Below are 490,880 nucleotides of genomic sequence, written 5' to 3'. Positions count from 1 at the left end.
ACATACATGTTAGTATATGATCCTAACAATAATGCTGTGAACTTCATGGGTCTGGTATTATCCCCATTTTACAGGTGGTAGAACTGAGATTCGTTCAACACATCATTGGGAATAACTAGCAAAATCCAGCGTGAAGAGACTTTGCAGGATAAGTAGCCTAGCTTTTTTCAACAAATAAATGGTAGGAGGGAAAAATGGTGGGGTACTATCATAGATTTTAAAAGGCTTAAGAGACATATGAGCCAAATACAATGTATGTGGGTCTTATGTGCATCCTGACTCAAATCAAATTAAGAAAAACTTTGCTCAGACAATCAGGGAAGTTTGAGTAGTGACTGAATATTTTGGTATGGTTTAAGAGTTACATAGTATTATATAATGGCTATTTTTTAAAAAGTGCCCTTATCTCTCAGGGATAAATAGTGAGTGATTTACAGATAAAATAATACGATGTCTTGGATTTGCTTTAAAATAATGCAGTGGTAGTGATGAGGTGAAGGGGTGAGAGGGAATAGGGCTATAGATAATCAAGACTGGCCATACACTGATAACTATTGAAGCTGGGTCAAGGGTACTTGGGAATTAATTGCACATCTCCTTCCTTCCTTCCTTCCTTCCTTCCTTCCTTCCTTCCTTCCTTCCTTCCTTCCTTCCTTCCTCCTTCCTCCTTCCTTCCGTCCTTCCTATTCTTTCTTTCTTGAAATTCTTTTTCTTTCTTTTTTGAGACAGAGTCTTACTCTGTCACCCAGACTGGAGTGCAGTGGCAATGATCTCAGCTCACTGCAACATCTGCCTCCCATGTTCAAGCAATTCTTCTGCCTCGGCCTGCCAAGTAGCTGGGATTACAGGCGCCCGCCACCATGCCCAGCTAATTTTTGTATTTTTAGTAGAGACAGGGTGTCATCATGTTGGCCAGTTGGTTCTTGAACTCCTGACTTCAAGTGATCCGCCTGCCTTGGCCTCCCAAAGTGCTGGGATTACAGATATGAGTCACCATGCCCAGCTTGCACTTATTTCTGTGTTTGTATATATTTGAAAATTTCCACAATAGAACCACAGTTAAAGGTTAAAAAGTAAGAGTAGATCATGGTAAGAACTGGCCTGGAAATAGCAATGTTGGACGAGATAGAATAAGGCTAGATAAGGCTGTGAAAAATGTGAGGAAGCAAAAAAGGAAGATGAATGAAGAGTTGCCTCAGGGTGCTAGGGAAGTAGCAGAGGGATCCACGGGAAAGAAAATCTGGCTGGGGCTCGTGGTGAACTGGATGGTAAAGTCAGAGTGGCTAGGAGGAGAAGGGATTTTCACCGAAAAAATGGGAAACCTAAAGGCAGAAGACCAAGAGAACTTCCACTAGACAGACTCAGACAGGCATTTCTTTCTGGATGGAGTCAGCTAGGCATCTGCAGCAGAGACAGAGGGATTTGCCTGGGGGCTGGAGAGGGTTATTACCTCCCGTCTCAGCCTTTCCACAGTGTTGCAGCTGAGGATCTTTGAAACCAGGAAGGTGGTTGTAGTCACCCCAGGGACATGTGGAGAACAAAAGAAGAGGATGGAGCTAGCACCACAGCCATTCATCCTGATTGAACTCCCACTGTGGGCACAGCCAGCTGGAGCCCCAGAGCAGTTACACAACATGAGGAGGGGTTTACAATGGGGTCATTCTAGAAGAGAATTTCCTCTGTTCTTGCTACCAAGAGAGGAATAGATTGTTGAGTGTTTCCTGCAGCATTTGTGCAAAGCCACCCTCGCCTTCCACCACCTTCAAAGTGAGTCACATGCCAGGTTCACTGGGCTGAGTCTTCTAGGGATGGCTCTTCCAACTGTATTTGCACCCAACCATGCAGTGTTCCAAAACACACCTGGAGATTCCTGAAGGGAGCAATTCAGAGTTGGAAGAGTTTCTGCCAGCGAGCTAGGGGTCTGTCTGAGTTGGGCAGCTACCTGCAGGTGATAGGACCTTGGAAAACTGGAGTCCATCCACTTGATTTACAGTTCCACAGTTACTGCCACACAATGAGAAGCAGCAGGACCCCCACTCCACACTTCCCAAGACTCCTGGAACAGAATTCAATTTCTTTGGCAAGCCTGCGAGGAGGACCTTTCCTGTTTATTCAGTTAGGCACAAAGGAACAGCAGAAACATCTTTTCTCCTCCTCTTTGCTTTGAAACCTTTTAGAGATACCAAGTTTCATGGATACATCTCACAGATACCAGCCACAGGGTTAGGGCCTGGGGAACAGAACTCTCCAGGTCCTCCATCTGCCACAGGATCACACGGTGATCACTAAGATGCCACTGCCTTGGCCAGGGTGACAGGGGAGCCAGAAAAATGGGAACATTTATTTAAAATAGATTGTTGGCCAGGTGCAGTGGCTCACGCCTGTAATCCCAGCACTTTTGTGATCCGCCCAAAGTGGGTGGATCACTTGAGGTCAGGCGTTTAAGACCAGCCTGACCAACATGGTGAAACTCCATCTCTACTAAAAATACACACACACACACAAATTAGCCAGGCATGGTGGCACATGCCAGTAATCCCAGCTACTTGGGAGGCTGAGTCAGGAGAATCACTTGAACCCGTGAGATGGAAGTTGCAGTGAGCCAAGGTCACGTCATTGCACTCCAGCCTGGGCAACAAGAGTGAAACTCCATCTCATAAATAAATAAATAAATAAATAGATGAGAGTGTCAGCTAGAGGAACACATTCTTGTAGCTGAGAGTGGGCAGGGGAGGGCATGGTTAATGATTTCTCACTTATAATCCCTTTTTGTGTTCCTGAGGGACCACACACATACTTTCATACAGTCCCTGTAATAGGGCATAATGATTAGAGTTACTCTATATACAGAGCAGGCTCTGTATACATTGTTCATGTAAATGTCCCTCCCTACATTTTCCAGATGAAGTAATTGAGGCAGAAGGATTCCATGACTTAACCAAGACTCCTCAACTAGTTAAGTGGTAGAGTTGGAATTTGAATTTAGTCTCTTGGACTCCACAGTGGATACTCTCCCCTGTACACTACTACCTGTTAAAGGGAACCCTTAGACAAATTAAATTGAACAGACTTTAATTGAGCAAAGAACAATTTGCAAAATAGGTTCAGAGAGACACTGCACTGCCATGTGGTTGAAGAAAGTTTATGAACAGAAAAAGGGAAGTGAGGTCCACAAAACGAAAGTGAGGGACAGAAACAGCTGGACTGGTTACATTTTGATGTTTGCCTTATCTGAACATGGTTTCAAAAGTTGGCCGCGTTTGGCCGAATCTCAGTGATTGGCCCAAGAGTAGGTTACAGCCTGTTTACACATCCAGTTAGGTTATAGTTTGCTACGTACAGAGAAAATTTTAGGCCGAGCTTACACTATGTAAGGAGGTAGCTTTGGGCTAAGCTTAATTTAGCACATCTAATACTTGTTTACTTATTATGTGTGTGCCTCATTCAATTGGGTTATAAGCTCCTTGAAGCCACAGGCTGTGTCTCATTTTCTTTTTATCTTGATATCTTGCACGCCGCATAACTGTTTGCCATTGAATGAATGAGCAAGACGGAATGTTTCTTTCTTTTATGTTTTTTTGAAACAAAGTCTCGCTCTGTCACTCAGGCTGGAGTGGAGTGCAGGGGCGTGCTCTTATCTCACCGCAACCTCCGCCTCCCAGGTTCAAGCGATTCTCCTGCCTCAGCTTCCTGAGTAGCTGGGATTAAAGGCATGTGGCACTACCCTGACTAATTTTTGTATTTTTAGTAGAGACAGGGTTTCACCATGTTGGTCAGGCTGGTCTCGAAATCCTGCCCCCATGATCCACCTCGGCCTCCCAAAGTGCTGGGATTACAGGCGTGAGCTCCCTTGCCCGGCCAATGGATTGTTTTAAAGAAGTCATAAAAGGTAAATCATCTTAGACTATGTACAGAGGGGAGGGTGGTATTACCTCTCAATTTGGTGGGGTTTACAGATTGACTTAAAGTTGTGTACGTAGTTCTCAAGTCTTTCTTAGAATCAGCCAGTAGAACTACCCACTTCTTTTCTGAATCACTGCCCATATATTGGTAGTTCAGAAAGTGTCAACGCATAGAGTTCCTGCCAAATATGTCAATTTGCTGCACACCATGATGGTCATGCATGATTCATTTATTAGGTAGATAGACCTGACCCATGTGACAGCCCTGCTCACCATGAAGGCAGATCTGTGGGCAGACAGAGCATTGGGTTCTGCTGTGAGTTTTCATGGACCGGTGTTTCTCTGACCATGGGATAGCCACATGGGCAGTGCACATATGCCAGCCCTTCACTAGTATCACATGTTGTGGCAAGTCTTGGGGATTAGAAGAGAGAACCTTTGGGAAACGTTGGCCATTCGGTGGGGAGCTAGCTTGGAGGATAATCCTAAGGGAGGGGTCAGGGAAGTATATAGGCCATCACCTTTCAAAGTGTTCCAGGACATTATCTACAAAATCCATTGGCATACCTAGCCAGGAGTATATCTTGAAAAAGTAATATTCCTCGAAGCTTCCTGAGGTCTAGCTTTAGTAACAGCCTAGGCCTGGCAGGATTCGGGGAGCAGAGTAGTTAGGTACAAAAACTTTGCAATTAGATTTGTAATTAGTTTGACTCTGGGTTCTGTGACTTACAAGTTGTGTGGCCTTGAGCAGATAATTCCATCTCACTGAACCTGAGTGCTTTCATGTAACCAATGGGAAAGGTAATACTTACCTCATCAAATTGATGTGAAGATAAATTCTGTGCAATATGGCACCTATGTCAAACCTCAATTTAGTGCCAAATTTAGAATTCATCAGATTTCAGTGCAAGAAATCAATTATTTACTCTGGGTATTTCCAGATGAAAGGATTTAGTGCAAGAAATTATGTGCTGACCACTGTGTTAAGTCCTTTGCATATATTATTTGATTATAGAGCAACCCTAGGATTTGGATACTATTATTTTCATTTGACAGATGAAAAACCTAATGCATAGAAAGGTAAGTAGACCAGTCAAGGTCTACAGCTAGTAAAATCCTCAGATTGAAACCTAAATCTCTTCTCACTCACTTTTAGGTTCTATATGCTATTCTCCTTATGTAACATTAAATTGATCCTTTAGTTGGGTAGGTTCATTAGTTTTACTTAATCTTTTCATCCAATGTGAGTCTTATTGTAGCATTTATATTATGTGTTGGCATACAGGGTCAGTATCTAATTTACTGTTGTGTTTTTCTTAATATGTTCAATGTGTGGTCATACTTTTTAAATCTGATTTTTAAAATTTTATAAGTGGTCATGAAACTTTAATGTTAAGTTTGTACCTAATAGAAATATGTCTATCACAAATTTTATTGGCATTTTATATACTTTTCCAACTTGATGATTTTCACAATAGAAAGAGACCAAATATTTTGTACTATATTTTGTGACATAGAAGTAAATGACAACTCTACCTTGAAAAAAAAAAAAAAGAAATTACGTGCTGACAAAGTTATTTAGAGATGTGGAGGAGCATGAGGCAGGGATCCACAGTTGGGCTTAACCAGTTCAAGGTCACCCACATAGCTGGAATCCAGAGGTCAGGAAGTAGTGGTTGGTGTCACTGGCACCACCACATCACTACCACTGATGTGTGACATTGTCTTGACACAAAAGTCATTGTCTTCACACAAGAATGGTGACTTTTCCTGCAGTTACCATCTCTTATAGCAGAAACAGCAGCAGAAAAATAGATGTTTTTCTTTCTTTTCCAACTTCAACATCTGTGGGAGTGCATCTATTTGGTGTTCCAGTTTGCTCCCAGAAGCCTGTCTCCTGAGGAGTCAGGTATCAGCTATATTCGGGATTCCCAACCCCTGGGCCATGGACTAATACTGGTCTGTGATCTGTTAGGAACCTGGCTGCTCAGGAGGAAGTGAGCCATGGGCGAGTGAGCATGACTGCCCCAGCCCTGGCTCCTGTCAGTTCAGTGGCGGCATTAGATTCTCATAGAAGCACAAACCCTATTGTGAACTGTCCACGTGAAGGATCTAGGTTGCACACTCCTTTTGAGAATCTAATGCTTGATCATCTGAGGTGAAACAGTTTCATCCCAAAACGATATGCCCCTTGCCCCTTGCCATCCGTGGAAAAATTGTCTTCCACAAAAACAGTCTCTGGTGCCAAAAACGTTGAAGACCACTGATCTATATTTTCCACATAGGGATAGCCAAAGCCCAGGTAAGCTGAAGCTCTATCAAAAGTCAAAGTAGAGCCCAGCTGTCCTGATCTTAGTTTTGCCATCAATTTACTATCTGATAATAGCTCCAAAGGAGAAGAGTGAAAATTGTAGAATTTGAGATTATTTTTCCCACCTTCCTGGTTGATAAAGTAAGAAATAGTGCTTTAAAGAAGATGAGTAATTACAGCACAGATATAAACCAAACTCAAGCTTTATCATTGGATTAACATAGGAACCACCCCCATGACATAGACCCCAAACGTACAATAGTATGAACGAAAAAGGTAACAGTCAGTGGAGGCTGACCTTTCATTTTTCACTATGCTTGCCTTGTTTGTTGTTGTTGTTTTTTGAGTTGGGATGTTAGCTTATTTATCCTCCACAGCTTTTGGAAGATTTCACTTTGGCTCATACTATTTTAAAGTGTCTGACAGGAGAATAATGCATGGTATTTAGATGGCACCAGTAATCCAAGAAGGTCAAATTTCTTTGCAATTAGTCAATCATAATCCAGAATACTCTGAGAGAGGTTGGGATAGGAGAGAGGGAGTTATTTTCATTTAACAGAAGATGGACTTAGGGAGTGGCAGGGGCCAATGAAAAAGCCAGAATGAGAATGGCGAGATGTCCCAACTATCTCCCTTCCCCGCCAACAACCCAGGAAAAAGTTTCCAAATCACTTTCTACATATGCCTTGACTGTTGATTCATCAAAGATGTATTCAATAGATTCACAACTCAAACCACATTGCAGTGTTTAAGAGGAGCATTGAAAATATGAATATAGTATTTCTTCTATTTTTGCAAATGGATGTGTTTGATACCAAACACTGTCAGCAGCTAATACTATTACTATGTTTGCTAATATGCTCAGATCAACTGGGCACACAACCAAAACCCATAGCATTCCTGAGTGAAGTATGATCAGATGCTCTCAAATGCAATTTGCCTTCTTCCCTCGCATCATAAGAGAAAAGGCTTTTGTTGGATATGTTTTATGAACACCAAAGAGAGTAAACAGCTTTTGGAAGAAGCCAGAGTGTTTTCCTCCTGATTCATTGTGAATGCCTGCAAGTGTTTCCTTTTAAGTTAAAACAATTTACAAATTCTTCCCACTAAATCAATCTACATATTTTTATGACTGCTATTTTTAATAAGTAACTTTTCTTTCTGAAAATGTATTTCACTTTGCCTCAGCCTTTCTGTGATTCTTGGGAGACAAGAAACAGAGTTCATTTAAAACACTCTTGTTTATGATGGATGAAACCGCAAACTTTGTGTGATGTTAACCCACTCACAGAAGGAGAATCTGAACTCGAGTATTTTGTGTTTGGAGAGAAGGCTCACCAAAGAAAATGGACTCATTTCAATTCAATATATTATAGGAAGGAAAAGATCAAGGAAGAGTTGGTCTTAAAACTGTCAAAATATAAGAATTTGATGGGAAGAAAGAAGAAAACAGAGCAGCTGGAAATGCAAAAATGAAAGAACTGGATCCAGACATGTCTATGTAACTTCCCAGAAATGGAAATTGTACTGGCAATTTGGAAAGATATATCGGAAAACAATATACATTAAATGTTGTTTCTTGCAGCAATGAACTCGGAAGGTGCTTAGAACATATGGCATAATGGTCTTATAATTCATCTACATATGGCCTTATCCTTGGTTACTGACGAAAGGGTAAACCAAGTTTCATAAGGAATCAAACACAGAAGAGGAAGCTGAACACTTTTTTCGAAAAAAATAAAACTCTTAAGCTTCTAGGTCATCAGCAAAGTATTAACTAATGGAGCCGACTAAATTTGCATTGGGATAGATCACATATGTAACTTTAATTCTTCAATAGCTCTGTGATGTAGGCATCATTTTGTTTGTTTCCTGATAGACCAAGAGTTGGCTTCTCTAAAGTTGCTTAGGTAATTGGTGGTGGAGCTTAGATGCAAATAGAATTCTTTCCACCACACCAGTGATTCTCAAACCCGGCTGCTTATCAGAATCATCTGGAGAGCTTTGTAAAAATACAGATTCTTGGGCCTCAGCCCAGGAAATTGATTCAGTAGTCTAGAGCAAGCTCTGAGGATCAATTTTTTTTTTTTAATTTTTTAGTTTCTCCAGTGACTCTGATACACAGTGAATCTGGGGAAACCTTGCACACAATTGCCACCAGAAATGGTGTGGGAATGGGTGAAGACAAGAGCCCAGGAGGGAAGGCTGTAGAACGCAAGAACTCCCCTGCTCTATGAGAAGCCTGCTAAACTACACCCAGCCGTAAGTAGTCTCACAAAAATCTACCAGATCTGAAAAACATGCTTTGACTTCACCTGAATGTATTTCTAAGACCCCAGACATTTCTCATCAGCCCGTCTCCTCCCAGATGGCTCTGCAAACCACTCCTATAGTTTGGAATTATGTTTCAGAAGCCTTACAACCATGATAAAATGCTGTTGCCACAAGTATTTTCCTGTCTCCTCAAGATGAATTAGATGAGCTACTTAGTCCTTCATCAATAAATTGTAAAGGAAGAGGCATTTGGAATTATGGATGCCCTTCAAATGTACTTGGCTAGTTACTTGCCTCTGTTTCCAAAAAGATTAAAACATGAAATAAGTGGCAAAATGTGCATGATTCCTGGCCACATACCCAAATATTCTTTCTCTTATCCAATATGGGTTTTCCTATGCATGCTTTTTCACCAGGCTAAGAAAATTAAAATATCTTTCTACAACAAATCTTTAAGGTTTCCCAGAAACACAAGGCAATAGCGCATTATTTATATCTCGTGAAATTTTACCACGATATTTTTAGCACAGTGGGTGTTACCCTGACACTGGCCATAAGACTTACTCACTTCTTTGGGGTCTGAGGAATGTTGTCTTGTGATAGGTTTTACAAGGAGAACTTATTGGGGGACAGTTGGGGTTCCCAGAGTGAGTCTGTGCCATCCTTGCCTCTGTTGTTATTCAGTGGGTGGGGCACACAGAGCACAGGAATGTGGTTTCTGGTTCTATAACAAAACTAAGGACTGAGGCTCCCCTGGAGGGAATGGATTCAGAGGCTCTTGAGGCTCAGTTCTCCAATGAGTTCCAGGTAAAGTGCAGAAACTAGGCCAGGTGCAATGGCTCACGCCTGTAATACCAACACTTTGGGAAGCCAAGGTGGGTGGATCGCTTGAGCCCAGGAATTTGAGACCAGCCTGGGCAACATGGTGAGACCCTCATCTCTACAAAAAACACAAAAATTAGTGTTTGCCTGTAGTCCCAGCTACTTGGGAGGCTGATGTGGGAGGATCACTTGAGCCTGGGAGGTCAAGGGTGCAGTGAGCTATGATCGCACCACTGCACTCCAGCCTGCTAGGTGACAGAGTAAGAGCCTGTCTCTTAAAAAAAAAAACAAACAGAAAAAAAAAAGAAGGAGAAATCAGGAAAAGGGAGCTAGAGCAAGGGTTATAACATGAAGGAAAATGAGAACAGGTGCACTTTTAGTCTATTCATTCAACAAAGGTCTGGAAGCATCCATTGCACTCCAAGTGCCATGTAGAGGCCAGGGATTCAGTGAGCCACACAGAGATGGTTCTTTACCCCACAGAGTTTACAGGCATGGGGAGGAAACAGATAAAACCAAGTAAATCCACAAATTGCATAATTTAAAAATTTGGTAAGTGTCAGCAAGAAAGGGTGTTAGGCAAAGGAATTAGGCAAAGGAAGGACATGGCCTAGTACATGAGTTAAGACATGTCCAGTGGCTGTGTGTCAGCATGGGTGAAAGTGGGGAGAGCAGAGAAAAGAAGCAAAGGCAACCTTCTAGGTGAGAAACGACCATGACCTGGACTCGGGGGTGGGCACTGAAGAGGTAGGATGGACTGAAGACAGCTACTGGACTGCCACTGGCAACCACATTTTGGATAAACTCTAGCAGTTAATTCTTCCGACACAGTTCCTACAAGTGATGGGATAAAAATAGAAGATAGCAGTGGAAATGATGAGGAGACCTGGAGCACTTTAGTTATGATTCAAATCAGCCTGTGCTAGGGTCACAGGGACTCAAAGAGGAGGGAGGAAGTAGACACTTCTTCCATGCAAGGAGTCTACGTTTCATGGAAGACGGTGCATCCGGCACGCATGTAACTATAATAAAGGAAAAATATGACAAAAATAATAGAAAAGGCAGAAGACTCTGAGAAGGAGGCTTGAGGTCAGACTAGGAATTCAACCAGAAGAGATGAGAGTGGGGAATTCAGAGGGGAGGGAGGAGCAAGAGCAAAGGCGTGAATGTGGTGATCTGCGGTATGTGCTCTGGCTCAAGTGTTGGATATGCAGAGAGGACATTAGCTGGAGACCATCAGGCTGGCATTGAACACCAGGGGCGGGAGTGTGTGCTTACTGCTCAGCCGTGCACTCCTTTCATGTTCTTTGCTATATTTGTGCAATTGAATGTCTGTATCATATGTGTGTATCAAAAGCCAACTCTCACTTTGAAATTTTTCTTAGTGGCAAGATTCTTTTCTCTAGATTGACAGTGCAGAGCTCACATAGTAATAACTGCTGTTAAAATAGATATTTAGGACTATGCAGCTAAAGCTTAAATACCACTTAAGGGAAGCTGCTGCTATCTGAAATGATTTGTCTTTCTTATTTAAAAGAACCAATACCCTCTCTCCCTTCCCTCTCTCCTTTCCTCCCTTCCTTCTCTCTTTTCTTTCTTCCTTCCTTGGAAGAGTGGAAGCATGACAAGGGGCTCTGGCTAGAGTCCCGAGGTGTTGGCTCGGCAGACTTTTTGGAGTTGCTAGTGCCAAGAGACCAGTACATACATTTCTCTAGGGGAAGTACCCCCTAATGATTCCACGGACATCCATGGATTGCTCTGGCTAGCAGAGTAGCACTGCAAAAATCATTATGATTTATTTTCAAAGTTTTTCTTCTTTGGCTTAATGTCCCCATGACCAAGAATCACACTTTATAGTCTTTAAGAGCCTATCCCATGCTCAGCAACTTTCCTACAAAATCGTGGAGACGTGGGCAGGCAGACATGTGCATCTGGGAGATTCTAAGATCCTGTCTGTTCAGGCTGATGCAGTGACCAGAGTCACCAGAAAACCTCTGCTCCATCTGGGAGAACCAAGGGAGATCATCTGGAAGCTGGTTTCTGGGGATACAGAGTCTGTCAGCTTTGTTTTCTTTCTCTGTCACAAGAAAAAGTAAAACAGAGTGTAGAAACAAACTGCAGGCAAGGTTACCTCGTCTCCGTGGAAATGTTTCCTTCCTACTGGCTAGATTTCAACCTAAGGGAAAATGCAGCCTGATGCTCAGCTTGAATATTTTCTTTCACATTGTATTACACGTGGGAGTATAAAAGAATTTCTCTTACTATTGGTTTCTTCCATCTCTGATCCCCTCTCCAAAGGCACCACATTTCTCCAGAGAGTGTGTCCCAAATGCCTTATGTCTACAGAGTTCTTTGCAAACATTAATAGACAAATGGTTAGTTTATATAAAGCACACATGTATTGCTCTGACGTAAGCAGTGAGGAGCCCACAGTTTACATTTTTCATCGTTCTTTTAAAGGAATGAGAAATCATATTCCAGATGATCCAACCTTTTATTCTAGGAAGGAAAGAGTGGAGAAGGAACCAAGATTGAAAAGAGATTTAAATTTGGACCCTTTGTGAGCCAAGTGCAAATTGGTGTACAAATTCACATTGATCTTTAGAAGGGAAAGCAGGTATCGAATTTGCTTTCCACCTTCAGCTCCATCCTTCTCTGCCTCGAGAAGACCCCCAAAACATTGAACTTATTATAAGCTCCTAGGGGGCACAGTGGCTTATGCCTGTAATCCCAGCACTTTGAATGGTCAAGGTAAGCAGATCACTTGAGGTCAGGAGAATGAGACCAGCCATGGCCAACATGGCAACACCCCCCACCCATCTCTACTAAAAATGAAAATTAAAAAAAAAAAAAATAGCCAGGCATGGTGGTGAGTGCCTGTAATCCCAGCTACCTAGGAGGCTGAGGCAGGAATCACTTGAACCAGGGAGGCAGAGGTTGCAATGAGCTGAGATTGCACCATTGCTCTCCAGCCTGGGTGACAGAGACTCCCTCAAAAAAAAAAAAATTATATATATATATGTATATACATATATATATATATATGTATATATATATATATGTATATACATATATATATATGTATATATATATATGTATATACATATATATATATGTATATATATATATGTATATACATATATATATATATATAGAGAGAGAGAGAGAGAGAGAGAGAGAGACTGATACAGTCACTAATAATGGTTATAATGGCAATAGGCAGACTTGAGTTTTTATAGGAAACCTCAAGACAGGGCATATCTGGGTTTTCAATGGCCACGTGTTCAGCATTCGTGTTCAGCATTCTTTATAAGTAAACTCATGTGATATCCAAACCCATATTCCTCATTTATGTGTTCATATTTTACACAACCAAATGTTTTGACAATACCAGTTATCGAATTATTTAACAATACCAGTTATCCAATTATTTGGCACTTAGGAATTTTTTGTTCATGTAAAAATAGTGGTATTTGAATATCAGTTTTAACCCAGTGTATGGTGTAGACTCTAATTCACCGTATAGAGGGTAGAGAAGTTCAGTGTATGGGGCATAGGGGTCAGCGGCTGTGAATTCTTCCTCTGCGTCATAGAGCTGTGTCCTTGAGACAGTTACAACCTCTCTAGACATCAGCTTCTTCATCTTTTTTTTTCTTTATTCTTTTTTTGAGACAGAATCTCGCTGTCACTCAGGCTGGAGTGCAGTGGCGTGATCTCAGTTCACTGCAACCTCTCTGCCTCCTGGGTTCAAGCGATTCTCCTGCCTCAGCCTACTGAGTAGCTGGGACTACAGGCGGGTGCCACTACGCCCAGATAATTTTTGTATTTTTAGTAGAGATGGGGTTTTACCATGTCGATCAGGCTAGTCTAACTCCTGATCTCATGATCAACTTTAAGAAACGTATGTATACACACACACACAAACATTGTTACTCCTACAAGATAAAATAGTTAAAATGTTAGAGTACGTTATTCATACAAAAGAATATTATACTACTGTTAAAATTGTATTTTTGAAGAATTTTAATGTCCTGAAAAAATAATTAAAATAAAAAGTGAAAGCATCCTATTATATACAGCATCTTCTCTCTCTCTCTCCTTTCTCTCTCTCTCTTACACATACACACACTCTCTCTATATATATACATATAATTAGAAGAAAATCCATATATGTACATGTATAGTGTGTGTATGCAAACGGTGGTTATTTGGGGATTGTGGAATTATTGCATATTTTTATTTTCTTTATATTTTTCTCTATTTCCAAGTTTTCTGTGATAAGTTTGTAATATTTTTACAATAACTTTACGTTCATAAAATATTGTATAAGATGTAATGAACCAGTCCAAGTGACATATTCGGAGAGCTGCAGCAAGAGCACAATCACACGTGTACTTCTGTGCCTTTAACAAGGAACAAAAGAGTGAAGAGGTGACTCCTAAAATGACTTCTAGTAAATAGCAGAGACATCAATGAAACAAAGACTGGGAATGAACTAGATAAGCCAAATTTCTTTTTTTTTAAATGAGGAGCAGGATAGCCAGAGACAGGGGGGCAAAACCCTGCAACCTTCAGTTTAATAGGTACTTTCAACAGATCTTCCCCAAGGCACTAGCGTTTAAAAATTGCAGTAGAATGAGCTTTTCTCAGAGAGCACACCCCCCTGCCCTGCCCCAAAGATTTAGAATATGAAGAACACAGTAGTTCAAGCTATAAGGGAAAATACAAAATTATTAACTGAATAAAGTCCCATTGCATTTTTTTCCAAGAGTGAGGTCACATCCAAGAGTTCAAAACAAATACATTCAGTATAAACCTTTCAAACTTAACAAGTTATCCTGTCTGCAAAGAAAGGAGCCTCATTTCACACAGACTCTGTTATATTTAGGCACTGGGTATGTGAATTTTTGCATTTCTGACTCTGTCTTTCTGTCTTGTTTCACTCCCCAGTCTCTTGGCATGGGAGTTTCAGCCTGTCTAACTAGACATTTGGGCATCTCCTGGTCTCCTATTCTTAGCAGTGGAACCATCCTGAGAAGGGTAACTTTAGGTTAGAGTGATTCTTATGGTGCAGGTGAAAAAGAGCCAGAAGTTTTGGTAAAACTATTTTCTGGTTTCACAAAACAAACTAATAAAAAACAAGTTGCTGTGCCATTTACTAGAATGGTATCACTCATTTTCTTTTCTGTCTTCTTCCCTCCCTCTCTCTCTTTCTCCCTTCTTTCCTTCCTTTCTCCCTCCATTCCTCTCTTTATCTCTTCCTCAATTTCTTTCTTTCCCCCTTATTTTCTTCCCCTCCCTTCCTTTCTTCTTCCTATGCAAGCACTCATTTCATAGCTTTGTCAAGCATCTGCTGTGTGCCACCCCCTGCATTATCCACTGTGGATTAAAGATTCATAAGACCCAACACATGCTGATGTACAACTTACTGTTTTTTCTGTTAGCTACCAACTGAACTCTGGTATTCATGCGACACTGATGTTTATTAGGTGCCTGACACTTTCACAGAGCTCGTTTTACCTAATTCCAGCATCTACCCAAAGGTGGGTGTTATCACTATTCCTATAATTCAGATGGTTGAATTTCAGCCCAGAGGCTTTAAATACCTAATTGAAACACTCAGCTTCTACGAGGAGCTTTCAGGAATTTACTTTGACTTTTGGGACTCCAAGTTCAGTGCTTTTTTTCCCACTGTGCCAAAACTATTGACTGTGAAGGATTATGTTCATAGTTTGAAGCTTTCACCTTTTACATACTGCACTGTACATGGAGTATACACAATAAATACATGTATGAAATAAGGCATGAATTCTATTACAATGGTCCTGAATAACTCATTTCATATACCTGTATTTGGCAACATTGTCCAGAATTTTCATACGCACATGTAATTTTCATACACAGGACACTGATTAGGCATAGACAGCAAGGTGGAGAGCTGGGAGTGAGCCCTCAGACAGGTCAGCAGACATATGCACTTACACAAGGGCTTGTTTGCATTCTGAAAACACACCTACTCAAATTGGAGCTGGTTACAAAGGACACGTGGGAAACAGAAATATTCAGTTTCCAAATGATAATCAAAATCACCCTTGAAATCATAATAGAAACATCACATTTGTTTTAATTTTGAGGGTTTAAAAAATTATCAACATGTAGAGGGAATTATCTAACAAACATTTATGTACCCAGCACTTAGAAATAAAAATCGTCCACATTTGGTCATATTTCTTTCAAGATTTTTTTCAAAAAATAAAATTTTCTAATGTTTTGTAATGTTGAAATTTCTTTTGTCTTCCATGCCTGATTCACCTCCTCTCCTCCTCATTCTGGTGAACATGATTAAAGGTCTGGATTCCAATTATTTATACATGCACGTGAACACATATGTTTTCACAAGCAATTTATGCTATTTTTATATGTTCATTATAAAATACATAATGGTATCATACTACTTATTCTGCAGCTTCCTTTTTTAAAAAAAAATCACCTATGTTTTTGAGCTCTATGTTAAAATATAAAAATCTAATCAATTGCTTTTATTAGCTATGTAGCATTTTGCCATATGAAAAAAATAATTTGTTATGCCTTCTCCTATACATGTTGATGGACATTAAGATTGCTAAAACAATACCACAATAAACATGCTAATACAAGTTTTTAGCTCTCATACAGACGTTCAAATTTTTCTAAGGTGTTTATTTACCTAGAAGTTTAATTTCTGGGTGGCATACTAAGTGCATGTTTAAATTTAACGCATATTGACAAATTATTCTCTGAAACAATGGTACTAATTTACCTTCTCACTAGCAATGCATTTGATTGCTTGCTTCTCTATACCTTTTTCAATACTGGATATTGTCAGACTTTTAAATCTTTGGTAACCTAATAGATAAGCAAAAGTATCTTCTCATTTCAGTTTGTATTTCCCTGATTTACTGGTGTAATCTAGCATCTTTTTGTATTTACTGGTTGTCCAGGTTTTCTTCTTGTGAATTACCTGGCCATGTGCTTTGCCAATTTTTTTTTTCCTATTGGGTTATTTGTGGGGATTTTTTTCTTACTAATTTATAAGAAAAATTTATTTTGAATATGATCCATTTTACTGCTATTTGACTGTTGTAAATGTTTTTACTTAATCACTGTCAAGTTTACAGTTTTACACTTTTTTTCTTTAGAAAGGGTATACAAGGTCAGTTCCAAATCTGTAAAAGTCTTTATTCTTTTTTAATCCAATGCAAGACGGCATACATAGTCTCCGCAATTGGATGAATAGCTGTAAATAGCTTTTGCAGGTCTAAAACTCTTCTATAAAGGTCTGTGCTGAGAAATGTTATGTTTATGAATATTGATGAATGCTGAGTGTATGATAGAATATATTGTTTGCTAGAAAGAACGATGGCAAGGAAAACCTAGCTGGCACCACCCCACCCCCCCAAGTAGAAAACTACCTGGGGCATTCCAAAGTGGCAGGACAATGTATAAATATCATACACCAGTTAAAACAATTCTTCGAGATTATCTGAGCCCCTGTGGCTCCCTCACGGAGAATACCTTTTAGCTTGTTTGTAATCAGTGGTAAGTGGGCAACAGCTGCCTACTTGGTAGATTTCTGTATTATGAGAAAATACAGAACACTTGTTTGTTAATAATAATCACCTGTTCAGAGAAAATAAATACGTGGATCAGTGTCTGCTTTGGGCCTTCAGCCTGAAATGCTGTCAGTCCGTGAGGCTCTCTGTTTGTGAAGGCTGCTGGACCCCCTAAATAGGGCCCACTTTGCTATTCTATCTGGAAGTGTTTCTCAATTCCTTCAGCTCTGTCTGGGTGGGGGTCTCTACAACCAAGCTGGTTCTCTGTAGGTTTTCAAAGTTTTCCAAAGCTAGAAGCAGCACTCTTTTAGCTTCTTGGGGTTAGAGAGAGGCTAGCATAATTCCATAGGCTGGTGGGCAAAACAAGAGGAAATGGACTTTACTTTTAGAAACCAGTGACTGAGCAGAATCTACTCTTCTCACAACCTCGAAGTGGTTTGGAAGTCCTCTTTCTGAATTTTTCACGAAAGTCCTCTTTCTGAATTTTTCACCAAAGTCCTCTTTCTGAATTTTTCACGAAAGTCCTTTCTGAATTTTTCACTTAGTGATCATTGTTTAGGCATCTCAGATTTAAGAGTTTTAACTTTGACTATGTCGAGTCTTCTCCTTTCACTAAAAGCAGGTTTTAATTATGTAACCATGTTTAGAGCCGTCTAGGGAGTTTTTACCCTTACGCCTTCATCCTGATTGGATAATGGTATGCAAGAACTGGTTGGGAGTTATGGAAACACAAATATGGGGCAAAAACCTTGGGTTTCTACATAAATAGTTACAAACATACTAGACTCTAAACTGAGATAAGGGCCTCATATCCTATCCATGATGATTATATCTTCAGCATTTGGCTCAGTTGATAATCCTTGTTAGTGGGAATCTGCTGAACATTCTCAATCCACAACTATTATGGGATCCCACAGCTGTGTTACACTATCTATACTCTATGTGGTTCATGCAATCAAAGTGAGCAAGATAGACATAAGCGTCTGCCCTTATGAACCTCACATTCTAGTGGCAGGAAATACTATAATGCCGGCGAGAAGTGAGACTGAAGAAAAATGCAGTGATGCACACCCCTCTCTCTCTTTGGGGTATGCCGGGGGGCATGTGTTGGGGGGAAGAAGTGGGGGTTCTATTGTAGAAAATACGGCCTGAGACGCTTGATAGTCATGATTTGATAGATGGAGATAGAGAAAACCAACGTCAGGGCTCCAAAAATCACTTCCATTTTAGGAGGAATTTCAACTCTGTATTTTGATTTAGGGCAAAAAAGTCTTGGGGCGGGGGAAGTGACTAAAGCTCTTACTTTAGATGAGAAGCAGTTAATGAATTGGTAAAATATGCTCCCTTTTGCGGGGAGGAATACAGTAGTTTGCACGTTGTGAGAACAGCTGCCTCCAATTCAGCTTGGTGGTGGGCTTCAGCTGAACTGGTCATCGCTTAAGTGTTTTCTGTGTTTCTGATTAACTATCTCTCCGGGAGCCCAGCTGAGCAAGATAGGTCTTTAAGCTGGTTCAATGCTCCCATCCTGCAGGCAACTACAAACTGTGGCTTAGTTGATGATAAAAGAAAAAATGACCGAGAATTGTAAAGTGCAGCCTCGAGTTCATGTGCAGAAACTGTCATCTGCACAATCAAAACATTCAGACGACTAAGATTTTAAAGATATTAATACAGACTTCCTTCTTGCTTCGTTCACTTAAAAAAATCTATTTCATGTTCTTAACAGCATCTACTAGATGTTTCTTCCCCCTAACGCTGGACCAAAAAAATACGCTGTTTTCTGGTCTGGCTTTGTTTTCCTAGCCAAGTACTTAAATTACGGGTGTTTCATAAGCATCTTTTGATGGATTTCCTTGTTTCGTTTATTTTGCTTTAAGCAATACAGACACCTTCAGATTTCTTTCTATAACCAGTCTTTTTCAAAGTCTTCATCTGAGGTGGTTGATGAAGCTTGTCTGCAGATCTTGTAGACGTGCTGATTTTTGCACGGACGTTAGCTTCGACACACAAAACTTACTGTCTTTGAGGAACCAATTTTTCAAGCTAAGAACAAATGAAAGTGTTTGCTCATCTTTTGAAAAATATTGATATACTTGGGGTCCGGAATGTGACAACGGTTTTACATGCTCGTAGGTTTTTTTCCTAAATGGGGGATTCCTTCCTCATCTAACGTTTTATTTTCCTGACTTACTCGTATTTTTAACACGCTACAGAAAGCCCCTCTCGCCCAGTGACTGTCCTCTCTCTCAAGATCATTTAAGAATAGAGGCCTTGACTTTTGACGGTCCTTCTAGTTTTATTCTCCCGTTATTCTTCGTACACTCACAGCCGAGGCAGCCGGCGTCTGGGCTGAAAGAACCCTTGGCGGGCAAGGAGAGGGTGTTCATGTTGGCGACAGGCTCCTGCTGGCGGCCGGCGAGCCCGCCGGGTTAACGGGGGCGCCGGGGTCAGCGCCCTCGAAGTTGGGGGCCTCGGGCGGGGCCGCACGGGAGCCGCGACAGTCGCTCGACTAGAACATCCCGCAGTCCCGTTCCCTCCAGAGGGGAAGAATCGCCGAATCTGGCGCGAACCCACGGAGATACTGCTCTTCGCGGTGCAGTCTCCGCTACTGAGCGCGGGACCAATGCAGGCGACGTTGGGCGGGCGACAGGGAAAGCCCAGACCTGGGGCAAAGAAGGAATGAGGGGCCGGGAGCCGGGGGGATTTCCTCTCGTTCTTCCTTCTCCAACGGGAGCGGAAAATGTGATTTGCTGTGCATTCCAGGCGCGGTTCCCTGGGGTGACCTCTCCCAGCCGGCCCAGGCGGAGGGAGCAGACAAAGAGGCGAGGCGGGCGGAGAGGGGACCCCGCGGGGAAGCAGGAGGGGTGCGGGGGGCGGGGGCAGTACCGGGAAAGGGGGCGGATAGCGGGTCTGGCGGCGGCGGCGGCGCCTGGCCAATGGAGAGGCGCGGCCCCGGGCGCCGCGTTCGGCCGCCGGCATTTAAACGGGAGACTGCGCGATGCCTGGCACTCGGTGCGCCCTCCGCGGACCGGGCGACCCAGTGCACCGCCGCAGCGTTACTCTCGGTCCGGCCGACCCCGCGCCGAGCCCCGGCGGCTCTGGCCGCGGCAGCACTCAGCGCCACGCGTCGAATGCGCAGGCCCCGAGGACCTGCCGCACTGACAGGTGAGCGCGGACGCACCTGGCAAGGAGTGTGAGTGTGGTGGGAGGAAGAGGGCACCCCGCGAACCGCAGGGACCCACTGGTTCTATGCGCGGCAGCCCTCTGTGCGCGCAGGCCCAGGTGCACTCTTCGCGGTGTTGAATCGTGCAGAACCATCGTGGGGTCCTTCTGCTGAGATTGCGGACGCCATGATCTCGCTGCTCTGGGTCTACTGGGAAGCGTAGGAAAAGGTTGTTAAGGGCGGGCAGGATGACCCCAGCTCCCGGAGCCCCCCGAACACGCTCCTGATGCTCGTGGCAGCAGCGCCTGGCACACGCGCCCTCATAGCGAGGGCGCGCAGTCCCGGCCGCTGACAGCGCGGCGAGTTGCCTTGAGAGGGTCCCATGGGCGTGAGGAGCTGCGCTGGGTCTGGGGGCGTCTTGGGACGCCCATTGGAGTCCGCGGGCTGGAGCATCTGGAGAATACACAACGTGTGCATTTTTGCCCATCCCCGAGGTGAGATGGAGACTGGCAAGAGCAGAGCCACTGTGTTCAGCCACAGCGGAAAATCGAACCTTAGGTAACCCGACAGCTGGAGTGCGGGGCGCGGCCCTGGCCGCAGGGTCCAGCGAACCAGCAGTGCTCACACTGCACACACCAACCGCTCGCGGCCGGCCACGCACTCGTGGGTGCTCGCTTCTCGAGCCTCTTCCCGGGCCCAAGCACGCACGCCCGGGCTGAATGGTAGACGTTCTGGCGCCGGGCAGCGGCCACCGGCTGGTTCCCACTTCCGCGCGCATCCCTTAAACTGCGTCCTAGAGGCCCCGGCCTTGCCGCGCCTCACTAGCTCCTGAGGACGAGGGACTGGCGGCGGAGGCGGGTTGGCAGCTCCAAAGAGCTGAGCGTCTGTGGTTCTTGCTTGCCTCCTGGCTCAATCCGCTGGCCCCTCCACAGCGTGCGGTGCAAGGGCACAGTAGGGGAGTGGGAGGTACATTGGGGTTGTCACCTCCTTGCTGGCTGCAGTTATTTGTAGACTACAGGCTCTAGCAGAACAGACTCGGGCATTGCCTTCAGATCGCAGCTCTTCCTTGGGGGCGCCCCAGCTTGGCATTTATTTGCCTGCGCCGGGCTCTGGCGACGGTCCCCGGCCCAGGCAGGGAGGGGATGGGTGGCAGGTGACCAGCCTCTGCTGTGAATAAATTCCCGCGTCCCCAGAGCTGTCCCTAATGCGCTCCCGGGTCGAACTCGTCTACTGCCTTCCCCTCCTCGACCAACTCGAATCCCATCTCTTATAGACAGAAACATAGCCTTAGCGTTAGGGGTTAAAAATCTCCTCTTAAATGGTCCGAGGGCAGAGAGGTGACCACCGATAGGTAATTGGATCTCCTGCTGGAAAGAACAAATCTGGGCGGTGTGCACGTCTGTTTATGTTCCCCTTCGAGATGGTGCCAGGACACGAACTGATTAAAACAATCTATTGTGTTAAGTGGCTCACTAGGGTTTTAAGCTGTCCCAGGGACCCCAGAGTAGTGGCTTCCTTCTGGCTGTACACACAAGTTAAATAAATAGCGCAGAAGAGGTTAAGATAACCTCATCCTAGGGTGAGGGTCCTCTTTCATCCCTAGGGCTTCCCCCTCTTTTTTTCTGGAAGGAGGGGGAGCATGGAAGTCTTGGTGGGGGATGTACTTTTTTCAAAGCAAGGAGGGGAAAGATCTTAAAACTGTAGATTCTTACTGCCCCCTCAAGTCAAGTCTACAACAGTAGGTGATTTGATTACTATCTCTGGATAAATTGCACTGTCAACTTGTTAATATTAACTATTTAAGGGATTTTTATCGGGATAGTGGCAGTGTTGTGTGTCTGTGTGTATTTAACCCCCGGGTCATGGTAGGAATTAGAGTCTTTTGTAAACTTTGTAATTTCACAGGTTTCCTATTTTCTTAAAAGTTCATTTTTAGTGAAATGTTTTGGTAACCCACGCTCTGTAGGAAATCCAGGTTGACTAATGTGCTTTTTATGTGAGTAGTTACACACAGAAGAATACAAACCTATTATGTCCCCACATCTCTGAGGGCTGCCTACCCTGCCTTTGAAACTAAGCCAATGATGTCTTCAGTCTTAATGGTCAAGTATTAAAAGTGATAAAACTCAAATTTCATGCCACAGACACCTCCCCCGAAGAACTGCTTGTTGACAGCAAAGCTGTGGAGCATATTCCAAAACAGTAAAGGACAGCCAGGAAACCTAAACATTTTATGTAAAGAAAAGGGGGTTTGGTGGACAGTGGTTAGGGGAGGTGACTGCAGCCTCCAACCAAAAAGCAACGATTAGACAAGTGCTACCAGCCTGTGTCTGACATCTGCAAAAAATCTTTAGTTTTAACATATGCTCTTAGAAATTCAAAGTACAACAAATTCATTCTTGGGACAAGAGAAATCTTTCTTCACATCTGAACATGAAGATACAAAATAGACAATTATTTGTAATCTTCAATTTGTATTGTATTAGAAAACATATCCATGGTTCCACTGTTCAGGACAGCACTGGGTGTCAATAGGACAGTGGTTAAGGACCTGTGTTTGGGGCCAGATGGGATTGGGTTTAAACCGCTGGCTCTCCTGCTTATGAGCTGTGTGAGCTTGGACAGATTCCTAACTTTTCTGAGTATAGATTCCATGACTGGTAAAAGGAAGATAATGTTTTCTACCTCATTTTGTTACGAAAAATAAATGATAAAATTGGGTAAGAATTCAGCATAATGCCCGGCACAGAAAGGGCTTCAAAATGAAAGATAAATCTTATTAGTAATGTTAGGAAAAATAGTCATGTTACACAGAAGCAGGATAATATCGTAGGGTAGTTCTGAAATGAAATCCTGAATCCTGCATTACGCAGTGACACATCCTTCACTACAGAACAGAACCTATAACTTGGTCATGTCTCAGTAGTGCTGCTCAGTGAACATTTAGTATTTATTACTTTCTAACTCGGTTGACCTCAAGAATTGTATATAGTCATTAACATTCCTAAGAAGAACTTTGACAAACAGAGCTCCTGAGATACTTCACAACCAGGTGGTCTCCCTGTCCTATGCAATGTTGGGCCCCAGCTAGATTTAGCTGACCTGGTCTTCAGACTCTAGCCTCTGTTAAGGGTTTTTAACAATACAAAGGGGATGAGACTTTATCCTCTCTGTGTGCCAATCGGGAACTCTTACTATCTCCTTGGTACAACTTGTCTGAAAAAAAATCAACAATTGTCTTTAAAAATTAAAGATCAAATTAAAAAGTTAATCTTTTCCCAAAGATTTAGACCTGAGAAAAAGGAATAGATTTTTCTAAAACCTGGCCTACAATTAGAGCATTTGCAGTCACTTTCACTATTTCTTATGCTGGGAGAATAATTTTATGCCATGCCTATTGAATGTTTTTGTAACGCTTGATTCATCAGGTCATTGACCAGAAGTCCAGGCACAGATATTTGGCTTTCACTGTAATTCCTACTAAAAACTCCCTTTCACCGATTCTGAGGAGGTTGCTTAGCTAAAATGAGAAATACAGCAAGAGTGATAGGAGCTGGCTTAAACTTTCCCAAAAACATCATGGACACTGGAAACAGGCCATACAGATACCATTTTTGAGTCTTGAGAATTAAATATTGTGTTCCTAGAGGCTTTGTAAAAACTGGAATGGATTGCCACGACCTGCACAGGATAGAGGTGGTTAAGGTGGCTTATCTTGCTTGTGGCTATTTACTCTTGATCCCTGAGGAAAACTGAAAGGAAAGCGTGCCGTAGGGAGGACCTGCTTTCAGAGTATGTGTCCTTTGGGACAAGTGAAATAGAGGATACAGGCAAAGAGAAAAAAGTGGAGATGAGGTGAGACTTGCTGGTGGAGAACAGTTGCAAAGAAAACTCAGATCACATTTCTTGAAGCTGAACTGCATTGATGGGAAGTGGAGGCAGTTTGAAAAGGAGATACATTGTCTGCAAAAAAGAATCAAGGAGATGTTGGGTATCTTGATGCACCCTGGGTCTATGAGATGCAGCTTAATTTAATGACATTAATAGGCCATTTCATAAGTGGTGGAAATTACCATACAGTCTTTGCAGCTAATGACTGGGTATGGATGTCACAGGAACCTAAGTCTGGACGAGCTATGGATTGAATTTTTACCATGGGATACCCTGCTACATGTTGCTGTGGAAAAGAATTGTCCTCAAATACACATCTTCTGCATTTCCTCTACATCTCTGATATTTACAAAGTGCACATTATTTGGTGACAATACGATTGGGATTTCAAGTGCACATCTTTCCTCTCTTTCACTGAAGAATCGAGCAGTTTGTGGGTGGGGAGAGCTTGGAGGACTGACCAGGATGTGGCAGAGCCTTGGTTCCACTATGAATTACAGTTCATACACCACTGGCTGTCACTCATGTAGAGCAGCTAGTGTGCCTCAGAGCACTGCTGAGAAGCTGAGGTCTCGATTGACATTCTTTAAGTTGGTGTTTACTTCTCTGAATAAACAAAGGTTGACAACTTGAACATCTTCCAATAAGTACTAAAGATTTTTGAAGAATAGGCTTTTAAAAAACGAATAACCATTTCACTTTTCGTAGCTAATAAATCTTATTTTGAGAAAAAGCCTGTCACTCTAGACCCTTTGGCTTAGAAGGTAGACATACTCCCATAGGAACAAAGTCTGTCCAAATTAAAACTGAAAACCACAATTGACTAATTTTGAATTTACAGCTCTGCTGTTGGCTTCTGCCATAGTATTAATTGCAATGGTTTCAATTAGAAAATGAAACCCATAGGATTCCATATGAGAACTGGTAAAATGTCAGGAACATTTGGAATTCCTAAAAAGACAAGTCTTGGGAAGCTCTCTAGGATGGAAGGAATTTGCCACTCTGAGAGTCAGACATCCAAAGGATTGCAGTTGCCTCTTCTGTTCACGGGCACTGGTGAAGGCGTTTAAAACACAGAATGGTAACTCTGTAAATCAGTGAAGTTCATAACAATCGTGCATTTACCAAATTTTAACGAGCACCTGCCTTGTGCCAGGCACTGAGGGTAAGGTGATGAATAAGCCCTCATCAACACTCAGACTAGCTATTTACTCAACAGATGTGAAAATGCCAAGAAGGGAAAGTTGAGTCTAAAGAAAGCCTTAAGTTGGTTCAGAGAAATAAAATCGCATTTTTTGGATAGATGTTTGTGGAAAGGTATGACCTTATGAGGTAAACCTGTCATATGCAGTTAACATACATTTCCAGTCAGTCTCAGATTGACCTCTTATGATGAACTTGTAGAGTCTTGGTCTGGGAGGGGTGAAATTGTCTGGAGACCATTTTCAGGAGGTATAGAGGAAGATTGTAGGCGTAGGCCTGGGGCCATCTCCTGTACTCCTCTAAAATGGGCAGCAACTGAATTGTATTTTAGATTTTTGTCCCAATTGAATAAATAGCAGAAACTCATGAAACCTCAAATTCCCAATGTATTTTGAGACCAGGAGAATGGCTCAACTTACCTAGTCACAGGAAAAATTCAGGCCTGTATTATAACTGGACTTCTCTCCTAAGTGCTTTTCTCCATTCTTTTTATTATATTTTAAGTTTTGGGATACACGTGCAGAATGTGCAGATTTGTTACATAGGTATGCACAGGCCATGGGGGTTTGCTACAGCCGTCAACCTGTCATCTATATTAGGTATGCACATGCCATGGGGGTTTGCTACACCTGTCAACCTGTCATCTATATTAGGTATTTCTCCTAAAGCTATCCCTCCCCTAGCCTCCCATCTCCCAACAGGCCCTGGTGTGTGATGTTCCCCTCCCTGTGTCTGTGTGTTCTCATTGATCAACTCCCACTTACGAGTAAGAACACGTGGTGTTTGGTTTTCTGTTCTTGTGTTAATTTGCTGAGAATGCCAGTATTCAACTTCATCCATGTTCCTGTAAAGAATATGAACTCATCCCTTTTTTATGGCTGCATAGTATTCTATGGTATATATGTGCCACAGTTTCTTTATCCACTCTGTCATTGATGGGCACTTGGGTTGGTTCCAAGTCTTTGCTATTGTGAATAGTGCCACAAGAAACATGTGTTCATGTGTCTTCATATAATTTATAATCTTTTGGGTATATAATGGGACTGCTGGGTCAAATGGTATTTCTGGTTCTAGATCTTTGAGGAATCACCACACTGTTTCCACAATGGTTGAACTAATTTACATTCCTACCAACAGTATAAATGCATTCCTGTTTCTCCACATCCTCTCCAGCATCTGTTGTTTCCTGACTGTTTAATGATTGCCATTCTAACTGGTGTGAAATAGTATCTCATTGTGGTTTTGATTTGCATTTTTCTAAAGACCAGTGATCTTTTTTTCCATGTTTGTTGGCAGTATAAATGTCATCTTTTGAGAAGTGTCTGTTTATATCCTTCATCCATTTTTTGATGGGGTGGGTTTTTTTCTTGTAAACTTAAGTTTCTGTAGATCCTAGATATTAGCCCTTTGGCAGATGGATAGATGGCAAAAATTTTCTCCCATTCTGTAGGTTGTCTGTTCACTCTGATGCTAGTTTCTTCTGCTGTGCAGAAGCTCTTTAGTTTAATTAGATCCCATTTGTCAATTTTGGCTTTTGTTGCCATTGCTTTTGGTGTTTTAGTCATGAAGTCCTCACCCATGCCTATGTCCTGAATAGTATTGCTTAGGTGGTTTTCTAGGGTTTTTATGGTTTTAGGTCTTACGTTTAAGTCTTTAATCCATCTTGAGTTAATTTTTGCATAAGGTATAAGGAAGGGGTCCAGTTTCAGTTTTCTGCGTATGGCTAGCCAGTTTTCCCAACACCATTTATTAAATAGGTGTTCCCTATTGCTTGTTTTTTGTCAGGTTTGTCAAAGATCAGATGGTTGTAGATGTGTGGTGTCATTTCTGAGGCCTTTGTTCTGTTCCATTGGTCTATATATCTGTTTTGGCACCAGTACCATGCTGTTTTGGTTACCAAAGCCTTGTAGTATAGTGTGATGCCTCCAGCTTTGTTCTTTTGTTTAGGATTGTCTTGGCTATACAGGCTCTTTTTTGGATACATATGAAATTTAGTTTTTTCGTAGACATCTACAGAACGCTCCACCCCAAATTAACAGAATATACATTCTTCTCTTCACACCTATTCTAAAATTGATCACATAATTGGAAGTAAAACACGCCTCAGAAAATGCAAAAGAATAGAAATAAGTCTCTCAGACCACAATAGAAAATTAGAAATCAAGATTAAGAAACTCAAAACTGCACAACTACATGGAAGCTGAACAACCTGCTTCTGAATAACTACTGGGTAAATAACTTATTTATTTCTGCCTTAATTTTGTTATTTGAAACCAATGAGAACAAAGGCACAGCATACCAGAATCTCTGGGACACAGCTAAAGCAGTGTTTAGAGGGAAAATTTATAGCTCTAAATGCCCACAGACAGCTGGAGCTGAATGTCACATTATCAGCTCCAAACTTAAACTGGTCTAAGAGTACTCGGTTAATGTTGGAAAGATGGTGCCATTTAAAGATATCTTAAATTCAGTATTATCTTAATTTGGCATTATTCTAGGGTTGAATGGTGTTTACTGTATGCTGTCCATTAGAAAATCTAGATTTTACATTGCTTTTGTGCAAGGTAATTGCTCTGGCTAATACCAACTTGTCCAGTTTTGGAGGAAGAAATAATGTTACCGTTCAGTTGCACTTAGTGGTTATTATGTGTAATACTGGTGTTCCAAAGAGCAGGGAAATGGAGGCTACACAGCTGTGTTCTTAGGTTCAGAAACCATAGAATTGGACAGGAGAAGCTTCAGGATTCAAGTCCAGTTGTGATGGCCACAGGAGAGAGGCTGTGAATCTGAAACTGTATTCATTAAAAAGAAAATCCTTCCACATTTTAATAATTCTCTATGTGCCCCATGGCAGCAAGTACTCACAGGCCTTGCTACTCAAAGCTTAATAAAAAGAACTGCTGAATCAGAACTGCATCTTAACAATATCTCCAGATAACTGCCTGTACTTTGAAGTCTTAAGAAGCACTGTCCGAAGAGAATCTTCTTAGTCTTGAGGCTTCTCTCTTGCACTCTCCTTTTTAAAAATATGCTGCTCTGGCTGGGCGTGGTGGTTCACGTTTATTATCCCAGCACTTTGGGAGGCCGACGTGGAAGGATCACCTAAGGTCAAGAGTTTTGAAGACCAGCCTGGCCAATGTGGTGAAACCCCGCCTCTACTAAACATACAAAAATTAGCTGGGCATGATGGCACGTGCCTGTAATCCCAACGACTCAGGAGACTGAGGCAGGAAAATTGCTAGAACACAGGAGGTATAAGTTGCAGTGAGCCGAGATCACACCATTGCACTCCAGTCAGGGCATCCCAGTGAGACTCTGTCTCAAAAAGAAAAAATGATTCTCCTCCACTTCAATCTCCTCACACTCCTCCTCCTCTTCTTTTTGTCTGCCCTACCTCCCCTGAATACCCCACTTGTAGAAGTTCCCCTTCCTCTGAATTGCATTCTTCCCTCCATTTGTTTTGTCTATGCTTTCCTGTTTTCTGTTGTTTTCCCTCTGCCTTACCTCATTTTTTTTGCCACTGTTCACGTCACTGCCCTTTCAGACCCATATCTACAGACCTATCGATAGTAATTAATTGCCATTAATGTAGTCAACATGCCCATGGCATTTATTGATGTAAATATTTGCACATACTTGTTCTGCCATGCCCATTTTTCTACCTTTTAAATTGTTTATACACAACACACGTTGAGTGACATATTTCGCTATTTAAAAGGTAGAAAAATGTATATCATGGTATAAAGAATGACACACTATCTCTGCCCAGTTTCAAGATGAGAATAAGTGAGGCCACGTGGCGGAGACCCGCTACTGTCTTTCATTCTATCTGCAGTACCGCCAACAAGTGGTTAGTTCTCCAATGCTCTCACATTGATGTTTGAATTGGATCTGAACAACCTACCTGGGGAGACAAGGCATTTGGTATCTTTGCTTAAATTGAGTCACTTATTGAGAGGTAAAGTGATGTCCTTAAGATCAGACAGCAAGTTACTGCACCAGGATTGTGACCTTTGCTGCTTCGTTGTTTTCCCTCTGTCAGATGCTTTCTGGTCTCTATGAATCTCTCCTTCCACGTCTGATAAAAATGCAGAGTCTCATGAGCATTTCACAGCTCAGGTCTCCATGAATCTATCCTTTCACGTCCGATAAAAATGCAGTCTCATGAGCATTCACAGGTCTCCAAGAATCTCTCCTCCTACGTCTGATTAAAAATGCAAAGTCTCACAAGCATTCACGGCTCAGGAAGCCTCAGGCTGTGTTTGGGGAGAAAAGTCCTCTGGGCAGAAAGGTTAATTTATCTTGCTATAAAACAAAACAAAGTTCCCTCCAAAAGGTGCAAAGGTCATATGGCGTTAAACACAGTGTAGGAGCTTACTAAATATTATCAAATACAAGAATGAATATAATTAAGTAAATGTAATAGAGTCAAATGCCGTTGGTGCCAGAAGCCAGTAAGTTCTTGTGAGAATAGGTGAAAAGAGCTAGGTCGTGGCTGAGTTTAAACTTGATTGAGTCACTGTGGGACTGTGGGGGAATTACTCCATGGATTGATGGCTGGGTCACGGAGATAACAGTACTTAATTCATACAGGTACTATGAGAAGTAAACGAAATATTTTACATACGTGTATAACAAGTACCGTTTAAAATGCTAGGTACTATTAACTTTTAAATTAACTTTGCCATGTTTTGTGTCTGCCCCTCTCTGTGCTTCCTTCCTTTAGTATGAGCCGCACAGCTTACACGGTGGGAGCCCTGCTTCTCCTCTTGGGGACCCTGCTGCCCGCTGCTGAAGGGAAAAGGTCCCAAGGTGCCATTCCCCCGCCAGACAAGGCCCAGCACAATGACTCAGAGCAGACTCAGTCGCCCCAGCAGCCTGGCTCCAGGAACCGGGGGCGGGGCCAAGGGCGGGGCACTGCCGTGCCCGGGGAGGAGGTGCTGGAGTCCAGCCAAGAGGCCCTGCATGTGACGGAGCGAAAATACCTGAAGCGAGACTGGTGCAAAACCCAGCCGCTTAAGCAGACCATCCACGAGGAAGGGTGCAACAGTCGCACCATCATCAACCGCTTCTGTTATGGTCAGTGCAACTCCTTCTACATCCCCAGGCACATCAGGAAGGAGGAAGGCTCCTTTCAGTCCTGTTCCTTCTGCAAGCCCAAGAAATTCACTACCATGATGGTCACACTCAACTGCCCTGAACTACAGCCACCTACCAAGAAGAAGAGAGTCACACGTGTGAAGCAGTGTCGTTGCATATCCATTGATTTGGATTAAGCCAAATCCAGGTGTGCACCCAGCCTGTCCTAGGTATGCAGCCCCAGGAAGACCTAGACCTAAAACCACCAGATTCTTACTTGGCTTAAACCTAGCGGCCGGAAGAACTCCCAGCTGCCTCCTGGCAGGAGCCTGCTTCTGCGTAGTTTGTGTGTGCATGAGTGTGGATGGTGCCTGTGGGTGCTTTTAGACACCAGAGGAAACATAGTCTCTGCTAGAGAGCACTTCCTATTTTGTAAACGTATCTGCTTTAATAGGGATAATACCAGAAGCCCACGTTAACCTGCTCACATCTAAAGGGGCAGGGCAGTGGTCTGGTTCTGCCTTTGTGTTCCTTGTGCCCTCCTGGGGACCAGAAGCTCCCTTCAGAATGAATATTCATAGAAGAGGCTATTCTGAGGGCAAGAGACCTGTTTTATTAGTGCTGCATTCAACATGGAGAAGTCCTTTTAACCTGTGCTTGCATCCTCCCTTACTCCTCCTTCCCACAGTCCGTCCCTTAAGTTGTGACTATGTCAGTCTAATCTTACTTTTTTTTTAAACAGCCTTGCTCTGTTGCCCAGGCTGGAGTGCAGTGGCACGATTTCAGCACACTGCAACCTCTGTCTCCTCGGTTCAAGCAATTCTCCTGCCTCAGCATCCTGAGTAGCTGGGATTACAGGCGTGTGCCACCACATCCAGCTAATTTTCATATTTTTTGTAGAGATGGGGTTTTGCTGTGTTGGCCAGGCTGGTCTTGAACTCCTGACCTCAGGTGATCCACCTGCCTCAGCCTTCCAAAGTGCTGGGATTCCAGGTGTGAGCCACCACAGCCGGTCGATGTTAGTCTAATCTCACATTTGCCAAGGATTCTAGATTAATACACTTAACCATGATGTAAATGTTTTTCATTTGTGAAGACCCTCCAGACTCTAGGAGAGGCTGATGTGGGCAAGGGCAAGCAAAGGGAGGGTGGAGGGTGAAGTCAAATCAGGCCCAGCAAATGTCAGTAGGGAGATTGCAGAGGCTTGAAAGGCCAGTGCCAGAACACAGTGAAGGCCCATGCTTCTGCGAAAGTCTTTTCCTAGTATTTAACAGAACCCAAGTGAACAGAGAAGAAATGAGATTGCCAGAAAGTGATTAACTTTAGCCGTCACTGCGATCTGCTCAAACCTAACACCAAACTGAAAACACAAATATTGACCACTCCTATTTTCAGACTCAAGCAAGTTAGCCAAGCCAAACTAACCCCTCTGCTTTGTCCCTCGGGTGGAAAAGAGGTAGTTGAGAACTCTCTGCATAGGGGTAAGAAACAAACAAAACCCTCAGAGGCTGAAAGTCCTAATAAGTCTGCTTTTTTTGTGGTTATAATCAGCTAATTTCCAGTTCAGTATTTCTCATAATGCTTCTGAGAGCCCTTAACCTGATTGACAAAGATTCTGTCTCTGCTGAGCTCTGCTGAGGGTACCTGACAGTATTCTAAGATGAGAGAGTTTAGGGACTACTGTTTTAGCAAGAGGTATTTTTGGGGTCTTTTTGTTTTAACCATTGTCAGGAGGTTGGGCTAGAGAGAAGCAAAGGAGGGTAAGGAAATAAAGGGAAGAGCCTCTGGCTAGAGTGTAGTTAGTTGTTAACACCTCAGAGACATGAGGGATATGACCGGCCTTTCTTCATTTGCTCTCTGATGATCAGAGGAGGACCCTGCTAGGAGAGCACCTCGTCATGGTGTATTAGCTATTCATCTGCTATTGGTTGGATGGACATATGGTAACCATTCAGTGTCCTGGTAGGCACTGTCCCCTGATTAAACTTGGCCTACTGGCAATGCCTACTAAGGATTTATGTGAGGGCCAAAGTGTAGGGTGGGTGAAACTTACTGCATTTTGAATTTGGTTAACCTGATTTCTTCAAGCCTGAGGTTTTACATGCAAACTCTCCAAAAACTCTTTTTGCTTTGTATCTTCTCAGCCTCACTAGCCAAGTCCTGTGTAATACGGAAAACAAGCACTGTAGACTTGGGATTCAGACTTGGATTCAGTTGCCTATTAGGGCTCCAGCATTCAAAGAACCCTTGCAACTCAAGAAGCCGTTTTTTTGTTTTGATCCAGTGCTCTGCCATCTAGCAACTACAAAGCCATTTCAAGGCAGGAGATATTTTAAATGCCCAAAATTTTGGGTCTGATTTTCAAACTTTTAAACTCACTACTGATGATTCTCACACTAGGCGAATTTGTCCAAACACATTGTGTGTTCTGTATACACTGTATGACCCTGTCCCAAATCTTTGTATTATCCACATTCTCCAACAATAAAGCACAGAATGGATTTAATTAAGCACACAAATGCTAAGGCAGAATTTTGAGGGTGGGAGAGGAAAAAGGAAAGGAAGCTGAAGATATAAAACCACACCAGAGAGGATAAATGACATTCAGAACCAGCAAGCACTGAATTTCTCTTGTGTTAACTATGCCACAAGCCTGCAATTTTGTTAACAGAGATGACTTAAGTAGGCAGCAGTAATCTTTTTAGCTTTTACCACTGTCTGGCTTATAAGTCCAGATTTGGCTCGAGTAAAGAGAAAATCCTCAAAACTAACTTCACTGGGATAATCAGCAGCATAACTACCATAAAAGCACATCACTAGCCAAAGAGGGAAGTGTTTGCTCTTCTTACAGTGCCTATATTAAGACTAATACAAATGTGGTGTGCCTTCTAACATTTATTGCAAATGCCATATCTGTAACATTTTATTGGAGTCATCGATGATGTAATGATACATACTTTTCATTATTATAGTAGAATATTTTTATGGCAAGATATTTGTGATCTTGATCGTACCTATTAAAATAATGCCAAACAACAAATACGAATTTTATGATGTACACTTTGTGCTTGGCATTAAAAGAAAACACAATCCTGGAAGTCTGTAAGTTGTTTTTTGTTACTGTAGTTCTTCAAAGTTAAAAGAGTGTAAGTGAAAAATCTGGAGAGGATAATTTCCACTGTGTGGAATGTGAATAGTTAAACGAAAAGTTATGGTTATTTAATGTAATTATTCAAATCCTTTGGTCACTGATTTCAAGCATGTTTTATTTTCCTCCTTTATATCACTTTGAGTTGGGCAAAGAAGAAGCTGGCACATTGTATGTTGTTTGGAGTCTCTTATCTGGTCAGCGGGAAACAAAATCTTGACCCATCTGAATGTGTTAGAGTCAGTGCCTGAACCTTTATTTTTTAAATTGAATGTTCTTTAAAGGTTAACACTTCTAAAGCAATATTAAGGAAATAACATTTACTTTAAATGTTATTTTGGAAGACTTATGTGTGTATACTGACAAATAGCAGATACTGATGAATAGTTCACACAAAGTTTAAGGAGAAAATAAATGAAAAGTGGATATACAGAGCATTTGTTAGTGACCAGCTAATGCTTAAGAGTGAAAGCAGTTCTATTGATTCGTCATTCCTCAAGATATTTAATATCAACTGCATTATGTATTATGTCTGCTTTAGTCATTTAAAAACAGCAGAGAATTACATAGACTATGAGGTACCTTGCTGTGTAGGAGAGGAGGAAAGGGGATTTGATAGTCTCATAAAACTAATTTGGCCTCAAGTTTCATGAATCTGTAACTAGAATTTTTCACCCCGATAATGTTCTATATAGCCTTTGCCAAAGAGCAACTAATAAATTAAACCTATTCTTTTTGTGTGTGTGAGCGTACATTTGTGTGTTACCTGGTAGTGTTCCTAGGGCATGGGTGGAGCACGGATGTATTTATCATGGGAAGGGAGCTGGAAAAGAGAACTAGAGCTCCTGTAATCTTCAGTGGAATTTATTCCTTTTGCCTAGGCCTTTCAGATCCTGCTTGATTTCCATAGGACACCTCAGGTCGTGGCAAGGGAGAGCTGGTCTGCAATGGGAAGCATCAGTCTCTTCCCTAGAGCACAGCTAGAAAGAAGAGCTATAGAGTGTTATAAGGGAGGCCGGCAGGTGGAAGGGCCATCACACAGAAATTACAATACCTTCATTTCAGAGTGTTCCAGGGGAAAAATAGATTTGGGGCTCAGTAGAAGGAAAAGCTTCCTAATGATAGGGATAACTGGCAATACCGTGAGGTACCTTTAAAAGCTAGTGAACTCCTGTCCTTGGAAATATTAAACCATAGGCTAGATATCATTTAATAGTGATGCGAGGTGTAGAGTAAGTCACTGCCCTTGGTGTGCAATTGTGAATTTGTGGATTTCTGAGGTTCCTTTCTACTCGGATATGTAATACAAGATTTCTATTAGGAATGGGTGCTCTGACGATAATGAAAACCCTAGCAACTACGTGTGGAATGATTATAATAGACCCTGTGCTAAGGATTTTCTGCGAATTGTTTTTCACTCAATCTTGACATTAGCTCATTGAGGGTAGGTACCATTACCACTGCTAGAAAGCAGTGAACTTATATGGTCTTACTGTGATATTGGGCCCTTAAACACTATGCAAAACTGTGAGCAACTCTTATCGGTTTGTTCTTTAAAGAACAGAACACAGCACTCTAAAAATAGATCTAACTAGATTGTTCACATCTAGTGATCAAGGCCACCCTGAGGTTATAGTTGCAGCAGCAGGAGGCCAGATCTGAAGCATTCAGTTGAAGCCTCTTTGCCACCCCCTTTTTTGTTGTGGCCTTCTTGGACCTGGAGGTAGATAGTGGAAGCAAGTGCCAAGGAGACAGTGTTCTCAAAAAAGCCACACCCAAGAGGAGACATCCGAACATAGGCCTGAATAGGTGAGTGGGACTTGACATGGAAGAGCATTTAAAACCTAAGAAGTGTGTGGGGTGATGTCAGCAGCAATGCTAAGGATCCCCCAAAAGTCTCTCCTCCATAACACCAATAGAATCTGGCAAAAGTAGACCCAACTTTTTATAGCTCTGGAAATTAACTGAAGACGTAGCAATTTGCAGAGCATTCATTTAGGGAAAGACAATCTCTAAGAACAGTGAGCACTATGATACTGTAATTCGCACTATTATCTCCCCCTCTTCAGCTCCACAATAGCTTTGAAATCAAATGCTGGTAAAAACCAGCAGTCTGGCAGCCACTGGAGGTGGTAGAACGGAGTTCTTCCAAAGTCCTGTTCCTAGACAATTGTCGTCATTTGACCCGTTCGGCAGGCCCTGGAAGCTCCACTTGCAAGGCTATCTTTATTTGACCTGATTGGAAGCTTCCCAGTATGAAAAATTTTGTCAACACAGTTAGAGGCAATCGATTATCTTTGTGGCTGCCTGTGGCATCTGTATGACAGATGGGGAAAGCAATTGGCTAAACAAAAAGCCTAAAAAAGGAAGCTGGAAAATGAGATTTTCATAGGGGCTTTGAAATGCTCCAAAGTGTTACTGGCAATCTGGACTGCTAAATGCATAAATAGGACTCCATACACGCCCAGGACTGTGCACATGCTCGGGAAAGACCTGAGAAAGCCTTAAGCTCTCACTTCAGGCTGATCTTGAGGCTCTGCACAAGCAGTAAGTAAAGGGAAAACAGTTGTCAATTGCCTGGCCGAGTGAGCGTCGAGCAAGCCTTAGCATTCACACACAGCCCCTTGGCAAAAACTGGTTGAGTTATTGGTTCTAAGTGTTTGAGGAAATCCCTGTACAACTATTAGATGACCACTAAGCTAACCAAGCAAAGACTTTAGTGTCCACACACAACGAAAAATACAGACTTTACAGAATTAGTTCAGAAAAGTTATTAAACAACAAACCCTGGGGAAATGACAGTATGGTCAAACCATGCAGGGCCCTGCCTGCATGTTGGAATTCTCATCAAAGTCAAACTTTCTAACCATCATAAAAAACCCCAATCCAGACTCCCTTCTTATTCTCTTAAGTCATTTTCAGACCAGGTTAGGAGACGTGAGCTGCTCTCCCCAAAAAGCCTCATGTGAGTAATAAACGTTTCATCCTCTCTTGGGGGGTATATGACATCATCAATCTGAGCATCTAAACCAAATTTTGGTGACGTTTCATCTTGTTTATAAAACATACACCAGGCTGGGCACAGTGGTTCATGCCCATAATCCCAACACTTTGGGAAGTTGAGGCAGGAGGATCACGTGAGCTCAAGAGTTTGAGAGTAGCCTGGACAACATAGTGAGACCTTGTCTCTACTAAAATTTTAAAGAATTAGTCAGATGTGGTGACACACACCTATCATCCCAGCTACTTGGGAGGCTGAGGCAGGATCAATTGAGCCCAGAAAGTTGTACCACTGCACTCTAGCCTACATGACAGAGTGAGTCTCTGTCGCAAAACCAAAACAAAACAAAAATACTGAAAGCTTTCCTTGTACAGCAACTAACAGGATATCTGCTGTCACTATTTTTATTCAATATTGTTCTGGAGGTTCTAGCTAGGGCAATTAGGCCAAAAAGTCATGCAGATTAGAAAAGATTGCAATTTTCAGATGACATAATATTGTATATAAAAATCCTAAGACATTTACGAAAGAACTGCTACCTTACAAATAATTTTGTAAGGCAAACACCCTTGTAATTACCATTAGGTGAGTAAATTTTTCCATGCATCATAGAAACTCTCCTATACCCCACCTCGATTTTAACCTTTTCCTGTACCATTGTAGTTATGCTTCTCCTAAAATTTAAAGTAATTACCTCCTTGTATATATTTAGTTTTATCACCGGAGTGTGCATCCCTAAACTCAACACCTTAGTCTGGTTGTAAACAGTTTAAATGAGAAAAGATAAAGGCCTGAATTAAGGCAAACCTAAACCTTTTTGTATAATCTCGATAGTGGTTACCACCTAGGGCATTACAAATGTTTGCTTCTTCCTCTGGCATCAGCAAACTTAGCAGAAATTTATAATTGGATAATCGGGCAAGATGTTGTATTAGGAAACGATGGACTCTTCAATCCACAAACACACCTATTCTGCAAAAATTCATGGCTAAACTCCTTGGTGAGGAATCTAGAAACTTAAAAGGATCCTGCCCTCCAAGGAAACGCAAAACCCAGACTCGCCGAAGCTGGGAGAGAGATTTGAGACACCACCTTGTCCGAATCTCTAACCATAGCACAGTGCCACATAGTCGGCAAGAGACTCCCTAGCACTCAGTTTCTCCCAGGTGAGAAGAGTTGGTTCACATGTCTAGTACCTCCAACTTTTCTGAGGTGATTCCCCAGAGGACTGGCTTCTATGGCGTCAGTCTTGGAGCTCTGACAAAATTGCTACAATCTAGCCACCTGGGGAAGGACAGAGACAGAGGTTTAGACCTCACCTCCCTCCTGGCTCAGCACAGAGGACAAAAATCATGGCTGTCTGCTTTTCCCTGGAGAATGATTTGTTAAAAGCCCCCAAACCTCTGGGCAGACTTATTGGTGGGAGTCTTCTCCTCTGAGGTGCATCAGTGAAGACTGGGACAAGTGGCTGCCTTGTCTAATGTGCAGACACCAACACGGAGTTAAGGAAAATGAAGAATCGCACAAAAACATTCCAAACCAAAGAACAAGATAAATCTCTGGAAATTGAGCTAATAAAGTTACGTGATTTATCTGACAGAGTTCAGAATAGCTCTTGTAAAGTTTCTCACCAGAGTCAAGAGAACAATGCATGGAAAAAAAATGAAGAATTTTCACAAAGAGTTAGAGTATATTTAAAAGTACCAAAAAGAAATGGAGTCGAAGAACACAATAACTGAACTGAAAAAATTTACTACAGGACATCAACAGAAGACTAGGTTAATCAGAAGAAAGAATCGATGAACTTGAAGACAGATCATTGGAAATAGAGGAAAATTTGAAAAAAGCCCAAAGGTCTTATAGGACCCCATTATTGTATAGGCTGAACAATATACTCATTATTGGTGTCATGGAAGAAAAGTGAGAAAAGAACTGAGAACTTACTCAAAGAAATAATGGCTTAAAACTTCCCCAATGTAGTGAAGAAAATGAACATTCTGATCCAGGAAGCCCAAAGTCATGAAAAAGTGATCCCAAAGCCTACAAGATTATTATAATTTGTCATCCTAAAGGAAGAAAAAAATCTTTCTCCCAGTGTCCATATTCAAATCTTAGGGAAATTTCTTATGGACTTGGCTTGAGTTTCAAGTCCATTTCTAAAGCCAACCAATGGTAACCAAATGGAACAAGCTTTCTGATTTGCCAACGTGGTCTCATGTTACCCTGATGCCTAGAAAGGAAGCAGGAGATGTAAAGCATGGTGATAGGAAGACTGCTGGATGGCACCACATGGGATGGGGGAAAGTAGTTGTTTTAAAAAAAATAATTTGTAAGAGATGCAAGGAATCAAAGATATCTGCTTAAAAGCCTTTACCACATTTAATGTTTCTCATCCATTATATTGTGTAGTAATAAACTTCTATACTTAAGGGGTTAGTATTGACATGTTTAAAATGAATGGTCTGGAAGGCAAGGAAGCTCATTTCCAACAGACTCATGCTACGTTGTTTAGTGACAAGGGGAACAGAACAGAGAAAGTGATTTCAGCCGTAAATATAGAAAATAATAAAATCCTTTAGTAAACATTAGTATCTAAACCTTGTTTTTACGATATTGGGGAACAGAAATAGATCAAAGTACTGTAGTCTTCAGTATACAGACCTTTTACTTTCTTAGTTTATTCCAGGGTCTTTTACTCTTTTTGGTGCTTTTGTAAATAGCATTGTTTTCCTACTTTTTATTTAAGATTGTTGGTATAGAAATGCCATTGATTTTTTTGTATGTTGATTTTGTATCCTGCAACTTTACGGAATTTATTAGTTCTAACAGTATTTTGATGGAGTCTTTGGGGTTTTCTCTGTATAAGATTGTCACCTGCAAACAGCATTATTTTACTCTTCATTTTCAATGTGAACATCTTTTATTTATTTTTCTCACCTAATTCCTTTTGCTAGGACTTGCAGCACTAAATTGAATACAAGTGATGAGAATGGCGTGTATGCCTTGTTCCTAATCTTAAAGGAAGATTTTAGTGTTTTCTACTATTGAGTATAATCTTGCGAGTTAAAAAAAAAAAAATATGGCCTTTATTATATTGAGGTACTGTCCCACTAATTATTGAATGTTTTTCTCATGAAAGTGTGTTAAATTTTGTCAAATACTTTTTCTACATCTATCAAATGATCATGTACTTTTTATCATTGTTAATGGATATATCACATTAACTAATTTTCATATCTTGAAGCATACATGCATCCTAGGGATAAATTCCACTTGGTCATAATGTTTGAAGCTTTTAATATGATGATAAATTTGGTTTGCCAGCATTTTGTTGAGGATTTTTGCATCTATATATTCATCAAGGATATTGGCATGTAATTTTATTTTCTTGTGTCTCTGGCTTTAGTATGAACATAATTCTGGCTTTATAAAATAGAAAATGTTCCTGTCCTTGGATTTTTTTGGAAGAGTTTGAGAATAATTGGCATCAATTTTGTTAAATGTTTGGTTTAATTCACTAGTGAAATCTGGTTCTGGGCTTTGGGAGTTTTTTAGTTACTGATACAATCTTCATACTAGTCATAGGTCTGTCCAGTCTTTGTATTTATTCATGATTTAGTCATGTATTCATGGGTTGTAAGACTTGATATTCTTAAAATGCCCATATTACCCAAAGTGATCTATAGATTCAATGCAATCCCCATCAAAAATCCCAATGGCATTTTTATTTACAGAAATAGAATAATTCTAAAATTCATCTGAAGCCATGAAAGACAATAAACAAATCAATCTTGAAAAAGAACAAAGTTGGAGGCATTATACTTCTTGATTTCAAAATATCATGCAAAAGTACAGTAATCAAAACAGTATGTTACCAGCATAAAGACAAACATATACAGACCAATAGAATAGAATAGAGAGATCAACAACAAATCTTTGCATATACAGTCAACTGACATTTGGCAAGGGTGCCAAGCATATTCAATGGGGGAAATGATAGTCTCTTCCACAAATGGTGTCAGGAAAACTGGATATTCACAAAAGAATAAAATTGAACAGTATCTTATACTAAAAATCAAAACGGATTAAATATTTAATTGTAAGACCTGAAACAGTAAAACTCCTAGATGTAAACAGAAGGGAAAGTTTCATGACATTGGCCTTGGCAACGATTTCATGTACATGACAACAAAAGCAATAAAAACGAAAATAGACAAGTGGGACTACCTCAAATTAAGATGTTTCTGCAAAGCAAACAACCAACTGAACAAAAAGGTAATCTATGGAAGAGAAGAGATGAGGGTGACATGAGACCACTTAGGCAAACCAGGATGCTCATTTCATTTGGCTACCATGATTGGTTCTAGAAATGGACTTGAAACTCAAAGTCCATAAGAATTTTCCTTAAGATTTGAATATGGGCCGGGCACGGTGGCTCACGCCTATAATTCCAGCACTTTGGGAAGCCGAGGTGGGTGGATCACAAGGTCAAGAGATCAAGACCATCCTGGTCAACAAGGTGAAACCCCGTCTCTACTAAAAATACAAAAATTAGCTGGGCATGGTGGCGCACGCCTGTAGTCCCAGCTACTCGGGAGGCTGAGGCAGGAGAATTGCTTGAACCCAGGAGGCAGAGGTTGCAGTGAGCCGAGATCGTGCCATTGCACTGCAGCCTGGGTAACAAGAGCGAAACTCAGTCTCCAAAAGGAAGATGCTATCTTGATGATTTTTTTTCTTGGAGTGAGCCATGCCTGAAGTCAAGCCAACTTTCAAATTATCCTACAGTACTTAAAACTGCTTGGTAACAAAGTATGCTAAAATTTACTTTAAAACAACAAACATCTATTATCTCCTGCGTTTCTGAGATAGATGGAGGAGTGACTAATCTGGGTGGTTCTGGCTCAAAATCTCTGGTGAGAGTGTAGTCAAGGTGTCAGGAGGGGGCTGCAATTATCTAAAGGCTGGAGCTGGAGATGCACTTTCAATGTGGTGTACTCACGTGGCTATTAGAGGGAGGCCTCACTTCCTCCCCATGTGAACCTCTCTTCACAACTTAATAACTGGCTTCCCCTAGAGTGAGTAATCCAAGAGACAGCAAGGATTGACAGCCATGACAGCACAGTGCCTTTCATGGCTTACTCTTTAAAGTCACAAACCTTTACTATTGCTTTACCTTATTTGTTAGAGCAAGTCACTACGTTTGTCCCCATGTAAGATGAGGGTATTTGGGCTTCACCTCTTGAATAGAGAAGCACCCAAAAATCTGTGGCCTTTTTTTTTTTTTTTTTTTTTTAAATGACACTCTAAGTTACACGAGTCAAATTCCATTTTTGGCTTAGTTTGTATTGGGTTTCTATGACTTGTAACCAAAGAGTCCTAACCAGTATCTTTATCTAAGTCATTAAAGTTTCAAATATTTTGTATTGCTTTTAATCTAGTGAATTGATATACTGTCATTTAATGCAAGCAAAGCAATGTTACTCTTTGTACAGTGTTGCACTTTTTGTACATTATACAGATGCAGGATAACACTGCATTGTTAGGCTAACTGGCACCCAAAACTGGTTCTATAAAGGCAGGACCTTAGCATATAGCAGAGATAACATATCTTCCAGCAGATCCAGAGCTGTGTTTGGTAGGCAGAAATGAATGAAGGAGCTGTTGCATCATTCATTCCTGTTTCCTTCCATTCCCTCTCTAAATCTCAACCCAGGCATTGCCTGCCTTGTTACTTGTTAAAAACTTGATTATGTATATTGCTTTAAAATAAAAACAATGTACTTTTACATAAATTTGCCTAGTTCTCATTAGTTTTGAAAGAAAGGCAAGACATATTTAAATGACCCCTATTTTAGATGTAAACAAGCTGAAATCAGATAAAATGATTTGCATAATACTTCATGAGTGATTTGCTTTCTTTTAAATACTTTAGGAGAATGTTTGAGGGTTAAGTCTAAAGATAATCGAAGGTCAGAAAATAAAACTTACCTTTCTTTTCAACACTTTTTTGAGAGGAGGCTATAATGTGTGTTCAGAAAACCCAGAATATGCATGGCATCGATGCCCATTCACAATCTAGAATTTTTGATAGACGTGAGCAGTCGTGGTAGAGTGGGTCAGACCATGCATGTCTCAGCTTCCTACTTCATGCCACACTGTTCAGTCTGTTCACTTGATCCACATGCTAGGATGTGAGAATTTTTCTTAAATCCCTTTGCTGGAGTCATTTTGGCCGTGCTTATGGTAGTGACAGAGTTTCAAAGAAGAAGAGCCCATAATGTCTCCCAGGCATACTACAAAGGAAATAAAAGTCATCAAATAGCTGAATCTGGATCTGGGCCAGGATAACTCGACTCTTCTTATAGAAGGTGCCATGGGATCTACAGTGATGGCAGGTGATGGAAGAAGTGAGTCCCCTCAGCTTTGTCTTGTCTGAAAGATGATAACCATGCTAATAAATTTAGTGCCACATTCTTTACCGTGTGCTCATCCGACCCCTAGAACAAGGCCATAAACCATAATGGGGTCCATGATGCTTTCAATTATTAGACATTTATTTTTGCTTTTCACTTTCTCTTCTGCCAAAATTTGGCTTTATTGATTACGCTTTATGGAAGGATGGAAGAGGGCAGGGGTAGGAAAAAGTCCACTTTTTAGAAATCCAAGAAGAATTATATATCTGTCAAAATGAAATCCAGGCTGTCTAATGGGGGAACACAAAACATTTTTGCTATTGTATCTGCCATAAATACATAGATATAATGAGCAGAGCCTGGTTGGGGGCATTCCTGAGCCTTTTCAGAGCCACAGGTTATAGTATGTTAACCTTCATTAAGAAAATAATTTTTTCTTTTAGTAGTAGTGAGGATATGTGTAACTCCACTTCTGGATTTTTTTTTTTTTTTTTTTTTGAGTAGGAAGGCATACAGAAAAGTCCATGGAATGTGTCAATGAGCTCCAGAGAGAGGCTCCATTTGCTGAGGAAAAAGGGAAAAGAATAGAAGTGGGTGTTAAAAAGATGTTATTTGGATTTCTTGCTCTAACACTTGACGCAGAAAACTTGCCATTCCAGTTGTTGAAAGGAAGGCTGGAAGAGCTATTTTATTCTCTGCTGGTCTATTCTTTTGTATTTTATTAAACATTTTAACTAGTCATCGATTTCCAGACACAGTTAACACTTGAATGCCATATCCATACCAAATTCTCACCCATGATTCAAGGGAAACTGGGCACTACTCTCAAAATAGAAGTAATGAGCCATCAGCGGTAATGAAATACTAGATGGAAAAATCTCAATTCCAACTCCCTCCAGGAACTGAGAGTCTAAAATATTCTTCTACCCTTAAACCTGTCTTGCAATCAAAAAGTCTTTCATCAGCAATAAATGGTATGCTTGGTGAATAATAAATAAAGATGTGGAAGAGAATCATGTCTTCTGGAGAAGATGATCAGTCTAGGATGATGCAAAATCTCTTAGTGATTTTCTCTTTGTAACTTTTGACTGGGAGTGAAAGTTTTAGCTGAAAGATTAGGATAGGTGAAAATAAGTGAGGAGAGGAAAAGCCTGAGGTAATAAGTAAAGAGAAAATGTTGGTTTGCTTTGTAAGTTTCCAGAAGGCCCCTAGGCAAGTAGAGAACCAAAATCGGTAGAAGGAAATTGCAATGGAAGGGAAATATACAAGGGAGACTGAGCAATATGAAGCAATTTGTGGGTCCTTTAATAGAAACCTTATCCACTGTATTGGAGAATGAGTGAAACATGTCGGTAGTTAAAGAATGCTGCCAAGAACTCTGTGATGTTCCAAATACAGAATCCATATTGCCATTGTCTGCATTCCTTTCTAGAGTTTTTGGAGTGAGGAATTGGTGAGGGGGGAGAGGGTTGGAATGAGGAAGGACTGAGTAATTGGAAAATATTGTTAATTGTGGCACTTCGTTCTTTGATTGCTCTCTGAAACAATCTGAAAAATCCTATCCTGTGTTTTTGCCATTCATTCATTAGAACAAATGAAGTCAGAGTCATGTGTACTGTTCCTAGTTGTGGATAGATATTAAAGACCTTTAAATTGAATCATGTCAATTTTTTTTTTTTTTTGAAGACAGTCTTGCTCTGTCACCTAGGCTGGAGTGCAGTGGTACAATATTGGCTCATTGCAGCCTCTGCCTCCCAGTGATTCTCCTGCCTCGGCCTCCCAAGTAGCTGGGATTAGGCATGTGCCACAATGCCTGGCCAATTTTTGTATTTTTAGTAAAGATGGGTTTTACCATGTTGGCCAGGCTGGTCTCGAACTCCCGAGCTCAGGTGATCCACCCACTGTGGCTTCCAAAGCTCTGGGATTACAGGCATGAGCCACTGTGCCCAGCCCATGTATAGAATTTATACAGACATTAAGTAAATTCCTAGTTGAAGAGCACAGTTGACTTTGCTTTCAAAGCTTTCTTTAGAAAAAATTTATGGTAATACAAATGTATGTTTTTATAACCAAAATGGGAGAGAGAATGGGAGAAGGGAGGCACACAAGTTTTCAACTACGTTTTTGGTGACTCAGTGTCAAATTGTGATTTGGGCAGAAACAGAGTCAAATAATCCAACACTATGTGTTTCCTCAACTAAGTTAGCTTTGCAAACCAGAAAGTTCTAGCTTTAGGGGATGGGCTTATACGGGAGGGATCAGTGGACTGGGCCATGTGATGACAACATGGCCATGGCTTTGGGTTCTTGAAGGACTCAGGTGACCAAAGAGGCACAGGAACAAACTCCTCAGCACATTTTTATGTGATCCTGTAGAGCTTCTTTCTTTTTGAGAGTGTCAGGAGGTTTGACTGATTCTCCCAATATGCCTCAGTGGGAGCTGAAAAAGCCATGTTCTCTAGACCCCAAAAATGAGAGTAGATGAATTCAGCAATTGGTAGGTAATGTGATCTGCCTTTTGTAGCAAGCCAGAAGCCAGATGTCCCCACCCCTTTGATCTGAATAACACTTTAGGCTGCAGACAATAAGATTGGTTTTAAATTTATTGTCTCTTTGATTTCTGCATTCTAATGCTTTTTAAATTCTTTACACAAGACAGGGCTATATATAGGCAACTGGGGTGGTTCAATGGAGGCCAAAAAAATGCCAGTAGCTTATGAGAAGTGCTACGCAAAGCCTCGTGCACATTTCTCTGTAAGGAAACAAAGCTGGCTTACTTGGGGGGGGCAGGAATTTTTTTTTTCTGTTTACAGTTGTTTTACTTCAAAATGAAGTTTCCCGCTCCCAGTCCCAGCCAGATATGTGAAAAAAAAAAAAATCCTTTCAGAACAACCCTATGAGCAAAGCAGTAAAGCAGAAGAATCCAACTTAAATGAAAGAAAACAAATCAGAATGTCTTCCTTAAGTCCTCCACGACTTTCATCCCAGTTAAAGTTTTATTCCTGTCCTTGTTGATGCAGCCTGTGTCAGGCAATCAGATGACAAGGCCAGAAGTTTGATTTCATTTGTTCTGTTGGTGGTGGAGATGGAAATATCTGAACCCAACCTCATCCCAGTGAGAGAAAGTAAATGGCATTTGGAAGTCTCCTCCAATTAATCTTATTATTATTATTATTTTTTTTGAAAGAGTTTCACTCTGTTGCCCAGGCTGGAGTGCAATGGTGCGATCTCAGCTCATTGCAGTCTATCTCTAGGGTTCAAGCAATTGTCTGAGCCTCCTGAGTAGCTGAGAATTACAGGTGTGCACCACCATGCCCAGCTAATTTTTGTATTTTTCATAGAGATGGGGTTTCACCATGTTGGCCAGGCTAGTCTCGAACTCTTGGCCTTAAGCAATCCACCCGCTTCGGTCTCCCAAAGTGCTGGGATTTAAGGGTGCGAGCCACCATGCCAGCCTTCTTCAATTAATCTTCAGTGAATACTATTGACGAGTCATTCAATTGAATCTGTAAAAACATTTGGTCCTGTTTTTGCCCTCAAGCGGATCAAACCATGAACAATTGCCCCAAGATGTCAGCCTGGTCTGGAGAACACCAGTTCCTTAGCAGGAGAAAAGGTTCAAGTCTCAGTACATGATGTTCTCACTGCAGCTATATGACCTTGAATAAGTCATGGCTTCTCTTCATCTATTTTCTCTTCTGGAAGAGTAGGTAAACTCATATTGGCCTAACATTCTACTAAATTTAAAAGCCCTTCTACAGACAGAAAGTTATTGGAGCCAAACAACACACTGTGAAGTAGCCAGGGCAGCACTGTCCTTCATATTTTAGGATGAAGAGGCTGAGCTCAAGGAGTCCAAGAGTACAGTAAAGCCTTGTGACTGGCTGGAGACAAAGGCGGTACTGTGACTCAGATCTCCTGACCTATTCTGTCTCTTTTATTTATTTATTTTTTTTGAGATGTAGTTTCGTTCTTGTTGCCTAGGCTAGAGTATAGTGGTGTGATCTCAGCTCACTGCAACCTCTGCTTCCTGGGGTCGGGAGATTCTCCTCCCTCAGCCTCTTGAGTAGCTGTGATTACAGGCTCCTGCCACCCAGTCTGGCTAATTTTTGTGTTTTTAGTAGAGACGGGGGTTTCATCATATTGCCCAGGTTGGTCTCCAACTCCTGACCTCAGGTGATCTGCCCAATTCAGCCTCCAAAGTGTTGGGATTAGAGGCATGAGCCGCTGTGCCCGGCCTCTTCTCTTCTTTTGTCCACTTAGTAAGACTCGCCCTGCCCTCTGCCTCTCCACCTGTGTACTACAGGACCAGAGGTTTTGTCTGTAAGAAGCGTTTGCAAATGAATGCTGCCATTACAGCACAATTCTGATTCTTCTCAGGAATCCCTTATGAACTTCTAGTGGAAAGACAAGCCATGAAAGCACTCGGTGAGGTGAGGACTGAAAAAACAAGCAGCAAAGGCTGATTTTATTTTTTTCCGTGCCTTGTGGTGCAGCTCACCTTTGCAGCATGAAAGCAGAGTTCAGGGTGCCCCTTTATGTCAACACATCTATCGGATTTTCCAGTCAGTTTTCAATCAATTTCTTGTATATCAGGTATTAGGTCATAAAGTATTTCTTTCCACTTTGTGGTTCTAAAATATAAACTATGGCCACAGCTGAAGCTTTTAATTCTGATGGGGATGACTCCCAAGAGAGGCTCTTCAGAAGCCTTAAAGAATAGTCTGAAGGGAGTGTAAATTTGGGAGGAAACTTGGGCCTTCACTGCACTGACACACAAGTCTCCCTAGGATATTTTCTCAGTGCTCACAAAGCACCCTCCTAGATTTTGAAGAAATATGGAGAAACTATAAGACCCAATCTGTATACCCAAGGACATTACAGACAAAACAGTAGCAAAAGCACTTAAAGATCTGCCAAGTCAGCGCCAGCAAGAATCTATCTGAACAACTAAACATGGAGATATACTCACACACAGTGGTGGAACTGCAGATGTGGCTGGCTTTGCTTATGTTTTGAATAGAGGTCTCTTAAATGACTACTTCAGGTTGGGCCATGCTGGCTCACGCCTGTAATCCCAGCACTTTGGGAGGCCGAGGTGGGTGGATCACGAGGTCAGGAAATCAAGACCATCCTGGCTAACACAGTGAAACCCCGTCTCTACGAAAAATACAAAAAATTAGCCGGATGTGGTGGCATGCACCTGTAGTCCCAGCTACTCGGGAGGCTGAGGCAGGAGAATCGCTTGAACCCAGAGGCAGAGGTTGCAGTGAGCCGAGATTGTGCCACTGCACTCTAGCCTGGACAAGAGAGTGAGACTGTTTAAAACAACAAGACTGCTTCAAGTTGTCCTTTCAGACCTGGGGGTCACCTGCTTCTTCTCTATATTTTTCTCCTTTTTTAAAAAATTCATCCTATCCAAAAGAAGACTTTTAATATGTGGAATGAATGCCGAAGAGGTTCTGACTACATGATCAAAATTATGTAATTTTGGGCCTGAGAAAGAATTGTATAGGGTCTATGGGATTTTATCACAAAGGACCAGAACGCCTCTTTTTGTTCGGTTCCTGAGAATGAGCATCAATTCTTAGTTCCAATACACAGGCTCTCCCTCTGACTCCAAATCAGCCAGATGGAAATGGATGGTCTCAGTGCTGTGGGCAGGAAGCAGGATGTTACTTTAGACTCTATGTGCAGGAGAGATCACTGTAGTAACAAATTTATATGTGGGTCTGGCCTTTCAGTCCTGGAATTCAAATACGCATGAGGTTGCAAAGGAGCCTGGAAACTGAATTGCCATCCCTTGACCCTAGCCTAAAGCAAAGCATGAAGAAGGTAACCAGGAGACACCATTGTAAACTGAAATCATCTGGTGTGCATAGCATAGGGATATATAAACATGAAGTTTAAAGCATATAGAATTCTCCAGTGCCACTATCTTACAGTGTATGACAATTCTTTCTAAAGTGCTACTTTATGATATAGTTTGATTCTTATAACTTTGTGAAGTAGAGAGGTGAGTGTACATTTGGCAGATTGAGAAACCAAAATTCTAAAAGGTCAAATGACTTGCCTAAAGTCATAAATGAGAGCTATGAAAAACCCCCAGCCTTCTGATACCCTAGTACTTCTTTATTTAATTTTTTTTCTTACAATATAATTTAATCTGCATTAGCCTCCAAGGCTCCTAGGATTGGAATAAAACATGGCTCCTGTATTTTGTTTTGATCCTTTAAAAAAATGTTCTTTATCATGCATATATATATATATGTATGTGTGTATATATATATACACACACACACATACACACAATAAAAACACACAAAACAAAGTAGAGCTTATTGAATTATTGCCGAACAAAGACCTTTGTAACATTGCCAGCACCGTGGAGGTCGTTTGAGTGTACTGACCCAGGAGGGCTTCGTGGATGTGAGACGGAATCCTGTGCTTAGCAGACCCCACACCTTGGTTAGTGTTCTACTGACATTGTTTTAAAATTCTTAATTTATGAACAAGAAATCTTATATATTCATTTTGCACTGGGCCTGTCAAATTATGTATCCAGTCATGCTCCTATCCAATCACATCTCCTCCTCCCCGGCAATACCCCTTATCCTAACTTCTACGGGTCCCTATTTTTCTCTTCTCTATAGTTTTATCACCTCAGTATGCTTATGTGCACATTATAGTTTATTTTACCTGTTTCAGAATTTTCTATAAATGGAATCGCACTGCATATTATCTTGTGTGCGTGGCTTCTTTCAGCCAAACTTGTTGGTGAGATTCATCCATTTGTTGTTTGCACTTGTCTCATTCCTGTATAATAATTTAATCTGTGAATATGTCATAATTTAAAAAAATCTATTTTTGATGGAAATCTGAGAGATTTCCAGTTTGGCCTATTATGAATAAGGCTGTTATAAAAATTGTTATGTGTTTCTCCGTACAAAAGTGCACGTGCTTCCGTTGAGCGTTTACCTATGAGTGGAATTTTACTAGGTCAGAAGGTGTGTTTGCTCGGCTTTAGTGATAATGCCAAGTGTTCTCCTAAGTTATTGTCTCAATTTACACTCCATCCAACAGCATCAGAGGATTTTCTTGCTCCACAACCTCACCAATGCTGGATGTCTGTTCTTTCAATTTCAACCATTCCAGTGGGTGTGTATTAAATCACAGTAATTATCTCATTGTGATTTTTTTTTTTTTTTGAGACAGAGCCTTGCTCTGTCACCCAGATTGAAGTGCAATGGTACGATCTCAGCTCACTGCAGCCTCCACCTCCTGGGTTCAAGTGATTCTTCAGCCTCAGCCTCCTAAGTAGCTGGGATTACAGGTACCCGCCGTCATGCCCGGCTAATCTCATTATCATTATAGTGTGGTCTTCCTTGATCGATAATGAGGTTGAGTATCTTTCCAAAAATTTATTGGCCATTTGGCTATCTCCTTTTGTGTAGTTTCTTGCTGATTCTTTTATTAGTTGGGATCTTTTCATATTAATTTGTAAGAGTTCTTTATACATTCTGAGGAGAGTTCTTTATCAGAACCGTGTAGCAAATAGCTCCTCCCAGTCTGTACCTTAATAGAAGAGAAGCTCTTACTTTTAATGTAGTAACATTTATCAGTCTTTATGGTTGGTAACTTTTTGTGTCCTATTTAAAAATCTTTTCCTTTCTCAAATCATGAATACAGTCTTTTAAAAATTTGATTGCTTTGCTTTGCCTTTCACATGTAGATCTACAAAGTACCTGGAACTGATACTTGTATATGTATATTAGCTAGAGGTCAAGTTTTCTTTTATATTTAAATGTAGCATTATCCCAGAACTATTAATTGCAACAGTTTTCTCTACTTCTCTAGAGTGGCATTTATGTAATAATAGATTGTATAGCTATATATGGTCTGTTTGGGGAGTCTTTACTGTATACCATTTGTCTATCCTTGTACCAATATTACACTGTTGTACTAGGTGTATAGTTTCAAAAAAATCTTTAAGTAGAATATACTTTGCAATTACATTCAAAGAGTAGAATCAGTTTGTCAAGTTTTACAATGACATTTGTTGGGATTTTTAAATGCAACTGCATTGAATCTTTTAGTTTGGGGGTGAATTAACATCCTGCAATGGACTGAATGTTTATGGCCCCCCAAAACTCATACATTGAAATTCTAATCCACAGTATGATGGTCTTAGGAGGTGATTTGGGAGGGAAGTAGGTCATAAGAAGGAAGCCTTCATCAATAGGATAAGTGCTTTTATAAAAGATAGCTCTGTCACTATCCTTTCACCATGTGAGGATGCAAGAAGTTAGCTGTCTGTGTCTTGAAAGAGGATCCTTACCAGAATGTGACTATGCTGGTCCCCTGATACTGGATTTAAAGACTCCAGAAACTATGACAAATACTTACTGTTTAAGCCTCCCCATCTGATATGATTTGGATACTTGTTCCTTCCAAACTTCATGTTGAAATTTGATCTCCACTGTTGGAGATGGGGCCTAATGAGAGGTGTTTGGGTCATGGGGATGGATCCCTCATCAACAGATGAATGCCCTCCCTATGGGTGAGTTCTTGCTCTAATAGTTCCCACAAGAGCTGCTTGTTAAAAAGATCCTGGCACCTTCCCCTTCTCCCTCTTGCTTCTGTCCTCTCACCTTCACCTTCCACCATAAATGGAAACAGCCTGAGATGCTTGCCAGATGCAGGTGCTGGTGCCATGCTGCTTGTACAGCCTGTAGAACCATGAGGCAAACCTTTAAAAAAAAAAAAAAAATACTCAGCCTCAGGTATTCTTCTATAGCAACACAAAAGAGACTGAGAAACCATCTTTGGTCATTTCTGTCCGTCTTTTTTTGGAGACAGGGTCTCTGTCACCCTGGCTGGAGTGCAGTGGTTTGATCATGGCTCACTGCAACCCCTGCCTTCTAGGTTCAAGCGATCCTCCCACCTCAGCCTCCTGAGTAGCTGGGACCAGAGGTATGCACCAGCATGCCTAGCTAATTTTTGTATTTTTTGTAGGGATGGGGTTTCACCATGATGCCCACACTGGTCTTGAACTCCTGGGCTCAATCTACCTGCCACGGCCTCCCAAAGTGCTGGGATTACAGGCATGAGCCACCACACCCAGCCTACTGTAATTTCTTAAAGCAGCCCAAACTAAGACACATCCTAAATACTGAGTGTATAAATATGCTTATATCCCTCTATTTGTTTACGTTTTTAATTGCTCACAATAGTGATTTATAATTTTCTATGTAGAAATCATGTGTATACTTCTTATGTGATTCTAAATGATCTCACAAATAAGTGAGAACATGTGATGTTTGTCTTTCTGTGCCTGGCTTTTCACTTGACATAATCTCCAGTTCCATTCATGTTGTTGCAAATGACTGGATCTTGTTCTTTTTTATAGCTGAATAGTACTCCGTTGTGTATATGTACCACGTTTTCTTTATCCCTTCAACTGTTGATAGACACTTAGGTTGTTTCTAAATCTTAGCTATTGTAAACAGTGCTGACAGTGCTGCAACAAACACTAAAGTGAAGACAAATCTTCGATATCCTGATTTGCTTTCTTTGCAGTCTATACCCAACAGTGGGGTTGCTGGGTCATATAGTAGCTCAATTTTTAGTTTTTAAAAGAACTTGCAAACTGTTCTCCATGGTGGCTGTACTAATTTACAATCCCAGCAACAGTGGACAAGGGTTCTCTTTTCTCCACATCCTTGCCAGTGTTTGTTATTGCCTGTCTTTTGGATATAAGCCATTTTTACTTGGGTGAGATAATACCTCATTGTAGTTTTGATGTGCATTTCTCTGACAATCAGTGATGTTGAGCGCCTTTTTTATATTCCTGTTTGCCATTTGTATGTCATCTTTTGAGAAATGTCTGTTCAAATTATTTGCCCATCTTTTGATCAGATTAATTTTTTTCCTGTACAGTCATTTAAGCTCCTCATATATTCTCACTGTTAATCTCTTGTCAGAGAAGTAGTTTGCAAATATTTTTTCTCATCCTGTGGGTTGTTTCTTCACTTCGTTGCTTGTATCCTTTGCTGGGCAGAAGCTTTTTAACTCGATGTGATTCCATTTGCCTGTGTGTGTTTTGGTTGCCTGTGCTTGTGGGGTATTGCTCAAGAAGCCTTTGCCCAACCAGTGTCCAGAAGATTTTCCCAAAAGTTTTCTTGTAATTTCATAGTTTGAGGTCTTAGATTTAAGTCTTTAACAATTTTGATTTAATTTTTGCATGTAGTTAAAGATAGGGTTCTAATTTTCTTCTGTTGCTTATGGACATCCAGTTTTTCCAGCACCATTTATTGAAGAGACTGTCTTTTCCCCAGTGTATGATCTTGGCATCTTTGTCAAAAATGAGTTCACTGTAGGTGTGTGGATTTGTTTCTGGGTTCTCCATTCTGTTCCATTGTTTATGTGTCTGTTATTGCTAGTACAATGCTGTTTTGGCTACTATATCTCTGTGGTATAATTTGAAATCAGGTAATGTAATTCCTCCAGTTTTGCTGTTTTTGCTTAGGCTAACTGATTACTCTGGGCCTGTCGTGGTTTTGTATATATCTTAGGATTGCTTTTTCTATTTCTATGAAGAATGTCATTGGTATTTTGATAGGGATTGCACTGAATCTGTAGATTGCTTTGGGTAGTGTGGACATTTTAACAATATTTATTCTTCCCATCTATGAACATGAAATATTTTTCCATATTTTGGTGTCCTCTGTTACTGCTTTCTGATATTGGTTCTCATGCTCTCATTTAAGTTAGTTTTCCCAACAGTTTAAAAACTTTATTAGACTTTAAAAAACAACTTTTGGTGGTGGTAATCCTATTTTCTGTTGTAATTATTTCATTCTTCACTTTCATTAGATTCTATGTATTTGTCTAATTTCTTTTTTCCCCCAAGACACTTTTGTTATAGCATGTCTAATTTCTTGATTAATATTTAGTTTTCTTTTGTAATTATACACAAGATTATAACTTCCCTGCTAAATATTGATTTTGCTCTATTACATGTTTTTCCATGAAAAAATACTATCTTTCAACTCAAAATATTTTAAAATTGTCATTGTGATTTTTCACCCACTGTCATTTAGAAGAACATTTCTTACTGCTTATAAATTTTCTAGTTTAAAAGTTGTTTATCTCCATTTTAATTGATTTGCTTTCACAGAGCATATTTTATAGTTTCAATTATTTTAAATTTGTTGAGACTTGCTTTATGACCCAACACAGTCAATTTTTGTAAACATTTTGTATGTGCTTAGTTGTTGAGTGTTGTGTTCTATATATGTAGATTAGGTCAGTTTATTAATCATGCTGTTCATGATCCTACTTTCTTCTAATTTCTTTATATGTGATTTGTCAGTTACTCCCACAGTGTTGGGTGGATTTTTCGATTTATCTTCATATTTCTATTTTTTCATTAAATATTCTGAGACTATGCCATTACATAAATAAATGAAACTGTTTTATTTTCCTAGTAAGTTAAGCCTTTTCTCAATGTGAAGTGGTCATTGTAATGTACAGTAATGCTTTTGTTCTTAAAGTGTCCTTTAGTGTATATTAATGTAGCTATATCAATTTAGGGCAGGACTTCAGGTGACAAATTTTCTCTTTATGTGCATTGTTTGAACACTGAATTAAGCATATAATTACCTTCTGGATTTCATGCTTTCACTTGAGAAATCAGCTGATCTAATTTTTGTAACTTTAAATGGTATATTTGTACATTTTCCACCCTTTCACTCTCATCCTTTCTGAATCTTCGTATATCCCAATAGCCGAAAGATTTTTGGTCTTCCCAAGAAATCCATTCTCACAGAACTTGTCTTTTAATTGAGGTATATAATTTATTTAATAATTACAAATATGAATTTAAATCTATCATCCTATTAAAAGTTGAGTTTTTCTTTTTTTGTTGTTTTTTGAGACGGAGTCTTGTTCTGTCTCCAGGCTGGAGTGCAGTGGTGCAATCTCGGCTCACTGCAACCTCCACCTCCTGGGTTCAAGAGATTCTTCCACCTCAGCCTCCCGAGTAGCTGGACTACAGGCGCGTGCCACCACACCCGGCTAATGTTTTTTGTATTTTTAGTAGAGACGGGGTTTCATCATGGTGAGGATGGTCTTGATCTCTTGACCTCGTGATCTGCCCGCCTCGGCCTCCCAAAGTGCTGGGATTACAGGCGTGAAGTTGAGTTTTTCTTATCCAAAATACTTGGGACTATAAGTTTTTCAGATATCAAATATTTTTGGATTTTTGGAATATTTGCATATATATAATGAGATATCTTGGGGATGAGACCCAAGTCTAAACATGAAATTCATTCATGTTTTACATACACCTTAAATGCGTAGCCTGAAGCTAATTTTACATCTTTTAATAATTTTGTGCATGAAACAAAGTTTGTTTACATCAAACCATCAAAGCATAGGTGCCACTATCTCAGCCACCTGTGTGGACAATCTGTGGTTGTTTGGCATCACCATCTTTCCTGACTGAATTTATGTGCAACTGATAAGCAATCATTTTCTTACCCTTACTCACATAAGTACCTAACAGTAAAAATAGGAGGTACCATGAATGCAGTGAAAAAATAATGTTCAGGGTAACAAAGCAGCACAGTAGCGTCACCAGAATACCTGTATTAGTTTTTAAATAACAGCAACCACAAACAAAGGCAGGTATTCAATCTCTACCTTTGATATATATCTTGATTAAAAGGTTACTATACACTGAATTTTACCTTTTTAGATAAGAAACATCAGAAGCAGTTGAGACAGGAAGTGGGTCCTCTAGGAATGAGGAGGCCTTCTGCTGGATGGCTGCTTTTAAATGGCTTAAGGGTCTGTTTTCCTTTGGGAATCCTGAATACACTGAGGTTGTGTGTCTGCATTTTAGCTGCAACCCATCACATGAGGTCAGTTGTGGAATTTTTCCAAATATAATGTCATAATAGTGATCAAGAGTTTCGGATTTTGGAGAATTTCAGATTAGACATTCTCAACCTGTATAACAAGTCTTTGATTTTAATGTCTTTTCTTCTCTGGATGCCTTTTTTTTTGAGATGGAGTCTCACTCTGTAGCCCAGACTGGAGTGCAGTGGTGTCATCTCGGCTCACTGCAACCTCCACTTCCAAGGTCCCGGTTCAAGCAGTTCTCCTACCTCAGCCTCCCAAATAGCTGGGATTACAGGCATGAGCAACCACACCCAGCTATTTTTTGTATTTTTTAGTAGAGACAGGGTTTCACCATGTTGGCCAGTCTGGTCTTGAACTCCTGACTTTGTGATCCACCCACCTCAGCCTCCCAAAATGCTGGGATTACAGGCATGAGCCACCGCGCCTGGCCCTATGGATGCCTTTAAAATTTTATTTTTGTTTTCCTGAAGTTTAATTAGAATGCATCTAGGAGTGAATTCCTTGTCCTTTATACTGCTTGGGTTTCCCAGAGCTTCCTGAATTTGTTGGCTGATATTTTCCTTTGTTTTAGAACGTTTTGCCATCAACCGTGCTAATACAGCTTTACCACTTCTGTTCTCACTGTATCCTCTACATTTCATACCTTCTCTTCAATGTTTCATCTCTCTTGAGTTTCATTTTAAATAGTTTCTTCTGACTTGCTTTTCAGTTCACCAGTTCTCTAATACTTTATTTCTAATTTGCTGTAACACCCATCCTTGGCATTCTTAATTGGGATTATTGCATTATTTGGGTTCTAGAATTTTTCTTTCTCCCAAATTTGCCCCGAAATCTTTCATGGTTTTCAGTACTTTGCCAAAATTTCCAATATTTTCCTTTATTCTCCCCAAACATCAGAAGCTGATAGTTTCAATATGTAAAGCCTGTGCTTGCTTGGTTTTATTGAGCATGTTTCCTACTAATTCACTTTCATGATTGTTTCCTTGTATGCTGGGTTATCCTTGATTGTGTGACAGAAATTTCATTTGAAAAATTGGTTTTTACGGATATAGGATGACATTATGTACCTCCAGAAAGGATTGTGCTGCTGTTGTTCCAGGCACTTGAGAGCACTAGCCATCTGGTATCACCTTATTTCGGCACTATTGAAATTTCTAATTATTTTTTATTGTGGAAGGGATGTCCTATGCCTTGTAGGAACTTTAGCAGCTTCCCTGGCCCCTCCCCACTAGATGCCAGCAGCATCCCCTCCCACTCATGACTATCAAAGACGTCTCTAGACATTGCCAAATGTCCCTTGGTACTTGAGAACCACTTCCTTAACCCAAAACAAGGTTATTTTTATCAGGTTTAAACATAATGGTGCCTGATCTCACTTTTGTACCTCTAACACATCGAAGCTTCGCAGCCTCTCAGTAATCTTTTTTAGGATCCCTGGGTGGAAAACAATACCAAATGTCATCTTTATCTCTTTGATCTTCTCTCAAATATTAGTTCAGTAACTTTTACTTTGTAAAGTCTTTCAAGTAAAGTTTTAAAAATTATCTTCCTATTCCTGTTGCTGTCAGTGGAGAGGAGACCCAAATTACCTACCATGCCTCGACGTAGGATGAATCTACATACACACATTTCTGCTGCCTGGACAGCCCCCTGTCATATCTTTTGATTTATCTGCAAATGTGATTATACAGTTTCTATATTACTGCCTGCATCCCACATGGGTCATTATCCTACTTGAAATAGGCTCTCTTTTTTGCCATTCTTGAAGGGAAATGTCTAAAGAGCCACTCTTCAGCTCTAAGCGTCAATGGCCTCTCCCCAAACATTTTGTGTTTACTGTAAAAGCACATTCGTTTTCATTAGTGGTGTGTTTACTATTTGGTATACTGTGGGTCTTGAAGATGGGAGCCTCATACGTTGCTTTCTGCAATAGCTGCTTACAGAGAAGCTTAAAAATCATCTGGTCTGAACAGATGTGGAAACTGAAATGCAAAAAGTCCAAGGGAATAAATAATGTACTGTTGTGGGTTAACTAGAACTGAAAGAATATTTCATCCCTAGAGGAATGGGAAAGGCCAGAATGAATCAACTCACATGCAAACTGAGTAATCAAGTGACAAGGTTTGGGTTCAGAAGATGAGACAATATTTTCCAATTGTGAAGTTCAAAAAGGAAAGTGCAAATATTGGCTGTTTGTGTAGAGCACCTCTGACATAACTACATCTTAGGAAAAGACTTTATTTTATATTTCATAGGGCGCTTTGCCAATAAGGATAACATGTTTTGTTTAATAAACAGAGTAAAGATTGCATTCAACCAGATAAGGTCATAAACAAGCACACTCTTCCACTACCAGTTTTCACCAGAGAATTCTGTGACTAAAACAATTGAGCCTTCAGGAGCTTAAAACAGCCATCTTAACTGACACAGTCTTGCAGTCACTTGTAATAAAAACTTGGCATCTACCACCGAAGGCTCTGCCACCTCAGAGACACGTCCTTGCTAGGCCTACTGTATTAGCCCGTTTTCATGCTGCTGATAGACACACCTAAGACTGAGACATACCTTGGACTTCCACATGGCTGGGGAGGTCTCAGAATTATGGCCGGCCATGAAAGGCACTTCTTACATGGCAATGGCAATGAAAAATGAGGAAGATGCAAAAGCAGAAATTCCTGATAAACCCATCAGATCTCATGAGACTTATTCACTATCATGAGAATAGCACAGGAAAGACCAGCCCCCATGATTCAATTATCTCCCCCTGGGTCTCTCCCGCAACATGTGGGAATTCTGGGAGATAGAATTCAAGTTGAGATTTGGGTGGGGACACAGCCAAACCATATCATTCCACCCCTGGCCTCTCCAAATCTTATGTCCTCAAATTTCAAAACCAATCACGACTTCCCAACAGTCCCCCAAAGTCTGAATTCAGCCTTAACCCAAAAGTCCACAGTCCAAAGTCATATCTGAGACAGGGCAAGTCCCTTCTGCCTATGAGCCTGTAAAATCAAAAGCAAGCTAGTTACTTCCTAGATACAATGGGGGTACAGGTATCGGGTAAATACAGCCATTTCAAATGGGAGAAATTGGCCAAAACAGGGGTTATAGGGCCCACCAAAGTCTGAAATCCAGTGGGGCAGTCAAATATTAAAGCTCCAAAATGATATCCTTTGACTCCAGGTCTCACATCCTGGTCATGCTGATGCCAAAGGTGGGCTGCCATGGTCTTGGGTAGCTCCATCCTTGTGGCTTTGCAGGGTACAGCGTTTCTCCTAACTGCTTTCATGGGCTGGTGGTGTGTACACGTGCACAGTGCAAGCTGCCAGTGGATCTACCATTCTGGGGTCTGTACGGTGGCCCTCTTCTCACAGCTCCACTAGGCAGTACCACAGTAGGGACTCTGTGTGGGGGCTCAAACTCCACACTTCCCTTCCACACTGCCCTAGCACAGGTTCTCCATGAAGGCTCTGCCCCAGAGCAAACTTTTGCTTAGGCATCCAGGCATTTCCATACATCTTCTGAAATCTAGGGGGAGGTTCCCAAATCTCAAATCTTGACTCATGTGCACCTGCAGCCTCAACACCAAATGGAAACTGCCAAGGTTTGGGGCTTGCACCCTCTGAAACCATGGGCTAAGCTGTACCTTGGCCCATTTTAGCAACAGCTGGAGCATCTGGGACACAGGGCACCAAGTCCCTAGGCTGCACACAGCATGGGGAGCCTGGACCCAGGCCACAAAACCATTTTTTTCCTCTTAGGCTGTGTTGGGAGTGGCTTCCATGAAGATCTATGACATGCCGTGGAGACATTTTCTCCATTGTCTTGGGGATTAACATTAGGCTCCTTGTTGCTTATGCCAATTTCTGCAGCCAGCTTGAATTTCTCCTCAAAAAATGGGTTTTTCTTTTCCACTGAATTGTCAGGCTGCAAATTTTCTGAACGTTTATGCTCCATTTCCCTTTTAAAATGGAGTGCTTCTGGCTAGACACAGTGACACATGCCTGTAATCCCAGCACTTTGGGAGGCCAAGGCAGGCAGATCACATGAGGTCAGGAGTTCATGACCAGACTGGCCAACATGGGGAACCCTGTCTCTACTAAAAATGCAAAAAAAAAAGTCTGCACGTGGTGGTGGGTGCCTGTAATCCCAGCTACTCAGAAGGCTGAGGCAGAATTGCTTGAACCCGGGAAGTGGAAGTTGCAGTGAGCTGAGATCACACCACTGCACTCCAGCCTGGGCAACAGAGCAAAACTCCATCTCAAAAAAGAAAAAAGAATGCTTTTAACAGCACCCAAATCACCTTTTGAATGATTTGCTGCTTAGAAATTTCTTCTACCAGATACCCTAAATCAACTCTTAAGTTCAAAGTTCCACAAATCGCTAAGGGAGGGGCAAAATACCGCCAGCCTCTTTGCTAAAACATAGCAAGAGTCACCTTTGCTCCAATTCGCAACAAGTTCCTCAACTCCATCTGAGACCACCGCAGCCTAGATTTCATTGTCCACATCACAGTCAGCATTTTTGTCAAAGTCATTCAACAAGTACCTAGCAGGTTCCAAACTTTCCCACATTTTGTCTTCTGAGTCCTCCAAACTGTTGCAACCTCTGCCTGTTACCCAGTTCTAAAGATGCTTCCACATTGCAGGTATCTTTTCAGCAATGCCCCACTCGACTGGCACCAATTTACTGTATTGGTTCACTTTAATGCTGCTGATAATGACATACCCAAGACTGGGAAGAAAAAGAGTTTTAATTGGACTTACACTTCCACATAGCTGGGGCGGCCTTAGAATCACGGTGAGAGGTGAAAGGCATTTCTTACGTGGCAGTGGCAAGAGAAAAATGAGGAAGATGCAACAGCGGAAACCTCTAACCCATCGGGTCTTGTGACACATTCACTATCATGAAAATAGCACCAGAAAGACCGGCCTCCATGACTCAATTACCACCCCCCCCCTCCCTCCCACAACATGTGGGAATTCGGAGAGATACAAATCAAGTTGAGATTTGGGTGGGTACACAGTCAAACCTTATCACCTCTGAACCATCCAGACCCAATCAGGACTCCTTTTGTCTTCTTAGGGCCGCCTGGATTGGTTCTTTAACCCTTTCCCCTATTTTTTTCTCTTGATGTTAAATATTATTTTGTTGTAAGATATTTAACCCATAACATTTATATATTAATATGCCATTATGTATGGTTTGCAATATTAACTGACTTGTAGAGTGGCTTGAGCCTGTGTGCCCATGGTTTTGACTACCGAGTGAACAGAAAATACGAAGAATTGCCTCCTTGGAAACTCAATGTAGCCTGTGGCTTTTGTGATTGAAATAACATTAATCAAAGCCTGACATTGTGAACAGACACAAACATGCATGGGCCTGGTTTTCTCTAACCTTACACCACTCGTGGCACTGTTTTTAAATGAAAGAAGAAAATGATGTTTATTGCTGTTACAAATTGTTGCATTATTTCGTTGTACCATTGACAAACGTGTGTGTGTGTGTGTGTGTGCATGAAGAAAGAGCCCCTGACCATCTTATACAATCCACTGGAGATATTTTTAAATTCCTATTTTTAGATGAGGCATCTGAGGCTTAAAGTGCTATAACTTGCATCAGGTCACCATGTTAGTAAGCGGTGGAGCTTGGGTATAAGATTGGGTCTGATCACAAAGGCCATGATTTTTCCTTATGTTGTGCTGCCTCTACAGTTTTTGTAGGGTCATGACTTCTCATTTGAGGACACAGAAATAAAAATGTGCATTATAGGAGACCATTTTAATCTAAGTTGCTACTGAATTTTAGATGGGGATCCAGTGAGATGAGGGAGGTGTTACATCAGAAAGGATCTCTTTGGAGAGGCTTGTAATAGGCCATTGGGAGAGCCCTTGATGGGATCCTTCATTGTCTCCTACCTCTCACACTAAATCAGAAGTAGAAGCTAAAGAGCAGAGGTGTTTTGACTTTCTAATTCAGCACTGTCTTCCCATGACTGAGGCCAAAATTCTTCTGTGGGACAAATCCCTCCAAATATAATGGTTTCCCAGAGGTAGCCAAACCATTCTGATCTTTGACACTAGGCTGGAAGTCTTGGAGGTCAGGCAAAGTGATTGAATAATTTGGTAACTCCTAAGTTTTCTAGAACTTGAAGTATGAGGGAGGGCATTTTCATTCTTGAAGGATTTTTCTCTTTATTTCTGGCCAGCGTAAGAAAATTGAGGACGACTATCTGTTGTGGTTCCTTCAACAGAAGATTTAATTTCAGTGGCAAATATCTTCAAAATAATCCTGAATCGGCTCCAACTGGGTCTCATTTTGGTTCTGATCAAGGAACGGACATAGCCACAATATTGGTAGACGGTGTTGGGAAATTCTGGGCAGTGCATGATCCAATTTTCTCTAAACATTTTTTTCGTGGCTAGGACATTGTTCTACTTTGTCAGATATATTTCCAGACTGATTGACTATGAGGTTACTTTAGGATAAAAACTCAAAGGTGGATTAGATGGCTGCTCCTCTGTCTCATACTGTCCCTCAAGCGCTTCTCACCAGTTCCTGCGAGCTTTTTGCCTGTATTATACCCTGCTTCATCCCGCCTATAGGAGGAAGAAAGTGTTGGATGTATATTAGCTGTTCCTTAAAGGATATATGTATACAAAGTATTCTGTTAGTTTCTTTGCTTTTCACAGAAGCGCTGGTGGCTGTAAATGCTCTTGGGCTAGGTATTTGACAAAAAGTAAGCCAATGTTTGAAAGAGCAATAATGGGCCGGTGTGGTGGTTCACACCTGTAATTCTAGCACTCTGGGAGGCTGAGGCAGGCAGATCACATGAGGTCGGAAGTTTGAGACCAGCCTGACCAACATGGATAAACCTTGACTCTACTAAAAATACAAAATTAGCTAGGTGTCATGGCGTATACCTGTAATCCCAGCTACTAAGGAGGCTGAGGCAGGAGAATTGCTTGCATCCGGGAGGTGGAGGTGGAAATGAGTCGAGATCATGCCATTGCACTCCAGCCTGGGCAACCAGAGCAAAACTCCACCTCAAAAAAAAAACACAACAACAACAACAAAAAGAACCAAAACAATAATGACTGAGAAAGAAGCATCTTGTTAGATGGTACATTTTTACTATCCCTCAAAAATGAAAGACTACCCATGTGACAAGACTTCAAAATCTTTCTCTATACCTTCCTCTTTCTCCTGAATCAGCTAATTCAGTTTCTGTGACCTAAGAGATGGACAAAATTGTGGTTGAGAATGTTTCTCTAGAGTGTCAGAATTCTGTTTTGTCCACTCACCAACTGCATGGGAAAGTTACTAGATTCTCCAAAACTCACTTTTAAAATCTGTAAAATGGGAATAGTCGTACTCTTTACCTTGTAATATTATGACTATTAAATACATACAAAATGCTTAATAGAGTACCTAGTATATAGGAAGCCCTTAATACATACATATACACTATTTTTTATTGTGGTAAAATATACATAAAACATACCACTTTAACCATTTTTAAATGTACAGTTCAGGGGCATTAAATACATTCACATGGCTGTGCAGCCATCAGTAACATCCATCTCCAGAACCTTTTCATCTTCCCCAAACTGAAACTCCATACGCATGAAACAGTAATTCCCCACTCCCTCTTCCTCCAACCCCTGGAAACCAACCACCATTCTACTTTGTAATTTTGATTACTCTAGGTACTCCCTGTAAGTGGACTGTATTAGTCCATTTTCATACTGCTATGAAGAAAAACCCAGGCCTGGGTAATTTATGAAGAAAAAGAGGTTTAATGGATTCTTTAAAGGAACAGCTCCACATGGCTTGGGAGGCCTCACAGTCGTGGTGCAAGGCAGAGGAGAAGCAAAGGCATGGCTTACTTGGCAGCAGGCAAGAAAACTTATGCAGGGGAACTCCCATTTATAAAACTATCAGATCCCATGAGACTTACTCACTACCATGAGAATATGGGAGAAACCGCCCCCATGATTGACTTACCTCCACCTGGTCCCACCCTTGACATGTGGGGATTATTACAATTCAAGGTGAGATTTGGGTGGGGACACAGCCAAACCATATCATGAACCGTATAAAATTTTCCTTTTGTGACTGGCTTATTTCACTTGTTACATGAATGAACTTTGAAGACGTGATACTATGTGTTGAAATTTATTTTAAGGCTGAATAATATTCCATTATATTAATACATATATACTATTATAATAGTCAATGGAAGCTTTATTCCAAGCCACTGAAAAGGTGTGATTTCACAACTTCTGGCCAAGACCCAGCTTTAGCAGGGATCATCATCTTTCCTAGACATATGATAAATAATTAAGGCTTATGATTTTAGAGTAAAATCCTAGGACCATCTTTGAGTCCTTTTTCCATCAGTGTTCATAAAGTCACTTATAAAATATAAAGTCAGTTATATCCTCCACTAGTTAAGATACATCTCACTTTCTTCAAGGTAAAGAGTGCTTCTATTCCAGAGAGGCAAGACAAACATAGCTGTGCTCCAATATGCAGATTGAGGGAGGGAAGATTTGGGGAAGAGTAGAAAAAAAAATTTGAAAAAGAAATTGAAACCTAGATTTAGGACAAAAATAAGAACAAGGGAAGGAGGAGAAAGACTAGATAGAAAAAACGGGGCAAGCCGCTGTGACAGATTGTATTTTCCAAAGATCTCACTAATATACATCCCATCTTACATGCTCTTACAATGTGGCATTTACATTCTTCCATCAAGAGGTAGAATCTAGTTCCCCACTTCCCAATCTCGGCAGACCATTTAAAAATGGCTTAATATGATGAAAGTGACTAGATGTAGCTTCTGTGCTTTGGTCAGAAAAAAAATTACCCATTTCATTATGGACCACTCAAGACTCCCATGTGGAGAGGAACTTGAGGCTTCCAGCTTACAGCCAGCACCAACTTGCCAGCTGAGTCAGATAACTGGGAAGTGCATCTTCCAGTCCCACTCAAGCCATCTAGTTTTCAGATGATGACAAACTCATATTAATAATGTTTTTTAGATGTTCACAGATGTTAATAAACATGTTGAGATGATGACAGATAAGTTAATAAACATATCACTACAACCTTATGAGACACTCCAAGTGAGAACTGCCCAGCTGAGCCCTTCTCAAATTCTTGATCAACAAACACCAAGAGAAATAAGTAACATTGTTGCTTTTTTTTTTCTTTATGGGATTGGAGCCCTCTTAACATGGCTCTGGGTCATGGACCTTGGCATGGCCCTATCTGTGTGTCTCACTGAATCGTGGTTCCAGCATAAGCCATGACTGACGCTAGGCTGAGGGGAGCACCTCTTTTTTTATTTATTGCATTTTAGGTTTTGGGGTACATGTGAAGAACATGCAAGATTGTTGCATAGGTACACACGTGGCAGGTGATTTGCTGCCTTCCTCCCCTTCACCTATATCTGGCATTTCTCCCCATGCTAAATTGTTGCTTTTAATGCACTGTATTATGGGGTATTTTGTTATATAGAAATTAATAACTAATATGGTTATTTTCTCTTACCATTTATCATCACACAATGATGGACGTGAAGCAAACATTACCTTCAGAAGATTTCGACTCAGCAGCATCTACCGTGCATGAAGGGTCAGTGGAGAACTTTAAAGTTTATTTCCATAGTGACAATCACAGCAAAGTGAAAGTGGGCAGCTGATCTAGAGAATATTTAGCCTCAGGGATTTATAACCTGTGCTATGGTTTGAATGTCTCCTCTAAAACTCGTGTTAAAGTTTAATTGCCATTGTAACAGTATTAAGACATGGGATCTTTAACAGGTGATGAGGCAATGAGGGCTCCACCTTCATGAGTGGGATTAATTCTGTTGTGAACAAAGCTAGGGTCCCCTTGCCTCCGTGGCCTTCTGCCTTCTGTCATGTGATGATGTAGCAAGAAAGTCCTTACAAGATGCTGGTGCCATGATATTGGACTTCTCAGTCTCCAGAACTGCTAGACAATACATTTGTTTATAAATTGCCCATTGTCAAGTATTCTGTTACAGGAACACAAAACATACTAAGCCAGATGTTGGACCATCAGTTTCATAGACTATTTAATTAAAGACTAGGTAAAAATGTGTACTCATTAACTAAGCAAGGGAGAATAAATCTTGGTTAGACCAGAGATGAGATGCTTCCTATGGTGTGCTGGTATTTATTCCTAGGTCCTTACGATACCCAGGCCTCTACCCTTATATAGGTGCTGTAATTCAGAACAAAACCCTAATAATGTTTTTTAAAAATGTTAGCAGCCTTTGGATCTTTCTTTTCAAAAAATAGTTCCAGAATATTTCTCCATGGTGGGGTATTTTGTAGGAGAGAGCAGTCTAATTTAATGAATGAATCCATCAGTTGGAAGGGCTTTGGCATTAGTGTCAAGAAATCTGGGTTCTAGTCTTGAAGTGTTTACCAACACTGCATGTGATTTTTAGCAATACCCATAAACTTCAGCAGTTTTACTGAGATAGAGATTTTCTTCAAAGTCCAAAGATTTTTGCAGCTCAATGACTATGAGTTAGAAGATTTTGTAGTGATGAAATGTCTTCCTAGATAATAACTACGTCTGTTCATTAAACATTGCTATACGTAATGGGATACATTTCAGCAAATATCTAGAACTCCAGAGTGTATGGCATTTAGGAACACCAAAGAAATAACACAATCACATTTGTATTTAAATAGAAGAGTGTTTTGCTTAAAGTGTTTTGGTTTTATGTTTATAAAATACCTGCATGCTTCATATTATTCCTTGAAAAGAATATGTACCGTATGCTTAGTAAGAATACAAACAATTATGTTTCTATTCTGTTTCTGTAGTTTATTATTTTCAATCCATAGCCTGAAGTCACCAATCCTTGTGACCCATTCCTTGGGCAACTTATATTCAGGGAGTGTTGCTTTTGGGTAAGCCTTGTTGACACAATGCCTGGCTGGTTGTGTGTGTTTGCTGTTAGCCTTGAATGCCTGGTCAAGTTGCCCACAGTTGATAGGGTACAAATGGGAGAAAAAGGAAGATAAAAATGATAGTTACTCAGACCCAGCTCTTGTGCTGAGTAGTAATAGTGTACCTGAGTGGAAATGCATGTTAGAAATGACTGGTATTCTCCACATTACAGTACTGTTGGGATATTGCTTTACACGCCTCCTGAAAACAAATCTGCATTGAACACCAGATGGACATGAAACCAAGATTTATTAAAATACCCTTAGCATATTTACAACTGAAAGCCATGAATGCAATTCTCTGCAAATGCCAAAAAATATAATTCTATCTCTTAAGTGAATAGAGATATCAACAGATTAGGATAAATATAACCTATCACAGAGATAGAATTTTCTTGAATAGACAATTGACACTTTTCTAATCAATATATATTATGTACAAAAATACACTTGATATGGTGACCAAGTACTGTCAAGGAGGAAAAAAAATAAATATATATAATACACATATTTTTATTATGTACAAATCAGTTCCTTCACCCTTTCTTTTTAAAAATAAATACTTCATTTGGTTGCAAATGACATTTATAAACTCAACTCATGAGCATTTCTCAGTTTTGACAAAATTATGCAAACAAATTAGAAATACATATTTTTAAGCAAAGAGAAAAATACCTGAATCCAATGAGATTATGCTTAAAAGTATCGAAGAGCATGTAACGTAAGGTTTCGCGTCTTTGAAGTGCCTTCTCCTTTCCCAACTGTCTTTGTTACTGCCTAAAACCCTTTCAGATTATATCATGTACAGACTGGTCTAATAATTAAACAGAAAAGCCTATGTTTTACCAGGTTAAATGGCTGACAATTTAGGACATGCTTACACTGTAAGTGCTTTCAAGAGTGTAGCAGTTACTGTTCATCTGAAAATAACCACAAAGTGTCAACGTCCTGATTCAGAACAGGGGTAAATGCTTGAATCATGAGTAGTAGTAAGACTGGAGTGGCAATAAAAAGCCTTATGATTCAAAGTGTTTGCCTGCACAGAATTAAGCCAATTTGTCCAGCAGCACGAAAAGTTACTTGAGATTAAAAAATTTAGCCTTCTGCATCATAGCTGGTGACCCGGTCTGATGTACAAATTTATCAAAAGAATGGCCTTAGTTTAAGGTAAATCTATGAGAAATTGAGAAGGCCTAGAATAACATGTCCCCCACCCCAGCCAACCTTCTTAAAATGAAGTAGAATAAAATGAAAAAGAGACGTATTTTCCATCTCTTTTATGGATTTTCCTTTTTGCCTAAGTGATGAGGTGATGCTGACATTAACAAGAGGCAGTCACAGCAGTGTGTCTCACATGGGCTCCTTGGTGACAGCGGGGCTCCCTGTCCAAACGGCTGAGAACGGAGCACAGGGTATGAGGGGATGGAGGAGGGGCCGAGGGAGATACTCGGTTGTCTGTGATGCAGAGAGGTGAAAAAATCTGGGTCTGGGAGAAATGTAAGAAAAAAATAGCCAGGGAATATGAAGGAAAAGGAGGCTGAAACAGAAATATTGAAAGGAGAAAAGCAAAACGAAGCTAAACATCAAAATGACTTTTGAACAGGCATGCAGTAAACAGGTTCGATGGACAAGGAGCCCCATGGATTTGAAACTGCTGGAGCTGTTAAACCAAGCACAGACCAGTTTCACGGGGGTACCTGCTTTTCCAGTACACTGTCTGGCACTGATAAATACAAGATCATGGGCACTCACATTTGCCTAACAGAGATGCTTTCAATTTCCATTGAAAAGCTGCCCATGATACAACCATGCCCAAAAATCACCAGCTCCCTAACAATGTAATCTATCAGCAAAACATTGCATTAGGCTCGTTCAAATTTTTCTCCTCCATGCATCCTTTTTTTCTCGCTCATCCCGTTGCATGCAACCTCACAAGGCCCCAGTTACATGAAGACATGTAACTGCATGGATCAAATGCACTTTAGACAGCAGCATCCAGGGTCCAGGGTGTCGCTAAGAAAACTAAACTCGAAAGCACTTTGAAGTAATTTACATTTCTGCTAGGTCCGATTCATACTAGGCTGCTGACTGCCTTCACTTAAGTTCTGGGCATGCAGGCCAGTGCTTATTCCCAAGCCAAAGCATAATCCCCTAAAAAAGTCCAAGGACATCCTGCTTGGCATGCTAGTCTAAATTAAAACTCTTAAAACTCGATGAAAGAAAAAGACTATGACAAATCAATGATACATTTTCTCTAAAGATTCTTAAAAATTATTCAATTTCTAATTTTAAAAGTTTCTGCCTTTTTAGGAGTATTTGAGATTGGTTCTTTAAGGGAAGTCCTTTTTCTTAAAGCTTACAGTCTTTGAAGATTAGACATCTAACTGACAGTAGGGTCATATTATGCCTTGGGAAATTACAGAATTATAAAATTAATAGTTTTGGAGTGGACCTATCCCTTAGGTAGATCCCTAAAACTTACTTGTGTCATTATGAGCAAACAGGAGAATTGTTACTACACTTTGCCTCTCACTCGTGGATTTGTTTTCAATGGAAATGGAAGCCTTTCAAAGATTATGCAGAAAAAAATCTGAGTGGGGCTGAGCTACCCTCTTCATGCCTTGTGGTCCGATGTATGAAGAAATGAGATTTTATCTAGAGACAAGTTAGCATGAAGAGAGGAAAAAGATATTTATAGTTCACAAAAACATCTAAAATGTAAAGATTTCAAATGTCCTTTCAGTCTCTTACTGGGAAGAGCAGTATAATTTCTATATGTTACGTTATAAATTCCTTTTTATACATCTCCCACAAAGAAATCTGGAATTCAAAATCCATACTAAGAGTTGCCAGAGAGTTAATCCTGGAACACTTATCGGCCATGCCATGAGGAGGTAGAGAGTAATTTCCCTGGATACCCAGTGGTCTATAGGACTAACCTTTGATTTTGGAAAGATGGACCTGGAAAGCTAACCCAGTTGAAGAATCAAAAACTCATTTGTTTCATGAGATGAAAGTGGAAGAAAGCCCCTGAAGAGAACAATGAAGGAAAGTGGGTACAACTTTGACAGGGACATTAACAAACCATTGCTAATGTGTGCCTGACAACATTTGAGTTCCTTCTTGATATACTAATTATAAGATAATGCATTGGCAGCTCATACTATAGAGAGAAATACTCATTTAAGACATTCTCATAGTTTCAAAGGCAGGGAACCTCTCACTGTCTGCACAGGTAGAGTTTAGGAAAATGTTCAGCCCGTGTGAGAGCTATAGTGTGGTAGAGGTTGTTTAATCCACGCCAAATTCTTTGGATGTGATTTTCTGCCTGAAACTGTAGTCTACTTTGCATTTTGCTGGCCCAGTGTTATCAAGTTTCACACAAAGCTTGGAAAAACAGCCAATAAGTGTAGTTAGATCAGCCTCTAGAAAAGGAGACAGAATAGAAGATTCTCAGTATATTTAAGAGAAGATTTAAAAACAGAAAATTACATAAGCTTAGAGGGAATGTAGAAAAATAAATTGATGGCTGTATCTACCACTTTCATATAAAAATGGAATTAAAGTCAATCTTCTCCAGATCAAGTACTTCAGAGATGTAACAGAAAATAAAGTCTGGAGTTCATGTGAGCTACTGACTGAAGGAAACTACCCTATCAGAGAAGAGAAGGATAAGAGAGAGAAGGTCTTCTATTCCCCTGGCTATCACTAGAGTAGTTAGGAGAAGGGCTGGGGATAGAGGAGGAAATGAGTTCAGTAAGTTTCACCGGACAGCAGGCCTACTGAATGAGGCTTAATTTGCCTCCCTCATCTTTCCATTGGTAGAACATAGTGGCTCAAGAGACAGTTAGCTGGCTTCCATTGTAATATCTTCATGTTTCCAAATCAGTTGTTTACTACACAAGTTTCCCAAATGCTAACTTTATATCACAGTATTGGTTAAAGAGTCTTGGAATAAATAAGGCTACTGAATTGGCTTCAAATTTGACATGTTAGAATTCTCTTAAATTTATCACTTTCCAACAAAGCATTGATCGGGTAGAGTTTGGTAGACTGCCCATTCCTTGGGAAGGGAGATGAAGAATTGTGAAACAAAAATGCAGTGCCTCTAATAAGGTGTCAACAGCTGACGAGTGTGCAGAAGTGACACAAAATGGGCTTCTCAGTCACATACAGCTGTGTAACTGAGCCTGGTTATGCCTGGATTCAATTGCTAATGGAGATATGAATATCATTATGTAAGTTTAAAGAAGAAAGATCTGCTGAGTCCAGTATTTGAGGGTGCTTTTGTAAAGCCGCTTCTGTACTAATAAGTTTCCAGGCAGCTGGACTGTTTCTATAGCTGGAAAATGGAAATATATCAAGCAAGTTATTTGCATTCTGGAAAGGCTAAAAATTACCCACTTTTCAAATCCTATCAGCTTGGCCACATAGACTGTTTCATCTGTGTTGCAGGTTTCTTTATGAAGACAAAGCAGATATGAATGAAAGTCCATTTCTTTATTCTCTCCACCCTCTTCAGTTGTAGGGTCCCTAAAGGTAAAATAACTACTATAAAAAATATTTTAAAAAGAAGACGCTTTTTCTTTCCTCTCCACTTTTTGACCATTTCTTTCTCTGATTAGAACGGACAGGATAAAAAAAAAAAAGCTCAAATATACTTGATGCTTCTTGACAGCAATTTTAAAAGGCAATTTAAACTACTTTATAAAATCAGATATTTGATATTTAGATTAGATATATGGGAGGGGGAGGAGGGAAGGCTATATATTTTTGGACTTCTTCCTTCTCTTTGCCATACAAAGCTTCAAATTCATTATATCTTTGTTGTTTTTGTGGGCGGAGGTGAGTACTACAAAACTGACCAATTTAGTATGTCAGGGAATGAAGAGCTTCCCCTGTCAATGTTACAACCTGGTTCCTGGGAAAAAGCCTGCAGGTGTGCACTGCTAATTCCCCTTCACACACTGACTTGGTGCGGTTTGCTGTGCTGTTGTATGCAATGATCTGCGTCGATGAACTGGCCAAGGGAGAAGCAGAAATAGAAATGAGGACACATAACTTTCAAGAAAGGAAGAATATAATTAAAATGAAAATTTCTCTGTTGCAGACAGCATCATGTAGAGGGAATATGCAATCCCAGGCCAACAGGCAAATCTTTGCCCCAAATACACATATTTATTTCTTCTGCTACATCTCACTGTGGCCCTTAGAAAAAAAAAGAATGACTTATCTTACCAGAGGTGTTATTTCTACAAACATGTTATATTCCTTCCTTCAGTTTTTCCATTTTCTTTTTACCAGCAGTATATGAACTTTTCATTTAGGAAACACCATTCTCTATGGTACTTATGAAAACAGGAGGTACCTGAAGGAGGCTAAGAAGGTTTGCAGCTTCTGTCCTGGATAGAAGGGGAGGGGAGACCGGCATGCCCTCTAATACTCAATTCCTCAACCATACTGGCAATTTGTTTTGGCTAGAACATTTAAAAGCGTAATAGCACCACTGGGTTTCCTTATTCTACTTCTCAGATTTCAGAAAATCTTTCTCCATAATTCCTGAGTAGTTGCAGTGAGTGTGTAGAAAGACACCATCATCAGCATAAGGATTCAAAAGGCAACTGTTGGGCAGTAGGGCAATCACCTGTGACCTCTGGGCCTCCACTGCCATCAAATACATCCACTTCTGCTTGGCTACAATTTTTCTTATTCCTTTTTCCCCATAAGCTGCTGCTGCTTCTTGAGGTAAGAGCCATAACCTGGTTTTTGATACTTGATGGGCCTGATGCTTTTTACCTAACATGTCTATAGTATATTTTATGATATCTTTTGTGTAATTTATGGAACTTATGATATCGTGTGCTCCGACACTTATTGTCAATTGCTCACGCAAGAATCTAAACTGTCACATTGTGTCCTTAGATTTAATGAATTTTGTCTAGGAAGAGACAAAGTTGTTTGTAAGTTAAGCGTTCTCAGAGTTACTAGTAAGTTAGGTGTGAGTGTCTGGTTAGACACAGCATAGCAATACTGGCTACTCTGCTTTGTAGTTTAGGGAGGGCTATGCCTACAACAGCCACTTAAAGCCTGCTGGCTGGACGTGCTCAAGCTGCCAAATGGCATCCTGATCATCTCTTCTCCAGGGAAAGTTCAGACACTCCTGTTGCACTGAACACAAGCTCAACAGCATTTTACAGGGATCATTTTCAAGGACTCCAGATTATTTTGGATGAACTTCCTTGAACAAACCATAGTTGACCTTTACTGAGCATCAACTTGAGTTAAAAATGAAGGCTGTGTCAACAATGTGGTACACTGGTGGACTTGGGAGGGGGCATCCCAGGGTTCAAATTAGGGGGAATAATGAAGATTTTGCCATGTTAGTCTTAAAACACTAACATTAATACATTGACTAGTGTGACAAAACCACTAGGTTTCCCTAACTGAGGCAGGGAAATCTTGCTTTGTAGAAATAGGCATTTTACTGCCAAGTTTTAGTCTGTTCACTAGGATGAACTCCAATTAAGTGTTTACACTCATTATTCTTCAGCACTGGCCCTGGAAGAGTTACGTGGCCACAGTGACAGTCTTGCTTACCTTTAGTGATTTCTCATGAGCATCCTATTTGGAGACCGAAGTGGACTGCAGTGACTCCACTGCAAACCACTTGCTGCTCTCACCATCAGCCTACCAGGATTTAGACTTCTGTGGGCACCACAGAACTCAGAGCTGATTTCTATGGCATGGGTAAAATGGGCACTTTTCTTGTGCATAACACTAGAAGGAGCACAGGATGGCTATGAGTGGAATTAGTATTTAATTGATCAGTTCTTTTGGGTGTCTTCAGAGTTTAGTGAAAATTAAGAGAAACTAAGAAAGCAGTATAAAAAGCTTCTTGCTCACAAGCAACTTCAAGCCTTTTTAGTCATGCATGTTCCTTCTCAGCTTTGCTATTTTGTTTATCTCATTCCTTTATTTTGAATTTTAAAAATCCAACCATGTTACCATATTCCTTTCAGTTGAACCAGTAGAAAAGGTGGTTAGCACCTGTATGAATATGGCTTGTATGACTTGATTTGATCCTGACTGGGCTTCATTCCGGAGGCTGACATTAGATTAGGGTATGGTGCTGCTTTCGTTACTGGATCTATTGCAGGAGCACTCCTGAGAGGCTGCTGGCTGGCAGGCATATCCTGGGAAGATGATGCTCAGGCACCTGGCAAGTCCAAGGGTTCTGGAAAGATGGTGGAGCAAGGGGCAGGCCACGTGTGGTGGCTGGATCAGGAAGGAATTTAAGATTGTTGCTCATCTCTGGACAGCCCTCTACCAATTGGAGGAAAAAGCTCAGGCCTCTCCTTCAAGGCCTAAAAATGAGTCTTTGATCATATTCTCAATTCATCTCCAGTCCTCTTTCTTCACTCTTCACAAGATAAATTCAGAGAGGTGGCTTAAGGACAACATCGTCAGAGAGGTCCAAGGTGGTTTCCCCATGTGACTCGAGAGCCAGGGTCAGAAAAAGCTGCTTATGAATAATAATCAGCTTGGAGTTTCATATTAATGTAATCTTTTCATTTTGATGTAAGAAACTTTTTTTCTGCCCTTAAGTTTTTTGACATTAAAGAGTCCTGCTTCATCCTACTTGACACGCCTGTCAGTCAGGGTCATGAGTGGGGCTGTGAGTTGCATTTGCTCTCCTGTCTGGAAACTGCCTCCTGGGGATCGTGGGGGAGGTTCAGCTGCACAGTCACAGCACATGACGTCGAACTCGGTTGCAGATCAACACAACATTGCCCATTCACGAACGGTCCAAAACGTGAAAGGTGCTCTGGCCACTGGGTCTCTTGTCCAAGCAGGTTCTCTGACCCCAAGGCTGTGCTTGCTCAGGTATTATAGTTTCTCTTGGGAGTTAGGGTGCAGAATCTCTGCTGGCCCACAAAACCACGAAGGACTGATACAGAAACAAGAATGGGCCTCACTTAATAACAGATGTCTACTCCTTGCATGATAACTTGTTCTCCAGGATGAAGTTTATGGCTGTTTATCTCCCTTTCTCCACCCAGGTATGATTGCTTTTTCACCTTTCCATTACATAAATAACAACAAAATCATTTTTCTAGTCTGGAAAATACATATTCTTAGACTCCTTCAAAAATAGTTTTGGTAAGTTGCAACATTATTGGAGAGTAAGATGCTGCAGGATTTTGCTGCAATAGGATCAAAACTAAGATGAATAATCAAAACAGCAGTGTGTAAAGACAAAGACTTGAACTCTCCCAAGGCAACTGTCCTAAATGATCGTTTCTCTCTTCTGTGACAATGTGACGTAAATCAAGCTTTGGTTATAAAGCTGGAAATCTCAGCTTTTAAAAAAACTTCAGAAAATTTTGGTATTTCTTCTGGTCTTAGAGTGGACTTTGGGCTTCAACAAGAAATAATAATCAAATATTTCTACAGTGTTCCCTTAAATAGTTTCCCATTGTTCCTGTGGCTTAATAAGGGACTTCTTACAGAAGGCATGGGGCACTCTGCAGATGACCTCAGAAAGAGATGAGCAAAAAAACATTTAGTTAACAAATCTCTCAAGAATGTCCTGCAGCCCTGGGGTCACACACAGCATGTGTGCAAGGTCCTCCATGGCCAGAGCCGTCATTTCCGTGTGTCTTCATCTTAGTTGGTGTTCACACTGGCTTCCTTCTGACGCAGTCTTTCTTTCTGTTAATAAAAAAAAAAAGTGTCATTTCTTTCATCTTAAGTTTTGATACATTTGTTAAATTTTGGTCTAGAATGCTGAGTGCAATTATGCCAAACAGCCGAGAAATACTGTTCTTTCCCTAAGCCCTCAGTTATCTGCCCCTCCCTATTACCCTTACTCCCCAGAAAACAAACAAGAAATCAACAAACAGCCAATCTACCAACTACATCCATCTAAAACAAGGGCCTTTACCAAGCCAGGGTGGTCTTTTCTGTTTTCCTCCTTTGTGACAAAGACCTCACTTTGTAGTGTTACTCCAGGAGTCCTTCCTCCCTACCCTTGGCCCACTGGTGGAATTAGGGAATGCTCAAGAAATAGCTTTTAAGGAGTCTAGATATGAAAAAATACTGTTTCCAAGTTGAATGTATTTGCAAATGATTGATAAACTTGGCAGAACTCAACAAAAGCCATGCAAAATGGGAGATGATCAGATTTAGTCTCTACAGAATGGCAGAAGTTCCCAATTTGCCATGGATGTTCTGCTCTTCATTCTCTCAGCTTCCTCCTCATAGACAGCCTTCTAAAGGGAGAGACATGGGCATCTGCTGGGAAGATGTAAAAATAAACAGGAGCACACTACACAGAAACACGGACCCTCACAATATCTGTGACACCAGGGAAGTAAACACATGAGTATGGTAAGGATGGGTGTGCCTGCTCTTAGGGGAGGGCAAATAGAAGGCTAAAAAGGAAAAGGGAGAAGGACACACTCTTTTGGAATGAGCAGATGCAGAGAGAAGCCTTTGAGAACGGATCCTTAGCTGCTTGTGAGCTATGAGATGTGATGTTGCAGTGAATTACTAAATTGGCCTAGACATAAACTTAGGTTGATAATTTTTTGACACTCATCCTAAATTTGGACCCATCCTTGGCTTGCAAAATTGAATCAGAAATCCATTTATAAGCTCTTCCCTAATTTCCACCCATCCACACAAACAGACAATAAAAGAAGCAACTCCAACAAGCCCAGGATCACAACTGGGAGCTTGCTCACAGGGGAGGTCGTAAACCCACCGTTTCCCTTTGGTCTACATGGGTGACCCCATTCTCCCTGCCTTGGAGGACAGGCTTGGCTGTAAAAGTCTGGATAGAGGCCCAAATAAAAGGTCTGAAGGAAGAGGTAGAGGCTGATGAAGGAGGAAGATAAAAATCGGGATTCAGCTGACTGCCACTGAAAATCATACAAATGCATGTCACAAATACACCATCAAATGGGAACAGAGGCCATGTCCTCAACAATGGCTTTACCTGGCCAAGCTCTATAGCCCTGACTTCTCCATTTCTCATTCATCAACCTCATGAAACATTCATTTGGCTGCTCATGGGGTGGTTATGAGAAACACCATGGTCAATCAACAGAAATAATCTCACTTTACAACTTGGATCCCACCTACATTTTCAAAGGATTTGAAGCATCCGGCAAAAAGGATAATCATATCTAAACGATAAAATAAGTAGTTGTGGAACATCAGGGCCAGAGACGGTAGCGTTTGAAAAATCTGAGAGGGGAGGGTGATACTTCCACTTGCTACCCACTGCCATTCCCCATTGCAGGGTCAACCAAAGCAGCTGAAATTCACAGCAACAAGAAAAACAACTAATACTTATTGCGCTCCTAAGGTATTTTACAAGTCTTTACTCACTTTTCTCAAAATAACCCGAAGGGAAAAGTAATACTTCTTTTCATGGAAGAGAAAGAAACAAAGTAACTTTATGAAGGTTTTACAACTATTTAAGTGGCAGATATGGGAGAAAAGAAACAAAGTAACTTTACTAAGATTTTTACAACTACATAAGTGGCAGAGCTGTGATCTGAACTCAGGCCATTTAGTTCTCAACATCCTGGGATCCTAACCATGTAGCTCTTCTGACTATTGTCTGTATCACCTAGGTGGAGATTCATTGTGATTTCTATTGAAAACTGGACTTTGGAGGACAGTGCAATCTCAAATCTAGGAAGACTAGGGAGACTTCTGGTTTCCAGCACAGGGAGAGATGTGAGGAGGACCAGAATCTGGTCCTGGGTTTTGTTACCCACTTGCCAAGTGACCCTGGGTAGGCTGTATCTTTCTGTACTTCAAATTTCCCAACTATCAAAATAGGAGAATCCCTGCCTTTTACTTTAATGGGGAAAAGGAACTGAACAGAATGAATGTATTTAAACATTCTGAGAGAAAGGTACTTTGCGATAAGGGCGACTGTGTTGTGGGTAGGGTATGAAAGAATGTGAAATGGCAAGTGACTAAATGTGGCTAATCGGAAATGACTTATGTGGAATTTACAGGAAAAACATAAAGCTATGTTTTGCACCTCGACCCACACATCTTTCTTTTTTTTTTTTTACTACCTGCAACTCTGGGATGGGAAATGAGAATCTGGATATTACATTTCAGCTTCGAGTTTTAGCCCTTGAATTCAGATACACTCCTGGACGCACTTCAATTTTAATAAAAATCATTAGGTTTTGCTGAAAAATGTCTCACCAGGCTAGCAGTGGGATTGATTTTCTTTGTCTCCACTTTCTTCTCTGACGTCAACTTGCTGACTGATTCCTGAGCCATTTTCAATCTGAAATAGAAATAGGGAAAAGACAGGAAGAGGGAAAAGGAAAGAAGAAAAAGTAAGGCAGGTTAAACATAAACTCAAATGCTTCTGAATTGATCTATCAGCGATTTGAAAATACTGAAATGTTTTTTCAATACTTTTTGCTATTAAATTAAAATCCTAATTAGGTGTGAAGGCTTCTCTGCTTTGTCAAAACTTAATTTTCTTCACCAGCTGAAGACTGTTTGTGTGAACCATGTGATAGTTTCTGATGGATGGAATCTATGTACCCAGAGCATTGTTTACTTCAAGGTACTCTGGCTTGTGATCCACTCAGCAGGTAATATTGAGATGATTTTGAATAATGAAGTTCTGAGGAAATATGAAACTACAAATATTAAAATTCACCAATTCACATCAATTAAGATGTGATATCCTAAAAATGGGCAAAATGTTTATTTTTTGAGACAAAGTCTCACTCTGTCGCTCAGACTGGAGTGCAGTGGCGTGATCTCGGCTCACTGTAACCTCTGCAACCAGAATGGGAAAAATATTTATATATCATATATCTGATAGCGACTTGTGTCCAAAACACATAAAGAACTCTTAAAACTCAAATAAGACAAATACCCCCTCCTCTAAAAATGGACAAAGGATTTTAATAGACATTTCTCCAAAGCTGACATACACATGGTCAGTAAGCACATAAAAAGATGCTCAACATCATTAATCATCAAGAAATGCAAATCAAAACCACAATGGGATGCTGCTTCACATCCACTGGGACGGCTGGAATCAGAAAGAAAGACAATAACAAGTACTAGAGATGAAGATGTGAAGACGTTGGAACCCTCATATGTTGTTAATGTGATTGTAGAATTATACAGTTGCTTTGGAAAATAGTTTGGCAGCTTTCCAAAATGTTAAGCACAGAATTACCATATGACTCAGCAATTCCACTACTAGATACATAACTATATGTATAACTAAGAAAATTGAAAACATGTCTACATAAAAATTTGCATATGAATGTTTACAGAACCACTGTTTATAATAGTCAAGAGTAGAAGCAACCAAATTTCCATCACCTGATAAACAAAATGTGGTATATCCATACAACATAATATAATTGAGCCATCAAAATGAATGAATTTGCTGATACATGCTACAACATAGATATACCTCAAAAACATTGTCTAAGTGAAAGGAGCCAATCAGAAAACACATGACCCCATTTATATGAAATGTTCAAAATATGTGAATCCATATAGAAAGCAGATTACCAAAACCATGGGTCTCCCCATGCTAGGGAAAATGGGGAGTGACTGCTAACTGGTAAAAGATTTTCTCTAAAATCAAATTGAGGTAATGATTGTACATCCTTGTGAACATACTAAAAACCACTGTGTACTGAGTGATACTAATGTGTACTGAATTGTACACTTTAAAAGGGTGAATTTTAGAATATGTAAATACTGTCTGAATAAAACTTATTAAAAAATTCATTCAACATGATAGAATTTCTTACCCATAAGGTTGGCAAATGTAAATAATCAAAAAATATTAACTGTGAGGATGTGGGGGAATGGGAAGTGCCACACAGTGCACTGGGGAGAATAAATTGGTGTAGCTGGCTTTGGCAATATCAGGTAAAACTGAAAGCATGCACACTCTATGAGCCATCAATTCTTTTTGTAGGGAGATACCCAAAAGAATTATAAACTGACACAGAGCTTTCACTGTGGCAATAAATGCAATTGAGAAAAACTGCAAACAACCTAATGAACGTGTTCAATAGAATAACAGATATATGACAATAGCAAATCACAACTAACATTTATTGGGTACTTAATCTGTACCAGGTGCTGTTCTGCCTATTGTTTGAATTAATTTTCACAGTAAGTCTGTGAGACAGGAACTCATCCTACTTCCATTTTGTAGGTCTTAACCACCATGCAATGTGCAATGCTGCTTATGTACTGTATTCATTCAGCAGAATAGGGTATAACGGTGAGAAGGAATGAACTAGATCCACAAATTCAACAATCACAGGTAACAGAAGCATGATATTGAGAGAGTGAAGAATCCTGCAGTGATACAGTGAAGAGGCCATCTATGATGACGATCAAGAGCTGAGGATTCAAAGCCTGATTGCAGAATTCTTAGCCCTATCACTTAATAGCTGTGTGACCCTGCACAAGAGACCTGTCGTGTGCCTTATTTCCTAAGAAACGTGACAGTAAAAGTGCATGATACATAGGATCAATGAGAGGACTGAGACAGTGTCAGAGGCATGTGAACCAAAGCAACTCCATCTTGAATAGAAGCTGGGTAAAATGAGGCTGAAACCTACTGGGCTGCATTCCCAGATGGTCAAGGCATTCTAAGTCACAGGATAAGAGAGAGGAGGTTGGCACAAGATACAGGTTATAAAGACCTTGCTGATAAAATAGGTTACAGTAAAGAAACCAACCAAAACCAAGATGGCCACATAGTTACCCCTAGTCATCCTCACTGCTACATTTGTAAACTGTGTGTTTACTACATTTGTAAACATATAGTTTACAAATGCCATGGCAACATCAGAAAGTTATCCTGTATGGTTTTAAAAAGGGGAGGCATGAGTAATCTACCCCTTAGTGTATCTTCAAAAAACAACCATAAAAGTGGACAGCCAGCAGCTCTCGAGGCTTCTCTGCCTATGGAGTAGATATTCATTTTACTTTCCTAATAAACTTGCTTTCACTGTACTCCACGGACTCCTCCTGAATTCTTTCTTGTGTGAGATCCAAGAGTCCTCTCTTGGGGTCTGGATTGGGACCCCTTTCCTGTAACATCTTTCTGGCAACCACAAAAGGAACTATAGTGAGGAAACCCCTGACCCAAAGGCTAGCTTTGGGTAAGTGGTGGGGTCCTGCAACAGCAGTGTAGCTCCAGGCAGGTGGTAATAGCTGAATAAATGTAAGCTGCTATTGTTACTTGCATGCAGTATGCAACATTGTGCATATAATTTCAAACTCAACCCATACAAACACCTATCTGTGTTCATATATTGATACACACATATAAATGTATTCAAAATAGACTAGAAAGATACTCAGTTTCACGATAGAGGTTATTGCTAGAAAGATCTGGGAAGAGAATGACACTGGCAATAACATGTCAGGTAGAATTTCATTTTATCTGTAATATTTCATTTTTAAATTTAAAATCTTAATATGTGATGAATGTTAATAGTTATAATTCTAGGTAGTGGGAACATGGGTGTGATACATTATCCTCTGTATTTTTAAAAGATTTCTTCAAAACATTAAATACTTAAAGATCTACCAACTCAGACATTTAAAAATACGCTTTTTCTTCCATGCTTCAAATAAAAATCTCTTGCTTAGTATTAATCACATACTTGTTGGCATCCATAAGTGCCTGAGTAGCTTAGCTCTTTACTTAGCTAATGTTATACAATTTGCTTAAAACACATTTAGTAATCCCATCTCCCTGCCCACATGTGCATGTTAGTTACAATAAATTCAACATTCTTACTTGTGCGTTGGACAATAAATTAATTCTGCTGTTGCAGTATGAAAGCAGCCATCAGAAAAATACATCAATAAGTAGGCAATGCTGTATTCTAATAAATTGTATTGACAAACACCGTTAGCATGCCAGATGTGGCTCATAGGCTGTAGTTTGCCAGTTCCTGGACTATATCATAGGATTCAAATCATATGATTTTGGATTGGCAATCCAACCTCCCCCTGTTCTAAACCTAGTTTACTTGTCTATCTTACCTTTTCAGACCCAGATCTGTTGTTGTATTCATAGTATTCTGGTTTAATTAGCTGAGTATCCTTGGATAAGTCACTTTAACCCCCTGTACCTCAATTTTCTCATCTCTTAAAAGTGTGAATAATACCACACCTAATAACATTGTTGCTATAAAATTTAAAGAAAATACTATATGTGATTACTGATTAAGTATCTTTTCCTTCACCTCACTCCACGTCTTCAATGACCCATCCAAATGACTTACATTCTTTGTACATGGCTTTTTCTCACCTTTGCATCTTGCTTTCATTGTTACCTCAATGACAGTCTGAGTCATTTCCATTCGTTCAAATTCTTCCCATTCTTCTATTCACAGCTTAAGTGTCAAAGTCACCAAAGCTTCCTTCATCTCTCTTAGCCAGAAGTAATTGCTCTTTTCCTAAGTGACAAAGCACTTTGTACCTCTCTTAAGGTACTTAAGGCATTTCATCTTAAAATTGGGTAGATGTCTTTTCTTAAACCATTGGAATGACTTGAGGACAATAAGCAGGATTTATGCATATCTGGGACCTCTCCCTGTTCCTTTATCCAGCACTGTGCCATACACAAGTTGGTTCTTAGCAAATATCTATGTGACAAGTGATATGCATTGATAACTTTTTCTGCCTTAAACAGTTTAAATGTTTAGTAAATACTCAAGAGTTATAAAATAATTGCTTTTTGCATTTATCCTTGGGAAAAATCTATAAAAACATTTAGAAGTGTAGTTTTAGTTACTGATTAGCTGATGGAGTCTTAAATAAGGAAAAAGAAAAGATGCTCAAGGCCACCCAAAATGTGCTAAATATTTACATGTCATCTTATGTATATATTCCAAGATAATTAAAAGTAGCCACATTACTTTGCCCACAAGGAGATCAAGACTCAGAGGTTATTAACTTTGTCCTAAGTCTGGAATTTATTTCTCCCACTTAAGTAAGGGCTTTTGGCATTTAATCAAAGAAAATTTGCTGGTTAGCGCATGTTCTCACTCATAAGTGGGTGTTGAACAATGAGAACACATGGACACAGGGAGGGGAACATCACACCCTGGGGTCTGTTGAGGGGTGGAGAGATTGGGGAGGGATAACACTAGGAGGAATACCTAATGTAGTGACGAGGGTGATGGAGGCAGCAAACCACCATGGCATGTGTATACCTATCTAACAATCCTGCAAGAGTTAAAAAAAAAATAATTAAAAAAAAATTTGCTGGTTAGACAGTTTCTAGCTGCATACATGCTCAACCTCCTCATTGTTTGTGTACTTGTTTTTGTTTCTAGCCTAGATGTTGGCTTTAATGTCCATCAGTAGATGACTAGACAAAGAAAATGTACAACACATATACCATGAAATACTATGCAGTCATAAAAAGAAGGAAATCACGTCCATTGCAGCAACATGGATGGAGCTGCAGACCATTATCCTAAGTGAAATAACTCAGAAAAAGAAAAATCAAATACTATATGCTCTCACTTATAAGTGGGAGCTAAACAGGGGTTACACATGGATATATAGAGGGAAGTAACAGACATTGGGGATTAAAGTAGGAGAGACAGTGAGGGTCAACAAACAACCTACTGGGTACAATATTCACTCTTTGGGTGATGGATAAAAATCCAAACCCTACCACTATGAAATATATTTGCGTAACAAACCTTAACAAATCCACGTACCTCCTGGATTGATAAAAATAACAAGAAATAAAGGTTGACTGGGTATGGTGGCTCACGCCTGTAATCCCAGCACTTTGGGAGGCTGAGGCGGGTGGAACATGAGGTCAAGAGATCAAGATTATCCTGGCCAACACGGTAAAAACCCCATCTTTACTAAAAATACAAAAATTAGCTGGGCATGGTGGTACATGCCTGTAGTCCCAGCTACTTGGGAGGCTGAGGCAGGAGAATCGCCTGAACCCAGGAGGCAGAGGCAGAGGTTGCAGTGAGCCGAGATCACAGTACTGCACTCCAGCCTGGTGACAGAGTGAGACTCCATCTCTCAATAAATGAATGAATGAATGAATGAATGTTATATGGCAATCCCTACAAAATAAATTGGAAATATAGGAAAAAAAAATACAAACATGTTAAAGAAAGATAATAAATATTCTCAATTCATAAATGTCTCAGTAAAATTTTTGAAAACTATCTTTTCCTTTTTCTCATTATCATGCATGTGTTGCCTAAGGAGTTTTTTTTTTTTTTTTTTTTGAGTCGGAGTTTTGCTCTTGTTAGCCAGGCTGGAGTGCAATGGCACGATCTCGGCTCACTGCAACCTCCGCCTCCTGGGTTCAAGCAATTCTCCTGCCTCAGCCTCCCGAGTAGCTGGGACTACAGGCGCACGCCACCATGCCCAGCTATTTTTTTTTGTATTTTTAGGAGAGATGGGGTTTCACCATGTTGACCAGGATGGTCTCGATCTCTTGACCTCGTGATCCACCCGCCTCGGCCTCCCAAAGTGCTGGGATTATAGGCGTGAGCCATCGCTAAGGAGTTATTGGGAGCCCCAGTAAATACCAAGTGCTGCCAAAGTCTACTGAGGAAGACACAAGTGTGAGATGGGACAGTGAGTCATGTTCTCTGATGTTCTTGCCTAGTCTTGACCCTGTAGAAGTTGACTGTAATCTTGCTTTCATATTAGAACCACCACAAAATCTTTTTTTTTCTTCAACTCATCAGTGAGCAGGGGTTACAGGCAGCTAGGTGAACTACATTCAAAAAGTAGCATGACTTTCCAGTGAGAGACTTAGGCTCCCCACTGTTACAGCCTCATCTTTTGGGAGAGCCTATAGCATACTGCAGGCTTTCTACAGACTAGAGCCACATGCCTGTAGCTAATTCAAGCCAACTCAGAATCTAGCCATCTGTGAGACTGAGGAAGTACCATGTCTTTATTCTTTTGACGTTCAGTATTTATCTGGTTTGTGCTGTACACGGCAGAAGATACTGAAATCATCATGAAGTTTGTAATAACAGAAGTGCTTTTATTTTTGACCACAGGGATTGAGCACACCAGCCAATCGAGACAAATGAGATATCGAGGAAGTGGGGCAGATAAGAGAGTTCAGGCTGCTTTATATTCCTTTTCACTACTGGAAATCCAATAGTTTGGAGCAGTGTTTGTAATCTATTTTTTAAAGAGCTTTCATGTTCAGCGAAGGTGTTTCAAGGAAAAGAGGCAGAATTAGGGGATCCTCTAGATGCCAGTGTTGGCAAGCTCTGCTTCAGTAAGAAAAGCTTTATTTTGTTTTATATATTGATGTTTTATGTATGTTTTTATTTTTTAAAAAAAGTCTGCCAGGCGCGGTGGCTCACGCCTGCAATCCCAGCACTTTGAGAGACCAAGGTGGGCAGATCATGAGGTCAGGAGATTGAGACCATCCTGGCTAACATGATGAAACCCCGTCTCTACCAAAAAGACAAAAATTAGCCAGGCATGGTGGTGCGTGCCTGTGGTCCCAGCCACTTGCGAGGCTGAAGCAGGAGAATCACTTGAACCTGGGAGGCAGAGGTTGCAGCCAAGATCACGCCATTGCACTCCAGCCTGGGCGACCGAGTAAGACTTGAAAAAAGGCTTCTTCCTACAGAACTGTCCATGAATCTCTTAGAGGTGGACAATGATTTAAGAAGACAAGGCCTCTTAAAAGGATGATTCTTCTGACAGTCATAGCCACAGGATTTCAGATTTTGGGCTCCAAAAACACATCAAATCTACAAAAATCACAACATGGCCAGCTTTCCCACTATCCTCTACTTGTTACTTTCCAGGTAAGTTCTAAGCCTGTGAGATCACTAGTGTCTGGCAAATACAGACAGGCACAGTGGGGACAGATCCAGATGAACCAGACTGTGGAAATAAGTGGGGTACGAATTTACTTCCCTTTCATAAAGGCAGAGAGTGCCTCATATTTCATTATGATTCATTTTATTTATGGTCTTTCCTGGAATTTTGATCTCCCTGATTCTTGCCCTATGCTACTTTCCAATGTCTATTTCCTCCTTTGCTTTTAATAATTTCAGAATGAAAATTAAATAGAGCTAACTTTTTACACCTTGCCTATGGCCTCTCCCAACTTAATTCTGTGACTGCAATTAACTTTTTGGGTGGGGGGGTGTTTGGGGGGGGCTTCATCTGCTCATCCTCATTTCCTTTCTTTCCCATTCTGCATATTTGTGTGAATTGTAACAAGACTGCCAGCCTATTAACTTTTGAGTAACTCTTAAGTATGAGGCTAGGTATGTATGTATATGTGTGTGTATATACACACACATACACACATATATATACACTTGTGTGTGTGTATTTGTAGAGATGAGGTTTCACCATGTTGCCCTGGCTGGTCTCAAACTCCTGAACTCAAGCAATTCACCTGCTTTGGCCTTTCAAAGTGCTAGGATTACAGGTGTGAACCTCTGAGCCCAGCCAATGTCTAAGTTATATTTTTAATGTAAAAAGGAATGTAGGCTCATGACTGGTGTCTGGACACAACTGGTCTGAAATCATGGTTCAGGATGGGGTCTACACTCTAACATACGGGATTAATTTTAGTGTTTCAAAATACGTAACTGGTCCCTGAAAAATAGCATTATCTTTTCAATACCTATTGGTGATAAGTTAGAAATTCTCCTAAATGATATTGATTGGTTCATTTCAGTCAGTAGAGAAAATGCAATCTGGTAATATTATCAGGGCATTCTTGTTAATACATACTTGCTTTTTTGTATTGTAGACAACAGGACCAAGAAGTGACTTCAGGAGCAGAGGGATAAAGTTTTGGCCTCTAGTACTACTAGCTTAAAAAAGAAAGCCCTACCAGCCAGCTAGTACAATGTAACTTAAAATTAGTGCATGGCTCAGATCATGTATGTTTCTTCATCCAAGCCATTAAAAGTTAATGGCTTTGGAAATATTGGCGGATTAAAAACAAAAGAGACACATTAAGAGAATATTGTTCATAAAAGGCATATTGGGAAAGGTATGAGATCTAATCAGCTATAATATGGATCTCTTAAAAAAAGGTTTTAATATCACTCATTGCTAAGGAAAAGATAAAAATGGTCTAAAAAATGGATAAGATATGCTGTGTGTGTCAACAGGTAATGTGCCTTTAAGTCGGCATGCCACAGGGAATGTCTACATTCCCTAAAAAGCAGAATGATAAAAACTGAAGGTCCAAGCTGCTACGCCACTGGACTTATCCTAAATGTAAATACAGGAGTTCAGAATCTCTCTAAAAAAAATGCAAGAGGGCCAGGCGCGGTGGCTCACGCCTGTAATCCCAGCACTTTGGGAGGCCGAGGCGGGTGGATCACGAGGTCAAGAGATCAAGACCGTCCTGGTCAACATGGTGAAACCCCATCTCTACTAAAAATACAAAAAATTAGCTGGGCATGGTGGCGCGTGCCTGTAATCCCAGCTACTCGGGAGGCTGAGGCAGGAGAATTGCCTGGACCCGGGAGGCGGAGGTTGCAGTGAGCTGAGATCACGCCATTGCACTCCAGCCTGGGTAACAAGAGCGAAACTCCGTCTCAAAAAAAAAAAAAAAAAAGCAAGAGCTCTTTATTCTCATGACTGTTCAGAAATACATGGAGGAACATGATAAACAAAGGAAGATGCAAAAAAACACATCTTTGCCACTGGCTCAGTCAGTTCTGGCCTACAGTCCTTTGGAATGGTGAATAAGATTTCCATGGTATGGAAAAGGTATTGGCCCTCACCGTAGATCACACCTGTAAAATAAATGACTCACCAGTCTGACTACCCAAAATAGCTTGGCTTTACCAACCATTCCCAGGGACAGCTTCTATGAGCAAATAATGACACTCTGATGGTCTCCCTTCAGAAGAAAAAGTCAGAAAAGTGGTACATGGAGCTTCAAGGATGAAATACAAAAAGGAGTGAATGTTCAATCCTGTGCCATGATCTCCGTGCAGCTTTGAACTAAGTCACATCAGGCCAAGGCACAAAAAATAGCATACAGACTTCGGGGCAACATGCAAGTGGCTTTCTTGCCTCAGAAAGCTCACTATCACATGGTTTATGGCACTTTGAATAGAGAAGACTGGGGACAACATTTTGATATTTTCCTCATTAGGCTTACCTGAAGCATAGATGGTACTAATGCCATAAGGGCTATTCTAAATGTTCCTTCAGAGGGATATGGCTATGTCCAGCCAACCCTCCAAACACTGCCTGGTAGCCTGAACATCAGAAGTAAGGCTCTGTCCAAGCTATGTAGTTTGTTCAGGTCTTTTGATACTCCTTGAGTTTATACAAGGTACGGCCCTGCAGTTCAGAGTCTAATTGTTTCTCCAGGCCAAAAAGGACTAATGTTCAACTTTGGTTCTAAATAAATGCAATCATAGAGACCTGACTAGGACTGCGAGGACCACTCTCATTTCTGTCCTTCTTGACAACGTTCACTCATGAGGCATTTCTGAATTCTTGACATAACTACTGCACATGATTAATAGCTATAAAAGTCAATGAAATAAGTAAAGTCACTCTCTACTGTTAGAAAAAAAGAAAAACCAAACATTAATTTCTTAATTTAAAGGGAAACTTTTTTCCTTGCCCCAGCAGCTGATGAAAACATCATTGACTAGCCTATGTGGAATGTTTCCAAAAGGTAGAAAAATAACAGAGAAGAGAGCCATAAACAATAAGAAATAATGAGTAACCCCAAGTTCGTTTATCCCACGCAGGCCAACAGGGCCACTTACTTAGATAGACACACTCTTCCATGCTCATTTTCTCTTCAGAGTCTGACCTTTGGCCCTGACCACTCTGGCACCAACCACCTCCTGTGCCTCCCAGGTCAGTTTCACTAGCAGCCATGATAAAACAGACCAGCAGGAAAGTAAGAACACCAGCAGAAGGTAATCTAAGGCTTAGCTCCTAACACACCAGAATTTAGCCTTTAAAAGTTATTCCAGTTGGGCATGGTATCTCACACCTGTAATTTCAGTGCTTTGGGAGGCTGAGGCAGGAGGACTACTTGGGCTGGGAGTTCAAGGCCAGCCTGGGCAACATAGCAAGATCCTCTCTATTAAAAAAAATGCTTTTTAAAAAATGAGTTGGGCATGATGATGTGTGCCTGTAGTCCTAACTAGTTAGGAGGCTGAGGCAGGAGGATCACTTAAGCCCAGGAACTGGAGGTTACTAGGATGACAGCACTGCATTCTAGCCTGGGCAACAGAGTGAGACTTTGTCTCTTAAAAAAAAAGTTATACCATGATAAATTAGCATATCACTTCTACTTTGTCCAATTGTCTACTTTGTCAAATCCAAATTAGACAATTTTCCCTACTCTATTCCTATGATATTTTCCTTTTTACAAGTCAAAAACTCCTCTTAGAGACTGCATTTTACCAGCTACACAGATCAGCCACTTTATAGTTTTTGTGAGCTATCACTTGTAGTACCCAAACATACTTTGACTTCAGTGATTAACTGCACAACAAAGTCCTCTTCCGTTTCCAGAGCTTCTCCCCTAGGCCACAGGGGAGTAGAAGTTGGGGAGCCCTGGACTTGCCCTGGAATGCATGATCAGTTAAAGCCAATCACTCTGCACTCAGTAGACATAACACCCAGCACCGACCGGACAATTTAAGTGCAGAGTGAAAGGTAACAGCGTTGCATTCATTTCCTCATTTAGGGAGAGCAGTCTGGGAGACAGTTTGAAAACTGAAATCAGCCCTGTGTCATAAATTTACAAATTTAATTGAAATGCATGGCTAGTCTTGGGAAGACATTTCCAATCCTGATAATGAAGACATGTGTGTGCTAGCAGATGCCAACTCCCCCTCTTCTGGTTTTGAAACCTCTACCACCTACAGAGTCTCACCAAAAACTAGCACTGACAGCCTGTTTGCACGGGTGACGAACAAAAGGGTGAGGAAACAGGGAAGATTGTCTGGAGTAGGGAGCCTCTCTGGCGCCCCTCAAATCATTCTACCCAGGCAGCCCCCTGTTGCATCTCTGCCCAAGGCAGGAGCTGTCAGGAGTCCCACAGATAAGTAATTTAGAAATATTCTAGGCTGAATGAAGGAGACATACTTTAGGTTTCCATTGTTCTCTGCCAAGCTAGGGAAATAGAGTGTGGACAGATGCTCTCTAAGGTTTTGATTTGAGCTCCAAAGAGGTTTGAGGCTTGGCATAGCCATGAATCCAAAGGATCTCCACTTCCTTGTTTTTTTCTAAACAAATTGAAAGTAATACAGTCAAGAACAGAGCCAGTGATTGTTTTACTCCATTAACTAATCTTTCTTGTTCTGAACATGTCTATTCTCTTTAACAAAGCTATTAAGATTTTAGATTCTTGGGCAAAAGCAACCCATATGGGATACATTTAGGGACTTCTATCAGCAAAACCCAAATAAGATTTTTCATCTATTAGGAGCAGATAGCAAATCTTGCAGTTTCAACATGCCAAAAGAAAACACGGTGATTATTTGTTCAACAAATAACTTAGCATCTACTATATACAAGGAAAAACAAGGTACGAGAGAGAAAATAAAGTGGTACAAAACATTGTAATTATCTTCTAGGGGCCTATAATTTATCTAAAAGATAAAGTGTCTATAACCAAATGAATTTAAAAAACAAATCATTAAATGCCAAAATTGAAGACATAGTAAACCCCCAAAGTTCTGGAGGTAAGATAGCTCACACAAATTGGAGGAAGTTTCATGAAGGATACCCTATGTGATCAGTAAATTTTTTTAGGATAGAGTTTCATAGTTTGCATTATTACTTGAGACATAATAGATATTTTAAAATTATGCCTTTATATCAATATTACAATAGATATTTTTAAAGTACAGTCACATACCACATAATGACATTCTGGTCAAAGACAGACCTCATATATGATGGTCGTCCCAAAAGTATAATGGAGCTCAACCATTCCTATTGCCTAGTGAAGTCAGAGCCACCATAATGTTGTGGCACAATTACTTTATCAGAAAAAGAAATTTAGTGTAGCCTAAATGTACAGTGCTTATAATGTCTACAGTAGGGTACAGTAACATTCTAGGCCTTCAGATTCACCCACCACTCACTCCCTGACCCACCCACCCAGAGCAATTTCCAAGTCTGCAAGTTCCATTCATAGTAAGTGCCCTACACAGGTGTACTATTTCCTATCTTTGATACTATATTCTTACTGTATCTTTTCTGTGTTTAGGTATGATTAGATATACAAATATCATTGTGTTATAATTAGTACAGTAACCTGCTTTACAGGTTTGTAGCCTAAGAACAATAGGTTATGCCATATAGCCTAGGTGTGAAGTAGGCTACACCACCTAGGTTTGTGTAAGTACACTCTATAAGGCTCCCACAATGATGAAATCACCTAATAGTGCATTTCTCACCATGTATCCTGCTAGTTAAGTAACACATGATTCTATGTGTTTAAGTGCTGCAAATGTATATTACAGGAATCTGCAAATATACAAGAGACTGGAGTAGACCAAGCACTAAGAGAAGGAAGCACAGAAAACAGGACAGTTAGGCTAATTCCAGGCATAACACTGTGTGATTCCTCCAAAAGCATGTTGAGTCATCCAAATCCACATCTTTACAATGTAAACCCACTAGGTCTATGTAGCCAAAGTCATCTGCTCTGTCAATGCCCAGCTCATTTCTACTTAAAATTGCAGGCAGTCAGGGTTGGAAGAGAACTGCAAGATCACCTGAGCCCAGGAGTTCCTAAACTTGGCTGAAGCTAAGAATCACTAGGAAGATGTCCTATCTCATCTCCAAAGCTTACCTGGTGCATTTAAACAAGAGGATGGTGAAGCCAAGACATTTATTAAGGAAACTACACACAAAATGTGTTCTTGCTCTGCCTTCTCTGTGGGGAGTTTCTAAGACAACCAATTTCTAGGCTCTACACTCTGGTATTCTGATTCCGTAGATCTGTTGACATTTTTACAATGCTCTCCAGGTGACTGGGAGATCTGCTACGTTTGGGAGCTGCTGATCTCTAGCACTAACCCCCTGGCTTCTGAATCTCCTCTAAATCTCTGCTTAGGGTGCTGGTCCTGATTATGGCTAAGTGTCTTCTCAAAGCTCCCTGTGGCTTCCACATTTTCTTGGGATCATTTCTTCCTCCAAACTCTTACACCAGCCAGGATCTTCAATGCTCTTTCAATAACTAGCTGTGTGCTGGAGAATGCATCATACAAGATACAACAAAGAACAGGCTTGTGTTCTAGCAGTGGAAAGATACACATAAACTGCTAAAATAACAAGTTGGAATGGTTGAAATGCTAAAGGATGGTAAGAAGAAAATGCTGTCAGAGCCCACAGGAAAAGCTAATTCTTTTATTAAGGGAGATTTCAGAAAATTTCTACAGGACCTGGTTGCTGGAGGCACTCTTTGAAGGATGACTGTATTTTGATCAGCAGGAAATAATGGGGGGCAATGCAACATGAAGAAATTATCCAATGAGAACACAAGGAAAGAAAGTGCAGGTGTGAGACGGTGAGTGGTTACAGTAGGTGCAGGGAGGGATGAAGCTATAGGACATGAGGCTGGAGAGTGAGATTAGGGCAGGTTCTCACAGTGCCATGCTATAATTTGGGAGATAATATAAAGTTCTTGAAAGAGCTCAAGCTTTAGTGTCAAAAAAAGACCTTTGTTCCTATCCTCATTCTGTTTATTAATGAAACTATGACACTGAAAATTCATTTACTCTCTCATGCTTAGCTGTGAAATAGCCATAAATTTTTTTTTTCAGGGCTGTTGTGAGAACTCAATACATTAATAAATTAAAGTACCAACCATGGCAAATTATCTTCCCTTTATTTCATGAGCAATGGAAAACCACAGAATATGTTGAAAGAGATAAATATGATCTAACTTCTGTTTTGGAAAGATAATTGGATGCAATATTAAGGGACATTTAAAGAGGAAACAGAAAACCTCTAGGCAGAGAGAAGAGTTAGAGGGATGTTTTAATAATCCAAGTGAGAGATAATAGAGTCCTGAATTACGGCAGAGCTAACTTACATACAGGGTAAAGAACAATCACCATTAAGAGGGCAAAACAGTAAAGAGTCAGAAATAGATGAAAAATAAATCTTGTAGCATTAAAGATAATTCTGGTTTCCAGCCTGCCTTTTGCTACTGAGAGGAAGATGGTGATGCAATTGAAAGTTAGGGAACCTAAGAGGAATAGGCCTTAGTTGAGATAGAGTAATTTTCAACTGAGACATACTGAATTGCAGATGAGGTTTGGATATACTGTGAGAATGCTTAGTGTGCAGTAGGAAATTTAGGTCTAAAACTTGGGAGGCCTTGGCAATGAGGTGATAGGTGAAGCTGTGAAAATAGTTGGGACTAGCTATACAGGGAGTATAGAGCAGAAAAGAGAAACACTGAGATTTAACTTGGGGAAGGCCTACACTTAAGGAATAGAATAAACAGAGGAGCTAATGAGGGAGATGAAGAAGGGGAATAGTCACCTTTGCAGAGAGACCCAATATACTATCAGAGCAATGAGGCATTTCAAGATGAAGGAAACTACCATCGGTCTCAAAAACTAGCAGTGGTGAAGAGTTAGAAGGAGTCATCTGACTTCACAATCAGGAAATGTGATGCAGTCTAGTAACAATCTCAATACACATTTCTCCTGCTTCCTTTAGTAATGGAAACCATGAGTCTTTAGCTGAGGACTTGGCTCCCAGTTAAGCCTACATTTCCTGGTCTCCCTTGTGTATGGTCATGAGACTAAGTTCTGCCCAATGGGCTAAAGTGGAAGTGATGTGTGTACCTTCCAGCTCATGCTATTTAATATTAAAAAGAAAGGTTGTGCAGTCCCCTTCCTGCTGGCAGGAACTCAGCAGCAGTGGCAGCAGTACACCTGAGAGCCCCCCTTCCATCTTGGGACTAAGGACCTTACCTTAAGGATGGCAGTCACAAAAGAGAAGAAAAATGGGTTCCCGACATCTAAACTCCTTGCATTCAGGTTGTTATGCCAGAGGAAAATGGACTTTTCCTTTGTTTAAGCAACAGTTATTTTGATCTCTGTTATGGCAGCCAAGACGTTATCTTTACTGAGACAGGAAGGAGTGTGTGGTATGAAAAAGGAAGTAAGGAAATGAATATAACTTCTTTTGAAAGAAGTTAGAAGGGAATAGTAAAGGGATGGAATGATGCTTTCAGAGAAAAGAGGGCCAAGAGATGTGTACAGTTTTTTAAACCAACGATCGTATAATTCTTATACGTTTTTGGCTTATCCTCTCTCCTTATTCATGGAATATTTTTAATTTTACAGATGTATTATTGCTTGGGGAAATAAGCAGGTTTTATTCTTTCTTGTTGTTTGAGACAGGGTCTCACTCTATTGCCCGGGCTGGAATGCAGTGGAGTGAGCTCAGCTCACTGCAACTTTCGCCTCCCAGGCTCAAGCGATTCTCCTACCTCAGCCTCCTGAGTAGCTAGAATTACAGGAGTGCACCACCACACCTGGCTAATTTTTGTATTTTTTAGTGGACACGAGGTTTCACCATGTTGGCCAGGCTGACCTTGAACTCCTGATCTCAGGTGATTCACCTGCCTTGGCTTCCCAAAGTGCTGGGATTACAGACATGAGCCACTGCGCCCAGCTATTTTTTTGTGATTATGATAATTCTGTTTGTCTTGGGGCATTTACTTTTTGTGTATTTGCACAGAACCATTTTGAAATATGATTTAGGAAAATTCAAAGTTTTGCCAATTAATTAGAGGGTGATTGTATTACTAAGGGATTTTTAAAAATAAGCAGCTCTTTAGTGGTTAAATGAATACAAACTATTTACATAACAGAGGGCAAGGAAAAGAAAGTTAACACATTACAAGTTACTGAAATCATGTCTGTATGTCAGTAGGAAAGCAAAATTCAATAAATAAAAATTTTACTTACGGAGCTTTTTCTAGGAATAAAAGTTTATCACGTAAAAAGAATTCCCGTAGTGTCTACACTGCAGTGAGTGGCTCCTTTGTAGATTGAGTGACAGTATCTCTAAGTCCCCAATTCTTGGTCCTAAAGTGACCGAGCAATAGGGAGCTCTGAGAACAGCTTTCAGGATAGCCCCACAACAGCTTTCAACTATCTTCTGTCAAGGGTACAGCAGTTCCATAATTACCCATAATAATAGCAAGTAATATACTTTAAAACCCTGTTGGTATGTGGCTGGGAGAAAAAAACAGCCCTCCCAAGAAAAAACAAAGTATCCATTCCCCTATGGTGTAAATTATAGCTATGTGTATAGTGAAATTTCTTATTTGCATTTCATATACAATTCACCAAACTTCTAATTCACTCATTACTTACCCATTATGGGTTTTTTAAATGGCACTTTTAAACTTTGGCTCAGGGTGAATTATGTGCCTAGAATTTATTCCTGGAGTCCTGACTCACCTAGGCCTTCTGTACCTTTTGCAAATTCACAGCTCGTTTTCTGGGAGGCAGTGTCTGTATATGTGGGGGCAGTCTTAGGATATCCTAAATGGTGGAATGTTTTATAAGTAAGGTCCTAACACCCAGAATAATTAAGCAGCCAAAAAAAAAGGGAAGAATAGCCAATAATGGTATCAGCAAATATCAGGTTATCTCCCTGCAGTTATGCATATACTTGGATCATCTATTGATTTAATACATGGAAGAAATGTGTGTACTAAAAATAATTGAATGTTTGGACATCAGGAGGCACAAATACCTTTTACCTTTACATGAAAAGGTAAAAGTGAGGCAAAGCTGCTTCTGAGGATAAAATAAACCTTGGATTCTGATACATCATAAATGTTGGATACAGATGAGCAGAGAAAAAAATGTTTTGTGTACATGCTCCATAAAAAAAACGTGATCTTCAAGAACATTAGGGCCAGGCATGTGGCTTGTGCCTGTAATCCCAGCACTTTGGGAGGCCAAGGTGGGAGGACTGCTTGAGCCCAGGAGTTCAAGACCAGCCTGGGCACCGTAGATATCGTCTCTATAAAAAATAAAATTAGCTAGGTATGATGGTGCACAGCTGTAGTCCGAACTACTCGGTAGGCTGAGGCAGGAGGATCGCTTGAGCCCAGGAGGTCATGGGTGCAGTGAGCTATGATTGCACCATGGCACTCTAGCCTGGGTGACTCAACGCAAAGACCAACATTAGTATTTTATGAGAAGAACTGGAGGTTCAGGTGAGGCAAGGTAATTACAGACATTTACTAGTTTCAGGATGGCAATGAAAATTCTCCTTGCCACCTAATTTCTCTCCCAACTCCCCTGCGAGTCCTTGCTTTGAAATCTCTTCCAAATTAGTCCCTATAGCTCAAGAGCAAAGGTGAGGGGCACTATTGCAGACCTGAAACACACAGTTCCTCATAAAATTAGACAGTAGTTTCTAGGTTAATAGAGATTTTGAGCTAGAAGAGCTCACAGTCACCATTTAGTTCTTGCTTCATCCTAATACATACATTTTACAGATGTGACAATTGGGTTCCCAGTGAATAAGTGACTGGCCCAAGATCACATAGCCAATTAATGGTGGGCTGAAGGGTAAAAACGCCTATTTTCAGCTCTGTCTCCAGGTCTTTTTGACACTGCTCAGCAACGCATGTACTCAGAAGGGATAAGAGAAAGGACTGGGATGCTTCACTGAAAGATGAGTCCTGATACCAGGGGCAGCGCGATGGATGACTGGGTCACAGACTGCAGGTCTAGAAAGTAGCACTTTCAGATTTGTGCCTGGGCACAGAAGTTTGCTCTTTTGCTTAAGACTGGCTTGAATGTCAAGGAAAATATAATGCCGTTAATATACCATCACACAGTAGATTGCTCTTCCAAAGATACCCTTAATCTCCAGGTAAACCATATTCCCCAGTGACATACTGTTTCTTCTCCTCAGCCACAGAGTTGTGCCCTGACACTAGTTTAATGATAAGGTTGTTGCCCACTCACAAGGCACAGAACTTTGGACATCTTTATGTGGTCGTTTGTGTGTTTAAGAGATTATTCCCAATTTTATGAGGGGAAGTTATCTTGTTATGAAGATGCATTCATCTCAATTTTGCATCAAGCTAATGTGTACTCATGAAAACTATCCTAAGCAGGAAAAGTAAATATTCTCTACCACCTAAAATTAACCTCAAGTGGCCTACACAGTTTTCAACACTTCCATTTCATTTGGAAGTAGAATTTAAACAAAACACTATTTTCCATGAAACCTGTCCCTTTAAAAATGCTACTATTGATTGTTAATTTTGCCAATGATTTTGAGCACTTAGTTGGCCTTCAGATATATTTAAAAATTAAGTGAGTTAATTTTTTCTGATGGGATTCCAAACTAGTTTTTTTCCTTATAATGACACATGATCAGGTTTTCATTTGGTTAATTTTTTAGGATGCCCTTGTTAATGATGTTTTGCTACCTCCTGACTTTTAGTGTTGTTGGGATATATTGGTTTTCTGGGGAAAGTATAATTGAAACTATAATATCAAATATCATTAATAGATGTCAAAACAAAGCAATTGTGTTTTTTTATTTAATTGCTTATTTTACCAAAATGAATGTGTGATTCTAACAGCTAAGAAGCTAAAATCTTTCGCAGATAGAGAACAATTTAACAAAGTTCTCACTTGATGATTTTAAGAAAACCCTGGATATTAATCAGTTTGTTTAACTGGTTTGGCAGTAATACACATAATGTGCTGATATTTCTTAACATTTTCCTAACTATGCTGCTGCCTCCAAAAAAATTTTATTAGCCATCATCAACTTTGAGATGTTGTTTTAGGGTGGAAACCTTGGCAATCCATCCTCACAGAGCATGGCTGGAATGAAGGGTCCCCTGAAACTGCTAAATGTGAAGAACTGAAAAGGGTCTTGTGAAGTCATGACCCTGTAAAGGTGTTGGTTTACAGAGTGTGAAGCAGGCAATTCAACAGCTGCACCCAGGAAGCAACGCCGCAAACACCCGTGGCTGGGAATCACAGATACTGTCATTTTGAAGGACTTCTGGATACCACCTCTATGACAGACTCACAATTTCTTTGATCTAACTTTTGTGATAGAGAAAACTCTTTAATTCGGAATATGGTTCAGTATTTCAACAAAAGATTATTAAAATGAAAAGCAACTAATTGCCTTCTCTGTTGGTCTTTTGTTTGCTTTAGACCATTTTTAGGGCCCTAAAGACAAATACACTAAGGACTGTGCTCAAAATCTGAGGTGCAAATTCTAAAGCAAAAGCTGTGCGTTCCAGGCTCATGGCTGGATGTCCCAGCCTTAAGGTGTGTGGACCTGGAGAGCACACTGGCCAGCTCCCATGCAGGTATAAGAACAGCATTTTCATATGAGAATTGATTTCAGAGAACTTATTTTAGCTTACTTTAAAAGGCTAAATAAGTGATTGCAGGGCAAGAGCAATGAGTTGGGCGCCAAGATTTTTAGGATTTTTTTCATGTTATTATCAATGACCTATTTTCTCAACAATGGTACTTTTCTCTGCTTCAGTTTATCTATATAATGGATATATTCAGTTTAATTCCCATGTTCCCAAAGAGGTAATGATGGGAAGATGTGTTGATAAACAGTTTTAAAGCTCTTTAACTTCCTTGGAAAGAAAGAAGGCCTTTTTCTTCTTATAGTTTTCTGACAAAATACTTGGAGACTCAATACTAGGTCAAAAATCTGTTTTGATCCTCTTACTAGTGTTTAAAGGTGAAATATATTAGAGTAGGTTGTAATGTGTCTATATATATTATGTATATATCTTTGATTACAAAGTGAAGAATAAGAATCCTGAATTATAGAATGTCAGGCCTCAAAGGTTAGTAAAATGTAGGTGCTAAAATTACATATATCATTTTCCTTACACTGAGGAATTTTTTTGCCTCCTTTCACTCTGTCTTGAATGTCATTCGTATACATCTGTTCCACAGGAGTACTAGCTGTTTGAAGTTTAAATCCATGACACCCTTTATAGAACAGTGGCAATCTGATTGCAAAATGATCAAGCAGAAATGCTTTTTTTTCTTATATAGAGGGGCAAATTCAATTTCTCCAAGGGAAATGAACACACACAGACGTATGTGCGCGCGCGCGCGCACGCACACACACACACACACACACACACACACACCGATCTACAGAGTTGAGGTTTTTCTTCTACCCCCAGCTAATAAAATCAGGGGCTGCAATGGGGCTGAGCGGCACACAGTTTGATGTCCGCAGCAGGATACAGGGAGTCAGAAGTGGCGCTGTAAATCCAATGCGGGGTTTCCACGCTGTGTGAAGTGTGGCCCGAGTCACAGAGATTTTCCTTTGATGCAAGTTCAGTATATTAATGGGAAAAGCATTCACTTTTATTTGTCTATACTGTCTGCGACAGCAAGACTACCTCATTTAGCCTGGGCCAACATGAAAATACACAGAGAAGCAATCTGTTGCAAATTAGCACAACTCTCCTTTCATTTACTAGCTAGTAATTGGAAGGGGTTAAGAAAGTGTAACTTATCAGATCATGTGAGCCTATCTGCCTGTGTGGACAGCAAGCTTTCCCCGATTTTCCCTACGATCCCTGAGGCAAAAGTCCTTCCTCGATGACCACTTGATCCGCAAGAAAACATCAACACGTGTGAAATAGACACACTGTTAGGTTTAAGAGTGCAGTTTCCTAGGCTCCTGAAGGAGGCATTAAAATTTTTATTTGAACCTTACCTTTCTTTAGATATGTTTTTACTCTCCCGTTTCCAAATTGTCTTGAAGTCACTGCAGAATTCGTACCACACCATAAACACGTAGCTGGGTGTGATCTCCTTCTCGCCAGACTTTGGCTTCATCCCAAAATATCCTACTGTTGTTTCAAAACTGCAACAGGTAGAGGAGCAAATGGAATGAGGCAGAGGGTGAGAAATTGTCAATACCAAAACCCATTAGAGAGGGGACACTGGGGGCAGTTTCCTGTGGGTTTGTTCTCTAACACAGAAGCTGGGGCTCATAGTTACTGAAGTTTATTCTAAGCCTCAGAAAATGTATTTGCCCAAACTGATTTGCCAAGAAATGCAACCTGATTGGGATGTTCCTGGGCACATCTTATCTGTATATAATCAGCATGTATAATTTCTGGGGTTGTGCAGGTAAAATTTATTGAGTTTGTTCTTCATCTCAGATCCATGTCTCTTCCTTGCTCTTCATTTTATGTTTAGCGATTACATGAAAAGCTGATGAAACACTGTAATATTAACAGTGGTCAGTTTGATAGCTCATTGGAAATAATTACCTGTCAAATGTTTCACAGAAAAGCAAGAAAATCCATTCTATCCTTATTCTGGCATATACTGGCTTTGTAATCTTGGGTCAGTCACTCAGCATCTTTGACTTTCAATTTTCTCAAGAGTAAAATAAGAGATGTAGATGATATGATCTTTAAGAGGGCTACCTTTTAAAGCTTAATATGATACAAGAATACAAACCACAAATGTACAAAAATAGATGCAGTTGGGGGCATAGCAAGTTTTGGATGAAAAACCATTTCTGATCTTGAAAAATGATGTCCAATCTCGTCAGAAAAGAACCCCAGTTTTCCAGAGTGGACTCCAAGATATCAATAAGACCTACCTCAGCAAGGCTCACTGCACACCAGACTACCTGGGCCTCCCAAGCAGCCCTTCTTGGAGGCACTAGCTTTGCAGCAATTTATAGCTTTGAACTAATCTTTCCCCCTCACCCCCACCTACCCCAAGCCTCACAAGCTCATTTGCCATGAGCAAGAACACTTAAATAAATGGCCCCCTTTTCCAGGGTGTTGGAAACTAATCAAAGCAGGAATGGCTGGCCAGGTTTATTACTCAATGCTCTATCATCTGTTCAGACAGAGCGGTTTTTTTTTTTGTGGCCATCCTGAACGCTGATTTTCTAATGGAACTCTATTCAATGGCAATTGTAAAACCCTGAAGCCCTGTTACTATTATGGAGCATACTTTCATCTCGTTCTCAGTTATTGGGCAATATGTATCTCATAAGATTTTATCACATTTCACAGATGAACTGTTAATTGATTCCATGGCTACGATTAGGCGAGATCCAAGCTGGAACTGCAGCTCTGAGTCCCATAAATTCTTTGTGCTTCTGTAAAGAATAAATCTGTTTTTAATGCAAATTAAAACTACTGGTCAGGGAATTTTGGCTCCCAGTTATTAAAAGACTGGAAGTGCATAAGTGGAGAAAGGCAATAACTGCAGTAATCTCTCACGGGACTCTATTATAATTCCAAACACATAATGTGAAGCACAACCAGTAAGGGAAGAAAGTGCCAATGTCCACTCTTGCCCCAGACATAACCCTTAACTCCGTGGCAGTCCAAATAGTGGTAAAACCAAATGTATACTCTATAGCATGTAACTTTATTTCATTCAAATGAAAATTACTTTGATCATAGCATGGGAATACATAAGTAGAGAGTTATATAGCCCATAGAAACAGGCCATGCATTTCCTATAAAGTCACAGGACTTTAGACTGGGAAGGAATTTACAGGATAACTTGCTAAATTATCATTTTACAGATGACAAAACAGAGGCCTGGAAAGAGTGTGTGACCTTATTCACTGACGGGGTTGGGCCTAGAACTCAGGTCCCCTGATTTTTTGTGAAATGTTCTGTCTGCTCTTTCTGTTGCTCATGCTGGGTAACACAGGCATTTAAGAGACAAAATAGTTGTTCTCCCCCACCCTTTTCTACTTTAGAGACAGTTGTCCTCTGTATCACACATAACATGCATTACCCCAAGGAGGGCACATGATTACTTTTTCTCTTTCTTATGTATACATTCTATACAGATACATATTCATTTGAGCATTCATGGGGAAGGGAAAGTTGCATTTCTAGTATTTAGAGGAACAACTTATCTTCCAATTTTCTAGCAGAACATAGTGGAGTCCAATTACTGTGCTTCATGGATCATCTGACACCTTCTAGCCTTACCTGGAGTCTAGATTGTGAGATCAACATATTGCAAATCCTGGTGTAGTTTCAGAGAATGACAGCGTGATTTGGTGGTTGTTGCAGGTCCTGAGAAAAGCACGTCATTTTTCTGAGGCCTCGATTTTCCCAACTCTAAACTGAAGCTAACCTTTGCCATCCTTGCCTCTACCCCCAGGGATTTGTGAGGTCCTGCTTGCTTACTCTCCCTGAAAGGGTAGGGAACACTAAGAGAAATACTAAATTTTAGCATTTACTATTGCCTATGTGTTTCGGAAACTAAGAAAGCAAGTGAACCTCTTGAGAAGAACCAAAGCAAACAAAGTCCCAGAGGATGGCCTGGCTTTGGCACTCAGCAGTTTTTAAAACACAAAGTCACTTCCAGTATGTGCCTTACTTGATTTCATTGTTATCTCATTGTTTAAGAAAAAGCTAAAAGCTAGAGTATGAACCTACAGTGATCCGCTAAGGTCTAGACTGTTATCTTTCCTACACAAAACTCCATTTTAAATTCAGTTTTGATTCACAGAAGGCTGATCATTGAAAATCTTTTGCAATTTGGGCAAGAAAATTGCTGATATTTAACAACCAGGAGAATTTTCTCCAATATACAGGAAACAAAGGTCAATCATGCGATTTGAAATTTCTATTTGTCAGCAGATAGCTCTAAAATGGCTCTCAACTTTTAAAAGATTGATTTCTAATCATATGTTTTGTTTTATGTAACTTTTTTATTTCACTGCAAACTATTCTCTGACCCCTTTTCTCTCTGCTATAATTTCCTGTCTGATTTGTATCTTTTTAATTCGGCCAAACATTTATAAAGTACAGACAATGATTACATCAAAGATCCCATAGCAAAGTGAACTGTTTTACTTTTACAGTGCTGAGATGCCAAAGCGGAACACATCCACTTATTGTCTTACATGCATGCCTTCAGAAACTGCTTAGGAAAAACAAATACTCCTTACCCTCAGAGTAAATTGTTTCTCTTGAGAATAAAACATAAGAATTTACTAGATCTCACACAAATATTGCAACACTGACCACAACCTCCTTAAAGAGTGTAACCAAACAGCAGTGGTTTCTACATTAAAGATGGGATATAACATATTTCATGTATGACATGAAAGCTAGACTACCTTCACCACAAAGCCAGGGAAAATGCTGACAACCAAAATTTATGACTTCCCTCTCCATAGCTAATTCACGGCAGCAGCTTCGGCCCCTCTACGGTGGGTCCCCTTTTCCTTCAGCAAGAATATCGAAAAAGTATTAGATATTTGATATCCATCCCGGAAACTGAATTTCTGTTTGGCCTGATACCAATATGCCCTTGTTGATAAACTCTTCTCTATGTGCTGCATGTTTCTATAACACATACATGCTAGCTTTATGCATTGGGAGGGGAAGCTTAATATAGGAATAAGGTCATTAGAGAGACACAAACTCCTAAAAGCATAACTATGGAGTTATCTCAGTTTTGAATGATTATTATGCTAAGATAAGCATGATTTGAGAACATGTCTGTACTTAGCAAAGTGAAAGACTTGCCTTCACTTTGGTTTCACCAGCATTTTAATCTTATTGGTAATTACGGTGGGAAGCACGGCAAGATACTGGCACTGTGAAAGTAGGGCAGATGGCACTGTCTATGGGATTTCAGAAGTTTCGGAACTTGTGGCTAGACAGGAGGAAAATGATTTATTTCTACAATCTGTTTATTTGCATTTAAATTCCTAACTGGGAAACTGTTCCTCTCACACATTTGTAAAGCTCATTTTTCCTTATATGCTGTCTCCTACCCCTACCTCTGATCTAATTTACCAGTACTTTTAGAACTGGTACCAGCAAAATGTATCTCAAATTTCATCCCAAAATATGAGAATACCTCTGTCTATTGCCACTCACTCTCCTATGATGGAGGGAGAGCCAAGTTGACTAACCTCATCAACTAACAAAAAGGAAAAAGCTCTAAGTGGTGAGAACTGCTGATTAGATTCTACTGGGTGGAGTGGAATGTTCCCCTCTGGTGTCTATTGACAGAGAGAAAGCAAGGAAGACGCCTGAAGGTGGGTGACATGAGGCTGAGCAGAAGACCTCTGAGGTCTTCCTCAAATTCCAGGGGGGAATTGTCCATATGCTATATGGGCATATGGACAGCCCCTTCTCCCCACCTGAACATATGGACAGCCCCTTCTTCCTATCTGCCCCTTGTTTTTTAATATCCTCCTCTAGAAGCTAAGGAAAGACATAATATGTCTCTTAAGCATCTGCAATAATTAGTTTGATCTAACTGTAATGCTAAGAAGGATCAAACTGTCCCTGACTTTCATAAAGCGGTTCAGGAGCAGAGCAATGGAGAAGAGGCAAACAGGCAGAATAATGTCATGACATGCGTGTGAGGTAGGTGAGTCACTTCTGGATGATCCCTGCTTCCTGAGGAAAACTATTCCTAAGTCCTGTTACACTGCTTTCACTCCAGCTTCCAAGTGAAGCTTACTGCTTACAGATGTATAGTCTTAACATACGAGGCTGAAAGTATGGCTAGTCAAATATTATGCTACAGGAAAGAAGCCAGGCACACAAAGACAAATACTGGATGACCCAACTGTATAAGGTAGCTAAAGTGGTCAAAGTCACAGAGAGATACAGAAAGGATCTGTATCTCTGGCTGCCAGGGGACAGGGGGAGCGGGGAATGGGCAATTTGTGTTTAAAGGGTCTAAAGTTTCAGTTGGGGAAGGTGAAAATGTTTTGGAGATAGAATTGCATAACAAAATGAATGTACTTCATAATAATAAAAAAGAATGGCTAGCCAAAGAAAGAATTAGGGCTAAATCAGAGCTGCTTACCTTTTCTGTGCATTCTCCAAGTGACTTTCTTCCATTTTATGCTCTTTTTTGGCTGTGAAAGAGAAATCATGATTAAAAATACTTTCTTCTGTTGTCTCCTTTGTGTAATCTTACAGCTTCAATTACAACCATTCATTACCATGGCAGGTCTGAATTCAGGGGTGGGCAGCCTCTAGCACACGTCCTGGCAATAGCACTCAATTTGCTATATCTGCCACCACTGCTTTCTTGATAACAGACATAGCTAACAGTGGCCAAATAATTTATTGTTTTCTCTAGGATACTTTTGAGAGTGATGTTAATAATTACATCTGGACAAAGACATAAATTAGGGCAATCCTGGGCAGATCGGGACATGTGGTCACTCTTGCATGTACCATCATGTTTCCCCTTACTCTAAACATAAAAGATCCAGTAGCATTTGCAGCAGCTCTGCTGAGAGTCATGGGAGTCTTGCGTATACTTCCTCCACATCCACAGGCCCCTTTGGTACTCTAAGGAAGCCTATGGACTCTTTTGTAAGAATAATGTTTTTATAAGGTTACTAAAAAAATCAATGATACTGAGATACAATTTTGAATGCACAGGTCAAGAACATAAGTTGTTTCTATAGGATTATCAAGAGGTTTCATTTTGGGGTGGTTCTTTCACATATCCTTCTCTACAATCAGAAGATATATTATTGTATATGAAAATACCACTCTCACACTTTAAAAATATCCAGAAAAAGAGGAAAGTCATAACATAAGCTATATAAGCCTTAAGATTCCTTTAATTTAGGGCTACAATGATGTAAAATGAATTTAAAAAATGAATCTCATATCTAGGATCTATGCTGTGATACTTCATGAAAGGTAGTAAGGGATTTTGAAACATCACCATTTTATTAAACCTGGTTCTACCATCTGTTTGATTGTGGGCAAGTTATTTAAGACCAAATGCTTCATTATTGCCTCATCTGTTCCATGAGAATAGCCATAGTGACCATTACCATATAGCTGCTATAAAGATTTAAGGAGATAATACATGCAGAGTGCTTAGCATATAATGTGTGCTCAATACAGGCCATGGCAGGTATTATTACTACATTACCACAATCTTCCTTATTGATTTTAAAATGTGAATTTTATCAAGTGGCCCCCCTGCTCAAAACCTTCCAATGGCTTGTTTTGCCATCACTCTTGACATAATATCTACGGTCTTCACAATGCTCTAGAAGGCCCTGCACTTAAGTCTGCTCCCTGGCTGCTCCATGGCATCACCTCCTCTTTCCCACACTCCTTCCTTTCCAGCCTTGCTGGCAGCTGGCTCTGGCTTAAGCACACTGAGCGTGCACATTAGAGGATTTTTGCACTCGCTGTTCCTCCTCTCTGGAATGCCCTGACCACAGTCTGCACGACTGGGCTCCCTGACTGCACTGAAGTCTGAGGTGAAGAATCTCCTTCTCCAGCTTCCCTAAATAAAAGACAATCCCTTGCCACTCAACATCTTCCTACTAACCCTCCATACACCTAACTTCCTTCTATAGCCTTCCCACAGCCTCTATCTACCTAACAGACTATTCCTTTCCTCATCTGTTTATCATGCAACAACTGAATGTAAGCTCCAGGAGGGCAGCAGCTTCATCTGACTTGCTTTCTGCTGTAGCCTTATTGTAGAAAGGTGGCTATATGTTAAAGCAAGTATTTTAGCTTAAAAATGCATATACTGGATAAAGCTCACTTAAAAAGAGATATACTAGCTTTCCTGAAAAAACTTTACATTAAGAACACGAACATAACCTGAAGAAGATTGAGAGCTAAAGTTGTATATCATTATCTCTAAATGTAGTATATTTCAACTAATAAAAATTATTTTGTTTTGTAGTAAAATGATTCAGCTTTCCTAAGTGTGTCATTTTAGGCAGAGTGAAGCCATGGCCAGGGCCATCTTGTGCTATGTGACATCCCCCCATACTCTTGGCAGGAATTTCTGTGAATTAGTCTGGTATTTAGCTAATCAGATACTGAGAAGTGACCCGTGTCTCCCCTAGGTTATCAAGTTCCCCCAAACCTGAAACAAACTAGTGATTTGTTCTTTGCCAGTGATTTTAAGTTATGGGCATTGCCAAACAGGAGGGAAAATTCCTCTGAGGCCTGAGTGATCTTCTTGGACTAGCTCTGCTCTCTCATAGATGGTTTCTAACTGGCTACTTCCAGGCTGTGCTAAGCAGATTGTGGCCAAGCCATAAATGTATATGAACTTGGTGACAAGAAATACCCTATTCAAACTGAATTGAGCATCAGATAAGATTTTGCAATACCTCTGTGAATATGGTTATTTGGAGAAACAGATTCCAAATGTAAAAAGAGGTATTAAGAGGCAATGCACACTGCAGAAACTCTGAGGGTTTAGGGAAAAGAGCCTTCAAGAAAACAAGAAGAAATGAGAAATCTAAATTTTGCCCAGTTTTGCCCATGTACAGATAAAAAAGGCATCTACCCTTGTGGTGTGACTTGGAAGCTCTAACGACCTAAAATATTTCCCCTACCTCAGTGTATAAAATTTTAAACCGTGACACTACACATTTTAAGTCTTCAAAATGCTCCAAGCACAACACAAACACATTACCTGGAAGAACCATGTGTAAAGACTGGAGTCACAAACTCAAATTCTAATACCATCAACACATATGGTAATTGTGGGCCAAGTGTAAGAATCCCAGTGTTCTAATATTCTATTTCTAGTTTTTCAATATGGGAACTGATAGTCTTAAATTGGGGAAGAAAATAGGAACTTGTAGGAAAGTGGGAAGGCTGTGCCCCATTTAGGAGAGGACAGGCACTTGGCCTTGTTACCAGAACTAGTTTTTTAGAGAAACTAGAAAGAAGTTTTTAAATGAATGTTCCCAACTTAAAAGTTTTCAAACAATATGACAAAGGGGACAGTCCTGCTGGCCATGTGTAGGTCTCCAACCTCTGATTTCAGCCTGTAGTAGCTGCTGACGTAATGACATGAGGGTTTATTCCCTCCTTCCATGTGCTAGACACTATTCCAGGTGCTTTGGAACCACCAGTGAAGAAAGCAAACAAAGGTCCCTGTAGAACTTCTGTTCCAGTTGGGGAAGACAGATAATTAAATCTAAGAGAATAAGAATCACTGTAAATTTTTGATAAGTGGTAACAACAACAACAACAACAACAACAAAAACCCCAAAAGCCCATCCAGAGCACAGATGGAGGCCTATAGATGGAGGCCCATGAGTTACTGAATTAGGCATGCCAGGGCAGCCACAGCGCGTCCCACTGGGACTCAGCACAAAAAGGGAAAGACAATATTTAAATTGAAGATGACAAGTCTTAGATGAAAACTGTCCTTTGACTAGGAGTGGCTCAAATCTATTTGCAAAATTTACATAGTCTTCCATTTTACAAAGCCACATAAATAGTAATTAGATGCTTCGTTTTTCTTTTTTTGAGACAAGGTCTCACTTTGTCACCTAGACTCAAGTGCAAAGGCATGATCACAGCTCACTGCAGCCTCAAACTCCTAGGACCAAGTAATCCTCCCACCTCAGCCTGCTGAGTAGCTGAGACTACAGGCGTGCATCACTGTGCCTGGCTAATTTTATTTTTTATAGCAAAACATGTATGTATATATATACACACACACACATATATATGTAAAGACATATATATATAGGCTAGTTTACCTATATAGCAAGACATACATATATGTGTGTGTGTGTGTGTGTGTACGTGTGTACTAGTCTCGAACTCCTTGGCTCAAGAAATCCTCCACTTTGGCCTCCCAAAGTGCTAGGATTACAGGTGTGCGCCACCATACCTGGCCCATTTTGGGATTTAAATTGTGGCTCTACTAGTGTGAGGTGAAGCAGGGGTAAGTTTCTTAGGAGACAGATGGATTTGGAGGGAGTGTCAGACTCAGTATGGGAGAGGTAGGGAAATAAAAGGCATCCCTCAATTTGTTCTTCTTTCCTCTATTTGTCTTTAAAATTTTTTTTTCTCATTTTCCTCCTCTCTTATTTATAAGAAGCTCTCTTATTGTCTGCAATTAGTTAAATATAATTATTTTCCAACTCATAGGAATAAAATGTAGCTGCTTAGAATAGTGATAGTCTTACAGTTTTCAAAATAATAAAAGCAATAAGGAAAATAAGTCAGAATTCTACCTCCCAAATATCTTTGTCAAGGTTACTTGTATGCTGTAATGATGATAAATCTTGGAAATACTTGGAGAAAGTTGAGAAGTAAGTTTCCTTGGTGACACACTTATAACATAGTACAATTTTATGTCATTGGCAGACTGTAGTTTTTCTTAAACTAAAATTTTCTCCTTGAATAACATTTATTTTTCATAATTCTATGTCACAGAGAGAAACTAACATGGCTTCCTTAGAAGGTGTTTTTTTTTTTTTAAGAGACATTTATTTGAATTTTATTTAATATAGTCTTGAATGAGAAAACACTACTAGCTTTTGGGTAAATCTTTAATGTCTTGAAATTTTGTTTTCTGGTTCATTTGATGGCAACTGTTTTATTAGTTATGAAATTTCTCCACAAGAACTGTTCTGAAGTTCATAGTACCATAGCCTACCAAGTGAAGTAGAAACGGCTCTTTGCATTTCTTGGGCCCATAACCATGGAAACAAATCAGGACTCATGACACCTAAATGCCAAGCTTTAAGCTCAACTGTGTCACCTGAGTGTCATGAACAAGTCACAGTGTCCTGTGTTTCAGTTTACTGCTCTGTCAAATGGAGATGATGATACCTACCTCCCACATAGTTATGAGGGTTACATGAAGTGGGTGTGTGAAAGTGCTTGGTTGAATCAGAGTCTTTGCAGTCAGGTCTTTGACAGTTAAACTTCATGCTGAGGCTGCTGGAGGTTCAAGCTTCCAATGGGTTGGCTGTTGTACCAAAGTTAAATGAAGTGGAAAGAGCTTGGGTTTTGCATCAAGTGGACCTGGGTTGAATTTCTGCTCTGGGTGATCTTGAGAAAATCACTGAACTCCACTGAGCCTTATCCATATAAAAATGGGAATAATAGGATCTACCTTGCAAAGTGCTTGTGACTGTGAGATATACTGAATGTGTGACATTAATCCAGTGACTAACATATGGTGGGCATTCAAGAATGGCAGCCAATTATTGATTGGCTACAAGCACTTTTAGTTAGAAGCAAATGCTAGTAGTCACTATTCTAGCTTTCTGACTTTAGAATGGTTATTACAAAATTTCACAGAAAATGCTTTCTTTAGAAGGTTCATAACCGCTTTCAGTAGACAAGAATTTTGCTTGTCAGCATTTTATGCTCAAAACTTCAGTGTTTTTTTTTTTATTTCACACACTGAGATGATGTCCTTAGCATGGGCTGTAAAAGGCTTTTCTACAAAAGGGTGGTTCCCTACATCTGACCTAAAGTCATTTTATTTGCTGTTTCAACTCCTTTCTTCCTCAGGAGAAAGAGAGATATTTATAATTTAACAAATAACTAGGGGTCCTGGGGATGGGTGTGAGGGGAGAGGTACTTACGATCATTCTCACCTGTTTTTTCCCCTTAATTATCATTGAGTTCTGTAATCTTTGACCTGATTAACTGGATCACTGCCCCAGTCCCCCAAAAAACAATGATACAGAAGTCTGTTTTTAAGACGTAAGTTTTCTGAGAGCCAAGATTCCTTCCTTGACCTTTAGGCTTTATATGGCGACATGTTACAGGTTCCCCTTGCTGCACAGTAAATTCACTTCTCTTCGTTGCCACCCAAACTGCCATCTTAAAAGGCGAACTATGCCCTTATAAGTGAACTATGCCCCCTTTCTGCCATTCTCACTGGTTCCTCCTCTGAAAACACAGTGCATTTGCAGTTCACTGTGAGCCCTTCACACCTGCCTCCTGCAGTCCGCACACCTGCGCCCCCAGCGCTCCAGCTGTGTGGGACTCGTGGCTGTTCTCTGGATTCAGTTTGTTCTATGGTGATTTTATTTTTGGGCACTCTGCTCCTTCTGTTTCTAACGCCTTCTCTTCCTTGCCTTTCTCCCTTCTCCTACACTTCTGTTTGAACATCTTCTCTTTTTTCGAAAACCAAGCTTAGAAATCTCTACCTCTCCCCCATAAAGTGGTGAGCCTTTCTGTGGAGCTCCAACCACACTTGCTCCACACGACTCCTTATCACAGCAAACAATGCTATCTCAAGATCACCGGCTTGCAGCTGGCTTTTCCCACTGGACTCGCTGCTCCTTCAGAGTTGCAAACAAAATGTTTCAGAGCCTTTCTCTCAACTATCAGCTAGTAGGCATTCGTGGACTTAATATTATTTTTTTTCTTTTGAGACAGGGTCTTGTTCTGCCACCCAGGCTGCAATGCAGTGGTGCAATCTTGGCTCACTGCAACCTCTATCTTCCGGGTTCAAGTGATTCTCCAGCCTCAGCCTCCTGAGTAGCTGGAATTATAGGTGTGAACTTTTGTATCTTTAGTAGAGATGGGGTTTCACCATGTTGGCCAGGCTGGTCTTGAACTCCTTACCTCGAGTTAGCTGCCTGGCTCAGCCTCCCAAAATGCTGGGATTACAGACATGAGCCACTGCGCCAGGCTTCATGTACTTATTTGACAAATAGAAAAGTAGACAACAGAAGAACCCATGTTAGCAGAACACAGTCCCTACTCATTATGTGCCCATTTTTTGGCACAGCAATTTTTAATCGTCCATTTTTTGTTTGCAACAAAATAGTAAAGAGTGGAAATGAAAAGCAAGAGAATACTAAGACCATCCTATGTCCTGTTTTTAGATTGATACACTAACACAGGCACAAATAACACTAACACTATAGGGAGGCACAATAGCATTAACCTCGAGTTTCATCTGTATCAGATTGAGTCTTTAAAATACACTATTTTCCAGAGTTAACTTTGAAAAAGAAAGTTTTTATAAATGATATTTCCATAAAATATTCAGACTGAAAACATTCACCACTAACATGTCCCCAAATATTCTAAGTTTTTCTTCTCAAGAGTGTGGCATTCATACAATGAGAGGGGGCCACTCTTCAAAGAAAGTGGGGCTTTTATGCCAAATACAATTAAGTCATATTTATGGATGCCCATCTGGGAGGCAGTAAATTGTGAAATGAGGGGAAGGGATGAATATCTTCCTAGTATTCTTTACACAGTCTATTACACTTTAATATACCATGGTTTATGGACCTGACATGGTTGGTATAAACCAACAGGATGCACAGTAAAGAAGTTGTTTTTATTATAGCTCTACAAATAGAGGAGCTGGGTGATGCTAACGAGGAAACAAAGGGACTGCGCTCTGCTTCACGTGGGATCCATCTGATATGAGTGGGGCAGTCATTTTCCATTTCTTACAAAATCTCACTGTTGTGCACTTGCCAGGAGAAACAAATGCTTTACATAAACAGAGGCACAGCACGCTGACATTGGAAAGGGATGGCCTTTCAGCATTTCAGAGAAGAAAAATACAGATATTTGGAACCAGTGAGTGATGCAGAGCTCTTACTCTTACATTTTTCCTCCTGATATGCTTACTCATGGAGGATGATACTGTCTCTGGTCTTCCTAAGTTAGTAGTGTTCCTGGTTTTGCTTAAATTAGAAGAATGATCATTTCTAGTCTGTCCGAGCTTACATTTGCAAATGTCTAAGCTGGATGGTAAAGCTGAAGAGCAGGGGGCCATTTGTGAGATTTTCTATTTTCTAAAGTGGTATGAGGTTGTGTAAAGGCATGATGCCAAGGTTCCTAGTGTAGGGTGTAAGATTTCCAGGTGACTTGCCTAAGGCTAAAGTGGACTTGGAAATTAGACTTTTGGTAAAAGTATCAAGTAAAGGACATTGTATAACTAGACTCTGAAGAGGTCTTTAGAGTCATAAAATTAAAAAAATCCAGATAAAAGGAGTCTTCAAACAGTCATCTAGTCTACCTACCCAGGCTGATGTTCTAGCCTAGATCCTCTTGTCTTTTCCATCATTTTATTTTTATTTATTTATTTTTGAGATAGAGTATTGCTCTGTCGCTCAGGCTGGATGGAGTGCAGTGGCACGATCTTGGCTCACTGCAACCTCTGCCTCTTGAGTTTAAGCCATTCTCCTGCCTCAGCCTTCCAAGCAGCTGGGATTATTAGCTATCACGCCCAGCTAATTTTTGTATAGTCTGGTAGAGTCAGTGTTTTGCCATGTTGGCCAGGCTGGTCTCAAACTCCTAACCTCAAGTGATCGACCCGCCTTGGCCTCTCAAAGTGCTGTGATTACAGGTATGAGCCACCACACCTGGCCTTTTTCATCATTTTAATCTACCATTTCCAGTTGCTCCTTAAGTGAATTTGAGTATTTTATGGACGTCAAAAACAAAATGGCATTGCCTAACTTGGGCACGTGGGGCTGTTCTCAACCAGGGTCCTTCATCTGAACTGCAGAACACAGAAAAGGATTTGAGCAGCTATTTTCTCAATATCCTCATATACACATCACTAGTAACATTCTAAATGTCTAGGACAATGCCAACCCATTACGCACAACGGTGGAGTTAGGGCAGTATGACTTAATTCCCTTACAAATAGTTGAAAATGCCTGAGGCAATCAAACTTACAAGTGACTTAAAACATTAAGTCATTTATACTTTCAGACAGGTTGAGTATCAAGGATTTGAGAATCCCTCAAATGCTTGAGGCCAGAATTGTTTCAAATTTCAATTTTTGTCCCTAACATTTTGGGATACTTGCATATACAAAATGTAATATATTGGGGATGGGACCCAAGTCTAAACAAGAAATTCACTTATGTTTCATATATACTTTATACATAGTGCTTGAAGGTAATTTTATGCTTCTCTCAAAGTCACTGAAAAAACTCAGTTGTGCTTTTTGGCTGAGACTTGTCACATAAAGTCAAGTGACGAGTCTTATTAAAATGCAGGTGCACAACAGACAGGTTATTCAGTGTCATGTCAGTGCTCAAAATGTTTCAGATTTTGGAGCATTTTGGATTTTCAGATTAGAGAAGCTTAACCTGTACTTCTAAATCTACATATGATGATATTCATAAAATATCTTATTGGTATAACAACATGAATTACAAAGTGCTATACAAATAATCCCGTTTGTATACAATAAAAAGGGTCAGACCTTCTACAGTGTTAGAAGTATTTCAGGTGTCCTGTATTCATTTATATTCTGATGACTGTAATAATAATTTGTATGGGTGATAGGTACAGTTTCGGATATCACAATATACAGTTAGTCCTCTGGATCCATGGGTTCCACATTGATGGATTCTACCAATTGCAGTTGCAAAATATTTGGGTAAAAAATGGATGGTTGTCTGTATTGAACATATACATGCTTTTTATCCTTGTCATTATTCCCTAAATAACAGTCTAACAACAAGTTACACAGCATTTATATTGTATTAGGTATCATAAGTAATCTAGAGATAATTTAAAGAATGGGTGTAGGTTATAGCAATCACTGCACCATTTTATATGTGAGACAAGCATCTGTAGAGTTTGGTATCCATAGGGGTCCTAGAACCAATCCTCCACAGATACTGAGGGATGACTATAACCTCAAACACTTAACCACATTTTATCAAGTCTCAGTTCTAGGAGGTAATCAGACACAAGTAGAATTGGGATCTAAATGAAGTATATTTACCTACACTTTTTCACAAGTAAACTCACTTTTTGTTTCAATATATTTTCATTAGAGATGAGATGTTTCACCCTGGGTTAAGTCTTTCAACTATTTACAATACTGACAAAACACTCAGCCTTCAGACTTCATGAAACACTAAGGTGGTATCTCAGAGTTGTATATATTCCTATGGAAGATGTATAGTACAGTACATCAGAGAGAAAGTTCCAAGATGGAATTTCAGCTTTCACTCTAAATTTCCTGACTCTTGATGCTTTAAAACAGATCATGGGGGTAAAATGTTAGAATGATCCAGTGAGAGACTCATTAACATTAATGGGAGTCAGGTGGCTGCATTCTCAAACAGGGCCTGAAATTCTCCATATTATACCATCTTCTAGGCCCATAACTTTTAGACCTTTAACTTATAAGCATTAATAGAAGTGACATATTTTTGTAAAATGCTTTTCCTTAGTTATTTTTCACAGATAGTTCTAAACAAGCATATTTATAAAATATAATTTTCACTTAAGGGATAATTATACATAGATCTGTTTCCTTGTAATTAAAGAAAATAATTATACATAAATCCTGTTTCCCTGTAATGTCTACCTGGTCTCCCAGCCATCTCATTTCCAATGGGAAGGGTCAGACCTTCTATAATACTTGAGAAGTATTTCAGGTGTCATGTAGGGATACTAAACTCTATAGCCTCATCATTTGGACAGCAGACACCACTTAAGAAATATTGGGAATTGCAAATAAACTAAATAAAAAAAGGCTTCCTGCATTTTGTTTCATCAAGAACCTTAGTGAAATTTCAAAAGCAATGGGTTTACAATCACAAGGCTCTGGATAACCATTTGGTGATAAATTGCAGGTATAATAATTTGGAAGAAGGTCATCTTTCTCAAACACTCTGCCTTATCTTAACATAAGCACTTGTCTGAAGGTGTATAATTTCTGAAAGGCATGGACTATGGCCTTTTTCTTTTAAACTTTGTATTCAAATGCTTAGCACTTGAGACTATAAAGCTAGTGTTTGTTTATAAATTAGTAACTTGTTGCTCTATTAATTGGTGAGAATGTCCACAAAAGTTTGAATTTATAGCGGGTTCAGTTCATGAGCAAAGTGGTTACAGGCTGCATGCTTATTCTTTCTTCTTTAAAGCAGTGTTCTTCAAAAGCAATTAACTTTTATTTTTTATCTCATCACATTTTAGTACTAGAAATTCAGCAAATCTAAAGACAGAAAGCACCTCCTGTTAATTTTTAAATGAAAAAAAGTTCTCCAACTGGCTTCTTTGCATTTCCCATAACTGCCTCTGATGATTATAATATTTAGGGCCAATACTTTATTCTTCAGACCTTAACTTGTTCACATGTATGCTGGATAAAATAAAACCTTACATTTGAAAACTTTGGAGCTATATGAAACTTAAGATATATTAGCTCGCGTAAACCCCCGATGCTAAAGTTTAAAAATGAGCTAAGTTATATAATAATAGGAGATTGAATAGATAGTGGATTTTCCAATAACGGAATCATGTACTGGATTGTGTCCCCTTCCCCTCACCAGCCATAGCTAATAAGATCCAAGGACAGTCAGTCAAATGCTTATAAAGGAGTCTAATACAAGGGCCTAGGATAGTCAGATTGGTGGTGGAGGCAATGATGATGATGAACATTCACTGAGTACTCACAGTATGCCAGGTGCTATGCTACAAAATTCTTAGGTTCTACACTGTGGATAGCGGTGCAGCTGAAGCTTCAAAGTGCTCCTTTACTTTCTAACTATTGACATTGGGTAAGTTGTTTAATGTGGCTAAGACTCAGTTTTCTCATCTATAAAGTAATAATAGAACCTACATTAGACAGTTGTAGTAATTAAAAGAGATGTTTGTACTAGGCACAGTGGCTCATGCCTGTAATCCTAGCACTTTGGGAGGCCGAGGTAGGCAGATCACAAGGTCAAGAGATCGAGACCATACTGGCCATCACAGTGAAACCCCATCTCTACTAAAATACAAAAATTAGCTGGTCGTGGTGGTGCGTGCCTGTAGTCCCAGCTACTCCGGAGGCTGAGGCAGGAGAATTGCTTGACCCTGGGAAGCGGAGGTTACAGTGAGCCGAGATCATGCCACTGCACTTCAGCCTGGCACCTGGCAACAGAGCAAGACTGTCTCAAAAAAAAAAAAAAATGTTTGTAAGGTGCTCAGCCATGGTACTCGGCACATGAGTTAAGTAAATATTAATTATGATAATCGCTACCACCATCACTATAATTCTTTGTCATCCAATGACATTTGCTTGTGCAACCTTTCTTGGGTTCCTGTGAAACTTCTCTGGGGAATTTGAGCACCCTGTTTTTCCTTAGTAATACGTGCATCCTTGTGGTAAGCTCTCAAGGGTTAAAGCACACTTCCTAGACCCACATACCCCCAAAATATAACAAAAAATGCTTGCGAAAAAATCACAAAAAATGCTATGACAAAATTATAAATAAAAAAGAATATAAAGCAGTAGGTATGATGTGTCTAAAATTATGTCAAAATTTATATCACAGAAATATGTAAAAAAATCAGAAGGTAACATACCAAATCTTATGGTTGCTATTTCTGCCTCTCTGGTTAAGAAGATTTTTGTTTTTCATTTGTTTTTGGGTGCTTTTTGAAAAAAGGAGCTTTAATCAGAAAGAGAAACAACAGATGCTGTTTGGAGGCAGCTGCAGAGCACTTTGTATGACTTTAGGCAGGTCACTCACTTTCAACCAGTTTTGGACAAAAAAGAACCTGTCCCCTGACTCTCATCTAGTTTTCACTATGTCATACTGTGATTCTTTATGGGTTCCTGCTGAAAAACTATAAAACTGTCATATTACTACAGAATGGAACAATAGAGAAATAAGTCATAATGGAAAAACAACCATTGGGATGGGTAAGTTAAATTTTAGTGGGCAGTCATCCACATTAAAGTCCTCTATTCACACCTTACACTCACAGACAACATGAAATTCTACAATCTCTATAAAGTAATCATCCTAGGTGTAAGGTCGGTTGCCTTGCGGGGAGCTCGGACGCAAACCCACCCCCACCCTTTTCGAAAGCTCGGACAAGCCCAGACAAGCTCGGGCAAGCTCAGACATGCTCGGGCAAGCTCAGACATGCTCGGGCATGTTCCCTTCTCCCATGCTCGTGCAGCCTGGACTTCCCTTAAAGAGCCCAGTATGCAAACAAGGTCTTGTAACCCTAGCCTCTTGCTAACCAATAGCAGTCAAGTCTTATTGACCAATAGCGGTCAAGTCTTATTGACCAATAGCAGTTGAGTCTTACTAGCCAATAGCAGCCAAGTCCTGTATGCAAACAAAGCCCTGTAACCATACCCAATGGTAGTTGTGCTTTGCCCACACCCTGTACTCCCAAACCAATCGAGCTATTTCACTCCCTATAAAACCCCATGTCTGAGAGGAGTCCACATGACTTCTCTGGCCCCTCCTGTAGGACCGAAGAACCTCACCTGGGAGCCTGAATAAACCCTTTGCATTGGATCTTCTTGTGCTGGCCTCAGTTTCTTCTTTTTAAACTTGGTGAGAACAAACCTTACACTAGGTATTTTTACCAGTTGTTCAGAAGTATATCCAACATTAATAATGGTTTCAATCACATTATAAAGAGTAAAATTCACATAAAAAGCCATTAGGAATGGTCAGAGAGCTTAATGGCTCAAGACTGATTTTTAGCTAAAGAAAAACTAAGAGAAGAAAGAAGCCATACTTATACATGATTTACAATATACAGCATCATACCTTGACAAAGGAAATTTCTTATTCTTCTAGATCTATTTACACTAAACCTCTGACATCTGTGTAGCTTAACACATTTGTTAAATAGTTGAAGCTCTCCAACTAGAAAAATAATTGTTCAGATATTTAGTCATAAAAATGAATAGACTACCAAAACATCTTGTAAGTAATCATGAAATAGCCATTTCTATCCCTAAATCAATCTTCTTTTGAAACCCTGGCAAAGGCTAAATGTACTTAGGAAACTGAATTTATAGGGCCATAGAAACTGACAAAAGTCTAACTTCCCCAACATTGGCTATTGCTTGCAACATCAAATTATGTTTTAACCCATTTTTCTTTCATTTGGTCAAGGATTGTCATAGCTGGGGGTTTAAAACCGGTCCACTAGAAACAGGTCCCAAGAATTACCATGACAACTTCAAGAGCTGATGTTACCAAGTATCTGGGCGTGATGAAGGTCATAATCTCTCTTGGATGATATTTCTAGGAAAAAAAATGCTGAGAGAACTGGGATTCCCAAAGAAGATGCTGCAGAAGATATTTTCCATGTTAAAGCACATTTGATCTGTTCCACCAGTAGAAGATAGGTGGAAGAACCATTAGCACAAGTGATCATTGTCAAAGCCAGTAAAAGGAAACAAAAAAATGAGGCTTGGTTTTTAGTGACCACACTGCTTTTAAGTCCAGGTGAAAGTGCTGAGAGTGAATTGAACAAAATTCCATGTGGACTCCTCCAGAATCACCTTTCAATAACTGTTATCCTCAGAGAAAAAGCTTTTGTTAAAGAAAAATCTGTACAAACACTGAAAAAACACATTGATATGTTAACAATTTAACAACACATTCAATAAGAATGAATGTTATAGTTGGTCACTTTTCCCCTGCTTTTTAAAAAACCTTTGTATTTTCTCCAGCTTTTACAAGTAATCCTCATTGTAGAACATTTGGACATTGGAGAAAGATATAAATAAGAAAATAAAAATAGTGCTAACACTTTCTCTAATGGCATTATTAATATGTTGATTCATGAAAGTATATATTTATAATCACTCATTTGTGCTTTGTTATATAGTTGAAATTTACTGAATATAATGTCCTTTCTTGCTTTTTGGTTTTATCCTTTGCTTTTTATTTAACATAAAGGTGTAGGTATAGGTCAAATTTTAAATAAATACTTTTATAGTTAATTTATTTAAATTTACAATTATTAAAAACAGTTGAAAAATTAGGCTTTATTTCAAAGTGAGTATGGAACCTATTCAAACAAAAGATTTTCTAGAAACTCATGATAGCATTTCAAAATAATTTTTTGACAGTACTTCCTAAATGAGATCTTGTAGGATAGAAATGTTTTTGAAGGATTATTAAAACATTACCAAATAGAATTAAGGCAGATTTTTATCTTTTGATTTAACTTGGATATAATCTATTGCTTCACTTTTCAGTCTTCCTATTTTTGTGCCTTAGAGAAATGCTTTACATGGCTATGAGTGCATTTTAAAATAATGTCTAGTACTGCAAAGTAAGTTGAGATTTCTTTATCCTGTTATTCTGTATTTGAAAAATAAAGAAAATATTCTTAATGCAAAAAACATTGAGGATCAGTATATTCTTGGAAGCAAATATGAAGCCTCTGTGTATATGACAAGCCACACACACAGGCACGTGTTCAGTAGGAAACAGATTTCCCTCGAAATCTGAGAGGGTGAAATGTTCAAATATTAGGTAAATTGGAGAAGTGCCACCATCTCCTGTAGGCAGGAGCCTAAAGCTAATTGTACAAGTGGCATGAAGCTGATTTCAGAAAGGAAAAAAAAAAAAAAAAATTCATGAAACCAGAGGCTTGAAATGTTTTACTGGAGAAAAACCATAGCATTACCTCCTCCTGTGGGATGATAACAATGATTTATGAAGCTGAAGTCATTTCTTTCGATTGCACTTCAGGGAGATTGGTTTCACATGATCTGCGAAGGCAGGCAAGGCAAGCTGAAGAAGAACCCCACATGTTCAACTGAGGCTTAGCTCTGCCTCTTCAAGGGAATTCCAGAGCTCCAAGGAGGGGGAGGAAAACCTATTGCTTTCTGATCCATGCAACTCCCTTCCCCCAACCAACAAGCTCATTAGGTGGACACACCGCTCTCTTATTTTCCCTCTCCTTTTAAAAAGTATTACTACTACTGCTGTGTGGGAGTAGAAGCTTGTTGTAAATGCACAGCAGGATAGTAGCAAAGCCAAGATTAATTCCCCATGGATTTATATGGGTCTTTCTCACCCACGATGACTTGTACCGTTTCAAAGGTGCTTATGCTGCTGTTTTTATGGCTGGTCACTAACTTTATTCTGGCATATGGTGGTTGGCGCCATGACATGGAGTGAACATTTTATACCTGAATTAAAGTGGATATTTGACAGTTTCTGTCAGAAAGTTCAGAGCAAAGAATTTGTGGGACAAGATTTATTGCATATTTTATATGGGACACATCTGTTTCTTTGCTAGCTTTGTTCCTTCTCTTAAAAAAATTTAAAGAAGTTTCCTAAAGAAATATAATGACTGATAGAAAAAAAAATTCCAAAGCAGAAGAAATATATGGTCAAAAGTTGGGCATTTAGGACCTAACTTGAAAAAAAAAGAAAAAGCTTCTCATTTTGATGAGGAAAAATGACTCATAGTCACGTATAAAAGCTCAGTGAAACAATGCTGTTATTATTGGCAATTATTTTATGTTTTAATGCCATTTATATAATGAAATAAAAAATGTAAATGCATTACCTACTATTTTCTGCATAATCGAAAGAGGACTGGAGAGAATAATCTGCCTTTGATGAGCTTTTTAAGACTTACACCATCTGAAATGGTGGACTGAATCATAAGTCCAACTACATCAGCGTTAAACAAAATAATTACAGATATTTAAACACTGAAAATTGATATGCCTAAAGATAAATGCAGACAACTTCCAACCAAAGCCATCAATACAACGTGAAGGGCATATATAAACTTCTCATCTAAAAACTCTCTCTATTGTAAGAAGTGAATTACGAGATTCATGATTACATAAACTGTGGGCTCAAACTGAAACTTTGCATTAACAGGCTACTTTTTCTTTTCACTGCAGAGAGAGGCTTTAATTCCAACTATAGTAAAACTGAAAATAAATCTTCCACTCTTAAATATTTTGGAAAATTAATCCTTAACTAATTTAGGTAATATACATTCTCCTTATAAAAATATGAAACATTACAGATAAAGTCCCCCTGATAGCCCTCTGCATCACATCCTCTGTCTTCCCCAACACACGTATACATAGCTATCTTCCACAACTCAACTACTGTTATAATTTTGGGATTTATCCTTCCAGAACTTCTAAGTGTCCCTGTGCAAACATGCAAGGTTTAAGACATACATAAAGAAGTAGATTTGTTAGCATATCAGGGTAGACATAGTTTTAATTTATTTGAGACTGTCAAATAGTCCTCTATAATGATAGTATAATTTACTAGTACTAGGAGCTGATAATTGTTGTCAAACTTTTAAAATTTTGCAAATCATATAGATTTTGGTATAAACCCTTGGTTAAATATTTTGCAAAAATATTTTCCCATGCTTTTGATTGCCTATTATCTTGGTTTACAATGTTTATCATTTTAAAATTTAAATCTGAAACAGTCACATTCATATTCTCTTTATGTCTTTTCCTTCTTAAATCATTTGCAAGAAGACCCCTTTTACTCCCAAGGTAATAAGGAGGTCTTGTATTTTCTTATAATACCGTTTATATTTTTGCTTTTGTCCCTCTACGTGTAGATTATTACTTGAAATTGTGTGAGGCAGCTTTTTTTGTTGCTGTTGGAGATTGATAAACACTGTTCAAATATCATAGATTTTCTAAGAGCTAATCACAGTATTCAACTAGTGGCAAATTGTCTTGTCCTCTCTGTTTTAAATGAGTCATTTCTTTTTCCTTTCGGCTGCCTGGGTAAAGCTGGTCCATTTGTGTTTATTTTGATTATGAATAAATTTGAATTAATCCTCATATTTCTTGTGTGCTTTTCTTCACCAAGCTTGCTGGCTGTTTACTTTTTCACCTTTTCCCAATTTTTGTTGGATTCACCAAACTGTCTTTGCTTCATTTTTCCTTTAATGGTCTGAACATGATAAATTCTAACTTTTAGACTAGTAAATACTTAAATCTTAACACCCATTACACCTGTGATTTTAAGGTAATCTATCCCTAATTATCTCTCAATACCCTATCCTGGAATAATATAAGGGTGGCTTGCTTTTCCTATCATCCTCCTCCTAAATTCTATGGTCAAATCCAATGCCTCATCCTATTTTGATTATCTGCAATTTTATTTTCAGATGTTCAAATACAAATACTTCATATTTTATTAATAATGCCTTAACCATTATTTTATACATTTCTTTGCTCATTATACCTTTTGCCACTCCACTTCTTCCTAGATTGATTTTCAACTTGGAGAAGTACAACTTCAAGAGATCTATGAGATGCCTCTAATCCCAGCACTTTGGGAGGCCAAGATGGGTGAATCACCTGAGGTTAGGAGTTCGAAACCAGCCTGGTCAACATGGTGAAATCGTGTTTCTACTAAAAACACAAAAATTAGCCCGGTGTGGTGGCATGAACCTGTAACTGCAGCTACTCAGGAGGCTGAGGCAGGAGAATCGCTTGAACCCAGGAGGCGGAGGTTGCAGTGAACAGAGATCCCACCACTGTACTCCAGCCTAATGAGAGAGAGAGACTCTGCCTCAGGGGAAAAAAAATCAATGAGTAGTAATCTTTCTAGGCTCTGCATTTCTCAAAAGAATTTACTTTTCTCATTTACTTTAATGACAGGTTGGTTAAATTTACAATTCTATGTTCTGATTTTTTTTCCCCCGCTCAGAATTTTACACTTACTGCTCCATTTTTGTCCTGTATCCAGTGTTGCTGCTGAGAAGTTTGTTGTCTATCTCAGCATTTTTTCTAAATCCTTGATTTCTCAAGGTTCGTTACAAAGAATTAAGGGTGTGTATATGTGTGCATTTATTTTTCATTGCCTTTGTTGGCTCTTTGAATAAAAGATGCAAGTATTTTCATTTCTGGGAAGTAATCTTGCATTATTTCTTTATTTCTTACTCTCTTTTAAAAAAATAATTCATCAATTCAAATTTTAATTTCTATATTCTCCACTGGATTTTTTTTTTTTATAAAGGTGACTGTATCTTATAGTTCTCTGAGATTAGAAAACACACATGTTCTGAAAATCTGATGTGTCTGTAAGCGTGTTTTCTCAGGTGTAAGTTCTCCTGTTTGTTGAGTTTCTTGGCTCTCCTCAGTTGTTGATTCTTGATAGTGAACCAGTCTTATAGTTGAGTCTCACCATTGGGTACAAGAGTGGGACATTATGCTGCAGCTATTCTACCTATTTTGGGGAGAACAGAGGAGGGCAGAATGTTCTACGAGGCAGGGTACTCATTCATATCCTGAAATACCACTAACTACCCAAGGCACCGCTCTGTCTGTCCCACCCAAGAGCCCATTCATGGCCTATCTCGGAGACAGTTTCTATTGTTATTGCCTACACCAAGGTGTGCCCGAAGAAGTCATCTCTGCAGAATGAGAAAATTCACACAAATGCTGTCATTCCAAGAAAACTTTAAATTTTAAAACTCAAAGTTTTAAGTTTCTTCTCCCATAGATTCTATAAGATGGTTCTTACATGTTTTGAGCGTTTTTTAGACTTTAAAACCAAAAAAAATGCCAAAATAGCATGACATGGTGGTATAATCATAACAATTTTTAAAATACCTATTTTAAAGGCACTATGTGGGAACAAAGCATCTGAAACCTATTCCAACTCATGTTGGAGATCTAGTCACACCCATGGTCCAGAATGCTTTATGGGTAACTTTCATATTCGAAAAGTATTCTTCATGGAATGGGCTTCTCTGAACTTATAAGGGGGAAGGCATGGAGCCTGGAGCTGTAACATCTTACTGCAAAAATAGGGAAGGCCAATTTGGAACAGTGTATCCCTGTCAAAAGCCATGTGCTCCCTTCTTTACAGTTCTATAAAATGGCATCTGTGACTAAATAAGATTTCATTGAAATGCTGGAAGCCACACACAGTTGAAACATGGACTTGGGGATGGCAGCAATACCATCAACAACAGATACTATAGTGTGCCCCTGTGGGAGGGGATAGGTGGGAAAGCAATTTTTTAAAATCTTTGCTCACGTTACTAGTAATCATGTTATTTAATAACTATGAGCACCATTTAAAAAATATGTCCCATTTCCTTCACACCATGAAAGCCAAGTTCAACATGGGCTGCAGTGTGGAGCCCAGCCGTGGTTTTCAGAGGCTCAGATTCTTACACAGTCCTTAGTCCATGCTTATCTCAGAGTGGATAAATGTCCACATAAGTTTGACAAATTACACATAGGTAATGCTTGATAGTTTTTTGAATATTTTCAGAAACAGTATTTTAAAATTTTACTTGAAAGAAAAAAATACTTATCAGTGGCAAGTTGGGTAGGTTCATGTTCAACGTTGGTCAATTATCTCAACCATTCTGATTACTTGCTCTGTTCCCTCCATTGGCTCTTCTTCTCCCTCTTAAATATATTCAGGCTCCAAGGTGCTGTGGCTCTCTTGAGCTCTCTCTCTTTACTCTTTTCTATCTTTTAAGAGACAGGATCTCACTCTGTCACCCAGGCTGGAGCACAGTGGTGCAATCAAGGCTCACTACAGCCGTCAATTCCTAGGCTCAAGCGATCCTCCCAACTCAGCCTCCTGAGTAGCTGGGACCACAGGGGTGAGCCACTGTGCCCAACCCTCTCTTTTATAATTAGCTGTAAATTCAGCTACTCTTGTTCTGCTGATGAATCTCATATCTATATAATCAACTCCAAATTACATTCTCAACATCAGATTTGCATTTCTCCTGCCCTGCTGGATATCCTGACATGAATACCTGTCCGGGAATTCAAATTATTTCCTGATTTCCCCATCATAACACAAATTTGTTCCTTTCATTGTCTTAGTCACCTCAGTAAATAGCATCGGCATTCACTAAGATGATCAAAACCTGGGAATTATTTTTTGGCTCCTCCTTTAGCACAACTTCTATGTTTAAATCCAATTCCTGTCTTTTCTATTTCAAAAATAGAGTCTTGAATTCATCCATACTTTTCCATCTCAATTTCCACCAGCCTGGTCCAAGACGCTCATTTTCTACCTGAACTACTTCAATAACTTCCTTATCTACTCTTGCCCCTTTGCATTTATTTGTCTACACAGCAACCAGAATAACCTTTTAAAACATTAATGTAGTCAGGTTCCTTTCATTTTACAAATTCTTTTAAAGATCCTTGTAGAATAAAATACAAATTCTATCTCATAATCTTCAGGACCCTCCCTAGGTGGCTTGCCCTAGTTCCAGTTGTATTCGCCCATCTTAATCTCTCAGTATGCCAAGCTCTCAGCTGCCTCAGTGTTCTTTCTGCTTGCGATGTGTTTTTCTTCACTGCTTCCTATAACTGGCTCCTTCCCAGACTTAAAAGTCATCACTGCTGTACTCTCACTACTCTTTTAAAGTAGGTTTCTTAATAGCAGCCCTCTTCAGCCAAACCTAAACTTTCCACAATTTGTAATTATACAATGGGTTACTTATTTGCTCTTTCGTCTCTTGCTCTTGCTAATTAAAAGTTTATCTGTCCTGTTTATGACTATATAAACTGTGCCTGGCACAGTACCTGACACACTGTAGGCTCTCAAAAATGGGCTGAATTCTCTATTATCCTTTTCACTGCAGTTCCCGTATTACATAGTCATCTGTTTAGGACTGACTCTCCTGACTACATCGTGAGATCTTTAAGCCAGAAGACCATCTCTTGTCTTTGCTCAGCACAATATCTGACACACTGTGGGCCTACTCGTAAACAATGAATGGTTAAGATTAGGTACTCAGTAACCTTTTTCCCAAATTGTATTAGACATCACATATAAAATCAGTGTGGGAGATGTTGTTTAGAGTAAGTAGTTTTGAGAGGTCAAACAACAACAGCATTGCTAATAACAGCCAATTTTGTATAGGGTCTGTTTGGATAACAAAACTTGAATGATGGGAATAATAGTTAGAAATCATTCAAAGTGAGACTCAAGGGATCTGACCCTCCCTCTGGATGTCGAAATCTATCACTGACTTAGCAGTGTGGTCCCCGGAGTGTCTCTCAGAATACTGCTTCCCACATATGTCAAGAGGGCCTAACGGCTGCTTCTTTCACAAGGGTGGTGGGGAGACAAATGAGGTCAAGTGTTCCACAGCCCACAGAGAAGCAGCTCTCCAAGGAGAGTGGAAGACTCCGCAGGGCCCTGCTTAGTGCAGCCTGAGAGGCTACAGGCCAGCAGCAAAGGTGTTGAAAGACACTGATACTGAATTCCCTGGGTGAAAAATGTTGCCCTGAGATTTAAGAAAGAGGAAACAAGCCAAAAGGGTATGCCCAGAAACTGAGGGAAAGAGTTAATGTCATCAGATCAAACCAAAGGAAATTAAGAGAAGATTTAGTGAAAAGAGAGCAGAAACAGAATCAAAGGATCCCAGGGAAGCGCAGACCAATTTAATGAGAAACCAAGAAAGCAGTGAGAAAAACAAGGAAGTCTCTCTACATCTATGTTCAATCCAGACTTCTTGCCATTTAATGCTAATGCTTTGCTCCATTCTTAAGTCATACCCACCTAGGAGTTTACTTTGGAGTTTTTATGTAGGAACTAAGAGAGACTCACCTTCTGTTAGAACACTAGGTGATCCCACACTATTATTATATTCCAGGTGGCTTCCAGATAGCATCCAAGCTGTGGAAATGCTATTCTGTTACATCTTTCCCAGTTTTCCTAGTGCTGGCTCTTTCCAAAGCCGCTCATTCTTACCTTCTTCAGCTACCTTCTAAATAAACAAACTCAGAAAACACACACATTTGCCTACAACTGATGCATTCACCGTGCTCTGAAACTAAGTAGAACTAAAAGAGTATTAGAGGAGGGGATCCAGGGATGGCATTTTTTCAGGCCTGTTGCCATGTCTCCATTAGGTTCTGCATATGTGTTTATTTTTATAGCTCCCTTTCACGAACGGATGGTGTGAGACAGAAGTCTTATTTCCAAGGTTCACTTTACTGAGTGGCCTCCAGTCACTCTTTCCAAGAAGAAAGATGGAAAATTATGGTCGAAGCCGCTTTACCGTCCATCTAGGAACCAAGGAGAATGCTGGACCTCAGCCACTCACCAGCTTAAACTGTCATTTATGAGCAACAACGTGATGGTCTTTGGGTCTTGGCAGCATTATCTGGGGCTGAGTTTGTGGCGTTAATGCCCAGCTAATCACATTTGTCTAATTTGACATTCCCATCACTTTCACAAATGAATTCTTACCTACTATTCATTTAAATAAAAAAAAAATAACGGAATCTTGTCCTTTTAGATGGAAATCATAACATATAAGAAAATAGCATTAGCTTTCATGTTTGTAGCACCTTCTAACAAAAGAGTTCTAATCATTTCACATTATTATCTTGTTCATCTTTTTAACAATCCAATGAAGAAGAAAGGATATACAGATTGCTGGCTCTCCTTTATAGTAGAGGTCCAAAATGATGTGACTAACTTAAGAACAGGAAAAGAAAGAGGTATGGATAAAGAAAAACTTGTTTTTTTCACACAACTGAATAACGCATAGTGGTTAAAAGTAATTAGATCCAGGCCGGGTGTGGTGGCTCATGCCTGTAATCCCAGCACTTCGAGAGGCCAAGGCGGGCAGATCACTCGAGGTCAGAAGTTTGAGACCAGCTTTGCCAACATGGTAAAACACAAAAATTAGCCAGGCATGGTGCCAGGCACCTGTAATCCCAGCTACGTGGGAGGCAGAAGCAGGAGAATTGCTTGAACACAGGAGGCAGAGGTTGCAGTGAGCTGAGATTGCACCACGGCACTCCAGCCTGGACGACAGAGTGAGATTCTGTCTCAAAAAAAAAAGTAATTAGATCCATATGTATCAGCATGAATAGATATTAAAATTTAGGATGCAGAATGATAAGCCCAATATGGTTCATCCTTTCTATAGTGCAGAAAGTCAGAATTTCTTCTTAATTTGGTAAATTCTAATCACTGAAAGTCATACAAAGAGAAATTCCATTTTCCTAATTAATGGAGCTAATTAAAATATGATTTTATAATTCTTCATCATTTGACATTTTTTTCTCGCTAGGTTTTTGTAACAGTGAATAGAGTCTAGCTTGGCTGTAAGAGCTAACAATTTGGATAACAGTACTGCTTTACATCTATGGCACTCTGTAGAGGATGATTCAAAAAAGAGGCTACTCGTCTACCCTGAGGATGAAAGATAAACATTTATGGTTAAAATATTGTCACGACTCAGACAAAAGGAACAATTTAGCCATACCACTTGGCTCATGTTCCCTCCTAACCAAATCATAATTTTTTAGTAATATAATAAAATTACTAGGAATAGAAAGCATGCATTCTGATACTAGAAATATGGATACAACAAAAGAACACATTAGTAGTTTCAATGTCTTTTACTTAAGGATTTCAAAATTAGTCTCCGTGAACAGGGAGATCAGTAGGTAAAATATAGTATTTCCTGGTCGATGACCTAAGGCAAAACTCTTTATCTGCTGGCACCTTTATACATGTGCTATACATCAAATGTTTTGTAATCCCATAGAGGAAAGACACCGGTGGATGGCAAGAATGCTAATATTTGCTTACTTGGAGCAAGGGCAGGCTTGGTCACAGACTCAAAATGCAATGCGTAAGAACTCAAATTGGGTAGCAAAACTCCAGCCAAAATGAAGCAAAATTGCCTTCTCTGCTTCCACAAGGTCTACTCTAGTTAATATCGATGCAACTAGACAAATACCCAATAACAAAAATTTGTCATGCAATATCTAAGATGGCACAACAATTTATGAGACCAATCTATTCTTCTTACTACGTTAAAAACACACGCTCTGGCAAAAGTTCTGTCAAACTTACAGCTCTTTAGATGTGTGCAACCAGGAGGTCTAGGCAAGCCATCTTCTACTTCCAGCTGCTAGTGTTTCTAGATGGTGAATAACATAGGCCCCAGGATAGCGGGGTGAAGGATAGTTTTCAAAGATTGAAAAATTTCCTCCAATTTACATTTAAATTAATATTAAGGGCTCTATATTTGGCTGCTGGAGTAGAAAGATGGGCATCAAGTCAACAAACACCCCATGCCTTCCTTTGAGACCAGTTTCCTAAAATTGGTTCTCTGTTTCTACATTGCATGAGCTGAAAGCATATGGATGCGATAACGTTCCAAGATACCTTATTTGGCGTTGATATAGACTGGGCATATTGTCTCAGCTTACAAAAGGAATGATTCTGACTCCTGTCAATCCATGTAAATCACTCTTTTATCTGTTAAAAGGCCAAGATTCATGAGTGATAAAAATAGTTACAACTATTTTGTTGCTGGCATATATAACCATGTTGTATATCTAGATAGAACTCTCCAAGGTGTGAGACCTCAGTGGTGGGAAGGAAGACAAGATTTAGACAAATACCCACATATAAATGAAGGGGGACACATTTCTCCGAAGTGGCAGAGTTAGGAGGTACTGAATGGAAATTTTGTCATTATGTAGAGACCTTATGCTGACTGAGAAAGCAAAATAACTAAATATGCATTACTTTTATCTGCAACTCATTTTAATGCCTTCTTCGTTTTTAAAAGCAAATGGACTAGTGAAGGGAAATTCACTTCTCTGAGTTGTAATACAGGATCATCTCACATTCAGGTTATCCAAAATTTGGGGGATCTGAAAGGCCAAAGACCAAAAATAAAGTATAAAAAAAGTAAAGTTATTTGATATGGACTAACAAATGACAAGAGATTCAAATCTTCTGATTCTTATGTCTGACCATTTAACTGAGTGCCACTGACCATTAGATAAAGACAGAGTTTAAAAAATAATCGCCTTTATTATAAGGGAGCCACCCCTGACTCACTGTCTTCTATTCTTCATTAGTTTGTTGATTGTTCTTCCCTCCAGATCACATTTTTGGAGTTGTTGTTTTGGTGAGACAGTAGTTGAAATAATTTTCCTTTTTAAATCCTGTTTTTACCTCTAGATGAATCTCCATTTATGATGGAATTTCATTCCATTTAGAATCTAAATGAGGAGGGACTCCTTTAAATTCTCCTGTCTGTTTTTGGACAAATTCAACCTGTTTTTCACTGAGCACCACTGCAAGCTAAGTAGGGAGGATACTATTAATAAAGTAAGTGAATAGACACACCGTTCCTCTCTTATCAGCTAAGTAATTTCTTAAATATTTAAAAACTGAGAGAAGTGCCACAGAGGTAACAAAAAAAGAAGTAGTTATATTATTAAGAGTGGAAACCTAATTTTCCTAGGAGTATATGTAAGAAAAGCCCTCCTTGTTTGAGGAGACATTGTCATATGAAGTCAGATATGAAGGAAGGTGGAGATCAATTGGGGTAGGAGCAGCGAGGGCCCCAGGGAGTACTCAGGTAGTGCAAATAATATCTAAAGACAGCATTAGGTGTAACCTTTCAGATCTGGAAGGCAGGATCTAAGCCACCAAGAAGTCTGGTGGGTTGTACCCTCTAAATACTTCTCACCTCTATAATCTCTCTCCACTTACTCAACCACTCTAGTCCAAGCCACTAAACCCCTATGCCGGATTCTTAACCTGACCTCGTTGAGGTCCTCCTTTAAATCACATAGATCTGGCCCATCTGAGTTCAATTTTCTCCTATCCTTCGTAAAATGGAGATAATAATAGTGCTTTCCTCAAGGTTTTTTTTTTTTTAAATGAGAAACGAGATATTACTTAATATCAAACTTGGCTGAGAGTATTAAATAAACATTAGCTGAGATTATTTTTCCTTTTTTTTTTTTTTTTGGGTGTCACTACATCACCCAAGGCTGGAGTGCAATGGTGCTACCTCGGCTCACTGCAACCTCCACCTCCTGGATTCAACTGATTCTCCTGCTTTAGGCTCCCGAGTAGCTGGAACTACAGGCACCCAGCTAACACTGTTGTTAATAATACAGCATAAATGTCATGGAAGCTTGGGAAGTTTTTATAAAACAGGTGGGGCTTGATGGCGGTTTTGAAGGGTATTTGTTGCTTGCCTAGAACACAGGAAGTGGAGCTGGCAATCCAAGCTCAAGGAGCCCCAGGAGCCAGGGCTTGCAGTGGCTGCAGAGGAGGAAAGTGCATGTGGGATGAGGAGGCTGGTATTGCATAGGTTCAGGGAGGCAATCACGAGACTCCCTAGACTGCAGGAAAAGTCTTTTGTGGGATCAGTAAGCTTGGACAAGTAGACTAGAGACTATGAAGATAACCTCTCAGAGACTGACGCAAATAATCCACTCATGCAAATAATCTCAAAAAATGCAGCCCTTTTTTTTTTTTTTTTTAAATACTAACTTCTGATTCTTAAGGATGAAGAATGTGGGTGGGGAGGGGATGCTTGTTCCTGGTGTCAGTAAATAAAATCTTTTGGTGGGGAAGTATTTTGTATATTTGTAAGGAAAGTTCAATGCTCTCCAAAGTGTAGGTAAAAACTGACACCAGGGATTTCTGTGTACCTGCCTAGAAAGACAGGGCTTTAATCTAAAGCCAATGTGAACTTTTGTAACTCTTTACAATATCATCACTTCTGAGGGACTTCAGACTCTGTTCCATAGGTCAGCACCAGACCAACAATAGAGTTCCTGTGACTACTTATGATTTGAAATACAAACTCAGGTTTTGCATGTTTTTAAAACATTCCTATAACTATGGGTTGTTTAAAAATATCTATACCCCAAAGAGTTTATTTCCAACATCTGACATGAATGCATTTTGCAGTGATTTGTTATGTAAATAATGGTAGCAGAGAAGACATATGAAAAACCATTGCCCCCTCTCAAAGCCCAATGGATTTAATGCTTTTGTTAACTCTGAATTCCAAGTCTAGGGGTTGTTTGCTGGTTTGTGGTGTATAAAATAAAATAATACATGCCTGCCTCAATATTTCTTCTGATGAAGCTATAATTTGCTAAAGAACTATTGTTCTTCTATGGCTTCAGTGTGGAGAGGGGTTTCAATGTATTGGCTATTGAGATGATGCTGTGAGTCTTTTCAAAGCAGAGAGAAGAGCTTTTTGAGATGAAGACTCAGGTAGTGTTTGGAATTCCTGATGATTCAAGGTCTGTTGATATGGGGGCTATTTGCTGAAGCTTCTATTTCAACTCTCCTTTATAACCCCGGGTTACCTAAATGTGTAGCTTTCTAATGTTTTTAATGTGAGAGGTGGGAGGTGGGGTAAACATCAGTCTTACATTTGTCAATGGGAGAAAAGCAAGGGACAGACTTTTTGACCCCAGTTTCCTCTTTCTAAAGTGTTAGTTCCTCTTCCCCACTTTACAACTCTTCCTCTCTCCCCTCCTCCCCTGCTCTGCTCTTCTCTTCCACCACCACTCCCCTGAAGTTGTTTATTAAATGCCCATTGCATGCTAGCTTTCTAATTTCTTCTTGTCTCTAATGGTCATATTTTAGGATGTCATTCCTCTAATGACTGCTACCACTTCTAGAGTATCCTAACCTGTAATTCTTTTCTCAAGAGGATAAGTAGAAAAGACATAATGAAGCGGGAAAATGGTTTTGGACTTCAATTAGTGTAACTGATAAGGAGGAAAGGCCTTGGATTAAGGGAATGTCTTATGAAACAGCAGCTGTTTTATAAGGCACTCATCTGGAGAAGTGGGGTGTATCCTCTATTGATAAGGGAGAAGATCCACAAAAAGCCAACTAGCATCAAAACATCTCCAGAATCCAAGCACAGATGAAGTGAGCCTCTGACCTGCCGTCATCTAATAAGCCCTGAAATTAGTCCATACAAGAGATGAGCAACATCCCAGGGAGCAGTTTGTCACTCATGTCCCTGGCCCAAAAGTGTAATGAACTTTGTTTCACAGTTTAATGGACTTTTATCTGAGTTGAAAGAGTTAACAAATCTGAACATTTCTCTGAAACCTGATGAGACATCCAAGCATCTTTTTTTGAAGGTCTCCACTGAAAACACCACTTATAAGTAACTTCTATAAAGAAAACCTATATGAAAATACCAGAGATGAACCAACTGCTTTTTTCCCCTAAACTCTTAGCAAATGATCTAAGGGCTTACACATATTAAAAGCCTCAATTTCAGCTTCTGGAATCAAAAGGGCAAAGGAATGTTGGCATGTTCATTTAAATATGCATTTGCTGATTCCATTCTTACTCTCTTGGGTTCCTCCACAAACCCAGACCTTACACTAAAAAGTAGCTACTTCTCACTGCAGCAGGATTTTGAGAACGATCACTCTTTGTCATCTCCACTCCGACCCTTCCCATCTTTTTTCTGATTCTCAGACCGTCCTGGCATTTATTTCCAAAGCAGTTCTATTTGCTTCCGCCAACTCGGGTTAGATGTACCTGCACCCTAGCATGCCCATTTTGTCATACTCTGATGAAAAGCAAATTAAACTCTTGGATAGTAAACTCTCTTTTCTTAAACTCCTTTTTGGTTCTTCAGAAAAAAATTAAAATTTATATTTATGTTAATATCAACCAAGATATTCGATCTATCTCAGGATCCTACGTCCCCTGACCAACAAGCTGATAAAGCTGCCTAACTCCTCTTAGTCAACCTCTCCTCTCATGGTGCGTGGAACAGAACTTGGTCTCCCCTGGTCCTCAGTAATCGCAAATTGAGGAAGACCTTAATTGCACATAAATATGTTTCCACCCTATGTTAGCTCTGTTCCCTTGCGCTTTCATGTCAAACTGCCTCAAGGAGGAAAGAAACAGACAGATAAAACACAAAAGACAAAAAGCAGAAGCCCAAGCCTAAATCAAGACTATTAATAGTTCCTACAAAGAAACCAACTGCCATCACCCAAGCTCTATTCATCTAGTTCTTCCGTTCTCCAAATGTGGCTGAAACTCATCTCTCTTTTATCCCTCTTTTACTCCCACCATTATAATTTTCAGCCATTTTACCCCAGAAAAGGCAGCCTCATCAAGAAGTGAGCAAATAAAGGTAATCTAGGTAGGACCTTTCTTTGAACAAACACGTTTCCATCTTTTTCTTAGTTTAACTGATCTTGAAAACAGAATCACTGTTTAAAGGGGAGAAGCCAAGCCCTAGTTACCACTGATCACCTCGGTTAATTTGGGAATGGGTGCTTCATATTCACCACACAGAGGAGTCTAAGGCTTTTATTCATTTAAACCCTTCAAAATGCTAACATGATGATATCAAAAACTTTTAAAAGTTTTGCCATTCCCAAACTGCCATGCGGTGGGCTTTGTGGCTTTAGACACACTGAGAGAGAAGGCATCACTTTTGTTAGAATTTGTGAATTTGAATTAGGTTGGGTTTGTTTGGAAGTGAAGCAACATCAGAAAATTCAGTCCCTTTCTTCCTAAAAGCACAAGGCTGCTAGCCCATGAGGAAGAGCTGGAGGAGAGGGCAGGGCACAGGGATGTCACCCAGCCTGGCTGGGATACATGTCAGGCCTGACCACGTAATCACAGATACTCATGAGCAAGGGAAAGCAGACTATCCAGATAAAATGAAAACTGATTTTAAATAAGAGGCATCCCTTATTTTGTTTGTTATTTCTTCTAAATCATGGCTCTAAAAAAGTAAACTTAGGATTATTTTCCTCTTCCAAACTGAAACATCTTTTTCTTCCTGGCTTAGACCACCAACCAGGTTTCTGCCACCGGAAGTGGGGAAAATACTGCATATTCTTTAAGGAAGCCTGATCAGATGCCCTATTATCCCAATTTTCAAACCAAAGATGCTTGGAGATGAAGATGCATTTTTTGGTGTGTGTTCTAAGTTGCAACCTCAAAAACTTGGCAGTTTTCTCCTCATGGACTGTGATTTCCATGGGAAAGTATATGGGAATTTTATTTCAATCCCTCTGAGTTGACAACCTTTCCTTCTTAAGTGTAACTTTGGTGTTCAGATGATCTTGGGACACCGACAAGGAAGATTCCCAGTGGTAAATGTCTGTCTGGTACAAAGTGGGAAGGCAGAAAGTGAAGCTTGAAAGTCATGAAAAAAAGAAAGAGGTTTTCATGCATTATCTTTCTCTTTGTTCTTTTTTTTGAGACGGGTTCTCACTCTGTCACCCAGGCCAGAGTGAATTGGCACAATCATGGCTTATGGCAGCCTTAATCTTCCAGGCTCAAGTGTCTGTCCCACCTCAGCCTCTCTGTACCTGGGACTACAGGTGCATGCTACCATGCCCAGCTAATTTAAAAAAAAAAATTGTAGGATGTCTCCCTATATTGCCCAAGCTGGTCTTAAGCTCCTGGCCTCTAGTGATCCTCCCACCTTAGCCTCACAAAGTCCTGGGATTACAGGCATGAGCCACTGCACCTGGCCCACACTGTTCTTTTAGTTTACATTTATTTAGGAGGATAGTACAGTTCACATTTTCTCATTTTTCACTGGTTCTATTTAGTGTCAGTTATAGTAGCAGTAATTCATATTCTAACTTAGCTTTACCTGAGCAACTGTTTCTCCCCTTTTAGTGTTAGTACTACAAATGCCTGCATGCTTTCTTCCTAGAACCAAGGCCTTCATATTTTTTCTCCCTAAGTTGTATATGTCTTACAAACTTGTAAAATGAATGTAAATGAACGTAAAACTTTCCCCTTGCTTGGTGAAGAACAAGAAGACACACCCATTGCTTGAGCATACGTCTCCCTCAGTCACTCTTTTTTTTTAAGAATGCAAAGTATCTGGCTGGGAGCGGTGGCTCATGCCTGTAATCCCAGCACTTTGGGAGGCCGAGGCGGGTGGATTACGAGGTTAAGAGATCGAGACCATCCTGGTCAACATGGTGAAACCCCATCTCCACTAAAAATACAAAAAATTAGCTGGGCATGGTGGCATGTGCCTGTAATCCCAGCTACTCAGGAGGCTGAGGCAGGAGAATTGCCTGAACCCAGGAGGCGGAGGTTGCGGTGAGCCAAGATCGCGCCATTGCACTCCAGCCTGGGTAACAAGAGCGAAACTCCGTCTCCAAAAAAGAATGCAAAGTATCTTATTTTTAAACTTTTAAAATCTGAAAAGAAGGTAGCCTATGTTAAATAATATTGTTTCCAAAGCTGAATGTGCTCGCTGGGAGCCCAGTTTTTCTGCTTGAAATACAAACACAACTTCCTGACACTGGTAGGTGGGAACACTACTGTTTGATGATCTGTGATTAGATGAACTGATCGATCTCAGTTGGTAACATCCCCCACCCCGCTTTTTTTTTTCTGTTGGTAAGGGTTTAAAAAATTCTAGAATAGATCCTTTTTTCTTTAGTTTTACACTGACGATTTCATCCCAAATATCTCCTGGGAGGCATAGACCATGCACAGGAATCCATCTTCATCCTTCTCACTCTCCTACACCTCTGAGAGCGGTGTGAAAACACTCACCATGCTGTGTCTGTTCACCACCAGGAAGAAGGTTTGATTAGCATTGAGCTGTAGGCACTTTCTAATTATATTGATGAGCTCACTCAGGTTGCTGTGGTAAGGTATAAGAAACATCGTTTTATCCAGGACAGGAAACTGCTTCTTCCCCTTGTATTGTTCTGTTACCACCAGGGTTTTGGATGGATGCTGCTCTCGGGTAAGTCAGACATCTACTCTTTGTTCGGAGGTGTGGTGCTGCTTGAAGGTCTTTTCCGATGGCATGGTGCAGGGATTTGGGAGGTGGCAGGTGGCAGCGACACAAAGGTTCTGGTGGCTACTGGCGGTGGCAGCAGCAGTGAATCCAACTCCAGTGACAGCGACTTTCCTTGTCTCCCTCAGTCTATTTATTATACGCTTGATCAATAAGAAAGTCTCAAGTTTCTAGGTGCCTCAGCAATCCCAGTGCTAAGGCAAGGGCTTCATGGACTGAGTCCTGAAGCCCTCTTGTGTTTAGAGATTGGAAAGATGAAGAACCAGCCTAAAGATTGAGGAATACCCATGAAATAGGGAGAAGACAAAAGAGGGTAGGGCGTAAAGTAAAGACAAGGAGTTTTTAATCCATCACTTGATCAGCTGTATCTAATGCTCCTGAAAGGCAGAGTAAGATTTTGTGTCAGATATATAGGGGTTTTGAGGCTAAAATCATGTCTGATTCATTCTTTTTTTTTCCTCAGAGTCTCACATATAGTAGATTACTTATAAATGATGAACAAACAACCGAAAAAGAATAGTAGTGATTGGTCACAGAGAGGCGGATGTGCTCTCTGTTAATTTCTTGGCCATCAACAAATGCCCATCCTAGGGCAAAATGGGAGAAGGACGATCACTTCCACAGTCCTCATACTGAAAGGATCCCAAGTGCTGTTACCTTATCTATGCAGCAAGATCCAGAGACACTTTCAGTCTGAAGAACTTCGAAGGTTTTAGGAGGCAGAGGTGGAGGGCTCAGAGAGGAATGAAGGCAAGAGGGAAAGGGATGAACAACAACCACAAAAGGCCGGCATGTACACAACAATGCTGGCCAAACATGGTGATTCCTGAATATGAAGGAATCTGGAGAGCGAGTCACAAGAAACCAAAAACATAAGTGGGTGGAGGAGATGCTGAGAGAAAACAGAAAGCTATGAAAGAAGGAAGAGGCTCAAACTGAGGTAAGAGAGAAAAAATTAAAAGCAGAAGGGAAGAAAGAAAAACAATCAGAGGAGGTGATGCCAATGTATGGAAAAAGAGCAAAGGAAACACAGGGCCATCGCCTGAAGCTCAGAACATTCTGGGTACTGAGCGACTGGAGCCTGATTTCTGTGTGTCTCAAGAGGAGACAAATGGCAGTTTGAGGGGAGCCTCTCAGCATTTTGGATCCAAGAGGAAAACATACCAGGCGCGGTGAAATGCTCAAGTAAACACAAACAGCAGCAGCCGTGGGGCCTGATGGCAGCCTCAGTCCTCTCCTGGCCTCCAGCCTGTGTGCACAACACACATGCCCGCCTGAAGGGGGAGGGCAAAAATACCCTGCAACTGGGTGACCTCTGTTGTCAGCATTTGGCTAATTAAGGAAAGATATTACCTACAGATCTCTATGCCTTGGTCCTACTTCCTGCTCATTAAAAAATGGTTTAATGTGAAAAAAATCAAGGCAACAGATTCCAAATTATAATTTTTTCTCCCAAATGAGCTGAATGGCAGTGGCTGTTGCCAAAAACACTTGAAGAATAAGATTGTGACACGAAGACTAAAATCTAAACAACATGAAGAAATCTCAAAAGCCAAGCCGTCCCTATTATCTCATGCTTGCACGACGATAGTCCAAAAGATGAGTGATGAGTCTCCATTTGTGCAAGCAGAGCAGCAGTCCAAGGCCCCGACACAGCCACTAATTGCCTATCTGCTTGTTTACACAGCCCAGAGATGGTGACTGGACAAACAGCTCATTTCCCCTGAAACTGGACCAAACTGGGAGGAGCCTGTCACAAGTGACACAGGAGGACTAGGAAGAACTCTCATGGGAAAGTACCTCCAGATCAAAGCCAAGGACCAGCAAGCCAAGCAAAGATTGGTTTAAGCGGCTGGCTTCGCATAGGCAGCTTTAGGTCTACCACTTTCTGTGCCCTGCCCACCCTCTCCCAGCAGAACTGGAACCCCAGTCCCTGAGGCCAGGACATGTTGAGCCATTCACATAAAAGTCTCAACCAGGGAGTGTCAGCACCAAGCTAACCTCCAGGCCTTGGCAGCGAGGACAGAGTTGTGTTCAGGTTAACTTCTAGCCCTTCTGGACTTTACTTGATGCTTGCCATTTGCTACACTCTTTCTCATTTTAGTGTTCTCCTTGTCTCATAGACTGGACTGGAAACAACCTGAGGACAAGGGACTTGAAGACCCTGGATTCCACAGCAGGGCACTTTACATGTGAAGAGCCATTAGCCAGGAAATGCTTATGGTTGTTAATGATGATGAGCTACTCAGAACATAGTCTCTTTTATTTGCCTACATCAGAAGCTTGGCTTCTTGAGACAAGAGACTCAGACTTCTCAATTATACTCTCAGCAGGCTGTGGAAATCAATAATGGCTCACACCTATCAGTGTCCTGGAAATAGGATTCAGAGAAGATTCTCTTGAGAACCTATTTCTCCTCAAAATAAGACTAGGTTTAAAAAACCAAACTCTCTACTGCTTAGCTCACAGGTACTGTACTAATGGCAGCAATGCAGTCACGAAGTGGGAAGCAACAAATTTTAAAATCCTTGTTAAGTTGCTTATAATTATCCAGAACTAAGGTATGCTGAAGAACCATATACTTAACGGTAAGGAGATCTACACTGTTAAGTCAATAAGACTGATTTCAGATTTTTCCCTGTGACCATGTGCAGAGCCACATGTTAGCAACATAAGAAACTATTGTTGAACAATCCCAAGAAGTGATGACTCCTCCCTGGGAGAACTGGAGCCCTGGAATCCAAAGCAGAATGATGTAGGGGCAGCTTAAGGTCTGTGGGTGAAACTCAGCCCTGCTCTAGGGCACTGCTCACCCATTAACTTGGTCTCCTCTTGTCATTGCTGTGTTTTAGCCCTTAGTGAGCATCTGTTTGGCTCAGATTTAATCAGACTGAAGGGACTGTGGTGGTGAGAGGGCAGAGAAAGCTGGAGGAAGAAATGGCTCTTTTTTGGAGAGAACTGAGGACTAAGTCACCTCCAGGATGACCTTATTCTCTGGAGGAGCCACAATATGATATTATTTGAATATCTAGCTGCAGGCAGCTCTATTTTTCCCATATAACTACTAGAGAGGATTGTAATCATCTGGTATCAGCACATTCAAGATACTACCGAGGACCTAACACCATGGCTAAAACCTCTTATGTCTGCATATAACAGCATACGAATGACCAAAATCACTTTGCTTCAAAAAACAGTGTGAAAGGCATTTTAGAGCATGTGGGATTCCACACACGGACAAGTACCAGGGATCTCAGAAGCTTGGCTATTTCATTCAGTGCCAAGGAGGCAAAGATGGGTACAGGCAGTCATGTGGGCAGGAGGCAGTCCTTGGATGATTAGCACAGGTGTCCAGGAGGGAGGGGAGGGTATGGAAATGGTACAAACATGAGAGAAAGCTGTGCCAGTGGGTCACCATGCCCCAATCGTACAGAACATTGAGTGGACTGTAACTGTGGACAACTGAAATACCAAAAAGAAAATGTGCACACACTGGTTACATTCTAAATTGGGAGATATCGTTGTTTAAAGAAGAGTATTGCTCACTCCACCCTCCCCACTGTTTGGAAGATAGACACAGGAGTGTCACACAGTACAAAAGGTTTGTATTATATGGAAAGAGGGACTTACATGCAGAAACAACATTTAAAAACAAATCACCAACATCTATCAGTTTATCCAGCCAGTGGTTTTCTTGATCCCTTTCACTATTACTTTAGACATTTTTGCTTGGAACTTCTCCCCTCTTTTTCCTGACAGCTCATTGATCTTGGATTGGATCATCACAGTTTGTGGGAAACAATATAGGCTACTTTTCTAGCTTATTCCTTCTTAGATGCCTCTTGGATGTTGTCCATTTAATATGTTTGAAAAATACATAGAGACAAAACACATAGTATTTTAATCTTAGAGTATATATAGTGTGTCCCTGGAGAAGAAGTCTCCTAGATCCAAGGGAATCATTTCATTATTTTAAAGGAAGGCTTGTATTTCAAATTGATCCACCTGGAACATGTAATCAAAACCCATGAACTTTAATATAAATTTCAGATTCTGGTTTCTTATCTATATTTTTGGGAATATAACGTTGGTAAATAAGCTAATTGAAAAAAATATTTTCAATGTGATTTAGAAATGACTTTTAACTATTTCTACACATTCCATCACTCCAGCTCAGAAGCAGCACAACAGAAAACTGCAGCAAATAGGACTTCATATTAAGTCCTATGAAATATATTCTGGCTGAGGTGATGGTTCTTGTGCACTAAAGTAGGCATGTAACATGTGAATCACTTTTTGGAACTGGGTTTGTGAGGCTAGTATTTATGAAGCTGTATATTTCCTCCCATGTAGTAACACACAGAGTGATTAAGGAGAATGAGAAAATCCCATTCCCTGGAAATATCATCTGTCCTGAAGAAGTTATGAGAACCAGAACAGATTTGTATTTTGCTATTTATCTGACCCTTAGAGATTACACCAATCCATTTTCCTAGGGCAAGCACAAATGGTCAGTTTTATAAATCTTGATGGACTAAGCCAAGTAAAAGCCAGAGCCTACTAGTTAAGAGTCCAGATATCAACAGATACAAATCTGAGGAATGATCAATTATACACCGCAGTAGCTTGTCTCCAAGACGTCCATCATCAGCTCTTTCCTTCCCTGCATGTTTGTGCTGTTCTCTAATTGAGAGATGGTATCTATTGCTTCACTCCCTTAAATTTGGGCTGGATTTTGACTTCTTTGAACAACAGTGACATGATGTTTCATCCTCAGTGTTTGAGAGGATGGGCAATTTTTAATTTCTTTTTCTTAGAACATTTGCTCAGGAAAAAGCCAGTAACTACATAAGAAAGCTAACTACTGTGACACCGCCATGCTATGAGAAAGCACAAGTCATGTGGAGTAATTGCATGGGCTCTCAGAGATGCTCAGCCAAGCCCCACCCTCCATCTACCCAAGTCGAGAATCTGTAGCCTACAGATTATTTCAATTTCATCCATAATCTAACTCCAACCTCACAAGAGACCTGAAGCAAGAACTAACCAGTTAAGTCTAGTCAATTCATTGAACTGTGAGAGACAGGCATATATTGCTTTAAGCTACGAAGTTTTAAGGTGGTTGGTTATGCATTGTGGATTCCTATTGCCAATCAGCTATAATCAATGTACATTCCAGAGGCAGAGACTGTTCATTTTGCTCATCATTGTATTCATAACATGCAGCACAGTGCCTAGAACATAGAAAGCCCTAAACTAATAACACGTAACAATTTGAAAAAGTTTATCTGAACTAGTATGAAAGACAGACCCATAGTCAACTGGCTGACCTCTTTTTTTTAGCAAGTTTGATGGCCACAACAACCTTATGGTAGTGGTATTACCATCTCTGTGTTTGAGATGAGGGAACCTCAGCCTTTTTTTTGAGAAAGTAAGTTTCCCAAGCTCAGAAGGGTAGGGGAGAGATTTGAACTCAGGTTTGTGCAATTCTAAAGCCAGTCTTTGTTTATTATAGTCTCCCAGGAGATTACAACAGAAACAATGAGAAAACAATTTGAAAGAGATGCAAAACCCACCCCTGGAATCTTACCCAGGACTATCTAGCTCCATTAATTGCTGTCAACGCGCTGGAACCTATTTCACCACATGAAGCTCAGACTAATTACAGTTAATGCCACAGTCATGACTACAAGCTAGAAACCGCTGCCAGAGGAAGCTTAAGCTAAAGAAAGCAGATGATCATGCACATACATTATGTTAGCAATTAGGTTTAATCCTAGAATTATGAAGCCAAAGGGAATATATTAAAGAGAGAACAGTGCCTTCCTGGGAAGAAGAGCAATTTCAATAAGACTCTTTAGAGGCTTTTTACATTACTTACTTGAATATACTATGCTCCCCTAGAATTACTATATTACAATTACTCATGCCACATTTTATTTCAGCAAGGAAATGGGATGGTGCAATGAGCTCAGTGGGCAGATGGTTTGGTTATTTCAATGAATAATTTGCATGTCAACAAGTTGGTGGATGCTAAGATGAAAGGGGAAGTGGTAAATAGCAAAGGTCTTGGTGCCTGACTCTGAGATGGACTAAGGATGAGCTATCAGGACTGGCACTTCACTTCTAGAAGTTGAGCACTCAGGCTCTGCTAAATTTATAAAAGCACATGAACTAATGTCACATATTTCCTATAATGAGAAAACCAGTTTGTCTTTGTTTAAAACAGTTCTGATCTACTCAAATACACATTTTTAATTTTCACTGAAAAATGTTACAAATAATTGAAAATTTAAATACAAAATCTGGGAGGGAAGGTAGATCTATTTCTTCTCACTTCAGAAAATTAATAAAACCATCAAGGAATCAAATAATCACATTCTCTAGCCTCAGCTTACAACTTTTTAAAGGCTGTTTCTCAAAAACTGGAAAAGCAAATTCTCATTATTCTCCCAGTCTGTTTGAAAACAGAGTTGGAGTGTTACAGTGATTAACAATTATCAAGGCCCATTAAAGTCGTTAATTATAGGGGCATTTACTACCATTTTCCATCATTTTAGCTGCTGAGACAGGGTCTTTGTGGATCCCAAGGATCATGTGTTTGCAGTTCAATTCAACAGCCACTAGGTGGTAATATTGTTGATTTTGGTAGCCATGAGGTGTGATCTATCAGACCTGCCCTCTTGGATGGAATTACGTACATCCCTTATATGATTAGGATGTAACTATAAAAATTAAATCTTGTAATTATACCTTAAAATAGTTAAAATATTTTAATTGTGAAAAATATAATCCTATATAAAAGCTCCATGCATATCTGGTACCTTTTAAACTTATGCTAATTCTAATTACCTTATATATATATGATTATCTTCAAAGTATACTCATAACAAAAAGAAAGTGTCATGTCCTAGAGAAACCCAGCTTATATTCATTGCTTTGGCTTATTTTTAGAGGAGATGAAAAAGATGCACATAAGTTTCCTTCTAATAGTTAAGACCTTCCTCTATAGTAAATTATCTGCCACTTGAACTTGAAACCACAGCTATTTGCACCACTGGGTAAGTAAAACTTCTGTGATTAACTTTTTGAGACAGTGTCTGAACCATCTGATAAGATTTGACAAAGTGACATAACAGCAGGATCGGCTGATATACATAGTGCCAGGTTCTGTGCTAACTGCTCCACATACATTAGTCCTGGTTTCCTACTAGAGCTGTCACAATTCCTTTAAGGCCAAATGAACTCAGCAGAAGAAACAGACCTGTATTATTTGAAAGAATGAAAAGATATTTCCTAAATTGGACATTGTCTACAAAACTATGTATTATATAACATGTATTCTGCACAATAACTCCCAGAAGGCAAGACAGGTGTTAAGTTCTTCTATTATGAAGAAGACAATAACTGTACAAGTCAAAGAGAAGTCATATGATAGCACCTTTGATCAATCACTGATAGGAAATATTGCCATAGTTGTCAAGAATCCAGAGAAAGTAGTGGCTAGGCCAATAATTACATGAAACAATAATAATAAAAACAACTTTATAATAATAAAAACAACTATTATGCAAGATGCAGAGCTCAATACTGATTCCATAAAATACTTAAATACTTGTCACTGCAGTTCCTTACTAATTACAATGGAAACTTTGTTGTTATTGTTGGGAAAGGTAAAAGAGAATCTCTATTAAGACCTCAGAAAAGGAATCTCTGAGGTTAAGCTATTACCCAAGTTAAGGCAAATCTGCTATTCTGATACTTTTATAGATGTTGAAACAAAAATGCTTATTTCTGTTTACCCATAGGGTCATGGGACTCAGAAACTAAGCGGTTGTCTAAGTTAGCAGGGTGGCACAGTCACAACACTGGGATTGAGCTCACAATGACCTTGAGTAAGTTACCAAGACCCTCAGACTAAGTTTTCTTATCCTGAAGTTAGGAATGAAAAAATCAGTTTCAAAGGATTGCTGCAAAAGTTAAATGAAGTACTATGCACCTATTGAAGTCAAGTAGCACGCCCTAAACCCCCCCGCCCACACGCACAAAAACTAAAAATTCAGGAGGGAAATTTTCAATACATTAGTGTTTTTCACAGAGGGTCAAAGTGGGATAATAAGAATGCCTTAAACATAACACGTTGTATTTATTAAAGCTTTATAGTTTATATGGTGGTTTCCTATGTGTGTCATCTAATTTCATCTTCATAGTCACGCTGTGTACTAGATATTACTATTCCCATTTTACAGACAAGAACAAAAGGTTCCAAGAAATTTAAAATCCTTTACAAAATCAAACAGAAAGGTTAAGTGGTGAATCCAGTGTTCAAACCTAGGTCTTCTAACTTCAAGCACAATGCTCTCACTACATTCAGAACACTTAAAAACATAACATTTTATTGTGCCTATCATTATAAGACTGTATTATATACTTAAGAATTTGTTAAGAGGGTAGAATTCATGCTAAGTATTCTTACTAAAATAATAAAAGTTATATGGATGTAGACAAAAGCATTGCTTAATCAAATTAAACTAAAGAGATACTGCATAGCAAAAAAACTATCAGAGTGAACAGGCAACCTACAGAATTGGAGAACATTTTTGCAATTTACCCATATGACAAAGGCCTAATATCCAGAATCTACAAGGAACTTAAACAAATTTACAAGAAACAACCCCATCAAAAAGTGTGCAAAGGATATGAACAGATAATTCTCAAAAGAAGATATTTATGCAGCCAACAAACGTGAAAAAAAGTTCATCACTGATCATTAGAGAAATGCAAATCAAAACCACAATGAGATACCATCTCACACCAGTCAGAATGGCGATTATTAAATAAAAGTCAAGAAACAACAAATGCTGACAAGGCTGTGGAGAAATAGAAATGCTTTTACACTGTTAGTGGGAATGTAAATTAGTTCAACCATTGTGGAAGGCAGTGTGGTGATTCCTCAAGGATCTAGAACCAGAAATACCATTTGACCCAGCAATCCTATTACTGGGTATATACTCAAAGGAATATAAATCATTCTGCTATAAAGATGCATGCACACGTATGTTTACTGCAGCACCATTTACAATAGCAAATACTTGGAACCAACCCGAATGCCCATCAATGATAGACTGTATAAAGAAAATGTGGTACATATACACAATGGAATACTATGCATCCATAAAAAAGAATTAGTTCATATTCTTTGCAGCTCCAGAGTCTCATCAAACTATCCTGGATTCTGCCATGATGAAAGGGAAATTAAGAGATTACCCAATAACACCATCATGAGGTTGTCCTTAGTAATTCTTGAATTCTTAGACAGTTAAGGGGCTTACTCAAAGTTGTAAAAACCAGTTTAAGGTACAGTCCCCTGTTCTTCCAAGGGAAGCAAATAATCTGGTTCCATAAAGTTGGAAAGATGTAGGGGGGTGTGTGTGTGTAAATATCTGCTGCAGCTCTAGCAGAGACCATGTATGAGTTAATGATACTTATCTTACAAATAATATCTTATCTCCAAACCCAACCACTATCTTCTCTCTTCCACTTGCATGTAGTTCTGAGACAGTTTAAAAACAGGAGACAAGGCCGGGTGCAGTGACTCAGGCCTGTAATCCCAGCACTTTGGGAGGTCGGGGTGGGTGGATCACTTGAGGTCAGGAGTTCCAGAAAAACAGGAGACAAAGTCTTTAAAAAATTAGAATTAAGGCCTAAAATGCAAATACCCATGGAAGAGGTCAGATCCTGACAATGATCTTAAGATATAAATGACTGAGATTTGGTTCTTAGTGATTAGGTTTAAAGGATGGTCTGTGTCGGGATAATCTGAGATAAGATCTTTACTCTCTGACTTTGGTATGTTCATTAAAGTGTACATTGAAGCACCTGTGTAATGAAGAGCCCAAATGAAATTGAGAACAGAATTATGGCAACAAGGAAAAAAAGATGAGGAAAAGGTAAAACACCCTACATATTAGAGGCCTCTTCTTGACCACAGTGTGAATTAGGGTTCATGTTATTTACCTAATAACAACATCACAAAAGTGTGATGCCTGAAACTGAAGTGATGATGGAACCATGAGCAAAATAAGTGAAGTCAATTCAAATCAAGGAGAAAGAACTGAGGGGCTCCAGCAGATTCGTATGTGTGTGTGTGCCCACGTGCCTGCACACGTGTGTGCACGTATGTATGCATGTGTGTGTATTGGACTGTCTTGAGCTCTCGATGCCTTTAAACATTTCCTCGCATTTTCTCATTGACTGGGAGGATTCCATTGGCTAGAGCTATCCAAAGTGAAGTTGAAGAATGGAGTCACAGGAAAGAAACCAAGGTACTAACTCATGGATCTGGCTCCATAAGGGACCTTCAGATTTCCTTTTAAGCTGTCTGGTCCAGCATCCACCAGAAGTAATGAGGCTGTGAGTAAGACCATTTGGTTTCCAATTCTAGATTCAGGTGGCTAAGGGACTCCAGTTAGTACAACAATGAGAAGCGATGAATAGGAAGTAGAATCTTGTGGGGGCAGGGAATGTGAAGTGCAAAGTACTATAGAAAGTTGTTTTTCAAAAAAAAATTTAATATTTTAAGAGGTATTCATTGGTTAAAACACCCAAATTTATGAAAAAGCTGCATATACTTATGAACCTCATCTATTTTCTATCTGCTACAGCAATGAAGCTATTTAATTAGTTTTATGGGTAATAGCCTAAATATTTGACAATAACATAGGTACTAACTAGCAGAACAGACAACCTCTATGGGTGTTATGGCGAGGACCAGCTGAGTATCATTCTTACGTTAGTTCTTATTTGTTCTCACTGTTAGGCAGTATTCATTTTTTGCTTCATCTTTAACTGAATGGTAAGATAATATACCTGATAATAACATAACTACTCTTCTAACACTTGCTTTTATTCACTCAAACATATATATTAGGGATCCTTCCATGGCAATACATACCGACTTTTTTTCTTAAAAAAAGCCCAGATGTTTAGTATTCCATTGTATGGAAATACCATAATTTCACAGCTCCATTACTGGATGGTCATTAGAAACTGACTTTGGGGGAAAACATGGGATCTTTGCAGAAATTTCTGGAAAAACAAACAAAACCCTCTAACCCTTTCAGATAAAAGCCTACTTAATAGACCTCTGATAAAATAATTTTTTCTTTTTTCTTTGTGGAGACAGTCCTACTCTGTGGCCCAGGCTGGAATGCAGTGGCATAATCTAGTTTCACTGAAACCTCTGCTTCCCAGGTTCAAGAGATTCTCCTGTCTCAGCCTCCAGAGTAGCTGGAACTATAGGTGCACACCACCATGCCCAGCTGATTTTTGTACTTTCAGTAGAGATGGGGTTCCACCATATTGGTGAGGTGTCTCAAACTCCTGACCTCAGGTGATCTGCCCACCTCTGCCTCCCAAAGTATGGGGATTACAGGCGTGCGCCACCATACCTGGCCAAATAGCTTTATTTATCTTTCAAGGATTACTGCTCTGTTACTTAAGTGATCTGGAAGTCACAAGAGATTGCCTTAATTCTTGGCTATCTGATGATCTCTGGAACCATGCTTGTTGGTATTTTCTTGAGTAGCAGTGGGGTATATAAGAACACATTTTGGCTGATAGAGAGTGCATGTTCTCCAGCCATATTTCTTCTTTCCACAAGCTTTGTAAAGAATGTCAGAATTATTTCCTCTCTCAAGTTATATTACTCAGATTACTGACCTTTTCTGATCTCTGTAACTTTAATGGTTGAATATGGTAATTCAGATAGTTTTGTTTCTACATTTCTGGGGGTTGAAGTGAAGAGATTACATAATAACCTGCTCTTATTTTGCAATTTAGAGATTTAAGTATGGCCTTTGTCAATCTAATCTGACTATTTACTAAGAATAAGATTATACGCATATGCCCAACATAGAAAGATGATTCTATATCCAGGAGGTCTAACCACAGAAATGTATTATAAACCAAAAATGTACCTCTCCAGATTCTAAGAGAATTAAGCAATTCTGAAAGGATTTAAACAGAAAACCCAAGGAGGGGGGAACAAAAAGCCTCTAGGTACTTTACACAATTTAAGATGTTTGTTCATAAATTCAAAAAATACTTATTAACACCTATCATGGGACCGGCTGAGCCTATATCACGTTGGGACAAGTAAGTGAACAGGACAAAATGGATACAGTCCTGGCTGTCATGGACTATTCATCTATTTATAGAATTCTTTTTGCATTCAATGTAGAAAATCAGAATTATTGCTTTTGTTTAAGTCTGGTAAATTTATCTATTTTTTACTAGAAAACAGCTTTTTTTTTAACTTTTATTTTAGGTTTGGGGGTACATGTGGAGGTTTGTTACATAGGTAAACAAAAATAATTTTTGATATTAAGAATATCTCTAATCTCAGCTGGTCAAAGAAACTTAGAAAATAGTTTCACAGACTGGGGCTAGAATGGTTCATGGAGAATCATTTAGAATTTGGCTCCATTCATGGTTGCCAAGTGATATTAATGGAGAAAGAGATAAGGCCAAGTGTGGGAGAGTGCTGGGATTAGAGCCAGTTTTGGTTCCAGCCCTCCCTGCCAAAGCTATAAATACAAATGACCAATTTAACAGCATGGAAAGACCACCTACAAGATCTATACCTGGGATCTAATCAGTTGCTCTGCGCCTTCTTTTAATTATAGGATCCCTGCCATGTTTACGGGGACTTTTAATGTGAGCATCACGTTTTTGAAGGCCGTATCATTATGACCATGTTTGATCTGAGGGTGGGAAAGTAGGAGCTCACAAAATGCCTGCACAAGGTTATTCTGAACTGAGCTATAAACCAGCTTCAACAAGAGCCTACTGTGGAAAAAAAACAAACAAACATGTAAGAAAAAAGGCATGAATATCATGGCGTTTGCAACCCTGCCAAATGTGCCATTAAAATGACTTTCAATTCTGCTCAGAAAATGACATTCATTAAGAAAAAGTACCACAGTTTTGTCAAATAACACCATATATGGGCATTCTGAGAAAAGAATGATAAAAGACATAAGGATAAGCACATCATCTCCATTTGAGTGTGGCAACAGGATATGATTTATAAAAGAAAAATTAAATCATCATGATCGTTAGAGCTGAATTGCAGCTTATGTAAAAATAATCCTGAGTCACAACGCATGTGACTTCTGAGGCATAAAGAACACAATTGCTTAAAATTTGATGAGTGATAAGAATTCTAATAGAGAATTAGCTTTCTTGCAAAACACTCTGTATATGCTGTGCTATAGAAGTATAGAAGTGTCTTTTCTCAGTTACATTTATTATATGATATCCTGTGCTCAGATACTCTGATACTTCAGGTTTTGTCTCATTCTACACCCTTTTCTTTGGGTCATCTCATTTCTTCCTATGCCTTGAACTGCTACCGTCAGAGTCACATCTAGTTCTCTCCCATGAGCCCAGCATCTCTACCTCTGTGTCTCATATGTACAAAGTTAACATGTCTAAAGTTGACCTCACTGTTTTCCATCTCAAATCTAGTCTTCCTATAAAGCATCCAGCCAATTATCGAAGCAAGAAAAAGGAATTACACTGTTCTCCTTCGTTTCATTTTGTATATCCAATTAACCTGTCCTGTAATGCCTAAAACAGCCCGTTACTGTTTACAAATATGTCCTTTCCTTCTTATTTTTACTGCCATTGCTTTGTTTGTTTTAGAGACAGCACCTTGCTCTGTTGCTCAGGCTGGAGTACAGCAGTGTAGTCATAGTTCACTGTAGCCTTGAACTCTTGGGCTCAAGAAAGCCTCCCACCGCAGCCTCCCAAGTAGCTGGAACTACAGGCACCACCCATCCAACTAATTTTTGTAGAGATGGAGTTTCACTTTGTTGCCCAGGCTGGTTTCAAAGTCCTGGCCTCAAGTGACCCTCCTACCTCAGCTTTGCCATTGCTTTTGCTCAAGTTCTTCACTAGTCTGTTACTTGTCTGTTTTTTGATATTACTGTTAGTTATAATGTATTTCTTAGCAATAACAAAAAGCAATGTGATACATCCTCCCCCCCCCAAAAAAAAACCTGCATGAACCAAAACAATACAAACAAATCCAACATAATCATGTCACTCCTGTACACATTATTTTTCAATATTAGCTGCTGCCTGTGAGACAAAGTTCAGATTCTTCAGCAAGTCATATTATGACTCTTATCTCCTTTTTGGTCATGTGTTCTCCTATGCCTTGTGATCTAGCCACACCAAGTCACTTGCCATTTTCGAAACACATCATGTCTTTCATCCTTCTGAGACTTGCAGTGTTTTCCTCTGCCTGGAATGCCTTTTGTAGCCTGTCTGCTGAGAATTTCTAATCCTCAATTTCCTCATCTGCATAGCAGGGTGGTAATAGTACTCACTTCAAAGGATTGTCATGGTGACTAAGTAATAAGGTGCTCTGCTCCCTATGGTATCTAGCAGATAGAAGCACTCAGTAAATGTTAGTTAGCACTATCACTGTCGTCATTATTATTTTGCTCTTTTTCAAGTCTGAGCAAAAATATCTCCTTTGCTGAAAGTCTAAAATTGTTGGGCATTCTTCCTCTCTGATTCTATGTCCCTAATTATAGTACCACATTACACCAACTCCAAAAGTGATAGAATTTTCACATTTTAGAGCCTCTGATATTGGGGTACATCTTATTGTCTAAATGCTGTGGCTTATGGCAGCACTTTTTCTTTCTCTATAGTACATGTAATAATGGTATTTCCTACAATAAATGAATATTAGATGAAATACTAAAACTGTATCACAATTGTCATAGAAATTTGATTATTCATGGTGAATAGTGCATATTTGTGGTAAATGGAAAATCCTACATTTTCTATGAATCAGTGAAATATCTATGTAATAGAGGGACTACTATTTGGAACTCCAAATAGTAGAGAGAAGATATTCCATTTGTATATACTATAACTTGGCAAAAACCCAGCCCCTACATCATAGCATATTGCTGTGAATTATAATGTATTTCTTCACCACAGACCCTAAACCATACATTTCAGAACTGCAGAGGTAATAGTCTGATGAAGTGGCATGCTGTCACCTCCTTTGGTTAAGCAGTCCCACTTGAGAGCCAAACAAGGGCCAGGCCCAGAGTGGGCAGGGGGCTAGCTTGTGAAACTCTGCATTCCTAAAACTTAAGATTCAAGCTGAGAAGGTTGAGCAACAATGAGAAGAGAGTGTAGGCATGAACTGAGGAAAGCCTATGGACCATGCCTCTAGACTAGCACTTTCTGACAGAAATATAATGTGAACCATAAATATAATTAAGATTTTCTAGTAGACACATTCAAAAAGTAGAAGAAATTTAGCTGATATATTTTGTCAGGTTATTAGCATATTTATTAACTTACCTATAAATTAATATTAATCATGTTTTATTCAACATATCTAAAATATTATCAATTTACCATGCAATCAGTATAAAAAATTTGCAATAAAATATTTTACACATTTTTTGTGCTGAGTCTTCAAAACGCAGTGTGTGTTTTACCCTAGTAACACAACTCTGTTTCCATTAGCCACATTATGGCTGCTCAAAAGCCACCTGTGGCTAGTGTCTGCCACATTGAACAGCACCATTCTAGACATTTTTTTGTTTTTTTGATAAAATGAGTTAAGTAATGAAATAATCGTAACAGGCTATTTCAACAGTAGACTTTTCTACCATATGATATTGGGAGTGCTTAAGATTCCTACAATAGTATACATATTTTTATATTCTTAATTTTTAAACAGAATGGTAATGTTTCTTCAAATTCATTTTGTGTCTTGTTTTGGCTGGTTTTAAGCATAATTTGATGTTATTCCCAATGTCCCTTTTACTTCACCTGTTGGTTAAAGAGGAGCTGATTGTATTCAATCATAGACATTTTCCCACTAAGAAACTCCTTGCAAGAGGGTGTAGGAGTATACAATTAATCTTAGCACTCTCAGTGTCTATCACAGAGCCTAACACATAGCAGGCTCAGAATAAATCTTTGAATACACATTAACAGGTGAACTAAGCTAAGCTAGACAGTAGTGGCTATCAATCTGGGTTCCATACCTGAATTACTTGGAGAGTTAAAAAAAAAAAAAAAAAAATCTGATGCCTGGTCCCACCCCAAGAGATGCTGATGATGGGTCTAGTTGGGCCTGGGTATCAAGATTTTAAAAAATCTCGCAAGTGATTCTAGTATATGATAGAATTGAGAACCACTGTTCTAGGGCTTTCTTAGAATAGCTTACTGTGGCCATACCCTTGCTTCCCTGACACAAGATCCAGTTTCCCTCATATAAATTCCCTTTCTCTGAATAGACCAGAATTGTCTTGAAAGCCCTAGTAGAGAAGTGGCTGGCACATTATCCCAAATGGGGATTTGCAAATTCCTTTTCCAAGGTACCAGAAAAGATTCTCAAGATTTTAAATCTATTCACATTTATGTCTTCTCAACAAAAAGAATAAAATTCACAATATAAGCTAGCTGCTTTGCAGAGCCAGGATTCTAAGGCCATTACAGTATGCAGGCAGATAGTACCCCGACATACACATGACAACATTTCTAGAAACAGAATAGCAATTAAAAACAAAAATGGAATCCAAGTACACATGAGCTTCATTTCAAGTTAATTCTACATATGTAAAAAGCCGACATTATTAACTTGGATCAGCAAAGGGAAGTATTTCATGCTTTTCTTCAGGCTACTTAGGTTATATTTACACAGTATAATGATGTATTTTTTGATAAGTCACTTATAAAACCCATCTCCTATAGTCACATAGCACATAAGTATTGGTATCTTTGCCTGACAGCATTTCTTCCATCACACGTGAGGTTCTGTAATGGCTGAGTGAGAAATCTGACTTCTCTTACTTCACTACAGACAACCTTTCATCATGGAGAAGGGAGCAATGGTCTCTGCACCAAGGGAGTAGCAGCTGGAATGGAGTTCCTCTGACTCATAAACTGAGAATTTTCCTGCCAATTCTCAAGCTGGTTTGGCCACACTTTATGCATTCACCCTGCTTAACAGTCTTTTGTTGATGGTGTGGTCCCATGTGGCCTTACTCAGTAAGAGAAAAAACATGTTGAGATATCCCCAAAGACTCCTATGTGTCTTTCCTCTAGCTTTCCAGCAAGGAAGAAAGTTGCCTTCAACAATCCTGCACTTATTTTTGTTTTACATCTTAAGTTGAATTTGAGAAATTAGAATAGGAATTATCTAAAAGATATGATACTTCCATGTTCACTAACTCCAATCAACAAAAGTTCCATACTCAGGCCAAAATTGTGAAGGAAGAAAATCTGTTAAGATTTCACAATAAGTGCTGAGTCTCACGCATATCATTTCCACAGACTAACTTCAGAGGGCTGACAGGTAGCAATGATTTATGTGTGACATTCACTTGGCCCTCATTTTCCTATCTGAAAAGGAATGGAAAATATAACACAAGTTTCCAAGTTGCTACACTCATAAAACCAGGAAGGTGATCACCATCCACCTGTCCAGGCTGACAACAAATCTGAAACACATGACTGCATCTGCCTTGCACATACATCATTTATCGGTCAACATGGGCTGAGAAATCCCTTAAGCTCCATGAAGAGACAAAAAAGTGTCCTCAGAGTTTATAAAAGCCAGAGTAACATTAAAGGATTTAAAACATTAAAATGGATTTGAAAGGTGATATACAAGCTATAGGACAACTCCATCTACTTTGAGTATGTAACCACCATGGGAAGATGGGCTAATGAAATCACCAGAGCTGCCTGTGGTCAGCCAGGATGCAAGGGCCGTGAGACTCAGAGAAAGCTTCATGGAATGAAGAATCAGGGCTGTGTGTATGTGCTGCTGACAAAGCTTCCTACCTTTCTGGAAGAACTCCTCTAGTTTGTCTTTGAAAGGCTGGAGATACTCCTTCGGAGACTCCTTGCACACCACCACCATCTGTTTTTCACTTGCTGTGAAGAGAAATTTAGAATTAGACTTACTCAGGAACATATACTTGCTCAGCTCCTGCTATGGACCAGGCACTGTGCTATGCACTTGGGTATCAACTGTGCACACCCCTTGTCAATTACTGTTTGTCCAAATTGCAGGGAGGAAAAAAAGAAAAAACAGAAATAATATACAAGCCAACTAAAATATTTAGTTCATTCTACACCTCTCTTGAGGGTAGATGCATAATCCTTCAATTTTTCTTCTAGAGATCCAGAAAAATCTCGACCTAGGATAGATAAAATATTCTGCTTGTGTTCTCCCAAAGATAAAGAGAGGCAAAAACAACTTGAGAATTAGTCCCTTGGAATGAAGGGCACGACCCTCTTCAGATTCATACTCCAAAAGTAGAGCTTGAAAAAGATATTGCAGAAATTCTCAGGCATCCAAGTTGTCTAGAACTAGCAACCTGGTGATTGGCCAGGGTGACACACGCACTCCAACATGAGAACTAAGCCCAGGGAGAACCCTGTCTGTCCTTCATGCTTCCCCTTCACCTAGCCTTCCTTTTAATCCTCTACTAACATGTGGGAAATATTTTTTATAATTTACTTCAGATACACTATCTAAAATTTGTAATAGAATACCTTTTGATAATCAAGTCTGAGGTGACTTGACTTAAAAAATGACCTACCTTATTAGATAGTTATGATTTGGCTATATGGAAACCACACTAATTCATAGATCACCATCACAAAAGGTAGTTAACCTAGGCAAGAGATATCTCCCCAAGGTTCCTATGTGTTTGTGCCAGTTGCAGCACACACGGGGGAAAGAAAGTCTTCACTTCTACAAAGCTAGAGCTGAGTCATGATCACTTTTATCTTTTGACTATGGCTGAATATTAGATACGTTCTTGTTCAAAAGTCTATTAATTAAGTACTGGATTTTCACCATAAAGATATCATGCCACTTTGTTCACAAAATAGAGAAATACATACTACACATTTTAGAGGAATTTATAAACACACAGGTAAGGCATCTTGGAAGAAGAAGGTTGAGAAGGAGATCTTTATTTACATTGTCAAATTCCTATCCAATAATTTGGCATACTTAAAACTAGCATTTTGGAACAATTATTGCAGGCAAAACAATAAAAACATCAGTACAGAAATACAGAAAATGCAAAAGATGCCACTTAATTGTTCTCTGAAATCAGAAGTTTCAGAAGTTATCTGAAACTTTTCATTTGCAATATTGCCAACTAAATTGCAACTAGACAACTCTGGGGACTATAAAGTGGTGCTAAAAATAAAAGCGCAATTTGAGGGAATGCTTTGTCATCTTCTGAGTCAAGGTCAAAATCACCTACATTCTCAGAGGTATCTAGGGATTTGTCATGATACAGGGATGGTAGATCACAGGACAGGAGCACCTAAATTCAGGCTCTATCTATTGACATGGCTTCTTTCTAAGAGTTTTTAATAGAGCTATATAGAATATCTGCTATTAGCTATTCTGACAACCATTCCAAGGCTATCTAGAAAATCCTGTCTATTGGGATGCAAAGACTAATTTCTTTAAAATGACTTAACTTACTGAAAACAAAACAAAACAAAACAAAACAAAAAAGGCCAGGCGCAGTGGCTCACACCTGTAATCCCAGCATTTTGGGAGACTGAGGCGGGCAGATCATGAGGCCTGGAGATCAAGACCATCCTGGCTAACACAGTGAATCCCCATCTCTACTAAAAATACAAAAAATTAGCTGGGTGTGGTGTCATGCACCTGTAATCCCAGCTAGTTGGGAGGCTGAGGCAGGGGGATTGCTTGAACCCAGGAGGCAGAGGTTGCAGTGAGCCGAGATCACGCCACTGCATTCCAGCCTGGGCAATAGAGTGAGACACCACCTCAAAAACAACAACAACAAACAAACAAAAAAACTAAATCTTACCTTGAGACAACTAGAACGAATTCTATAAATCCAATCAAATCATCATTTAAAACATTCGTTTTTTCCAACTTTTTTCCTTTCTTTGTAAGCTTTTTTGTCCTCTCTCCAATAACTACTTTATAACTTGTCTGCTATTATGAGGTTACCCTTCACCCCTTTTGAAGTAGATGGATCTGTGGCCAAATGGTAAGTATGTCCTTTCCACTACCATTCTTTTCTCAAAATAGGGCACTCTGGGCTAGAATGGTATCCAAGGAGCAAGAGAGTAAATGGAGTTGGGATATATTTTGCAGATGTAACAAATAGGTCTTGCCGATTCAGTCAAGGTAGGGTTGAAGCAAATGGAAGGGTAAAAGGGTAAGCAATGGGTTGCTGGGAGTGCCATTTACTGACATAGAGAATAGCAGGGAAGTATCTTGTTGGATTATTTTTTTTAAGAGACAGACGAGATCAAGAGCTAAATTTGAAGCTTGTTACATTTCCTCTAGTCTCTATAACTTACAAGGCCATCTCGTCCCCTGAAAACAAAGGGGTAAAGGTACAAAAGAAGATAAAACTATTTTTATTATTAATGAGTTCTCATTGAGAATGCAATTAAATTCAAACTTCAGGGCTTTGGATTTACGGCCTTTTCCGTTATGGCATATTTCAGCTCTATTTCCCATGTGTATTTGACTAACCAAACCAAAGCTGTTCAATGTTTTCAAATTATATTATTCGGCATTCCCAGTTCTATGTCTTCATTCATGTGGTTCTTTGCTCTGCTCTCTTGCCATACGTACTTTCAATGATTTCTGACAAAGTCCTGTTCCTCCTAAAAAGCTTCTCTGAGATGCCACCATTGCTATAAAGCATTTTCCAACCCAATGTTTTTGCATCTTTCAAAATCTCTATTATCTTCTGCATAGTGTTTATGTTTTACCTTTTATTATACATATTTATGTAAAAGTCCATACATTAATCCCTGAGAGGTCATCATGCAGGATTCCTTTACTTCTCCCCAAACTTCTCTAGAGAGCTTCATGTATGTGGCCAAAGCATCAGATTTCCTTATCTTGGCTGAATGTTGTGGTTCACACCCGTGATCCCAGTGCTTTGGGAGACCTGAGTGGGAGGATCACTTGAGGTCAGGAGTTCAAGACCAGCCTGGCAATACAATGAGACCTTGTCTCTCAAAAAAAAAATTTTAAGTCAGCCAGGCATGATGGTGCATGCCTGTAGTCCCAGCTACATGGGAGGCCGAGGTGGGAGGGTTGTTTCTATCCAGGAGTTCAAGGCTGCAGTGTCATACCACTGTACTCTAGCCTGGGCAATGAAGTAAGACAGACAGACAAGAAAGAAAAGAGAAAATGAAAGAATGAAAGGAAGGAAGGAAAGAAAGGAAGGAAGAGAGAAAGAGAAAGAAAGAGAGAAAGGAAGGAAAGAAGAAAGGAAGGAAGGAGAAAGGAAGAAAAGAAAGAAAGAAAAGAAAGGGAAAGAATAAAAAAGGTGTCTTCATTTTATCTAGGTTCCCACACGTAGGAAAGTTTAAATAAAATTAGCAACGTTGGCCTGGCACAGTGGCTCATGCCTCTAATCCCAGCACTTTGGGAGGCCAAGACACAGGTGAGCCTAGGAATTTGAGACAAGCTTGGGCAAAGTGGTGAAACCCTGTTTCTACAAAAAATACAAAAATTGGCTGGGCACGGTGGTGTGCACCTGTGGTCCCAGCTATTCAGGAGGCAGAGGTGGGAGGATCACCTGAGCCCAGGGAGGCTGACACTGCAATAAGCCATGATCACACCACTGCACTCCAGCCTAGTCTCACAGGGTGAGACCCTGTCTCAAAAATATATATACATATGTATTAGCAATTTGACCTAGACTCCACATGGGCTTTCCAGAGATGCAACGTGACCTACTTGTCTCTTCCTTCCCCCGACCCAATGCTTTCCAGGAGATGGGTGCACCAATGGGTCACCATCTCTGTACTCCTCAAATACAGTGAGGTGTCCCATGATGATGTGAAAGGGTTGAGTGTATTTTAAAGAACCCCAGAAACGTCCACCACTTCACCCCATGAGGCATAAGCAAGGTAACAAAGACGATTATCCTGATTGGGTAGTTCTGAAGGTAGCCAGGGAAGTAGGAATGACATCTGCTTTAAGGAAACAGCATCAATGAACATTTGTGGCCACAAACTTTCCTGATTATTTCCAGCTATGATTCTGAGAATACAGTTAAAGAAAAGCTAGAATTTCACACAATATAAATTGGGAAGAGTTCTTTATTTAACTCTCTACTACATTCAAATTCCAACAATTTCATTTATATAGAATTGTTTTTCATGAACACAAGGCAAAGCATGCCTGTAATTTACTAAAAGGATATAATCGAAGGCCTGACAATAATTCCTTCAAGGTTACTTTATCTGGTGAAAGCAGACCTGAAGGCAGATCTTGTTTCGCCAATTACAAAAGCAATACCTCCGCTTTTGCCTGAATTCACAGGGTTGATCGCTGCAGCTCTCCCTTTGTGCTAGATGTGGTGACAGAGCCCATGGGGTGCCCATCAAATTGCTCAAATTTTATGAGGCCATATCATGTGGGTGGTAAAGAGCTTGTGTGTGGATAGAGACCCACTGGAGCTCAGGTGGGCTGTGGCTTGTTTTTCTCATCTGCAAAATGGGGACTCCCCCAACCATTGGAATGATATGAGAATTAGATAAGATAATTCATACATAGTGATTTGCAGAATGCCTGGCACTTGCAAGCAGGCTCATAAATATTATTTGTTATTTTTATGATTTAGTAAAATTGGTTGGGAAACATGTCTAAGTCAGAACAGCAAGAGAATCATGGCTAGGGATGATTCGCTACAGATGCTGGGCACTGTATTTACGGAAATATGCCACAGTGCAAATCTCCTGTTTAGAACATAGGGATAATGATTTTCATTCCCGAGCTGAAGTTCCACCACCCATTGTGAGAATTCACTGAAGAATGCAGGCAAAGTCCTGGGGAAAGACGAAGCAAAATGGGAAACAATTCCCCTAGGCCTCTGAGCCTCACGGTTTTGAAATTAGAAACTGAAACCAGTACAAATGAGAGCAACTCCACTGCTATGCTCTGAGGTCCTCTCTGCACCCCCACAGGCTGGGATTCCCACGTGGCCTGTTAGAATTAAGCTTCCCCACATGATCAAAGGAGAGGGCTGCCCTCCAATGGTACCCACACAGCCACACGTCCCGGAGGCCAGGCAGCTTGCCTGCTCCAATTTATTAACTTGGCTTATCCAAGATGCTTTCTAGCAGACAAGTGGGAGACATGAAGCCTAATTAATGATGACACTAGAGACTGGCAGTGCATAATGGAGAGAGGTCATGGACAAATCTACAAATGTCACTTATTGTCCAACCAGAAGACTCGCATACGATATTGCTAGACCACCAAGGTTGCCTTAGGCACAGGCTGTGCCAGGAGCTCCACTGTTAAAAGCCAAAGTCACTCCAGGTTCTCTTTCTGTTATTTTTTTTCTTTGTAAAATTTTTGGCAATTAAAACTAAATTGATTTCTGAAGTTAGTTACTACTAAGTGATCATTGTCAGAGACAGATGAACTATTAAAAACCAATACATAGTGAAATAACAGACTACATTGAGAATATTTTCACTTACAGGTTAAACACTTGTGGAGTATTTTAGTGAAAGATGTGGCCTTGACTGTTTTAAGACTTCTGTTAAGGTCAGAGTTATCTGTTTTTTGTTTTGAACTCCTAAGAACAATGGATAAAGTATTGAGCCACTTAAACTGCATAGGTAGTTTAGAAGAATGTAGCAATAAGACCTACATATAATTAATCAAAAATATATTTAATTGCTTTATAAATCAAATGTATATAGGCAATTGTTAAGAAGATATGGAACTTGTTTCTTGTCCTATGAGCTGAAGGAGCTATGGGCTTAGTTAAGTCAGAATACAGTTTTAGAGGAAAGGAAAGGTTTATCAGCCTATCTGCTTTTCTAATCTAGAGTTCTCTCTTCTTCCCTCTCTGGTTACTTAAGTCTTACCCCACCCTCCCACAGTCCTGTGCCAGTTCTACCTCTTCTTCATTTTTACAAGATCCATGTCCTTTCCACAAGCTCCGTGCTCAAAGAACCACCATAGAAAATGGTTGCAGCAACATACGGAACTTTTTGACTAAAGCGAATTTTTGTATTATATCAATGGGGCTTAGATGAGAGGTACAGATTGAAGTGAGAGATAAAGAGCCTAGAATGCTTGGTTAAGGAGTTTATCATAAAGGAATCCATTCAATAAATACATCAATTCAATAATGCCTACTGAGCACCTACTATGTGCCATACATTGTATCAGGTATTGGGGTTCCATCAGTGAAAGAAACAGACTAAATTCTCTGCCCTCAGACATTATAGTGAATGGGTCACCAACTAAGATTTCTTAATGGGCATGGCACATAGTAACTATTGTTTCTAGTAATTTGAGCTGTAAGCAAACCTGAGTTATTTCCTTTCATGGTCATATATCCTGCTTTAATTTCTTTAGTAAGAAGAGGACAGTCTAGTGCTCTTCCTAGTGCTTTTCACACCTTCGTCAGTGGCAGTGGTAGGGTGGGAAGAGGTGGTTAGAATGACTGAACACCCTTTTAGCTTTCTGCCTTCAAATACGCTTTTATCAAAACAAATGTAAAAACAAATTTGGAACTCAGAATCTCAATATTCGCATAACTTGCACAATTTTCTTCTTATGCTATTGGCCTTAAACTAAGGAATTAAATGAAATTCACTGTAATAAAATACTAAAATTAGAACAGCAATATTTTATTTTGGCTAGCAGCAATTCAAATAGTTCTATGAAAAGGAAAAATTGTAGTTAAAATTAATAAAATATTAGTTTTTTTTTTCATTTACTTATTAAAGCTTGGTGCAAATGAGAAAGTACTATTTTGTGGCTATCTACTGTACACACTTTTTTATAAGGCTATATGGAAAAGGCCACACAAAGGGAGATTTCAAGTTGGTTTAAGACAAATGATAAAAGCCTGCAATAAAAAGTACATATTTCATGTTCTTGAGGTCTGATGCTAAATAGCAGGAGTATTATAAATCTTGGCAGGGGAAAGAGTAGTGAGTGGTATTACTGGAAATCACAGGGTAAGGATAAGTGGGAAAGGGCAAAGGGAAAATCTATTCAAGGAGACACCTACACAGGATAGATTTTGAAGGGGACTGCTAGGTCCATTTTCTGTTAAATACCCCTTCAAAGTCCAAATTTCTGAGCTCATATCAGACAACTGTGCATTAATGACCCCTGTATAGAAAATCTATATGTAACCAAAGGTGTTTTCTTTTTCTAACCTTGGTTTGGGGATTCACCTGATATCATATCCAAATTTTTCTTCCTAATGATTCTATTCATCCAAAGACAAGACACTACATTTAAAGTGGTCAAAATACTCCTAATTCCCAATTGTCCATTCAAGTTAAAACACAAGCTTTAGACATGTAGAACCCAGGTCAGCATATTATCTCAGACTAACGTAGCTACATACACGGACTTAGACCTACAAGTGCCTTTTTATATCTATACATACACAGTGTCTGTGCCTCAAAAGCGAATTAGAACATTATGCTTAGTGAGTAGAGCTTTGGTATATTCCAAGAAGTAGAAGCAATCCTGATCTCCATCCATCATCTGATAAATGGATAAATAAAATATACTTTATACAAAGAATGAAATATTTGGCCATTAAAACAAATGAAGTGCAAATACATACTACAACATAGATGAACGTTGAAAACGTTATGCTAAGTGAGAAAAGTGAATCACAAGAGACCACATATCCTATGATTCTACTTTCATGAAATGTCCCAATAGGCAAATCTATGGACACAAAGAGGATTAATAGTGGCTGAGGACTAGAGGAGAAAGAGGGAGAGAGAGAGACAGGTTACAGCTAAGGGGGTAAGGGAGAAAAGGTTTTCTTTTTGGAGTAATAAAAAAATTTAAAATATTGATTGTGGCAATGGTTGTAAAACTTCGTGAATATACCAAAAGTCATGAAATTGTACACTTTAAATGGGTGAATTATGTGGAATGTGATTTCATCTTAGTAAAGTTGTCTAAAGCTAAGCTAATGAGAAAGTCAGCCTTAAACTGGAACTATAATGAACAGATAAATGAAGAATCCCTAATTTGTACTTCTTTAATATTAGGTAAAATATTTTTAAAACCTTAGGTGCAACTATGTCTTCATTATAATAGTTGCAATACCACTAAACTAGGAGTCATAAGTGGGAAATGAGTTTGAGATGCACATATAATTGAGAAATTAACCATATTAGTTGATCTTCAAAAAGTAATAGTAACTGTTAGTAAAATAAAAGGCCTACTAAAAATAACTGAACTTCATAAGAGAAATACAAGTAAAGCATTTAAATTAAAAGTCCTAACTTGTGGAAAATTAAAACAATAGCTTTGGTACATTCTTAACTGTGGTATACAGATTTATATATGAGTATAACTATACAAATATATATACACATATACACCAACAATTGATACATCAGGAAAATTTCCCCTTTAAACTACTCTTGATCTAAAGATGCATTTGTTCTTAGTTTTTCATATACGGTATTTGGCTGGAAAAGTGATTTAATCTCTGACTCTTAGTTTCTGGATACACTAAATCTTGTGAGGACTAAATAAACATGCAAAAACAGCATTTTGTATATTGAATAAGTAAAATGCTAGCCAAAATATTCTTTAGCTATTTACAATAGTCAAACGGTAGGAAGGCTGGCTAGATAACATATTGTACATGACTTTAATCTTTTAGTTTCGAAGAAGAGCTAAACAATAACAGCAACCTCACAAACATTTTGAATAACTGACATGCCTAATATTTATGTGTTTAATAAATCATGTTATAGTCTAATCCTTTTCACAGTCCATCTTTCTTTAAAAAAATTGCAATTCTGTTTTCTGTTTCTTGTTTCATGACCCATTGAAATTTACTTCCTCCCCATTGTGACACTGAGAAAGCACTCTGAAGTCACTAATTAACCCTTTCTGTGGTCACTGTCCTCATTTTGTACCCTCCCCCTGACAACCCAGCAGGATTCTGCATCTTGACTACTTCTTTTGTAAAATTCTTTATCCCCTTGCTTCTGAATTCCCCATTGTGGGCTTTCCTCCTACTTTCGCCTGCCCTGTTTCCTGTGCAGCCTCATCTTCCTATATTGAGTCATTAAATGTTAAATTTTCCTGGGGTTTGGCCCAGGGCTTTTCCTCCTCCATGATATGCTCTCTGTCTAGACAATGTCATCCAGGTGAACATTTCAGTAACCAAATTCGGGATGTGTCTCCCAAGTTTACATGGCTAGCCCATAGTTTCACCTCCTAAAGAACTCTTTAATTCATTACTCTCTGCCTGGCTGCCATAGTCTCAGCCTAACTGTTCTTCCCACATCCACCTGCTTCTTTCTGATTTGTACTTCATACCCGAGTCAAAATCTCATAAAGGTTTCCCTTTATAAAATCTCATTATGCCAGTCTCCTGCTTAAACCTGCCAGGCGCCTCTATTACTCTTAGAGGTTGTCTCCTATCCCTCAAGCTGGCCTGCAAGGCCCTACATGCACCGGGTCTTGCCCGCCTTCCTAGCCTTACCCTACTCTCCCTGCCACAGTGATCCTTCTTTCAGTTCCTCAAGCATGCTCACTTCTTCCCACCTTTGGGGTATTCCTCTGCTATGCCATTCTCCTCCACTTCCTAGTAACCAGGGCCTAGTCAGTGGTTAGTCATCATTATGACCTCAGCTCAAAAGTCTCATCAGGATTTCTTTTCCACCTTCCATTCTGTAATGAGATCTCCTCTGTTACAAAGTCATAGCACTGTATACCTTTCCCCTTTTCATGATTATTTGATTTTCTCCCCATTAGGCAGAAACTGTATTTTTCTTACTGTTAAATCTCCAGCATCTACTATAATGTCTATCTATCCAGTAAAAGATGTTCAATGGGTATTTGCTAAATAAATGAATAAACTACCAATTAAAGGGAGAAACTTATACATGTGCAATATGTAGATTAGTGTCTTGATAGAATTTGGCTTAGTATATGCATAGTCATGTACCTCATAATGATGCTTCTGTAAATAATGGACCACATATAAAACAGTGGTGCCATAAAATTATAATGAAGCCGAACAATTCTGATAGCCTAGTGATGCTGTAGCCTTTGTAACACTGTAGTGCAAGGCATTACCTTTCCTTTGTTTAGATATGATTAGATACACAAATTCTTACCATTGTGTTATAATTGCCTACAGTATTCAGTACAATACTGAATATAGTTATAGTATAGTACAGCCAGTAGTACTATAATATACTATAAGTATGTTTGGTATTCTACTGAATAATGTTGGGGACTGTTACAGTATAGAAACCTGCTGTGCAAGTTTGTAGCCTAGGAGCAATAAGCTATACCATATAGCTTAGGTGTGAGTAGGCTACACTATCTAGGTTTGTGTAATTAAATGCTATGACATTTGCACAATGATGAAATCACCTAACAACACATTTCTCAGCACGTATCCCAGTTAAGCGACACATGACTGTATGTATGTATATGTAGATACAAACATAGGCATATACAGACATGTGAACATAGCTCTTCATTTGTGTATGTATAATACATGTAGATGGATGCAGGGGCTGGAGAAAACACAAGTAGACTGAATGCCATGCTATTTTCACTCACACTCACTCATTCAGATGTGAGATACGCATTTTTTTAATCCCCAAAACTAGATTCAAAATCTTTAGAAAAGGGACAGTCATTATTGGAAATAAAGTCTTTGATAAATTCTTGCAACCAAGCATTCCACCATCCCCACATGAGGGCCTGAGTAGGTGTTGCCTAATAGCGTAGCTTTATGGAAGGCATGTTGTCTTTTTCATAACAGAGAAAGAAGAGCTGGAACCTCTGTAAGGAGAGACAGATACAGAGAGATAAGGCTAGGAACAGAGAGGAACAATTGAGTTGGAGAAGGCTGGCCTCTGGGGCCTCCTCCTGCTTCAGTGAAGCCTCCTGAACTCACACTGCTTGCTTTGAGGGTGGGCTTTGAATACTAAATACAGGGCTGAATTTTATGTCGAGTTTGGACCTAGTTCAGAAGACAGCTCACACAGAAGCAAGAGTGCCCCTATGCATCCTCCAGTACTCTTGTTTTCAAGTCTTAAGGATAGCTTTGTCTTATGGGATTTTCAAGTATTTGCTCTTAGGTCAGAGGACACTGGGTGGTTCTGAGCCCTATTATGAGTATATATGGTTTCCCTAAATACTCACACATTCAAAATACTTATTAACTATCTGCTATATGCCACTGAGCTGAATCTTGGGTACAAATATTTAATGAGATCTATTGGTCATTTCTCCTCCAGAAACATTCACAGTCTAGGAACAATGAGAAAGAAGGAAATGAACAAATTGTGGTGTCATGGAACACTGGGTACAGGCCTCTATCTCACATTGGGTCAGGAAGGTTCTCCAGGAGAGATAGGAAAGGTTCTCCAGGAGGGAGAACTTATGAGTTGAACTGCAAAGGTCAAGCAGGAGCTGGCCTTCAACCAGAGTGAGGAAAGAGAATTGCTTAAGGGGAAATGTCATGAATAAAAGTAAAACATGATGAGAATGCATGGGCCATTTGAGATGAGTTAAGTGGTGTAGCATGTCTGGTGCTCTGGGACCTTCTCTCCTCCTCAAATCACTAGTGTTCTGCATTCAGATTTTGGTGTAAAGGAAAAAGTGGGTGTAGGGGAGAAAAGCAGCTGGGCCCCAAAGCTATCCCAGGTTACACACAGGTGAATGGTGAGAAGGCTGGTGACCAGCTTGGTTAGGAAAAGTGTCACAGACATAGGGAGCTTGCAGTTACTTAAAGTAGTTAGGAAAAGTCTCACTGTGAAGATATTTGACTAGAGCTTTAATCAGAGTAAGGGAGGGACTCATAAGCAAGCTTGAGGTGGAAAATCAAAGGCGTTATTTAGAGCATGTTAAGTTTGAAATGTTAATTAGACACTCACGTTGTATGCAAAAGTCTGCAGTTCGGGACTCATGGCTGGAGTAGAAATACAAACCAGAAAGTCACTGGTATAAAACTGTATTTAAAGCAACAGCAAAAGATGAATTAACATGGGGAGAATATAGCCAAGGAAGAGAAGGGGTTGCAGGACAGACCCTGGGGCCTGTGCACAGTGGAGGAGAGGCCAGCAATGAATGGAGAATGAGCTGGTAAATAGGAAAGTGAGCATCTGGAGTTACATGACCTGAGAGGAAAACAGTATTGCAGGAAAGAAAGAGCAGTCAGGTCTGTGCAGAAAGGTCAAGTGAGATGGAGTCAAAGAAGTAACACTGATTCTAGTGACACAGAAGTCACTTGTAATCTCAAAATCAGTTCCAGGGAAGCTGGGGGTGTGGGGGAAAAAGCCAGCTTGGAGAGGCGTGAGGTAAATGGAGAAAGATTCTGTAGCCACTTGTTTAAGCTACAGAAAAAACACCAAAATGCGGAAGTCATTGGAGTTAAGCCTAAAAGATAGCTCTAGTTTTCCTGTTCAAGGGCTACAGATCAAATGAGGCCATGCAAGTGTTGTTTTCTTGGTACTTAAAAACTGATTAGTTCTTATCTGCCTGGGATGTTTTTGATAGTTTCCTTTCATGGTTGTAGGACTCCTTAGAAAGATTCTTCCTTTAATATTTCAAGAAAACTCCCAAAGCCCTCATGTCACAAAAATCATTCCATACAAGAAGATATTCTCCAGGGCTACTTTGATCACGTGCAGAAGAGGTCTAACCCTTTACAGAGTGGGTGCCTCTTTCTCCAGAGGAATGTTGCATAAAAATAAACCCACCAGGAAGCATGAGTCCAGGGGAATCCCATGATTCTGATTCACTCCACTGAGGGAGGCTGCCCAAGATCAAATTCACCTTAATGTCCCGTGATCGGGAGTGAGTATTCTCCATGAAAAAATTTAAGCAGAAGTGACAGGGCCAAGTGAGGACATGCCAGCGTGCTTTAGGACTTTGGAAAGACTTGCAAAGCTGGGCCACTGACTACAGCCTTTGCACGGAATTGTCTAAAGCACCATTCAAAGGTCCCGCCTACCCAACGTCACAGCTGAGTCAGAATTTCCACTGTGATGATTATGTGGTTATGGATGCAGCCTTGGTCTGCGAGACATTAGCATGAAAAATATTCATTAATCACCTACCCATGACGAGGCCTAAACATAGATGGATTGAGCATGATTTGATTTATAGGGTGTTAAGCGATCCAACCATTTATTCAAACATCCCTTTCGCTGGTCCCCACAAAAATTGCCACCATTAGAAGCCTTCCCTTGAACTAAAGATGGTAACTCCAGAAGTTTCATTAGAAATGCATATGTATTTGTTGAAAAAGAAAACATTGTCAAGAATAATTTAACACTTGAAATTTCTTTTCTTTTCTTTTTTTTTTTTGAGACAGAGTCTCACTCTGTCACCCAGGCTGGAGTGCAGTAGCACCATCTCAGCTCACTGCAACATCCGCCTCCCGAGTTCAAGCAATTCTCCTGCCTCAGCCTCCCAAGAACCTGGGATTACAGAAGTGCAGCACTACGCCCAGTTAATTTTTGTATTTTTAGTAGAGACAGGGTTCACCACATTGGCCAGGATGGTCTTGGTCTCTTGACCTCATGATCCGCCTGCCTCGGCCTCCCAAAGTGCTGAGATTACAGGCATGAGCCACCACCCCACCTGTAGAAATTTATTTCTAAGTTTGGTTTAGGAGGTAGGGGATTTCAGAAACAATAGGTAGGAAAGTTGTGTTAAAATGGAAGAAAAAGGCACATACTGCATGACTCTGACATTGAGGTGGACTGTGTAGTGGGGGGTCCTTAGGCAAGCATCCCAAGCATGAAGGTACTGGGCCTCTGAAGGGGAAGGGAACTCCTTTCTGGGAGGAGAGCAGTGACTATCTTCTGAAAAGTATTAGGAAGGAAACACATACACACACAGACATCTGAAAAACAGTTTTAAAACAGCAGAAAAAGCAAATCAGTTGGTGTTACCATGATTAGAACACAGTCACCATCTTAAGACTTGGGCACTTTCTCTTTCAGGGTCTGGGCCTCTGTATCACACTCTTTGCCCCTCCATAATTTTATGGGGGTTGCCTTACTTATATTTGATACAGATTTTTTCTGTACTTTGATTGTTTCTATTAACATATTATGCACACAGTCTCCTGTTATTTCACAAAACCCATGAGCACGTTTAACAGCCATATAAAATTTCATCAAATAGATATGCCATAGCTCACTTAATTCTCCTGTAGTTGGACAGTAAAATCCTAGTCAGGCTTGAGTCACATCTGTGTCCATACAAACTTATTCTAGTTTGAGGGTCATTTCTTTAGGAGAGATACAAGAAATGAAATTATAGGTAAAAAGGAAAAACCTTTTTCAAATTTTCGATATATAGTGGTCAAACTGTTTTTGGTATGAAAACGGGTTGTACTACAGTGGAAGAGATGAAGGGGAGAGATTTTGGAAATGAAACTGTTTTTCTGTACCACTTTGCAGAGGTGGCTGGCTCCATGTAAGCTAGAATGGTGCCCACCACTGTCATATAGGGGCTATAGTCATTGCATGTGAAGTGCAAAACTCTGGAATGGAAAACAGCAAGAGGACTATCCATCCACTGAAGTAATTTCCTCAAACACAGACCATAACTGGTGATATATGAGAGTTGATACAAAAATCGGGGATTAATCGCAGCATAAAACTAGGTTTGAGGCCTGTGAATGAAAGTTACTTTTTTTTTTTTTTTTTGGAAAGGCCCTAATGTGTCACATTTAATTGAAATGTAAATTATGCTACTATCAGCACTAGCGAAGCTGTCTGAACTTGGGGAAAGTATACAGCAGACTTACATAAAACATTCGGATTTTTGTAATATACATTTATGTAATTATAAGCACACATAATTTTAAATGCTCAGACTTTCCAATCAACAATATCAAGTAATTATTTGGACACAGGATTACAATTTGAGCCATTTGTGAAGAACTTACAGAGCTTATATTTTGGGGCACCCCCGTTAAATACTACTTCAAGAAGCATACAGGTATCAGTGCAAGACACTGGTAAAAATCAGCAAAGGCAGAGGAAAGCTGTTAACATAAAATGCCTCACTCCCTGCAAAACTATAGCCACACATTTTATCCACTGCTCTAATCAGGAAAATAGTACTTCTATAGGAATGCTTAAATAGTAAATATGTCCTCTGGAGTCAAAATGCATATTTCGTGGCAATTTTTACTAGAATTAAGTGAGGATTCTCTCACATATACAAATCTTGAAGGCCACAGGCCTGAGCCTCTTTATGAATCAAGGAAATCAGTAAAAGGAAGAAGTATTACAGCAATGCTGGTCTTAGGACTGTTCCCCTTCCAGCAGCACAACGGCTGGCTACAAAGAGGCCAGTGATTAAGATACACAAGCCTATTAGCAAAAAGCAACCTGTTCCCACATTGCTCCACCAGGACAGCTGCAAGCCTTCCATGGTTTCTCTGACCTCTGAGCCCATGTTCCCATTTCAGCCCTCACTGGTTAGTCACATTAACTGTAATTTTCTGCTCTGGAAAGTGTTTATATCTAAATGAACCATGAGGAAATAAAGGAGAAATGATGGAAAGGCAGGAGGAGAAGAGAGGGGAGGAAAAAAGGACAGAAAGTTATTTTTAAAACACATAACCTAATCTGGTGGATGAATTCTGGTATCTAGTCTTGGCTCCAGCAACCGCTGGCAAAGCATGGAGCTGGCAGCCACTGCTAATCAGTTTGCCACTGTCTTCAGATTTAATGCAATATTTGGCTCAGACATTTTTAAAAAATCCCCTATTCCAGCTAAAATATTTACACAGTCCTATGTGTCTCACTTAATGCCTGTTAAGCAATCGTCTTTTAAAACTCCACAGACACTTGTAAATCTGTCGGGAGAATTGTGGCCTATAAACAAGGTTTCATATAAAGAAGGCTGCATTGTCAATTTTGGGGGAATAGGGATTTCTTAGGATGTATTTGAAAATAAAGTTGAAGATCAGAAATAGTCGAGTGGGTAACAAAGTGGCCAATAGACTCGCTTGCTGGACGTTGTTAGTGGTATTAACGGGAAGCCTCCAGACACTGATCTCAGCTATTTAAAACTGTGCTCTCCTGTAAACCTGTCATTGATCCTACCTCTCTCTTGAGTTATGGCACAGGGAGAGTTTCTGGTCCAGCAGCCCCTGGTAGTCTGCATCCCAGGGCCTGTCAGGCTACAAAAGATGAGCTGCTGAAGCCTTTAACAGGAGGCTATTAGGTTATACGCAATGTGAGTGTGTTTAAGCATCTTAGGAAGGAAGGGGGACTGCTAGAGGAGAGGGGGAGTTCTGGGCAGGGCTGATGTTGAGAAGAACAAGATGGCTGAAATGACAAATAGTATCCACTGAGAGAGGCTAGATGTCATAGATTCTGAAATGCCCATTAAGCTCTTGAACATCCTCAGGCCTGATGTTAATAAGACTAAGTGATAAAACTTGAAGTCAAGGGAGGCCCCTCCAAGCTGTCTTCTGCTGTCCTGGGGAGCCCCAGGAACTTGTCTCTGTCTTTGGGATGAGTCAGGGTAATATGACTGAGCAAACTGCTCCATCATTTAATGATACCTAGATTAGCTGCCTTTTTATTTTTATTCCATTTAATTGTTGAATATGCCATTGGTCATGAATCACAATTTTATATTAGTTTTTTTTTTTTGAGACAGTCTTGCACTGTCACCTGGGCTGTAGTGCAATGGTGCCATCTCAGCTCACTGCAACCTCTGCTCTTTGGTTCAAGGGATTCTCCTGCCTCAGCCTCCCAAGTAGCTGGGATTACAGGTACCTGCCATCATGCCCGGCTAATTTTTTGTATTGTTAGTAGAAGTGGGGTTTCACTATGTTGGCCAGGCTGGTCTTCAACTCTTGAACTTGTGATCTGCCTGCCTCAGCCTCTCAAAGTGCTGGGATTACAGGTGGGAGCCACCACACCCAGCCTATATTAGCTTTAAAGAAGAAAAATCATACATTAAATGTACGTATCACTTTAAAAGCTCAAGCCCAGCTTAAACACTCAATTTTGGGATGTCAGGGAGTTAGGAAAAGGTATGTCATGGATTGAAAAAAAAAATGAGATATTTGTAATTCCAAGGCATATAATGCCTTGAAACGGAGGTAGTAAATATTTGTTGATTCTCTTCAGGATCACAGTCAGGAAGAGCTTTGCAGATGTTTTTATGAATCTTCAGAACAGCTGGAGGAAAATCTGTATACCTTCCCTCTGTATACCCTCTATCAGACTGACAAGTGTTATCACTGTTCTCAGGTATGGTCAGATTCCTGTTCCTGAGCAGAAGAGAAATCACAAGTAGGAATAAATCTCTCCCCTAGAAAATAGGGATAAAGCTTACCCTTAAAATGTGTTTATAAATGACTTGATATTTCAGTGAGTTTATTTAAAATTAGCAGTGAACTCAGTGCTAAGAATAAATATTTGCTGAACAAATTAACTGTCTGAAAAGTTCAAACAAGATCTGTCTCATTTTCTGCACATTTTTTTTCTTTGATACCAGGAGATTTGATGACTTTTTAAAGACCATCAAAATGGTCCAGAAAAGGTTTAAAAACACAACCAAATTAGCACTGTTAGTACATTAACCATTACAGATGTTCCTTGGGCGTTTCCTCCTTCTATGTACCATGACACAGGAAAAGTTTCTGATGCAGTGGGTCCTGATCCTCCATGCTGACTTGGACGTACTGTCCATTTATCTCTACACCCAGTAATTCCTTGAAAATAATACCAAATTCTCAAACTGTATAATCAAAAGCAAATGACCCTTAAATGGCCAAGGGTGTCTTAGACCTCAGCCTGCTTTACTTGTGTTGTCTCATTTTACTCCTTATGAAAACCCTATGAACGTTTTCCTGCTATCACCCCTCCTTTTCTGTGAGAATTAGTAAAGTCACACAGATAGGACGTGGTCTAGTCAGGATCTGAATCCAGGGGTAACAGACCCCCTTCCCTTACACTATGCTGCCTCCTACTTTCACCATCTACACGGAAGTTCTAGAAAAAACTGTGAGACACTTATGAGAATCCTTTGCAAACTGTAAGGGACTAAGTAAAAAGAAGCTAAAAAAAAAAAAAAAAAATGACCAAGTGCTACCACTGGGATCCTGTCATTGTAAATGGGGAAATGGTCTATCATGAGGCTGGGTTATTAAGTGGCATGGCAGAGACCTGAATGAGGGCTGTCCATTCCCTGACAGGTCTGTCATCTTTCCAGGTGTATTAAAAGTTAGAGTCATAGTTCATGGCCCCTATTCACCTAGGAGCCACGCCAAGGCTAAGCTATCTAGGGAAGAATCTGGGAGAGATAAGGATATTGGCAAAAACTCCAGTCCCCTTTGCAGAGGTTAAGGAGGTCTCCCTCTAACTTCACTCATTTGGTTGATTGACATGAGAAGAATCCATTTGTGGACTGTGAATCTTCTACCGAGTCCAAGATATACAACTTACTTGGGCAGAAAAAATATTTTGATATTTCCAAAACAACCCACAAATCTATTTCTGTGAAGAAAATGTTTTGACCCAATACAAGTTTATGGTACAGTAGATTGGGCACTGGCTTGGCAAGTCAAGGACCCACATTCTGTGCCTGGTTGGGTGATCCTGGCCATGCTGCTTCCTGTCTCATAGACTCTGTTTTCCAAGCTGCATATGCCTGCCCTACTCACTTGGGAGGTGAAGCACCATAGGCAGGTAAACTATAATTAGTATAAGAGTACCTTATAAAAAATCAAAAAACAGGAAATATCAAAGACACTTTGTTAATGAACTTGCTAAATTAATGTTACTTTCCATTCCTCCTACTTGATTAGTCTTCACACTATCGAGTAGAATCCTAATCAAAAGCAGTTCTATTGTTTCTACACCTGTTTATGACTGTTGTTCTTTTTACTGAAATTATCTAATTTAATGACTTGATGGTAAACTACATATATGACTGCCAAAAGGTACTATTTCTATAAGTTTAAATGAAAGAAGCTAAAATATTCCTGTTAAATATAGGTATAGAAGGCCAGTGGAAACTGGGGAGACATGGCAACTAAATGCAATGTGGTAGTCAGGATTTGATATGGAAACAGAAAGGGGACAGAAATGGAAAAAAACAGTGAAATCCATATAAAAACTAGCATTCAGTCACTATAAATGTATCATTGCCAGTTTCTTAGTTTTAGCAAATATATCACAGCAAGGTGAGATGCCAGCAATAGAGAAACTGACAAGGGCTAGATGAGAACTTTCTACACTCTGCAACTTTTCTGTAATTTAAAAATTATTCCGAGACAAAAATTAAAGTTTATTATTTAAAAAGTATGGGAAAGACAGTTTTAAAAGATTAAGAACAATTATAAATATCTAGAAAGATTCTGTGGTGATATTTACAGTCTTTACTTAAAAAATACAGTAGGGATATTACAGATGATCTATTATGGATGTGGAGTACGTGGGGAAGACCTACAGGACTGCATTCAACAGATTCATAATCCAAGAAAAGGTCTCATCCCTGCATCAAAAGGCAGACAAAGGATACATTGTTATAAGTTAAAATGTTAAGGGATACAAGCCCATGATTCTTGATTCTGGCTATTTTTTTTCCATTAGCCTACCACACCGGACAAATGCTCGGCTCTATATAGATGGTATCAGCCAGACGTGGTGGCTCTCACCTGTAAACCCAGCACTTTGGGAGGCCAAGGTGGGTGGATCACTTGAGTCAGGAGTTTGAGACAACCCTGGCCAACATGATGAAACCCCATCTCTACTAAAAATACAAAAAGTTACCCGGGCATGGTGGCGGGTGCCTGTAATCCTATCTACTCAGGAGTCTGAGGCAGGAGAATCACTTGAACCTAGGAGGCAGAGGTTATAAGTGAGCCTAGATTGCACCACTGCACTCCAGCCTGGGCAACTAGAGTGAAACTCTGTCTCAAAAAAAAAAAAACAAAACAAAAGGATAGATGGTATCAACACAAGAATTTTTGAGGCATGAATTCAAGAGCTCTTTCAGAGTCATTTACAAAGAGAGCACCTGAGATGCAAGCCTGATATAATTTTACAGTTGACTTAAAAGAAATCTTGTAAATGGTCAGAATTCCTAGGATTTTTAGTTGTTTTAATTAAGTCAGTCAGTCTAGGGAGGAATCCAATACAGTAACCCTTCCTGAATAAGGAGAATTGTAGAATGAACTGAAATAGCATAGTAATAATGATAATCTCAGAAACTCAGGAGTGGAATCTATCTTCAAAATTGTCTAGCAAACTACCAGTCTAATGGTAACTACTCTACCTACCCACATAATACAATCTTTCAGCAAGCAGTACGTAAGGAACTCACTACTGCTCAAGGCCATCAGTTTTCTCTTCAGACAACTTTAAAATCGGTATCTCTAAAAGATTTTACTCACAGATGCTTGTTTGACATCTTTGGCCATAAGGAAGTGATCTAATTTCTCTCTAATAGCAGAGTCAGCAATTATCTGAAGTTCACTCATTTCTTTCACTGTTCATTTGCTCATTCATTCATCTACCCATTTAGCAAATATTAATTGACAGCACATATGTGGCAGGTGCTGAACAGCACAGTAAATATAAACATAAAAAGGTCATATATCTGCCTTTATGAAGCTAGTGGAGGAAGAGAGAAAATTTACAAATAAATGAATAGAAAATGATACGAAATATGAATACAATGTGAAAGTAATATGAAAAAATGAAGGCTGTAATAGACAGTGCCTATTCAAAGTGCCTCCTGAAGACTGGGTGGGCAAGGAAGGCTCAGGGCATGGGACAATATGGCAGAAGGGCTTTCTAGGAGAGGGAACCATTACTGCAATGATACTAGAGCAGGAACAAGCATGTCGTGTTGGAACACAAAGAAAGCCTGTGTGGCTGAAGTTTAGTGGGCTCGAGGGGTGGGTGGTACGAGAGGGGAATGGAAAGGCAGAAGTGGTTAAATCATACACAGTTTGTAGGGCATGACTCTGAGGTTGGATGTGATTCCAAGAGGAATGAATATGAAGTAACAGAGTGCTACGACCTATGCGGCAGTGGAGACTGGATTAAAGGAAGGGCAAGGGTGGAAAGCAGGGAAACCTGTTAGGCATCTGTTGGTATGGGCCAGGTGAGAAGGTGGTAATTTGGATTAGAAATGAGGTAGGTATGGAGATGGAGAGCAATGAATCAATTCCAGACACTTTTTGAAGGTAGAGGCAAGAGGACTAGTTGTCAGATAAAAGGGCACAAAAGGAATTAAGGAAAAGTATGACACATTTGGCGTATGCTATGAAAAGGAATTTCCTTTGTAGGATCCCAGTAAATCCTCTGAAATAATCAGTGGAGCAGGTAGTATTATACTTCTTTTTTTTTTGAGACAGCCTGTTACCCAGGCTGGAGCGCAGTGGTGTGATCTTGGCTCACTGCAACCTCCGCCTCCCGAGTTCAAGCAATTCTCCTGCTTCAGCCTCCCAAGTAGCTGGGACTACAGGTGCCCACCACCACGCCCAGTTAATTTTTGTATTTTTAGTAGAGATGGGTTTCACCATATTGGCCAGGCTGGTCTCAAACTCCTGACCTCGTGATCTGCCCGCCTCGGCCTCCCAAAGTGCTGGGATTACAGGCGTGAGCCACTGAGATGTCAGGGATGAAATGATTTGCCAAGGGTTACACAGCTTGTGAAGCAAGAATTTGAATTCAGGACTTCTACCCAGACTTTTTCCATGATTGTAGCTTTTATTTAAATATTTTATGTTTCTTGTCAGGGAAAAATCTCAACTAAACACATTCTATTAATCATGTGTTTTTATAAATACAGGGTAGAAACAAAGGGTGCAAACTGAGAGGAGGAAACCAGGACAACATAACTCATCCTTCCCACCTAGAAATGTCACAATCACAGCTTCAAAGGAAAACACAAACTTCTTCCATTAATTAAACGGATGAATCAAGTTTCAGTTTCCTCTCTTCTTTCTGTACAACTTGTCTTTGAAGGCATTTCATTTGGGAAATGTGTGACCTTTAGTCTCCATGCTCACTTAATTGAATGCTTTGCATCAAAAGTCACCATGCTGATCAACATTTTACACCCACTGCTTTTCTGAAATACTTATCCCAGTTCCTTAGGTCTGTTTTGTTGAAATCATTTTACAAAAATAAATCATATCAAAGCTTTTTTTATTATTTCTAAAACTTTGCTTGCAAAACTAAATATTTTTAACACCATGGCAACATGGTCAGGACTCTGGCTAACATATCCAGACTCCTACCAGTGCTCAGACTTAGTAAACTACCTCTGTGGACAAATGGGCTGTGAAGGAGGAAAGAGCTAATAAATTAGGGACGGTCAATAATCATTCAAGTCATGTCTTCTGGAGCTTCCCAAAAGGTGATACGTTAGCCAGACTTGTCCTAATGATCAATACCCTGCTCTCCCTTCTAGAACACACCAGTGTCCACTGAGTAAAGTGCAGACTGCAAGGCTGCTGAGGGTATTTAGGTCCTTCTCACACCTTCTGAGGTATCTCCTCAGGCAGCACCTCATCTGTCCCTTTCAATATCCCTTTGTGTAGGGCAGAGTCCAGAAGTATGATCATCTCCATCTTTTTTCAGTTGCAATTCACAGAGGTTAAGTGATGTGTCAAAAGTGCATGGCTATCATGTGGTAAGTGGCAGAATTAACTTTAAACTTACATCTCCTAAATCTCAGTTCAGTACTATTTTCAACACACCAGCTTCTGCCATTGAAACTTAACAAATTCACAAATGCTTTGTTTCATTGTGGGGTTTTTGTTTTTATGTATTTGTCAAAGTGATACATGCATAGAAAAAATCAATGCATTCTATGCACTCTAAGCACAGCAGTCCCCTATCTCCACCCCACCAATTTCCTCAATTCTTTCTCCTCAGAGGCTTCCTCTTTTACCAGTTTTACCTGATTATTTGGTGCTTAGCAATAATATGTCTCTAACAAGCTTCTATTGGTATTTAAAAATTTTTTCTCTTTATCAACTGTAAACGACGTTCTTTCCTCCATTCCCACCTCTTAACTTCCATCATCCCAATACAGCAAATGGTACCATGACTTGGTTAGACTGGCATTTGGTGTTGACGTTATTATGATTTTGCAAAAAACAACTCACAGTCCCAGCTGATATATGTAAACTCTGATTATTCCACATTTCCAGCACATTCCTCTTTCTCTCTCTCACTTGCTGTCAAATTTCTTTTTCTGATTTAGTTTTTCTATGAGCTTATTGTTAAATGAACCTCACACTTCTTACTAGTTGTATAAATCTTTTATCCAAACATTCAGATATGTTAGATGCATTAACTGCATATTCCTTAAGAATCTTCTCCATGATTCTTTTGACCTAATCAAATCTGGAATGTTTTCTTTCAATGTCTGGCTGTCATCTTGGGCTTTTTCTCTATCTGGAGGCTTTATTCACCTTCCTTCTCCATTGGAATCTTTATTTCCTGGGACCTGTCTTCCTCTTTAATGCTAAAGTACTTTCTCTAGTAGCATCCTACAGATAACTGTATGGGAGATAAGTTTTTTGAAAAGTTGCAAGTCTCAAAATGTTTTACACTCTCCTCATATTTGACTAATAGTTTGGTGGATATAATGTTCTGGACTGGGAATAATTTTTCTTCAGAATCCTGATGCATTTGTAGCTTTTAGTAATGCTACTGAAAAGTCTGAAGTCATTCTGTTTTCTGACTCTCTCTGTGTGATCTATCCCCACATCCCACCTACTTGTAGAAGTGGTTAAGCTTTTTCTTTGTACTAAGTATTCTGAAATGTTCTAATAATAGTATAAATCTGTTTTACTTTCCCATATTAGTCAAATATCTCACGGTTAGTAAGTGGTAGAATTAACTTTAAGCTTGACGTCTCCTAAATCCTAGGTCAGCACTATTTTCCACACACCAGACTCTGCCATTGAAACTTAACTGCCATTCACAATGCTTCATTTCATTGAGCAGGTTTTGTTTTTGTATATTTTTTGTATTAATCAAATATGGGGGGTAAAACAGATTTATACTACTATTAGAACATTAGAACATTTTTAGGGCTTTTAAAATTAGGAACTCATCTAACATTTTTAAAAATTTTCTTAAATGACTATATTAACTAACTGATGTATAAATATGTATGGATTTTTGCATATTTATTTGTATAAATATGCACAAACTATGCTATCTATAATAAGCCTTATAGTAAAAACTGGATTGCTTCTCACCTCCTATCACTCCTGGATTAGAATTCAGTTTTCTTGTTGAGATAATTCATTTATCATGTATCCATCTGTTTTTGAGTTTCAAAAATTTTGTGGTTCTTTCTATGCTTTTAAGTTGATGCTTTTAAGGAATTCTATTATCATTCTAGAAATTTTCAAAAGAAACTGAAATTCTACATGAGTGTTCAGTCCTAGATGAGTGTTCAATCAATGATGTTTCCGCCAAAGTCCTCCAAAAGGTTTCCAAAATGACTTTCCCCACTAAGTAGAGCCATACCGTTGTTTATGGGTGATGTTTTAATTAGTAATTAAAGAAAATATTCATTCTCATGACAAAATCTAATTTTTGTCTTAAAGTAATCTATAGATTCAATGCTATCCCCATCAAGCTACCAATGACCTTCCTCACAGAACTGGAAAAAACCACCTTAAACTTCACATGGAACCAAAAGAGAGCCTGTATAGCCAAGACAATCCTAAGCAAAAAGAACAAAGCCGGAGGCATCACGCTACCTCATTTCAAACTATACTACAAAGCTACAGTAATCAAAACAGCATGGTACTGGTACCAAAACAGAGATACGGACCAAAGGAACAGAACAGGAGCCTTGGAGGCCACACAACTACAACCATCTGATTTTTGACAAACCTGACAAAAACAAGCAATGGGGAAACGATTCCCTGTTTAATAAATGGTGTTAGGAAGACTGGTTAGCAGTGTGCAGAAAGCAGAAACTGGACCCCTTCTTGACAACTTACACTAAAATTAACTCCAGATGGATTAAAGACTTAAACATAAGACCTAACACCATAAAAACCCTAGAAGGAAACCTAGGCAAAACCATTCAGGACATAGGCATAGGCAAGGACTTCATGACTAAAACACCCAAAGCATTGGCAACAAAAGCCAAAATAGACAAATAGGACCTAATTAAACTCCAGAGCTTCTGTACAGCAAAAGAAACAATCATTAGAGTGAACTGGCAACCAACAGATTGGGAAAAAATTTTTGCAATCTACCTGTTGGACAAAGGGCTAATATCCAAAATCTACAAAGAACTAAAACAGATTTACAAGAAAAGAACAAACAAACCTATTCAAAAGTTGAAGAAGGATATGAACAGACACCTTTCAAAAGAAGACATATATGAGGCTAACAAACATATGAAAAAATGCTCATCATCACTGATTATTAGAGAAATGCAAATCAAAACCACATTGAGATACCATCTCACGCAAGTTAGAATGGTGATCATTAAAAATCTGGAAACAACAGATGCTGGAGAGGATGTGGAGAAATAGGAACACTTTTACACTGTTGGTGGGAGTGTAAACTAGTTCAACCATTGTAGAACACAGTGTGGTACGTCCTTGAGGATCTAGAAATAGAAATTCCATTTGACCCAGCAATCCCATTACTGGATATATACCCAAAGGATTATAAATCATTCTCTAGTATAAAGACACATGCACATGTATGTTCATAGCGGCACTGTTTACAATAGCAAGGACCTGGAACCAACCCAAATGCCCATTGATGATAGACTGGACAAGGAAAGTGTGGCACATATACACCATGGAATACTATGCAGCCATAAAAAATGATGAGTTAGTGTACTTTGTAGGGACATGGATGAATCTGGAAACCATTATTCTCAGCAAACTGACACAAGAACAGAAAATCAAACACCGCATGTTCTCACTCATAGGCGGGTGTTGAACAATGAGAACACATGGACATCACACTGGGGTCTGTTGGCAGGGGCCAAGGGAGGGACAGCGAGGTGGGGGGTGGGGAGGTCGGGGAGGGATAACATGGGGAGAAATGCCAGATGTAGGTGACAGGGGGATGGAGGCAACAAACCACATTGCCATGTGTGTACCTATGCAACAATTCTGCATGATCTGCACATGTACCCCAGAACCTAAAGTACAATTAAAAAATTTTTTTTAAAAAGGAAGCACTTACACTCTCATGGAAGGAAAACCACTTGATGATACCAGGTGGCAGAGGTCATTTGTTCTGCAAGGTCAGGGATGGTCCTGAGCACAGGAAGCATAGTTTGCACTGTTAAGTGACTTGACAAGTCCTGGAATATTCCCTTACATTCTCAACTACATCAGGAGCCCAATATGTGTAACTTCCACACATGGAAGAGACAACAAAACCTTGCAGGTTGCCTAGGGGTGGCCCTTTAGTCCTCTGCTATTAGTTCAGCTAGCCACATCAAACCTGTATGCTGTCTGTCTCTGGTATTAACTGGTGCAATCAGAAAGACGAATTCACTCCTTGGTGTATTAGTTTCTGATTGCTATTATAACAAATTAGCACAAACTTAAGAGGCTTAAAACAACACAAATACATCACATTATAGTTCTATATGTTAGAAGTCTGGCATGGGTCTCAGGCTAAACTTAAGGTGTTGACAGGGCTGTATTCCCTTCTAGAGGCTCTAGGGAGAATCTGTTCTTTGGTTTTTCCCCTTCTAGAGGCTTCCCACATTCCCTGGCTCATGGCCCACTTCCTCCATCTTCAAAGCCAGTGACATTACATCTCTCTGATCATTCTTATGTAGTTATATCTCCCTCTGATCACAGCCAGGGAAAGTCCTCAGTGTTTAAAGATTCACTGCAAAAGATTCATGTGATTAAATTAGGCCCACTTGAATGGTCCAGGATAATCTCCTGATGTCAACGTCAGTAACATCCCTCTTTGCCATGTAAGGCAACATATTCACAGATTCTAGGGATTAGGGTTTGGACATCTTTGGGGGGCATTATTCTGCCTACCACATATGGGTGGATAAGAATACCCTGAGAGTTCCAGCCCGCAAGCAAGGACAAAGAGGGAAAATGAAAGTAACTATTGCTGTTGTTTGTGTTTCCCCAATTATTACTTACAACTTCACGGTATCAGGGAAATAGAAATTATTGTCTTGCTAAGAGACGTAGAACAATCAACAAAGTATGGAACATGTTCCCAAGCACCAATAACTTAGTTCTCTCTTTACAATGTAGAGAAGCAAGCACAAGTGCTCTGTGAATTAGATACTCCACCAACACAGCCAGCTGGCCTCTCAGCAACAAAGGCTGATTATATAGGCTATGCACTTTCCAGTAAAAGGTACATGCCCCTAATCAGCTTTACTGAAACTGCCCTCACTAAGAAACTGTGCAGACATTATTTCCTATGATGCAGGTCCTATAACTGTCCCATTTTACAGGTGAGAAAGTGAATACTTTCTATGATTATGCTACTTGACAAGCTGTTGCTTTCGCTGAACCAGTAAACATACACATCTGAACCCAAAGCCTGATCTTAGTCCTATGTAATATGCCTATTTCTATGTCTATTTGAAAATCCATCTAATCGGTACTTCTTCCCCCTTCTAATTCCAACCCAAAGCAAATTTTTTCCTGTGACTCTATCTGATCTGACAGTCTACATATGTGGTTTTGGGAGTATGTGCACACATGTGCATGCTTGTACATATGTGTTCAGGAACTCTCTGTAATTTTTTTCTTCATGAGGCTTCACATTTTGAATGCCAAACTTTCTGTCTGATCTCCAATCAGATATGGAGACTTCTGGCTCAGAGGTGGGATATGTATTGAACACATGCCTTAGAGTCATATCTAGTTTCAAAACTTGGGCCAGATCATCACCTGTCAAACACTGGCAAATTACTTGAGTGCCACAAACTTCAACTTTCTTATCTTGTGAGAAGTCAAAAATAATATCTGCCTCACAAGGTCACTGTAGAATTAAAAGAGGTGATATAGATAAAGCACTTGATAGATAATAGTCACACAATACATTGTAGTTAATACTATTATCAATTCTGTGCTATGTTTACCTGCATAAAAATGCTATTCAAAGTTCTTGCCTCTCTGAAAGATGCTTATTGACAACCTCTACTTAAATCAGTGACATTAGCATGACCAATAACCATAGGTTAATTCACATTAGGTTAAGGTGTGTTAATACTATTTTTTTTTTTTTTCTAAAGGGCTCTGCCTGCCCGGAGAAGTAGTGCCTGATACTTCTTGAAATTTGCTAATCACATCTGGTTTAGCTTTAGACATTTTCTGGGATTTTGCCAGCAGCTACGACACTTTAATGGCTACAATAAACCTCAAAGCCTCATCAAATCTTTGCTGTATGTGTGAAAATTATGTCCTCTTCAATTAAACATTCAATCTCAGCTCACACCAAGGCCTTATGGAAAAGGAGGTGAAACCTGAATGGAAATGTAAGATGAAACGGACCGCCACGATTCTGGCCATCTTGCCAGATGGTATTTAGAAGAAAAAGAAATTCATTAGAGAACCCACGGTCTGTATTTTCTTTAAATATTTACTGGGTACCTTTCATGTGTTGAAAACACTGGCATCTCTAAAGATTAGCAGGGCATTTTTGTTTAAATATTCCATGTGTCTGAGGTGGGGGGAGTCATTTCCTCATTTGCCTCTGTGGTACTTCACGTATTTTGGTGGAGCCCGGTACAAAGAAGAAAAGTAACTGAGGCAATGTTCAGTTTTCCTTCCTAGGGCAGCTCTACCAGCTTCAAAAACTCTTGTATTTTCTCAAAATCGGCTGAGGAAAGATTCAGTTGAGTACTGAGAGATCTGGAATGACAATTTAGAGCCTCCCTAGATAAAATAAGGTGCACCAAAAGTGAGGCGCTGTGGGGGAACCCTTGCCTCTCTACTGTACTCCCAATTCACTCCTCTTATCCTCTTGACATTTATCATCAAATAAACAGGGATGTCAAAGCGAGGCAGCCCCTGGAAGGAGAAGGGAAAAGATCAAACAGGGATCAGGTTTCGGCTCAAAGACTATAGGAGAGGTCAGGCCAAGGGTTTCACAAGGGGCCGAGAGACAAGAAGAAATGGGCATTCAGGAACGGCCATGGAGCAAACAAGCTCGGGTCTTCCTCCGCCATTGCTAACTCTTGCTGCCACATTGAGGACTAGCCTGGGCCCTAATTCTACCACTAGAGAGGGACAGACAAAAATGCTACGTGATAGCTTACTATGCTTTATTACAATATTCATCAAGCTTCTCAACTTCAACAAGGATACAACTGCCAATTCTTCAGGAGAGAGAAAATAATGACCACAGGTTCACATAAGGCATTTCTAAAGGAAGCATCCATTTGGCTGAATTCATTCAACCACATCAATGGAAGAAAAAACCCCCACATGTTCCTTTAAAAATAATATACAAGATAAAAATAGTCACTTGTAACCATTATCCTTTCCATGTAAGTTTTATGCCCAAAGTAAAAACAAATGGCTCTCTTTGCCACCAGGAGCAGATCTTTCCCACTTTACTTCCATTTCCAAGCTGTTCTCGGCCTCAGACTTAGGTTTCTGAGTACTCTTTCACAATAAACATTTTTAAAATGTTTACTTTATGTCTTGGTGTTAAAATATTCCTCGTTGAAGCCCTTCATTTCCTCAAGCTCTGCTTCTGGCACTCTGGGCTCCATTTCCACATTAACACACTCCCTAAATCCTCCGTAGAGCTCTTCAACTGGAGTTATACAAGCTCCAAGGCAAGTATTTATATTCTTGGACAAGGAGATGTCTCCACAGTGAAAACACAAGACTCTAGAAATGCCAAAGGAAAATTCCTGCCCAAGCGAGATATATTTTCACCTTTTAAAAAAGCCAAAAAGGGGCTTTCAGCATTTTCTTTTGAATAATTAAATGTGTAAATTAGACTAAAAAGGAATGTTTACTGTGGGCCTTACCATCATTATTAGACTCATATATAAACCAAATATACAGGAACGTACGTGTGTGTGTGTGTGTGTGTGTGTGTGTGTGTGTGTGACATATATTTAAAGCAGCAGAGTAAACTAAGAAAATGTGTGAGTTCTAATTGGATAGACTTGATTAGAGCTCAGTAAATCTGTCTTTTACTGACTGTATGAACATAACTTCTCTAAGCCTCATTTTTCTCATCTGTAAAATGGGTTTAGTGTAGTTCCAGCTCATTAGGATTATATGAGACAACAGTAAGCATCCAGTAAAGGTTACTACTATTATTAATGTTATAACTACTAAATGTTAGAAAATGTAGGTAGAACGAGATACGGATATAAGAAACAAATGATCAGCACTAATGAAAGAGAAGAATTTGAAAATACAGTGCCTCTACACACTGCATAGAGATGTAAAGTTTCATGAAAGCTGTAGTGTACCATCACTGAACTCTGCACAAGTCCCACTCCATGAGCCAGACCTAAACAATCCTCTTAAAACATTTTTTAAAAGTAATCTTAGCTATTATCATAATAACAGAACAGTTGCTATTACCTTCTAGTTGCCTCTTCAGTTTTCTCAAATCTTTTATGAGGTCTTCAAACTTGACTTGGGAGGCCAGAAAGAAATCCTGTGGTTCAGGCAGAGGGAAAACACTCTTTTCTGTTCCAGCTTCCTAAGAGATACGGTAAACAAAAGTACATTATACTTCCCAATTGTCACTTTCAGTTGAAATTCCAAAACATTAGTGAGGGAAGAAAAAAAAAGCTTTTTTATTGGGATGTCTGAATAAGAATCACAGCAATGCTCCCCTGCTATTCTTAAATTTGGACTAGTGACTTCCAGGTGCTTTCTTGTCTTTCACATCTTTTTGGACTTACTGGCAATGAGGTTGGCTATAGCTTTGGCACAGGCCAGATTCTATTTTGTCTCATGAATCAAAGAGAAAATTGTCAGGTCTGTCCTGATTTTGGACACTCTACTTCCATGAAAAATGAAACAGGGAAACACATTAAAGTACTTAAATTTAAAGTCCCTGCTTGATTTACACATGCTAGCAATTAGACAAGTCCTCTTTGGGGTATGCCAATGGGTGTGAATCAGAAGGTGCTGAATAAGAAGGCACTGCAATGGAAGAAGATACAATCACCCTTCCATCACCCTTCCCCACCTTTCTCTATGGCTTAAAGCTCTTCTGTGTATATGCATGTTCAAATTCTTTGTATATGGATGTCTACACACATATACATATGTATGTTTTTTGTTTTGTTTTGAGATAGGGTCTTGCTTTGTCACCCAGGCTTAAGTGCACCGACACAAGCATGGCTTACTGCAGCCTTGACCTCCCGGTCCCAAGTGATCCTTCCACCTTAGCCTCTCTATTAGCTGGGACCACAGGTGCATGCCACTATACCCAGCTAATCTTTAATTTTTTGTAGAGATGGGGTCTTGCCATGTTGCCTAGGCTGGTCTCAAACTCTTGGGCTCAGGTGATCCTCCTGCCTTGGCCTCCCCAAAATTCTTCATATATTTGAAAAACTTTTCCAAATGTTGTTTGGCTTATCTTAGGAGACTGAGTGCAGGGTGGGGTATAGTTTTGACAAGCTCCAGTGCTGTACCTAATGGAGGATTCTCAGCTGAGAAACGTCTTGTAGGACAAAATCTTCAGGCACATTGAAACATAAGCTGAGCCTGAAATATCTTTTCCAGCCTAGCTCGCTTTCTCCCTGAGTGTTTAACGTAAGCTTTGTATCTTGCATGTCTTACTCTTCAGTTACTCCTCTCTCTGCACAGGCTACTTTGCCAGTTTTCCTTCACATTCCATCTTCCCTACTGCCATTAGGACTAATTCCAAACTCTACAACTGCTTTACAAGGCACTTTATGATTTGGCCTCTGTCTACATCTCTAGCCTCATTTCTACCTTCTTCCTATCTCCAACTCCCTCTAAACCTTCATGAAATAATAGACCACAATCTCTTGCTTCTAGGCCTTTGTCTATAAAACAGTCCCTTTCTGACCCTTCCCTAGTGCCTCCTTAAACTTCCTTGTTCATACTCATCCTTCAAGTCTTAAAACAAATGTCCTTCCTTAAAGATTTCCCCCTAATTCCCAGCATTCGGGTGTTTCTCCCCTGTTCTCCAAGGACCTATGTATGACATTTACATTATCATAGCATTTATCACCATTAATTTTTTTCCATAAGTTATTGAGGTTCAGGTAGTATTTGGTTACATGAGTAAGTTCTTTAGTGGTGATTTGTGAGATTTTGGTGTACCCATCACCCGAGCAGTATACACTACACCCTATTTGTAGTATTTTATCCCTCATCCCCCTCCCACTCTTCCCCCCAAGTTCCCACAGTCCATTGTACCATTCCTGTGCCTTTGCATCCTCATAGCTTAGCTCCCACATATCAGTAAGAACATATGATGTTTGGTTTTCCTTTAATGAGTTATTTCACTGAGAATAATAGTCTCCAATCTCAACCAGGTAGCTGCAAATGCTGTAAATTCATTCCTTTTTATGGCTGAGTAGTATTCCATTGTGTGTATGTGTGTATATTCCATCATGTGTGTATATATATATTACACACACACACACACACACACACACACATATCATATTTTCTTTACCTACTGTTTGACTGATGGGTATTTGGGTTGGTTCCATGATTTTTCAATCGTGAATTGTGCTGCTATGCAAGTCTTTTTTTTCATATAATGACTTATTTTCTTCTGGGTAAATATCCAGTAGTAGGATTGCTGGATCAAATGGTAGTTCTACTTTCAGTTCTTTAAAGAATCTCTACACTGGTTTCCATAGTGGCTGTACTAGTTCACATTCCCACCAGCAGTGTAGAAGTGTTCCTTGATGACCACATCCATGCCAACATCTGCTGTTTTTTGATTATGACCATTCTTGCAGGATAAGGTGGTATCGCATTGTGGTTTTGATTTGCATTTCTCTGATCATTAGTGATGTTGAACATTTTTTCATATGTTTGTTGGCCACTTGTATATCTTCTTTTGAGAATTGTCTATTTATGTCCTTAGCCACTTTTAGATGGGACTGTTTTTTTTTCTTACTGATTTGAGTTCATTGTAGATTCTGGATATTAGTCCTTTGTCAGATGTATAGATTGTAAAGATTCTTCTTTCACTCTGTGTATTGTCTGTTTATTCTGCTGACTGTTCCTTTTGTCATTCAAAAGCTCTTTAGTTTAATTAAGTCCCAACTACTTATCTTTGTTTTTATTGCATTTGCTGTTGGGGTCTTGGTCATGAAATCCTTGCCTAAAACAACATCTAGAAGAGTTTTTCCAATGTTATCTTCTAGAATTCTCATAGTTTCAAGTCTTAGATTTAAGTCCTTAATCCATCTTGAGTTGATTTTTATGTAAGATGAGAGATGAGAATCCAGTTTCATTCTCCTACACATGGCTAGCCAATTATTCCAGCACCACTTGTTGAGAATGGTGTCCTTTTCCCAGTTTATGTTTTTGTTTGCTTTGTTGAAGATCAGTTGGCTGTAAGTATTTGGGTTTATTTCTACGTTCTCTATTCTGTTCCATTGGTCTGTGTGCCCATTTTTATACCAGTACCACACTGTTTTGGTGACTATGGCCTTATAGTATGGCTTGAAATCAGGTAGTGTGATGCCTCCAAATTTCTTCTTTTTGCTTAGTCTTGTTCTGGCTATGTGGGCTCTTTCTTGGTTCCATATGAATTTTAGAATTATTTTTTCTTTTGATGGGGATTGCATTGAATTTGTATATTGCTTTTGGCAGTATGGTCATTTTCACAATATTGATTCTACCCATCCTTGAGCATGGGATGTGTTTCCATTTGTTTGTGTTGTCTATGATTTCTTTCAGCAGTTTTTTAGTTTTCCTTGCCGAGGTCTTTTGATTCCTTGGTTAGGTATATTCCCAAGTATTTTATATTGTCTTTTGCAGCTATTGTAAAAGGGGTTGGGTTCTTGATTTGATTCTCCACTTGGTCCCTGTTAGTGTATAGAAGAGCTACTGATTTGTGTACATTAATCTTGTATCTAGAAACTTTGCTGAATTATTTTATCAATTCTAGGAGCTTTCAGGAGGAATCTTTAGGGTTTTCAAGGTAAACAATTCTACCATCAGCAAACAGTGACAGTATGACTTCCTCTTTACCAATTTGGATGCCCTTTATTTCTTTCTCTTGTCTGATTGCTCTGGTTAGGAATTCCAGTACTAAGTTGAAGAGGAGTGGTGAGAGTGGGCATCCTTGTCTTGTTCCAGTTCTCAGAGGAAATGCTTTAAAGTTTTCCCCATTCAATATTATGTCGGCTGGGGTTTGTCATAGATGGCTTTTATTACATTGAGATATGTCCCTTGTATGCAGATTTTGCTGAGAATTTTAATCATAAAGGGAGGCTGGATTATGCTGAATGCTTTTTCTGCATCTATTGAGATGATCATATGATTTTTGTTTTTAATTCTGTTTATGTGGTATATCACATTTATTGACTTGCATATGTTAAACCATCCCTGCATCCCTGGTATGAAACCCACTTGATCATTGTGGATTATCTTTTTAATATGTTGGATTCGGTTAGCTAGTATTTTGTTAAGGACTTTACCATCTCATCAAGGATATGGATCTGTAGTTTTCTGTTTTGGTTATGTCCTTTCCTGGTTTTGGTATTAGGGTGATGCTGGCTTCGTAAAATGAATTAGGGAGGGTTCCCTCTTTCTCTATTTTGTGGATAGTGTCAAAAGGATTGGTATCAATTCTTCTTTGAATGTCTGGCAGAATTCTGCTGTGAATCCAACCAGTCCTGAAGTTTTTTGTCGTTGGTAATTTTTTAAATTACCATTTCATTCTTGCTGCTTGTTATTGCTCTGTTCAGGGTATCCAATTCTTCCTGATTTAAGCTAGGAGGTTGTATTTTTCCAGGAATTTATCCATCTCTTCTAGGTTTTCTAGATTATGTATCACCATTAATTTTTAAATTGCCATGTTATCTTGTACATCTTAAACACCTCAGAGGCAGAAACTGTGTTTTGTTCTCGGTAAACAACATCTGGCATATCAATAAGCTTTATTTTTGGTTTGTGGGCACTACTACAGAGGGCCTATAAGACACGGTTGTGAGATGTATGTATCTTTAGCAGGAGACATCTAATTTATCGCTATGTTTTCTTGTGGTTTCAGGAATTCTCTTGACCCTTCCTCTTTAAGGCCATTAGCATCATTAGGGATGCTAGGATACAGTAGTTGTCCTCCTTTTATCAGAACACAATGTCCTTTTATTTTTCCCATCTTCACATACTTATTTTACTACTTTAAAAAACAGTACCCTTGTCTGAGGGCCAAGATGGAACAATCTCTAAGATCCTCACCACGAAGCTCCATTCTAATCTATACTAGAAGAACTCAGGTATAGTATCTCTATTTTCTAAAACCGTATCAGATTCAGTCCTAGTTTTGATTTTGGGTGTGTGTGTGCACACGCTAGAAGAAGAGTAAATTGTTGCTGGGCATATCAGGCTGATAGCAGCTCTTGTGAAAGCTGCTCAATTAGAGTTCAAAAGGCATGACTCTACATGGGTTTCTTTAAATTTCACAGACCAAGACTTGGACCAAAAACCAGGCATGAGAAGAAGGAAGCAGGGAGCAGGAGTCACCTTCCTTTAGCTAATTGCTCATCACTAACCACAAAAATCATCACTTAGGCTTTTAGAGGAAAGGGCTAGTTTCATAAATCACATAATTCTACACTCTTGTTGAGTGAAATACATTTTGCACAGTAAAAGCTAGAAGAGCCCCACACTAATTTGGGCTTATTTTTCTTAGACTGGGCCATCCCATGTTTGAAATGGTTCTCATTGTAAGATTTTCCTCTGTGAAGCTGATTCCACTGGGTTCGGCTCTCTTCAACCACAACTATATTCCACAGGCAAATTTCAGTCTTCCCACACAATGCATTTGACTTGGTTGAGGTAGGCACTACCAATAAATCTGCCCATGCCAACCTAGGGTTAGAAATGTCACCGTCAAAGATCCTTCAGGATAATTTTTCTGCCATATTAGTACCTGCTGTCAAAACCTAGGGTATGTGCATATGTGCCTGCTACTGCTCCTTAATTTCCTGAAGCTAAACACACCTTCCCCACTCTACCAGAAAACAGCTCTCATCTCCTCATTTCTAGTTCTTTGCAGAGGCCACTTATTACATATTTGTGAATATTAACATTATATCCAGTTCAGCAAGTTTTATCAGACATCTGTATCGTAGACAATAGAAAAAGACAATGGCCAGGTATGGGGGCTCATGCCTGTAATCCCAGCACTTTGGGAGGCTGAGGCGCGTGGATCACTTGAGGCCAGGAGTTCAAGATCAGCCTGATCAACATGGTGAAACCCCATCTCTACTAAAAATACAAAAAATATTAGCTGGGCATGGTGGTGCACGCCTGTAGTCCTAGCTACTCAGCAGGCTGAGGCATGAGAATCACTTGAACCCAGGTGGCGGAGGTTGCAGTGAACCAAGATTGCACCACTGCACTCCAGCCTAGCAACAGAGCGAGATTCTATCTCAATTAAAAAAATAAATTAAAAAAAAAAAAAAACAGAGAGTGAGACAGACAACGATGCATTCTGAACCTTAAGAACCAATGCCAAGGTAATTCCTCATAATACATACAAGGCAGAATAAGATGTATCTTGAGAGAGATTCAAATAAAATACTTGGAGCCTTCAAAGGTGAGGGCTTTAAAGCCTTCCTCCAAAGATCAGGATGTTAGCAATGACCTCATAGAAGGGTCATGTAAGATTAGACTAAGTTACTTTTGACTACATCTTTTTTCACTTTTACAAGCGATACATGTTCATTACGTTTAGTATTGGAAAGACAGAAGACAGTAAAAAAACCTCTTACAATCCTAACATCCAGAAACAAAAATTTTAATTTATTTTTTCAGGTTTTTCTGTGTGTTTGTGTATATTTATATTTATCTATTACATTTTTGGTATTATATGTTATTTTGAAACACAAACTTGTAAATTAAAAGCAGATCAAAAATATTTTCTAGTACTATTACATTCTTTCCTATACACTCTTGATAGCATTGTATTATTCCAGTGTGTGACTCTAGTATAATGTATTTGACCTTGGTCTCTATCACTGGACACCTTCCAAAATTTTGCTATTATAAACTATTATAAGTAAATAGTAATTAAATCTGTAGTTATTTTCTTAGGGTAGAAATGTATTAAAAGCTTACACATATTTCTAGGGCTTTTGATACAGAAAGGTCAAAACCTTGCTTTTGATCCTTTTGCAGTTCATGAGCATGATGGATTGGGTGTTCATGTGCATGTGTAAAATATGCCACCATCGAACCTTGTTATGATGTAGGCACATTAGCTGTCTAACATGAAGAAAAAAGAAAATGAAAGGAAAAAATGAAAAAAATTGGGGTAAAAAGGGAAACGAAAAGAGAAAAAACAACCTTGCTTTCCCATAAAACATATATGTACAGATTAGGAAAATGCATCCCCTGTATATAGGAACAGCTTTATGGGCAAACAGCTTGACAAGCACATGGCATCTTTACGTGAATTTTTTATTTTTAAAGTGTGCCCCTTATAGGATATATAATTTGGTGAGTCAAGGGCAAGCTATATATGACTCCCATTTGACCTAGAGACCTTAAATAGAGAATAACCTGATTTACCATACGTGACAGTCCTGAGAAAGGTTTGATCAATTTACAGTACTAATTCTACATATCTAGTTGACAATTTATGTCTTCTATTTGTTTTTTATAAATTGCCTGTGATATATTTTGCCATTTTTAAAAAATTATGAAGAACGTTCTTTTTTCTTGTTAATTCTCAAGAGTTCATGGTCTATTATGTTGTAAACTTTTTCCCAGGATGTTTTTTCGAATTCGGTTTTAAGTCATTTTTGAGATACTAATGTGTTTTTAAATTTTAATTAGGAATTAAAGTTTTTTAGTTTCATGCATTGAAAGTTATCATTCTCATCTTTTATGGTTTCTGCCTAGTCTGAACAGTTTGAAAGAACTTTGCTACTTCAAAATCAGAAAGCTATTTACCTATACTTTTGTCATGTCTTTTATGATTTTATTTTCATTTATTTCTACATTTAACTCTTTTGTTCTTTAAAGATTCGCTCTGGTCTCTGGTAAAAGGTCTAGGAGATAATTCAATTTCTTCCTCTTTCCAATTACTTGAAATTTTTCCTTTATTACATACTTGACACATATTTATTTAGATCCATTTCTGAGATTTCCTTTCTACGTTCTTAAGTTTTTTGCTGTTATTCTATCATTCTACACTTATAATTATTATAGCTCTATAATACATTAGCATATATAAATGAATGATTCTCTCTTCATGTTTAAATCCTGGTCAAATTTTGTCTAATTTTTTTTACATATAATATTTAAAATTATTTTGTCAATTTCTAAATTGATTAGAATTTTGACTGATACTTCTAACAGAGAACATGATGCCACTCCTTATTGTGGTAAAAAAAAAACAAACCCACATAGCATGATATCTACTCTCCCAAATTTTTAAGTGTACAGTATAATATTGTTAGCTATAAGCACATTATTGTACAGATCTCCAGAACTTTTCCATCTTACATGACTGAAACACCATATCCTCAATTCTCCATTTCCGCATTCCTCCATCATTCATTCTTCTTTCTGTTCCTTCAGTTTGACTACTTTAGATACTTATATAAGTGGAATCATACAGTATTTGCCCTTCTATGACTGGTTTATTTTCACTTAGCATTATGTCTTCAAGGTTGATCCACGTTGCAGTATATGACAGTATTTGCTCTTTATGGCTGAGTAATGTTCTGTAGTATATATACACATTTTCTTTACCTGTTCATCTATTGACAGACATTTAGATTGTTTCCAAATCTCAGCTATTGTGAACAATGTTTCAATGAATATGAGAGGAAAAATGTTTCTTTGAGATCCTGGTTTCAATTCTTTTGGATAAATATCCAGAAGTCAGATTATTTGATCATATGGCAGTTCTATTTTTAATTTTTTGAGGAAACTCCCTACTGTTTTCCATAGCGGCTCCACCATTTTATATTCCCACCAATAGTGCTAACAGGTTCCAATTTTTCTACATCCTTGTCAACACTTGCTATTTTCTGTGTGGGAGGGTTTTGGTTTTTAATAACAGCCATCCTAATAGGCATGAGGGGATATCTTACAGTAGTTTTGATTTGCATTTCCCTGGATTAGTGATGTTGGTACCTATTGGCTATTTGTTTGTCTTATTTGCAGAAATGTCTATTCAAGCCCATTACCCATTTTGAAAAATAGGTTTTTTTTTTCTTCATTCTGTTTTTAAATTCTTATGACTTTCAGTACAATTACGTAAATTTATTCACAAAGGTCTGTACTTTTCTAGTTAAGTCTGTAACACATATATTGGTAATGTTACTGGGAGATTTTTCCCAAAAGATCTTTAAATTTATTATTTCTAGAGAAGAGTAATGAGAAAAAGTGAAGTTTTATAAAAAGGCTATAGACAAAGATACTTTCAGTTAGGGACAACATTAGAAGTAAAAAAAAAAGCACAGGGTGTGTTTGGAAAACATCAGGTCTTGAGTTGGATCACAGAATATGTGTAGTGGGAAAGTAATAAAAGCGAGGTTGTAAAAGATTGGAATTAAATTGGTAGAGTCCTAATTCACTTGAAAATGGGGAGCCACTTCTGTTTTGAGTAGATAAGCAATATGATCAGAGTTGTGTCAAGAGGGTGTGGGGTGGCTTAGAGGTGTAGAACCTAGAGATAAAGAGCTGAGCTGGAAAGCAACTGAAATTCTATAGGCGAGCCATCTTAAAACCTGGGTAAGCTGGGGTCAGCAGGAAAACAAAGCAAAACAGGGAAGACATAAGAAACAACTCAGTGGAAGAACAGAGAGGAGCCAGGGGAGGACAAGGTTTCATGCCTGAATGACCAAAAACTATCAAAAACTATGATATTCTTAATAGAAATCGGGGAGAAGTTTGAGGCAGGAGGAAATGATGAGCCTAGCTAGCTAGACTGAGAATAGTTTGATAAGCCCACCAGGAGAGTAGAAGAAGGTATTAAAAAGTTCATTAGTGCCTCACTTGTTTTCTGGATGAAATTGCAGGCCTATTGAAAACAAGGCCCTGGGATTGTTACTATTCTTCCCTCCATGCCTAGGAACAATTCTGCTTACAGGGACAGATAGGCAGAAGTCCTGACAACATTTACTTTGAGACTTTTACTATTCATATTGATCACTATATTTCTCAACATCTTACAACAATACCTCTTTCTTCTCAAAATTACAACTCCTTTTTCTCAATTTAACAAGAAGGAATAAAACAGAAAATTCTGCTCAGATGGATTCACACAGAAATGCTTATTTCTGATTGCAAATGCCCTCTAAGCAGAAAAGATGGATTTTTAAAATTCCACATCTTCAGCCTGTTCACAGATTCATTACTGATAAAATACTGGGTATTACTGAGTCTTACTTTCCTAAATTTTTCTCTGCATCATCACAATACAGTTTCAACTACAACCAATTACTGAATGGATCTAGATTTCACAGAGAACCTCACACTCTGGCCATAAAGCACTAAGGGCAACTAGGGGGTCTCTCTGAAGCTACCATACAGTCTATTGAGACTCAGAAGATTTATACCACTGAATAATGCTTCTATTCATAACTCAATTAAATTATCTTGGTTTCAGTGTGCTCATCTGTAAACCAAGGAGCTGGAGAGCTCTCACATTCTATGTTGGGCTTGCAATTCATCCATCTATCCACCATCATCCAACTTATGAATGCCAACAATGAGTAACAGTTGAAAGTTTTCCACATAATGCTATTTCTTACCTGATCATAGTAACGCAGGTAATACTTCACAACGTAGTCCACCAGATTAATCCCATTATCCTAGGTTTAAAAGAGAAATTTACATAAAAATCATTCCCATGAGACTGTCATGTTACATGGTTGAGAGATGAAATCTCAGGTTGAGAAACTTTTAATTTGCAAAAACTGGCTTTAATTCTCTTCCATGGTAGCAAGGTTTTCCTTCCTCTGCTTTATCCTATCCGTTTACTATGCCAGCTACACAAAAAAATTACACTGTACTATCCTTTGTGGGGGAAAAACAAACATAATCCATAAAACTTCGAAATAATGGCTAAAACAAACAAAAAATTGTCTCCTTGTATTTTCTGGCATAAAGCCAAGACAGGAGGGGGCAGGGAGAGCTAAAGGGAACCAGGGCCTAGAACAGAAAAGCACCCCTCCCTTCCCACCTTTCAAAAAATGTGTGTTCTTAATGGTGTGAAAAACAATCAGGCCAGCTTAAAAGGAGCACCATGCCACTTTATGACCCCGGGAGGCCAGAGAGGAGCAGGCCCTCCCACAAGGCAGCCTTTGTGTCCTGTTCACTGGGGTCTAATTCTAATTTGCCTGTGTGTTTCCCCTCCCTGCGCCCCCCTGCCCGCCATGGGATGCCTAGATATGGGCTGGTTGTTTCTAAAGAGGTAGCTCGGCAGGAGTGTGGAGCCAAGTGATCATCAGGCTCACAGAGTTTGACAGTAGACCCCAGCCCAATTGTTGTGGCAAAAGAATAATTGGTGATTCAACATTGCTCTGCCACTCAGGAATCAGTAAAGTACTAGTAGCCAACACTAAACTCAAACAGCCTCCAGCCTTTGCAGGACGCTGGTACTGTATGCTATCTGTTTTGTTCTCTCATTGAGCAGCAGGTCAATACCTAATTGTGTATGTCAGAGAAACATACGCATAATGGGAATTAGATCACTGAAAATAAGGTCTAACATGAAAAAACAAAACAAAACAAAAACTTCTTTATTCAAAAGTCAAAAGAAAGCAAGAAAAAAATGCATGCTCTAATATAAATGATTGTTGTTGGGGGAGGACAGAGATACATGGAACAATATGGAATAGTTTTTTTTTAAAATTAAAGGTAAAGAAAGAAAATAATGGCAGATCATAGAAACTTATGAAAAATAAATACCCGACTTTTGACATCCTTGAGCTTGGGCAGAATTTCTAAGCTATATCCATCGGCTTGTCCCCGAGTCCTATTTCCTCCGTTCATATAATTTCCAAAAGCCAGAATGAGAGCTAAAATATCCTTCACACTCTTCATGTGCAGCAAGCCCTGTGATGGCAAACACCAATCATTATGGAGCTGAACTCCAAATGCACCCATGTTCATTCATTAACGAATATTTACTGAGTACTCAATCGGCTGTCGGGCGGCTTGGTACCAAAAGGATTAACAGTTGGTGAAATAAAAAACACACTTGACTAAGCCGTAAGTGTCTTTACAAACACATTAACAGCCATTATTTTCTACCCACTCAACAAATTAATTATAAACAGTGCATGTTTTAATACATGAGGATTAATTATTAGTTCTATATTTTCATTTGAGTCGGTTTAATTTTTAATACTTATTTTAAAGTAGACGTTGTAAAAAGGGAGTTGCTATAGTAAGGCTTAGCCTTGGATGACTTCTAGGTAGAAAAGGGGTTACCTTTATGAGGCTGTATTTCAGGCCTATTTATCTACATAGCCAATACAGTTAAATGCAGAGCAGACACAGAAAAAGTATGTTCTTCTTTATCCTCAGATATAATTTTCAGAGGTAAACTATAATAATGCATTTTAAGGCCATAGGCCATCTTTAATAAATTTATTAAACTTACATTTATTAAGTCCTTATATGTCTATTAACTTTTACAATTTCAAGCTGCTTAGGATTTTCTTTGGCTCCCTGATTCATTTGTTTTTCCTTTTATCTATTTTTTACTTCAAGTACAAATTTTCCAATTTAAACATTTTTCTTTATAGTCTTAATTGACCTTCTGCCCCCATCCTTTATTTCAGGGTAAAAAAAGAAAAATTAAGCTCCGGGGAGACTTCTTTATCTCCTCCTGCCTTTCAGTTATTATTAGTGAGTGTATAATTATACTTTGGTAATATTTATTTTTTCTCCATTGAAATATTTCATATCTTAGAAAAAAAAAATCATGCCTCCAAATAAGGAACAAAGTACTACAGTATTTGTGGAGAAGAATAACGTGTCCTTAAGAGCATGGGTCAACTGTGAGAAAAAGCCAGGTGCTAGAATTTAACCTTATAAAGAACACCAGTGTAGTAAAATGAACAAAAATTTATTTGCCAATGACTCATTGTCAGACATTTCACTTATCAAGTCTCTGGAATCCTTTTACTTTATTAGGTTGACAGATTTCAGAAGATCAAATGCATGGATCTAAAGCAAAATCTCTTCTACAATCCAAATTGTAAAATAGGAAACAGATATCATGCTATTTAGATTGGTTTTTAGTGGCCAGTATGTACTTTGGAAGATATTCAGAATTTTTTAGAAGCAGTCTGTGAAAGTGTCATTTTTTCCCCTCCTTCTCCCTCTTCTTCTGTCTGCATCTCCTTCTCTCTCTCTCTCTCTCTCTCTCTCTCTTTCTCTCTCTCTCTCTGTCTCTCTCAGCAGGATAATCACCAAATTTACACTTAGAAAAACATACAATCTGTGTCCAAAAAGGTTTTTATAATGGCACTACAGTGGTCTTTCCCACTTTCTCCTTTACTCTCAATCAGAGCAAGGCTATCTTTTAAATTAGACAGCAAACATACCTTAGAAGCTCGCGTGATGATCTCTACCTTTCTGTGCAAGGAGGTGATACCCTCAGAAAAGATAGATCTGAAGATTATGCACTGGGCACGTTCAGCAAAATTAGGAATCTGGGCTAACTCATGTAAAAATCTGTAAAAAAGAAAATGGATCATCTAGCTTCACATACAGTCACAAGAAAAATAAAAAGACAGCTGAAAAAGATCCACTTTGAGAACATTCTTTATCTGACAATCTCAACAACTATGAAAGATGTCGGATCAGTAGACTCAAGAAATTCCAAGGGCATGGGTTCCATTGCTGACAACAGGGACACTTTTCAAAGGGGTTCTATCAAGGTGAATAAATGTATAGTGTATAAATTCCTTTGGGAACAGAAAGTTAATGCAAGTATACTGAACAAGTTATCTATCTCCTGCTACCCAAACAAGAGATTGAACCCAAATGGAAAGCCCTAGTCTTTAACATATGAGAAAAATTATACAATAAACTCCCTCATAATGGAGCATTCTCTAATAGTGTGTTTATACAGGCTAAGAAAACTGAAGACTTGAGGCAAATGTCTACAGACAAGCGATTAAAAAAAATCTCTTACTGAAGTGATATTGCTACTATTTTTGCTCAATGAGTTACATAATCATCTATAATGACCACATTCTCCAGATATTTGTTTACTTTTTCACATTAACTTACACATATAGACATAGTTTACAGCTCAGTATTTAGAACAAAGCAGGCACTCATTAAGTAGACTACTTAAAGTTTCCTTAAAAATATGGCAAGACAGATCTTAAAAGCTAAAGGTGAGTACTGACCTACACACAGTAGCTCACTGTGTGAGCAGTTGGGCACTGGTTCCCTTTGCAAAACTGAGTTGGAAGAGCTACATGTTCTCCAGGCCAAACACCAGAGGAAGGGGTATAAACGAAAATGGGTGGAAACACTTGGACATGAATTCAGAAAAGGAAAGAATCCACTAAGAGCCATTTATTTCATTCTGGAGTTGAGATGATGATTAACTGATATTCTGAAAGTCTTGGTCAACTCATAATGTCATTACCATGGAATTTTTGCCATCTCTCACCATAAACGGTTTTACATAGGAACAAAGCTGGAGCCTACTTCTTTCTATACCTGAAGATATTTTCTTGGCTTATATTCTCTGTGCCTCCTCTACTTTTAGGGAGATTTGGGTTTTAATAACTTTCTATCAATTGATTTTGTATTTATTCCACAACTAGGTCATAATCCACAATCATTTTTAGATGACATTACATTAAAGTAAGGAATATCCATAAAAGAAAACACAGTCTTGTTTCAAAGTTCAATAACCCATTATTATGAAAATTATGTGATTTGGTATCAAAGCAGAAACTCATAGGAATGTGTAAATTACTTCTTTATGAATGTAATATTAAACAATTTATTCATTGATTGTGACTGAAATCAGGGGTATCAATTTTTACAAATAAGAAATAAAAAGCTTACAGGACTGATAGAATCTGATCTTGTAATGAGTCTTAGTAAGATGTATTTATTCAGATGCTGAGCTATTTTGAAAGAAGGGCCTTGCATTTCTCCCCTTCCAAATGTGACCATAAGATGTTATTCAGGACGTCTCATGTACACTTCCCACTTAAAATGAACACAGTGAGCAAAGCAGTTGCAGATAACACATGAGAATATACACAGATCAATGCCTCAGCTCACCTAAAAGGACTTAGATGAAAAGCAGGAAATGCTGGATGAATAGTTACTCATAAATAGTCTCAAAAGAGGAAGTGTAGGACCAATATAAGGAGAGAAGACCATAGTCTTATAAATGTATCTTACACAATAAAGGTTAAGATCGAATTGCAAGGCTCTCTAGGATTAAAGGCCTTATGGGGGTTAGGGCTTGCACTGAAAAAAGTCTTAGAGCAACTTAATGTTCCAATGTCCTCTTTATGCAGAAGGGCCCGGAACCCATACCGAGTTGCAGCGGGGAGAAAAGATCAGAATTTTATGTTACTTTTGGAAAGAACTGAAAATTAATACGAAAAGATCAGTAACCAAGAATGTCAGTCTCCTTTAGGAATGTATGAGGCATGTACAATGTGTCAGGGACCATGCTGGGGCCTGGGAACAGAGCTTAACTTACAATCCCTTCTTGATAATCTGATAAGTAATTCAACGATTACTGTGGAGTGTGTATAAGTGCTATCGGTGATGGACTGGATCAGAAGAGAAGCTAGGAAACCAAATGCAGGACACTGAAGTGTCATGGGGGGACAGTGTCAGCTAGGGTCCCCAGAGCCCCGTGATGCTCATGCATAACATGTGAGAAACTGCCAAGAGAGCCATGATAGGCTGAATGGGTATCTGTGGGGGAAGTGAGTAGAAGGCAGATGCTAAAATAGTGTTCTGTATTATAAAATGCAGGATTTCAACTTCTTCTGAATGAATGAAGGGTTTGAAACAGGAAAGTGACAGTTTCTGCTTTTTGTTTTAGAAAATCTCCATCGCAGCAGCTCACTTGATTGAATGGGATAGGAAATTTGAGGCTGGGAGACCTCTTGGACCACAGCTGTAGTCTTCCAAGAGGAAAGGTAAGAGGACCTTGCGGTGTGAATGGTGAGGGGCAAATGGATGAGGAAGCTACTAAGGCAGTAAGACCCTGAGTAATCTAACTCTAAGAGATGTTGTGAAGAGTCCGGGATGACTTCGGAGTTTTGGCTTGGATGCTTGGTATAAAGTGAAAATACGAAATAATAAAGAAGCAAATTTGGGAAAAAAAATAGGGTTTTATGACCCTTGCCATTCAAAAACAGCCATGCAAAGAGCACTACGGCTCCTCTCTTATTTATCTGCTAAGGTACCAGAGGTATAGGTTACTTTGAAGGCTGTGAAGCAAGCATCTGATAAATATCTTCTCTTCCCCTGCCCTGCTCCATTACTGTTTTATCCTCTACCCTCAAGAGCAAAAACAGTAACTCTCTCAAATATTCCCAAGCATGGGATCTTAGACACTGGGCCTTAGTACTTATGAATATTTATGGATTGAGTTTCTTTTGGACTAGTCTAACTTTACATTCTAGGTTCATTATGAAAGAAAAAAAAAAAAGAAAGAAGACTAAATATTCCCAAAAGAGGCCACAAATGCAGTATCTTTCCCTTCTTTCTCCAATACAGGCTGATGTTTCCAGGAGGGATTGTAACTTCAGCTTCTAATATATGAAAGAAGTTCTGTGTCTCACATTGTTTGGGTGACACATCCACAGCAGGAACTCAGCTGACAGGTGGAATGATGCAATGTGGCCCATTGTTTTTAAGGGACTGACATTTGATTTATTATCCCTAAATTTCTGAATGGTATTACTTAAGGTGTATGTGCACACAGGCAATACACAGCATAACTGAATGTTGTAACCTGCATTCTTTGATGGAGGAGTACACTAACAGAACCTACTGTGTGGGGGTCCCAAAGCAGCTGTGGACCCTCATGAAACATCACAAAAGGCTGTGTATAGTGTTCTCACTCTAGGCCATAAGGAGCGTGAACCAGGCCAAATCAAAGCCAGTAGAGCCTCACCTCACAACCATTACCAGGCAGCATAAGAAAATAGTCAAGAGTCATCCCTAGAGGGAGTGGTTCTCAGACAGCCTGGTCCCAAGCAGACGACACCTCTGCGGGGAATGGCTTTCTAAATCTGGCACTGGGGTGTAAGAGAGTTGATGAGGTGAGTGATGAGACCAGCCTCTTCATGCTCTGATTTATAGGATTGGGCACCACAGGACTCTTAGGAAACTGCCACGTTAAAACTATAAATGATTCATATTTTCCAGTATGTAAAACATGCTTATAGTCGACTCACTTGGAGTTAATGGCAAATAACTTGGAGTTAATGGCAAAATAATGGTTTGATTTATTGCCAGAGAATCAGAGTGGCATAAATCAAACAAATGCTGGTTTGTGCAGGAGATAGGTAGCAAAGGTGAACTGCGCACCCAGGTCTGAAGGCCCCCCACCTATCCGTGCCTCACCCTCCCGCAACTGAGCCCAAGCACGTCACCTCACCAGCACAACATGACAGTCCTTTTTGCCAGTTTTGCATGTTAATGAAGCCATTACAATTATCATTTATAAACATTAAAAATGCTTTTCTATGTAGATCATCAGTAGAGAAAAGAAGAATAAGTTACGTGTTAATTACCTGCTACCATTATCTAAGTCCTGGCAATTAGAACAATAATTAGGACAGTTGCAAAAACCCATGATCTCTCCCTGCCTGTTCATTTCACCAGATCAGCCATTCCCATAGCTTAGAGCAAGGGCTGCTTGGTGGTTAAGGGGTTGGCAAATTGCAGCCCACAGGCCAAAATCAGGCCAGCACTCGTTTCTGTATGGCCCCTGAATTAAGAATGATGTTTACATTTTTAAATTGTTGAAAAAATAATCAATAGAAGGCTAACATTTTATGACATGTAAAAAATGATATGAAATTCAAATTTCAGTGTTCATAAGTAAAATTTCATTGGGGCACAGCTATACCCATTTGTTTATCTATTGCTTGTGGTTGCTTTTGCACTGCAATGGCTGAATCGAATATCTGTAACATCCCGTAAGTCACAAAGCCTAAAATAATTATTATCTAGTCCTTTACAGGAAAGGTTTGCCAACTCCAGGCTTAGAGGAGACTATTACTGTGTAACTTGGTATAATCAGCACTACCCTATTGCTTGATATGCTGGCTGTGCCCAAATACATCCCCATGGCCTTGTCAGTGTTGAAATATCCCATTATTAGTCACTTTACTTTCAGTTATTAGCACCTTAGGAGGGATTAATTTGTTTTATTAGGAAATATGACTTGGAAATAAACCATAGATCAGTTGAGGGTAGGGACTGGTAAGGAAGGTGTCTCAAGTCAGTGGAACAAGACAGCAGGGGAACCTCATTTGACTTGATTCACAATATCCCTAGGCTTTAGAAACCAATTTGAGGGGGGGATCTTGAACCACGCTCCATGTGAGAGCAAGTCATCCAAGGTTCCCAAAACCATCATGTAGGTTTGTCAGTAACTGAGTAAACCCAGAATTCTCTTCCTGACTCCCATCCCCAGTCATTTAGAGATGTTTTCCTAAGTCTAAATGTCCAGGCATCCATGGAGACTTAGGTATTCTATAGCAGCTGTGCCCAACCTTTTTAGCACAAGGGACCAGTTTCAAGGAAGACAATTTTTCCACAGACCAGGGCTTGGGGTTGGGGGATGGGATGGTTTCGAGATGATCCAAGCTCATTACATTTATTGTGTACTTTATTTCTATTATTACATTGTAATATATAATGAAATAAGTATACAACTCACCATAATGTAGAATTAGTGGGAGCCCTGAGCTTGTTTTTCTGAAACTAGATGGTCCCATCTAGTAGTGATGAGAGACAGTGACAGATCATCATTAGATTCTCATGAGCACGCAACCTGGATCCCTCTTATGTGCAGTTCACAATAGGGTTTGTGCTCCCATGAGAATCTGAGGCTGTTGCTGATCTAATAGGAGGCAGAGCTCAGGTCGTAATGCTGGCTTGCTTGTCGGTCACTGCTCACTAACCACCTGCTGTGTGGCTTGGGTCCTAACAGGACATGGACTGGTACCAGTCTGTGGCCTAGGGGTTGGGGACCCCTGTTCTAGAGGATCCAAAGGACAAGGCATGGAAGCCCCAGTGCAAGCCAGAGAAACTTGGATGCTTCTAGGGCTGACTTGTAACCCTGATCTGATCACTCCATTTCTGCTTCATTTGCTACACTTGCCTTATCTCTAGGTTGAGAGGGTCGGCCTGAATTGTACAAAAAAAATTCAAGGTAGCAACAAACAAAAGCAGCCCCTGTGTCCTCTGAACCCATTTTATATTCTCACAGAGTCTTAGGCCCTGGAAGCCAGGCAGGGCCGTGGGGCTTCAGAGTCCCAGGAGATTATCTGTGGTTTCAAGACCCCAAGAGTCACTCAGTTACACCCCAAAGTGCTGTGTTTTCAAAGTCTATGTAATGGCATCGCAAATGACAGAGCAAGCAGCTATAGATAGTGAGTGGAGAGAAGAACAAGCATGTGCAGAGTGAGGGTGAGAAAAAGCCACATGTAACTTGGGCAGAGCAGGTGGAGAAGTTTGGGGAAAAGCTGGCACATTCAGGCTGAATTTACTGGATATGACCTTTAGGAAAATAAATTTGAATTCTGTGACTCTGATATCATCTTTTTAACTACATCAGCAGAACCTTAAATAGAACAATGCCTCTTCCTTCCTCAGTTACCCTTTTGGTAAAAATGTTTAGTCTAGGAGGATTTAACAAGTTGCTAGAACAAGAAAGGGGAGTCTCATGGGGTTGGGGAAGCGGGTGAGACACGCTGTAGCCAACAGCACAAATCTCATCGCTGCTTTTCCCGGCAGCAGGGTCATCCTGCTGCGTGCAATAGGTCACAGGAATGACGGTGTTGTGATTTAGCTCACTGCACAGTTTAGATTTTGTTATTCTGAGCTGGGAGACAAGAAGACAGAAATTGCAGTTCTCCTTTTGGCCAAACAGAAAAGCGTTAAGTATCCTTACTGCTCAGGTTTATCCAGCAGCTTCAGTTCTTCTTCTTTGGATGTCTCGTAATACTTTCTTATTTTAACCAGCTCATCCTCTTGGGCTCTCTGTACCAAAATAGAAAACAAAACAAAACAAAATGGGCAGTGAGACTCTGGCAATGGCAGTGGGTCTCAAAGTGTGGTTCCTAGACCAGCAGCATCAACATCACCTGTCACTTGTGAGAAATGAAAATTACTGGCCCACCCTAGACACAAGAACTGAGGTGGGGGGTACAACCCCACCAGGTGATTTTGATGCATGCTCAAGTTTAAGATTCAATGCAAATGGTCCTAACAAGTGCATGCAGCTGGACACAGAAGTGCAGCTATTTGAGTTCTACCTTTGAATCCCATCTCTTCCCCTGTAAGGAGGCTGGGGACAAACTGTTCTTAGAATTTGCTTCCTTACCCCTAGAATAGCCCTAAATTATATGGGCTTGCAGCTCTTTTATTTGTAGTCACTATCATCCCTTTTTTCAAATTTCATAAGCACTCATTGCACCACTTATATTATTATTTAGTTACTTCCTCAATTTATCCACCTATTTCAGTTGTATGCAGCTTATCTCTACTGTGAGCTAACAAGCGGCAACCGTGTGCATAGTCATGAGCTCATGGTAACAACAAAAAGCATCTGGAAGGTACTGCCTTTGACAAAGTCCTTTAACATGAACCACTGCATCCTCATTTTATAGATTATTCCACTGAGGCTTGTACTAAGTAACTGTTAAAGAGCTTCAGACTTGGAACTATTCCTGACACTATACCTTGCTGACCTCCGAGTATTCAAGTGCATAATTGGCTCTCAATGGCCTGTTATTTGTGTACTTTGTGGTTTATTAATGAAAGCTTTACTAAGGGAAATGTGAGAGGTTCCCACCCACTTGTACTAAGCAGCTCCTGATACATACAAAATATGTGAAAATGAGCAAGGAATTGGTGATGCCACCAGGCCTAGAATATTAGACTTTGGAAATTTTCTGTAAGAGACTTAAGGTCCCAGGGGACAAAACATTGAAATGAATCATCTTTTGAACTGAGTGACCACAGCATACTATAGAGCCCTAGACAGCCTCCTGGGAAATACTATTACTTAAGAGAATGTGGTTCAATCTATGTTTTTGTATCCTAACAGTCAGTGAAGCAAAACAATTAACAATCATGGGAATTCTGACTCTGCTGTGTTATCTTCTCAAGAGAGCCTAATAATTCTGCTGGTTATGTCCACTTAAAACCCAAATCAAAAGACCTTGTATGTGTATAGTCCTGTTGACTTTCAAAATACATTGCTACTGCTACATATATTAAATGCTCATTTGATTAAAAAAAAATCAGATAGAGCCTGCTATAATCCCCACTGGACTGATGATCAAATGAGATTAGGGAGTTTAAGTAACTGGCCCAAGGTCACTTAGCAGGCAATGGTAGACACAGCTGGACCTCAAACCTAAGAGTGTCTCACTATAAATCCAAAACACATACCCACCATTCTAGACACCTTTCCACATTCAGTATCATCAGCTCATTTGGACTAAGAGTCATCATCCAAGCTGGTATCAGCAGTCCCATTCCTCAGAAGGAGACCCTAGTACACACTGTCATTTCAGTAGGCAGCTTACCTTCATTCACTCTGCTAGCAAGTGACTGGACTGGGTTCCAGGGCATATAAGTGGTGTCCACCTGAGATGCCCTGCCTTGCAAGTATGCAATGAGATCCACTAGTCTAGATACTACAGTGGGAGTTAGGAACCTAGTGCTTCTCACATCCACTCCCATTCAAGCTTGTGTTTCTAGGCCTTAATCTCTTCTAGGCCATGTCAAAACCCTTACTACCAAAGAACATGAATGGCTCAGTCATTCTCAGGTGGAAGATAAATATGGAAATGCCAGCTCTGTAAGTCTTTGACACTCACGTTTTCATATAAGGCTGCCAGGGTCTCCAGATCAACCACGGAGTCATCCACATTGAAAATGGCTGCCGAGCACCCAAAAAGAAAAGAGGATAAGGGATTTGATTAGGTCCCCTGCACCAATGTTTACTCCACATCCAGCTCCCAAGCAATTAATAAAGTATTGCACTTTCTTACACAAGTTGTGCCTCTCAGCTTGTTTTTGCTCCCCTTCCTTTCGCACCATGGGTCTCAAATGAAAGAAACCAAAATGGTTCCTATGGTTGGCCTGAGCCTTGGCTCTGACTTGTTTAATTCCTCAGGCTCTGTGTCCTTTCTGCAGGTTAATTTAGACTCCACAGGAGAAGTGTTTGTGCTTTAAAACTAAATCAGTTTGTAGGTTTGAAGCGCAATTTTAAATCTTTCTTCCCGGATGGTAATTGAGGAGATTTAGTACCTAATGCACCAGAACTGACTCTTGCCCATTACCAGAAAGAAGGAGAGAAAAAGACAGTGTTGGCAAATTAAATGAATTCAGGCATGTGATTTCAGACACTTTTCCACGGCCACTGCAAACATCTTGTTTGGATTAAAAAGACAAGAAAAAGCAATAACTGCATCAATAGCAAATTAAGATTATGGAAACCTCCCATGAGCCAGTCTTGAGGCAGGTTCTCATTCCCATGGTTTTATTAGGATTCTACTTGTTCTGTATTATTTAAGATGAAGTAATTTAGCTGTTAACTAATATGCTTATGATTTCATCTAGAGAGGTACCTTCCCATATATACTGGAATGCAAAAATTGAGATTTTAAATCCTTAATGGATTTGGCTATCCAAATGTTTGAAATAAGCAGGTCCACATCTTTAAATAATTATTCAAAACTAATAAGGTTTGTTCCCTCAACCCTACCTCCCTTCCCTGACTTTACATTGTGAAATTAACCAGCACGCTAGTAAATTTTCTCCATGGCAGGCTAATTAATTTTATTAAACCAACCAGTGATACTTAGAATGCCTTAAAATTTTGCTCGTCAACCATTATTCTGTTCATTTCCATTACACCATGGTTTTTGAGAAGGTGGGGATCAAGGTAAGGGGCAGGTTGTTTTTGAGGTGTTTTGCTTCTTCCGTGGTTTAGAATCACATTAACCTTTTCATACAAGTTTAACAAAGCTAATTAACTGAGCTAAGATCATGGACCCTCACAGAACACCAAGAAAGTTACTTAAAATTACTTCACAGTCCACTTTCTTAAACTTAGGAGTTATTCAGCAAGCTATTCCTAGGTATGTGGAACAGAGAGAAAAGAGGTGGTTAATATGCTATAGACAAAGTAAGTTACCTCAGATTCCACCAAGACAAAGGAATATCACACTTCCATAAAGACCCATCTAAAACCACCAAAGAAAAATGTAGTTTGAGGACAGAAAGAAAGGATTTGCCCTCTCAAAACTGTTATTTTGTGTGTGGAGACAATATCAATTCACTAATTTGTCAGATAGAACATGCATTTTTAAATGTCTAGCGCTTTGAAAATCAAAATAGCCAGAAACAGTGTCTATTTTATGTAAATCTCAGTATTATAAAAATCAGCCAACATGAGCATATAAGAAAAGGTCAAATTCTAAACAGTAATCTACCAAACATGTTTACATGTTAACTAATCACATGTCTTGAGTAACTACACATGTAACTACAAGCTTAGATATAATCAAATAATCTTAACTAATGAGAAAGAGAATGACCTGTGAATTTCTTTTCCTTGTAAGTAAATATTCAGTTTTTAAAAGTTAATCAGTCTGGGGCCCAGGTACACAGTTCCTCAGGTTATATTATCAGCCATGCCCCTTCCACTGTGTTTAGTAGCAGAAAAATAACACCCAGAGAGGCTGGGACTGAGTTCTGAAGACATGGATTCACACTCAGAATAAATATTTATTGAATGTGCACAGAATGCTCCAGAAACTGTTCTAAAATACTGTGGATTTTTAAGTTGGAAGTGCAAAGTACTTAATCTCATGAAATTTATATTCTAGATTGGACAGAAAATAAACAAGTAAATACATAATTTCAGAAACAATTTACCATGAAGAACGTAAAACAGAAAAATGTACAACATTAGACAGAAGGATCCCTGTCACTTCTTTGGGAGGTGACATTTAAGTGAAGACCTGAAGAGGTCAGTTTTGTAACTATGTTGGAGAGTAATGTCCCAGGGAGAGGCAACTGCAAAGACAAGTTTCTTTTTCTGAAGGAACACATTCAAGATACAGAAAAAAAAATCAAGGTGACTACAATGGACAGAGCAAAATTTCCTCACTGTGTGATCCTGATGTGTTAAATTTTCTGAGCTTCCACATATCAATAAAACAGATCTAATACCACTTACTGAAAATGTTAAATGACGTAAGATGTATGCTTAGCATAGCATGTCAAACATAGCATGAGCCCAAAATGGTATGTATGAGCTATTTCTATCATGATTTCAAATATATACATTGTAAATGTGTTTTAATGCTTGTTAATGCCTTATCCCCTTTAACACCTGGAAAGAATTAGAGAAAGAAAACTACAACTACTTAGTGATTTGTGCTGTAAATCCAACTTTCCAGAATTCTTAGGTGTCTCAGATAGCAGTTACTATGAAACACTTCCAGTCCTTTAAAACCTCACTCAAGGCCCATCTTCAGAAAGCATTATTAGTAGGAAAGGTCTATGACATAACTCTAATTACAAAAAATAATGGATCAAGTGTCAAAATGTCAGGTACCTCCAAGTCTGTATTATCATATTTTTATCTGTAATTTCAATCTTTCTCATCAATCTATGCTTCACTGTACCAAGGTTATTTTTTAAAAACGGATTTCAAAATTTTACTGTGATGCTTGAAATACCTCCAATATCTTCCTTTAAATACTAGGTGAGGTCTAAACTCCGTAGCCTGGTTTTTAAGCCCATTCCCTGCCTGGCCTCAATTACACTTCCAAAGTCATCATCTACCATGTTCTCCATGCACCTTGGGTTCAAGTCACACTGTGTCATTCCCCATTCCTGAACACACCATGGCTTTCTCCCTTTCTTCATATCCCCAAGGCACAGAAGTCAAAGCCCTTTAAGGACATCCCTTGACCTGCAGATCATTAAGTCCTCAATCTCTTCCCCTGACATGGTACCTCTCTCATATTTTACATAAGGTGAAGATGTTATATTTTATGAATCTATATTATGGTATGTTGCATTAACAGTTTCCTTCCCCACTAGATTGTGAGAGGCTTGCAGTCAGCAGTTGGTTTCTTATGCATCTTGATAACTGTCTCCCAGCATAGTACCAGGGGTGGAACAAGTATAACATAAACGTTTGTGGATGTGGTTATACCATAGGACTCCTGAAGAGTGAGTCCTGCTGATGGGAGGAAAAGCTTCTTGACAAAGAAAACAAAGGGTCTTACAAAGAAACCAGAGAGCCTCTGAAGGGGGATAGCCCTATATTGTGGGGCATGTATGTGAATTATGGTTGTTTGCTTCTTCCCAATTTGACCCTGTCCAAAAATCAAGGTTTGGCTAGCAGTTATATAATTGTGCCCCCAACTCATACACTTGGTATAGATCATACTGCTTGCCTGGATATTCCCTAACAAAAATAATTAACTTCAACAAATGAGTTTTTTGATTATTAGGGAATGAATAAGGGAAATATCTTTCCTTATTCAAAAAAGTTTTAAATAGCTGTATCCCCTTAGGAAAAAAAGGTTATGAGTAAAAGTTCAACTGTTATATTGCTTCAGGCAGACACCTAAAACACTCATCTATTAATCATCGATAATTAAGCTAAATTAATCCATGCAATGACAATTTGCAAATATGCAGTAAGTACCAGTGAACATATACTGGAAGGATGTAAGACATTCCAGCTAGAAGAAGCAGAACAGGCTCATGAAATGTTTAGGCAATGGCAGGTAGTTCAATTTTGGTTTGAAGAGAGACTTAATTAAAGGGACTGGAAAGGTGCACTCCAAATATAGTTTGGTGTAAGACCTTGTTGAATTTTGAATGCCATGATGAACCTGTAATACACTTATTATACAGGAGGGAGTTGTTGAGCAGTTATGAGTAGAGGAGTAAATTGGACAAAGTTATGTTACACACACAAAAAAGTCAAAATTTGAAAAGACTAGTTTAGAATTTATTGTAGTGGGCAAGAGGTAGCAAAAACCTGAATAATGTGGACAGAATGGATAGGGCAGAAAGGAAAGCCACTATAGAGCATTATTATAGTGATACTGCTAACTGGCTTTAGGGACTGAGGAAAGTAGAGTCTAAAAAGTACTTTCCTCTAAGGCTTTAAGCCTAGCATTTGGGGAAGAGCTTTGTACCATCCCCACCAGAAATGGGCCCAGGAGTCTAAGAGATGAGCATGACTGTTGATCTGTCCCATAGAGACTTGGAAAAGAATGGAGTAGAGAGGAAAGGACAGGTAAAAGAAGAAGCAAAGAGATGAACTTAGGGCCAACGCCAAGCATTCCACTGAGGTTTCTTCTCTTCCACAAAAGGATGTTAAAAACAAAATTTAAAAAGTAAAAGAAAAATTAGATGGAGAAGAAGCAATACCAAGAGATTAATACTGAGCCTAGAACTTCAGGAAATTAAATTAGTTGTATTATTTCTAATAAAAATAATATTGGCCTGGGAAGGTTAGGGTATCAGCCAGAAGGCTAAAAAATAAAAAGACCTACCAAGTCCTAGGACTCCTAGGAGAAATGCCTTACATGTACGTAATTCCACCTCTTAGTCATCAAATATAGTTTCAGTTCCTAGAGAGCCAGAATCCATACCTGATAATTCTATTCTCAAAATACTGGAACAATATATTAGAGAATCAATGAATGCTCTCTGATTAAGTCATTCTTGAAAGCACTGAGAATTAAACTTATTAGCTATTATATAAGCCCAATTAATTAGTTAACTAATTAATTAGTGACCACAATGATCACAATTCAGAAAGAAGTGGCTTTAAACTATTTTTGGAGTTACCTAGGATCAGATTTCTCCCTCCATTTTACACTTTAAAAACACTCACTTTCTGTCTCTGTCTCTCTTCTATGCATGTGTATGCACACAGGCGCACCTCTCATAAGTTGAATAAACAAATACTGGCCTATGCAATTTTACAGCAAGCCCCAAAGCTCTGATACAGTAATTCCAAGTAATCCTAGCTTTTGTTCCCATCTGTATAGGTCTCATTATACCAACACTCCTGCAGATGGTGTCAGAAAGGTGAAGTGTCAAATCCACAAAGGGGAGACCCCAACAGCTCATTGCTACTGCAATATCAATCATTGCTGGTGGTTTTTACTTTTATCTCCCTCCCTCCTTAGTTGTCCCGCTCACACTGTCAGTTCAGTTAGAATATTTCACCTACACCTCACAATATGTCAAAAGGAAGTAGACACACGCTGTGAAAAGCTGGTAATTTTATTGGGTTCCTTTACCTTTAAAAATCTGTTACTTGGTCAAGTCTGGTTTCTGGGCTTCTTTTTTGCAGGGAAATTGAGGCAAACATTTTTATGTGGTCCTCTGGTGCCTGCTCTGTACCACAAGAATTATATACACAAGGATCATTAGAGAGTAGTGTTTCGCCCATTAAGATATAATAACCGTCAGCAAGGACAAAAAGCAGATCAGTATCACAAACTCAAACTAACAGGCACGCATAAAAACTATGTGCCTGCTTTAGGCACATGCACAGGGTCAGGGTCTTACACAATAGGAAAATTTCCTCTCCGGGTCAGAGATGGCTTTTCACAAGACCAGTGTAAGTAGAAAGAACATGCAGAATTCTCTTAGCTCTCCAGCCACTTTTCAACCCTGAACACTTCTATCTCCAAGTGTACCATGTGCAAGTAAGCCAAGAATGCGTTTGCTGTTCAAAGGGCTTCTAATTAGTAAAAAGACAGGCAGCGTTATTTAAGGGAGTTGTTCTTTTTGACTGAAGGAGCACCTTTGAGCAGGAAGCATGGGACAGGGTAGTGAGAAAGGCATACTCCTTAAGAAGTCTGTTAAGATTAGCCAAAGTAAATCTGGTTAACTGAAGTGTGGAAGATGCCACAGGCAGGTAGGGTTGGGTTAGCTCACCAGGTTTTGGCTGATGGTAGTTTTGAGAATAATTTGTATGTAGCCCATTTTATTCTTCTTCTTCTTTTTTTTTAATTTCCTTAAGTGGCTCACGTAAGTCTCTTGCACAAAGTGGGTATGTAATAATGTTTTGCAAATGGACTAGATGTATTCTAGTCCGGCCCAGGAAAGCAAAGATTGAAAAGATTATTTAACTGTATTAATAGAAATTATTTTGTTTACAATGTTAACTATCAAATAGCCAAATAAAACTTAGCTGCTTTGCCCAAATGCCTGATATTTTTTAGAACTTGATAAAAATTTAATCAGTAAGAGAAAGAGAACAGACCAGGGAAAGAAATATAGAAGGACTTGGTTTTTTGAAACTCTTATGTCACCTATGCCCACAAAACTCTGACAAACCTACTCCCTGACCTCTACAAAGCAAAGGATAACATGGGGTTCATGGGAAGGGGCAGGGGTAGAATGTGAGAGTTGAAGAAAGGGAAGGCAGAAGCATCTTCCCGCAGTTTTCACTCCCAACAGTGAGGTCATCCCTGAGAGTGAAGACTAGGTCTATGAAAAAAACTGCAAGACGTGGAAAGAAGGGGAGCAGGCAGAGAGGGATGTGGAGTGTGGAAGGACCACTAGAGGCTAGGCCAGGGAACTGTACAGACCTGGTCCTGCTGAAGAGCTCTGTAACAAGCATCTTCAAAATGGTCACCGTTCTCCTATAACCTACACCTTGCATTTCTCTTACTGGACACTAGGTTCCACCTCCAATAAGCACCAGGTATGCCTGTACAGACCCAGATATGCACAAATCCTCACTCTTTGCAAGTATCCAAATGAGATGCTTAAGGGCACCAATTAAGTAGCAGCTTAAAAGAATCTCTGTCCACTCTACCAGAGGGTAAGGACAGCAGGTAGACTTTATTGGGGATTAATACTTAATAACTCATAGGATTTATTGTAGCTTCCTCTATATCAGGCATTGTTCTAAGTGTTTTGTATTTAATCATATGAGGTGCGTGTGTTTGTTATTTCTAGTTTTATGGATGATGAAACCAAGGTACAAAGTCACACTGCTTGGTTTCCCAAGCTCAGTTCTATAATCACCCCAACTATCCTCCAAGGAAGTGGTAATTTACAGGACCAAGATTGTACTTTCTTCATCTTCATAGATGTCAGGTTATAAACAATCATTCCACCTAAAATCCTTACCACCAAAAAAAAAAATTTCAATGACTTAACCAATGAAGAACAAACTACCCACAAAAGTCTACAAAGAAACCATGGTTTCTAAATGGCATCACATACTTTTTACATTAATTAGCAATCTCTGAGTGGGAACCACATACAGCCCATGTTATGAAAGTTTCATTTACTTAGTATATACATCTATAATTCTACCATTATTTAATCATCCTAATATGTAGTTCACTTCTAATATGCTATTTCAACATATGCAATAAAATGATTAAGCTTTAATCTTTGTTATAAACTATTTGCAGTTCTTCAAAAGTAATTAGTATTGCAGCTAAGTCACAGCAGACAGAATTTCTTTAAATAATAATAAAAAAAGAAACCTGGAACTTGAAAATACCTTATCTTAAATAAAAAGAAAATAAAATCTATAGTAACATAAGGTCTAATTTTCTTGAAGATATGCAATAATTGTAATTTTACACTGCACGCCAAAATTGACTAAAAAGGAAAACTAAGGCACACAGCACATGAAGAAACACAAACAAAAGTTGCATCCAAACAGATAAAAGAATAAGAAATGTCAAGAGAATATAGCTTATAATCTTACCTAAACTGCTAAATGCCTGCTACTGTGTCATGTGAACCTGGCCTCTGATGGAATAAGAGACAAGTATAAAACACACAGTGAACAGGAACTGCGTGGGAGGTGGAAGAAATGAACAGTCGCAAAAGGGACACATATCTATCTAATCTATTACAAAACTTCAAAATCACTCAATCTCATAAAGCAAAAATCCCAATGCCTAAGTCCGGGCATGTACTATGCCTGAAGTAGCCCAAGGTCTCCTTTTATAGGTACAATTAAAATTGTCCATGGTTCAAACCTCAAAGAAGGGCATAGAGCATAGAATTCACAAAACTTCCCCTTCTATATCCCCTCTCTTCTCCAGAGGGCAGTGGAATGAGAAACAGTTTGGGTTAAGCTGCTTCTGTTCGTCCATTAGTTCTGGTTCTTTTAAGCCAAAATTACATTCCAGACAGATTGGATGGTCTCAGTCAGTTGCCTGAAGGTAAAGTACAAAGAAATGCCACCCTCTGCTTTCTGGACTCAGCTCTATGAGGGAAGGAATGCAGAATGGTTTAGAAAGGGTAGGTGGGAGCTCAGCTGCTTAGGTGTTTTAGACTCAGCGGGAGGGAGGAAAAGGTGGAAAAGCAAAGGGAAATATTAGAAATATGTCTAAAGTTATATTTATCTAACTTTTTAAAAAATTAGCTCTACCTATATTTAATACGTTAATTAAAATTGCCCATTTATTTAGGCTGTATGTCAGCAGGTCAGGATCACATGTCACTTTTGGCGGATAAACTCTTTCAGACATGGCATCCTCACTTGTTCCTTTGCTTTCAACATATTGTGATGGGGGGGGCAGGATTAAATGAAGTTTTCTCATTCTAAAATCTGGTTTTAACTAAACTTCACAAAATAAACAAGTTGGCTTCAAAAGACTCCTGCAGTGAAACCCCAGATTTAATATAATCCGTCAACAATAGGAAAATGGCAGAGCAGACACTTTAGTTGCTAGTATAAACTCTTCATCAGTTATGGAAGTGGGTAAAAACAAGGATAGCCAAATGACATCTGCCAAGAAGTTGACCCCAATAAATAGAATTTATTACTAAGACTATTTAAAATGTGGGTTTAATTTCACTATTGTTAATAATGAGACTCACTGTAATTGCATATTGAGTCTTGAGATATCATCAGGCTAATGAGAATCCAAAACCATCAAAATAAGCAAGACATTTAAAAATATTACTAATTTTAATTCATATTTTTGCATATTTTATAACATGCATGTTAGTTCTCTCATACGCTTATATATTTTAGAAAATATACCTTGAGAAGCATGCTCTAAAACTTTTAATTTTTAGGGGTGCATGATAAAAAAAAATTCTGAATGCCAAAAGTATTTTGAGTAGATGCTCTTGTAGGCTAAACTGAGACTGTTCCTCAGGAAAGTCCTAGATAATCTATGGTGGATTTCAGATGCCTAGTCAAATTTGTTATGTTTTAGACAACTTGCATAAACTTTGAAAAAGATTTCTGGCAATTATTAAGGCAAAAGGGAAAAAGGTCCAGTGGGCATTCTCAGATCTGGGTTTTAGACTCTGAGGACATAACTGATATCCCTTTTGTGCATTTTGAACTGAGATTCCTTAAACAGAAAGAAAGTCAATGTTGCAGCTGATATCTTAAACTGAGATTCTGAACTAGTAAGAACTAAATAAAGGATGTTTATCTTGATGTTATTTAAATATTATAAATATGAATTCTGAGTGTATGGGAAATTCCAAATGAATGCCAGGAGGTCTCTGGCATCTAGTCTTTTGCAATGCATATGAACGTTTATATCAAGAATAGTCAACAGCAATTTTCTATCTCCCCTGGGACACAAATAAGAGGAACTCACTAACGTGGAATGAAAACACTAATTTGCAATCATGTAGGGAGTCAATATGTCCAAGGATGCCAAATGCTTTTAAATATAAGTCATCCTGGGGTGGGGAGTTGGGGAGAGATAGCATGGGGAGAAATGCCAGATATAGGTGATGGGGAGGAAGGCAGCAAATCACACTGCCATGTGTGTACCTATGCAACAATCTTGCATGTTCTTCACATGTACCCCAAAACCTAAAATGCAATAAAAAATATGTCATCCTATCTAGCAGATGGAAAACCAGCAGTAAGTAAATGACTTATTGAGAGTCCCTCCTGCACAAATGCAATTGCTTTTGGTATTATGGTCACCCTCCTGAAACCATTCTTCCTCTACAACCAAGGCTTTTTTTTTTTTTTTTTTTTTTCAGTAATTCAGTGTTTAAAACTTCAGGCAGCATATGGATTTGGCTTTCTTCTACAAGACATCAAACACTATCTTGGGTAGAAATAAATGGATAAAGGTTACTTTTGGAAGTATGTTATGTCTAACCTAGCCCTATCTATCGACTTACCACTAGCACAGAATTTTCAGATGCTCACTGAACACTTTGGCTGAGATGTTTACAGTGATCTCACACTCTAATTATCCAAAACAGAATTTACCTTTACATTTCAAGCCCTGCTTTTGCTCCTATGTTTTCAGTTTCTGGTTTTGGGAACCATCATACACATTCCTGCTGAAGCCAGAAACCCAAGGTACAGCCAAATGTCTTCTCCATTACTCCTTGCATCTTAGGTGAGACACTGTAGCAATTCTCTCTCCAAATATCCCTCATACATGGTCTCTTCTCTACATTTCTATAGACACAGCTTCAGTTCTGACCTTCATTTATCATCTGAACAAGTACAATCCCTTCTAAAGGATTTCTCCACCTTCAGTCCTATTTTTGTTTATTCATTCAACAGGCACTTGACGATCATCACCTGGGTGCCAGACACAGGTGCAAGGTGCTAGGGACACATCAGTGAGTAATCTCCTTCTTGCAGCTTATATTCTTTTGGTGGATGTAAATGAACACATAAGTAGATGAACAAATAAAATATTAGCTGCTGTGAAGGAAATGAGAGTATTAAATTAGAATGACCTGTATTAGGGAGGGAGGACCTAGGAAGGTTCTCCTAGAAGGTGACATTTAAGCTGAAACCTAAAGAAAAAGATCTAGTTACATAGAGAGTGGGGGAGAAAAGTGTTTCAAACAGAGGGAGCCTGCAGTGCTGTTCATTCAAAATGTGCTGTGCATGCAACAACAAAGAGTAAGAAAAGTACCTGGCCTTTTTAAGAAATCAAGGATGACCACCATGGCTGGCTAGAATGCAGTGAGATGAGATGCAGGTGGAACAAAGTGAAGTAAGAGATCTATGTTTTGGCCAAGCATGCAAAGCAGCAGAGCCCAGTCTTCCATGAAACAGTGTGATAGATATTGCTGCATTCAAAATCAGATCACAACATGGCCTTTCTTAGGTTTCTTGTCCCCACTACTGATGCAATAATGTAAACATTTCTTGTGATCCTATTCAGGGATCTTCCTGGTCTGGATGATGCTTGTGTTTCTAGCCTTCTATCCTAAAACAACCCACAATCATATATACAATCTGTGTACACCAGCTATCTCTCTCTCTTTTTTTTTTTTCTTTGAGATGGAGTTCTGTTCTATCACTCAGGCTGGAGTGCAGTGGCATGATCTCGGCAACCTCTACCTTCCAGGCTCAAGCAATTCTCCCACCTCAGCCTCCCAAGTAGCTGGGATTACAGGCTCATGCCACCATGCCCAGCTAATTTTTGTATTTTTTGTAGAGATGGGGTTTGGCCATTTTAGCCAGGCTGGTCTTGAACTCCTGCGCTCAAGCAATCCACCTGCTTCCGCCTTCCAAAGTCAGGGATTATGTGTGTCTCTTTTTCACATGTTTTGTTTCATGCTCTTTCCTCAATTGGAAAAGCTCCATCTCCATGTGATGACCACTATTCCATCCTCTCAGATTTAACCTTAACTTCTACAGGAAGAGTCAAGCTATTGCTCTGTTATTTCACAGCCAATTCTACTGTAATGTCGGGCTGCTTTACATCACTCCCACCATCTTGGGCATGCTTGAGGATGTTAGAGTCTGACCTTATGTGCTGTTGTAGTCATGACACCTGATATGGAGCTGACATTCAATACAGGTTTATGGAAGAAAAGAAGACAGGCAAGCAGACAGTTTTGCCCAAATGCACTGGAATAGAATACATGGCATTTGGAACCTATCTAGTTTAAGTCTGTATTTTTTTAAAAAAATTGAATTAAATTCAACAAACACTTGAAGATATGACTTTCATGTGTCACACATTAGCCCAGTTAGTTGCAAACAATGCCTAATTATCTCGGACATTCCTGGCAAAGAAATGCATAAAGGAATGAACACTGGCTCTGCTCCTTTTTACCTGTCAGACATTAAGGTATAGAGCACCCAAACTCCACTTCCTGAATGGAGAGCATAGGCTGTGCTAGGAAGACCACAGACAAGCGCTCATCTTAAAAAAAGAAGAAAAGCAGATTGCTGTTAAAGAACTGAACAGTAAAAGCCAGATTATCTATTTGTGGGAGATAACTGCAGACTGAAATACACAAAACTGTTATCAAGGTGACAAAGCTGTAATCTCAGTAAGACTGAAATGTCATTGTCCTTTAGAAAACTGGAATGTCCGAAGCGCTCCAGAGTGCCTGTATTTCTATTCCTATCAACTGAATAGTACAGTCTTCCAAGAATCACATACTGTATTTTGTCTCTAAATCTGTTTATGCCTGTTTCTTTGCATTCATACCTTCATCTATCTTTTTGTTCATCCATTCAAAAAATATTTACTGTGTGCTTGTTAGGCATATGCTGAAACAGAGTGATGGAAATGACATTTTAAGGGGAAAATGACAGGTAGAGATAAATGATGTGGAGAAAACCATCAACAAATGTGATAATTTTTTTGTCATAAGAAAGGAATACTCTTATCTAAGTAAATATGCTGACTTTCTGGTTTATACATCTGCTTCTTGTGAGTTTGGAAAGTATGAGTTAAAGCCTCTGATCTTTGTACATAGCTAAAGATGAATATACAATGATAGGGCTGGAGAACAGTCTCTGAATTGTGGTCATTCCACCAGGGCTGATCTGCTGTGAGACCTTGCCTGGCTGCCAGCTGGCCTCCCCCAATCACATCTAACCATAGCCCCTCTTAAAGGGGCTTTTAGGCCAACATCAGTACAGGAAGTCCTTTCACCAGGGTGACAACACAAGGCCAAGTACATTCCACACACGAATTCAGAATGAAATATAACTGATACAGCCTGGGCTCCTAATGACCTTCAGATGCCAGTGTCAGTCAATGACTCCAAACGAAAACTAACCTCCGGTTATGGTGCCATATTCATCTGGAATGCATTACTAAACCAAGAAATGGAATAGAGATAATTTTTTAGAACTTAGGAGCTAACTTTGTGGTGGATCACAGAGGTGCTTGAGGAAAGAAAAAGAACAATAAAGTTCCCACAAGGTCTAGAAGTCTGTGATGCTACAATGAATATTTCCGATGCTGAAATGAAAGTCCATTTATGCTTCATGTAAGCATGTTCTTGTCTAGAGTTTAACATTGGGAAAGGTCTAGATCTATGAATATCTTATTGAACTCACAATAAATATTCAATCTAATAAGGCTAGAATGTCATGGGAAAGTTTACAGCCCTGAGCTGGTAACTGGACTATCACTTGGCTGGAATGACTTCTATACATGTGGAAATCTGACACTGTAGCAGGACATGCTTAAAACAAACAGAATATAGTCCTAGGTGATGTGGACATTGTGAAAACTCACATCGGTGGCATTGCGCATCATGGTGATGAAATCAAGCACACTTGAGCTTCACCAGGCTCATGGAGAGCACTGTTAGGACAAGACCCTTTCATCCTACCTGAAGAATCCCTAACTTCAGTGACTGCCTCTAAAAGTCAGTCCTTTACCAAAAGACTATAAACTTTCCTGAAGAGATTTATTTTTGTTTTTCCTTTCTTTTCCTCTGCTCTAACATCATATTTTCTGACATAAATTTATCAGAAACTCAATTCTTCTGGAAGATCTAACTTTAGATTCTTCTAAAGTCCCTGAAAAACCCATTCAAATCTCAATGGCAGGTCTTTTTAGCCACCCTCTGCCAAAATCAATTTATCTGAGCTTTAATATTCACACTTACGTATTCAGCTCTGTTACTCAGCTTAACTATTAAACAGCTTATTTGAATGCTCTGTGACTATCATTTAATTTAAGATGTTTTAGTTTTTGTGGAATTTTTAATTTTCACAATGTAGCAAAATTTTAAGTCTCTAACAAAGCTTCCTTGAATGGAGGAGTAGCAGGTGATGTGCAAGTAACTTAAGTGTCTTGTAGGTCAGGACCCATGGGTATTCTGCTGAGTAGCAAAGTCAAACAACTCAACAACATGAACTGAAATCTAAAGGGCAGTGTGGTTTCAAATGTTTCCACTGTGAAACCCATAATAAATTCTATTGAAACCAGCTAAGAGATTGTATTAGCACTCAGAAAATGTAAGTGAAATGTCAGTATAAAGATTTACATTTAATTTATTACTGAGAAAGGGAAATATTGTTTTCATGCAAGACACAGATTTCAAAAAGGTATGATGTCTTCTGGTCTACTTTTCTAGAAACTAATAAAAATACATACACACAACATCTCTTCTCTTTAAATGTCTTTTATCTAAAATGAGCCAAAGATAACCAAATAGAAATAACATTTTGAAAACAAAAGGATTAAGACACAATGACAAAACCAAATAAAGGAAAGTGTTTCTCTCTAGAAGTATTACAGCTAATAAAGAAGAAATGATGGAATTGGTACATCATTATTTTGAAAACTTCTAATGAATAATTAATCTGGGCAAAGATTATCAGTGCTCACTAACATCATAGATAACAAAATATTATCTACTTCTTGATAGAAAACATAATAGCATCTATGATGTATTCTTCCACTCAAATTAAGATAGTTTATAGAAAATAGGGGACGGGGAACATGACAAAAACATGGCAACAGGATCAGCAAAATCTAAAATGTGGGGAAGTCTATAAGACAAGTAACCTGGTTTCTTCAACAAATACATTACAAAAGAGGAAAAATGGAGACTAGAAACTTCTAGATTAAAAGAAACTTGAGAGGCACATCAAAGGCAATGCATGGAATTTGTTTGGATCCTCATTTAAACTAACTGTAAATTAATGCATGAATTAATGAGTATATAAACAAAAGGGAAATTAGAATTACCTATGTGATATCGAGAAACTACAATTAATGTTTTTAAAGGAAAAATAATGTCACTGGAGTACTGTTTGAAAAAGTATCCTTGGGCTGGGCATGGTGGCTTACGCCTGTAATCTCAGCACTTTGGGAGGCTGAGGTGGGCACACTGCTTGAGTCCAGGAGTTCAAGACCAGCCTGGGCAACATGGCAAAACCCCATCTGTAAAATATAAGTAAATAAATATAGTATCCTTATTTTTTAGCAATAGTACTAACATTTTTAACAGATGACTTACAAAGCATCTGAAATTTGCTTCATAATAACCTACTTGGTGAGAGGAGGGTGTTTTCAGATGAAACAAGACTGAGTTGATGGTTCTGTAGCTGAGTATTGGGTATATGGGATTCATTATGGCATTTTAATTTTGTATGTGTTTGACATTCTTCACAATGAAGTGTTTTTTTAAAAAACGGAAAACATAAAAGTGATAGAAAAGACTTACCCTGCTGGATATCCTTCATTTCTAAATGTAAACTAGATATTAAGATTCCCACAGTTTGAGATCGTTTTCCATCCAATAGTTTGATGATCTAAAATTAGAAGAAGAAAAAAATAATACAAGATCAAATGACCATGCAGTCTTTCAGAAGTCACACCAAAAACATTAAGATTTTTTAGATACACTGATTGATGAACTAAATTGATGCTGCATGCACTCTTCTTTAAATAATACTTAACTGGGAAGTAACTTAACCACAATTATAGACATCTTACACAATGAAAGACAGTTTACAAAATAAACACACAAATTCCATCAGCCTAGTACAAACACTAAATCTTTATGTTACTCTGATTGTTTTACTCAAGTACTAAGTTATACCGACATCAAGATGTATACAATGTTGTATTCATCTTTTTTACTTATCATTGGAATATTTTCTTGTTGTTACTGATGAAGTCACTTCATGGCTTCCAATCATTTTAGTAATGTCATCTGCTGCGTGATTTAGGGGAAAAAGCATAACCATCTGAGTAGCCATGAATATGGCCTTGGTAAAGTGACAATCTCTATGAATTGCTTTCCTCATCATGAAGAGCTGACTGTATTTAGTCTATACTTTTATTTTGAGACAAGGTCTGGCTCTGTCACCTAGGCTGGAGTACAGTAGTGTGATCAGAGTTCACCTTAGCCTTGACCTCCTGGGTTTAAGTTATCCTCCTGCGTCAGCCTTCAGAGCAGCTAGGATCACAGGCATGCACCACCATACCCAGCTGATTTTTAAATGTTTTTATATAGACAGGGTCTTGCACTTTGTTACCTAGGCTGATCTGATCCCAAACTCCTAAAGTCAAGTAACTCTTCCATTTCAGCCTCCCAAAGTGCCAGGATTACAGGAATTAGTCATTGCACCCAGCCTATACATTTATTTTAGAAATTAAATAACTATATGCAAAGCACCTAATATAGTTCTTGACATGTATTTATTTAAATAAAAGTTTGTCTGTTTCAGAGAGATTACTTGTGTTATTGTTAATATAAACAATATAATACCTTGCACACAAAACTCTAATTATAAATTAATTAATGAATTAATTTTTGAGACAGTATCCAGCTCTGTCACACAGGCTGGAGTATAGTGGTGCAATCATAGCTCACTGTAATCTTGAACTCCTGGGTTCAGTGATCCTTGTGCCTGAGCCTCATGCATCTTAGCAAGGACAATAGATGCATGCCACTATGCCCAGTTAATTTTTATTTTTTTGATGTTTTGTAGAGATGGGGTCTCACTGTATTGTCAACGCTGCTCTCAAACTCCTGGGCCCAAGCCGTCTTCCCATCTTGAAGTATTGGGATGACAGGTGTGAGCCGCCACACTTGGTCTTAAAATTATTTTTTTAAATAATGTATACATTTACAACCTTTGTAGAAGCTCCACATACCTCAATGCCAGTTATTTCAACCTTTATGAATATTCCATGGAGAAGTCTACATGGTTTTGTGTTTCTCTACAACTAGGAAACCAAATCAGCTGCCTAATAACACATCACACAGCTGCCACTAAGGGAAAAAACTATCTCTTCTCTCATGTGACAGGGCTGCAAAAATCAAAGGGAAGCACCCATAAGACATCACCAAATCTTAAAAATGTTTTTAATGTGCTTTGCTGAGTAAAATACAAACTAGACTGAACAGCTGTGTTCTCCTTCCCACCTAAGTACTTACATATTTGCCAAACTACTGTGAAGACAAGACTAAACAGTAACAAACGTCTACATTTGTATTATTACTGTAACGGCTGAGTTGCTTGCTGGTTGAAAAATAAGGGATAACAACAGTTTGTTCCAAAAAAGATTACATAAATGCCTGATTGTCTAACTACCTATTGATCAATCAATCTTGAATCAATTATCGCCTGACATTTTTTTCCCCTTCCCTGTACAGAATGTCTACTTTAATATAATGATTAGAACTAAAGTACAGTAAATACTAAGCATTAATCAAGATGTAAGGAAAAAAGTCTCATTTTTCAGTCAGTATGTTTAAGCCTTTCAACATCTACCTTAGAGAGAAAGATTCTTGGGGCATACAGAATTTTAGGAGTTTTAAAGAGAAATAGAAAAAGGTACTCAGTATTTTTTTATATGAAAGCAAAAGAAAGAAAAGGCAATTAAACATAATAAAATATCTCTCCTTAAAAATGCAATTTCTGGCTTTTTCTTAGAGAACCCAAACTTAAATGATTTTTTTTTGTCCAGTAAAACAATTAAGAAAAGTCAATTTAGTTTTAAATAACTATTCAGCCCTGTACCCATTCAAAAAATATTTACTGTATATGTTACATGCCTGGCGTTGCTTTGTATTCTGGGGATGAAGTGACTGAGACAGCTCAAGTCCTAAGAAGTTTACTGTAAAGAGTCAAAAAGGCAAATAAAAGCATCACCTAAACTAATGGAATATTATATAGTTATATAGTTTATATTATTCCAATATAAACTAATGGAATATTACTTGACCACAGAAAAGAAGGAAATCTTGTCAGATTCCATGAATTGGAATCTTGCCAATTCATTTGCTACAACATGAATTGGCCTTAGGACATTATGCTAAGTGAAAATAATCTGATCACAAAAGAATAAATGCTGCGTGATTCCACTTATATGAGGTATCCATGGTGGTCAAACTCATAGGAACAGAAAGTAGAATGGTGGTTACTAGGGGCTGGAACAACAGTGAACTAGAAATTTGCTCTTCTGTGGGTATAAAATTTCAGTTATGCAAGGTAAAAAAGTTCTAGAAATCTGCGGTACAACATTGTGCTTATAGTTAACAATAATGTACTATACATTTAAAATTTTGTTAATAGGGTACCTTTCATGTTGTGCATTTTTCACAAAAATAAAGAGAAATTAGTGTTAAGCCTTCAAACCCACGGGAGAAAAAAGAGGAAGAGACTAAGAGGATTTAGGACATACCATTCTGTGTCCATTGCATTCCTACCATTTTAGTTGGTTTTGAGAAACCTGGTGGTATTTCACAATAGTAGCTACATGGAAACACAGAAGGATATTTTTGAAAATCTAGTCAAAAGTAGACAGAGAATTTGGTACAGATAGGGAAGAGAATACAAACGCTCCAACTTTACCACTGCCTAAATTTCCAAACAAACAAACAAAACCCTCTTAAGGCATTAGTCCCACTAAAGGCAACACTCACCAAATACCCAGTTGTAGCTTTTTTTGCCTTCTTCTATATTGATATCTTCTTTTGTGTTTTGTTTCTTATAGTGAGATACTTCGATTCTCTTCTCTTTTTTGTGTTATATCCTCTATAGGCATTTTCTTTGTTACTATGAGACTTATATAAAACATTTTATATTTATAATCTATGCTAATTTCAATCACATATACAAATTCTACTCTTACTTCTCCACTCCCAAATTTTATGTAATTGATATAACAAATTACACTTTTTATGTTGTGTATCTATTACCATATTTTTATAATTATATTTGTTTTTAATACCTGCAGGTATAAATTCTATACCAGAGTTAAAAGTGATTTATGCACATCATTAGAGTACACTGCATTTGTCTGTACATTTACTGTTATCTGCAAGCTTTGTGCTTTCGTATGATTTTGTGTTGCTATGTCATGCCCTTTCATTTCAACTTTAAAGGCCTCCCTTTATCATTTCTTATAAGCAAGTTTAGTAGTTGTGAACACCCTATACTTTATCTAGGAAAGTCTATTTCTCTTTTGTTTTTGAAAGACAAGTTTTCTTTTTGTCTTTTTTTGTTTTTGAGACAGAGTTTCTTTTTTGTTTTTGAGACAGAGTTTCACTCTGTCACCCAGGCTAGAGTGCAATGGCATGATCTCCACTCACTGTAACCTCTGCTCCCAGGTTGAAGCAATTCTCCTGCCTCAGCCTTCTGAGTAGCTGGGATTATAGGCATGTGCCACCATGTCTGGCTAATATTTTATATTTTTAGTAGAGATGGGGTTTTGCCATGTTGGCCAGGCTGGTCTCGAACTCCTGACCTTGTGATCTGCCTCCCAAAGTGCTGGGATTACAGGCGTGAGCCACTGTGCCCAGCCAAAAGATGGTTTTTCTAGATATAGTATTCTTACTTGGTAATTTCCTTTCTGCACTTTGAATATATTACCCTAGATCCTTCTGGCCTGAAACTTCATGCTGCAAAATCATCTGATAGTCTTGTTGGAGTGCCCTTGTATGAGTTGCTTTTCTCCTGCTGCTTTCAAAATTCTCTTTTTGTCTTTAACTTTTGACAATTTGATTATAATGTGCTCAGTGTGGTCTTTTGAGTTCTCCTAATTTGGATCCACTGGGCTTCTTGAATCTGAATGTTTATTTCTTCCCCCAGAATCTTGACCATTATTTCTTCCAATATACTTTCCTCCCTTTCCACTTCCTCCTTCTGTGATTCTTATAACGCATCGATTGATCTGCTTGATGGTGTTCCATAGGACGCTTAGACTTTCTTTACTCCTCATTTTTTTTTTTTTGAGACGGAATCTTACTCTGTCATCCAGGCTGGAGTGCAGTGGCACGATCTCAGCTCACTGCAACCTCTGCCTCCTGGATTCAAGTGATTTGCCTGCCTTAGGCTCCTGAGTAGCTAGGATTACAGGCACATGCCACCATGCCCAGCTAATTTTGGTTTCACCATGTTGGCCAGGCTGGTCTTGAACTCCCGAACTCGTGATCCCCCTGCCTCAGCCTCCCAAAGTGCTGGGATTACAGGCATGAGCCACTGCTCCTGGCCTCCTCTTCATTTTTGTCCTTTTGCTCCTCTAAATGGATCATTTCAAATGACCTCTGATTTTTCTCATTCCTCCTTTTGCTTCCTCAAGTCTGCTATTGAACAGCACTAGGTGAGCTTTTAAATTCAGTTACTGTATTCTTTAGCTCCAACATTGGTTTGGTTCTTTATAGTATTTTCTGTCCCTTTGTTGATACTCTTATTTTGTTCATGTATCTTTTGTCTGAGCTCACCGAACGTCTTTATGACATTTATTTTGAATTATTTCTCAAGTAATTCATATACATCTGTGTCTTTAGGATTGGTTTGATTTCTTTTGTTCCATTCGTTGGTCCATGCTCCCCTGTTTCTTTCGTGTGTTTTGTTACATTGTGTTGGGATTTGAAAAAACAGTCACCATTCCAAGTCTGTACAGACTGATTTCATGCAATGAAAAACCTTTGCCAATAAGCCTAGCTAATGACTCTAGGGGATTCTCAAGCCTTTTCTGTGGATAAATATTCTCATGTATGTATGAATTCCCAATTAGAAGGATTTTGCTGGGTTATTTTTCAGGCGCTCATAATCCCTGCTCTTTCTAGTGTCTGTCTGTGGTACTGCAGGTTCTCTGGACGTGTAAGCTGCACAGCTCATTTCTGTTTTCATCTGACCCCAAACATCTAGAGTATGTCAAGTCCCATGAACACATAGAGTGGAAGAAGGAAAAGGAGAAAGGAGAAAAGAGGAGGGGGAGGGGGAAGGGAGAGGGGAAGGGGAGGGGGAGGAAGAAGAAAAAGAGAAGTAGTAGGAAGGAGAAGAAAGAAGGAAAGGAAGGAGAAGAAGAAAAGAAGGAGATGAAGATGAAGAAGAGGAAGAGGAGGAAGCAGAGGAAGAAGAAAAAACAGTTCCTTGGGCAACACTGTGAAGTACTGAAACACTAGACACAAGCTCCATTCTTTCTTCCCCTACCATCCCTACGGGAGAAGCTGCTGAGCTGTATTGGCCTCTGTCTGTTGTACTGCAGGCCACCTAGCTTTCTGTTCTCAGGAGTCTCCAGGTATCTAGAGTATGCTGTGTCCCATCAGCACTCCAAGTCAGGCAAGACAGAAAGCAGTCTCTTGGGTGGCCCTATGAAAAGCCAGAGCATTGGATGGATGCTCCGACTTTCTCCTTCTCCAAGGAGAAGACAGGATTTGGAGGTTTACTCTCACCTACTCTATCCCGAGCAAGGGTGAGGGGCAATCACAATGAATGCATAAAATTCATACCATCCTTTCTTCTCAGTGGTTCCCAACCTGGTATCTTTCCCTGTTAGCTCTTAGATTCAGACACAGCAGAAAGCAGTCTTTCAAGTACCTCCCCAAAAGTCTGAACATTAGACATAAAATCTAGTCTTTTCTCTCTCTCCCAAAGGAGAAGCCAGGAGGTAGAAGTTTCTCTAAATCACTGCACTGTGCTGGGGAGGGAGTCAGGTGAGTGAGTGCCATGAATTTTTCTATTAGCTTCAATGTAGCTGGTTTCATGCTCACCTGGAGTATAGGAGCCTCTTAACTGATTTCTGATTCAGTACTTTCTATTCTGCCATCTTGATGACATTACCTCCCCTCTTCCCACTTTTAGTTTCTGATATGCAAATGCTATATCATTCATGGATAGAGAGAGAAGAGAAAAGTGGTTGGGTCCCACCAAATACGTTGCCAGTCACGAAGTGGATCATATGGCCATGGTGGTAGTGAGAGTAAGAGCAGGCTGATCTGAGGCTGAGTCAGGCTTCACTGAAAGGGGGCTGGCGTCTCCTTCATAACTGAAGGACAGTACCAAACAAACGACAAGGAAAAGAATTAGAAATGAAGGAAGAGTAACAAGAAAAGGAGTAGAGGAAACATATCTTTTAAAACATCTTCCTCAAGTCAAGATATGCAAAATAACTGAAAGGAAACAAATGGAGGAAAATAACACAGTAGACTTGTGAACACACAAAGAAACGGTTCAGTCCAACCCAAGACTTTGGTGTATATTTTGATCTTTCTGAGATTGGTTAGAAATTGGGCTAAGCAGACTGTGAGGAGGTGAGGAGAAAGTGTTGGAAGTAGAGAGGAGGAAAAAAGAAACTTGAAGACTAAAAGAGAAAAAGTATACATTTTGTTCTATAATGTTTTTTTTTTCACTCTATAGCATGTTTTTTTCATGTAGAAATACATTACTGACATCTTCCTTGTCAGTGTAGGAAGAGCCATTTCTAAGAATATCACATCATTGAACCCTTACTAAAGGGCAATTAGTAATCATCCAAATTTTGGCCGGGTGCTGTGGCTCACACCTGTAATCCCAGCACTTTGAGAGGTTGAGGTGGGCGGATCACTTGAGGCCAGGAGTTTGGGACCAGCCTAGTCAACATGGTGAAACCCCATCTCTACTAAAAATACAAAAATTAGCTGGGCGTGGTGGCGAACGCCTGTAATCCCAGCTACTCGGAAGGCTAAGGCATGAGAATTACTTGAACCCAGAAGGTGGAAGTTGCAGTGAGCCAAGATCCAGCCACTGCACTCCAGCCTGGGTGACAAAGTAAGACTCTGTCTGAAGAAACGTTTCCAATTTTGTCAAGTGTTAAGAATGCTACAATGAATAAGCATGAAGATATATCCTTAGTCACACAAGTTTGTATTTTCATAGGACTTATAGAAATCATTCAAATAATAAACCCATTTGAAAATTGATAAATATTTCAGAATTGTTTCTAACAGTCCCTCTCAAATACACCCCTGCCAAGTATTTGAGAGGTACTGTTTTTCTGTTCCCATACCCACTCTAGGTATCATCAATTTTAAAACTGTTGGATTAAAAAATAAGTGAAATGTGTTTTCATGATTTTATTTTGCATTTTTAATGATTTAATAGTAAAGTTAAAGATTTGGTTTATTAGTCTCATCTTCTTATGAATTATCTTTATATTCTTTTTACTATATTTTTCAATTACTAGATATACTAGGCTGGTATAATGCAAATACATTTAAATAAGGACTTAGCTAAATAGAAGGAAAAAAGATTTACAAAGAGCTTGCTGTACATAAAAGTCATTTTCGAAGGGAAGAAGAAGGAATAGAATGACCTTTTATTGCACCTCCACTAAGCACTGGTATTGTGTTCCTTTGTACATTAACCAATCAAAATGGACCGTTGTGAACTGGGGGCAGTGAGCATTGCAATATTGTAAACCTTTATTCCTTTAGTGGCCCACTGTGGACTTCCAGAGTGATAATACTTTAGGCTCAAGAGTTTTGTAAAGTAAGTATAGCTATCTCACTGCTGGGCATTAAAGCAAGAAACAGAGCTAACTGATCTTTTATGGTAATTCATTTTTTACGTTTATTATAAAATCTTACAACCTCCTTATGCAGATATATACCCATACTGAGGAATTTATTGTAGTGTAGTGAGGAATAAAATATTAATAATAAAAAAAGACAAGAGTGAAGAAAACTGATAAAAAGAACAATAAAGAGGAAAAACAAGATTTGAAACATGACAAAGATTTTTTTAAAGGCTTGATTTTTTTATCAACCAATATTATTACTTTGCTTTCTGAAAAATTTTTTAGAATCATTGAGTTTCAAATAACCAAAACACAATTTATGTTGAACTTTCTATTAACTGAAAATTTCCCTGGCTTTTCTTTTATTGGATTATATGCATTATTAGTAAGCTAACTTTTAGACAGAAAAAGTGAATTTCAAAAAATTCCCCTTGGAAGAGAAAAACTATATGAAGATGAACTAATATTGGGTATTTATTCTCCTAAATCCATTGACTTCTCTTATATTGGGCTTGAAAGAAGCCTAATTCAATGAATTACACTTTCCATATCTGTATATTTACTGAACACTGTGGACTGGTGATCATAGTGACAATCTAGAAATTTTTTAGATTCCTAAATTGCCTGAAATTGTCAGATACTTAATATTCTGCTCTTTTTATGGTAGGAAATTTAACTAATATATATTTTTAAATAACCACAAATTTCAAATACAAAAGTTACAAGATACTGATTATTACCTCAAAAATCTAATTATTAAGCACCAACACAACAAAGCTTCTGTTTGAGATTAGCATTCTGTGCTACTTCATTCCACAATGTTTTTTTCCAGTTATTTGGCCTAACGAAAATGTTCCCAACAATATCACAATCTAAGTAGAAATACAGAAACTGAGAACTATAGCCATAAACTATAACAGTACTTCCCTCTAGTTTTCAATCTTTGCTTGCTGAGCTTTCATAAATGACCCCTTGGCCAGCTGTGGAATGGGATCAATGTCATGATCTAGTAAATCAGTTATTAAGAGAGAAGTCAGGAGACCAGACTTCAGCCTTCTATTTCTAGGCCTGCCCTTACTCATCATTGCACCAATGCTGAAAGGCAGACAGTTCAACAGTCCTCACAATATGCAAATTCCCATGTCTAGTGCAAACAAAATAAAAATTACGTATGTATGTATGTGTGTGTCCAACGTTCAAAGACTAGTTTAAAGAAGGCAAACATATAAATAACTGCTACAGGAGCTATTTGTAAGATCAGTAACTAAAAGAGTTTGGAATTATCCTCAAGTATACGATCCTTGAAAATGCCAAGACTCTTATTTAAAAAGGGGGTTTGAAAAAGATGGCTGTTTCTGGCACAAACTTTTTCCAGGTAACTCAAACACATTCCAGAAAGAATGTTATATCAGGTGCCTTTTTTTCTGAAACAAAGATCCAGATTTCACGTTAGGAAACCTCTCCATCAAGGAGACTTGAGAGACGACAGGCTCTGCAGAACATGAACCCCCAGACATTGTAACTCACCCAAACCCTTCTGGTTTGGGTGTCCAAACAGTGGCCATTCTTCACAGCCACTAGGGTAAAGGTTCTTCCGGACATTAGGACCCAATAGCAGTAGAGGCTTTCACAAAAACCTGAGGTCAGTTGATCACATTTGATTGCTGGACATTAGTGGGATTCCTGACTGTATTAGTATCCAGCTTCATCATATTAAAAGGAGTTAGTTAACTTACCTTAGGTAAATAACAAATGAAGGGTTCCTGGAGACCCCCTGGCCCACAGGTTAGTGCCTTATCCCCACATAACATAAAAAGTAGCCTGGGGAAGAGATCAAGTTGCAGGCTTAATGTGAATATTAAAATAATGATTTTTCATGTTTACATGAAGCCAGAAGATAGAATTTATGCTTTAATCTCCCAACTTGATTTTATTCCATACAGGTTCTTGGGAAAAAGTGGCTACTCCAGGCTGTTCAGGAATGATAATTCAGAAAACATTTACTGGAGAGTGTAAGTCTTTGTGAAATTTTGCTTATCCAGTGTTACTCTGGTTGAATTGGATTTTGAAGTCATTTAACACTTAGCACTTAAGAAACCTACAAATTTCACCTAATTTCCCTCTGCCTTTGGGTTGAACCAGAAGTCCACATATTAAAGCATAGACCTTACTTTACAAGAATGTGCACACTTTGAGAAAGTATTAAGGTGACATTTATACAATGCACACATTTATAGTCATTTTTCTATCAAACAAGAAAACATAGTACTACTTCAGCTAATTGTAAACACAAATGAAACTGTTCATCCCCTTATCATGACCCCTTATCATACCCACTTTTTATTCTTTGTCTTCATATGCATATTATGTGATGTGTAATAATCTTCAAAGTCATTTTCTAGTATTGAGAAACTTTTGACAGTGAACTGTTTTACCTGATGTTTGACTCAAACTCCTCATGCTTCCATTTTGAACAATCTTTTTCTGCTCTCAGGGAAGGGAGAAAGCAGCTGGTCACCATCCCCTACACTAAGGTTCAGAAACCTCAAAATCACTTTTTTTTTTTTTTTTAACAAGAGATGTCTTATATCAAATTCTTAAAATTCAGTTTTTGAGGGATGTTATCAAGGCCTCAGTTCATACCAGTCCTATCTACAGTCAGCTGAACTTGGCAGCACATGGTCTTCTCCTAGGTATAATTACAGTCTGGAGGAGAATGCAATTTGTGCAGCATTCCACTGATCTACAAGCTGACCTTGTGCAGGGGCAAATTCACAGGTTGTGTTAAACCCTATTAGACATGCCTAGTTTAAGGCAAAGCCTTTCCAGACCCCTGCCACATGCCAGGATTAGGGCCTGTCACACATGCATACTATTATATCGCCGAAGGAACTCTCCCAATGCCTTCCAGAGGGGTAAAGGCAGGCCCACACTCTCTAAACCTGTACCTTAAGCCAGTATAGACAAATTATTATTATTCCTCACATATGTGAATTTTTTAAAAGCCTGCCTTTGTGAATAAGAATTAAGACAAAAATGGGAAGACAGATTTGTGATACTGGGAAAATCATACCCTCAATTCAGCTAGGAAAGTTCTGCCAGACACGCTGAGAAAGAATTCTTGTCAGGTCCAGTGGGATTTTCACATCTACAGAAAATCTGTACACTGTATATCTTCAGCTTTCTGCCTGAGCTTGGCAGACAGGGCCAAAAGTAAAAATAAAAATAAATGGTTCTGAATAGACCACAAGTGCTGGAAGTCTGCTCAGCCAAGTGAGTTTGGCATAACTACAAAATTAAGAGAAACACAGAAGCCCTCTTCTTCCACGGAGGCTTCCCTGTCTGAAATGAAGATGATTAATTTCTACATCTACACCTTTGCTAGACACCAAACACATTCATAACTATACCAGATAGAGTGGATATTTGGTTCTTTGGCTTAAGTCTCACACTTGAACATACTCAGTTTCAGTTACAGGGTTTTTCACCTCTAGCAAAGTCAGTTTTATCTTAGAGCATGGCGAATAAGTACAGAGTCTGTTCAAATACAGCCACATGTGTTATCACCAATGAATAGCTGCTGATGCTTTAGGGAACTAAGGGCATGTGAAAGCTGCTGCTTTTCTTGTTTGAATCAACTCTTCCACCCCACCAAAAACAAACAAATAAATGTAGAATCCCTATATTGAGTAGTCATTTGCTTTCATGACAATACTATACAGGTCAAGCATCCCGAATTCAAAAATTAAAAATTCCAAACTATGAAATATTTCAAAATCCATTAGTTTTTAAGCGCTGATACAATGGTTAAGGGAAATGCTCACTGGGGAATTTCAGGTCTTGGATTTTCAGATTTGGAGTGCTCAACTGGAAAATCTGAAATCTGCAACATTTCTGGTCCCAAGCATTTCAGATAAGTGATACTTGACCTGTATACCAAATATCAACATAGAGTACATGGTCAGCTATAGAGAACAAATGGGTACATGATCTGGCCTTTCTTGTTAAGATTGAACAACAGAGTGGAGAATACATAGAAATTAGACAATCTGGCTGGGCACGGTGGCTCACGCCTGTAATCCCAGCACTTTGGGAGGCCGAGGTGGGTGGATCACAAGGTCAAGAGATCGAGACCATCCTGGTCAACATGGTGAAACCTTGTCTCTACTAAAAATACAAAAAATTAGCTGGGCATGGTGGCGTGTGCCTGTAATCCCAGCTACTCAGGAGGCTGAGGCAGGAGAATTGCCTGAACCCAGGAGGTGGAGGTTGCGGTGAGCCGAGATCGCGCCATTGCACTCCAACCTGGGTAACGAGAGCGAAACTCCGTCTCAAAAAAAAATAAAAAATAAATAAAAAAAAAAGAAATTAGACAATCTGATTCTCCCAAGTACAATTCTAAAAAATACAACTTCTATTTTTTGTGCCATCAAACTAGTGTTATCTTTTGCTTATGCTTCACATCAATACTCACTAAGTTCCACCACCTGGCAAAACTATGGACATTAAGAGGCTCATTGGTACAAAGCAGATATGCTACTGATAATAAGTAACAGTCACTTGTTACATACACTTCTAAGTCATGGGCTTCCAAATAGATAAAGGTACAGTCTTAGTAACAGTCACCTGTTATGCTTCTAAGTCATGGGCTTCCAAATAGATAAAGGTACCTTCATAATGACTGCTGTGTTTCTCTTTAAGACATTCTTGTGGAGTGGGTTGGAAGACAGGTAGAATCCTATGTTAGGGATGTAAAAATTGATTCATCTATTCAAAGGGCTACAGGCTCTGATGATTGCACTGATACTTTAGTCTGAACACCTCCAAATTATAAATATAAATTAGTATAGGGTCTACAATTTAGCTCGATTAGATAGCTGCATCTTCATGAAATGAGAGAGAATATCAACGAGCCCTTAGGTTTAACTTTTATTTTCATTTAACTGACATCCAAATCAAAAATTCTTATAAACAATAGACATCTAATTTGGCAAACAGAGTGAGAGTTTTCCAATGGAAAGAAATTCCAAGAATTGATACACAACAATGCAAGGCAGTGAGGCATGGTAGCCCATGGATACACAGGCCTTATACACAGAAAAAAAATCATGGGGGAAGCAATTGGCACAATCCTTTTATAGCTATTCTGGTCCCCTCCCTATCATTTCTAATATGGCAGTGACTACAGATGGGCCAGGTAAGCAATGATTTCTCCCAGCCAGTGCCAGGAGGGAGTGCCTGGGGAAGGGAAGGGCAGGACCACAGCCATCTTGCTTTCTCTCTTTAGGGAGAATGAGTGCTTCTTTGGAAATATGCAATTGTTACTTGGCAGGTGCCCAGTACAAATGCTGACTCAGGTTCCTTGGTCCCCTTCTGCTCCCCTGCTCCACCCCCTGCCACTCTGGCATCACACCCAGAGGAGCTGGTTGACTGGCTGTGTAGTGCCATATTATGAAATGTCATCCGACGTGGTGCAAACAAGCTCTGGCTGCCAATGGCCAGCGAGCCCTGGTATGCTTCTGGAGAGAGGCCTCTGTCAACTGGCCTGATAATGCCATTAAAATAAGCTTTCCACACACAGCTGATAATCTGTCCCATTAAATGTTTCAAGGAAAACTAAGCTTCACTGTTTAGTCAAACTGTTAGGTCTGAATCTCTTCCATGGCCTTATTTTTGGGGACACATAAAATTACTTGGATGAAGTTTACTTTAAGGCTCTAGGCTCTTCACCAAGAAATGTGAAAAGGCAAATTGTCACCCTGTCCCAAGTCTGAGAACATATTTGGCACCTCATCCCCATCTTGATGAGACAGAAAAACCTTTTTCTTGTTTTGCAGACTGGTGAATTCCACTCAGAATGTGAATGCAGAGGCCACAGCAGGTGAAGGCTATGGCAGTGTGGGGGTGAGATGGGCTGGCGTGGGGGAGGTAGGGCTGTGGGTGGGCGATATTTCTGATTTTGTGTAATGTAGAAAACAAACCCCCAAACAAAATCACATGCATTTTCTCATTGATCATGGAGTCTTGGGGGAAGAAATGACCAAGAGACATCAGTGCATTCACTGCCTTGCCTTCAGACAGAACCAGAGCTACCAAAGCTTGGCCCTGCCAACAGCTTTGATTTTAGACTTCTAGATTCCAGAATTATGAGACATTTTTGTTGTTTCAAGTCAACAGTTGGTGATGGTTTGCTAAATCAGCCCTAGGAAATGTATATAGGGACTGATATTTTTACGTTTCAAACAATCTTCCAGGTGATGATGTTGCTGGTCCATGGACCACATTTTGAGTGGTGAAATGACTATAAATAAATGTACTATTTTGTTCCCTATCATTGGCACTTAGCACAGTGCCTGATATATATGTATCTATGTATCTATAATCCCTGATTTCCAGAGGTTTTTCCCATATGCCCCTTTCAGAATATCAGTCTCCATGGAGTCCTTTATTTAAAGCTATTGAACTCTTTCAGTAATTACTGCAAGTAACTTTCTCATAGAAAAGGCCAATCCCAAGTATACAAACAGCCATACTGCCCTCCTAAAACCTTTAAATAGCAAAGTTTGCATGACCTTTGGACTTCCTGTCTTGTCTATATAATTTCTCATCTAATAACAAAAACTTCAACCCAGTCTCACACTCGTATATCCTTGGTGGCTCAAATAGGGCTTTTTCTTTCCAACATTTAGAGTGTTAGGCTTTTGAAAAGAACACATGCTAATAATTACTCCAAGCTGGTTAGAGATAATGGGCAACAGAAAAGTTATTATCTTCAATGTCATCGTATGTCTTTGATATGATAATCATTTGCATTCAAGATATCAGAAATGATGGATGGTCTTTGATTTAGAGGGTACCCATGATGTAAATTATCTGGCTCTTTCCCACTGCTGTTTAGAGGTAAAGAGCCAGCAACAGTAAGCACCCCTAGCTGCAGTGCCTCAAGCCACTGTAAGGCAAAATCTGAGACAGAACTCCAAGGGAAACACTTATTCCTTTAAAGATACTTAGGGCAACTTCACATTTTCCTTTTGCAGACAACCTCTCACATAGTCTTCATTTGCCACCATTGTCATAATGTACACTATTTACAACCCGAGTCATTCTACTGTATTGATTTTCTGGCTAACAGCTGCTGACATGTAAGTACCACATTGCTTCGAATAGGTTCACTGAGTTCCTTCCATAAATATAAAATAAATATTCCATGAAATGTTGATAAAAAGAGAAAGGTAAAATAATACCGTATTTTAGTACATATTCTAGAACTGCTACAAGATTTTGTTAGGACTTGCAGTGTTATGTCCCAGTACATTCCTCCCATAATTAGTCTTATCCTCCTTCTTACTCTCATAGCACAGCTATCATGGGAAGCCAGTAGGTATCATACTATCATTCAATCTTTCAGGTGAATGGAATAACATAGTAACTCAAAAACCTACCCACTGCCATCCATGAAGAGTGAGCGTCTACACCCATCTTGACTAGAATCATGAACATATGCACCAGAGTATATGTCCATATGCTTCTCTTAGATGAACCAGAGGTTCTCTTAGATGCACCAGAGCATAACACATACGTGTGCCAGGTGATTTGCCCAGAGATGCCTAGATGTCTGACTTCTAGTCCTGTGTCCTTTCCCTTGCAATAATTATTCCAGCAAAGATGTACCTCCCTAATTAGTCATACTGCAATAAGGCAATAGCCTTTAAGATATGGAAATCAAATTCACTTTGAGTTTAGGGTGGTAAAGGTCTTTCAACTTCCTTTTCCCCTAAAAAAATCACCTCAAAATTATGAGGCTGAGGATTTGAAAAACAAAATCTGTCTTCCATAAAACTAGAAGAGCCCTTTAAATTTTAAAACAGAAAATGCAAAGTTGGAGGAGTAGTAAATTCCTAGGCATAGCTGTGAGAGGCAGAATACCAGACATATATGAACAAGAGGCATCCTGTGTTGGGGAAGGCAGGGATGGTTAAGAAGCTAAACAGAAACTGATTATTTCAAAGTTGGCAGATAGAGCAACTAGGTGCATGATCTAGAATTCCATCTACTATGATCAGGTAGCATAGTTTCTAGAGAAATTAAACCAGATAGACTTTGGACTCAGGGACATCAGGCATTGCAGAGGATAAGGTTGAGGTCATATACTGGAACAGGGTGATTATCAAAATTCAACATCCTTCCTTGGCTTCCCTCTCAGATTGCTAGCAGTCAGGCTGACACTCCATACTCCAGAATACGTATATAGCAGCAGAATACATCCAAGAGAGACAGCTAAGGGCACTGAAAACCAGTGCCTCTGTGGTGCAAGGTGGGAATGCAAAGAGAGAGCAACAGGAAACTTTTTCTTTTGCTAACTTTGAAAAGCTGTGAAATATCACACAAAAGAATAACATAATAGCATACATAACCTTATACACAGTTTAAAGGATGATAAAAATAAAATGTGTCCTCACACCCACCTTAAGAAATTGAGAACTGCTAATACCTGTAAAGGCTTTCTGTTTTCCCCATCAACTTTCCTCCAAAAAACCACTTTTCTGAATTTTATGTTGATTATTCCCTATTATTTTTAAAAATTGTTTTGTCACAAATGTGTTATTCCATAAAATTCTTCAGCTTTTTATGTTTTTGAATGTTAGGCCAATGAAATCATTCTTTTAAGACTTGATTTTGATCACTAAGCAAGCTTAACAATCATTGATGTGGAAGCATTTGGCTCTTTCTCAAAGCTGTATATTTTATTATGTATCTCCACCTCAGTTCACTTATTACTCTTTTTTCCTTTTTCTTTTTTTTTTTTTGTATTTTAGGTAGAGACAGGGTTTCACCATGTTGGTCAGGCTGGTCTCAAACTCCTGACCTCAGGTGATCTGCTCACGTTGGCCTCCCAAAGTGCTGGGATTACAGGCATGAGCCATGGGTTAATGCTGATGGACATTGTTGGTTTCCGACTTTTTCTATTACAAACAAAGCTTTCACATTTTCATGTGTGTATCCTGGTACAAGGGTACAAAAATTGGAGCAGAGTTTATACACATGTTCACATTGACTGGACAGAACCAAACTGTTTTCCAAGTATCTGGAACAGCTGACTTTGTCATTGGTAGCAATGAGAATTGCTATTTTACCACACCCTCCCAATATGCTCCACAGTTATATTTTTTACTTTTTGCCAAGCTGTTGAGTATAAAATAATCTCATTTTAGTTTTATTTTGCATTTTCTAATTGCTGATTTGTTGATTATCTTTGCATATGCTTATCGGTCACTGAGTCCATGAAAAGCCTGTTCATATCTTTTTCCCCATATTTCTATTAGAAGCTGGATGTTTTATTACTGATTGGTAAGAATTCCACAAACATTTTGGATAACAATTCTTATTTAGCTACATGTATTACAAATATCTTCAAGCATATGGCATAATTTTTCATACTCTTCAAGGTATCTTTGGATGATGATCAAGAGTTCTTTATGTCAATGATTTTATTTTAATGTACTCATATTTCTTACTTGTTTTGTGCTTTCCATGTCTTTTCCATATGAGGTTAAAAGATATGCTCCCATATTCTTTTCAAAAATTATTAAATTTTTCCCTTCTCATTATTACATCTGGAACTGATTATACACACACACACACACACACACACACACACACACACACACGTATAGAGAGAGAGCCAAATTTGTGTGTATATATATATATATGGCCATATATATACATTTTTTGAGATGGAGTTTTGCTTTTGTTGCCCAGGCTGGAGTGCAATGGTGTGATCTCAGCTCACCATAACATCCACCTTCTGGGTTCAAGTGATTCTTCTGCTCTAGCTTCCCGAGTAGCTGAGACTACAGGCATGAGCCACCACGCTCAGCTTATTTTTTGTATTTTTAGTAGAGACGGGGTATCTCCATGTTGGTCAGGCTGGTCTCAAACTCCCGACCTCAGGTGATCCGCCTGCCCGGCCTCCCAAAGTTCTGAGATTACAGGCATGAACCACTGTGCCTGGCTGTATATATTCAATTTTTTAAATTTATTTTGAATTTTTTGGTCATTTATGCGGCGCTGAGGGAATATATTCAATTTTTGAATTACTTTTCTTCATAATCAATTTTGCCCACTGATCTGGGATACCATATGTGTCACGTATTAGTTTCCATATATGCATAGATCTGCTTCTGAGCCTTCAATTCTTTTCATTCATTATTTATATGTTATTTATTTTTTCTGGTGACAATTACTACCATATTATAGCCACTCTACTAGCTCTTATTACCGTATTTCCCTTGATATGAGGTAGAATTTCTCCCGCTTAGTTTTCCTTTTTGGAGTTTTTGTTAATTTTGAACATTTTTGTTCTTGCATGCAAATTTTTAGAATAAGCTTGTCGAATTCCAAATAATTCTTAGATTTTGATCGAAATGACTTTGAAACTAGAAATAAATTTGGGAAAAACTGACATATTTATAATACTGGCTTTCCCACTCATGAAGAGACTACGTCTCTCTTTTTATTTAGGTCTACTTTAACGCTTTCAATAAAGTTTAATAATTTTCTAAATTAACTATTGACTATACTTGCTTAGATTTATTCTTATTTTATGTCCCTCTAATGGTATTTTAATTGTATTTTCCACCTTGCTAATAGTGTATAAAATGCAATTGATTATTGTGTACTTATATCTACTAGGTTTACTCTATTCTCCTATTTTTTAAAATTTGTCAATACAGATTTTCTATACAGAAAAATCACAATTCATGGTTTCATTTCGTCCTTTCCAATATATTTTATTTGATTTCCTTGCCTTATTATACTTGCTTGGTTTAAGTAAAGGAGGTAGAAATTGGTATCACATTCCTATTTCAGGCTGATCTCAAAAAGAAAGCTTTCAAATTTTCATCAAATATGCCTTTATCACGTGCAAATCCTAGTTAAAATCCTAGTTATAATCCTAGTTACAAAATTTCATTATAAATCAAAATCAAATTTAATCAAATGTTTTCCCATCACCTTTTAATTATTTGGTCCCCCTCTTAATCTATTAACATTTTATTAATTTCTGAAAGTATTTACTAATTTTGAATCAAATTTGTCAGTCTGGAATAAATCAGTTAATCATCAAATTTTTTATATATATTGCTGGATTTCATTTGCTAATATTCTGGTTAAGATCTTCACATCTCAATTTATGAAAGAAATTGTCCTGTAGTTTCTTTTACTTTCTACCCTTGTCTGGTTGTGCTGTCGAGATTATATATACTAGTCTTGAGTCCAATATGATTTTCTATTCTCTAATATTTTGTGTAAGAAAGACATGTTTAGTGTAACAAAACAACCTGGACCTCGTATTTTGTGTTACAATTTTAAACTACTTATTTAATAAACTTCAGATTTATGGGACCATTCAGGTGTTCTACTTCTTGACTCTCTTTTGACCATTCATAACTGTCTAGAAAATTATTTCATACTATTTTCATTAATTGCCAAAAATTTGTTCATGGTATTGTATTCTATTGCATCTACAGTTACATTCACTTTACTCTTAATATTATTTATGCTTGTTTTGCTCAATCTTGCAAAAAGTTTTTGAATGTTATTCTTTATTTCAAAGAAGAAACTTTTGTCTTTAATTGATCTCCTCTGCTCAGCTTAAATTTTTAAAAATTTAAAAATTTCCAGTGTGTTAGGTTAAACTACATAAAACTAAATATTTGGCCATATATAACCTTCAAAAATGGCTTTTTCCTGTTGTTCAATGTAATATTTCCTTCTAATTTCTTTGATTTATTTGTATTTTTCTAGCTATTGATTTGGGATGCTTAATCGATTTTTGATTCAGCTTTTACTTTTGTAATAAATAAATATTCATGACTATACATTTCAGCTACATCCTATGAGTCTTGTTATCAGTATTTTTATTCTTTGCTGTGTTTCTAAATTCCATTATAATTAATTTCTTAACTTATTTTATGGATATCATCATACATTTTTTAAAGTGAGGAAGTTTTTCCATTTTAAAATTCATAGGGAATCAAAAAAAGAGCCCAAATAGCCAAGGCAATCCTAAGCAAAAAGAACAAAGCTAGAGGCATCACACTACCTGACTTCAAACTATACTACAGGGCTACAGTAACCAAAACAGCATGGTACTAATACAAGAACAAACACATAGACCAAGTGAACAGAATAGAGAACCTATTCACTAAAAAAGAGCCCCAAAAGCCAAGGCTGGGAGCCTGGAACCTGGTCACGCAACCCAAGACCCAGGCACCCAGAATTCCCCGTTCCCGGAATTACTGGGGCTGTTGGACGAATAGTGGGGCCCTGGCTCCCCAACTCCGGTTACCCTTGCCGAGCCCAGGGTTATACTCAAGGTAGCGGGTAAAAGTGTCTCCTTCTTGCTCGACACGGGGGCTACCTATTCTGTGCTCCCCACTTTTTCTGGACAAATCATTCCTTCCCAGGTCTCTATTATGGGGATTGACGGAACTCCTAGCACCCCAGGCCAAACCTTGCCACTTACATGCTCATATGGCCCTACCCAGTTTACTCACTCCTTCTTGGTAATTCCATCTTGCCCGGTGCCTTTACTGGGCTGAGATATCCTCTCCAAACTAAATGCCAGCATTGCCTTCTCCCCAACCGTTCAGGGTGATTTCCTCTTACTGGCCTATGCTCCCGAACATCCACAATCCGTAGACAGTCTACGTGCCCTCCTCCCCGAGGTTAATCCCCAGGTCTGGAATATAGACAGTCCCATGGTGGCAACACACCACCAACCCATTAAAATCCTCCTCCAAGAACACTCCCCTAGGTTCCTTTGCCGTCCTTAATTCCCCATCTCTAAGGCTCACCGCATTGGCCTCAGACCCATCATTGAGCGGCTTAAAAGCCGTGGCCTCTTAATCCCTATAAACTCCCCCTGTAACACCCCTATCCTTCCTGTCCGCAAACCTTCAGGGCAGTATAGGTTAGTCCAGGACTTACGTCTTGTCAATGTGGCAGTTATTCCCATACACCCAGTTGTTCCCAACCCCTACACATTACTCTCACACATCCCCCCGGACACTGCCTACTTCTCGGTGTTAGACCTTAAAGATGCATTCTTCACCATTCCTCTTGACCCAAGCTCATACTTCATCTTTGCCTTCACCTGGGAAGATCCCCTTACGGGAATCTCCCAGCAACTCGCGTGGACGGTCCTCCCTCAGGGGTTTCGGGACAGCCCCCACTTGTTCGGACAGGCACTAGCCCATGACCTACTCAATTGTGACCTTACACCCTCATCAGTTCTCCAATATGTGGACGACCTGCTAGTTTGTTCCCCCAACCGCCCCGAGTGTATACGGGCCACCACTGCTCTCCTGAACTTTCTAGGGGGCAAGGGGTACCAGGTGTCCCCTAGTAAGGCCCAAATAGCCTCATCCTCAGTCACCTACTTGGGGTTACAGTTAACGCCCGGGAAAAAGTCCATCACGGTTGATCGGCTACAGGCTCTTAAAACTCTCCAGCCCCCGCAGCCAGCCCAGGAAATACTCTCCTTTTTGGGCTTGGTTGGGTTTTTCCGCCACTGGGTACCTAATTATGCGGCCCTAGCCAAACCTCTGTATCAGGCTGCATCTGACACCCCCACGGGACCGCTCTCTTCCCAGGGCACGGTTACCCAGGCCTTCTGAACACAAACAGTACCGATATATTTTAACCATTGTGGATACCTTTTCAGGCTGGATTGAGGCTTACCCTACCACGTCTGAGTCTGCAGAAACAGTTACCACCCATCTAATCCAGGACATCATACCTCGCTTTGGACTCCCAGCCACCATCCAGTCTGATAACGGTCCGGCCTTTGTCTCCAAAGTTACTAATGCTGTCTCTATCGCCCTAGGAATCCAGTGGAAATTACACACCGCCTACCATCCACAGTCCTCCGGTAAGGTAGAGCGGGCCAATGGCCTCATCAAAGAGCAGCTAACGAAACTCATGCTAGAACTTCACCAGTCTTGGGTAACCTTGCTTCCCATTGCCCTCGCCTGACTAAGAGCAGCCCTTCGGGGCCCCTCACAGCTCAGCCCGTTTGAGCTGCTGTACAGCCATCCTTTCCTGCTCTCAACCCCTCCACCTCCCGACGCCGCTCCCTTAGGAGGGTACCTCCCCTATTTTACCCTTCTCCGGAGTCTCCTCCGTGAACACGCTAACGCCTCTCTTCCCCAGCCTACCCAGCCATCTGAACAATCCCAAAAGGTCTCCCCAGGGGACTCAGTCCTTGTTAAATCCTTGTCCCCAAAACCTCTCACTCCAAGGTGGGAAGGCCCGTACACGGTCATCCTCACCACCCCTTCTGCCAGAATCAAAAACCTACAAAAAATCAAAACCAACCTACAAAATCAGAAATTTTCAGCTGATGCCACAGCGTGGTGGTCTTCCTCTATGTATACCCTCTTATCCCCGTTAATCGGGCCCCTGGTAATCGTCTGTTTAATTTTACTCATTGCTCCTTGTTTCCTGAAGTACCTGCGGCAGCGCTTCCAGGAGCTTACACGTGTTACCATTCACCAGATGATGCTCCAGCCAATGCCTAACCTCCATCGGCCGGAATATCACCATACTCCTCTCCAGACAGCCTAAACTCCTACCCCCCACCCTTTCGCCGCCCCAAAGTCAGCAGGAAGTAGCCAGAAGGACAGCCGCCGCCCCTTTTCCCTCTTTAAGGAGTTGGGAATGTCTGGTAGGGGACTTTTGGCCCCGTTCCCCGGCCATGTGGAAAGGGCCTAATTCCCGACAAAGGTAGCCCTTCCTCCCCTGCAGGGAGGGGCCCTTATCTCATTCCATCCAGGCCCGGCCCGAGACCAGCAACCTTCCCGCCCGGCCGGTCACTGAACCAATCACCATCCACCCCATCAGCTCTCCCGTAACCTCCCCTCCCACAAACTCCTGCCCGGCAGGTTTCCTGCCTAGCAACCAACCTGGCCAATCACTACCTGCCAGATCAGCTCTCCCGCCGCCCCAGGCCCTCTGCCCCTATAATACAGATTGAACAAAGAAAGTGCGCGCGATTCCTCCCTGCCCGCCGGAGTCGCCCGGAGATCCCAATAAAGTCGGTACTGGTCACCATGCTTCCTGCCTCGTGTCGGTCGAGCGCCTGCCTGCCTCCGTGGGTCGGGGTCCCACAACCGGGGTCGCACAATAGGGCAAACAGATTTTAACTGGCACTCCCTGGAGTCCAGGAACTATCAGTGAATGACAGATGAAGCTTCTGGTTAAAATTCAACCTCTTACTTTCCTTTGGGATGACACTGGAAGATGTTTCATTATTCATATTCCTGCTCCTGATGGTGGCAACGATGATGGTGATAGCATGGTGGAAGCACCATTTATGTGCCAAGCCCCAGGCCATTATACATAAAATAATTTAATTTTCACAACCACCTTTGATGTAGGCACTAATATTATTTCTTTACAGATGAGAGAACTGTACAAAGGGGCCTTAGAAAGATGAAGGGACTTGCCCCATGAATGATGACTCAAAAAGCAAAAGCCAGGCCTGTGGGTTTCCAAAAGCCCCCTGCTGCCCTACCACACTATTACCTTCCGTACTTAGTGTAGGGGTGACTTTCACTGCACTGGGCATGCTAAAGAAGGCAGCTGGTCAGAAACTGGAGCTCAGGCCTCAACTACAGCCTTGTCACTGGCTTCTTATTGCTCTAAGGCAAACACCAAGATCTCAGCTTGATCTTGAATTCATAGGTATGAACTCTCTGTGTGGGTCTGTGAGTTCTACCTCCTTTTTCATGCACCTTTAGCCTCAGAGGCTTATCCTTTCCGGCAGGGGCTACTGAATGGCTGGGTCTTGTAAGGCTAAGTTTTTCAGATACCTCCACACCCCAAGAGGATATGTATACACAACAAGAACATCATCATGGCCCAGTCTCTCCAATGTCTTACTAAAGCGTTCTAAACATAGATGCTTTAGGCATTTTATTGCTACATTCTGAATCATATTCTTCTCCAAGCAACCATCACAACATTTCAATTTTTCCATTAGTAAGATGATTATATACAGAGTGATTTATAATGAGCCCCAGCTCAAGTAGTATAGCTTTCAATTGGCCTCATTTTATATAAATCTTTCTTTGTTAATTAATGCGTCTTATCCCAGTGTTGTAAGGAACATTTATGTTCCTGAATTGGACAGAAAGGAAGCAAACCACACCCAAGGTGAAGGCTCCAAAATCTTTAGAATCAACAGGAATGTAATAACTGTTTGAAAACAAAGTTTAAACACTGGTTTCTGTGCATATTTTAAACTGAGGAAGTTGTACAAGAGGGTCTACAAGGGAGTAAAAAGTGATGTGATAATTAGGCCATGAATTAACCCCCTGGTACTTGCAGCTCTGTACTATTTTTAAAGACCTCCTTCTCACCTCTTAGGATATTTTGAACATGCAGAATGCCTAATGTGACTAATAAGGCACCTAGCATGAAAGTTAATTAATGAAAATGAAAACACTAAAACTCAGGTTATTTAGTAACGAGGGCCTGGAGCCAGATCCCAATTAAACCACTCTTGTGGTGAAGGGAGGGATCAAAATGTCCAATAGGTTCCATCTGGCTGCTTCTGTGGGTCAATGTAGAGCCTCATGTCCATGTCAAATTAGCTTTTCCACCCTCTTCTTTCACTTGTAGTGAGGAGCTAAAGGCAGTCCTCCCCACACTGTACCGGGGAACTCCCAGGCTCTCCCACTTACATATAAGGGGCTTGGCAGCTAAGAAATCCAGCTGGAAGCAAGTATGATTCACTTGCTCTTCACAGTCCAATCCTTTTTGTCATTCGCTCCACTGGAGGGGCCCCCTAAACCTCCAATCCCATTTGTACCCCACCTAGTAGATCTGATAATGGTCCTAGCAGAGCTGTGGCTTTTCATAACTTCTGGCAGGGGCCTCGCTGACCCATAACATGACTACACACATGATTTCTTCTCATACTGTCTTTGTAAATTGACCATGGCTAACCTTGCTGCCCTAATCAGATCAATCAGAATAACATTTTTTTAGCTGCTGCACACTGGAGGCCTCCTGGGCTGAGGCATAACTCAGAGTCAGGCTGGGATACAGAAGGAGGATTTCTGAATGTCCAGTGGTCTCAGGTTTCCTTTGCTTTTATCACAGTTGGTGAGCTTTGTAAGGTCCGTGTTTACAGCCATGCAAATTAGCCTCAGCTGGAGGGAAATCAGGTCAGGCCTAAATGAAATGAAGCTCTGGGTCAAAGGTATTTTATCAAAAACTGGAAGTGTGGCCATAGTGCTGGGGTCAAGCCAGACTATCCTAGGAAGTAAGTGGATAGTTTTGTCTGGTGTAACCTGAGCTCCAGGCCTCTGGACTGTGGAAACTCTGCTAAGAGATGGAGGAAAGAATGGTGGAGGGCCACCCCAGCACAATGCGGGCTGGCCAGTTCCACCACTGGCCGCTGCTTCCAAATGCACTTCTGTTATGTAAGAACTACTGCAAAGAGATAATATTTTATATTGGAATAGGGAAACATTGTGGTTGTGAGTCTGGATTGCAGTCTATCTCATGTCACTCATTGACCAGGAAAAATCTAAATTCACTGTTTGAATCTTACACACATTGAGTTTAAAAATGTATGTGGGAAAGTATCCACATTCAGTCAAGTTCTGAGATTTTGCATCTGGAAAGCATGTTTGAAAATTTTCACTCCAGATGCCACACTAGGTATAGAAGTTAAGGTCAGAGGGGTTACATGACTGGACATACAACAACCAATAGTTACTTTCAAGAAAAGATCTCTGGCTCCCAATTTCCACTGCAGTTTTCTCTATCATATTCCCAGTCCTTCAATATCCCCAGTACATAAAGAAACTTGGTTTGTTTAAAAATAATTCTCCTATATATATACCTGTCTTACATTTGGGGGATTATTAAAATCAGAACAATTATTTGCTGAACCCCCATGTACCTATGACTCATACAATATGCTACTAGAGTTTGAGACAGCTCTATCTATCTGATTAGGCCTGGGTCTGAGTGCTAAGATAGATACTGGTCCATGTGATAGATACCCTTATCTATCTGCCTTCTAAAAAATAAAATGGAAGTTGGTAGATTTTGAGTGTCTTCATCTGCAAAGTAGAAGTAATGACCAGATCCTTGGAATTCATCTAATTAGAGTTTATCTTTTGACAGATGAGAAACCTGAGATCAGAGAATTTAAAGGACTTGTCAGGATTCGATATTTGGTTAGGGTCAGAGTTAGAATTAGAAACCATGTTTACTGACACCAAAGCTGGCACTTTTTTCACTATACAATGACCAAGAAATAAAATTCAGGCTTGGTAAAGTGAATTTAAAGTCAGGACTTGTAGTTAAATGCAGACGAATGACCATTGGTCAAGTAATTAAGAACACAAGGCCGGGCATGGTGGCTCACGCTGGTAATACCAGCACTGTGGAAGGTCAAGGTGGGTGGATCACTCGAGGCCAGGAGTTGGAGACCAGCCTGGCCAACATGGTGAAACCTATCTCTACAAAAAATACAAAAATTAGCCAGGCATGCTGGTGTGTGGGTGTAATCCCAGGTACTCTGGAGGCTGAGGCATGAGAATGGCTTCATGAACCTGAGAGGCGGAGGTTATAGTGACTGGGCAACAGAGCAAGACTTCTCTCTCTCTCTCTCTCTCTCTCTCTCTCTCTCTCTCTCACACACACACACACACACACACACAAAAAAAAAAAAAAAAAAAACAAGCTCTGGGGTTGTTGCTGGCGATATTCCTTTGCTCTGCAGAACTATGTGGTGCTGGGCAAGTTGCCCAACTCCTCTAAACTCCAGTTTTCTCATCTATAAAATAGGAACTGTCTCACTAGGTTCTTGAAGATCAAGTGAGTTAATACATGACAGGAACTTAAACAAAACTCCTCATTTAGCAGTGGCACTACTAGTGATATCTTTATTTTATTTATTTATTTATTTATTTTATTTTTTGAGACAGAGTTTCGCTCTTGTTACCCAGGCTGGAGTGCAATGGCGCGATCTCGGCTCACCGCTACCTCCGCCTCCTGGGTTCAGGCAATTCTCCTGCCTCAGCCTCCTGAGTAACTGGGATTACAGGCACGCGCCACCATGCCCAGCTAATTTTTTGTATTTTTAGTACAGACGGGGTTTCACCATGTTGACCAGGATGGTCTCGATCTCTTGACCTCGTGATCCACCCACCTCAGTCTCCCAAAGTGCTGGGATTACAGGCATGAGCCACCGCGCCCGGCAGATATTTTTATTTTTTAATCTCCACTTGAACAATATCAAATAAATCCAAGGTCACTGAGACTTATCTCTGTTCATATTAAGCATGGGCCTGTGAAGGCATGTGCACATGCAGAGGCTGTTTTGACCATCATGTTCATAGGAGATGCATGTATTTTGCAAAGCATTTATAAGTTCAGCTTCAAAAGCATCCATGTGACTGGATTTGCAGCAGAAGTATACATATATCTTTCCCTATTCTTGTTATATCTTCATACACTTCTAGCTTAGAAATGAAGGCCAGAGGAGTCACTATTACCATCAAGGTCCCAACCACAGGCACTCAGCCTCATCCTATTGTCTAGCTCCAGCTGTATAACACAGTCTCAGAAAAGGGCCTGGATTGAGGATAAACGAATGAGATTCAGGAAAACATAAGTGAGATTTCAAAACTTTCCTCGATGAGGAGAAGATAAATATTTTTTAAAAGGACAAATATTTAGAATAGTTCTTTCATAGAATATACTGTACTTTCTTGTGTTTTTCAATTAGGTAACCCCAAATCTATATTTAAATAAATTTCTGCTTTTCCCTCTCTTCAAATATTGAAGATTTTAAAGATATGTTTGTGTATGTGCATATGTTTGTGTGTGTAGTGAGAAGGGAATTCCAGAATCAGTCCCAAAGGGGCTAACTCTAACACTTCATATATTTTTATACTGCAGTCATTCATTCTAAGCACGGAACAATGGCTACTAATGATTTTTATTGTACTAATACCTTCAAGTTTTTCTAATATGCAATTGGCTTCCAATTCTCTGTGTGGGTAATTTGCTGTGAAATTTGACCTTATGGTCCACAATACAGAGATATAAGAAGACTAAAGAGAGAGCTGAGGGGCAGTTACTCTCTTCCACGTTCCCGTTCTCCGGGTTCTAGGATTGATGAGGCTTTATCTTTTTATCTCAGCATTCTAAGGTGCCCTCTTGTGGTGTGGGGTTGGTAAAAAACATCCTAATGCAGCTGGCTGGAGACACAAATCCATATTAAGTTACTGTTTAACAGCCAAGAAGAGAAACCTAGTTGAACTCCAAGAATAATACTCAGATTCAACATTCTGAAAGAATCGTTGATATTCATATTTTACAAGTCCTAACCATACTTTTTTTTTTTTTTTAAATAAGCAAATAAAATAAACGTACAACTTAACTTTTTGGGCTGTCTCATTTCCAAATAAAATTTACAAGGTGGAATTTTTGTAAACTGGTGCCTGTCATGGAGCTCCTGTTTCCTTTCAGTAAATTTGGCCAGTCAGGGGTCTTTAAACTGAAGAACAGGAAAGACCTGATCATTCCAGATATCACTCAAGAAATCGGGACAGAACACTAATTTAGCCCCCCAGGTCGTATATTAGTACAATCAACACATGGGCAAGTTATTTCACTCACTTCTATAGATGATAATCCCTAACCTCACTGCTTATTTTTCAACCATGTAAAAAATGTAAAGGGGTAGACAAACTTATCACCACCCCCTATATAAAAAAATAATGCACATACCTTACACCAAGGGAGCCCAGAGAAATTATCTTTGTACACCAAAGCTGAAATAATATAAACTTGGAAAGCAATAGGTTATGAAAATCCTATAAATTTATGTTCAGGCTTCCAAACAATGTTCTCCTTCCATCTTCTCCCCTCCCCAATAAACCGAGACACGGAGTCTGGGATTTGAGAATTACAGCTATGATCCTTGCCAAAGTGACCAAATTACAATCAATGCTGAAGGCTTTGGCACCAGAAAGTTTCAACAGACTAGCGTCTGCTGAACCATCACAACCCCCTTCTCCCAAAGTGCTTAGGGAATAGCCATTATCTTATTAATTCTTAAGAAATATCTATTAAGAAGACAGAGAGACAGAGAGAGGGAGAGGGAGAGAGAGGAATGCTTTTCCATATCTCACAGAAGAGGAAACAAACAGAGATGATTTATAACTTAGTCATATCATGAAATCTCAAAAAAGGAGGAATATTGGCAGGTCATGCTGATTTGCAGAAAGTTGTTGGGCAAGTTTAGAATACAATTGGAAAGTTTGTCAGAGCAGCTAGTTCCTTTATAGAAACCAGGAGAAAGAATCACAGACAATGAAGGCAGATTTCTGGCTCTTTGTCAAGGTTCTGACCTACCTTGCTCAGGAACAAATGTCACTCAGAGACAGTGTAAATATGACATATTAACAGGGGAAACTCTTATCTTTCAGTGAAAAGAGACCATACATACATGAACTACTAGATGTCTTACTGTATCACTAAAGGAAGTTATGGAATACTTCTATGAATATTGAAAAACAAGAATGGCCCAGAGATTCCTATTTGCAAATAGCATCAGTTTGACACATTAATGCTTTAAGACCTTGAAAACATTGGGAATTAAAGATGTTTAAGAATTTCTTTCCAAAACTTTCATATTAGTTCATAAACTAGGAGATTAATGCAAAGAATGCTTAAGGCCTTCTTACAATTTCATATTATCCTTGCAACAACCACATTAAGGGAGTGTTATTCCCAATTTGGTAGAAAAGAAATCAGCGTGAGAAGGTTAAATGACTTTTTCTGAATGCTATGAGAGGAAAAAATAAGAGACAGTACCAAGTGGTCATGGTTTTACTGAGAGCTGGTATTGTGAGCTCTGGTTCTCAGTTTGGTTACTACTATGTAGTAGCAGAGTGGTCTAGTATCACAAATGAGCATGGCACCTACCTAAGTATGCAATACAAACGTGTAATAATTTCTAAGAATTTTATTATAGGTAATATTTTAAATGGAATTGACAAGGTCAAAGAAAAACACCAGCTCCAAATCTGTATGTCTTTTGCTGGAGTTACATAGAAAGCACATTTTTTTACTCAAAGATTTGGCTTCCTATTGGAAGACTCTGAAGAAAACTGTGGATAATTATCCAATGTAGGAAATACTTTGGATTTGCAGAAGTGTGGCTATATTTTGTTGCTGATTTTAATAATGGCTACTCTCATTTATAAACTTCAAATAAATCATCCCAGTGCAAGTTGATACTCTCGCCAATGTGGCAATTTACCATTTAAATAAAGAGGAAATGCAGACACATGCTGATGAACAAGTGTTCGTCATTATCAATGTCTTCCCAGTTAAAAGTGTGCAAACCCCTACAAGTCACTTTATCTTTCTAGGTCTCAGTTTCTCATGTGCCAAATGAGAGAACTGAGTTAGATGATGGGTAAGATTCCTTCTAATTCTTAGACTACATGATATTACAGAAGTGGATCGCTGCCTAGTTTGAGAAGATATATATATAGAATTATTTAAACAACTGCTAGTGATACAAAATTTAAATACTATTGTAGTAGTTGAAGTTAGAAATTAATATCTGAGTTCCACAGACTCTCGATCATCCTATTACTTCTGAAATACAAATGTGAAATGTGCTGAGGGATGAAGACCAGCTGTGTTTAAGGGATATTCATGGCTAGGCACAGTGGCTCACACCTGTAATCCCAGCACTTTGGGAGGCTGAGGTGGGTGGATCACCTGAGGTAAGGAGTTTGAGACCAGCCTGGTCAACATGGTGAAACCGCCGTCTCTACTAAAAATACAAAAATTAGCTGGGCATTGTAGTGGTTATATGTAATCTCAGCTACTTGGGAAGCTGAGGCAGGAGACTCTCTTGAACCCGGGTGGCGGAGGTTGCAGTGAGCCGAGATCATGCCATTGCACTCCAGCCTGGTGAAAAGAGCAAAATTCTGTCTCAAAAAAAAAAAGAGAGATTCATATTTTCATATTCACACTTCAATGCTGCTGAGGCCCTATAGCCAAGATTCAGAATCCTGGATTTTGAAATCCAGTAATATACCCAGTACTTTCTCCTGTTCAGTCATTTTATCATCAAAAGACCTATTTGGCAAGTGTCCTTCTGGTCTTCTCATATGGGAACCATTCCATGATCCAGCTGAAGGAGTTGGTCTTCAATGCTGAAACTCCTCAGCTGCTCACCACCTCTAAAACCACTTTTCGTTTTCAAGAGGGAAGAAAACAAACATCTGACTCTCAGAAGAGACCAAGGGATCCATCTTGATTTTGGAAATCTGGCCACAGGCATGGAGAAAAGATCATAGGAGGCAGGTTTGGAGTTTTCTGGCATCAGTTCGGCTTGCTATTTTCTTTAAAACTTAAAACCTCAGCTCTAAGGTAGGACATAAAGCTCACTGAAAACTCCAAGCTGCATATTACCACAAAGCCCAGTAGACCCATTTTTTTTTTTTTTTTGCCTCCACTTACAGAGAAAAGTAAGCACTACTCAAGTGCATAGATTCTATGGTGTAATGGCAACCACCCTGTACAGAAAACTTAGAGTTTAAATGAAGCGTATTTCCCCCCTCAGACAGAGAAACAAAATGAATTTATCGAGTACTAACTGGCTTAGTTAAAATCCTTTGTTGAACACGCAAACCATTATAAGAAAAGAAATAAGAATAAATGACCAAATGCTTCAATGTTTTAAAAACAATATTCATTCACCAAAACAGAAGTGCATAGTTCTATGAGTAAACAACATGTTTTCAAGCATCTGGAGAGAAATGAAGAGTAATAGCAATCTAAGAAGCAATAGAGAACAAAAGTAAGTTTAGTATGATCTTGCATAAGAAAGTATTCAGCAGAGTTTCTGATTAGTCAGAGAACCCTTCCTGAAAGAGGCAAACTGAAATTAGCTTTGGAATATAGAGATTTTCCTTTTTACATTCAGGTAGAAACAAGTCTTCTGTTTGTACAGATGGCATTTAAAAAGCCAGCCTGGCTACAACATCTCATATGAATCTAATTGCATGAGAATACATTTTATGTAAATCAGCTGACTGTTTTTTTTTTTTTTTGGCCCAGATTTGTCTGGAACTTACTATTTGTATTAATCTATTTTCACACGCTATAAAGATACTACCAACATGGCAGCAGGAGAGAGAGGGTGGGGTGGGAGTGGCACCAGACACTTACCAAACAACCAAATTTCACGAGAACTCATTCCCTATCAGGAGAATGAAAGGGGAAATCTGCCCCCATGATCTAATCACCTCCCACCAGATCCCTCCTGAACATGTGGAGATTATAATTTTTTTTTTTTTTTTTTTTGAGATGGAGTTTCGCTCTTCTTGTCCAGGCTGGAATGCAATGGCTCGATCTCGGCTCATTGCAACCTCTGCCTCCCAGATTCAAGTGATTCTCCTCCCTCAACCTCCCGAGTAGCTGGAATTACAGGTGCCTGCCACCATTCTGGGCTAATTTTTGTATTTTTAGTAGAGACAAGGTTTCTCTATGTTAATCAGGCTGGTCTCAAACCCCTGGCCTCAGGTGGTCTGCCCACCTCGGCCTTCCAAAGTGCTGGGATTACAGGCATGAGCCACCACACCCGGCTGGGGATTACAATTAGAGATGAGATTTGGTTGGGGTCACAGAGCCAATTTATCAGAAAAATTCAATTTGTTCCATGCAATATAGCCTCTTAAAATTTTGCTTTAATACTTATTTGGATATTTTTCTCAAGACAACACAATTCCAGCGAACTTGAGAGATGAAAAATTTTCATCACGATTGTATCCATAATTAAAGTCAGTGGGAAAATCTGATTTGATGAACAGAAAACTATATTCAGACATTTTCCATTTGTCCCCAGTAATTTGCAGCTAATTTCATCATCATTACATTACTTAAGAAATGAACTGATGATGAACCCCACTATATAATTTAAGAAGGAAGGGTAGCCAGGCATGGTGGCTCACACCTGTAGTCCCAGCACTTTGAGAGGCTGAGTTGGGCGGATCACCTGAGGTCAGGAGTTTGAGACCAATTTGGACAACCTGGTGAAACCCGTCTCTACTGAAAATAGAAAATTAGCCGGGCATGGTGGCACATGCCTGTAATCCTAGCTACTTGGGAGGCTGAGGCAGGAGAATTGCTTGAACCCAGGAGGAGGAGTTTGCAGTGAGCTGAGATCGTGCCATTGTACTCTAGCCTGGGCAACAAGAGCAAGATTCTATCTCGGAAAAAAAAAAAAAAGCGTTGATGGTATCATTCAATATATACTTTTCAAAACACTGCCTCAGACCCTCTTAGATTTGAATTTCACAACATTCTAGAGGGTCAGGTAGATTCAGGTACTGTTAATCCTATTTTATACAGAAGGGAAAATATGACAAGGAAGACAACCAGCCCAAGCTCACATGGCAAATCAATAGCAGAACAGAGTACTATACTTTTTCCTTGACACCATTTCTGCTACTATTAAAAATAAGGAAAACCAACCAACCAAACAAAAACCCACTAAAACAGGGAAATGGTAGCCGTGGTAGTAACAGTAGCAAAAGCAAGAGCAGCTATAATATATTGAGTACCGACAGTGTGCTGAGCCTGATACATGTATTACCTCATTGAATAATTACTTAGAGGAACATTATGAGCAGACATCATCTCATGCTGTGTTGCAGGGACCCAGACACAGAGAGTGGAAGGACCTAGCATCACTGCCTCAGATCTCACAGTGAGTGTGTGGCAGAGTGTGATTCATCCTCATGGTTGCCTGACTGCTTGACAATCTTAAACTCATTCTCTTACAGATGGCTGGTGCCTCTCAGTTTTCAATCCTTGAGTCACTACTCAGAAGTCACCTTCATAATGAGGCCTACCCTGAACACCCCATTTTAAATTGCAGACCTCATTCCCACCCTATGAAAGTTGGCCCTCCTCCTCCTGCACTACTATGTGATTGACAGGGTTTGTGTTTAGCATTTGTTAATAGAAACTCCATGGGGAAAGGATTTTTTTTTTTTTTTTTTTTTTTGCTCTCAACACATCCCAAATGCTTATGACAGTGCTGTCCAACAGAGCTTTTTATATGATGGAAATGTTTTACATCTGTGCTATCCAATATAGTAGCCATTAGCCACAACAACAAAATTGTAAAGTGGCTAGTACAATTAAAGAACTACATTACTTTATTTAATTTCATTATTTAATAGCCACATGTTACCATACTGGACAGTGCGGGCCTAGAACAAATGCCTAGCACAGTAAACCCCTAGGAAATATTTGTTAAATAAATGAATTTATAGATAAAACCTAGTTTTCATATAACCTACAGACTACTTTCACTAACCACAAATTAAATTTTATTTTAATTTCAATAGAATTAATGGTTGAAAAAGTCCAGATTAAATTTTGAAAATTCAGAAGATATGGCCAAAATAATAAGCACAGATGGCATGAACTATTGGCTCCCTTGCCATCTACCGCTCAAAACCTTCTGAAACATTTCCTGAAAACAGGGAAAGCAAACCAACAGCATGTAATGAATTCCCATGACTCATAAACACACACACATACAACAAATATGTAATAAATTCCCATGAATGACACATATATGTATTATTATATACATATATGTGTGTGTGTGTGTGTGTATGTGTATATATATATATATATATATATATATATATATATATAATTACAGCTTTGCTATAATCACTCAGTACCTTTTTGACCTTGTTTTTTTTCTCATAAGTCTCTGACAGAGGTTTTTTCTTCTGTTGAGTTGTGTCTTTGGAGAATAAATACTCAAATTCACCGGGGTCCCGAATGTCAGGTTCTTCTAAGGAGTCCCATAAGGTTGGTGCAGCATTTTGGCTTAAAAGAGAAAATGACAAGTTAACCATAAGAACCAAAATAAGAGAGAATATAATACAATGAAATCTTTCTCTAATCCATTTTTTATTTTACTTAAAAAAACCCATAAAACTCTAATAATGCTTGGAGAAAAGCTTTTCATGTTATGCATTTGTTAAAGTCAAAATGTATTATAGAGCATTAAAACACACACAGATATATTTCCAAAAAAAACAACTGTCATTAGGTACAATCAGAGATAGAGCTCTAGAGAAACTCCCTGGGGCTGCAAATCCTGGGATTTGGATTACTAGGGGTACCCAAGCTGCTCCTCCTTCAGTCTGGGCATTTCCATGATGTGTAAAAATCGGCATCATATAAAGGCTGAAAACAAAACAATTTGAGACTTTGACAGACTAATTCTGAAGTAGATTGAAAATGGAGTACCGAATTAAAGATCTGCCTCCTCTTTGGACTTTTTCAACTACTTTTAAATACAGCTTTTAGGATTAATGCAGGTTAACTCAGTGCAAAGTCCTTAATCTGTGAAGAGGCTGAGCTTATTTTAAAATAACATGATTTATAGTATCTACATCCCCTAAACAATGTAACAACAAAAACCAACCAAAAACCTCCTCCATTACACCAGCCCTCATGGGATTTCAACTAAAGCAGCCACAGGGTAATTATGCTGATTCGTCTTCCAGAAACAAGCACCCAAGTTTGGGAGGGAAGAAAGAAAAGCACTTTGGGAGGCTGAGGTGGGCAGATTACTTGAGGTCAGGAGTTCAAGACCATCCTGGCCAACATGGTGAAACCCTGTCTTTACTAAAAATACAAAAAATTAGCTGGGCATGGTGGAGTACACCTGTAATCCCAGCTACTTGGGAGGCTGAGGCAGAAGAATTGTTTGAACCTGGGAGGCGTAGGTTGCAATGAGCCAAGATTGTGTCACTGCACAGGTGACAGAACAAGAGTATGTCTCAAAAATAATAATAAACACTCTCAATGTCCACAGACAGAAAAAAATTTTATCTACATACTTATCATTTATCAAACATATGTATATGTGACAATCCATAACATCTAAAATATATACCTTTGTTTCCATACATATTTTCTCATGAAAACTAAAAAGATAACTATTATTATATAGAATGGTCCACCAAATTTTTTGATACTACAGGTGATTTTGATATTTAAAACAGTTGGCAGCACTGGCTTCTCAGGCATGCATGTTCACATTTTGCAATAGATCTGCCTTTCCCATGATATATGACATTTTGGTTTTGGTCACATTCACCTCTTCTCTCCTCTACTTTTTGTTATTTTTTAAATTACAATTTTTCTAATGGTTGAACCATTTAATAGTATATATGTGACATATGGAAGTTATAAAGTATAACAATATAATGAACACCTGGGAAACCATTACCCAACCCAAGGGCTAGAACATTTCCAGTGAAGTATATCCCTGTATGTGTTCCTCCCTCAGCCATACCCCTCTGCTACTCACCTAACTTCAACTTGAAACATGAGTGCCATTAATGTTCAGTGCTTATCATTGTGGTGCTGGGGGAGAGGTGGGGAAAGGTGGGATCTTGATTAAGGAAACCGACCAGGGAATTCTGGAGTGAGCATGTGGCATGTTAAGGGCCACTGGTATGGGCCTTGGGAAGGTTCTGGGCAGCTAAGGAGTGATGCCTAGAGTGAGGTGATGCAAAGTGATAGGCCAACTGCTCAGCCCCATCCCCACTTCCTGCACCTGCTTAGTTCTAGCTACATGGACTCTGAGATCAGGCCAGTATAACTAGTATTATAATTCACCTATACTCCAGTGTAAATTGGCTTTGGGAATCAATGGGGATCAGTTTGAGCACCTGATCACCATTTACAACACGATTTCTATGGGAAAGGCATTTCCAATACTGAATAAAAGAATTTTGGAACACTGCCTCTCAGTGATTTGGGGATAGCCGGCATTTGGTAAGGCAATAATAAGGACCTGCTTCACAACGAATGACCTGCCATGGTGGTCAACTGACCACTGAACATACAATTCTAGCTCAAATGGAAAGCAGGGAGAGGGAGAGAAAGAAAGAAGAGAAGGAAAATGAGAAACTTACTAAAAAGCTGAAAAGGTAGTTAGATGAGGACTTATTTTTCTTTCACTAACTGTCTCTTTCTTATTCTAGAAATCACAAAACAGACACCAAAGAAGGCAAAATGGCAAAAGAAAAAAATCAGTTCATATCAGTAGTCAAGAGCAATTTAGGTGGATGAGTGGTAGTGTATATATAACGCTGAAAATTCACATTTTGTTTCTGGCTTCCCAGAAAAGCAAGACCAACATTTATGATGCAATCGTTATATAAACTACTTACTCCTCTAGTTGCACAAAATGTTAAAATACAATTTTGCCTCCTTTTTAAGAAGGTACCCAAATAATTGCACTTTTGCTCATAAGCAAATATTCCACAGACTCCGAATCATTTTCATTTAAAAGCAGTAGTTCTAATATGTAGAAAAAGTTGGAGGGACCCATAATAAAAGAGATCGAATATGTGGTGTCACCAGGAAGTCCCCATGTAATAAGTCTTAACACATCATAGCGGGGCAGCCCCTATGTTATATTTCAGGCTCAAGGGTGATACGCTCACCAAGCAGGGCTCTCTTGATGTCCTATTCATCTACTTTCCATTTGCTCAAAAGTAAAGGCCTAGATTTATGATGAAACCAATGAGACCTTGAGTATCCAATTGTTTTTCTTCTCCAAATGGCCAACTACATAAGGAGGAAACAAGGCCGACAATGATTATCCCTAGCTTTCCCTTGGTCTTGGGTGAAGGGCCCATATCTCCCAGTGCCACTCTTTTATGGCTGCTATGGTCTACAGTATCTGTTGCTCATGAAGTGTCTCAGGGAAGGAAGTAAAAGCAGGCTAGTAGGACACAGGTGTGGAAAAGCTCCCTGCACTGCCAGACACACTCATCCAAGGCTTACAGGTGGCAGCCATCATCCTGGAATGGCTGTGCACTAATTTGAGAACACTAATAAGGAAACATGACTCAGAATAAATATTCTGGGAAATGATTTTTTTAGGAAATGTCTGAGTCTTTATTGGGGAAAAGGGAATACTAATACTTTAGTTAATGGCAGAACCTATTACAGGATCATCTCACTTTTTTATTAACTATTCATTTGGGAAATTACAAAGTATAATGAAATTTTGAAAAAAGAAGTATCAGGGTATTCCAAAAATTAACTCTTGGCCCTTATTTTTTGGCAAGAGGAAAGGGGAAAATATGAAGCACATATGCTTAGTTTTAACGTATTTGCCATTCCTCCACAGTGATTTCTGGCTGTTTTAAAATTGTGAGTTGTATGTTATTTTGTTTCATATCCTGCCTTCCGTAAGCAAAATGTTACATAAATTGAAGAATTTACTATCACATCATGACTTGGGAACAGTTGTAAAATGTGTCCTACATTTGCTGTTCTTTACAAACAAACCTTAAAGGAGAAAGTGGTCGAGAGACAACATCTCTCTCATTGTCCTCCTTCCAGGCTCAAAAATAAGGCTAAACAAATCACATTCAAATCTGTTTGAATGGATGTTTCCAAGCAACTATATTTTGCTACCTTACAAACCCAGTTTATCAACCTATATATATGGAAGATGCTTTCAGCTGTCCACATACTGATACTTTCTTTGAAGGGCATCAAGGTATAAAGAAAGATGTGAGAGTATTTAAAAGTTAGAAGAAATAGCATTCAAGCAGAGAAAGTTTATATTTTAAGACTCTAATCTAAACAACTAATAACTTATCCATATCTTGTTCTCTCAATAAAAATTGAAAAACACCCATTTCTATTAAATATCTAGATTATAGGTTGATTACAGCATCTAAAAACAAGACAGTAAAAAGTATTAGAAAAATCCTCAGTGAACCTACAGTATGGAATCAGGTTCAATTCTTTATGATTACTCATCAGTTGTAGCAATGTTGGGGAAAGCCCTGGTTTAGACCTGGACTCCAGTCTATACAATTGAACATTTGCCTTAGAGAAAAATTTGACACTGAAACACATTGTTTCTCCCAGCATCTTTAGAGAATATAGAGAGGCCTTGCTGGAGACAGACATTCTCCCCAAACATCCCAACCTTGTTTATCCAAGGCATTCACTGTATCGCACTAGATAATGGGTGTTACACTACGGACATATTGACCCAATAAGAATAAAACATCATTTGGGCAAAATCCTGGGAATTCACGTGCTGATAATGGGATAGGGGAGAGCTTACCTCCTATCACTTATTTGTATCCTAGTCCAGTATAAAGGCTTCATGGGACAACTGGGCTCAATGGCTGGTTTTCGAGGACACTGACTGGAAGAAGAGCCAAGTCCAAAGAAGAGTCCAGGGGGAGGTGGGGGTGCAAGTCCTGGGGGGGTTGGAGCAGGAGGAGGCCCTCCAGGGTTGGGTGGGGCAGGGAAGTTAGGAAGTGGGGGTGGGGGTGGGGGTGGTGGAGGTCCAACACTCGAAGGTGGAGGTAGAGGTGGTGGTGGAGGCGGCGGTGGAGGTGGTGGCGGTGGCCCAGCACTCACAGGTGGCATTGGAGGTGCTGGAGACAAAGATCCAAGTCCTGGGGGAAGAGGCGGAGGGGGAGGGATGAATGCCGGTAGGGGCGGTGCAGGAGGTGGAGGTGGTGCCTTCTGCTGATTTGACTCGGTGCCTTCCATTGGCTGGAGTGCTGCATGGATGTCTTTGTGGTCGTTTGTGGGAGAGAGCTGGCTTAAAGAGGAGATGTTCAGCTTTTTGGGTACTAATTGATTACTTCTGGTTGTCTTGCTTTCACCTTCGCTGGGCTTGAGGAAGGTCTCTCTGTCTGTCTGGATGCACACATTTCTGTAGGTCTTTGGAGGGCAGTCATCATCCGTGGAAATGCACGCATCTTTCCTCTCTTCACAACCCCCTCGCCATCTATGTTCTAACTCGTGTTTCAGATTTTCAATGGTTTCTTCCAGTCTCGCTGTTATCACTGCATGCTCGCCCCGGATATGAAATGTCCGAAGTTCAAACTGGGCCTGTCAGAAAATTCAGTGGGAAAGAAAGTCATGAGTTTATTAAAAACCAATATAGGAATTTAGAAACTCAATAATACCGTCACTGTGCCACTGTAGCATGGCTCATATAAACGCAGGAAAATACAGAGACATTCTTTCAAGAATCCATAAAGGTGTAAATTTCACTCTATGCATTTTCCAGGGACCTAAACAGGCAGGAGACAAAGCACAATTTCATCCAGCCTAAGCTCAAGGGAGATAATTTTCATGGATTAAGGCTTCAAGTACATCTGTTACCTAGGAACTCTTACCCAGTTTTAATACCAAACACAAAACTTTTAATAAAGCGTTGGACATGCTTGAATATCGCTTTATAACTTTGGGGTTTGGTTTCAAAAAATAAAACTATTTCTCCACATCCTCTCCAGCATCTGCTGTCTCCAGATTTTTTAATGATTGCCATTCTAACTGACGTGAAATGGTATCTCAATGTAGTTTTGATTTGCATTTCTCTAATGAGCAGTGATGATGAGCATTTTTCATATGTTTGTTGGCCTCATGTATGTCTTCTTTTGTAAAGTGTCTAACCATCATTCTCAGCAAACTGACATAAGAACAGAAAATCAAACACCACATGTTCTCACTCATAGGTGGGTGTTGAACAATAAGAACACATGAACACAGGGAGGGAAGCATCACACACTGGGGTCTGTCGGGGGGAAATAGGGGAGGGACAGCATGGGGTGGGGAGTTGGGGAGAGAGCATGGGGAGAAATGCCAGATATAGGTGATGGGGAGGAAGGCAGCAAATCACACTGCCATGTGTGTACCTATGCAACAATCTTGCATGTTCTTCACATGTACCCCAAAACCTAAAATGCAATTAAAAAAAAAAGAAGTAGATCCAAGATGGCTGATCACTAGCAGCTCGGGATTGTAGCTTCCAGTGAAAGTGCAGAGAACGAGAGGATGCCACACTTTCAGATGAATTTTTGTTGTTCACAGACCAGGAGATTCCCAGTGAAGGAGCCCGACAGGTTGCCAGCACGACTCTTGTGGCCGGTGCAGTGGTTTTGCTGGCGCCTCGGCGTGGCAGTTCTTGGTGCAGAAAAGCAGCATCAATCTTAACACCACTGTTTTGGCTGGCACAGTGGATTGCTCAGATTTCGGCACTGGGAATCAACAAGTTGGACGTCCACTCAGAGACCTAATTTGAAAGTCGGTAATCACAAAGATGACAGGTGGATAAATTTACAATGATGGGAAGAAACCAGCATAAAAAGGCTGAGAATACCCAAAATCAGAATGCCTCTCCCTCTACAGGGGATCACAGTTCCTCATCAGCAACGGAACAAGGCCTCATGGAGAAGGAGTGTGTTCCATTAACAGAAGTAGGCTTCAGAAGGTGGATGAAAAGAAACTTCTGTGAATTAAAAGAACTTGTTCTAACCCAATGCAAAGAAACTAAGAACTTTGGAAAAAGATTTTACGAAATCCTAATGAGAATAGACAATTTAGAGAGGAATATAAGTGAATTAATGGAGCTGAAAAACATAACACAAGAACTTTGCGAAGTACGCACAAGTTTTAACAGTCGAATTGATCAAGCAGAAGAAAGGATATCAGAGGTTGAAGACCAACTTAATGAAATAAAACGAGAAGTCAAGATTAGAGAAAAAAGGGTAAAAAGGAATGAGCAAAGTCTCCAAGAAATATGGGACCATGTGAAAAGACCTAATCTACGTTTGATAGGTGTACCTGAATGTGATGAAGAGAATGAATCCAAGTTGGAAAATACTCTTCAGGATATTATTCAGGAAAACTTTCCCAACCTAGTAAGGCAGGACAATATTCAACTCCAGGTAATACAGAGAACACCACAAAGATATTTCTCAAGAAGACCAACCCCAAGGCACATAATCGTCAGATTCATTAGGGTTGAAATGAAGGAGAAAATACTAAGAGCAGCCAGAGAGAAAGGTCAGGTTACCCACAAAGGGAAGCCTATCAGACTTACAGCAGATCTCTCAGCAGAAACCCTACAAGCCAGAAAAGAGTGGGGGCCAATATTCAACATCCTTAAAGAAAAGAACTTTCAACCCAGAATTTCATATCCAGCCAAACTAAGCTTCACAAGCGAAGGAAAAATAAAATCTTTTGCGAACAAGCAAGTACTTAGAGATTTCACCATCACCAGGCCTGCTTTACAAGAGGTTCTGAAAGAAGCACTACACATATAAAGGAACAACCAGTAACAGCCTTTCAACTAATGGGCAAAACAGCCAGCTAGCATCAAATGGCAGTAAAAGCCAAAACCGATCGGTATGCTGTATCCAGACCCATCTCACATGCAACGACACACAAAGACTCAAAACAAAGGGACAGAGGAAGATTTACCAACCAAACGGAGAGCAAAAATAAAAAGCAGGAGTTGCAATTCTCACCTCTGATAAAATAGACTTTTAAGCAACAAAGATCAAAAGAGGCAAAGAAGGACATTACATAATGGTAAAAGGATTAATGCAACAAGAAGAGCTAACGATCCTAAATATACACGCACCCAATACAGGAGCACCCAGATACATAAGACAAGTTCTTAATGACTTATAGAGAGACTTAGCCTCCCACACAATAATAGTGGGAGACTGTAACATCACATTGTCAATATTAGACTGATCAATGAGATAGAAAATTAACAAGGATATCCAGGACTTGAACTCAGACCCGGAACAAGTAAACTTAACAAACATTTATAGAACTCTCCACTTCAAATACACAAAACATACATTCTTATCAGTACTATATCACACCTATTCCAAAAGTGACTACATAATTGGAAGTAAATCACTACTCAATAATTGCATAGTATTTCATAGGTTTAAATGAAATATTGGTTGGCTGCTTGTTTGTTATTTTCTTCCCTTATTCCTTCCTGTCTCCATTGTTAAGCACAATTATTGGCATAAAAGAGGTTTTCAATACCTATTTTTAGAATGCATTCTAGCCTGGGCAATAAAGCAATACTCCCGTTCTCTCTCCCTCTTTCTCTTCCTTTTTCTTCCTCTTCTTTCCTTGTTTTTTCTTTCTCTCTTTCTTTCTTCCTTTTTTATTCTTCTTAAAAAAAACAAAAACAAACTTCCTCACCACCTCCCAATGTGAGCTCTATGTAGGGAGCTGTTTTGCTCACTGCTGTGTCCCATCACCGAGGACTTCCTGGATTAGAGAGGATACTGAAGAAATGTGTGTTAAAATAATCGTGTTATGCCAGGTGCAGTGACTCATGCCTGCAATCCCAGCACTTTGGGAGGCTGAGGCAGGTGGATCACTTGAGGTCAGGAGTTCGAGACCAGCCTAGCCAACATGGTGAAACCCTATCTCTACTAAAAATGCAAAAATTAGCCTGGTGTGGTGGCACATGCCTGTAATCCCAGCACTTTGGGAGGCTGAGGTGGGTGGATCACCTGAGCTCAGGAGTTCAAGACCTGCCTGGCCAACATGGTGAAACCCTGTTTCCACAAAAAATACATTAAAAATTAGCCAGACATGGAAAAAAAAAAGAAAAAAGAAAAAAATAAGAGAAAATAAAACTATACAGAAAAAATAGGTTTGGAGATCTTCTGGCATAGGGCTGCTGTTCTCCTATTCTTCCTTAGAATGTCTCTTTTACTTAGTTTCCAGAACAATACAGCAGCAACAAAAAGCAAGAAAAGAACCAGTGATAACTTATCTTTTTAAAGTTTCCCTATAACAGCAGCCCAAGATCAGTATTTGTCTGTTTGATAATACAGCAATAAATAAGCAATGTACAACATAAATAATGAAGATATTAAAGTATGCTATTTTCTTCTACGTACACAGCACTTTAACCTATGGAAGACAGTAGCCTTTTTAATACTTACTGCCTCAGTTATTTTAATACACTGAGTCTATAATTGCACATTTATTAACACAGAGCTAGTGTACTCACTCGCAGTCATTAACTAGCCTGTTCCCCAGCATTCAAAGCTATTCAGACCATTACAGTTAATTGGAAAGCAATCAAATTTAGAATTTTATTAAGAGTTTTCAAAATCCAGTTTAATGGTAATTAAATATTTTTGGTCAACTTTTTAAATTTCTGCCTCCCCCATGAGATTATAAACTCCAGAAGATGAAATTGGTAACAGTATTGTCTTTATTTCTGCATCTCAGCAGGTAGCACAGCAAGTACATAGCTTGGAAGAGATGGATGGATAAACATCACTGGGATAGTTATATTCACTTTCATTGTCCCAAGTGCCTTCCTTATCGAGACTCTCTTCAGTATAATTTCAACACAGGTATCTAGAACAACTAAGCATGCACAAGTACAGCTCCCTTTTGCATCGAAAAAGTAAAGAAATATTTTTAACAGCCTTGTCAAGCAAGGTATAAACATAGGAAGCTTCTCTACCTTCATTGAGATAACTTTTATACTATGATGTTTGCATAGTTCAGCAGAATGAATCATGAAGAGATCTACCATTTGTCTGGTGTAGAAAAAAAAAGATAACTTTTAACTATTTTTTACTAGGTTCAACTTTCCCCTAATATTCATTCTCAAGAACAAAGGCCTAAAGAACTATAGTCAAGAGAACTGAAAGACAAAGTTTTTCGAAGGCTAATCTTCTCATATGTGGACATGGTAGCTCTGAGCCAACGCTGCAGGAAGTGGCTAGATCAGGACACCGTCTATTTCTTGTACAGTGCAGAGTTTTGAGTACTTGAGTTTGGAGTCACACCACCTGGTTCACGTCTTGGCTTAGGCACTTGAAAGTTCTATGACCTTAGACAGGGAATGCTGTGTCCCTAAGCCTGAGTTTCTTCAAGTGTAAAGTAAGAATAATAGTGAGCCATCTCTAGGACTTTTATAAAAGTAAAATGAAATACTTCATATAAAATAGCAGGCATTATGCCTGGAACATAGAAAGATTTGGATAAATCTTACTGTTAGTTTCTGTTGCTAATACTAATAGCAGAGCAAGAGACTAAAAAATTCCTAATTATTTTTTAAAATTTTTCAAACAATGCTACCTTTCTGGAGGGATAAGCATAAAACTAGGAAAAGCTTAAGCAATCAGGATAAGCAATGTGCCTCAAATACAAAAGTTTACTTAGCCTTTTCTTAGTTCTACCAATTACCTAAAAGTAATTTCGAGCTTCACTCAACTGTGTGATCAAGATAATCTTTGTTTCAACATCCTATCATTTCCATCTTCATTTCTCTTTCTTTCCTGTCCACTTCCACCCACATTCTAGCCCTGATTACCACCCTGAATTACTCACCCACATTTTAATTCATTCTAATGACTAGTTCAGTTCTGTCACAACAAACTCACTCTCAGCTGCTATTCTCAACTAAACTTTCTTTCAAGATTAACAGTCAAATATTCAAGAGGCAATAATTTTACTCAGTCCTCAACTTTTTAATGATATGAAAGAATTGCAAAGACATATTGCATGGTGAAACTTTCCCTATTAAGGGAAATATTTTTGGTGAACTTAGTTTCTACCTCCCCTATCAGATTATAAACTCCACAAGATGAAATCTTGTATATATAGCAAAAGCCCTGGTCCCTACCTCCTCTTCTTTCTATAACTCAGTCAAGGATCTTCTAAATCTGTTGAAGCTGACGTGTACAGGTATGTATCATTTTAGCAGCTCTGAGGTAATGCATTTGTTTAGTGTAGCGGGCAGAACACAAATTGGGCAGGTAAGTTCACCTCTTTGTACCTCAGTTTTTTGTAAGCAAAATGGGGATTATAAAATGTACGTGACAGAGCAGATATGCCAGGGAGGCAAATTAATACATGTAAACAAAATACGGAAGAGTGTTAGTAGCATAGTAAGTACTATTTCAGTTTGCCGTCATTATTATTGTCTCTCTAATGCCCCCCCGGCAGATCAGAGGCCAGTGGCCCCATCAGCTTGCTCTTGGTTCTGGGTATGCTTCCTGGTCCCATACCCTGTCTACATGCTCTATGCTTTTAAAACAAATATAGACATACCAAATATACCAAAATACTTCTTAAATTCCTTTAGTGATTGCACTTTTAACCCTACCTCTTTTCCTTCACAGCAGAAATTTTTGAAAACAGCACTCAACCCATGCTTTATTTTTCTCATTCATTCGCTTTTCACCCAATTACTGGCTTCTATTCCCACTATCCTATTGAAACTCCATGATTTGATTATTGCATTCAATCAGCACTTTTCAGTGATTTTGACCTTTCTGCCCCATTTATTTGAGTTGACTGTTGCACAAGCATTGAAATTCTGCTTCCCTGAACTCGATTTTACCTCTCTCCTTTTGTTCACCTCCTACTTCTCTGCTGTCTCTAGGCAATCTGTAGACTAATTTGCATTCGTTCACCCCTTAAATGTGGTTCTCTGGGCATCCTCCTTGCCAGTTCTTTCCTTCTCACCCTACACAATCTTTCTACATATACTCATATGATAAATGACACTAAGTGAGTACCTTCTAAGTTGGTACCTCGAGACCATGTTTCCAACTATCCTCTGGATTAATCTACTTGAATATTTAACCAACTGCCTCAGATTCAACAGGTTGGAAAGTGAAGTAATTGTTGCTGAACCTCAATTTGTTCTTCCTCTGAAATTTCTCCTCACCGTTAATGGCCACATTGCCTGCCAGTCAGCACAGCCAGAAACCTGACGTCATGCTGGATTTCCTGCTCTCTCTCATCCTCGACATGCTGTTTTTCAATTGTTATTGATTTCTCTGATTCATTTCCTTCTTTTTCACCACCACTGCCTCAACCTTTCACTGAACAAAGGCGATGAACATTTTCTTTATCTAGACAAAGGCATGAGCATTTTCTCGACTCAAATTTAGCCACTTTGGTTCCAAGAAGATTCTGAAAAAATAATAGTAATAATAATAAAAGCAGATTCCTAGTCTTTAAAATCCCTTCAATAATTAGCTATTACTTGCAGACTAACAATGTAACTTTTTGGCACAGATGCATCAACAGCTCTTCTGATTTGCTTTCTGACCAACTTCTCCAGTACTGGTTCCTGTCTCTTCCCCAGATATGCCTTGGATTCCAGTCTTTTAAACAGGTCCATGCTCTTTCATGCATCTAGGTCTTTTGCAAATATTGTCCTCTTCCAATTATCTTCCTCTTCTGCAAGCACCCAAGATAAGGAGTCAATTACTAGGCAGAGATTCCATGAATGGGTTCCTTACATACTGTATTCACTGATACGGAGAATAACCAAATAAGGAAAACAATGAGTTTCCATGTACTGTATACCAGTATGCTGAGATGATAGTAAAAACCTTTCCAGATCTCTAACATTTAATTGCCTCTCTCTGTCCCTCTCTCCCTAAAAAAACACTTGCCTTTGACCTTTCCTGTTTCATAATCTCTTTTGATCATTCCAATTTTGTTTTGGTTGTGTTCTTCACCTCAGTGTGGCAGAGTAACTCAAAGTGATTAAAGTAATAAGCACCTCATTCATTCTGTCTGTCCATATTATGTCAATTATTTCACATTGTATCTGGCTCTATTATAAATGAAGCACCTCAAGTCTATGCATACCATGAATTGAAGCTTTGGGAAAGCTAATCTTTAGACACTATTTTTATTTCCTGTTAGTTACCACTTCTACTTTGTACATGGATATTATATGCTGTTCCCCCTCCTTTATCTAGATACATAGCTAGAAAGACTGGTGATGATTTGATGATTCTAATACAGAGTAGAACTTTCTGTTAGATAATCATGTACTCCCAATCTTTGCCCAGGATCCTGGGAATCTTTAGGAAGTGTCAAGCCTAGCCTCTTACAATCGAAACTACAGATAAAGCCAGGTCAAGGAAACAAATCCCTTTATATCCTGTTAATTTTACTTACAGATTGAACATGTGCTTGTAAGCAGTATACAATTATAAACCCTCCATTTGTTTTTAGATCAATCTTCTTTAGGACACATAAAGAAAGACTCGTTTTTGCCCCTCCCTCTCCCTGATAAAAATCTGCGAATTTGACCCAATACATCATTTGAAGAGACACAGGTGCTGAAGTTTGATATCTTTCCAGTCTTTAAGTTTTGTCTATCTCCTTTACTCTTGTTTGCTTCAATTGCTTTCATTTTTAAACACATCCTCTTCTCACCTGCAATAGTCTGTTATAATAATATATAGCTACCTCTTAAGAAGAAAGATTCAAACTTATTAGCTTTGAGAGAACAATGCCAATTAAACCATCCTGTTTTGATTACCCCTTTTATTCCTAGTGGCACAATTTTTAATCTTTCTAATAAAGTGGTTCTTAAGCCCTGCTTCCATTAGAATCACCTGGAGAGCTTTGTGGATGACACTGACGCTGAGGTCCATCCCCAGAGATCCTCATTTAATTAGTCTGAGATGATGCCTTTGCACAGGTGTCTTTAAAGCACCGCAAGGGATCTCAATGGGAGCTAGAGGTGAAACTAAGAACAACTGTTCTTAATCTATATTCTGCTCTAACACAGCTGAGATAGTATTACATCACAATGTCAATGGGTTCTTTTGGCAATGACTTTCACTTGGGTCATTTCAGAATCTCCAAGGAAATATGTTATTTGGTAAAGCCCCTTTCCTGATTCTGATATGCCCAATAAAGGGAATATTCCTTCATTGCCCATATTGAGAATAGTTATTCTACGCAGCAGACAAACCTAAATTCTTTCCATGATACTCATGGCTCTTCAAAATTTGGCCTCTGCCTACTTTCCCAGATATTTCCCCACTCTTTTCCTTCGCTACACCACTATAGACTCAAACATATAACTAACTCGCACATCTTTACTCTTTTGCACATGCTGTTTCATCTCCTTAGAGCACCTTTTCTCCATTTTCACCTAGTGAAAGCCCTGAAAAAAAAATTCAAGTTCAAATGAATCTTCTGGCTTAAACTTTTCTTGATTCTTCTTGACAAAAGTTTTCCTTTTTGTTTCCAAACAACATTCTAGGTTCATGTTGCATTATAGTCATTTATGTTTATCTTGTTTGCAAATTTAAAAACCTCAGGCAGTTGGGGACTACAATTTAATCATATTTGAACTGCCAGAGCATCACACACTGCTTGCCTATTGAACTGATTTTTTAGCTTTAAATATTAAGACTTCCTTATGCCTTTGTATTACCCATCCAATTACAAGTGAAACCCCCCAAAAAATTAAGGAGAGATAAAGATCCTTTTCTTTTTGCTATTCCCATATGCAGCAAACTCTAAGACCTGTTAGTCATCAATTGTTAGCCATTACTTATAGATTAACACTGAAACTATTTAGATCAGACATACTAAACACTCTTCTGATCTCTCTTCCGTCACTTGCCTCACTTTTGGACTAGAAAACTCATAAAACATTCAAGTTTTTAAAAATGAAAGTATTTATAAAAGTTGATGTTGATCATGTTAGTTTTAATAATTCAAAATACTTAATGTAGATAAGAATTCTCTTCACAGTAAGCTCAAAGGCTATTCCCATACATATAATAAACTATCCAGTAGAAATGAACCACATTTGTGATTTCAATCTGATTAGGAATTGGACTATAGCAACTTCTGCAGCCTCCTCTGGGGATAGTTCTCCCTTCCCCTACCAAATCCTCATTATTTTTTAATATCCTTCCCATTACCACCGCTCAGAGATATCATCGAAGGAACACATTGTACTGAAACCCAAGCAACAGAGGGAGACTTCTGCTTGTCTGGTCCCCACAAGCATGTCTGTCAAAAAGAAGGTGGAAAAGTGCCTACTGATGAAAGAGATCCTGTTAGTGCCAAGCACTGTGGAAAAATCATCCGTTAGCATTTTGTTGTTATGAACATTCTCTCTTGGTGGTGCTGCCAGGGCCAATAAAAAATCAGGTTATCTTCTGTACAACTTGAGTAAGTCAGTCTTTTCCAGGGACTCTTCCAAATTCTACATCCCTAGGTTTAGAAAAGTTGGAGAGGTCCTGGGGGCTGCATGGAGGCTCTATAAAGCACTGGCACCTCAGAAAAGTACAGTGGGAGCAGAGGGAAGGAAAGGAAAATGAGGCTTAGGAGCACAAAATGCTTGGAAGGGATGGGATTCAGTTTTTACAGAACGCTTAGGTAAGGCAAGAAGATAGTGATTCTATGGCTTTGGATGTGCATATGAGTTTTTTCGGTTTTTTTTTTGAAGGCTAAAGACTTCAATAACCCCTTAGTTAATTGACTTATACTTGCCACTGTAAAAACAAAAGTTTCTATTAATGAAGAGAATGGAATTGGGTTTGATGACAGCCCCGTAAATTAACAAAAGCTGGTTTTAATTAACTATTATAATTTTTTGTTCTTATCAGAAATGAAAGCACATCAAGTTACAACCAAAAGGCCATCTCAAGGACACTTAGAAATATGAGGCACATTTGACATATTTCTGTAATTAGAGCTTGCTGGGAGGGATAAAGAAATAGAGAAACAGGGCAGGAAAAGAAGGGGTAATTGGTATGAAATTGATTCGGAGTAAAACCCAACGTATGCAATACTGGAGAGTAAACACGTGTACAAATGGTGCTGATCTCCAGTAATCACCTGCCATGCTGATGCTCGGGAAAGACAAGAAGAGAATCCAAACCAACACGGAGTGAGTGTTGTAATGTTAGGTGTCTTCATCCTCACGACTCTGCAAGGCAGACATTCTAGGGGATGTGTTAATCTGTATAAGATCCTGTGGCTGAAAAATAGTGACAAGGGAATCTCAATCCTGGCTGGTATAAAAATTTATGCTCTTTCTGCCTCACTATTTTGAATTAATATCAAATGACTCCCTACATTGATAGCCAGTAAATAATAGTAACTCATAATAATTAATGATTAGTAACACTACATTCCACTATTACTTACAATGCATTTGCATTATATCAATGCATATAATTATCACAGCAATCTTTGAGTATACTGGTATTGTGGCTGTTTTCTAGATGAAGAAAGAGAAGCACTGAGGAATTAAGTAAATTGCCAATAAGAGATAGACTAAATCTACTATCCACCTTATCACTGATCCTCAGTGATTAACAATCCTTCCCATGCAACACATTTCAGGAAGTCAGTATGTCAACACGCAAAAAGAGATGATTTCTAGTCACAGATGCTTTCTTCAAAATATTTGCCCTCCATCCTTCTGAAAAAGAAATGGAATTATTAAATAAATAATTGAAGTTTCTTGACTCCCAGGTGGAAAAAGCATTGAGTTCAAAGACCTGAATTCTACTCCTGGTTATCTCAATCATTAGCTACTTGCTCTTAGCCAATTTTTAAATTTCCTCTAAACCTCATTTTATACATGTCTGAAATCAGAAGTTTAAAATACTTAATCATTAAGATTTCCTCTAGTTCTAAAACATTAACAATTTCCACAACCAAGACTCTCATATCACTTTCTTTCAAAGCTTTTTTGAATACATCTCTATTCCTGAAAGCTTCATAAGGACTTAAAGCATGGTATTATCTAAGGAATATAAAGAGATAGTCCCAAACCTCATTATGAATGCCAATGTTCACATGAGGTGGGATTCATTAAGGTCCTCTGAAAACCAGTGATGAGTATGCAATTTAAATAAAACTGTTCTTTTTTTTTGAGACAGAGTCTTACTCTGTCACCCACACTGGAGTGCAAATGGCATGATCTTGGCTCACCGCAACCTCCACCTCCCAGTTTCAAGCGATTCTCCTGCCTCAGCCTTCTGAGAAGCTGGGACTACAGGCACATGCCACCACACCCAGCTAATTTTTGTATTTTTAGTAAAGACAGAGTTTCACCATGTTCACCAGATGGTCTCAATCTCTTGACCTCGTGATCTGCCTGCCTTGGCTTCCCAAAGTGCTGGAATTACAGGTGTGAGCCACCACCTGGCCTATTCATTATTGTTGAAATGTGGTAGTTAATGACAAGTATTAAGGAATACACTTTTAAAATCAGCAAATATAACCATGGATAGTCATTCAAGGAGTAGCAGGCAAATAAAACAAATACTTGAAATCTGCACAGAGGTTTATACTTGAGACACAAAACAAAATTGTAGCCAGAGTGCATTTATGAAATAAAAGTCAATGTTACTCATGGGGGAACTTCAGTAACATTTTATTTCTAAGGTATTAATATCCAAAATATAGTGTAAGTCACAGACTGGACATACATCCATGAAAATGACATTCAGACTTCATTTTTCCAAAAAATAATTCTAAACCCAATGAGCAAACCCAAGACTGCATATTTTAGGCAATGAGCCAACATATTAATTCCTTTTCTATTAAAACAGAGGACTTGCAATTTTATGTTGTATTATTATTACATACCCATCACTACTGAAGCTGCAGCTAGTCCAATGGGGCATTACACATTCTAGAGAACATGCAAGCTTAGAAGGAACAGATGATAAACCCCAGTCCTTAATATACTGTGACAAAATGGGGTTCTTCAATTAATTATAATAATCATTTTAATATTTCCCTCTAGATGCCTCACACACTTGTCTATGAAGGGATACTATTCCATGGTCAGTGTTCATCTGCCAAACAGTATCATTTTGGAAACTATGATGTGGATTCCTCAAATTTGCTTGCCTCACATACTCCCAACACTTTGTTTGTACGTTTCCTAAATTGGAATTGAGTAGGAAATGAAAAAATGACATTAGGTCAATTATGTAGAACTACCAAATGGTGTCAAATGATATCAAAAAGGCCAGCTGTTGAGTTCTCTCTTGTGTAAAAGATGAAACTTATGCATAAGACTCTAGGAGTACTGACTAGAAAAATAGTTTCCACTACTTTACAAATGTTACAGCTCTCTGGGAGCAAGATGAGGCTCAGAGGAGTGGTTTGTGATAAAGGTCCTGCTTATGAGCTTACTCTTCATAGTGGTGCTGTATAAACCTGGTAGAATGCAAACAGGTTTTCATTACAACAAAGATGGGCTCCCTACCAGCCAATATTCAAACAAGCTTTGATAAGCATCTTGCAAGGTACCAGATCTTGTGGAAAATAAGAAACCATTCATACTTTGAGAAGCTCACATTCTAGGTAGAAATAGTAATATATTTGTAAGTTATGCATAATATCCAGGACAACTGAGCTTGTGTGAGTTTTGCAGTATCATTACTTTTACTATTATTATTCAGACATAACTTTTTCCTTGACAACTGAAGAAAACCAAGGACGATACCATTAAATGCATTTGATTCATCCAGCAAAAGCATACCAAGTCATTTGTGTTCACTGTATCCTATCAGCAACAAGCTACTCCAAGCCCAACCATTCATAAACCAAACTCCCTGAATTAATTTTTGCAAGTAAGCAAGGAGGTATTTGGCTTTCCACCTTCATTACTTAAACAAATGACCAATGATTCATGTCTGGATCACAATCACCTTCTCCTTGCCACGTCGAGTCTTCCTGGGGATTAGTCACTTGATAACTCTGCCATTGAATGAGTTGTAAATTATTGGCCAATTGACAGGGCAAACAAACAAAAAGGTTTGCTTCTCTTTTTTTAGGATTTGAGTTCTGGCTTAGGATGTCTCCTCTAGAAGAAGCTAGGAAGGGAAATGTTTTAAATTTCCAAATATTGCTCACCCCAGTCGAAAGGAACACTCATTATGCAAGACGTAAGTTGAGATGACAGAATGGACTCACAAAATTGAACATAGTCTTTCTTCTTTAAGAAATAGACTCAATTAGAAATATTTTCTGCTAGAATTTGAGTGTCTAGGTCAGTTAAAAAAAAAACAAACCTAAAATAGGGTCATAGCACTCGGCTTTAGTTCTGCATAAGGCTGCTAAATAACCTTAAATTTGCTTTGTATATCTGGCTTTTATTTTTTTAATCTGTGAAACAAACAGATCAGAAAAAGATCAGGGCATTTTACAAACCAGGTTTCTAGGGATCCAAGGAGGTGCTTCAGTTCTGTAAACACTTAATTTTCACACTATTTTAAAAGAACATTTAATCTTAATTACTGTGATTTTTAAAACTGTACAGTATTATGCCAAAAATGTTACACATTTATATACCATCAGCAGATCTACTACTGGGGCACTTGGTCATTTTCTGTTTTTTTGTTCTTTTTCAGTCTTTGGAATACCAAATTTTCTCTGATTTTCTGAATCTATGTCTCTAAAACGGTTTCATTGATTAGGAAAAATTATAACTGGTCTATTTTCCTTCCTTTTCTTTTTTCTTCTTTTAAAGTTCAGGTTCAGCAGGTGGATCATCCAAGGTCAGGAGTTCATGATAGCCTGGTCAACATGGGAAAACCCCATCTCTACTAATAACACACAAAAAAATTGCTGGGCGTGGTGACGCGTGCCTGTAATCTCAGCTACTCAGGAGACTGATGCACAGGGATTGCTTGAACCTGGGAGGCGGAGGTTACAATGAGCAGAGATAACGTCACCACACTCCAGCCCGGGTGACAGTGTGAACTGTGTCTCAAAAAAGAAAAAGAAGAAAGAAATTTCCTAAAATTCATGTTTAATCTTAGAGACTCTTTTAATTTACACAATTCTATTCAAACCCTGGAATCATAAGGGGAAATTTTTTTTTCCAAAAATGTTTCCATTTGTAACTATATATTTTCTAACGTGATTTTTGAGATTTTCTGTCAGGAAAATATTACGTTAAAATTAATTAAATTGTGTGCTAACATAAGACTCAACAGTCTTTGATTCAACTTTTTGGTCAACTCTGTCATCATTTAAAAGCATCTTAATGAAAACATAGAAGAATATACTTAGGACCTTGGATTAGGCAGAGTTCTTAAATATGCCATCAAAAGCATGATTCATGTAGCATAGGACATCAAAAGCATGATTCATTTAAGATATGTTACTTATCTTGATTTAGACATTCCACAATGTATACACATATCAAAACACATTATTGTACTCCATATATTCAATTTTTGTCAACTGAAAAAATAATTTTTTAAAAAAGGATGATCCACTTAAAGATTGATCCATTAGACCTTTTCACTATTAAATTTTCTGTTTGTTGCAAGTCTCTAAGCCACACAAGAGAATATGTTGGAAAACAACTGACAAAGAACTTCTTTCTGTAGCATACAGAGAACTCTGTTAAAACAAAGAAAAAAAAAAACTTCCCTCCACCTCCAAAGAATGGGTAAAAGATTTGAACAGATAATCTACCAAGGGAGATACATGGATAGCAAATAAGCACATAAAAAGTTGTTCAACATCACTAGTCATGTCAACAGGGAGACACAAATTAAAACCATGTAAGATATCACCATATGCCTATTGGGAGAAGGGAGGAGAGGGAAGGGTGAGGAAGGAGAGGGAAGGGTGAAGGAGGAGAGGGAAGGGTGAAAGAGGAGAGGGAAGGGTGAGGGAGGAGAGGGAGGGGTGACAGAGGAAAAGGACCGACCTGACAATACTAAGTGCTATTTTGAATGTGGAGCAACTAGAACTCTCAGATTGCTGATGGGAATGGACAGTGCTACAGCCCCTTTGGAAAGCAGTATGGCCATTTCTTTAAAAGTTAAATATATACTTTCCATATCAACTATCAATCCCACTCCTACTCACTTGCCCAAGTGAAACAAAAACATAGTTTAATATGAAAATCCATATATCAAAATTTTTGGTAGATTTATCAGTAATGGCCTGTGATGATTAACTTTATGTGTCAACTTCACTGAACCCCAGGGTACCCAGTTATTTGGTCAAACATTATTCTGGGTGTGTCTGTGAGGGTGTTTTTGGATGAGATTAACATTTAAATCTGGAGGTTGGGTAAAGGAGATTGCCCTGCCTAATGTAGGTAGGCCTCGTGCAATCTGTTAAAGGCCTCAACAGAATGAAAAGACTGACTCTCTCACTACTAAGAAAAAATTCCTCCTGCCCAATGGCCTTCCAAGTGGGACATAGGTTTTCTCCTGTCTTTAGACTTCAACTGAAACATTGGCTCTTCTTGGGTCTTGAGTCTGCCAGCCTTTGCATGGGAACTATACCCCCACCCCACCTGGATCTCAGGCCCCCAGACACAGATCAGAACTATACTGTCAGCCCTCCTAGATCTCCAGTTTACCAACTCACCCTGCAGGTATTGGAACTTATCAGCCTCCATAATCATGTGAGCCAATTCTTTATAATAAATCTCTTTATACACTTTTTTTTTTTTTTTTGAGACAGAGTCTCATTCTGTTGCCAGGCTGGAGTGCAGTAGCATGACCTTAGCTCACTAAAACCTCCACCTCCCAGGTTCAAGCGATTCTCCTGCCTCAGCCTCCTGAGTAGCTGGGACTACAGGCACATGCCACCACACCTGGCTAATTTTTGTATTTTTAGTAGAGATGAGTTTCACCACGTTTGCCAGGGGTTCAATCTCTTGACCTCATGATCCACTCACCTCGGCCTCCCAAAGTACTGGGATTACAGGCATGAGCCACCACACCCGTCCTATACACATTTTTAAATATTCACACATATTAACATATATCTATATGTTTTATGTATACACACACATAGACACATATATCCTATTAGTTCTGTTTCTCTGGAAAACCCTGATGAATACAATGCCCAAAATTAGAAGCCACTCAAATGTTCTTCAACTGGTGAAAAAATGAAACTGTGGTAGGTGCATGAAGTGGAATCCTACTCAGAAGTAAAAAGAAATCGACTGCAGGTAGATGCAATAATATGGATCAGTCTCAAATGCTTTCTGTTAAGTGAAAGGAGCTGACTCAACAGACTATAGATTGCATGGTTCTATGTATATGACTTTGAGGTAAAATCAAAACTGTATGGACAGAAAACATCAGTGGATGCCAGGAGCCTGAGGTTGGAAGAGGGGCTGTCTTCCAATGGACACAGGGAAATTTTTTATGGTGATGGAAATGTTCTATATCCTGATTGTAGTATGTTTATATGACTGCATGTTTTTGGTGAAACCTCACATGGTACACTTAAAATGGCAATTTTTTACTGCATGTAAAATTATATCTCAATGAAAACACCTCTTAAAGATTGACATTATAAGTGAAACACACGTTAGATAAATTAAAAACTGTAAAATAAATGAACACTAAAAAAATGTTACATAAAAGTGTGGCTTCCACAGCAAGATTCTGTCTGCAACAAAATCTCTGTTGAAAAAAGACATTATCACAGTCAGTAGAGTAAAATGAGTCCCAAAAGTATCTAAAGTAGTACCCACATCTTAAAGAGACTCAAGTGTTTAAATTTCTTGAGGTTAAAGTTTAACCTCTTTCATCAATACTACAGCATTTTGCACTCTTATGACCCACCTTTTAGAGGTTTCCCTGTTGAGGTGAAGTCAGTGCTAAGATAGAATTATTAGTAATCCTCTAAGATAGTACTGCCACATTCAGCGTCATTCTTACATCGCAGCTACGTGGGAACATGGCCAGGGGAGGGAGGGAATGACAACCAAAAGCTCATAGCATTAGGCAGAATGTTATGTTGCATTTAACATTGTGATACTTCATTTCTTCCCCTTTCTCTACAGCCGATTTTCTATCACATCACTTATGATGAGTATAATTTTTTCCATAGTAGTTGATCAATAAATGCTTCCAAACAAAGAACGTTTCTGCTTTTGTAAGGAAAAAGGACCTAATATCTATTCCCAAGCCAACTTGAAGATTTTTTCTTTTTTTAAGTTTTGTTTTTCTTAAGCCAGCCTCCAATACAAGGATCAGTATTAGGTTAGAATACTACTTTGGGTTTTCTTTTTTCTTTCATGCAATAGATTAATTTTTTTTTTCTTAGTAATAAAGAATATCACTTATCAAAAAAGACAGTTTGTCCCACAGTGCAATTAGAACAGTTTCCTCCTACATGTAACAGGTCTCCAAGACAGATAAGAGTTATTATTCCATCAGTATAGTAAACTGCAAATTCTCCCTCAGGTTCCACTCTGTAAAATGAGGATGATATTGCCCATCTTGCTTCCTGATATATTTTTCATGGGGAGTGAAAGAAACTCAGAAGAAACTTCACAACAAATATAAACATATTCTGAGAACCACTGAAGAATTAATATCATATTGGATAGAACTAACAGCAACTATTTGGGATTATAGTGCATTATCAATCAGAAGATATGAGCACAACCCTTACATTTATGTATAGTTTGTATATTTAGATGGTGATGCCTTAGGGAAAGGAGTGGCTAAGTGAAATTCAACATTTTTTTCCTACACAAATTGCATTAAGCAGGATCCATATATCACAAGAATGGAAATCAAAAGTCATGATCATTGCATATGCAATAAAAAGCTAGAATATCACTTGCATACAAGACACACTGAAGTTTTGTTGAGTTTTTTTCAAGCAACTTTTTAACATGTTTATTGATAGGTATGTCTCCAGTCTCTCACCCCTACCTAAAAAGTGCTTAAGATCTCCCTTTCTCTCTGTTCATCCATCACCAAAAAAAAAAAAGCAGCACAAAACGTTTGCCTTCATCCTTTCTTCAAAATAAAATCCCCCATTATATTCATTAACAAATGTTGCTCCAAAGGATTAATAGTTACTTATTATCTTTGTATCTCTACCATATGCTTTCTGTAAGGCTGGTTCACCATTGTGCTGAAAATGTTCACATAAATAACTAACAGCTTCCTAAACCACCCAATTTGGTGGATTTTTCCTCATTCTCCTTTGGAGCTCTGCACAGCTTAACTTGAGAACAGCCTCTAGGTTTCTCTGATAGTACAAATTCCTGGTCCTCTTCCTACCTTTGAGATTATCCTGCCTGCTGTGCTACCTTCTCTTCCTCCTTCCATCTTCTAAATATATCAACTTTATAGGGACTCATGTTTTTATCTTTTGTTCACTGATGTATCACTGTAGCAGGGATAACTGAATGAAAGAATTCTTCAGTGTCTTTGGCTGACTGTTAGAAATCCCTAAAGCTATAGTGCCCACAACTACTGGGTTCTGTTAGCAAAAGAAAAAGAAGGAAGAAGGAACTGTAATATTAAGTAGTGCCTATGAGCAGCCTGTTACATATATGATAAAAACTGCCTTGTATGATTATTGTGACTATTCCTCAGCAAGGTCACAGCCGCTAAAGTGCATAGCTGACTGTGACTACATTCTTTGCAAAAACCTAGCATTCTTAAGTCCAAATTGACAGGTCTATCTCCACACAGATATGGTAAGTTTGTTTGGTTTAGCGGTCCTCCCAACTGACTTATTTTACAATATGGACAGGGCCCAGATGAGAGTCAATTAATTGATCTCAAATGGGTCAAAATAAAGATATTAATATTGCCATCACTGTGAATGCACATCACATTTTAACTGGTAAGAATTTTTATAGTTCTAAATATATTCCCACTTCAATAACATTAAAGGGACCAGTGGAGATGTTTTAGGCCATGTGCATCCAAGTGTTAGGAGTTATTTTTCATCCTACCTTCACTGAGAGACAACAAAATGATGGGAAGAGGGGTCATGAAAATACATTGATCAACAAAAAGAGCCTTGAAACAGCACCCATAATAATATGGGTGATAGATTTATTCTTTGTGGTAGCAAGGCTTTTTTTGAGTTCCTGTATATAAGCAATTAAGCTTACTAAACATATCCAGTTATGGATCTATCCAGGAAGAGGCAAAAATGTTTCTGAAGCTGCACTTGTTTCATTTGGAATACTTACAATTGAGGACATACATGTGCTGACAGTGTACAAATGATAAAGTGCATCCATCACGCCTAAGCTTATATGCTTGAAAACAGCAGTGGGAACCAGAATAAGGGTATTTTTGAGTTAACAAGAAATTCTAAAACCTCACAGAGAAGATCCCCTGACCACAGGGCATCAATACCCATCATTTTTACAAATAGTTTTGGCAAAGTGTCACCCTGATTTATTTGAATTCACAAAGATCTGACGTAATATTTAAAAACAGATCTCTTCTTTGTGTAAACATAGATTAAGAAAAATGTAAATCTCCCATCTAGGTTTATTTTTTAATAGAGATTTTAATTATACATTTATAAATCTAGAGTGCTCAATGCCTTAACCAGTTAAAATAATAAATGGGATTTGGCAGAACATTTGTTCTGATTACTAGATGTTTAATGATACTTGGAACATCAAGATGCATGTGGAATTACACTCTGCTAAGATGCAGACAGAATAACTTGGAAAAGATCAGATCTCATTTTGACTGATTCTTTTCTCCTGGAATAAAGACAAACTACATTCTTCTTTTCCTCTCCCACCTTAGATTATACCATATTATTTTGATTGATATTCATCTCCATAATTTGTGCTTTTTGAAAGGATAATGGTTATAAGAATTACATATTTCAGGTTTTTTCTATAATTGGAACGTATGAATTTAAATCAGACATTTCCTAACTGATCAAACATGGAATATAATTTGTGAAATATTTTCAAAATAAATGTTTATCCAATGCAAACTTTAAATGACAATTCAAATGTAGTTTGACAGAGGGTTATAGATGGCTACATTTTTTTCTCCCAGACAATTATTTTATTTTAAATGTTATAGCTGCACATATTAATAATGTGAAAAGGCAGAGGCAGGATTACCTTAAAACTCATACATCACTTTTTCATAAGTCATTCAAAGGTTACTACCTAACCATAAAGGTTAATGATACAAGGTCAGCTGTATAATATCCATATTAAACCACATGACTGCTGTAGTGTTTCATACCATTGATGTGTTGCTGTTTTGTGGAATGTATTTGCTGGCTACAAGAGATGGTATGCTTATTGGTGCCATGCACCCTTTATGAAAAAATGAACTGGCTCAAGTATCCAACCAAGCCAGTCATGTACTCCAAATAACTACAAACTACTTCACACTCTAAATACTTAGATCACTAGGAATTTCAATGTTGGACATCACCTTTCCCTGCACTGCACATCAGAGCAGAAGACTTTCTGACCGTATCTCCTTGAACATGATATTAATACAACATATGAAACGTATTAGGAGGGTTGAGGTATTTGAAAGAAAGAAATTAAAATTTTTATAAAGATTGGCAAGAAGATCATTCTTCTTGGTCCAAATTTGCTTTGCTAAAATATACCTCCTTCTCAATTGCAGTTGCCAAATATAAAAACAAATGCCCACTTGTTACTGAATCACTCTTTTTTATATTTGTCTTGTGTATTTTTCAGATTTTCATATCAATGTAACACAGGTAAGAATAAAAGTAAAGAATTAAATCAGAATATTTTTCAGTGAGGAAACACTTAACAGGATGGTACTAAACTTGGAGCACATAAAGGCGGAAACGCGTCTTTCTGTTGTTGAGTATAATTTAGTTTAAAAAGATTTTTTTTTTAGGTTTGCTATGCAAAATCCTTTAGCAACAGTCACAGCTTCTCAGTAATGGTGTTTAAAAGTTCTTTGCTTTGGGTAGTGCCTGGTTGCAGGTTTAGAAGAAAAAAATGTAAAATCACTTTAAAAGGTATTCCTGACAGCTGGCAGCCTTTCTGTCTCTCCAGTTTTTTTTTTTTTTTTTTAGGTAATAGGTTTGGTAATGAGCAGGGAGTGAGTGATGCCGTTGGACTCCAACGTCTGATTCTAGGTCACAATAAGACACAGTCAATCTGGACACTGACCCATGGCTCATGAATCAGAAAATCTCATCTGAGAATTAGAAAATAATCGACCAAGCTCCTATTTATAAACTTTCAATACAATTCTTAACCTGGCACAGATAAAGTGTTGGGGAAGAGGAAGTATTTTACAACCTTTTAACCTTAAAAAACAGTAAATTTGAACTTGAGTAAAGTATTTGAAAGAGGTGGTCTTATTTTCCTCCAACTGATTTGTACATTCCTAACAGAAATGTGTTTGAGTTTATTTGTGTTATCTGAAGATTCTGCTCTTAAACATGCTACTTTATACCTAAGACAGCATATTCTCAGTACAATTCACCATTATGAGCTGAGTGCTAGTTTTTCTGCCCATCACTTAGATTGCAGTCAACACTTTATCTTTGGCAGAGCAATTTCCCATGGCATCAGTGATGGGGCAGTGGACTAGGAAAAGGCTTGACTTTCAGTCACGGTGCTTCTATCAGTTGCCTGCATGGTCTTGGGCCCTCTTGTTGCTAACTAGTAGTAACTAGACGGTGACCCTCACAGGGTGGTCAACTTCCTTGGCTACAATAAAGCCCGTTCCTGTTGTGATCATGTCACCTCTCTTTAATGTACCAAGAAAGAAAGGTTGAGAACCATTAAGCTAGATTCTAAGACCAGTTCTTTTTGCCTTTAGCTCCTTATCTATAAAATGAAAGGGTTTCCAAATGATCACAAATTCAAGTAAGCCTAAGTTGCTTTCACTTAAGCTATCTTAAATGATCATGCAAATATTGTCTAAATGCACATTTAAGACAGTCAGAAGCAATAAACATCATTCTCTCAGCAGAAAGTCAGAAACTGTCAAAAAATATCTTTTAAAAAACCTTCTGGGAACACAGTTTTCCCACTATAGTTTTCCTTTGTCTCTGAGTTTGAAAAATATTACCTGTGAAATCACTGTGGTTTACATCCAGTTTCCACCATAAGGGAAGGAGAAAGGAAGACCAACCAGTGATTAATTTATGGACTGATGCATTATTGTGACAGCAGATTCAATTGTTTGCTATTTAGTGAAGGTTTATGTCCATCATGTACATGACACTGGGGATGGAAGGTAGGTGGAGGCACCTCTGCTTTCATAATTATAATATGAGAAAAAGTCTGCTAAGTGACTAAGTCAACTCAAAACTTCCAAGAAGGAAGCCTTAGGGAATTAGAGATGGTTTCATGTATGATAATGAACCCTTTCAGGGCACAAGGAATTGGCAAAGGTAAAATGAAGGATTGTAAGCAATCCAAGTGAAAGAAAAAGGCATGCTGATGAGAATGTGTAGGGAAATAGAAGAGAAGACCACAATAATCATTCCCCATCCTTTGTAGTCAAGTGCATTTTAGCCCCCACACCCACCCCCCCCAAAAAAGAAAGCCAAGATAAGTTAGAGGGTCTTAAATACCATGCTAAGGACTTTAAACTTAACTTGATAAATGGTAGTGAGCCATCAGAGGTGTTCTAAGAGAGAAGAGCAACAACCTAAGGAAGTGATAAGGTGGGCTGAATACACGCAAGCTATGCTAAAGGCCAGTGTTAGGATGATGGAACCAGGAGTGCCAAGGAGTGAGTATATATGAAACCACAGAACTCAAATTAACATAATTTGGTAATCAACTAGATGTGAAGCAGAGGGTGCAGGAGTTGTCAAGGATGCATCCGAGATTTTTAGCCCAGACTTTTAGTTTTAGAACCATGACATATCACATACACAGGGCAGCTCAGAAGGCAGATTGCTTTTTGTCATGTTTTCATTGGGAGGGGAAGAGGAAGGGGGATTCAGGAGACAAGCAGATGAAATTAAAGATCCCTTTCTATATTAGCTTATAAAATTTTTTGGATGCTCTGGCTTTGGAAATTTTAAGTTTGAGATACTAAAGATATTTCCCAGGGTAGTTTTCCACACAAAGTTATCTGGAACTCAGGAAGAAGTCTGAATTCAAATAAATAGGGCTGAAAAGCACTTATACAAAGATAAACTTGTGGCAATAAAGGAAATCTCCAAGAGACAAAATATAAAAGATTAGGTGACTAACCAGCCACAATTTGGCATGCTGAAGAGGCAAGGCTGGGAGGGCAGCAAAGATGGAGAAGCACACTCAGAGGAAGAAGAAAAAATACTGCAGAATTTGCTGGCCCAGATGTTGAGGGAGGAGATTGAGGATTTCAACTGACTCTCCAATTACTTCATCTGTTACAGTAGAGTTGTAGCAGAATTCAAGTGGTAGGAGAATTTGCTACGTGTCATTAATATTTAAGAATTCTGCCAGTGAGAGAAGGAATGGAAGCTTAAAGCAGCAGTGTGGTTAGGAGAAAGGATTTTGACATAAAGGATTGCTGAATTTATTACTAGAAATGGGGGAAGGCACCTGCTAAAAGGGGAACTGTATTAGTCTGTCCTCAAGCTGCTGTAAAGAACTGCCCCACTATGGGTAATTTATAAAGGAAAGAGGTTTAATTAACTCACAATTCCACATGGCTGAGGAGACCTCAGTAAACTTACAATCATGGTGGAAGGGGAAGCAAACATGTCCTTCTTCACAAGGTGGTAGGAAGGAGAAGAAAGAGAGCCAAGTAAAGGACGAAGCCCCTTACAAAACTATGAGATCTTGTGATAACTTAATCACTATCATGAGAATATCATGGGGAAACAGCTCCCATAATTTAATTATCTCCCACCAGGTTCCTCCTATGACACATGGGGATTTGCGGAACTGCAATTCAAGATGAGATTTGGGTAGGGACACAGCCAAACCATATCAGGAACCAAATGAGGAAAGTGCAGAAGTAGCAGTAGAGGATGATATCAAAGAACAGGTAAAGAAACACCAGGCACCTTCATTTCATTTCCTATGCATGAGGCCAAACCTAACAACCAAGCAAAGAAATAAAGGCATTTACAGCCCATAGACAATGGCCCTCATTCTTTATTTTCTGTTTGTCTCAGAAGAAATGCCACCTCTTACTTCCCAGAGCTAAGGCAACCTCCTGGGTCCCTGATTTCGCTGTCTTTCACATTCTCAGGAACACTTTCTCCTGAGAAACTTACTCCTTCTGGCCAGCTCCCTGCTTTACCTATTTAGGTCTCTTGCTGAAAATGCTGGACTGCTCAAGCTGTTTCCTGCACCATCTACATCTACTGTATATTGATTCCTATATGCTGCATAGCAACGTGACAAATATTACCTTATATAATCTAAACAACACTGTGGTAAAGGTAGGAGCCCCAATTTCTGGACCATCCAAAATCACAATCTAGGGAGCATCAGGGCTGTGACTCAAAACTGGCTCTTCCGATGGTACACCCTCATGTTCTTTCTCCTTTGCAGGGCTGTCTCTTGATGCTGGTCAAGATGCAGGCAGTAGACTGTTTCTATCTAAACATTACAAACGACTTGGCTTGCTGTCAGAGACCTAACTTTAAATAGCTAAAATCGCTTGATAAATGGTGTGAAAATTTTATGGTCCTTCCGTCAGACACCATAATTTATTATCACATAATGCACAGTTAGAAGAACCAAAAGAAACCATCCCACGAGGGCAAACAATGTGGAGGCAGTGGCCCTTTGACACTCAAAGGCCACAGGCATTATATGGATCCAATAAGAAAGCTGCTTCTACTAGCAAGAGAACAACCTCTTGATCTTGCAAAATGTTTTTGGACACCTAAAGGCTCTTTTATTACTGTGGCTGATTAAAATGAAAAGCTTAAACGACTAAAATGTTCTTTTTGATGAGTTTTTACCATGAACTATAGACCTCGTAGTCCAGTGGGATTCAAGCCCTTTGATCCTGGGTACTCACATAAATTCAGAGTCATAAAACAACATTGGATTTGATTTTACTAGTGTAGCTGATGTTGCCAGATTTGTAATGCAATCTTGTTTTCTCCCCTCCTCATTTTTGAGCCGATCCACCATTGTTTTATAGCAAAAGGAAAGGAGTTTCCATTTGTTTTTGGCAATCAAGTTTCAAGATTGAGCCACTTTTCTAGAACATTGGAATTTTACAGAAAAATAATAGTACTGTATTGTATCCATCAAGACGGGAATCAATGTTAGTTTTGTGTGCTGAAAACTAAGTATCAAAAAGAAAACTCTCTTTCTCATTACAATAATCACAGATTTTCATTACTTCAGATGGTTAGAAGATGATGTGGTTGAGAACAACAATACAAGTTTGAAGTAGAAAAACTGGTGTGATTTAGTGTTTATAAATTTCCCTCAGGACTCACTGAAAATAAATTAGAAATATCAAAAGATGCCCAAGTTATTTAGTAACGACTGGCAGATCAAAGATCGTATCTTAGTTTACAAACTTAAGAAAAAGGACTGGTATCTGTGGGAGCAATAAAGAAAATGTTCAATAAGACATATGTTTAACAAAAGACATGCAGTAAATATAACTTATATATTTAATTCACTTTCTTCTAATCTCCTAATCACTTTCTTGTGCATATGTGCAATATCATATTCCTATAACTCCTAATACCTAAGACATGAAACTTTTACTATTCAGGGTCTATGAGGGAACAAGAAGACAATTTTATGAAAGCTATGTTACAAAGACCAAACCAATTAATAGTGGGTCATAATTATTCATTTTTATGGAGTAAAGTATCAGTCTGGGTTCAGTTAGAGAGATCAATGACATATTTAGCCTATTCACTAGACTAGGGAATATTAACAGTTTTCACTAATTTTATTTTTCATGGATTGCCTGAAGATGAAACATTCCTCACCAAGATTGTTGTGTAAGTGACACAGGACATAAAGGCCATGGGATACTTCAACAATTCTAGTTTGAAAAGAGTCACCATGCAAGGAATGCTTCACTCTCCTAGGGGCAATGCCTTGTGATATTTTCAGCTTCAGTCCCTTAACACCTGCTGAGGCCCCAGTGAACATTTCATAATATGACTCATCCAGACAAATATCATTCCAATACACATTCACTTCCTTGCCATTTGGCATAAATATATCACTTTAAGCCATATCAAATTGCTGTTTTATAAGTCAAATAGGTCAAATATCACCAACTTAATGCAGTTCAACTTATAAACTTCATAGAGCAAATTTGAGAATTATCATTGTTCTATGTTTTCTCAGTTGATCCTTTAACTGAAAAAACATAGAAAGTTATCATTGTTCTATGTTTTCTCAGTTAATCTTTTAAATTATGTTTATTACATCTATTTGCAGTAGATAAGCATCATGCCACATATAATATTAAAACAAAATAAACAGAACTGTGTTATACACATACCTACTGCAGCTTTCAAAGACAGTATAAGAAACTGCCCCCTGTTTAAAGAGACAAGCAATTGTTCGGGTGGTGTGTATATTCAATTAAGATAAGAGAAGGGTATCCAGTTAACAAGAAAGAGTTTTCTCATTTCATGTCCAAAAGGGTACTGTAATGTCAGCAACTTCTCTCCATTCATTCAAGAACTGTTTATTGTATATTTACCATGTTCCACGTTCCAGAGTGAGAATCAATCTGTGAACATTTATAGACAAGCAACAATGACAGTTTTCATGGCTCCAGTTTTAGCAGAAGCAACTATCAGCACTGGTAGAAAGTTAATGCTTGTTGTCAGAGAGCGTAAATTCTCTCTTGACCCTACCTTAGTCAGAGCCACTACCATCTCCAACTTGGACAGCTGCAATGCTCCCTGCTGTCATCTCCACATCCCACATCCCCTCTGCCCTCCTCAATACATCCCCTACAACAGCAGCGGGGGAGTGGGGGTGTCTTTTGGAAATGCAAATATGCTCACGTCACATATTCCTCTGCTGAGAATTAGTAGATTCTAACTTCTGAAGATGAAATTGGGAAATCTCAAAAAGATGTACAAGGCCCTTCCAGAATTTTGCCTCTTGCCTTTCTCCACTGCACTGTTTTCAACCCATGGGCCATCATCAATCAATGAGATAGCATGTTAACAAGTCAAGTTGTGCTTTATCCAAAGCATTTTTAATAAGAGTTGAATATATCAGAGTACATTACATGTAATAAATTCTGTTTAATGCAACTCTTCTCTCTCTCTCTCTCTCTCTCTCACACACACACACACCCCCCCCAACCTGGGTCTTGATATACAATACATTTGTTATTCTGGGTTGCAGTATAAAAAGATTGAAAAAATCCTGCTCCAGAGCTTTATTTCCCATCTCTCTCCTGCTTGTCCTGTACTGTGCTTTGGCCACACTAGGCCTCCCTGTTCTCCAAACAAGCCAAGCTCCTCTTCACTCTTTAGGCCTCTGCTTAAAGATCAATTCTTGTCTGGACCCACAGATCTAAATTGGACCCCATCAGAGCAGCTCCACAGCACTCATCACAGTGTATTTATTGGCTGAATATTTTATCAGTATCTGTTTCTCTTGTGGATTACAAGTTCCAAGAGAGTGGGGACTATATCTGTCCTGCCCCCTCGAGCACCTAGCACAGTGCCTGGCATCCAGGAGGCACTTAATCAATACATATTGAACGAATGAGAGAAAAACCTCTATTTACTTTTGATGATTCCATTCTTGGATGAAACACATGATCAATTTCATAAGGCACTATTTTTAGGTGTCCTTTGTCATTTGCTATATAGAATGTACCTATATATTTAGAGCCATAAACATAGCACGTACTGTCTCTGTAAGTAGATTAAGCATTGCCTATGAGTATGGACTTATGTGCACACAGCAAAGTTGCTGTGTATGTTTTTTTTTGTAATGTAAACTGAGTTTTCATGTGTTTAAAGCAAAAGCTCTTAGCATAAAACTGGAATGTATTTCAATCATCAAAAGAGAATATATCCAGAACTTTAAGAGAAAAAGGGTCAAGCTGACCTCCAGTGGTGAAATTGTGGAATGGCTCCTAATATAATTGTAAAATATTCAGATAACCTATCACACAGAAGCATGCGTGTGTGTGTGTGTGTGTATGTGTATGTATGTGTGTGTATGCAAAACATTTCTCAATAAATATTTTAAATTATGTTTATTATACCAATTTGCAGCAGATATAGGTCATGCCATATATTGTATCAAAACAAAATAAGCAGAAGTGTATTACACAGACACCTGTAACAGCTTTCAGAGCTAGTGTACGAAACTGCCACAATCAGAAAATCTAAGTCTTGGAAAGAATCTTAGTTGAAATCTGAGATCTACGACCAGCGAATTCCATAAAAAGTTGATAAGTTTAAAATGCTAACACTTAAAAAGTCTCTCCCTCCATTATTCTCTGGGTAATATTAGGTCCTCAGAGTAAGCTGAGTGCTGTTATTTAAGCCTTTATGATATAAATTGTTTCCCCAACTAAACAGCAAATTCTCTGAGTACAGAACCTATATGAGAATTAAATAAATTCTCCATGGTAAATGCTAAGAATACTGTCTGGCATATAGCAATATGCAACAAATGTTAGCTGCTGCTATTATCATCATTACCATCATTATTAAATGATATTTTATCTCTAGCACATCTGTTATATTTGACATGTACTCAATTGGTGTTTACTGATCATAAGAGAGATAAACTGTAAGAAGCCAAGTTATGTACATTAAATTATAGTTTAGAAAAATTGTCTTTACAGCAAAAACAATTTCAACATGAAATAACTTACTTAGAGCCATTCCACAGATCTGTGCTATAACTCCTAGGGTACTTATACATATTCAGATCTTTCCTTTCATGAAACCGTGGCAACAGCAGTATTTCTTGAGAAGAGGCAATAATGGAAATGAGCACATCATACTTTTAAAACATATTAAAAGCAATGCTCATTGGAGCATTAGTTCTAACAGTAAATACAGAATGTTTCTCTTTTACCTTAGTACATAATTTATATTGAACAAACTTTACCACCAAAAAATACACTTTGCCAGTTACAGACTTTTAGTAAACTAAACATGCTGCTCCTCATAACAAATACAATAGTTATGATAGATTACTTATCTACCACATGCCACTGTGGCCCAGTCCCACCCTAAGCTATCACAACAGTTGCAATCAGTCAAAATGACCAAGTTACAATATTGTCACACCCAATTTAAAGGTGAGAAGCTGAAGCTCAGAAAGACTTAAATAATTTCTTCAAGACAACACATCTAGTAGACATCAGAAACAGGACTCAAACTCAGGGAGGATTACCGGATTACCTGTTTTTCTATTCCACTATCCTGCCTACAGTTATGTTGCATTTTCTTTAATGAATGGTCACGTGAATTTGTTATATGAGTTTATGAGTCAGCATGTTCTGCTCTGAAGGGCCATTACTCCTAAGGACTAGTATATACCCAAAGATAGATCAGAGCCAAAGGTCAAACCAGAATCAAAGTCACATCAGAAATATTCGTGCTAGAGAAGGACCTTCAAGATACAAGAACTTGCAGAGGCACTTCGGTGTAGAAGGTGAGAAGGCCACCTCATAAAGTTGGTGTAACAGCTCATTCACTCCTTATATATAAAGACTGGTACACAGTAAATGCTTAAAAAGTACCAAATTATTATTGTTATTCCTCCAGGACACAGAACAAGCTACAACAAATTGCAGTGAAATGCTCAAAGCACACATAAGCTTATGTGTGTATACACACAAACTCACAATAAATCCACACTATGAATTCCATAGTGTGAATATGGAATAGGTCTATATGAGGCTGGACTTGTTAGAAGCAGGAACTAGTACAATTTATCACACATGAACATACCATATTGGGAGGTGGCAGCATAGAGAACACAGCTGAATAGCCCCCAAAGGCTTGTTAAGGAATCAGTAGTGTTGAGTATCAGGAACTACACTGGGGAAGATAAGGTTAAAGAACAGCTAAGCCCCTATGTTCAAATTACAAAAATCATAATGAAAAAGTAAGTAGCAGGCAAGCTGCATAGAAGTTTAACCACAGTATTTTCTCGCCCAATTTATGATCTTGGAAATTAACTTCTATGAGATTCAGGTTTCAAATCTCTAAGATAAATATAGGCAAATATCAAGATTATGGTGACAAGTATTAGAGGCACTTCCCCAAACTGGGCTCAGGACCAGCTATGAGAAATAAAGCTGGAAAGGGAAATCTTCCACCTGCTCCTTTCTTTGGTACCTCTGTAGGGAGAACAGAACACCTTATTTATGAAACCAGCTAAATAGAAGAACTCTATTGCTTATTTTTCTCTTTCCCAACACTACAGAAATATCACCGTCATTTCTTTATCACATGGAGACCTTGTACTGGTAGGAATAAAGGATGATCTACAAAAGTCTTTGACATAGGACTAGAGAAAAAGAAAAAATTAAAAGTTAAAAACCATTATACTGAACAGTAGATACATACCAAATTTAGAAACCAGACAGACCTGGTTAGTAAATCTAGTCATCCTACTGACCAGCTGTGAAAGCTCAGGATTGCACTTGGCTCTGCCAGGTCTCATGTAGTTCAAAATTATCTATGTGAAGCACTGAGCACGCTACCTGGCATGGAGTCGGTACTTCCTACCTGGTAGCTGTGATTATATACATCTCTGATTAAGTCAGAAAACATGGGACACTCAACATTCAATCTCTAATGTTAACAAAATCCCTTCCCATGCCTTCCTGAAAATGTTTTAGAACCCAGACCATACCTACTTTTTTACACTAAGAGCTCATCTTTCAGTTACACTATTAAAGCTGCTTCCCTTTCAATTCTATTGATAGCCCTTTCAGGAAAGGACAGAACAGAAGAAGAAAGAGAAGGGGAAGGAAAAGGAAAAAGAAAAAGAAAAGAAACAGAAATGTGCATGTCCATAAATATCTAAAAGCTCAAGGGATTTTGCTTTGTATCTATATGTTCATGAAAAAAAAAATGTTACTCAGCCTCTTTATCCTCTCCACCAGAGGTCAGATGTCTATAGGCTCCAGGCAATCAACATAAGTAAAAGAGGCTGGCTATAAGACAATAGGAAGTATGGGGCAGTATTTTGGCAACTAAAGCATACGTGTTTTATTTGAAAATTATCCAAAGGTAACTTTTTGTTTTTTTAAACAGAGTCTTGCTCTGTTGGCTAGGCTAGAGTGCAGTGGCACGATCTCGGCTCAGTGCTACCTCCAACTCCCGGGTTCAAGCAATTCACCTGCCTCAGCCTCCCGAGTAGCTGGTATTACAGTTGTGCACCACCATGCCCAGCTACTTTTTGTATTGTCAGTAGAGACGGGGCTTCACCATATTGGCCAGGCTGGTCTCAAACTCCTGACCTCGTGATCCACCCACCTGGGCCTCCCAAAGTGCTGGGATTACAGGTGTGAGCCACCATGCCTGGCCCAAAGGTAACTTTTTAAATGTTATTGTGTGGGATGAATAAACATCTTTGGGCTGTATCTGATGGCATCACAAATTTAAGAATTCTGCAGCTTTCCTAACGCTATCCTCCAAATAGCCTTCTACTTAAATACTGTGAGTCATGAAAAAATTTCTACCAACCAGTCAGATCAATTAACAACTATTTATTAACTTTCAGCTAGTTGCCTAGCACTGATCCAGGTAACATGGGAAGAGATCTCCTAGGCTTTTGGATTGAGTTGGGACAGATGCATGGGCCCACTCTTTTCCTAGGCCAGAAATGACAAAACTTTTGGAGCTAGAAGGAAACTTAAACCAGCTAGTCCAATGCTTTTACTTTATAGCTGAAGAACCTAATATTTAAGAGTGATGCATGATTGTATAGAATTTATAGCATTATTGAGTGAGGCAGAACAAGTCTGGAGAGAAGGAAGCACTCCCCATGGTGCTCTACCATGCTTTTTCCTACTTCATGAAGAGTCAAAAGCAATGGCCAACACTCAGAAAGTCACCAGTTCCGGCAGTAACCTGTCACCGAAAGTCAAAAAACTTTTGCAAAAGAAAACTGTCTTGGTCCACCTGTGTTGACTCATGTACAGAGGTTAAGATTCAGCAGAAATGATTGAGGGCTGATGGTGCGTGAAGGAAATGTATAAAACCAGCATTGGCCCTCATGATACAAATGAGCAATGAACAGATTCTTCATTCTGTAACAGCCTCCTTCTGTATCTGAATTGTCTGAGGGCAAGACAGCATCTTGAAGGCTGAGACAAAGGGCTCCTTTTCCATGAAAATTCAAGTCCAAATGTACCTACTGTATTCTGGGTAGCCAGTCACCTAAGAGGAATCTCAACACCAGTAAACCAGCAAATCTAGTAACCTCATAACATCTTATATTTACACTGAAATGATGAATTAACATATTTCTCAATATTTTTTAATGTCTCCTTTTTGGCATCTCAGTAATGAATTATACTAATATCAGCACTTAGGGGAATACTGTAGTTTTTATGAAATCATCATATTTCATACTTGTGAAAGTTTTGTTTATTGGCCTACAAATTATTCCCTTTCCCTCACAGTATTATCTTGGAATTAAGAGATTTTAATGTATTGTGTTGATAATGAAAAATATAAAAAATGGGACAGGCTCAGGATTTATGTCTCTATAAACTTAGTTGTATCAGCTCAGATAGAGTCTGCACTCAATTCTGTTTCAACAGCAATGTGTAAACTATTAGAAATGGATCAGTGGAATGTATTGGAGACAGTAAAAGAAGAATATCTACAAGTTTCTCTTAATGGAGGCCAGCACACCATTTGGTTCTCTTGGGGACAAAAAGGTACAATGTAAGTTAATTTTCAGTTTGGCATCGATCCCTGGATCATTTTGCAGTGGGAGTAACCACTCTAGAAATGTGATTGCATTGCACAATGAGCAGGAGCCTGCCAGAGGCCATCACTCAGTGAAGTTTCCCCTCAATTAGGAACTACGCATGTGATGAATAGGGTAAATGAGAAATGTCACTGTTGGCTGCTTCTTTGTCTTGCATCCCACAATCCAAAGAACATTAGTTAAAAACAGATAAAAGAATCTCTCATTTCCAAGTCCTCTACTTTCAAACTACTTAAGGTGTTGGTCAAAAACAATATTCTTAAATTACCCAACTCCTCACAAGCCAGACACAAAGGAAGGTATTTTTCTTTCTTCACTTTTCAAAATTGAAGAAGTAGAGATCCAAAGAAGTCCTACCAATCTCATGCTTATGCTTCCCTTTTGTCATAAAGATTTGGGCCTCCTACTGAGTGTCACTTACCTTGCTAGAGCTGCATCCCTTCACTGAGTGACACATCTGAAAAGACACTGGAAGCTTAGAGTACTGCATTCAGAGTGTAACTGAACACCTGAACACATTGCTTCACAGAGGCAAGCAGATGGACTAGAGACCTACTGACTAGAAAGGAGAACTTGTACAAGTAACTAAAAGGCTTAAAATGGGAGGAGGTGTAAATAGTAGGAATTTAGGTCTGGGCATGGTGGTTGACACCTGTAATCCCAACATTTTGAGAGAGAGGCCAAGGTGGGCAGATGGCTTGAGCCCAAGAGTTTGAGATCAGACTGGCCAACATGGCGAAACCCCATCTCTACAAAAACAAAACAAAATAAAATAATAAATAAAGGATGTAACCTGAATTCAGGAAGTAGATTATACATTGAGAAAATAAGATTATATTAATCAATATAGGGTAGTATCCCAAACGATGGGTTTCTTGGAGAAAAAGATTTATGTTGGAAACAAGATATATAGGATTCTCTTTATAGTTCTTCCCTTTACATGGTAAAGCTCTAATAGGGCAATAGATATTTCTCAAATATATTTGACCATAAAAACTTTTTGTCAAGGAGCATTTCAAAGTATCACTGTTCAATGGATTCTGCTTTGGGAAAGCCTGGTTTAGACAACCTTGACATAAAGCAAATAGGCACAAGAACAGCAGGAAGATCACAGACAAGTCACCCTTAAACAATGAAGCTATGGCTGGGTATGGTGGCTCAGGCCTGTACTCCTAGCACTTTGGGAGGCCGAGGCTGGCAGATTCACTTGTGGTCAGGAGTTTAAGACCAGCCTAGCCAACATGGTGAGACCCTATCTTTAGTAAAAATACAAAAATTAGCTGGGTGTGGTGGCACATGCTTGTAATTCCAGCTACTCAGGAGGATGAGGCAGGAGAGTCACTTGAACCCAGGAGGTGTAGGTGGCAGGGAGTCAAGGTTGCACCATTTTACTCCAGCTTGGAAAAAAATGTAAAGCAACTTACAATTATATTCCCCTTAAAGTTCAAAAGCAAAGATTTATTGATTATTTAAATGAATCAATTTCTGGCACATACGTTTATACACCTTTACTTGAACTCGAAGTACTTGGATGACATTGCCATTCAGATCTCCAGTGGGAGAGTGGTTGCAGATCAGACATTTCCCATGACTCTACTGTTTTATGTCATTTATAGTATCCACAACAAAATTCTTTAGTTTTGTCCAAGCATGTCCTTCACAGCAAACTCTGCCTTGAGAGTTTATGGTCACTTAATGGTACTTGGCATCACCTGCTTCATTTTTTAATTTGGGATAATTCTGCTAACTTTATTTTTGAAAAGGTAGCACCTTGCCTTTACATGGTTTCACTTGTTTGAGAAACTTTTGTAAGTGGTAGCCATTGCACAGCAAGTTAATGACAGCTGGGTGGAAACATAGTTTAGGTATGTCTTACCAAGACATATGATAAAACTGATTCTCCCAGTAATAGTACAGATAATTACTTCTTTGAGATTGCTTCAAGGATCTGAAAATCACCATTATTACTGTTTGGCAGATAATTTCTCTGTACAGTTGATCTTTTTGCTTATCAAAGTCATAGGTATTATTTTATGTGTGATACATGATGACAGTGAGAAAGAACTGGGGTTCTGAAGTTAGGGATCTATTTGACTCCTTGCACTGTGCCCTTGAGAAATAAATCAGATTCTTTGGTACTTAGTTTTCTCAGTTTTAGCAACTGAACAATGAAAATAATAATACTGATAGTGATGAGACCACCCTTCCTGGGTGGCTCAATATACACCCTATAGTACCAGTTACATGGCACATGGCACATAATTAGGCAACTTGAGTTTAGAGTGGTCTTTGTACTTTTTTTTTTTTTTTTTTGGTTAAGGACATCTTTGGGACATTGAACTCATTCTTCTCTCTTTTTTTTTGAGACAGTCTCACTCTATGTCCCAGGTTGGAGTGCAGTGGTGTGAATACAGCCTGCTACACATTTTTGCCCTTTCCATACTGCATTACTCAACAAATGCTGGCTGCAGAGCACACATGAAATAAAAACACCTAAGCTCCCCCACTTAGTAACCATGGGACTACAAGGTAAAATAACCAACTGTCCAATCAAAATACTTCAGGTGGTAGGGCTTACATGTTGCTGGTGGCAGAACTGAACAATTAAGTGATTTTCCTTCAAATGTATGGTTAAAAGCAAAATAGAAAGTTCAATTTAGGTTCTCTGCTTATTGAATCATACTGTTTTCTTTAAATTCTATGAAAACATTTCAAAAAAACTAAATGTGATACACATCAATTCTTGTATACAGTGACAGAATGAATCACTTTTCTTGTGTATTTTCAAAGCATGAAACCCTTCTTTTTCTAGAAAGGCATGCTGAAGAAGTCTGGAAACATATCTGACTTCTCCATAACCTGTATGTGGAGAAAAAATATCTAACTGACAATGATAGCTGCCAATGGAAATTACATGTAAAGCACCAACACAGCAGTTTTCCCACTCACTATCTTCCACTAGTTCTGTGACAATAGATGAGACGGCTACTTAGTGGAACAAAACAGGTAGGCTGGGTTTTTGTCAGTTCGTTTTATGAACTGCATCTATCTTGACTGACTGTGTTGATGCCAAACAAGCTGTCTCATTTTATCTTCAATATCACCCAGAGAACAGGGGCAATTAAAGCATAGAGGGTCCAGGCAGGTAAAATGGCCCAGAGAGCACTCTGGCAAATGAGAGGGCATGCATCGTGGTGGAAGTGAATACCTGCTACTTAGCCCCAGCAGGTTGAATATAAGAGATTGGTCAGAATGGTGCGAGAAATTATAAAAAATGTGAACCTTCTTGGAAGCCCAAAAGGTTTTGCAAAAGCCTTGGAAGAAGTTATGGCTGATGGCAGCCTAATCCTCTTACCTTGAGCTAATAGCAAAAAGCAAATAACAAGGGAATGTTGAGGAGTTTATCTAAATAGCTTGTTTATTCATGTGGTCCTAAGATCAATCTTTGATCATCTGCACAACTGCTCTCTACTGTGTGTGTGGGGGGTGGGTGTCAGCAATGTTAATTACCCTCTAATGATGTTTTACTTGAGACCTTTGTCACTTAATCTGTGCTAAATAAATGCAAACATCGGCAGCTTATCATGGCCACTGCTGACTCTGGCAGAGATCCCCTGGCTGCACTGACTAGCAAGCCTGTGTCAGTGTGCGTTTTTCATCTGTCTCTCAGTTGAGTCTGACAGTTGGACTTGATAGTTGAAGTCATACAAGAAAATAAGTCCTTTGTTGCCAGCTTCTCCAATTTTTAAAGAAGCAGCTAAAAATCCAGGTTTTATATAAAAATTTCCATATTTTAAAATATGTATTCCTAGTTCAATCTTTAAAATGCTATGTTTGCCAAATGAAACAGTTCTCTGGGTCAGATAACGGAAAAGAGTTTCCTGTTGAAGGTTGTCCATCGGTGACTGCTGGAATAGTTTAAAACTATAGCTAAGTGTATAAACTGTACGTACCACACTGATGGCAATAGTGAGCCATGGTAGCCATGGCTTTAGCAATTAGGTATAAATCATAAATGTGGGGAAAAAGTTTTTTAAGTTTACTAATATCACCAAAAGAGCAGATAATTCTTCTACAGATGCTTTTTAAAAATCTAAAGTATAGTTTGGAACATTTTAAATATTTACTATTGTTAACCACAACTTAGTCTAACCTGTATTTTAACTGCAGATCATGATCACAATACACTTTCTGTCCTCCATTTACTCCTCTCTTATCCATCTCCAATCTTTTCTTAGTTTGAGATATTTAAGATCATAAGACTTACACAGAGATAGAATGAGATAATATAACGTGCTTAGAACAATACCTAGCACATAGGAAGAAATCAAAACTTGTAAGCATCTTCTGTTACCGTGAATATTATTTCACTGTCAAAGCCCTCACCAGGCTGGTCTACAGTTTGTGGAAAGGTAGGGTTAACTGTCACAACTTGGCTGTTAACAAAACTTCTGCTTACACAACCACTTCTGTTCCTGCCCTCTTTAGGAATCTGTGTCTTAAATTATCCTCCATCAATTTCAGTTCCCCTGAGGCAGCTGAGAATCTTTTTCACATGAGAACAAAGAAAAACAAAGAGAGGTCTCTGTAGGGCATTTTGTAGCAAGGGAGATAAGGGACTCCTTCTCTCCATTTCTTCTAGGAGACAGGGGTACTTTTCCACTTTTTTGTTTCTTTGTGAAATTGCCTCATTTTCTCTCCCAAACTAATTACTCCACTGGATAGGTGGGGCTTGAATTTGTACACCATACTACTTATCTAATAATTTTCTGCTACTTGTAATAACTTAATATATAATCCAGTATACCACCTCAGTTATTTTTAAAAGTGCATTATCATTCATTGAAAAGAAGGATATTTTCATATATCTAATAAGGAGTTAATATACAAAATGTTTAAGGAATTCAATGGCAAGAAAACAAACAGCCTGATTTAAAAATCAGCAAAAAATCAGAAAAAGTATTTCTCAAAAGAAGACATACAATGCCAGGCATGGTGGCTCACACTTGTAATCCCGGTGCTTTGGGAGGGTGAGGTGGTCGGATTACCTGAAGTCAGGAGTTTGAGACCAGCCTGGCCAACATGGTGAAATCTTGTCTCTACTAAAAATACAAAAATTAGCTGGACGCGGTGGCATATGCCTGTTATCCCAGCTACTCAGGAGACTGAGGCAGGAGAATCACTTGAACCCAGGAGGCAGAGGTTGCAGTGAGCTGAGATGGTGCCACTGCACTCCAGCCAGAATGAAAGAGCAAGACTCCATCTCATAAAAAAAAGAAAAAAAGACATACAAAAGGCCAACCAATATATGAAAAAATGCTTCAACATCACTAGTCATCAGAGAAATGCAAACTAAAACCATGATGAGATACCATTTCACAACTGTTAGAATGGCTATTGCCAAAAAAGACAAAAGATTACAAGTATTGGTGAGGATATGGAAAAAGAAGACCCTTGCATACTATTGGTGGAAATGTAAACTAGTTTGTGGAAAATAGTGTAGAGGCTCCTCAAAAAAATAAAAAATAGAACTACCATATGACCCAGAAATCCCACTACTGGGTATATATTTAAAGGAAATGAAGTCCGTATGTTGAAGAGATATCTACACTCTCATGTTGATTGCAGCGTTATTTACAAAAGCCAAGACATGGAATCAACATGTGTGTCCATCAATGGACAAATGGATAAAGAAAATGTGGTTTATATACAAAATGGAATACTATAGCCTTTAAAAAGGAAAAAGTAATCCTGTCATTTGCTACAATATGGAAGAACTTGGAGAACATTATGTTACATGAAGTAAGCCAAGCACAGAAAGACAGATACAGCATGACCTCATTTATGTGAGAAATCTAAAAAAGTCAAACTCGCAGGAACAGGCAGTAGAATGGCGGTTATCAGGGGCTGGGGGTGGAGAGGGGTGAAGGATGAGGAAGGATTAGGGAGATGTTGATGAAAGGAGACAAAATTTCAGTTAGATCTGAGGAGTAAATTCAAGATGATTTACTGTTCAACATAGTGTCTATAGTTAATAACCATGTATGGTATACTTTAAAATTTCTAAAAAAGCAGAGTTTATGTGTTCTCACCACATATAAATGATAAATATAAGGCAATGTATATATTAATTAGCTCAATTTAGTTACTCCACAATGTATACGTATTTCAAAACATGTCATATACCATATATATACAATTTCTATTTGCAAATTAACAAATTTTGAAAAGAATATCTGATACACAGGTTCATTAAATTAGCAAGTAATGAATTAATATTAAATAAGGAAGAAATGTGACTGAAATTTTGCTGTCATTCTCTCCTGAAGTAGGGGGTTACTGCAGCCATCAGTAAACAAGTCTCAGTGCCTGATTCAGTATTCAGTTATTTGAAGTTAAGATTCTGAACTTTCTACCACAGGCACTATAAGCAAATGCCAAACATAGGGAATGTCAATTAAATGGCAGCACAAGGGAAATGATCCCTCAGTCATTCAGGGCTTCACAAAGGAGGATCAGGTCAACAATTTCCCAGCACTCTCAGGGGATATGGAAGGGCTCAGCACAATTCCACCACCTCTTAGGGCTCCTTCCTTAAATTCTGTACTCTGCATCACATCATATTGCAGGGATGTGCTAAGAAACATACAGACATGAACACCTGAATAGGAGGAAGCTAAACAAAAATAATTTCCCTCGTATATAGAAAAAATAACTTCTACTATATTTTTTACAGTAGAGGTCTATTCTGTCTTCTTTCCTGCTTTAAAAATAAAATAATCATTTTCCAATCCAATCAAATGCATTTATGGTATTTTTTAAATTAGAAATTGAATTATATTAAAAAACAGAATCCAGGGCTTTTCAATCCCCATATTAGACACAGTGCCTACTGGCACCTGCAAGTTGTGATGCTGTCTAGTTTAACACTTCAACTCAAGGGGAATATTTACTTCAGTGTAGGAGAAAACCACGTATCAGTTCTATAGAACCAGTTCAGTAGAATCAAAGAGGTGTATACCTGCAGGTTTTCAATTTCTTCTTTGTGCTCCCTCTTCAAGTGTAAAATAGCAGCTTGGTATTCTGTAAAATGAAAAAAGAAGCCAGTTATAAAGAAGTACAAAAGTAGGCACAAAATGAATCTAATGGTCCTCTTCGAAATAAACTAAAATAAATGCCACAATTTGACATTAACCTGACAAGAGATGTTAAAAATTGCTGAAGGACATGACAAATAGTTAAGGATAAAAGGTAAATTCCTTCCTTTCAGCAAATCCTGAATTATGAAAAGTCAAAAATTAAGTAGATGGGATAGAGTTAAAAAAAAAAAAAAAAAAGGATGATGAGTATGTTCCAGATTAACACTGGGTCAGGTGTTACCTTTAAGGAGTTGGAAGTTAAGGCCCCACAGAGGACAAATACAGACGTATTAAGAGCAGAAAGGGCAGGAAACAAAAGAAAACTTTCTGTGTGAGAACAGAGCACTCTATTTTTAACTCTGTTACAAAAAAAGAAAAAAAAAATCTCCATTTGAATGCAAGGCTAAGTAAGCACCCACGGCTGATTTTAATCTTTATCTCAGAAAGTCAATACTATCTGTCATTTGGATGAGAGATTCTTGGGTGAATTGAGGCTGAAAGGACAAAACTAAATTTCTGGTCCAATTTTAATATGATTCTAATAATGTTTATTTCAACAATAAGTCCCAAGTGTACACAAAAACTCCAGCCAACCACTAAAACTACCATTCCACTGGCTAAGCATGAAGCTGTCAAGACAACTTTATTTCCAGCAGAAATGCTAAGTGTGTGGGGTCATGGAACTATAAAGGCTGCAAAGAACCACAAGGCAAAATGCTATGAGCACATTTTTGTGAGATAAGCCAATTTTTTACAAATGTGTTTGCGGTCATGAGTATGAGTAAGAAAGACGTAGTTTTACTTCTTTTAAATATGTGTGAAAGCCAGGCTATTTTTCCAAGTAGATTTCCTAAATCAGGCATGAAAGTTGGATTTTAATTAAAAAATAGACAAAGGAAATCACTGGCAAAGCCATGCCAGAAGAGGAGTGTTGCTGCTGATAATTATGGCTATAGACCACTACTGTTGTGAGGAAGGTGCTCCACTGAGCTGTGAATCCATCCGAAAGTTCTGTGGGTTCTAAATCCAAACCATACCTTGAATGGTTTGGTAATGACTACTTGTCACTATCCCCACCAGCACAATGATAATCCAAGCTACCACTCTCTCTCTGCTACACTAAAGCAGTATACTTCTGGTAGGGTACCTGCTTCTACTCTTAGCACCACTGTAATTGATTCTCATCAAAGCTGACTGAGTTATCTATATAGACATGAACCAGATAATCTCATCCCTGGCTTTTCATGCAATTCGAGTAAAACCAGAGATCTCTGTTGTAGCCCATAAAAACCTCCATGTCCTGGTCCCTACATTCCTCTCCCTATCATTTCATACCACTCCTTCCCCTTGTTCATCATACTCCAGGTACACTGGCTTTCTTGCCATTCCTTGAACTTGTCAAGTTCTTTTCTACCTCAAAATCTTTGCTAATATTGAAAACAATTGGAATGACTACTTACATCAGGCATTATTCTAAGTACTTTGTATTTATCAACTCATTTCATCCCCACAATAACCCTATGATGTAGGTACTGTTCTTGTCTCTATTACTGATGAAGACAGTAACAGAGATATTAAATAGCTTGATCAAGGAAGTAGAATAATTTTCAGAGCCAAAAAAACATGCTTAATTTAATGGGTGAATGCATAAACAAATGATGGTATGTCCATATAATGAAATACTATTCAACAATAAAGAGGAATATATGCATCGACGTGAAGGAATTTTCTTTTCTTTTTTTTTTTTTTTTGAGATGAGTTTTGCTCATGTTGGCCAGGCTGAAGTGCAATGGCACAATCTCGGCTCACTGTAACCTCCACCTCCCAGTTCAAGAAATTCTCCTGCCTCAGCCTCCCAAGTAGCTGGGATTACAGGTGCCCGCCACCAGGCCTGGCTAATTTTTGTATTTTTAGTATAGACAGGGTTTTACCATGTTGGTCAGGCTGGTTTCGAACTCCTGACCTCAGGTGATCCACCCCCTTCAGCCTCTCAAAGTGCCTGGCCTATGTGGAAGAATCTTAAAGGCATTATGCAGAGTGAAAAAAATCAGTCTCAGAAAGCCAACCACTGTACAACAGCATTTATATGACATCTAGAAAAGACAAAACTAGAGAGATGAAGAACAGATCAGAGTAGTAGTTGCTAGAGGTTAGAGACGGGCGTTCAGGGAGGGGGTTGACTACAAAGTGGCAGCAAGCAAAGGAATTTTAGGGATAATGATATTAGATATTATTCTCTATCCTGATTATGGAGGTTGTTACATGAATCCATATATGTTGAGTGTTAAAATTCAAGAAACAGTACACCAAAAAAAGTATGTTAATTTGTTTTAAATCTGACATCAAATATTATACTCGTAAATTTTTTCCCTATGAGATTCAGCATTACACAAGGATATCTGCTACCATCATTTATATTTATCATTTTTCTAGGGCTACTAGCAGATGTAATAGGATAAGAAAAAAGACTAACAAGATAGAATAGAGAGTCTAGAAAGATACCATTAATTTATGGTCACGTTATTTATGACAGAAGTAGTACTGAAGATCATTACTTAAAGAATGATCTTTTCAATAACTATTGACTGGGAAAAAAATAATATTCTGTCTATTTCTTATGGAAAAAGACAAAACTGGATCCTAACCTTATACTATACAATAATCTATTTGAAGTCATGTAAGTGCTAAACTGTAAAAAGCAAAATTGTAAATATTTTATTAGATAATATAGCATATTTTATAACATCAGGATAGAAAAAGGATTTCTTAATATTTACAAAGCAATATATATAAAGAAAAAAACTGATAAATTTACTACATTAAAATTAAGAACTTCTTTTTCTTAAAATATACCATAGAGAAACAGACTGACAATAGATCAATCTGTTATCAATAGAGATAATATTCCCCACAGAGTGGGAGAATTATACTTGCAACATAATCCACAAAGATCTAGTATAAATATATAAATAAATCCTATAAAACTATAGAAAATTAAGCTCATGTGAAAACTGGGCAAAAAACATCAACAGGCACTCTAAAAAGATAATACACAAATAATAACTATGTTAAAAGGTGCTCCTTCTTATTAATCAGGAATACTTAAGGTCTGAAAACAGAGCATTGGTGAAGATATGGAACAATGGAAACTTTCATACACTTACAATAGGAGTTCAAATTGGTACAATCACTATGAACAATTATATTTTCTAATAAAGTTGAAGATATTCATGCTTCCTTAACCAACAATCCTAACCTTAGGCATGTATAAATGACAAAACTATGAAGAAAAGCAACCTTTCTGCCAGTGGACGGCACAAAAGGAAGCACTGTCTGTCTTCCCATTGCTGCCATGTCTCAGCCAGAGTCCTTCAAATAGCCCTAACAGCTGTGGAAGCTCCTCATCAGAGGGCTGAGCTTTGAAACCACCGATAAGAGGCTGAGGAGACATTTTGTGCAATGAGGAATGCTGAAGAACTGCGTAGTAATGAGAGATCCAAACACCAAGGGCTCCAGGGGCTTTGGGTTGTCACCTATGCCACTGTGGAGGAGGTAGATACAGTCCTTAAGTCTTTTGCCCATATACAGGACTGCAAGGTCACACAAGGTGGATGGAAGAGTAGTGGAACCAAAGAGAGCTGTCTCAAGAGAAGATTCTCAAAGACCAGGTGCCCACTCAACTGTGAAAAAGATATTTGATAGTAGCATTAAAGAAGACACTGAAAAACATCACCTAAGATTTTGAACAGTATAGAAAAACTGAAGTGATTGAAATCATGACTGATCAAGGCAGTGGCAAGAAAAGGGACTTTGCCTCTGTAGCCTTTGACAACTGTGACTCTGTGGATAAGACTGTCATTCAGAAATACCATACTGTAAATGACCACAACTGTGAAGGTAGGAAAGCCCTGTTAAAGCAAGGAATAGCTAGTGCTTCATCCAGCCAAAAGAGGTCAAGGTGGTTCTGGAAACTTTCATGGTAGCCATAAAGGTGGTTTTGGTGGGAATGACACTTTTGGTCGTGGAGGAAACTTCAGCAGTCATAGTGACTTTAGTGGCAGCCATGGTGGGGGTGGATATGGTGGCAGTGGGGATGGCTATAATGAATTTGGTAATGATGGAAGCAATTTTTGAGGTGGTAGAAGCTACAATGATTTTGGTAATTAAAACAATCAGTCTTCAAATTTTTGATCCATGAAGGGAAAAAACTTTGGAGACAAAAGGTCTGGCCCCTATGATGGCCCCTATGATATTGGAAGCCAATAGCTCGCCAAACCACAAAACCAAGAAGGCTATAGGGGTAGCACTAACTATGGCACCAGGAGAAGATTTTAATTACTGCCAGGAAACAAAGCTTAGCAGGAGCATAGAGCCAGAGAAGTGACAGGGAAGCTACAGGTTGCAACAGATTTGTGAACTCAGTGAAGCACAGTGGTGGCAGGGCCTAGCTGCTGCAAAGAAGACATGCTTTATACAATACTCCTGTGTATGAGCAAAAGACTTAAGGACTGTATTTGTGATTAGTTGTAAACAGGTTATTTTAATTTCTGTAGTATAAAGCAGTCCAACAAAGGGTTTTAATATAGTGGGGGTTTCTTGCACCCATGCTATCAATTGTGAAATGTAATAGTCTGATCATGAAGTGGAATACATGTGTCTTTTATTTAAAAAAAGAAAGAAAAGCAAGTAATAATATAAAAAGTCAGAAGAATGGTGGTTTCCAGGAGAAGAGACAAACTGAGTTGGGTTGTGATTGGCAAGGAGGTATTTTACAGATATTAATTGAAAAATTATTCTTTAAATTTGAAATGTTTTATGAAATTTTCTTTATGCATATCTAACATTAAAATAAAAAATGCTTCTCTTTTGAAAATTGGTTACATTAGTTTTCTCAAATATCAATATAGGCAAAAGAGAATATGTGGATTCATAAAATAAGAAGCACAAAGTGATTTAGTAAGTTTGAATCTTGTTTAAATGTTGAGTCCTAGCCCAGGTCTTAATAAATATCTAAACCCTAACCAATTCCAAGCTTCTACAAAGTGTCAAAGGAAGAGTAGTTAAGCCAAGCTCCTTGTGAAATTGATGTCCCTCAAGAATAGCATCTACATTCTAAATAGAAATTACACAGACTGTGTTTTGAAATGATTCATTTTGTGTAAACTGTACCTATATGAGTGTAACAGATATTGTTATGACTAATTCATTAACCAATCAATGAAGGAGACTACTGCAAAGCTAACACCTAGGAAAGCATGATTCATCTCCTCCTTAAACAAATACTTTTACCAAGAGTCCCAGTGTGACAGGTGGCAGGAAAACACACTCCCATCCCAACAAAGATGACAAAGTCCCAGGGCAGCATGTAGAAGGAGGAAGCTAATGCCTTTACTACTGGCATTGGTGAATGCTCACTTTGAGAGTTCACAAGAGAGGAGTAAGAGAATATAAAGGTTACAGAATAATGTCCAAGGGTCAAACTTAGTTAGTGGTTTCTCAATGTGCCTTGCTAGTGGCAGCCCCCTGCCCTGAAACACTTCTTGAGGCTTGCAAATACCTTAGAGTGTGTGCGGATGGGAGGCACAGGTGTCAACTCAAGACCAAGGATGTGTGTATTTGTTAAAAAGAGAACTTGACTCTAGTATTGGTATTCAGTACCTCTGCGACATTATAAATGTGTGAAAAGGAGGGACACAGATATTAAAAGTCAGGGCTTGAAAAGGGCAGACTCATTTGAAGTCACACTAGCCCCTAATGGAAGTTAATAAATGAATTTAAATAATCTAGCCCACATAAAACAAGCCTAAAGAACGTCTTTTTTTGAAACAATAATACCATCCATGAAAGACAGAGAAAGGAGTAAGGCTCCTAAATGGCAGGATTCAACATTTTGGAGGAAAAAAATAAAAATAAAAGAACTTTCTCTGCAGAAATAAAGCTCTTTGTAGTCTAGTATTAGGGCTAATTGGTTCCTTCCCTTTATGTTGCACAAAACTTCCTGTTTGATCAATTCACAATAACAAGACATCCTTTCTGCCAGGTGTCATTACAAGGTTTGTGCCCTCCAATTTGTGAAGAGCAGAATTAAAGATGATTTCACAAACACAGAAGGCATGTAGTAGTCCATCACTTATTAAATGAGTTTATCTAATTATATGTGGGTACAGGTAACATTATTGAGGGTTATTTTTCAGGAACAGTTCTAAGCACTTTATGCAGATTAACTTCTGCTATCCTCACATCAAATTTACAAGGTAGATCCTATCATATCAAGACTTATTTTACAGATGAGAAAACTCCTCAGGTTGAACAACTTTCCTAAAACCACATGCTAGTCAATGGCAATAATATCATTCAGACCCAAAGAACCTGTGCTGGCTCTGCAGTTTCTGTTTGTTCGCTTGTTTTTGTTTTTGTTACTGTTGTTCTTGTGGTTGCATAAGCAGCAGATACAAACAAAACTCAAAACCTCTCTAAACTGAAAAGTTGCTTGCTTCATCCCATTACTAGAATCACTTGTAAACTTGGGAAAACTTTTTTCATAACTCTTTAAAAGGACAATGCTGATTTTTAATCACAGGGAGGTTTGATGAGCCAGGGGTCAGAATGAATGGTGTGAATTTCAGTGGCTGGTATCAACAAGTTCTGTGATTATGATTAGTCTGTCTTTTCTAAAGGAACTTCGGCGGGAGGCATCACACTACCAGACATCAAACTATACTACAAGGCTACAGTAATCAAAACAGCATGGTACTGGTACCAAAACAGAGATATAGACCAATGGAACAGAACAGAGGCCTCGGAGGCAACACAACATATCTACAACCATCCGATCTTTGACAAACCTGATAAAAACAAGCAATGGGGAAAGGATTCCCTGTTTAATAAGTGGTGTTGGGAAAACTGGCTAGCCATATGCAGAAAGCAGAAACTGGACCCCTTCCTGACATCTTACACTAAAATTAACTCCAGATGGATTAAAGACTTAAACATAAGACCTAACACCATAAAAACCCTGGAAGAAAACCTAGGCAAAACCATTCAGGACATAGGCGTAGGCAAGGAATTCATGACCAAAACACCAAAAGCATTGGCAACAAAAGCCAAAATAGACAAATGGGACCTAATCAAACTCCACAGCTTCTGCACGGTGAAAGAAACAGTCAATAGAGTGAATCGGCAACCAACAGAATGCAAAAAAGTTTTTGCAGCCTACCCGTCTGACAAAGGGCTGATATCCAGAATTTACAACGAACTAAAACAGATTTACAAGAAAAAAACAAACAAGCCCATTGAAAAATGGGCAAAGGATATGAACAGATACTTTACAAAAGAAGACATACATGAGGCCAACAAGCATATGAAAAAATGCTCATCATCACTGGTCATTAGAGAAATGCAAATCAAAACTACATTGAGATACCATCTCATGCCAGTTAGAACGGTGATCATTAAAAAATCTGGAGACAACAGATGCTGGAGAGGATGTGGAGAAATAGGAACACTTTTACACTGTTGGTGGGAGTATAAATTAGTTCAACCATTGTGGAAGACAGTGTGGCGATTCCTCAAGGACCTAGAAATAGAAATTCCATTTGACCCAGCAATCCCATTACTGGGTATATATCCAAAGGATTATAAATCGTTCTACTATAAGGATACATGCACATGAATGTTCACTGCAGCACAGTTTACAATAGCAAAGACCTGGAACCAACCCAAATGCCCATCAATGATAGACTGGACAGGAAAAATGTGGCACATATACACCATGGAATATTATGCAGCCATCAAAAACGATGAGTTCGCATCCTTTGTAGGGACAAGGATGAACCTGGAAACCATCATTCTCAGCAAACTGACACGAGAACACAAAATCAAACATTGCATGTTCTCACTCATAGATGGGTGTTGAACAATGGGAACACATGGACACAGGGAGGGGAGCACTATACACTGGGGTCTGTTGGGGGGGAGTGGGGGGGACAGCGGTGGGTGGGGAGTTGGGGAGAGATAGCATGGGGAGAAATGCCACATATAGGTGAAGGAGAGGAAGGCAGCAAATCACACTGCCATGTATGCACCTATGCAACAATCTTGCATGTTCTTCACATGTACCCCAAAACCTAAAATGCAATTAAAAAAAAAAAAAAAGGAACTTCGGGCCCCTAGTCACCAGTTTGTTGTTAAATCTGATTTTCATTTATGCTGTTTCTTACACATATATCCCAGCCTCTCTCCAGCACACATGCATATGACATGGGCAAAACTGGATTATGTACAGTTAGGGAATTAGAAACTTTCTTATTTCTCAACTGAGTGGGAAACATGGATGTATTCCTACCCAAGGATCCTGATTTGTCCAGCCTGTGCCTCTCATTGGCCTTTACCCACTACCTCACATTGTTATATTTTCAAGTACATATGTGACTTAAAGGAAAAAAAAAAACCCTTCCTCTGAATTATGCTTGAGTAATAATCAAACCCTTCCTCTGAATCATACTTGGACAATACTCAATCAGTGCTTCCAAAGCTTAGCACATACACTGGCAAAGTCACTGTCTGTAGATACCTGAACTTTTTATTTTGACAGTTGAATATTTTAATGTGCATTAGGAAAAAATATCAAACTAGCACATAAAACCCATGATTTCACGGATAACTCTTTCAGACAGTGCTGATTGGAGTCTGGTCCCTGGACCAGGAGCATCAGCATCACCTGGAAAAATCTTAGAAATGCAAGTTCTTTCCTCTACTGTGGATCTATTGACTCAGAATCTCTGAGGATGCTTTATCAAGCCTACCAAGTGATTATGATGCACATCAAATTTGAGAACCATTGCTTTAATAAGGTTTATTTAAGCTAAAAAAGTAAATTGATTAAAATAACAAATAATAGTTAAAGTAGTATAAAATATATATCAAATTTCAAGAAGCTGGTGCATAAAGGATAACATTTGAAAAAATATGGTAATTACTGACAGATAAATACAAATTAAAACTCACTCATTTGTGAGTGAATGCACAAAGCTTCTCCAGCCATTTTTAACATTGACAAAAATGGCAACAGTTCATGTAAGGCAGAGTCACAAGTAATTTACTCCAAACCTAAGAATAAAATCAAATGTAAGTTCTCATATTTAATAAGCTTATGAAAGCAAAGTGTGCATCCTGGTCTTGTTACACTGGAAGTCCTCTGTTTCCTCTCCAGATACTTATAAACAACGCAGTCCTCAGTAACTGTGCAGTCTGAAAAAAGCATAACCAGTTTTGTATCTGCCAGAAGCAGTGGAGGTGGATTCAAAGGCAGTGAAGTAAAGAGAAAAAAGTCAACAGCTGCTGGCAGAGCTTTTTAACTGAGTGTCTCGGGCTAGCTGCTGGTGAGAGACCATTACCTGTAATGTTGATACAACACCTTTTGTCAGTGGGCCTTCAACAATCACACATATGGTAGCAAAAGTACAATAAGAAGTCTATTGCTATTGTTTGATGATTGACTGCTGACAGCTTTTACGCCTCACCATTCCTCTTCCCCTGTGCCCCACACATCTGGACAATCTCATAGGAAAAGCTTTGACATAGGAGATTTTAACCACATAGCTACTGCCCTTAAGCAAGAATGCTCAGCCCAGTACTACCCGCTGAATGCCATAAAAACCCCAAGTACGTTTTCTTCACTTTCTCTCACAAGTCATTTTTGGACCAGCTTAAGAGGCCTGTCTTGCTTTCCCCGGAGGTCTCATTATGTGAGTAATAAACTTTTTCATTCCCTCATGTGTATGCAAACACATATGCATGTGTGGTCATCAATATTAGCCAGGTGTGGTGGTGTATGCCTGTAATCCCAGCTACTCAGGAGGCTGAAGGAAGAGAATCGCTTAAACCCAGGAGGCGCAGGTTGCGGTGAGCCGAGATCATGCCATTGCACTCCGGCCTGGGCAACAAGAGCAAAACTCCATCTCAGAAAAAAACAAAAATTGTTATCTGAATCAAATTTTGGGTGGTGGGGGCGGGGTTCATCCTGCCTCTTCAAAAAGGATGAGGCCATGTAGAAGTTAAGTGAATTATCAGTAAGCCTACTATGTTGTTCAATAATGTACAGAAAGGAGCCTAGTTTCTATATCAGAAAAATCTATTATTGGACAATAGATGGGAGAAATCCCATTAATGTAGGAGTTATAACTCTCAACCTCTTTTCAACACATAGAAGTTTTTTAGGCAGAAATATAAAAATGCCAATATTAAAAGATGGGGGAAAACTTTCAATTTTCCAAGCCCACTAGTTTCTTACCACCATAGTTTGAATGTTTGTGTCCTAATAAAATTCATATGATGGGCTGGGTAGGGTGGCTCATGCCTGTAATCCCAGCACTTTGGGAAGCTGAGGCAGGTGAGTCACCTGAGGTCAGGAGTTCAAGACCAGCCTGGCCAACAGGGTGAAACCTGTCTCTACTACAAATACAAAAATTAGCTGGGTGTGGTAGCTCATACCTGTAATCCCAGCTACTTGGGAGGCTGGGAGGCAGAGGTAGGAGAATTGCTTGAACCCAGGAGGTGGGGGATGGAGTGAGCTGAGATTGTACCACTGCACTTCAGCCTGGGAGACAGAGTGAGACTCCATCTCAAAAAAAAAAAAAATTTTATATGTCAAAATCCTACCCCCTAAGGTGATTGTATTAGAAAATGGGGACTTTGGGAGGTGATTAGTTACCTTGTCCTATGCACTCTTCATCTGTATCCTTTGTACTATGCTTTCTAATAAACCAGCAAATGTGTTTCCCTGAGCTCTCTGAGCAACTCCAGCAAATTAACCAAACCCAAAGAGGCAGGGTTGTGAGAACCCCAACTTGAAGGCAGAGCCCTCGTGCCTCAGATTAGTGCCCGTGATACTGCAAAATATATATTTGGTCCTTGATCCCGTTTCCTGACAATTTCTAAAATCCTTATACTCTCCAAAGTGATGTCTTTTTTTTTTATGTTAATGATTGACCAATAACTGGCAGCTTTTAGGTAGCTTCAGGATGGGGGCCAGTCACCTGAAAGACCAAGTCATGATTAGAAGGTTGGCACTTTCAGTCCCACTCCCCAATCTGTCAGGAGGGCAGAGATGCTGAAGGTTGAGTCGCTCACCAATATCCAATGATTTCATCACCCATGCGTACATAATGGAGCTTCCCTGAAAACCCATGAATACAAGAGGACTGGATTCAGAAACCTTCTAGACTGCTAAACACAAAAAGGTTCCTGAAGGGTAGTGTACCCAGAAAGAAATGGAAGCTCTATGCCCCTCCTCCCATACCTTGTCCTATGCATCTCTTCATCTGTATCCTTTGTACTATGCTAATAAACCAGCAAATGTGTTTCCCTGAGCTCTTTGAGCAACTATAGCAAATTAACCCAACCCAAAGAGGTGGGGTTGTGAGAACCCCAACTTGGTCAGTCAGAAGTTCTGGAAGCTCAGACTTGTCACTGGCATCTGAAAGTGGGGCAGTCTTGGGGGACTGAATTCTCAACTTGTGGAATCTAACACTATCACCAGGTAAACAGTGTCACCATTGAATTGGGGAACATCCAGCTGCTGTTGTCCACTACAGAACTTGGGAAAGCCCCCCACCCCACCACCAGATTTGGTCACTATAAGACTCATTATGTGGCCGGGCACAGTGGCTCATGCCTGTAATCCCAGCACTTTGGGAGGCTGAGGTGGGTGGATCACCCAAGATCAGGAGCTTGAGACTAGCCTGACCAACATGGTGAAACCCCATCTCTACTAAAATATAAAAATTAGCCAGGTGTGGTGGCAGGCACCTGTAATCCCAGCTACTTGGGAGGCTGAGGGAGGAGAATCACTTGAACCCAGGAAGTGGAGGTTGCAGTGAGCTGAGGTTGTGCCAGGTATTCCAGCCTGAGAGACAAGAGTGAAACTCCATCTCAAAAAAAAAACAAAACCAAGACTTACTATCCTTAGTGGCCTCTTTCATGGATGTGCTAAGTGTCTTTGTAAGCCAGGCACTGAACTAAGCACTGTGTATATAAAACGAAATAGCATTCATTTCCAACCTTAAAAGGCCTTCAGGGTGTGCATCTTTGAAATGTCTAAGAGCTTTCAGCATTTATATTCCAGTATTAACCCTTTAAACCTTTGTTTTCTTAAAATACTTTACTGTATTTCATTTGATCATTTTATATGTCGATGTGAATGACTGGAATTTTGTTTAGCAAATATTCATCTGCTTTTACCTCCCTATTTTGGGGCAGTGTAGAATACTTCCTATGGCTTTAGTCTTGGCTATATGACTTGTTTTGGCTAGCGGAATATAAGCTGAAGTGACATAAAGAGGGATTTAAATTTAATTGCATAGTTTGACTTGCCTCTAGTACTCCTGCTATTTCATATAAGAAAAACATATCCTGGGTAGCTACTACTCACTCAGCCTGGGTCCCAGAGGAAGATATATGGTGCAGACTTAAACCCTAGCCACAGTCAGCAGTCAAGAACAGCCTGAAACAGTCCAAACCAGCTCAGCGGAACCACAATTGACATTTACACCTATACTAACAAATGCTTGTTCTTGAAAGCTGCTGAATTTTAGCATGGTTTGTTACACAGCATTATTAAAGCAATAGCTGATGAATACACTTTGTAAGTTTTCAGTCAAGTTAACTATTTAAAGACTCACAGCATTTTGGATGCTTCAAACAACTGAGGTGGAGTCTCACCATCTTTTCTCTCTCTACACATACATACACACACAGAGAAACAGGTTTAAGAGGATAAAATGGGAGAAATGAATATGCTTATATTGTTTAATACTCAAAAAATTAGCTCAGGACAGCAATTGAGACTTTATGTTCTGGGGATGATATAAAATAGGTACAAAGGTCAGGAAATTCATAGCTATGTCTCTGACTTTTACCTGTATTGAAAAGGTAAGCATTAAAGGCCTGGGACCGTTTTATGGACACCTTACCATAGAGAAAACTGTAATTAAATCAAATTCTAGCTGCCAACCCTGAGATAACCTGCTTTCTACTTTGTCCTTTTCTGTTACCCTTATTTTCTGTTCTGTCATAAAGGAGATGCTAGAAGGTTTAGAATTACATGAGTACATAATCCCTAAAACTTATAATCTACTTTCTACTTATGTGGTTTTAAAACAACATAGTCAACAACAGTTAGATGATGGTCAAGAAACAAATCTTCTAGAAAAGGCACACACTTAATGAGAATAAAATTTCACCTACAATTGAAAATAACCAACTCCTGTCACTAGGTGGCAGTCACAATAAAGTCATCCCATGGTAAGAGTGGGAGGGATTGGTTCCAGGACCAGAGGATACTAAAGTCTGTGGATGCTCAAGTCCTTATATATAAAATGGTGTAGCATTTGCATATAACCTATGCACATTCTCCCATATACTTTAAATCACCTCTAGATTACTTATAAAATAAATATCGAATACAATGTAAATGCTATGTAAATACTTATATTCTTTTTTTAAAATTTGTATGATGTTTTGGTTTTTTTTTTTTCCCAAATGTTTCCAATCTGAGGCTAGTTGGATTTGCAAATGCAGAATCCAAGAATACAGACAGCTAATTGTACTTCATATTTAAACTCTAAATTTGCTACCAAGTGCCACAGCAAGGCTTGAAGGGTTTGGTGTGGAGGGGATGCTGGGGAGAGACAAGGATGAGCCAAACTGTGAAACAACCACTTCTTGATTTGAAAAGTAGACTAGCGTGGATATGGTAACTAGCTGAGAAATATAAGAACAAATAAGGGGTATTTCCAATCTGATGTTACTAAAAAATGTCCCAATAGATCTCCAGTTGTTAAAGGTTCACATTTTTTAGCTCCCTCCTAAGCCTATGTAACAATGAAAATTATAACATAAAGCAAGTGAGTTAAAAGACACAGGCAAGAACCAAAGCAGAATTACATCTTTGAGAAACAGAAATGGGACGAACCAGTAAGTGGCACTTCAGGCCTGAAGCTCTGGCCTGCTGTGCCCCAGTTCCTGTGGCAGGCAGGGCAGGCAGGACATCCTGGAGTCAAGTTACTGCCGAGTACCAGGGGCTGACAGCACTAACGTGGGGCAGGAAGCCAGGGCCAGGCTTGCTGCTTAGAAAAAGGGTCTGAGATGCGCTATAGTTCCCAGATGGGAAAGGGAAGCTGGAAGAGGTTGTCAACTGCTGCCTGGGGGCCTAAACAGTAGGATAGACACAGCCTGGGCACAGTGGCTCAGGCCTGTAATCCCGGTGTTTCAGGAGGGAGAAGATGGGAGGATTTCTTGAGGCTAGAAGTTACGTGTGGAAGTGAGCTATGATTGCACCATTGCACTCCAGCCTGAGTGAGAGAGCAAGACCCGGTCTCAAAAACAAACAAACAAAAATACCCCCTAAACCTCAAATCAAACAAAAAATCCCCCAAACCTCAAACCTCAAATCCATCTATCCCTGTCACCAGCCGACTAAATCTGCAACATACACATATTACCTCAGGCTAGGAAACCCTATACACTATTATAATAGAAACTTAGTCTTCAAGAGTCTTACCAGGTAAGACAACTGTAAAACAAATACAGGTAAAGGGAGTGGAGAGGGAAACTTTAAAAAAAATCACCCTATAGATCATGAGACTTCAAACTTTTAAAACATATAAAGAAATCTAAGCAACAAGATAAGCAAAACAACGACTGAAACATAACATTGCCCAATGCAAATTTAAATATTAAACACATGAAAATATTTTAGTAATGTTTAGAATCCTTACCAAAATAAAGGCAAGAATAACAACTATCATAAACAATGACAGTAACAACACACTAAAAGATAAGAAACAATAGTAGGTGACTGTAAAATTCTGAAATACTAGAAACAAAATGCTGAACAGCCATTGAAATAAAAGATGCAAAAGCTGAATAAACTCAGATACAGTCAAGGAAGGACTTTGTGAGTAAAAGATACTGGATAATTAACTGAGAATGCAGCACGGTACAAGAAAGGATAATAGGAAAAAACAAAAAATGAAGAAACCCTGGCATTGACACAGCAATAGCAAAATAGACCACAAAATAGAGTACAAAAGAAAGTATGTAAATAAAGACAAGCACCATATGGAAACATAATATGTGATTTGAGGTTGCATTGAAATTTGTGGGGGAGCTATAGACTATTTTTTAAAGCCACATTTAAGAAAATATTAATACTTCAAAACCATACACAAGAATCACGTCTAGTGATTCAGCTATATTAAAATGTACCAGAATTGTGTCTATTGAAGATGGCAGGAGAAACTGATAAGCCACATAAATGGAGAAGACATTTGCAAAGTGTATAACCAAGAAAATGTTAGCACCCAGAATAAACAAGTCCGAGAAATAAATAAAAAGGAAAGCAACCATTAGAGAAATGAACAAAAGGAAGTTAAAATTTATGGAAGATAAACTCCAAATGGCTAATAAACATATAAACATACAAAAGGACACAATCTCACTTGTCCTCAAGACAGTGAAAATTAAAACTACAGGGGGATACTATTTCACACCTATAAGATTTAAAAATATTAATTAGTCTGCTAATACTAACTGCTGCTTAGAATTCCACACAATGCCTTAGAATTCCACACAATGTTGATGGCAGCATTAATTGCAATAATCACTTTAGAGAGCATTTTGACAATATCTATCAAATTTAAAGGTGCACATAAGTAAAATCAGAAATTCTACTCTAATGTTGATCCTGCAGTGAAGCATTTACACATGAACACAAATATTAAAAAGAACACTATGGAACCATTGTTTCCAACAGTGAAAAATAGGAATAAACTTAAATTTCCATCACCAGCCGTACAGATAAGCAAATATTAAGACATGCATTCACTCAGAATGATATTATGCAGATAATGAAATAGAGCTACGCATATGAACACAGATAAATCTAACAAATATTATTTTGAGGGAGAAAGCTGCCAAAATATACACATAGTGGAAGCCATTTTGTAGACTCATAAAACACATAAAAATCATGTTATCCATTGTTTTGATTTTATACATTATTGGTATAAATATAAAACATGGGATTAAAAACAATTTTACCCAAGGGGATGGGGGAGGGCATATAAAGGCTTCAAATATATTTGTAATGTTTTATTTCCTAAGTTAGGTAGTGAGTATAATCATGAAGTTGAATACAACTAACATCACACACTTAAAGTATATGAACCAAAAGGTGAGAGAAATGTAGTAACAAAATAAATCAATAAAATGATATGAGATATCCCTCTATCAGAAATTGATAGATCAAGAAAATAAAAACATAATGACTGACAAAATTAACAATCTTGATTGTATATGCCCCAGAAGCAACAAAGCAACATGTATCTTTTTCAATAACATATGTTTTCAAAATATATCATTGATATATTTGCAAAAAATTGATTCACAAAGAAAACCTTTAAAATTTTTTTCAAATACTGCCACGCAGACGATGCAATAGTAATGCTTTCTATAATGATATTAAATTAAAATCCACAATAAAAGGATAAACTAAAAACAATTAAAAGAAACATTAAAAACCTAGAATTAGCAAATCTAATTCAGCAATTTGTGAAAACCAACCAACCAACCATGCAATCATGTAGGATTTGTTCTAAGAATGTAGGAACTATATATTATCTGAAAATTTGTCTGCCACATTAATACACTAATGGAGAAAACCTATTGTATCCCCAAATCTCAAAATGATACAGGATGACATAGATAAAGCTCCACATAATTTTTTGATTTTAAAAAGAAAAACAATCCTCTTAGTTAAGTTAGAATAGAAGAGAATCAGATTCAGAATATCTATCAAGAACTTTCAACAAATTTTAAAAGTAATGGGAAAACTTCAGGAGGCACGATTAAAAATGCACACCATTACCCACATTTTCCTACATTAAACTAGAGGTGTGAGATAATGCGCTAAGAAAAGATATGTAAGAATTGGAAAAGAAGAGATAAAACTGATAATGTTTACAATGATATGACTGTCAAAACTTACACTATGACAGCATTTGAATGGAGTTAATAAAAACTCATTCTATATCTTGCTTAGGAATAACACACACACACACACACACACACACACACAGGTTGATTGTAAACAGCACCCCACAGAGTTCTGCATGGTGGTAACCACACACAAATGCTGGGAGAGTTAACCATCTCTGTGGAAAGAGGCAGAGAAATTGAATAAAAAGAGGTAACAGGGGCCGGGCGCGGTGGCTCACGCCTATAATCCCAGCACTTTGGGAGGCCGAGGCGGGTGGATCACGAGGTCAAGAGATCGAGACCATCCTGGTCAACAAGGTGAAACCCCGTCTCTACTAAAAAATACAAAAATTAGCTGGGCATGGTGGCACACGCCTGTAGTCCCAGCTACTCGGGAGGCTGAGGCAGGAGAATTGCTTGAACCCAGGAGGCGGAGGTTGCGGTGAGCCGAGATCGCGCCATTGCACTCCAGCCTAGGTAACAAGAGCAAAACTCCATCTAAAAAAAAAAAAAAAAAGATAACAAAAGGGGCCTCAACACTGGCTTTAAAAATCTAAAGAAAATATGATAAATTGTTTAAGTATAGATGGTTAATATATAAATGCTAACTCTACTTTTCTCTATGTGTTTGAAATTATTCAAGATTCTTCTTTATAAACAATAGAGGATATGTCCAAATTTTCTCTTTCTCTCTCTCTCTCTCACACACACACACACACACACACACACACACACACTTTTCTGTTTATAAGACTAAGTTTAGCCTTATAGTCAGTGAGGAAAAAATTGCCTACCTCAAAAAGAATACATATTCAAACAGTATACAAAGTACTTGTAAGAAAAAGCACATTCTTCATATAATACATATATAATTTTATATAATTATTATAAATGAATATATATAAGCATTAGTTGACTTGACTGAAAATGGTAGGAGAATCCGTCCTTAGCTTGTGCTTTGACTCAATAATTGACAGAGTCCTTTATTTAAAGCTGACAAAATGAACCTCAAAAGAGAGAGGTGAAGGTCAGTCTCTTGAGAGGTAGGTGAAAGTCAGCCAGATTTAACTTGAAGGAAAGTGGAATTTTCTAGTAAACCAGGCCAGACAAGTATCCAGGAGGCCAGGCTACCTGCCCAGGTTTCTAAGGGAGACAGGACACTTGTGTTTCCCACGTGGTGGAAAAGTACTCCAAAATATAACATATTGCAGCTGTCACTGGGCTTACTGCCTGTAAGAATAAGGTCTTATCTTGTATTGCTTCCACCACTCAAAATTTAAGACCTGAATGTGTGTAGGGTGTGGGGGTGCTGTTTTTAAATTTGCATTTCTCAATTCTAACACTAAAAACAAGGGGTCACATCAAGGGTTCTCAGCCCAGAAAAAAACAGACAGCTCTCTAGTCTACTAGTCCAGAAGTCTAGCCCATACCTCCACAGAGTGCCAGGAGGGATGGGCTATACCTATTTTCTATTTTAATTCAGAAAATAAAAGTACAGGATGCTCAGTTAAGTGTGAACTTCAGAATAACAACAGATAATTTTTCCAGTGTGTGTCCCATTCAATATTTGAAATATACTAAGTAAAGACTTATTGTTTATCTGAAGTTCACATCTTGTGTTTTAACTGGCCACTCCAGGAATTCTTAAGTATTCTTTGTGGGAACTGTATACAATGGGCCAGGAATTTAAAGAAATTGGAGACTATGTATGCACACAGGTGGAAACAGAGTCAAGCAGAATCTCGGATGGCCAAAAACACTAGTTCTAAACATTTCAGTTTAACATGTCCTTTTCAAATTGTCTGGGTTTTGTTGTTGCTTTATGGTAGTTGTTTTAGTTTTGTTTTTCCCCCAAATAATCTGATCTTTCCTGGATAACTGACTTTCTCATAACTGATACAGTGAGAAATGATCTAGTATTCAAGGTGAATGGGATAAACAATAAAACACCAAATGAAATGGAGACAACACACACACACACGAATATACACAGCACCTGCTGTCCCTTCTTATAAAGGGTTAGAAATACCATAGACAAGAGAATATGAAGAGAAGCACACACTGATTCACAGGCAAGATACAGTTGCTGCTCAAAGCCTATATTAACAGGCTTCTGAAAATCAGTCATCCACAGCTCACCACCTGCGATCCTGCTATAGTGTTACTAGCACCAAAATTAGGAAAGATGAACTGGAGAAACAACCAGCTCACTTGTGAAAGTCAAAACTTCTTCACAAGCCAACCTATTTAATGCCCTCCTCCATAAAGCCTTTATTCCAGTGGCTTTAAACATTGACTACATACAAGAATCACCTGGGGAGGTTTAAAAATTACTTGTCTGAATTCCAGCCCTGGAGATAGACTTATTTGGCATGAGATGCCTGTTTGGAATTGGAATTTTTAAAAGCTTTCCAGGTGACTCTGATGGCATCCAAAGCCAAGAGCCACTGCATTTGTAAGTTATCCCCAAACAATGATGTCTGGGGAGGGCCAGAAAGTGACATGTGTGGCCAGGCGCAGTGGCTCACACCTGTAATCCCACCACTTTGGGAGGCCGAGGCAGGCAAATCATGAGGTCAGGAGTTCAACACCAGACTGGCCAACATGGTGAAACCCCGTCTCTACTAAAAAATACGAAAATTAGCTGGGCATGGTAGCTTGTGCCTGTAATCCCAGCTACTTGGGAGGCTGAGTAGAAGAATTGCTTGAACCGGGACCCGGGAGGCGGAGATTGCAGTGAGCCGAGATCACACCACTGCACTCCAGCCTGGGCTACAGAGCTAGAGTGTATCTCAAAAAAAAAAAAAAAAAAAAAAAAAAAAAAACAGAGAAAGTGACATGTGTATATATATTATAAAAAGTAAGCCCCTACATTTGACTCTAACTCCAAGCTCTCTGCTATCCAAGTTGATAAGGCCACAAAAGTGAACTCTGCAGTGAGCCAAGAGCTAATATCAAGGAACTTGGCTCTGCCTTACCCTACTGAAGTTTCCCTGAAATTCTAGCAACTAGAAATGATGCTCAAATGTTGGAAAAATATAGAAGGAACTGTAGAGAGCAAAAAATAAAATAGGCAAGATACCTTTGGAAATCCCACTTTACTGGCAAATCTCAACGTAACCTGCAAGATCATTTTTGAAATGCACCATCTGGGCAGCATGTGAAGATACCAGCTCATTTCACGTAAATGTTCAGCTTAGTCTGGTAGCAAAACTTAAGGGGCTGCTGGTCACGTGCACTATCCACTCTGTGGAGTAGAACCTGGTTGGGAAACACATTCTTCTTCCCCAGAAGCTCCTGTCTGAGATTCAAGGCAAACTCTTGATTAACTCTAACACAGAAACAAAATACTTCTTAAGTTCCTTCAAATGCCCCCTCCCTTCTGTTGATATGATGCTTAGTCCAAACAATAAGAAGTCATTTTCACTAGTTAGAAAATAGTAAAATAGAAAAAAGATAAATTTGCCATCACAAAAAGACAAACATCATGTCCTAGTGTCTGTGACAAGTAAGAATATTCCTGTTTTACCTAAGAAATGACATTGTCAGAAGTAATCTCTGTCTGCACATTGAAGCTGGTTTGAAGAAACACACTTAAGTAATACCATAAAAATCACAGAATCTTAAAGATAGAGTCTCAGAGGTCACTTAGACTAATCTCCTTCCTCAAAATACATATGAAGAAACTATGAAATGAATACCCAAATAAACTGACTCATTTGATTTATAGCATAGAAAATCTCAGATCCATATGCAGGTGGAAACACATTTTATGAACACACAAGGAGAAAAGAAATCACATGGCTGTTCAGCAGAGCACAGGTCTCCTGACCTGTCTAATATATTTTCTACCATACTCTGAAGCCTCTTTATGGCTCTTAAATGAGGTCAAATGCTCAGGGTAAAGGGAGAGAGAGAGAAAGAACTAGATGTTCTGAGGGAGATGGAAAATATTTGAAATAGCAGCTGTTGAAAGTTGAGTGTAGACTAGGAACACACACTAGAGCTGGAGGACCCATTTGTAACTAGAAACCACAAATCCACAGTGGCAGAACCTTGACAGTTGTATTAGTTTTCCTCAGTAGCTTTTGTAGTCCAAACTAAGGTAGGAAGAGACAAACGTTTGGATCTCTCGAGGCTAGGGTTTACCAGATGGCTGCTATAGAAGGCAATGGGGTAAAGAAATCAAAGACATCACAGAGAATGCAACACTACAGAATTTCAGTGTCTCAGAGAATGAAGTGAAGACAGCAAGGGCTGATAGACACCAAAAAAGATGTATGGAGTTAAGTCTCTAAGGAAGAAGGAATTTGTGGTTTGGGAGAACTGTGGAGAAAAGTCAGAATGATAGAAGTTGGTAGGTAGAAACAGGAGTGTTACAATTTATCCTTTCAAAAATAAAACCGTATTAAGTAAACAGAAGAGCCAGAATTTAGATGCAGATAGTATTAGCTGACTGAAATGGAAAAGAATACCACTGGAAGTGAGGAGAGGCCAGAATTTGGAATGGGTTATCCCAGTGGTCATTAAAAGAAAATAGAGACCAGAGACCTGGGAGGTCAATAGATGAATGTAACTGGAAAAGTTCATCTTGAAAGTCACATAACATATCCATGAGGCTCCAAAGAACTGAAAAATCACATGACTCTATGGATCTATGTTCTGACTCATTGAACTTTTGTTTGAAAGCTTTCACAATACAAGGATAAAGGGCTTGCAATAAATATGCCTTATTGGTTTAATGGGGACATTAGGGTCTGGTTTTTGTCACAAAACCAAATAAATGATAACACTAACATAGCATTTTATGTTGCCAAACCTTGTTTTACTGTTTACAAAGGCTCTATTTCTTCATATACAAGACACCACTGATTCTAAGATGCATCTGTATTTATATACCACAAAGAAAGTAAAACTGCTGTCAATTATAATTGTAAAATACCCACTGTAAAACACATCCTAATTTCAGCTGTAGAAAATGTGCATCATACATTAGATAAAATACATAAACTCAAATAATCCCTCATAAAAATTTTATGTGGGAATTATTATTATCATATCTGTGTTACAGGTAAAAATGATCAAGGCACAGAAGCTTAAATGGTTGCCCAGGCTTACACAGGTAATACAGCCAGGATTTGAATCCAGGAAGCCTAACTCCAGAATCTATACATTCTTAATGTCCACAGCATACTATCCGAGCTAAGTCAATATCCACTGAAGCAGATGAAAAGCCATCATGACACACAAACCTAAGCTTTCTACCATCAGAAGGAGTCAGCACTGTGCAGACTGTTTCTGATGTACCTGATAGCATGAACTTTGCAGAGTACTTGCAATTCACAGGGCAGATCTGACTCAGACCCAGTCCTCTCCAGAGGAGCCACCCCAATTAGTGGTTTCCTGAAATACAGCCCTCGTGGCATGACCAGTCAGCACCAATTCATCCCCACCTACAGGTTTTTTTCCACTTGGCCATTACTATGCCCATTAAATCTTTAGCAATATGTACTCTTCCTCTTCTTCTAGTTGTTATCATATGCTTCATTTCATGAAGGCAACTCCTGGAGCCACGTTCACAGCTGTCCCTAATAGAGAAGCCACAGCTGAATAAGCAGCCAGATGAATCCAGCCATCAGATGATACAGCCTCAGGCTGCTCCATCCCCTCTAGCTCTCATGGCTGGCAAGCTGGAGGCCAGGCTCATGAAATACACATATTCCCACTCACTGCATTAGTTACTGTGGTAACAGACATCACAGAAATAGAAAGTCATAGTCGTCATGTTTCTATGTCCTATAAACATATGAACAAATGTTCAACCTTGTTGGTAAACAAAGATATATTGATAAAACAATAATATATCAATTTTTGTCTACTTGTTTCCAAAATATTTTCACATTTTTATGCCATGAAACCCAATGTTGTCTAAAAATCAATAAATGTAATCATGAAGTGTTATAATCATAAATAACAAAAATAATAATTACTACTGCTAGAACTGTTGCTAGTATTCACGGTTATTATATGTGTTCTGTAAGCTAGGAATTGTGCTAAGCATTTTATCTGACTTACTTTCTTTAATCAATGGAGGTAGACACCATAGTATTTCATTTGTAGGACACTTAGAGTCATTAGTTAGGAAAGAGAAAAGCAGAGTACCTTTTGGGAGGTTGATTTGGTAGTTGGTATCAAATACTGCACAAGTATGTGACAGTTTTAATAACTCATTCTTTGAATACCCCTCCAATAATTTCTGGAATATGTTCAAAGATTTAGATGCAAATATTCATTACAATGTTATTTTAATAGCAAAAACAAATATTGGCTTAAAGGTTCAAAAACATTGATTTCTGAAATATTATCCATCAATACTGTAATACTCCATAGTTATTAAAAACAGTTGATAAATGACTTATTTTCTTCTGTTTGTATGTATATGCTTGTATTTTCTAATTTTTCTACAGAAAACTACAGATACTCCTCAATATACACTGGGGTTATGTCCTGATAAACTGATTGAAAAGTCAAAAAATCATTAAGTCAAACCATCATATGTAGAGGACCATCTCTGGTGTTATTTTCACAATTAAAATAAGTTATACAAAGTATTCCAGGTTTATGAGCATAATTCTGGTTCCAATCAAGCATTGATGAGTTGATTTAACTTTACAGATAGATCATGACTGCTGTAGATGGAGTCACAGAGCTAAGGCAATAAAGCAACACAGTTAAGAAAACAGATTTCATACCTAAAAGGCCTGGTTCAAATCCTGGCTACCATTTACAAGCAGTGGGACCTGGGGGGAATATTTTACCTATTGTGTCTTGTTTCTTCATCTGTAAATGGGAATAATGATGATTCCTACTTTACGAAGTTGTGAAGATTAGAGTTATTAATTATAATTATTTGTTCAATACTTAGAGCAGTGCCTGGCGTACAGGCATGCAATATTACATATGGCTAGCTTCTGTTTCATTATTACTGTCTCGATCTTTGCTCTTCACTGAAAACTTTGCTTTCTACTTCAGTTATAAAACTGAAGAAGAACTTGTGAATCCTCCACCTACCACAGTCTCTGCCCTTGGATCATTACTACAGGTGGTTGTCCATGCTCCTATCAAAGCCAATCCCTTTCTTAATACAGAAGATCTTATCCCTCTTACTTTCTTGAAAGCATCACTCCAAATCTTCCCTCTTCCTACATCAAATTTTCTCTCTCTACCAGAAACATCTTTCTGGCATACAAAAATGTCTTTATTTTTCCCATCTTAATTAAAACAAAATGAAATCTTTCATTTGCTCTCATTTATCCCACCAGGTACCTCCTTTTTTTTTTGTTTCTTTGCAGCAAAATATCTCAAAGTCACCCTCATACTGTCTCCAATTATCATTCTCTTTTAACCCCACTCCAAATTAAACTTTTATCCTGACACCTCCAACACTCTTTCATCGTGAAGATCCCAGTGATATCCATGCTTCCAAATTCAATGCTTAATTCTCAGTCCTTACTTCATTTGCTCTGTCACGTGACACACTCCCTCTCTCTCTGATACACTTTCCTCACATAGCATTTAGAGCTCCACACTCTTAGTTTTCCTCCTGCCTCACTGGAGGCTTTCTCAGTTCTCCTCTTCATCACAATCTCTTTCTGTTGGAGGTCCCCTGGGTCAGTCCCAGTTCTTTTTCTCCTCTATGTTCACCATCTCATCCAGTCTCAAAGTGTTAAACACCAGTTTTACATGTACAAATGACTCCCCAATATACATGTACAGCTCAGAACCCCTGTTCCTCAATGCCACACTCATATATCCAAATGTCTGCTCAACATTTCCTCATACATGACAAACTGACATCTCAAGTTTAACATGTCAGAAATGATGCCCAATCTTCCCCCTGCACATGTTCCACCCTTACTCATCTTCTCCAGTCCATGGCAATTCCATGCTTCTATTGCTCAGGTCAAAAACCCTGATGTCCCAGCACTGTGGGAGGCCAAGGCAGGAAGACTGCTTGAGCCCAGGAGTTTGAGAACAGCCTGGGCAACACTGAAGACCTTATTTCTAGTAAAAGTAAAAAAAAAAAAAAATTAGCTTGGTATAGTTGCATGTGCCTGTAGCCCCAGCTAGTAAGGAAGCTGAGGTAGGAGGACTGCTTGAGCTCAGGAGGACTAGGCTGCAATGAGCTGTGATTGCACCACTGCACTCTAGCCTGGGCAACAGAGAAAGACCTTGTCTCAAAACAAACAAACAAACAAACAAACAAACAAACAAACAAACAAACAAACAAAACCCTTGATTTCATCCCTGACTCTTCTCCCTGACATCCAACATATCAAAAAATCCTGATGGCTCTACCTCGAAAATCCAGAATCTGATTACTTTTTACTGCCTTTATTACTACAACCACAGTCCAAGCCACCACCTTCTGTGCAAATATAATCTCCTGTCTGTATTACCAGAACGATTTCCTGAGCCTACTTACCCTCCCCTCCCCCTGCACCCTCAATCTCTAGTTCAACAAAGCAGCCAGAGGGAGTCTTTGCGGTGACAAGGAAGATCACATGATGCCTCTGCTCAGCGTTCTCTAACAGCTCCCCATTTCACTCAACGCAAAAGCCAGTGTCAAGCAATATCCTATAATGTTCTAAATCAGGGGTTCCTTACTCTGCACCACGGATTCCTTTTGGCAGTTGGCAAAGCCTAAGGACCCCCTTTCTCAGAAAAAGATTTTTAAATTTATAAAATAAATTACAACAGATTATAGAGAGAACCAATTCAGGTGTCAAAATATTTTCAATTGTGATACACTAACATATGCACTCCTTTATTGACACATTAAATAACAAGATCTAGTGGCAGGTGTAAAAACTCACATAATTTTGAAATGGATATACACATCTTTTAAGATATCTGCAACAACAATAATGTGATAATATCTGTGATTTCTATTGCTGACAAAGTCATAGGATCTATGTACATTTATGATGGGAAAAATGCTAAACTTTAGTTAACTATTATTAAAATAAAAAATAAATGAATTTTTCCCATCTACATTTAATAGGTCCCTGGATTCTATCTAGGGACTCCTTAGAGGTCCTTAGATCTCAGATAAAGAATGTCTGGCTCTGCACTGCTTCTGAGAGTTCTTCTAGCTAACTGCTTAACTGTTCCAGTCATGTATACCACAGCACTCCCAATCTGTACTTAGAGCCTTTGCCCTGGCTGTTCCTTTTCCTACATTCTCTTCTCTCTCCCTGTTTTCTTATTTAGTTGCTCAAATGTCAACTTCTCAGTGAGGCCCGCCCTAATCATCCTATTTAAAACTGCAACCACCCCTGCCATCACAATCTCAATACCCTGCAGCCTGCTTTTCTTTTCCATAGCATCTATCCTTATCTAATATACTACACAATATACTCACTATGTGTTATGGTTTGCCCCCTCCAAAACTCATGGTAAAACATAACCACCAATGTGGCAATATTGAGAGGCAGGGCCTTTAAGAGGTGATTCAAGGTCGGGTGCAGTGGTTCACGCCTGTAATCCCAGTACTTTGGGAGGCTGAGACGGGTGGATCACGACGTCAGGAGTTTGAGACCAGCCTGGGCAACACGGCGAAACCCCGTCTCTGCTAAAAATACAAAAATTAGCTGGGCATGGTGGTGGGTGCCTGTTATCTCAGCTACTCAGGAGGCTGAGGCAGGAGAACTGCTTGAACCCAGGAGGCAGAGGGTGCAGTGAGCTGAGATCATGCCACTGCACTTCGGCCTGGGCAATGAGCAAAACTCCGTCTCAAAAAAAGAAAAACAGAGGCGATTCAATCATGACAGCCCTGTCCTCATGAATAGAATAATTTATTCATGGATTAATGGTTAATGAACTGTCATAGGAGGGAAACTGATGGATTTCTAATAAGAGGAAGAGAGACCTGTGCTAGCATGTTAACACACTCAGCCCCTTCACCATGCCCCACACCACCTCGGGACTCCTTGGGGTCCCCACCAGCAAGAAGGCCCTCACCAGATGAGGTCCCTTGATCTTGAACTTCTCAGCCTCCATAACTGCATTAAATAAATCTTTTTTCTTTATGAATTACCTAGATTCAGGTATCCTGTTATAAGCAACATAAAACAAGCTGAGACACGATGTTTCTGTATTGTGTCCTAAAGGGCAGAACCATTTTTGTGCTTTGTTATAGTGACGTAATTCAAATGCCTAGAAGAGAGCTTGGTGTGTAGGAGATACTCAAGCAATACTTAATAAATGTAAACATTTCAAATAAAATTATTTGATGAGTGCCTATTACATGAAATACTTCCTTCACACATAATTTCACGTATGAATATAATGCTATAAGGTTTTATACATTATCACTATATATTTAATATTTACTTATTTCTGTTCATTCCAATGTGAATCCTCATTCAAGTACTTAGAAATGCCCCTGTATTTACGCTGACAGAAGTTAGCATGGCTTCCACTGTGAGCTGAGATGTCTGTCAGTTGAATGGTACACAATGCTGGTTCTGGAGCTAACTACTAGGGTTCAAATAGCATTGACTTCTCTCTTTACTAGCTTTGCAGCCCAAGTAGAGTATAAAATTTCTCTAAGCTGCAATATCCTTATCAGCAAAATATGGATAATTACCTACCTCATAGCATTATAATGAGAATTAAAATTCAATTATTTAATCCATGTAGAACATTTAGCTCATTTCCAAGGGCTTGGCAGATGAAAAACACAATGTTCAGTATTGCTTGTATTATCATCAATGAGACACAGAAATACTCACAGTGCAAGTCCCAGAGTATCCATTTGTACCATTTGAGTGCCTGATATCCTTTCTCTAGAAATAACTTAATTTGGCAAATATTTTTAAATTATAAAAGCAATGAGAGCATACTCTATAGAATTTAGGAGACAAAAGAAAATCCACCCCTCTAAGACAGCATTCTGCTATATTTCCTTTTGTTCTTTTTTCCTATATATCTTTATCAGGGATTCACATCTGATTTCAAGAATGACCAGGAACTCTTCAGTAACTGACTTCTTTAATTTCTGATCCTTATTAAAAATCATAAAATAAATTAACAGAACTCACAGTCCTTTCTTGCTGATTTTCCAGGCCAGTCCCAGAGTTTGGGATGATCTGTTCAGATCTCAGATGCAGACGCTGGATGGTTTTCCAGGTACATCACAACAGGACAGAACTTTTTTGTCCCTGGTAGAGAAGCTTACAGTTCCCAGACTCCTACACAGCCTCATTCCTTCAAATACTCTATAGGTAATCTGAGTTTGGGTGAGGAGGGGAAAATAAGGTGAGGGATTTGGGAAGGGAATACAAAATTTTGTCTGAGAGCCTGTATAGGCTGGGGCTGACTGTACAGGCACAGGGGTGGCATGGAGAGGAAAGGCAAGTTAGTGAGAAGGGAGCTGTTGGAGCAGGTTCATACATGAGGGAACTGGCTGTGTCCTTTGTAACGTTAGGCTCTGGTTCTAACCAATGGAAACCAGGCAGCAAGCCACAGTGAAAGGAAATTTGCCATGCCATGGGCAAAGATCAAAGCACTGACACTTTTGTAGAAATGAGCCAGCCACTTTCACTTGCTTTGCCACACAGAACTGACTCAATAAATGACAGTTATAATCATGCATATTCCAGAAATCTAAATTTTTAACACAGTCACAGGTGATTCAGATACAGTATTTTTCCAAATATAAACTAGAACAGTGTTCTTCAAACACTTCTGCTTAAATACCTACTAAGATTTTTCTGAAAAATAACATGCATATTTAGGGTGGCATCCAAAATATAAACATGTAAAAAATACAATAAAACAAAAAATAAAGTATTACCTCACTCCTTTAAATGTAGCTAATTGAATCTAAGAACAATGATTTGCCACCCTGCATCTTCTGCGTTTAAAAAGTATGTGAGCAAATTCTGACGTAACACTCAGAAGTTTTACAGGGTTCATTTCATCCATTCAAACATTTCAATATTATTTTTTTCACAGAATTTATTGAAAAGTAACATAGTTTTATGCTTGAATTTTTTTTTATTAATCACTCTCTCATTATTTCTATGGGATGCAAATAGTAAAATAATTTGATATTTTAAAATGTCCTGTCATCAAAAGAATTTTCATTTTAGCTTTACTTCTGGACTGAGTTATGATTTTTATTGCATCTAACCTATGAAAACAACACATAAAATTTAACAAATGGTCAATATAAAACAGGTATGTTTGGTATTTTAACAAATAAGGCTTCCCAGAGATATTATTTGAAATTATCCTTAAGTCCCTGGGAGTCTTTACACTTGAGCAAGGTATCATAGAATGATTTGGAATGAGTGAGACTTTCACCTTTTGTTGAAAAGTGGATGGAAGTTCCATTTAAACTAAGAGGACTAATGGAAGATGAGGATCTGGAACGTAATTTGCTCAAAATTATCCAGGGTTCCATGATTTTCTTTGGAGTATGCTTCTGTGTTCCCCACTTTGAAGAATTTTAATCTAGCACCTCCTATATATGAAATGTGTGGGTATCTTGTTAAAAAGGCAGATTCACAGACTCACTCCAGGTTTCTGAATTAAAACAGGCTCCCCAGATTATTTTGTTACCCCAGTGAAGACTGAGAAAGATTGAAATGGGGGATAAAACAAACATATAAGATGTTAAACACTATAGTAAGATGTAAATAAAAATTTGACAATAAAAGAGCTATCACAGTTGTTATCCAATCATCAAAAAGTCAGAAAAGATAATGGGAAAGAGAAATAGTCAATGTCTTTATAAGGAAGCAAAACTGGAACTGAGGGAAGGGTGGGTAGAATTTGAAAGATAAAGGAACAGAGATGATGATTTTCCAAAGTTGACAGGTATGAGATAGGGATTTGTTGGCTGGGTTGGGGCAGTTGATGCCCTCAGAAAGTATGTGGCTCATCACAGAGACGCTGGTAGAATGGCAGTGGGTGATTTTGTCTAAGTGTAGCAAATATGATAATTACTTGTTGTTAAAAACATAATAGGTTATTGAGGAAACATATTTTTTTGTGTAAATTGGTATTCGACAGCTGGTTTTATGAAGTGTTCTGCTGGAAAAGTTACCTAGAGCTGAATGTATATATTACCCAAGCACTGGATAAAATTTAAAAATAATAAAGATTAATATATATCACTTTAAAGCCCTACATCTGCCCCAGGTCAGGCAAAGAAATTAGTGTAAATTCTATTCTTTGAATAGTCCTGATAATAAGTTTAACTAGAAAAGAGGTATGAGCCATCACCTAAAATGAAACCAAGAATATCTACTGATTTTTATTATCTCTGATTCCATTATCACTCAGTGTCATGAATAATAAAGATTTTGAATGTATCTGTTCATAAGAAAATAGAAGTCACTGGTTTTCTCTATCATCTCTCCTCTGGACTACTATTAGAAACTCCAAATTGGTCTTTCTACTTCCTCACCACAGCCACTCACCTTCCTCACAGACTCATATCCATCCTTGGTACTTCTAGAGAAGTCCTACAATGTTACTCCCTTGCCTAAAACCTTTCAGTGGCTCCCCTGTCTATAGTTTAAGGTGCTAAGCATGGCATGCCATAATCTCTCTCCCCATGGAAGACCTGGTATCATCCCAATCTACCAGCATAATGCCCTTGTGTATCATTTGCTCATATATATCATTCATGATAAACTACAAACAAGTGCTACTCTGTCTTTGCTCTGCATGTTTGCTCTACCCTGCCTCTATCTGACTTACCCAAACTATTGTCTTCTGAGTCAGCTCAGGAGGCCTGTCCTAATTACTCTAGGTAGGACTGATGACAGTCTCCTTTGTGTTCCACTGTATGCTATACACTCTTCTTTCTATAATACACTCTTCTTTCTGTAAGAGCACCTAGAACGTTTGATTGCACTTATTTTTGTATTTGTATACATTTAACCTCTCCTGACCCTACTCTTTGTCACTTACCCACTTTCCCAGCGACAGAAAAAACATCAACAAAACATGAGCTGCTTGATTCCAAGTACCTGTCAGACTTAGCAGAACCTAGTAGATGCTTACTATATTTGCTACATAAATGATTATTATTTGTAACACTGGAATTAATAATAGCACCAATGAATTAAGCATTAATAATATGCTGGCGTTACTAAATAAGAGTTAGATATGATCTGGAAGCACTGGTGACTCTGATGTCACAGCCATTTACTTGCAACGTCTAAGATTACACCACGAGATAGAATATGTGCTCCAACAAAATCAAGGGAAATCCCCCAGGAGTCATCCTAGCCATGCCATGTAGCTCAACATACAATAGCATCTTTCTATCAAAGTTAACTTGTACTTATCTTGAATGGTGGTATAATGAAGGAGTCTTCACATTAAGAAAAAATAACTTCAGAGATTAGCACAGAGGACAGATCTGAAAGCCATTTGTTATTGTTTCTATTTTAACAAATCTAGTGCTCTACTAGAGAGCCACTGGATACTTTGCTACTTAAAATACAGAAAATGTCTCCATAGTTTCCTTTAGTTTCCCTTATCTTGAATTCAGAAGGTTGATTACTTTGGGCTAAGACTTTTCCTTATTTAAAATGGCCAGAAAAATCAGCAAATCAAATTTAGCATTTCATTATGACCAATAAAACTCATCTCAAGAATGTACCAATGGTTCCACACTAATAAATCTAAAATGTAAATCACTAAATAGATTGAAGAAAAGCACATAAATCACATGGTCATTTCAAATATACCAATAATTAAATTCAAACTACTTTTTGTGACGAATACTTTGAAGCCTAGGTCTAGGATAGAAGACTGTTAACCAAAAATCTTCCACCCATAATACCTAACTGGAAAATATCAGAAGGAAACCTTTAAAATCAGGATTAATGCAAGAATGTCTACTATTCACTTCTTTCTCAGCTTTCCTTTGACGTTTCTCACCAGTTACAAAAAACAAAAACAAAAACAAAAAACAAAAACGACTGGAAAAAATAGTTAACAATTTGTGTTTTATTTTCTAATGTTTACAATCTGATTAAAAAGTAGGCAAAGGACTTCAATAGACCTTTCTTCCAAGAAGACATACAAATGGGCTAATAAGCAAATGAAAAGATGCTCAATCTTACTAATCATTAGAAGAATGAAAATCAAAACAACAGTGAGATATCACCTCATACCCATTAAAAGGGCTACTATTTTTTCAGGAAAAAAATGGTAAATAAGTGTTGGCAAGGATACAAAAAAAATTAGAACCCTTGTGTGTGATTGGGAGAAATATAAACGGGGGAAGGTGGAACTAGGAGTTGTTTAATGCACATAGTGTCAGTTTTGCAAAATGAAAAATTCTGCAGAACCATTGTACAAAAATGTGAACATACACTACTGAACTATACAATTAAAAATGAGTAAGATGATAAATTTTATGCTGTGTGGTTGTTTTTTTTTTTTGCCACAGCTAAAAATAAATTTTTAAAATGATTTAGATGATAAATTTTATGTTATATATATTTTATCACAATGAAAAATAAAACATAAATTGTCATGTCTACCTATAAAAAAAAATCCAATGCTCTCAATTGAAAAGCTAGTAGAACTAATAAGAGCATAAAAAAAGTCAGAATAGAAACATATAAAAATCAATTGCTTTAGTACATAAACAAAATCAGTGAGAAAAAATGAGAAAAATCCCATTTACAATCAAATATCCAGAAATAAATGTAAATGTGCAAAAGCTGTAAGAAAAAAATGACACAAGTTTACAGAGGGACATAAAAGAAATCTTGAAGAGGGAAGTTATGCTCCTAGATGGGAAGATAGTTTTTTAAGATTCCTTATATTGATCTATAAATGTAATGGAATCCAGTAAAAATTACAATAGGATCATTTCATAGATCTTAAGAAAACAACCTTAACGTTCATATACAAGAGTGTATGTACCGAAGAATCCAAAGAAAATTTAGAGGAAAAAACCAAATTGAGGTAATCTGAATGATCAGATAGTTAAATAACTTTAAAATTACAGAATTGGCAGTTTAGATAAATACACCAGCAAAAAATAATAAAGAGTCTATAAATAGAACAGCATTTGAAAATGATTTATAAACAAGCATGTTTACTCCATGGTCTATAGAACAAGAGTGAAGTATTTAGTCAATGATGTTGGGGCCAGTGGTGATCAATTTGGGAAAAACAAAACTAATAATAGCAGCTTACATTACTTTGGTTTCATAAGGATTCAGCATTATTTCATTGAATACTGAAAACAACTTTTTTTTTTTTTTAAACAAATGAGGAACCTGAGGCACAAAAGGGAATTAATTTGCCCAGAATCATACGGCCAGTAGCTGCGGAAGCCTAAAATTTGATTCTATGGCATGGAATTCCATAGCCCAAGCTCCCCAATCATTACAACACACTGCTACCCCTTAACACATCCTTATCTATAACATACACAAAAACAAATAATGTAATGGAAAAACAAATAATGTATCAAAGACAGTCCCTGATTGTATTTTAATACACATGTATATGTTTAGATTTGATTCCAGCCGTGGAATCAAATTTTATGAATATGATTTGACTTATGATGATTTTTCAACTTGACAATGGTGCAAAAGTTGTAGGCATTCAAAAGAAACTGTACTCTGAATTTTGAATTCTGATCTCTTCCCTGGTTAGCACTACATAGTACAATACCCTTTTGACATGCTGAGCAGCAAGCCATGATGCCCAGTCAACCACAGGATCATGAGAGTGAACAACCGTTAAATCAACTTTAGCCTAAAGCTGCCTCCTTAAATATTTTTGTCCTAAATGTTTTTCTGTACATCATGAACTATAACAAATGGAAGTGTAAAATGACCGTAGCCCACACCTGTACCAATCACTGAGTTTTAGCCAATGAAATGTGGCCAACTGTGCAAACTGTGTTCAAATAAGGCAAATGCCGAGCTGTAATCATTCCAGTTGTTTCTGTACCTTACTTCCATTTCCTGTACATCACTTTCTTTATGCTGTCGATAACTTTTGTTTTACCACATGGCTGTATAAAAATCTCTCTGAATCTGCTGTGATTCTGGAGACTGCCCAATTCGCGAATTGTTCATTGCTCAATTAAACTCCTTTAAGTTTAATTTGGCTGAAGTTTTACTTCGATGTCAGAAGCGGGATCCAAAGTAGAGCTTTAATGACATCCAGGAATGCTGAGTAAATAAGCAAAGTACTGATGGCAGCAGCGGCCTGTCTGAAGTGGCTGCTGCCATGATTCTGGTTATGGTGGGGGAGGCATGGCCAGGTCTACATAGTCCATGGAGTCAGTGAAAGCCAGGAACAAGCAGAAGCCCACCCCTTCTGAGTTGGCAGGGCGGGAGCCTCTTGCACCTGAGGTGCAGCTGCAGCTGCCCAGCCACAGCTGTGGAACCAGGCATTCCTGTTCTCTTGGGGGCCAAGAACCCCACCCTCCTGGACACAGCTGCAGCTGCTCAAGTCATGGCCGTGGACCCAGGTATCTCTGCACTCTCAAGGACCCAGGAAGTCCCCCTTCCCCTGCAGGTTCAGAGGTACCTTTTCCCACTGCCCGACCTGTCCCCTCTTCCAGCACCTGCTGTAATCTCAGCACAGATTAGAGCTAGGCCAAGCCCAGGCATGGTCACAACCTAGTTGGGTACGTACACATTCAGGGCAGTGCTGACATGCCAGCCCTGTGCCACCTTGGTGCCCTCAAGACTTGGGGCACCAATAAGCATGGAAAGGAGGCTGAGGAAGAACTGAGGGCAGCTCAGCACTGGCCTGAAGGCAGCCCTTGGCACAAACACCCTGGGATCCATGAACAGCGACAAGAGGCAGACAGGCTCCTGAGAAAAAAGGGGCAGGTCCCTGGTGAAGCCCCACCTTAAAGCTGGGGAAGGCCTGAAGCCTAAGGATTGGGCTACCAGTTCCACAGACTACAGTGGAAACTTATGGTGCTTTTTCTGGGCCCACCAATGGCCACCTATGGACCAGTTAGCATGTATTTCCTCTCCTCTGAAGACTAAAAAACCCTACACTCAGCCAGAATCAAAAAGAGACAACAAGACAACCATCTGTGGAGAGAAGCTACCCACCCAAGGGTCTCCTTTCTGCTGGGAGCTGAGATGATGATGGGACAAGCTGCCAGCAGAAAGAACCTACCCACCCCAGGATTTCCTTTCTGCTGAGAGCTGAAAAGGGATGAGGGGATCACCAGCTGCAGAAAGGAGCTACCCACCCCAGGGCCACCTCTCTACTGAAAGTTGAAAGGGGATGATGAGATGACCAGCTGCAGAGAGGAGCTACGCAACCCAGGGTCTCCTCTCTGCTGAGAGCTGAAAAGATGACAGAATAATCAGCTGTAAAGAGCAGCTACCCGCTATGGGTCTCCTCTGAGCTGTTCTATCATTTGATAAATCTCCTCTATGCCTTGCTCACTCTCCACTTGTCCACATACCTCATTCTTCCTGGTGCCAGACAAGTACTTGGGACCTGCTGAATGGCGGGCCCGAAAGAGCTGTAACACAAACAGGGCTAAAACATGCCCCTTGCTTGCCACATCGTGGGCGACAAGAAGGAGAGAAGAGCTGTGGCCCTTCGGGGAGCCCAGACCTAGGAGCTCCCTGAGTTAGGACTGTGACACCTGCTTTGGGGCTCTGCAGTTTCTGGCTCCTCCAAGATTCTGGGCACCACTGCATTCCCTGGTGCCAGCTGTGGAAGCTGCTTGCAGTACACTTGGTCCAGCCATAACCTTGCAGGGAGCCAGCACCCACGCTGGCACCTGGAGTTGCCCGCTCCATTGCAGCCAGCGTGCCTGGCTGTGGGCAGTGGCTGGACCCCATGCTTACTTGCTTACACACCCCAAGCTACTCCACTCGCCCTTGATAAGTATGGGATCCAGGCCAGTAGCACCAGCCAAGTGGGCCCAGTGGGCCAGAGCAAAACTCAGGCAAAAGTGCCACTGGCCACAGAGGTTTCTGGCTGGTAAGCAATACCCCAAAAATCCTGTAACTGTATCTGCTGGACTTACTTATGTCCTTTGAGCTCTCAGAGGGTCTGGGGATCATGGTAAGTTCTCTGCTGGATTTCAGAGCTCCATGGATTTGTGTTTTAGCTAGCCAAGTTTCTTTGTGCAAATATCTGTTCAAAACTGGATTTGGAAGTCATGACAGAAACTGGACTGGGTCCAGGATCGAACTTCATCTGGTAATTAACTAGATTGGATCCACTTAGAGGTCTCATATATCTCACTAGGTCAGAAAGCAACTGGTAGTAAAATGGTAGTACTGCAGGGGTTGTAAAGTTTGCTTTTGAAAATTCACAGGGATTTTTGTGTTTTACCCTTTGTTTCATTTTTTGTGCACACTTAGGTAGAAAAAAATCATTGGCTAAGTCAATCAAGGGAACCTGAAAACAAAGCCAATATTTTAGATAAAAATGGGATCCTTAATTTCTGGAAAACTGAGTTCCTTCCGGCTTATACATTAGGCCTGGGAAGCAGTGAAATCTTACAGAAATGGCAAAATGTTACTAAAGATAACTCACAGTGGAAAGTTCTGCATGAACAATACACTGAAGTGCATTTAAAAATGAGGGTTCCCAAATTACTCTCATCTAGGGATGCCTATTCATATGCAGAAGCTTCTAAAAAGATTTAGAAATGACAGGGTCCATCTGGGGACAAGTTTGACCCTTGCCAGTTTGATATTGGGTGCTAAGCAGAGTGGCTAATGTCTATGTTTTGTTACAAGTATTTTGCTCTGGCCAGAATGAAAAATGCTAATTTGGTTACTCCATGTAACCCTTTAGTTAGCAACTTGCAAAACTGAGGATTTTGTCTGTGGTTTCATAACTTTCCTTTCTGATGCAGGATGGACCCTGGAGCTATGGTATGGTGAACAGTGTCACTAAGGTCACTGACATACTGGCAAAAAGGGTAAGAATTTCTTACCAGTCATATTTCTGGTCTCTGTCTCTGTGAAAAATGTTTGAATGAATGATAATAATCACTGTTTATCTCCTGTAAAGTTCTGATTAATGGAAAAAAGTAATTTGTGAGGCTAGTCTTAAGCTGCAGCCAATCTGGAGTGCTTTGTGTGTCTTTCTGTATGGTTCTGTCATAAGGAAAACTACCTTAGGATAAAATATGGGCTGAGAACCTCATAAGCCTGCTGTTCAAGCCAGTCTGGCAACCCGATCAGTAACAAACTTTGCTGCAGTTCCCTGAAACAAGCAAAAAACTGGATGAGGTCTCCATTTTGTTTTATGCCCTTGAGAGCTTGAGTTTGTAACCACATGACGGTACTTTCATTTGGTCAGAAGACCAACTTTGTAGTCCTGGTTCTACTGTTAGAGGAGGTAGCTAGTCAGACATGAGCAAGGCAGGAAAGGGCCCTCTCCCACCAGCAGGATGTCAGGCAACCATCAGGTGATGGTCAGGTGGTTAGGACACGGCATCGCTAAAATAATAATTGGTCACAGCTGGTGCCAGGGAAAGACAGTCGCCTAAAAGATATAAACACCTGAAGCTGGTAATCAAAAGCTTCCTGATAAGATCTGAGGAGTTGAGTGAGTGGGCTCAAGCATGGGTATGAAGAGGCAAAATGTCAGAGTTTAACTGGTAAATGACCTTCCTTTAGAAACACTTGACTGGTAAGGGAAAAATGCCTCAAGTGAGCATGTGTTCAACCCAAAAAACACACTGTGCATAACCCCTCCCAAGTGCTAGCAGGCCACTGCACATGCTGATAGCCCACCCCAAGGGAGGAATCAGAGGAGAAGGACACAAGGCCCCAGAAGCATGCCAACATGTAAAACCAAAGTCAAAGGTCAAACAGTGCACTTATCTCTCAAGTCACCCTCTTGGCCCTCTTCTAAGTGTACTTTACTTCCTTTTGTTCCTGCTCTAAAGCTTTTTAATAAGCTTTCACTCCTGCTCTAAAACTTGCCTTGGTCTCTCACTCTGCCTTATGTCCCTTGGTCAAATTCTTTCTTCTGAGGAAGAAAAAATTGAGGCTGCTGCTAACACTATCACTAATCAGCAAGTGTGATTACCTTTCTGGACATCCATTTCTCCCCAACTAGGAGAGAACTAAAGCTGATGTTCTCCAAGGGTCCTTCCAGTTCAAAGAACACATGAAACTATGCATAACTAGGGGGGTAGCTTGCCTTGAGATTCCGGTTTCCCAGCTGAAATGTCTGAAAATATTTGATTTAATATATTTTATTAAAATTATAATCAGCATGTAGCCAGTAAAAATGGTTATATGAAGACTACAGAAAAAAAACATGGAAAACATTCATAGGATAAAAAGGAACTCAATACAAATGCTGGGCTCAGTATGTATACGACCATGCAAATACACATGCATGGAATCAAAGACTTAAATACAGAAAAAGGAAAATAATTACTTCACCTGTCTGATGTTTTTTTCTGACATCAATCAGTTCTCCAATATCAACACTAGTTCTCTGATGTCAACTGTGTATCTCACAATTCAATTCAATTCTGACACCAGAATTAGCATTAGACTCCACAGATTTACAGGCTTAGCCTCACAATGATAGTGACAGGAAGCAGCCAAATGCCTAGGCAGATAGGGGTAGGTCCCTGGTGAAACCTAACCTCCAAACCAAAGACAGTTTAAAGCCTGAAAGCCAACTATAAGTTAAATCCTTGGACTGGATTGAGAACTTATCTGCCCATTTGACGTGTTTTCCTCTGATTGATCCCTACCCTTAATGTATATACCTACACTTTCCTAATTGGTTTTCTACACTGTCATGCTCACCTTTGAGTGGTGTCTTCGATTTAACCTTTTTTGCATACTCACAAACCAATCAGCACGCACTACCCGTTCTGAGCCCATAAAAGGTCCCAGACCCACACAGAGAGAAACTACCTGATTGTAGGGGTAGGGGATTATCCCCCTTCCCCACATCCCCTATCTGCTGAGTGCTGTTCCATTGCTCAATAAAATCCTCTGCTCTCATCACCCTTCAATCGTCAGTGTGACCTCATTCTTCTTGGACACTGGAAAAGAGCCTGAAACCCATTGGGCACAGGTGCTCTGAAAGGCTATAGCACTGGGCCTTTGCCCGCACTGATGGAGGGCAGTCACCCTGCTGACTGAGCTGCTAATACACCACTATCCATCAGGCTGCAGGCACCCCTGCCTGGGCACTGCCATGTTCCCTTTGAGGTAACATGCCTGGTCTGGCAATGGGCTCTGCACGGAGGTTGCTCCTATGTTGGCACTTGGAGCTGCCAGCCAAATCCCGCACTCACTCACTCATGTGCTCACTCCCACAAGGAGTTGAGTGCAGTGGGTACCCCTACTGTAAGTCTGGCAAAGGGGCCAAGAAGAACCTTTGCTTCAACAAGACTGCCCTTATTTTAGAGGCCAATAGCAAGTACTGGGTCCCCAGAATATCCATACATCTAACTTGGCTACAAACTTGGGTGTTTCCACAATACTCCCCATCTCAAGTTTGATAATTTCCTCCAAAAGACTTACAAACCTCAAAAAAATGCTATGTGTATTATTATAACGTATTATAAAGAATACAAATGAGCAGCCAAATGAAGAGGTATAGGTAAAGTCCAGAAGGGTCTCCATTACAGGAGCCTCTGACCCTGTGGAGCTGGGGTGTGCTACTTTTTAAACATGTAGATGTGTTTTTTTAAACTCAGAAACTCTCCAAGTGCTATGGTTTAGGGTCCATCCGTCCGTCCGTCCGTCCATCCATCTGTCCGTCCTTCCTTCCTTCCTCCCTCCCTCCCTTTCTCTCTTTCTTTTCCTTTCTCTCTCTATCGCTTTCTTTTTCTTTCTGTTTAGGAATTTTTAATGTAGATTTCACTATGTAGGCATGATTGATAGGTGGTGCTGAAAATTCTAACCCTCTAATGAAGATATGAACTTTCTGGTGTCCAACCCCCATCATGAAACTTTCTAGGGGCCTTACCAAGAGTCATCTCATTAGCATAAACTCAAGTACAGTTGAAATGGGCTCACTGAATAAGAAAAAATCCGCATATAACTCCTATTTCTCAGGAAATTCAAAGAGTTTTAGGAGATCTATGCCTGGAAATAGAGACAAAGACCAAAAATACATTTCCTATTATACAACTAAATATAAATTTCCAGTTATACCACACCATCTCACCAAGATGTTCTTTAAGATCATTTCTATAATCCTGTAAATTAAAACATTAGAATTTTTTCATCTAAATTTTCTTATATTTATTAAGTCCTCAATTATGATGTGATATCATTTCATTTTTACACGGGTATGCATCAAGTAAAGGTGCCTTTCCCCAAAAAAACTTTTAGGATGTAAAAAATCGTTTCTGTAAGAAAAGCAAGGCAAGACCTTAACAATGTTGCATCCATCCCCATACTATTTCATACTCAGAAGCAAGAGCAATCTGTTTATCAAAACCAATTACCCTTTCCCTCCTCTTCTACATGAAATGGTCACAATAGAGTAGACAGAAATAAGGAAAACTAAACACTTCGCAAACATCAAAAGGGAGCTGAAGAAATGAGGGATCCCACCATGAGGCAGATATGAAGCCAATTACAGCTTCTGGAAAATGCAGGCTGAAATTCTTTCCAACAGTTTTTTGTGAAAGCTTTTATGTCTCAGTTATTTAAAACTCTATATTGCTTGATTATGCATGGAACAGTTCTAGTTACTTGTATCTTACATGGAAATACAAAGAGCTGAGAGTAACCAAGGAACAGGAACACACTCTAGCATGGTATCATAACTGATTACAGAGCTATACTTGTAAACCAACAATAAAATTTGAAGCCCTCCGTCCCCTGCAACCACCTAAATGAACTCTCTCCTTGGCCATGGCACTCAAAAATTTAACCTGAACGAATGGTTCAGGCCATGACGGGAAGTGGGGGTTGGACATGCCTTGTTATACCCCTCCAGCATTAATATCAACACAGATCTTAAGTCCAATAAACATCTATAATCTATTCTCTCTGAAGCCTGCTATCTGGAGGCTTCAACTGCATGATAAAATCTTGGTTTCCACAACCCCTTATCTTAACCCAGACATTCCTCTGTACAGATAATAATGCTTTCAACCAACTACCAATCAAAATATGTTTAAATCTACCTATGACCTGGAAGTCCCCCAACTCCTCCAAATTGTCCTACCCTTCCAGAATGAACCACTGAAAACCTTACATGTATTGATTAATGTATTATGTCTACCTCAAATGTATAAAAGCAAGCTGTACCCTGACCACCTTGGGTGCATGTCATCAGGACCTCCTGGGGCTGTGTCACCACTATTTCCTTAACCTCAGCACAGTAAACTTTCTAAAGTTAACTGAGACCTGTCTCAGTTGTGTGTTCACACAGTCATTAAGACAGTGTAAAACTTGTACAAGGCTAGACAAAGCTACAGAACAGTGGAATAGAATACAGGCTAGAGGGTGAAGATGGGGCTTTGAATAAACGATTCTGGATAATTTGGATATAAAAACAAACTTGACCGTACTTCGACTCATAGACAAAAAACAAAGTCAATGCCCAGTATATTATAGGTCTAAATGACAAATGAAGAGCACTAAGTAAAATATATATATTTTCATGATTGGGTTAGGAAAAAGATAACTTTAAGAAGGCTCAAAATGTCCTAAAAAATAGGACCAGATTCATTAGAGTAAAACTGAGAATTTGTACTAATCAAAAACCACTATTTAGAGAGAGAGAAAACACTTGCAACACACTTAACCAAAGGGCTCACATCCAGCATATAAAAATAACTTCTATACAAATTAATATGAAAAAGAGACAATTCATTAAAATTAAATGACTCAGACAGGAACTCCAGAAAAGAGGACATGCAATGACAATGAAAAAGTGCTCGACCTCGCTGTTGATCGAGGAAATACCAACAAAAACCAGAATGAACTCAAATAGGAAAAACCAAATACACCAAACGTTGACAAGAATGTGGAGTAATCGGCACTGTCATATGCTGCTGGTGGACGTGTAAACTGATAAAAATCCCTTTGAAAAACTGTTTAGCATCATCTACTGACATAGAATCCAGATATGGCTGAATACCAGCAATTCTATTTCCAGGTATATACCCAAAAGAAATGTCTTCCTGTGTTTACCAAAAGGCATGTCCAAGGGTGTTTATAGCAGTGTTTGTCATTGTTAAAAGAAAAATCTTAGCCAAATTACATTTAACAGAGTTTAACTGAACAAAGGACAATTTGAGAATCAGGCAGCCAGAATCAGCTGAGAAACTCCAGTGCAGCCATGTGGCAGAAGAGATTTCTAGTCAGAAAAAAAAAAAGTGACACACAGAAAACCAAAGTGAGGTACAGAAACAGTCAGATTGGTTATAGCTCAGTGTTTTCCTTATTTTAACATAGTTTGAACAGTTGGACTCCTTTGATTGGCCAAAGCTCAGCGATTGGCACAAGAGTAGGCTACAGTGTTTATACCTCCATCTGGGTTACAGTTCACTATGTACATGAAAACCTTTAGGTTGAACTTTAGATACATCAGGAGGCAGCTTTAGGCTTAACTTGATTTAGCATCATAACAGCCACAAACTTTGAACAACATCAGTGTCCAACAGCATTAGAATTGGATAAATACATTGTGCTATATTCATACAATGGAATACTACAGGGGAATTAAATAAATGAACTACAGGTACATGTAGTAACATATATGATTCTCACAAGCATAATGTTAAGAGAAAGAAGCCAGACAAAAAATGAGTCCATTTATATTAAGTTCAAAAGCAGATGAAACTAGGCTGGGCACCCCATCTCTACTAAAAATACAAATAAATTAGCTAGGCATGGTGGTGCACACCTGTAATCCCAGCTACTGGGGAGGCTGAGGCAGAAGAATTGCTTGAACCTGGAGGCAGAGGTTGCAGTGAGTCAAAATGGCACCACTGTACTCCAGCCTGGGTGACAGAGTGAGACTCCATCTTAAGAAAAAAAAGCAGATGAAACTAACCTATAGTGTTAGAAGTTAGGATAGTGGTTTTCTTTAAGGGAAAGGGAAATTGTAGTGATTGGAAGGGGGTAAGAAGGTGCCTTGTGTTGTGCTAAAGATGTGCTATTTATTGATCTGCATGGTGGTTTCCTGGGTGTTTTCACTTTGCTATAACTTGAAGAGCTATATACTATTGTGTAATTTTCTCTGTTATTTTTCTATAAAACTGGTTTTAAAAAAGAAAGTCACTACTGCTGTAGTTGAACTTCACATATATTGTCTCATTTTATCTTTACAATAATTTTTAAAGTTATCATTACCATCCCTTTTTTTTTTTTTTTTTTTTAAGCAGGAGTCTCACTCTGTCGCCCAGGCTGGAGTACAGTGGCGCCATCTCGGCTCATTGCAACCTCTGCCTCCCAAGTTCAAGTGATTCTCCTGCCTCAGCCTCCTGAGTAGCTGGGACTACAGGTGCATGCCACCACACCCAGCTAATTTTTTGTATTTTTAGTAGAGATGGGGTTTCACTATGCTGCTCAGGTTGGTCTCAAACTTGTGACCTCATGACCTACCCACCTCAGCCTCCCAAAGTGCTGAGATTACGGGAATGAGCCACCACGCCTGGCCCACTACCCTCATTTTTTAAAGACAAGGATGAAGATCCAAAGAAGTAAATTATCTTGCTCAGGTCATGGCTGGTACATGACAGAGCAAAAGCTTAAAGTCAAGTTTAGTTGATGCTTAAACCCATGAATCCTGCAGTAAAAGCAATGCCAAACTTAATTATGTCCTTGGAACTTCCCTGGTCCTACTTTTCTTTCCCTCTGAAATCATTTTCTACCTTTCTCATCTCATGTTCACACCCCTTCATCCAGTACTTCCCATTTTCTTGAGAAGTTTATGTATTGCATAACTTGAGAATTTGCTTGAGAGTTTATGTATTGCAACTTTGGGTTTAGTTATTTCTCAGAAATAATTTGTTCTTTCTACAGAAGAAGAAAAAGTTGTAATTTACAATTTCCCATCTGCTTTCTATGGAGACGGGATCTGAAAGAGTGTGCTCTATTTGCTGAGCTAGTTGATGGCTATGAGCACATGAAAAGTGGACTGAGTGGAAGGAAGTAAACTGCAAGTGAAAAGGTATGGTGGGGCTGCTGGTAGAAAGGTATGATGGGACTGCTGGTGGACGAGGCTGAAGCCAGGATGATGAAGAGGCTGTTTGGTGGATGACCTGGAGAAAGAACACTTGGTGGCTGGCAATAGACAAAGATATGCAGAAGAGAAGAAAAATGAGGCCACCTGGATAGAAATTATGAGAAAGACAATGACTATTGAAAGATATTTGTAAAAATGTGGTATAGAATATGGCATATCAACTTCATTCTAATCTTTCCAAAAGACACCTCAAAGCAGACTCAATGCACTGGTTTTATCTTCTCTAAAACCCAGGAAAACCACTAAAATAACAACTATTAAAATAAAAATGTTTGTTCACGTACCTCCCAAAACCATTTACGTGTACACCACACATTTTACCACACAAACTGTGGCTCAATGAATGGCAGCTGAACTTTCCAAGAATTCACAGAGTAGAAGCATTATTTGCTTGAAATTGCTTATGCTTCATAGCATAAAAAATACCCTTAACTCCTTTCTTTGATTTTTACTTGAAGAATCAAAAGAACAGCATGAAATGACAAAGTGAGTTTTTGCAGATGAGTCCAGTGAGCCAGGATGGCCTCATATGCTCTACTTTATTGTTCAGATCCACTCACTTCACTTCCCGTAATTTTTAATAGCCAGTGTAATATCTTATTGACAAATCGTAGTTGTCTACATTTACGGGGTATATGATGCAGTGTTCTGACACAGACATACAATGTGATAAGATTAAATCAAGCTAATTAACGTACGCATCACCTTTCTTACCTATCATTTGTTATGGTGAGACATTTGAAATTTATTCTTAGTTCTTTTGAAATATATAATACAATATTTTTTACTATAATCACACTGGTGTGAAACAGATCACAAAACCTATTTCTCCTGTTTATCTAAAATGTTGTGCCCTTTGATCAACAACTCTCCATTTCTTCTGTCCCACATTCCCAGCCTCTGAAAACCATTATTTTATTCTCTACTTCTATAAGTTCAGCTTTATTAGATTCCATATGTAAGTGAGATCATGCAGTATTTGTTTTTCTTATGCCTGGCTTATTTCACATAGCATAAGGTCTTCCTGATACATCCATATTGGCACAAATCACAGAATTCTCCCATCCTTCTTTTAAGGCTGATTGGTATTCCATTGTGTATATATATCATAGTTTATTTATCCATTCTCCCATTGATGAATACTTACATTGTTTTGGCTATTGTGAATAGTTCTGTAATGAACATGGGAGTGCAGGTATCTATTTTATATATTGGTTTCAGTTCCTTTGGATATACAACCAGAAGTATGATTACTGGGTCATTTAGTAGTTCTATTTTTAGTTTTTTTCAGGAACTTCCATATACCATTTTCCACAATGGCCATAATAATTTACATTCCCACAAAAATTGCTTCTGATCCCATGTGTTTTCCTTGTTCGATCTTTAGATACTGGTATATTGACCAAAAAAAATTTTAAACAAAGATTTTTTAATTCATTACTCTTCAATTTGAGACTATCTTTATCTCCAAATTATAATTACAACTCATAATTATTACACATAATTTATCAATACAGAATACTAAGTTATGTGTATCTTTTAGTAATTCATAATCTCATTATTATCTGTAAAATGAGTAAGTTAATGACCTAAGATGTTTGCAGCTCTCAGTTTTTTATATTGTAAAAACTGAGATTCTATATTTTAATCTCTTGCTTCAACTCTTCCTGAGCCAAAGATCTTTACCAATATTCCCTTGAATACAATATGTGATGCTTGAGTCTCCAGTCCCCACTTTCAAATCCTCTCCTAAAAGTCAAGCTTTAGTTCCCATTTATGTTGGGAGAGTCAGTCTCCTCTCTTAGTACAATGGAACTGTTTACGTATACTAAATGGAAGCTTAGCACAACACACTTCACCTCTAGTTTCCCAGTAAACCTTTTTCTGTACCCACAAACTGTAAGATATTTCTGGTCTTTAGTCTGTACAGCTTCCAATTTCTGGGCAATCACAATCCAATCACTCCATGCAAGTGAGGACAGCATGCTACAGAGGTCTATGAAAGATAGTACCAGGAACAAACCCATTTCCTAGATGGTGAAAGAGAAAGTTAGGATAATTTACCTGGACACACAACTTTAAAGGAAAATCCATTATTGACTAACACAGCCTGTTAGCTATGAATGCAGAAATTAAAACTCAAATTATAGTAGGCCAATAAAATCGTACGAGGTATTTATAGCTCTCTTTGACTGGTAAAGCAAGGACACCTGATTTTTCAGGAAGAGTGGCAAACAGCTCTCATTTTCTAATGAAGGACATTCAAATTGAAGATAAGTGGATCTTTATTAAATGGAGGGATAGGTTATTACTCTATTTTATCTAAAATACTCTAAATAGGGATGTTTCTGAATTGCTCTTAGGTTCTAAGAAAAGATGTATCTCCCGGAGACACCACATGTCTTGACAATTTGCTCACTTTCAGTAACTACAAGGTATTGTGCTAAGTTCTCTTCTCTACAAAAGCTATGGTCCTCACACTCAGCAGGGCAGTACATTTTCCATTCCCCAGCTCCAAGACAGCTCTGAGATGCTGCAGGTAGAGAGAAAAGCTTTTCCAGATGCACATTGAAAGAGAAGCACAGTTCAATTCAGAAAGCATGAGTGGTTTTCTTCAAACATTTTTTTTTTCATTCTGTAATTCAGTCACTGACAGTTCCCTAAATGGTATCATTTTAATTTCAAATACATTAACCTCACTTCCCTTGAGGATTTTGAGATCTACATCATGATGATGTATTTTTAAATGTCTTAATAATAAGAAATTTCAAGCAGTGTTTCATAATACAAAACAGAAGACAGAGGAGAAAGGAAGCCCAGCTTGGGGTTGAATGTTTGGAACAGGTTCTTCCTCTGAACCTTGAGGTGTCCACAGATGGCTGTGGGTTGGGGAAGAAGGTCTAAAATAAACACTAAATTAGATGTCATGTTTTCTTCTGTGGCTTTCTATCATTGCTAGATTTTAAAGGAGTCTAAAAATATGAAGAACCACTAACTCCAGTAAAAATGAGGGAAGATACCACAAGTCAGTCCAAATGTGTCCTTCATCTAGTCAAGCGCTGGCCCTGGGGAGAAAATCACCTGCAACGAAGCTAGTATACTTGAGTCACTAGAGGCTTAGGAACACGTTTGACTTCTAAGAAAAACAAATCACAAGAAGCAAATCCATACCATGTATTTGTCTTTTAAAAAATATGCCAGGGAAGATATTTAGAAAAAGAAAAAACAAGATATATACAAATACACAAACATATATTTACATGTAAATAATTACTGTATAATTTATTGAATGTCAAGAAACTTTGAATAGTTTTATAAGACACGCTTCTGGTGAAAATACTAAACATTCTCATTCCTACCTCACATTAACGTATAAATTAATACAATTCCAATAAAAATTTTAGGTTTTTCTAAAATGAATATATGAGGAAACCCAAAAACATTTTTAAAAGTATGCAAAGAAATGGAACCGTCAGATTCTGAGGTGTACTGTAATGCTATAATAAGTAAGATACGGCATAATACACAAACATATCAAAGAGAACAGAAAGCCCCCAGCAGTCCTAAACAATATAGAGAGAAAATAATTATTCCAAAAGTCTGATAAAGAATTAATTAGCAATTTAGGAAAAAAGTTGTCTTTGATCTCTAGCTCAGACTATATACCAAATTAAATTTTTTGTATGAAATGGAGTGATGGAAGGAGAGTAAAAAAAGAAGTAGAAGGAAACCATTTAAGAAATATGAAAACGTTGGTAAACTTAGAGAAAGTCTTTTAAGCCAAAAGAAAAATCAGAAATTATATAATGAAAGGAAGATAAATTTGATTATGTAAATATATAAAATTCCACACAGCAGATAACATAGTAAAATTAAAAACAAATGATAAAAAGTAAAATAACAGTTTCAAAATGGGAATTTTTAGGGATAGGTATTTGGTAAGAAAAAACAACTATGGCAATATGGTAATATACATCAGAAATGTTAAAAAGGCATATACTCTTATGTACAGCAATTCTGTCTATAAGAATTTATCCTAATTATTAAAGATAATATGCTTATAAACAAAGATGTATAGTACCGTTATTTATAATACATTATGTATAACTGAAATAAATTTTTATAATTATCAAAAATCTTTTCAAGAGTTTAAATAAGAAAAGTAGTCTATAGGCCGGGCACAGTGGCTCACACCTGTAATCCCAGCACTTTGGAAGGCCGAGGCGGGCAGATCACGAGGTCAACAGATCAAGACCATCCTGGCCAACATGGTGAAACCCCATCTTTACTAAAAATACAAAAATTAGCTGGGTGTCATGGTGTGTGCCTGTAGTCCCAGCTACTCAGAAGGCTGAGGCAGGAGAATTGCTTGAACCCGGGAGGTGGAGGTTGCAGTGAGCCAAGATCGCGCCACTGCACTCCAGCCTGGCACCTGGGGACAGAGCAAGATTCTGTCTCAAAAAAAAAAAAATAGTCTATAATATGATTCAAATTTTAGTTTTATTTTTCAGTATTAAATTCACATAGGCCTATCATGTTTCAAAATATTGACAACGGTTTCTCTGAAATAGAATCACAGAAAGTTTCTTTTGCTTCATGATTTTTCTGGATATCTTCAAATTTTACTTTATTTTGTAATAAAAACCCTATGAGAGATTTTCTGAGATTAGTAAACAAACCCTTCACATTAAGATGAAGTAGTTATCAGAGCAAGCCTCTGAATAATGGTCATCACATTTTCTATGAACTGATTACATTAGAAAATATAACCCTCCCACAGGATGACAAAAACGCAAGTTTGTCTTTGTGCCGTTGTACTAAAAACCCATGTGGTGCGGTACAGCAACACCAGCATGTGTGTGCAGATTCTTCTCCAGGAGGGCGTTAGAAGCCTCAGCCACACATGGTTGCAGTGTAACTGTGCAGGGGATCTTCTCCATGCCTCTCCAGGTCTGCACAGGCCTAAAATGATAACCCCAAGGGTGTCCCAGTCTGCTGACTTCTCTTTGGATTTGGCCAATGGGAATGACACTGGTGGGGGCCAGAGAGTGGGACAAGCAGAGATCAGGCTGCCTGCCCTCAGCTCCCAGCCTAGCATGTCACTGTGGACCATGCACTTCCCTGCTTAGGGCTGCGGGTCCTATACAGCAGCGTCTCCACACCACTCAGCCTACGTCTTAAGTTCTAGTTTCCAATAGCCACACCTACCCTTGCCCCTTCAGGCCTAGGCATGGTAAAAGCTTCTCCTGGGTACTAGCCCCAGAGTAGCGCTCTCTTACTGCTTTTCCTAACCCCGTCTGTACCTTTGTGAAAGGTCTCTAATAAACTCTCCTCAGATCACTCCATTTGAGTGCCACCTGATTCCTGATTAGTAGGACCCTCATTGATACGATAATATACGTAATTAGCCTAGAGAAAATAAAGCAAAATGCATTTGGAACAAAGCAAAAGGAAAAAAGTAATCTAATGTGTTTAAACAGAACAAAGCAGGAGGCATCACACTACCAGACATCAAACTCTACTACAAGGCTACAGTAATCAAAACAGCATGGTACTGGTACCAAAACAGAGATATAGACCAATGGAACAGAACAGAGGCATCGGAGGCAACACAACATATCTACAACCACCTGATCTTTGACAAACCTGATAAAAACAAGCAATGGGGAAAGGATTCCCTGTTCAATAAGTGGTGTTGGGAAAACTGGCTAGCCATATGCAGAAAGCAGAAAATGGACCCCTTCCTGACACCTTACACTAAAATTGACTCCAGATGGATTAAAGACTTAAACATAAGACCTAACACCATAAAAACACTAGAAGGAAACCTAGGCAAAACCATTCAGGACATAGGCGTAGGCAAGGACTTCATGACCAAAACACCAAAAGCATTGGCAACAAAAGCCAAAATAGACAAATGGGACCTAATCAAACTCCACAGCTTCTGCACAGCAAAAGAAACAGTCAATAGAGTGAATCGGCAACCAACAGAATGGGAAAAAATTTTTGCAGCCTACCCATCTGACAAAGGGCTGATATCCAGAATTTACAACGAGCTAAAAAAGATTTACAAGAAAAAAACAAACAAGCCCATTCAAAAGTGGGCGAAGGACATGAACAGATACTTTACAAAAGAAGACATACATGAGGCCAACAAGCATATGAAAAAATGCTCATCATCACTGGCCATTAGAGAAATGCAAATCAAAACTACATTGAGATACCATCTCACACCAGTTAGAATGGCAATCATTAAAAAATCTGGAGACAACAGATGCTGGAGAGGATGTGGAGAAATAGGAACACTTTTACACTGTTGGTGGGAGTGTAAATTAGTTCAACCATTGTGGAAAACAGTGTGGCGATTCCTCAAGGACCTAGAAATAGAAATTCCATTTGACCCAGCAATCCCATTACTGGGCATATATCCAAAGGATTATAAATCGTTCTACTATAAGGACACATGCACACGAATGTTCATTGCAGCACAGTTTACAATAGCAAAGACCTGGAACCAACCCAAATGCCCATCGATGATAGACTGGACAGGAAAAATGTGGCACATATACACCATGGAATATTATGCAGCCATTAAAAACGAGGAGTTCGCGTCCTTTGTAGGGACATGGATGAACCTGGAAACCATCATTCTCAGCAAACTGACACAAGAACACAAAATCAAACACCACATGTTCTCACTCATAGGCGGGTGTTGAACAAGGAGAACACATGGACACAGGGAGGGGAGCACTATACATGGGGGTCTGTTGTGGGGGAGTGGGGGGGACAGCGGGGGGGTGGGGAGTTGGGGAGGGATAGCATGGGGAGAAATGCCAGATATGGGTGAAGGGGAGGAAGGCAGCAAATCACACTGCCACGTATGCACCTAAGCAACAACCTTGCATGTTTTTCACATGTACCCCAAAACCTAAAATGCAATTAAAAAAAAAAAAAAAAAAAAAAAGAAGTTTAGCCCTATGCTACTTCTATGCTTCCATTACCTAGAACATCCTAATGCTTTCCAATTTTTTAAAAAAACATTTTGGGCAAGTTACTAACTTATATAATCTCAGCACATAGTCCAGGATAGTGTCCTTAGACATGGAGTAGAAGAGAACAGTGGTTATCTCAAGAGACAAATCGTTTTCACCACATCAAATTGAAACATAGATATGCTCCTCTTAGCTTCACTTGTACTATATCACAAAATACCTTCTCACTTTGTTCACAATTGGGTTTGATGTTAGCCCCAAGCTTCACTTGCCATTTCAGTTTATGGGATCCAGAGTGTGTGTGGTATACAGCAAAGAAAAGGTGGCAGGAACTCACTGTGAGTTTACTAATCATTTAAGGATCTGAGAAGCCCAGTTTAAGAAAAAAAAAAAAAAAAAGCGAGAGAGAGAGAGAGTCCCCACCCAAAAAAATCAAGATGACTCCACAACTTTGTTTCAATAACGACGTCCTATTTTCAGAAAACTGGAAAGACAAATCTGAGAACTATATGGCATTTGTCACTCATATTATCCCAGTCCCATTGCAAAGAAAAGGAGGACAAAATACTTTTTACTCAAAATTGCTGTGAGGCATTCCAAACACAAGGGAGAACAACACTGATGATAATGTAAGCACGAACAGCACAAGGGATGGAAAATGATTGTTTCATCTGAGCACAACAATTCAGACACAGCAGTAAATTATCGCCATGAGTCCCCACTCCACCTACCCACCCACTCACCCACCTAGAAGTTGGCTCTAGCACCTATAGCAGTCACTTGAGGGTGCCAGGGCTTTGCTTCTCCCAAATGACACATCACCAAGCCTCCAAGAGCTCACAGAGAGGCCCTTGACAGTGGGCACAGTATCACTGGAATGGCCCTGGAGGCTCTAACAGTAGCCAAAGGCTTTGGCTGCCCAGGGAGGGAGTCACAGCATCTTCACCTGCAAGCTGCAGGTGAAGCTGATGGCTTTGCTTTTAGAGTAGCAGGAATGAGCAGCCTTGCCAGCGGGCACCAGCAATAGGGTGAGCTACCCTCCAATGGCTAAGAGGACTTCAGAAACCACTGTTTGAAGGTGCAGTCTCTCTAATATCGACTCTATTCCTTTTTATCCTAAACAAAAATGAACTTACAGTATTAGGTGATCTCTTAAGCTCTCAGAAAAAAAAAAAGAGTATTAAATAGTTCTTAATGGAGGGAGATCAAAGCAGTGGCAAGTCCTAAGAGTCTGGGGACAGCACAGGAACAGCGGGGGCTCACAATGAAAACACGCCATCTTTTCCTGGCTCCACCAAGGACCAGCTTGGATGTCAACAGCGCACATGAAACACAAATACTAGAGTCTTAACATCCCATTCCACTAACTTAAAAAAGAACACCGAAGATGTAAAAGCACAAGACTTCAAACACCTTATCTTGGATCTAATTTCTGTCTCTAAACCCCCTTACAGTATGGCAAATTTTGTATGTTTTCCTAAGGGCAGAAAAAGTAATAGAAATACCTACAAAATATTTGATTATAAACCAAATGCTTACAGAAATCCAGTTTCTAAATTATAGAAGAAAACCACAGGGAAAATATTACTTCCTCACAATTAGTAATATATGATGAAACGATCATATGCCAGTATCCACTAATAGAGTAAAATTTAAGTTTCTTGCAGGCATAGGGTATCTTATTCTTCTTTGGAACTCTTCCCCCACCTTTGCTACCTGGAAGAGTATATCAGCAGATTAATTTAGAAGACTCTCAAAGAGCTAGACACTACCCGCTGGAACATAGCAGGTCTACCACAGGACTGCCAGCCAAGAAAACCGGCTGGGGAGCCAGATGCCTTCTCCACATATGGCTTCCACTCAGTCTCAGTGTGTAACGGAGCTGGCAGAGCCCACCCAACAAAACTAGTATTAGCGCCTTCCTTCCTCCCATTTTCCCTCATCTCATCTAAGACTGTAGGTAGCTCTGAGAACACATTTCATTATCTTTAAAAAGATTGGGAAAGCCTTGCCAAGCTAAACTATGAGGCCCCCTTGAGCCACTGAAAATGCAAGAGGACAGAAAGCAAAAACTAAGGAGTATCAGTAGAGGAAAAAAAAAATCCCAAAATACTATTTGAGGTGGATTCCAAAACCATTTATGACATTTATGTCCTTCTTTCCTCAGCAGATGCCCATTATTAAAAAGAAGACTGCCATGACACACTAGTCAAAATCACCAATATCAACTAAAAAGAAAAACTCACAGGCCCAGGCATGGTGGCTCACATCTGTAATCCCAGCACTTTCAGAGACGGAGGCGGGTGAATCACTTGAAGCCAGGAGTTCGGTATCAGCCTGGCCAACACAGTGAAACCCTGTATCTACTAAAAATAGAAAAAATTAGTTGGGCATGGTGGCGCACACCTGTAATCCCAGCCACTCCGGAGGCTGAGGCATGAGAATCGCTTGAAGCCAGGAGATGAAGGCTGCAGTGAACTGAAATCGCACACTGCACTCCAGCCTGGGGAACACAGTGAGACTCATCTCAAAACAAACAAACAAACAAACAACAACAACAAAAAAAACAAACTCACAGGATTCTGGTTTTCTATTAAAGCAAATTTCAGTACTTTTAATCATTCACATTATCTTAAGTCATGAGAAAAATAACTCAGTATGTGCTTCAATATTCCAATTACAAGCATTCCAATTTTGGAAAATCAAATGTAGGCAAGAAGACTTAAATCGCTATAAATTTTCATTGAGTATATGAGTTTTCATCCTATAAGTCAAACACTACAGAAAGAAAATGTTATCAAGTAACCAATGCCCTGCAAAATCATAAGCAGCAACCGTGTAAATGAAAGCTAGAAATGATCTCGAGATTCATGTGCCAATGTGCTCTCAATCACTGGAATAATTTGATATTATGGAAAAAGCTACTGAACCATCCAAACTTTGATCCATTCATGTTTATCAATGAACAGGAATGGAAAAAAGTATTTTTCTATAACCAGATAGACAGACCTTAACACACACATACCTAAGAAAACAAATATAAGCCATGTATAGGTAATCTCCAAATATCAGGAAGAAGGCAAAGATATTTCAGGGATATATACAGACACACATGCAATTGTTAATATATACCCATCTTTTAATGCTTCAGTGTCATTTAAAATTTCATGGGAAACTTTCACTTAAATAGTAACCATATCTAGATTCTCATTTCATTTAAATAAATTCAAGTAAAGTTCCTGGGCAAGTTTCCAGAGAGTTAAGTTGCTTTAAAGTTGGCCATGCATTAAATAAAGCTTTGTCTCACAAAAGTGAACGAGTAACTGATATGGTATCTGTACATTCACTCTGCACAAGGTTCCTTTATCTCAAAAGCATTACTCAAAGACAAACAACAAATCAGATTACAGCTCTGGAGAACCATACTCTGCCTCTTCCAGCAACACTGCCAGCTCACAAAATTATATGAAGACCAACTACCGGCGTCCTGAGAGATCAGTTATCTACCTTCTCCATCAGATCCCCCAAGGTTCTCCTACCTCACACACATGCCCCCTTTCATTCAATCCACTGCATTCATCTTTCATCTTTCAGAGGCTCGTTAACAATAAGTGTGCAAAGGTTCATTTTAACAGCAAAACCAAAAAGAGAGCCTTCAGCATTAGATTTTATAATGAAACAAAATCCCGAATTCTGAGAGTCAACTAAGCTAGAACTAAAAGCCATTGCAAGGAAGAGATTCATTTCTGGGTCCCTAGCTTCTTTCCACATTACCTGCTTCAGTGTACCTCAGTCCCACTTTTTCTTCGGTGTCTTTTGTCTTTGGGGGTGGCCAGACGGCTTGAAGTCGGCCAGGAGTCCTGTCGTCCTGCTCAGTGGGGCTGTGGTCAGGCTGTTGAAAGAGCAGGCAAATAATAAGTGAAATGTGGTCAGAGCCAATTAATTCCTGAAAAAAGACATACTACCCCTAATTATGAAGTTAATTTTAATGGCTAGTGCACATTGCTCTCATTCACTATAATTTGAGATATCTTACTATAGTGTAATCCTTTTCCAGAAGTGTAACGTGATCAGTTGAGGTAAAAATTTAGAAACAACAACAACAAAATCTTGAGGATAAGTATGTATTGCACAACTAAAAGATTATTTTTATTATATAATTGTTGTAAAAGAACAAATATACTTTGGCCTGAAGAAACAGACACAAATGTACTACACTGAAGTACATTTATAGGAATGTTTACACATGTATCCCAAACTCCGGGATTATTTAATATAAAGACTAATTTCATGAACATCTGCAGTAGACCAAGATATATTTCTCCAAACATTCCACACTGCTAATTTCTCCTTTTCCTATACACGGATGAATGAGATTACCTTCGTATTCAAGTCATTTTTATATGGTTGATTTTTACAATTAGGAGAATGCTATATTGTGCTTAGTTTTTAATCGCAATCTGAGAAAATTTTGCCAAAGACTTTCACTTTTAACATTTTAACTGAGCATTTTAAACATATAGGAGAGGATGATAATCATACACTGAATTGATATCAAGCAAGAAATTCTACTTATTGTTCTTATGATTGTTTAAGATCTACTGGACAGGTACTTACTCATCTTTATAAATTACCTGAATTAGTTTTGAGTAATAACAGCTTCCATTAATTAGACGCTTCTCATGCACTGCCTTCATTTAATTCTTTTAACAACCATACAACTATTTTATTTTCCTAATTTTGCACTTGAGGAGATTGAGGCTTGGAGATTATCAAGATTACCCAGCCAGTAAATGGCAGAATTAGAATTAAAACTCAGGTCTCATTCTAAATCCAGTGCTCAATCCGGAAGCGTTCCAACCAATGTGGAATACTCTAATCACACCACAAACACTTTTTGCCAAATGGTAGACTTTCAAAGGGATAATATAGTTTCTGTAGAGGTATAATTAAGTGGTGAGGAAACCCTGTAAACCTGGGCTATACTTCCATATTGCATCACTTCCTCATGCTACTTAGTTTTATTTACCATCAACATTTAAACTCCCGGTGACAGTTACCCTTTCCTACCTGCACAACTTTATGTACATCCCTCTTGTAATATTCCAGATAAAAATCAGGATGCATGAAAGTACTTCTGTCTAACTCTGTACTCCTTACAGGATAATATAATTTGACTATAATCCTTTTTCACCTAAAAGAATCACCAACAGGCAACTAGGATTCACTTTGGGAGGAAACCTGGAAAGAAATACAGCAGCACCGTATTATATAATAAAACACAAACCCCAATTCTACATACACTTTTGGAATCAAAGGGGCCATCCGCTGGCTTTGACTTGGATCGTTCAAACACAGCTCTTAGCGACTCCTTCTCATGTCTCATCTTGCGCTTGAGAGCTTCCAGCTCAGAGGTGTCAGCTGTGGTCCCCTTTCTGGGGGGCCGGATGAATAAGGCTTTAAAAGCCTCCAGGGCCGTCTCTGGTGGCTTTGGCTTGACCTCACCACCCTGGGTTTGGGCTTCTCCAGGGCCACTCTGGCTCACTTGGTCAGAACTGCCACCCATCTCTTCTCTCTTGGGCGACTCAGGGTCTGCTCCCTTCAGTTCAGTTTTGGGCATGTCAATGTTGAGCAGCAGAGAGAGCTGCTCCAGGAGAGTGGGAGTGGCCTTCGGATCAGTTGCTTTATCCTCACTCTTCACTGTCTGCGGCCCTGCCTGCACTAAGGACTTCTGCACAGGCTGTGTCAATTTGAGCAAAGCCAAGTCCCCATCCTTTGGTTTAATTTCAGTGATGGTCTCTCCTCTCTCAGCGTTAGCCCCCTTCTTCAGCACACGAAGCCCACTGAAAAAAGCTGGAAGCTGGAATGACTTCTCTCCAGAGATTTCTTTTTTAGAAGAGGCACTCTCAGTGACACCAACACTCAAATTCTGGTTTGTTACTGCAGGTAGGACTTGAGACCCTTCTCCCTCCTGGCCCTGGCTGGGGTGATGCTCTGTTGGAAGACCAACATTGCCAGGTTCTAGTCTGCTGCTTGTCTCAGGTGGAATCCTCTGAGGATCTTCTGCACAGAACTCTGCACAATTCATTTCCCCAGTGACAGTATTTTCCCTGAAATCTCCTGGGTTTTCTTTGGACTCCTGAGATGGCTCAGATAAAACACTAGGGGACTTGGAGCCATTGGTGCTGCTTCCCTCCTCTGGCTCCTGGCCACCATCATCAGAGTCGGAATCACTGGTGGTGTGCACGAGGGTCCCATGAACACAAATGACATCGCCTTTTGTCTCTTCCAAAGTAGAGAGTGGAAGCGGCTCTTGAGCAAGGAGAGATGTCCCTGCTTCTCCTTTTCTCTGACTTCCCTCTGATTCTGTCTCTACCCTTGCAATTTTCTCACCATTTCCGAGGTCCAGTGAAACCCGAGACTCTGCTTCCTGTGGATCCAAGCCATTGCTGGGATCATCCTGCTGAGATGTGGGCTCCGTGTCTAAACTGCGGAATGCTTTCAGCACAGCATCTTCCTCTTCTGGACTCACAGATTCTAATTTACTTGTAAATCCAAACAGGGATTTCATAGAGAACTTACTCAGGATCGACTGAGCCATTTCAAGTCCAGCTTCTGGTTTTGCTGGTTCTGAGACATCACTGCCATCCAGAGAATTATCAAGGTTCTCCATGTCTCAGTAATGAATGCCCTTGATGGAAGTTCTGACTTGTGCTACCGTCTCCTGCTCTCTCAGTTTATCCACTCCATCTGCTCTTAATTTGCAGGACTGAGAGCAACAGGACCTGGGAGTCAGGCAGTCAGCCAAACAGCAAGCACACTTGGTCTATTTCAGGTCACTGTGCGGTCCCTCTGGTTTGTGCAATGATGGTGCGCCCAGGCAACTGTGAAAAGTCCGTGGAGTCTGTGCCCAGAAGCAGCCAAGGCCGCGCACCTTACTACACACGAACCAGGGAGGCTGCTCTTCTGAAACTTCCGTATTTATTCCCGGGGACAAAAGCCTTTTTGTCACAGGGAAAGTCAGCCTGCCCTGTAATCCCAGCCCAGGACTTCACGAGGAGCTCCGCCCCAGGGCCGGCGGTTCTCCTGGTGGCATTCAACTTCCTCATTGGCGAGCAAGCGAAGGCTTCTGAAAGTGCTGAGCCGGCAAGCTGATCCTGACGGCGCTTAGCCACTGCCCCGAGCAGCCTAAGGGAATCAGAAGTGAATCAGCAGAAAATGACTGAAATACTTCTGACACCGGCCTTCTTTTTCATCTGGATTATGATCAGAGAGTCCTGTGCTGCCCAGGCCAAAAAACTAGCAGTACACCCAGATCAGCAGCCACTTACAATGCCACAATCAAGGAAACAAACTAGAGAAACCAATAGATCATCTTGAAAGTGCCCAGAACTCTTAAAGCAGTTCATTTACAGCCCTTGAAGCTTTTTTTTTTTTTTTTTAAGTGCTTTCTTCCGCTTCCCTGCAGGTTTCATCTGGAATGCAGATTTTCGCTGCTAAAGCCAGAGAGGGAAAACCTACAGGACTCGTTTCAGGTGACTGCTGTTTTAGCTCTGCCCTGGCTGTCTCAGTGCTCTACAAACAGGTACTAGGCAAGCACGCCCACCACACCCAGTGTCCACCAGCAACAGGGTGGCAGAGTAAACAACCCAGGCTCAGCAGGAATGATTACCCTCTACACTCCCTGTGCCAACCACAGGCTTCTTTCTACTCAGCAGCTGTGACTTCCTGGCTTCCTTAGAATCCTGGCATTAGCAGGACACCCCTCTCCCCTTTAGCATCCCAGCCAAATAAATGAAACCTGGCTTGGCACAGTGTAACACACAACCTGCCCTGTTAGACAAAACAATTCAAAGATCCCTAAGGATCCGCATTTCCCTAAAGGGCAAAATATTTGAAAAGTCTCTATCAGTCGGATCTCTATCACAGACCCAATTTGCCTAAACAAAAACAGGACAGACAAAACAACCTCCAAGCATCAGCCCAGTGTAGTTTCTACCACTCTGTTTACATGCTGGGAAGCTGGCAGCAAGGACGGGGGTGAAAATTGCAGCCCTGTTTCCTAGCTGCATAGCTGCCTCTTGGGACAGCTGCCTATCTACCTGAAGGTTTCATGTTTTTCAAATCCAGTCCCATTCAGCAGGCATGCAGTGAGTGCCTGGGATGGGCAGGGCACTCTTCTGGATGAAGAGGTGAGTCAAACTGGCGTTAACAGTAATTACCAGCTCTCTTTGAGAAAAGCTTCAAGAAGACTGTGGTCAAGTGTTAAACATAAACAGCAATTTCTTCTGCAAAACGGAAATGGTAACCCTAAGGAAAATGCAAGAGGGGGTGGCTACGTGTCACACATTGATAACTTGAGCCATGTTCCTTAGTACTAAAAACAATGTTTGTAAGTATTAATACTGAGACATTCTGATTGCAAAAATGCATTTCTAGCAATGTATTCAAAAGGAACCCTCACACAAATAAAAAAGGTACCTATCATTACATCCCACCAACCACTAAGGGAAAGTTAAATACCTTCTAAACCCTGATTTGATCTTGTGTTTTAAACGGGTACTTCTCTGTTTGCTCCTGATCACAGTATTTTGGGGGATTATTAACCGATGCACACTTAATCAAAAAGCCATCATAACACTGAAGAAAAAAATCAATGGTGTCTATTAAGTCTCAGAACAAGCTTCCTGTCTAGAGGAAATACCCATTGATTAAAATCAGACATCTGTTTCTTCAAGATTGTAGAAAGAAGAAATCATCACCGAAGATCATAAGATCAGTCTTCTTACAAGCAATGCAGATCATCCAATTCTAGTATGGCAGGGGACAGTGGGAGATGGCACATATTTGGTCTTGTTCTGTTTTTTGAACGAAAAGACTCCATTTTCTCTGACATAACTAATATGGATTTCTGTAATAAGCTTGCAGGCCCCTTTATAGATTTGGGCAAAATGGAATAGAAGCTGGAAGTGGCTATTGGCCTTTCTACACCATGGCATGGAGCAGAATTATACAGTTTCAGTATCCCCTCAATACTCATAGATGCCAACACAGTTTCATGGAAAATGGGTCAAGTCTTTGGTCCCAGGAGATTATTTTATTTCATCCCCTTGGCTCTAGGTAAGTAAGGTATTATTAGGCCTATTTTAAAAGGTAAGCAACCATTGCTGAGAGAAGGTAACTTGCCAAACTTACACAGCCAGTAAGTGGGGAACAACATCATCTAATATTCAAGTGTTGACTACATGCCAAGCACAGTTTTAGGTGCTCCACATATATTAACTCATTTAATACAGATAACAACTGTATTATGAGTTGTTATTATTCTCTTTTTCCTGCTGGAAAACTGAGGCACAGAAAGATTAAATGGCTTGCCAGTCCATAGAAACAGTGAATGGTGGAACTATAATTGGAATCCATGCAGTTGGGCTTCAGCATCCACACTCTCAACCACTCTTCTAAAGCCCAGAGCTCCACTTCCTTCCCTAATAGAAGACCACACACAGCTGAGTCTTGATGTGCAAAGATTTCAGCCCAGTTCACTGGTGGTCTTTAACTGGGATGTGAAGTATACTGTATCCTCTTAAATGATACAGAAGACAAACTTCATACACACACACACACACCCCACCAAACTTATACTGAGGATGACTATTCTTTTCTCCTGTGTAACTTGGGGAAAAATCTACAAATGTTTCTTAGGAAAAAAAAGAGAGGGAGAAATCAAGCAAAAATTCCAGTAAACCTAGCTGGCCTATCTACCTACCACAAAAGAGACACAGAATCCCCTGGGCTCAAGCATGTCAAGGTTTTCCAGTTTTCCTACCATTCTCCTTTATTTATGAAGCATGACTTCTATTAAAAAGACACAATCATCCAATGTAATTAATGAGCACCAACAATGAATGTGGCTGTGAAGACATAAAAATGACGATACCCCTGCCTTCCACCTTCATGAAATGTGTAGTTTAGTTGGGGATATCCATTTAGAAAGAGGAAACCCTTTGTTTATAGACTGTATCCCCCAAAGACTTTATCCCCCATGCTCAGTCTAAAAGTAATAGCTGGGCCTAAATCAATTTTGAATGAAAGCCAGGAGTGACCATCTAAATATGAACACAAGTAAGAGGAGCATGGTAATTCAAAGAGATGTTTTGAACACTGACTCTTTCAAGCCACTGGTTCTCATGACCCTAAGAAATGTTACCATTGCTGGTCACTCAGGGAATGAGAGTGTTTCAGATTATAATATGCAAATAAGCAACCTACAAATTCAATCTAAATTTATCTTGACAAATGAATCTCTTTAAAGCTTTAACATTTTCAGAGAGGAAAATAATCACTTCTTTTGGACATTATCTCAGTATCTAATTTTGTGCTGAAATAAGCACCTATTACACAAAACCAGTGGAAGCAAAGACATTTGTCTTTTACAACCTACTACTACCTCAGCTGATTCTCTTTTGTCCTTACATCAAGACACATAAACTCTCTAAAAGCCACATCTGTGCAAAAGGCCAGATTAAAAATGATCCACCTCAGACAACACAGGTTTGAACTGCATGGGTTCACCTATACAAATTCTTTTCAACCAAAAGAAGATGGAAAATGCAATCTTCATGGGATGTGAAACCTGCATATATGAAGGGCTGACTTTTCAACTTTTCCTGTTAGTGAGTTCCCAGGGACTACTGTGGGACTTGAGTGTGAGTGGATTTGGGTATACATGGGGGATCAATCTTCCAAGTATGTGGAGGGAAAACTCTAAGTCAAAAAATAGTTACACTCTAAGTGAAAAATAGGTTGCATTTGACCTACATGATGTTCTGTTATAACTCTTTTGTTAAAAACAATCAGTACCTAGTTACTTAAAAATGTGAGCATAGTATTTGTGGAGAATTATTTACTAGAAAGCTTCGTGTATCTCTCACCTCACTGTCCTCTCAGCTGGAAGACATATTGGAGCTGGAACCAATTGTACCTCATGACAAAAAGAAGATCAGTCTGGGCCAGGCACAATAGCTCACACCTGTAATCCCAGTAATTTGGGAAGCCAAGGTGGATGGATTACCTAAGGTCAGGAGTTCAAGACCAGCCTGGCCAACATGGCAAAATCCTGTCTCTACCAAAAATATAAAAATTAACCAGGCATGATGGTGGGCACCTATAATCCCATCTACTTGGGAGGCGGAGCCAGGGAATCACTTAAACTCATGAGATGGAGGTTTCAGTGAGCCAAGATGGCACCACTGCACTCTAGCCCAGGTGACAGAGCAAGACTCTGTCTCTCAAAAAAAAAAAAAAAAAAAAAAAATCAGTCTAATAAGTTGATACTTAGTGAGATAAGAACAATTGCAACAAAAGGCACATTGTCACCTACAGGCAGTACAGCCTAGCTCCTTGATTTTCCTAGTATTAGGAAATCAGCAATAAAATTTTTAAAAAAATCATTTTGCAAAAATTGGACATTGTCTGAAAGAAACTTCTTAAGGGCCCCCTTATTCTTTGTAATACTTCCCGATATTATTCAGTTTGAATAATTCACCCCACATTCTCAGAAAGGCAAGGTGAAAGTAAAGCAAACAGGATTGCATTTCACTGTTAGGCTACTTAATTGTCATGATTCTCCTTGCCCAATTTATTTCAACTTCTAGGCCTATTTTTAATGACTAATTGCTTCTAGCTTCCTAAAGTAGTTCAAATGGCTTCACGTGAAGACTGCTTGAAACAAGAAGTAGAAAGTGGAGTTAAACTTAGTAAAAATAAATAAAGAGTGGGGAAACGATTTCCACAGGAGAAAAAAGTTAACAGCAATGGACTGGGAAAAATAAGCAAGCTCTGAATAAAGATATGGGTAGGGTAATGGGTGAAGACCGGGGTTTTTGGTTCAGGAAGCGTGTTTTAATTCAACGAATGGAGTTTTGGATAAAAGAGGAGAGCTGAGGAAATTATGACATCACAGGGAGTCAAAAAATGCAAAATGAATAAGGTGTTGTATAAAAGGAGTACAAGATTATGGAATAATTTGGGTAGAACCAAGTGGTTGGAAGGTTGAATGGAACCTTAGAAATATTAGAAATTATCCAGCTTGGCTTTTTTTTTTTTTTTTGAGACAGTGTCTCGCTCTGTTGCCCAGGCTGGAGTATAGCGGCACAATCACTGCTCACTGCAGCTTTGACCTCCCATGCTCAAGTGATTCTCCCACCTCAGCCTCCTGAGTACTTGTGATTATAGGTGCATGCTATAATCATCACACCCGGCTAATTTTTGTATTTTTTTTTTGTAGAGATGGGGTTTTACCATGTTGCCCAGGCTTGTCTCAAACTCCTGGCTTCAAGTAATCTGCCTGCCTCGCCCCCCCACAGTGTACTGGGACTACAGGCTTGAGCCACCGCTCATGGCCTGGCTTTTTTGTTTTAAAGATGAAAACATTTGAGGTCAAGGGAAGTTAAACAACTGGTACCAGTTCACACTGCTCAAGTGCAGCACCCAGATGGGCAACAAAGCGTCCTATCTCCTGTTCACCCACATCACATCACCCTGCTGCTTTGCTGTGGGATCTTACCTTCTTCCTGATCACCATCTTCGTTATGCTCATTTTCCACATCTTTGAAATGGAGACAACACCTTACTGCTTCTACCTAATTCACAGGAATACAAGGCCAAAGGAAAGACAAAGCCAGAGATACCCTTAAACTTTTAGTTATGTAGCACTTTCCCTGCCTTCATGCTGTGGCGTTTCTTTGCCAATGCAACATTTACCACAGCCTCTCTGAGTCACCCTATCAAAAGCCTGCAACTGTTTTTACTAATTGGTTAAAAAGAAAACAGGCAGCACCTGCCTCTTGCAAGGATGCATCCCAGTGATTAGGTCCTTTTTTCTGTTTTAAAGTCTTAGAGTAAATATTTCTAAGACTGGTTCCACTGGGCAGTATCAAAGCTTCTGTGGAAATGGGTTGAATACTGATAACAAACCAGAAGAATCTAAAAGGAAAGGAGAAAGGCTGGGACACCTGGTGAAGCTGGAAGAAAGGAAGACAGCAGTGGGTATGTAATCTTGTGATGTTCAAGAAACATGGGCAGTGTGCAGAGTTAAGAACAGGCCCTCAGCTAGGTGCAGTAGGTCAGGCCTGCAATCCTAGCATTTTGGGAAGCCAAGGTGGGCAGATCATTTGAGGCCAGGAGTTTGAGACCAGCCTGGTCAACATGGCAAAACCCCATCTCTGCTAACAAGACTAAAAATTAGTGGGCGTGGTGGTGGTGTGTGCCTGTAGTCCCAGCTACTTCGGAGGCTGAGACAAGAGAATTGCTTGAACCTGGGAGGTGGAGGTTGCAGTGAACCAAGATGGTGCTACTGCACTCCAGCCTGGGCAAGACTCTATCTCAAAAAAAAAAAAAAAAAAGAACAGGCCTTGAGTCCTGGGCTCACACCATGCTCCACCCCTGCAAGAGGCTTAACCTGGGGCAAGTTATATATAAGCTCCCTGTGCTGCAGCTCCCTCACCTGGAAACTGATAAGAACAGTACCTACTTCATGGACTGTTGAGGCATACACTATTATGTGTTTGGCTCTAATCAATGACTGACATGCAGTAAGTACTATATGGGTAGAATATGTTTTCCTAAGAAAAGAACAACTTCCTTAGGGACATCAGCCATTATCTAACAGACATTTTTTTAGCATTCTCAATAGAAAACAATATTTACTGATGAACAGTCCAAGCAGGAAGTTTTCTTCTCCCAACTCCCTCTTTTATATGCACTTGGGCAGAGGGACTACATATAACACACCTCTGTGTGCCCCAGCCACAGCCATGCCACAAGGAAATTGAGCTCCAAAGAAAATTCTTCCAAGGGATCTCTTTGGGTGTTTCAGGGCCAGTGCTTTCTGGATTGGATTTTTCCGTCAGTGAAACTTGAAGTGAGTAATTAAAGTTTTCTCAAGCAGCCATTGCATAAGGTGACAAAGTTTGCCCTGTTCTTTATTTTGTTTCCCAAGCTCCAACATGATTTTTAAACCAACTCAGTTATTTGAGAGAAAAAAAAAATCCATGACTTTGGTGTTTCCTCCATCTTTTTCTCAAGAATCTTCTGCTGAAGCATGCTGATAATGACACTCAGTGCCTTAGCACTGAGATTTTCCTGTCTTTGGGGAAGGACTGTTCTGAGACAGTGAGTAAGCCTGGGTCCTCAATAGCAGAGCACTAGCCATTTATTCATTTATTTACTTTTGGGTTTGGGCCAATTCATTGGATTTCAAAGGTGCTGCTTCATTACAAATGAAAGAAAAGATTACAGACATGAAAATCAAGTTTAAAACAGTTATTACATTATTGGTTAGAATCCTACTCTCAAATATTTCTAAGACTGGTTTGTTCCACTAACCAGTGTCAAAGGTTCCCTAGAAATGGATTTAATGTTGATGACAAAGTAAAATAATGTAAAAGAGGAGAGAAAGGCTGTGACTTGTGAAACTGTGGGGGATGAAGGCTGGTGAGTAGCAGTCTTTAAAGTACAGAATTTCCTGGGATGTGTTTCTAAAGAGTTTTGAGCTTTTCCAAAGCAAAGGAATAATATTGCTGTTACATATGACTAATGACAGCAGAAGCATAGAGTCGATGGAGAAAGCATTTCATTGTGACTCAGATGCTCCTGATATAAGATGAAGCCCTGGAATTTACTAAACTATTTATGCCTATGGCTGCTTATACTCCCTTCTTCTCATGCAGTAAAACAAGGCAGTTCATGGTTACTGCTACAACTTTTTCTTTTCCTTCTTTAATTTTTTAAAGTAAAAGTTATCTTGAGAATATTAGTTCAAACTCCAAAGATCCAGGTATCATTTAAAAATATTGTTAAAGGGGACAATAGAAAATCTAGGGAAGGTGGAGATTTACCTAAAAGAAAATGAAGATGGATGAGAAGTGCATGCATATTGTTCCAAGTAGTCATCATGCTAGGTTCTTTATGCAAGTTTTCTTACACCCTATTCCTCTCCAATGAAAGTTTCTGCAGTAAAGCCAGCATTTATATTGGATCCATCTGATTCTAAACGTTTGTTCTTTTCATGACCAAAACAAACAAACAAAACGCTATGGTATTTTATAACAGTTTTCTTTCCTACTGAAACATAGGAAGGGAGGCAAAATAGATCACTTAGTTACCTAGAACCAAATGGCTACTGAAATTGGGAGTTTACAGAGGGTAGAAAGGTCACAAATGAATCCTGAATCAGTAATGATTCTTTGACCCTAATACCCATGATTAATTTAGATATTTAAAGAGCAACAAATGTCAGTACACTAAAATTACAAAGGAGAAAGTAAGTCAGGCATTGCCACAGCTATGATCCAATTCTTTTTTTGAGAAGGGGTCAAGCTCTGTCGCCCAGGCTGGAGTGCAGTGGGGCAATCTCGGTTCACAGCAACCTCTGCCTCCCGCAGCACAAGCTTCCTGCCTTAGTCCCCTGAGTAGCTGGGACCACATGTGCATGCCACCATGTATGACTCATTTTTGTTCTGTTTTGTTTTCTAGAGACAGGGTTTCTCCATGTTGCTCAGGCTGGTTTCAAACTCCTGGGCTCATGTGATTCACCTGCCTTAGCCTCCTAAAGCATAGGGATAACAGGTGTGAGCCACTGCATCCAACCCATCAATTCTTAAACAATTAAAGAGAGAGCAGAGAAAAAGTCGAGGAAGCGACAAGGACTATGTCTTTGAAGAGTGATATAATGGGGTTTAGCATGAGATATTACTCATCACACACTAGCTGTGTCACTTGAGGCAAGTTCTTTAATGTCTCCAAGATAGCATCCGTGTGTAAAATGGGAAAAATAATACTTAACTCGTAGAACAGTTCAATAATTAAATGTGATAATATTCTTAACCCACTGCTTGCTTGATTCCCCACAGACACTAAATAACTGTGACTATCATTATTATGGAGCATGTGCAGGTGGTGGGGAGGAACCACATTTCCATGGTTTTGAAATATATTCACTATTGCCTCCATGTGGTACATCATTTTAATTGGAGACATAAATAAAAAAGTATATATAGGACTACTGTCATTTTCAATACTTTAAAAAGCCTTATGAAATGTTCTGAAGAAATGTTATAACCATTCCTAGAATCAAAGTCACATACTTTCTATAGCTGGAGAGGGAAGTTTATGATGTTCCTATGCAAGACACCAGTAGCTGCAATCCTTAATGCAATTTAGAAATAATGATACTAATAAACCAGAATTGTTTAACTAAAATCTGTAAAAACCAAAAGGCAACAGAAAAACAACTGAGCCATAAAAACCAGAACTTTATGTTAATATAGGAGTGTTCATAAACAGTCAGTATGTGAAGGCTACTGCATTTCAAATTCTAAATAGCTCATATGGGATTGTAATTTTAACCACAAATTTCCACCTTCATCCTGGAGTGAGAGAAGAGTAAAAGCTTTTCTGAAAGACACACAGGGAGTATAAATGATGAATGCAGTAAGAGATCAAGGTTGGAAGACACCATGTCAGATTCACAGCACTCTAAGTCTAGTGAATGCCGACAGAACTTTAAGCTTTTGAGACACAAAAATGACGGTAAAAAATTGGAACTCATCCAAAGGGGGCAAAAAACAATCATGTGAATTTTAGAGAAAATAAGTATTTTAGTGGCAATAGTCCAATTCACTTAAATACAATTCCTAGACAAATTCGTCATCATTTTTAATAAACTTCAGTCCTATTCTTTGTTCTTTCTGGCTTTGAAAGTGTAATACAGAGTTTTCTCTGTATATACTCTCAAGAGTCCAAATTTTATATAAACAGCTATGATATTTCTTGTCAGAATAGGAGAACAAGAAATAAGAATAATGAGTGTTACCAAGATCAAAGAAAAGCAAATATTTCCTTTTCAGGTGGGTGGTTCACCTGAGGTCAGGAGTTTGAGACCAGCCTGGCCATCATGGTGAAACCCTGTCTCTACTACAAATACAAAAATTAGCTGAGTGTGGTGGTGCGTGCCTGTGATCCCAGCTACTCGGGAGGCTGAGGCAGAAGAATCACTTGAACCCAGGAGACAGAGGTAGCAGTGAGCTGAGATTGTGCCACTTCACACCAGCCTGGGTGACAGAGTGACACTCTGTCTCAAAAAAAAAAAAAGAAAGCTGAGTTGTTACCAGATTTGCCATTATCTTGTAATTTGTAGAGAAGTGTGAGAAATGATATAAGAATTAAACTTCGTGATTAGCAGAAAATAGAAATTCTATTTAAACATAACAATCCTTCACCAATTCCCAAATTTGAACTAATTTGAGAGATAATTGGTTAATTTGCATGTGAATTAGGAATTAAATCAGATTTTTTTTCAACTGCTTTATCATGACTGAAAGTGATAAGGAATTTGTAAGAAACAAAATAAAATGATTTTCCAAATTGATCAATAATTCATCCCTTCTAACTGTTCTTTTCATCTGGATAATTTCTTGATCATTTATCATACACCAACAGACACATGATCTCTTTCATTCTTTTTCTCTTTCACACATATACACACTGACATATGTACTCACACATACACAAATATACATACTCCTTTAGGAAACAAGCTACTTTGATATTTCTAAATTCGCTTCACTTGCAAGTACAAATCACATTGTCATGAATATCCTAATGCTATGGCCTTTGGCTTTAAGTGGTAGACTCTTTTGTCGGCTTCCATGGAAACAATACTGAAATGCAGCTCTCTCCACATAATACAAAGACAACACAAAACATAGCAATCTGCACATTTGTTGATGTTGAATCTAATTTATGCTGTGAAGTTTGTTATTTAGGAGTGAAAGAAGGTGGAAAGACTGAAATCTGCTGATGTTCCTGTAACTGAACACCCGAATTTTAAAGTTTTCTTTTTTTCCTTTTTTTTCTTTGTGTTAACCACTAGACACCCCCTCACACTGCTAGTGCATTTAATTATATGTTTGCTTAAAAGTTCCAGAGACTGGCTGGGTGCAGTGGCTCACACCTATAATCTCAGAACTTTGGGAGGCCAAGGTGGGCGGATCACCTGAGTTCAGGAGTTCAAGAACAGCTTGGCCAACATGGTGAAGCCCCATCCCTACAAAAATACAAAAAATAGCTGGGCATGATGGCCAGCGCTTGTAATCCAAGCTACTCGGGAGGCTGAGGCAGAGGAATCACTTGAACCTGGAAGATGGAGGTTGCAGTGAGCTAAGATTGGGCCATTGTACTCCAGCTTGGGTGACAGAGCGAGACTCCATCTCAAAAAAAAAAAAAAAAAGTTCCCGAGACTAAATCTTGAAACAATACAAGCACCTGTGGAAATCCCCTGACCCCGTCCCCTGCCCAGAGCCTGCTTCAAGGCTTCAGTCAAGCCCAAGATGATGAGATGATGCAGAACCATTTACCAGATATGACAATAACTTGAGATAAGCCACTGGAACAAGTCACAGATGTGTACTGCCTCACCTCCTGCATGGAAGATACTCTGTAGCAAAACTTCCTCTTCTTAAATCCTCGCTTTTCACTTGGAAATTTGTAGCGGTTCCATTAAGACAAGAGCCTGGACCATTTTCTCCACAGCTAGCTTTGGTTTATAATAAAGTCACTCTTTTACCATACCCACACCTTGTTAACTGGTTTGGCAGGCAGCAAGGGGCTGAACCTGCATTCATAACATTCTCATCAATGTTTCACCATTAATTTTATTTTTTAAATGTTAAAAATTAATATATCATACATATTTTGGGATATATATGATATTTCGATACTTGTATACAATATGTAATGATTAAAAGAGAGTAATTAGGATATCCATCACCCCAATCACCATTAATTTCAAAGACCCAGGATACCTGGTGCATGCTGAGGTATCTAGTGTTCCATATCAGTAGCTGTAGAATTTTATTGGATGAGTTCTGTGGGGTAATTTTGGTTGTAGTTCTAGCTCTCTAATTCTGAGCAGGGATCTCAATCCTCCTCACTGATTATGGGAGCTAACCCCCATCCATTAAATGAATGGCTTTTGTTCTTAAATTTAAAACAAATAAAAAGAAAACAAGTAAGTCCAAAGTAGTGGAGAGGTAGAAGGATTTAACATTTGAGTACTTGGGTCTAGACTCAGATCTGGGTTTAAATCCTGCCCTTGCCCTTGCTTATTTGTACAATACATATAATAACACCTTTAAGGGCAGGGTCTGGACTTTAAGAAGTGATCAGTAAGATATGGAGGTTCTTATTACCCATTTAGACAGTCAAGGTTGGGAGGAGCCTTGGTAACTACATCCAGGTTCATAGGATACAATTACTTGGAATGGGATGCTGTGTCTTCCCCAGCCGATTAAGCCACTTCAGTAAAAAACATACAGGGCCTCACAGGTGAGAAGGATATTGTGATTAGCCTTGGAAATCAGAATCATCAAGAAGAGTTCAGATGTGTGTGTGTGTGTGTGTGTGTGTGTGTGTGTGTGTGTGTGTAAGACAGAGTCTCGCTCTGTCATCTGGCTGGAGTGCAATGGTGCGATCTTGGCTCACTGCAACCTCTGCCTCCTGGGTTGAAGCGATTCTCCTGAGTAGTTGGCTGAGTAGAAGGCTGAGTAGTTGGGATCACAGGTGCCTGCCACCACAACTGGCTAATTTTTGTATTTTCAGTAGAGACAGGGTTTCACCATATTGGTCAGGTTGGTCTTGAATTCCTAACCTCAGGTGATCCAGTTGCCTTGGCCTCCCAAAGTGTTTTAAAAGCTGGCATGCAAAATCCTATTTCCAGAGAGTAGTACCACCAGGATATAATCCTAACAACTACTTACCTGTTTCTGCTTTTCATATCTTTGTTTTCAATTTCAGGCCATACCTCTTTTAGTGTCTTTTCTACCCACCCATGTCCCTTGTTTATTGTCACATTACAAACTATTCTCCATGGTGAGCATTCCTTTCCAATGGAATCTTCAGGATACTCTACTTGTTATAAGAAGTTAGGCCCCAGTGCTTCTCTAGTCTCTGACTCTATTCAGTTGCCTTTGATAAATCTGGTTGAAAGTGCTGTAGGACCTGAGATCCATGGCTAATGGTAGCTTCTAGTTCAGTGGAACATAAGAAACTGTCCCTTCAGGCTAACTTCTTAATATTCATGTTCTAAATGGGCACTCTGGAGTGACTGCAGTTTTGTCATATACAGGCACTACCCAAGGGCAAGTCACACATTTGGTACATTTGGATCTTGTTTCAAAAGTAATACCTAGGGTTGCCAGAGTTAGTTAATAAAATATAGGACACACAGTTAAATATTAATTTCAGATACAAAACCAAATAACTTTGTAGCATAGGCATGTCCCATACAATATTTGGAAACCCCATGGCCCAAAAGTGGAGCTGACAGGGCTTTGGATTCAGTCTTTCAGGAGCTTTGTAGTTTGCCCAGAATAATCTACAGAATTTGCTTGACCAGGACTACAGGAGCATTACCCAAACAGAGCTTCCCTACACAGCAGTCTGGAATCTATACCAAAGTATTAGTTTTGTGAGATATTGGTATAATGAGAAATATACTGTATATTTGGTCTTCTTCTGGCTCCTGGACAGAACTTCTAAAACCCTTGTAACTTCCTAAGTGATAAGAGTCATGGAAGAAGTAATAATATTTGAATATACTCAAATATATTCAAATATATATAGAAGTTGTAATAATATTTGTTTTTTGTCCTCAGCTACTAAAACAGCTCAGAAGCAATAAAGGTAAAAGGGGCATCTTTTGTTATTCACAACAAACTCCTTTCAACTACACTTGAGCTTATGTTAATGAAGTGACTTTCAGAGGATGAGAGGCTGATTGTCAAGTAAACCAACATTGTGATTAGGGGATTGACATTTTGGTCCCCAACAACTCACCCCAGGAAGGTAGAGAGGCTAAAGGTTGAGCTAATTACCAAGGTCATGAAGCCTGCATAAAAACCCTAACCAAAATTCTGTCTCCATAGGGACAGAAGCTCTTGTGCTCAGGACCCTTCCAGACCTCACCCTATGTATCTCTTGATCTGGCTATTCATTTGTATCCTTTAAAAATATCTTTTGTAATAAATTGGTAATGTCAGAGATGTCTGAACTAGAGCGACTCCATCTTGAATAGGAGATAGGTAAAATAAGGCTGAGACCTGCTGGGCTGCATTCCCAGTAGATCAGGCATTCTTACAGGATAAGAAAGAAGGTTGCCACAAGATACAGGTCACAAGGACCCTGCTGATAAAACAGGATGTGGTAAAGAAGCCAGCCCAAACCCACCAAAACCATGATGGCTATAAAAGTGATCTCTGGTCAACCTCACTGCTTATTAAATGCTAATTATAATGCATTAGCATGCTGAAAGACACTCCCATGACATTCCCAGTGCCATGACCCTGGTAATGTTGGGAAGTTGGCTTATATGGTCTAAAAAGGGAAGGGAGCCTAAATTCCAGGAAATCTTTGCCCCTTTCCTGGAAAGCTCATGAATAAATCATCCCTTATTTAGTATATAATCAAGAAATAACTATAGGTATACTCAAGCAGCCCATACCACTGTGCTCTGCCTATGGAGTAGCCATTCTTTTATTCCTTTACTTTCTTAGTAAACTTGCTTTTACTTTACTCTATGGACTTGCCCTGAATTCTCTCTTGTGTGAGGTCTAAGAACCCTCTCTTGGGGTCTAGATCAAGACCCCTTTCTGATAACAGTAAGTAAACTGTTTCCCTGGGTTGTACAAGTTATCCTAACAAATTATTGAGCCCGAGGAGGGGGTCATAGGAGCCTCCTATTTGTATCCAAGTTGGACAGAAGTTATGGGTAACCTGGGAACCCACTACTTGTGACTGGCATCTGAGGTATGGCAGTTTTGTAGGACTGAACCCTTAACTTGTGGAATCTGACTACAATTCCAAGTAGATCATGTCAATTGAATTGAATTGTGGAACATCTAGTTGGTGTCTACAGAGAATTCAGAATTGCTTGTTATGAAAAACATGTCCACTTGGTCTCAGAATGTCAGAAGTGTTGTGAGGGTAAAGGAGGTTTTTTTTTTTTTTTTTTTTTTCCATTTAGTTTGTTAAATAAATGTTGCCCAGAGTCTCCCTTGTGTTTGTCCTACAGCAATCCCACCTCCTGCCATTCCCCAAGGACCCCCTGAGTCTTCTCATAGTTTAGTAACTAAAAGGTGAACGCCCAGCTAAATGAGGAGACTTAGTAACACCCCCAACCTTAATGCCAGTGTCCATCCTGACACGCGGATGCCAAACTCCCACCAATTATTTCAAGTATGAAATGTTTTAGCTGGCATCACATACTAATGAGTCAGTGTAGCCACAAAAAAAGGCTTAGGAAAGTAACATTCTGATGGTGACACTGAAAGTCAGGTTTAAAACTGGAAGCATGGCAGTGTTGGTCCAATGTCTAAGGGTGATCAATATGAGTCCAAAGCCCAGCAGAGGAAAAGGGTTTTTGTGAGCTGCTAGTCATTAACAGGAGGTTCATTTCTTCTTCTTCTTTTTTTTTAATTACTTTTTTATTTCCATAAGTTATTGGGGAACAGGTAGTGTTTGGTTACATGAGCAAGTTCTTTAGTGGTGATTTCTGAGATTTGCACCGATCACCCAGGCAGTATACACTGCACCCAATGTGTAGTCTTTTACAGGATACACATTTTTTCTAAATAAGTATAATCCTTTCAGACAGAAACTTTACCTAGAATATTAATATTTAAACATATAAGAGTCAAATCACACTGTCCACAGAGGGGAGAAGGGCTTGGAGGTGAGAAAGGAAACACAGGCCCCAAAGCATAAAAACTGTTGATCCAGAAAATAATCTAAAGAAACTATTTTAGGTTTCATAATTCAGATTAATAAAATACTAAGCAACATATAAATATTTATTTTTAATTATGCAGTATTTATATAAATATACAAATATATATTTATATATCACACGTTATATATTTGTAAATATATTAAAATTATACATATATACATATGTATAATTTATATATTATATATAATATATGTAACATATATAAATATATATAAAACCCATAAAAGGCTAGTTCAGGAAATATTTTTCATCTAGTGATAAATATAAAAAACCTAAAAATACTTATAGAAAATAATCCACTTCCTAGAATTTTATTATAAAGAAATAGTCCTAAATAATTGGGGGAAGGGTATAGGAAAAATTATACATGTGGTCATGCTATTTTCTTTCCAAATGGTGGTTCTATTCCAAAACTGGAAACAACTTCAATATCCAATAATAGAGAAATGAGTACATAAATTATGGCATACCATTTTGGGGAATATAACTCAATCACTTAAAACACATCTATAATGTGCTTATAACAACCTGTATAAGCAGTGTTAAGAGTAATTGGTTAAAAAAGAGAGGAGGTTATAAAATCTGGCATGCTTATATGTTTTAAAAAAATCTCTCATTGAAAAACAAACCATACTTAGTGAAAAAAATAAAGAAAATTTATCAAATTGTAACAGTCATCATTGCTAAGATTATGAGTTTTTTTTTCCATTGTAACTATGTATTTCAATTTTTCTATAAGGATTGTGGAGGATTTTTATAATTATAATAAATTAAGTAAAAAAACATTTAATTTACAGATGAAAAGGAAAACCAGAAATACATTGTTTAGCCAATTTAAAAAAACACATACAGTATTTTTTTAAAACACAGAAGAAAAAGTAGCTTTTCAAAATCTATTTCAGCACTTTTACACTCTAGGCCTGCTGTCTATGGCAAATGCAACTTAAAGTAACTCACCAACAGATGTCACTGTTACACTTCCTACTTTAAGCACATCTCTCAAGAAGCACAACTTCACTTTAGGTAGGGGAATAAAATCAAAAACTTTACTAATTCCCATGTCATCTGCTGCAGGGTTGCAGATTTCTCATCTTTCAGCTTCATTCTAAACTACCCTTTGTAATATCTGGACTGTTGAATGCTATTCTAAAATGACAACAGTGACCATGGTTTTATGGTTATGAAAAGTACAAGGTCTCCTGCTCTTTGATTGCCACCCATGTGAACACCACAGACTTAACCCACACTCGTCAAACACATGGTTCCATATCTGAAAGTAATGACTTGGAGAGAATGCAAGATTGTCAACAGGCATTAAAATTAATAGCTAAAAAAAGGAAAAGTGCTTCTTAGATTTCTGGTGCTCACCTCATCTGTGACAGGTAACTGGATGGGTAAAGAGGTATTGCCGAATATCACAATAATCTGTTAAATCCTATCAAGCCATCTAAATGTGGAAGTAGCTGAATCCCAGCCCAGTGTTTTCTAAGGGGGAGTCAATACTTCTGTGCCAATGAAAACATGAATGAATAAGAAAGGAGAAGGCAGCTGGGTGTGGTGGCTCATGCCTGTAATTCTAGCACTTTGGGAGGTCAAGGCAGGGAACACTTTGAGGTCAGGAGTTCGAGACCAGCCTGGCCAACATGGTGAAACCCCATCTCTACTAAAAATACAAAAATTAGCTGGGCGTGTTGGTGCATGCCTGTAAGCCCAGTTACTCAGGATGCTAAGGTGGGAGGATCACTTGAACCCAGGAACCAGAGGTTGCAATGAGCCAAGATTGTGCACTGCACTACAGCCTGGGCAACAGAGCAAGACACCATCTTAAAAAAAAAAAAAAAGGAGAAGGCTATGTTTCTTTGAACTAAAAGCTAAAAGTAGACCTACCATTTGATCCAGCAATTCCACTACTAGGTATATACACAGAAGAAAAGAAGTCATTATACAAAAAAGATACTTGTACGTGCATGTTTATAGCATTAAAATTTGCAATTGCAAAAATATGGAATCAGCCCAAATGCCCATCAATCAATGAGTGGATAAAGAAAATGTGGTATATATATACCACAGAATACTAATCAGTCATAAAAAGGAATGAAATAATGGCATTTGCAGCAACTTGGATAAAAATGGAGACTATTGTAAGTGAAGTAACTCAGGAATGGAAAACCAAACATTGTATGTTCTCACTCATAAGTGGGAGCTAAGCCATGAGGATGCAAAGGCATAAGAATGATACAATGAACTTTGGGGACTTGGGGGAAAGGATCGTGGGAAGTGAAGGATAAAAGACTACACACTGGGTACAGTGTATACTGCTTAGATGTGGTGCACCAAAATCTCAGTAATCACCACTAAAGAATTTATTCATATAACCAAACACCACCTGTTCTCCAAAAACCTATTAAAATAAAAATAAAAAATAAATTTTAAAAAAAGAACAGAAGAGATGTTATTTAAAGTGAACAAAAATTTTAAAAAAAAGAAAGCAGAAGGTTATTTTTTTTAATGCATCATCCTATATTCTGCAGATTTCCTGCCAACCTATTCACCTGTTATTTGAGCAGCTGGAGAGAAAGGTTCATGAACATGCAAGGACGGCAGGCTATTTGGATTTCACTTGAGAATCTAGAGCATATCAGTTGGCTTACATATGTTATTCACAAATTTTTAGTAAAAGGATATTAAGAAGTGACTTGCAACCATTGGGTACTCCCACAATGAGATTTAGGCTACAAAGCTAATGAACAGAGTGCTCTGAAAATACTCAGATAAATGACAAACACAGTCCCTTCTAGACAAGTTGCTAGTTACTTTCTAGTGTATGAATTTCGGATCACCAAAATGCATCTTGATTTTCTGCAGCCCACTGATGTTTTTATCCATACTGATGCATACATGACATTAATGTATGCATCATTAATGATGCATACACTGATCCATACATTAAATGCAGCTTTATATACATAATTTAAGTTAAATTCATATGAAATGAGCCTCTGACTACAAAGAACCACAGCACAATCACAAAGATTTCTACTTACATGAAGATCCAAGTACAATTCGCTTCTGTTTGACTTTTCCCTTTCCTCGTGAAGCAAAAATGGACAGGCTGGTCCTGCTCTGTAGCCCAGAACCCATGTGCCTCCATCCCTGTTGGGAAGGTCTTTAAGTGTCTGCTCATTGAAGCCGTCCCAGGGAAAGCTCTCAGAGGAGATACCTAAACAAACATAGAGAAGGCCATCAGTGGTATGGCAGCCAAATAAATAAATAAAGCCATACTTGGGGAACTCCTATGTAGACTTTTTCATACTATCTCTTACTTTACTTTCTAAGTTATATTTTTAAGAGATTGCTTTCCTTCTAAAGTTTTTCTCCCAACAATTTCTGGATCACTCTAACAAAAAGTTACAACATATGCCTTCATCCCAATTTGAAAAGGTAAGTCTATTGGCTGTACTCTATGGTCCATATTCTTGCTTAGAGTTTGCATGGGCCGTTCTATCTCAGAATGGAATCAGAGGAGGAGCTAAGGGACAGGAGTCAGGAGGCCTGGCCTGTTGGCTTTCCTGTAATTCCTAAACAGTGTCATCTGAGCCAAGTCACTAATGTGTGTGTTCTCCAGGGCAGGAACTGTGTCTTGTTCATCTTCATTTATGGGAAGAGAATAATTATCCATGGTGCATACTGGACTTGGTCAGTTTATTTAATTAGTGAGCAGTGCATGAGAAACCTATTTGGGATTTGCTTTTGTCATCTCTAGAATCAAAGGTATTAAGTCTAGCTCATTCTTACCTAAACTGCAGGCAAGCGATAATAGGATGATAATCATTAACTATGTGCCAGGTACTGTTCTTAGCTCTGTTCTTCAATTTTTATGATAACATATAGTTAGGTATCATTAGTGTTCTCATTTTAAATGGAGAAACTGAAGTACAAAGAAGTTAAGCAATTTGCTCAAAATCATAAAATCAGCAAATGGTTAAGCTAGGATTTGAACCTAGGCAGTTTAACAATAGAGGGCCATGCTTTTAATGACTACACTCTGGCCCCTGCCTGACATTCTATTCTTAAGATGGCAATAAGTGTTCTACAACAAAAGGATTTTATGGTCAGTAAAGTGTGAGAAAAGCTACATACTGTATCTCTTAGATATATTTCCTCTGCCACGTGACTCGCTTTGGCCATCTGAATGTATCTCTTAGAGAGCCATGATTCGTACTAGCATATTAAAGACCTTGGACATCCTTTAGCAAAGAAAACCTAGTTCTGTACAATAGCATTTTCTAAACTTGTTTGACTACAGAATCTATTTAAAGGGACACCTGCTAAACATGTTGCAAGCCACTTAATGGTGTACTAGAACATAGTTTGGAAAACACCAGATAGATCACATCTAATGTTTCATATGGCACTCAAGTTCCTAGTCCTCTTTTAATTCCTGGTAAGCAAACTTGGCAAAATATTTAGCAATTAGGCAGAAGGTAAAGGTTTAGGCTCAGTGTATTTTGCAATAGAGATCATTGCTGAATATATGATAGAGTGTTTATTACACATAATCCCTGTAAGAGTCTGTTTGGCAGTCACCCAAAGCCACCAATGGCTTCTACCATGCTGAAACCTGACTTACACGAAACATGAGCTGACAATAAGTCAGCTCACAAAGGAACTGTGGTATAGCCTGCTTCTCCTTTATATTAGAGTAGCATTTTAGAAGAAAGAAAATTTGAAAACAGCTAAGGTTTGGCTATTGTTTGCTTTCTCAGTTTGTTGGTTTTCAATCACACTTCGAAGTAAAAGATGATGCAGGGCAGTGTTTCTACAGTTGCCCTCTAGCAGGCTATTCACAAAAACACCTTTTTGCAGCCACTGAGAAAAATGAGAGTCCAGGGCTTCCCAAGTCTATGCTCACCTCTACAGACACCGTCATCTAGAAGAGCATACCCAGGCTCTTCCTTGATCTAGGCCAGAGGCCTTAGAACAAATGCCTTTCCAGTTAATCCCCTCGCTACCCACTGTCTACAGACAGTCTTCTGGGCTTTCATTTGGAGTCTCATGTGCTTTGGAGTGACCCACTCCTAGTCTCAAAACATAGGAATGAACTAACGCCTAAAAGAACCTCAGGTAGAAGGCACTCTGCTTAGCACCTTTGCTTTATCCTCATGTTGACTCTGAGGAAGATAGTACTGACTATATTTTAACAGATGAAGAAATTAAAGCTCAGACCTCTTTTAACTTATATTTATATGGCTGATCCTCCTCCTAGACTATTTCTGTTCACCTTTGGTATAAACCTTTTAAAATTTACAGCATACTCTCACTGTACTATCTCATCTTCCAAGATCTACTAGTTACTAATGACATTCTCATTTTAAATCCCTCCACCTTTCATTTTTCTTTTGAAGTAACTGCTGGCTTTGGGTAAAGTTTGCACAGAATAATAAAACAATATAAAACATAATATATATTATATATATCACAAAACACAATGTACAACATCTGAGGTAAGACATCTGTATCATCAGAGGAATATTGTCTGGTGAATATAAGTTCATCATTTAGGTACAAGAGAGTGAAAAATTCCCACAATAACAAGGATTTGGGGTCCTTGATAAAACACATATGCATACACATGCATACATATTTATGCGAACACACATGCAGACCCCTCACACACCTGCAGTGGCTATCCAATACTGCATTAATGAGGTGAGGCATGCAATCAAATTCACTCTCTATGCAGAGGAAAAACAATGTAAAGTTTAAGAAGAAACAATGAAAGTTATTTCTTTCTGGAAATGGTTTTAGTTTTAAAGCGTTAATTTCTAATACCTAAGGTTTAACCAGACAATATCCCTATGAAGGAAACATGCAAGGTAAAACCGTGATGCATAATAATTTTGGTAAGAATCCTTTGGACAGAAAAGGACCATAAGTAACACAAAACTGAAATAAGTAACATAAAACCATTATTGTCAAAAGTCTGACAAAGTAGGTTAGGACATAGGACAAAGTCAACATTCTGAAGACTATAATGAATTTATAAAATGATTTTTGAATGGAGAGTTTTAATAACACAAACACAACATTTTTAGTCAAAAATAAAGCACATGTCTGTATTTATTAAAATCAGTAGTATCCAAACTAGTCTCTCCAGCTGAATAAATTTAATCAAAAGCGAAGAAAATTATCTGAAATTGGATAAATATATTCTGTCAAAACAGTCAACTGTCATTTAATCTTCTGATACAAATATATTTGGGGGTGTTCAATATTTAGAGAATATTTTGTGAAAAATTGAATCAGTTTTATCAATTTAAACTTGTGTCTTTCCCTTTCATATGCATATTACAAATCCGTTTTTTACTCGATATTAATTATTTTGTTTCTCAAAGACATTTCAACATTTTGATCGATCACACACAAACACACAGGTTATTTGTACAGCTGACCACGGTTAATACAACGTACAGCACAGTCACAGTAAAGGTAGGGTGACTTACCTTGGAACCACTTTGAAAGGCTGTGCTTTTCAAAACCATTCACATGATGAGCTGCACTTCCTGATGCTAATCTATAACATCAGTCTGAGGTTTTGCTGTCAATTATCAAAACAACAGAAGCAGACAGAATGGAAAGGTAATATGCCAATATGTCGTTTAAAATAGGAGGCAGTGTCCACAGCTCATCTCTCCAAAATGGAATCAATCAGTTTGTCTAGCAGGGGTACATTGGATTATTGTTCCCACTGCTTCACTCCCTCCCTGCATTCTGATCATGGACCCAAAGCCTTTTCTGGTATATTTTCCCTGCCATGTGACTTGCTTTGGCCATCTGAACGTAAGCAATGTGACAGTGTGCCAATTCTGGGCCAAGGCCTTGAGATACACAGTGTGTTTTCATGCCCGGCCTTGTGCTTCTGCCCTTGAGAGCTTGGAATGAGACTTGGAACGTCTGATCCAGGCACAGTCCTACAAGCCTGGAGCCAAGCTCAGTCAAACCCAGGCCAGATCGAATGGACCTTAGCCAACTCCCAGGCCAGTGCATAAGAACAATACATATTTATTGTAAGCCATTGAGATTTGGGACCTATTTGTTGAAATATTGCCTCATATACTATCATGTCTTCTCCCACTAGAAGCACTGTGATTATTAAAGACATGAAACCTTTTCAGCTGAGAGGCCTTAAACACAATAGTGTTTTCATTTTGTAATTTGTACTGAAAAAATTTATTCAATGTACTGCAAGATTTTGAAAAATCAAGTGAAAACTCATGGCACACCCATTTCCTCATTCATACCAAGATTCATGCACAAACTACATTTCATTAAAAAGTTAACCTTATTTACCAAACACTGTCCTTAACCATCTAAAGAACATGCATATAAAAATACACCAATTTCCAAAAGGAAGTCTGTGAACATACTATATAATCAGCAGATCTGGACACAAGTCCCTAAGGGATAAAATTACAGTGCCTTTTAGGTTGTTTCCTGTAATTCTCCCATCATACCAAGCCCTCGTTTGACAGCAATGATGAAGTGGTTATGCATTCAAAAAGAGGAGAGAAAAAAACAAAATCCCTCAGCTTAAAACTCTCCTGAGTTTTAGCTCCTGTGCTGGAGTGCCCAAGGCCATTCATCATACTTGATGTAAAATAAACCCTAAGAGGTGAGGTTTTCTCAGCTGTGAATATCAGAACTGATATGTAAAGGTAGACAAGTTGTCTTCCATTATGTTATTCAAATATGTACTTACAAGCAAGAATGACAGCAATCTAGATGTGTAGCTAACAGAAAGTGACACTGCTAAGTACTCGTAGAGTGGGTGTGTAGCTGTGTGTATAATCATTCATGTCTATATCTAGGAAGACAGACTTCTGGCAAAAGTATAGTTTCACGGCTGTCATCTGTCAATTAGAAGTCAACGCTCACTAATGCAACTGCCCCCATTTTCATTCTCAGTGGTGTTAAATGACACAATGTCACCAAACCAGCTAGGTAGATAAATTGCTGAAAAGGTGTGGTGTCTATCCACCCCAGGCTCTAACTCCTCACTGGAAGTGTATGGGGAGAGAAATGATGAATGAGCAAGGATGGAAAGGTGAAAGGTGTGGCCAGGCAGAGGAAGGCTGCTGGCAAATCAAAAAGTAGCAGAGAGTGGGGAGCAAGCTATGTCAGTCTGAGCATCGATGAGGAAAGCATCCATTGCCATCAAGCGACTACAATGTAGTTTGCATTTCTAAAATCATGCTTAAACTCAAATAAAATAAAATAAAATTTACAGTTGGAAGGAATCTTGTATATCTCCCCACCTACATGCTCATTTTACAGTTGAGAGAACTGAAGCCCATGAAGATTGCCGTATTTCCAACATGCCCAGTTAGCAGCAAAGGCAGAACTAAAATCTAAGTTCTTAATGCTATTTAGAGAAGGATATTATTGTCAGTCTCCAGATGGGAATATTGAGAGCTAAGAGAGAAGTAGATGTGAACAAGTTAAGAGTGTGGGTACAGGGCTTTAACATGTGGGCTAAATTCCTGGCTGTGACCTTTACTAATTATTTGACCTTGGTGAGGTTACCAAAACTCCCTAAATCTTTACTCTCTCATCAATAAAATGAAGATAATAAAAATATGCCTGATATTGAGCTAGGCTCACAATTATTTTCTTTCAGAAGACTTTTCTGGGGTGGGGGATAGATTTGATGGAAGAAGCAAATGATTCCCCTATATACAATGAGGGCATATCCAATATCACACAGTCATGTGAAAGGCTATTTTTCGTCAAAGAAGATAAAGAGAATAATAATGAAGCTCATAAGAATTCAGTTGTACTGTAGTGCAGCAGATCCTAAATCTGTTCATGTTCCAAAAATAGAATTCACGTCATCAAATGAACAGCTCCAAGTAAGTAGCTGATCATCTCTGAAAACGACAGCTCCTCAGGGTCATTCAAAGATACCTATGATACTTCTTCCCAGAAGGTCAAACATATAAGCCTAGAGCCATGAATGGAGCTATTTATAGTCATGGCTTTAAATGAAATAGCACTTTAAGGAAATATATAAATATCTCTTATGATTATTGTATTAACCTCCTTCCATGTTTTTTTCCTATGAAGAATACTAGATGAGGAGTGTATATTACTCAAGATAGGAAACTTATTTGTGGCCATAGTTGCACTGCATATTTTAACACTTGAAAACAGGGGCACAAAAGACACTAAGAATAGATAGAAGATAAAAACACCTAGGTAAGGTTTGATGTAGAAAAGATCAAGGAAATAACAAATTTAGGAGGTTGTAGGATTCACTGAGACATTAAAAGCCTCTGTCTATTCTCAGACAATAAATGTTCAAGAAATTAGATGTTAGTACTTCAAATATTCTAGTGATTAAAATTTTAGTATATTTGATTATAAAGAATATGGTCAGGTACAGTGGTCCACACCTGTAATTCCAGCACTTTGGGAGGCTGAGGTGGGCAGATCACTTGAGATCAGGAGTTCAAGACCAGCCTGGCCAACGTGGTGAAACACTGTCTCTACTGAAAATACAAAAATTAGCTGGGCGTGGTGGCTGGTGGCTGTAATCCCAGCTACTTGGAAGGCTGAGGCCAGAAAATCGCTAGAACCCAGGAGGCAGAAGTTGCAGTGAGTCAAGACCATGCCTCTGCACTCCAGCCTGGGCAACAGAGCAAGACTCTGTCTCAAAAAAAAAAAAAAAAAAAAAAAAGAATATACTTGCTTGTTAACAAAAAACATGTATATATGTTTTTGAGACGAGGTCTCATTGTGTCACCCAGGCTGGAGTGTGGTGGCATGATCATAACTCACTGTAGCCTTGGCCTCCTGTGCTCAGCAATCCTCCTGCATTGGCTTCCCAAGTAGCTGGGACAACTGGTGTGCACCACCAAACAAGGCTAGTTTTTTATTTTTTTTTGTAGAAATAGTCTCTTGCTGTGTTGCCCAGGCTGGTCTCAAACTCCTGGCTTCAAGTAAACCTACTACCTTGGCCTCCCAAAGTGTTGTGATTAAAGGCATGAACCATTGTGCCTGGCCCCAAAAATATTACTGAAGAATAAGAATACAAAAAATATGTCATATGGCATTCATTGTAAGTAAATTTGAATAACATTTTCCCTTTTATGTCACATTATTCCAATTATTATGAGGATAGTTGCACCAGTGCGAAATCCAACTCTTGAAGACATATAATTACTGGTTATCTTAATAGCTAAGGAAGTACAGTAAAGAAAAAACTACAAAATACTAAGCCTTGGATTATAAAATATATAATAAATGATTTTTAAAACTTCCTTTCCAAAAAGAAATTATCTTAGGAAACTCACAGAAAGGAATATACATAAGATAAATATAAAGAAAAAAAGAAGGCACACTTACCATTATTAATATATATACAATACAATTAAGAAATATACAATACAATTAAGAAATTGAGAATACAATATGGCTCTGAATATCTTTGTGACATAGCAAGAATAAGGGGACATTCTTTATTTCATTCCTATCATCAAAAGGAAGAAACAAGCTGGTCCTTGATGGCTGACAAAGTTCTTTGCGATATAAAATTCTGAGAAAAATAGCTGTATAATTGACTTAGTTCCCATCTTAGCCTTAGCTCCATCCCAGGTGTTTGGACTAACAATTATCTTTACACAATATTGTTGCCATCACTAGAGCCAATAAGGTTGGTCCAGTCATCTGTCAATAACCTTTGCCCTTCTAACCAGAAAAGTTTGGATATTATCTTGACTGCCCAGTGATTTGGAATTAAAGTGATGAACTCTTCAGCAGAGCTGCTAAGGAATGGCCTCTATAAAACATCCAGATTCATAAATTGCCACTTTTGCCCAAGTGTGTTAGGCACCAGAGTTTTCCTATCTCCCTTCTTCTACCAGTCATTAGTACTAAGGAGGAGTCTGCACTTTATACCAGCACCTGATTTATCACTTTCCCTCCCAACACATCTACTTTTTTTTTTTTAAGACAGGGTCTCACTGTGTCATCTAGTCTGGAGTGCAGTGGTTCAATCTTGGATCACTGCAGCCTCAACCTCCTGGGCTCAAGTGACAAGTGATCTTCCCACCTCAGTCTCCCAAGTAGCTGGGACCACAGACATGCACCACCATGCCCAGCTAATTTATTTTTGTATTTTGGTTTCACCATGTTGTCCAGGCTAGTATTGAACTCCTGAGCTCAAGCAATCTGCCAGCCATGGCCTCCCAAAGTGCTGGAATTAACTGGTGTGAGCCAATTCACCTTGCAGCCCCATTTCTATTTACACACATTTCAGACTGGTTGATAATGCCCCATAGGTCACTGGGGCATTATCAACCCCCAGTGGGGCTCTGGTAATTCAACTGGGGCTCTGGTAATTTTTTTCAGTCCAGAAATCACCTCTCAGTAGAAAGCCTAGGTAGCCAGGCACAGTGGCTCATACCTGTAATCCCAGCACTTTAGGAGGCCAAGGTAGGCAGATCACTTAAGCTCAGGAGTTCAAGACCAGCCTGGGTGACATGGCAAAACCCTATCTCTACTAAAAATACAAAAATCAGCCAGGCCTGGTGGCCTGTGTGGTCCCAGCTACTTGTAAGGCTGAGGTGGGAGGATCACTTGTCACTTGAGCCTGGGAGGTTGAGTCTACAGTGAGCCATGATCACACCACTGCACTCCAGCCTGGATGACAGAGTGAGATGCTGCCTTAAAAAAAAGAGAGATGGGCTAAAAGAAGCAAAAAAAATACTTGAAGTAGTAATAAGTATTAGCTTCAATTTTCCAAATTTGAGGAAAATTATTAACCCGCAGACCACAGTAGCTCAATGACTCTCCTAAATACAAAGAAAACTTCAATAAATAAACTGAAAAATCAGTGATAAAAAGACAAGTATGAAAGTGGACAGGGAAAAACATTTTGTATAGAAAACTGAAGAATTTCTAGACTTCTCAGAACATGCAGCCCAAAAGACAGTGGAATAACAATGTTAACGTGTTGAAAGCACTTTAGGGAAAAACAGTGGGGAGGAGGAGAGACAGAGGGATTAAAGAGAGAACTTCCATAATGATAAAAGAGTCAATTCATCAAAAAGAAATAACATGCCTACATTTTCATTATTTGTACTTAGCATTAATAGAACTTCAAAATACATGAAGCAAAATGATCAGAACCAAAATAATTACATAAATACACAGTTATATTCAGAGATTTCAATAGTCCTTTCTTAGTAATACAACAGCTTGACAGAAACTCAGTAGAGATATAGAAAAATTAAACATTAACCATCAATTTTATCTAATTAATATTTATAACACACTCCATTCAATAACTGTAGAATATGTATTTTTGCAAGTACATAAGGAATTTATCAAAACAGATCATGTACTGGGCCACAAAACAAGTGTCAATAAATTTAAAAGGATCAAAGCCATATGAAATACATTAATTGGCTACAATAGAATTAAATTAGATGCTGATAACAGAAAATTACTTGGAAAATCCCCAAAACTTGGAATTGAGACAATACACTTCAAAATAACTCATAGGTCAAAGAAGACTCACAAAGGAAATTAGAAAATATTTGGAACACAGCTAATTCAATAATCAGAGAGAAACTGATAGCCTTATTTAATGCTGAGTGACGGTCCTCCCCCACTATGGCTGATGGTGTTTTTCCTCTGGACTAGGGGAGATGACAGGCACAGTTGATGCATGATTAACGCATAGCAAAGTGGAGTCAGTGACCACATGCTTCCTGAATGCTGAATGCTGAGGCCTGAGCTCCCATCTCCCCTTCCTAGGCTTCCAGAACACTTGTTTTCTCTAGACCTAGGCACACAGTAGAACATTATTCTGAAAAAAACACGACTAGCTCAAGAGAAAGAACCGGGAGACACTGACACAGGAAGTTCCTCAATCAATAGCCATGCATGATCACCCTACAGTGACGTTCAAATCCAGTATTCTTACACAAGCACACAGGGCTTCCAGTTAGCTTTTTAATACCCATACCTCATGAAGGTAGACGACCAATGATTATGAGACAGTTGAGGAGAATTTCTAACATAAAGATAAAAGAGCAGGAAAAAGAGCAACAGGAGAACGAGGCTGTGTCACTGCACACCTGCTGGATCCAGATTTTGGATTTGGCTACTTTCTTCTACCACCACAGCTCTTACTACATGGCCCTTTTCCTTGGCTCTGGTTTTGCCAGGTTCCTGTAATACTCTCTCCTCCCTTTTCCCGTTCAGGCCTAAGGTTGGTAAGGGCTTTCTACTGTTGCTAGTTCCTTGGAAGCTCACAAGCCCGTGTTTGTTTTGTGGGGTCCTTCAATCTGGTCACAATCTCTTCATTAAGTTATTTTAATTTTAAGCTCTCTTGAATAGCCCAGGAGCAGTGGCCCATGCCTGTAATTCCAACAATTTGGGAAGTCAAGGCAGGTGGATTGCTTGAGCTCAGGAGGTCAAGACCAGCCTGGGCAACATGGTGAAACCCTATCTACAAAAAATATAAAAATTAGCCAGGTGGGATGGTGCATGCCTGTAGTCTCAGCTACTCTAGAGGCTGAGGTGAGAGGATCTCTTGAGACTGGAAGGTTGAGGCTGTAGTCAGGCAAGATCACACCACTGCACTTCAACCTGGGTGGCAGAGTGAGACTCTGTCTCAAATAAGTAAGTAAGTAAATAAATAAACTCTTTTGAATGTACTGTATGTGTATGTCAGGACTCTGACTGATAAAATAATTGGCATCAGGAATGATGTTTATTTCCTACCCTCTAGCATGTTTGTATATATCACTAAGGCATCCAGGGTGATTGCTACTTGATGCTCACCATACCCAATTAGAATAATAGCAGCAATGTGATGAGCCAGTGTACTCTTTTGTGAGCTATCAATATGAGCAAACTCCTTTCAGAATGTATAATGAGAGAGAATAGGAAAATTGTCATAACCCTAAAAGAAGGCAGTGATGGTGTAGTGTTGGTCTTTCCAGGATGAATTGATTTATATGAAAGTAAAGCATTTTGTAAATAAATAAATGCATATTAGATTTAAGGAGCTGTGCTGATATATTTGATAGGGATACCATATCTGAAATAGCACCTGCAATTGGCATCGCCATTTATGTTTCCAATAATCCAGTCATTCTCTAAAAGCCATCTAGTTTTCTCACTAAACAAAATTTAAGTGAGAATATGGTATGAGTAACCATTTCTGCATTTTTCCAAGCTTTGAGGTAGTATAAATCTCTGAAATTTCTCCAGCACATGCCTTTTTCCCAGAATACACAGGTGTGGGAATCAAAAGAAGAGATGAGACTGTCCCTTTTTGTGCTATTATACCTAATAAATCACTGGCAGAACTTTTGCTTCCTTTCCTGTAACTTTGTGTTTGGTGGGTTTGGAGCTCTTCGTGTCCAAAAGAGGAATATTTCCAGTAGGTAACCTAGCCATGGTTCCACTAAACAGGAAGCTGAGAGTGCTTCTTGGCCATCTCAGTTTCTTATACATTAGAGATAAGTTTATTTAGTTTTAGCGCCTAAAGAAATGAATGTTTTTAGTAGAATATTCTGAACTGAGCCTAGAGCCTTAAACTTTCAGAGTAAAAAAATATATATATAGAAAACATAAAACTACACATTTAAAAAAATAATATAGTATATGAATGCCTCAATAAATGAATGTCCTTATATCAATATTAAGATAACACAGGAAAGCTATTGTGAAACAAATACACTCAAAGTTTTCTGGTAAAGGAATAAATTGATCTACAACTTTGAAAAGCTATTTGGCAACATCTATCTGAAACAGGGGTTGACACCTATGGCCCAAAGGCCAAATACAGCCTACAGCCTGTTTTGTACATTTGTATATTTTTAAAGGAGGAAATGGAGGAGGAGGTGAGGGGTCAAGATAGGGAGAGGGAAGAAGAAGAGAGAAGCAGCTGCAGCAAGACACATCTTATGGCCCATAAAGTCAAACGTATTTACTGCTTGGCTTTACAGAAAAATTTTTCCAACCCCTCTTCTAAAATATTAAACATATTCTTATCCTTAACCAATAAAAATCCACTTGAGTCAATCTATCCTAGAATAATCATCTTTGTTATCTGAGATCTATTGCAAATATACAAGGCATCCACCAAAATATGATCTATGACAGAAAAAAGTGGGAAACAAAACACCATTGATTATTATATAGTCATTACTGTGGAATATTATGCAATTATTTAAAATCATGTCTCCAAAGAACATGTAATACATAGGAAAATATTCACAATATGACATCAAGTTTGAAATACAATTTTTACCCTAATTTTAATGTGTAAAAGGAAAGAGATCAAAATATTAGCAACAAGTTTCTTCTTTATATTTTTCTGTACTTTCTACCATTTTCTCAATTGACTTTCTAAATTTCATTTAGAAAATGAAGCAAGTATTAGTATTATAATCAGAAAACAATAAAACTAAGTAAAAAGGCAGAAAACGGATTTGAACAAGTCTTAACCACCAAAGGATGATAAAGCATTGAAAATCATCTGTAAATTGATGCTGCATAGTGAGCCAAATCTGGCACTGACTATCTGCCAATGATGCAATCTTTCAAGATGTGCAAGTTGAGTATACTGGAGAAGGTTGTCAATTAGGTAAAATCAGTTAAAGGTATTCTAATTTAAAACTATACTTATCTACATAATCCTGTAATACAGGGGTGTCCTATCTTTTGGCTTCCCTGGGCCACATTAGAAGAAGAATTGTCTAGCCACACATAAAATACACTAACACTAACAATAGCTGATAAGCTTTAAAAAAATCAGAAAAATGTTTTAAGCAAAGTTTATGAATTTGTATTGGGTCACATTCAAAGCCATCTTGGGATGGGATTTGGACAAGCTTGCTTTAATCCTTCATGGTAATCCCTGCCCCCTAACTCAAATCCCAATCTGAAGGGTAAACCAAGAACACAGCTAATTTTACCTTGATTGTAAACCAAGAACACAGCTATTTTTACCTGCCATTCTTTGACAGCATGAGCTCTAACAAGAGACTTTCTGTTGTTTTAAATCCTATCGTATCAGTCTTATGATTATAACATTTTCCTACTTATAGACCTTCGATGACTTCTTGTTATATACAGAATAGAATTCAAATTCCTTAATTGGATAGGGAAACCATTTATGATTGGCTTTCACATATTCTTCTGAATACCCATCTATAACCGCACATGTGTATCCCAGCTTCCAGCCATACTGGGCTGCTTTCCGTTCCTCATAACACACTTCCTTGTCTATCCTCTTCATCTGAACTGACTGTATACCTATATCTGAAAGACAAGTGTTACCCATCCTTCAGGACCTTCCTTCAGTTTCAGTTCCTCTACCAAGTTTACTTGTGTCTTCAAGACTAAGCTGATCTCCCATTTTCTGATATTTCTGGGGTACTTTGTACATGTATGATACTCTATCATGTTATGCTCTGTTATGTGCTAATTTATTTTATGTGTATCCGCTTTACCATGAAGCTGAGTCTTCAGAGAGTTTTCCCTATATCAGGACATGTGTCTTTGTATTACTGAGAAAGTTCCAGAAAAATTTATACTCCAATTCAAAGACATAATTTTCCCTTAATTTTCAATGAAAGAAGGAGCTGTCAGAAAAATGAGAAGATGTGCTAGGTAAGGAGGGGATGTAAATAGAGGAGTTAAACATTAGGGAGCAGATAAAAATTAAATATAAATAAAAAATAAAAAAGATGAAATTTCTCTTTTAAACTCCAAAGATGGATTATTCTCATAAAACTAAATTTAAGTAAATGGAAGCTAATGCCATCAGGTAGAAGGTGAATCCAGTCTTAAGTCACCCCTAAATGACCAGATTTCTTCTCTCCATCCTTCCTCATTCTTTTCTTATCTTCCTCTCTCCCTCCTTCTTCCTGTCTTCTCTCCCTTCTTGACAAGGAGATTCCACCATAAATTTAAATGATATTTGGTATTATGGAGACCACAATTACAGGAAAAGCCCAAGGAGTTTGCCTCGTGAGGTGTGACCCATGAGCAAACCCAAAGGAAATGATGCCTTTCTGCTTTTAACCCCTTTCACAAACCTCCTGAAGTTGGAGACAGTATGGAAACGTTGACTTACAATGATTCTATTTCATTTCCAGTAGATGAAACTGTATAATAAAACTTTCTTATATGGGTATTCGGTATAAAGTATACTTTTACCAATTTTTTAAACCAGGGAACTAATTAGGCCTTCCTGTTTAAAATAGATGTCTCCAGTGGTTATTTTTATGGCAATCTAATTTTTCCTCCATAGAATGTCTTTATTTACTTTTTATTTGTCTTTAGGATCCAGGAAAAGGCTTAATAGGGGAAAGAACATTACTTGCCTTCTCTAGTACCAGGCAGTCCAGCATCTGACGTAGTGCCTGTGTTTACTGAATGTATAATAATATTTGTTGAATGAATTAGATATACATTATATGAAAAGTTTTATGTAAAGAACGTCCAGGTTTTTCAGGTAATAAACTCTACTCTTTTTCTATCAGTCCGAATGAACACTTACCGTTGAGCTTAGCATGGACTCTACAGCAGAACAGTTTTGTTTTAAATCTCAGCTCCAGCCTCTTACTAGCCAAGAGACCTTACTTAATCTCTCTACGTCCCAGTCTCCTCTGTGAAAGGGGAAAATAATGTTTCTCACCTTCTGGAGTTACAGTAAAGATTAAAGAGTTGATATATACAACGGACTCAGAGCAGTACCTGGCACCTATAAGCACTACAAAAACACTTGCTGTTAGAATTATTACTGTCTGTTCAGTGCTGAATTAGATACTGTAGAAGGCAAAAAGAATGAGACAGAGATCCATTTCTCCAAAGGATTCACTTTCAAGTTCCCAGGAATGGTTCAACCAATATATTCTCAAATTTTATTTTATCCATTACGAAATATTTGAAATGTTGTTTCTCATTCTCCCTTCAAACTAAAATATGCCAAAAGAGAAAAACAAAAACCCTAATCTACCAAAATGAGCTTCATTTTTTCATGCAGAAGAGTATTTGAGAAGTCAAGGTCTTTTCTAAATGTTTTGTTCAGCTAAGTTATCATGGTTTCTATTCTATTACACCTTGAATCTATTTGGTCAAACTTAAAATTAACCCAAATCATCTTTAATTTAGGAACTTGCTTTCAGCACCTTACTGCTATCTGAAAACTGCCCTTTTCTTCCCCCTGAGGTAATTACTGTAATTTCAGGTTTATTATTATTATTATTATACTTTAAGTTATGGAAGACATGTGCAGAACGTGCAGGTTTGTTGCATAGGTATACATATGCCATGGTGGTTTGCTGCACCCATCAACTTGTCATTGACTTTAGGTATTTCTCCTAATGCTATCCCACCTCTACCCTCCCACCCACCGACAGGCGCCAGTGTGTGATGTTCCCCTTCCTGTGTCCATGTGTTCTCATTGTTCAACTCCCACTTATGAGTGAAAACATTCGGCGTTGGTTTTCTGTTCCTGTGTTACTTTGCTGAGAATGATAGTTTCCAGCTTCATCCATATCCCTGCAAAGGACATGAACTCATCCTTTTTTATGGCTGCACAGTATTACATGGTATATATGGGCCACATCTTCTTTATCTAATCTATCACTGATGGGCATTTGTGTTGGTCCCAAGTCTTTGTTATTGTGAACAGTGCTGCAATAAACATAGGTGTGCATGTGTCCATATAGCAGAGTGATTTATAATCCTTTGGGTATATACCTAGTAATTGGATTGCTGGGTCAAATGGTATTTCTGGTTCTAGGTCCTTGAGGAATCGCCACATTGTCTTCCACAATAGTTGAACTAATTTACACTCCTACCAACAGTGTAAAAGCATTCTTACTTCTTCACATCCTCTCTGGCATCTGTTGTTTCCTGACTTTTTAATGATTGCCATTCTAACTGGCATGAGATGGCATCTCAAATGTGATTTTACCACGCCTTGGGGCTATTATCCTACCAGAAAATACAGCTCCAATTTAAAATGCATGTCAGTAGAGAAATTAATTTACTAACAGAATATTAACTTCATCAGCAAAATTTTCAGGAAGAAACTGAACCATAAAGTGAACAAAATCTACACTAACAATAGAGTACATCATAGAATCAACTGAAAAAAACTTATCAATACAGTTAAATGCATGATAAACATTCCCTAAAATGACTTCACCAATGATAAAACAGAAACTTGTGAGACTCATATTGCTAAGAAATGATAAGCAGCATAAATTTGTCAATAATGCCTTCAAAACAACAAAGAGCATTAGACTGAACTATATGGTGCTGACAAATATTTCAGGAGTCATGTTTTTACTTTGGGCTTAAATTTTACTTACAAATATGTAAGTGGACTTTCTTGCCAAATTTTCACAATTTATAATTTAAAATGATAGTATGAGTCACAATAGTGACTTGTTGCTAAGGAATAGAGGCACTGAATAATTTATTTTCTTTTTTATTTGAAATGACAATTAAATATATTAATGATAGAGATGCAGGAAGTTCCTAGGGAAAGCCACAACCACCCTGGTATGTGGTTGGGGAAAATGATATATCAGAGGACTCAGCATAACTGAAACATGAGATGGACCTAAGACAGCTCCAGCCACTGAGAACTGAATCAGCTAAAAGAAATGAAAATAAAATTACTAGGGATGCGGTAATATGTATATATTCCTGAAGAAATGTCTTCCACCTAATGTAATTCTAAAATAGTTTTGTAATTTTCCATGGAGCCAGGGATAGTGTGAATTAACTGAAAAAGAGAAAAATATAAAAGAAAAATGAGATAATTTGATATACGTTTATAAAGGTATTACTTTGCAAAAGTGATTTGACACTATTTGCTTTGCAGAAATGAAAACATATCATTTCTATGTTAAAAACAACACTAATTTGAGTCAATATTTGCATCATTAAAAGAAAAGGTAAAAAGATGAATCTAACTGGTGGTGATTTCTGTGATATGCAAAAGGTGGAATGACCATCTCCAAGAGCTCTCAGAGAGGTGGTGGAGATGCCCTAGGATGTGGCACTTTGCAAGCTGTGGAGCTGTCCCACTACATAGCACATGTTCTGGCCTGATGCAGTCTCTCTCACTGTCTGCAAAGAGGGGATGAGCAACCAAAGGGTTAATATTAAACTTTTTATTTTCCTGACTGTAATGATTCTAAGCCAGGTGCTCTCTGTGTTCTGCATGTTTCATTACTAAATGGAGCTATGTTCCTACTGGTCAGAACTGGGGAGAAGGAGTCATCCCTCAGAATTAGAAACATAGACTTTTCCCTGGGCTACTTTGAGATCCTCATATCAAGAAACAACAACAACAACAAATAGAGAATAAAAAGGTAGGGGTTGCAATAGGATTGTGGAATCAGAGGAATCTAGAGGACAAGTTAGCAGAAGACTCTCATAATATTATCTAGATGGACTGTCAAATGTTCAGACCTCTCAGAAATAAAGGGTTATTTTCCCCAAAGAAGCCAGACCAACTGAAATGCTGCCTAAAGGCAAGCATTACTTGAAATGGGTAATGACTGGGTCAAAGATTTACAGACTATATGGCTTTGAGATCAATTGGGAAAATAGGGAATCTTGACTAAAATTGTGTTTTCTTACATACTGTTGGGATATCTAAAGATTAAATAATTCTTCCTGTTTTCTCTTTCAATAAATATTATCTACTTTTCCTTCTCTTCACTTTTCTTGGTCTCATTACTAGGATATATTAATTATAATAAAAGCATCCATTGATTCACAAGTTACAAAATGTTGTAATAGGACAAGAAAAAGAAACTATTCAGCAAAGACTCAAAGAACAGGGTGCCTTATGGCATCACTTTCAGATCTAATTACTGTCTGAGCTTGCACTGTCTCCTATTAGGAAGGAAAGATTTGTAGCTTTGCTTGGTAGAGCTGAGTCTGCTGCTATTTGGATGTATAGAATGAAGGGGTAAAAGCTGGAAGGTATCCCTTAGAATGGCTGTCTATCCCATACATAAGAGGAGGCTCTGAGCAGCCATGTCTCAACCTGATCTGGAGTCATTGGATCTGAGTCTTATAAATAGCAGAAAATATCCAGGAACTTTTGCTTATGGGATTCTCAGTTCTTTCTGGTTGCCACTTGGCCAATTATTGCTATTCAATTTTTCCTTGCTTTATAACATACCATAACGTTCTATAAATAAATTCCTGTTTTGATTACAGCTAACCAGAATCAGTGCTATACACACACACACACACACACACACACACACACACACACACACACAACACTAAGCAATAAGAATATCAAAGTTTCATTTGGCCTTGTCTCTATGACTTTTTTTTTTAAGTCAACTTTCTTTCATGTGTACACGATTCTACAGTAGTATACAAACCTTATCATTTAAATCTATTAGCCTTTAGAGGAATTTTGAGTCATACTGATATATCCCAAAGTTTTCATTATCTCATGGAACTTCTCAGTAGCATCCAGCAGGGTTGAATGCATACTTTTTTCTTGAAATTCCTTTCCAGAAAACAGACTCTCCTAGTTCTCCTAGTTCACTGTTCACTCTTCAGTTGCCTTGCTGGCCCCTCATTCTTTTAAATCAGTGTTCTTAATCTCAACACCATCACTATTTGGGGCCAGATATCTCATCTCTGTGGGAGGATGTATTTTGCATTGTATAACAGGATGTTTAGCTGCATCCCTGACCTCTACTCATTAGGTAATAGTAGCATCCCCTCCCTAGTCCCTTGGCCAACTGAAAAATCTCTCTGAAATTGCCCCTAGTTGAGAAGCACTGGTCTAAATGTTTCAGCACCCCAAAGATATGTGCATGCAAAATCTTCTCTTCTCCATCTTCATTCACTCCATCTGACATCTCATTCAGTCTCAGTTTTAAATATCATCTCAGCTCTAGTGACTTCCAAATTAATTTATCTACCCATAAGCTTTCATTCTATCTTATACAGGCACCCAACTACTTATTGCTTGGATAATATTCATTCCAAACTCTTAATCTTCCTTCTAACTTTACTCTTCCCCCAGTCTTTCCCACCTAAGTAAATGGCACTCAGTTTCTAAGATTAAAAACTGCTTCATCCTTGAGTCCTCTCTTTCCCTCATATTCTGCCTAAATTTTATAAGGAAGACCTATTTGCTCTACCACCAAACAATATCCCAGATCTGACCACTTCACACATTACCACCTCAGTCAAAGCAACTATCCACTCTCATCTGGGCAACTGGAAAAAATCTCCTAGCTCTTCTTCCTTCTTCTACTCCTGCCTAGACACAATATTCTCCACAAAGCATGCAAACAATCTTTCAAAAATGTCACACCATTCCTCAGATCAAAATCTTTCAGTGGCTTCCCATCATGGTTAAAATAAAATGCAAATCCCTGACCTTAAACAACATCACTGGACCTGATTCCCTGCATATCTCTTTCTCTCCACCTCCTAACCTCTCCCTTACTTCATTCCAGCCACCCCCACCTTCTTGCTGTTCTGTGATCATGCCAACCTCATTCCTGCCTTTGGCATTTACGCTGGTGTTTTCTTGGCTAAGATTCTGTTCCCCAGACTGTTACATGGTTGATTGCTTCACATCACTCAAGTTCAAGTACATGTTCAAATATTCTTCCAGCAGAAAGGCCTTCTTGTCACTGTCTCTTTGCCAACATGCTCTCAAATATTTTACCCATTGCACCTATCATTACCTGAAACTAAATAATGAATGAGTCTCAAAATCAACTCTAGCAATGCAAGATATCAGATCTGGTTTTCTTCTGTATATAGATGGCACTATGATGATCCCTCTTTTAAGACAAATAAAATGGAAATGCTAGTATATTTTGGATTTTTCATATTGGCCCCTTATTTATTACAGTTAACTCTGGAAGCCCCAGAGGTGTGTTTGCAAATCTATTGAGAAAATAACAGAGGTTTCACTTTGGATACCATGTTATTGGCAGTGAGGCGCTAGAATGCAACATTGGCAAGAATTCTTTGCCAGATTTAGGTCCAGTAAGAGTCTCCTGATTTCTCTGAGACAGCAATGCCTTCCCTGGCACAGGAGGGATGGTGGTGGGGGTGTGTATGTCATGTTTTTGTCACCCTTTGACTAAGCCCTCTGTTTTCTTGCCTACTCAATTGGCAGTTCTTACTGGCATCTTCATTGGCTTAACAAGACAACAGAAGAGATATAAAACTCAATCAGCCAACTAAATAGTTGCTGCTTTGGTGAAAGTTTTGAGGGAGGGGGAGAAACACATAAAACTAAAGGGCATGCTGCAACAATCAGTGGGTGTGAATTCTCTATCTACATGTCTCTTACTCCCTTGAGTAAGGAAAGGCAATAATGCCATACAAGAAGAGGAAATACATTCAAAATGGTATTATTTTACTCTCCTTGCCCTCCAAGAAAAAACAGCTTAAATTATGAGATCACAAGGTAGATAACATAATTCTCTAACTCTGCTAGTAAGCAACAAGAGGCCTGGAGAAATTGAAGTTGGGGAGAAAAAAAAAGAAAGTGAAAGGATGAAAAAAGGCCATTATACAATAAAAACTACCCAATCATTCAAATTCCTCTCCCCACTCTTAAGAAAGGTCAACTGATAGCCCTTGGCTCCTGATGTGTAACTATATCCTATTCCTCTTTTGATGTTCTCACCAAGAGGGATTTAACTGCCTTTTCCTTGATTCATTAGATGGTCACTTCAAAGAGACCTTAAAGAGGCAACATTTGCCCAAACAACTCCCCTGTCTTAGTAAATCCAGACAAAATCCAAAAAGCAATTCATCCTAAATTTCACACATTATTGTCTTTGGCCTCTGTCAGTGACCTCAGCCTACAATATTGATTACCACTCTGCCTCCCAATATGAATCCTTCAGATGATCAATCAGTTCTCAGGACAGAGAGTTATCCAGTCTAATACTAAAAATGTCTCTATGCCTACAATTAGCCCAAGTATAAACTAAACAACCTAACAAATTTGTCATAGCTTTACCATTTATAAAACCTATTTCTTCTCCCAAAGGCAAGTAAGGCATAATCCATACTTGGTCTAGAGTGTGCTAGACTCTATTCAAGACAAAGATGGATATTTGGTTTAGTAACAAATGAAAATATTTTATTAAATTAACAAATGTCTGTTCTACCATGCAAGTAAGGTTTTGGAGGTTCCTATACAAAAACAACATACAAATCCTGTACAAAAACAACATATAATCCATAGTTTCCTTATTTTTGTCAAAACATTAACAGATAAATGGCCAAAGGCAATATAAGAATAAACAACCAATGAGTATGGGAACATTTTAAACGCCACTAGTAATAGCTACAATAATTGCAAGCTAAAAAGAAATGCAAGCACTACTCACAATAGCAAAAACATGGAATCGACCTAATGTCCATCGATGAAAAGGCTGGATAAAGAAAATGTGGTACATATACACAATGGAATACTATGCAGCCATAAAAAATGAAATCATGCCTTGTGTGGGAACATGGATGGAGCTATGAAGGAACAAAAAACCAAATACTGCCATGTTCTCACTTATAAGCAAGAGCTAAATGGTAAGAACACAAAGAAGGAAACAACAAATACTGGGATATGCTTAATGAGAGAGGATGAGAGGAGGGTGAAAAACAGAAACAATTGCTATTAGATACTGGGCTTAAAACCTGGGTGATGAAATAATATGTAAAACAAACTCCCATGACATGTGTTTACCTATGAAATAAATCTTTACATGTATTCCCAAATCTAAAATGAAAGTTTAAAAAAAAAAGAAAAGAAATGCAAGCTAAAAAAACAACATTTTCCTGTAAATCAGAAAGTCTAAAAACTTAAAAATATGTAATGCTGGCCAGGTACTACCGCTCATGCCTGTGATCCCAGCACTTTGGGAGGCTGAGGTGGGCAGATCATGAGGTCAAGAGACGGAGACCATCCTGGCCAACATGATGAAATTCCAACTCTACTAAAAATACAAAAATTAGCTGGACATGGTGGTGCATGTCTGTAGCCCCAGCTACTCAGGAGGCTGAGGCAGGAAAATCTCTTGAACCTAGGATGGGGAGGTGGCAGTGGGCCAAGATGGAGCCACTGTACTCCAGCCTGGCGACCAAGGGAGACTCTGTCTCAAAACAAAACAAAAAAGCAAAATGCAATGTTGCTAAGAGAGTAGGAAAATTGGCAGTCTGCTCTAAAAACTTAAGACAGTGCCCATTATGTTTAAGTTAGCACCAGCACTTCACCTAGCACCTGGACATAGCAAGTTCCTATTAAGTATTTATTGAATAAATAAATGGTTAAGTGCATGAATGCTCTTCAGGCAAAAGTATATTGAATAAAAATTGGAGAAACAATTTGATAATAAATATTAAAAGGCAGATAACTGTCACACTTTTGACAATGTAACACTTCTCCTAGGAATCTACCATAAACAAATTCTCTAAAATGTAAACATTCTATGCAAAAATACCTGTCAGATTATTAAAACACTGAAAAGCATAAGCAAGTAAAGTGTCCAAAATTAGGCAAATAATAGATAGATGGTCTATTCTCTTTGCAGAATTGTTCACAATAATTAAAACAATATTTATGAAAAGTTAAAGAATACAGGAAATGCTTATAACATGTTGAACCAAAAGGTTATGTATTAAGTTCAGGAAATTTTTAAAAGTATAGTAAAAAGATTGGAAATCAATGTAAATTTTAACAGTAATTTTTCTATGAGTGGTGATAATGGAAGGTTTTTTTTTCTATCCTTATAAATCTATGTTTTTCTATAATGGCCATTTAATAGTTGTGTAACAAAAAAGGTAAAATTCTGTATTAAGGAAGGACAGCACTTTTTGAAAAGAGCTATTCTGTCATGCCTCTCAAATAACATCAGTAAAACATGTCCCCCTGGCCCTCATATTGATGCTTCTCTTTTTAAAATTATTTTGCTATTCCTTAAGCCACTTTCTCTTTGTTATTAAAACCAAGATAAGGACAATTTGTCAGTACTTTTAATCCATTGAAATATTTCCACATTAAAACAACGTTGAATGTCTTGGAATGTAGTATATTTTTATTAACTTTAAAGAAGTTCTAAAAACAAGTCCTTTACATTTTTCAAGATGCCTTTGTATAGAAATTAAGATGATAATTATTCCATGTAAATGAGTTAACACATGTGAATAAGTGCTATCCAATTATAAACTGCCATTCAAATGTTAGTTTTACATTTTTATGGTATGCTATTCTTGACCTTACATTAATTTCTGATGGCATATTTCCATTTCCTTCACAATACATGAGATGATTCATTTCTGTGTATTTTCCATGGTGCATTGCATATGCCCTCTATAAATTACATTGATTTTTTAAATGTACATTGCAAAATGCTTTCAACTCTACACAAGTAATTTAAAAAATAAAAAATCTTAAAGGAGACTTTGAAATGCAAATCAAAACCTCAGTGGGATACCACTTCACTTGGAGGGCTATAATTAAAAAGGCAGATAGCAACAAGTGTTCATGAGACTGTGAAGAATTTGGGACTCTCATAAGATTATTGATGGGAGTCTAAAATGGTACAGCAGCTCCAGAAAACAGTCTGGCATTTCCTCAAAAGGTTAAATCAAGAATTATAATACAAGTCAGCAATTTTACTCCTAGAAATATATCCAAGAAAAATAAAAACACATGTCCATACAAAAACTTGTACACAAATGTTCATAGTATTATGCATAGTAGCCAAAAGGTGGAAATGACCCAAATGTTCGTCTACTTATGAGTAGATAAACAAAATGTGCTATCTCCATACAACGGGATATCTTTTGTCTATAAAAAAGATAAATCTTGAAAACATTATGCTAAGTAGATGAGGCCAGTCACAAAGACCCCAATATTGCATGATACCATTTATATGAAATTTCCAGAATAGGCAAATCTACAGAGACAGAAAGAAGATCAGTGGTTACTTGGGCTGGAGGTGATTGTGGGGAAATAGTGAGTGACCACTAATGAGTATGGGGTTTGGGGAGGTGATGAAAATGTTATAAAATTGATTTTGATGATGGTTGCACAACTCAGTGAATATATTAGACACCACTGAATTATACATTTTAAATGGGCGAATCATGTAGCATGTGTATTATATCTTAATAAAGCTGTTTTTAAAAGACTGTGAGTTACTATTTTATATGAATTGGTTATATCACATTTTACTGTAATTTTTTTGGAAAAAAATGTAGTGTTAACAAAATATTTGTATCTTTTTATAACTTATATTTCTATGAAAACCAAAAGCTATACAAACAAAGATTTTAACCACAGTATTTTTTATTAGTTTCAACTTGGAAGCAATTTAAATGTCTATGAATTTAGTACTATGGTTGTCTACATGATAAAATATTATCCCTTAAAATTATAAAGCTATAATTAATGAGACAGTATATAAACATTAAAAATTTGAAATAATATTAGGTGGCAATATATAAAATATAAAGCAGACTGACCTTTGTTATTTAAAAACACCTATCTCTATGAAAAGAGTTGAGGTGGCTGGATTATGGAAGACTTCTGTTGTTCTTTTTGTCTTCTGTACTAATTTTCTTATATAATCCTTTCAACTCAAAAAAGAGGAACTGTTATTGCTCCATTAAACAAGGGGTAAGCACAACTATCCTATAAAATAAAAAGGTTCCCTAGAGATGCCTAACCTAAGAGCACTGGGTACCTACAGCAAAGAATGTCAGGCACTAGTGCTTAGTTTAAACTCTATCATAAAAACACTCCAAAGATATTAGAGGCAAAACAAAAACTCCAGCTCATTAACTGGCTAACCTATATTCTATTTGTACATTTAATGTATTTTTTCACCAGTTACTTGTCAAGTCTGTGGTAACTGTCACTGCTGCTCAGTCAACAGAAGTTCAGGATATTGTCCCTGTTCTCCTAGAGCTCACATGAGAAACGTGGGTTGCTAGGAAGTGGTGTAGGTAGATGGGAAGAAATGTAGGGCATTTAGAGCAGAGTCATACAAATGCCAAGGCCTACAGGACTGGGTTTTTTATTGTGAGAAAGGTTTAGCCTCCAGGTTACAGCTGCCCTAGGCAGTGCTGGTGTACTGGGACAAAGGGGAAGGCACGGAAAGTCTAAGAGAACCTTGCTGTTAGGCATTTTGACAGTAGAGTGTCTTCTCTATTTTCTTCACAATGACTCAGGGTGGCGGAACAAAAGAACAAAAGTACAACCAAAGTGTTTAACACCCACAAGGCATATCTACCTCTCAATATGCTATTTCAAATGTCTACATTTATTGGTGTAATTTGGATGCTTTGTAGCTAAAGCTTGACCTGTGTACTGTGTGATCATTTGTTAGTGGATTACTCACTTTCTGACACAGTCTTCCCTAAAGGTCAGTGGGCTCCTTGACATGAATTCAATCAACTTCGATGGAGGAATTAAACAGAATGAGTATTTCCATGTATTTTTACGTAGGTCCACTACAAATTTTGAATTATCTATTGTTTTAAACTACGTAAGTTTCTTATTTTTTCAATTAATAGTTCAGTGGATTTCATTCCAGCTTTTCTTTCTATATACAATTTTTGTTGTTGTCCTATATTGTTTCTTTATGTAACATAGATGTGAACACAGGGTATGATATAGACAATTATGCAGCCTCTTTTTTTCCACAGTTTGCTCCTCCATGAAATATGACCCTACGCCTCCATCTTTAGTCAATACCTGCACTCCTACAGAAAACACAAAAATCATCCAGTGTCAGTATACAGAGGCACCTTCCGCTACAGCCCACCCCACACCCCAATTTAAATAGTACCACCACCCACCTTCTGTTACTTATCCCGCTTCTAGACAGGGGCTCCTTGGATAATAATACCAGCCACACATATACACCATGGAATATTATGCAGCCATCAAAAATGATGAGTTCGCATCCTTTGTAGGGACATGGTTGAACCTGGAAACCATCATTCTCAGCAAACTGACACAAGAACACAAAATCAAACACCACATGTTCTCACTCATAGGCGGGTGTTGAACAATGAGAACACATGGACACAGGGAGGGGAGCACTATACACTGGGGTCTGTTGGGGGGAAATAGGGGAGGGACAGCGGGGGGTGGGGAGTTGGGGAGAGATAGCATGGGGAGAAATGCCACATATAGGTGAAGGGGAGGAAGGCAGCAAATCACACTGCCACGTATGCACCTATGCAACAATCTTGCATGTTCTTCACATGTACCCCAAAACCTAAAATGCAATAAAAAAAATAATAATAATACCAGCCACAATCAAACACAGCTCTACCAATCCCATTGAACACTGCGCACTGGGAATCTGGTGTTCTATCTGGGAGCCAGCTTCCATGGCCAAGTCAGTTCCTTCATCTGTGATTCCTTCCAGACGGTCTTATAGTTGAGGCCCCTGAGGTACCAGCACACTTCAAAACAGAGCCTTCTCTAACAATGAAACCCTGACAGAAAACTGCTTCTACTGTTCCTTTAATTAGCCTTACTATGTTTTCAACCACAAGCCTGGGAAACCAGATGCATAGCTACCTACTGGCTCCTTAGCTCAGGAACTGCTCTAGGCTAAACTCCCTAAGGTCCAAGTCAAGCCTCCGCCCCTTGGCAGTTATCCAAGGTCTTGTAAGCTGGTTTCCTATCTAAACACCTTCTCTTGGAGTGGCTCTGTTCAGAATGTCAGCCTGGTTTCCCTCTGAACCTGTTCTGTCCTTGAGATCCCAAAGGACACTATTGCTGGTGCCTGCCCTTCATGTCTCAATGATCTGCAAGAATGGACAGGAAGTACCACATGGCCTCATAGTCCAGGCCTATGGGGTATTATTTCTACGAGTCCTTGCTTGTCCAAGGAGGAGGAATCAAGCAGCTCAGGACTCAAAGTATAGCATCCTAAGAGCCTAACTTCAGGACAGTGACATAAGAAGAAATAATTGGCCTCTGGCTTCCTGAATATTTAGACCCAAACATAAATATGCAGAAATCATGAACATCTGAATATTTTGCAAGGAATTTTCATAAGTGTTGAACATGTAATGTGTGGTCACTGGATTCCAGAAGCCAGTCTGTCACATCTGTTCCTTTTCAGAAACAAGTCATTGTTGATCCAATCATTTGAATCACCCAGCCGCTTGTTTGTGTACACCACAAGAACACCACGCAAATGCGAGTCTCTCCTTGTCTCATGACAAAAGCACTTAGGATTTCCTTCCCTAGCCACATGACCAACAATGCACCTTTCTTTGGAGAGAGCCTGTGGGTAAATAAAGAGTCATGGCTGCTGTAATGTCTCCTGAACTATAAAGTCTGTATTTCTCATCACCTGACAGGCTGCATCACTCAAATGCCCCAAAACAACGAAAGAACTACAATTAAAAGAATAAAAATAATCTTATTTTAGTTGATAAAATGTAAGATCTTTGACTTCTGGAAATTGACCTTTTTCCCCCTCCCTTATTTTGTCTATCCATGTTTAAAAAGATGCAAACATCTCTACAGTTACTGTCCAGCCAGCTGCTGAAAAGTTTAGAGGTGAGCAGTCCTCAGAAGATAAACTGACCTGCACTGATCCTTCATGCAATATATATCCATGTTCTGATGTATACAGTCCTCATGACTTCATCTATCAATCAGTCAAAATGCTGATTAAGCACCCACTATGACAGACACCAAATCATATGATACGAAGATAACTAAGACAAGGCCTTGCCTTTGAAAGGAGTCCAGTCTTCCATGGGAAAAATAAAGAACTAAATACATTCTTGTAATTTAAGATTAAAAGGAGAGTACTAAGGAAATAAAGAGCAGAGCTGTCTAAGGCTGTCCTAAAAGGAGGGTGGGAGGCTAGGAGTCACAATGGGATACTTCTCATGGGAAATAATAGTTGAAGGATGAATAAAATTTAATGAGGCAAATCAGAAGAAACATGTGCACATAAAAGAATGTATGTGTAAGAAGACGGCATATTTTCAACAGACTGGTATGTGGGCTGCTTATGGAAGAGGTAGGTAAGGCTCAGGTTGTTAAGGTTCTTGTGTACAGCTTTGCTAAGGAAACTGGATTTCATCCATAAGCCACCAAAAAGAAAAACAAAACAAAATTTTGCTGTCTTGCTAGCCTCCCTCACATATACCCTCCCCCACTTCTCCTATCTTGGCCTTTTAAATGCAAATAATTCTCCCACAGGCCACAACCACAATGCACTGAGCACCTGAAATCCAGCTGTGCATAGCACTTGCATCAGGTAATTGTCTGGAAATTCTTTCCTGTTTCCTCTAGACTTGTTCTTCCTCACCCGTCCTGCCTCTCATATCCCTAAACCTACGCTCAGCTCCCATGTTGCTGTTTGTGGCCAGGCTTTTAGTTACCACTTAGAAGTTCCCTTTCTACCTTACTGCTTGACTCTTAACTCCTTGTGTCACATGATTTTATTGACCTTAGCAGCTTCCAGTAAGAGGTGTTCTCCACCACCTTTACTCCAACCAGCAAATCCATTTGTACCATTATTCATTTCAACTAGATTCTCTCACATACCTGCTTGCAATAATAGTAACAATAGTAAGTTTCTCAGGTAGCTCTGGGCTGGACTGAGATAACAAATTTTCTTAGGGTGAATGGTGGCTGCAATCACTCACCTTAAAGGTATAGCCAGAAAGACGAGAGATTTAACCATAAAAAAGGCATTCCTGAGTTTTAGCTATGTCCCTGGTGTTTGGCTAGTGCTACGATTTTCCCTAACCCTGTTAGTAGTTGCTTAAATCCCCATTTATATAGAAACATGATGTAAACCTAGAGTAACTTTTTCACTGGGGTTGACCTACAGACTAGGAAATATAATTTTCTACTTTCCTCTACATCCAGTTGGGAAAACTCTTTTAAAGCATCCTTGGCTCACACGAATTTGTGCTTTATCCAAGGACAAGCCTTGGAAAATCACAGCAGCCAAGTTGCAGCAAATCAGAGGCAGCCAACTGTTCAAACCATGCTCAAAAACAGGCAAATGGCCAGCTGTAGCCAATCCAGCTGTGTCTATGCCTCATTTCCGTTTTCTGTCTATAAATGTTATCCGACCATCCGGCAGCCCTGAAGTCATTCTAAGCCTATTCTTGTTCTGGGGGCTGACTGATTCAAGAAGCGTTCTTTGCTCAATTAAATTCTGTTAAATTTAGTTTGTCTAAAGTTTTTTTTTTATTTTTTAACACCTCCCAGGCTTAAATTATTTCTGCTCATTTATTTGGCACTCCTTTCCAGCCTCCCAGCAAAACCGCTTGTGATAAAGCAGCTGTAGAGGGGAAATTCATATTGAAGCCCAAACATGATTATAAGCTGCAAAAACAAATGATATTAGATATGGCTTTTTTTTTGTCCCCCTCATGAAAAATAGAGTGGACAAAGTATAGGCCTTGAATTCAGGTAGGTTACTATCCATCTGACTTTGGGCAGGTCCTTCATACAGAAAATGGAGATAATAGAGATCCTTCAACAGTTTTTTGAGGATTAAAGAAGATGAAGTACTTAAAACACTTTTTACAGCACTCAATAAATGGTTGTTATTACTGTTGTTTCCACCAACACTACCACTGTTACTATCATTACCACAACCAATTAAGTGTGGCACTGACCCAAATTTAAAAGGAGCTATGGATGATCCAGCAGAGACTGAGAAATATCCTATTTGAAATAAAGTTAGCCTCAGATCCAGATATATCACTTATATAATGACAGCTTAAGAACAATGGAAGATCTAGTTTGTAGAAATTACTCCCCTCCAACAACTATCACGAGTTCCCAACCCCCACTCCAAAAGAGAGAGAAAACAATTCCAGGTGCCACTGCTGGAAGCTATACACCCTCAGATTCTGGCAATAACAACGAAAGTATTTGTAATTTCCTGCCATAAAGAAGACAATGCAGAAATTCTGCATCTCCTTAAGAGTAATTTGAAATCTGGGGGGCATCGAAACCATAGCTACATTTTCATTATTGGCATTCTGAGAAATACACAGGGGCTGAGAGATTGACAAGGTAGTAGTATTCATTTCTTGGTGTTTTCTTATTTAACTAGGATATGTTCTTGAACATCTTTCTCCTACACAAGTAATTTAACCTTAACTTGCTTTTGGAAAATCTCAACTATGGATTAAGCTGAATGTTTGCTCCTTGCACTTCAATAAACTTATGGAGTTCACTTCAGAGATCAAAATTTATAGATATGTGGAATAAGAAATTTAATAAATGTTTTGCAGTGATTCCAATAAGTAAATATTAATTTCTGAACTGTGCTTCGCCTACATCTACTAGAGATAACTATCATCTGGCAAACAACATTTTTGTACTCTCTTGGTGAGACAGAAGTAACGCAAAGATTAATATTCCCTTAAAGGAAGAACCACTAAAGCAAAAAGTGGTTATGAAGCATACTCGGGACCATATAGCAAATTAGTGTTTGAACTAAGAATAAAATTCAAATTGACCTTGCATTCAAATGTCTATTCTTTATCTGGTTTAGGTTATGGGTGATGGAGTGGTAGTAGAGAAGAGAAATAATACTGTTTTTCATGTTCCTAGAAAGAAAATTGTTGTGAATTTGAAGACTTTAGCATCAAAATAATGATGTAGTGTGTTGTGAATTTGCAGACTTTTTCTAAAACTGCTTCTGACTTTCCCTAAGATGACATCATATGAATGGAGAAAATACAAACAAATGTTAATGTATCTCTAAGAAATGTCAATAAATCACAAAATGTAGTTTGCAAAATTAAAACTTTAGAATTCATTGCCTAATATCTCCCATGGGAAACTATCTTTTTCTGTTTTAATTGCTAGTTCCAACCAAGAAATTATAATGTAAGATATTTTCTAATTTGCTTTATTAATAATTTTCCTTATAGTTTAATATCCAGTCCACTCGGAACTGTTGGAACAGTCGATGATTCTCCAAACACAGAGATTCTCAGGTGCATACTAAGAAGTCCATCTAAAAGATTAGAACAAACCAGAAAAATGGAGATCATGGCTTCAAATGAGCACCAGCAAACAGATAAATAAGAAAGTAAAAAATGTCAATTTCTCCCTTAAGGCTGAAATTAATTACTTTTACATAATTTATTTTTCCTAGGTAATTTTTCTAATTTCAGTATAAACTTGTTGATAAGAATCAAGTGAAACTTGTTTGACAGGAATGAGGGACAGTTCTTGTAGGAAAGAAGAAATCAGAAAAATCTCTTCCTCTCATCCTAATAATGCCTATATTAAATATTAAATACAAAAAGCATGATTTAAACAATGTCCATATGAAATATTAGATACAAATATTTTCATCTATTTTGGTTAAATAATCTAGATTCCGTATTGCTTGATATTGATACAGCATTTTATTACATTAACCTATCTTAAAAGAATGGTATAAAATCTTTAAATTTCAAACAATTTCTAGTCACATTCATACTCCAAAGACTTTATGAAGAAAATAATGTCTATAAAGAAAGATTGGCCTTCAACCTTCCTTTACAAAAAAAATAGACACATAAATTCTTAGTTTTGTTCAACATAGTTGAATGAAATATTCAGATGGTATAATTTAAAAAATTGGAGATCAACAGCCCTGCAGGTAACAACTGGAGGATAGTTCAACCCATAAAAACTAGAAAACTTACAACACTAAGTAGAGACAAACTTCTATTCTGATAATCTAGTCAGATTCATCTCTGTGTTCAATAAACACCCTTCTTTCCCCACCTGCAACCAAGAGCATGGGCTTCTGTGTTTAAGCTTACCTTCCTCTGGGGTTACTGACCTCCTGTGCCGGCACTTCCAAATCTTGGGAACTGAAATGGACTGTCCATATCTTGGGCTATAGTGGTAGCAGGCACCCATGGTGCCAAATGGTGGGGAGCCTGTGGTAAACATGATGGATGCTCAGGAACACCTGGGAGGGAAGAGCATGCGGAGGATGTGCCTCCCCTGTTCCATCACAAGAGCAACTGGCACAGTGCACCTGGGAGACTCTGCCAAGCATTAATGAGTCAACCGTCCGTACACTCAGTGGGCCAGACAGGTTTCACCACTTTATAGCCCTATTAATGATGGCAAAACTTTCTGTAAAAAAACTGCACTATTCTTGAAGAGCTTGCTTTTATTTTCTTTCTCTTTCAAGGGATAGAAGTGATCACTTTGTTTTACAAAAGATGTTTTCAGTTAAACACAGAACTTACAAAAATTTTTTCATTTTTTGAATCATCTCTCAAAACTAAGCTCTCATATTCTAAAAACTGTTTGTACTATATTCGTCTTTAAAATGTGTTAGGAATTTCATTTTCAGATTTTGAAAGCCAGTCTTCTTCTCTGCTCTCATAAAATGACCTCCATCACTAGGTTTAGCCTTGGATGTAAACTTGAACTATGAAAAATAGCTGTATAATTATCTTAATAAGACTTCGTGTTTATATTGTATCTTCTATCTCAAGAGCTCAAAGCATTTTGCAAACATGATCTTATTAAGCATCACAACACCTCATTCAGGAATGCGATGGTAAGGATTATTATTATCAATTTTAACAGGTGGGGAAACTGAGAGATTAGCAATTAAATGATTCAATTTGAGGTTACAATGTTAGTTGAAGGCACAGTTTGATTCAGGACTCTGACATCTACTTCCGACGACATACCCAAGTGATCCCTGGAGAGCAGCACAGTGAAATGAAAATTGTTTTTCATTTCTCAGAAAGAATCTGTTCTTTTGCTCTATGGCTTTGAAGAACATTAAACATAGGCAATTAAAAATATTTTATGTTTACAAATTATGGCACACCCTGCTAAAGACAGCAGATGTGCTAACTCTGTCACTTTATTCTCCTGCTTACCCTTTCCAAGGGCCACCACCATCTTCCATGTCAATGGATTAGGTCACCAACTGTGCCCACACTGTTTACAGAGTGGTTAGCTAGTGCACTTTTTTCTACACACCAGGAGGAAAGAGGCTTTCAAAGCTGGCCATCTAGTGCATGTTTACTGGGGGGCATTCCAGCAACAAGGAATTGCATAATGCAAAAATGAGAAAACCTCATGAGGCAACCCCAGAGGTTACTATTGTTATATGTGTAGATATATGAACACACATGTGGTGATACCAAGATACTGTTTTGCAGCTTATTTTTGTTGTTCTTTTCATGTTCTTCTATTCCCTGATCATTGCTGTTTGTCAGTTCATATATATCTATGTCATTCTTTTAAGTGACTACATACCCATTTTATAGATATATGTACAAGATATGGAAAAATTTATTCTACCTATTACCCTTTTACTGCACATTTGGATATTTTTTCCTCCTATAAACTCTAATGAATATTCTTACAAGATTAAGTGTTTTTAAAAGTATTTCTTTTGAATCTACTTCCCTTTTTTTAACAAGCTCTCCAGGGCTCTCTTTTCTGAAAATATATCTGTTGCACTATACACTGAGCTGCTTATAGTACAGTAAGCCCATCATCTTGGATGCAAGTGAATTCACTTCTTTCTTCCTATTGCTTTTTGGTAGAGGTTTTAGTCTTAATTATAGGATACTACTCCACCTTCATTCATATAATCCAAAAATGTAAATTGGAGAACCTTCCACATGGGGTAGATGAAAGGTTGGCTAGATGATGTTGTAAGAACAGTATACAATATGCCATCTATGATTTGCAGCCCACTTTCTCCAAGCACTTAGATCAATAACAAAAAATTAAACTCTTGCCTTTTATCGATGGAGTGGTGGGTCCTGTGTTTTGGAATAAAAGGTATTTTGCAAATAAGATTTAGATGCCTAATTCTGAATTTGAGTGCCAGAAAGACTGATTACTTTGAACCTCTGTTCCCTCAGACCACATGGGTGATTCAGGGACATATTCAATACCAAAGTCAATATTGTTTACAATGTTGTAGACTCTATAAATTGAGAGCACTAAGGGAGTAACTTATTCCCTCATTTCCAGTATAACATTTAGTTCTATATGATATAAAGGTGGAAATCATTTGTCTATTATATCACTTCTCAATAAAGTACATAGTTGACAAGTTTTTTTTTTTTCATTTTAAGAATTTAAGAAGGAAAAGAAAGCAGTAGACTTAGAGCCACAACAAGAAAAATCTAGAACTTAATTGGTCTCATTATGTTACCTATTCATTAATTTATTTATTCATTTATCAAAAGTGTACTGCAAGCAAACAATGTGAAGAAGACACAATCTCTACTTTCAAGGAGCTGACAACACAGTCAGGCCAATAGACAAAGAAATAAGCAAACAAAGAATACTACTCTGGAAGTTCAGGAAAGGGCCTGGGAACTTTTACAGTTAACTATGCAATGAAACAAATTCTCCCTTGCCCACAAAATTAAATGCAATGTTCTTAGTCAGGTGAAACCTAAAAGACTTGGAAACTCTGACCTATAGTCACCAAAAAAGTGAATAAGCTGAGAAGTCTTATTTATCTTGTCATATTCCAATTCTTTGTGTTTCTACTCCTTCTTAAAATATTGTTATATTCTGCAAACTCAAATAACCATGTGATTGTGCTTTTTTTTTTTTTTTTTTGGAACAGAGTCTTGCCCTGTGGTGCCATCTTGGCTCATTACAACCTCCGCCTTCTGGGTTCAAGCGATTCCCTTGCCTCAGCCTCCCAAGTAGCTGGGATTACAGGCATGTACCAACCGCCTGGCTAATTTTTTGTATTTTAGTAGAGATGGGGTTTCACCATGTTGGCCAGGATAGTCTCGATCTCCTGGCCACATAATCCGCCTGCCTCCACCTCCCAAAGTGCTGGGATTGGATTACAGGTGTGAGCCACTGCACCTGGCTGTAATTGTGCTTTTAAAGAAGAAAGAATTTTTTAACCCAGGCATGTATTAATTTTCTCCCAAAAAGTACATGCCTAGTGGAAAAGTAAGGTAGTTCATAATAGGTTTTATAAAATTAATATTGGCTTTAGGCAGTACACATTGGGCTCATCCTTTAAATGCTTAGCCCACAGTACATTTCATCTATACCTTCTAGATGTTCTGAGTATATAAAATGTAACAGGATAAACAACCAGGTCAATATCCTGACATCATCTTCTAAACAGTACCACTAGCTAATGCAGCAATACTAAAAAAACTAATGGCCACTGGTGGCACGTACAATGTGAGAGAGAAAACTTGGAGTCTACGTCAAATCTATGAATACTAAATTGGCACATGCTGACCTATTCTACTCCAAGTTTGCTCCTCCAAAAAGCTAATGATGAGTGTCAACAAAGACTGATCACAGCAACAGATTGCTGCTATTATTTTGTTATGTAATCTGAAAGAAGAGGGAAGTAGAATATTTCTTATATGTAGGAATAGAAAGAGATTGACACCGTATAGGCTATCCAATCTTGATAAAGCAAACTAACATCTATTTAGCATGTACTATGTGCTAGGCACTGAGCTAAATGCTTTATATATACATGGTCTAACAATACCGTTAGGTAATTACTGTTAACGTCACTTACAAATAAAAAGACAGGCCAAGATAGGTGAAATAATCTGACCATGTTCACACACTAAATAGGTTTAGCATCTCCACATCCTTGTAACTAAAGCTCAAATTCTAGAATCATCTAGAATGCCTTTTTTCTTTCAGTGTCAGATTGTTAAGCCATGTAGACCTATTTGTGCAGTTTTCATATCCATCCACTTATTTCCAGGCCCAATTCAAGTCCCCATCCATGGGAACAATCACCAACTGACCTTCCTTTTTCTAACCTCTTCTTTCTGTTTACTCTGTTGTTTAGTTAATCTTTCTGAATCAAGGCTGGGGTCACGTCATTCCTTTGCTCAAAGGCCTTCCATAGCTTTTCGCCATCTATTAAATTAGGAAAATACTCCTGAATCTGGCATTCAAAGCCCACTGCACTATATAGACTTGCTTTGTTGAGTGAATACATGGCACTAAGCTAAGGCTCACTTGTGGCAATAGTTGTTCAGAGTAGTATCAGAGCATATTAAGTATTAAACATGTCTTCAAAAAATAAAAACAAGGTCTAGAATCTATTTCACCCTAAAACCAAGAATACTGAGGAAAAATGAAATCTAACATACGGGAGGGTACAGGTTATGTGGTGAGGGTTGTTGGTCAAACAGAGCTAGCTATGTGATGGAATGTATGTTTTAACACAGATTAAGTTTTCCAAGACAGGTATATTCTTTCCACAAATTCCTCACTCCAATATCAGCATATTGCTTCCTCCATTTGGCCTTTTGGCTCCACTAAGGAGTTTCTTAGTTAGAACTTCTTATGTTACAAGTGGCAGAAATCCAACTTGACTGGTTTAGGCAGAATAGAATTCATTCATATAACCAAAAAGTCCAGAATTACAGGCATGGGTGAATCCAGGTGCTCAGATGACATTATAAGAAATCTCTCTACATCTCTCAATTCTGTTCTTCCCTCATGGTATCAAGGATAATCATTAGCTTCAGAATTACATTCTTCTAGCTCAGTAACCATAGCTACTAAGACAGTGTCCCAACTATTCCAGCAAAAGACTGGGGAATTACTCTCTAGAGCATAACTTAGAAAATGTGCCTGCCCCTAAACAGATCACAGTGACCAGGTTACATGCATTCCCATTCTTCAGCCCTGGGTTGCATGATCATCTCTAGATCTAGGAGATCAGCTTCACCCTAACCATGAAGAGTGCCAAAAGTGAGATGTGGCTTTTCAAAAGAAAAGTGGGGCAATGTTACAGACAAAAAGGAAATGGATGCTATGTGGAGAAAAATAAAAATAAAAAACATTGACATTCACTGTAGAAAAGTTCTGAGACATAAAAGTGAGAAGAGGGTGGTCAGCTTCTTGCTGTGCTGTTACAGCCTCTCTGTGCCACTTCTGACCAATGAGGGGGTCCCTCTGTACATTTCACCACCTTTGCCATTTTGTGCCTTCATTGGTAAAGCTTCCCATGGCCCTGTCATTCAGCAGAGGAGGCAGCTGCATGGCCTTCTTAAATTACTGCTTAGGACTGAGCATTGGGATTGCTTTAAAGCTGTCCCAGGTGATCCTACTGTGTAGCCAGGGTTGAGAGCTGCTGGAGGAGAAAAGCACTGGGTCTCACCATCAGCACATACAAACATTGCATTAATCTAATAATCTGTGTTTTTTTGAATGAAGAAATTTGAGATTATTGCTTTCATTTTCAGAAACTGATCCATGAAGTCTGGAAGGAGAGGGAGGAAATCTCACAAAAATCAGACACTAGACTAAATAGCACTCCTTTGTCCTCCTTAATTATGGTTTTTGTTTTGTTTTTTTGCATAGGATCAATTCAATACTAGATGAAAAAAGTGCTTAATTTTCTTTTTTTTTTTTTTTTTTTTTTTGCATTTGTATTTAATTTGGAAGGGGAAACAAATCATGGAGACTTGTTTGCCACAAGGGCAAATGTTAAAGATACTATGTGCCACTCTCCTCCACTGAGGTTTTGATTTCTTTGAAATCAGAGGCAATTCAAATGAAGTTATATTATAGAACATATAAAATCCTTTCTCAAATCCATGTCTACCCTATCATGGGACGTTTAAATAGTTTAAAGCAACTGAGTTTTTCCATTAGCCCCTCTCTATAAAATAGCATCATACCTTACAGGAACATTATAACTAGGGAGGCCAAATGATGTGGTAGAATGCAGAGCTTGAATCACTGATCCAACACTTACTAGATGTGCATCACTTACTCAGCTTAAGATCACTTTTCTAAGCCTAATTTTTGTCTTCCATAAAATGGAGGAAAACCTCTCTCAAAGACTCATGTAAAGTTTAGAGATAATACATAGAAAGCTTCTGACACATAGTAAACTGTCAAGAAATGTTATCAATCATCATTTAGGAAAATAAACTTTTAAAATTCAATCTTGAAGATTAGTTCTAGTTGAAGAAAAGTAGACTCTTCCTAGATGTACCAGGGCACTAAGACAATATGTGTGAAAAATTATTTAAAGGAAATATCTAATGGGGTTACACAAATTAGTAATGTTTGCTGTTCAAATGAACCCTTCTCAAATTTGGATATCTAAATTAAAACTAAAAAAATTTCAGAATAGTCTGAGCATGGTGTCTCACATCTGCAATCCCAGCACTTTGGAAGGCTGAGGGGGACACATCGCTTGAGGTCAGGAGTTCAAGACTAGTCTGGTCAACATGGTGAAACCCCATCTCTACTAAAAATATAAAAATTAGCCAGGCGTGGTGGTGTGCCTGTAATCCCTACTCTGGAGGCTGAGGCAGGAGAATCACTTGAACCCAGGAGGCAGAGGCTCCAGTAAGCCAAGATCGCACCACTGTACCCCAGCCTGGGTGATAGAGCAAGATTCTGTCTCAAAAAAATAAATTAAGAATAAAGTTTGTTAAATGGCCAACTTTGTATGGCGAACTTCCAGTAAAAACTCCCACTATTTTAGTGACTGAGCCCTTCCTATCTTTATGTAGTTTATCAAGGATGTGTTTCATTAATATTAAATGCCTAAATGTTTAATTTCCTAAGCATGATTGATCGCATATATATAGCCTATTGAAAAGTGCCAAATTTCTTTCTAAAAACCATCTCTTTTTAACAATCCATGGTTGAAGGCTCTTTTGTGCAGTAAGTCACTACGTTGGGAAAGTGGCTTCTACATCTATACATAAGATAATAACAATAATACCAACCTCACAGTGCAGTTGTGAAAACCAGATGAGATAAGGTGGATGAAAGGACTTTGCGAGTGATAAAGCACTGTGTAAATGTTATGTTTTTGCAGCTGTGGCTGCCACAGTGCTGACTAAATGAGTTTATCCTCGGTCATGAGGAACATACGTCCTTATTAGAGACATGGTGTGTTATTAAGCACTACATGAAGAGAGACAGAGTTTTCCTAGACTTCAGAGGAGGAGGATGAGTGGAGAGACCAAGGAAGCACCACCGCGAGGGAGGCAGGGCGCCAGGCCCTCATAGGTGAGCAAGAGTCTAATGGAGAGTAGGCAGAAGGTCACTGTGAGCAAGCAGTCCAGCAGGGCAGCACTCAGTGTGCAGAAACAGCAAGGAGCCTGGAGGCCCAGAGCTTGTGGAGGGTAAGAGGGGGAGGTGGGTACAGATGGCAGAGAGTGGATCCTATAATGTCCAAAATTTTTTCAAGACAGACCAACTCTACATCTACTCTTCTTGTTTGCTGAGTACCCCCAAAACTCACTGAAAAAGTTCCATAGATTTAGCTGAGGGTTCTTAGCACTTCTGTTCATTCTTCAGTAGACCAGACAAACTGAGGGAAGAACAGGAAATGGAAGAAAAAGAAAGAGTTGCAAATCCTGGCAGCATGACCAGAATGGAAACAAGTCAGCAGACAGGAAGTGAAGGCAATAAAAGAGCAATGTAGGCTGCATGCAGGCTGGAGCAGAAACTCAGGAAACAAGGGAAGACAAATTACTGTAACAGCCAGTTTGCAGGGCCATGAAACCCGAACTCTTTTGGATCCGCCTTCTTGGTGAGTCTTCTGGCTCTGCAACTTTGGGAAGGAAAACCGATACCCATAAATAACTGCGGCTGTATAACTGCAAAGTGGGATAAATGTTTCATCTTGATTAAACGTAAGGTGGTTCCTAACAAAGAAAGAAGTGTGGCTGGCTGACTGTGGAGAGGCTTGTAAGATGCCATCATGACTACATGTGGGAGTTTGAAAAAGCTGCAAGAAGCATGTTGCAAAAAGACATGCTGAGCTTTCTGCTGTTTTCCAGGCACTGTATCAGGAGCTGGGTGGGGGAGTGATGAATGAGATAGGGTCCTGTTAACAGGAGTAGCAGATTTCCCATCTTACATTCCCTCAAACAGAGAGGAGGGCAGGCCAGATCTGCTTCTCTTCGAAAATAAAGTATCAAGAAAAATCAACTGATTAGTTGGATCATCACTACCCAACCACAGATCTCCTTCCTTATTCTTCAGAACAACAATCAGCCAAATAAGTCATTCCAAGGTTAATGCTCCTCCCCATTCAACCTGGACTCTAAAACCCTCTAAATAACTTGATTCTGTTCACACACAGACCACACACTTAACCACAGTCTCAAAGGATGGATCAGAACAATTACTTAGTTGAGCTAATGAGTGAACCTAGATCTAACGATAAATAAAACACTAACAACAGATCACTATTACTTACTAAATGAAACCCAAGTATAACTGTTTTTATTAAACCCAAACTGAATAAAGATTTTTTAAACATTCGTGAACCTTTTAAAATAGAAACCAATCTGCAAGTGTTCTAAAGCTATTCAACCAAGACAGAAGTAAACATACAAATATTTTCCAATCACACTCAGCACCATTTCAACTGAAGCTTCCGCTTGGGGCTGTGAAACTCCCTCTTTGTGCCAGCTGTGATGAACCTGAAAGGTGATTTCAGGCAGGTTATATTGTAATGATAGTTAAGGGAAACCAAAGCCATATCCACTTGCGGTGTCTGTGGAGAGCTAAATCTTGCAACATATCCAAGATCTTATTCCTAGGACTCCCTGAAGAATTCTGTTGGTAATATAAAAATGAGACAGTGGCTGTGTTTCCAAGGGATCTCATGCCTCTGTTCATTCTACAACATATGAAGAGAGATGGAAAGAGACGAGGAAGAGGCAGCAACAGGACAGGAGAGGGAAGAAAAGGGGAGGGAAGGAAAAGGAACAGAAGGGACACAGGGGAAGGGGAAGATAGAGAAATCATAGTAGAATACACAGACATGAAGGCAGGTCAGGAGACTGGAAGGCCAAGAAGGATTGGAGGAGAAACCAGAAATGAGGCCAGATGAAGAAGAGAGCAGAGACAGCATGGTGATGGGACCAGGAAAGGGCATAGCAGAAGTAGGACGGAGAAGTAGAGAAAGTAAACAAATTGCTCTAGGAAAACAAGAGCAAAAAGCAGATTTGTGAGCAACCACAGGCCATATTTCTGACATCCTCAGAGAGCAATAATGAGAAGAGGATCAATTGGGAATTTGATCATGGCTGTTGCTTAGACAAGACCATCAATGAGGGCTGATTCTGGGCCTGATCCTTGAAAGATCTTAACGATTCACCAGCCTTTCTCTGGGCTCCAGCTGCCTGCCATTTGTTCATCAAAGAAATCATTCTTTCAACCTTCTAAAAGGAGAATTTTTATTCCTATTACACTGCAAGGTCCATTTATAAAAAGCCTCATGCAAGGTATCATAGTCATTATACTGAGGATGAGACATAGTGATATTTTATACAAATACATATTTTAAAGCTCAGTGTAACTCTTGGTGAAAACAGCAGTTAGGCAACACCACAATGCAGTTAGTTACCAGAATTTGGGGGCAAGAATTGAAACCACTCAATGAAATCTACAAACTTCAGATTATAAATATGTGCTTAAAATATAAATATATAGTATGCCATACTTAGTTTCCAAATGAGGTAAATCACTAAATTTAGCTGAAGTAAGTCTGAGGCTAGTTTAACAATGTGTATAAATAACCATGGTAAGATTACCAAAACACTGTTGAAATCTGAGTATTTTTGAGAGCTTTGTCAGCACACCTGCACATGGGTAAGTTGAAATACTTTCTGTTTCTAACATACCTTTCAACTGACAAGTTAAACTGGCATATGCTGATGCCCACTTCCTGGCATCCCATGCCAGACACCGCCATGTGCATGACCTCATGAGTCTCACAACTATCTGTGGTGGGTGTCACCCCAATCCTACAGATGAGGAGACTGAATGTGGGGGTGGCTCGAGTCACACAGTTGATCATTGGCAGAGCCAGGATATGGACCCAGAGCTTTACTCCATGTCTGACACATTTTGTAAGATAACCAGACTGCCTCCATGGTTCACACCTCTGACCAGAAAAGAGTTGACTAGCATCTAGGAGGTAGGATGCTGGAATGTAAATATCACCTTCTTATTCATCTATGAGCATGTGAAATACACCACAACAAAAATATATATATTTTTGTACTGTTACAAGCTGATTTGTGTTCCTCCAAAATTCACATATGGAAGCCCTAACCCTCAGTAGCACAGAATGTGGCTGTATTTGAAGACAGAGCTTTTAAAGAGGAAATTACATTGTAATTGGATGTTGTAATTACATTGTTAGGGTGGGCCCAAATCCAACGTGACTGGTGTCCTTATAAGAAGAGAAGCTGAGAACATGCACAGACACATCAGGGTGCATGTGCACAGAGGCATGACCTTGTGAAGAGGCAGCAAGAGGGAAACTGTCCACAAACCAAGGGGAGAGGCCTCAGAGGAAACCAACCCTGCTGGCACCTTGATCTTGGACTCTCAGCCTCTAAAGCTGTGAAAAAACTAATTTATGTTGTTTAAGTCACCCAGTCTGTGGTATTTTGTTATGGCAGCCCTGGCAGACTAATACAAGTACCTACAATGTGCCATGTACTGTGCTGATGGCTATGAATATTATAGTAAATACGACAGCGTTTCTACTCACAAGAGTTCACAGTCTTGTGGGAGTCACTTGAAAGCAAACAGGCAATTAGAATGTAGCATGTTAAGTGCTACAAAAGGGCAAGTGCAGAGCACTAGAGGGAACATGGAAAGACTGTGTGATCTGATATCTGGTATACATATGACAGAGGGTATCTGGGAAAACATTAAAGGAAGAAACATCTAAGTTGAGATCTAAAGAGATTTGTCCACGATGCCTGGAAGAGCCTCCAATTTCTATTGACCATGTATTTTTTCATTCTTGATCTGAGTTCCTGCAAATTCAGAAAACCTTCCTCTTGTGTCAGTCAAGATTGCCCTGCTAGCATTTTATTTCTATTTTCATTATTTATTATAACTATTTATGCCATTAAGAAGAAATTCCTGGGCTGGGTGCAGTGGCTTACACCAGTAATCCCAGCACTTTGACAGGCTGAGGTGGGTGGATCACAAGGTCAGGAGTTTGAGACCAGCTTGACCAATATGGAGAAACCCAGTCTCTACTAAAAATACAAAATTAGACGGGCATGGTGATGCATGCCTATAATCCCAGCTACTAGGCAGGCTGAGGCAGGAGAATCACTTGAACCCAAGGGGCAGAGGTTGCAGTGAGCAGAGACTGCACCACTGCACTCTAGCCTGAGCCACAGAGTGAGACTCTGTCTCAAAAAAAAAAAAAAAAAAAAAAGCTGTATTAAAATCAGGATGTGCATGGTTATTATTTTTATTGACTTTTATGGCACTCTTTCTGAACAAGTAAATGTCAGCTGGAGATAGAAAAAAGTGTTGAAAATAATCTCTAATCATAACTAGTCATCAATAAACTTTCTCACTGTGTGTCAGTGTGGCCCAGACCACTTCTGGCTAGACTTTGATGGAGCAGAGCTCCCATCACTGCATATTCTTCATGATCTCTCACAAACTGTTAATGTAATAATATGTAGCACCAAGTACTTGCCACAGGAAATATCCTTCACAAATACAACTACTCCACTGTGAATTTCATACTGAGAGATGACAGCATCACTGTAGGTCACATCCTCAAAGCAACCAGCCTGACCAGCCATGAGGATAAGCCATCAGGAAACCAATGGGGAGGGCAGGTCCATGCACTGGAAAAGTACAAAGGTGGAGCCAACACTTACTAGGTAAGTGGGCTCTGAGGGGAATCCAACCTCAAGCAAGTGAAACATCTCTACCATGCCACTAAATGCTGTTTAAGTAGACGTGAGAAAAGCACTTTAAGATCCCCAGAGAAAGATACTGGTCAGAATAGCATGGATCATTATTTTTCCACCCCTGCTTTGATGCTCTCTACTTGAAGGGGAGAACAAGATAAAGACACTCAAGTACCAGGAAGTGAAACGACCTTTGCCTTCCTTTCCACCCAGGGCCATGATTCAGACCAGTTAGGCAAAGGATATGAAATAATATCTCCCACACCTGAGTTGGAAGAATGTCAAGAATTTTCTCTTCCTTCTTTTATTTACTCCCATTACTTACTCTCTAACTCCTCAGCTTGTCTCTTCTTCCCCCTCTTCCTTCTTTCCTGGCCATAATATGCCTGTCTCAATTCTAATCATAGAAAATAATACGCAGCAGAATATTTTCAATGTATCAGCAGTTCTCCAAAACTACTCAACAGCTTCAGCTTTTCTATACCTACACTTCTCATTTCTGCTCTCCTGTACTTCTTTTTTTTTGGTTGGGTGAGGGGTTCTCTATCTTGGTTCACTGTAGTCTATCACTTTAAAGATGAAAGAATCAGCTATTCTTTCTCAGACCTCAGCACATACGCTTCAGGTGTAAAGAAGCTGCCTGTGTGCAATTGGGTCCCAAAAGGAGATACTATATTTCTTTCCAATGCAGCCCACATCACGTCATTTGGAAAAGGAGCCTCAGACTAGAGCTGACATGACATTATGAGGCAGAGCTCTGTAAGTCACAGATAAGTGCCAGGCCATTTGCTTTATTAATATTATATGCATGTATTATACCCAAGATACTCACCACACTAAGAGCAGAGGGAAGAATTGCAACAGTAATATTCAAACCTGCAGCTTCCCAGACTATTATTCTTTTGGGTGAGAAATTAACCTAAAAGAACTTTGGGGGCCCTGGGGATTTATTTCCTAGGACCGCCTTTCACTTCCTTTGTAATTTCAGACAGCACAGCCACTTGAGCTCTTCCATCACTGTCTCCAGCTCCTCCCACGCACATGCCTGCCTAGACCTGCACCTCTTTGACCGCATCTTCAAGACATCTCCACAATAATCCAACCTGGAGAAGGCCAGAAGTGTTGTTAGTCTGTGGGCACACACCCCCCTCTACTGGACAAATCATGAAGAAACATACACATCTGGGAAGGGACCACAGAATTCTGGAACAGAAAGGGATGTCTAATTCATTGCCCTCATTTTGTAAAACCCAGGCCTACAGAAGTGACCCAAGTCACAGACTTATAATGGGAATAGGGGACCAAGCACTGCATCTCTCTGCCTCCCACATCAGATACCATCATTACATGGAACCGTGTGTCCCTCAAGAGTTCAATTCACAATGAAGAGGATTATGCAACTGAGTTCATGGGAATCTTCAGGTTATGAGTTCAAACTCTCCCAAGGCATAGCCATCAACAAAGAAGGAGAGTGTGTGGTTGAAAGAACAGTGAGCTGGGAGTCAGGGCACTTGGTCTCTAGTTCCAGTTCTAGCACCTACAGCCTCTGTGACTCTGAGCAAGACACAGTCCCTGAGCTTCTAAAAGATCAGTCTTCCAGTCTCTAAGGAACCTTTCACAATATGAACAAAGCTCTGTGGTTCTCTGTAAATGGCTGGGCCAAAGAGTACAAACAGGGTCATAGAACTGTAGAGGAAAGAGCATCAACTGGAGTGCTAGAGACCTGTGTCCTAATTCTGGCGCTGGTACTCATTAGCTACTTGACCTAAGGAAAGTCACTCTCTGGAACTCTGGCTTAGAAATTGAGATGAGGCTAGATGATTTTCTCAACCCCACAGTTTCTGTAATTATGCCTATTGATAACTGTAAGCATGAATGATTTCTTCAAAGGATCCTAAGACCAAGAATCCATAGGACCATGTTGATACATCTTTGGGACAATGGAACAGTAACATTTCTACCTGTTTTATAATAAATGTAACTAAGGGCAAATATATCAAACTATTTGCTCAAAGTTCAGAGAAGCACAATTAGGTGTTCCTACTTCCAACCTGTGCTATGGATGAGACATTAGTCCAGGATACTAAGTTCAAACCACAAAGCTTATATAAGTGATGCCAGAAAACCAGTTTCCTATAAAAAGATTAAATAGGCTGGGCGCGGTTTCTCACACCTTTAATCCCAGCACTTTGGGAGGCTGAGGCGGGTAGATCACAAGGTCAAGAGATAGAGACCATCCTGGCCAACGTGGTGAAACCCCGTCTCTACTAAAAAATAGAAAAATTAGCTGGGCGTGGTGGCATGTGCCTGTAGTCTCAGCTACTCGAGAGGCTGAGGCAGGAGAATCGCTTGAACCCAGGAGGCGGAGATTGCAGTGAGGTGAGATTGTGCCACTGCATCTCAGCCCGGCACCTGGTGACACAGCAAGACTCTGTCTCAAAAAGACAAAAACAAACAAACAAAAAAAGATTAAGTAGACTTAATAAATTACAAAATTAGATAATTAATTCCATGTCTCATTTCATTATTTATTTATTTTTTTTTTTAGGAAAGGTCTCACTCTGCCAGGCTGGAGTGCAGTAATACAATCATGGCTCACTGCAGCCTTGACTTCACTCAGGTGGTCCTCCGACCTCAGCCTCCCAAGTAGCTGGGACCACAGGCACACACCACCACACCCAGCTAATTTTTTGTATTTTCTATAGAGATAGGGTTTTGTCATGTTTCTCGGGCTGGTCTTGAACTCCTGGGCTCAAGTGATCTTCCTATCTCAGCCTCTCAAAGAACTGTGATTGCAAGTGTAAACCACCACACCCAGCCAGTTCCCAATTTTAAATGGGATTATAGAAAATAACATAAAGATTAAATAGAGAGACAAAACTGTGGCAAGGATGCCACTAGATAGTCCAGGGATGTCTCAGGAGGCAGTTGCAGGGGAGGATGCTGAGCCAACAGTTCCACCTCACCTCACCCGTAATTACCCAATAAACAACAATCTAAATAAACAGAGTGTGTTTGCCATGTAAATGCAGTTTCAAAACAAGTTTTCTAGCTGCATCATCACCTCACCTTGCACCAGGCTGCTGCTATACAGGAGTTCTATATCTGCTAGACATTAGGGGAAACAGTGGTAGAATGGGGTAGCCTCACAACTAACGTTTAGGCTGCTGGCCACAAGGTCATGCATGTGGAGAGTACTGAGAGGGGAGGAACGAAAAGAACTGTGATCCTACAAGCTGCTTAACCTTGCTGACATTCAGCTATCTCACTTTTTCTTAAAAATTTAAAAATAAAAGGGAAGGCCAGGCATGGTGGCTCATGCCTGTAATCCTAGCACTTTGGGAGGCTGAGGTGGGTGGATCACCTGAGGTCAGGAGTTTGAGACCAGCCTGGCCAACATGGTGAAACCCTATCTCTACTAAAAATACAAAAACTAGCTAGGCGTGGTGGCTCATGGCTGTAATCTCAGCTACTTGGGAGGCTGAGGCGAGAGAATCGCTTGAATCCAGGAAGTGGAGGTTGCAGGAAGCCAAGATTGTGCCACTGCACTCCAGCCTGGGTTACAGAGTGAGACTCTGTCTCAAAAATAAACGAAAGGAACAACATTTTGAGTTACAATGTTTTGCAGCTAAAATAAAGCGCCTATACATTGGAAATATTTTGTTTTTTGAGTTTCTCCCTTCAAATTATCTTCCAATGCCCCTCCTTTTTTGGCTCCCCAAGGAATGTTTTTTAAGTGTCAAGATTCAAACAAAATGTTTGACTTGCACTTTAGATGTTAAATATACAATTATTTGAGGACCTTGCACTAGAAGTTTCTCTACATAGATAATTTTTTCAAAAGGCCAGTGTAACCTTTTGAGAGTCTTTAGAATCTCACTCCTTTTCTGAAGTCCCATTTTGTAAAGACATGTCGCCTGAAAATAAAAAGAATATTGATTTTTAAATGTTAGTACAAACCGGACAACAGCAAGATCTCAAAATAAGATAAGCCACAGCACAGCACAGAATAACCTAGTTAGGGAGGAGAATGTCTGCTCTGTCAGTCTGTCTTCCCTGGCACTGCTTCTCGCTGGCATCAAGTAGGAGAGATCCCTTTCACGCTTGACACAAGTATGCACTGTCCTTCTGAAATACGAGAAAAGCAGTTCCCTCAGGAACAAGTAGGCCTCTTGGCAGAGGTTAGTGGAGCTGGAGAAACAGAGAGCTTGGCTGGCAAGGCCTGTGTAAGATGGGACTCCCTCTGTTGGAATGCTGGTGGAATCAGTTAGGTTACCTCCCCAAGGTTACACAATGTTCTTAAAATATACTACTTAACACTGGATAGAATTCTTATCATGCACTGTGTACCAATACTAACTGTTCTATTCTATGAACCAAAAAAACATGGAATGTCTTTTCCCATCACATGCATGCCCTGATGCACATACAGTATACAATTTACTGATTATGTTTTGGTCTTCACCCTTCTAGAATGTGAGCTCCATGAGGGCAGAAATTAGCTTTGCTTTTGTCTGTTTTGTTGACTGCTGTATCTACTATGAACGATAGGCATTCGATAAATATTTGTTGAATAAAAATAATTTTTGAATGCTTTGCAGATATAAATAATCAGAATGATGGAGCCATGTTTACTACTTAAGTTCAGAGCAGATGGCTTAATGGCCACTGAAATTATCCTCATGACATCACAATGTGGTACAAAGGGAGGACAGAGGATCTAACATCAAAGTTGTCCCTCTATTGTTTACTTAGCAAGGTACACCCTCTGAGTCTTAACTCCATCCTCATTCAAAGAGAGATGTCATTATTTGCTTCAGAAACAGGACTGTTAAAAATCGCACAAAGGCACATGTCTTGGAAGGTTTAAATTTCATGAGAGAATATGAAAAACATACATTTTTATGCACGTATACAGAGAAAGAAGACATATAACCATAAACACAGAGGAAGATGTGTTTGGGAAAAGCTTCAAATAGGAACAGAAAGTAAATACTCGCCTCCTAGGACCACGGAATAGTTCTTAAACACCCACTTCTTAATTTTGTAACATATTTTAGGGTGAAAATGTCTAATCAAGCATTTTTTTTTTTTTTTGATGGACCATGTTGTAGTCATTTCCTCCTGAAGTCATAGGCAAGGATCATGGTAATGGTTCTACAGGGTTTGGCTCTGAAATATACCATCGGTCAAGATAAATTTGTGCTGGTTAATATAACCCTAAAAACAATGTTTTCTCTCTAATTTCTATCACTTGTTTTAAAGGTATTTTATCTGCTATATCGAATGCAAGTACCTTAAATTATTTCTGGAAGAAAGTAGAATATAAGCCAAATAATTTTTAAAAATACACAGAAACATGCCAGGCATGGTGGATGACACCTGTAATGTCAGCACTTTGGGAGGCCGAGTTGGGCAAATCACCCTGAGATCAGGAGTTCAAAACCAGCCTGGCCAACAATGATGAAACCCCATCTCTCCTAAAAATACAAAAATTAGCTGGGCATGGTGGCGGGAGCCTGTAGTCCCAGTGATCTGAGAGGCTGAGGCAAGAGTATCACTTGAATCAAGGAAGCAGAGGTTTCAGTGAGCCAAAAATCACACCACTGCATTCCAGCCTGGGTGACAGAGTGAGACTCCATCTCAAAAAAAAAAAAAAAAAAAAAAAAAGACAGAAACATACCCTCTCCCAACAGGGATTTTTATGAGAATTTGATAATAATGATGTATGTAAAAGTTCTGGGTAAGCAATAAAATGTGTACCCACAGATGTGACTGAAATTGGTGGTTCTTATAGCTTTCAGCCCATGCCACCCTTCCCTTTCCCCATTCCCTGTTGCCATGGGACCTTCACTGTCACCTGCACTCAGCAGCAAAGCATCTCTTCCACATCTGCCTCTTTTACTTAATAGGCCAGGGTAGGAGTTTTAGAAGCATTCCAGAGTTCCTTCTGCCTACCTAAAATGAGAAGGGTAGCTATATATATTTCTTAGAGGAAAAAGGAAACCTGCATGAATCCAAACTAATCCCAAAGAATAATTGTAAAGCCCCAGATTAAGGAGCTCAAAGGATAATGTTTAATGATATCACCAAAGGAGTGTCCACGTTTCTTCCCAGGAGAGGATTCTGATTTTTGTTCAGATTCCATACAAGAAATTACTTTTTCTACCAAAACTGGACAATATATTTCCTTTCAACATACTATGTAAAATATCTGCACATTTCTTTCTTTTCTTTTTTTTTGAGATGGAGTCTCACTCTGTCACCTAGGCTGGAGTGCAGCGGCATGATCTCAGCTCATTGCAACCTCCACCTCCCTGGTTCAAGTCATTCTCCTGCCTCAGCCTCCCGAGCAGCTGAGACTACAGATGCACGCCACCACACTCAGCTAATTTTTGTATTTTTAGTAGAGATGAGGTTTCACCATATTAGCCAGGCTGGTCTTGAGCTCCTGACCTCATGATCCACCTACCTTGGCCTCCCAAAGTGCTGGGATTACAGGCATGAGCCACTGCACCTGGCTACTTGCACATTTCTTTACACTGGGGTATGGCTTCTCTACATGATCACAGACATCAGAGGTAAGATGGGAGCGTCAGGTACCATGGTCTTAAAGGATCCATCACTATACAGCTCATCCAACAAATTGCCCTACTGCTCTTGTTCCAGATTTTCAAGGCACAGTCATGAAGAGATGAGGGACTACAGCTGCAGTAAGTCAGACCTGGTGTGACTCTGGGTTCTGCCTCTTATTAGCTGGTGACTTGGGGCATGTACTTCACTTCTATGACTTTCCATTTTTTCCTCTGTAGGATGGAGATAATATAACTATTGCGTAGACTGTGGTTTGGCTTCAATACAAAATTTAGAAAGTATCCAATTCAGTAGTTGGTATACAAGAATAAATGACCACTGTTGCTGTTATTGTTATTTATTAACAGTATCCATGGGCATAACTGCCTGCTATGACACAGGAAAACAAAAGTGATGAAGGCACATGAGCAGAGAAAATGAACACTGGAAAAGGTCTCCAGGAAATGCTCTGTCAGCAGGAACACTGTCATTGACTGCCTATACTTGAGGGAATCAGATTTCTATCCGGTAACCTAAAGAGGAGTAGGTGGAAATGCATCACCAACTCTTGGCCACTGGGCTCTGCAGCTGTTGCTCCTTATCCTACCTAGCTTCATTCTGTTTCATTTTTCTTCCATCTTGCTAATGTACTGTGGCCTATGCAGGTGTCCCTATATTCCTATCATCTCCTCCTCTGATATCTCTCCCCAACGACAGCCTGGCATGTCTCCCAATGTCCCCAGCAAGATACTGCCACTTTCCTCTTGACTAACCTCTCAATGTGGGCATACAGAGGCTTGAATTATCCTAGCAAATTCTGTATTTTCATGGTTTACTAGATAACATGACTCCTCCTAGAACTGAGCATATTATTGTGTCTTCATTAAACCAGGTACACAGCTTTGATTACTCTAAACCACAGGGTTGTTCTAAGTATGAAGGCTATGATTTAGGGCTCCAACCTGGCTCAGAAATCAGTTCACATCATCATGCTATGTCCCTCCCAGCATGAAGAGATTGTGGCCCTAGTAATGGTAAAGGAAAAAAAAGGGTTCAGGTTAGAGGCTAGGAGCAGCATCCTTCCAAAGTCTGCTCTGGCCCTTCACTGTCTCTGGCCTAACCTGAAAAGCTCCTCGTATTTCAAGACCCTGCAGGAGTTCTTCATGAAGTAATGATGAGTAGGTTCATCTAATCTCTTCTCCTGGTGAATGGAGGACTAGGAGAGGATGAGAGGCACACTGCCCATACCAAGTCCAAAATTTCCCAGTCTGAGGATATTACAAATAATATTTCAATAATTATATAAGATTATGACACTTAACAGACTATCATAACTGATGAAAAAGTAGACATTTATTTTTGAAAACATCACCTGTTAATTCATACTGACTATGAATCTAATAATTATATTGCACTGAAATAGAGTTGTATATCCCCTTGAGTTTAGGTGCTAATGAATATCTCTTATTAATTTTACAAAGGCCACTAGGCAATTGCTTATTGGGGAAGTTTCAAGGGTTCCAAAATAGATACCTAAGTAGCTATTGTTATTGAAACTCACTGTCATTAAAGATCCAAATAAGTTTCATGCTACCTTGAAATTGGTGGTAGGAACAGAATGTGGAAGAAAGGAAAGTACCAAAATTCAAGTCAGAAGATCTGGCATATTCTACCAATAAACAGTTATGACACTTCAGATGAACCTCATTTTAATCATCTATAATGTGAAGGCCCGGAGCCAAGGGATCTTTTTCACCTTTACTATTTAATTATCATTGTAAGAGGCAACAAATACCAACTAAATCATATACTTCCATGTGGAGTGTGTACAACTGCCACTGACTTCTTTTAAAAGATAAGAAAAAATTCAAATGTCTTTAGGGTATATATTTCCAAAAATTTACATTTCCTGAGTGAGAGATATTTTATTTTTAAAAATATGCTAACATATTTTCTCTCTCTAAGTATATTTATTTCACTTTTTTAGGATTAAAAATAAATCCTAATGATGCTGCTAGGCAGCAATATCCCTGAAAGAAAAGCAATTAATTAACAACAAAGACAAATAAAATTTATTTTGTCCCTATGCAACTTTCTACATATGGTTAAACACACACACACACACACACACACACACACACACACACACACACAGAGCACTATCTGTTTACCCCTTTAATTAAATTAAGAGTGGGAAACACATTCAGCCATATGCTCCACTGCAGGTGATGAACAATTAAGAACTCTTCTTCAAAAATAAAGTTGCTCTTGAATTAATTTTAGTGGGTACGTTAAAAAAGAAAACAAAGCAACCATTACAGAACATTTGAAGTTCAGATCTTATTTTGAAGGGATCTGCTCTAATGGAAGAGCCACTGGGGCAAAGAACGGAAGATTCACCCATCCGATGTTGATTCACAAATCAAATGTCAAAAATTAGCTGGGCCTGGTGGCTCCCGCCTGTAGTTCCAGCTACTTGGGAGACTGAGATAACGAGAATAGCTTGAACACAAGAGGTGGAGGTTGCAGTGAGCCGAGATCATGCCACTGCACTCCAGCCTGGGTGACACAGTAAGACTCCATCTCAGGAAAAAAAAAAAAAAAAGGAAAAAAAAAAAACAAGCAAGATAATTACAGACCACAATAGGTGCTATGAAGGAAATAAGTCATGCCAGAATAACTGGAAAAAAAAAAAAAAAAAAAAACTATGATCAAGGTCACATGCACATAGAGAAATATTGTATGATTCCTACCATGCACGAGCTAGTGATCTAGTGTCAGACTCACATGTAAATGAATAATTACAACAATGTCAAGTGTTTTAAGATGGAAGAAGCACAAAGCAATATCTGGAATATAAAAGAGGAAATGCTTAACTCTAACCAGAGAGGTTGGAGAGCTTTATGGAAAAAATGACATGTGTGCTGTCTTGACAGATGAGAAGTTTATCATGGAAACAGCATGTGCAAAAGCACAGAAGTAAAGGAAGGAAAGAAAAGGAAGAAGAAGAAAAGAAGGAGAGGTAGACTATAAATTCAAAATAGTATTTTCCAATCTAATGTGCATAAACTAGGATCTTATTTCAATTTTCATGTTCCTAATTGCTTGTGAGGTTAAGTATATTTTAATATGCTCATTCGTCATTCAGACTTTCTTATAAGCGAATTGACTATCTCCTTTGCTCATTTTTTCCCTCCTGGGAAAAAATGCCTTTTCTTTACTAATTTATATGATTTCTTTACAAATGTTGCATGCTAATTCTTTGTCAGTCATAAGATCTACAAATATCTTCTCCCAGCTTCTCTTCTTAGTTTGTTAAATGATAGCATCTGTCATAGTCAAATGCTTTTAATTTTAATTTTATATTATTTTAACATAGACAAATTCACCAATAATCTTCCTTATGCTTTGTGCCTTTAGGAAACCTTTTCCTAATCCTTCCATATTTTCTTCTAAAAGCTGTAAGTTTTCCTTTTCACATTTCAGTTCAAAATCCACCTGAAATAGAGTTTTGTGCATGGCATAAGGTACATCCAATTTTTTTCCCCACATGGGTAACTAATTGTCCTAGCATCATTCATCAAACAATTTATACTCTCCCATTACAAATAACGGGAGCTGTTATAGGTAACATAATGTCAGCTATCCCAGGTAGGATCCCCTGGAAAATAGACCCTGAAAAGAAATTCCATGCAGAAGGTTTAGTGGGGAGTGCTCTTTGGAGTAATACCTATGGGAAAGTGAGTGAAGCAGGATTAGAGAAGATGCAATTTTGACAGAGGCCTCAGGTGATAATGTAGGGAGCACTGAAGCTGGGATGGCCCTTCAGAGCTGTCCTACACAAGGCAATGGTGCTGAGCTTCCATACTCTCACACACAAATAAGTCATTGGTCAGGCCTATGCTTGAGGAGGAGGTGTAAGGTCGGTAGAGGTGGCTCTCATTTGCAAAGGGCAGTTCCTGGGGAGGTACTCAGCTGTACACCTTTGGCTGGCAATGCTCCCAGCAGCAGAGAGAACAGAGTATTAGTCTTGCAAGGGGGATCTGCGTGGCACCCACAGCATATACTACACCATCTTGCTCATGTATCACTATGACATTGTGATACATGGACTACTCTATTTAATAGAACTCTTTTTCCATGAAATAATTTCTAAATATGTTTCCATCCTGGTCACCAACACGTAATCTAATTTGTCAATAATGCCCCTTCAAATATGTACCTATAACTATACCAATAACTCCAGATTCATCAGACTATATAGAGTACAGTAGCACATTTTCTCCCTTGATATGAATATCTATTACTAATGTAGCCTGACTTTTTGTTTGCAACAGCTACACATTACCCAACTGGCTCAAAATCAATATGTTGTCAGCTTAAACTGAAACTGAGGTCTCTGATGTCCTTTACCTGTAAGTGGATAGTTTAATCTCAATGCACGACGTTTCCATTATCCTCTTGAGTTTAATCTTGTTCCATTTAGTTTAGGAAAATTTAACAAGCTTTGACTCTGTCATCTAACACCTCTTGCTGTTTCAATTTTTCTCTAAATTTGATAAAGGATGCCAAAAAGATGTTAAAAAAAAAAAGATCCCATGAGATTAGAGAGCAGCAATGAGTCTCATGACATGCCAACAGTACCCTGACTTCTACTTCCACTCTTGGAAACCCATCCCATAACCCATTCTGTAAAGATCTTGGTCTGCTAGGTAATATTAATATCAGGAGCTTTATCAGCAAATTAATATAATGACATAGTGAGTTTTGTGCATAGCTTTTGGAAATCACTCACATGACCTCAACTTATATTTGTATTGTACACAAGTTTTCTAGCAACAATGGTTTCACACAGAAGGCAAACTTCCATGGTGGGCATGAGGCACCCAGCAGGTGAGCCTTGCAGGACTCCCTGAATCACAGCCTATAAGAGTTACAGGTACCTGCCTGGCCTTCTAGTTCACCAATGTGTTGGGTTATAAAATATACCTTGGTTCACATATGCTGTCCTTTGATAATGCATAATGCAACACGGTTAATCTGTGACCAGTGAAATACATGAAACATTAAACTGCCTCTGGTTTCTGTTTCAAGTTTGATCACTTGACTGCCCCGCAGTAACTGGATTTTATAATAAAGTTAAGTTTCATTTAAAAATGTAAAGCTGTCTGTTCTGGTAAAGTCAATCATACGTTGTAAAGTTATTCCATTTAAAAGAACAGTTTCTTTGTTCACAAAAGACTTGGCTTTGCATACTCACGTTTCATTTAATTATACTCCATCTTCTGAGTACATTTAGATTCCCAAACCCATGCAGAGATGAATAGTTTCAAGGTTAAAAACAAAAAAAGTATTTTCTAGCAAAATAGGGTCAGTAGCAGCATCTAACATCAATAGTAATCACATAATATGTTATGAAACCAGTTTCATTGTGTAACACAGGAAAAACGGGGAAAATGTGTCCCTGTTACCAGTTTACAGACTAAGTTCTCTCATCATTCATCCACCTGTTTATTCATTCACTCAATAGAAAACTTATTACTACATGCCATGGGTCAGTTTCAGTAACTGACCCAGGTATACAATGATGAATGTGATACTATTGCTATCTTTGAGGAGAGATTTTTTTAAAATAAATAAATAAATAAATAAAAAGACATCTGTTTCCATTTTTATGTGTTATCACTAGCAGAAACAGGTTCCAAATGAAGATGGGACACTGAGAACAAAGCAAGGCAACCCCATTTTACTCTGCTGGGTGGCATGTCAGCTGCAGGAATTCCCAATCATCCTGCCTGGCTACTCCTAGGGCAATTTGTTGCTTGCAGCCACTACCTTATCATGGTAAACTGGAAGGTTGTTTTTAATTAAAGTCAACAACCACAATTTTCTTAAAATAATCAGTACCTATCAATCTACTATTTATGAAACTGCAAAATGTGCATCCAAAGTAAAAGATAAGGTCCTATATTAATAACGTGATAAGAGCTAAAGATAAGCTCTTTATCACACAAGAACCAATGAGTTAATATTACAAAAATACATATAAGAAGAAGATAATTGAGGTCCAAAACCTACTGCCTTGACAAAAATATGATGTGGAAATCAGGAGAAACAAAATTACTATTAGTTGCAGAAATTGAGAACACTTTGAAGAGAGGAAAATGTGACTTCACATGGTTCAGAAATGATTGGTAGAAAGAAAGGTGATCTTTGCTTTTCTTTGCTTTTGCTCTTTCATCCTTTAAGATTTCACATCGAAATGACATTAGTAGTCAGACATGCCATTCCAATTCCTTTCTGACTTAATTTAAAATTTTAAAACCCTGATTAAATTCAAAGGCTACTGAGTAAGCCAGTTTGAAGCTAGACACTGTGGGGAGTACCTCAGAGGTATCCTATATGATCTCTGCCCTCAAGTATTTTTTATTAATGCAAATTAGGTAGAAATCCAGTATTAACCTACACAAAACAATAAGAGATCGATAAAGATGCTATATAAGTAAGTGCCTTTAAAAAAACTAGAAGCAAATACAGAAGCTTTAATCAAGAGCAAATCAAGAAATTCACATAGAATAAATAACTCATTGTGAGCTATTATTTGTAGCATCATTTCATCATTGGAAAATACCAAAAGGAGTAGGTTTTTAAAATCCTTTCTGCCCATATGAACCAGCAGTGATCTGTAATTATAATAAAGCTAATTTTAAAAAGTGCTTTATGAAGTATTTTCATTGATATTATTTCTTTTGATTCTCAAAAAAACAAACTATGAATTTGACAAAATTTCTTCCAGCAACTGCAATCACGGGAGTAATAACAAGCTACAAAATCAGTATTTCACTGATTCTAACAAATGTTGATGCTTCCTTCTCCCCCACATCAAGATTTCCTGAATCATTCTAGAAATCATGTGTGCTTGTGGATGTGATCGTTCCTCCTTATCACTGCTTTTATCTCTTGCTCTGGCTGCACAAGGTGCCTCTTGATGCTTCCAAAATGGGTACCAGGGCTGCTATAGTCTAAGGTACCAGATGTTTGCCCAAGGCACAACTGCCTACCTCTCCCACTTCTCCTTAGGATAAGACAAAATCTCATGCATTCTACCATAAATAAAACCATAGTGGATAAAATCTAGTTCATTATACCCTGTTAGACCATGCTTCCATAGCACCTCCAGCAGGGACTCTGCTTCCAGAAGTCTGTACATTCTGTTATGCAGAACTTGCTTTCAATGTCCTAAAGAAATTTTAGTAACATTACTCTTCAAATTTTCACACTGCTTTTTTTTATGGCAGTCCTCTCTCCCTCTCTCCAGGCATGAGTCCATGGGGCTGGTGCAACAGAAAATCTGGAGAACATGCGTCATGCTGTATTTTCAGTGTTGTCCCTCCCTGTGGTAGCCAGTACCCCTCAGATGTGGCTCAAATTCTTGCTTTTCTCAAGATGAGCTTTGTCCTGTGATGATCATCCTCACACTAAAGCAAAAGACTCCGGACAGGTGTGACTGTCAAATTATCCAGACATGCCTAGACAGGTCTGAATCCTAGGGAGAATATAGCTGAGGCCCAAGTTGCACACATTATTCACTCTTCACGATTCCTCTGGGCTCACCTGGAAACCAACAGCTTTACTCACTCACAGGAGCATTTCTGGGCTCTCCCTCTAAATACAAAAGTGAAACTCAAAACTTTAACTAAACATTTTAGAAAACATATGGGAAACCTGAATGAACTGGTTTGTGACTTTATTGCGAAAACATTGTGTTACCATGATTTTTTTTTTTTTTTGAGATGAGTCTTATGCTGTCATCCAGGCTGGAGTGCAGTGGCGTGATCTTGGCTCACTGCAACCTCCTCCTCCAGGTTTCAAGTGATTCTTGTGCCTCTACCTCCTGAGTAGCTGGGACTATACCATGAATTATTAATATAAAAATCTGAATCTCAGTGTTTGAAGTCCTCACTCACTTGCTTAGCATGAAACCCAGTCAGCTCTTCAACACTGCAAAACTGTTGGGCTTCTGATGATAAAGTTCTTCCATTCCTTTGTGCCAAAGCTCCTTCTTCGAGTGTAGGGGTCCTCCTAGGAGCGTGAGGAATGTTTGTCCACAGACATTCTGGCCCAGATATATTGTTCTTTCATGGTACTTTTCCTTCAGCAGTTCATGGTTCCTCCCTATTGTCTAACGTCCTTCTGGGACCCCACAAATCCATCTATACCCTATACATCTCTGAATTCCAATTCTGACCTGATTTCAAGTTCTTTCCTATAAGGCTCTGGGCCCTTGTTTCAATGTACTGGAACAATCCACGACTGTGAGAAAAAAATCCTAGAACCTTCTATGAGTGGGAGGAAACTCCAGATCATGCCATGATAGGACGCTGAGCTGCCAGGGCACACAGAGGAACTCCAGGGGGATGGTATGACCTAGCATCACAGCCCAAGGGCCACAAAGATACATTAGATAGCATCTGATTCCAATTTTAAAATTGTCTAACAGAAGTCACTATCCTTGTAAGTGATCAGAAAGCAAATGAAATGAGATCGGCAAATGTCTCTTAACTCTTAATCAGTTGACATTAATTATATTTTTTCATGGGCACAAGAATTGATCAAGTGATTCTCAGTTCTCAATATCAAGAAGAACTATGCCTGGGGCTTATGCTTCCATCACCACATCAGTGGTGACTTCAATCAAAGGAAAACAATCACAAGATTACTCAGAGCACATTAAGACTAGGTATTTCCCGAGTGTGGTTAGCCAAGCTTCCTGTGATTCTTCTGGCACTAAAAGGGTTTAATGAATCAAAGGTAAATGAAAGCAAGCAAAACAGAAAGGAATCCTAGCATCAAGCCCCAGGGATACTGCTTCACAGGCTACAACTAAAGTTCCTCAAGGTTTGGGGGAAGACCATACTCCACAAAGGCTTGGGAACTTTCCACATCAGTCTCCATCCCCCAAATAATAAAATACTATAAAACCAATCTCCAGGTTGACAGTGGGAAGAGGCATGAGAAGACAGACCTGACTACCAGTTCTTGTTAGTATAGTCTCTATTTTATCACCACTATGTAAGAGATTCCCGTGCATTGTCCTTGAAATAAGAAAATTACAAGCCAACAGAAGGTGCATCACTGGCCTCTGTGATATCTTTATGCTACATCCTGTGTGAATGGTAATGTCAGCTTCAACTGCTTAGTCTCCTAAGAAGGATAAGTGGGTTTAACTATTTCCTGGGAATTATTGCTTGCCTCTAACATTGAAGAGTCTTCCAAATGGAAACAGAGCTGATTACTTTTGCCAGACTTAATCTCTTACTTGAGTAGTTAATGAGAGCCTTCAATAATCTTAATGATATCACTTCAGTAAACATACCTAGATGTTATTTCCACAGGAAATAAATGTCCACAGACCATAAACTTAACCTGGTTAATAGCTAACCTGGGAGAAAGGTGGGAGTTGGGTTCAGATAAAGGGACACTGTGATGGTAAATGAATTATTCACTCCTCCTTCTGGACTGCTGGCAACTGTCCAAGCCCTCTTCTGGGTTTAGGTGGGAAGAGAAATGAAGTGAAAGACAAAGGTAGCTGGAAGCAGGAAAATTCTCCTGGAATGGGCTTACCAGCTGCAGGGAGTCACTGAAGGGTTCAGAATATAAAGAGGACTCATGGCTATAGGAAAGGGAAAATCAAGAGAGGAAAGGGAACTAGAACACAAAGGTACTATCTGGGGAACTCACTCCCTCATGCCTTTCAAAATAGGGCCAATAGGAGGTAATGGCTGGAGGCCCTGCAGGAAGTCTCCACATTAGAGAAGTTACCCATGTCAGGAAAAAAAGCTCTTACCCACTCCTACTCTCCTTCCCTTTTCCAGCCCCTTCTTTTATAAGGTTAGAAGCACAAGAGATCCTTACAGTTCTATAACTGGCTCCTGAAAGTGCTGCTGAAGATCCCAATGGAAAGCTGAAGTCAAAGTAAAAGGAACGTTATGAGCATGTGCATGGAAAGGCCAAGGGAACATGTGCTCATCCATTCAACTTGTCCCTCAGTGGGCCCATGGTCAGTCTCCAGCAGAAACTGAAGGTTCTCTGTGTGCCTGCTTTGACCAAGATACACTGGAGCTTTTATGATATTTTCCAAATAGAAAAAGAGCTGAATAATAAGATAATCCTAAATCGAGGAAAAAGAGGATTTACTAAAAAGCAATGTATTTAATGCACAGTTTCTGCACAGCTTTTGGAGTTAAGGCAGCTGAAAGATATTCTACACTCATGCCTCCAGAAGTCTCTTGCCTAATAATCTCAGAGTTTTCTTGTCAAGTGTTTCTAAGTCCTCAGCATCCAACAGGAGAAAGAACTTTCATCACTAGGGTTCTACAATACATAATATAAAGTCTACGATTCTGTGACTTTCCTGGTAAAACAGATTGGTTATGAAAGTAGTAAATCTTACCAAAACAAGATTGACATATTGCAAAACACAAGATGAAAAGCATTTACCACAATTTTAAAGATCTACCCCCAGATCAATGATCTAGAGAGATTTATAAAATTTCACAAGTTCAAAATGACCAAAAAGCATTGAGGCTTCTCTTCCCTAGATAGATATTTTTATCTCCAAATTGCACTTGATATTTGCTCTAACCTGTAAGAGACCGTATCATATTACGAGCTAATTCCTAGACAGAGCATTGCCCATATGCTGTTAGAGGATCTCTGAAAAAGAACACATAACCTGCACAATGGCATATGAAAACGCTGAGAATCTGGCCACAACAGTCTAGAAAATGTAATGAGTACTGAAATGGTGCTTCTTTTACACAGTCTTTTTTGATCCTACTGAATCTCAAAAACTGTTTTCACATAACATTTTAAATCACATTTAGTATGTAAGTCAAATGAGCTCTTTAGCACCTTTTACATAAGAAATGATGCTATACCAGTAACAGTAATAACCCATAAGTAAAACATAACTACAGAATTAAGTGATTTTGTGCTTATTTGGGAAATTTAAAAACAGTAAAAAAAGAGAAAACTTTGAACCAAGTTTCTTCAAATTGGAGTGAATTCATCCCTCTTCGGGTAAAAAAAAAATAATAGCAGTTATAGAAGTGATTACTAAAAACAAACAAACCACAGAATACTCTTGCACTTCTGTTTAGAGAATCCCAAGAATGACTCCAGCAGCATGAACTGCTGAATTTAGGTCAAGAGGTCAATTACCCAGTGTCCACATCAAAGGCAGGGACAAGTTACTACTTCTCTCTGCCTGGCCTGTTCCTGTTTCCTTTGAGAGTCGCTGTGTTATGTAACCACAGAAGTAGCCTTAGAGGATGCCGGAAAAAAAAAAATTTACAAAGTATTGCTTCTGGAAGCAACTATACCTCTGAACCACTAGGTCAAAATCATCCTCATCATCTCCACATCTCCCAATACCACTCCCAGTTTTCTTGCTACAAAGTGAACTAACAGGCCCAGGAATTTTGGTCCATTGTTAATTAGCCAGTCTCTAAGTAGCACAAGCAGACTGATAGTTCTCCAATCAGCCAAGAATAGATTCAAAGCATCTTAAACAGAGACTAACCTGGAGGTGACTGGTGCTGGGGCTCAGCTGTGGTCTTCCCTGGCCCCAAGCTCTTTTCCAAAGATTCCCCAGGCACCAACCGAGGTTGGCCTGCTCTGAGGAAGGCCGGGCTGTCTCCTTTGGTCTCCGTGACCTTTGCAGAGGATGGTGGCTCCAAGGTGTCAGCAGAGACGCACCCAGGGAAGACACGGCTCTTTCTACCAGGAGAGTCATTAAGAGCAGCTTCCCTCTCACCAGGCAGTGCAGGGAGCCGGAGGATCCTGTGATGCTGCTGAGGACTGTGAAGCCTTGGAGACAGAGGCGAGGGAACAGGTAACGTCTGTTTCTGTGTGCTGGACTGCGAGGATGAATTATTAAACACCTTGCCGAGAGCTGCTGGTGCTGGGGGGGATGACTTCTTATCATCACCTCTGAGTTGTGAGGAGTCAGGACCTACTTTGTGGGGCAGATCCAGAAACAAGGACTTGTGGCCACTGAGGGGCAACCCAGCTCTCCTCTTGTTTCTGGTTTCTGGGCGAGTGTGGGGGACACTCGTGTGGAAAGGGAAGCCCAGTCTTTTCCCCTCAGGGGCTTCATCTAACTTCTCACTCTCTATCACCTTCAGGAGGACCTTGTTCACAGCCCCCTTGGCACTGGCTGGTGCACTAGAAATGGAGGCTGCTTCCCTGGCTGGTGACTTCAATGACCCATTCCCTTGCCGCTCCTTGCCCCGCCGCCTGGAACCCCGAGCCCCAGCCTCAGCTCCCAGGAGGGTGAGCAAGTCAGCTTTGGGTACAAACTCAGCTTGGGCTTCTGGGCAAATGGCAATCCTCTCCTTACCCTTAGAATGCGTTTTAACTACTCTCTGTACCTGGGAGGACAGGTCCTGAACTTTGGCCACCACTTTGGATACAGGTTTCTGCTTGCAAGTCTGCTTAGCCGGCTTCTGCATCTTATCCTTTTCTGACTCTGGATGCTTCTCACGGTCCTGGTGATTTTCAGACAAACCTGTTTGCTGATGCTCCAGCCCGCTCGGCAGCCTCCGAAAGCCATTCTCTCCTGCCTCTGTGGAGCTGCAGTCAGGGGGCAGCACTTCTCTTCCAAGCCCAGTGTCCTTGAAAGCCGTCTCAAAGCTCCCAAAGCCAAGGTCTGTGTCTGGTGTCCTGGAAATATCTGGGGGGCAGCTCTCTCTCCTCTGCAGGGAGGAGTCAAGTGCCCCATTCGGGAGCAGATTTCCTCTCTCCTCTAGTAGCCAATGATTAGGCCTTGTTCTAGAAAGAGGAAGGGAGTTGCTGGAACAGATCTGGTCCTTGCCCATCAGAGGAGCTGATTCTCGGCATCCACGCCCTTTCCTTCTTGTCCTCTTCTGTGGGAGAGCTCCAAAGCTCTCTCTCCTTCCACCAAACCTCCGAGGCTTTTTGTTCCCATGGGTGCTCCTCTTATTGAGAGGGCCCACAGGGAGCTCTCCCTGCCAGTTGCCAGCACTCTGGAAACAGTCATCCTCAGGGGCGAGGCTCACAGACAGCTCTGGCAGCTTCCCCTCCTGGTTCCCCATCGTGATCCCCAGGATGTGGTCTGAGCTCAGGAGATCAGCTAGCAGTCTCTCTCTCTCTGTTGTGAGTTTGTACAGCTCAGTTAAAATGTCTTTCGTGGGAGTCTGCTTGAAAAATATGTCACCTGGATGTTCGTCTGGCTCCTGGCTGAGGCTGATGATGTCTGACTCCTCCCTGACTTGGTAGCAGTTATGAAAACCTTTATTGGATCTGTCTAGAGTTACAATGCCCTTGTATGAAAATCCTCTGACTTCCCCCTTTGGAAGATAGAAGCTGATGTAGCAGAGTTCCGTAATGGGCTTATGCAATTGGAGGGTGCAATGAGTGCCTTCCATTATGCCTGCCTAATTATTCATGCCTTGGAGATGCCGGTTTGTGGTCAGGCTTCCCAGGCTCCAGTGGTGAGGCATGTGACGGTGGCTATGCAGAGAAAGCAGCTGACAGTCATCTCCAGCAATGAGTGCCTGTTAGAGGAAGAGGGGAAGAAAGCAGCTTGTCTAACAGAGTGCATAAATCACACACCAACATAAAATCAAAGCATAACCATGACTTTTCCTTCCTCTCTGGTTGACCTCAACAACTCAAGGAATCAGACAACAGCCAGATTTCAATCTCTTCTGCACTCTCACCCCACTCCTGATCAGTGGAACTTTTGTATAACTGAGAGATGGGAAAGTCCTCTAATTTCACCCCCAGGACAAAAGTTCCCTTTCCCTACATGGGGTGGGTGGGGGGAACTCACTGTGCAGCCTGGATCAGGTCTCTTAACTTCTCTAGAGCTCGGTTTATGTTCTTCTGTAAAATAGAGCTTTCATGACTCCCAGCATTCCTTATCTAGGGGGCTTTGAGATCCTTAGAAAACATAGCCATTTTCATAACTCATATTTGGAATATTACTTTGCAAATATAAGCCTTTCTACCCTCTAAAACCCACCTTTAAGATCTGAGCTCAAATTATCAATTTAACTTAAAGCACAATGTGAGGAAAAAATCTTAGGCCCCAAATTTGGAGTCAATGGAAAAAATTTCAATGTAAAAGTTTACAATTTGAATGACTCAAGTCTTCATCGAGTTTTGTTGTTTTCCTTTTTTGTCTTTTTCCTTGTTGTTGTATTGCCTTCTTTTTTCCTTCCTGTTGTCTACTTGAAGCCAAATGGAATGACAGAAGAACAGCAAAAAATCTATGAGGAACTGCTGCCCCTGTACAGATTTTCAATTACTTCACCACAGAAATGGTTGAAATTTCACATAATCAGTAAAGGTGGCTGCTTCCTTGTGTGATATGAGGGACCTCAGAAATGTCTCTGTGGCTACCATCACCACATACAAACTGTATATTTCTAATTTCTTAAGCTATTGCCCAGTCTTCAAGTTTTCCTTGCTTAACAAAGTGCTGCCCACACCCTGGAAATGATAACACATTAACTATTCATTAACCCTTGATATCTTTAGTGAATTATTTTCCTCAGGTTTTTCCTAACTGCTTCTAAATAGCAAAAAACTACAGAAAAGTACATTTTGAGTGAAGGAAGAGAGAAAGGAGGAAGATTCTGTTAAAAATAACTCCTTGAGGAAGAGAGAGAAAATTAAGAGTGATAATGAACATTGCAGATATCTGGTCAAACCAGAATGCCAGGAGACCAGGAGAGGCCTTGCCTCTTTCACAATTGTATATAGGTCTGCTCTCATTCAAGTAATCTTGTTTGTTTGTTTAAGAGATGGGTTCTTTATTGTTCAGGCTGGATGGAGTGCAGTGGTGCAAACATGGCTCACTGTAGCCTCAGCGTCCTAGGCTCAAGTGATCCTCCCACCTCAGCCTCCCAAGTAGGTGGGACTACAGGCATGTGCCGCCACCACCCAGCTAATTTTTTTGGTTTTTTTCTTTTTTTTTTTTTTTTTTTGTAGAAACAGGGTTTCACCATGTTTCCCAGGCTAGTCTGGAACTCTTGGACTCAAGCAATCCTCCTACCACAGCCTCTCAAAGTGCCGGATTATAGGTGTGAGCCACTGCTCCTGGCTGTATTTTTTAAACTTTTCTAAAATGCTCATTGCTAGCATTTTCTTAAGAAGTACTTGTGTAGGGATAACTAATAATTATTGCTACAAACTCTCTGTATACGTCTAAGAAATCACTTAGGAGGTAGTTTCTTATTTTGTACTTTAGTATAATCACTAATAAAAGCAATTGCAAAGCTGTCAATATCCACTGAGCACTAAGCATTAGAAGTTCATTTAATGAATTCTCAGACAAGCTGAAAGGAAGCAGCAGATGAGCTATGCTGAGTTTTAGGAAAATAGAATTATCTCTCTCTCTTCAAGCATCGTTTTCCTCTTCCTCCCCTTACCTCCTCAATTCCCATGGATTAGGAGAAGTGTGTGATGTTGGGGGAGAAGTGTTAAAAATTTTCAGAATCTGTTCAAAGTCACAGCAGAAAGTTTATGTTGTAATTTCAAATAAGAATATGACTGCATATTCTAAGAGCCTATTCCCTAAGAGAGGGAATTTGTATATACTGAGCACATATACACTTACACTTTCATTTTGTTATCTCATGTAATCAGTACATCTCCATTTTACAGATAAGGAAACTGAAATTCAGAGTGATAAAGGAACTTGTCTAGGGGAATGTGGCTCAGAATATGCAAGTTTCAAACCCAGGTGTGTCTCCCTACATTGCTTCATAGGTCATGTTGCTCTTTATCTACTGCCTTTTACTAACAAATTGGTTTTCCATGCAACTTGAATAGAAGAGTTTTTTTTAATTTTTATTTTGTTAACTTAGTGTTACATAATTTCTTAACAATGTCTCTGAGACATTCACTGGGCCCAGGTGCAGCAGCTTACTCCTATAATCCCAGCACCTTGGGAGGCCAAGGTGGGAGGACTGCTTGAGCTCAGGAGTTTGAGACCAGTCTGGGCAACATAGTAAAACCTTGTTTCTACAAAATTAAAGAAAATTAGCTGGGAATGTGGTTCATGTATGTATTCCCAGCTGCTCCTGAGGCTGAGACAAGGGGATCACTTGAGCCTGGGAGATTAAAGCTGCAGTGGAGTGAGATTGTGCCACTGCACCACTGTACTCCAACCTGAGTGACAGAGCAAGACCCTGTATTTAAAAAAAATAAATAAATAAAACCCCACACTCATTGGAGAGCTTCAGCATGTATGTCTGAAGATAAAATGTTGCTCCCTAAAGTCATCACTTAAACAATAAAATCTAGAAAAAGGGCACCAGGAGTTCACTACAGCTAGTATAGACAGTAAGAAACTCAATGAAGATTCTAATTTAGAAATAAAAGAAGAGAGAGGCTGATATAAAGCTACATCCTTTATGAGAATTATAGACACGTGATGCCTGTTTACAGGATCAAGTACTTTTTTCTCCCAGTCTTTGTAAGTCTTCATTGTGTAAATGGAGAAAATGTCATGGTTAGAACTCTGTATGTTAGTCACAGTTGGGAAATTCAAGTAAAGGTTTAGAAAATTATAACATTGGTTTTTATAGCAATAAAGCCACAGTGCAAGGCATAAAGCTACTATTATTAAAAAAGAAAAAAAGAACTTCACCCTATTGCCTCATCCACACTGAAACTTCCATGTAGAGTGCTCTTACCACACTTGCGGTGCCCACGTCTGGAGCCAAGGTGGAGCAGAACAGAAGAAGAAAAAAGAAATGGGAGTTTGTCTCATGATCTTGGGACTACAGTTCCTTTGTTCTGGGCCCTGGGAAGCAGTGTGTTCTAAGAAGCTTTTTACTGAACATAGACTAAGGAGCTTCACTATCCCAGGATCCATGGGAGCCAATGAAGAATCCTAAGCTACTTATGTAGACTTATTACAAAAAGATTACTTCAGAAGCAAAGTGAAGACTAGATAAGTAGAGGGTAAGACTAGTGGTATAAATCAATTAGAAAGGTCTTTAAGTATTCCAGAAAGAAGTATTGATGGCCAAAACCAAAGCAGTAGCAATGTGGATAGAGAAGAGATGGTCAATTTATAAAGATAGATTTCAGGCCAGGCATGGTGCCTCATGACTGTAATCCCAGCACCTTGGGAGCCTGAAGTAGGTGGATCACTTGAGTTCAAGAGCAGCCTGGCCAACATGGTGAAACCCCATCTCTGCTAAAATTACAGAAAACAGTTAGACAAGCATGGTGGCACACACCTGTAAGCCCAACCATTCAGGTGGCTAAGGCATGAGGATTGCTTGAACCCAGGAGATCTAGGCTGCAGTGAGCTGAAATCTGTCACTGCACTCCAGTATGGGTGAAAGAATGAGACTCTTTATCTAAATAAATAAGCAAAAATAAAAATAAAAAGAATTAATTGATAGGGCCTAGAGGTTGATTGGATATGTATGAAAGGAAAGAGTTTAGTCATAAGTTCAGATGTAGGTGACTGGGTAGATTGTGGTGCCATTCACAAAGATAAGAAATACATGAAGAGGAACAGCCTTCAGGGGAAGAAGATGAATTCAGTTTTGGAAATATTGAATTTGATGAACTAGGGGAATAATCAAACAAATATGTCTGGGACCCTGCTAGATACAAAGAGATAGAAAATGAGATCTAGGCTAGGGTTATACATTTGGAAGGAATCATACAGTATATAAGGTGTTTCAATTCCACGTAAGATAAAGTAAGCACTCTTTATTCTATGTCTCCCACTAAATGCAACTGAAAAAAACATCAATATAAAATGCATGGGGCAGCTATTTATGAACACTCTAAAAGTAAATAGTAGCAAGCAGATTGATAAGAAAGATGAGGCATTGAAGTATCACCCAACTGTAAAGCAGTTAACTTTCTCAACTTTGTTCTTCAGTAGCCCTTAAGCCTGGACTCAAATGCACCTGAAACATGGAAGTGAATATCAGCACAAACAGAGGAAGCCATAGGAGAAGTCCTATAATTCAGAATCAAGAATAGGAAACTTTGACAAACCTGACAAAAGCAAGTAATGGGGAAAGGATTCCCTATTTATTAAATGGTGTTGGGAAAACTGGCTAGCCATATGCAGAAAACTGAAACTGGACCCCTTCATTAAATCTTTTTTTTTTTTTATTGCATTTTAGGTTTTGGGGTACATGTGAAAAACATGCAAAGTTGTTGCATAGGTGCATTCATGGCAGTGTGATTTGCTGCCTCCCTCCCCCCACCCATATCTGGCAATTCTCCCCATGCTATCCCTCCCCAACTCCCGCCCCCCGCTGTCCCCCCCTCCCCCGCAACAGACCCCCATGTATAGTGCTCCCCTCCCTGTGTCCATGTGTTCTCCTTGTTCAACACCCTCCTATGAGTGAGAACATGTGGTGTTTGGTTTTGTGTTCTTGTGTCAGTTTGCTGAGAATGATGGTTTCCAGGTTCATCCATGTCCCTACAAAGGACGCGAACTCCTCATTTTTAATGGCTGCATAATATTCCATGGTGTATATGTGCTAAATTAAAGAGTTAAACTTAAGACCTAAAACTGTAAAAACCCAGAAGAACACCTAGGCAATACCATTCAGGATACAGGCATGGACAAAGACTTCATGACTAAAACACCAAAAGCAATGGCAACAAAAGCCAAAATTGACAAACGGGATCTAATTAAACTAAAGAGCTTCTGCACAAAAAAGAAACTATCATCAGAGTGAACAGGAAACTTACAGAATGGGAGAAAATTTTTGGAATCTATCCATCTGACAAAGGGCTAATATCCAGAATCTACAAAGAACTTAAATTTACAAGAAAAAAACAAACAACTCCATCAAAAAGTAGCCAAAAGATATGAACAGACACTTCTCAAAAGAAGATATTTATGTGCCCAGCAAACATTTGAAAAAAAGCTCATCATCACTGGTCATTAGAGAAATGCAAATCAAAACCACAATGAGATACCATCTCACGCCAGTTAGAATGATGATCATTACAAAGTCAGAAAACAACAGATGCTGGAGAGGATGCAGAGAAATAGGAACACTTTTACTCTGTTGGTGAAAGTGTAAATTAGTTCAACCATTGTGGAAGACAGTGTGGCAATTCCTCAAGGATCTAGAACCAGAAATACCATTTGACCTAGCAATCCCATTATTGGGCATACACCCAAAGGATTATGAATCATTCTACTATAAATACACATGCATACGTATGTTTATTGCAGCATTGCTGACAATAGCAAAGACTTGGAACCAACCCAACTGCCCATCAATGATAGACTATATAAAGAAAATATGGCACATATTTTCTTGCAGCCATAAAAATATATGCAGCCATAAAAAAGGATGAATTCATGTCCTTTGCAGGGACATGGATGATGCTGGAAACCATCATTCTCAGTAAACTAACACAGGAACAGAAAGCCAAATACCACATGTTCTCACTTATAAGTGGGAGTTGAACAATGAGAAGACATGAACACAGGGAGGGGAGCATGACACACCAGGGCCTGTCGGGGGATGAGGGGCTATGGGAGGAATAGCATTAGGAGAAATACCTAATGTAGGTGACGGGTTGATGGGTGCAGCAAACCAACATGGCACGTGTATACCTATGTAACAAACCTGCATGTTCTGCACATGTATCCCAGAACTTAAAGTATAATAATAGAAAAAAAAAAGAATAGGAAAATGTTTTCTTGCTGGCACCTAAAACTCTTTGAGGGAGAGAACAGTTTTCTTTCTTTTTTTTTTTTTTTTTTTTACTTTTCTTTTTTTATTGCATTTTAGGTTTTGGGGTACATGTGAAAAACATGCAAGGTTGTTGCATAGGTACATATGTGGCAGTGTGATTTGCTGCCTTCCTCCCCTTCACCTATATCTGGCATTGGGAGAGAACAGTTTTCTATGATCAGAGGAATTGTAGTCCCAAGATGTATGGGGGAAAAGCCCTATTCCTTTTTCTCTCACTCTGTTCTGCCTCTCAGCGGTTTTAGGTGTGGGTAGAGTTGCAGGAAGTTTGTAGCCAAAGAGTTGGAGGGTTAACAGTCCTCGATTTCTAGCTAGAGGAATGAAATCAGCCTCAGAGAGCCCAGAAGTATGGGGGAGAATATGGAGAAGGAGCTTAGAAAGTGACCCATAAAGTTATTCGTGGACACCTGAATTAACCTCAAATTGTGGATTGTGGATCTGATCTTAAACAGCATATGAAGGACTTTTTAAAGAAATAAAGAGATGAGACAATTTCCGAGGCCCTAGACTGGCCACTGGGTGGTACGTACGTGGGATGGAGTACTGCAAAAGCTTTGAAAATGGAACTGACATGAAAACCACAGCCCACAGAAGGCTCACTGGACCTTGTGGCCTGAGCCAAACCAGGTTGACTAGCTGGATGTTTCAAGAAAAAAGCATCTTCCCTGAACAAATGAACTTCTACTTCAACCCTATAGGGTGTTCCATGTCAGAAGAAGGCTTTAGAACAGGGCAAACTCTTCTCTGTGACAATCCATTAGAAAGTCAGAATGCAGTATGGAATCATCACACATATTTTCCATCCAAGAAGCCAGAGGAAAAAGAACTGTAAGTCCTAAGAGAAAAAAAAGCAAAATGACAGGAAATCAATATGCAGTGAGGTTAAATGCACTGGCATTGCAATTCCATGCTGAGTTCACAGGACTATTTCAAACAGCATTGCCTCATTCTATTTGGACTCAAATGTAGCAGCTCTGCAGGAGCCACACACTAAATTATACATCTTAATTTGGCCTATGAAGTGACCTGCTCTGGTTATGTTCAAGGTAAAAGCACTTTGCTTCCTAGGGAGTCTTCATATCTTCTATTTCCTCTGACAGACTCCAGGCTGGCATTCTCTCTATGACAACGTTGCAGCAGTGATTTCTCCCTTGACTCTTTTTCCAATAAACAAGTAGATTACCTCACTCTACCCTAAGTGGAAATATCTGTTGTGCCTCATCATAATGAGAAATTATTGCCTTTTAGTAGACACTATCTATTGTTCACAGCATATTTCACCAATGCTTAAAATAAGATTCAAGAATTAGCTGTAGTCATTCTGTCTGCTGACTGTAGACATCCTAATTGATTTTGGCCTTAAAAGACCAATGCAAAGCTTTCTTTGCTCAGTCATTGGCACAGTCTTGCCCTGTGATTCCATCTGAGCCCAACACTGCTAAGATAGATTACCTGTATTCCATTACTAAACTGGAAATTTCTTATTAGTCCAGTCAAATTCACACTCTACCTTTCACACCCTCCTAAGACCAAGAGACTGACTTTTATGAACTCGATCAACAAGTTCGCTTGCACTGTGGCTTCTACTAGATTTAGCCATTGGGAAATAGTAACAGATTGGAGGGCAGATGGAAGAGGGCTCAGGACCTTTATCCCCTGGCTTCCTCCCTCCTGGGCTATAGTTTGGCAGTAGGCATGCCCTCTAATGAAGACCACAGATCCTCTGGGGTAGTCTTCCTCCAGCTGTAGCTACTTTCTCTGGGTACCATTACCGACCCCTCCCCTTGCTCATTTAATCCTAGATAGCTTTGAATTCTGCCTCTCATATGTGATTTTGGACAAGTTATTGCCTGCCTTTCTCCCTTCCATCCACCCTGGGATGGAGTGCAGCTTTTTCAAAGAGGAAATTAAAAAAACAAAGGAAGTTCTGCAATAGGTTACTGGCTCCTCTTCTTTCCATGGAGTTTTTCTTTATTTTGCTTTCCTTTTTCTTTTTATCTCTGTCTTTCTTTCTTTTCTTTCTTTCTTTTTTTTTTTTTTTTGAGATTGGGTCTCACTCTGTCACCCAGTCTGGAGTGCAGTGGCGTGATCTCAGCTTACTGCAACCCCTCCTAGGCTGAGGCGATTCTTTTACCTCAGCTCCTCAAGTAGCTGGGAAAACAGGTGTGTGTCATCATGCCCAGCTAATTTTTGTATATTTTGTAGAGACAGGGTTTTGCCATGTTGTCCAGGCTGGCCTTGAACTCCTGAGCTCAGGTGTTCTGCCCACCTTAGCCTCCCAAAGTGCTGGGATTATAGTTGTGAGCCACTGAGGGGTTTTTCTTTACATACCATAAGAGTATAGGAAAAATAACAAAATTACTATAATACACAGCAGAAAGAAACCTATTCTATAGGGTATCAAGGAACAAATCAGAGGAGTTCAAAAAAAGAGGGGAGTCCACATCATGGTTGTAGAATCAGAAAAACACTTCAGGCAGAAGACAGCATTTAAAAATAGCCCCTCATTAAAATATGAGCCTTGGAAATGTAGAGATTAAGAAAATGAAATTCCAAGAGGAAGAAACATAATACAATATTGAGAAAACAACTAACATGTACAAAGAAAAATAACTTTGCTTTTTAAATACATGTCAGGAGAGATAAAACAAGAAAGAGCAATAAAACATACCAAGTCATAGAAAGATTTTAATCGAGTTGGTAGGAAATTAATGCTATCTTCACAGACAAATGATTCATGAAGTCATGGATGGTTTTTGACCAGGGAAGCAGTATGTTCAGCACTACACTTAAAGATTAAGTCAGCAGTAATGTCAGAACAGATTGGAGCAGAAAGAGAACAGACAGGGAGTCAAGAATCAGGAGCTGGGGACAACATCAAATTCTGCAAAGAGGTCAAGAAAGAAACAAAGTATCACAGGCCAAGTGCAGTGGCTCACTTCTGTAATCCTAGCACCTTGGGAGGCCAAGGCAGGTGGATCACCTGAGGTCAGGAGATCGAGACCAGCCTGGTCAACATGGTAGAGACCATCTCTACTAAAAATGCAAAATTAGCTGGGCGTGGCTAATTAGCTGGCTACCGAGGAAACAGGTGGGAGAATCGCTTGAACCCGGGATGCAGAGGTTGTGGTGAGCCAAGATCATGCCATGGCACTCCACTCTAGTCGGGGTGACAGAGACAATACCTCAAAAAAATAAATAAATAAAAGCTGTTACAGACAGAGTTTTAGGTAGCAACTTTAGTAGAGTGGGAGAACACCAAACTATATTGAAAAGAGCAAGAAAGAATGCTGATGGTTAAGACAAAAAAAATATGAGTAATAGCCTGTACAGGTATTAAGGCTTAGTCTTTGCTTTTTTTTTTTTTTTTTTTTTTGGAAATGGAAAACGTAAGCATGTTTTCAGGTTGAAAAGAAGGAAGTGGTGAGGAGGGAGATATTGATGATACAGTGAAAGATGATATAAAATATGGGAGAATAGGTGAAAGACATGGGCTCAAGAATACATGGGGAGGAATCAGCCTTGACAACAAGGAGGATGGTTTCCTGCTCAAAGACTAAGGTTAAGTAAAGGAAAAAAGATTATTACGAGATAGCACTGAAAATTGACAGAGTTTAGGCATTTTCTCAATGATTTTTGTTTTCTTCAAAAAGACTGTAAATTTATGATTTTCTTTGCATTCTTACAATGTCACAAGAAGGAAAGCACTAAACCAGTCTTCCAGAAGCAAAATTCCTTCCTGTGAAACTCTGATTTGACTGTGAGACCACCAACACAAGCTAGGTCTTAACATACTGGAAAATCTCTACAAAAATATAGAGGACAAATTTCAGCCAATAGAATTATTTTAGATGATAAGTTTCTAGCCAAAGTCACAGCTGGTTATTAAAGGGAAAAAAAGGGCTCCTTTTTGTGTACATTGTTTCATTGCTGTTCATTTTTTGACTCACAAACCAACCCACACAGATACTCAGATATGCTAACAAGGTGTGCACATTGAAGATCCTCTCAAAGACTTCAGGGAATTCTTTCTTTGCCTCTCCCTTATCTTTTCAAAGCTTCATTACATAAAGAAAAATGAATATTAGCTTTCCTCATGATTTCCATGAAAATAAGATATTGAGATCCTCAGCATATCTCTGGTTTTATGTCACTATCTGGCTAACATCATCATCTGTAGGAAATATAGAAGTATGCTGAGGAAATAAGCCCCTTCCCCCAATTTAATTTTTAAATCTTTATGGGTACATCATAGGTATATGTACTTATGGGGACATAAGATATTTTGATACAAGCATATAGTGAATAATAATCACATCAGGGTAAATGGGATATCCAGTACCTCAAGCATTTATCATTTCTTTGCATTACAAACATTCCAGTTATACTCTTTTAGTTATTTTTAAATGTACAACAAATTATTGTTGATTGTAGTCACCCTGTTGTGCTATCAAATATTAGACCTTATTGATTCTATGTTTTTGTACCCACCCCATGATTTAAAAAAAACTCTGTAGATAGAAGATTCCTATTCATTGAACACTTAAGGCTTTACCAAAAATGGTGACAGCACAGTATCTCACTAAAAGTGGGCTTGGTACATTTTACTTTGTAGTTAGTAAGACACAGTTTCCTTTTCAACTTCTGAGAGTATTTTTTTTAGATATACGAACACATTTTGTGGAGTTTGCTTTTATGAGAACTTTAAATCAGGAACAATTCTTGCATATGTTACATTAAATTTGCATTTTCAGATTAAGGAAGCTGCTCTTGAACAATGGCTTTCCCAATAGAGAGCACTAGGGATTTAAGTAGGTTTTTCTTTTCAACAGGCAACTGCAAATAGATGATTGTAACCCCATTTTATAGAGGCTCAAGGATGCAGGCAGGGTGTTTTGATGGCATTCTCATTTTTAAAGGTCTGCCACAGAGCACAGCTCTCAAGGAGGAAGGGAGGACTATGGTGACTCTCCAAGACAAAGCTGATCTGCCATCCCTCCCACTTCCCTGACAGCCACATCTGTTAGAAGAAAACCCATTTTTTTTTTTTGTCAAAATGTCTATTCATTTATAAACCTAGTAACATGAAATAAAAACCTGTTTTAATTATCTCACATTATGTGTGTTTAGATTTTATAATACTGGAAATCTTTTTATAAATCACAGTAATATGACATCTGTTAAAAAATTCCATAAAAGAAGTTCTTTGGTTTAAACTTCCATTTGAGCCAAACCACCACCATGTGAGGCAGATGTAGCAGATGCTGTTATTATCATGGTACACCCAAAGAGGCTAAAGGAGACAAGAAATTTCAGAATAACTTCTCCCTGGTCAGACAACTTGTGAGCAATGGAACCAGACTCAAATCCAGGTTTCTGGACTGTCTGTATGCTGCTGTTTCCACTACCCTAGTACTGCTAGCACTCACTCTTTTTCTTTTTAAAGAAAGAAGATAAATGAAACAAAATGCCATTTGTAAAAAGTGCAAAATTTAAAAATGTATCGCTGGATAGGACTTAAAATACAATATAGTACTATATGCAGTGAAGCAAGTGGACTCAAAGCCACTACTTTGTAAAGATTTCTCATTTAAATATAATTTTATTAAATCTTGAAGTAGATACCTTTAAGAAAAATTTCATATCCCATCAAATACTAAGAATCCTAGAAGAGATTATATAGGCAACAGTTTCATAGGTGTGTTTGCTTCCTTTTTGCTTTGTTTCTGTTGTTCAGGAAGAGATACTGGTATTAGAGTTTCAAAAACAATTTTGTTTACCATGAGGATCAAGGAAGGCTTCTTCAACTTAATCCAGTGTTATTTCATGAAATCCATCATAAGAGTTAGTTATTTTGAAATGCACTTTGCAAAATACCAGTGACCATATACATAGACTGCTTAAACAGAAGGATCTACCCAGGGTAGAAAGGGATGGGTAGCCAAGCAAGGGAAGCATTGGGCCATGAGTTGAAGGCATGCATCCCAATCCGACAAGGACAACTGGACTCACCACTGCTGTGTGTCAAGCTCATTTTTTTCTTAGTAGACTAATCAAGGGGCAGGAAGATAACAATTTGTGGACAAGCAGTAAAAATTTAGTACAAATTAAGTGTTTAGGTGAGGTCATGAAATGGGTAGATTCTTACTTGGTTAAGAAGGAGAAAGAAAGAGGAGAGGAGAGAGATGACATTAGCTAATGATATGGTTTGGCTGTGTCCCCACCCAAATCTCACCTTGAATTGTAATAATCCCCACGTGTCATGGGCAGGGTCAGGTGGAGATAACTGAATCATGGGGGTGGTTTTCTCAATACTGTTCTCATGGTAGTGAATAAGTCTCATGAGATCTGAAGGTTTTATAAATGGTAGTTCCCATGCCCAACTCTCCTGCCTGCCGTCATGTAAGATAGGTCTTTACTTCTCCTTTGCCTTCGCCATGATTGTGAAGCCTCCCCAGCCATGTGGAACTGTGAGTCCATTATACTTCTTTCCTTTATAAATTACCCAGCCTCGGGTATGTCTTTATTACCAGCATGACAAAAGACTAAAACAGCCAAGATTTTATGAGTTCTTAACCAGTGCTAGGCCTTTGGCTAAATGTACACCATGCCTCATCCATTTACAGTTGACCTTTGACCAAAGCAGGGGTTGGGGTGCTGACCCCCTGCCTGCACAGTCAAAAATGTATGTATGGGAAAAGCTTTACTACTAATAGACTACTGTTGACCAGAAGTCTTACTGATAACATAAACAGTTAACACGTTTGTATGTTATATGTATTATATACTGTATTCTTATAATAAAGTAAGCTAGAGAAAAGAAGATGTCATTAAGAAGATCACAAGGAAGGGAAAACATATTTATTCTTTATTAAGTGGAAGTGGATAATCCTAAAGGTCTTTATCCTTGTCCTCACATTGAGTAGGCTGAGGACGAGAAGGAAGAGGAGAGGTTGGTCTTGCTGTCTCAGGGATGATAGCGGCAGACGAGAAGAAGAAGGGAGGGAAGAGAGACAGGCACACTTGGTGTACCTTTTATTGAAAAAAATACATGTAAAAATGGATCCATTAAGTTCAAATTGATGTTATTCATTGACCAACTGTAATTCTCATAGTCCTATGAGGTGGGTACTAATAATTCTTCCATTTTACCCATGAGAATCATGTAAGCTTAGGGAGGTTAAGTAACTTGTCCAAAGTCACAAAGTTACTCAGTCACAGAACCGGAATTTGAATCCAGGACTCTCTATTTTAAAAGTCTCTCTGGGTAGAAGTGACAAAATACTGCATTTCTTAAAAGTTCAGGGAGAAATAATGAATCTGTATGGGAGGCCCTCGAGGGGCCTCTAACATAAAGATTACTTTGCTTTTCTTCAGAAAAATATGGTTAACAGATTGTATTTATTAAGCAGTTAACACTATGATCTATGAGCCGTGATCAGAATATAAATTATCTAGAAGCAAGGACAAAAAACACGTAATGTTTGCAAAATTCCTGTTAGGAATTCCTCTTTGTCCTGAAAGTATGTTAGTGCTCATGGTTTAAAGTTTCTCTCAGAGCCTAGAGAAGAATTTGTCCCTCAGTACCCTAGAGAGAGTGATAAAGGTTAAAACTGGATGTCACCATTAAGTTTGCCTCAAGACAAGTAAAAGAATTGTGACTGAATTTCAGTTTCTGCCAAGGGGATATAATAAGAAGGGTTAAAGTGTCAAAGTTTGAAGTGGTCCTCTTTGTGATTAGGAGGTTGGCTGTAGTGTGGACAGTTGGTATCTGCTCAAGCATTTAAACGAACCCCACCTTTGGGGTTGCAAGTTCTAAGGATAATATCTAAACAAGATCTAACTAGCCCCTATCTCTCAATATTGTAACTTAAAAGAATTAAAATCTCAGTCACGAGTGCTAAGACAGAGACCCTCTAGATCACAGCAGCCACAGTCTGACCCAAAGGGCTTAGCAAAAAAAAAAAAAAAAGTGGTGCCATCTTGGGATAAACAATACACAGCTTCCTCTTAATAAACTGAGCTGCTCTGAGAACTCATTTGATCGCCACTCACAATTTCAATACTTTATGTAAATTTCATATCCACAATTCCTGCAGTTGGAATTGTCACAATAGTTCTTTCACACTGTTTACATACAAGTTTAGAAGCATTTCCAGATGATTCCACAAATTCATTCTCAACCATCCGTTAATTGATCTCAAAAGAAAGGCAAAAACATTAAAAGGACATTACTTATTAGAATGGCTGGCGTGGAAAGAATAAAGGGGAACATAAATATACATTTATGAAACTAATAGAAAAGCCAAAGCTTTGTTGCCCTAGATAGCTCATTATAACAATGTCACACTGCTTCTAGAAATCTGCTATGCTTCTAGGATTCAAAACACATCCTCAAATCACATGAATAAAAATCCTTTGAAAATATAAAACAGTTTAACAGAAACAATTTCTGAATTTGACACTGCTGAAACTTCTAATTTGATTGAAGGAATAAATATATGCAATAAAAAATTGAAACGGAATTTTTAGAAAAATGGCTACTGTTGAAATTCCTAATGGGAAGAAGGGTAAGTTTCTTCCTCTTACAAAAACACCAGGGATTCTCCGGGAATTAAAGAACTCTGAGCACAGTTCTGACATGAGAAAGATTTTACATTGTCAGTGGCAAATTTCAAAGACAGTGTGAAATAAAAGCAAATATATAATAAGTATAGCAAATAGGTCTGTGATGGTAGTAAGAATGCAGAATGAGAAGGAGCTGGGCCCAGAGATCCAGCTTTTTATAAAAAGACCTTTTTTTTTTCTTTTTTGGGAATAGCCTTTTCCAAAAAGTTGCAATTGGCACAAACTGCAAAATAAATCTGTGAACCAGATGAAGCCACTATTGAGCATATTATTTATTCTTTTGTCATCAGATTAAGCAATAATATTTTCTAAAGTAGATGCATACTTGCATAATAAATCAATTTTTCAGTTGGATAATTCTGTACAGATTAAGAGATCAGGATTAGCAAGAATATCCTTCTCAAAAATCCCGACACCATCAGGAGAAAGATGCATTTGGCTGCATTTATTTAAGCCAAATAAATTTATAGCATTCCAGTCTTTCTTCTAAAAACCATGTTTTGTGGACCAACAGAGCAGAATGCAGAACCTAAAAATAAATCCACATATTTACAATCAACTGATTTTTGACAAGGGCACCAAGAACACACATTGGGGAAAGGACACCCTTTTCAATATACAGTGCTAGGAAAACTGGATATCTATCTGTAGAAGAAATAAACTAGACTAGCTATATCTCTTGCTATAAACAAGAAATCAACGCAAGATGGATTAAAGACTTAAATATAAGACCTGAAACTATGAAACTAGTAGAAGAAAACATAAGGGAAACACTTCAGAATTATGGATTAGGCAAAGATTTTGTGACTAAGACTTCAAAAGCACAGGCAACAAAACCAAAAATAGACAAATGGGACTATATTAAACTAGAAAGCTTCTGTGTAGCAAAGCAGAGTGAAGAGCAACACAGATGAAGACACAGCCTATTGAATGGGAGAAAATATTTGCAAACTATTCATCTGACAAGAAACAAATATACAGAATATAAAAGGAAGTCAAACAACTCAAAAATTAAAAAAAAAAATCCCATTGAAAAATGGGCAAAGGATATGAATAAGATATTTCTTTTTCTCTTTTTTTATGAATAAGATATTTCTCAAAAGACATACAAACGTTCAAAAGATATATGAAAAAAAGTTCAACATCACTAATCATTAGGGAAATGCAAATCAAACCCACAATGAGAGATCATTTTAACTCCATTATAATAACTAATAGCAGACAAAAAATAACAGATGCTACTGTGAATGCAGAGAAAAGAGAACTCACACACTGTTGATAGAAATGTAAATTAGTACAGTCATTATGGGTGAAGATTTCTCAAAAAAAAAAAAACAACTAAAAATGAAACTACCATATGATCTAGCAATTCCAATCCCACTACTAGGTATTTATCCAAAGGAAAGGAAGTCAATATAAAGAAAATCAGTATTAAAAAAGGGATACCTACATCCTCATGTTGATTGCATAGCAAAGATATGGAATCAACTGTATGTCTAAACAGATGAGTGGATAAAGAAAATGTGGTATATACACAATGAAATTGTGTATTTACACAATTCATTACAAATTCATTGTGGCCAATAAATTTGGCCATAAAAATAATGAAATTGTGTCATTTGGAACAACATGGATGGAAATGGAGGCCATTAAATAAGCCAAGCACAGAAAGACAAATATCACATGTTTTCAGTCATATGTGGGAGCTAAAAAGTTGGTATCATGGAGGTAGAGAGTAGAATCATAGTTACCAGAGGCTGAGGAGGGGGTGTGGAGAGAGGGGAATGAAAAGGGGTAAGTTAATGGGTACAAACATACAATTAGAAGAAATAAGTTCTGTTAGGTGATAGTAAAGTGACTATAGTTAACAACAACATATTGTATATTCCAAATAACTAGAAGAGAAGATTTAAAATATTCCTAGAACAGACATGATAAATGCTCAAGGAGATGACTGTCCTAAATATCCTGACTTGATTATTACACATCCTAAGCATGTAACAAAATAACACATGCATCCTATAAATAATTACAAATATTATGTTGATTTAAAAAAACATGTTTTGGAACACTGAATGTTTCAGCAAATACCAACATTTATAATATAAGTAACTTCAGGGCATGGAAATTTAATTCCAGCAATGATTCTTGGAATTTATTAACAGAGGAAAAATGAACTATGGGTTTTTAAAAAAATCTTGATGTCAGGAGACAGGATACATTTCCCTGTTCCTTTCTTCAGTCGTAATTTCCTCCCCTGACCCAAAATCTCATTACTGCAGCTACAGTTAGTTCTTGCTCAATCTAAGATGTTTCAAAGAAAATATGTAAAATGCTATTCACAAATGCAATTAGAAATGTGATCATTTATACAACTGTGTGTATATATCACTAACTGCCATTATGATGTACAGCCATGAATAGTGTTTCAAACACAATGACTCAAATTAAAGGAATGTTTTCCATTTAAGACACACATAGGTTTTAGAGTATTAATGAAAATTTGATGTTATTAAAGTACTAAGAGGTGGAATGGGTGGATTTATGTTTAAATGATCAACCCACATACTAAATTGAGGTTCCATGATAAAGTTGAGACAGAGATCAATGGTATACTCAGTTATCTGGAAGATGAATGGCAAGAAGAGAAAAGGTACCACACATACAGTGAGAGTGTTATGCAGCTCTTCATGAGTAATGGGTATTACAGCCATCTGTACAGGGAGGTGCAACTTAGTCACCAAGGGATGGGGCAGAAAGGGGAAGAAGTGTAGGATACTGACACTGGTTATGTGGTTTGACACTGAGTTCGAAATTCTACATTTTTCAGCTCCTTTAACCCTGGATTTAACTTCTGCCTCATAAGGTTGTTACCTTCACTTTGTGGATGAAAAATGGATTTACAAGAGGTTCACGAGAAGGAAGTGGCAGAGTTGGACTTCAACACAAGGTAATGTAGCCCCAAAGTCAATAGTCCTCTCAGTATAGCACATTGAGTAGAGATTTAAGAGTGTCAATATTCTTGCTTATCAGAAAGCATTTTTTTAAATAGAAAAAAGAAAAAGAGGAAGCACATGATTTCAGTATGTTGCAGAAAACATGAAGGATAAATAATCAAAGAATATGACTTTCAGGAAGAAGAGAATAGGGAAGGGGGTGACAAGGAAGCAACTGTTAGAAAGCATGCAGTAAGTAAAAGACTGATCTTCCTAGAGGTTTTCTAATACAAGGGCAATACTATATATCCCACAGAACAATGATGGAGCAGCTGAAGAACCTCATAATAAAGTTGCTTTGTATCAGGGTGACCCACTTGACCACAATCTGAGATATCCAGTCTACCTCTTTGTGAAACTGATGAATAAGGAATCCTTTATAGGTTTATTACACAACTAGATAGGCTGGGAGATAATTTTGAGATTGTAAGTACAAGGAGGAGGACATATTTGGTTACAAGAATCTGGGGAAAGAAGGGAAGTTGTCAGTAAGGTGGATGAGGGAGAGAGAAACATAAGGACAATGGAGAGAAACAGTATCTGACTCAGACAGAAGAAAGAAGGTAGAAGTTTCTTTGTATTCATAAAAGTCTTTATGAGACCATGAAACCAAGCAGTGCTGCCTCAGGGCCCAGGTGAAAAAGCATGCTCCGTGTTAGAGAAGGGGCCATTCTCCCCCATGCCCCAACTACTTCATTGCCCTAAGAACTCAAAATGGCCACTGCAAAAGCCTGCTGTGCCCAGCATAGCATCATTTTTATGGAGGGCACCAGCAGCAGAGGCCAGAACAAGATGCTGTGAGAAGTAGGATAGGAGAAAATATGATTGGTCCAATTGCTGAGCACAAATGAAACTTAGGAAATAGGCTGGGTGCAATGACTCACACCTATAATCCCAGCACTTTAGGAGGCCGAGGCAGGTGGATCACCTGAGGTCAGGAGATCGAGACCAGCCTGGACAATGTGATGAAAACCTGTCTCTACTAAAAATACAAAATTAGCCAGGTATGGTGACGAGTGCCTGGAATCCAAACTACTTGGGAGGTTGAGGCAGGAGAATTACTTGAACCCAGGAGGTAGAGGTTGCAGTGAGCCGAGATTGTGCTACGGCACTCTAGCCTGGGCAACAAGAGTGAGACTCAAATAAAAATTAAAAAAAAAAAAAAGAAAAGAAACTTCGGGAAATAACCAAAGGAGATTTTAAGAGGTGAATTAAATTCTAAGTAAACAGGAAAGAACTAAGGTTCAACATAATATGTATTATTATTATTATTAATGTGGCCTCACTGGAACCTATAAACAATGATTTCTAGGTTGTTAAGTTTACAAAGGATGAAGGAGTAAGTGACACAGAAGAGGATATAAAAAAGAAGAAACTTGAGAAAAAATATGACTCCCATCCCAAAGAATGGAAAATAAAAATCATCCAAATGAAATGGGTTTCTTTGGAAGGCTTGCTATGATTGAACATTTTCAAGTGCATGTTGATGACTATTTGATAGAAATTTTAAGGAAATTCTACCGATTTCCACAGACTTGCAAGTCCTTCTTAATACATTCCCCTCTCAGATTCCAATCCATTACTAGATCCTACTGATTTTACCTCTGTGTGAAAGACCAGATGCTTGGATGAGTTGGCCTTCAGAATCATTTCTATTCTGAGTTAGTAGTTTGTATACATTATGGTACATAATCTTCTTGGAAAGGCAAAGAATCTTTGCTCTCTTAAGCTATATTCTATACTACTCCAAATCATAAAATTTTCATTTCAAATACAAAGTAGATCCCAATCATCAACTTTTTTTCATTCAGTTAATTAGACCATTTAATTTCTTAGCACACAAAATTTGGTCCACTGATACTTAAGGAATCAATCAAGTGTTGCTAGCCCCAATACTAGCCATTATATTCTTAAGTGCATAGGATCATATTCAGCATATACGGATAGTTTTCCGTGTTGCCAACTCGCATACTCTGAATATTACCAATGACAAGATCCTGTGTAATCCGTATTTAGACTTATAGAACAGTTGGACAATAAGAAATAATTCCACATTCCACATGTTACTGTTTTCAACAAGCCAAGTGCAATGTTTCAATTACATCAGGTTTTATTTTTCAAACTCTAAGTGCTAACCCATAGGGCTGGAAAGGCAATGTTACACTGATAATATTTAGATGGAAAGAATTTTCTTACCACATCTGCTTTAAGGAGTAAAATTAGATTCCTTTCAGAGGAGGGGATGTTTGCTTGCTTGCTTGTTTGTTTGAGACAGGATCTCGCCCAGGCTGGAGTGTGGAGTGTAGTGGTGCAATCATGGATCACTGCAGCCTCAACACTCCAGGCTCAAGCAATCCTCCCACCTTAGGCTCCCAAGTAGCTAGGACTACAGGTGTACATCAAATGCTCAGCTAATTTCTGTGTTTTTTTTTGTTTTTTTTTTTTTTTGTGGAGAGACAGGGTTTTGCCATGTTGCCTGGGCTGGGCTCAAATTTCTGGCCTTAAGTGATCCTCCTGCCTGACCTCCCAAAATGCTAGAATTATAGGCGTGAGCCACCATGCCCAACCTGAAGGAATTATTCTTTAAGAGCTAGGATTTTAATTATAGAGACTTCCTAGGTTATTTCGAGGGAAATAATTGACTTTCTGGAAGAAAACCTCCCTGCTCTTCTAAGTGTTTTACCATCTATTTTCTTCACTACTTCTATTTTAAAAGAAATCCAAGAAGGTAGGTAGCCCCTATTTCTTTCTTTTAATACATATATATATATGTATGTACAATAAAATATATACATATATTATGTACAATAAAATATATTTTTTTATTGTACTTTAGATTCTGGGGTACATGTGCAGATCATGCAGAATTGTTGCACAGGTACATACATGGCAATGCGGTTTGCTGCCTCCATCCCCCTGTCACCTATATCTGGCATTTCTCCCCATGTTATCCCTCCCCAACCTCCCTAACCCCACTGTCCCTCCTTTATTTCCCCACAACAGACCTCAGTGTGTGATGTTCTCCTCCCTGTGTCCATGTGTTCTTATTGATCAACACCTGCCTATGAGTGAGAACATGTGGTGTTTGATTTTCTGTTCTTGTGTCAGTTTGCTGAGAATGATGGTTTCCAGATTCATCCATGTCCCTACAAAGGACATGAACTCATCATTTTTCATGGCTGCATAGTATTCCATGGTGTATATGTGCCATACTTTCCTTGTCCAGTCTATCATCGATGGGCATTTGGGTTGGTTCCAGATCTTTGCAATTGTAAACAGTGCCACAACGAATATATGTGTGCATGTGTCCTTATAATAGGATGATTTATAATCCTTTGGATATATGCCCAGTAATGGGATTTCTGGGTCAAATGGAATTTCTATTTCTAGGTCCTTGAGGAATTGCCACACTGTCTTCCACAATGGTTGAACTAATTTACACTCCCAATAACAGTGTAAAAGTGTTCATATTTCTCCACATCCTCTCCAGCATCTGTGGTCTCCAGATTTTTTAATGATCGCCATTCTAACTGGCATGAGATGGTATCTCAGTGTGGTTTTGATTTGCATTTCTCTAATGACCAGTGATGATGAGCATTTTGAGATACGTTCCATCTATACCTAGTTTGTTGAGAGTTTTTAGCATAAAGAGCTGTTGAATTTTGTTGAAGGCCTTTGCTGCATCTGTTGAGATGATCGTGTGGTTTTTGGTTTTGGTCCTGTTTATGTGGTGAATTACATTTATAGACTTGCGTATGTTGAACCAGCCTTGCATCCCCGGGATGAAGCCTACTTGATCATGATGGATAAGCTTTTTGATGTGCTCTTGCAATTGGTTAGACATTATTTTATTGAAGATTTTTGAATCTATGTTCATCATGGATATTGGCCTGAAGTTTTCTTTTTTTGTTGAGTCCCTGCTGGGTTTTGGTATCAGGATGATATTGGTCTCGTAGAATGATTTGGCAAGGATTCCCTCTTTTTGGATTGTTTGGAATAGTTTCAGAAGGAGTGGTACCAGCTCCTCTTTGTATGTCTGGTAGAATTCAGCTGTGAACCCATCTTGACTTGGGCTTTTTTGGTTGGTAGGCTATTAATTGCTGCCTCAACTTCAGCCCTGTTATTGGTCTATTCAGGGTTTCAACTTCTTCCTGGTTTAGGCTTGGGAGGGTGAAAGTGTCCAGGAATTTATTCATTTCTTCCAGGTTTACTGGTTTATGTGCATAGAGTTGTTTGTAGTAATCTCTGATCGTGGTTTGTATTTCTGTGGAATCAGTGGTGATATCCCCTTTATTGTTTTTCATTGCATCTATTTGATTCTTCTCTCTCTTCTTTTTTATTAATCTGGCTAGCAGCCTGTCTATTTTGTTGACCTTTTCAAAAAACCAGCTCCTGGATTTGTTGATTTTTGAAGGGAATTTTGTGTCTGTATCTCCTTCAGTTCTGCTCTGATCTTAGTTGTTTCTTGTCTTCTGCTAGCTTTTACATTTTTTTGATCCTGCTCCTCTAGCTCTTTCAATTTTGATGATAGGGCATCAATTTTAGATCTTTCCTTGCTTCTCATGTGGGCATTTATTGCTATAAATTTTCCTCTAGACACTGCTTTAAATGTGTCCCAGAGATTCCGGTATGTTATGTCTTCATTCTTGTTGGTTTCAAAGAACATCTTTATTTCTGCCTTCATTTCATTGTTTAACTAGTCAACATTCAAGAGACCATTGTTCAGTTTCCATGAAGTTGTGTGGTTCTGACTTAGTTTCTTAATCCTGAGTTCTAATTTGATTGCACTGTGGTCTGAGAGACTGTTATGATTTCTGTTCTTTTGCATTTGCTAAGGAGTGATTTATTTCCAATTATGTGGTCAATTTTAGAGTAAGTGCGATGTGGTGCTGAGAAGAATGTGTATTTTGTGGATTTGGGGTGGAGAGTTCTGTAGATATCTATTAGGTCCACTTGATCAAGGTCTGAGTTCAAGTCCTGGATATCCTTGTTAATTTTCTGTTTCATTGATCTAATATTGACAGTGGAGTGTTAAAGTCTCCCACTATTATTGTGAAGGAGTCTAAGTCTCTTTGTAGGTAATTAAGAACTTGCTTTATGTATCTGGGTGCTCCTGTATTGGGTGCGTATATACTTAGGATAGTTAGTTCTTGTTGCATTGATCCTTTTACCATTATGTAATGTCCTTCTTTGTCTCTTTTGATCTTTCTTGCTTTAAAGTCAATTTTATCAGAGACTAGGATTACAACTCCTGCTTTTTTGCTCTCCATTTGCTTGGTAAATCTTCCTCCATCCCTGTATTTTGAGCCTATGTGTGTCCTTGCATGTGAGATGGGTATTCTGAACACAGCACACCAACGGGTTTTGACTTTTTATCCAATTTGCCAGTCTCTGCCTTTTGATTGAGGCATTTATCCCATTTACATTTAAGGTTAATATTGTTATGTGTGAATTTGATCCTGCCATTTTGATGCTAGCTGGTTGTTTTACCTGTTAGTTGATGCAGTTTCTTCATTGTGTCAATGGTCTTTACCATTTGGTGCGTTTTTGGAGTGGCTGGTATTGGTTGTTCCTTTCTGTTTAGTGCTTCTTTCAGGAGCTCTTGTAAGGCAGGCCTGGTGGTGATGAAATCTCTCAGCAATTGCTTGTTCGTAAAGGATTTTCTTTCTCCTTTGCTTATGGATATGAAATTTTTTTTTTTTTTTTTTTTTTTTTTTTTGAGGCGGAGTTTCGCTCTTGTTACCCAGGCAGGAGTGCAATGGCGCGATCTCGGCTCACTGCAACCTCCGCCTCCTGGGTTCAGGCAATTCTCCTGCCTCAGCCTCCTGAGTAGCTGGGATTACAGGCACGCGCCACCATGCCCAGCTAATTTTTTGTATTAGTAGAGACGGGGTTTCACCATGTTGACCAGGATGGTCTCGATCTCTTGACCTTGTGATCCACCCGCCTCGGCCTCCCAAAGTGCTGGGATTACAGGCTTGAGCCACCGTGCCCGGCCGGATATGAAATTTTAAGTTGAAAGTTCTTTTCTTTAAGGATGTTGAATATTGGCCCCCACTCCCTTCTGACTTGTAGGATTTCTGCTGAGATATCTGGTGTGAGTCTGATAGGCTTCCCTTTGTGGATAACCCAACCTTTCTCTCTGGCTGCCCTTAGCATTTTCTCCTTCATTTCAACCCTGGTGAATCTGATGATTACGTGCCTTGGGGTTGCTATTCTTGAGGAATATCTTCGTGGTGTTCTCTGCATTTACTGGACTTGAATGTTGGCTTGCCTTGCTAGGTTGAGGAAGTTCTCCTGGATATTATCCTGAAGTTTTTCAGCTTGGATTCATTCTCTCTGTCACATTCAGGTACACCTATCAAAAGTAGATTAGGTCTTTTCACATAATCTCATATTTTTTGGAGGCTTTATTCATTTCTTTTCACTTTTTTCTCTAATCTTGCCTTCTCATTTTATTTCATTGAGTTGATCTTCAATCTCTGATATCCTTTCTTCTGCTTGGTCAATTTGGTTTGAAACTTGGGCATGCTTTGCGAAGTTCTCTTGTTGTGTTTTTCAGCTCCATCAGGTTATTTATATTCTTCTCTAAGCTGTTTATTCTCATTAGCATTTCGTCTAACATTTTTTCAAGGTTCTTAGTTTCTTTGCATTGGGTTAGAACATGTTCTTTTAGCTCAGAGAAGTTTGTTATTACCCACCTTCTGAAGCCTGTTTCCATCAATTTATCAGACTCATTCTCCATCCAGCTTTGTTCCCTTCCTGGTATGGAGTTGTGATCCCTTGGAGGAGGAGAAGCATTCTGGTTTTTGGCATTTTCATCCTTTTTGCACTGGTTTCTTCCCATCTTTGTGGATTTATCTATGTGTGGTCTTTGTAGTTGGTGACTTTCAGATGGGATCTCTGAGTGGACATCCTTTTTGTTGATGTTGAAGTTATTTCTTTCTGTTTTTCAGTTTTCCTTCTAACCATCAGGCCCCTCTGCTGTAGGCCTGCTGGAGGTCCACTCCAGACCCTGCTTGCCTGGGGATCACCCATCACCCACGGGGGCTGTAGAACAGTAAGGGTTGTTGCCAGTTTCTTCTTCTGTTATCTTTGTCCCAGAAGGGTACCTCTCAGATGTCAGCCTGAGCTCTACTTTATGAGGTGTCTCTTTGGATATACAGGGGTCAGGGAGCTGCTTGAGGAGACAGTCCATCCCTTATAGGAGCTCAAGTGCTCTGCTGGGAGCTCTGTTGTTCTGTTCAGAGCTTCTGGGCAAGTACGTTTAAGTCTGCTGCAATGGAACTCATAAACACCTTTCTCCCCAGGTGCTCTGGCCTGGGAAGGTGGGGATTTATTTGTAAGTTCCTGACATGCTGCTGCCTTTTGTCAGAGATGCCCTGCCCAGCAAGGTGGTAGTCTAGCCACAGTCTGCCAGCAGAGGCGTTGCTGAGCTGCTATGGGCTCTGCCCAGCTGCTGTGTGACCTTCCTGTTAGAACTGGCTTGGTAATGGTGGTCTGCCTCAGTAATGGCGGACTGGTAATGGAGGACACCCTTCCCCACACTGAGCTGGACTGTCCCAGGTCCAGCTGTACGTACCGCAAAACTCTCAATCCAGAGCATTTCAGATTGCTGGTCTTTGTGGGAGTGGGACCCACTGAGCCAGATCACCTGGCTCCCTGTTTCAGCCCCCTTTTATCAGTTGAATGGGCGGCTCTGTCTCCCTGGCATTCCAGGCACCTGTTGAAACGGCCACCTGGATTTGTGTGAGTTTTTGTGCAGAGACCCACAGCACCGGCTGAAACAGCCGTGCTGGAAACTCTTGGCACTTTTTAGCCTGGGAATCTCCTGGTTTGTGGGCAGTAAAAACTCGTTTGGAAATGCGGTGATCACTTATCCTTTGTGTTCTTTTCACTGGGAACTGCACTCCAGAGCTATTCCTATTCAGCCATCTTGGATCTCTCCGTAGCCCCTATTTCTCTGTATCTCTTCCCATTTCCTTTGCTTTTAAATAAAGAAGTGAATCTCCAAAAACCAAGCTTAGAACACGTCACACAGTGTGGGTTGTATATTTTCTGGCCTGGCAACTGCTATGTATGGCCTTAGTGAGGTCAAAATTTAGTATACATTAAAGTGGAGAAACCCGAAAACCAGCACTCTTCCCATCCCACACACACACTTAGAACTTTTCACATGGATGTCAAAATAATCCAAGAAATTCTCACCCATATATTGTTTTCAAATAAAGGGTTCTACCCCAGTCAATTTTTTTTTATCATTGTCAAAGTTGAACTCAGGCTGCAATGCCTCAAAATTCCATAATGCCTCATACTTTCTTAAGGAATCTCACATACATAATTTTATTTAAATAAGCAATTTATCTGAATATTGTAGCAAGATGAATATGTAAAGATGTGAGACACATGAATTTTGCTGAAAGAAATTTGAAAGAAATAATCGGTTAGAGGGTCCCGAAAGCAAATGGCACATTTTCCATTCAAAAATCATTCCTGGAGTTTCCACTGCTTGTCAGACATTTTCCTCTGCACTATTGCAAATGGATAATTTGTCTTTAAGCACTTCTAACCAGCCTCTTTGTATTTCCTTTCTTCTCACTTGTAATACTTTTTCTTTATTCTCCCTATGAAAATTCACTCTAAAAATATGACTAGATACAAATAATTTCATTCTTGACTATATATGTTAGCCATCACAGGAAGATTTTCATTTTCAGGGTAACCCCTGTCAATGGAGAATGACAAATTGTGAAGCCAGTTAAAGGAATCCAGCTTCACTTGAATAGAAGTATTAATATGGTCAGAGGGTCTTCACAGATGACAAAGTCCTAATGCTTCTCCCTGCAGCTAAGACACTGCTTAAGGACACCAAAAGTGTTTCTGTGCTTTGGATCTCAAGCAAAAGATGAAAGAACAGTTTATGCCTTTAAATTATTAGGATAATTACTACTGAAATGATCACTCATCACGTACTGGCCACTCTTCCAAGGGCTTTACCTGTTTTAACACATTGATTTTTACAGAAAAGCCTACGAAGTAGGTACTATTATTATCTCCATTTACAAGGAAGAAGCTGAGGTGCAGGGGGGTAACTTGTCTAGGATCTCACAGCTTGTAAGCTGCTGAGCTGCAATTTGAACCCAGGTGGTTTGACCCAGAGCCCTGGCTCTTGAAATGCCTTACAGGACTAATTGGGGATACTAGATCCCATTCAGAAAACAGACTTATTCATTTACTAATTTATCTTCTTTAAGTCATAGAATATGGAGCACTCACGCCATGTACAACTGGTCTAGGACTGATCAATCTTCACATGAGATGCTTTCTACCAGGGCAGGACAAAGTAAGAAAAAAGCAATGAATGCAGTGTCAGAAGGCTTGGACTCAAGTCCAGCTTTGTCAATTACTAACAAACTCTTGTGCAAGTCACTTAACCTCTTCACACCCCTGGGTCTTCATCTGTAAAAATGCATTTTGTTCTCCTTACTTGCAGTGCACTTCCATAGTCCACCTTGCAAAGAAATGAAACCCACTTACCAAATTACTTTTTTAGGTAGTCAGTAAATTCAGGGCACAAGTAGGATCAGAATCCAGATTTCCAGAGCCAAAAGAGATAACACAAGATGGTACAGGTGAAAACAGGAAAAGGAAATGGTGTAAGAAATTTAGATATGAGAAGGCTGGGTGCAGTGGCTCAAACCTGTAATCCCAGCACTTTGGGAGGCCGAGGCAGGTGGATCACTTGAGGTCAGGAGTTCGAAACCAGCCTGAGCAACATGGTGAAACCCCATGGTAGTGCATGCCTATAATCCCAGCTACTTAGGAGGCTGAGGCAGAAGAATTGCTTGAACCCAGGAGGCAGGGGTTGCAGTTAGCCTAAATTATGCCAGTGCACTCCAGCCTAGGCAACAAGAGTGAAACTCCGTTTGAAAAAAAAAAAGAAAGAAAGAAAGATATGAGGTGGGTAGGGTCAGGGGGAAGCCAATCCTTTATCAGGAATACAAAAACTAGAAAAAAAGCAAATGAAGTGTCAAAAATAAGTAACAGCACTGAACATACAAAAAAATTTAACTGAATGAACTAATCAATGCATATTATTTCCACTTCTATTGTAGAAGAACATTCACTGTTAGCTTAAATGAGACCCAGGACACAGTCACCTCTCCACTCCAGTACTTCCAAGGCTTTTCTATCTGCTTTGATCCAAACACTATCTGCATTTAACATGTACCATCTGAGGAGGTGCCTTTAATCACTCCCTCCTGGCCTGTGTATAAAAGCAAAAATCTTCAACTGGAGACCTGCTTGGGCTTTTATCTGTCATTCTCAACCAGTTTATGATGTCTCCATATCCTTCTCTGTGTCTTAAGTCTGCTTAGCTACCTCTGTTAGATTGGTCCAATCCTAACCATGCCCATGAACTCATACTTTTTGTTTCCTTGAGGCCCATGCCTCATAGTCTTGAGGGCAAGGGTATCCCTCCCTCTTTACCCCTTAGCACAGCTTTAGGACTATACTGTTTAGGTTAAAATCCCAGCTCTTCCACTTAGCACAGTAATGTTACACAGTTACGTAATCTTTATGTGCCTTCATTTCTAATCCCTAAATTTAGTCAACGCCTGATAGATATATTGGCATTTAGAATACAGTGACTGGTACATAGTAGGGACTATATAAGTAATTGCTGCTTTTATTATGTGCTGCTGACCTTCATTATCCAGGAATAGAATCCCAATACACCCTGCCTTCTACTGGCAATGAGCCTTTTGCAATGTATTGTTCCTATTTGATTAAAGGTTCTCTAAAGGAAAGACTATCATCATCACCATCTTTGTATTTCCTGTAGTACATAAAACATGACACACATTCAGTAAATAGTGGATCAAAATATAATTAGCTAAAGATACAAATCCAACCTGTGTCTCTGCCTGAAAATCCAAGAATATTATTTGTAGCCACCAATAATGATTAATGACAGCTTGATCTTTACTTTCCAATAAACACAACAATTAAAGTAGACAAAATCATAATTAGGAACAAAATTGGCTTTCCACCATTAGAATATATATCAAAGAGAGAAAAATATGAAAAGTTATAAAAATTTAATAAAAGAATAAATTGATACCAAACATTCATTAAAAATCAAACTTAAATGGCAGTAGGGAACGTGAAAAGTAAAGAAAACAAATTTTAATGCTCTCAGATACTAAACAAGGGAAAAAGATAGATCTATGAAATGTTGATCCATCCCTGAGAGGAAAAATGAAACATATGATTTCAGGACCCTAACATAAACTGAAAAAAATATAATTTTGTTCTTCCCTTTGCCTGAACTGCCCCAGAATCTTTATGACTTACTCTGGGGCTACCTTCAGGTATCTGCTCAAGTGATGCCTCATTAGAAAGGCTGCCTTGGTCACCCAATTTAAAGTAGTGCCTACGGCGACCATCACTGTTGAGTCCCTTTCCCTGAGGCATCTGTCTCTATGGAACTTGTCACCTGCCATAGTATATTTCTATTGGTTACATTCTTTCTCTCCCCCACAACTGTAGAGTATAGCTGTCATGAAAAGAGTTTTGTTCACTGCCATGTCCTGTGCTTGAGAGATTAACTAGAAAATCATGGGTGATCAATAAAAGCCTGTCCAATGAGTGAATCACTTATTAATACAAATATTAACAGATATATATGGAAAGTGTTTAAAATAGTGCCTGGCACATAATGGGCCCAGTTAGTGATTTTTAATAGGAATAGGAGTAGTAGCATTCCTTCCTTGATTTTTTTTGATTGATTGGTAACAAAAGTCTTCTGCCTTGGGTGACTCGACAAAAGTAGGAAGCCTTAGATAAGTAAGGAGCTGGGAGGCAGCTTTGAAATCAGTAATGGAAATACTTACTTTATTTAGGGACAACTGCAATTTACTAACCTGCTCTGTAGTACAGCATGGCAAAAGAGCAGCTTTAGTGGAATTGACAATATAAAAATGTGGGAGAGAAAACAAGGCTGGAATCAGAATGCTGTGGGTGAAGACACTGCATGGAAGCCCAGGACCAGAGCGCAGCATGTCAGTGAGCAGAAGGTGCCGCCATGATTTAGTCCACCTCCTTACCTAGATCAGCCTTCGCTTGGGCAGGCTCCAGACGTTGAGATGTCAGAAACGTGATGCCACCAGGCCTGTGTAAAAAAAAAATAATCAAGGCTTACCTGAAGTAATTTTCACATTAGGTATGTATGTGTTGCTGTGTTTCTTTTATATATTAGGTGGCTAATTTGAAGGGACTTGCAGAAATTGGGGTCACAATGCTGACCCTTTAAGATCTTCTGGAGTAAGTCTAGGGAATAGACAATCTTACCTCTTCCATGAGATAACCCTCATCTCTCACCTAAACTACTACATAGCATAGGGTAACCAACCATGCTGGTTTGCCTATGATTGAAGAGTTTCCAGGATGCAGACATTTCAGTACTGAAACCAGCAAAGTCACAGGCAAGCCAGTACCAGTTAGCCATCCTGTATCCTTGTAAGCGTACGTATACTCATCTACTTGGTGTTCACACTGCAATGAGAGCAATCATTTAAAACAAATCTGGTCACATCATGCCTCAGCTAGTCACACACAGCCAGATCTTTTCAGAGGCTCTCAAGCTGCTTTTTTTTTTTTTTTCTTCCCCAAGACAGAGTCTTGCCCTGGTTGCCCAGGCTGAAGTGGCAACCCTGATTATATTCTGGAAACTCTTCAATCAGGCAAACCAGCATGGTTGGTTACTCTATGCTATGTAGTAGTTTAGCTGAGAGATTAGGGTTATCTCATGGAAGAGGTAAGACCGTCTGTTCCCTAGACTTACTCCCAGAAGACCTTAAAGGGTCAGCATTGTGATCCCCAATTTCTGGGGATCGCAATGTGGCATGATGTCGGCTCACTGCAACCTCTACCTCCAGGATTCCAGCGATTCTCCTGCCTCAGCCTCCCGAGTGGCTGGGATTACAGGCAAGTGCCATCACGCTCAGCTATTTTTGTATTTTTAGTAGAGAAGGGGCTTCCCCATGATGTCCAGGCTGGTCTTGAGCTCCTGACCTCAGGTGATCCACCAGCCTTGGCCTCTCAAAGTGCTGGAATTACAGGTATGGGCCACTGCGCCTGGCCTCTCCTGCTCTTAAGACAGATTTTAGACCTTATCATGGCCTGAAAGGCCCTGTGTGGTCGGGCCCCTGGCTTAATTTTTACACCACGCCCCAGCCAGTTCCCTTTTGGGGGCTCACATGCAGGCTTCTCCCTTTTGCTGTAAGTGTTCCTTGCATGATGCTCCCCTGCATGGAATGTGATACCTATCTTTCTTTCACATAGTTTTGCTTCTAAATATTTTTCAGATCATTTTACTCCTAAACTGTTTTCATATAGTAGCTCCATAACTGTCACTTTTTCTGAGATGTCTCTCCTGCTTCTTCTGAGCAGACAAATCCCTTTTTATGCCCTTTTGAAGCTGTAGGCACTGCTGTTGGTGCCCACCATGTACTCTTGACATCACCTTCACACACCAAAACTGCTTGCTGCCAACACCTGTGACTTTCTGCCCAATGGCCTTTATGCACATGGAAGCATCTTCCCCAGTACACAGGATGTCATCAGATGAGATTAGAGCAACAGGGAGGAGCCAGATCAGGGAGACTTTCAGGGTCATGACATAGAGTCCAAATTTTATTCTAAGTTCAATGGAAAGCTATTGGAAAGTTTTACACTGGGGAGAGATAAGATCTGATTCTATTCTTTTTTTTTTTTTTTTTGAGACAGAGTTTCGCTCTTGCTGCCCAGGCTGGAGTGCAATCTCAGCTCACTGCAACTTCTGCCTCCCAGGTTCAAGTGCTTCTCCTGCCTCAGCCTCCTAAGTAGCTGGAATTACAGGCACCTGCCACCATACCTGGCTAATTTTTTGAATTTTTGGTAGAGAAGGGCTACTAGCATGTTGGCCGGGCTGGTCTGGAACTCCTGACTTCAGGTGATCCATCTGCCCCAGCCTCCCAAAGTGCTGGGATTACAGGTGTGAGCCACTGCGCCCGGTCCCTGATTATATTCTTAAAAGGTCACTTAGACTGCTATATGGAAAACAGACTGTGAAAGGGCAGATCTGGAAGCAGAGGGAGGCCAGTTGGGAGGTTAGTGTAGTAGCCAAGATTATTTTTCTAGACAGGATCATTGGAAGTAAAACTGAAAGCATAATAAAAAAAAAAAGTGGCTTTTTTTAACAGCAGCTGGAGATTTCAAGTCTAGGGTTACCTGCAGAAAACAACTTACCTGAGAAGGCCCTGTGAAGTCTGGCTCATTCAAGTGGGTTCTTAGAAAGGGTTGAAAATCTTACTCTTTTCATGCATAAAGCAGGGATAATGAAAAAAAAGTTTGAGAAACACTGTTCTAGAATCTCAGACAGGCTGTAGGTTCATTTTTAGCGCCAACCATTGCCCTTAAGCTGGCCTGGAATGGCCCCTGGCCTCCTTAACTAATAGCCCTAAACCTGCCCTATCACCTCACATTTCTTCGGCTCTGTACAGACACTGACTAATTCACCTACTCGGTGGGAAGATGGTCCAGTAAGATAAGATGATCTATTTTCAAGTCAGCCTCTCTAAACACAGATACTCCTGTTTAGACACCCTTGAAGTGTACAAGTGAAGGAAGGAAGTATTAGGAGTTACATAGGGTAATACAGATATCATGCATCTCAGCGGGATCTCTCCTTCCAGTTTCATGCTTCTCTTCCTGCCTAGGCACCATCTACCTCTCACTGGATGAATTCCTATGTTTTCAACAGAGCCTAACCACAAATGTCACCTACCCTGGAAATCCAGGAGGAAAAAATTACTCTTTTTTGAGCATCCAAAGCTCTCTGAAAAAAATACTGTTAACAGCTACTATTTCTTGAGCACTTGCAGCAGGCATTATGATAAACATTTTACCTAATTATTTCATTTAATCCCCCCATTGCTAACTCCTTTTTACAAATGGGAAACTGGGGCTTACGACAGTGAAGGGGCTTGCTCAATGTCAGATAACTAATAAACGGTAGAATGAAGATTCAATACCAAGCAGCCTCTTCCCCTATAGACCTTAAATACACTGTACTATGACTTACACCACTGTATTATAATTGGCAGTTCACGTGCCTCTTTCCTCTATTACTTTCATCATAAATGACCCAGGCCTGGTGTCATGAAAAGGGAATGATTTTTACAACCAAATGCTGTTGTGTAACTTTAGGATATTACTTACTGAGACTCAGCTTCCTCATTTATAAAATGGAGAAAATAACTGCCTACCTAATAAGTTGTTGTCAAGATAAAATTAGATATAAAAATGCACTTACCATAGTAAAGGCACATAAAGGCCCATTCAATTAAGCAAGTATTATTTGAGGGCCTGTGGAATGCCAATCCTTACGATGGACACTGAGGATAAAGAAATACTAAAATGTCTCTCATGGAGCTGACATATGAGAAATTTATTATATATATTCAGTTTCTTTTTATTGGTTGAAATCCAAGAAAAACTAATGTATTGTTTTTGTTATAAACAGCATCTCTATTCGTTTTCATAAAAGCATTTCTACCTAAACATCCATCCAAGTAGATTCATAGACAGCTGTCTGAAATGATACTACCTAAGGTTAACTATCGGAATGATAGTATTTAAGATTATTTTTAAATTTTATCTTTGTAACATAATGCCTTATATGAATTCTTGTAATCAACATGTATCATTTTTAAAAGGATATTTCCTACACTTTCTAAAGAACAAATATGCCAAGATGTAGTTAATTCTTCCTGTTAGGAATATAGATTGTTGTTATTTTCTTCTTTATACTTTTGGTATTTTTTACCTTTCAAAAATGATTTTTTTAAAATTTTATATCAGACTCTACATCCATAAGTAAATTTCTTTCCTTTTAATTTAGATCTTTTTTTTTTTTTCTGAGACCAAGTCTCACTCTTTCACCCAGGCTGGAATGCAGTGGCACAGTCTCAGTTCACTGCAACCTCCGCCTCCCGAGTTCAAGCAATTCTTGTACTTCAGCCTCCCAAATAGCAGGGATTACACCACTACACCAAGCTAATTTTCATATTTTTAGTAGAGACAAGGTTTTACTGTGTTGGCCAGGCTGGTCTCGAACTCCTGGCCTCAAGTGATCTGCCCATTTCAGTCTCCCAAAATGCTGGGATTATCGGTGACAACTACTGCCTACTGCACCCAGCCATAATTTAGACCTGTAAAGAGTTGTTCTTTTACATATGTTGTAAATCATATCCTTAAAATTACCTGAGACCAGTTTACAAATTGGAAAAGACTGTATTCTTTTGAACGCTCTTTATAAATGTAATCCACTTAAGTAAACAGAGAGCTAATGAATATGTTATGTTATACTTACACTGTTAAACGTTTATACATGAAGAATGAGAAATTATAGAAAGCTTCATATTAGACTATGTCTAATGGGGTCATTAAGATAAGGATTTTCAAACTAAGTGGATTTCCTTGTCCTTCTTGTCTAAAGCATAATTATTGAACGTTAGCATCGGCTTGCTGTGGTAAGTGACAAACTAAAATAATCCTGTTCTCACTCGTGAGTTAAGAATAATAATTTAAAATATACAACAGTTGCATAACCATAATGTTTAGGAGGTTGTAGATAGAAATACCTGAGCTACCTGTTTAGGTGCCATGGCAATACCTTTTTCATTTATTTGGGAAAAGTTTGGGAGAAAAGTTAGTACTCCTCTCGATTCCTTAAAATAATTCAAGGAATCTATTGTTTCCTATAGAAATTCAGTATTCTCTCGGTTTTGTATTATTATATTAATATTACAGAAGGTGTTTTCTATTTGAGTGAAACACTGGCTGTAAAAATTTTAATTACTGTTATTTCCAATTTAGGGAACAGAAAGTAAATTTTTGTTTCCTTTACTTTTTAGAAATGTCTTCTTTCAATGCAAATTTGTAGTCATTTTTTTTTTTAATAAAGTAAGAGTTTTTTTTTTTTGAGACAGAGTTTCACTCTTGTTGCCCAGGCTGGAGTGCAGTGGTGTGATCTTGGCTCACTGCGACCTCTGCCTCCTGGGTTCAAATGGTTCTCCTGCCTCAGCCTCCCAGGTAGCTGGGATTACAGGCATGTGCCACTACACCCAAATAATTTTCTATTTTTAGTAGAAACAGGGTTTCACCATATTGGTCAGGCTGTTCTTGAACTCCTGACCTCAGGTGATCCTCCCACCTTGGCCTCCCAAAGAGCTGGGATTACAGATGTGAGTCACCATGCCTGGTCAGGAAGAAATTTTTTATAAAACTATATTCATGAAATGAATATAGTTAATAATAGTCAGAGAGAAAATGATAAAATCTTAGATTTAAAGAAAACTTAGACATTATTCATCTCATCCCACCTCCTTCTCAAGGCTGGGCCCTCTCCTTCAAAGCAACCCTTGTGAATGGTTCTCCAGTCTCACCTTGAACTCTTCTATTGCAGAGTTCTCTACCTCAAAAGGAAACCTTATGACCTTCCAGACAGCTCTAACATAAAAATACTCCCCTTTTCTAAGTCAAAATCTATTTCCATTCATTTATTTTCATTGGTGTTTTTCTCTCACTTCCAGAGCTGCAGTGAGTATATTCAACTCCTTTTCTGTCCAATGGCCCTTTAAACACCTGACCGCCAGTCATGTTTCCTAAGACAGCTTCTCATGCTGATTAAATCATCTGAGGCCAGTTAGCAAGCTCTCAAATGGAAGCGTATTCAGCCTCGTAAATCCTACATATCATCTGACTGTTCTCTAGTTTGTCAATGACCCTACTACAAAGCAGTGCCTACAGTTTTAAATGTTCCTCAAAAAAAAAGAAAAAAAAAAGTGAAAGTTGTTCCAGTATCACAAATACAATTCTTGCAACTGTCACTTTAAATTATTAGAAAAACACATCTTAAATAGCCAGATTCTATCTTACTATCTCTTCACCTATCTTAAGTTTCAGTTTCCTCTTCATCATGCTTTTCTTCCTTTGCAAATGTGAAGGCCATTCTCAAGTTTCTCTTGGTTGTGAGCAACTGAAACTGATTTTGGCTATCTTAAGCAAAAAGAGAAGCATATTGAATATCATGAAATTTATGGGCAGTTTCATAAAATAAGAGAAAGAGTAGAAAGGCCAAAGTTAGAAGAAGAGAAAGAGCCTTCCAGTGGCGTCCGCATCAGGCTCACAGGTATCTCCCTGGCGTACTTCCCTTACTGTGACTTAACTCCAGTAACTCTTAGTCAATGCAATCCTTCAATCCAAAACTCCAGTTTAGGGAAGACATTCCATCTGGTCCACCTTGGATCAGACTTCCAGATCCCTGGTTTAACTAGTCCTGGCCAGGAACAGAGTCATGTCTACAAGGACCCCATGCCTACTATATATTGGGGTCATTCCCAGAGAAAAGAATATAGATGTGAACAAGGCAGACATCCCCAATTGCTGTACTTCTAAAAGAAAGTAGTGTTTGAAAACATAGATATTAATCTATGTTTACTTTTATTGCTCCTTGTATTTTCCCCTTTGCTTAATCTCCACTAAGGTAGGTATCAGAATCGGTATTCATTGCATCAGGAGAGGTATGCGGTAAGGAGAAAAAGATAAATAACCTGTGACTATTCCTGGATTTTGTTTCCTCAAATTCTAAACTCTTAGAATATAGGGAATTTCTTGAAGGATGTCAAAAGGAGTGAGATTTATTGACATGAAGAGTCCTGAAGAATCCTGAAAAGAGAATTATCCCCCCAGGGCTGTTGGGAAAGGAAGGTGAGAGGCTTGTGGACCCTGAAAGGAGGACACCCAGGCTATACTTCCTGGCAGTGTCCCCAGAGAGGTCACAAGACTTTGGATCCCTGTGTGCTATACCTAGGTAAGAAAGAACCATAGGAAATGTCAACAAAAGAATTCTGTGTGGACACAGCCACAGATGACTACCACTGAGAGAGCTGGGAGAGCAGAATTACTAGGTGCTGCAAAGTAACCTGTGCAGTCTGATGCCTCAATGACCATAGGGTGCCTCTTCCCATGCCGTGGCACTATGTCAGTTCCCTGGAGGCTTGACACAACTCTGGCGAGTGGTATAATCCTGAGAAAGACTGAGGTTAATTGTTTCACCTTTCCACAACAAAAAGGCTTGAAATAGAAATGAACATGGTTTCTAAAAAATAAAGAGATAATTTTCATATACCTGTCTTTGTAGATGGAGATTCTTATCTGCAAGGCTTGAATGAAAATGACAGGAGCAAAATGAAAATTGAGTAGTTCTGCTTCCTTGCGCTCTGTGAATTTGACCCATCTTTTTCAAGCAGCTGGATTTGTACATCATGCACTGATTGAAATGCTAAAAGCCCTCTTTTAAAAAAGCCGACTTAGCATTTTTTCAAATCCTCTTGTCATTAATGACCTTAGCTTCCCTGAAGCTGTTGCCCTGGGTCCATGTCATATCTGTATATGTATATGTATATGTATATGTATATGTATATGTATATGTATATATAGATATGTATATAAACATGCACACACACACACACACACATATCTATCTCGTCTTAGACTATATACCCCTTTCCTCTCTTCTGTGTGTTTCTTCCTACTTAGATGTGGTTCAAGCAGAAGCTCCCTACACAACTACTTTGGAGTCTTCAGCTACATCTTCCTTTTGCTTTGTCATCTGCCAAGTTTGTGACTATGATATCAGAATTTTGTTTTTCTTAATAAATTCTGTTAAGTTCCTGAATTTAGCTGATAGTGCTGCAATATGGCAGCTATTGATACATTCTAGCCAAAGATTAAAAAAAAAAAAAAAGCCAATAGCCAGAAACTGAGTCTGAGAGTTGACTGGCTTCATTTTTGTAGGCTGCAGGGCTGTTACTTCCTCAAGAGAAGTTGAGTGATGTAATGAACAAAGCCCAGGGAGTCAGGTGACCTGGATCTATTCTTGGCTGTGCCACTGACCATGTATGACCTTGGGCAAGTCACTTTTTATCTCCCATCTCAGTTTTCTCCACTGTATAACTAGAAAAATATCTTGTCACTTAACTAGAAAAAATCTAGGCACAAGAGTTACTGTTGCTTGCTGCTTGAAAAAACGTTGTTTTTTCTTTCAACCTACCACAGTTTTTCTTAAGACAATGTGGTATCATGGACTTTCAGTTCTTCAAATAATCATGACAATTAGAATTAAATTATGTTTTTGGAGCTTAAAATTAGGACCAGCTGAAAATAAATCAGAAAGTGATCTTAACAAAAGGCCAGTACCTCCATTATGTGTGATATGTTTTACTCATATTTACTTGGGGTTGGATGGGTAGGAAAGAGGGAAAACCCAGCTAGTCTCCTGTAAGTAGAAGGTAAAGGATGCTACAATAGAAATAGAAATAATGAGAGATGAGGACATTGGCAAACAAGGACAAGACTGATGCCAATTCTGTAGATGAAATCCATTTTCTGCAGAACTGTGGGCTTTTAAAAAATTATTTGCAAAGCTCTCCAAATACGAGCTAGGCTTAGAAAATTTTCTAAAGTGGCTGCTTTCATCTAAAAAGAGAAAGGATAATAATTTTAATGCCTAAAAAAGCAACTCTTGCTTTTCACTATATTCATACCCAGAATACTGAACTTTATTTATGATTTATCCTGCTTTGAAAGTTTAAAATGTTTTAAAACAGGAATGTTCTCTGAGGCTTACTAGAGCATAGACAGAAAATAGAAAGCAAGCCTAGCAGGTAAATACTATCCAGATTTCATTGAGAGCCAGACCCTTAAGCAAACACATTAACCTCTACGATCCTTGATTTCCTCATTTGCAGGAGACGTACAGCACCATTTACCTACTTCACAGAGGAACCAGCAGATTACATAACCAAAGGAAGGAATTTAAGTCTTCTGTATTAAGCCAAGGATGGACACAGAGAAAACATACAACTCATGCTCACTTGAGTCTTGCCCTTAGAAAAGACTTTGAGGACATTTTTCTCAGAATAGAATATCAACGAGTTACATGGACTCCATAGTGTAATGGTGAGAAATCAGCTTTATTAGTACTCACAGAGCCAAGACTATAGGGATGTGCTTTCGGTTAGCGAAGAGATCAAAGCAGCAATGCACACTTTGAAAATGGTAACAAAGGTTTTATTACTGCCTCTTGGGGACTGAACACATTTAGCCATAACAATGTTTTCCCAGTTGTAATTCTCACAGAGGAGGAAGACCATTAAATACTATGACAGCAATTATTCCCAAATACTTTCTCCATTCTGGCTCAGCAACCCTTACAATAGCAAAGAGCAAAAAAATCTGTTCTTTGATTCTTAGAGAAACTGCGAAGAGACTGAAAAGAGTTCTTGAAACTCTAAAGAAGAGATTTTAGAGAGCATGAGATAGTGCTACAATCACCTGTGTGCTGCTCGAAAGATGCCATTCAATTTCATTTGCGCAAATGTTAACACTTGGGAAACCATCAGGTTTCCCAAAATTACTATAGTGAGTGAATCACCAGAGAGGGCTTCTCCTAATAAGTAGACAGTTCTCTTTCTCTTTGAAAGGTCTATACTTTTCCTTCCCTATTTCACATAGGATATCACTAAAAAAGCACCTAGGCCTAGATGAATGCGGATAGATACTCACGTGGGCAAAAAACAGAAAAATAGAGCAACTAGGGCTAAAGCAGTGTTTAACAACAAGCACTGCTGTCTGATGGATTTCTAGACTACTGGTCTTCAGATCACATCATGTTCTCCGAGCTTCTTTAACAAAAACATGAACTAGAGCACTCCTACTGGAAAGCCTATGGCAGGGGTGTGAGTGCTAGTATCCTGGCAGCAGCATCCTAATGGTGTCTCCCACCCCACTTTGACAGCCTTATCTTATCCTCCCAGTCAGCCTTCTGGCTGTGCCTGCTACTTCTCCATTAATGTCCAGATCCTGATGACAAACATGAACATTAAAAAGTCCTGGCTGCCTCCAAAATATTTTCCCCAATAGCCTGTCACTTGGAAGACCACAGTAAAAAAGTGTTTAATTTAATTTGAAAGGTGTTCATCATTAGCAGTGACCTATGATACTTTAGAAGAGATAGGCATAGTTCTAATAAGATGGAACATAAAACAATTCAGTATTAAGGAAATAGGAGATGAGTTGATTAAAAGAAAAAAAGCTTAATTAGCAGTCTGCTTCCTAGAGAGGTGCATTACAGAGATCTTGGTCATTTCAGAGCAGTGGTGAGGTAAGGATGTCCACAAGGAGGACGAACTCTCTTCTCTCTACCCCATCCTCAAACATGCACTAAGGCAGTATTTACTGAAAGCCTAGATAAACACAGAAATCCAGATAAATTTGGGAGATTTTTTACTCTTAGCTAGGGAACTTGAGAAATTCAAGTGAGGGAATGCTCCATTTCCCAGACCCTTGCTTTATAGGCTGACAAGGTAAAGAGGTTCATTTCCTTCTTTACATCTTCCCACTTTAGTAATTACTATTTTATAAAGCATAGAGTTGATGCTTTGTCAGCACTTCAGCACAGACACTAAATACAGGGATGCTTCAGTTCCTTCACAAGGCCAGCCTGTTGGTGCAAGCTTATGTTAGCTGCAGGAGAATACAATTCCCATAGTTTAGCATCTCTGCAAGATCAGGCAAATCAGATTAACAGCTGTAATTCTGTCAACACAGGCTGGGACCTGTTGAGAATTAAGCTGATTTTTAAGACAAAGGCCATGTACATCTAAAAATAATGGCTACTATTAAAACCAGGTCTCAACAAGAGATTACGAATATCCCCTAAACATGGTCGTATTACCAACAGTAGCATCACTACAAGGTATGAAATATCCATTATATCCATTATGAATTTTCACACTGATATAAATAAAGTTGTAATAAGAAAACCATTAAAAGCAAGATCATCTAAAACACACCACAGCTTGGGATGGTTTGCATGAATTCAAAACTTTAACATAAAACTAGATTTCGAGGCATGGTATATGAGATAAGAGAGAAGCATTTCTCAATTTTCTATCAAGGAGGTTTACCATCATCACATCAAGTTCCAGTCTGCCCCCACTCCTCTTCCTCTGGGAACAGCTCCACCAATTTTATGTCAGGAAAGGGAGGATGACCAGGATATGAGACCTACCCTTAGAAAATCATAGGACCTATGGGACCCCATTCCCTTGGCCAATGCATTTAGTCTAGGCAGGGTTAAGCCTGTGACAAAGGCTTCATCAATCACAGTCAGTGCATTGAACACTTACTGAGAAAGAAGCAGCCTAGTACAGGCCTAGAGGCCTGGGAATTTTCTCTAAAGCTGCATCTTTAATGTATCTCAACTAAAAATCTGCTAAGTACTTGTGAAGGCTGATGAGAGAAATGTCTGTCCAAACACAGGTGGCTTCAATAGCGGCACCCCTCTAAGATGTAGTGCTGTAAGGAACCTGAAAACTACCATACCCTGTTTGCATCAGTTCTGAGACCTAAAAAGGATAGAGAAAGACAACGGAAAAAAGTGCATATTCTTTAGGAAAAGAAGACTGGCATTTTTTATCCTTCTCAGCTAGTATTATTAATAGCAGTTACCATAAATTCCCCACTTATAATGTGCCAGAAACTACTGAGCATTTTACCTATATTATCTCATTTAGTCCTCACACCTTCTCCTAAGAGACAGTATTATCCCTATTTTACAGACGATAAATTAAAATTAAAGAGGCAAGCAACTTGCAAAACTCTCTGAGGTAGTCAGTGGCTGGTCAAAGATATGAACCTATGTCTGACAGGTTTATGGGTTTAACCATTATAATATACTGTCTCGCAACTCCTGTCCATTGTTTTCCTCCATTGAAGCCACTGCTTCTTAGTTCCTGCAATATGTCTAACTATTCATTGGTCCTGCTCCTGGACTATAACACAGTTGAGGAAAAGGAGACTAGTGTCTAGATATCTGATCAAGACAAGCTGGGACCTCTTTGATTCATTGTGGAAGCAGCATTTTCCACAATGACAGCTAATCTGGTATGCAATCTCAGCTTTACTGTTTTCCCTCCCAAAAAAGGGTTAATAAGTCTGCAATCCAAGAGATTTGCAGTAAGCCCTAGAAACAGCTGAGCAATGGCTGTTGAATCCCATTGGTGTGCCTATAAGATGTTACCTGGGGTAGACAACAGGATATAATTCTCTCTCCCAGGAATTTAGACCTCTCCAACACACAAACACACACACACAAGATGGCATAGCAGATGATGACACATGTCCCATATGCAAACATGAATAGTAAACATGCTTCAGTACAGCTGGAGCCACTGTGGCAGAAAGTCAGGTTGTCTGCTACTCGACCTGATCTTCTTAAAGGATTGGGTCTAGACAGTCACCAATCCATGACTGAAACACCCTATATATACCACAGGTTCAAACTCTGCATTCGGCCCATTCAGAATATGTGAGTGCTAACATGGAACTCTCCAGCAGACAGCAAGCAGAAATGTGGATGATTAAAATAAAGGGTTTTGTTTGGCAATCTCAATTGCAAATGAGGATAAGGAAAATCGTCCTAACTCACACTCTGCTCCCAGCTACTTGTCCTTGAGTGAAATGAGGGCTTGGCTCTGGCCTCACGGGGCAAGGGCTGCTTGTTATTTGGTGGTGGGGGAGGGGGTTTGGGGATCGGTCAGCACTTACATGCCTTTCGAGAATCTGCCTTTACAGAACTTGAAGAGCTCTGATGGAGGAACAGAGATGCTGTGATAGTAGTAGCCTTGGAGGTGGTGCTAGTGGCGATGGTGATGATGATGAAAGAAGAAAACGGTTATGGTAAATGTCACCTATAAACGCAAGCACAAAGCAGCAACAGATACACTTCTAGTCACTGCCAACCATAGTAATGAAGCTGCTTCTGTTCCCAATCCAATCCCATTGTGGTGCTCCCCCTCTCCGCTAAACATATCCAGCTTCAAAAAAAACCGCTGTATCTCTCCCTCCCCCCGCCCTTCTGCCCCCCACCTTTCCTGTGCCAAGCTGGGAATGAGACTGCACTGGCGGGTTAAGGGGGCTGGGACCTGCGAGTTAACGACAGGAGTTCTGTAGTGAGGAGCGTTGGGATGACCTGGAGGGCCCATCAACGCACTTCGGAGCAGGGTGGTGTGGAAGCTGAAGGAACCCACACAGAAGGGGAGGAAGATAAGCTGACGGGGTAAATAGACTTGATACCTCATTCCAAGAACCCTGAAGCCGCGGGGGAAGGCGGGGCAGGGAGCCTTTGGTCGGGAAGAAAAGATACGGGCAGATGGCCAGCAGAACAGACAAGACTCTCTTTACCTGACCAGGTGCAACAGCCGTAGCGGCTACAGCGAGGATGCCGCGCTCCAGTCCAGAGCCAGAGCCCGAAGCGGCCGCTGCGCCGACCTCCACTGAGGCCCCGCCCTCTCCCCGCCCCTCAGGCAACAGGCCCCGCCTTCCTAGCACGCGCCGGCCTGACGAGCTGTTTGGGGGAGGTGAGCAGTAAACTGATAGGCAGGGCTCAAGACCAGTGGAAACGTAAAGCGGCTGGGGAGGCGGGGCGGGAGGCGGTGGCGCCCAATCAGCTGCGGAGCCGCGAGGCCTGACTAGGGAGCATTGCTTTGGCGCCGTCTGTTCCGGGCTGCAGGATTGGAGGCGGTGGTCTAAGAAGGACAGCCAGGGCAACAGCTAGTCAGTCTCTCGCTCCCTGTCCCCAGCTTGCCTGTTTCCGAGCGCCTCTGAAGGCGCACGCTCTGGACCTGTTCAAATGAGGGAAGGGAACCGGTCTGTAACTCCCACAATTCCCGAGGTTCCCACTTCTCCAGATCCGGCGAGGCCGTTTCGCTCCAGTGGCCGGGTCTAACCCCTGGCCCCTGCACCATCAGCCTAGCCGTTCTTGATCGTAAATGCTACAAGGAGCAAAGGAGGAGAACTCAAGGATCCACACGTAAGCCCAAACCCTGACATTAGTCTTTCCCCTCGCATCTCCTGCCTACACTGCCTCCTAGTAGCTTTTTAACCAGAACTGCTGAATGGCGTGTAAGTTACTTTCACTGGTTGAATTAAACGCAAAATAGGTTTAGGCTGAGATATGGGTAAGGGCCTTGGCGATCTGAGAAAGACTGAGTCCGAATGTCAAGAGGCCTGGGCCTCACGAGGGAGTTTCTCTGCTTATTTGAACACCGCAGAGTTGAAGATCTTGTTACTGCTATTTCTGTGCTGGTGAATCAGTAGAGATCTTGATGCCAAGGTACTGTTTTGTCCCCAAGTGTCTAATCATTACTGAAATGAACTACCTTCAAACCTTTCCTAAGAGGATTTGAGGTCTTAATGTCCTTGAGATTTGGAATGTGATCTGAGTGACACTGAGATCTTTTCCAAGTAGGTAAGGCAAGAAAGGGCATTGTCTTTAATCTGCTTTTGGATAAATGCAAACCGTATTATCCATTTAGTACTTGAAAACAGAATTTTGTGCTGATAGATACTGTTTTCAAATAATAAATAAATAGGAACATTTTGGGAGGTATTTTTAAGGTGACTTTTTTTACTATTTGTTTTCTAGAAATAATAGTGTATGGGAATTCTGATTTATTCTTATTCATAATATTAGCCAAGCACTGACCGGCATTTTATATATTTGTTTATTTAACACAGGGTCTCACTCTATTACCCAGGCTGGAGTGCAGTGACATGATCTTGGCTCACTGCAGCCTCAACGTCCTGAGCTCAAACCATCCTCCCACCTCAGCCTCCAGAGTAGCTGGGACTACAGACATGCACCACCATGTCCAGCTAATTTTTAAATTTTTTATTTATAGAGACAGGGTTTCAGCATATTGCCCAAGCTGATCTCAAACTCCTAAGCTCAAGCAATCCTCCCTTCTCAGCCTCCCAAAATGCTGGGATTACAGTTGTAAAGTGCTCCATAGGCACTTTATGTACATTATCTCCTTCAATCCTCACATATTCCTCTTGTAAATTCCACTTATAGATAAGAAAACTGAGGCTCCCAAAGTTCAAATAATTGGCCTTGGGTCACATTCGTAGTTAGGAATATAGTCAATACTAGGTCAGTACATCTTCTGCCTAAAAATCATTATCATCAGTTAAGAGAATAAGAAGACTCAGTGCAACTCTTGATTCTTTGATGCGTTTTTCTTTTTACCTGAAAATTGTCATAGAGGGATCCAGTTTTCACACTATTGACTTCTTGAAACTGCAGCCTCAGAAGCACCTCTAAGAGTGAAGCATCACCTCTGAAATGTGTTAGGAGCAATTGCAAGTCTTTGCTCATGGAAGGGAGCTGTGATTTGCTATTGTTTGGAAGGAAGTAAATTTTTGCAGGGCTTGAGTCAAACTAGGTTTTAATTGATGTAGAAATCTTTTAGAGTCCACCCACAAAACAATATCATGGTCATATGAACTTAGTCCTAGAAAGATAAAAGGATGTTAATCCAAAGTCTTATTCCAGCATTGTTTCAACAGCTTTCTGAAGAAATTCCTAAATCCTACTCCGTCCTTTAATCAAACCTGGAAATATGTACTTGCTTTAAGGTTGGTAGGGGGAAGGAATAGAAGGTATTTTATAGAGAAAGGAGAAGAAAAATGTTTTCCCAAAGAGGCTATTTATAAAGACTAAATAAGTCAAAGGCTATAGATCGACATAAAGGCATATACTAATTACCAAGTTACTGGATTTTTTTTTTTTTTTTTGAGACAGTTTCACTCTGTCATCCAGGCTGGAATGCAGTTGCGCAATCTCGGCTCACTACAACCTTTGCGTCTCAGGTTCAAATGATTCTTCTGCCTCAGCCTCCTGAGTATCTGGGACTACATACAGGTATGTGCTACCACATCTGGCTTTTTTTTGTCTTTTTAATAGAGATGGGGTTTCACCATGTTGTCCAGGCTGGTCTCAAGCTCCTGACCTCAAGCGATCTGCCTGTCTTAGCCTCCCAAAGTGCTGGGATTACACTGTAAGCCATCATGCCTGGCTTGTTAGTGGAATATTTATGTGCTCCTTGCTTAATAAACAGTTACTGGGTGAGAGCATGGTCCCAGGAGTTTGAGACCAGCCTGGGCAATGTAGTGAGACTCCATCTCTACAAAAATAAATGTTAAAAAATTAGCTGGGTGCGGTGGTACATACCTAAAGTCCCAGCAACTCGGGAGGCTAAGGCAGGAGAATTACTTAAGCCATTGCCCTGTAGCCTGGGTGACAGAGCTAGACCATGTCTCAAAATAAAAAGATAAAAGATGAAAAAATAAATAGCCACTAAGTGCCTAATATATGTTAGATACTGTACTAGACTCTGGGCATATCCAGTTCAATAAAGCCCATTTCCCCATGGAAATGCACAGCCTAGCTGAGAACACTCAATCTGGACCATACTTGAAGAGATCACTTTATCAACAAAATTACTAATCTTCACAACCATCTAGCAGGGTAGGTGTTATTACCACCTCAAGGCTGAGGAAAGTGGGACTAGAGAGGATAATGACTCACTTGAGGTTGCACGTTTAAGAAAAAGTCTT

The 490,880-nt window shown here is 39.1% G+C and overlaps 2 protein-coding genes, 2 non-coding genes and 2 pseudogenes across 6 annotated transcripts; 4 read left to right on the top strand and 2 right to left on the bottom strand.

Annotated features, from left to right (window-relative positions):
* The first annotated feature begins 20,043 nt into the window (after nucleotides 1-20,043).
* Nucleotides 20,044-34,127, top strand: GREM1 (gremlin 1, DAN family BMP antagonist). Of its 2 annotated transcripts, none has more exons than XM_064374465.1 (3): nucleotides 20,044-20,066; nucleotides 29,885-30,445; nucleotides 32,382-34,127. In XM_064374465.1, the coding sequence occupies exon 2, from the start codon at nucleotides 29,886-29,888 to the stop codon at nucleotides 30,432-30,434; it is 549 nt and encodes a 182-aa protein (XP_064230535.1). In that variant the 5' UTR covers nucleotides 20,044-20,066; nucleotide 29,885; the 3' UTR covers nucleotides 30,435-30,445; nucleotides 32,382-34,127. The 2 variants fall into 2 exon arrangements, with proteins under 2 accessions (XP_064230535.1, XP_012320807.1); XM_012465384.2 differs by having other exon boundaries at nucleotides 29,885-30,467.
* Nucleotides 34,128-66,952: 32,825 nt separating this feature from the next.
* On the bottom strand, nucleotides 66,953-487,740 carry FMN1 (formin 1). Of its 2 annotated transcripts, XM_012465403.2 has the most exons (20): nucleotides 487,665-487,740; nucleotides 474,419-474,483; nucleotides 442,482-444,477; nucleotides 380,584-380,759; nucleotides 358,468-358,585; nucleotides 303,307-303,368; nucleotides 262,149-262,930; nucleotides 257,713-257,863; nucleotides 222,825-222,912; nucleotides 207,242-207,303; nucleotides 205,306-205,394; nucleotides 198,725-198,854; nucleotides 197,079-197,225; nucleotides 195,920-195,979; nucleotides 185,559-185,679; nucleotides 154,789-154,881; nucleotides 104,636-104,687; nucleotides 99,522-99,671; nucleotides 77,955-78,039; nucleotides 66,953-75,431 (listed from the first exon to the last, which is right to left on the bottom strand). In XM_012465403.2, exons 3-20 carry the CDS (start codon nucleotides 444,346-444,348, stop codon nucleotides 75,387-75,389), a joined length of 4,278 nt encoding a protein of 1,425 aa, XP_012320826.2. In that variant the 5' UTR covers nucleotides 444,349-444,477; nucleotides 474,419-474,483; nucleotides 487,665-487,740; the 3' UTR covers nucleotides 66,953-75,386. The 2 variants fall into 2 exon arrangements, with proteins under 2 accessions (XP_012320826.2, XP_012320839.2); XM_012465416.3 differs by lacking the exons at nucleotides 380,584-380,759; nucleotides 442,482-444,477; nucleotides 474,419-474,483; nucleotides 487,665-487,740 and adding an exon at nucleotides 359,996-361,612.
* On the bottom strand, nucleotides 136,312-136,907 carry LOC105726122 (microtubule-associated proteins 1A/1B light chain 3B-like; annotated as a pseudogene).
* On the top strand, nucleotides 192,318-192,422 carry LOC135274488 (small nucleolar RNA U13). Its single transcript, XR_010342311.1, has one exon. It is a non-coding gene; the product is annotated as a small nucleolar RNA U13 (small nucleolar RNA).
* LOC135274470 (small nucleolar RNA SNORD77) lies at nucleotides 267,361-267,428 on the top strand. Its single transcript, XR_010342293.1, has one exon. It is a non-coding gene; the product is annotated as a small nucleolar RNA SNORD77 (small nucleolar RNA).
* Nucleotides 306,777-307,558, top strand: LOC135274146 (heterogeneous nuclear ribonucleoprotein A1-like; annotated as a pseudogene).
* Nucleotides 487,741-490,880: the final 3,140 nt, after the last annotated feature.

This window comes from Aotus nancymaae, unplaced genomic scaffold, assembly GCF_030222135.1.
Source record: "Aotus nancymaae isolate 86718 unplaced genomic scaffold, 86718_ANA_hifiasm-v0.15.2.pri h1tg000011l, whole genome shotgun sequence".
Classification (NCBI taxonomy): domain Eukaryota; kingdom Metazoa; phylum Chordata; class Mammalia; order Primates; family Aotidae; genus Aotus; species Aotus nancymaae.
The sequence above is the reverse complement of the archived record's forward strand: the minus strand, read 5'-3'. Positions and strand labels throughout refer to the sequence as shown.

Bases quoted from the DNA above. Each gene is read 5' to 3' on its own strand.
- GREM1 (XM_064374465.1), top strand. From the start codon at position 29,886: ATGAGCCGCACAGCTTACACGGTGGGAGCCCTGCTTCTCCTCTTGGGG.
- FMN1 (XM_012465403.2), bottom strand. From the start codon at position 444,348: ATGGAAGGCACTCATTGCACCCTCCAATTGCATAAGCCCATTACGGAA. The intron at 262,931-303,306 runs GTATACACCTCT...ATTTTCTGACAG, and splicing joins AAGAAATTGAAAACCTGCAG to GCCCAGTTTGAACTTCGGAC. The intron at 185,680-195,919 runs GTAAGAAATAGC...CGTATCTCTTAG, and splicing joins ACCTGCGTTACTATGATCAG to GAAGCTGGAACAGAAAAGAG.